Source organism: Dermochelys coriacea, chromosome 10, assembly GCF_009764565.3.
Source record: "Dermochelys coriacea isolate rDerCor1 chromosome 10, rDerCor1.pri.v4, whole genome shotgun sequence".
Lineage (NCBI taxonomy): Eukaryota > Metazoa > Chordata > Testudines > Dermochelyidae > Dermochelys > Dermochelys coriacea.
In genome coordinates this window covers 23,390,049-23,847,663 of record NC_050077.1, presented here as the reverse complement: position 1 = coordinate 23,847,663, position 457,615 = coordinate 23,390,049, and the positions used below count along the sequence as shown (strand labels likewise).

Here is a 457,615-nt window from a genome sequence, read left to right as displayed (position 1 = left end):
AGCTGTAGCTCACGAAAGCTTATGCTCAAATAAATTTGTTAGTCTCTAAGGTGCCACAAGTACTCCTTTTCTTTTTGCAGATACAGACTCACATGGCTGCTACTCTGAAATCTGTTATGGTGCGGTGTGTAGTTGCTGGTGAGAATATGCTTCAGGTTGGCAGATTGTCTGTGGGCGAGGACTGGCCTGCCTCCCAAGGCCTGTGAAAGTCAGGGATTGTTCTCCAGGATGGGTGTAAATCATTGATGATGTGTTGGAGAGGTTTTAGCTGCGGACTGTATGTGATGACCAGGGGAATTCTGTTGGTTTCTTTCTTGGGCTTGTCTTGCAGCAGGAGGCTTCTGGGTACACGTGTGGCTCTGTTGATCTGTTTCCTTATTTCCTCATGTGGGTATCATAGTTTTGAGAATGCTTGGTGAAGATTTTGTAGGTGTTGGTCTCTGTCTGAGGAGTTGGAGCAAATGCGGTTGTACCTCAGCGCTTGGCTGTAGACAATGGATCATGTGTTGTGTCCAAGGTGGAAGTGGAGGCGTGAAGGTAGGCATAGCGTTCGGTGGGTTTTCGGTATAGGGTGGTGTTAACATGACCATCACTTATTTGCACCATGATGTCTAGGAAGTGGACCTCCCGTGTAGATTGGTCCACGCTGAGGTTGATGGTGGGGTGGAAGCTGTTGAAATCGTGGGGGAATTCTTCCAGGGTTTCCTTCCTATGAGTCCAGATGATGAAGATGTAATGTAGCATAGGTAGAGAAGGGACAGGAGTGGACGAGAGCTGAGGAAGCATTGTTCCAAGTCAGCCATAAAAGTATTGGTATATTGTGGGGCCATGCGTGTGCCCATAGCGGTGCCACTGGTCTGGAGGTATATATTGTCACCAAATTTGAAATAATTGTGCATGAGGATAAAGTTACAGAGCTCATCAACCAGTTGTGCTGTGGCATCATCAGGGATACTGTTCCTGACAGCTTGTATTCCATCTGTGTATGGGATGTTTGGGTAGAGAGCCTCTATGTCCACGGTGGCTAGGATGGTGTTTTCTGGAAGACCACCAATGCATTGTAGTTTTCTCAGGAAATCTCAGGCTAGGAAACTGCTGCCTAGCCACTTGGTCTCTAGTCTGTAATGATGCATGGGATTCTTCCATCCTAAGTGCAGTACTCTGCACTTGTCCTTGTTGAACCTCATCAGATTTCTTTTGGCCCAATCCTTTAATTTGTATAGGTCCCTCTGTATCCTATCCCTACCTTCCAGCGTATCTACCACTCCTCTCAGTTTAGTGTCATCTGCAAACTTTCTGAGGGTGAAATCTACGCCATCCTCCAGATCATTAATGAAGATATTGAACAAAACTGTCCCCAGGATCAACCCTTGGGGCACTCCGCTTGATCCCAGCTGCCAACTAGACATGGAACCATCAATCACTACCCATCGAACCCGATGATCTAGCTGGCTTTCTATCCACCTTATAGTCAATTCATCCAGCCCATACTTTTTTAACTTGCTGGCAAGAATACTGTGGGAGACCGTATCAAAAGCTTTGTCCACTGTTTTTCCCTCATCCACAGAGCCAGTTATCTCATCATGGAAGGCAATTAGGTTAGTCAGGCATGACTTGTCCTTGGTGAATCCATGCTGATTGTTCCTGATCACTTTCTTCTCCTCTAAGTGCTTCAGAATTGATTCCCTGAGGACCTGCTCCATGATTTTTCCAGGGACTGTGGTGAGGCTGACTGGCCTGTAGTTCCCCGGATCCTCCTCTTTCCCTTTTTTAAAAACGGGCACTACGTTAGCCTTTTTCCAGTCATCAGGGACCTCCCCCGATTGCCATGAGTTTTCAAAGATAATGGCCAATGGCTCTGCAATCACATCTGCCAACTCCTTTAGCACCCTTGGATGCAGTGCATCTGGCCCCATGGACTTGTGCTTGTCCAACTTTTCTAGATAGTCCTGAACCACTTCTTTCTCCACAGAGGGTTGGTCACCTCCTCCCTATACTATGGTGCCCAGTGCAGTAGTCTGGGAGCTGACCTTGTTCATGAAGACAGAGGCAAAAAAAGCATTGAGTACATTAGCTTTTTCCACATCCTCTGTCACTAGGTTGCCTCCCCCATTCAATAAGGGGCCCACACTTTCCTTGACCACCTTCTTGTTGCTAACATACGTGAAGAAACTCTTCTTGTTACTCTTAACATCCCTTGCTAGCTGCAACTCCAAGTGTGATTTGGCCTTCCTGATTTCACTCCTGCATGCCTGAGCAATATTTTTATAGTCCTCCCTTGCCATTTGTCCCATCTTCCACTTCTTGTAAGCTTCTTTTTTGTGTTTAAGATCAGCAAGGATTTCACTGTTAAGCCAAGCTGGTCGCCTGCCATATTTACTAATCTTTCGACACATCGGGATGGTTTATTCCTGCAACCTCAATAAGGATTCTTTAAAATACATCCAGCTCTCCTGGAGTCCTTTCCCCCTCATGTTATTCTCCCAGGGGATCCTGCCCATCAGTTTCCTGAGGGAGTCAAAATCTGCTTTTCTGAAGTCCAGAATCCGTATTCTGCTGCTCTTCTTTCTTCCTTGTGTCAGGATCCTGAACTCGACCATCTCATGGTCACTGCTTCCCAGGTTCCCATACACTTTCACTTCCCCTACTAATGCTTTCCTGTTTATTAGCAGCAGGTCAAGAAGAGCTCTGCCCCTAGTTGGTTCCTCCAGCACTTGCACCAGGAAATTGTCCCCTACACTTTCCAAAAACTTCCTGGATTGTCTGTGCACTCCTGTATTGCTCTCCCAGCAGATATTGGGGTGATTGAAGTCCCCATGAGAACCAGGGTCTGTGATCTAGTAACTTCTGTTAGTTGCCTGAAGAAAGCCTCGTCCACCACATCCCCCGAGTCTTGTGGTCTATAGCAGACTCCCACCACGACATCACCCTTGTTGCTCACACTTCTAAACTCAAACCAGAGACTCTCAGGTTTTTCTGCAGTTTCATACCAGAGCTCTGAGCAGTCATACTGCTCTTATATACAATGCAACTCCCCCACCTTTTCTGCCCTGCCTATCCTTCCTGAACATTTATATCCATCTATAACAGTACTCCAGTCATGTGAGTTATCCCACCAAGTTTCTGTTATTCCAGTCACATCATAATTCCTTGCCTGTGCCAGGACTTCCAGTTCTCCCTGCTTGTTTCCCAGGCTTCTTGCATTTGTGTGTAGGCACTTAAGATAACTCGCTGATTGATCTGCTTTCTCAGTATGAGGCAGGAGTCCTCCCCTCTTGCACTCTCCTGCTTGTGCTTCCTCCTGGTATCCCACTTCCCCACTTACCTCAGGGCTTTTATCTCCTTCCCCTGGTGAACCTAGTTTAAAGCCCTCCTCACTAGGTTAGCCAGCCTGCTTGAGAAGATGCTCTTCCCTCCCCTCATTAGGTGGAGCCCATCTCTGCCTAGCACTCCTACTTCTTGGAACACCATCCCATGGTCAAAGAATCCAAAGCCTTCTCTCCAACCCCACCTGGGTACCCATTCGTTGACTCCCACGATTCGACGGTCTCTACCTGGGCCTTTTCCTTCCACAGAGAACACCATGATCATGATCTTCACAAACATCTTCATAAAGATCACCAGCCACACAGGGAAGAAACTTGTCTTGTACCTACTCAATTTCCTAACCAAAAATGGGATTGGCATCAGCCTTTGTCATGGCCAAAGCTATAATAATGCAATTAATAGGAATGGCAAATATTCAGGGATACTGGCAAAGATAAAAAAAGCGCAATGCTTTGGTTGATTACATACCCTGTGCTGCACACTCACTCAACCTGGTTGGCCAGTCTGCCATGGATGGTTGTGTTGAAATAGTTTCTTTCTTTGGATTTGTCCAACAATTGTACAATTTTTTTCTCTGCATCAACCAGTCATCAGATGATTCTTAGAGATTTACTACCAAAGGGATGCCCAGTGCCCAGATCACTCTCAGGGGCATGGTGGAATGCCAACGCCGATGCTGTTCTGGGATACCCCAACATCCTTGAAGCACTAGAGGGCTTCAAGGATAATGAATCTCAAAAATCAGCAACAAGAAAAGATGCAAAGATCCTGAGTGATGCAATGCACACTTTGGAAAATGGTATTTTGTGTAACGTCTGGAATGATATACATTAGCCATTTGGCAGGTGCAGTCTAAGCTTGCAAAGTGCTCAGATGACCTTTGCACTGCTTTAAACCTAATGCATCCGATGAAGTGAGCTGTAGCTCATGAAAGCTTATGCTCTAATAAATTTGTTAGTCTCTAAGGTGCCACAAGTACTCCTTTTCTTTAAACCTAATGAGGAGTCTTGGAACTGTTCTTCCAAAAATGCGGAATAGTTTTGATTAGTATGAAATTCAGGGGGCTGCAAGGACTTCTAACCATGAGTATAAGTCAGCCAAATGCCGAGAAAGACAGAAGACGTGAGACAGTGCAACTGCCCACTCATTCAGTGACAAGGAGGCCTTCAGAGTTAATACCTCCATCACAAACATTGACAAACTGAAGAGTTCATTAGAACATCGGATCAAGGCTTACAAAAATATTGACAAAACCTTTAGTGTACTGACAAATTTTTCGCCTAACATTTCAAGTTCCAAAGTCAGTGAAGGTACCAAATATCTGTGTCAGAAGTAGCCAGACGATATCCTAGTAGATTTCACTAAAGAATGGCTTCAATTTGTTGAATTCACATCACTCTCAAATATAGCGAGAAAAGATGACAAAAGCAAATCTATTTGGATGTACCAAGTTATCACTGAATCCAGTGTAATAGAATGTTTCCCAAATATACTAACTGCCTTGCAGCTGTATTTGTCACTAATGATCATCACCTATAGTGGAAAACGTTCCTTCTCTCTTCTAACAAGGGTCAAAAATATCCTCCGATCCACCAGGACTCGAGCATTTCAGTGATTTGTCCCTCTTGAGCACTGAGAATGAAATTGTCAGGTCTTTGAATTAGGATGACATCATTCATGACTTTGCCACCACTAAAGCTAGGGGAAAAAATTGTTTGAAGAATTGAGTGTTAAGAGAGTAGAATAAACACATAGATAATATGTAAATATGTATGTAGATAAATGTTTGATGACTTCATAATTTTTTTTGCAATCTGTAATTCATACTTAGGCCCTTCCCTCCCGTTAGCCTTAGTCCCCTCATAACCTTAATCTGGCCCTGGCTGGGGTGCTTCTATAGAAATAGAAAGATATCTACTGAGTTAGAAGCCAGGGGAACCAAATACCTGTTCTGCTTGGGTTTTGGTTTTGAAGCTTTCTGGCTGTGACATTCCATTGACATAATGCAATGCCAATGACTTTTTGCCTTGTTTGCTTAAACTAGAACTGCTGAAATGAATCCAAAGCCTCAGAGAGGCTATTTGTATGAAACTCTGATGTTCTTGTTTAGACTCCTCTCACCATTCAGGCCCACCCTTGCTCCTGCCACATCCTTGGAAAACTTTTATCTGGGGTGTTGGTACAGACTGTTTCTGTGTCCAGAGATGGCTGCATTTTAGTGATGAATGAATCGCCCCACTATGGACAAGCAATAAAACACATTAGATAGCTGTGACAATCTTCTGGGGTTTCCAGAATTGTGAGTTACTGGGTTACCCCTCTCAGCCTCAGTCAGTGAGAGTTTTGATACTGCTAAGCTATGTGACAACTCCCTGACACACCAGCTTGTCTGCCCTGCCAGAAAACTCTTCAGGACTCTACCAGTCCAAACCTTGCCTTGCAGGTAACAGATAGTGAGCCCTGACATAATACACTGCAGCTTGTTAGCTTAGTTGGGGTTAATAACCCTTCCTTTCTATCAGTGCAGTGAACTGGTTTATGGTACAAATCAATCAAGTAAACAAAGTGTCAGAGGTTTAAGTGATACCAAGTACAAGGAGTAAAGATAGAAAGGGTTATGAACAAACAAACATAAAAATATGCTTCTAAGACTAAAACTACCCTTCAGCAAGTTATCATTTTTGCCTGTGCAGGTTTCTCACTTATATTCAGTTTCCAGAAATTTAAACCTCCATTCGAGCCTCTTGTATGTGCCCAGTAGTGAATAACTATGGGGTTCTCTCCCCTCTCTTTTTAGAATCCAGTAAACTGTTGAAATGTATTCTTTGAAAAGTAAGCCAGCCAAAGCTTCTGTGTCTCTCCTGTAGATGCCATGCTGTCTTCCCAAAGTTCATTGACTCTGCTTCAAGAGGCATGAGGCTTTCTGGCGGTACAGTCTCCATTCCTGGTCAAGATTATTAAATATTCATTTTTCCACACTTGCACTCCTGATGGCTTTGTTTACATGCATTAAATGTGCTTTTCTTTGTCTTTGGTCACACCTTGCCCAATTTACATGAGAGACACATTCAATCTGGTGGAACCAAGTTCCTTTGTCTGGAACAGGCATGGCTTAGGCATTGCTTCCTAAATGTTAAGAACACATTTGCAGTACATGTCTATGAAGTCCTTTGTGGGTTTACCATACATACATCACACAAAAACATTAATGATTAGTCAGTTATTATTTTTCCAGAGAGATATTACATGCCAACATTTGGGCATTTATCATGACAACAGTGTGCCAGCTGGCACTGGGGAGCTCTGAGGGTCACAGTGACTTCTAGAGGAAAGATACTATTATATAGAAATTTTAATTATTAGATTTAAGAGGGTAGTTTTAAGGCTAAAAATACTAAAGCTAAGAAATTGTAAGCTGCAAAATGTGTTAGGAAGGTTATTTCACAGTACAACAACAGGAGATACCATGAGGGGTGGTAGGTTTTGGTCTCTAGTTCCAGATGGCAATCTCTGAGAGTGCTGCAGAAGAAATGATCTCAACTGAAGGAAGGGAGAGGGAACCTCATGTTGCTTTCAGTCAAGATTGTTCTTACCAGATTTAACAGCTTGTGTCTAGCCTTTCTGACCAAAGAGATGTGGATGAGGGAAAACTTCCTCATAAGGTGAGAGACTCTTAACGTATTAGAATATTTTTTGTATTTAAATGTATGTGGGAAACTAGAGAACAACACCTTCCTGATGTTTAAATCTCTTAAATTCTGTATTAAAACTGGAAGTGGTCTGAAGGTGCAGAGATTTGCCTTTCATGTGTGTACAGGTTCCATTTTTGTAGAAATAAAACCAGAGTTAGGGCTGGTTTGGATCTGGGGTCCATCTTGTGAACCTCCAAAGTTCTCTGTATAAGCAGGGTTTGGGTAAAAAATGTCTGTGTTGGTCCATTTCTAACTAAACCATTTGCATTATGAGTTGTGTCAGTACTGAAGCTGGAAGAATAACTTGTGCAAACAAAGAGATTAAGTCTGTTTTCTGTGAACCACTTAAGATTATCCCAGTGTAAATGTCCAAAGCTATTTACTCAGTAGCTTCTTCATATGTTTCTTGTTCAGTAGATAGTTCACAAGCAGTTTGTTGTAAATGTTTTCATTTACATAGAAATCTGAGCTGTTTGGTAGTTTTGAGTGGGCACACCCATCATTTGACATGCTTCTACAAAAGTGTCCCTTAGGTCCGGGATCTCAAATATCAGCCCCCGGGATTATTTCCTGTGGCCTGCCAAGCTTCCCGCACCTGCCCCCCACCCCCCGCCCAGAGTTATTTTCTGCAGGCCGCCAAGCTCCACTCCCCCCAGCACACCGCGTCCCCGCTCCTCTGCTTACTTCCAGGCGCTTTGCACTTTCGAGGAGGGAGAGGGGAGAAACGGGGAGCCACGCGCTCAGGGGAGGAAGTGAAGAAGAGGTGGGTCTGGGGCAAGGAATTGGGGAAGGGGTCGGAAAAGGGGCAGGGAGGGGGCGGGGTTGGGGTGGTGACTTTGAGGAAGGGGTGGGAAGAGGTGGGGCAAGGGCAGGGCCTCATGGAAGGGGTGGAGTGGGGGCGGGGCAGGGGAGGGGTGGTCAGTGATGTGGCCTTCGGGCCAACGTACTAGTCCTCATGTGGCCCTCCTGGTGATTCGAGTTTGAGATCCCTGCCTTAGGCTATGTCTATGCAGCAGCTGGGAGGTGTAATTCCCTGCATACAAGCCCTAGCTCTGCTTGAGTTAATGTGCTAAAAATAGCAATGTGGGCTCAGCCGCTCAAGATAGCCACTTGAGTACATACCCGGAAGGTCTGGTGGGCTTGTACATGGGCAACTAGCCTGATCCGTTGCTGCCACTACAGCTACTCTTCCATTTTTAGGCACTAGCTTGAGCAGAGCTAGCATGTGTATGTCTGCCCCCATTGGGAATTACATCTCCCAGCTGCAAGGTAGACATACCCTAAGAATCAGCTAATTCACACTGGCGTTCAAAATCTGTTGTGCCAAATACAGGTGAAGGAAATTCCCTTTTCTTATTACAGCAAATATTCAAAAACTTATTTGGAAATATCCCTCCAGCTCAATACAAAGTATGATGAGAATGGTGCATGCTTTTTTACAAACCAGTAGGAAACCATGCTCTCGGGCACTTTCCAATCTAGAATGAAAGCAGTAAGGGCTGCATCTTTTCTACTACAGTGAATGGAGATATGCTAAGCCAAAGTAAGTATGTTATGTGAAATATTTACACCTCTAAAACTGTCCAAGTCTGAAAGCCCCAGTCTCTTTTGTATCTAGTACATATTTCATGGGGTTTCCAAGCATGTTTTTCTATTTTGTTGTCCTTTACACAATTTGTAAAGCTCTTTCAGAACTTCTGCTTAGTCTGTGTTATTCTGAAACTCAACGCAGCACTGTGGTTGTGCACGTCCCTTTCTTTGGCTATTTGAGTTTGGTCTTTTTACTGCATTTCCCTTTCTGATTTTGTCAGACTTCAGTATGATAGTAATCTCCAGCTATGTGACAATTTGCAATTGACTATACTTACACTATTGGTCACAGAATCTTATTAATTTCTCTGACCTTTTTCCTAATATCAGCAGTTATTCAAGTGTCTATTTTAAAGCGTGTTGTCTTAAGTTAGGTAACTCATATGTCAGATAAATGAGTCCGATCATCTTGTTAACAAGATGATCTTCAGGCATTGGTTCACTCTGAGTATGGTGGTAAGAGACTTTTACCACTTGCTATTGATTTATGTACAGCCTAGATCTGTAGTGAGATGATTTACATGAAATGAACGTGTGCAGAAGTTGCCAGATCAGACACCACCCTTGTTGGTGTCTTAGTAAGGAAATCAAAATATTGACTTCTATGAGATCTTAACTCACCATCTCATGAGAACAGCCCACCTATCTACTGTGTCACTTCTTATAGCTTTCACTTGTTTCCCTATTAGGGCCAACCCCAGCACTGGAAAATTATGATCAGGCTCCCAAAATCATGAGACTAAAAAACTCCAAACAAACATTTTGGGTTCATTTTATTGGCCTTCTAGTTTCCGAGCCCTTGGGGAACACTCAGGTCATGCTTTGCAGCTTTGCTCAGCAACCATGAGGACTAGAAATGTATTTTATTTAAATGGAAGCTGAAATTAACTTGACTGGAGGAGCTGTGTTGGGCTTTTAAAAAAACATTAAATATTATGAGCTTTATGGTCAACTCAAGAGAATTGTCTCATCTCCCTCAGTGTCTCTCCCCCCATTTTAAAGGCTCACACAACCTTGGCTCTGTGGGCAGGAGAGCAGTTCATGAGGGTTGGGAGCCTGCTGTTGCAGGTCTTGGTATCCAGTCGATGTTTGCCAGAGCAGGGAGCGCTGCTGCCTCCAGTGCTGTGTGCATGCTTCCTCCAGTTCACCCCTATTGCAGTTGCTCATGTTTAAAGTGTTCACTCTCCTTCAGGGGTGGGTCCCCACTGGGAGCATCCTCATCTCACCTACATATGCATTGGTATCTTCTCATCTTTCTGCCTAATGCCTTTCACACCGGGAGGAACCGCCTCAATTCCTTCCTTCCAAACCTACCATTGCTCTTTCTGACTTCACCCACCAGCTGGGGCTTTCCCTCCCCTCAATGAGTGCCACGATCCCCTCTGCTACTGGGGCCTACCATGGTCCTTCCCTTAACCCAATGCAATGAAACCCACAAAGGGTGGTGTCTGGGGTGGAGAGCTGGGGCAGAGGCATGTAGTCCTAGAAGTTACCTCCTAGAAAAAAAGCAACTCTTGGCTTATATCATCTTCAGTAAAAACATCTGAGTTTACACCAGACTTCTCAGAGCAGGAGCAGGTTGGCAGGTCAGAGTCAGGAAGCTCTTGTTGTTCCTGCCCATCTTGTGAATGAGATGGAGTCATCTCCTCCAGAGATGACTGTCAGGTGGCTTTTACAGAAACTAAAGTCACTCTAGAAATGTGTTAGCTAGGGACAAAAGGATGGCCTTCATTCAGGATTGCAGTCTGGCCCAGTCCACTCTCACTGACCAGAAAGTATGTGATGCAATGTAAGACCGTCACTTTGTCCAGGAACTAGAAGAGAGGCTAAAATCTCCTTTATACTGTATGAGCTCCCACGGGTCTTGATTCTTCTTTCTAGTGAGGCCATATCTGGATGGCTCTAACTAAATGTGTTTGCTGCTGGTGCTATAAAAGAGAACTAGCCTCTGTGTGTAAGTGTTAAAAACTGGAGGTCATAAAGCATTTTCCACTCTCAGAAACAGAAGGGAGATTTAGAAAGGGTATGTCTCTAGGGCATTATATACCCTTCTTACACAGAACTTCTGAGCACTCTGCCGGTAAATTGAGAGCAGATTGCAGATGGAGTTAGACGGATCTGGAGACTCTTTATGGCAGGATTATTGCCTCCACTGCCCCTGCTCCACCTTCCCCAGTCACTTTTCTAGGGAAAGCAAAGGGCTACATTGCCCAGAAGTGTGAAGGACTGGCTGGGGAAGAGAAATTACAGGGCTACTATGCAGATTGTTTAGTGGGTTGTCCTTCCCTCACTCCTGCCACATAGCACAGATCCACTGGGAATGGGAAGAGAATCCGTTGGAAGTTAGATGAGGGGGACCCGGCATAAATAAAAGTATTGAATATTTATAAGTGAGTTACTCTTGCTCTTTCGGACACCAGCCTCAAAGTATGAGACAAAGGAGCATTTGACATACAAGCACTGTTCTATTTTCTGTTTAGATCCCCTTCAGTTATTCCAGGCAGCTCCCACTTTACTGTGACACCCCAGCGTATACCATAAAGCTACCAGGATGCTGATGCTTGCGAAAGGAATGGATTCCAGGTGTTTGGGTAAGTGGCAGGCTGGATGACTTTATGATCTTTGAAGTGTGTGTATTCCACTAGCACGATATTTTAAGAAAAACACTGTATACCTTGCCGGCTTTAAAATGGCTGCCTATCTGTGCCCTCCGAAATTGGATCCATTCTCCACAGAGGACTTCTGGTAGCTGTAACATCACAGCATGGTGCTGAGTCTACAAAGTGCAGAGTGCACCTGTGTGCACTTCCCTTTCTCTGAGTTATTCAACTTGCAGGAAGGCTGGGATTTTGAAAGGTACACAAAAGTTGGGTGCTTAAATCACACAGAACTTCAATGAATTAGGCACCTAGCTCCCTTAAACTCCTTTGAAACCCCCTACCTAACACACACAAAAAAACCCAAGCTTTGACAGATCACCTTAAAACTTAAACACTGTTGTCATTTTGCAATGCCCTGATATGTGACCTGTTTTATAAGCTGATGGACGAAAGGGCCAAATTCAGCCTCCTGAGGCATGTTAACCTCCCATTGCTTTCAACCGAGAGCTGTATGCACAGCCATCCAAGGGCAGAATTTGATGCTAGGCTTTTTTCGGATGGTAACTACTTACATAGGAGGGTTTTCATTTTAGTTCTGTAGTATCTACAAAACTAAAACCAGAAGCTGCTATTAAATAACCCATGCTGTAGCTCTGCAGGATGGGTGACAAAGGGAAGCTTGCCAACTGAAAAGGGAGAATGAAAGACAATAATTAAAGATTGGCAGTGCCCTTTTCAGCTCTATTTCTTATTCTCAGGTTTGATTTTCAGTTAGAGGTACAATTTAAATACATGTTGGAAATAAAACCCTGCATATGTGGTCATATTGCCACCTTTTCACTCATGCCCATCCCTTTGGGGCCCAAGCTTATCTCAAATGCAGCCTACACCCATGGGTATTGTTCTGAAGTAGAAGTCACAAGAGATAAGAACTTCCTGATTACAAATTAGTTCTATTATTACTCTCTCAGCTCTCTAATTACTCTCTCAGTCACCTGAATTGTCATTTCGCCCATGCAAACCCTGCTGAGAGGTTTTGGTTTGCAAACCCAGACAGATGCTTAACGTCAGGGATTTTATTAATATTCTTTATGTTGCATACAAAGCAAATGTCTTAGGGCTCAGAATCATAGCAATGCCTCTGACTGGGGGACTCTGGCTCTGGTTAGTCATCAGTTTACCTTAAGGCTGCCTGTTGAGATTGTCTCTGTCAACCGCTTGGAGGCTGGTCATGAAAAAACCCCTGCTTTTTCAAGATGTTCCATAGGATGTTGAATTGACCCTAAGTGGTCAGTGCTTTCATTTTACTTGTTGTCTTCTAGATGCCATCAGAAGCAACACTGGCAATGTGGGGGGGCCAGGGAGGGGAATGAGACAAAAGTGACTGTGCTACAATCTGTTGCTGGAAGGCATCTGGGCATCCGAGGAAAGGAAGTGGAGAGAAGTAATATTCCAGGGAGCCATAAAGAGAAGAGAAGGGGAGGGAAAAATAAATATGTTCTAAAGAGTAGGTTCACTAGGTTTAAGATACTTTCCCTACCATTGTATCTTGCCCCTCAACTGGAAACTATATTTCATAGTGGATTGTGCTGATGTATCACTGTCCATCCCCATGAGTTTTTAATTAAGGAGCCATTCACTAACAGCAGCAAATCATAGCGCGGTGGTGCTGGAAATACTGCTTGTCCATGTGCTTTGCAATGCCCCTATAAGCAAGTATCAAACACTAATGCTTGCTCTGCTGTGGCTTATTGCTGTAATCAGCTGGCAGGGTGGTGACAGTGGTCGTGGTAAATATGCCAAGTTTCATCCACAGTAAATTCATATCAAATTTTCAGTGGTAGTACTAATAGAGCCTTAACTAGACTGCAAAGGCATCTTCCAGTGCCCAGGTAAATCAGCGGGATTTTTTCTCTATTGTCTTCAGTGGACATTGGCTCAAGCACTCATTCCTTGAGAATGACCTGTGTGTGTTAATGTAAGCTATTGCACAGCTTGATGCCTTTTGTGTGATGCATAGAATCATAGGACTAGAAGGGACCTTAAGCAGTCATCTAGTCCAGTTCCCTTCACTCATGACAGGACTAAGTATTATCTAGACCATTCCTGACAGGGGGTGTTTGTCTAAGCTGCTCTTAAAAATCTCCAATGATGGAGATTCCACAATCTCCCTAGGAAACTTATTCCAGTGCCTAACCACCCTGACAGCTAGGAAATTTTTCCTAATGTCCAACCTAAACCTCCCTTGCTGCAATTTAACCCCATTGCTTCTTGTCCTATCCTCAGAGGTTAAGAACAACAATTTTTGTCCCTCCTTCTTGTAACAACCTTTTATGTACTTGAAAACTATTATCATGTCCCCCTCAGTCTTCTCTTTTCCAGACTAAACAAATCCAATTTTTTCTATCTTCCCTCATAAGTCATGTTTTCTAGACCTTTAATAATTTTTGTTGCTCTTCTCTGGACTTTCTCCAATTTGTCTACATCTTTCTTGAAATGTGGCACTCAGAACTGGACACAATACTCCACTTGAGGCCTAATCAGCATGGAGTAGAGCGGAAAAATTACTTCTCGTGTCTTGCTTACAACACTCCTGCTAATACATCCCAGAAGGATGTTTGGTTTTTTTGCAACTGTATTACACTGTTGATTCATATTTAGCGTATGGTCCACTATGACCCCCAGATCCCATTCCGCAGTACTCCTTCCTAGGCAGTCATTTCCCATTTTGTATGTGTGCAATGGATTATTCCTTCCTAAGTAGCGTACTTTGCATTTGTCCTTATTGAATTTCATCCTATATACTTCAGACCATTTCTCCAGTTTGTCCAGATCATTTTGAATTTTAATCCTGTTCTCCAAAGCACTTGCAACCCCTCCCAGCTTGGTATCATCCGCAAACTTTATAAGTATACTCTCTATGCCATTATCTAAATCATTGATGAAGATATTGAACAGAACCGGACCCAGAACTGATCCCTGCGGTACCCCACTCATTATGTCCTTCCAGCATGATTGTGAACCACTGATAAATACTCTCTGGGGAACAATTTTCCAACCAGTTTTGCACCCACCTTATAGTAGCTCCATCTAGGTTGCATTTGCCTAGTTCCCTAGTTCCCATAGCCTACACTATGTTTGATCTCAAAGTCAGAAACTGAGGGACATAGCGCTCCACCTCAGGCACAGAATAAACCCTTTTAAAAATGCACTGAGTTAGATGAGAGGAATGCAATGAGTAGTGAGAAGCAAAAATCAGATTTAGGACTTGTCTACATGGCATGGCAAAGCGAGCGAAGGGGGTGTGATTTGTAAAAGTTACTAACATGCTGCTCTCTAACTGCCCCCATAGACCCTACTAGCCCAGTCTAAAAGATACCTACTTCACATTAGCGTGTTGAAACAGGACTATGTTAACACAAATTTGATATCTTTTAGAGCATAGCAGGGTCTACATGGGGCAGATAGATAACAGCTCAATACAGCGCTTATAAATCACTCCCCGCTGGTGTGCTTTACCTGCACTATGTAGACAAGGCCTTAGTTCCCTTTTTCACACGCTTTGTTTTTGCCATGCTTTCCCTTGTTAAAAAAAAAATGCAGCCATTGGAAAAGGAGAACTTGTGTTTTTGAATTCTCTGTATTCAGAGGAAGTGTCGGTTCTAAGAAATCTGATATTAACATTTTAAAAAATAGTCTTGAAATTAGAGCAGGACTTTAGATAATCTTGTTAAAGACAAAGCAGTCCATTTTACTCTTCAGAGGAAAATGATGCATGCAAGACTATGTCCATCTAGGTATTATATGTCACTAATTCCCATTTTGTCTGCACATCACAATCATAGAGTTTATCCTCAACATCGTGGTTGTAAGGAAGATGTTATCCACATTTCACAGATGGGGAACTGAGGCACAGGGTAGATGAGGTAACTTTTTCAAGGTCACATAGGAAGACTGTGGTAGAGCTGGGAATGGACCATAGTCTTGAGAGTCCCAGTTCAGTGCCCTACCCACTGGACCATACTCCTCCCTCTCTTCCACCCCCCCTGCAATTCCATGTTTTCACTATAGTGAATACTGTGTTTTATGTTCAAGATAGACAGACTGCCCTGCAAAGCTTTCTGGAAAAGCCTTGTAAAAGTAGCCTTGAAAACAACCTTGGAAAGGTTGTGATTCAAAAGTTAACCTTAATATTTTATCTATATGCATTTACAGTGTACAGTGTTTACTTTAATAGCAAGACTTGCCTTTAATCTAAGGTTCTCAGATCTTGGTCTGACAAAGGAAGCAAAACTATTTTTGCTGTTCAAAGCCTTTTGGTAAACCTCTCAAAAGTCTCTCTGGGTGTTGGATTTCCCCTGGGAACATTGCATTTAGAAACTGCTCAAGGAGTTGGTTGATGAGACACCTACCAAAAAGTGAGCTCTGTTTGTGCCTGAATAGTACACAACTAAGTATTCTGGAACCACTCGTTCACCTGCCCTTCTGCATATGGAGGGGACTCTCCACTTGGGCATTTTTCTCCGCCTGTGTGACTAGCCACCACCACAGAATTGTATCTCCACCAGACAGGGCTCTCTAGATCCCAGTGTAAAGGAAGCGATGTTCACTGATCAATGAACTACATCTTAAGGGTAGAGACTGAAATGACAGGTTTAGAAAAGGCATCTCAGTTTAATAGTCTCAACAGACTGGAAGACTGAGGACACCCCCCCCCCCGGGAAAGACTGTCAGTTAGTCAGGAGGAGTTCTCTGAGCTGCTGCCCAGCTGTGTCCTGACTTTCACTCCATTCTCTTTAAAAAAGGGGTTTCTGAAGGGCTCCCTGGCAGAAGTGGGCAGGGACTCCACATGGTATGTATGATACTGTACAAGGACACAAATTCAGCAGAGAAGAACTTGAGATGAAGTCTTAAGCCCTCTCCCAAACCTGGGGTGAATCTATTCAGAATGTAGTGCAACCTGAAGATGTAGTTATCCTGAAGCAGAGCTTCTGGCATGGCAGTCCCTCGCTCTGTTTCTCTCCCTGCCAGTCCCTTTGTTGGAAGAATTTGGAGGAAACCCATGACTGACCTCACTGCATGGCTTACTCTGAAATGTGACTATGTAAAAGTGGGCTCAGCTTACTCAGTAGGCCTGTTCCTTGTGTACATTCAGCCTCATCTGCTTACTTCCATGACAAAAGCAGGGAAAAGTTTTTACTCTCCTTAACACTGCAGAGCTGGTGTGGCCATGAGAGAATGAGTTGAAGTCTATTCCTGCTCATGCATCAGTAGGATTACAAGTTTGCATGGCAATGGACCAAATTCTGTCCTCACTTACCTCTCGGCAGCCACATTGAAGACAGTGGGATTGCATACATGTAATTAAGCCAAACTTGGCCTGCAGATTTTTAGTGGTGAATGATATTTGAGAAATAAAGAAGCAGCCTTCAGGCTCTTGAGTTTGCAGGGCTGGCAGTTTAGAACAAACCAGCTTGGAAGCAAGCTTGATCTGGTGTTGGTGGGTATGTCTACACCGCAAAGAAATCCTGCAGCAGTGAATCTCAGAGCCTGGGTCAACTGACTTGGGCTTGCAGGCTTTCACTAGGGAGCTAAAAGTAGCAGTATAGATTTGGGCTGGAGCCCAAGCTCTGAGGCCCTCTCGCCTTGCCGGGCTTCAGAGCCCAGGCTCCAGACTGAGTAGGAATGTCTACACTGCTATTTTTTGCCCTGTAGTGCAAGCTCAAGTTAGTTGACCTGGGCTCTCAGACTTGCTGTGACAGGGTTTTTTTATTTGTTTGTGCTGGGCAGACATACCCATTGAGACCAAATAAGCTTGGAACACAATGTCACCCTTTCTAAGTCAGATGAAACCTACACGCCACAGGTACACACAGGGCCGCATTTAGGAGCAGGACCCAGGTGACCACCTGCCAGGGTTGGGGGCACTCGGGGTGCAGTATTTGTTATTAGCGACAAAAGGGAAAATAGACTATTTGAATTAACATGTTTCAGGTATTCTGTGTTTGGATTCATTTTTCACTAACCTCCTAGAATGTTCTGAACTTTCGTAGAATCTTGTGGAACCTTCCAGTCTTTCTGAGAACTACATTTCCTTGAACATCCTAGAACGTTGTCAGCCATGACCTCCTCGGTATATAAGGGGCAGGGCATCACCAGTCAGTCTGTGAGATATAAGAATGAACTGAAGTGAAGTGAGAGCCCAGCAAAAGTGAGAAAAGCGATCTTTTGAACTAAAGGACTAGGGTTAACATTCTAAGGTTGTCACCTATTGTAATACTATTTAATTCTGTTCCACCCCGTATTGGTGCACAGTTCAATTTCTTAATGTTAGTACATTTCAGTTATTCTTAGAATTAAAAATTTCTATGAAGTTTAGAGGAAACTATTTTTATTTGCTTATATATGGCATGAATAAATATGGATTTACAGATCCTAGAGTACAAATTTATCATCTTATATGACAAGGTTAAATCATGCATCAAAAGTTGTGAAATGGGCTACAAATGCAATAAAAAACAAAGTATTCAAAAGTTTAATAAATGGAGGTGGGGAGCACTGAAGATGCTCCTTGCCTGGGGTGCTATTTGGTCTAGGGCCAGTCCTGGGTACACGTTTGCCTCCTTGCTCTCCTCCAAACTACAAGTTGAGATTGTGAAACAGAAGTTTCACAGAACAAGTACCAAACTGTACTGACCTCTTACCTCTTCCCGGCTTTGAGCCCAGCTACACCTGAAGTTAATTTTATACTACTGGCTGTATACAACAGGGAATCAATGAGAGATCCAGTGGGAAAACCCCTGAATGTTTGTAAGGAAAAGTAAAGCCAATTAACTGCATACTTTCCCCAGTTGCCAAGTTAAATACCTTCACTGAAACATATTATCTAATGCCAATGCAGTTAGAATTAATGCTGCTGGCTAGTAATCTCTTGATTATGTATCTTTCCTATATTATGAAGTCATTTCTGGTAAATTATGTGTTCTGCCAACACCCTAATAATAAATGTTCATCATTCCTTCAAAATACAAAGTACATTATTAATGGAAAATTGCCATCAGCATATCAAATCCACTTATAAGATGTGGTGGAAATTCCTCTTGATATACCAGTAGCAGCAAATTGAGTCTACAGACTCTTACTACTATGAGTAGTCATATTTGAAATCAGTGGGAATACTCATAATACCAAACACTAAGCCCAGCAGTAGTTGTATGCAGAATTGGACTCTAAGTAGCTGGAAAAAAAATTAGGTTAGTTTTTATTGCTTTTTCTTAAATGCCACCAGTTTTATTCTATAGCACTACAGCACTTAGGAAAACACCATGAAACCAAGAGATCAATAAACTGGAAGTTATAAAAGGGGAGCAGGGTGAGGGATTGAATGGAAAATAAGCCAAGCTTTTTCAAAAAATGGGTATCGTCAGTCCATGTTGAGCTTTAGGCACCTATTTTTGTAAATCTGTGCCTGATACAGTGATTTTCACCTTCAAAGATCATAAAGGGCAAAATATATGTATATAAATAAAAATATAATATAAATTGTTTATAAATATTTGTATAAATTATACATGTTATCAATTACAGCATTTCAATATTTCACTAAAATTGTTAATTTACTTTGCACCTTTAAGTCATCACTGACAAATGTAGTTACTACTAGAAGTAGAACAATATGTGTAGTAAACTGGTTTGGTTTAATCATACTAATTGGCATATAAATTTAAAATACTGTTGCCTCATTTTTTTTAATTATTGCAAGATATAGGCTAATATTTGGTTAAAAGGCACAAGTCTGAAACACTTAATAGATATTCTAGTAATCAGTTACAAAGCATTCACCAAAGGGAGAATGTAAAAGTATTTATTTTGTGCAGTGCATGGAAAGAGTACATTTACTTATGTAAATTATAAATCTATAGCTACACCCCTTAATATTAGAATTCCTTACTCCACCTATAGAAGCATTCAATTTGGGATGCTTTAAACTGGCTCTTGATGAGTATCTCACATTATGCTCTCATGCAGACTTGCTCTTTCTTTCTAAAGGTGTCCAAGCTGAAAGTACATGTTCGGTTTTTTTATCCATAGACAAAATAATTGATAGGACAAAAGATTTTATTGACTGTTTTTAGATATCCAGGGTGAAAGTACACGTATAATTTTTTCATAGATATTGTTTACAACATACTAGACATTTGTAAGGACAAAGGTAAAATTTTTTACATGCGTCTTTAAGTGTTGCCAGTCTATTCCTTTCCACCAGGGCCATTACCAGGGGTGGGGCAAGCGGGGAAGCCGCCCACGGCACAAAGTCGTGGGAGCAAAGCCGTGGGGCATGGAAAAATGAGGGGGGAAAAGGTAGGGGCCGCAAATATGCTTGTTTGCCTCAGGCACCTAAATGCCTGCTTACAGTGATGCTTTCCAGTATACATGAGACATTCTAAACTTTTGAAGAAAATACCATATAATTTCTGCAGATCATTCCATCCTGTAATTTACTGGAGCTAAGCCAAAATGGCAGTACTAAAAATGAATCCTTATTAGGCTGAAGTTTCTAGGGCTCAGGTTTTAGTCTCATTTGGAGCTAGATCTGAGGTTCAAATTTGATGGGGCTACCATCTGGGAATATTTCATCTGTAAATTCCAAGATCATCTAGTCTGACCATCTGTATAACACAGACCATAGAACTGCCTTGAAATAATTCCTGTTTGAACTAGAGTATCTAAAAGAATTGACACTGTTGGAGAATGTTTTGGATTGGAGGGTCCAAATCAGCTCCTTTAACTTTGATAGGGAAGGAAAGGAGTTTGGTTTTAAGTTATAATTTTGGCTCCTCTTGAATTTATAGGTAACTTTTTTATGTCTGACTGGGAGCATGGTTTTTATTTTTGTATTTTCCTGACAAATGCAGGGCCTGATTCTACCCTCTTACTTAAGCTGAGTAATTACCTTACTTTCCCCTCCATGTATTAGAGATGTAGCCTGCGCAATACCTTAATCCATCTAGATGCCTATCTGTGCTAATTTGCCAACATATTTTCTTGAAGCAACACAGGGTGAAATCCTGTCCCCATTGAAGTTGATGGGAGTTTTGTCACTGACTTTAATATGTGATTTAAACCCCAGGTGATTTCTCCTATTAGATATAATTGCCTAAGAACAGACCACATGTCAAAATGCTCTAATTTGTACCTTTGGGTAAGTTAGAAGATGGAGCTGTGCTAAAGAGGCTACTGATAGGAAGCTAATGGCTTCCAACATGCTTAGATTTCTGTATGATCTCTCAAGTTTTGGTGTCTGGTAACTCTGTGGTAAGGTGAGCATATTGTTATGGAAGTAAAAATGAATGCTTTAAAACTCTTTATAACTCTCTATAGCTTTATAACACTTCAGTGCTCCTGAATGCTGTCTCAAATTCCCAGTCACCCTGGCTGAGTATGAGACTGAAGTGAGTTACATTGGAGTCAGCATATGCCCAAATTTCAGACCTCTCCTAGGCGGAGCCAACTCTCCCAAAGCTCTACATTTGTTCTGCTTTGAAAGGAAGGTTAGACTGAGAAACAGTCTTAGAGTGCATCACTAATGGGCACAACATATGCCTATAGCCAGCTGTCGCACAATTTCTGGTTGGGCAAAGGATCCAACTCCCTTATTGTCAGGTAGTCCCATATTAATACCTCTCCTTAATTACTGAACATAATGTGGCCTTTAAAACTGCCTATTTTGGAATGTGTTTTGGAAACAACGGTTGCAGTGAATTTTGTGTGACCGCATCAAGAAGTTGTTGTTGGAAACTTGAATCAAAACTTTCATCGAATGAGGAAACACCTAACAAATGACACAAACCAAACTATTGTGTTAAAAAAAAATTTCACTTCATCTTTTTTTGATGCTGACTGAGTGGATTTTTTTTATTTAACCAGTTGAGATTTTGGCTGAAATCTCTTTAAAACTCTTTAGGCTGCTGTTATGAATCTTTTCAAAGAGATCCTGCCTGAAGTCAGGGAAATTCTCTCCAGTGCCACAACGTCTGATGTCCATGCATTGCTCAGCTGCATGCTGGAGAAAGATGTTATATCCAAGGAATACCATCAGACCTTACTCCAGGAAAAAGACAGAGAAGACCTAGCAAGGAAGATATCTCTAACACTTGTGGAAAAATGGGACTTGTGTTTGAACACCTTAGTTCCTCTCCGTTGTTTAAAACTGTACAGTAAGATGCCACAAGACATCACAGATAATGAGTCATCTCTGAACAGGGGTATAGCTGGTAAGTTTGCTTTTTATTTTACATTTATTAAACAATGCTTTTCAATATTTCTTCCCTTTAAAATATTTACTGTATGACTGTTTGATTTGGTACAGTGATTTAGATGTGCATAGTAACATAATAGATGTAGGACATGGGAGAGAGACCAAAATGCCATGTGACAATAATTTGTGTTTTTAAAATAAACCCTCCCTAGGGTAGCTAAGCAGATAACAATTTTTATAATCAAGACCTATTGAAAACTTCTCATTTGTGCCCCTTTGCAGGATCAGAGACAGTGTGCAATGGGAGTAGAAAGAAGATATTGGAGACTATGATTATGACCGTACTTCTCAAACTGGTACACAGATTCAGGAGCATTTGCTGTGGTCGTCCATGGTGACTTGGTCACATGGTGCAAGCTCCATCTCCTGTAAGTTTCTAGGTTCTTTACTGCAGAACCAGGATGCCTGTTAGGAACAAACCTAATAACCTTCTCCAGGGACTGATGCGACCACAACTGGGGGAGAAGAGGAGTGCATAAGCACCCAATGGAGCTAGAGTCAAAAACTTAATCAATTAGGCTATGTCTACACTATGGACCTTACAGCGGCACAACTGTACTGCTACAGCTGTGCCTCTGTTAGGTTTCCTATGTAACTGCTCTTTGCCGGTGGGAGAGAGCTCTCCTGTTGGCATAATTAAACCACCCGAAACAAGTGGCGTTAGCTATGTCACCAGGAGAGTCTCTCCTGGTGACATAGTACTTTCCACACCAGCACTTTTTCTGGAGAAACTTATATCGGTCGGGGTGTGTTTTTTTCCCCACACCCCTGACTGACAAATGCTTTACCGACAAAAGCGGTAGCGTAGACAAAGCCATCATCAGTGAACAACAGGGGGAGACAAAACAAAGAGACCCAGTGAATTTGGGTAAGTTAACTAATGTGACTTTCAAGGTTGACCCATCACAAGGGTGGTGTGCTGTAGGATGGTAGATTGAGCACCTGAGCAACTTCTTTCTCCTCACCAGTGCTCCCTACTATATTAAAACTAGATAAGCCTGGTGTAAGGAACAGAATGATAGCATCCTGGCAAACTTCAAATGTATACAAAGGGGAAAGACAAATTCAGTTTGTAGTAGAAATATTAACCATGAGAGAACATAAAAGGAACAAACAAAGTATTTGATGGAATCAGTGCTACCACTGCTGAAAGCACCTTCATCCATGGGGAGTATAGCTGGGTAAATCATTGCTCCAGCAGGGCATCATTTTGGATACTATTTCTGAGGATGGAATAAAAGTACCAGCTAAGAACAAATTACCTGGAGAAGCTGCAGTCCTCAAGAAGTAAGAGCCAATCCCTTTACTCTGACAGAATTATTATTTTACAGATTGTTCGTAAGAAAGGAAATATTAGGTTCCTAATAGGAAATTCTTAAATATATACTTATACACACAATCAGACTGAATGCAGAGGATTCACACTTGAAATGTAAAGTGCCTACAATAAATGTAAGGAAAAGGTATATTAAGGTCAGCCATTTGGGTTTCTGTTTTTTAGCACTTTAATTAATGGGTCTGCACACTTCATTCCCCAAACAATTTTCTAGCAAAGATCCTATAACTGGCCCCCAATTCTCCTGCCGAAATAATGGCACTTGAAGCTGCTGGACAAGAAAACTTTGCCTGACATTTTCAGAAGTCGAGAAGCTGTAATCTCCCCATGTTTGTTCTGACTCTTGCTTTATTGACAACCTCATTGATAGCATTTCACAACTTTCTTTTTCCTGAATGAGTGTACTATCATAGCTGGTGTATATATTGTGACAAAGCTCGGTCCTTGCCTCCATAGGTCCCGTGTTTCCTGGCGGATTTTGCTAGCCTCAGAGGCTCACTGTGACCCTCCACGTAACCCTTCTTTCTCTAGAGACAAGGGTCACAGTCTACTGAGCCATTTTCACCATAAGCCAGCGAGGGAAGTGAGGAGAAGTTATCCTTCCTTGCACAGTCTCTGTTGTCTCCCAGTCTCAGTGATTAAACAGGGGGCAAAGGTGGGGAGGAGGAGCCCAGGCCCACCCTCTACTCCGAGCTCCAGCCCAGGGACCCTAATAGTATCAGCTATGGTAGCTGACCTTTTAGAAACATGACATGTACAATTCCCTGGGCTACTTCCCCCACAGCAGCCCTCACTTCCTCAAGCTCCACTTCACCCTTACCTCAGGGCCTCCTTCCTTGTGCCTGATATGATGTGTACTACTCAGCATCTCCAACCGCACAACTTCTTCCCACAGCTCCTGTCATGCACACCACCTGACTGACTGGGAGGCTTTTAACTAGTTTCAGCCAGCCCCTGATTGGCTTCAGGTGTCCCAATCAACATAGCATTCTCCCTGCCTTCTGGAAAGTTCTTTATTGGCCCAGGTGTCTTAATTGACCTGAAGCAGCTGCCATTTCACTTATCCTGGTACCAGGGATTTGTTTAGCCTGGAGCTAATATATCTATTTCCCACTACTTTTCTATAGCCATCTGGCCTTGCCCCGTCACAGCACTCAGAAATACAGAAGGGAGTTGCTGAGATCAGATTAATGGTCTACCAGTCTGGGGATGGTTTTATGATTAAGGCACTGAACTGGTAATCAGGTGATTGTGACAGAGCTGGGAACTGAATTCCAAACTTCCCAAGTAACCGTAGGCAAATTGCTCATCATCTCCCCCCTCACCTTTGCCCCCTGATTAATCACTGAGACTGGAGACAACAGAGACTGTGCAAGGAAGGATAACTTCTCCTCACCTCCCTCGCTGGCTTATGATGAAAATGGCTCAGTAGACTGTGACCCTTGTCTCTAGAGAAAGAAGGGTTACGTGGAGGGTCACAGTGAGCCTCTGAGGCTAGCGAAATCCACCAAGAAACTTGGGATCCATGAAGGCAAGGACAGAGCTTTGTCACGGTGCATATTGCTTTGTATCAAAATAAGGCATAGGGCTTGCAAACAGCAATCAATTACCATTAGCTTGAGCAGTTCATTGCCACGCTGTTTATTATGCGCTTTTGTTCTCAGTTAGCCCTTGTAATAATGTTTTTCTCTCAATTTCTAGTCTCTGCCCAGCAGTTCCCTTTTCTGTAGTTTCCTGTGTAAGGGATTTCTCTCTTTATCTCCCATCCACACAGGCATAGCTATAAAATATGAAAATAGCTGTATTTGGGGAAGTTGTAGTAGCAGCAGGGTATGTTTATCTCCTTCCAAAGCTGGATAGAGCAGAAGCATGTAGGAAGCTGCAGGCCTGTCCCCTAGCCCTAGCCTGTCACACTGCGCCGAGAGTTTTTCAAGCCCTTGCCTGAGGGTCTGGTTTATTAATTCGAATACAAAACTGGCAACCAAAGTAGGCTGCAGGGACCCCCAGGAGCCTTCCCCTCTGCTCCAGGGACTTTCGCAGGAGTCCACTTGCTTCCTGTGGCTTCTCTACAACTGAGGTTTCTCAGTTCTGTATAGCAAACACCCAGCTGAGAAGGGACAAGTCCGATATTCAAACATGGCTGCCCCAGGCCCTTAAAGGGGAAGATCATCCTGTTACATCTGTGTCTAACACATCTGTGCTCAGCGAGCCTGAAAAAAAAGGCTTAGTTTGATTGGAAAGTGGGAGATACTTCTAGGCATCTGTGGTTGAGTCCACAGCAGCTGACACAACTGTTACAGGGCAATACAATATGGGCTTACCAAACTGCCCTGGGGCTGGGACTCACCGGAAGTAGGAGTCATGGTTACCCTGAAAGCTCCTCTGGGTTGGCTTTAGTTTCAAGTGGGGGAGCTGCTAGGATTGGGTGCCTGAAAGGGGCAGCTGATAGGTCAAGAGAAGGAAAGGCTGTCAGATCCCACAGCTGGATGGATGGCAAAGGAGATGCTGAGGACTGGGGAACTGGTGCTGCAAATCTAAGGCTGGCCCCATCTCTCTGCTTTTAATATTCTGTGTGGCACAGTAAGCCTTCCTCCCTGATGTATCTAGTTGCCCTGCCCTGGGAATCTAAAATTCACTGTACTTGCCAGTTTGGGAGCATGCATTCAAATCAATAAAGGGACATAGTCATTTTAAAAAATGACATTACTCCCTGAAAATTTACATGTTACAGTAACATGTAACTATTCTAGTATTGTAACATTAGATGGAGAAAAAAATTATGCACTGGTACTTTTAAGGATTGTCAGTTTCCCATCTGGGTGGGTCTTTCACACAGCAGAACAGGAAACAAAAAAATTAAGGAAATAGGAAAACACGATTGCAAAAATCACGCAGCACCACAGAGGTACTATGGGGCTGTTGTAGGTCCTGAAACCACCTTTAACTCTTTAAATTGACTAGATTTCAAGACTGTGTCCCTCAAACCTGATTGTTGTGTTTTTTGCCTTACAGTGGCTGTGATGAGCCTGAAATCCAGTAGATACAAGTAGCCCTTGATGTAATTGCATCATATTCCAACAGGTGGCTGTTTAGATAATACAAATTCTAAATACTACAGCTATCACATAGCATGCATTTTTCATACAGGATATAATACTTGTACATGTTTCTGGGCTGTTAGCAGGAGATCCTTGCGCTGGGGAGTGAATCTAAACAGACTGGCAGGGAGCCTGGTTTTTAAAAACACTTTCACTTTTGCTAGATTTTGTTGTCACAATTTGGTGAGATGCAAGGTAAGGAGGCTCTCCATGCTGCTTAATTTATTCACTATTTGAAACAATGCAACTTTGGGACAGAGAATTGAATAGGATTGTAACTGGGCTCTGACTTCTTGGGAAACTGGTTAAGAAAAGTTTATTTGGCCCATCGGGGTCACTTCCTCCTACTGTAACTTATAAATCAGTGTTTGTAAAATTGATTGATATGTTACAGGCTTTCCCCATACCATGTTCTTTTTTTGGAGAGGAATGGATGAGAATAAGGGAAGAGAGAATGTATTGTGGATGTTTGTCACAGGTTTTGGTGCTGTGATCTGTGCTAGAAGGGGACTTCCTCTTGCTTTTCTCTCTGGCATTCCCCACATTGATTTAACTCCAGCCTCCTTCCTTTCTACTATTATTTATTTGCCCACAAAGACTCTTTCCTTCCACTTACTTTCATTCTGTACAAGCACCAGCTAATGGTAGCAACTCTGGATTCTGCCCCTGGGAAAGAAGCACGGAGTGAGAAAACAGGAACTGGACAGTTTCTGCAGGTCAGTTTCTCCTTGATTCTTTAGTTCAATGCTGTTGCCCTGACAGAGGGTGTGCATCTAGGTTTTGCGGAAAGGCTAGACTCTTGGCTGTATGTATCCTTGTGGATATTGCTTGAAAAGTTGGTAGAGAGCAGCAGGTGAAGCTGCATTTGCCTATGGGGAGCTCCTGGATTTAATCATGCCTCTGGCTTTGTGGTTAGTGATTTTTGCCGGATGGAAAACTTTCTAGAACACGTCTTGTAAATTTTTAGGGGTGTGGATAAGGGGGCACTAGGAAATCTTACAGGATTTTTGGGAAAAATTAATTTTGAAAGTAAAAGTAGCAGTTCCAGGAAGGCTTCTTTACAGGCAATTTCTAAGGATGTGTCTTGTGGGAATTAAACCTTGTGTTTTTAGTACGTGTGATTGGAGGACTGCGGTTCTCCCAGGCTCTGTCTTCAAGGGCCAATGCAGGCTGCTGCCAAGAGGCTGGGCTTTCTCGGTGGTATGAGGTGTCTTTTACTGCACCTGCTAAATGAACTTTCACCATATTGCTGTATTAATCTCCTGGCAACAAGAAAACTTTGAACAATAGGAATGTAGGGGAGCCAGAATTCAATTCCCAGATGATACAGTGACTCTAATGACAGGTTTCAGAGTAGCAGCCGTGTTAGTCTGTATTCGCAAAAAGAAAAGGAGTACTTGTGGCACCTTAGAGACTAACAAATTTATTAGAGCATAAGCTTTCGTGAGCTACAGCTCACTTCATCGGATGACTCTAAGTAACACATTGCAGGGGTGAGGGGAGGAATAACTTCATGTCTGTGCCTGAGTTTAACCAAGATGAAGCTAGTAGCAATTCCTACCTCACAGTATTGGTGGTGGTGATACTAGCCTCATCGTAAAGCACGAAGTTCCTTGCATGGAGCTTTCTAAAGAAGGATGATGTGTAAATTACATCCACACGGACATCCTCCTAAGGGAGAATGTGACAGGATACAGAGCAGTCCTCAACCTCAGCCACACGAAGTCTGCTTCCTCTGGAGTTACAAAAGCCATCTAATAATGCATAGGTTGCAGCAGGCCATCAGAATGGGATGGTGATCTGCCTCCTTCCAGTGCTCCCTTTGTTATGGGTTGCTAGCTAAGCAATCTCATCTCAAAACCTACATGACCTACAACGGAAAGGAGATGACAGAAAGAGACTTCTTGATGTCTTAAGTGTTCAGTATATAACTTGTGAGTGTTGATGGCTCAGAAACATTCTAGGCACAGGGCAGCCAGACTGAGGATCAGCAAGTGCAGTTACAATCTGTATTGGAGCATGGTCAGTATTGTGTATGGGGTACCTACACATGTCTATGAATCTTGCTTTGACTTGGATCACCTTCTCAGCCTGCATTGTTTGAGTATCAAACATTTCTACAAGCAAAGCTTGCTTCATAGAATCATAGAATATCAGGGTTGGAAGGGACCTCAGGAGGTCATCTAGTCCAACTGCCTGCTCAAAGCAGGACCAATCCCCAACTAAATCATCATAGCCAGGGCTTTGTCAAGCCTGACCTTAAAAAATTCTAAGGAAGGAGATTCCACCATCTCCCTAGGTAATGCATTCCAGTGCTTCACCACCCTCCTAGTGAAAAAGTTTTTCCTAATATGCAACCTAAACTTCCCCCACTGCAACTTGAGACCATTACTCCTCGTTCTGTCATCTGCTACCACTGAGAACTTTCTAGATCCATCCTCTTTGGAACCCCCTTTCAGGTAGTTGAAAGCAGCTAACAAATCCCCCCTCATTCTTCTCTTCCGCAGACTAAACAATCCCAGTTCCCTCAGCCTCTCCTCATAAATCATGTGTTCCAGCCCCCTAATAATTTTTGTTGCCCTCCGCTGGACTCTTTCCAATTTTTCCACATCCTTCTTGTAGTGTGGGGCCCAAAACTGGACACAGTACTCCAGATGAGGCCTCACCAATGTTGAATAGAGGGGAACGATCACGTCCCTCGATCTGCTGGCAATGCCCCTACTTATACATCCCAAAATGCCATTGGCCTTCTTGGCTTCATGCAAGCATCAGCTAAAAGCACAATTCATACAATTGAAGTGATCAATTGTCTGAATGGCAAATTCCAAATGATGAATAATTTCCCTGAATAATGTTCAAATAATCTGTAGCTCAAATATATTAAACTATTAGGTTTTCAATAGCAAAGGTAAAAATCTTGATCTGGTTGCCCAAAATTTGTTTAGAAAGAAATCAATGCATTAATTAAACTGTTAACAAATAGTTTACCCAGCTTTAGCATTGACTTCCACTAAATGTTAATGGCTTATGACAAGGCAACACTTAAAGTATCAGCAGTGAAGGGGTTAATCTGTATAACTAACCAGTTGAAGTTTTAGTTTGAATTTGTGCCAGTCTCTTTTTTTCAGACAATTTCCTTTGCTGCTTTTTTCATGTTTTCATATCCGATTTTTGATCATGTCCTGCACAGAGGGCCTAACGTTCTTGTTTGCCGATTAATGACATAAGATAGCACAATTAATCATTAGCAGTCTCTATGGTTTTTTTAAGTGTCATGCTGGCAGCAGTCCTAATCCTCTAAATGGTGTGCAATGTCTCTTCTGTTTAACATAGATGTTCATGACAGGCAGCAGCATGTCTGTAACAAGCACAGGGAAGGATAGTGGCTATTAACCTCGAGTTCTATGAGCGGTGTTTCGTTCATTGCATCAGTATTTGTTTGCTATGAATTGTTACATGGTCATCACATTTCATAAACTCGTCTGTGACAGATGAAAGTCCAGGTCTTTTCCTCTGTCCTCAAAATGACTTCACCCTTTTCTTTCATTTTACTAACTTGTATCATCTGCCATGGAAGCACTTTCCTTCACCTACTGACTCCAGTCTGTTTACATCCACAGAGCAGTGCATGGGGAAAGCAAACTCTTAGCAAGTCTTCTGAGAAGCGACAGATTAGTAAGGGACGTGGTAAGTCCTCCATCAATTGGAGTCTTGGAATCAGGACCAAATCTCTTTCTAAAACATAGGCTATCATTCAGCCCCAAGTTATTGGGTTCAATGCACTGGTTGAAATTCTGATGGCCTGTGTTATCTAGGAGGTAACACTAGATCTTCATAATGCCCCCTTCTGACCTTAAAATTTGTGAAGGTCCAATATTCTTGATTAGTCTAACAATATATTAAATGGGTTCACTCAGACTCTTAAAACTTTTAACTTGTTCAGTTAATGAATTTATCTTTTTTCCCCAGTCTTGCCAGTGGTTCTTTAGGTGGCTTTATTGTCCTTTTCTGGTAGCTCTTTTTTTAGCACTAGTCCTGTTAATGTGTCTCCAGCATTATGATTAATATCAGTTGCAAGGATCATTATCCAGTTCTTCTTGGGGTGCTGGTAAGGTTGCTGTTACCCAGCACTCTGTCAGGCCTGTTCAGTTGTCAGTATTGCTCTGTGTAACTGAAATAAGAAGCTTATATGTAAAATAAAACGATCTCATTCTGACTTGAGGCTTTGCTGCAGCAGGTGCTAGACTGAGCCGTACGTCGACAGCAGGTATTGGGAGGCAGGAAACTGAAGGAAAATGTTACAGAACAGGAGTCTAAAATGGTGTATTCTTGGGGGGTTATAGCATTGTGAGGGGCAGGACACAGATGGGCTCACGGGGAGGCAAATGGAGCGGGTGTTTGGAGGCAGGGCATGAAGGATTGGGTGCAAGGAAACCCTAGGACATAGATGGGGATGTGGGCCTACAGCACCTGCCTAGGGACCCAGCTTCTGGAGCACAAAGAGATCAGAATCCCAGCTTTCCTTTGAGTGAACTCTTTTTGCAGCTGTGAGGACTAGAAAAAGCTTGATATTGAGGATGTGGTAATCAGTGTCCCAAACAGACTGTCTGAAGATTCAATCAAACATTAACTTTCCCCCTTCATCTTAACTCTTAATCCTCTGCTCTGGGGAAGCCCCCCACTATCACCCAAGCAGAGTACATATTTGGGGGGGGCTTATTGCTGCCATGCTATACTAGTGCTACTAGGATGAATTATCAAGCTTTCCTCCCCCCCGACCCCAAGTTTTCTGCTGTGCAGTAGGATACACTGCAGCAGCAAGCAAATCCCCTTGAGCCTTCTTTAATTTAACATTATGCAAATCTTTTAAATCAGAAAGAAGTCAATTTTTCAGTTTCTTACTAGCCATTGTTTGACTACTTGGAGGCAATCTTGGAGCAGTTGTGGTTTGGGAGGAAATAGGAATTGTGCAAACTGCCTTTGTCTCCAGTGTTGTTAAAAAGATTTCCTTCTGAGATTATGTCTACACTGCAGCCAGGGATGTAATTTCTGGCTTAGGCAGACATGCCTTCTCTAGCTTTGATTGAGTTAGAGAGCTAAAAATAGCAGTGTAGGATGACAGTTCGTGCGGGTACATCTACCTGAGCCAGAAATTACCCTGCCCCCTGCCCCCCCACCCTGCCCGCAGTGTAGACATACCCTGAGTGTGTAAACCCTGGCTGCAGTTATGTGGGAGGAGGCAGAAAACACCTATGTAAGTCTGCCTCGGACAGTATCAAAATACTGAATAATAGAACTTCCTGCAATTTATGGGAGCACACAAGGAAGGGCATCTGCCTCGGTCTCCCAACACACTAACTCCCAGCTGTGTTTATGCTGCACTCTGGCTTTATTGTGCTCAGGCACCTACTGGCAAATTAGGCAGCAGAAGTGGGTCTAGGAGGCGTGCTGACCACCACATTAGCTGGCAGCAGTGCCCCTCTGGCTACCTAAGGGGACTTTAACCCTTGGCATTCCAAGTGCCATGTGCAGTCCATCCCCTCACCCAGACCACTCGCCTAGGCTTCTGAGCTGTAGCATTTTGAGCCATTGTGTAACTTCCATTGGCATCTTTTAGCAGTCTGCAATGAGCACCCCGAGGCATGGGGATTGGATCAACTAAAGCAAAATGTTGCATGAAACCCCAGGGGGGCACAGCACCAACACTGAGCACATCTGTGATTGCTAGCTTTGGGTGACTGCATGGAATTCCCGCTGAGTCTGCTTGATTTAATTAGGCACCCAAGTTAGCTAAAACTATGGGAGCAGGTGGGGAGAAGCCAACCTGCTCCTCTAAATACACTTGGCCTGTGATGTTCTGGGAATATCTTTATTTAGCAGCTTCTGTTTTCATTTTTAGATTGTCACATAAATCCACTCAGCAAAACCCAACTCCAACCCCAACCTTCAGAGTCTCTGACCAATAATCTTTGCTTGTAGTGTGGAAAGCTTTTACCTGTGGTTTTTTGCTGATTTTCCTTTCTGAAACTAAATGCCCTTTTTTTAAAACCCTCTCCTTTACCATACACCCTGACAAGGTATATGGAGTGCTGTCCATAATGTCCCACAGAACAGGGGTCCTGCAGACAAGTTCTTGGTTCAGTTATAAAAGAAATGATATGCTTAATCCAATGCCCAATGAAATCAATGGAAAGGTGGCCATCAGTGGGTTTTGTATCCAGCCCTATGCAATAAAGCAGGGTGAGGGCATTTCAGATTGGTGAAGTGAAAAGGATGGTGGTCAGATTTTTAATTTCCTGAAATTGTGGTCCTCATTTTGCACTGTATAACTGAACAAATCATCCATTATCTGTATTATTCTTTTCTACTGATGCTAGGCACTTTCCAATACAGGTAAAACACAATCGCTCCCTTGCAGGGCCCCCCAACTAGTGTCAGACTTGACCTAACGAGACAGGATGAGGACCCGGTAATGTCAATAAGCTAGTGCCCTAACCCATCATATGACAGTCTGGTGTGGAGAAGTTGTTTCTTTTTTTAAAATGCTATCATTTATGTAGCTAACTCTGGAAGACTTTGAAAAGTGTTATGAGGTTGAGGGTAGCAGCCTTGTTGCTCAGCTCAGGATGGGGAGTACATGTGTGCAGAATGGCATGGAAGAAAGTGCAAAGACAGTGGGAGAAGTAGACAAAAGGGGCAGTCAGGTGGCATTACTGGGGTCCAGTGTTGCTCTTTTCCACCAAACAATTGTTTTATAACTCCTGTAGATGTTCTAAATTGTGGACCAGAAGAGATTGTGATCAAAGGGATTTAGGCAAGGGGCACGAGTCAGGATAGAGTCACAGGTCTGGTCTACACTGCGGGGGGGAGGGGAATCGATCTAAGATACGCAACTTCAGCTATGAGAATAGCGTAGCTGAAGTCGACGCATCTTAGGTCGACTTAGAATCACTTACTTCGCGTCCTCGCGGCACGAGATCGACGGCCGCTGCTCCCCCGTCGACTCCGCTTCCGCCTCTCACCGTGGTGGAGTTCCGGAGTCGACGGCAGAGCGATCGGGGATTGCTTTATTGCATCTACACTAGATGCGATAAATCGATCCCTGATAGATCGATCACTACCCGCCGATCCGGCGGGTAGTGTAGATGTGGCCATAGAGTTGCAGATCAGAAGGAATTCTTAGATAACTCTTATCCGCTTGGGAACGTGCTGTTAAAATGCTTTCTTGCTAAGTGCCCCACTGCTCGAGGCCTCCACAGTGGCAGGGGAATGACTGTGAGATATACCCAGCTAATCCTAGCAAGTAACCCGCACCCAGAGGCTACAGAGCAAGGCAAAAATCCCCCAAGGTCACTGCCAGTCTGACCTGTGGGAAAATTCCTTCCTAATCCCACATAGGGGGATCAGTTAGACTCTGAGCATGTGAGCAAGAACCAGCCATACAAGCACCTGAGAGAGAATGCTCGGTGTCACCTCAGAGCCCTGTCCCTCCCTTTCCCATCTCCAGCCGTGGTCATCCCTGCTGCTTCAACAGATGCTTCTTACAGTGAATACCTATCCAAGTCTGGGATCAGAACATCTCTAAGTCCTGGTAGCACTATTAACACCCTAATGTCCCTCAACATTAGTACAGCTAATACATTTCAGCGACTGGTCTATTCTGGCAGCCATTACCGACCACTTGTCTGCCTGGTTTTGCTCCATCACTAATCTTTATCAGCACAATGCATCTTTTATGAGAGACCCTGCTTGCTACTTACCACAGATCTCTCCTTGCTACTTACCACAGCAGAGAGTAACAGTTACTTGTGTTTCTGGGCCATTTAATTAATGTCACAGGTCTTTCCAGACATCCTGGCAATGACTGTATAGCTCAAACGCCCTACATTTCCCCATATTGAATTGCTGTTAAAATCAGAAAGTGTGAAACATACATTCCTCATTATCCCTACTGGAGTGAAGTTGACACATGTTACAAATCTGCAATAGCAACTCAATACTCTCAGTTTTGACAATTTCCAATATAATCATGTCTTTTTACACAGAAGCTGCTGAGAGGAAGAAATAAAAAGCTTTCATCTAAAATTTCATATGCTTAGTTGTAAACCAGAGGATGGTTTTTGGAAAGTTTGAGGTTAGTGTGGGTACGAACAGAGGAGTGATTAAATATCAACTCATCTGTTTACCTGGATTTGTTCACTGAGTCATTCTTGCTTTTTTTTAATAAAGTGGGTTTACCGCTTCTGCATTGCCAGTTGCATTGCTTCTGCAACTGCATTGCCAGTTGATTCTGGAGGAATGAAGTATTCTATTCTGCTAGCAAATCATAAACAATTATTAACTGCAGGAGTTTGACTGGTGCGGATTAATGAACGAGAAAAGCTTAGTTTTCAGATTTCATAGCAAGTTTGCGGGGCTGATAGGGGAAAAAAATATAAAATGATTTGATATGGAAATTAACATGGCACACCATAGTGCCATTTGAGTATAACTCTCTGGCATGACCATATGATAATCACATACTTTTGAAAATATACTATCTAGAAAAATTGATCATTGTCCAAACTTAAACCTCAGATTTTTAACTCAGTGAAAACTATGCCTCCAGCTTTCATCCAGACCACACTACACAATTCCTTGTCTACAGCCAAGCTTTATAATACAACCGCATTTGCTCCAACCCCTCAGTCAGAGACAAACATCTACAAGATCTCTATCAAGCATTCTTACAACTACAGTATCCACTTGCTGAAGTGAAGAAACAGATTGACAGAGCCAAAAGAGTACCCAGGCATTACCTACTACAGGACAGGCCCAATAAAGAAAATAACAGAACACCACGAGCCATCACCTTCAGCCCCCAAATAAAACCTCTCCAACGCATTATCAAGGATCTACAACCTATCCTGAAGGACGACCCATCACTCTCACAGATCTTGGGAGACAGGCCAGTCCTCGCTTACAGACAGCCCCCCAATCTGAAGCAAATACTCACCAGCAACCACACAACAAAAACACTAACCCAGGAACCTAGCCTTGCAACAAAACCCATTGCCAACTGTGTCCACATATCTATTCAGGGGACACCATCATAGGGCCTAATCACATCAGCCAGATTATCAGAGGCTCATTCACCTGCACATCTACCAATGTGATCTATGCCATCATGTGCCAGCAATGCCCCTCTGCCATGTACATTGGCCAAACCGGACAGTCTCTACGTAAAAGAATAAATGGACACAAATCAGACATCAAGAATTATAAAATTCAAAAACCAGTCAGAGAACACTTCAATCTCTCTGTTCACTCAATTACAGACCTAAAAGTGGCAATTCTTCAACAAAAAACTTCAAAAACAGACTCCAACGAGAGACTGCTGAATTGGAATTAATTTGCAAACTGGACACCATTACATTAGGCTTGAATAAAGACTGGGAGTGGATGTGTCATTACACAAAGGAAAACTATTTCCCCATGGTTATCCGCCCCCCACCGCACTCTTTCTCAGACGTTCTTGTCAACTGCTGGAAATGGCCCACCTTGATTATCACTACAAAAGGGTTTTTTTCTCTCCTGTTAGTAATAGCTCACCTTACCTGATCACTCTTGTTACAGTGCGTATGGTAACATCCATTGGATCATGTTCTCTGTGTATATAAAATCTCCCCATTGTATTTTCCACTGCATGTATCCGATGAAGTGACCTGTAGCTCATGAAAGCTTATGCTCAAATAAATTTGTTAGTCTCTAAGGTGCCACAAGTACTCCTTTTCTTTTTGTGGATACAGACTAACACAGCTGCTACTCTGAAACCTGTCAATGAAAACTAGTGCACTAGCCTTTACATTTACTTTTTTGCAGACTTTTAGTATAGTGAGAGTTCATTCATTTTAAATGTTAACATCTATAAGACTTCTAGCATGTCAGTTTATTTCTGGAAGTAATCAAATATATTCAGCATTTTGGATAGGACATATTCCATAAACTCATCTTTACCTGTGGCATTATTGTTCTATCACCAGCCAGGTATTCTGATCTGTTAATCAATAACCTTATTACTTATGTCTTGCAAATACTTGGCTTTACTAATTAATAGCAGGTTTAAAGGGATGATTCCAATATTATATATGCAGGCAACATTGTGAATTTTATGTTGGAGACCCAACACTGGGTCTACCCCATCCTGGGGTATATTTCATCTCCTACCCATCTCCAGCCCTATCCATCACCATACAGAAGAAGGAGGAAGGAGACTAAAAATATCCCAAAATACTTTTGAGGGTGTGGGAGTAAAATCCCTTCCTGACCCTTCCAGGAGACTGTCTGAAGCCCTGAAGCATGAGCTTTAGGAATATAATCAATGAAAACTAGTGCATTAGGCTTTACACTTTTTTGCAGTCTTTTGCAGTGGAGATTAAAGATAATCTTGGCATGACCCAACTCCTTAACAAATACTTTGCCTCAGTTTCTAATAAGACTAATGAAGAGCTTAGGAATAGTGGCAAGGTGGCTAACCAGAATGAGGATATGGAAGTAAACATTACCACATCCAAGGTGGAAGTCAAACTCAAAAAGTTTAATGGGATTAAATCGGGGGGGGTGGGGGCCTGGGTAATCTCCATCCAAGAATATTAATGGAACTGGCACATGAAATTGCAAGATCAATAGCAAGGATTTTTAATGAATCTGTAAATTCAGGGGTCGTACCCTATGACTGTAGAATTGCTAATATAGGACCTATTTTTAAGAAAGGTGTGGGGAAGTAATCCAGGAAACTACTGGCCTGGTAGTTTGACCTCAATTGTATGCAAGGTTTTGGAACAAATTTTGAAAGAGAAAATAGTTAAGGACATAGAGGTGAATGGTAAGTGGGATAAAATACAACATGGTTTTACAAAAGGTATACCGTGCCAAACCCACCTGATCTTCTTTGAGATAATAACTGATTTTTTAGACAAAGGAAATGCAGTAGATCTAATCTTCTTGGATTTCAGTAAGGCATTGGATACAATTCCACACAGGAAATTATTAGTTCAGTTGGAGAAGATGGGGATTAATATGAGAACTGAAAGGTGTTTAGGAGCTGGTTAAAGGGGAGACTACAATGGGTCATGCTGAAAGGCTGGAGCGAAGTTACTAGTGGAGCTCCTCAGGGATCCATCTTGGGGAAGTCTTATTTAACATTTAATTAATGACCTTGGCACAAAAAATGGGAGTGTGCTAATAAAATTTGAAGATGAGATAAAGTTGGGAGGTATTGCCAATACAGAGAAGGACTGGAATATCATACAAGAAGATCTGGATGACCTTGAAAACTGGAGTAATAGAAATGGGAACACAGGCACTGGCTTCCTCTGTGCCCCAAAGGGGCTCAACCCACTGCTCTGTCCCAGGCCCCAACCCCTTCCCCCAATCCCATGCCCTGCCTCTTCCAGGCCCTGCTCCACCTGCACCCCGTCTCTTGCCACCCAGTTCTGCCCCTCCCCCAAGCATGCCCTGTCCCCACTCCTCCCTCTCCCTCCCACAGCGCCTCCTGCATACCATGGAACTGCTGATCCGTGACAGGTGGGAAGAGCTGGGGACGGGGGGAGCTGGCTACTGGAGCACCCACGGAGTTGGCGCCTATGAATGGGATGACCTTACGGACTAACAACAAGAATTTTTTCTGTAAACTGCGGATTTATCAGTTGGAAGAGACAGAGGAGGAGAAAGACCTGGGTGTACTGGTTGATCACAGGATGACTATGAGCTGCCAAGGTGATGCAGCTGTGAAAAAGGCTAATCCAGTCCTAGGATGCATCAGGTGAGGTATTTCTAGTAGAGACAGGGAAGTGAAAATACCATTATACAAAGCACTGGTGAGACCTCAGCTAGAATACTGTGTGCAATTCTGGTCTTCCATGTTTAAGAAAGATTAATTCAAACTGCAAAAGGTGCAGAGAAGGGCTATTAGAATGATCCAAGGAATGGAAAACCTACCTTATGAGAGGAGACTAAAAGATCTTGGCCTGTTTAGCCTAAGAAAAGAAGGTTGAGGGGAGATATGATTACTCTCTATAAATGCATCAAAGGGATAAATACCAGGGAGGGAGAGGAGTTATTTAAGTTATGTGCCAATGTGGACACAAGAACAAATGGCTATAAACTGTCCATCAACAAGTTTAGGCTTGAAATTAGGCAAAGGTTTCTAACCATTAGAGGAGTGAAGTTCTGGAACAGCCTTCCAAGGGAAGTAGTGGGGGGCAAAAACTGGCTTCAAGGCTGATCTTGATAAGTTTACGGAGGGGATGATATGATCATGTTGCCCACAATGGCACATAAGCAATCTGCAACTGATAGCAGCAAATATCTCCAGTGGCCGGTGATTGGACACTTAGGTGGGGAGGGCTCTGAGTTACTACAGAGAATTCTTTCCCAGGTGTCTGGCTGGTGTGTCTTGCCCATTTGATCAGGGTCTAACTGATCACCATACATGGGATCAGGATGGAATTTTCCCCCTGATAAGATTGGCAGAGATGCTGGGGGCTTTTTTGCCTTCATCTGCAGCATGGAACATGGGTCACTTGAAGCTTTAAACTAGTGTAAATGGTGGATTCTCTGTAACTTGATTTGCGGACTTCAGTAAATCAGCGAGGTAGTGGGTGGGTGAGGTTCTGTAGCCTGCAATATGCAGTAGGTCAGACTAGATGATTCTGATAGTCCCTGTGACATTCTATACCTTGGGGGAGCGAGCTATAACCCCCATATTCCTCATTTTCATGTAATCATGATCTTACGTATAAAGCATGCCTTGTAAGGTATCAGGGGAAAGGTCATGATCTGCTGAAAGTCATTTCTCTATTCATATATGTATATCATTAATGCATATGAAGTTATGAGAATTGTGTAGTATGGTTGTCACTAAACATGCTGTAAATTGGGGGAATCAACCAGATTTTAGCGCCCCAGAGGCAACAGCAAGGAAAGTAACCAATGCCCGGGCGGGGTGTCAAACAACCCATCAACAGCGATTGTCCAGCAAGGGAGCAACAATGCAATGACTCACCTGCATGAGGCCACACGAGGGGAATTGCTCAACCTTGCTTGGAGAGATTCAGTAATGCTCACCTGACTCTGAAGGAGGGGGGCACAGCCAAAAGGGAGGAAAGGACATGATAAAAGAAAGAGACGTTTGCCATGCTCTTCCTCTCTCTTCCACCTACATCTACAGACACCACACCACACAACTGAAGCGCTAATCAAAGGGGAGAGCCTGGCTGAAGAGCAACCTGCCAGCCTGTGTTGAGAAACATCTAAGTTTGTAAGGGCATTGAAAGTGTTAAGATCATCTTAGAATGCGTTTTGTTTTTATTTCATTTGACCAAACCCAACTCGTTATGCTTTGACTTATAATCACTTAAAATTTATCTTTGTAGTTAATAAATCTGTTTGCTTATTCTACCTGAAGCAGTGAGTTTGGTTTGAAGTGTGTCAGAAACTCCCCTTGGGATAACAAGCCTGGTACATATCAATTTATTTGTTAAATTGATAAAACTATATAAGATTGCAACATCCAGTGTGCATAACTGCAAGATGGAGGTTCCTGGGGTTGTGTCTGGGACCGGAGATATTGGCTAGCGTCATTCAGTTGCACAGTCCAAGGAGCAGCTTACATGCTAAAGGTTGTGTGTGAACAGCCCAGGTTTGGGGGTTCTCACAGCAGAGCAGGGTAAGGCTGCTCCCAGAGTCAAGGACTGGAGTAACCTAGCAGATCACCGGTCCAGATAACACCAGAGGGCAACATCACAGTCCCTTCTATCCTCTCCAAGGGTACCCAGAGGCACCTTACTACCACCTACCTTTAGTGGAGCCTTGTCTGCACCTGCCAGGGGTCAGCTCCCTGACTCTCCCAGCCACAGGCACCACAAACACTCCCCTCAGGCCACATAGGCTCTGCTGTCCCTCGTGCAGATTAGGGATAGACACACTCCAAACCTGAGTCCTCTAAGTGTTACAGAATTACAGAATTACAGAATTACCAGGCCTGCTGTTCTCAGAGGAATAGTGCACCACAGCTTACTAGTTATGCCTCAGAACACTGCTCCACTTAACCCAGCATGTAGATTTGTTTATAGAGAAAGCAAGTATAAGTTTATTTAACAAAGAATAGAGATTCATAGGACGGCAAACAGAAATACTGGAAACAAAGGGCTACATATAAAATAAATCCTGCCACACATTCTAGAGCCTGAACTCAACTCACAAGATGCCTTCTGGTCTGATAAGTAAGAGTGTGATTCTGTCACACAGGTCACGGAGTCTGTGACTTTCTGGGACCTCCATGACTTCTGCAGTGGCAGGGCTGGAGTAGCTGTCAGCCCTAGGGCTGCCAGAGCAGTGTCCCACCAGTGCTGGCAGAGCAGCTGACTGGTGATTGGCCCCGGGGCCACCGGAGCAGTAGTTCTTGGGCTACTGGAATAGCGGCCGGCGACAAGCCCAGGGGCTGGAGCAATGCCCCCTTCCTTGGCAGTGCTCCCACTGTTCATTCCCTCTCCCCACCCCCTTGGTATTTTTAGTAAAAGTTAGGGACAGGTTGTGGGCTTCTGTGAATTTTTATTGCCCGTGTCTTGACTTTTACTAAAAATACCTGTGACAGAATCCTAACCTTACTGCTTACCCAAAGTCCTTCTTACAGCATTTTCAACCAGGCTGGGTGAGACCCTTCTTTCATGAGCCCCAACCCACTGGCAACTTGTCTTCCCTTGATGAGGATGGCAGGGTATCTTTCTGTAACCCCATATATATCAGCTCAGACCTTTGATCTTCATCTGAAACAGGGCGGATTTGATTTAAATCAATTTGATTTAAATCATTCGTCAGGAAGACTCGATTTAATTGGATTTCTACATAAAAGTGCATTCTTGTTGGTTGTTATAACCTTAATACATGTTCTTCACAACTCAGAGATAGATGTAGGTTTCATTTTTAGAAGGTACACACTATACATTTTTAAGTGATTTATTTTGAAAACTTTTCAGATTAGTTTTACAGCTATATCAGAAAATGAATGATTTGTTATTTCATTTACCAAAGATAATTTAAGCAGCTATTTATGAAGTCAATGGGAGGTGAACTATCTCCAATTCAATAGGTTAATCATTAATATTTAGAGGATTTTCTTGCCATGCTGTATTAGGAGGAGAATATCACCAGACAGACATTTAAATTGTTTTATTTAAACTAAAACAACAACGTTATGTATTCTGAATTTTTTTCTTCAACAGCAAACATACAATATTTTAACAAAACAAGCATATGAATTTTTGAATTTAGTTAAACATTCAAGTTTTTTAAATCAGATTTGTTTTTATTAAAATTGTTTTTAACTAAAATAGTTAAATGAAATATTAAAAAAAATCAATCAACTATATCAGCCAGGTCAACATGAGAAACTTAAAATATTGGCTTCTGCAGCTAACTCAGTCGTCTTCACCTTCATTTTCCTGTTTGTTCATAATCTGGAAAAGAAAAACAAGCTTTCCATCTTTTTCAGGTCCCAAACGATTTCTCAATTTGAAATTAGTCCAAAGGAAGAAAATATTCTTTCTACACCGGCAGAAGAAGCTATGCTGTTAAAAGTGAGATTATCACTCCAACAGTTTCTGAATCCAAGTGCTTAAGTGACTTCCACCAGTTCACTGGTGTGACTTTCTTTAAAATATCATCAGCAAACATATATTTCTTGAATGGTTTTTATTCCCAAACTGGGTCTCTTTTATGACCCGCTGCCATTATAGGTGTTCCCTTCTAGTGAGAGAATGGTATGGTAGATCTCAAATCAATGAAGGCTACACTCAGAAAGACCTCAAGACTTCTGGAATATGCTGCTCAGACAGTTTCACTTTTGTTTCTACTGCCTGTCCCTCCTTTCTCATATTTATCTCCAGACTTCTTCTCCTTGTCCAGATCTATTCCGGCCCCAACAATCTTCTATTCATTGAACTTTTTGAAACTTTGCACTTTTATTAAGAGGTAAGGGGTTGACTCTGCCTACACAAATTTGCAGAGGGAAAATAGGGTTGAGGTCTGTTATTTCTCACCTCAATATTATTTATTTAAAAACATTTTTGCTGTTAACAAGCATGTTATCTCTGGAGACACAAATCCACAGTTTGAGAACTGCAAAACTAAGCCTCTCTGATGGTATCTTCTAGACTGAGCACCAAGTTCCATTGGGTAGATAGAAAGATTAACCTAAATAATCTATACAGAAGTCTGTGGAACCCCATAAAATTGGTTCCCTAATCCATGAAGTATTGGAACTCAATTACAACTTTTCCTAAACATTATATTAATATATTGTCTCATACTATAAAATTAGAAGTTATAATCCCTATTCCATTATGAGATATCTTTGAGCTATAATGTATCTCAATTAAAACTATCTTTAGACAAGTATTTTCCTCAAAAAGCATTTTATAAAAAAAAAATCCGATTTAAATTAAAAAAAACCCCACAATTGTTTTGATGGTTTTTTTTAAAAAAAAAAAAATCATTGATTTTTATCCACCCTGATCTGAAAACAGGGTCCTCTCATAGATACTAAGGTCAGAAGGGACCATTCTGATCATCTAGTCCGACCTCTTGCACAACGCAGGCCACAGAATCTCACCCACCCACTCCTACGAAAAACGTCACCTATGTCTGAGCTATTGAAGTCCTCAAATCCTCCACACTCAACACACCTCCCCTCCCCTCCATACCAGCAGTTATACCCAAGGAAAGTTAAGAGAGGCTGCAATATCTTTGCTGGAGAGTCCTCTTCATGTTGGGAAACCCCATAGGACAGACAGGTACCAGCTGGAGCATTCTTTGCAATGCTGTCCCATTAGGACTGCACTGTCAGCAAGCAGAGATAGAGATGCAGACGGCCCCAGACTTGTAAAGGCACACGGCCTCACATTAATTGCTCTGTGTTACGGTTACAGTGTTAACTGCACCTGTGATCCCTCTTCTGGTCTCTCTCAAGTGTGCCCCTTTAAGTCCTGGGGCCTATGCCTTCACTCTTCTCAGTGGGGAAGCCCTCAATTCTCCCCCTCACAGACCCAGGTCCCTGAGCTATAAACATCCTTGTTCATCAACCGTGATTCCTCAGCAGCTCCAGCTGGGTTTGACACCAGTTAAGAGACTTCCCTTCAGAAGCTGTCACCAGTAGATAAATGCAGTGACCCAGAGCAGCTTCTTCAAAACAAGGTATTTATTATTTATTTATAGCATTCAGAAAAAAGAGTATGAACAACAGAAGTCCTACATGCAAATGGCTTACCTAAAGCTTAGCATTTCCCTCAGAGCCTCGGGAGACCCAACTCTTAATAAGACCCATTCTGCAGAGTATGTCTCCATGTGTCAGTCAGCTCTCCTAGAGCAATTTCCTAACAATCCAGTCTCTTCCCCAGACTTTGGATTTTTATCTAGAGTTCTTTGGTTCAGGTGTTCAGGTCCTTCCTACCCCAGTCAGGGTGTTTGAGGCAGATTGGTCAAAGGGAATAGTTCAAAAGCATTGACACCTGTATTGTCAGTTAAGTTCCAGTGACTGGGTTATATAAAGCCGCTGTCTGCCTTCCTGCAGACCTGCAGTAATCTTGTGTAAGAATTAATCCTTTGAACCATCTAGCAAACAGCATAACACTCAAACAGAGGTACACAATAGTCATAATACAAAATGCAGCTATCTCCCATGTTCTTCACACTCTGTGAATCCACATGGATCTGAAGGAAGGGGAAGCTGCCTTTTGTAGGCTAGAGTCCTGGGCTTTTCCATGAGGCAACTTCCTTCTCAAAAAGGTTTCCTGGCCCATTGGTGTGTGTCTCTGTGTAGAATCACAATCTGGCCATGTGAGCCTGGGGATCAAACATGCACTCTTTATATCCTTTTTCTTGGGTGCAATCCACTCTCTCTATGCAGAGGAGAATGTTTCACCTTTCTTTGACTCAACCTGTTCTACATGTGAAACTCAAGAAATAGTGCCTTGTGTTTGTGTTTATAAAACTATATCCCCTCATGAGGTTCCAGGAGACTGTGTTTAGCACTAGATGAATTCAGTAAAGGAAATTGTATAGCGTGCAGCTTCTTCTTTTCTCTCTCTCTCTCTTTTTTTTGTTTTACTGTCACAACAAATTATGATCTACATTTTATTTTCTTAACTTTATTCTTGTTTCCAATGAAAGTTGAGTTAACTGCTCTGCTTTCACTTTGTTAGGTCAGGCACTAGTTTCAAAGGTTTGTACAGTGTCTAAAGACCCACATTCATCACTATCTGTGTTTGATCTCTACATTAAGGATGCAAGAACTTTGCAGACACAATTGGGTCCCAGATGACCACATTTGCTAACTATGTATGTACAAACACACAAAGCGTAGCTATATGTACACTGCTGCTCTGTTAGGTTTTGTTGACTTCTGCAATACAAGGCAGGCAGGCTCATTAGTGGGCTCCCAAATGATTTCAAGGGATACTACCCAATTGTTCTATTTTATGCTAGCCTGTGAAGTAAATTAGGATTACTTTTTTTTATGGCAATTAAGGTTTCCAACTGATTCTTTTTCAAAGAAAAAATGTAGTGATGAAACTAGCACTTAATGTTTGGATTTAAAGTTGCTGAACAGCAAATCCTACATTTTAGAGCAGTTTTGCAAAGAAATGTTTACACTTAACACTTGTGATTGGCCTGTGCATAGGTTTCAGTGAGACAAGAGGCTGCAGAGAATTTCTCTCTGCCCCTACCTCTGCACACTTCAAACCTCCTACTTGAAAACCAGCCACCCAGGCAGATCCTGTGCTTAGAGAAGTCCCTACTCCTCCCTCCAACCTCCCTGATACTCAAACACCAGATCTCTCATCATTGTCTCAGCTCCCTCCTGCTGAATTGGGGAAACACAGGTTCTCTGAAATGTGACCCTTTCATATGAAGTGAACTTCCTTCCACAACTGTGTTCCTCTTCACTGAACCTCTAGGTCTTTTCTGTGTATTCCCTGGTCTGTTCCCTTCTTACTCATGATCTCTGTTCTTTCCTCTCATCCAAACTCCTCCCTTCTCAGCTGCAATGTGGTCTGTCCCGCCATGCAGTCATTTAAATCAAAGGTGTGCGAGCACTGCTAATAAAACTTATACACCTGTTTCCTCTGGTCAGTGCTCTGTACCTGCTGCCTGTAACATATGGAGGAAAAGATCTGAGGTTTAGAGATGCAGGTGTAAAGTCTGGTTGAGTTTAGGAAGGGGTTTGAGCAGATGATGGAGCAAAGATATGAGGTATCTGAAGGGAAAAGCTCAGACTCACAGATGGAAGCAGGGCTGGGGAATTTTGAGGGGAGACTGGGTGAGAAAAGTGGTCAGTGGAATCATGTGACTAAAAGAACCAGGCAGAGGAAAAGACGGCCTAGTGAAGGAGAAATAGAGCTTAGGAACAGGTTTGCAGAGTTGGAAAATGAAGAAGGGGTTCAGCAGCTAGTTGCTGAAGGTGGAAGGGCAAGGAAGAAGAGAAGAGAGGCTAGTCCTATCGGAAAAGGGGAAGAGTCAAGGGAGACTACACCAAATATGAGCCCCAGGAGAATACAGGGTGGGTTGAAGAGGATTATAAGGGAAAATAGGAATGGAAAGAACTTGCAGCGAGGGAACAGAGGAGAGACTGGAGAATAGTACTGTCACCAGGAAAAGGCAGGTCTATGTGATCGGGGACTCTTTATTGAGAAGAATAGACAGGCCTGTAACTAGAGCTGATCCAGAGAATAGAAGGGTGTGCTGTCTTCCGGGTGCTAAGATACGGGATGTAGACCTGAGGTTGAAAAGGATCCTAAAGGGAGCGGGAAAGAATCCCCTAATTATCCTTCACGTGGGAACAAATGATACAGCAAGATTCTCGCTGGAAAGTATTAAGGGAGACTATGCTAGGCTGGGGAAGACGCTTAAGGAAATTGAGGCTCAGGTGATCTTTAGTGGGATCCTTCCTGTTCCTAGAAAAGGGCAACAAAGGTGTGACAAGATTATGACTGTCAACAGATGGCTTAGGCAGTGGTGCTATAAGGAGGGCTTTGGGATGTATGGCCACTGGGAGGCATTCATGGACAGAGGACAGTTCTCTCAGGATGGACTTCATCTGAGTAGGGAAGGAAATAGACTTCTAGGATGGAGGCTGGCACAACTGATAAAGAGAGCTTTAAACTAGGAATTTGGGGGAGATGGTTGGGAGATGTCCAGGTAATCTCCATGCCAGATTTTAGCATTGAGAGGGAAGAAGATGAAGTAAGAAAGGATACAGCCATGGGTAGGAGAATGTATATAAGGAGCGAGGGCAGTGTGGATACTAGTCTAATAGGTTATACTGACTGTAGAATGACTGTGCCTAATAGGGTACAAAATCTGAGCGAGGCCAAACAGCAAAAATTAAGATGTTTGTACACCAATGCGAGGAGCGTAGGTAACAAAATGGAGGAACTAGAGCTACTGGTGCAGGAAGTGAAACCTGATATTATAGGGATAACAGAAACATGGTGGAATAGTAGTCATTACTGGACTACAGGTATTGAAGAGTATGTGCTGTTTAGGAAAGACTGAAATAAAGGTAAAGGTGGTGGAGTAGCACTGTATATCAATGATGAGGTAGAATGTAAAGAAATAAGAAGCGATGCAATAGATAAGACAGAGTCCGTCTGGGCAAAAATTATATTGGGGAAGATAACTAGTAGAGCCTCTCCTACGATAGTGCTTGGGGTGTGCTATAGACCTCCGGGATCTAATTTGGATATGGATAGAGCCCTTTTTAATGTTTTTAATAAAGTAAATACTAATGGAAACTGCATGATCATGGGAGACTTTAACTTCTCAGATATAGACTGGAGGACCAGTGCTAGTAATAATAATAATAATAATAGGGCTCAGATATTCCTAGATGTGATAGCTGATGGATTTCTTCATCAAGTAGTTGCTGAACCAACTAGAGGGGATGCCATTTTAGATTTAATTTTGGTGAGTAGCGAGGACCTCATAGAAGAAATGGTTGTAGGGGATAATCTTGGCTCAAGTGATCATGAGCTAATTCAGTTCAAACTGAACAGAAGGATTAACAAAAAATAAATCTGCAACTAAAGTTTTTGATTTCAAAAGGGCTGACTTTCAAAAATTAAAGAAATTAGTTAGGGAAGTGGATTGGACTGAAGAATTTATGGATATAAAGGTAGAGGAGTCCTGGGATTACTTTAAATCAAAGCTGCAGAAGCTATCGGAAGCCTGTATCCCAAGAAAGGGGAAAAAATTCATAGGTAGGAGTTGTAGACCAAGCTGGATGAGCAAACATCTTAGAGAGGTGATTAAGAAGAAGCAGAAAGCATACAGGGAGTGGAAGATGAGAGGGATCAGCAAGGAAAGCTACCTTATTGAGGTCAGAACATGTAGGGATAAAGTGAGACAGGCTAAAAGTCGAGTAGAGTTGGACCTTGCAAAGGGAATTAAAACCAATAGTAAAAGGTTCTATAGCCATATAAATAAGACAAAAACTAAGAAAGAAGAAGTGGGGCCGCTAAACACTGAGGATGGAGTGGAGGGTAAAGATAATCTAGGCATGGCCCAATATCTAAACAAATACTTTGCCTCAAGGCTAAAGAGGATCTTAGGGATAATGGTAGCATGACAAATGGGAATGAGGATATGGAGGTAGATATTACCATATCTCAGGTAGAAGCGAAACTCAAACAACTTAATGGGACTAAATTGGGGGGCCCGATATTAGATTCTTCATCCAAGAATATTAAAGGAATTGGCACCTGAAATTTCAAGCCCATTAGCAAGAATTTTTAATGAATCTGTAAACTCAGGAGTTGTACCGAATGATTGGAGAATTGCTAATATAGTTCTTATTTTTAAGAAAGGAAAAAAACGTGATCCGGGTAACTACTGGCCAGTTAGTTTGACAGGTAGTAGTGTAGTATGCAAGGTCCTGGAAAGAATTTTGAAGGAGAAAATAGTTAAGGACATTGAAGTCAATGGTAAATGGGACAAAATACAACATGGTTTTACAAAAGGTAGATCGTGCCAAACCAACCTGATCTCCTTCTTTGAAAAAGTAACAGATTTTTTAGATAAAGGAAATGCAGTGGATCTAATTTACCTAGATTTCAGTAAGGCGTTTGATACCGTGCCACATGGGGAATTATGGGTTAAATTGGAGAAGATGGGGCTCAATATGAACATCAAAAGATGGATAAGGACTTGGTTAAAGGGGAGACTGCAACGGGTTCTACTGAAAGGCGAACTGTCAGTCTGGAGGGAGGTTACCAGTGGAGTTCCTCAGGGATCAGTTTTGGGACCAATCTTATTTAATCTTTTTATTACTGACCTTGGCACAAAAAGTGGGAGTGTGCTAATAAAGTTTGCAGATGATACAAAGCTGGGAGGTATTGCCAATTCAGAGAAGGATCAGGATATTATACAGGAGGATCTGGACGACCTTGTAAACTGGAGTAATAGTAATAGGATGAAATTTAATAGTGAGAAGTGTAAGGTTATGCATTTAGGGATTAATAACAAGAATTTTAGTTATAAGTTGGGGACGCATCAATTAGAAGTAACGGAAGAGGAGAAGGACCTTGGAGTATTGGTTGATCATAGAATGACTATGAGCTGCCAATGTGATATGGCTGTGAAAAAAGCTAATGTGGTTTTGGGATGCATCAGGAGAGGCATTTCCAGTAGGGATAAGGAGGTTTTAGTACCATTATACAAGGCACTGGTGAGACCTCACCTAGAATACTGTGTGCAGTTCTGGTCTCCCATGTTTAAAAAGGATGAATTCAAACTGGAGCAGGTACAGAGAAGGGCTACTAGGATGATCCGAGGAATGGAAAACTTGTCTTATGAAAGGAAACTTAAGGAGCTTGGCTTGTTTAGTCTAACTAAAAGAAGGTTGAGGGGAGATATGATTGCTCTCTATAAATATATCAGAGGGATAAATACAGGAGAGGGAGAGGAATTATTTCAGCTCAGCACCAATGTGGACACAAGAACAAATGGGTATAAACTGGCCACCAGGAAGTTTAGACTTGAAATTAGACGAAGATTTCTAACCATCAGAGGAGTAAAGTTTTGGAATAGCCTTCCAAGGGAAGCAGTGGGGGCAAAAGATCTATCTGGCTTTAAGATTCTACTCGATAAGTTTATGGAGGAGATGGTATGATGGGATAATGTGATTTTGGTAATTAATTGATCTTTAAATATTCAGGGTAAATAGGCCTAATCCCCTGAGATGGGATATTAGATGGATGGGATCTGAGTTACCCAGGAAAGAATTTTCTGTAGTATGTGGCTGGTGAATCTTGCCCATATGCTCAGGGTTTAGCTGATCGCCATATTTGGGGTTGGGAAGGAATTTTCCTCCAGGGCAGATTGGAGACGCCCTGGAGGTTTTTCGCCTTCCTCTGTAGCATGGGGCACGGGTCACTTGAGGGAGGCTTCTCTGCTCCTTGAAGTCTTTAAACCATGATTTGATGACTTCAATAGCTCAGATATAGGTGAGGTTTTTCGTAGGAGTGGGTGGGTGAGATTTTGGCCTGCGTTGTGCAGGAGGTCGGACTAGATGATCAGAATGGTCCCTTCTGACCTTAGTATCTATGAATCTATGCACAGAGGGCAACATGGCAGACCTGAGGACACAGCAGCCTGCACAGCACTTTCAGTCCATAGGAGGATGGAAGGGCACAATGGTGGTGGACATCCTACTATGACAATTTAGGGACTATGTCTGTACAGCTTATGAATTCTTGCTGGTATTTGGGAAGTTGTTCTTAGGAAAACTGCTGTGTCATGGAATGCCTCTGTGTATCCATTATTGCTGACAAGCCTGTAAGCTGGTCTCTGTCTGACTAGTTGCCATGGAGAATTAACCTTAGCAACTGTACTCTGACCAGTCAATAGGAGGTTGGCTGGAGCTGGGAGAAGCCATTTCTAGCTTCTTGGGTTTGGAGAGTGGGAAAATTAGCAGCAGCAGCAGCACAAAGGAAGTAGGTGGTGGTCATGGAGGTAGGATGTATGAACTCCAGGGCCTCACATTGCAATTCAAGAAGCTTTGGATAGAAGAAGGGGGAACAGTCGGGCATAGTTTTGTAGCAGGGATTTAGCTAGAAGACCATCCAGGGTCAGAGAAAACAAGTTGACTTAGAGGAGGAAGAGGAGATGCTCCTTTTTCAGAAGTCAAGTCATGAGCTACAGCAGAAGCATCCCGGACAACACCCCCAGAGGACACAGACTCCATCCCAAAGAATGCTTCAGAGTAGTGGTAATCTGAGGCAGGGAAATGTGTGCATGGTTTATTGTTGCACAGGTCTCTGCATTTCTTTTTCTTTTAAAGAAAAGCAATGTTGTTTTAGAACCATGTGCAAAATCTATCTTTATGTGTTTTATGTGTTACACCTACCATATGCTCTTGAGGAGTTAACCTGTGGTCCCACAACACCCACATGGCTGGAGTGGCAGTTCTATAGTACCTTCCATCTTAATATCTTCATACTTGAAGTCAGAAGAAGTAGCAGCCATTCAATGCCTTTAGGATTTGGATTTTGAAAGTGAAATATAAACAGACTGCTACAACATCCTTGTTTGAATAATCAGCATTCTGTTTGAGATTTCAGCCCTGCCTGCTTTAGAATAGATTTGATGGTAGATGCCATGACAAATTATAAAAGTTATAAACTATTGATAAACATCCTTTACTTTATTCTGTTCATCATTTTGTGCTTTGATTTCAGCTAGCAAAAGACAAACCATGGATTCGGCAGTTTTGACTGAAAATAGCTTTCTTGATTTGCTGCACAGCAATATTGATCCACTGCATCTATACAGCCTCTTGAACACAAGGTTATCTGATGAAGATGAAGAAAGTGAACTTTCAACAGGTTAGAAATGCAGTGAATTGTCCTGCTGGTTAGCCAGGTCATTGGATGAAAGTAGAAGATACCATTACTTAACAAGCGCACTTTATTGTGATGGTGGAGCTAATCTAAATGAAGATATGGAATTCTGATGTGATGACTCTAATCCACATCCAGATACAGTAGTTGGTTCCAAATACCATCCTGTGTTAAATCTGTGTACCTGAGTTACAACTCTGTCTGTTCAGCTTGTAGTTTATAACACACTTCTTTACATGTTGCTCATAATGAGAGGCTAATAACTTTGGCATGCATCTCATACAGCATAACTAAATGCTATGTAAAAGCTTCCCTATGCTGTCCTGGTCAGGCTAGCAACTGGCAACCCCTCTGCAATTTCAGGCTGGTGCCTTTACTAAACAGAGACTTTAGCTGAGCCAGACTGAGTGAGGACAGACCTCCTCAAACAAAAACAGCAAATTAATTTCCTCTGGTGATCAAAGATCCAGGATTTGACCTTAAATCTTGAGGTAGATGACCAATGTACTAGCAGCTGCAGGGAATTTGGCCAGTTGCAGCATCATTTCTTAAACAACGTTGGGAGGAGGCCATCTCTCTATGCATCTGGGGGTTTCCTTCCCAATTCCCAGGACCAGCTGGGTTGGAGGCTGATTCCTGTCCATTCCCTGACCCTCAAATACAATCCTACCTGAGGATGTCATTGTGATTGCAGTGGTAAATCTGCAGTAGTAGGCTAGTGGGCTACATACTTGTTGACCTCATGCAGTTTCCTGCCCTCACTGTACTCCTCCTCTGGGTTTCTCTGGGGGCGGGCGGGAGGGGATCATATGTAGCTCTGTTAATTTGGTGTCTTAGTACGTTGCATATTGACACCGGACAAAGGCCTTCAGACCTGGCAGGTGTTCTTTTAAACACTATTTACTATCAATTGATTCAGTACCTTGTACTTAGACAATAGCTAAATAGCTTTTTTATAATGGACAGAAAGTCCCAGCTCTTAACAGAGGGGAGCATGATTCTCCTTTGCCTTCACCTTTGTAGTCACTTTATGTCTGAGCCAAGTGAGTGTAGAATGTTACTGTCAAGGTTCCTTCCCCACTCTGAACTCTAAGGTACAGATGTGGGGACCTGCATGAAAGACCCCTAAGCTTATTCTTACCAGCTTAGGTTAAAAACTTCCCGAAGGTACAAACTTTGCCTTGTCCTTGAACCATATGCTGCCACCACCAAGCGTTTTAAACAAAGAACAGGGAAAGAGCCCACTTGGAAACGTTTTCTTCCAAAATATCCCCCCAAGCCCTACACCCCTTTCTTGGGGAAGGCTTGATAAGAATCCTCACCAGCTAGTATAGGTGAACACAGACCCAAACCCTTGGATCTTAAGAACAATGAAAAATCAATCAGGTTCTTAAAAGAAGAATTTTAATTAAAGAAAAGGTAAAAGAATCACCTCTGTAAAATCAGGATGGTAAATACTTTACAGGGTAATCAGATTCAAAACATATAGAATCCCTCTAGGCAAAACGTTAAGTTACAAAAAGACACAAAAACAGGAATATACATTCCATTCAGCACAGCTTATTTTACCAGCCATTAAACAAAAGGAAATCTAATGCATTTCTAGCTAGATTACCTACTAACTTTACTGGCATTGTAAGGCTGCATTCCTGATCTGTTCCCGGCAAAAGCATGACACAAACAGACAAACCCTTTGTTCCCCACCTCGAGCTTTGAAAGTATCTTGTCCCCTCATTGGTAATTTTGGGTCAGGTGCCAGCAAGGTTATCTTAGCTTCTTAACCCTTTACAGGTGAAAGGGTTTTGCCTCTGGCCAGGAGGGATTTCATAGCACTGTATACAGAAAGGTGGTTACCCTTCCCTTTATATTTATGACAGTTACCAAATCAGAATGGTACAAAGCAGTCGAGAATTAAACTTCAGAATCTGGAGTCATCATCATTCTTAATTATTGCTGGTCTGAGATCGGGGCCCACGTTTGCCCTCTGAACTGGCAAATACGACTGACGTCTTCAGGAATTCGTCTGTGCAGATGGGGCCTTGCTTATGCAGCAAAGTCTGAAAGCAGGATGAGTTAAGGCACAAAGATCTGGTTTTTCCTCTTAGTTACACCAGTGAAGCATCACTGATTTGATCAGTTACTTTACTCCTGATTGTCACCAGTGTAAGCAGAAAAATCAGGTCCAGAATTTTAAGCAGTTTACTTAGATTTGTTAGCCCAATGTGGTTTCCATTCCTGTGCAATGAGTTGGCCTTGAGTCAGTTCCTAGTGAACCAACATCTTTCACAAAACCACCACAGAATGAATGCTTGGAAGAGAATGAATAATTCTGCCTTTTTGACTTGTCCTGCCTCCTGGGTTTCTTTACCCTGGCCATGGCATTCACTGACTTAATTATAACTTTTTTTTATTCTAGATCCTGAAATTGATACCATCAACCATGATCAGTTCAGCAATTTGGATGTCTTTTATACAATGGAAAGCAATGGAAGTGTGGAAGAATCTCTCTTTTCAAATACAGGGGAAGCTTATTCTAGAATAGGTATGAGATTTTTGAGGGTGTTTTGGAGATAACTAGACCAGTAAGGGGTTCTTCCCTGTATAACCTTGAATGCCTTTATGCTGTGCCACTTTGTTTCAGATCCTTGACACCAGCAGCCTGGCCATAAGCACAAAATCTTACCTTGGCTTCCATCAGCCTAGTTACTCCTTGCAGGGTAACACCACAGTCCTTCCAGTCCAAAGTCACCCCAAATCCATCCTCTCTGTGTTCTTACCTACCAGACACATGGATCATTCCCCTCTAGTTCATCACCCCCAAATGTGTGAAACCAGCCTCCCTGTGATCAGCTCATTCTGGCATCCAAACTCCACACAGGTTGAGCAACAGAGATCTGCTTCGGGTAGAAATAAACAGGCAGTTTATTTAATAGAAAAACCATAGACTCAAAGATGAACTAGTAAGGGAGAGCGAACGCATACAGGTCACAGAAAATAAACACAAAGATGCAACCTCAGGCTTTACACTTCCATATTAGATAAAATCCCTTTTCTAATATAAGTTACCTATTGCCATTAAACCAGCTTATTTTATATACAGTGAAGGAAAAGCAGATGGAGCTGGGGCTGTCCCTATTGGCTCCTTGTGCACACGCATAGGGCCTACCCCATGTGGGAGAGGACTGGGGAGGCACAGGTTGCAGGTCCCATCTTTGCCCCCTGCAAAACCCCTGCAGCTGGGATTTAACAGCTAGAATCTTGCTGTGGCTTCACCAAGCAGTAGTTTCCACAGCAACACCCTTATAAAGTGACACCTGAGAATGGCATATTGCCACGGCAGCAAGTCAGCTTAATGAGGCACAATTAGCTATACCAGGATTTGAGCCTCACAAAGCACTATGTTCTGCAAACTCTCTGGCTTCACTACCGGATAGAGGGACTTGTGATGTTTAAATCAAATCACAATTTATCCTTAAATTTGTATATATTTATCAAATAAATAAAAAAGACTATACAAAATGTATTCTGTAGCTCGTGGGAGTTCTTGATTGGCTGTGCCTCACTTGCCTATGCTGATAAGCCACCCCAACTTTGAACAGTTTCCTAGTGACCCCCCTAGCTAAGCAGGGGTCCAGTGTTTCGCAGACAGTTTCCTGCTTAGAGGCTCCCCATGAGATTCCAGGTAAAAAACTCACTTTCAAGCCTCCTTTTCCTCTCCCTCCCCTTCCATAGGATCCTAGAATATCAGAGTTGGAAGGGACCTCAGGAGGTCATCTAGTCCAACCCCCTGTTCAAAGGGGGGGGGGCAATCCCCCAATTTTTGCCCCAGATCCCTAAATGGCCCCTTCAAGAATTGAACTCACAACTCTGGGTTTAGCAGGCCAACGCTCAAACCACTGAGCTATCCCTCCCCCCCGTCATGGTGAGTAATGGTCATTCTGAAAGGGAGCAATTCCCTCTTAACTCAATAGCTGGAAAGTCTCATTGTCTTCCCATTAACTTTAATTAGGGTGACCAGATGTCCCAATTTTATAGGAACAGTCCTGATATTTGGGGCTTTTTCTTATATAGGTGCCGCTTACCCCCCACCCCCTCTCCTAATTTTTCACACTTGCTATTTGGTCACCCTAACTTTAAGGGTCCACCATAGTCTTTTCTTGGGCTGGAAAATGGGGTGAGTACTTGAAGCTGGTTTCATTGTAAACAACTGGCTTTGAAGGTGACCCTCCCTGCTTGACTGCTTCACTACCCTGCTGTGTGGTGAGGTTGAGCAGATTCATAACCACAGTCTGTATACATATCTTGACCATCAAATTCAGAACATTACAAGCTTTCCCAAAAGATTTTACTCAATATATATATAGAGAGAGAGAGTGAGAGAGTACAATAATACAGCATGTAATCTGTTGGTTAACCTCTCTTTTGGGGGGGGTTAACCTTTCTGTTCTGTGTTTGGGGTGTCTGGACCCTGATTATCATAGGGAGGAAGTGGCACATCAGCTATGAATATTGTTACTTTTTCCTTCCTCTGTATACTGGTTCCTTAAAGTTATAATTTGATCACAGTAAATTAGTAATGCCTAACTTTAGTCTCATTTTGTCTAATATCGTTAGTATTTTAACAATTACATGATTAAGATCTAATGTTTTTCAATAAAGCACACCCTGATAACTCCCCTAAAATATTCAAAACACCTAAGTCACCTAAAATTGCTATATTTCTTAAATATAAAAAGTATAAATTAGTTTAACAGTCACTGTTCATAAGATGTGCCACATCAAAGTGGCAATTCTGTGTCCCACGCTTTTAGTATTAATGATGCTAGATACATATATTGTGATGTGAATATATGTATGATTATTAACTGTCTTGATAAATATAAATAATTAGGCCATTGCCTGCTCTCAATGAAAGCAATAAGAGTTTTCCATTGACTTGCTAAGAGCAGAATTGATCCCACAGGACCTAAACCACTGAAGTGAGTAGTCACTCATATGAGTGAAGCTTGCTGGTATGAATAAGAGCTGTAGGTACCAGACCCACAGAGTGTATGGCTGGGAACCCTAACTTACTGCTTTTCTAAAGTAGTAATGGGTCTTTCCAGTTTGAGTTTTATTAACAAATACATGTGAAATCTTTTGCTTGGCTCTTAGGTGACTTCTTCCCAATCACAGGAGTGAAAGTTGCTTTAAACAACACTAAATAACAGTCCTTCTATGAAATAAAAGAGGTGTCTATACTCCCCTCCCCTCCCACCCCAACCCTCACCCCTCACCCACACAATATACCAGCTAGTGTTATTTTAATCAGTTTGTACATCTCATGAGCGAAATGGTCACCCTTGCCTGCTGGATATGTTTTGGTTAGCACAGAGAAAAAAATCTCCATTAATTATACTTTCCTGATCAACACTTCCTCTGTTAACTTTCTATTTCTAGTGCTCTGCACTTCCTGAACACTACATTCATTTAATAAGTAAAACTAATGGACATTTCTTACTCTCCTTTCAGACCTTGGACTTTTGTACAGGAGAATATTCTACAATAATTTATTCTTAATTGTGTCATTTAACATACCATTGTGCTCTTTTTTCCCCCCTTCTTGTTAGCTGGATTAGCAGAATATGTGCTCAAAGATCAGCAGGAGAGACAGATGGAAGACATTTTTGGTAAGGTTTTAACATATGGGGCAAAGTTTAGGTATGACTGCTCTCTATAAATACATCAGAGAAATAAATACCAGGGAGTGAGAGTTATTTAAGTCAAGTGCCAATGTTGACACAGAACAAATTGATATAAAGAGGCCATCAATAAGTTTAGGCTTGAAATTAGACAAAGGTTTCTAACCATCAGAGGAGTGAAGTTATAGAACAGCCTTCCAAGTGGAGCAGTGGGGTCAAAAAGCCTATCTGGGTTCAAGATTGAGCTTGATATGTTTATGGTGCGGGAAGGTATGATAGTCCCTTCTGGCCATTAAGTTTATGAGTCTAAATCAGTGGCAGAGCCAAGAGTAGAATCCTGGTTATCCATCCATGGCAGTGTGGAGCAGCAGCCAAATGATTGGGACAATATTTACTTGCTTCTTATTAACACTTTTTAAAAGTTGCATGACTTATTTTTATCCTGCTTTGGTGCATTTTTGGCTTGGCTTTGCTCTTATTAGTTAATGGCAAACTTCCTGTTGACGTCAGTGGAAACAAGATTGGGCCCAATGGTTGGACTGAAGTATTTGTAGTTTAAATTAAAGAATGAACCTGGTAACATGTCAGTTCTGATAACACAAATGATTTCACTGAAAAGATCCGTATGACTCCTTGATGTGTTTTAAAATGGAACTAATCCTTTGGGATATAAAACTGAGGCACAGATTAAATGACCGGCCTATGGTCAATGGCAAGTCTGTGATTCAGATGAAGGGAGAACCCAATAGTTGTGATTTCTAGTCCCCTCTGCTAGTCACTAGACCATTCAAAACCACTTAAATTTAACTAGATTCCTGAGTGTGTGATGATCTTCTGCACTGTGGAAGTTCACCAAGGTGGCCAAATCCGATTTCTGTGGATGTTACATCCTTTGCAGATTTGGATGTACACTTTACTGTACACATACACTCCCCATCTTTTATTTACAGAATTTATCCTGATTTCAAGACACTATGCATTTGGTGCTTGAAATTTGTTTTTAACTTTGCAGTACCTTTTGGGATCCTATTGATTCAGATTTGAAGTAAGTTGTTTTTGTTTAACAGGAAAACTTATTTTGGATGAAATGTCCAATGAAACCACAGAGGGTTTTGCAGAGATGAAGAAGCAAAAATGTCAGAAACGATGTAAGTGAAACAGCATTTGTGGCATCACCAGAAGCAATTCACCTAGGGGGCTGGAGTCTTTTAAAGCTCTTCTCATGCAATCATAAACTACCTGCATGGCAGGGACATTTGTTTTTAAAGGAACATTGTTGCCCCTCTCATGCCAAATTCTTCATTAGCATAAGTAGCTGCAACTCTTCTGAATGCAGTGGAGCCGTGCCCAGTTAAATCAGTGGTGTCTTGTCCACCCTTCCTCTGATGTGCGTTCTAATCAATTAAAAAAATGTTCCTTATATTTTCAATGATTTGTTGGCATGTAACATGACACAGTGAGCATGTTTTTAGCTGTTATAACCCCTAGTCTTGCTTTGCACCAATGTGGCAATGTTTTAATTTTGTTTTCGATTAATTCTGGCTTAGTAAGCATCATTCCTTTTTTATTAAAAAAAAAAAACCAAAAACCAATCAACCAAACACTCAGGGTTAATGATACAAAAATCTGCCACCTATTCAAAAATATAGGGTCAGAGTAAAATAACCCTATTCACTTTCATATTTAATATGCTGAAAACCTCCACTTCTGAGGTAATTGAACCTGCCTCAGAATTTCTAGAGACAAGGCAAGTGAGGTAATATCTTTTATTGGATCAACTTTTGTTGGTGAGAGACAAGCGTTCGAGCCACACGGAGCTCCTCTTCAGTCTGGGAAAGGTATTCTGAGCATCACTGCTAAATGCAAGGTGGGACAGATTGTTAAGCATAAGTAGTTAGCACATATTCTAAGGGACCAGAATTTCTAGTCTGCCACAATGAAATGGTTTAAATTTTAGGACACTATGCCCCCCAGAAAGCAGATTTGGTTGGCTATACAGTGCACAGAACTCTGGTTATGCCTCTGCTAACTCCCCATCTTATTTAACATGCGTAAATTAGGCTACACTAGCAGAAACCTTAAAATATCAACTAGATTCAACCTACATCACGGATTATAAACTTTCTTACTTTTAGCATTCGTGAGCACTGCAGAGAGTTACTCTGATGCTTCCAAGCTCAAATGCAGGAGAACGGGTGAGTTATTGGCTGAAGGATTTTGAGTGTACCTTGTCTGTTGTTCTGATGTCCTTACCACTATCGAGGTATTAAACAGAAGTACTGTAGCTCCTGCATACTTGGGAAAGGTTGGATGCACTAATATGGTGACGTATCATGACAGTGGGTTTCTCTGGCTTAATGCTAAAGAATAGCACAGGTTGGGTTAGGGTCATATTCTGCCCTTAATCCATACACTCACATCTAATTGTTATTGTAACAAACCTATGACCACCTAGATAGATCAGTGGTCATAATACTGCACACCTTGGAAATGCCTCACGGCAGGGCAAAACTTGGATCCTGCAGTTCCAAAAGCACAGGCCTCCACTGTTTGAGTGAAAGGAGAACTCCCTTAGCAATTAGCAATAGAAGGCCTATGAGAAGGGGAGGAACCAAGCAGAAAGGGCCAAAACAATAGCCCAGATAAGGAACATCCTAACAAACACAAAAATAGCCAGGTTACTACCTGCAAAGAGACAACTCCTCACTCAATCCTGGTTACTCTGCCAAGGCAGAGAACCTGGAGGTCAGAAGACACAGATCACTTAAAAGATCTCCCTGCAGCTGTGGAGAGGTGGGGGGAGTTACTAGTTGCTTTAGGCTAACACAGACTGATCTAAGGCAGGATCTGCAGTAAGCAGGCTATAACTTGGTCCCAAGAGAATGGGAGACACGAAGGCTAAGACCTGTCTATCTATGAGCTTGTGTGGATGGCCAGGTGTAGATAAGTCACTTGGTTTAAAATTCATTGCTCTGAGTGCTGTGAGCCTTTTTGCAAATAAATCGTACGTTGTTTTGAAGAATCATACATTGTTTTGCTTCTGTGTCACTGTAAACTGTCAATGCCCATAGACTCCCAGAATGGAAACTCTTGCAGGTACCAAGCCTCCAGGGCCTGCTAAATGTCACAGAAGCCCAGTCAGAGAGTGGTAGGATTGCAGGATCCCCACCGCAGGAGGCATGGGCCTGTCACTTGAAAAGGGTGCACTCAGACTGGGAAAGGGTCTCAGAAGGGTCAACCACACATAAGGTAGCCCATCACAGTGTCAACTTGAGTTTTGTGAACAAAGCAAGGGAATTGTGCCACTCCTAATGTGGAAAATACACTTGATAGACTTGAAAAACTAAAAAAAGTCCTTGGTGAATTGCTACTTGCTATTTGTGGTTTATTCAGGTAGCACATTCCTTATTTGTACTGAAGCTCCAAGATTGGTGTGGATTAACCCACAGTATTGACTTTAAACCACCCACACAATCTCTTTTTTATATCATTCATTTCTGAGGATGTATTTGTATTTCAGTAATGCTCACAATCTCTGTTGAGGATTGGGGTGCTAAATGCTGTAGATACACAGAATGAAAAGATGGCCCTGGGTCCAGAGAGCTCATAGCCTGTGAAGGAATGTGCAATCTAAGGCACATCTGTAGAGCTAAGACTTAAATTTTACAAAGTAGGACATAGTTTTGTGGCATCTGAGGTTGCTCAGATAGTGTCACTGTCTCCATCTTCACAGATGCAGCAAAGAAGGTGAAGGAAGGAGTATGTACAGAAGGCAGCAGAGCTGTTGGGGATGTAAGAACTAGTTGCCAGAAAAGAGGTGAGCACTTTGAAAATGCCTCGTAACTTCATTTTGCATTTGATAAAGTGAGAACAACTGTGTAACCCTGTAAAGCCAAACATACCAGTCCTTTGAAAATTCAATATATATGCCAGCAAAGAACGAGGGGGTTATATTTACCCAAGTTCCGATTTTATTTAGAACACCTGTTGTTATTGCTTATTATTTATATATTTATTATTTACAGCTGAGATTACTCCAAGGAAATCCTACTGTATTGGTACCCTCACCATGAACTAGAGACTTGCCCAAACATATTGGAAGTGTTGGGATCAGCAAAACCAAAATGTACAGTATTGTATCTGTATCATGAGCAGGTTATTTCAAAATAAACAAGGACAAATATTTCTTACATTTAAAACTATTTCTCTGATTGCTTTAATGAGTCAGTGGTGCACATAGCAATACAGACTGTCAAACTGTTTACTATGTACCATCTACAGAAAGGTCCTGATCCAAATACTGGATGCAGGACAGAGCACCTTTTCAAACCCTTATGAGTTTTCAAGTTTGTATAATCAGGCAGGCATAAGAGGTGGTTTCATTTGTCTAAAGAAAGTTTGTCATTGCTTATGTGAAACTTTTCTAAGGAAGCCTGGCCATCATTACTTCCCCAGTAAGACCTAGGCAGAGAGCCAAGATGAGGGGCCCTACTTTATGCGGCTTCCTCAGTCTTGTACTGCAGCATATAAGGCAGTGGACCATGTCTGGGAAACGGATCACAACAAGCTATATTAGCTCATTACGTCATACTTGGTAATAATTTACACTGAGTCTGAATATTTATGTGCTGAAGCTATTTAGGAGGAGGACAGGCCAGGAACGCTGAATGTGTTCTTTTAAACTAGTGAAGACACTGCAGAATCTTCAACATACACACAGTATTCCTGTGGCCATGTTAGCTGCCTGCTACATGAAGTTCTGCTAAACACGTCAGGACACTTCTGAGTTTGATACCAATTTTTTGGCAGCTTTAAACGCTTTGCTGATTTGATGAATCTCAGGTGACATGTCTTATGCTGTGAGATCTTCTGTGGTCTATCTGGCTTTTGTAAGAAACTAACATACTTTAACCCTGTTTGCTTTTTAAAGTGGAGTCCCCTGGGTCTACGCTGAATGGAACTTTTGTAGCGGTGCCTCTGAACAGCTCTCCAGCTAACTCCACCTCTTTGTCTTACCTGCACATGCAGTTTTCTGTTACCAGTATACATCCAACCGAAAAAAATGTCGTGATGCCTGGTATGTACAGTATAACTGCAGCTTTCTACCCCTACACAATAGAGAGAAAAAGTGAAACTCTTCACCCAAACCCTTCACTGTAGCATGCATCCATCTCTTTCACATCAGGACATGGTGGTGGGGCTTCTCTCTACCCCATACAGTTGCAAGGGGCTGCTGGGAGGCTATTTTCTCTCAGCATGGGGCAGTAAAACTGGCTCCCCTTCATTCTTTGCTGACAGCATGTGCCACAAGATGGAGAGGCAGGGATTTCTCCTTACCCTCCTCCTCAATTAGAAACTACTCTTCCGCTGCTCAGTCAAAGGGAAAGTGAGTGAGAAAATCCCTTTGAATGCAGCACTCAAAAACTGGTTGATTAATTCATTCCATGGTGGTTAGTAAAATTAAAGGTCACTGTAAGAGCAGGTTTCAGAGTAGCAGCCGTATTAGTCTGTATTCGCAAAAAGAAAAGGAGTACTTGTGGCACCTTAGAGACTAACAAATTTATTTGAGCATAAGCTTTCGTGAGCTACAGCTCACTTCATCAGATGCAGTGCTTCAACATGTTTTTTATAATTCATTTTGACTTTGGTTTTTCTGGCAGTGTCCCTGGGAAAGGCTTTGTAGACTCCGTTAGTTTTGCTATGATTTGTACAACTGCTATATTTGTCAAAATATAATGAGTCAGGGAGTGTTTGGAGTTACAGCTCTGAGTCTGGAGGCAACTGAGAAACTGACTTTAGGTAGCTGATATTAGTCAACACAGCACCAGCTCTACAGAAGCTCTACAGGCTGCAGAGCTGTGACAGGTGATCAAGTTACAAGCAGCGCATCATCAGAACACACTCTTGGGCTGATTCTGTCCAGAGGAGTAATGCTTCCTTGCTGCCGGTGCAGTGTGAGCATAATCACATGGAAAGGCTGTGATAATGCGTGAGTCTCCTAATCGCTTTGAGGGCAACATAGCACCTCAGACTCCATAATACGTTCATTTACATACAGTTGCCTTATGCAAATTAACCTTCACTGTCACAAGCCACACCAAGAGCGGCATCAGCCTTAATATTTTATATACACTGTAAATAGTATGTCTCTCTATGGGATGCCTTTGGCAATGAACTTTTTAATCTTTACAGTACCCTATGAATTTTCAATAGGTTTTTGCCATTCTGAATGCTCCAGCTGAGAATGTGCATAAAGAACACCACTGAAAGCAGGAAGGGCTGTAGCCCACTGTTAGGAATCGAGGTGCTTAAAAACTGAGTAACTCTATTACTCTTAATTCCAGTGTCTTCTGGAAATTCCAATCTGCTTGTTGGTGCTAAAGGGATCCAAGTGATATCCGGCTTTGCAGTTCATCCTCAGCAGATAATTAATTTGCCTGTAGGGAATGGTGCATCCAATATTATAATATATCCAGGTGAGTTATGCAGTAGTGTTTCAATTTTTCAGAGACAGAAAGTAAAATAATTTCTATCAATAAAGTACCATAAATCTTCATCACATTTGTTTGTAGCTGTACAGAGAAAGCTATTAACATGCTTGTTTTATTTCTAGTGTCCTCCTCCCCCACAGAAACTTTACAGATATCACCAGTTTACCCCACAACCCTGGCTGGTAAGTGCAGGATGGCTTTTCTTCTGTCCAGAATCTCTGAAAGGGTAACAACATAGACAGTAGATTGTTTCTCTGTACACATACACCAGTTTTTCCTGTTTCAGAGTAGCAGCCGTGTTAGTCTGTATCTGCAAAAAGAAAAGGAATACTTGTAGCACCTTAGAGACTAACAAATGTATTAGAACATAAGCTTTCGTGAGCTACAGCTCACTTCATCAGATGCACACTTTGCTCATGTTTTTCTTATAACAAATTACCTGCAGTAGTTAATGTTGCTGACAGTCCTTTCCCTTGCTGACAGACCTTTCCCTAACAGCTCAGTCTAGTCCAGGGCACTAGGCAGAACTGTCTGTTTAGTCCAGCATTAGAGCTACAGAGTCATGTGTGTCCAGAAGTGGCCATATCCTTTGCATTGCCCCCCAGAGTCTGGCACTTTAACCTTTCCAAAATAGTTATAGAATCATGCTTTAATGCGTATCCCATTACCATCAAGATAAGGAACTGTGATGGTGTTTTATATACTAACTGCTTTACTGGGCTTTTAACTGGCAGTTAACATGGTCCAACAAAACCAACAGCAACAACACAGAAAAGCCAACCTAAACGTTTACTAAAAAGTTTTCTCCAAAGTCTGATTGTAAAAGTCAAACACATATAGAAATCGGTTCATAATAAACAAAAGAAAGCCTTGTTCAGGCTACAAACAGTTCCCAGCTGCAGTAGCAGTCTGCCCTCAGAAACTTTTCCCCTCATTGTTAGTTAGTCCAGGGAGCTCTGCTGTAAGTTTTGGGTTGTGTGTTTACTTCCAGGCTTTGGTGCCTAAAGGGTATCTCCATTGTTGACTGCTGCTATTGCTGCCTAGTTATAAGAAAAGGAGTACTTGTGGCACCTTAGAGACTAACAAATTTATTAGAGCATAAACTTTCGTGAGCTACAGCTCACTTCATCGGATCCGATGAAGTGAGCTGTAGCTCACGAAAGTTTATGCTCTAATAAATTTGTTAGTCTCTAAGGTGCCACAAGTACTCCTTTTCTTTTTGCGAATACAGACTAACACGGCTGCTACTCTGAAACCTAAGAGAAAGGTGAAATTTTTGAAGGTGACCCAGTGGATAGTTCCCTAAATACCCCCAGGTTTCTGTAGGAGTAATTGTAAAGGTTACACACACATTTTTGTGGTCTCACCAATTGCACTCACTCATTTTTGTTAATTTACACAGCACATTAAAATACATTGGGCATTTTCCATCCTAAGATGAGTCCTTGCCTTGAGCTTACAGTCCAACTGGAAAACAGGCAGACCCAAGAGCAGAGAAGGAGGCAGCATGACAACTATTTATTTGCTTTCCCTCAATTTTTCATTTTGCTATTAACTTTTGCCTTATTACCACTTAATCCTTCTCTATCTGCCTGGCTATAGACTCCATTCTCTCATTTTTATTTATTAACTCCTGATCAGTACTCTAACCCCTCCCATTCACTCACTGCCTCCTTCCAACCTTTCCCATAATTGTGTTTAATCTATTCCTGCATTCAGTACCTACTCACCACCTAATCTTCTGCTTTACCCTGTCCTAGTCAGCCACCACATCTCCCTTCAACAGTGAACTCCATTCCCCTGCAGAAAATTGAGCTAACTGAGGTTGTCTGGAGGCAGTGAAGGTGTTTCCTTGTGCAGCTGCAATACTTCCTTGTCTCCTGGAAAGCAAAGCCCATTAATAGGCTACTCCAGGAGGTGCTGGTGGGGTTTCTACTCTGTAGAGTCCAAAGGAGCAGCTGCTAGTTTACCCCACTGTCCAGATGATGCAGCTAGAGTTCCTGGCTCCCAATAGAAGATCTGCAGCCTCGTATAGTTTTCTAAAGACTCCTAGATGATAAGGCCAGAAGTGACCATTGTCGTCATTTAATCTGACATCCTGTATAAACAGGCCAGAGGACTTCCCTAAATTAATTCCTGTTTGAACTGGGACAGATTTTTTAAAAAAACATCCAGTTTTGATTTTAAAATGGCCAGTGACGGAGAAGTGGTTCCAATGGTTAATTACCTTCATTGTTAATTTGTGCCTTATTTCCAGTCTGAATTTGTCAGCCATTGGATCTTGTTATACCTTTGTCTGCCAAATTGAAGAGCCCTCTGTTATGAAATGTCTGCTCTCCATGAAGGTACTTATAGACTGTGATCAAATAACCCCTTCCCTGTCTCTTTGTTAGGGTAATTAGATTGAGGTTACTCCTTAGAAGTGATGGTAGGACTCACACTCACATGACTCACATTAATGAACTGTCCGTGCGTGTCAGAAGGGCCCACGCAGATAGATAGTGCACAGCAGGCTTCTGCGGGTTAGAGTCATATCCCAGCATGCCACAAATTACATGTTTGTGTAGACAAGCCCTAAGGGTGATGTCAAAGAAAAGAGTCTGGCAGATGGGTTGGTAACTGTGGCAAACTCAGACTGATATCAGGGGTACAACTCCGTTAGCTCCTGTAGGAAGACATCACTTCCCGTTGGGTCTGAGTTTGTCCTAGATGTCTATTTATGACCTCTGGGCAGAACTTCTGACACTGAGATTAAAAGGCCTTCTGAGCCTTTACCAAAGACCATGGTTAATGTGTATTCTAGAGAAGATGTTTCTTACAATATTGTATAACGCCTCTACTGAAAAGGGATCCGTGGGAAAAGGTCCCTTGAGCTGTCCCATCGAACAGGAAATTACTGAATATTCTTATATCCTTTTAAAATGCACCCTTTATATGTCTTTATTAGGGATTGTCTTTTCCCAAATGTAAGCTATTTCTAGGCACTGACTCATTTGACAGGAATTTCTGTCCCATTCAACTGTGTTCAATGTGACATCACAACTCAGAAAACACTTAAGAAAGTATTGCAGTCCTTGGATGTACTCCTGGAATTTCCATCTGTTTTAATGGAGGCTCCAGTGTGTCTTTAGAGGCAGCATTTGATTCCCTGAATGGATAGTTTGTTTAATCATGTTGAAAGAGTTTCAGAATTTTTGACTTAACTAAAATTATGCTGTGGAGTCCTCCTTAGTATTTTGTCTGCTAACTCTTTGCTGTCATTAAGAGATCATAGTGATAACAATTTCGTTAACTGTATAAATAACTTGTCAAATGCATTATTTCAGCTCAAGTGGACTTGGCTGTCCAAAGCATTTTGGGGTCTCCTGACAAAAACACCTCCATGGGCCCATTTGCTTATATGCCAGAGACTGCAGCTGTGACTGATCATACAGGTAGATACTACCCTATTTAAAAACCCCTATATGCTGACTTTACAATTATAATACTTTGTATGTATTATGTCATTATGTATGACATAATGCAGAATGAATCCCCCAACTGAGTTTTCCCAGGGATGTTACCTGTATAGAATGCTCACCCTATGTACCTAGCTACTCAGCTCTAACTAAAATTGTGTGATTACGCTGAAGTTATTCCTTTTGATTACATAAATAAGTCTTAAGTGTGAACATGAATCAAGCCAAAATGCTAATATTTGAAAGGGACAGTGGACCTCATGAATAGAGCTGTAATGTTTCTCCATGGCCTTTCTCCATGTAGGGTATTAGAACGGTCATGTTCTTCTGTAACATTGTAATAGCTACAATAATTAACCTCGCGAAATGATGAATACTGACTGAAGCGTCTGCTTTATCTGCAGGATTTTCTTGCCTTTTGTCTATCTAACATGATTTGTGTGCATTTTTATCACTGAAATAGACAAATATTTCCACCTTAAGTTAGGACATCCATTGTTATGTAGCAAAGTTCTACCCCATTTAACTAGTCACATTGCTGAAATTGGAAAAGTTCAATTAGTGAATGTTTAAGAGTCTGTTTCTCAAATTGATTACTTGTTTTCCTCCAGATGAAGAAGAAATATCCAATGAGAGATCACAAATTCCTGTTGTTCCTTCTGAACAAATTCTCAAAAGATCAAGTGAGTTTCAATCCCCTTTAACCTTAAATTACTTTGCAAACTCTGTGGAAAACGAAAAGATCAGTTTTTGCTCGAGAATAAGTTGTTTGTTGTGGGGAAAATGTCTTGTACAACAGTTGTGGAGCTGTTCAAAACTTTCTGAGTGGAAATCAATCATTGCTATATTTTAGGAACTAAATGTTTTCTGAAAAGTGCCAGGGGCCAGAATGTTGATGCATTTAAAAAGCATTATAACTTACATATTCAAAACATCTAAAAGCTATGTTGAGTCCATATTTCCTTTCAAATACTTGATTCTTCAGTTCACTTGTGCTTTTGTTTTTCTAGAGCCAGTGGAAGCTTTCTGCACATCACTTAAGGATTATTTCCAAGATGTGTGCAAGTTCATGGCCAGGGACCGTGAAGTAACCCTTGATCACCTTTACATTGATGGAGCTCTCATGCAAGGTCAAACTGACACAAAGAGTGGGAAAAATGTCATCAAGGTGATGGAGAAGGAGCTGGTAATATACAATTTAGAAGAGAAGGAAAAAGCAGCTATAGAAAGAAGCCAAATATTTCAAGTCCTGGGAGGGAAAGAACTAGAGACGAAAGTCGTTGTGGTGTTGGGAAAGGCAGGAATGGGTAAAAGCATTCTTGTTCAAAAGATCTGCCAAGACTGGGCCAATGGAAAGTTTTCTCAGTTTGAATTTGTCTTTTGGTTTGAGTGTAGACGACTGAGCTTGCCTGAAAAGCAATACAGCTTGAAGGACCTGCTTCTTGAGCTCTTTATCAAACCTCGAGAGGGAAGCGACGAAGTCTTCGAGTACATACTGCAAAATCCTGATAAAGTCCTCCTCATCTTTGATGGTTTCGAAGAGTTGCAGGATCATGATGGCTTTACACATTACTCAGACTGCCAGTCTTACAAGGAGCTGTACAGCATCAGGGAGCTATTTGCAGGGCTCTTCCAGAAGAAGATACTCAGTGGCTGTACTTTATTGCTAACAGCAAGACCTAAAGACAAATTTAATCAGTATTTATCCAAAGTGGACAAGATTATTGAAATGATAGGGTTCTCTCCACAGCAGGTAGAATCATATATAGCCAGATATTTTGAAGGGCTACCATACAGTGATGATGCAGTGAAATTAATCACAGATTGTCAATATCTGTTCAGTCACTGCTACAGCCCTGTCATGTGTAGATTCATTTGTTTTCTCTGCGAAATGATGTTTGAAATGGGAGACAAAGACCTTCCTTCAACACTTACCAGCCTCTTTGTAAAATACCTTCAGCTGATACCTACCCAAACAGATGTGACAACCACAGGAAATCAACAGCACATTACCAGGCTAGCTCAGTTAGCCTGGTATCTTGGAGAAAAGAATCAAAATGCCCTGAAGAGCAGTCTTTTTCCCTCTAAAGAAGTTAAGGAGTTTGCTCTGAAATGTGGCTTAGTACTGCCATTTACGTTCCCAAAACATTCAGGAAACAGGGAGGAAGAATTTGGGAGTGTGTTCTCAGACTTTGTTATCCAAAATTTTTTGAGTGCACTTCATCTGGTGCTCACAGAAGAGATCAAGGATAAAAGCCTCACAAAGTACCTTTCACTACCAGCCAGGAAGAGAAAGCCTCATAATTGGTTAGAATTGGTGCCTCGATTCTTGCCTGGGTTATTGTATCTCCAGCATGATCCATACCTCTGCTCTCTTTCAGATGAGCATGTAATGAAAATCATAACCAAGAAGCAGAAGACTCTCTTAAAATATATTAAAAAAATACAGATAAGTGACCTCTGTCCAGAAAAACTACTTGAGCTGCTCCACTGTGTTTATGAAACACAGGACAGCTATCTTTTGCAGCATGTAGCTTTAAGGCTCAAGGTTGAACTTTCTTTTCTGGGCACTCTTCTTACACCCCCTGATGTCTATGTGCTGCATTTTATTTTAAAAAGATCCCCAAAGGAGTTTTCCTTGGATTTGAGGAACAGCGGCATTAACCTACAAGGGCTGAAACACCTGGTTGGCCTAAAGAGTGTGACATCATTCAGGTTAGTTATTTCTTGTTGGTAATTGTGTCATGAACATTATAGTGGGACAGACCTTTTCATGCAAGGGTAGGGACTCAATTAACTTATGTTTTGATATTTTACAGGGCCTCCCTTGGTGATACAGTCAGGCTGTGGGAGTCCTTAGAGCAAACAAAGGAATATGAGCTGCTGAAGATTTCAGTTGAGAAATTTGGTATTGATCCCTTTAAGGCAGAAACTATGAAGGACATTAGTGACCTTTCTGACCTTGTACGGATACAAGAGAAAATGATCCACTGGTAAGATCCTATTAGAATTAATGACGTATTTATACTTCAGTGCTTATAAATTATGAAAGGCCTGGTTTAGTAACAGTCCAGGAGCGTGAAGTCCTCCACTTGGAAATGCTCTGTTGCCCCACCCATGTTTTTCTGCTGTAATACATAGTGAAAGTTTGGGGGGGGTGAGGATCCCACTCAATCTCTGTACTAAAATGCCCACAAAGAAGACAATTGGCAATTTGCTTATTTTAGTTCAGGCCTTTTACCTATAATTTTTAAATCCCTTATCTTCTAATCCCTTTTAATTATATATCCCACCTGTCAATGTGTCTCTGCCCTGTAGTGGCTAGAGTCTGCTATTGGCTGTGAGCTAAGAGAGCCAGTTTTTTATCTCCGGCAGTAAAGGCTTGTACTTTCAGAGGGAGAGGTCCTGGGTTCAGTCTCTTCTGATGATCCAGCCGGAGGGCTAATTACAATTTCAAGCATGCACAATCAAAGCAGTTACTGGAAGTCACTGTTCTGATCTTGTATTTTGTGAATGTTGTGTGTTCCATCTGTTTGTTGTTTGTTATATGATTACAGGGGTTCATTCAAGCATTACCTCTGACTATGCTGAACTTAACCACCTGGCTTGGCCCTGGAGGAGTGGGTGGTTTGGTGTCCTATTTTGTAACCCCAGAGTGATCCAAGTGAGAAAAACTGGAACTAAGAACTTTGGGTGGACAAAAAAGACAGTTTCAAAAGGACAGGAGAGAGTGAGGCAGACACTGCTGCAGAGCACACTGAACCTCCACTCCCTTGAGGCAAAGCAGTCAGAGGAAAGATAGGCCTATCTAAGCCTTTACGCACATAGACTGTCTATACCAGGGATCGGCAACCTTTGGTACACAGACTGTCAGGGAAATCGCTGGCAGGCCGGGACTGTTTGTTTACCTGCAGCATCCACAGGTTCGGCCGATTGCAGCTCCCACTGTCCGTGGTTCACCGTTCCAGGCCAATGGCAGCTGCTGGAAGTGGCAGCCAGCAAATCCCTCAGCCCACGCCGCTTCCCGCAGCTCCCATTAGCCTGGAACAGCGAACTGCAGCCAGTGGGAGCTGCAATCAGCTGAACCTGCAGATGCTGCCCACTAGCGTCCCAGCCCACTAGCGGATTTTCCTGATGGGCCGCGTGCCAAAGGTTGCCGATCCCTGATCTATACTGTAGTTTTAAAAATACTTTTTCTGCTATATTTTATTTTCTTCCTCCTGTTAAGATCAAACAATACTTTGTTTTGAAAATGCTATTTCTAATAAACCTTTACAGCAAATAACCTGGCTTTGCACAAAGTATTATTTGTGAAACAATGGGGATTTTTTAGTTATTAAAAACTGTTTCTAATAGATACCAATTATTCCATTATGGTTTATTTAGCATGGAAGATGCATTTGGCAGCAATATTAATGAAATTCCTGCTATCAAAAACCTCAGAAAACTAGAATTTGCGTAAGTAACACCTCACTCCATTTGCTGAAATACTTCTGAAGTTTATAAGACTCTAAAAATAATCATTTATGTTATCTACAGTTTGTTACAGTAAGTTTATGGTAAAAATATGAAGAAAACCCCATTTTATTTGTATTTTGCTGATCTAAACTAGAATTATTAATTTATGGGCAAAACCCAGAAACTCCTAGTGCCATACCCTCAACTGCTGTAAATCAACCTATCTCCATTGACTTTAACAGAGCTATGCTGTTATACAGCAGTTGAGAATCTTGTTCCTTCAGCTGTAAAATACACTGAAGATATTTCCCTCATTATTAGCAATATCACTTTCCATTTCTCATTCACGCTAAATTTCGATGATGTAATCCAATGACTGACAAACAAATGAGGTCCCTTTCCATTCACATTAAGCCAGCTGAGCTGCATCATTACTCAGTGTCTACGTTGGTGTTGTACTATGTTTTGGCCATGATCCAACCACCTGGGAAGAGATTCCTGCACGAAACTGCTCTACTTTCCCATCTAAGTCTCTTGACATGAATGAGTGTCTGTGTTAAGCCATCTGTTCTAGCTGATTATGTCATGTAGGTGACAGTAAATACTGGGTGTCAGTGTATATCTGCTGACTAAAAACTATTTGCTTCCCTCTTTCTGAGAAAGGAATAGGAAGAAATAATGTTGAATTGGAAGGAAGGATTAATTTATGCACACTTAAACATCCAGTGGGAATCACTCTTATGGCATTCGCTCCATGGCGCTTACATTAAAATATTTGTTTTTAATGTAATTGGGGGCCAATTTCTCCTCTCAGTTGCACCAGTGCAACACTACTGTACTGGTTAATATAGCTTCCAGTTCAGAAAAACTACTTCAGTGGGGATTATACCAGTGTAATGGAGAACATGTGACCATGTCCTTCACTCCCTGCTGCCTACACAAAATTTAAAGTTAAGTCTAGCAGCTTTCCCTTTGCTTGGCCCCACCTCTGATTTCTCAGTATTTTCTCTCCCCATTTCCTCTCCTTTTCTTTCCCCAAACTTGTCTGTATTCTGGGTCCAAATCTAGATGTCCTTACTCTGCTGAATTACCACTGAAATCAATGAGTTTGGTGTGAACAAGGACTGATTAAAAACCAAGGGTCAATTCTGTTAAGCTGGTGTAAATCTGGAGTAAGAACATTTAAAGTCAATGGATTTACTCGGTTTACACTGGTGTAAGATGAACTGGAATGTGACCTGTTTGAAATGGGAGTTACTTGCAGTCAGTGGTAGAATTTTCTTTTAAGAAGAGGGGAGACAAAAATAACCTTGATCAGGTATAAAATACTTAAAATGAAGGAAATCTGAAATAACAGGAAATACACAGCAAGGTGAGATCAGATATGAATGAAAAGCATGTTGCAAAGAAAAATGAGGGAAAGGAACATGTGTGCAAAACTTCCCCTGTGTGAACCTCTGCTATATTTGATCTAATGTTGTAGGGCCACATTATGCAGCTGCCAAAGCAGAGTTAAAGAGGCAGTAAAGAGTTTTGCTTAAATACAATTGCAGAATCTTGTCTGTGGTATGAAAAAATGGATGCTGGTAACAAAACCAAAACCACATGTTATACTGTTTATGTATTGTGAAATGACTATAGTTTTTTCCTTGCAGCCTGGGTCCAGCCTGCGGCCTTCAGGGATTCTTAAAGCTTGTTGAAATTCTTGCAGCATTCTCATCTCTTCAGCATTTAGAGTGAGTGATATTTTTTCCCCCACTGTCCATGGATAGTGGTAGGTGGAACCTAACAGTAAACAGCCTCCAGGATCCTGCCTCACTGGCTCAGCTCATTATCCCATTATGTCCCAGATCCTGCCTTATCAGTGGTCATTCTCTGATGCTTCAGGAAAAGGCCAGCACAATTCAAAGGGGCTCCTGCTCCATGGCTCCCAGTGTGGTCTATAAGATTAGGAAGGGGGTATGGCCTCTAATCCAGATTCCTAAAATTAGGGTGGCCATATATTCCCAAAGGGAAAATGGGACACCCCACAGCCAGTCAAAGGCCACTCTCTCCTCCCTGCATATGGGGCAGTCCAAGCCCCACTGCTGTCTGCCTACGCGGGGCCAGCCCAAGGCTTCCCACTCCCCTCCACTCATGGAGTCAGCCTGAGCCTTCCCTTAGTTTCCCACCCACGTGGGACCAGCCCAAGGTCCCCCCCATCCCCCAGTACCTGAGGCCAGCCTAAGCTTACCCTGCCACCCACCCACATGGGGCCCTCCCAAGGCCCCCTTTTCACCCCTGGTGCATGGGGCCAACCCAATACCTCCTGTCGCCTGCCCATGTAGGGCCGGCCAGGACAGAGCTGCTCTTGAGCCCACCCTTCTGCATGGGGCTGGCCTGACATTGCCACATGCCCTCCACCCCCCGCATGTTCCTCCACCTCCTGCTAGGGGTCGCACCACCACTTTTTTGGCAAAACTCTGCATTTGTCCCGTTTGCCAAAAAAGTCAGGACGGCCGGGACAGGACTTAAAAAAGGGACTGTCACAGCCAAAATGGGACATATGGTCACCCTACCTAAAATCCCTTCCACCAGAGGGAAGTGCAGTGAGAAGATGTTCAGTTTTTCTCCTCCCTAATCCAGGAGGGGAAGCATTGGAGATGATTGTTATAGCATCTTTTTTTTTCTGTACATGTAGGGAGGAAATACAATTAGGACACAACTATTTCATAACAGTTTTAACAACGTTCATTTTATAGTGTAAGTTGGGCATTAAATGCTACTATTTGCATATCAAAGGAAGTGGGTCATGCAGTTCTACTCTTCTTTAAAATCTTCTTAGGCTCTGAGTTTGGAAAGCAACGAGAACTGCTTATTTGAAGAGCTCGAATACACATGATTGCTATTACCCAGGGCTTAAATTGTGATAGAGTATTTCTCGCAGCGTGCCCCTCCCCTCTCCCCCCCCAACATGCTATAATAACTCCAGAGGGTTTGAAAATATTTACCAGGCCTCCACTCCAGACAGCTCTGGCTGAATTTAAGTCCTGCACTTACTTGATTGCCTGGGTCCATTATAAAGAAGTAGCCTCTCAAATTTATGAGCAGATATCTTAGATGGTCAATGGACAGAAAATAATTAAAAGGAAACCTAGTAATGTCTTGCTTTATGGTCCTGCAGCTTGGATGCTCTGAGTGAAAATGAAATAGGAGATGAAGGAACAAAAAGCCTCTGTGAAGTATTGTCTGAGCTGACATCACTGGAAACATTGAAGTAAGTTGCAAGGTTAACAGTGCCAACTTCTGGAGAAATAGGAGAAGGAGAAATAGGTTAATCCTATGGCACTCAAAGTTGGGATTGTGCTTTGAGGATTCTTAATTCTGCTTCAAGCAGTTAATTTTTCCCAAGGTTGCCTTATTCATAGTACATCAATTCTTTTACAAGAACTACAGAGAAATATATAAAATGCACAGTAAATATTAAGAGAAATTTCTTAATGACTGATCCTGCCATTGCTCCAGATGTGAAATACCCATTGGAGTCAGTGGTGACTTTGAGTGTGGATGGATGGCAGGGTCTAGCCTAATGAACAATTAGGCTATGAACAATAATGAACAATATTGTTCATTTAGATACATTAGACATTGAAAATCACCAAGAGGAGATTTCAGGCTTTTGTTTTTCAAATAGGGTTAAATCCTCTATCTGGTTTATCTGCTTTCAAAAAAAATATTGGTTACGTCCCTCAGAACTGCTCCACATTGACCCAGTCTTCTCTGGGATAATCTGGAAGGACAACATTATCTTAAATGATTCTGGGATGGGAAAATGGTGATTATAGGATCACATTCTCATGTTGCATCTCAGTGTCAAATTTATAGAGCAACATGGAAAAAAATTACCGAACATTGTGATGTCCTTGTTGTATTAAACTCTATTAACAAGAACATCTTATTTGTAATAGCTTATCACAGAACAAGATAACAGATGTGGGTGCAGAGCAACTAGCTACTGCTCTTCCTTCCTTATCATCGTTAAAGACACTTAGGTGAGTGTTTGTATTCTATTCTATTGCTTTGTATAAAGTGTCCCTGTGCCTTAGTTCGGAAGATAATGATTATACTTGGAATGAATAATGCCCACATACTGTAATTAGTTCACTATGGCTTGGTGCTTCAGGCCTTATTCATATGGTTAGTCCCACTGAAAGTGATGGGACTGCTTCTTTGAGTAAGTGCTCCAGGATTGAGGCCTCTGTCTTGATAGTTCCTATAAACCAGCAGCACCGGATCTTATTTATTTGGGAGAAGATAAATGTAAAGTTTAATCTGATATGGAGATACAATAGTTCCGCACATGGAACTGCTATCCAGGACCCCAATCCTGTGGCAAGCTGTGCAGGGATCTACTTGGCAGAATCAAGGTCTAGACTACACCAAACAGGCTGGGACTTGACGCAGGGTATATGGTTCATCGAGCTCAGTATCCTGCCTGACGTGGGCCAGAATTAAGTGCTTCAGAGGAAGGCACAATAAACCCAACAGTTCAATTATGGAATAACTTGTTCTAAGGGAAGCTTCTTCCTAACCCTTGTGCCCTGAAGCATAAAGATTTAGCCTCTGCAGGTTTTTAAATCATATCTAATATAGCCAAAGTTGTTCTCATTATCCATTTAATGTCTAATCCTATTTTTGATTTGTGTTTGTAAACTGTACAAGGGGAATACCTGGCTATCAACAGGACTGTAGTTTGATATTTAAAATATCTTGAAACCACAATCTACAGAATGGTTGCAAATTAATAAGAATTAATCATACCCTAATGTCTGGAATTCTTTTCTTTAACTACTAGTGAACATTTTGCTTTATTTAATGGTGATCCTGCTGTCTGTATTTTCTGCAGTTTGTACAATAACTACATTTGTGATGGTGGAGCAGAAAATATTGCAAGAATACTTCCTGCAATGGCATCTTTAAGGGTGCTACAGTAAGTAGCAAATCTTCAAAGAAGATAAAGGGGGGACAAAAGCTTGCTTAGATACTATAAAATCTTGTCTTGAAAATTAATATTTTATTGCTCTTACCTTCAGCTGAGGAGTTTCAAATGCTTGAAAACTGGAAATTTGCACCCATGTGTTCGTAGGAACGGGGAGAAGAGGGGAAGGAGAAAATTTGAGGGGGAATAACTGGGGAAAGCTTTGTGGTGACAGGTTGGGATAGGAAGAGGAAACACAGGGGGCAATGAATAGGACATAAGCTTGGAGGGATGGTTACAAGATGGAGCCTAATAAAACATTAGTATTTATGGTTAAGTCTGAAAGACAAGTCTGCTTCCCCTTTCAAAACATAAACAATTCTTACCCACTACAAATAGTGATAGCCACAGGATTTTGAGAGGGCCAGTGAGTAGGGCAACCAGATGTCCTGATTTTATAGGGACAGTCCCCATTTTGGGGTCTTTTTCTTATATAGGCTCCTACTACCCACACCCCCATCCTGATTTTTCACATTTGCTGTCTGATCACCCTACCAGTGAGATTCTTAAGGGTACTTACAGGCTTATCTGACTCATTTGTTTTATTTAAAAAAAAAAGAGCAGGAAAGCTAGATACCTTCCCCAGTTTTCTCAGACAGGACAAATGTGTGTGTGCTGGGTCCAGATGTAATTACCAGCAATTAGAAAGATTTAAGGGACAGTTCCAGATATAACTGTATGTCTGGGAGACACTAAACCACACAGAGTCTGAAGGGATTTGCGGTAACTTCTAGCACTTTATAGCACTTCAGATGCTTTATAATTAACTGTGTAGCATGTCACAATTAATCCTGCCAGTACTAGATTCCTAAAATCAGGAGGAAAGGAAGCTGGTGGGGTGGAGGTGGAATGGAGGTGGGAGTGGGAGTGGTATTTTCCAGGCCCCACAACTCAACTTTGGACAGGAGAACATTTATCGGAGTAGAAGATTGAGTTTGGGATGGGAGAAAAGTGGTAGAGGAAGGTGGAATATTAGGAGTATGGAGAATTTGGGTGGGCTGAAGGGATGATTGCTCAGGAGATCGACTGTCTTAATCAAAGACCAGAAGGCAACCTGAGTTTTCCTTTGAGGACTACTTGTATTTTTTTTAATTAATCCCCATATCTCCTTTTATCTCAAGATGATGTTTGATTACTGTGATGGCTAGTGTGTCCTAGACTAACAGCCAGAAAATGTGTTTTTGCCTTCAGTGTTCAGTGTAACAAGATAACTGATGCCGGAGCCCAGAAACTGACTGATAGCCTCAGAAAATGCCCCCACATCAAGAGTGTGGCGTAAGTCTCTGGATTGTGTCGTTGTAGCTTAGATCTATAAACTGGGTTGTGATTTGTTCTGATGCTGGTCAGTAGATTCACCATATTTGCAACAGGAACCAAAAATATCACTAGTCCAAAAGTAGCAACTGACTGGACAGAAATGTCTTCACTGCGCTCAGTTGGTTCTAAACCCTTCTGTGATAACAAGGGCTAGGCTGTGCCATTTACACAACCTGCATAGAGTTTTCTACCATGCAGCTTGCTCCTCACAATATACCTGGCCTGCGAGGGGGGAGATGTGACCCACCTCCTGCCTAATGGGGCCACTCTGCATTCTAGGGATCTTCCCAACCAAAAGGACACAACGGGAGGCTGATGTTCCACAGCCACAGTCTGGCCCCCAGTGTCTGTACATGGGAACGTTCCTTAAAAAGCCAATAGCGAGCATTAGTGCTATAATCTGAGAGGCTAAATACCATTGTTTGGTATTGACAGCATAGTTCAATTAAAACATTTTGATAGTGGTGATTTCATATGAAGTGTAACAGGCTGTCAGGGGGAAGTGTGTGAGGACAGTAAACCTTAACTCCTCCATTTGGGAATTGCATGACACTGGTGTTGGAAAGTAAAGGTTTACTGTCCTCCCACATTTCCCCTCAACAGCCTGTTACACTTCATATGAAATACTCACTATTAAAATGTTTTATTTGAACTCTGTTATCAAGTCAAAAAATGGCATTTAGTTTTGTTTTCCTTCATGTGGCACTGACTGGATTTACATTTCTATACTCACTTCCAGAGCTTAAATACCAAGCTTAAAAAACATTGTAAATAGCATTTAGTTCACAGGCCCGAAGAAAACTGTGTTAATGCCAGTCTGACACAGCCTTCATCTTCTAGGGGCTGCAAACAAAACAAAGCAATGAAACTTTTTTTAAAGTGCAGTGTCTGATGCTGAAATGTCTAGTCGAAGCCTGCATTTTAAAAGGCACTGCCGAGGGTGTTGGGCTATGGCATTAACTTAGTCGGGCAGCTATCCTACATCAGGTTTCAGAATAGCAGCCGTGTTAGTCTGTATTCGCAAAAAGAAAAGGAGGACTTGTGGCACCTTAGAGACTAACAAATTTATTTGAGCATAAGCTTTCGTGAGCTACAGCTCACTTCATTGGATGCATCAGGGATTGTAGCCAAATAACTAACTTTAAACTGGCCTTTGCTACAGCACTAACAAATGGACTTACCGTTAATTTAATCTTAAACAAATCTGCCCTTATAATAGCTAGAGAAGGGATATTAACCTAGATCCAAACACTCCTATCTGGGGAAATGCACGTCTGGAACTGAACTTTGTGGCTCAGGTCCATTTCTGATAACAGCATTCAAGATAAGGTTTGTTCACACTAAAAATACATGCTTTCTAATGTAAGAGCTACAGTATAGGACAACTCTGAAGACAGTTATGAGACCCACTAGCCTTATCACTGCCCTTTTTATGATGGGTTTCTAGTGCCCTCCTCCCTATGTCCTATCTCCGCTCATGATCCCCACAGGCTCACCAGAACAGGGAGCAATTAACTCCTCTGGACTAGTGCTTTTGAATGTAATGGGGATTTATAAAATTCTTACTTGGGATGAAATCAGATTCTATAGAAATTGTACTAAACTCCTGTACAAATATAGAAAGTATTTCTGCCAAACTATTAGGTAGAATTCTATAATAGGGTTGTAGTTGTCTGGTCAATTCTATAAACAGGAACTCGAAGCAAACAGTTGAAAAGTTACCATTTTCAGATGTACTCTAGCCTTTTCCTTTCACCTTCTTCTGTGCTTTTATGGCACACTGTATGCTCCTTCTCACTGGCTGCAGCCCCCTGCCTCTCCCTAACAATGGGGGGAGAGGCTGTTAACTAAGGGGAGGAATTAGAGAGTAAGCTGGTTGTTGGTTGCCCATTGCATTGTGTTCTAGCTAACTTTGCATATGTTAATACTTCACATTACATCAACTTTTTGTGGCATGTGAGGCTGCCAGTTCTGAAACGCAGGCAGGCAGGCAACCCCTTTTGGTGATTGACCAATGCTCTGGGGGAGCAGTGCTGTCACTTCTGACAAACCCTTGGGTCAGGTTTTTGGTGGGAACTCAATACTGCTACCAAAGAGGTGAATGTAATTCATTCTATGATCTGAGCCACAAAGGACTCTCTAAGTGCATGGTTTTCCCTTCCTCTCTTTCTTCCACCAAAAAGAATACAGTAAGTCTATTTGTGGTCATTAGAACAAAAGGAAGGAGGGATGAAATGTAACAACTTTAAATATATTTGAAAACACAAGGCAGCTGTTGCAGAGAAATAGTGATGGAAGTTTGCAAGTTAAAAATTCTGCTAATCTTTTGTTTTTCTTTTCAATTCACTGTCTCTTAGGATGTGGAATCCTACTATTCCCTATGGCGTTCTTGAGCATCTTCAACAGCTAGATTCTCGAATCAGTTTGCTGTAGAATCAGCTGATCCTGTGAAGGTAGCTGAACTATTTTTTATTTTTTTAACCCTGTAATCTGGACACTGTCTGAGGAGTTGGTTATTAAGAGGCTCATGTGTGCGGATAGGGACATTGCTGGGTTGCAACAATTAGGGCCCTGAGGGGCAAGAGTCCTTTTTGATGAGGGTGGGAAAAGGCAATGTTTTAAAGGAGTACTGTCGGTTTTCATGGAGTCCTAGAGATATGGGGAAAGGGATCAGCTTTAATGCCAAGATCCTTGTTCTCTCCAGTGAACCCAAGGGAAGCCCTGCTGTGGGGGAAAAAAACAAAAACCAAATGATAGGAAAGCCTGTAAGTGGCTGGTAGTCACTATGGAACCTGCAAAGTTTGAGAGAAGAGTCTGTCAACATGTAAAGATTTGAGCTATTTCCTGTTATGCCTTGGGAAAAAATTGATTACATTTGAAATCAGCACTCACATGGTTGCCAAACCCCACCTCCATGATGGTGTCTAGTTAGAGATTCTGGAAGATCTTCTGAACACCATGCAACACATGCACTGTCCTGCTGCTCTGCTCCACCAAGAGGTTTTCACCAACCCACACGCTCCCAGGATTTGCTCCAAAAACACAATGGGTATTTCCCAAATCCTTACACAGGCAAAGTTGCTTCTTGGGCAAAGTCGTCACTGATTCCTCCCATTTGGTTTGAGGTGAGAATTTCAGGATTAAGCCCCCTGCGTAGTGTATTCTTTCAAAATGTTGCCTTTCAAAGTGGGAGCTTTGCCACAAATTGACAGCCTAAATTTTCCAGTTCTACAAACATGTTTAGAAAAAATGTTCACAATATTTTCTACTGTTTCCTTTCATGCTTAGATAAAAAGCAGAGGATCTAGAGTGGGAAGGCACAGTGGTTTGGAAAGGGGGGGGAGTGATTTGACAAGAGATGACTTGATCATATCTAGTTATTCCCTTTTTCTCTTCTCCATTTAGTTTGTGGCTGGGAGGCAATATGGATTCAGGCTGTAAATCTTAATCCTAGGTGGTTTATATGAAAGTATACAGCGGGCATTTCTTGATACTTTGCTATTATTCCATTACAGTTAATGCTTTACTCAACATCATGCGGCAGGAAGCATATATACTGTTAGCCAAGCATGATATATTCAGCATCTTCCACTCATCCTCCTGAGTTACCAGACCTGCTCAGAGCACAAAATCTTTATACACTGTGGTCATTGAATGGCCCTCTTTTCTCTCCACTGATGCTATTATTAGATTACTGTGTCTTTTAATTTTTCAGAGACTGTAAAATCAAGACTCTGGCTCTGAAGTGTAAAGCAGTTTGCAAACTCGGATTCCACAGTTTGTTTTGCCCCAGTTCTTGGCAATAAATTTGCAAGCCATTTTAAAACTGTGTGAGCCTGATTCCGATCTCACATACACTGAATTAAATCAGAATTATAACCCTACTGACGGCAGTGTCATTAACACCAGTGTGAGCAAGATACCTTTGATTTCATGGTGATGATAATTCGTGATTGAAGCTGAAGAGCACAGAACTAATATTGTGCTTTCATTATTTTCCAGGTAATGTTAAGAAGAGGTAAAAGCATTACTGAATTTTCCCATCTTATTTGCTGCTTTATGAATGAGGAAAAAAACTAGCAACTACACTAGCTTCCCTCAGAACTACAGAATGGAAATTATATGGAGCTTCTGAGGACCATTGAAACAGTAGAGAATGAGGTCCAAATGCTTGTAGTTAAGCAGGTCCATTCAAATGCTGTTCAAATGGACTGATTCTGCTCCCGTTAAACAAGCCATTAAGAGTTATGTAGGATGAAGCTTCACGGGTGTAAAGAAGATCACGCTACAGCCTCACCATTAAAAATAAACGGGGTGCTTCCATAATATAAAACTCTATATAACCATGCTTCCCACACAGCATGATAGGAAATTATGTCTATGGAATGGTGGCATACAGCTGTGGATAAGGTGATTCTTTTTGTGATGCCCACTGTATCTGAAACTGTAGCTGGCATGCTGAGTTTGAACTACCAAAGTCCAGTGTTTGAGTTTTTCACATTGTAAACACTAGGGTTTAGAACATTAGCAAGCTAGCTCAGCCTAAAGATGGAAGCATACTGACATAGGGGCATGAAAATCCTGGCATTTACCCAATCCTATGAATTTACAGGTGGCATTGTTTTTGTCAGATGTTACACTAATCACATCTGCAGTGATAATGTTGCTTTTTTAAGGTGTTTTACCCAAATCTGTTGTTCACTTATTGTTGATGAAGAGCCCTTTAAATAAGATGACAGAAGGGAAAAAATTACAGGGAAAGGTGAAATTACAGACAGAAAATGTGAATGATTTTTAACACAACAGCTTCACAAAAATTCACATACATTTAAACAGGTTCAATCTGCTGCACAGAAATCCTGAAAAATGACTTGTGGAAATATGCAAACAGATTTTTAACTGGTCTTGAATGAGATCTGAAAACTGACGTATCTGAATGAATGGAAAGTTTGTTTGAGATGACTACGGGGAAGTTATAGAAAAACCTGAGGGCCCAAATTATTAACACAAAATACATGTCAAACTATACACAATGCTTTTGTGAAGCAAAAGATTTGAAATTGAAAGTTTTGATTTTTGAAAACAAATATGTATTCTCTCTCCTATTCATGTTCAGGAATTGGAGTCAGAGTTCTGAGATCTCTCACTTACCCTTCCCAAGATGATAGCTGAAACAGACTGTTCAACAATCACAACTTCAACATGAAATCACAACTTCACATTGTTTCATGGACTACATTTACAGAGTCTCAAAGAACAAGGCATGCTAGACAAGTCAATTTCAGTGTATCAGCACATGTTTAGCTGCTAGCCTCTGTATTTAATTATCCAAATTCTGATCCTACTGAATTGAGTGGCGAGATGTTGATTTCCCGTTTATTTCAGTTTGCTCCTATGATATTGGAGAGATTTTATGGTTTTCTAGAGACAAAGTGTCAGGACAAGCATAATGATTTCCTGTGCAAAGAGGGACTGGAAATGGGAAAAATTAGATTAAATGGGAGTAGCTGGAGATGCCTTTACATCTCCAAAAATTGTAAGGCTAGATTCTTGCACATCATTCTGGTGTTGCAAAGTAGCTCAAAGCTAGCTCAACCATCTGCTGAAAACTAGCTCAATCAGCTGCTTGAAAATTTCCCCTTGGTAAGAGGAAAGCCAGAATGGCATAGAGACTCCACCATCTCCCTCGGGTATAGGGACCAAAGTACATCTGCATTTCAGCTATTCCTGGCTGCTGGAACAGCCCTTGGAGGTCAAAGGCAGCCGGGGTAGCCTACTCTAATTTAATCTGATGACCAGTCCTTTGCAGACCCCAAATTCTAGGACAGGTTCTGGTGGCTGCACATAGTTACCCATCGGGGCTAATGTTTCTCATTGGAATAGCTTCCCCACACTGTCACACAATGGTTGGCTGATACCAGCCATGTGCAAAACACTTGAGGCAATGCATCTTCCTGTTGAATTTGAAAGGTTAGTGAGACAGTCATCTGGTCAGGAGCAACCACAGAACCCTGGTCTCTGCCGACTTCTGAAACACACTCATATGTTCTCATTCCTTTGCCTAAAGGCAGCCTACCTTGAGATGAGCCTTCATGTTCTTTCCAACAACTTATATCTTTCTGCTGACATTTCTCTGTTTCCAGAATATCTTCAGAGGGGATGAAGAGAGGACCAAATAAAGAAAAGGGGTAAGGGAGGTTTGAACCAGTTTAAAAAAAAAAAGGAATGGAGGGTGGGATCAGACCAGCTAAATGGAGGTAATGGTGAGAGGGAGACAGGACTGGGGAGTGATGGAATCCAGGCGATCATGTTTGCAGTTGGAAAAGGAGCCAATTTCTTCATTTTGTGCCAGGCTTTTTAATACCTGGCAGGACAGGGGGAAAACTCTCTGGGCGGGAAAAAAAAACCAAAACCCATCCCTGCTGCCTTCCCCATTTCATCTTTATGAATGGTTTTATAGTCTTGGGCCAACACCTGTGTGTTAAATTCCCACCAATATCCGCAGAAGTTCTGGACTGCACATTGGTGGCAGCCATATAAGTTGTCTTTTCTTAACGAAGTTGTGGCATGGGACAATGGATGCTATTTTAGGGTCATATCTTGCAACTGCTCCTCACAGCAAGTTATAGAAAGATCTTACTCAACAGTTAGTGAGATAACTGAACGTTACAGAGCTTTTACACTGGCTTGTATAAAACGTTTCTTAGCTGCACTGGTATGTTCCTTTAATGAGTCTGAGTCATGTAAAGATAATGTATAGTTTGTATAAACTCAGATGCAATTTATTTGTGTATTTTGTGTAAACTTTTTTAAATGTAATAAAATTACACATTCTTTTTCCAGTAACTCTTTCATTTGCTAAATAGTTTGATGTTCTGTTTAAAAGTTACTCAATTATCTGTTGATTCCCAGTTGTAATGTCAGGCTCAGGACTTCCATCGCCTCAGCCAATGGAAAGCTGAGCAATGGCTAAAGTCCTTTAAATATCTGGGCCTAAATCCACTGTAGGGCACAATCATGAACTGGCAAAAGGCTGGACGAGATAAGCTAATAGGTTTTCCCCTTGCTTTACCGTCAATGAAACACTCACCCAGAGACTGAGTCTTAAAGTGGTGTCAGGGTTCTGCCAAGAATGGGGTCAAGATCTACAGACCCCCTTTGGTGTTCCATGAAAATACATTTCTTAGATGTATTGCCATCAGCTTTTAGAGACTGCCGGAACCTCTTTGTGGTAAGTAGGATGTACATAAATAGAAGATACATCATTCTCAAACCTGACCAAAGACTGAACTGATTCAATACTTCTGTGTTTAGACTGCCATCGAATGGACATTTGAGCTAGAGTTCAGCAATTCTAAAATTTGGCCCCCTTTATATCAATGCCTACATACGGAGTAGTTGCCTAAATCGAGGTCTCCACCATTGAACATTTTGGCCGAAGTGATTTGCCTGAGATTTGACAAGTCAGGGACTGTCTAGCAAAGAACACAGCTCTCGGCACTCAGTCACCCTGCTATGACCATGCTGGCTGTCCCCAGCAAGGACCCACACCTGTGAAGTGCTGAGCAGCTTGCCTGACTTACTCTGCCTCTTGCAGGTTCAGGCACTAGCCTTGAAAGCTTTGTTTACAGCACAGAAGATTGGGAACTGGGAATGACCTATTGCTTCACTTTGCTGGAGAGTTCAAATATGTGATGGAAGTGCAAGTGCGCCCAGGGCAGGGGAAAACTGGCCTTCAACAAGCATGCTGATTGGTTCATGGGGAACCATAGTATCAGCCTATATGGTCCTGACTGGCTTTGAAAGGCTGAGATGGGTGCAAAGAAAATGCACACTTGGCTGCCTGCTGAGGAAAGAAATATTATCACTTCTAATAGCAATAGCATATAGGAAGTCTGAAAAAAGAGGTCAATTCTGTTATAGTAGCAATGCTCTTGTAGTACATCAACCTGGTTTAGGGGCTGATTTTGCTATTCTCACAGTTTTATTTTGGGGAAATGAAACTGTTGAGCTTTCAGCCCTCATTTGAATGAAAGGGCTTGTTTGCATGGCCCAGCAGTTCAGACTACAGGGGTGTGAACTGCAGCATGCACTAGTTAGCTCACATTAAGGTGGTCCTGTTGGAAAGGGGACTACGTTAATGTGAACTAGGTACCTTGTAGTTCGCACTAGCAGGAGTTGCATGGGGCAGTTACGGTGCAACAGTTTAGTGTGCACTGCAGCTTATGCCCCTGTATTCCACACTGCAGGGTCATGTAGACAAGCCCTAAATTAACCCAAACTATGTATCTTTTAGTTTGCACAAGCGGTGTCCAAATGGGGGAGCTACAGCACAGCATGCTAGAGTATATTGCAGTTCACATCCCTGTAGTCCGAACGGCAGGGCCATGTAAACATAGCAGGAATAACACCTGCTTTTGCTAAAGAGTCTTCCTCTCACAGCTTTGCTAATGCATTTCAGTCAGAACCTGCATCATTCCTGCTACTTCAGTTCAGGAACTATGTTTTTTAAAGTAATTGTTAATGCAAAAGCTCTAAATGCTATTTGTATTTCAGGTACCTTTCTCTTCCATAAAATCCAGGTTTTAGTAGCTAAAGACTATATAGAACATGGAAGTGACTTAGGAAAGTTTGATTTCTAGAAAGTACACTAAATTCCTTTGTGTAAATGAAACCAGAATGACCCCCCCGACAAACTGATTTGCATACTTTTTAATTGAATGAGGTCAGTCTTCAATGTATTGCTTTTACATGTGTACATAAGAACTTGAATTTAAACAATGTGCAAAGTATCCTGTTAGCTAATTAATCCTCCAGATTTACACCGAATTCTCTCTTGCTGCCCTAATACAAAATGCACAAAATTAAAAACAAAAACGAACAAAAAATACCCACACCTTACAAAACAATCCTTTTCTGTAATACTGCTCTGAACCGAATTTAATTTGCAGTGATTTTAGGCTCTATTCCAACAGCAGAACTGACCTTCTGAACTAACAGCCAGGAAAGTTTTCAACATGTGATCTGATTTGAACTTCATAAACAGTAATACAGATTGCCCATTTGGGTAACATGTTTATTCAAAACTTTATCAAATCTGAGTAAAAGCTTTGTTTAAAGTATGGAGAGACCACTTTTTAAAATGTCCATGAAGGCCATATCCTAAGGAGGCATGGTGATGCATATGAATCACTGCAGTTCGTGTAACAATCCTGATCCAACAATCCTGGGGAAAAGTCACAGCTGAAACATTCTGATGCTGCCGCTTCACATTGTCTTGCCCGTTTTGTCTCCTGTACATTCCTTTTAGTTTTGAACATTCAAGGCCACAGTTTCTTGTTCCACGATTCCAGTCCTGGCACATTTTCAAGTGTGCAACAAACCTATTTGAAAGAAAACCAGATTATTACAATAACACTAGCTCATTAGTCCTTGACTCCCCAGTGGTTTTTGTTTAACCAAAGAGGCACGAAGTGGTGAAGAATAGCATGCAAAAATTTCAAACTGGACAGTTTTGAGGACAATGCTACTTGTATTTGTTTAAGGTTGAGACAGTTCGTAGTGATGCCTAGGCCAGTTAAATTCCAAGACAAGTAAAGGTCTGAACTCACTCTTTCACTGAAGTCAATGCAACAGTGGGCTGGATTAGCCCTTCAGATAAATCTAACACTTATGCATGTCCAAAATTCATTGGAAAAGCAGCACACTGCTATTCTCATTTTAAACTGACTTGAAAATCTACCCTGAGACGCAATGTAAATTCACAAAAAAAGTTTTCTTTAGACAAAAATAGTTTGCTGCTGCCAATGTGTCACCACAGTATAATACATAAAGTTCAGACAGTCCTTGCCCCAAAGTGCTTGAGCAAAAGGGGCCAAATTGTGCTGTTCATAGTTTTCACTGCTGTTTGAAGCAGCCAGATTTTCTTTGACAACTTTCATAAGTGTTTGTTACATGTATGTAATCAACATCCTTTATGCCTAAAATTCATTGTTGCTGGGGTTTGATCATAGCTAACAGTTGTCCAGCGTCTTCTAGCCATCATTCTTTTGCAGTAATACCTGGACCGAAGACTCAAAGGAGTAGGGGTTAGGGAGTAGAGTGGGCTGGGAATTTTGGATTAACTGGTTTTTCCTGGAAAATGCTGAGCATCAGAACCGAACATTTCACGGAAAAGGGTGAGATTTGTCTACCTTTTGTTGGGAAGGTTTCTCAGATCCAGGATGGAATTTGATCAAAACAAGGGGGAGGGGAAGGGAGACACACATACACTACCCAAAATAGCCAATAACCTGGTGATAGAGTGCTGATATGGTTTGGATCCCTGTTCTGCTTAATTTGGAACAGGACTCCAAATGTCTAAAGGCCTGGGATTTGGAATGTCCTAGACATTAGGAACCCAGGAATTGCCAGAACGGATTAGACCCTAGATCCATCTAGTCTAGTATCCTGTCTCACAATAGCCTGTGCCAGATGCTTCAGAGGAAAGTGAAAGAACCCCAAATTTGGCAGATGTGGGGTAACTTCTCCCAACATAGGTCTCATCCTGGGTCTCTAACAGATTGTTTTTAGATTAGCACATCATAATGGATGGCTAAATACTGCAGACCTCAATAGCAGATTTCTTTTTTAAAAAGAAATCCCTCCATTTGGCAGGCTATCGGGATCTCTTTCCAGAGAATTGCTGTGTAATCCTGCGGCGACACACTGTCCTGACCCTAACAACTATTACTACAGCACTTTTGTGGAAGCTTTTCTCCTAATATGCTAAATGAGGCATTCTGTACATTAGAAATGCAGATGTATAAACTACTGTCTTTAGCTGTGATTTTTAAGTGATCTCAAAACATAGCTGCCTCCTTAAAATATAGTAATAATAACAGGAAAATGCCCTTTTCATTGTAAACAGAGGAGAACAAAATTGAGGTGCTGTATAACTTTACATCCCAATGCTAATTCAGGGACTAAGCCTACAACACCAAAATAATGCCATGGACGTCTAGGAGCTACTCCCATGAAAAAAGAGATTTCAGGATCAGGCCCTCATGAACACTATCAACTTGAATTTGGCCCCCAAATTAAATTTAAATTAAATGAAAACAAGTGTCTATAAAACTTAACACTAATAGAACCACTACAATAAATTGTTTTCAGAGCTCCAAAGGTGCAGTGGGAAGAACCTGAAAGTGAAAAGATGCAATTGCTTAGTATTTTTCTCATTTTGAAGAAAGAGCACTGGGACAATGAAACTGTACACTTACCATTCTTTTCTAGACATTTGGGATTTTTTTTTCCTGATGCGAGTAAAGAAATGAACTTACCTCTTCAAAATCTCATGTTTTAAACTTCAGAGTCCATGAGTGTAAGAAAAGGACAGCGTACATTCACAAACCCCTTTTCTAATACAACATATTGTACATCATAATGTGTGTAGGAATTAGCCATTCAAAATGCATGAATGGCTGTCCTGAACTCTTCAGACTGTGATTGGAAAGATAATTTTTCAAAGCTTGAGAGAAGGATTTATAGCTTACTTATAAGTGACTTTGATATTGCTCCACAATTTGCAAGCATAAGCTCAGTTAGCAGAATGTATTGATTTTGTGATGTCAATAAAATAGAGAAAGCAAGCAGATTATCAAATTGAGATAATCCAGCATTTATCTGACACAATATATCCATTCCTCATACTGGTAGTTTCACCAGTATATAAGTAACTGTTACCTGAATAAATATTATCCTTATGTCCACCTCTCAAGACTGTGTTGTAACAGGCTTGCAATGTTTATCTAAAACAACCCTATTCTGTTAGCAGGTGTTGATCCTGATGGGAAAGGGTTATACGAGTTCTGTTGACTCACCAAAGCAGTTGACTTCCATCATCTGGATATAAGTGAGGTGGTAAGTAGCTTGCTAGGAAGAGAGGGCCTCTAGTGTGGAAAAAACAATACTGAGAGAGGATCACCAAGCAGATGGAGGGGCTTTGATCTAATACATAATACGGATCTTAAACATAAAAAAGAAGCTTACAAGAAGTGGAAGGTTGGACATATGACCAGGGAAGAGTATAAAAATATTGCTCGGGCATGTAGGAAAGATATCAGGAGGGCCAAATCGCACCTGGAGCTGCAGCTAGCAAGAGATGTCAAGAGTAACAAGAAGGGTTTCTTCAGGTATGTTGGCAACAAGAAGAAAGCCAAGGAAAGTGTGGGCCCCTTACTGAATGAGGAAGGCAAGCTAGTGACAGAGGATGTGGAAAAGCTAATGTACTCAATGCTTTTTTTGCCTCTGTTTTCACTAACAAGGTCAGCTCCCAGACTGCTGTGCTGGGCATCACAAAATGGGGAAGAGATGGCCAGCCCTCTGTAGAGATAGAGGTGGTTAGGGACTATTTAGAAAAGCTGGACGTGCACAAGTCCATGGGGCCGGACGAATTGCATCCGAGAGTGCTGAGGGAATTGGCGGCTGTGATTGCAGAGCCCTTGGCCATTATCTTTGAAAACTCGTGGCGAACGGGGGAAGTCCCGGATGACTGGAAAAAGGCTAATGTAGTGCCCATCTTTAAAAAAGGGAAGAAGGAGGATCCTGGGAACTACAGGCCAGTCAGCCTCACCTCAGTCCCTGGAAAAATCATGGAGCAGGTCCTCAAAGAATCAATCCTGAAGCACTTAGAGGAGAGGAAAGTGATCAGGAACAGTCAGCATGGATTCACCAAGGGAAGGTCATGCCTGACTAATCTAATCGCCTTTTATGATGAGATTACTGGTTCTGTGGATGAAGGGAAAGCAGTGGATGTATTGTTTCTTGACTTTAGCAAAGCTTTTGACACGGTCTCCACAGCATTCTTGTCAGCAAGTTAAGGAAGTATGGGCCGGATGAATGCACTATAAGGTGGGTAGAAAGCTGGCTAGATTGTCGGGCTCAACGAGTAGTGATCAATGGCTCCATGTCTAGTTGGCAGCCGGTGTCAAGTGGAGTGCCCCAGGGGTCGGTCCTGGGGCCCGTTTTGTTCAATATCTTCATAAATGATCTGGAGGATGGTGTGGATTGCACTCTCAGCAAATTTGCGGATGATACTAAACTGGGAGGAGTGGTAGATACGCTGGAGGGGAGGGATAGGATACAGAAGGACCTAGACAAATTGGAGGATTGGGCCAAAAGAAATCTAATGAGGTTCAATAAGGATAAGTGCAGGACCCTGCACTTATGATGGAAGAATCCAATGCACCGCTACAGACTAGGGACCGAATGGCTCGGCAGCAGTTCTGCGGAAAAGGACCTAGGGGTGACAGTGGACGAGAAGCTGGATATGAGTCAGCAGTGTGCCCTTGTTGCCAAGAAGGCCAATGGCATTTTGGGATGTATAAGTAGGGGCATAGCGAGCAGATCGAGGGACGTGATCGTTCCCCTCTATTCGACACTGGTGAGGCCTCATCTGGAGTACTGTGTCCAGTTTTGGGCCCCACACTACAAGAAGGATGTGGATAAATTGGAAAGAGTACAGCGAAGGGCAACAAAAATGATTAGGGGTCTAGAGCACATGACTTATGAGGAGAGGCTGAGGGAGCTGGGATTGTTTAGTCTGCAGAAGAGAAGAGAATGAGGGGGGATTTGATAGCTGCTTTCAACTACCTGAAAGGGGGTTTCAAAGAGGATGGCTCTAGACTGTTCTCAATGGTAGCAGATGACAGAACGAGGAGTAATGGTCTCAAGTTGCAATGGGGGAGGTTTAGATTGGATATTAGGAAAAACTTTTTCACTAAGAGGGTGGTGAAACACTGGAATGCGTTACCTAGGGAGGTGGTAGAATCTCCTTCCTTAGAGGTTTTTAAGGTCAGGCTTGACAAAGCCCTGGCTAGGATGATTTAACTGGGACTTGGTCCTGCTTTGAGCAGGGGGTTGGACTAGATGACCTTCTGGGGTCCCTTCCAACCCTGATATTCTATGATTCTAATATTTATTATCTTATTGCTTTTTTTGTTAATAAAACCAAACCTCCTGAGGGGGTGGGGGATGATTCTGGACTTCATATAACATATGGACTCTATTTGTACAGTGGGTTAGGAAACTCCCTGCTCACAACTGCATGCAAAAACCTATTCATGTGTGTAACTTTCTTTTATGGGCCATTAAGTCTACTTGCAAGAGTAGGCTGGTTTTATCCGAGAGCAGCTCTTTTCAAGCATGACTCTTTGAAAATCCCGTCTTTTCATTTTTCTCTCTGGCTGCTAAGCATTTGCTTAACTTTGATCAAGACTGAGGGAGCAAGAGTCCCCAGCGATAATAGCTCTGCTCTGGTAAGTGGGGTTGTAATCAAACCTGGTACTTCTGGTGTTTGGCCTTCTCTGTGCCCACAAGTGGCCTCTACATACAAATTTCCGGAACAGCTTGGGAAAGGAATCAAAATCTCTCTGCCTGCAAGTGGGTGCTCACAGTTACCTCAGCTCCTGATTCTGTCTTCTAGACAGTCAGAATACAGGTCCCATCTCTCCAAGATGCCCAAAAGTGGTAAACCCAACATAGCAGTTACCATACCCATATCTAGAGCCTGTTTGTTCCCTTCCATCTGCCTTCCTCCCCACAATAAAATGCCTGGGAAGGGACTTGGGATAAAGGACTTTTAAGAAGTGATTTGGAATAGAGTGTGGATCATCATTCCAAGGGGGTGACCCTAAGGGCCTGGTGATCCAGCCATGAGGTACACAAGGCAGTTCATCTCATATTAGGCATGGTCTCATTACCTTCCTTTAATTTATTTAGGAACTTATGTCGATCTCCTGTCTACAGTAAATGTTATTAAACAGACAATTAATTTGATCATTATCATTGACTGTATTATAATGATTTAATTACAATTTACCTATATTTCACATAACCTCTAATTTCAGTTTGTCTTTCTCTTTTTTTTAGAATCGCTGGACCTGCCAAGAAACTGTTATAGGTATCAGTAATATTGCAGGACAAGCTGCCTGGTTTTGGTGACAAAAATAAATACATCAGTGAGTCATGCACCAATCTTGCTTCACATTCTCCTAATTTATTCCACCTGACCTAACCTGCCTTTGTTAGGCTAATGTGCGAGAAAACTATCAAAGGGGATTCACTACCATAGCTAGAGGTTAATCCCGCCCTCACCTGGTATGATTCCGTTGGAGGCAGGATTTTGGGAAGTGATACAAGGAGTTGGTCGGATACTGAGATACTATAAAGAAAAGGAGTACTTGTGGCACCTTAGAGACTAACAAATTTATTTGAGCATAAGCTACAGCTCACGAAAGCTTATGCTCAAATAAATTTGTTAGTCTCTAAGGTGCCACAAGTACTCCTTTTCTTTTTGCAAATACAGACTAACATGGCTGCTACTCTGAAACCTGAGATACTATAGTAATGGATGAAGGATTTAAAAAAAAAAAAACTGTCTGGGATGGTATAGCATGGAGCCAAGCTCTGTATGGGATTGGAGTCTTTGGATAGCTGTGTGCCAAGGTATATGGATGCATAGAAGGTCAGGCATGGGGCTAAAGGATCCACCGATAGGCAGATCCTCTGACAACAGAGAGGGGATTTTAGGACTCTGGAAGCTACGTCAGCCATTAGGCTGGAATAGACTCTGTAGAGCAACCTGCTAGGGGACAAGTCTTCTCCTTTCATGGAGATCGCCAGCTGAAGTTCGGGAGAGAGGATTTCCTTGTGAAGGAATCTTAACCCACCTGATCATCAATTAAAAGGAATTATATTTCACACTCACAGGAGATGGAAGAGCAGTACTAGGAAGCATGTCTTTTGTCTAATGTGGTATTTCTCTACTGGTTTGTCTGCCATAGGAATGAGTTAAAGAGAAACACTACTGAAGAGTAAGGCTAAGATTTTGTCACTGATATTTTTAGTAAAAGTCATGGACAGGTCACAGGTAAGAAAGAAAAATTCGCAAAATCCCATGACTAAAAATGTCCGTGACAAAATGGGGAGGGAGAAGGCTCCAGCACCTACCACTGCTGGGGCTCTGACTTCCCCCACTGCCTGCAGCGGTGGGGCAGCTGAGGGATCCCCAGGCTGCCCGCTGCCGGCAGAGCACACTGCCCGCAGCAGCCAGGAGCTGCAATCAGAGTGTGTCCCCCCACCGCTGCCCACAGTGGCCGGGAGCTGTGAGGTCCCCCTGCGGTGTTTCAGGGCTGAAGTCATGGAGGTCTCCAGAAGTCATGGATTCTGTGATTTCTGTGATCTATGTGACAAAATCGTAGTCTTACTGAAGAGATCTATAAAGTCCTCTATACAGTCATCAAACACTCTTTATAACCTTGCTACTTAAACCAAGGACAAAGAACTGATGGAATAAGTTTTAATAAAGAGTTTAATTTGTCATTGTTTATCTGAACATTTTTGCTGCACTATAGAGAATATAGGTTTCAGAGTAGCAGCCGTGTTAGTCTGTATTCACAAAAAGAAAAGGAGTACTTGTGGCACCTTAAAGACTAACAAATTATTTGAGCATAAGCTTTCGTGAACTACTGCTCACTTCCACTGAATTAATCCGATAAAGTGAGCTGTAGCTCACGAAAGCTTATGCTCAAATAAATTTGTTAGTCTCTAAGGTGCCACAAGTACTCCTTTTCTTTTTATAGAGAATATAGGGATTTTTTTTTTTTTAGCATGCTATATATGGAGCAAACTCTTCTTTTTTTACTCTTGTGCAACTCCAGTGAATTGGCCTAGACATAACAGAGCAAAATTTATTTGAGCCTGTGCAGTTAGGCTACCAAAGCACAAAAGAGGGCTGCCTAATGAATGTTTCAAATATAGCTATAGGCCACTAGACCAAGTTAAAAGAAAAGGAGTACTTGTGGCACCTTAGAGACTAACGAATTTATCTGAGCATAAGCTTTCGTGAGCTACTGCTCACTTCATCGGATGCACGAAAGCTTATGCTCAAATAAATTTGTTAGTCTCTAAGTTGCCACAAGTACTCCTTTTCTTTTTGCGAATACAGACTAATACAAATACAGGCTGCAACTCTGAAACTAGACCAAGTTAGTAATTTATAGTAATTTATAATTAATATATAGTTATTAAATGGTGTGTGAATGATACAATTGACCAGCATATTCGAGTCTTGCCTCTCTATTCAATTGTTTAAAAAATAATCTATCCTTCAAATGTAATTTGAACCTAAACTTTAGTGATGGAAAACAAAAGGGGGCAAATCTTGTCGAGATCTTATAAATGCATTCATCCTACTTGCTATAAAAACACCAGCAAGCATATAATGGTTCAGCTGCTAAAGCATAACACCAATATATTAAAAATAAGTAAGTCATGCTCTTTTTGCTAATTCTTTCTTTGAAGTTGCTGTTCCTTCCAGGTCATAACAATGCAGAGGAAATGATGTGTCTTTATTTTGTATCCAGCACTGTATTCCTTCTAATTCCTGATATAACCCTGAAAGAAAGGGAGAGCTTAGAATTGGGCATACCTGGCTTACTCTGTTCAGACCACCATGCAGCCTCTTCCCATCAGTTTGGCAGTTTCATTTTGGTAAGGTCAGATTTTTAAGCCTCTCAACATCCACCAGATGGCAGGATTTTTATTTGTTAAGATCTATTTGGGATCTTTGACAGAATGGTTAATCTCTTAACAAAACCTTAGGAGAAAAATGCATTTAACTGGCCACGTGAAAAGAGAGCATGGTTTGTAAATTTGAAAGGCTAAATTCTGACCAATTTTTAGCTGATACTGACAGAGAAAAGAGAAATTGACCTTCCCAGATTAGGTTCTCCACAGATTTCCAAAACTTGAATTGTGTTTCTCTACAGATTTAACACAACTGCTAGTTTCTTTAAACTGCTTGTTTAGTGTTTAACACAGTATTCTACGTAACAGTAAGAATGAAAAGGAGAAAAAGACTGTCCATTGCACACAGCTGGATAGCCTCAAAGGAGACCATGGAAAACTCACCCCTACCTTTTTTAAAGGAGGTGGCAGGCAACATACCTAAACTTCCATGCCTGTGAGGAGAAAGGGATCTTACAATTAGCATAGATTAACAGAAAAATGTAGCCATCTCTGGGCAGTGCTTGCTTGACTGGGACTCTGGGTTTCCCAAATAAACCCTCCATTGCTATGAAGTTTCAACACCCTTGTGTAGCGATAGAGGCAAGAGATCCAAGCTGCCCAAATCAACAGGCTAAGCATCTGTAAACACATGACTTGCTTCTTCAAGTTTAGAAATACTGATTGCCATCCGAAAGGGAATATTAATATAGTCCTTTCTCCTAAAGAAATTATGCCTTTTTATGTGAAGGATTAGATTGAATTCATTCCTTTGACAATATGGCTATTATACCATGCTAAATGGCACTTGTTCCCTCTCATTAAAGTGAGCTGGTGACTTAGAGTGTATTTGCTTAACAAAGGACTCTGAAACAATAAATGTGAAAATTCCTTAAATAAGTTTGCTTTTAAAATCACTTGTGCTCCGGTGCTTTTTCATAGATGAAAACACTCCGGGCTCAAGAATTTTTGATCCTAAATTCAATCTTCATTTATCTTTGACTCACATTAACAGTAACTTTTAGAAGGCTCATAAAACATTTGCCTCTATTCCTGCAATATACAACTGAATGTGCTCGTTCTAGAAAATGTCTTGGGGCCAGGTGTCAAACCAATGCATGGAGATGTTTGACGGGCTGTAGCTACTGTCCTTGAGGGGTCAATCCAGTTCAGTTAGCCAAGACTTTGTCTTCAGGTTCTACCAAGGGCAGAATTCCTAGTAGCTTGAGCTGAAATCGAATAGTATCTCAATATGGGCTATATTTTGGCTAAGATTTTCAAAGCTAAGGGATCTGAACACTAATTCCCTTTCATTATAATAAATTATAAGGGGACTTGGGCCTCCAAATCACTTACACGGCTCTAAAATTCTCAACTATTGCTCTTAAAGCTTGCTGTTACCACTGATGGTAGGAAATGCCAATTAGACTAGAGTGTGACAGATATGGCAATTTACTGTAATATCCTGCACAAACCTTGCTGAATTAAGTTAAAGTATCTTTGGTGACCATTTTGTATTAAAAATGCAAAGTTTATGTATAAGTGTGGGTTTGTATGTAATTTCTTTGGGGGCAAAGGTAAACCTTGGGAAGTGTTATGACCTTCAGAGGACTCTTTTAAACAACGTGTCAGACAAACAAAGTTAAGTGGAATGCCTAGGAAATATTTGTGGGGAAGGGAATGCAAATTACCACCTCCGGTCATGCAAAGACCCAACCTTTGAAGCTTCGCCCTGAGAGGAGACCATTGTCTGGCTGGTTATCTATTCACAGTGTCTGCAGATGCGTGCACCTTGGAGAACTAGTATGGAAGAATGAGAATTGTGAAGATCACATAAAAAGAAGACTCAGATTAGGTGCTGCATCATTCAGAAAACTGCAAGCTCTGGAAGGCTAAAGACATTTTGATTAAAATGAAAATTGGCATATTTGAGAGAACTGCTATGCTGATAAAGCTATACAGGTCGGAATGCTGGCATATGAGGAAAGCCGAGGAACTAAAGATAGTGACTGCACAAATGAATTAGCTAATAGGAATATTGAGAGATTCAAGACAGCAGAAAGTAAAAAATGAAGTGACAAAAAAATGGCTAGGGCAAGAAATAATGCTGTTACGGGAGCTTCAGGAAAAATGACTGCGACGGATCAGACCCATGTCAAGAATGGACCTGGAAAGGATATCACACGCAGCTATACATACCAGAGTGAGCGAGGAACTAGAAAGAGAGGAAGATCAAGAATCCACTGGACAGACGTGGTGTAGAATGACATAAAGCTAAAACATGTAAAGATGAAGGAAGCTCTGAAGCTGATACAAGCCAGAAAGCAGAGGAAAGGCTTTCTTCGGCCCCTGGCGCTGCAGAGCTGATTGACGGGAACCAAAGAGAGAAGAGTTTTGATGCTGTCAGTGGGAATGGTTACACTCTCCTGCCCCATCTTATTACCTATTGTGCCTGTTTTACAGTTAGGGGAAACTCAGGCCCAAGTAAGTGAAGTGACCATGTCCACACATTATGTCAGGGGCAGAGACAAGAACCTAGCTCTTCTAATTCCCTATCCAATGCCTTGTCCACTGAACCACATTGCCTTATATAAACAGGGCACTTATTTTTAGTAGGCACTTTGTGTGTGTATAGCACTGCTATTTAAAGGATCTTAAAATAATTGCAAAGGCAGTCCCATTTACAGACGGGGCAGAGTCCATGGCAGAATGTGGAACAGAACCCAGAGGTCTTATCCTCCGCTTTAAACTAATGACATTATAACAAGCTTTCAATTTACAAAGCTGTGTACAAATAATAAGAAATCTCTTGCCTTTCATAAATGTAACATTTAGTGCTAATGATTAAAGAGAGCTAACATTTGTAATCCTAAATTGAAGTATGAGCGAACTGAGCTATTCCTTTGACCCCAATTCGGGATTTAAAAACTGGCATGCAACTAAAATGTTGCATTTCAGATTTTTGAATGCAGGACTTTGCTCATAAAAAGGAATTAATAATAATCCAGTGATACTAAAAATTTCTTATTATGCTGTTATTGTATATAAAGTATTAAATACATTTTTCTATTAAATATTTTTGCTGACTTTGATAACCTCATGATGAGTCGCATATAATTTTCAGGGATGTACAAAGAGAAGAGCAGTTACACAATCGCATTCCAGTAGACCTCAAGTACATCACAGAGCCCAGAACACTCAACCTAAAATAACAGATGACACCGAGCAATTGCAGTTGCAATTCAGACAGGAGTCTTAAAATATGCTTTCTATTTAAATAGGACAGGAAGCTTTTTCAGGGTGTTTAGTGCTGTAACTCCCAAGCCCTGCCATCTGCATGAGAGGATATAGAAATGTCAGAGTTCTCCAATTAAATCAAGTGTAGTAGACTCCTCTAAGGCCCCACTTCTGCAGCCCATAAAAGTCTGTAACTCCTGTGACAGGGTGTATTCGCCACATTTACCCTGAGAGGGTAAATTAGGCCAGGGAAGCCTAACTAACCAATTAAGTGTCCAGTAGGGGAGAGACATAGGCTACAAGGAGGCCACTAATTAGAGGCAGTCGCAGCTGAACTGGAACAGGAGAAGCCTGTAAAATGCCCAGGAGCTGCAAGTAGCAAGGAGACCATAGTCGCCCCCCTGAGGGGAAGGAGAATGGGCTGGCAAACCCAAAGAGAGAGGGGAGCCAGTTATGTAGGAAGAAGACCAGGGAAACAGCAGCAATGGCTAGGACAGTACAGGCCTTGGCTGCATGTTATAGGGTCCCTTGGCCAGAACCCAGGGCAGAAGGTGGGCTTGGGTTCCCCTGACACAGAGAGTTAGAGATGTCAGCTGGACAGCTGATCCAGAAGGACTATGACTTTACCCGAAGGGGAGGATCTTAGTGACCTTGCTGGAGGGCCAAGCCACAAACAGGAAGCTGCCACTCCAAGAAGGAGAGACAGGCTCCAGAGAAGAAGGTGGGTAGAGATTGCTGAGGAGGGTGAAGCACTTGGCAGAGTTGATCCCCAGAATGGCCAGGGAGAGGCACCGTGAGCGGTGACAGAACCCCATCATACTCCCTCTGAAGCTAATGGGAGTTTTTCATGAATATTGGCTGCAGCATTAGCCTTTAACTGGGAAGCCCTAAGACTATTGTCCCAAGGGAGAACAAAATCTGTAAACACTTAAAATTAAATAAAATAAAATGAAATAAAATAAAATTAAATGACCTGGATTTAGAATGCCACACCATGTTAACCACCATTTAACCACTTGGCACAGGCTAAATTCATCTCCATTAAGTAGAATTTATACCAACAATGTTCTGATTAAGCAGCACTTTAACATCCTCTGCAATTCAGCTTAAAACATCCCTAGAAAGCAGGTGTCCTGACCAAGTGCTATATACAGAGATTTTTCTCCTGTCTAGATAAGGACACACAATCGGAAAACTAGACTTTCCGTAATACATCATTTTAAATGAGTACTGGCCACTAACTGGTTCCTTTTTATCTGTACAAGAACAGAATGATGATGGAGAGAAAGGAAGGCTGCCAAGCTTTATATATACACTGCACTTTGTTACCACTAGTCCGTCTAATACAGCCCTTACTTTTTCCTCTCTACAAACATAACAATATGAAAAATGCAGGGAAAAAAGCAAGATGACAAACTGTTTAAAAAAAAAGCCCATTAATTAAGAGAAAAATCTCTGGACTGGAACACTTGCTACAGAGGCAATGAGTTTAAACTGTGAGGAAGAGCAGCGTTCTTCATGTGCCTCCATGCTGAACTCAAAGAACAATTAAGCAATGATTGTGATAGGCTTTAGCAGCAATCTGACAAAGTCTTCCTTGCATAGGAAGATGGTGCTGTTGACCTGAGGGCTTGAGCAGTGGGACTGGATTGAAAAGAAAATAGGGGAAATCCTTAAAGGTGGTTTTGTAAGATGCAGAAGGATGAAAATATAAAACCAGAATAAAATATGTTAATCACAATGGGGCCTGTTCCTGGCCCCACAGAAAACCTTGATTAAACTCCCATGCACTTCAATGAGATAAGGATTGGGACCATGTTATGATTTTATGTTTAACGGAAAAAGTAATGCCTATGCACTAGTCAATTCTGATAGCAACTCTGTGCCTCACCTTGCTGAGTTTTCTGTGAATTGTCCAGTGCCACACGCTTCTGGGGCAAGGCAGGAGGACTGGCTCCCTACACCTATGGATCTCCCAGGGTAACTCAAGATCCAGGTAGAGCTCAGAATTCCCTGTGTCATCCCTCCTAGGAAATCACAGTTCAGCCTCATGCATGCGTGTTTTTGTTTCACAGCATGGTAATAGATAATGCTGATAAGGTGAGCAGCACTATCTTGTACAGAATTCCCATAGGTGATGCTCTGTGTACATGCAGAGGGGTTTCTGCAGGAGCAACAGTGAGCTTGTTGCCTTTTCTTCCTTTTATGCCTCATAGTGCATTCAGCCCGGTTTTCAGCAAACCCCTGTTTATGGAAGCAGAGGGGAATACTATGATTGTATAACACCATTTTTCATTTTACATAGTATCCATCCTCCTGGAAGATCCCAACGCACCTTCTAGACTGTTGGCTTTGGTGGGAGTTATACAAATACCTGGGGACATAATTTTACCCTGTATACAAAAGGGTTACTTATCCATCACTTAAATGCTGCCAATGATGGGAACTGAAAGTCAGCTCCTGCAACACGGCACAGCTTCTTGGAAAGGAAATGAAGAACAATTTCTCTACCTTAAACTTCAGGGGGAATATAGAACAGCAAAATATAATTACACAAGATGGGCCTGGGTCAGAGTACAATTACCAAAAATAAAATGTGTGGGATCTTTTTAGGATCGCCTCCAATTGACATTTGTGGAAGTTGGAGAGAGCTGAGCACTTAATTATTATGGATGGCCACTAGCACGATTTGTTCTGTGCTGACTCAGCAAAAAAACATGCTATCCACTGAACCACTAACAATACTTCCTGCACTTTTCCATGTAAGTCTCCTGAAAAAGCAGCAGGCCCAATACTACTTCCGTAATGTAATCAGATTACTGTTGAAGATGATACAGAACTCACTGCTCAGTCTTGCACCAGGCAAAATTAATTTCTTCTTTGGTAAGAGACAAAGACATAATGAAAGGTAGTTTTTAATATTTGTGAATTGTTTAGAGACACCTAGTTTTATAGGGAATTTTGTATAGTATTCCTTCATGGCTGCTATTATGAATGTAACTTTTCCCCCTCAAAAATTCTGTTGCAGTTTCCCCTTTTCATCTTTGTAAATGTTAGAGAAACTCAACTGATATTTCTGCAAAAATGTTGATTTTTTTTAATATATATATATATATATATATATATTTACATTTGCTATTGTTTAGATCAAAATTCTGCTAGTACGTTTGGTAATAAGTTTCCATTTTAAAATTTGTTTTCATTAACATAAGAAGTTTGGCTAATTTGACTACACACATGGACTCCTGATTAAAAAGACTGAGTTTCTTAATGAATCACTTTTCAATATTTTTAAAAATGCTGCACCTTTCATAATTGTCTTTACTCCTTACAATTTTCAATTGTTTAGAATAAATCACAAGTACTAGAATAAATTAAGTTGACTAAATGATTTCCTTCCCCTAAAACTCTTCATGGCTGACTAATATGAAATCAGGTATTAATTGCAAATAAAAGTTAATTGTGTAGATTTCGCATTTATCCAGGATGAATACAAACAGGCTTTTTAAAAGAAGGGTACTGATTCAAAACATTTGTGCTGCCCCAACTAGAATGTCTGAGTTTTTAATTGATTGCTTTCTAGGCCAGAGTTATAAGTTGTGGTCAGAGCCCAGGAAGTTTTAGGGGCCCGATCATCACAGTTGTTGAGTCTAATTGAGTCAATAGGCCCTTCAGGGGTTCAGCACCTAAAAATAAGTCCTTTAAAGACAATAGTATGTATACCAGTCAGTGGGGGACAGCAGTACTGAGACTAGAACCAGCTTTTGCAATTCTGTATTCCCTTGTCAGTGAACTAAAGGAGCTGCTCTGTTAAACGGGAAGAGGCTGGAGCCAGGAACCAAACAATTAAATGCTGCATTCTGAAATCTGATTAGAGGAGTGTATATGTATTTGAATTATGTCAATTACAAGACATGCTGCCAAACTAACGCCAGACGGCTCAGTGTGAACCACTACCCCGAGTTTAGCGTCAAACGATCTGTTTTGAAGCAACAAAGAGATCACCCATCTAGACAGAGCCAAATTCTGTCCTCAGTTCAAGTCACTAGGGTTGGTTGCACACGCTTGCAGATGAGGGCAGTATCTCATCCCCATGCGTGGTGCACAGTTACAGACTCTACCATATCGATATAGTGTGGGAAGACCACCAGGTCACACATGGGATGCAGGATTTAATTTTAAAACGCTCTCTCTGTTTTCTAATCTACATCCAGCTCCCAGTTGAATCGGAGTGTAAATTCCTCACAGAGCCTACTCGTCCTTCCTTTTGGACTCCCTGCAGGGTGCAGCGTATGCCAGACTTTGCACCAGGAACAAATGGAAACCTGTACTTGAGTAGTAGAAATATACTCCTGAAATCGCGCCCTCCTCCCAACCCAATACTTATTTACATGAATGTGAGCAAAAAATTAGCCAATACCTATCACACATGCCAGGCCAGCAGTTATGGGAGGGGGTGTTTCTGGAACTCTGTTAAGCCTCCTTCTAAACAGAATGGTACATTGGGTGACGGGGGCTGGGGACAGATCCCCTAAACTTCCAGTTCTGTAAGTTCTGATGATGATGATACTAACCAAGCTGAAAGAAATGACTTACAGCGCTTTGGAGCCCGGCAGTGCCCCTGTGTCTGTCTCCAGCTCCCCACCAGGGCCTCCGCCGCAGCCTCCAGTTCCCATCCCATGAGCAGCAGCAGCAGGTCCTGGGCACCTCAGCGAGAGGCAGCAGCCCCCCACTGACACTTGCACTGGTGGGGCCATTTTGAGCATACGATGCCGCGCTGAGTGAAATCAGATGCAAGGACAGCACAGGGGTCTGGTGATCCCTTAGCCATGGCTACCAAGAGCAACAGAAGCCCTCCAATTCTTTGCTCTGTGTGTGTGTCTGGGGGGGGCATTATTCCATAGTCACTTTCTGCACTCTTTTTTCTTGTTATTCCAAATACCCATCAAACACATCCAGCTCGATGTCCGTGTCATAGAGCACCGAGCCAGGGTCTGACAGCACCCCCAAATCCACCAGAGCCTGGTCCATGTCTTCAGGCAGGAACACGATCCCTACATTGAGAACGATATACTCCATCAGGAAGGCATAGTAAAGAATCAGCACATTGACAAAGAACAAGCCCACGTAAAACATATAGGGCAGCACCAGCAGTGCATGGAAGGCCCAAGACTCCAGCGAATCCAGATGTGCAGAAACTGCGGCGGGCATACAGCTGCGCTGAGTAGAACTGCCTCGGCTCTCCAGAGGCCGGGGCTGGCTGCTGGTGTGCAGAGGTGCAGAAACAGCTGGCGCGGGCGCCCAGCTGTGCCGAACCAGCAAGCAGAGGGCGGTCGCGCAGATTAGCGGAAAGCGCTGCGTGGCGGCGGGCGCCCAGCTGCGCAGGGGGCGAGTACACAACGCAGCTTCAAACAGAGGGTAAAATAAGAAACACGGAATGAGTGCTAATAACCCCAGACCGAGGGGGGGGGGGTCCTTCCACGGCCCGCAAGGAGAGCAGGAACGGCAAATCCCTGAAGAGAGCCGCTCCCCCTAATTCCCGTGCAAGAATGTGGCCAGATTTGGCTTCAGAAGCACTGCCGCAGCGCAGCCTTTGGAGGAAGCTTCTTCAGAGGCATCTCCCCGCGGCTGCTGCAGTCCTGCCGCTTGCTCTCTCGTCCTCCCGGCTGCAAACTTTGGGGGAATAAAGGTGCAGGCTCGCTCTTGTTGTTGTTGTTAGGACTTGCCTGTAGTCAGCGATCCCACCCGCCGCCAGCCTCCGCAGCAGGAAGCCCCCCCCCCGTCCCTTACCCTCCTCCTCCTCCCCCCTCACCTCCTGTCGCCGCCGCATGCTGCTGCGCCTCAGCTGTTTGTGCACTGTGGGTCCCCCAGCACCACTCTCAGCACTGCTGCCTCCAGCGCAGACCGCCCACCCAAGTCAGCCGCCCTCTCTTGCTCATTGGCTTGAATGAGGCACTGATTGACAGCAGGAGGTTGGTTTGTTGACAATCATATCCCGTTTCACCTGGGGGGGGGGGGTACTGATTGCGGTCTCGCTGGCTTTCTGACCCGGCGGCTGCTTCATCAGTAAAGGCTCAGCAAGTTGCAACAATATTCATTTGTTTAGATGTTGCTTCCCTGTTTGGAATAACCACACGATTCCCTTTCCAGCAGCTTTACTATAACGTTGTCCTTAAGAACATATATACACATTTGGTTCTTGAGGCCATTCTGTGCTCCTAGTTATCACAAGCACTTCTTCTCTAGTACTAGCCAACAGGATGAGATGGGGCTTGGGGAGAAAGAGAGAGATTAGAAATTGTTAGGAGCTTTTATATTATATTGCTGATTTATAGTGAGTTATTCCAGTTCCTTTTACTTTATCTGATCACCTCTTGGCATCGGAATCTGAGAGTCTTTTAAGTGCTATGTGATGATCAGAACTGTTGGTTCCCCTGATGTCAAAGGCCTTAATAATAAAATACTGTGGTGCACTTTTATAGCACATTTCACTGTGAGGTAGGTAAAGAATATTTAGGAATTAAATACCCATGACTAAAGCCGCCACTCTGGGAAGGAATTTGGCTTCTGTTTAACAGTGCACAACAATGCACAACAGCTTAGGGTTGAAACAACTGGGTAAGTAAAATGTGTAAAACTTGAGTTGGAATTTGGCCCGTAAACCAGGGCCCATACACTTGTGAAAAGTGCTATGGTATCTTATTACCAGTAATGGTCAATAATTCTATTTTAACATTATGTCTGACAATGGCACCTATAGCAGTAGAGGCCCCTTAACATTATGCTGGGCATTTATATAATACTGACCAAGTCCTTGTCTATATTCAAAACATAATTAAGGATGTGATTTTAAACTGATTTAGTGAAACCGATGCCAACTATGTGGAAACTCTTAGCTTAATTTAAACCTGGTTATTTTGATTTATCTCAATTCAGTTCCTTATTGAGTTAAGCTACATCAAGATGAAACAGGTTTAAAATGAATTAAGAGTGTCCACTCTGTTTTTTGATAGTATTCTCAGAAAAGAGCAAGCTGGTTTTTGGAAAGGGCGTGGATGCACAGACTAGATCTTCACTCTACGAAACATAATAGAACAGTGCTTAGAATGGCAATGGTAACTCTACATACATTTCATAGACTTTGAGAAGGCTTTTGATAGCATTCACAGGACCAGCTTATGGAGCATTCTGTGGGCATATGGAATTTCTTTCCGTATAATCAATGTCATCAAAAGCTTCTATTTCAACTTTACATGCAGTGTTGATCACAGTGAGCTCAGTTTTGAAGTCAAAACAGGAGTATGTCAGGGGTATGTCATGTCTGCAATCCTCTTCAACATTGACATCGCCTGGGTAGTGCAGCATACAACAGAAGACATGCCAAGAGGCATTAAATGGACATTATTCTCATCCTTTGAAGCCCTGGACTTTGCAGATGATGTCGCTCTCTTATCACATACCCAACACCATATACAAGAAAAAACAACTCAACTCAACGCATTCAGCCAGCAAATTGGACTGAAAATCAACCGCAATAAGACAGATATCATGACCTTTAATATTGCCTCACCATCACCAGTAGGGATAGAGGATTATGTTCTCACCAATGTAGAAACATTCACATTCTTGGGCAGCACCATTAGCCAGGATGGTGGAACAAGCCAGGACATCTGGAACAAAATCAATAAAGTCAGGAACACCCTCAGGTGCTTAAATGCAGTCTGGAAATCATCAAAATACAACACCAAAACCAAACTGAAGATTTATCAGAGCTGCGTACTTCCAACACTTCTTTATAGTGCAGAATGCTGGGGAATGAGAAAGTATGACATGACCAAACTGACTTCATTCCATACAACCTGCCTCAGAAAAATCCTCTGTATCTTTTGGCCCAGAACAATCTCAAACCAAGATCTAGGAGCACCATCATTGCCAGGAGGCGTTGGAGATGGATCGGTCATGTGATTCGCATGGAAACTGATTTCATCACCAGAGTAGCAATAAGATGGACACCTGAAGACAAGCGAAAATGAGGCCAATACTGCTTAATTTGAAAGGTTAACACACTGAGGTGTAATGGCAACAGGCCAAACTGTCAGATCAGATCTTGGTACATAAAGAAGCTGCACAAATTAAAGATTACAATGTTGTTCCTCAGGAAGAACTTTCTGTTACATTTTTTTTATTTTCTAATAAATCAAAATAAATGGCAAAGGCAAATATGCCTGACCAACCTGATTGCATTCTATGCTGAGGTAACTGGCTCTGTGGATATGGGGAAAGCAGTGGATGTGATATATCTTGACTTTAGCAAAGGTTTTGATATAGTCTCCCACAGTATTCTTGCCAACAAGTTAAAAAAGTATGGATTCGATTAATGGACTATAAAGTGGACAGAAAGCTGCTACAGGCTGGGGATCAATTGGCTATACAGCAGTTCTGCAAAAAGAACATGGGGATTACAGTGGATGAGAAGCCGGATATGAGTCAGCAATGTGCCCTTGTTGCCAAGAAGGCTAACGGCATATTGGGCTGCATTAGCAGAAGCATTGTCAGCAGATCGAGGGAAGTGATTATTCCCCTCTATTCAACACTGGTGAGGCCACATCTGGAGTATTGCATCCAGTTTTGGGCCCCCCACTACAGAAAGGATGTGGACAAATTGGAGAGAGTCCAGCAGAGGGCAACGAAAATTATTATGGGGCTAGGGCACATGACTTAAGAGAGAGGCTGTGGGAATTGGGTTTATTTAGTCTGCAAAAGAGAAGAGTGAGGGGGGATTTGATAGCAGCCTTCACCTGTCTGGAGGGGGGTTCCAAGGGGGATGGACCTAGGCTGTTCTCAGTGATGGCAGATGACAGAACAAGGAGCAATGGTCTCAAGTTGCAGTGTGGGAGGTTTAGGTTGGATATTAGGAAAAACTATTTCACTAGGAGGGTGATGAAGCACTGGAATGGGTTACCTAGATAAGTGGTGGAATCTGCAACCTTAGAGATTTTTAAGGCCTAGCTTGACAAAGTCATGGCTGGGATGATTTAGTTGGGGTTGGTCCTGCTTTGAGCAGGGGGTTGGACTAGATGACCTCCTGGGGTCTCTTCCAATCCTAATCTTCTATGATTCTATGAAATCTTTTTTACAGATTTTTCCCATTGAATGGAATGTCTGTGGATAGTTTAGCTAGATATAAGACCAGGCAACTAATAGCTACTAAAATGAGGGAGGGGAAATGAGAACGAAAGAGACATTCAAAACATCATTTGCTCTCCAGGATCTTGCTAGGAGTTGGGTGTATTCCAAATCTTCAGTTTATTTTGACCCTAATACTAGAGGGCATTAAAGTGAATAATAGCAAGTCAGACATGGGTTATGATCATTTAGGCTCCTATCCTGCAAGCGCTTAAGTATGTGTTTAACTTTATGCACATTTAATCCCATTGAAATGTGTGTGTGTAAAGTAAAGCTCATGTACATTTGCAGGACCAGAGCCTTTGTTTTCCTTTAAAAGAAGAGAATGCCAAAATAGAACACTTAGGAGAAGCTAGGCTTATATGGAGAATTATACCTTTTCTTTGAAAACTGGAAACGTAGATAGGAAAGAACAGGGGAAATACTTGATTTCATAATATTTACTTGATATTTCTGATGAATTCTGGAGAGAATTGTTTTCATTTTATAGAATTCCTACTTGTGTCACATCCACCACACAGAGTAAACATAAGAAACTAAGACACCACCATATGTACTCAGTTAGTTGGTCCCTTTCTCATTTTTCCATTTGGAATACGATGGGAGGACACAGTTCAAAGCTATGAAGAGGCAGTGTGGCCTACTGAATAGTGCATTAGACTGGGATTCAAGAGTCCTGGATTATATTCCTGGCTCTGCTACTAGTCTGCTAAGGGTCCTTGGACAAGTCACTTCACCTCGCTGTGCCTCATTCTCCCCATCTGTAAAATAAGGATAATGATAGTAACCTCCTTTGTAAAGTGCTTTGAGATCACTGATGTAAAGTCATATATAACTGACAGGTTTTATTTCTCATATAGTAGCAGGGGTTAGATTGTTTATATGAAGGGTTGTGGATTTAGACTCTGCTGAAGCCTTTTCGATTTTCTTTTGTCATGGTGTGCACTTCCTGGCAAAGCAGTGGATGAAGCAGTATTGCTTTCTCCCCATAGCTTGGGACAAAGCCAGCCCTTTTTCCCAAACCTGTGGCCCCCTACAGACGGTGTCTCCCGAAACATGAGCCCTCCCACCATTTCTGCTAACCCATGCTCGAGGGGCCTCACCTCACCAAACCCACTTTACACCTCATCTCTCTCCCTGAACCCTTCACTCCCTCAAGCGGTGCAAGTAGAAATCATTCCTTGCCAGGACTGCACTGATGGAAGGGACACGGGGGGAAGAGGGGGTGGGGAGGCATGTGATCTCCCCACATGACCCTCCATGTGACTCTTCCCCACCCCAGCCCCTCCTACAACTCTCTTTGTATATACAAACATCAACATGCTTAACTACTCACTTTCCCCCCAAATATGTAGTATTTAGTCTGTTTACATAGAATATGGAAGTTGGGTGAGGAGCCATTTCAGCATATGTATAACTTATTAAAAGACAAATTTTAAGTAGAACTGTATCCTAAACTGCTTTATGGTATTGTACCCAAACATTGCATTTCAATGAGAGATTCAACTTCCTTTATAGGAACAGACTCTTGAAACTCTTACCAGCCCACAAAAGTGGTCCAGTCATGCAAATAGTCCCATTGTCTTCAATGGAATTGATCAAATGTTTACAGGATTAGGTTCCAAGTTTGTAAATTGTTCTGGATGAAACTGACAATACCTGAGCTGTCAGATCAGAAGGATCTTCATTCGAATAAAGGTGGGCAGACGTGTGATAAGTTTTAGCTCCATTGCTAATATGAGGGCCATCTTTTCAGCCAAGTTCTTGGCAGACTCCTGAGGCAGCTGGTTTAAGGCCGTCACTGTCCGGCATTATAATCTTCACTTACAGTTCTCTCACCCACAAAGGTGGGAAATGAGGCATTTGTTTTCTTGGTTTTGCTGCTCCAGTTCCAGTTAACAAAATGCATGTTAGACTAGTTTGGCTGCAAAAAAAATAAAAATAAAATAAATTCTATGTACCCTGGGGACAACACCTGATTCCTGTAAGGCTGCAGAACTGGGCTGACATCAGAATCCAAACATCCTCTGGTCAGTGCAAGCAGAGGCAGTCCTCTAATGATTTGGACTTGGTGTGATGCAGTATGGATGTCCTGGATAATTCAGACCAATGGGGAGAAAGAGAAACAAAAACACTGTTTAAACACCTCTCCCCTCTTGAAGACTCCTGAGCAATGTAACCGCACAATATATATGCTAACAAACCTTGGTTTAAGTATTGTGCTGTTCAAGCCATTTAAAGAATGAATGTCCTCCCTAACCGCGTCCTGCTCCTTTAAAGAGTAGAGCGCAGCCCCAAGTCTTGCCGGTACCCCGCAACCGCTAAAACCTCTTGCCCCTACTGTGTACTGGAGGGTACCGCCCCGCTTGCGCCCAGACTCCCTCCCAAACCTGACCCTCTCGCGCCCCCGCTGAGCTCCACCCACCCGGGTCGCCACCGGCGGCAGAAGGCGGGCAAGGTGGCGGCCGGGAGTTGTAGTCCACAGTCGCCTGGCCGTGGCGCGGAAGGGGGCAGGGAGACTGCATTCCCCAGCGCGCCATGCGCGCGCATGCGCCATTGCTCGTCCTGTCGCTGAGTGGTGGGTGGGCCGGCCGGCCAGCCGGGTTTGTAAGCGTCAGGGGTGGCGGAGCTGCCCCACGGCCGTGCCCCCGGGGCGATGGACGGCTAGAGCCCGCGGCCTTCGGCCTCCTCATCGCCGCCAGCATGTTCGGCCGCTCCCGCAGCTGGGTGGGTGGCGGGCACGGTAAGGCCGCCCGCAGCATCCACTCCTTGGACCATCTCAAGTAAGTAAGTGGGGGGGCGAGGCGGAGCGTGTGTGTGTGTGTGTGTGTGTGTGTGTGCAGGGCCGGCCCCGGGGGGGGCGAGGGGGTGTGTGTGGGTGTGTGTGTGTGTGTGCGGAGCGTGTGTGTGTGTGTGTGTGCAGGGCCGCCCCGGGGGGGGCGAGGCGGAGCGTGTGTGTGTGTGTGTGTGTGTGCAGGGCCGCCCCGGGGGGGGGGCGAGGCGGAGCGTGTGTGTGTGTGTGTGTGTGTGTGTGTGCAGGGCCGGCCCCGGGGGGGGCGAGGCGGAGCGTGTGTGTGTGTGTGTGTGTGTGTGTGCAGGGCCGCCCCCGGGGGGGGGCGAGGCGGAGCGTGTGTGTGTGTGTGTGTGTGTGTGTGCAGGGCCGCCCCGGGGGGGGCGAGGCGGAGCGTGTGTGTGTGTGTGTGTGTGCAGGGCCGCCCCGGGGGGGGCGAGGCGGAGCGTGTGTGTGTGTGTGTGTGTGCAGGGCCGCCCCGGGGGGGGCGAGGCGGAGCGTGTGTGTGTGTGTGTGTGCAGGGCCGCCCCGGGGGGGGCGAGGCGGAGCGTGTGTGTGTGTGTGTGTGTGCAGGGCCGCCCCGGGGGGGGCGAGGCGGAGCGTGTGTGTGTGTGTGTGTGCAGGGCCGCCCCGGGGGGGCGAGGCGGAGCGTGTGTGTGTGTGTGTGTGTGCAGGGCCGCCCCGGGGGGGGCGAGGCGGAGCGTGTGTGTGTGTGTGTGCAGGGCCGCCCCGGGGGGGGCGAGGCGGAGGTGTGTGTGTGTGTGTGTGCAGGGCCGCCCCGGGGGGGGCGAGGCGGAGCGTGTGTGTGTGTGTGTGTGTGTGCAGGGCCGCCCCGGGGGGGGCGAGGCGGAGCGTGTGTGTGTGTGTGTGTGTGCAGGGCCGCCCCGGGGGGGGGCGAGGCGGAGCGTGTGTGTGTGTGTGTGTGCAGGGCGGCCCGGGGGGGGCGAGGCGGAGTGTGTGTGTGTGTGTGTGTGTGTGCAGGGCCGCCCCCGGGGGGGGGCGAGGCGGAGCGTGTGTGTGTGTGTGTGTGTGTGTGCAGGGCCGCCCCCGGGGGGGGCGAGGCGGAGCGTGTGTGTGTGTGTGTGTGTGTGTGCAGGGCCGCCCCCGGGGGGGGGGCGGGCGTGTGTGTGTGTGTGTGTGTGTGTGTGTGCAGGGCCGCCCCCGGGGGGGGCGAGGCGGAGCGTGTGTGTGTGTGTGTGTGTGCAGGGCCGCCCCGGGGGGGCGGCGGAGCGTGTGTGTGTGTGTGTGTGTGTGTGCAGGGCCGCCCCCGGGGGGGGGCGAGGCGGAGCGTGTGTGTGTGTGTGCGCGTGCGCAGGGCCGCCCCCGGGGGGGGCGAGGCGGAGCGTGTGTGTGTGTGTGTGCGCGTGCGCAGGGCCGCCCCCGGGGGGGGGGGGCGGGGGCGTGTGTGGTGTGTGTGCGGCAGCTGCACCCGGTGAGGGGGCGAGGCGGAGCTCGCAGCGTGTGCCGCGCGTGGCAGGGGGTACGGTGGTGGGGCGGAGGAGGCTAAGGACGGTAACTTGGGGGGGTGGGTCGGAGAGCCTGTGGGCCCAATGTGGGGCTCAGGTCCATAGTGTTTGGGCTGCTTGTGGTGTGTTTGGGGGAGCTCGGGTTCGAGGGGGGCTTGCTCTGTCTCAGCGAGAATGAGCCTAGAGCTTCAATGAGGCAGAAGGGACTCCTGTGGCTCTATGGCAACCGGGTCTCTGGAGCTGGGACCTCTGTGGTGGGATTGGGTTGTGGACTGGGTGATTGAAGAGGCTTGGAGGAGTCTGCAATGGAGGGCTCCAGACTCGGGTGCTGACAAGGCCTTCAGGGGTTTGAGTGGGTCTTGTGGCTGTGGAAGAGTCATGACTACAGGAGGAGATTCACTCAGGGCTGCCATTGTAAACATGTACCAAGGATATTTCCTCCTCATCTTGCATCTCTCTCTGAATATTCATGTAACTATATTGCTTACAGTCCTCTTGAATTCTCACAACTACTGATTAGGTCATATACATTTCTCCTCCCCTCCTCCCCCCCACAACTCCCTCTCCCTCACCAGTCCTGATTTTGCCTTGCAGGTGATTGGATGTTCCTAAGTATCTGCAAGGTGGTGATGTAGTGGCACAGCATAAAAAGACAAAGCTATGATTTTATAATGCAATAAACTTGTCCTGTAGAACAAAGTCTAAAAGGTGATAACCTTAGATGGGTACCAGCATTGTAGAGATAGGGGAGATGTAGTTAACTGGGGCATCAAAGTGGTAAGAGTGGTCCAAAGTTGCGCTACAAGTAAGACAGAGGGTTTGAAAATATCACCTACTAGCCAGAGACTAAACCTATTGTGAGGAGGCAGGAAAAAGGGTCTTCAGCATGGCCCAGGGCCAATGCCTTGGTTAGAGGCCTTAATCCCCATTACCAGGTGCTGAGAGAGAGAGAGAGAGAGGTCTGGGAATCTGAATGGGAGCTCTTTTTTTAGGTATTACTCTCTGGCCAGGTGGTGTCTAATAAATATGAGTCCCTGCACTGTAACTGGCTGCTGGAAAGGGGAAATAGTTTTCCTTCTTGCACAAAGACCCTAGATCCTGGGGGAAGTGGAAGTGTGTGGAAGGGTATTCTTTACTCCCTCCAGACTCCTGGCTGCTGTAAGAAACCAGTGAGGTAAAGTTCTTCTCCCTATTGAATAATTCAGGTTCTGGACTCTACCATAGCTCGAAATTTTCTCTAGCCGTCCCATTCTTGACCCATTCTTGTTGCCCCCCCACCTGGTTCTGGAAAAAAAAGCTTTGAAATTGAATAGCCTTGCTAATTTCACAGTCTGGCGGTTTGGGGAAAGCTACAGAAGCAGTAACTGAGTTGTTCTCCCTCCTTACAGTGTGTATGATAAACCCATTGTTTCATGTTCTCTTGTGTGTATATAACTCTCTCCTCTGTTTTTTCCACCAAATGCATCCGATGAAGTGAGCTGTAGCTCACGAAAGCTTATGCTCTAATAAATTTGTTAGTCTCTAAGGTGCCACAAGTACCTGCTTTTCTTTTTGAGGTTGTTCTTGGTAGACTGAGACACAACACTGCTTCAGTTTACTTTCTGAAAAGTTTTATTGCTACAGAACAGCCTAGAAATGTTTTTAAAATGAAAGCTTACATGTTGCTGTAATAGTTTGCTTGTAGTGTTTGTTGTAGTTGTATTGGTCCCAGAATATTGGAAGGACAAGGGTATGAGGTAATATCTTTTATTGGAGTAACTTATATTGGTGAAAGAGACAAGCTTTCTAGCTACTCAAAGCTTTTCCTCAAAGACACTGGATTTATGTCTTATAACAACGTGGAACCTTGTACAACAAAATCCCACCCCCTCTTTGCCCTACCACTGCAGGGGTGTTAATGTGCCACTTCACTTTGAATGGCTAGTCTACACTTAAAATGCTACTGCAATATAGCTGCACCACTGCAGCACTTGAATGTAGACACTACTTATGCTGCGGGGAGGGGTTCTCCCTTTGGCGTTAGATAGTCCACCTCCTTGACAGGCAGTAGCTAGGACAATGGCAGAATTCTTCTGTCAATCTAGTGCTGTCTAAATCGGATTTAGGTAGGTTTAACTGTGCTGCTCAGGGGTGTGGATTTTTCACACCTTGACCAACATAGTTAAACCAACCTCATTTTCTAGTGTTGACAAAGCCTTAGAATATGTTTACTTATGCTGAATAATCTGTTCCACCTTGTGTTTTAGCTGTGGCGCTCTGAGTACCTTCCCCAGACCTGAGCAAGAGCTCCGTGTAAGCTCGGAAGCTTGTCTCTTTAACCAACAGAAGTTGATCCATAAACCTTACCTACCTTGTCGCCATAATTGATGGCTTTCTCTCCTTATTTGCCAGGAGAAGCTTTCTACTTGCCAGTGATGAATAGGTGAATGGATTTTTCAAGACTAAGTAATATTCTACTAAGAAAAATGACAAATTCCCCTGGCCTACCTCTTTCCATCTTAGTATTTTCTCTGAGTGTAGGTATCATTTTAGCAAACATCATCATGAAAATTGAAGCTGTCACTTCATTATTCTGATGCCTTCCTCTCTTTACACATAATATTTTAGATGGATAAACCTTGCAGGGATCAGAAATTAAGGTTTCCCAGCAGCTCATCCATGGCTTTGAAACGACCATGCACTGGATACTGGAATTACCTGTTGTAATGTACCTTACATTAGCTTCCCCCAATAACATCTCTGAAGATAATGAAAGTATACTTATGACACACTCCCTCACCCCTTTACAAGACAAATAGGGAGGCCATCATCTTTGTGACAGAATATTTGCTTTGTGATTTTGATTATATTCAGATACCACAGTGATGGTTGTATTAAACAGTACAGTACCATTACAGTTAATCTAAAACATACATTTCAATTTATTTGAATAGAAGACTCCTGAAATACTTCAGGAAATTATAATTTGATCGGTCATGTGAGGAACAGAAAGTGAGTGTCATATATGAGCTATCCATTCATTCTTGTAAAATGTCCTAAATTACAATTGATGAGCTGCTAGTTAACCAGGAGTAGTTAACCAGGCTACAACATCTTGAGCTAGTGGTGTTTGACAAACTGATCACATTTACTGTTTTTGGCAATCATACCACACACTGAGAAGAAAGACCCAGTTCTTGGTGTACTATATTAGAGCCTGATCCTGATAATCTTTACTCATGTGAATAGTCTTTGCCCCATAGTAAATCTCATTGAAGTCAAATGGATTCCTCTTATGAATAAGGATTTGCAAATCCTTAATTGGTAATCATATTTAGTGCCATTGGTGGTGGTATATATTCTGTGCATCTTCCTATTTTTAAACTGGAATAAACAGGCACTAAGTAATTATTGCTGCATGTATGTTATCAATACCACTAATCCATAGCACAGTTTGACATGATCAGCACTCACTGTAGACATGAAATGGATGTTTCAGGTCAGGACTGAAGAGCATTGGTAGAGTTGTGTGGCAAAATGTTACCTTACATCTCGTTGTGCTGTAGTATACTTGGCTCTGGGCAGTACTCGTAAGGTACTGTATTTTCATGAGCATGACTCATGCATAGTTCTAAAAATTCCCTAATTTCTTGACTGCCAAGATGGTTTGCAACCTTGGTAGGTTCAAAACCACAAACTGGCTTTATTTCACCTTTTCATGTTGACATTTTGGGAGACGCATCATATGCAAACAATTGTACATAACTATTTGTGACCACTACATTTTAGAACGTAAAAGAAATCTTTTAAAAAAGTTACATACTGACTGCAATTCTTGTGTGGCCTAAAGCAGGGGAGTGGGAGCTGGTACTTGCAGGCTGTGCAACTGATTGAGAGGTAGGTGACTCATCTGTGTGTCAGTTTACTACACTATAAAACAGGTTTCCTGATCAACAGCAATGTTCTGAAGCTTAATTATTGTAAATTGCTTTGAGATCATGTAATGAAAGGTGTCTCTAAATGTAGATTATTTTGCTCCTCCCGTTTGAGTTGGAGGAGAACACGGATATGATTAACAGTCTGTTCATAATTATACTAAGTCATTCTGTAATATGCTTCATGTTTGGATTAGGTTGTAACTTAAACTCAAAAGCAACATCAGGCAGTGAAATCTAGAACTTTGAATATCTTTTTTTTTTTTTTTTTTTTTTTGGTTCTCCTTGGGGAAAGGGTAGGATGGGCTATTGGGTTTTGTTTAATTTACAGGTTGATTGTGAACAATGCATATGTTATAATGCTAGCATGTTTTTTTTCAGTCATTTATGCACGTTGGTCCCATGTACTGATCTATGATCATCTAAGATTTGATCTAACTTTCTATTTTCTGTTGCATTTATAGCAGTTCTGTTTCCTGTATCGTGTTGTAGGGCAGGGTTTCTCAACCTGTTGTTTGGGACCCAAAATTGGGTCGCCAGAATGTTTAAAAGGGTCATGTGGCAGTTCCTGTGGCTCCTATCCCAAAGTGCTGACTGGGCTTGACTCCCTGCTCCCCACACTGCAACTTTGGGGTCCCAGTGCCACTCAGGTTTGGCCCAGCCATCATGATGACAGGAATCTGGGTAAGCCAAATTTGAGTTAGTGGCACTGCACCCTATGAGCCAGGTCACAACTCCACTCTCTCAAATTTGGTCCAGTTGGGGGGGGCAGGGCCAAACTTGAGTGGTGCTGCCACCCTGGGGGTACCAGTGTCCAGAGCAGAGAGCCAAGCCTAGCCAGCCCTGTAGTACAGGAGCCACCAATTTGGGCTGAGTGCTGGGCAACCCCCCATGGGGGGCAGGATCCAATTAAAAACCACCCCAGGGCCTCCACCCCCAGACTATTTACTGGGTTGTGACAGGCCATACACATTTACAAATGGGTCTTGAGCCCCAAAAGGTTGAGAACTGCTGTTGTGTAGAGTATCTTTCAGAGTAAAGCCTAGTGTCTTTCCTTAAATCCTTCTCTTAAAATGAGTCTCCAACAAGGCAGCACAGAATATGGCTGTGGAACATCCCTGCCACTTACCTTTCCATGTTTGTTTTCACTGGTGTACGGTGCTTTCCCATTTCTTTTGGTAAAATGATAAATTCTGTCAGAAAACAACTTATATCCTCTAGTTTTGTTTTCTAGAGAAACTTCCCAATGAATTATACTTCACGTAATCAAAAATGTGAATTTATTATTTATTTCTGGTCGTGCCACAGCGTGTTAGGCACTGTACAATAGTAAAGTAAGCCCCATTTCTTACCCTGAACAGCACGTAGTGAAACAGCTTATCTTTATGCATACTTGCCAACATATGACCTGATTCTGCTCCTATTGACTTCTGTGGATAGGTAGATTAGATCTGTAACTAAGAGCTTGATTCTTTCTTTTTTTTTTTTCTTATTAAGAAAAAGATGTTTAGGGCTCATAAAGGTGCTAGAGTGGCAGATACGAAGTATTTTCCAGACAACAAGTATGGTGTAGACAGAAATAATGTACTCTTCCTCAGACAGACAGGTCTGTGACTCATCTTTGATCTGGAAATGCCACTTCTAGGAGTCAACGAGCTAATTTGGTGGCCCAATCTTTTCTTGGCTACTTTGCTGAGACTTGAGGAATGTGAGGTCTGTACTATGCTACCTTTTGTTTTGTGTTGTGGACTACTTTGGGGTTTTTTTTAATGATAGTGCCTGGAAACTCCAGTCAAGGTGAAGAGCCCATTTTATTGAGTGCTTTGTAAACACATAGTAAGACAGTCCCTGCCCTGAAGACCATGAGTCTAGTTTAAGACCAGATATAAGTAGATATGATATACAAATAGAGGGAATGGAGGAAGGAGAATGAGTTATGGTGAGACCAACACCAGGTTTAATAAATTAATCATGTGCACAGCTAAATGGCTTCAGTTATTTTTAGTTTTAAAATATTAAAGAAAAATTAACCCCCACTGGCCTCTTGCTTCATTATTATTAGTTAACTTAGACAAGGTAGAAGTTGGGTCTTGAGGAAGGATTTGAAGCAGGTGTGAATAGTTTCTTTTTGGACTAATTAAGGGAAAGCATTCCATATAGTATTACTGAAACTTGGTGGGATGATTCCCATGACTGGAAAGATAAAATCAATGGTCGTAACCTATTTAGGAAGAAGGGAGAGTGGTGGTGTTGAAAATGGCATTATCTGTTTCTGAGTCACCAACAACTTAGAAGAAAATGATTCTGAATGCTTATAGATCAGTAGCCTAACAGATAAGGCACATGATGAGGTAGTAAGTGTTGTCTGCTACAGACCACATTAGGCGGCAGGATGACTGTATTGTGCACCTATATAATGTATAGGAAAAAAGCTGTGTGATCATGGGATACTTCAATTTGAGTGACACGTGCTGGAGATCTAATGCTGCCAGTACTAAAACATTCTTGGAATTTCTAAATATTATAGATGACAATTTCCTACCTTAAAGTGTTGCATCCAGCATGGGGGAATTCTATAAAACTTCGTCTTGACAGATAAAGATGACCTGATCCCAGAACTAAAAATTAATGGTAACCTTAGGTATAGGTGATCATGACTGACTTAATCACATTTATAATGTGCAAACAGAATAAAAACTAGAACAGTGATGTGTATATATATATATAGTGTCCTGTGTGTGTGTGTGTGTGTGTGTGTATATATATATACTTGATGCTTTAAAATGGCCAATTTCACAAATCTGAAAAGAATTAAGCCAAATCAGCTGGGAGGAATAATTGAATCAGAATGATTGAGAATTGTTTAAGAAGACTTTACTAGATGACAAAAAAGCCACAGTCCAGCAATCAAGGAAGAATGCCATACTGGTTTAAAAAAACCTGCCCTGGTTTAGAGGGAAGTGAAGGCAGCTAAAAAATTAAACAAAAAAAATTAATATAAATCAGAAACTGGGAATTGTAGAAAATTGATAAGGGAAGCAAAGAGAAATTTGTGTTCAGTAAAGTTAAGGACAACGAGGAAGAGTTTTTAAAATAGGTTTGTAACAAAAAGAATCCTAACAATGGTATTAGTCTATTACTGGATGGAAATGGTAGAATTATCAATAATGTAGAAGAGGCAGAAGTGTTCAATAAATATTTCTGTTATTTGTTTTGGGGGTGGGGAAATAGATGATTTGAGGGTGACATGGTAAGATACAAAAATAGTAAGTTATGAAGGGACCAAGAAATTTGGACAAGAGGCCTCAAACTGAAGCTGGGCTAGAAGGTGGGGCTGACATGATCAGAATAGGTCAGGAACAGTATGTTCATAGGAACGTTATGAATAGACTAGAGATGATAGGCAGGCCACAGACAAGAAGTCAAGACAAGAATTAAGAGTTGGGAAAAGTTTTAGTGATGCAGACAGAACAGGCTGGATCTTTGCAATGTTATGGAGGAAGAAGTGGCAAGATTTGGGAATGGGTCTAGGGAGGTCATAGTTGGAGATGACATGTAGGCCTGAGTTACTGGGCGTGTAATGGTGTTACAAACTGTTACAAGGGAGAGGCCTTGAAAGTAGTAACTGCCTACGTTGTGATCTGTGAGGCTGATGAAGACACCGTGACTCTAATAAATTTCAGACATACATTTACTGGTAGTGCCAACACTCTAGTAGGTAAGAGCATGCTGCTTTGCTGCTTCTAGGTAGGGAAGGAGGTAAGAGATTCTGGAGTGGCGCAAACAGACAGAAGTGTTACCAATCATTGACTGTTTTCAGTTTTCCCACCTTCTTGTGAAATCCAAAACGATGACATTGTGAAGGGACACAGCTGCAGATTTTGCTTCATTTTTTGCTACTGAATTGTGTATTTCAATCCAAGCTCAGTGTCCAGCAACAAAGAGAGGTACCCATCTGTAAAACAAATTCTGGGTACTGTCCTGACGTGAAAGATGAATCACCTTGTTCACAGGCATGAGGAAAAAGAGCAGTGCTGCTGGGTTTCTTCCAGAGTGTAGAAAGAAGAAAATCAGTCTGATTAGTTAATTTTCTTCTGGGTTTCTTGACTTTTTGTTTTTCAAAACTTGTTTTTGAAACCAAGCCATGCTCCTTTGAATGAAGTACATAGAATTAGTAGTTAAAAATATACTCCAACTTCCCTGATAAAAATAGACTGTTTCTTTCTGAAAGTATTAATTTTATTCTTGTAATCTGTTAAAACTTGGGTGACTTGGTTGTCCATGGAGTCTTAATTTGCCCCTCTTGTCTATCAGCAATATGATAGTCTTTAATTCAGTGGTCCTCAAACTTTTTACCTCGTGCCTCCCCCTCCTTCATCCTGTCAGCTCCCCTCTCCCTCCAAGCCAGAGTTGGGAGCAGGGTTGTGGCTCTGGGCATGGGGAATGCAGATAGGCTAAAGGGGCTGGCCAGGCGGGGCGATGTGGACAGGGTAAGGGAGCCGGCAGGCAGGGCCACAGCGGGGCACTTCCTCCCTGCGTCCCCGTGGGGACTGGCCCGGGTCCCAGCTGCACCCTCCCCCAAAAGCTCCTCCGCACCATCTGGGGGGCACATCCCAGAGTTTGAGGACCTCTGCTTTAATTACACAATCACAGGCTATTTTTCCACTGGTTCCCTTCCTCAGCCTGTTCTTTCCAGACAGCTCACTGACAGCTGTTCCCCCTCTTGCAAGACCTTTTAACTGTTTAGTGTCCTTTTATCTTAGCCTCCAGCCTTAGCAAAACAGTTGTGTAATTTTTGCTGGAATGTGGAATTTAGTATTGTTTCTTAACTTCCTGACTGTGTGTTTGGTGGTGGTTTATCTGGACCCTTCCTACTTGCTTCGTAACATCCCTGCTAATAAACGAAACCACCTGTACATGCAGTACGCAAACAAATTTGTTAGTACTTGTGGCACCTTAGAGACTCCTTTTCTTTTATGTATAGACATACATAAACATTTCACATGACCTGGTCACAAATAGTATTCATAAACTAATATGAATCAGCCTTTTGTCCTTCATACCTAATTCGTTACCTGAGTACCACTCCTCCTATGCACTGAATGAGGTTGGGGTCCTGCCTGTGGTAAAAACTATGTGATCACGTAATTAAAGACCATATCATAATGCATACACACAATGTGTCTGAATTAAGGCTGTATGGGCAACTTGAATTCAGCTTTTCCTAACTTTTCAGTGTTTGACATTGCAACCATAATGTTCTTTTTAAAGTAGCTTTCTTGTATGTAATATTACATGGTATAAAATTAATCTGCACAACATCCCTGCAGTGGTTTTCACCTTAAGTTAATGAAACATAACACTGAGCTTTAGCATAGCTTTTGTCAGGGAATATTTAATTAGTGCTTGATCCTATTCTTATGCATATCTAATCATAAGTGTAAATTTTGGCCTTGAGACCTAGAAACACTGGTTTTTTTCCCCACAAAGTCGCCTGCCCCTTCACAGACCAGGAGAGTTAATTACAACAGCAGCAACACTGAAACCCAAGGAAATGCATGCAGACTTATGTCTACACTTTAACCACTACAGCGGTGCAGGAGGGTTTCTCCCGTTGGTGTGGGTAATCCACCTCCTTGAGGTGGTAGCGAGGTCAGCAGAAGGTTAGAGAGGTTAGATCAGCATAGTTGTCTCTCGGGCGTGTGGATTTTTCACACCCCTTAAAGAAGTAGCTAGCAAATGTAGGTTCCCAGTGCAGACCGGCCCTCACCTTATCACTTAGGTTACCAAAAGAACAAGTATAAAATTAAGCAACAATGAGTTTTCCAGTAAAATTCACCAAACAACTGGGAAACCTGTAATCAGTTTCCAAGAATATAAAGTCCTATTCACAAAGGCGGCATGTTAAAATGTGTTCAAATTTAGTTTTTGCAATTTGTCACATTGTGTACTAAACAAAATTGGTTTTTGGTAACCCTTTAGGAAACAGCTCAGAAATGCTTTGCAATGTATAGTGTCTTGGGGGCAAAGTTGAGTAATATCTTACGACTGTTTCTACTGTTTACTTTGACCAGCATTGCATTATTGGACTTATTCTCTCCCGCTCCCCTCCCCCCAGTCTTCTGAAATGTAATTTAGTTCATTTCTAATGAATGCAGCCACTTACATGGCTTCATTTCTCTGTACATGTGATAGTTCAGGTTCACAGTTAATTCAGATAAACAGGGCTGAATATATGCAAAATATTGCACAGTTGATAGTTACCTCTGAACTAACCCTCTCCTCCACCCCCAAGGGGAGCTAATGTTTGCTACATCACACTGTTCTCTCTGCTTGTAACACCCCTTCTCTCACTCTGCCTGGGCCTTGTCTATTTAGACTGTAAGCTTTTAGGGGCAGGGACTGTTTAGGGGCATTACTGTGCCTAGCGTAATGGGATCCATTCTTGGATGATCCTTAGGCATACTGTAATAAATATGGTTAACTGAGTAAGTATGTACATTTTAACATTGGATCATACTAAATTTCAGTTTTCCTCATTTGGATTCTCTACAAGTACTTACCTGGGAGGACAGTTGGAGTCGTGTAAAACTCTGTCCTAATAACACACAGTGTAATTGATTTTAAATGATATAAAGAAGAACTGAGGTTGAAGATACATTACAGTGGGAGGAATTATCTGCAGAATGTATTAACTACTTTCAAACTTTCCTTTTCTTATCATGACTTGACAGTTGTAGTTTTGGCAGGGCTTTTGGAGCTGGGCATATTTTGAAACTCTTGGACTCTGTGCTGAACAGTTTGTTCTGGTCTAAACTAGTAGTTAGACAATGTTCTGCATCATTTAAAATTCACACCCATTTTCAGCAGTGGTTAAATTTCCTAATGTAGACACAGCTCACAATGTGAGGGTGACTCAGCATAAAACATGCTGTTTTCCTGCAAGAAAGTTGGAAGTAGATAGGTCAGGATAGAATCATCCGTGAGATGGAGTATTGCATGTGGGTCTCCTTGTCTTAATGAACATTTTAGTTCATGGCAAGCTTGGGGTATGATTCTACTTTGCACTAGTATTCTAAGGGCTTACTGTCTGTGTGGACCCTGCTGATATACATTAACAGTTTATAAATGCAGTTTGCTCTAGTCCTCTTTGAGACAGGGCTAGGGCCTGGTCTACACTTAAAAGTTCAGTCAACATAACTGTGGCACTTAAGAGTGTGAAAATACATAAATTTACTTACAAGTCTAACAAAAATGTGGCTTAACTCTTTTATAACTACAAAATAATTTCCCTAACATAACGTATGTTGTGCTTTTCTTCTATTTTCACGTATTTACCCAAGTAAAATTAGATTGTACAGCTGTGTACAGGCACTCGTGGTGTTTCCTATCGGTCCTGGTTAAGACTTTTGGAGTTTTCAGTCATAAAATTTAGCCCTTCAGTTCAGACTGAGCCTTGGACCCACCTCCTCTCAAAGTAGTGTCTAAATACAGAAGGTCCAAGTCTGTGCAACTCAGCTCCAACTAAGGTGGAGTCCAGACATCCCTGACTGCTATAAACAATTAAGAATTCAAACAAAGATGCATTCCATGCAGCAATTCTATCGCTGTAATGATGCAGTATGTATTTCAGCTAACTTTACATGCAACCTGCTAGAATTAACCTCTCAGGGATATTTATATCTCTCCTTACACCCTGTAACTATACATTTATCCCTTTCGCTTTCTCTTCTCTCCCTTTTCCCATGCTATTCTTACCCAACCATAACCTACTCACTTAAGAAACCCAACAAATTACAAAAACAAATATAGAGGGTAAATAGTCAACATAATCACATTGTTTTAATAATCCTTTTTATTATGTACATGGCGCTTGTCGTCATTCTCTACCCCACCTCCAATGTCATTTTTAAAGTAAACAGAAGCAATTGCATCGGGGGGAAAAATCAAGTTTCTTTCCTGGGATATAGTAATAATTGGGAGAATAGGTTAGTAGAGAACATTTGACAGTGATTGTGAAAATCACAGCCCAACATTGTTAAACATGACAATAGTAACTAATTACATTTTTCTCCTCTTTTCTCCTCTCCTCAGGTATATGTATCATGTTTTGACCAAAAATACTACAGTAACGGATCACAACCGCAATCTGTTAGTGGAGACTATTCGTTCTATAACTGAGATCCTTATATGGGGAGATCAGAATGACAGCTCTGTGTTTGAGTAAGTGCTTTACAGCTTCACTGTTTAAAAAACAAAACCAAACAAAACCTAACCAATTAAATCAAAATTGTTGATCAGCTGATATGGGCGGGGTTGGCATTTGTAGATTGAGATGAATTGTGAAGCTTGCACTATGGTTTCGACCAAATGTGTGCTAGCTATAATTCAGCTGTCCATAGAGGTTAGCTTTCCTACAGTGCGAGTCATCAGTTACTTTAAGTAAGTTTCTTAATTTATACTTGAACAAACTATTTTTCGTAGAGTTCCTAAACACACTTCATTGTGGAGGGGGAAGAGGAATTACATGCAGAGATGGTGGTACATGGTTGATGCTCTTAAGACAGCTTTACAAAGGGGTGTGTACTTATAATTGGTATTACTAGAAAGGTAACATAACCTCTCATCCTACTGAGGATTGGTATGTTAGAGGAAACAATAAATCATTATTTTAAAAAATTCTGACAAATTCAAAGCTGCTTCATTGTACCATTTTGATGTTCATATGCCATGGTAAGCTTTGGCAGCAAATATGATGTAGTAACCTTTTTAAGGTCTACAGAGTATTAGGTGTATAGAGTCATTCTAAATGTAATAACAGACCTTTCTTTCTGATTCTCCCCCTTCCCCCCCCCACCCCCCCCTGTATGACGACAAAACACAGTAGAAGACAAGCTGACACTTTTAGTGGATTTTTTTTTTTTAAGCTCTAGGAAATTCCAGTAAAATATTTCCACTCAAAGATCCTTTCCTACAAAACTGCTTTCATGAGTTTGTAGGGTAAGGAAGCCTACTTTTCTGTTCACTTGGACATTACATGTCTGACTAGCCCTTAGATCTTTATCCCTTTTGTTTATTAATTTGAATGCTCTTCAAACATCCTGGTTAGTTTAATTTTTGACAGAGAGACACTTTGTCAGTAAATGGATGCAATATTACAAAGCTATACAATATGAAAGTTGTCAAGCTTACAAAAAATAAGCCCCCAAGTCAAACCAACAGTTCATCCTTTTTTAAAAAATAATGAATGAATCAGTAATGCTTTTACATTATCTTCTAGCTTTTTCTTAGAGAAGAACATGTTTGTTTTCTTCTTGAATATCCTGCGTCAGAAATCTGGTCGTTATGTATGTGTACAGCTGCTGCAGACCTTGAACATCCTCTTTGAGAATATTAGTCATGAGACATCACTCTGTAAGGACACATTTCTTATTAAAAGTTTGTTCTCCTTATTAAACAAATCAAAGCTTCAGCACATGGTGTAATTGCTCTCCATTTTATTAACTCTAAAAGCTAATGTACAATTTTTTAGGACTCAAGTCATCTAACTACCTCTGTGAGATTAATTTTTTTAATAAAACAGCATTGGATTTCCAATGCAACTCCACTCTAAAGTGGTTCATCATAAATTTCCACTGTGTGTGTGTGGGTGGTTAAAACAAAACGAAAAACCACCTTTGGGTTGTATTGTTGAAAGCAAATAGTAAAAAAATTTGGAAAGATTTAATATGTGGTCTTTTTAAAGGGCTATTTAAAATGTGAACATTGTATTGAGTATGTTCTAGATTATAAGTCTTCTACTCAAATGAGGAATTTAAAACCCAACAACCGTAGAAAATCACTGGTAAATTAGGGTCTCAAATGTATGTACTTAGCTGTTGCAGAACTAGCAGTGGAAGCATACACCTGCTAACAAAGCCGTTTGCTGTAGCTGTTCTGTGATCAGAGGGGTTGGCATCCAAACAAAACACCAGGTTAATTTTAAGGTCCTTTAGAAACATATGAAGGGAGAAAAAAATAAATTATTGCTAAATAAGAGAGACAAAATTGGCCAGGACAGCATCCATGCATAAGCTTTTGAGGGTAAATAATATGGAGGGGGAAAATGCTATTTTAAATAAATACTTGATTTGTAATGCCTAAGATTTGATCACCAGCTACAGCATGCTTACAGAAGAAACATAATATAGACAAGTGTATTCTGTTCTCATTATAATCCTATCTTTGGGAGCCAAGCCTTTTGCAAGAAGTTAATGAGAATTACTTCTATATATTACTGCTAATTGAAGTAGTCATTTGCATTGTTCAACCTAAAAATAGGGGTATTTAGTTGTCCAATGGAGACTTGATTACTGCTAGGTTGTGCTTACAAAGCACTTTTCATTGTCAGGCACTAATATATATATAAACTAGGCTTGGAAGGATTAAATTTGTATTGCTAAGTGTCGGTAAACATTGATTTTACTGTACACCCTGCACCCAACAACCCCAAAACAAAAACCCATTTCCATCGATGGTGATCAAAATTTATGGAGGCAAAATAAGGAAAAATGCTGCTTGAAAACTTAGTTTGATTTAAGGATATCTACTTCATCTGTTTTGACACATGATGTTGACAATTTGTGTTGTAGCAGTTATGAAACTTTAACTTTTTAAGCTGTGTCTACTATCATTAAATTGTCTGATTCCTCCCCACGCCATCCTCTATAATTTCCTGCAAGTGTGAAAATTTAAATCGATAAAAACAAAAAAAATTGCTTAACCTGTTTTCACATCTATGAAAATTTAAAATGATAAACGTTTTTCAAAAATAAACCTTGATATTATCCATTAAAATTATAAAGAAATATTAAATTCTATGAAGCCTGTATATAACCTATTCCATAATTTTCCTTTGTGGTGATTTGTGATATGGTTTTATATTTCAGATTATTTGCTCTCTAATAACTATGTAAATTCTATCATTGTCCACAAATTTGACTTTTCTGATGAGGAGATCATGGCATATTATATATCATTTCTGAAAACACTTTCCCTAAAACTCAACAATCACACTGTACACTTTTTTTACAATGAGGTAAGTGGCTGGAAAAATTTACATTAAAAAGCCTTACTAACTGTGTGTGTGTGCGTGTGTGTGTAAAGTGAGATTAAGGCCAAAACTTTGGTGGATCCCAGAAAGACTTGTCTCACCCATGAGCCTTAGCACTTCTCTATCTCAGCTCAAGCTTCTTCCGAGGACTGCTCCTGCCCCATTGTCTCACAGTTTAATATTACTTGTATTGTAGTAGCAATGTTCCTGAGTAAGAATCTCAGAATCAGGTTTTCTGTGTTGTAGCAAGTGTGTGGGGGAATCTTTTTTTGTGCTATGAAATGTCTGTCTTGTGTATTTCCCACTCTTCATATGGGTCTTAATAAAATTATTAACATGTTTAAAAGCTGTATACTGTTTGCACAGGCAATAATTAGAGTGCAATGTCTTCTGTAATAAGTCTAAATTCCCACTGATAACTCCATTAGCATATAATATCTCGGCACACTATTAGTGTGTATCATATTAAAAAAAAAAAAGTAATGAAGGTGAGATTTTAAGTATTTAATGTGTAGTTTTTCATCAAAGTCCAGAAATACCCAGCAAAGTGTTCATTGGTAGTCCAAAACTGATTAACAGTAGAGGATAACCTCATCTAATCCCAACCCACAACCAGCTTTCTTGATTAAATACTACAACCGCTGAAATGAAGGTCTGGTCTACACTTAAACATAGGTACGGTGCTCAAGGAGGAAAAAAAATCCACACCCCTGAATGCTGTAGCTCTGCCAACCTAACCTTTGGTGTAGGCACGATTAGACTGACTGACTGACTGACCCAATGTTTCAGTCAACGTAGCTGCCATCGCTTGGGAAGGTGGAGTTCCATCACTGTAGCGTGAGTCTATGCTACAGCAGCATTCGCTTTGGAGCTGTTGCTGTGCCGCTGTGGTTTCCCTAGTGTAGACATTGCCTAAGTATAAATACACTGCAACATGGATGGCAGAAGCTAATGTTCTTACTGATTCGGTCAGTGTTTTGCCTTTTTTTTTTTGTTGTAATAACATCAAACTAAAATAGTTAACTTTGTAAATCACTGCTTTAAAAAATTAAAAAGCTTTTAAAATATTGCGTAGCAAGATCTCCATTTAAAAGAATTTAATATAATCTAAGTGCAAAAGAATATCCACATTTACAGAAATTTTGTCATTGGCATTTTGCATGTGTATATTAAAACAAACTACTTCATGGATCTTAGGCCAAAACATCAATATTTACTGACTGTCAGCTGCTATATTTGAATAATAAATGCCCACAGAACTTGGTATTGCAACATAAAGTGCAACATAACTTCAAATTTAAGTTAATTCAGAATTCTGATGTTTCAAATGTAGTGATTACTCATAGAACCTAAAAAGGAGGACTTGTGGCACCTTAGAGACTAACAAATTTATTTGAGCATAAGCTTTTGTGAGCTACAGCTCGCTTCATTGGATGCATCCGATGAAGCGAGCTGTAGCTCACGAAAGCTTATGCTCAAATAAATTTTAGTCTCTAAGGTGCCACAAGTCCTCCTTTTTCTTTTTGCGGTTACGGACTAACACGGCTGCTACTCTGAAACCTGTCATAGACAAAACTCTAGGTTCTATTTACTACAGTACTTTATTCAACTGTAAGCCTGTTTTCTTAAAGCCCTAATTCTGCATTTGAATCCATGCAGACAGATCTCGTATGAAGACAGTGGGGATCAGTGTGAGCAAACACATCCACCTAGTTTGGTTCAGTTGCAGGTCTAAGAGGTGTGGTTTTTTTTTTTTTAATGCAATCTTAGTCTTATTTTTCTCTCTCTCCCCATAATGGTTATTGCCAGAAGAGGGCATCAAAGCTGTTTTAAAAAGAACAGAGATGTTGTGTGAAATATATGAAACTTTTGTTAATACATGCTTCCTGTAATAAACTCGTGTACCTGCAAACCTAATGGGTGTTTGAAAGTCTCAGATTTTGTTTTAAAAAGGATTAAGATTGACTATATCTACATGCTTTTATAGAACTATGCAATAGATTAGATTTCCCCCTCCCACCCCCTGCCTTGTTACCTTCGTAGGGTAACTTTTTTCATGCAAAATCCTAGCAAAGTATTGACAGGATAGTACATAATGCCTACTGTATTTTTATTTCAGCACACAAATGATTTTGCCTTGTATACGGAGGCTATTAAATTTTTTAACCACCCAGAGAGCATGGTCAGAATTGCTGTCAGGACTATTACTTTAAATGTCTACAAAGGTAAGTTTAGTGTATCAGAAGACTAGCACACCTAATATTTTGTGTAGCTAAAGTAAAACGTTAACAGCTACAAACAATGCATATTAACCAGGCATAGCTTCTGATTTATGCAAAGTTGAATTAATTGTAAGCATGTTACTTAACATGCATGTGTTAACAAACGTATATGTATTAAATAAAGACTTTTTCTTTAATCTTTAAAGAAGACAACTCTGATGCCAAAGTGTGTGTTTATAAACATCAGCGTATTGTCCTTGATAAAGAAAAGGGTGCCAACACAATATAAAATATACAAGGAAATTCGCCTCAACTGCCACTAGAGGTCCTAATCTGGCCATTTAAAATTAGTTTCTTGTTAAGGATATCAGTTTCGACATATTGAACGTTTATAATAAGAAAAACAGTAATATGTGACAGAAATCAACATATATATTTTCTTTTTTTATTATGACTGCAATTCTGGAATTTGGTAGTCCACTCATCAGTGGAGAAAAGCTATTGATAAGTTGTTCTTTGTGCAAGCAAGTATATATAACTTGCACTTTTTTATAGATACAATTTGTTTTGTGTAGTTCTGTGTAAATTCATTGGCATAGCCTGGAGGCAGGAATGTAATCCTAGGCTCTGGAGTGCTCTGCATGGTGATGTGCATTCATATAGGGGGTTTTAGCCTGCAGTTGCCTTTTTAAACTAAATTTGTATTTCAATATTTACACTGCTTTTTATGTTACAAATTTGAGAGGAATTTAATATTAATTTGGAAATACTGTCAAGACCAATATAAAACTGCCTTACAAAATTTGCTATAAATCAGTGGATGTTGTAGTGATGCATGGACTGAAAAATGACTAGTCGCTAGAAAATAACTTTTGAACTTTTATGTACAAAGTAAACACAACAATGCTTTTTAACTCGGTGACACTTTTTTCTCAGACTTCTCTTTGAACAACTTACTGTTTAAGCTATAAAGTATATAGCTATAATAATAAAATGATTGGATTAGTTTTAGCTCTCACCAGTATATAAGAAAGGTATAGTTTAATTGATCATTTAGAATGTGCTTGTTACTGGATGTAGACAAGCTAATGGAGGAAGTAAAATGGAAAATGTGACATTAAAGTAACTATAATTATTGATTACAAAACATAAAGCTGGAGAAAATTCTACTCCATGTTTTAAAAGCTGCTTGTTTGATCTGTATTGAATAAGAGAACTGTGAAGCAATGTGGATGCTAAGTGTCAACATTTACATGATAACCCTGAAGGCTTTTTTGCTTTAGATGCTTTACAGCTGTATTGGTATCTGGACAAGGAGTACAAAATGTGGCACTTTCTGGTGTTTAGCAAGCAAGATCCATGCCAGGTTTTCTCTACTTCAAACACACAACCTTCTGAGTGTGAGACAGTTATTACAGAAACAGCAAAGTATGATGCACTTCATATTGTGTACATTTACTAAATAAAAAAGGAAAATTTTATGATGCTCTTGCCTAGAGTTTAAGTTGAATGTTGGAGAACTCTGGGGGTTGAATTTGAAAAACACAACTATCAAGCATGTAGGTTTCATAATTTTTTGACTCTCCATTTGTAAATGTTTTGATCTAACACGTTCTAACCTGTATCTTTTAGTTTAGATGCTTCCTGCTTTAGCTCTTTAACCCTTTTGGAGGATGTCTTACCATCCCAGTTCCTAATCCTGTTAACTGTTGTCCGTTTTTTTTGTTTTTTTTTTTTGTTTTGTTTTTTTTTTTTTTGTGCCTTTCCTTCACTGATGATTCCTGTGCTCCTTAATGCAGTGTCATGTAAGTCTGGTAACAAGTTTGGCTTTCAATATTATTGCTTTATTCTTACTTTTGTCTTTTTAAAAAGAAAACTCATTTGAGTAGAGTGTAGTTTTCTGAACTGCAGTAGATTTACTTACTATCCTGAGACCAATGTAAAAATAATCTTAGTATTTTAACAGGCTCATTTAGCCTTTCAAGAGTTGTCTATTAAAGTTTCATATGACATCTATTTCATGGATAAGATAAACCCATACAGGTGTAGGTGTGGGTGTGTGTGTGTGTGTGTGTGTGTGTGAGTTTAAAAAAATTAGCTTGTAATGAAAATTCAGAATGGTAAATTGATGGGGAGGGTGTGTGTGTGTGTGTGTGTGTGTGTGTATATTTTTACATTTATCTTTTAGAAACTTATTTTCTTATTTCATTTCTCTTCAGTGGACAACCAACCTATGTTGCACTACATTCGAGATAAAACTGCTGTCCCCTACTTCTCCAACCTTGTTTGGTTTATTGGGAGCCATGTGATAGAACTGGATAACTGTGTGCAGACTGATGAAGAGTAAGCTTCTTACAAGTATTTCTTTTTGTGAGATGTATTGAAAACCTTTTAAGTTCATTTCTCAAGAAATGATCCTACCAACAAGCAGCCTAAAGTCTGTAATTCTTACAAGATCACGTTAGAAATCACTGCAGGAGGATATTATCAAGTCATTTATCAATTTTAACATTCCTGTAAATAAATGATTTGTTGGAGACGCATTACTCTTCATCCCAGTTGGTTTGAAGTATATAGACTTTATTAATGAACTAAATTGTTATGCAGAAGATGCATAGGACTGTTTGCATAATGATAAGACTAAAAGCACAGCATCTTTAGATATCTGTACACATTCAGAAAGCTGTACAATAGGATAGTTTTCTGAAAAGTATGATTATAAAAATAGTCTTTCCATGTTAATTATCTAAACACCATTGCCATCAGTATCACTGGCAGATGGTAGCTTGTATAGAGCCTCTTATTTTGTCAACTACAAAATTCCTGCTGTGTTGCACATGATCACCATATTGGATTTGCTCTTTGAGTATGTATGGAGCAGTTTTTTAAAGCTTTACTTGGGTTAGAACAGCACAGAAGAAATATAAGTAGTTTTACTGGCTTTAAGATAAAAATGTTTAAATAGTCTTTTTTGTAATAGAAAACACAATTGTAATATTTGACTGGCTTCTGAAAAAGCACATACAAAGTGGCAGCTGAGATTTTTATGCTACTCCAGAAAACCAAAATCTTGTACTCATCATTGGGGATGTTTGCATTGTGAAATTAATACGACAACACTCTCTCCTTCAGCTTCATTTTGATTGTAAAATCTCAAAGGTTACAGGAGGTAAATTGGATGTCTGCATTAGTCACTCTGTCTGCATGGAATCAGACAGAAAAAAGATGCAGATACATTATCTCACTGAGTTCTGATTGTTTGTTTTTCTACCTTAGCTATGTCTAAATTTTTGTCTCTTTCAGGCACAGAAATAGAGGCAAACTGAGTGATTTGGTAGCAGAACATTTGGATCATTTGCATTATCTTAATGATATCCTTATCATTAATTGTGAATTCTTAAATGATGTGCTCACAGACCACCTACTTAATAGGCTCTTTCTACCTCTCTATGTGTATTCATTAGTAAATCAAGATAAGGTAAGGAATAGCTTGCATGATTTAGTGATTAGTTAAGTCTTAATAATTAATGATTTCCCCTCAGTATTTACAGTAATTTGTGCAGTAAGTGTATCCCATAAGTAGAATTATTATCCTCTACATTTAAGTACTTTATAAGAAACACAGTTTAAATAATTCAGGTCTTTGTTTTTCTTAAATTAAAAGATGACTGCCTGGGAGATGCTGTTTTAGGTATATATGAACCCAGCTAAAGATTCACGTACATTGGCCCCTATAGCTAAACATTTAGAGTCGATTGTAGTTAACCATTGCTTAGCATTTAATGTTAGCAGTAGTGAAGGGGACAGGAGCAGTAAGTTCAGGTCTGGGCTGAATTTCTGAATTTCTCAGAAATGTGTTTTAAAAGGCCAGTATAATTGTATCCAAAAGATGCTTTTTAAAAAAGTAACCTTTAAAACTGAAAACGGGATCTCTGTTACTTAAATATAAAATTCTCAAATCTATACACCTGGGCTCTAGTCTGCTTTTTCTAATTTCAGTGGGTTTTTTTTTTTTAAAAACGTGTGACTGATTTAAGTATCTGTGGCTCCATAAAAGGAGCAGAATCAGACTTGCTATCTACTGTATGGAACAGATGAAAATTTTGCTTAAATTCCATCTAATCCAGATTCTTATACAATGCCCATCTCTGTGGTAATTGCATGTGTCTTGTGATCCTCTTGTATTTTTTATCCTTGTTATAATTGTGTGACATCAGTTGCTCTTAAGATTTATCGTACTTTACATTTCTATAGAACCTGCCATCAAAGATCTTAGTGTGTTTCATATGTTAATTAATTTAACCTGTCATATCCCCTTCTGGGTTAAGTAATTATCTTCATTTTATACAGTCAATTAGTGGTAGAGGTAGGTATAGATCAGATTTTATGATTTCCAGTCTTGTGCTTCAGCCACGTTTCCTTCCATGTCTTTACAAATGCATGTTTTAAGCCACTAGAGAGATTTGCATATTTTTGCTTCAGACAAGATGGTAAATATTGTAAATAGTTCTCTTTTCTGTGGTGTTTGTAGTTATTTCAGAAACCAGATTATTCTAATTTTAATGGAGATTTTAAAGTATTGTCATTCTATAAGCATTTATTATGTTCTGATTATGGAGAGAAAATGCCCGTGAAGCCAGAATGACCTACTTGAATCCAACAACGAATGTCAATAACTTCAGTAAAACTTACATCGGTCTTAATTTGATTTTGTGGAATAACAAATTGTAAGAGTCTCTCTCCTTTTATGAATTTGTCATTTCAGAAGTACCATCTGGTAAGGATATGTTGGAGGGATAAATACATACTTCTCACTTAAGCATCTGGTAAAAATAAATATTACAGGACACTTTGGCAGCCATATTTTCAAGTGTGCAGCAAATGAAAAATGCATTCTTCTGAAATTCTTTTCCAAAGAAATGGAAAGTCACTGGAAAATGTCAGCATATTCGTTGGAACTTAGTGGCATTGTGGGAAGCGGGGGAGGTAGTGCACATGAATAAATCAAGTGTTTATACTTCTGTGTTTAAAAATGTTCACCTTTGTTCTATTTAATGGTGTAATTAACTGAGTATTCTTTTCTTTTCTCCCATAGGGTGGGGAGCGTCCAAAAATAAGTCTCCAAGTTTCTCTCTATCTTCTCTCACAAGTATGTCATGTTTCAATGTGGTATTTGTAATGGTCTCAGTAATTTCATTATAAATTGTGTGTTTCAGGGGACTATTTTTCAGGCACACATCTGGAGAGAATTGTGCTCTGTTTTGAGGTGCAGTGTATACCTTTTTAAGGGACACTTGTGTGTGTGTGTGTGTGTGTGTGTGTGTGTGTATTGTTTTTTAAATCATTCACTCACTGGTCATCACATGGGCCAATTGCCATCTTTACTTACTAGTACCTTTCCTTGGAGGTTCTTGGAATACTTTACAAACATCTAATTAAAACTTTAGAACCCAGTAAAAGGCGGATATTTTGAAATGTTTGTAATAATCCCTTAACTCACCAGTCTAATGCAGCCACCTCTTGAATGGGATGCAGCAGCTGTTTAAACATTGCATAACAGCATTGTACAACAAGTCAGGACTGAAGTGAAGAATACAGTATTCAATTGCAACTCCAGGCAGAATACAGCATTCCAAATTTCAATTTGACTACGACATACAGAAATCAGGGTTTTGACTCTTATTCTTGTGCAAAATGTTGTGGGATCTTTAATTTCAGGTAGTCAGTGCTTTTGTTTTATTGACTTGAGATTTCTGCTAGAAGTGACAATATTTTAAAATGACTTATTTTTTAATCTGTGAATTCTTAAATCAGCCTTTTTATAAGTGGGAGTATACTTCCAGGTTGATTTCTTGATGACAATTTGTAGACCTAGTAAAACCCAGTTTCCACCTCAGGGAAAGAAACACTGCAATGCTGTTGCCTCAGGGAAAGAAACACTGCAATGCTGCTAATTTTCTGTTTCCCACATCATTTTCAGTTTGAATTAGGTTTAGTGACTTCAGAAATGAAACCTTACAGTAGCAATCCTTTGAAACTAAGGGAATCTGTCTTTTAAAGTCACTGAATGTCTCTTATGAGATGCTTTGAGCCCTCTAATTTACCTTATGTAAACGGAAATATTGAAGTACTCAGCATTAGAGAGTCGTCAATTTTTCAGTTCACTAACTGTACTGAAAAGTGTTTTTAAAACAAAACAACAAAAACCAGCCAAGTGAAATTTTGACAAATTTCGTTTTGGGGTGAACTAAATGACTCGAATAATAATTGGCCAGAGATAGGGTGTATGAACTGAGAATAGGAGTACTTGTGGCACCTTAGAGACTAACAAATTTATTAGAGCATAAGCTTTCGTGAGCTACAGCTCACTTCATCGGATGCATTTGGTGGAAAAAACAGAGGAGAGATTTATATACACACACACACAGAGAACATGAAACAATGGGTTTATCATACACACTGTAAGGAGAGTGATCACTTAAGATAAGCCATCACCAACAGCAGGGGGGGGAAGGAGGAAAACCTTTCATGGTGACAAGCAGGTAGGCTAATTCCAGCAGTTAACAAGAATATCAGAGGAACAGTGGGGGGTGGGGTGGGAGGGAGAAATACCATGGGGAAATAGTTTTACTTTGTGTAATGACTCATCCATTCCCAGTCTCTATTCAAGCCTAAGTTAATTGTATCCAGTTTGCAAATTAATTCCAATTCAGCAGTCTCTCCTTGGAGTCTGTTTTTGAAGCTTTTTTGTTGAAGGATAGCCACTCGTAGGTCTGTGATCGAGTGACCAGAGAGATTGAAGTGTTCTCCAACTGGTTTTTGAATGTTATAATTCTTGACGTCTGATTTGTGTCCATTCATTCTTTTACGTAGAGACTGTCCAGTTTGGCCAATGTACATGGCAGAGGGGCATTGCTGGCACATGATGGCATATATCACATTGGTAGATGCGCAGGTGAAGGAGCCTCTGATAGTGTGGCTGATGTGATTAGGCCCTATGATGGTATCCCCTGAATAGATATGTGGACAGAGTTGGCAACGGGCTTTGTTGCAAGGATAGGTTCCTGGGTTAGTGGTTCTGTTGTGTGGTGTGTGGTTGCTGGTGAGTATTTGCTTCAGATTGGGGGGCTGTCTGTAAGCAAGGACTGGTCTGTCTCCCAAGATCTGAGAGAGCGATGGCTCGTCCTTCAGGATAGGTTGTAGATCCTTGATGATGCGTTGGAGAGGTTTTAGTTGGGGGCTGAAGGTGATGGCTAGTGGCGTTCTGTTGTTTTCTTTGTTGGGCCTGTCCTGTAGTAGGTGACTTCTGGGTACTCTTCTGCCTCTGTCAATCTGTTTCTTCACTTCAGCAGGTGGGTATTGTAGTTGTAGGAATGCATGATAGAGATCTTGTAGGTGTTTGTCTCTGTCTGAGGGGTTGGAGCAAATGCAGTTATATCGTAGCGCTTGGCTGTAGACAATGGATCGAGTGGTATGATCTGGATGAAAGCTAGAGGCATGTAGGTAGGAATAGCAGTCAGTAGGTTTCCGATATAGGGTGGTGTTTATGTGACCATCGCTTATTAGCACCGTAGTGTCCAGGAAGTGGATCTCTTGTGAGGACTGCTCCAGGCTGAGGTTGATGGTGGGATGGAAATTGTTGAAATCATGGTGGAATTCCTCAAGAGCTTCTTTTCCATGGGTCCAGATGATGAAGATGTCATCAATGTAGTGCAAGTAGAGTAGGGGCATTAGGGTACGAGAGCTGAGGAAGCATTGTTCTAAGTCAGCCATAAAAATGTTGGCATACTGTGGGGCCATGCGGGTACCCATCGCAGTGCCGCTGATTTGAAGGTATACATTGTCACCAAATGTGAAATAGTTATGGGTGAGGACAAAGTCACAAAGTTCAGCCATCAGGTTAGCCGTGACAGTATCAGGGATACTGTTCCTGACGGCTTGTAGTCCATCTTTGTGTGGAATGTTGGTGTAGAGGGCTTCTACATCCATAGTGGCTAGGATGGTGTTTTTAGGAAGATCACCAATGGACTGTAGTTTCCTCAGGAAGTCAGTGGTGTCTCAAAGATAGCTGGGAGTGCAGGTAACGAAGGGCCTGAGGAGGGAGTCTACATAGCCAGACAATCCTGCTGTCAGGGTGCCAATGCCTGAGATGATGGGGCGTCCAGGATTTCCAGGTTTATGGATCTTGGGTAGCAGATAGAATACCCCAAGTCGGGGCTCCAGGGGTTTGTCTGTGCGGATTTGTTCTTGTGCTTTTTCAGGGAGTTTCTTGAGCAAATGCTGTAGTTTCTTTTAGTAACTCTCAGTGGGATCAGAGGGTAATGGCTTGTAGAAAGTGGTGTTGGAGAGCTGCCTAGTAGCCTCTTGTTCATACTCCGACCTATTCATGATGACGACAGCACCTCCTTTGTCAGCCTTTTTGATTATGATGTCAGAGTTGTTTCTGAGGCTGTGGATGGCACTGTGTTCTGCATGGCTGAGGTTATGGGGTAAGCGATGCTGCTTTGCTCAGTGATTAGAGCACTCGCCTGGAAGATGGGAGACCCAAATTCATGTCCCTGCTTTGCCTCAGGTGAGGGATTTAACTTGGGGGTGTCACATTCCAGGTAAGCACTTTAACTACTTGGCTGAAGGTAATAAAGGAGGCAATGGGTCCTCTAGCCATTTAGTGAATGGCATCTAAGTCCTCTTGTGAATCTAGCCCAAACAATTTTTGTGTCAAATTCGCAATAGTTTGGGGTTGACTGAAACTGTATTTTTCCGGGAATGAATTATTTATCCAAAAAAGTCACCCTGCTTTGCTCAGCAGCTCATTGGGCCTTTTTCATCATATCCAAGGCTTGTCTACACTAAACGCGCTACACTGGCATAGCTGCTCCACTGCAGTGCTTTAGTCTAGATGCTACCTTCGCCGACAGGCAGGATTTCTTCTAAATCACTGAGAATCAAATGTGTGTATCTAGGGGAAGAACATTATTCACAACATTGAGTAGTAGATTTCCATGTTGCTATCAAGATGCTGAGTAGTTAATGCAGCAAAACTCTTCCTTTATGGTTCTACTATATTGCATATTGTTAGTATGGTCTGTCTTGTGCTACAACTTGGTCCATCTGATTTGAGTATAAATTGTAAAATGCAATCCCTGTTTGTTTTATGCTCTCATTGTGATAGCATCTACCAATACAAATGCAGGATTGTAGTAACTACTCACATATGAGAAAACAGCTTCCCAATCTATACCTCCTCAATCAACATTAAGTTGTTAATTAATATCTTGATGGTCTGTAGTGAAGCAAAGGTTTGATGAAAGATTCCTGAAATAGATCTCTATAGGTCAATAAATATCAACTCTGACTAGGTGGAAGTTGGACAGCCAGGTTCCTCCACTGAAATAATCTTATTTTGAAGAGTACACATTAAGTAACAGTTAAGGAAGCCACTTCAGTGATTTCTGCCATCAGTGTTGCATACACAGAAATGGACACTAGCATACCAGATACTCCATATAATGAACAGCTTTCTAAATTAGAACCAGAAACTTGAATTGCATCCAGCAGCAGATGGGAAACCACTGCTGTTCCCGAAGTGCAGATGTAATGTACTTTATGCCAGGGCATTGCTGTGAGCAGGCAGGCCACTACCTTATGTTCCTGAGTTCCTTCTAAAAGGTAGCTCAAAGTTAATCTTTGAGAGCATATTGCTATTTGAAATTCTGAAGCGGATTTATATGGGTTCTAGCCCATCACTGCCAAATAGGAAGTCAAAGTTCCCCCTTGCCATTGGAAGGCCAGATAATAGCATGTTCTGTAAGCAGATGTGGTCAAACAGTGAACTCAGGGTGCTGGTTTAGTGACTCTGAAACTGTTTTTGTCTCTTTCACCTAGCACAACTAGGAATTTATTTTAGGTTTTTCTGTAGCACCTATCATAATACTTTCTAAGTGCTTAAATGTTGCAAACATTGGAGACTTATTCCTACGTTCTATAGAATCATAAAACTAGACTATTCCAGACAGGTGTTTGTCTAACCTACACTTAAAAATCTCCAATGATGGAGACTCTACCATTTCCCTAGGCAATTTATAAGTTTTTCCTAATGTCCAACCTAAACCTCCCTGGCTGCAATATAAGCCCATTGCTTCTTGTCCTATCCTCAGAGGTTAAGAGAAACATTTTTTTCTCCCTCCTCCTTGTAACAACCTTTTATGTACTTGAAAATTGTTGTGTCCCCTCTTAGTCTTCTCTTTTCCAGACTAAACAAACCCATTTTTTTTTTTCAATCTTCCCTCATAGGTCATGTTTTCTAGACTTTTAATAATTTTTGTTGTCTTCTCTGGACTCTCTCCAATTTGTCCACATCCTTCCTAAAATGTGGCACCCAGAACTGGACACAATACTCCAGTTGAGGCCTAATCAGCACAGAGTAGAGCAGAAGAATTACTTCTCGTGTCTCTTGCTTACAATGCTCCTGCTAATATATCCCAGAATGGTGTTCACTTTTTTTGCAACAGCTTTACACTGTTGACTCTTGACATTGAGACTTATCAGATACCTCTCACTGAAAAACAACTATTAAGAAAAATGTTCTTGCACTGTTGAAAAGTCTTAGATCTTTAGGCCAGAAGGGACTGTTTTGCAGGATGTCAAACTAGATCATAAACACAGGCCATAGAACTTCACCCACTACTTTCTCCATCAAGCACATTTTGTAAAATCTTATGCATGAGGTATTGCTAGGTGTTCCCATACCACAAGGCCTATGGATATAATGTACCAGAATCCCTTAACTGTCATGGTTTTCCCCAGTAACAAGATTTCTATGAAATTGGTTGACTGTAGACGAATGCTATAGAATCTTCATGTTTCTTGAAACAAATGGGGAGGAATAAATAGTGCTTAGCTGGAAGAGGATAAAAGGAAACTAGTGAACACTGGTCAAGTAGACTATCAATCAGGCTTGGAATTCAGGGAAAGGCAGATTAATTTGATGTAGAAATGGATTGTGGTCTCTGTTCCTCTTGAATACTAATTACAGCTCAAGTATAAAAAACCAGTTTGGTTTTTTTGTTAGACATTATGTAACCTAAAGAAATGTAACGATTAGGTGGGGGAAATGCCTTCAGTGTCTAAAATTTGTATATGTCTAACATTCTTTTCTCCCTCCCCCTCTTAATAGGTTTTCTTGATTATACATTATGCACCTCTGGTGAACTCGCTGGCTGAGGTTATTCTTAATGGGGACCTTTCAGTATTCTCCTCAAAAGTTGAGCAAGGTATCCAGAGAAGTTCAGTAAGTGGTCAACTAACTTTTGTATGTCTTTATTTTGTGTGTGTGTGTGTGTGTGTGTGTGTGTGTTAGTTATACATATATTATGTATATATAAAAATATAGTTTAAAAGGGAGAGAATAGGATGGAGAAATATGGTTAGAAAATAATTGTCTGCTTCTGGAGAACTGATGAGCTTCCATCGCATTCAGTGGGAGGCTATTTTGCAGCCTGATTGACCTTTCCGTGAAGATGCACTTCATCTGCTCAGTTTTTTCCATTACCCTAAATGTTTCCTTCTCTTCATTAATAGTATCTTTCAGTTTTTATGTAGACTAATCACTTTTTGGAGATGAAGCCGAGCTATAGCTTTCCTATTGCATAATTGTAAGTGAAAATGCAAAATGGACTCAAGCTATTAGGTACAAATGACAGTGTTTGAAATCATCACAGGGTTAATTTTTAATTCTGTGAATGTTTAAATCAACTGTTTTGTAATTAGGTGTGTAATGTACTCCAAAGTTCTTCAACAATTGTTTTACACTTCTAAAAATATATCAGCCTGTTACATCAGGGAAAGTAATGCTCTTCAGTTTTTTGATTCCCAGGTCCCTTTCAGTCATTGAATTAGGTTCAGCAAATTCGGAGAACTGAAACCTATAGCAGCCATAACTTTCAAGTAGAACTACATAATTATAGATAAAAATACAATACTTATGTGAGGTCTGTAGTAGAAATGCCCAGGCAATGTTTTAAAATAACTGGATATATTAATCCTTTTTAATGGATATTTAAATGTAATCTTTAAATATTACATACGTTACTTATCTCTGAATTCTCTGCAGCGTGTGCTTGCATTTGCATACTTAAGAGTAGCTAGCTTAGTTTTTCTAAAGGCAGTTAAATCATGATATAAACAGACTGTAATTCCTATGTCAAAAGTGAAGTATGTCCTCTAAGCTTATGTCTACCTTTGAGGAACGTAGGGTACAGACACTGAATGCGCAGTTAGCATAGGTATAAATAACAGTGTGTAGGTGGTGAAGCACTGCTCGCATGAGTAGAGTACAGACATGCCAGAACCATAGTGTATATATCCTCTTTGGCTCTTTACATGCCCAACCAGTGCCTCCAATATCGATGCTGCAGTGAAAGACTCTGGAAGGGGGAACTGCTGGAGTCTTTCCTCACTGCCTCCCCCCATGAGAACCTTTCGCTGTGGCATGTAGCTACATGTACACTACATGCTGCCACAAGTGTAGACAAGGCTAAGTATCTGAGCCAGTCGGGGAAAAGGGTACTTCTCTTGGTATAACATTCTCTCCCCTGCACCCTTACCATGTGCACAATTTTTATCTCTCCAAATTTAACTTCAGGTTTGGCTATTTAGCATGTTTAAGGATATTTAATAGAACCTCTCAAAAAGGCTTGCTTTAACAGAAGTGAACTTTCCTAATGCCTTGTTGTGTCAGGGGAGCTTTGTTGTTATGGTCTGATCTTTATTGTCTGTGGCTATTTGGCACAGATATGTGAGTAGTCCGATTTTGCTCTTAGTATTGGATTTCTTTTTAAACAGACACTCCAGGGTGGAATGATAGTATTGTGAGTGAACACTTCCAGATGAAGTAATCTCTTGTTCATGTTAGCAAAGATCTGTGACCTTCTGTTTGTCGCATACTGGATGTCTTAGTGTGCATTACTTGTATGCCGTAAATGGATTTCATACAGAAGCAGTTTATTACTAGGAAACCTGTGGCCAGAGGGTGGGGTCTGTCTGTCTGCAGAAATTTACACTTATTCTAGTTCACAGCTATTATACAAAGGCACCTATATCTGATGTTTGAGTGTTTTGGAATGTTTGTTTTAACATTGATGGGTTTGTGGATTTCCTACAAGCTTGGGTATGCTTTTATTGTTACTTGTGCAGGTTTTGTTAGAGCTTTTTTTGGCTGCCACTTCCTAATGCTAAAGATAAAAGTGAACCGTCTGCATATAAACGGGAAGTCATGTCCTATCTAATCGCATGAGCTAAGTAGGGCAGGTGTTAAGTCTTTCTGTGCTTGCTGATAGAAGTTTGCTTGTAGGAGAGTGAACTGAGATTTTGGGGCTAAGGGGTTTCAGTGGAAAAGAGGAAAACTTCAAGTTAGGAAAACTAAATTTGTGGAGAATTCATCTATAGACTCTAGGAAGTATTTACAGGGAAGTAACGGTTTCATTAAGCTCATTGGGGAAACCTGTGGGGTGGAGTTTCCAATGGAAAACCTGTCAGCAGGAGGGAATATAGTCGGTTGGGGAAGCTGGACAAGAGGCCTCCAGTGAAGCGAATGTATCAGGTATCCAGCATGGTTCCAATAAAACGGACAGATAACATGGTGTAGGTGTAATTATGTTCATGTATGGTGGTGACAGGCTAAAGCCAGTTAGAGGTATTGAAAGATTCCTGATGCATTGGGGATAGGATTGGGCAGGACAGTTTAGTGTTCTCTTCTCTGTCAACCTGTGATGTTACTCCCTGGGATGACTCTGGGTTGGGTCCCAGAGTTAGTTTTAGTCAGTGCCTACTGGTTTAGGGGTTATTCTCCAGGGCTATTTCTAGGTAGCTGAGTACCAGTATCACCACGGTAAGAATTAGTGGTGATATATTTCTTCCTATTTATCAATTAAAACTTTGCTCAGGAGCTGGGTTTTTCTTGTCTCAAGTAATTACTATATGCCATAAATGGGTTTCATGCAGAAGCAGCTTATTACTAGGAAATCTGTGGCCAAAAGGCGGTGTCTATGTATCTGCAGGGGACATTGTAGAAGAGTTGGGAGTGAAGAACAGGCTTAACTTACTATTTTCTTCCTCTTTGAGTGTTAAATTTTACTTTCAATTCTCAATTTTAGTAAGTCACAACAGATTTCTCTTCCTCATTTCTTACTGTATGCTGCAGTCTTCCACTGTACATGTTTGAATGCTAATATTGGCTCTATAGACGTGCATTGTGTTTAGATTTACCATAAAAATATTTTTAGGTACTACAAACACAAAGGATGTATCTTAACATACTATAATGAGAAGCAGTCAGAAGCTAGAGAGAAGAGGAAAGTTTCATCTTGAGACTTAGAGACAGGATCTCAGTTCAAAGTTTTTTGTGTCTCTTGGTATTTGAAATGTCTTCAAAGACTTACATTTCCCAGGTACTAATGTGTGGCAAAATGATGATCAGTTGAAATGCTGGTGGAATAATTGCATCACAAGTACTCTCTGGTCCAGTATGCTATTTTAAATATATATTTTAGGTATTTCACATGGATATAAAGATCAGACTCGGTAGAATCTGAAAATTGTTCTCAATTACCCTGGCTACAAATATGAGCCAGTGGTATGGAGTAAGAGTGCCTTACTCTTTACCCTCAGGTAAAGCAATACAGTGTTGAATACTGAAGTCTCTATATGAGGTTTGCACCTACTTTATCATTTTTTGTGTCCCATCAATATCTTCAAACTATAGGTGTGATGTGTACTCTATTCCAGTACTGTCCCTTTGGATCCATGTTATTTTTGGCTAGTGGAGGCCAGTGAGGAAAGTACTGGATCCATTGCTGGTGGAGATTAATACCTTTTATTAGGGAGGGTAGGGTGCCAGCTTCTTTTTAAGAAGCTCTGGTGCATCCTCTGCTCAGAAAACCGACATCTGTTGCTGAGGGTGTTCCTTTTTTGGTTAAGATTACAGAGAAGGTTATAGTAAGACAACTGTTGCCTCAACCACCTTGATCCTTACCAGTGTGATTACAGAGCTGGGTATGGAACTGAAAGAGTCTACCAATGCAAGAAGTACAATCACCTAATAATGGATGAAGATCAAGTAGGGTCCATGCAGATACAGCTGTCAGCAGCTTTTTATGCCATCTAATGAGGTGATGTTGACTTGCCTATGCACTGCACAGGTGAGTTAATTTAAAAACAATTGCCCTTGTAACATAAAAGCTAACAGACCTGTCTTACATTTTGACATAACTGGCATTTGACAGCTTTGCTATGGTACTAATTTCTGGAAATCAGGATTTGTAATGGAAATAGCAGCACATGTTGGTGACTATAAAAAGATACGGTCATTGATTAGGGTTGGCAACTTTCTAATTTCTGAAAAAACTGGACCCCTCTGCTCTGTCTCTTCCCTTGAGCGGTGTCTCCCCCCACTTCCTTCTCCCCCCACCAATAGCTCACCGTGCTCCCTCTGCTCCGGGGCTGGGACAGGAGCTGCAGCCTGGGACCAAGCCTGCCTGCTTGCAGGTAGTAGGTAGCTCCTGCTGAACAGGGGCTGGTGTGAGTTGATGACCCAGCACTCCCCCCTGCCCACAGTAACTGGACAATTGGTGTCCAGTCAGTACATCTGACCGGATGATGCCAGGTCCCCTTTTCAACGGGACTTTCTGGTCGAAAACCGGATACCTTGCAACTCTATAATTGATGCACAACAATGCCAATAAATTGATTACTGCTCAAAACAGATCAATAGTAACGGATGTTTTTACTTCAAGTATCCAAATCCTGTGTATACAGATACAGTTCAGTGAAACTTATGCCAGGAAGTCTCAACGGTGCCTGCTTAAAAACGTGTGTGTGTGTGTGTGTGTGTGTGTGTGTGTGTGTGTTTATAAGTGAACAAACACCCCATATCAGTGTGTAGCAAGTTCTGAAAATAGATGTGAGTATCAGAAATTGCATGTAGACATAACTATTTTCTATATACTTCCTGTTATTGGACAGTGTTAAAATGAAGCTCTTGCTATGTTCTTCTTGTGACTGTAGTTAAATATGTGAAGTCGGGAGAATATAGTATAAATAATTTGACAATAGTCACATTAAGGTTTACCTTCCTTCCTGTCAGTGAGATCTGTTTCCTGTATAATTCGGATGTTGCTCAATCATACCTGTTTTAGGTTTCTTGGTTTTTGTTTAACCTACTTTCTCCTTCTCGTAATATGAAGATAAGTTACTGGTATTGCCTTGCTTTACCATCATGCATTACACAAGATCAAACTGCAAATATGTAAATAATTATTTGAGAAGGTGTAAATTAATATTAACCTAAAATTGGTATCAACCTTGATAATTTAATGTGCCTTCTAAATTAATTTCTGCTCTGATCTTATGGTTTAAAGTATTAGGAGCGTATAGCTCTTGTATCTGACAGCACACGTTACATATTAGCTCTTTGTAACCATTCTTTTTCTCTAGACTAAACAGGCCATGAAAACTGGCCTTTTTATAGTATGTCCTTGAGTGTTCATCTCCTTGTTTTCAAAATGTTTCATTCACATTGATAGGTCACAGTAAACTGCATTAAAAATGTACTTACAGTATATTAAACATTTTCTTTAAGGAAAACTGTTTCAGGCTTCTAGAAATAGCTGAGTCACTAAATAATGGAAAGGGAAAAATAAACTATGATTCTTGCAACTTGCATCTTATAAAGAAGACTTCATTTGTTCCTCAATTTTTCATGTTTCTTGTAACAAGAACTCATTAATATAAATAGGGCTCTAAATCTAGTTATTTCTAAAACTTCCTATGTTGCAGTTCTATCTCTGGGTAAAAATAGATTTGAGAGGTTAAGGGGAGATAATTTTGTGCTTAAAATATAAAAGCTTCATAGTGGGTTTTTTGTGTGTTTTTTTTGTTTGTTTGTTTTTTTGTTTTGGTCTTGTCATTGTAAAGGATTCTTGTACCAAAGTATTTCTTATTATGGTAACTAGCAATGGGTGACCTGGGCAAGGTTTGAATAAGCTTTCTCTACAAATTGCAAATCCTTACTTGAACCTTTTAGGGCTACAAATTGTGCTAGAGATCTTGCCAGGCATCCTTTTCATGATGTTTCATCACTTTTTATTGTTCTGAAACAAACTGTGCAGAAGTTGGAAAAAACTGTCCCTTCACTTTTTAAACTTTGAGCCAGAAGGCTTGAGTCTGTACAATATTTATCCAATTGGTTTGCCCCTCAGTATTAATCTCAAAATACAAATGCTCACTGAATTACCTCCATCAGAAGATATAGAATAAATAAAGTACTGGAAATCCAGGGATTTGAGTTTTCTGTATCTGTATCAGAATATACATTTGTTCAAATGAGATCAGCTGTTTGGAAATAACCACTTCCACTAGCAAGCATATGTGAACAGCCTCCCTAGATCAAGGTTCTCAACCTTTTTTCTCTTTTTGAGCCCATCCCCCCCCCCCCCATATGGTATTAAACTCCATGGCCCACCTATGTCGCAACAACTTTTTCTGCATATAAAGCTACAGCCTGGGTTAAAGGGTAGCAAGCAGGGCAGTTGCTCAGGCCCTGCAAAGCTAAGTGGCTCAGGCTTTGGCTTCCGCCCTGGGTGACGGAGTTGTAACCCCAGACTTCAGCCCCATATAGAGAGGCTTTGGCTTTCTGCCCTGGGCCCCAGCAAGTCTAATTGCAGCCCTGCTTGGCAGACCCCTTGAAACCTGCTCACAGCCCCCCAGGGGGTCCGGAGCCCTGGTTGAAAACCACTGCCCTTATATGAGATTCTTTGTCTCACAGACAATGAACCAGTGTATGATCATGTCTGTCCTGCTTCACAGTTAAGAAATAGTCTCTCTCAATATCCTGCATAGCATGTACCTTGATTTGTTCAAAAGAAGGCTGTCTCTCTTGCTTAATTTGTGGGATAAAGCTCTGTTTTAAATGAAGTAAGTTTCAGAAACTTGCTGCACGCAGCAAGAGTGGGTAGGGGAGCTGCTGGAGGAAGATGCTAGATGAAATGTTCTTGAAGCTCAGCTCTTGCAGAACTTAAATGCACACACAAGCAAAACTTAAGAAAACCAGCCATTCTTAGCAGTCCTTTCTCCTGGAATTCCCCCTTACAAGCTGATTCTGAGATAACTGCCAGCTGGCAGTTATCAGAGCAACTGACCAGCAGGCCTTAAAGTCTGTGCTCATGGTCCTTGTATCTTGCTTGTATGGCTGGCTCCTACAACTAACAGACCACACAATGATTTAAAGATTTCCCTGTCTCTCCAGGCCATTGATTGAGGTTGCTGTCTATATGGAATATTGTTCAGGTTAAATAAAGAAGCATAGGTGTGATGAAATATTGGAATTGCTTTGTTTTGCTGAGTGTGAATTTCCTGAGATACTTCATAGCTTTGCACTCATAGACAGTAAGGCTTCTTGCCCACATCTCAAATGAAAATTGAAAATTGCTTTTAATCCAAATAAACAATACAATGATTTTGTGGCAACTTTGCAAATAAGACCACTGGATGAGCAGAGAAGGTGTTTTCCTTGGTCATGAGCCTAGTAAGTGGAGTGCTGCACATCTGTTGCTAAGGGGAATGGTTCATAACAGCTATGTTTGCCTTTAGGTGCCTTCATTTGTAATTATCCAGAACTTTTATTTATTTCCTATCTAAGGCACAGCAGTTTGGGTGTTATACATGCTTCTCATTCTGGAGTGCACTGAGTTGAATAATATTACGTTGAACATCCTAAAGTTGGAATAATTGGTAATTTGTGTGATATGGTTTTATGTAGTAATGCTGTGAAATATACTTAATCGTATCACATAAAATACTAGTACTATGTTTTTGTAATAAATGAGACCTCCAAAGGTCCTGGTAAGAAACGTGTCTTTATTTTCTGTCTTCAGTCACTTGACGAGATAAGGTTATAAAAATCTTATACTCTTGTTGCACAACAGGAGTCAGTAAACACTAGCTCCAGTGGTTGCTGTTATGTGGTGGGGTTTTTTCCCATATTTCTACTATTTCTACCCTGAAATACCCTGATAGCAATTTTAACTGATGAAGTATTGCCCATGGAAGCTGTAAATGTACAGTGACAATTTTTTCACTTAACAAATTGCTCTTTGTTTTGCATTTGTTTTAATAAGACTTATTAAATCGTCATTTGTTAGTGGAGAAGCAAAGGGGTTAAAAAGCCCCCCGAAAGCCAAGCATCCTATATTGACTGATAAGTAAACCAATCTACAGCATTTGTCACATTTTTGGGGTAGGGGGGAATGTAGTCTTAAACTGCTTTGATATACTGTAGCTTTGCATCAGAAAAGAAACGGGCTTGTGTTAAGCCATGTCTTTCAGTTCTTTATAATGCATGCCACCCACATACATACTACGAAATAAGTTTAGAAAACTAGATCTGTGGAGATGTTTTTGGAGTATAGAGAAGGACAAAATGAAATCAATTAGGGTTTGTCTACCTGGTGCTGTAGTCTGCATCAGAGGGGTTTAAATTTTAGGATGCGCTAATTGGCCCATGTAGACCCTGCTGACATGCATAAAAAGTTCTTTAATGCTGTTAATGGAGTTCTGTTTGAAACGGAACTATGTTTATGCGCACTAGAGAAATTTGTGTGCACCAGCAGGGTCTACACAGGCCAGTTAGTGTGTGGCATGCTAATATGTACTAGAATTTACACCCCGGTGATGCAGACTAGTTCACCATTGTAGAAAAGTCCTATGAAATTATTATAGGTTTTTGGGGGGTGGGGAGAGGAGGGAATGATGGTGACTGAGGCAGATGCACCAAGGACTAAGGGACATTGCTAATAGTGAAGGATGGGACCAAGAAAAGAACATTGTTCTTAATAGTCTAGCTGTACTTATCCTTAATTGTATAGATTTATCTATCACATCAGCAATAGGAAAATAATACCACGTCTGATATTGTGACAACTGTTGGGTTAGAACTTACACATTTTAATGAATCCAAATGTGTTCAGTTCTATATAATCGGGGCCTTCATTTCAAGTGCAAAGTGTTTTTCTTGGAGCCATATTGTATGCAGAATATGAGCAGACAGGAAGTGTATCTTAAATGTCATCTTTTAACGTAATTAGTAGATGAACAGTTACTGTTTTTCAGCATTTACCATTGCAGCTTGAGTCTGCTGTGTACATAAACATTTAGGAAATTTCAGTTTTTTGACTGAATATGGGTGCGTGTTATCTTTTTCTATATATTTTTAATTTTTGAGAAGGCAAATTCCTGAGACACACTCAACGTAGTTGTATTTTAACTCTAAACATTCTTACACATGAAACTAGCCTTTTTAATTGAAGTTGATATGAAAACAGCTACCAATTAAGTACACTTTGACCTCTCTTTTTAAAACTTTAAAAAGAGGTTGGAGGTATGGTAGTTTTTTCATTGAACACATTGAGATAAAAAGCATACCTATATTTTATTTAAAAGCTGTATTTTATATTAATGGGTTTTCTTCAGCCCCATATTTTTTGTTTTTGTTTTTTACTATCTCACTCCTTCCTGTTTTGTGCAATAGGCTTTTGTCTGAGTCCTCTCTGAGCTGTCTCCCCTGCATGGTCTAATTTAAAGAGCAGCTGGTGCAGTTTGTAGCATCAGTGGGACTTGATTTAGTATAGCATTGTATGCTCTTGCGTGGCAAAAAACAAGGTTTATTTTTTGACAGTTTTTTTTTTTCTTGATGGTACATGCTTTTAAAATGGTCATGTTTAATAGGTGGACCTAGAACCTTCTTGTCCTGAAATGTTCATGTTTCCTAATGCTACCAATTCCTTAGGATTAGAATAATTTTATTTTGTAGGTGGCCTGGAACTACTGATTAGATATTGCTAAATTGAGATTCTCTTTCTGGCGTGTGTAGGTGAAATGCTTTATAGATTTGTAAATAACAATTTGTCTTGTGCAAACTGAAGTTACTTCTACCCATTTTATGCTAAATTGCAGAAGAAATCTATAGCTAAAAATGTATCTCATTTAAATTTAATAGGCAAAATCAAGCATCAGATGCTTCATAAAACCTACAGAGACACTGGAGAGATCTCTTGAAATCAACAAGCATAAGGGAAAGAAGAGGTTGCAAAAGAGACCCAACTATAAAAATGTTGGTGAAGAGGAGGAAGAGGAGCGAGGACTTGAAGATACTCAAGAAGACCCAGATAAGGCAAAAGCTACAGAGGGTAGTTCAAAAGGCATCAAGGCAAGTGGAGAAAATGAAGGTGAGTGCACCATGAATGAAATGAATGAAAACCGTGCAAACTTTATGTATGCTAATAATTTAATTGTATCACATGATTGTGGTCTAGTTCATGTGTTTTGTTCATTTATAACGCTGGTTGCATAACTAAACAAACAAAATCATTAGATTTTCCCCTATCAGTGATTCTTGCTTATTTTTTAACCTCTCCGTGTAGAATTCAGCTCTTTAAAAAAGATTGTGTTTAACTTGGTGGAAAATGTGAAGTGTCTGCAGTTTCTCCTGTGGCATCCAACCTTTAATCACAAGTACACCTTCTAGTTAGCAGCACGTGATTAATCCGTGTTGTAAGACTTGTTAACAAGTCTGAGTTATTTGTTAGTGGCGAAGCAAAGGGGGTTAAAAAGCCCCCCCAAAGCCAAACATCCTATGTTGACTGGCAATGAGTAAACCCTTTTCTACCAAGCATTGCCACATCTCTACATGTGCCTATCGTGCAAAATTAAAGAAACATCCCTCAGTTTTTTATTTAATTACCTGATTGATGTGCATTCTAGTTGCTTCACAGAACTATCATGCCTGAATTGTTAGATTCAAAGTATTGGGTGCGCACCAGAAAGGTATGCTGTTCAGTTACTTTTGTTGTTTTAAGTTACTAGTGAAGAGGAAAATGCATGTTAAAAAGTAGAGTTTTTATGCATAAAATGAGACTGCGATGACAGCACTGCATCTAAGGAAGCATATACCACAATACAATTTTTTTTCCCCTATGCTATGACTTTAGGAGCCCTTTTTCATGTCCTGCTTCCATTTTGATATATGTAACTAATCTGTCCGAAAAGAACTTCCAAGTTCTTCATTCTGACTTCATGTAAATGATGCTAAATACAATTCATGTAATGACTGTGTATTGTCACTTTTTGTTCAAATTACATAAGTGAACTCCTGTGCTCACGAAATGCATCTTTTTTAAATTCTTCCTCTTCCCAGTTTCTCAAGAGGCCTAACAAACTAATTTTGGGATGGGTAAGGGACCACTGTAAAGAAGTGAGGGCAAAAATCTTTATGTGCCTAATATCTTAAACTGGGAGAAGTGTGTAAAACGTTTTTCTAACCCACTTAAAGTGGGTTAAAGGTCATTAACATGGCTTGCATCCATACTACGACGTAAAATCTTTTTATACCAGTGTCAGAACACTACCAGAAAGTATTTCAGAACAACTCTCACTTTAACCTGGTTTCTTTATATTGGAAACAGCGCTTTAGTGGGTAGTTTGCATAATTTTTATGATCCTCCTGGGTAATCCCCTAGCACACAGCATAGCATTAACTCCTAATTCCAAACAAGAAGTGTCATGCTAATCAACATAGTGTGTACTGGGCTTTGTTCCGTGATTCCAAGTATTGCATATTGGGCTTTGTTCCATGACTCCACATATTGTAAAGCATGTGTGTCTTGCTTCCTGGCAAACTGGGGCTGTTCTCATAAGTTTGACAGTGATACAGCTTTTTTAATTTAATCTTCAGCATTTACCCTGAAAAGCTTTAAATCCAAATTAGGCAAACATACACCATTTAAAAAAAAAAAAATTAGGTGCAAAGGAAAGGGAGAGTGAGGGTTGGAACAAGCGTTGTGGGCCATGCATAGTGACTGAGGAGAGGCTTAAGCTGAACAGCAGTGGAAGTGGTAGTTATTAAGCTCAAAATGTGGGTCTTAGGCAGGATTTCAAGGAAACTGAGGATGTTTAGTAGAAAGAATTAAAGATGCCATTCCAGTCGCAGGGGACAACATCGGAAGACACAAGTGCAAAAATATTAGGGTACTACTAACGCTAACTGTGTTACTGACTTTCTGTGCAAGGTTGGGACAGTCTCTTATTTAACCCTGTCAGTTTCCACTTCTGTAAAATGGGGATACTACTTATCCAGCAAAGTTGTTGTAAAGCTTAATAATGTTAATATACTGTTGTCTTAGGACGGAAATGCATGTTAAGGCTTTTGTAGCTAAGTGAAACTAAATATCTTGCTCATCTACTCTGCTTTCACTCAAACTTTTTTTTTTTTCCCACAATGTGGACGACAACTTACTGTGGTGTGCATCACCTTCCCTTCCATTTGCAATCCTATGACATCCCTATGGCAATTACAGCAATTTATGTGGAAAAAAGTAATATTAGGAAAACATTTGGAAAGTGCTGTAGTGATCACTTACTGTGACTTAGTAGCTTTAAATAAGAGCCACAGGCATGTTTGCAAACTTTTTTAATTCATCTGAAAAACAGATCAACTATCACATTGGAGTAACTTATCTTTATGTGCTAATATTTTTAATAAACACTTTGTTCTAGTTTTGTTTTTTGTTAGTCATAAGGATAATTTCTTATGTACCTAGGTTAGCCTAGGAAATTAGAATTCCTGACCAATCCACTGACTCGGTGAGACTTTGATCCTTAGTACCTGAACTATGAAATTACATGAGTTCACTGGCAACCAGATACTGCACCTAAGTTGATTTGCATTGAGCAAATTAGAGAGATGAGTAGGTGGAATCTCTTGGCTAGGAATCTATTTATATTGGCGACAGCTGATGGAAAAATTGGACTCTGTTTGAGTTTCTGAATTAATTTGCCCTGTATAATTCTTGGGAATAGCACTTCCTTAATTGGTTTGAACTGATTTGGCTGGCTGTCTCTGTGTGGGTTTTTTTTTTCCCCATGAGTGTAACCACCTGATCCACATTGATTCATATCTTCCCATGGAGCTACATTCATGCACCAGGATGACACTGTATCTTGAAGTCTGACCTTCACTTTTTTTTTTTCTCCCTGTTATGGCTGTTCCTTGGAATCATGTATGTGGGCATGATAAAAATATGAACTCCTTTTTACAGCCATGGATACAAATTTATTAGAGAGGCTAAATTGCATGTCATTTTTACTTCTGACCTATGCACTGTGGGCACCAATCTAACTCTACTGAGACTACAGCTAACATTTCTACTTTGTCAGAGTCCCCATCACTGCCATTTTTAAAAAAAACACACACACCACAGATTTTCTCATAAATGTGGCTTTGATAAAAATGGATTAAATTTATTTTCCTATAATTTCTGGGCCAGTAACTATCATAAACTCTCTTCCCTTACAAACCACATATGCTCAAGGAAATTTTGTATTCCATTATTTTGCTAGGATTCTAGGTTATTAAATGGCACAAGTGTCAAAACATTATACTGTCTGCATGCCAGTTGTCAAGGACTTTCCTGAGGAAACAGGAAAAATATGAAGAATCGGAGTGAATCGTGTCTTCGGGGTGGGTGACTCTTGTCCTCAGGGTGGAGGCAAAGTCCCAGATTACTCTGAGTGGACTGTGGGGCTGAGAGTAGTTGGCTTGAGGAATCAGTTGTCACTGCCAGGGAATAATTGGCTGTGGGTTTGAACTGCTAAGCCTACTGACAGTAGAGTTTCCGATTTTTGAGACTGCTAAGGGCGGGGCATAGGAGAGAACTTGGTTAGTAGCACGGCTATTTACAATTCAGCATAATTTGTGTGATATTCCTATTCTAATAGCTAAAAGCCTGTGCTGTTGCATGGGTATAATTCGTTGTCATCTGTTTAAAAGAAAAAAAAAGAGCATAAATGACGGAGAATTTCAAAATTGGGCAGTAATGGACCATGAAGCTCAGTGATGATTCAACCTGGTGATATTCTGAACAAAAAGATCCATCATGATTGTAACTGTTTCCATCACTTCACACTGACTCCGCAGACATTCTAGGATTCAGAGTGACACAGTGACAATCCTAGAATCTTGGTACATAGATATACTGAAGTATCCTTTTAGTAACATCTTGTTTTTTCATGGTTGGTTTGGTTTTTCTTATTTGTTTATATAGCCTCTTATTAGTTTTACTCTAAAATTTAAATATTTTAAATATTTCCCCTTACTTGGTAGAGTGGTTTTTTATTTGAGAAAATGGTAGACATTTACAAATGAATATGAGGGGAATACTCTTAACATGACTGCCTTGGAAAAACACAGCTCAATATCATGGAGGGGAGGGATCCAGGGACATGGTCCAGAGGTTTAGAAATTGTCAGAACTAAATTTTGCCTCTCCATGGCCTATGTCAGTCAAAATCCTGCTACATTATAATGCTGTAGTGCAAGCTGGGGCCAGAAAGTTATCTTTTCTCTAGGTTTCAGGATATCGGATGTAGGTGTATGGTAGTTTGTATGCTATAAGGATGATCAATAGCAATTTGTTAAATAAATCTGAGTGACATGCAGATCTTGCCATCAAGTGGCTCTGTGTGCAGAGAGGGATGCATAGGCCCCTATCCACTGCCCACTTCACCTGTGACTGAGCATCTCAGCCTCTGCATACCTATAAGATCTGTCACTTGACCCTGGTGCCAATGAGCGCACAGTCTATGGGGGTGTAAACAAGTGAGCCAGCACTTACAAAGTTAAGTTTTCAGGGTCTGAAACGGTCTTTTCTTTATGGCATGTTGTCTTCTAGTGCTGGACCATGCTCTAGGCAGGAAAGGATCAGCGAATATGAGTGATTACAGGGCATTAAAGTCAATCAGTTGGCAGCTCTTAGTGACTCTATCGGCTGCCTGGCAGTGAGGGGTTTCTTGTGTGACTAAATATGCAGTCTGTCTAATAATAGCCTAGGGCTGCCATTGCTGTCTGTGAGGGAATGAAGTTTTGACTTCACCAGTGAAGAACCACAAGTAACTCCTTGTGTCAGGAGAAGAGTGGCTTTACAAACTGCCTGTATGCACAAATTAATGTTTACTGGAAAAAAGTCTCTACATCAGAGTTTTCTTTAGCCTACACTTAAAGAAATTTAGGGAGACCTTTACCAAAACTGAATTTCCTCAGTATTGTGGACGAAGTGTCTGTCTGTCTATAGACAACTTGTTGAAAGACTTTGAAGCTTAACAGTTTCATACTCCAAACCTGAAATAATAGCCATAAACAGAGTGAGTTTGCATTAGTTACTACAGTAACAACTGTACTACTCCTTTAAATTCCACATACTGTTTCCCTCCACCTCTTTTTTTTTTGTGCCAATGTACTTTTTATAAAATCTGAAGCAATTATATATACACTAGTTTTGTTATGTTTGGGCGTAGAGTGAACAGTTTTTCACTTAAAGCCCCTGAGATAATTGAAAGTGTAAATAGTTTTTTGGCAAATACTGACCATTTAAAAAAAGCTGTTCAAATGCTTGGCAGTTAACAGTTTTGTAAAGGCTTTCATATTCAGAACTGATGGTGTAATTATTTATGAAGCCCCGAGTTTATTTCCTTCAGATTGTGTTTTTTAAATCTTATAAGAAATGCTTTTTAATATTTTGTGGTGATGGTAGGAAAATCAGAAAGGCCTGTGTGTATATTCTGACACATAAGCAGTGTCTTCCCTCATTTTTAGGTGCATAACACTTTAAAAATCACTTTTTCACATTTGCATAAAGAATACTTCAAATAGAGCACATCTTCCTCTAGAAACTCAATTTTAGCTCTTTCTTTTAAGAAATAGAGATGGTAATCATGGAGCGGTGTAAGATGTCAGAATTATCTATTTCAACTGTGACAGAGCAGAATACAACTGATGAAGAAAAGAGTGCTGCAGCCTCTGGGAATGAAATGATTAACTGGAGCAGGTATGAAAGAATTGTAATTCACCTGACCAGGTTCCTTCCTTCTGCTTCTTTTTTCAATTTTGTCATATCTCTCCCCCCCCGTCCCCATTTATGGCTCATCCAAACGTTTGCCTTTGACTGGTGTAGCTGTCTTGTACGTGGTCATGTAGAAGGTATGGCAGTAAGGAAGCAGTGTCTATCCTCTTCACTCCCTGGACACTGCTGTATCCAGTTTCCCTGCCTGAAAGGGGTGCTTTGTCTTAGAGCAGTTCTGTATGTTGTATGCCAGAATAGGAAGCATTACATGTAACACACAAACTGTGTTCTGAGGATGTTTTGTATGTCTTTTGGTTTGCCACTTTTCTTACAGTAGTACCCAGAAGCCTCAGTCAAGATCGGGGTTCCATTATGCTAGGTGGGAGTCTCGCAGCAATGATGTTAATCCTTTTGGTGCCGAAGAGCCTTTTAAGTGTGAAAATTAATTCTTAGCAGTTAAAATCTGAAATACTACTAGCAATTAGGAAATTAAAGAAAGTGCAAAATGTTCACTTTCTTTTCTTCACATTTGATTGTCTTAAATTGCTAAAGAATTAGTAACATGTAAATGATTCTGATTAAAATTTTTAAAAAAAGTAAAATATTGATTCTGTTTTTGACATAATTTTCTCTATTGTGTCCTAGAGTATCCTGTTCTGCTTTTTCCCCCTGTGTTGGGTAAATGACTTTTTAGATGTCACCATACCCTGCAGTAGTTTGGTTTGAATGCTGGGGTGATCAATAGCAATTTTGGTAAACAGAACATGTTGACAATAACTTTTTTTTTATCCAAGTGATTTGCAGTGTTTATATAATGTAGGTGAGGTAATCATTTTTTTTTTTTTTTAAACTGGAACAACTTCTGCTGGTGAAAGAGACAAGCTTACATGGAGCTCTTCTTTAGGGAAGTGCTCTGTGTAAGCCTGAGAGCTTGTCTCTTTCACCAACAGAAGTTGGTCCAGTAAAAGATTACCTCTACCACACTTGTCTAATTTTCAAGTGGGACAGATACTAAACAGTTAGTGTCCCAGAGACCTTACTTTCTAAATGGAGATAAGACAGCAGGTTGTAGGGCTTCATAAAGCATAAAGATGGGTGACAGTAATGGGAACATAACGTTACAGTTACTAGCAAGTGTGGGCAGCATAGGGGTTTTTTAAGTGAAGTGTGAGTGAGCAAGAGATTCTGGTTTACCACTTTTTATAAAATGAAGTTGTCCATGATAGGACTAAGGACGCTACCTGACGGTATTAGAACATTAGCTTTTAAGTCTTCAAAATGTAAAGTATTCATTTGATCATCCTAATACCTTGCCAGATATTTGCATTTCAGGACAGATGAGAATATAGATAGCGATCTAACAGCATCTTGCATCTTCGTTCAAATGCCATCTGTGCAGAGTGAAGCGCGTCTAAAAGCAAGAGTAGATCTTATCACACATGTAAGGGAAGTATTCCTAGACTTAGCAAAGTAAAATACTGCACAAAGCTTTTTGTTAAAGTAAATTTTTCAGTTACTTGGTTAAGAAACAGTTAAAATCTTGGAATTTTTTTGATACCTCAGCATTCTAAACACTATTTGAATCCTCCCCATATAATGAAATAAACTGGATGAAATATTTTTTGCATTAAAGATTGGATCTGTTTATAAGGAATATCTTTCCTATTTTGGTTATCCAATCTAATTGATCACTACAAATGTCATAGCGAAGTTTGCACTTACCAAAAGTTATGACACACTGGTGGAAAGTGAGATAACCGAGGACCTGGCTACACTTGCAGATGTAGAGTGCTTTGAGTTAAACCAGCCTTCGTAGAGCGCAGTAGGGAAAGCGCTGCAGTCTGTCCACACTGATAGCTTCAAGTGCACTGGCTTGGCCACATTTGCAGCACTTCAGCGGCATTGGGAGTGGTGCATAATGGAGTGTGTGTGTGGAGTGTGACAGAGTGTGTATGTGGAAGGAGTGGGTTTTTGGGGGGCTGAGAGCATGTCAGCATGCTGTCTTGTAAGTTCAGACAACAGCAGATGCCCCCTTCCCCACCACCCCTCTCTCTCTCTCTCTCAGTAATAGTAATGGTACCATAGTATAGTAATGGTAATGGTTGCTTTGTCTCAGAGGAGATAAGCAGCCAGCTGTCGGAAACGGAGCTTTCAACGGGCATACCTACAGCCGATTCCAAACAATGACAAGAGTGACCACTTGACTTAAGGGGATTATGGGATGTTTCCGGAGCATGATCAGAGCGCAGTAAAGCAACATCTTGTTCACACTGGCGCCGCAGTGCTCCAGCGGGGGCGCAGCAAACGTTATTCCACTTGCTGAGGTGGAGTACCAGCAGCGCTGTAGCCGCGGAGTCAGAGCGCTCTACGTGCCTTACCAGTGTGGATGGGTAGTGAGCTAGTGTGCTCGGGGCTCCTTTATTGCTCTGTAACTTGCAAGTGTAGTGTGGTCTGTATTGGCACATGTTGACTTTTTAAATGATTATGTCTAATGTAGATCCAGCTCTATAAAGCACGAAATTTAACAATATTGTGTGTAAACAAACCTTAATTTTGCAAGTTTTACTGTGCTCGACATTTGAATGCTAAGGCGGATCAATACCTAGAATCCCTGTAGGTATTAACATTTGTTTAATATTGGGGAAGATGCTAGAATTTGGAATTCTGTAGAAATTTAAAAAGTCATTTCCAGTCTGATCCTTCAAATAGAGCACACATTAATCATTATTAGTTGGAGCAAAAATAACTGGAAAATATATTTGTCAACACACTATTGGCTACATAAACAGTAGCCAAATGACGCATTGGATTTTGTTGTTCTTCACTGATGTACCTAGAATCATAGTACAGTAGTTGGGAAAGGGCATATAGGACCATAAAGTTCAAACTTCCTGCTAAGGCAGGACATTATGGCTCGGTTCTCAGTTCCCCCCCCAAGCTAGTTTTGTGTGAAGATGGATGGGGCAGATGGGGGAGGAACTTTTAAGTCATGTCTGTACTTCCCATGTTCTCTGCCCTACCTGACTTCTAGCATAGTTGAATGGAATACAGCAAATTACTGAATTGTTTATAGATGCAATAAATGTGATTTTAAAGGAGACCACACATCCGAAATGCCTGATTGTAGGTTATATGCTGTGATCATGGCTAAACTAGTGGCAGGAGAGGCTGGAAAAATGCAGTGAAACTTGCTTGCGTAGCGACTGCTTCTCTTGTATCCAAAGAAACATCCAGGATTGTCTTTTATGGTGGTGGTATTGAGAGGATAGGAGCTGTACTCCTTTTTCTATTTTGGGCTTTATTATTGGTATTAAAGCATTTCATACTTTCAGTCCAATGTAATCAATTCCTACTTGTCATATTGTATGCTTCATTGTACACGTTTCTGATACCTAATTTTTTTTTGGCTCTGTGAAGCGTACCTCCTTGCATCTAGGTTAGGGAATAAAGCTCACTGCGCCAGCTGCCATCTTGCTGCTCATTGCTCACTCTGTAATAGCCTTTGTTCTGGAAACTTAACCCTCTGGCCAGGTCACCATTTAGTCCACCCCTTCTGGGCTTAAAGTCCAACAGAACAACTGTTCAAACGCTGTTGCCAGACAACATTCAGCCCTAGCTCAGGATTCTGTGCCAGTGTCTAGCACTGGAACCCAGGCCTGTCTGTTACACTGGGTTTCAGCCCAGAGACCCTATAACTAGCAATCCAGGTTCTCAGTCTCTGTCCCTATTGCTGTTTCCCTGGGCTACTTTCTATCAAGCCTCTCTATTTTCTCTTTCCTGGTTCTGGGTTTACCACTGGAGCTTGCTCTACTTGCTGTGGATACTTCACCACTCCTAGCCTCTTGTCACAGTACTTACTCCAAGACAGGCTCAGAGGGCCGATTCTCCCTCTGTGCTTCTTCCTTGTCCCTGATGACCTCCCTCATCCTGGGGAGTGATGTAGACTCCTTCCTGTACAGCCCCCTTCTACTCTCAGCTTTCCAGTTTTATAGTACTGTCCCATCCCTTTTCCAGCTGGGCTTCATTCTCCATTTAAGCCTGGCTGCCCTCCTCTAAGGTGATGCCAGGAGAGCTAACTGGCCTCAGGCGCTCATTAGCACATCAGCCTTGATCACAGGCTCTCGGAATGACTTAATATGCATTTCATTGTTAATGAACTTTAAAACATGGAGAGAGGAGTTCTTGTCTCTGTGCTCAGACAGGTAAACTTTGCTGAGCTCTAGTCAGAGTGCTCACTGACTGCCTCTGGATCTGGACAAGTTTTTTAAATTGCCTCAGTTCATCAGTAGAACCAAGGTATATGTTTATCTAACTAGTTTTGTAATTATTAGCTTTCTGAAAGTGAAAAGTGCTAAAATAGTGCTGAAGCTTGGTATCTTACCCAGCCTCATTTGAAGTGTTGTTCCCAACTAAACTCTGCTTCCTATGTAGGTTGTCTGAAATTAAAGCCAAGTATGTTGCAGTAGCAGAGACTATAGAGAAACAGAGTGACTGTACAAAACAGGACAACTTTAGCCATGCTCTACAAAAAAGGCTGAAAAACAGGCCTCAGAACCTAGTTATTGGTTTTGTTAGTTACACACGATTGAATGCTTTTAGATAAAAATCCTTTTGGTCCTAATAGCTGCTCCACTGTGCCCTAGCTCGCTCTTTTTTTCCAGATGTCTGTTTAGTCCAGAAATTGAGTTTTGAAAGTATCTGCTTACGTGGCCACAACTTTGTCATGACTTGATTGTGTAAAGTCTCTGGCACTAGTCACTGAATCACCCCACATCGAACTCAAGATAACAGAGTGGTTTGAAATCAATTTAAACAACTCAGGTTTCTTCTTTAGACATCTGTTCCTCCACATAGGAAGGATAATAGTTTCCTCCATAGATGGCTGAGGGTAAAACTTGTAGCTGTGTTCTAGTAAACGTTGCTTTTATTTTTACCAACTTTGAGATGGTTACACTATTGGTTATTCATTGGTCCTTAAAATGAACATGGTTAATATGTTAGTTTTCCATATGTTCCAATGCAGTTTTGCATTACACACAGGTATAAACAACCCCCTGAAGTTCGTTGTGTGTGCTTAGAACAAACTGTGGAATGTCTAATGGTCCGTAATTTTTTTCCCCCGTGGTTTAAGGCACCAGTGGAACGTTGGGCCTGAAAGATAACCCATTATAAGTGAAGGCAACCATTTGGGAGGGTGCTGGGGAAAATTCCTACTAAAATGCCGGATGTAATACCAGTAATAAACACAATAAAATAACTGCTTTCAAACAGCTTGACTTTTTTTGCTCTTTACCATATCTAAAGAGAAAATTGGGGCATAGTTGGATAGTGAGTCATTCTGTTTCATAGGTAGGTAATGGCACAGGCTATGTTACAATTAGCTAGTTCTTCAGGCATCCGAACAAAACCACCATTTTAATACTACTCTTTTCCACAGGCCTTTTCTCGATATGGTATATAATGCACAGGACTGTACTGAAGATGATTACTATGCTCTCTTTGTACTTTGTCTTCTGTATGCAATGTCTCAAAATAAAGGTAAGATGTTTATCACTTTGGATATTCTTAAATGTGTCTTTCCACAGAAAGGAGAATAAAATGAGACTTGACTGCACTCAGTGGTCTTAGTTTGGTAAACATTTCTTCAGTGAACTACATATTTGTTTTTTCTAGATGACTTAAACTACAAGAAACAAAAATGGTTGTGTAGGATCTGCATTTTAGAAGAATTTTTAATAGAATGCTATAATTGTTTAGATGGTTTGTTTCTTCAATTGGTTTCCTAGAACTAGAAATGAATTACTCATTTGCGCTTTGTTCTCAGTTACTTGACTTCAGTACTCTTAAGCTGAACTAACAAAATATGTTCACTATGAACACTGGGGCCCTGATTATCCCTGACTTTCACAGATACGTGGTTGAAGTGAATGCAAAGTGGGTGTAAAATATTACCACTAGTATGAGTGAAGAATTCCGACTTGGTATCATTTACCCTTTGCTCAGGTGTAAATTACTACAATTACTACAATTGCAAGGCAGTGGAGAATTAGGCCCTGATTTTTGAAAGTCTACTGTGGTCTGTTATTGGTACTCCATTCCACACATCCTTAATTCATTCTTTGTTAATGACACAGCTTTCTTTGTCCTCAACAGTTCCAAATATGTTGCATCATAATTCTTTGGTTTCAATTTTAGAGATTTTATTATGAAGCTTTTTTGCTTTTAATACTTTTGCAGTTGGTTCATAGCTTGTATATGTGACATTACTTGGGGTGGTGCAGAGTTGGCTTTACTGCTGATTATCTTGTAATGAACAGATGCAACTTTAATGGATTTTTCATTGTGAAAGTATTTGGACATATGACACACACAGTGATATAAACTGAAAGCTAATGTAAGAATTCCAGGAAGTCCTAGTAGATAAAATGCATCAAAAGTCTACATAATATAGAAATGAGTTTTGTGTATGGAAATATTGAGCCATGACACATACAATTCAGTTAATCATCAGAATTAGGGCTGTCAATCGATTAAAAAATTGAGTGATTAATCGCACTGTTAATAATAACATCATTTATTTAAATATTTTGGATGTTTTCTACATTTTCAAATATATTGACTTCAATTATAACCCAAAATACAAAATGTACAGTATTACAAATATTTGCACTGTAAAACACCCCAAAAGAAATAGTATTTTTCAATTCACCTAATACAAGTACTGAAGTGCAATGTCTTTATCATGAAAGTTGAACTTACAAATGTAGAATTATGTACAAAACCCCCTGCATTAATAAATAAAAGTGTGAAACTTTAGAGCCTACAAGTCCACTCAGTCATATTTCTTATTCAGCCAATGGCTCAGACTAACAAGTTTTGTTTACATTTGCAGGAGATAATGCTGCCCGCTTCTTGTTCACAATGTCACTGAAAGTGAGAATAGGCGTTCGCGTGTCACAGTTGTAGGCGGTGTTGCAAGATATTTACATGCCAGATGTGCTAAAGATTCATATACCCCTTCATGCTTCAACCACCATTCCACAGGACATGTCTATGCTGATGACGGGGTCTGCTCGATAACAATCCAAAGCAGTGCAGACCGATGCATGTTCATTTTCGTCATCTGAGTCAGATGCCACCAACAGAAAGATGGATTTTTTTTTTTTATTTTTATTTATTTATTTTTTTTGGTAGTTCGGGTTCTGTAGTTTCTACATTGGTGTGCTGCTCTTTTAAGACTTCTGAAAACGTGCTCCGCACCTCATGCTTCTCAGATTTTGGAAGGCACATCAGATTCTTAAACCTTGGGTAGAGTGCTATAGCTATCTTTAGAAATCTTACATTCTTTGCATTCTGTGAAATCTACAGTGAAAGTGTTCTTAAAATGAACAACACTTGCTAAGTCATAATCTGAGACTACTATAACATGAAATATATGGGAGAATGCGGGTAAAGCAGAGCTGAAGACATATCATTCTCCCCCAAGGAATTCAGTTCTAAATTTAATTAACGCATTATTTTTTTTTTAACAAGTGTCATCAGCATGGAAGCATGTCCTCTGGAATGGTGGCCAAAGCATGGAGATATATGAATGTTTAACATTTCTGGCATATAAATACCTTGCAATGCTGGCTACAATTCTCACTTTTTGGTGATGTAAATAAAAGAAGGTAGCATTATCTCCTGTAAATGTGAACAAACTTCTTTTGTCTTAGCGATTGGCTGACTGAGAAGTAGAACTGAGTGGACTTGTAGGCTCTAAAGTTTTGTGTATTTTTTTTTGAGTGAAGTTATGTAACAAAAAAAATCTACATTTGTAAGTTGCACTTTCATGATTGCACTTCAGTACTTGTATGAGATGAACTGAAAAACTTTCTTTTGTTTATCATTTTTACAGTGCAAATATTTGTAATAAAAATATAAATTGAGCAGTGTATACTTTTGTATTCTGAGTTGTAATTGAGGTCAATATATTTGAAAATGTAGAGAAACATCTGAAGTATTTAAATGGTATTCTATTGTTTAACGATGTGATTAAAACTACAATTAATTGTGATTGATTTTTTTGAGTTAATTGTGTTAGTTAAGTGCAATTAATCAACGGCCCTAATCAAAATTAATTCTGGTTCAAGTTTCCAATAGAAAATTCTGCTTCTACTTCCACTTCACCTCTTGCATCTTTTTGAAATACTGACAAGTACAGAATATCTTGCATGACTTGAGTATTTTTATTGAATTTCAACTTCCAACTCCTGAAACATACTGCCTTCAACTGAAATCAGTTGAACAAAAACACAGCATTTCAGGACATCACGGTGTGTGTGTGGGGGGGGGGGGGGGAGAGAGAATGACTTCAATATAGTGGTAGAGGCATTTCTCTTAACACTTTGAACAGGTTCAGGTGAGGGAAATGGCAAGTAGATTGATGATAGAAGTCCTGGAAGGTGAGGGTGCAAGTCCAGAATATTTTGATTTTACAATCAATTAAGGGTTATGGGTATGTGGGTGGAAAGAATATAAAACTGTGGACAACTTTTTCCCCAGGGGTATAGAAAATATGGGTTTGAAACTGGTTAAAAATAACTCTACAGAACCACACTCTGTGGAGAGAAGAAATGGATTTGTCTGTTGCGTGGCTTCATTTTCCAACTGGAATTGTGTAGTGGATGTGATAGGACCAAAATAATGCAAATTGAGCATCTTAAGGATGGAAACCAGGGATCGGTGACAGATCAAGACCTATAAAAGAAAATGAAGAGTGAGGTCTTAAATTCATTCTGTACCAAATACTCCTTACCCCATGGTTTATTGGGATCAGCTAGGATGCAGCTGCAAAACATTGACCTGCTACATTTGCAGTTCATGTTGAAGGGCATTAATAATGCTAGACTACCAATACTTTTTTAAAAAAAATCAGGCTCTTGTTACGTTATGTAAATAAAATCAGATACAGTTCGCTCGCTGTACATCTTTGGATGCAGCATGTGTGAAGTTAATTTGAGAAATTCTGTAAAATGTGAAATTTGAAGGAGTTAAAAAATTTCCAGTAGAGCAGATGAATGTGGGTTTTATATGTGTAGTTTATTGTAATGGCAGTAGTTAGACTGAAATAACTTCAGCATCCATCATTAAACCCTTTCTTACAGCTATCCAGCTAGATAAATATTTTAACACTGGTCCTTGTGCATATAGAACGCTTGCTTTCAAATATAATCCTTTTAGCTTGACTAATTTGGGGAATTAAAAGTCCCATTTATTGGGCTAGGACACAATACAATAATAGCATAGTTTGAGAACACAAATGTGTATTCTTTCAGACTATAATCTCTCTGCAGACTATTCTTATTTTGCAGAATATAATTTCATAAGCAACCCAATTCCAAATCAGTTAGTCATAGGCATGCAGAGTTGCTATAATCACTTGTGTGTTCCTGTGTATATGGATTTGAAGGTGTTTCCTTATGACCTGCTTCTCTTTTTGCTCCATTATTAAATTTGTTCTGTTAAAAGTTTGGCCAGTTCTGGGACCTAGATATGGCCAAGCAATATGTCTCCTTTTAACATATTTTGCTGTCATGTTGGCTCTTTGGCAGAGTATCTTTCATGCTAAGGGATTTTTTTAGTTCTTCACAAATAAGATGAATTAGACACCAACTTGGCAAATGGCCATTGTAGGGGCAGATGTGTGTCTGGAAGGAACAGAGGCAGTCTTTTCTGGATGAGTTCCAGCAGATCCTGCTCATTGAAATTCTGAAGGTGCTGTAAAAGGCACTGGTTCTTTGAGTGTTTTGAGTATAGTAAGAGGGGAAGAATTGCAGGGGGTGCTGGTAAATGTCCAGGCCCTCCCTAAAAAAAGTAGAACGTGGAGAACACTACTATGCATAGTTTCAATCATTATTCAAAAATCAATTTTCGTGACTGGATAATCTTTCCAGTAATCATACTTTATTTTCTTTTTGGTGAAGATTATTGTGAAGGTTGTAGCGAAATGAGTGTCTTGTCCTCAGATTCCTTGAACCCTTGTCTTTCAGCCTAGATATGATCAAGTTGGCACTGGTCTATGATTTATCTTGATAAGGTGTCCATGCTGTTTCTTTCAGTTGGCATTCCATTGAAAATAAGGTTTGTTAATTCTTCTGTGGGACTTGACTAGGGTGCTTTTAAATGGGTTTTAGTCTGAACTTTTAAAAGTGTCAAAATTGTGGTTTTAGGCAATTCCTTACCAGCCAAACAGTCTCTAAGGCAAACTTCCCTGTGGCTCTATTTTATTATTCCTTTGTCTTTAATATGTATTTGAGACCATCGGAGGTAATTGAGATAGTTAATTAGTTTGTGTTGTGTCACTGATGTGTGGATGGGATTCAGCTCCATCTCTTTTACCTCACCATTCTCTGTGTCTAACTGAAATTGAGATTTGGATGAGAGTTGGCTGAAAACTGCCTGGATAACACAGATGGTGAGAGTGTGCAGAAGAAATTTTTAAGACATTACAGGAATGAGTTTTGGTGTTTTGTGTGGCTTGGGCCATCTTTGGCCCAAGAGATTTGCAATTTGGGGGTTCATCTGTCATCTTTATGGGTTTTAAATTGCAGGAAGCATCATTGGCCAATAATATTTTTCCACTTATGTGAGACGAGGAGCTAGTTCCATTCTCCCCTGATCATGGCCCTGCCACAAGAACCCTTGTGAACTCATGTTAACTGAAGCGTTGATACTTCCCCTCTAATAAGTGACCATGTACAGAGGTTTGAACCTTCTGTCTCTGAACTAATGCAGCCTGCTATTTTAGCTCTACCAGTAGAGGCTCATGGTTTTTAGGTCCTGGGTTTCAATCCCTGTATATGATGATCCAGCCAAGGCCATAATTTACAAGTGATGACCCATACAGGGATTTGAACTTCTATAGACTTTAGTATGAGCTTCCTTAACATGGGTTACATAATCCCCCAATTTAACAGTCTATCTTTGCCACCCTTTAGTGGAGAAATCATATATAGAGGTTTGTTAGCTACTGTCATCTAGATTACAATAATCCAATGTGCTGTATTTTAAGACCAGTGGAAAGTTAGTGTAGAAGATTACTTCCAACCTTTTTAGGTAGTGGTGGTAAAAAGCAATAATAGTTCGAAAGCTGAACTGGCTTCCTATTTGCTTTCAGGTTCAATTAAGGCACTATTTACCATTGTGGGCTGCATTCAATACTATCTGTATGGCCCTGAGGATGTCACATGGGCTGCTGTGCTGTGCTGATTGGGCCGCAAGTGGCTCACGGGCCGCAAATTAAGAATCACTTAGTTGGCTTTGGGACTTGGTTATCAGACTGCTGTGACTATGGTATATTATGGTGGCTAGTTCTGTTTCTGTGGAAAAGAGCTATTTTTATGTCCACTTCTGATGGAAGTGTTTCATGTACTTCTACCCTGAGCACTATCTAGGGGTGTACTTTACATATCTAAAATGTAAATAATTATCAGCAAATTATGCTCTTGTTAGAATGGGTGTTAGTGTATGGAAGCTGTTTTGTATTTGCATATTTCTACAGTAAATAGAATTGAGGACATGTGCTCTCTTGTTTTAGAAGGGCAACTTTCAAGTGCTCAAGTGTGTCATTAATAGTGCAGGCTTGGAAAAGTTTTCATGTACATGTCACCTAGTTAAACACAGCAATGTAGGACTTTCCAAAGGGTAAGAGCACACATAGAATTCTAATTACTAGTAATTAATTTTGTTCATTATCGAGCTGAAAATTGACCCTACAGTGTCCCTGGAATCCATATAGAACCATTTTACATGCTAAGTATGTGAAGTCAGCGCATGTTCATTTAGAATTGTGTTGTCTTGCACCTATGCACATTGCAAACATGTTACTATTCATTACACAGGTTGCACACTTAAATAAATCTCAAAAAACCCAGAAGTTGAATATTTGGTCACATATTTAAATAGTAACTTGCTGGCAGAAGGCTTTTACTGCTGATCTATTTCCCTCCCTTTAGGCAAATGTGATTACTAATGGCACAGTTACCTTCCATGCTACAGAATCAGTCACACATTTTTGTGATCACTGTTCATAAACAAAACTGAGGGGTATTAAGTCTTTGGACAATATGGTTTGAAAATTGTTAAGCAGTAACAAGTAATAAAGATTATGGTGTAAAAATATTATGTTTTTGAACAACAAGCCGTGCTCAATATTTGAGATGGCAGGGAATAGACTGTTCCTATGGCTAGGTGTACTCTGACTGTGGAAGGTAGTCCATGAGACCTGGAAACTTCTCCTGTGAATCCTATGTTGCCACTACATTGTTGTAGTAAGAATGCTTTGCTTTGAATCCAGCATATTACACAAATCGTACTTCAGGGTTTGGTAAAATGCTGCATACTTCAAAATGAATAGAAATGGCTTAATTCCTTACAAACAAACCTTTCTTTAAGATTTTTAGTGGGAAAACAAAACAGTTGCATTAGCCAATTATAATTACAGTCAGCAGTGTAACTGTGGAAAAACGAATATGCAAAACCATTTGAAAGAAGGATGTTAAACAGGCTTTTGATACCTGCCACAAAATAAAAGTTTACTTTTACCATACAAGCTGTTGGAATTACTTTTTATCTGGTAAGTAAAAAAAAGTGAGGCTATACTGAAATCAAGTGTTTTGAAAAACACACTTAAAAAAGATATAACCATAAGGCATCACATGTGACATTGGATTGGCTTAGCAGGAGTTCAGGGTTGGAAGAAATTTAATGAAGTGGAGTACATCCTTCTCATCTATTAAGGAAATGTTTTAGAGTTGCTTGAAATCAAGACAATGAGCTTTAACAGTCTGTAACCATTGTCTGAGGTCTTACTGTAACACGTTGTTCATAAAGGGTAATATTTCAAACCAGAATATTCTGAGAAATCCAACTTGGCCTGAAAACTTGGCATTTGTTTAAATTTCTTGTAGGTACTTTCACAAAAGCCAGTGTGTTTAGCATTTTGGAGTTGTAATTATGACCCTTTTAATCTGGCTTGTTCCCTGGTAACTGTTGGTGGTTAAAAGAATTAATCTTAACACATAGGAAAAAAAAATTCTCTGGTTTTCTTAAATCAGACTTCCAGCAGGACCCTTACATGACTTGGTCAGTTGTCAACAAAGTAATAATACTTTTAAATGATTTTCCAGGGAACCGAAGAAGTTTAGGTGTCCATTTCAGTGGAATTCCATCCTTCAGGCTCATTTTTGAAAATCCCAACCTGGAAGGTTGTAAAAATTTGTTTTTTCTTTTCCAACTGTGCCACGGCCATTCAAATGTCACAATTTTACTCTATGCCAATGCAGTTCTATACTGCTTATGATACTCTGCCTTTTCAAGATGACTTATTGCAATTTTTAATAGCTATTAGCTAATATCCTCCTGTTTTCTTCTGCTTCAAAAGGAATTGATCCTGTCAAGCTGGAGAGAATTCAGCTTCCAGCACAGCATGCTGAGGAGAAAAGCTCATACAACCACGTACTTGCAGAAAGGCTCATCAGGATAATGAATTATGCTGCTCAACCAGGTAGAGCATTTCTGATCATGTCAACTGATTACTTTTTTTGTGCAGCAATAAGTTCTGAAAATGTAATGTCAATGTTTAAAATATTTAAAGTACTTCCCCCATGGGGAAGAGACTCACTGCTGTTCAACTGGAACTAGCAAGCTCTTGTTAGATGATAAGCAGATCTGGCCTGTGAAAGAGACACATGGCAACATTCCACTGGGGAGCAGAATAAGTAGGAATTCTGCTTTTCATCTCAATAGTTGCTGTTGCATTCAAGAGAACAGGGAGGCCTAAGACCTTAGAGTTCCTGCGTATTGTTGAGTTGCATAAGCAAAATGTCCAACAAGCAATAACGAGAGAGTTAGTTTACATTTTAGGTTTCAGAGTAGCAGCCGTGTTAGTCTGTATTCGCAAAAAGAAAAGGAGTACCGGTGGCACCTTAGAGACTAACAAATTTATTAGAGCATAAGCTTTCGTGAGCTACAGCTCACTTCATCGGATGCATTTGGTGGAAAAAACAGAGGAGAGATTTACTTACACACACACACACACACACACACACACACACACACAGAACATGAAACAATGGGTTTATCATACACAAAATATATAAAATACATACATAAAATGCATCCGATGAAGTGAGCTGTAGCTCACGAAAGCTTATGCTCTAATAAATTTGTTAGTCTCTAAGGTGCCACAAATACTCCTTTTCTTTTTGCGAATACAGACTAACACGGCTGCTACTCTGAAACATGGGGAAATAGTTTTACTTTGTGTAATGACTCATCCATTCCCAGTCTCTATTCAAGCCTTGCTTACAGACAGCCCCCCAGTCTGAAGCAAATACTCACCAGCAACCACACACCACACAACAGAACCACTAACCCAGGAACCTATCCTTGCAACAAAGCCCGTTGCCAACTCTGTCCACATATCTATTCAGGGGATACCATCATAGGGCCTAATCACATCAGCCACACTATCAGAGGCTCCTTCACCTGCGCATCTACCAATGTGATATATGCCATCATGTGCCAGCAATGCCCCTCTGCCATGTACATTGGCCAAACTGGACAGTCTCTACGTAAAAGAATGAATGGACACAAATCAGACGTCAAGAATTATAATATTCAAAAACCAGTTGGAGAACACTTCAATCTCTCTGGTCACTCGATCACAGACCTAAGAGTGGCTATACTTCAACAAAAAAGCTTCAAAAACAGACTCCAACGAGAGACTGCTGAATTGGAATTAATTTGCAAACTGGATACAATTAACTTAGGCTTGAATAGAGACTGGGAATGGATGAGTCATTACACAAAGTAAAACTATTTCCCCATGGTATTTCTCCCCCCACCCCGACCCCCCACTGTTCCTCTGATATTCTTGTTAACTGCTGGAATTAGCCTACCTGCTTGTCACCATGAAAGGTTTTCCTCCTTCTTTCCCCCCCCCCCCCCCCCTGCTGTTGGTGATGGCTTATCTTAAGTGATCACTCTCCTTACAGTGTGTATGATAAACCCATTGTTTCATGTTCTCTGTGTGTGTGTATATAAATCTCTCCTCTGTTTTTTCCACCAAATGCATCCGATGAAGTGAGCTGTAGCTCACGAAAGCTTATGCTCTAATAAATTTGTTAGTCTCTAAGGTGCCACAAGTACTCCTTTTCAGTTTACATTTTAGTAACTGATATTAGGTCCCAGTCCTGCACACATGCACATCAGTAAAACTACTGCTGCGAGTAAAGTTACTTCCATGTGTAATTCTTGCAGTATTTGGCTCCTTAGTTTGTAGCTGTCCTTCATTTCTAGGCTGATTACAAATTTTCAATCAACATTTTTTTTTTAATGCAAAATTGGGCATTTGGCTAAATTTTTTTTTTTTTTTTACAGAAATCTGCTTTCCTTGAATCTTTTTTTGTTAATCAGAGAAATTAAGGGTGTTTTTTTTTGTTTTGTTTTTGTTTTTTGTTTGTTTTTTTTATAAAGTTCAAATTTGTGCTGGTGCGGGGAGGAACACACCCATTTTTCCAATGGCTTTGTCATCTCACCTCTTCTAAATTAAGTAACTCATGGAAACATTGTGTTCAAGCGTTAGCTCTTCACTGCTTGGTTTCTATTTAAACAAAAGCACTTCCTTAGAATCCATAATTAGGCAAAATTAGGCCATAATTAGGCTGGGCAAAACTGGTAATGTGTTAGACATGATTGAGAAGTCTCCTTATTCCCTCCTCCTGCTCTAACTCTGGATGTGGCTCTACAGGGCCTTGTTTCTGGTCCTCTTCTCCCTCTATAATTTTTCCCTGAGTAATCTCATCCAGAAACATAGATGATGATATGATCTTTATGCCGAGGATTGTCAGATCTACCTCTCTTCTGAACCACCATCTGCTGTCCAAACTTAAATTCCTTCCTGTCCTTCTGAAATCTCAGGGATGTCCAACTGTCATTTTAAGATCAACATGGCCAAAACAGAGGTCTTAATCTTTCCCCCCCCCAAATACTGCCATCCTCCCTTCTTTCTCTATCAATGGGTAACATCCTCATCCTCCCTGTAACCTGGGCATCATCATCTTCTCTGCAAGATTTAAACACAGCCTAGATGTGAGAATCTAGACATGGCAAATTCTTTCTGCATAACATAATGTTGCTAAGATACGGTATTTCCTGTCATCTACATAGCTAAAACTGTCAAAGTCTCCTCTTGACTACTGTAACATCCCCCTCCCCGCCCCTGGCCTTGACAGAGACAGTCTTGCCTCGTTCATATCCATTTAAAATGTTGCTGCAACAATCACTTTCCTAGCTTGTTGCTTTATCTGTCACCTGCCACTTTGCTTCCCTTCGCTGACTCCCCTTTCCCCACCACATCAGACACAAGTTACTTGTCTTCACTTTCAAGGCCATTCACTGTCTGTCCCATGCTACCTGTTCTCTCATATGCTTTTGAGATGTTCACTCTCACTCCTGCTCTTTCAGTGATGCCAGCCTTAACTGCCCTCTTGTTTGTTGTTTTTCAAATAAACACCCTGTGTTTTCTTCCAAGTTGCCCATCATGCATAAAAGTGACTACCCATAAACATTTGCAAAGCTACCTCCATTGTTCTCCTTCAAATCCCTCCTTAAAACTCTTTTCTTAATGCCTTGAAAAAACTTAACAGTTAGACTGCTGATGTGCTGAGACTGCTGCTTGTCATGCTGACCAATGTTGGCTCTTTGTTCTCCCCCATCAATCCACCTGTTGTGTGTATCTTATCTGTATCCACCTGTTGCCATCTTGTATTTAGATTGGGGGCAGACAGTCTTGTGTTTGTATATTGTCAACACAATGAGATCCTGGACCATGACAATGAATGATGATAATTATACTTCTGTTCCTGAAAGTTGCACTGGAGTAGCACAGTTTTTCAACCTGAAGGAGTGAGCTGGGGATGGGGAGAGAAGAGAGCTCTTAAATATTTCCCAAATATTTGAAAAATCCTGTTTGCTGGATTAGCCCAAAGCCAAAAAATTTGCTTTTAGTATTGTCTGGGGCTGAGTCTCATGGCAATAGTGATTTGACAGCTTCCAGAGAAGGAGTGGACTCCATCAGTGACAGAAATAACCTTAGCTTTCTCCTTGAGAGATCACTATTTTGCAAGGTCATAAACTATGTGCCTGAGACTAGATCATGCTGTTGTAGTATAGTCTGGTTTTGTTGTGTGTGGCCATTGTGGGGGGAGGAGTAGGGGAGGGAGGGAATGGAAAGCCTCTGAGTAAAAAAAAAGATTTCTCCTGCGTAAATACCCTGTACATCAGAATTGTAATTGACTTCTTACTTTAGATGGAAAAGTTCGTCTGGCAACATTGGAACTGGGCTGTCTATTGCTAAAGCAGCTGGTATTATCTAAAAGTGGCAGTATTATAAAAGATGTTCACCTTGCTTGCCTTGAGGTAAGTGTGTGCTACTTAGCTATCACCTTAAGGAAAGCGTCTTAACGTTAAGGCCCACATAAGTAATGGTTTTGTTGGTTATAATGACAGCTGGACATGACCTAAAGCTGCACAGATCTGTTCTGTTTAGTTTCATATAATCCATCTCTACAGCAAATACCTTTTGTTTAATTGCACAGAACTATTTGAGGAAAGAGGCTGTCTAGTGGTTAGATTAAGGAATTGGGAGGTGGGACTCCTAGGTTGTCTTCTCAGCTTTGCCATCACCTTGCTGTGTGAACTCAGGAAAGTGTCAACATAGCTGTTTATAAGGGCACTTCTGCACTGCCCCACAATTCTGACTCCAGGGGTGTAAATAGCAGTGCACGCCAAAGTGCTGCACTGTAACTCTCCTGTATGGATGTTGCAGGTGCAAACTAAATGGTTGCTACTTCACATTAACGTGGTTCTGTTTGAGGATTAAGTTAATGAGAAGTACAAACCTTTTAGTTCTCATGCAGCATCCACATGGGGCAGTTACAGGGCAATGCTTTTGTGTGCACTACTATTCACACCCCCAGAGTCCAAACTGTGGGGCAGTGCAGACATGCCCTGTGTTTCTGTGTAAAATTTGGATGCTCCCCATCTTGCAATGGTGCAGTGAGAGTTAATTATTTGTGACTCATTTTGAGTTTCTCAGATGAAAGGCATTTTGTAAATGCAAAACCCCTATTTTCATCAAGCTGAAGATTGGGAGGCTGAGTACATAGAAACCATGCCCAGTATATAATCAGCGTTTTTTCTGAATGAAATTATCAGGAAATAATTCTCCTTTGAGTGGCTTTTTCATATTCTCCTTCATGGGATATGCCAACTGGATACAGTGGAGACAATGGAACCTTAACTAGGAGTGCTTATTAGAGTGCTCTTGCACTCCCTCTTTCCCCTTCCCTCACTGGTCCTGAACACAGAGGAGGGAGGCTAGGAAAGAGGGTGTGGCTCTCTGGCCAATTCAGTTCCTTCCAATTACTAGCGGCGATGGATTAGGAATTGCTCTCAATCATTGGTCTGAATCCTTCTTAAATTGCCCAACAAATTTTTATTAAAGATAGTACATATTCTAATAAAACTTTATACTATATTAGGATTTTAGTGTTAGGGTGGCTGCTCCAAGCGTTAGTCCTGGAAGAAACCTTGATGGCAGATCCAAAAATGAAGCAGCTTGGCTTTAAACTCTGTGCTGCTTGCTCTTCAGGCTTCCCAGGGTCTGTCACATGGTGCCTTGTCTGCCCCACAGAAGGATATTTATTATTAATTTTATTAATTAATCAGACTGATTACTGGCTAGACTGGTGAATGCTGCTGTGGCAGAGAAGGCACTATTGGCCAGCTCCTTGACATTACTCATACCTTCATTCCAATCATTGAACCAGACAATGCCAGTCTCCTTTTGAACCTTCACATCTAAAGATACTGGATTTGTCTGTAAAACTGAAAGAACAATTTCCCACTGTAGTGTATAATATATTAGAAGATGAAGAGTAGATAGTTTTACACAAACTTCAGGAAACATCCTGTATTCGATGTTTGACTATCCATTGATGAATATGTGAAGATGCTGTTGCCTTTTGCGAATTAGTGGAAAGAATACCAACTACTTCAAGAAAAGAGTTCATATGCAGTTTTTGACATCCTACATTCTCTCAGCAGTATGAAATGGAATTTTACAATTTGTGATGCTCATGTGGGCAAGCCCAGCTTCGGTTCAACCAATATCTTAAAATACAGACAAATTATATCATTTACCCCAAAATGGCTTCTCATATTCCTACACACGCATAGAATCAAACTCCCTGGTGGTTTAAGTGGCTGTTCAGAGGTCTAAAGGTGGATTAGTCCTTCTGTACTGCTTCATATAAGGATGGAAAGAAGATGGATTTATGGGGGTTGGAGGAAGCCACCTTTTCACCACTCAAACCTAAAGTGGAGGAAGTAAGAAGCAGTGATCTTGCTGTACCAATACCATATTTGGGTGAAAATGTCTGTTAGCCTGGGAGAAGTTCAGTAGGCACCGAGAACTCACAAATGCCATCATTATGGTGGGTCAGCAAGTGGCAAAATATGACTTGGGAACATCTCTTGATTCTTCCGACTCTGCAGTTAGAGCTGTAGTTTTTGCAGTTTCTGTTAGAAGGTTCACTTGTTTAAATCTGCAAGAATTCCAGAAACAAAGTCTCTCTAAATTTGGGGATCTTCCCTTAGAGAAGGACTGTTTAGTACCAGAACTAATGAGGTTTCTGGAAAAATTAGACCAGACACACTGCCAGGTTGCTGGGCATCTAGCAACAGCCCAAGAGGAAACCTGGTTTTCAGGTACCCTCATCATAGTCTTCCTCTTTTTGACTTCCCCACAGGAGATTGTTATTACTAACAATATCCTCTTCACACTGAAAGGACTACTGAAGAAACTTCAAGAATCAGTACAAACAATCATCTTTGAGAGCAATGATGTCTGGCCTTTGGCCCAAAGTTTGACATACTGCCCAGGAACTGCAACCCAGTACTAATTCAAGCATATTTCCCTCAATTTAGAGCCTGACTGGATCATTTTTTTCCACTGCATTTCCACAGGCAAGTGTCTTTTAGAAATTACAAGAAGTATCAATACAGTTCAAAACTATTCATCCTTCCATTCCCTATTAGGAACCCTCGTTGCAAAAACCTGTTGAGATAATTGGTTCTTGCCTTCCCAAAAGAGGGTAGTGCCAAGGAATAGAGGAGAAACACAGGGTTCTATTCAAGGTCCTTTCTGATTCCCAAAAAAGATGGAGGTCTTCACCCTATACTAGACCTTAAGAAGCTCAACACTTTCATCAGGAAAATTAATTTCCATATGCTGACCCAAGCCTCTACCATACTCTCCCATTCTTAAGGAGTGGTTTGCTGCTGTCTGTTTAAAAGGACACCTGTTCCATATCTCCAAAAGACTCACTCATCGCAAGTACCTTCATTCATGGGGCAGGATCATTTTAGTACAAGATGGTCCCTTTTGGACTTTCTGCTGCTACAGAGTATTTACAAAATGTGCGTCTGTGGTGGCAACTCGCATAAGAGGGAATTTATGTGAACAATAGGTTATGTAATCAAAGGAACACCTTTGCAATGCTCTCTTCTACATATACTCCCTTTGAAAGATCTGGGTTCAATGATAAATTGAAAAGTTACTCTTACCAATCTCCTATAAAAGCTCTTTACCTTTTGAATGGATATTAAGTAGTGTTCTACCTCAAATTGATGGGATTTTTAGCTTCAAAGTAAGTCACCCTATATGCTAATCTCAAAATGAGAACCATATAGCACTGGCTGTCAACCAGATACAGAGTACAGACTGTGTGTATTGAAAATTAACCATTCCAAAGAAAGTGCTGTGATTTTTGAGGTGGGGCACTCAATTTGCAATGTCTTCAGGGCTATACCATTCAGCCCTCTTGCTCCATTTTAAGTTACCTCTGATGTGTCCAGCAATGGATGGGGGCCTCACTGATTCTGGTTCACAGTGAAGGGAACACTAAAATCCCCCAGAGACTGTTACAAATAAACCTTTTGGGGCTCAGAGAAATTTGTTAGGCATTAAAAACTTTGTCATTTCCAGCACAGTGGCTCCAGGTGGTTTATGAACAATATCACAAACAGGGAAGTTCGTATTCTACTCAACTTTGCAGAGAGGTTACAGTTTTATGGGAATGATGTATTCTTATGCACCTGTCGGGAAGAACAGCAACCTGACAGGCCAACTAAGAAGAATAACAATAGAGGCTCACAAGTGGTCACTAAAAACACCAATGATGGAGGAAATCTCTGCATGGTCGGGACACCCAAACATAGACTTCTTTGTAAATAATGTGAAGTTTCAAAGGTTTTGTTCATGAGCAGAGAGAAACAGGCATTTTGAGTTTTGATTCTGCATATAATGAAGGCAAGGACTCCTGCGTGCCTTTCTGCCTATCCTCTTATGCAGGGGGTCATAAGGAAAGTAAATCGGGACAAGGTCAAGATAATCTTATTCACGTCTGCTTGGCCCAGAGAACAATGGGACCTCCAGACGTACTGTACCTCTTAGCAGGGACCTACAAAGTGCTGCCTGTTCCTCCATATTTACTGATCCAACAAGATAATGGAGTCTGTCCTCTAGATCAAAGCACACTGCATGTCACCACATGGGCAATAGGTTTCTAATGGACTTTGAAATACTTTTGTTCTGCTGATGTTCAGAATGTCTTAGTGAACTCCAGAAAAGAATCTACTCAAATGGTACAATTTAAAACTGAAAAGCTTCAGTGTCAGCAGGTAATAATACATCCCTTTTGACTGCCCAATTCAATGTATACTGGAATATTTGCTCCAGCTTAAAATCTCAGACTTGTTTTCTTTAAAGTTCATTTATCTGCCATATCAGCCTTCTATTCTTTTGATGATGAATGTGTTTGCTCTTGAAATGGTTAAGTCTCTTTAAACATTTCTTAACATTTATCCTCCTGTTTAAACTCTCATCCTGGCAGGACATAAATCTGGTTCTCACATATTTAATGAAATGGCCATATGAGCCAATGGGAGAGTTTGTTTTTATTTCATTTATCAAAGTAGCACTCCTGAGGCAGTTCTGTGTGCAAGGTGAGTGAGCAAGTTATAGGCACGTATGGTAAAACCACCATTTACAGTTTTTTTTCATGCGGACAAAATAGTTGTATATCTTCACTCCCTAATTTCTCCCTAAAGTAGTTTAGATTTTCACATTAATCAGTTCACTTCTGTTTCTCTGAGTTTCATGTGCAGAAGGATGAAGCCAAACTGCATAATCTTCATGCTAAAAAAGCTTTAGCTTACTAGTTAGATGGGAATAAAGAGTTCAGACATTCACCAAAGCTATATCTCCTTTGCTTAGAATAAAAAGGGGCAAGCTGTGTCTTCCTAAACATTACTCATCTGGGCCAAAGCCTGTATAGGAGAGGCTTTTACATTCATTTCAGGAATAGGAATGGAATATATAAGGTCTCGCTCTACTAGGGCCATAGGAGCTTCAGTACCATATCTCAGACACATACCAATTAGAAATCTGTAAATCTGCAACTTGGAGCTCTAGTTCACCCTCCTACAAAACATTGCGGTCTGAACCTCAAGTCCAGATCTGAAGCTTAGTTTGTCAGAGCAGTCATTCATTCACTTATTAATTAGGACTTCTCATCTCACCTTCCTTTGCATCTACTGCTTGCCAGTTTCTCCCATGCATGGGAATATATAGAGGCCACTTGAAGGAGAAATAACAGTATGTTATTTGTAACTGTAGGTCAAGATAGACTCTGCGTATTTGCACTCTCTGACCACCTTCCCCTCTTCCTTGACTCTCATAAACTAGACTTGAGGAAGCCGAGGGAAGGGACTGAGGTGGCTGGAGCTTTACAGCTTCTTTTATAGCCTGACCCCAAGAACATTTGGGATTGGTAAGGGGTGGGGCAAGAGGACACGAGTGCTCCAGTGGCCACTGCTAGTTAAAGTTCCACTGTCTCAGTTCACCCGCTGGCACATCCAAGGAGTGCTAATATGCAGAGTCCAACTCAAAGAACTCCAGTTGCAAATAAGTAACCTTAATTTTGGGTATTAATCTGATCATCACTGATCTATTTTTTTTCTCTAGGGTGCAAGAGAAGAGAGTGTTCATCTTCTGCGGCGCTTCTATAAGGTATTTTTTTAAGGAGGTGGATAAAATTAATCTTTTATTTTAAATATTTCCTCTTCCAACTGAGGTAGACTTCGCTGTAGAAAAAAATGTACACAATATTTGAAGAAAATGATAGAGTTAAGTACCATAAATTATATTGCCCATATTATATACAGTGTCTTTGTAGCCATTTCAGTCCCAGGATATTAGAGAGACAAGGTGGATGAGGTAATATCTCTTTATTGGACCGACTTCAGAAGAAAAAAATAGGCATTGCAAATTGCTGCTTCTTCATGACTGTGCATGCAGTCCACCAGAGCTGGAGATGTTGTTTTCTTAGCAGTGCCTACTGCGGTGACACATGCATCTTTATTATGCTCATGCTACTGACTGATGATATAAAGCACAGCACTGCCCCTGACGCCTTCAGTTCCTTCTGTTGTCAGAGCATGTTGACTTGTTTACTCAAGTCTTTCCCCATTGTCAGTGGTTTTTCCTGTATCTTTGTGTACAGTTTTATATTGCATGTGTATGTGTGTCTGTCTAGGTTTTCTTTCTTTTTCTTGGTTTTCTGGCATCGAGTCCCTCTTAGTGGTCAGGTGTTTCCATTCAGTACCAAACCCCTTTGGTCCTCGGGTTTTAAGCCCTATGCTGGTTGCAAGATGTTTCTGCCAGTGACTAACCCTTGCTCCAGGTGCCTGAAGTTTCTGGGTGAAGGCCACATTCAAAACCCGAAGCTGCATACAAAAAGGGACAGGGAGATTGACTTGCATCCATCTTTGGAACCTTCCCACTTGGTGCAGGTGCCAAGTACATCTATGTTTGCTAAAAGAAAAGGAGTACTTGTGGCAACTTAGACTAACAAATTTATTTGAGCATAAGCTTTCGTGAGCTACAGCTCACTTCATCAGATGCATTCGGTGGAAAATACAGTGGGGAGATTTATATACGCGCGCGCGTGTACACACAACATGAAACAATGGATTTTATCATACACGCTGTAAGGAGAGTGATCACTTAAGATGAGCTATTACCAGCAGGAAGGGGCAGGGGAAGGAGGAAAACCTTTTATGGTGATGATCAAGATGGGCCATTTCCAGCAGTTAACAAGAACGTCTGAGGAACAGTGGGGGGTGGGGTGGGGGGAGAAATAACATGGGGAAATAGTTTTACTAGTTGGCAACGGGTTCCTGGGTTAGTGGTTCTGTTGTGTGGTGTGTGGTTGCTGGTGAGTATTTGCTTCAGGTTGGGGGGCTGTCTGTAAGCAAGGACTGTCCTGTCTCCCAAGATCTGTGAGAGTGATGGGTCGTCCTTCAGGATAGGTTGTAGATCCTTGATGATGCATTGGAGAGGTTTTAGTTGGGGGCTGAAGGTGATGGCTAGTGGCGTTCTGTTATTTTCTTTGTTGGGCCTGTCCTTGCAACAAAGCCCGTTGCCAACTCTGTCCACATATCTATCCAGGGGACACCATCATGGGGCCTAATCACATCAGCCACACTATCAGAGGCTCGTTCACCTGTGCATCTACCAATGTGATATATGCCATCATGTGCCAGCAATGCCCCTCTGCCATGTACATTGGTCAAACTGGACAGTCTCTATGTAAAAGAATAAATGGACACAAATCAGACATCAAGAATTATAACATTCAAAAACCAGTCGGAGAACACTTCAATCTCTCCAGTCACTCGATTACAGACCTGAGAGTGGCTATCCTTCAACAAAAAAACTTTAAAAACAGACTCCAACGAGAGACTGCTGAATTGGAATTAATTTGCCAACTGGATACAATTAACTTAGGCTTGAATAGAGACTGGAAGTGGATGGGTTATTACACAAAGTAAAACTATTTTCCCATGGTATTTCTCCCCCCCACCCCACCCCCCACTGTTCCTCAGACGTTCTTGTTAACTGCTGGAAATGGCCCATCTTGATCATCACCATAAAAGGTTTTCCTCCTTCCCCTGCCCCTTCCTGCTGGTAATAGCTCATCTTAAGTGATCACTCTCCTTGCAGCGTGTATGATAAAATCCGTTGTTTCATGTTCTCTGTGTGTGTATATAAATCTCCCCACTGTATTTTCCACCGAATGCATCCAATAAAGTGAGCTGTAGCTCACGAAAACTTATGCTCAAATAAATTTGTTAGCCTCTAAGGTGCCACAAGTACTCCTTTTCTTTTTGCAATACAGACTAACACGGCTGCTACTCTGAAACCTATGTTTGCTGTATGTGCCCCTCCAGACGTTCTCATTTACCCCCCCCCCCCCAAAGATCAAAGGTAAGGCACCAATCCCCTTCTCTGGTGCTGAGGAAAAAACACACAAGATCCAATGAACACCTTTCCTCTAATATGAATAGATCTGATTCTGGCAGGAGTTTGAGATCCCTGTTGCCATCTATCCTCAGAGTAGCAGATATGGCAGGTAGACATCGCGCCCTGGTACCGACCTCTGCTATATCTGTGTAAGAATCATTGACTCTGACACTGGCTTCTGGGTGGTCGAGGCCAGTTCTTACTTTGGTGCTGACACTTGTGGTGCAGCAACTGCTGGGTCAAGGAGGTGTCTCAGTGCCAACAACACCTGATACTTGTGCAGCACATAGATTTTTGCTCTGCTTCTCGATGCCAGATTCTTCAGTCATGCAGGCGGTAGGCCTACTGGTACTGGTCCCCTCCGCTCCCTGGGCTCCAGCACATTTGATCCCAGCAGAAGTGCTATTTCAAGGCAGGGACAGCAGGTCATAGTACCATCAATGGTCAAGTCCTTGGAATGTCCAACTCTTTTTCTCATGCTGTCCAGTCCAGGGATAAACAAAGTATGTTGTCCAACTACTATCATCCAGCAGATGTTCCATTTCCAGAATTGAGTGGCATAGTACCATAGTGGCTTACAGATCGCTCTGGATCCTCCTCGGAGTCAGAGGTTGTTTCCTGCGCACCACCTTTCCAGGATAGGAAGTCACACTCCTCCTCGCCATTACTGGGAGGATCCCCGTCCCAGGTAACTATCTGACTTTGGAAGATGTTCTGGAAACTGAGATCCATGGAGCAGTTATAGCTGAGGTCCTATGCCTCACCATTGGCTTTTTTGGAACCCTTGAGTCATCCTCCCACTGCAGTCTTCCCCTGTTTCTCCTGCTGTAAAGTGACCTAGCAGGTGTTGAGACAGATCCCATGAAAATGTTCAGGTTCCTGTCTTTGGTACTGAGCAAGAACCACAGGCTTCTCCATAAATTCTTGTGGCAGAAGCCTCATCATTGGAGAAGGTTCAAACCCAGCTGCCTTTGAACTCCTATTCCTCATTGCCTGATGATGCCACAATGTCTGGGAATTCCTCTCCTGTCCCCAATAATTTCAGGTCATATCAAGAATTGTTAGAGTAGCTAACTCTCTCGATATTCAAATTGAAATGATTCAGGAGATTTCCCATAGACTGATGGCTCTGCCCATAAATATGGCCTTTTGTAGCCTACAAAGTCGAGTGGTTTCTCTGCTCCTGAATGCTATGAGAACCAAGAGGAGGCGGCATGTCCCTTCTCAGAGATATGAACATTTTTTACACACAGCCTTCATTAGGTTCATTAGCAGTGAGTGAAAGATCACATCAGGGCTAATTATCTCCTATCGTGAAGGACAAAGAAGCAGAGAAACTCCAACTTTTTGGTAGAAAGGTTTATTCCACATCTGGTTTTCAGTAATGAATCTCCAATCAACAGGTCTTACTGGCTAGATACAGTTTCACACTCTGGGACATTATGCTGAAGTTCTTGGACAAATTGATGGAGGAGGCTAGGCAGCACTTCCAGGCCTTGATAGAGGAGGGTAAACTAGTGGCTAGAACCTCTCTCCAGACAGCCTTGGACAGGGTTGATTCAGTGGCTAGGGACATGGCATCCTCAATAACTATATGCAGATGTTTGTGGCTACAGTCATCCAGTCTCTCACCAGAAGTTCAGGAGACAATCCAGGATCTTCCCTTTTGAAGGTCCTACCCTTTTTCTCTCAAAGTACTGATGAGCTGTTATGTAGATGCAAAGATTTGAGCCCCAGGTTAAAATCTTCAGGGATTTACACATCCTTTCTTAAAAGGAAGCAATTCTGCTTTCAGCCTCTTTAGAGATACTTATTCTACCCACTTAAGCACCACAATGGAGAAAGAGACACAGAAGAATACCACCACCTTATTGTAATGCAGGTTCCTTGAGACAGTATGCAGCCTCTAGTCAGGCTATTTGACACTTTTTGAGGTCAGGATACCAGCTTACCATATTAGTTTCTTCCATCCATATTTTTTCCAACAGGTTATTGATGTCCTATATGACAACTGATGAATGGGTTCTAAGCACCCTGGCATCCATCATCCCCTCCATAGATCCCAGCAACTTGAGTGATGCATATTTTTATGTGGCTATCCACCAGAGCCACAGGAGGTTCCTAAGATTTGTGGTCCACAATGCTCATCAGTTTGCAGCCTCGATTTTTGGTCTATCGCCAGCCCTGTGAAATTTTATAAAATGCATGATGGTAGTAGCAGAATTTCTAAGGACCCATCAGCATTACCAGTACCAAATTCAAATCCCAGGGAGGAGTGGTATCTGCCACATGGGGAAACAGCCTGTCCAAACCCTTTAAGAATCTGATGGTCAACACTAATCTGCTCTCTATTGGTGGATGGAATGCAGAGAGAGCTTCTGAGGGAATTTAGAGAAGTCTTGATGCTTTCAGTGAAGCAAATAATCCAGGAGATGCTAGACAGAAGCCAGGATTGTTTCTGGCCACTGCTGCTTCATTACTTCTGTCTATGAAGGTAGTATTCTTGGTGGCCATTAACTTCACGAGAAGGGGGGCTGACCCTCCATACACGGTTTTTTTAAGGATAAAGTATATTTACATTCTCATCCAAAGTTCTTCACTAAAGACATCTTGGAGTTCCACCTTTAATCAAGCCATGTACTTACTATTCATGTTTCCTAAGCTACATTTTCGTAAGGATGAAGAGGGACTTCATACTTTGGATGCCAGAAGGGCATTGGAATTTTATTTGGACAGAACTAGATCTTTCAGAAGATCTACTCAGCTGTTTGTTGCAGTTGCAGACAGAATGAAAGGCCTCCCAGTTTTTAGGCAGAGGATGTAATTGTGGATTTCATTCTGTATAAGTCTGTGCTATGACATTGCCAAAGTACCTCCACCACTCCACACGAGCCCCAGTGGCTTCCACTGCTTTCTGGCTGAGGCCAAAGACAAGAGATGTTTGTAAAGCTGCAGCATTGTCATCGGTGCATACTTTAACAAGACACTATGCTATATCCCAACAATCCAAAAATGGTGCGCAGTTTTGGTGAGTAGTTCTTCAATTGTTCAGGTAGACTCCAAAATCCTACTCCAGTGTAAACTGCTTGTAAGATACCTGAAGTGGAATGAACATGTGCCTTCATTCTAAGGAATAAAAACAGTTACTAACCTGTTCTGTAATTGTTCTTTGAGATGTATTGCATATGTCCATTCCACAATCGACCCCTTTTCCACTCTACGTTGTAATTTATCTGGTAAAATGGAACTGAGGGTGTGTCCACCTTTTATACCATTAGCTGGTAACACAAGCATGCAAAAGGTGCTTGTGCCATCCTGATGAGTACTGCTAAGAAAAAAAACATCTTCAGCTCTAGTGCACTGGGTGTGCACACACATGTGAAGTGGAATGGGCATCTACAACACATCTTGAAGAAAAACAGTTATAGAACAGGTTAGTAACAATTTTGTCTTAACATGGATTAGTGAGTAGAGCGCAAGCAAGGTATCAGAGGTGTCTGATTGTAGTTTATTACGTGGTTCTGCTGCTTATGAATGAAACAGAGTCCCTGATGTACTCCAATGAGGTTTAAGTTTCAGGTCCTATCAGTGTTAGGGAGGCACATGGTTATTAATGACACTTCTTGCTCAGCAATTATCTTTAGAAGGCTCCATAATTTATTCTCAACATCTTAAATATTTTCTTTTTTCCCCTATTTAAGTGAGATGTTTACAGCATTACACTCCTTTTCGTGCATTGTAAACAAATCATGAGAGAACTGAAATATTCAGTCTGACACTTTAACTCCTCCTAATAATAAACTAATGTCAAATATCCCAAAACAATTAATGAACAGACATGAAATGCTCCTATTTTGGTAAGTTCTTAAAAGAATGTTGAGTGCTGAACGATGATGCAGGATTTCTTTTTTACTTGAACTTACGGGTGACTTATGAGAAATGTGTGTAATGAAAAACAGATGGCTTCTCAACCATGACCCAGGATCCATAATGTACATGTTTATACATGGAGAAATAATATCTTGGGTTTTTTTTTAAGGGAGAAGAGATTTTTCTGGATATGTTTGAAGACGAATACAGGAGTATGACAGTAAGTGATTAGAAAATAGAGGTTGAAATAGAAATGCTGATGTAAAACCTCACAAAATACCAAGGATTTTATTTATAGGACTGGAATAATAAAACTGCATGTGTTTTTTGCTCAGAGGAGTGTGCCTACATTTTAATATAAGGCCTTTTATCTAAAAATTCCCCAATACTTTAAATTTCTATAAAAAGCCTAGAGATCACTTAATCTCCTGAGAAGTGTAGTATCTGTTTAACAGCATGCCGAAACACTAATCAATGGAAGTAAAAAAAAAAAAATATTCCTGTTTTCCTCTGGTAGGTGTGTAGAATGTAATAACCCTGGTTTCCATGCTAGATCCCAGTTTTGGTATACACTGCTTCTCTTGTGAAATGGGGAATGGAATCTTACTGACAACAAACAGCAGGGCCTGGATTTTACATCCTATTCTAAAGATGGCACTTCCAGCAGCATAACACTCTGTGTAATAATCTCTTCATGATTTATACCTTGTCAACTCAAATTTAGACAGTTTTAATTAAAACTGATTTTTCTGAGCAATGATACTAGTGGCAGTTGACATTGCTATAATCATAATGCTGGCCAGAGAACAGTCCCTGATTTTGCAAAGATTTAATGTTTAACCTACAAACATCATGTCTTAAAACAGTGTTTGGGCATCTCTGACCTTGGGTTGCCAGACTGCTAGTGTCACAAGTATTTTTTCCTGTTAGATAGTAGCAGGAGGCACAATAATGAACAATTACGTCTCCTATTAAAATGCACAACGTACAGTTTGTATATTACAAAAAAAAAATATTTTAACATTGGGAGGAACCTTGTGAGTCTGCTCAAAGTGGGGAGGTTGGAGATATTTGGTCTGAAATGTTTCTTCCAATCTTTGCGTATTGAATAGCTTTCATTGAATGTTGGTGTGATTCTATTTTGAAAAGTGCTTGAAAAACTCGTGCTGGATGGTTCCATGTGTATTGCCTCTTTATTGGCACTGAGTCCATGTGCTATGAAATCAAAGTTGTTCTCTAGCAGTTCTGCAAATGCATTCTGAGATCTAAGGATCAGATTCTTCTCCCATCTTATGCCAACATTAGACTGATGTAAATCTATTAACTTGACGAGAGTTGTTGCTGATTTACGCTAGCAGATGAGAAAATCAGGCCCTAAGAGTCAAGCTGCATTCTCTCCTTCAAGCACAATCATTGTAACAGATTTTTAGGTAAAATGAGATAGTCCATGACATCTGCATCTTTGTTGCCTTTAACAGGGTTACAAAAGGGTATGTAATTTGTTCATAGTGAATAATTCTGTTGAAGCAGAAGGAGGAGTAGAAACCAGGTCGCTCACTGCTGTCTCTGCAGGGCCAACGAGTAAAAAGTTTGTATTTCACCAGCATCAGCAGATCTGAGTCAGATGGTGCCATATCTGCATTTTTACTTTTCTGGGGTAGAACCGTACTTTGAAATGTTATCTTCATTTTTGAACTCAGTTCACCTTTATCAGTAAGAAACCTGATCAACTTTGTTCCTGAATGTGATTTTATCTTTAAGATCGCTGGCTCACCTTATCTCAGAGCTGTTCATTTCTTGTAGTTATACATTCACAATAGCATTATCTTTAATTTAGAATTCCATGTTATTTTTTCTGCTATCTTAATCTTGCAGATTAATATCCACCAAATTTCTTATTCACCAAAACCGTTTTAACTGAGTTATGCAATATTTTAGATATCTTAGGAATTTCTTCAAAAGGTATATGATGTTGATAAGTCTTTTTTTAAATTATTTATTATTTTTATTATTAGCAAGCCTTGGGGACCTGCATTCAGAACTTTTGTTTGTGCCAGACACCAGTCTGAGATTAGTGCTTAGATCCTTATCTGTTTCAGCCCTGTCTTGCTTTGCAGCATCTGGAAGCACATCATGATAACAAGAGTAGACTTCAGTTGTCAGCCATCCAACATGCCTACTGTGACGGGTTGGATCACAAAAACCCCCTTGGAGCTGCCAACTGATGTGCCAAGACTACTACTGCCCCTGCTTTCTCTGCCAGCTCGGGACTCTAGCACCCTGTCTTGCTGAGCCAGACACGCCAGTCTGCTGCAACACAGACCCAGGGTCTGAACCACGTGTCCCAAAGCTGCAGACAAACTGAAAGCAACTTTAAGTGTTCCTGTCTTTGACACTCAGTTGCCCAACTCCCAATGGGGTCCAAACTCCAAATAAATCCATTTTACCCTGTATAAAGCTTATACAGGGTAACCTCATAAATTGTTCCCGCTCTATAACACTGATTGAGAGGTATGCACAGCTGTTTGCCCCCCCAGGTATTAATACATACTCTGAGTTAATTAATAAAATCAAAAACTTTTTACTTATTAAATATAGAAAGTAGGATTCAAGTGGTTCAAGTAGTGACAGATAGAACAAAGTGAATTACCAAGCAAAATAAAATAGAACACGCAAGTCTATGTCTAAGAAAACTGAATACAGATAAAAATTTCACCCAGTAAGCTTACTTTTACAGACTAGTCTCCTAGTCTGGATCCAGCAATCACTAACACCCCGTGTAGTTACTGTCCTTTGTTCCAGGTTCTTTCAGGTATCCTTGGGGTTGGAGAGGCTATCTCTTGAGCCAGCTGAAGATAAAATGGAGGGGTGTCCCAGGGGTTTAAATAGTCTTTCTCCTGTGGGTAGACACACCCCCTTCCCCTTGTGTAGAATCCAGCTACAAAATGGAGTTTGAGTCACATGGGCAAGTCTCATATCCATATATGACTAAGTTTCTTAACAGCCAAGCCACATTCCTGGGAAAGCTCAGATGTGGATTGGTGTCTTCAAGAACCATTGACCATTAAGTGCTTATTGTTTGGGCATTTAACTTGCACATTCCTTCTCAAGAAACTGACCAAATGCTTACAAAGGCTGTAAATCAAGCCAGTACACACCCAATATTCATAACTTCGAACACAAAAATGATACATGCATACAAATAGGATTAATAGATTCAGTAGATCATAAGCTTTACAGAGATATATTACATGGCATATGTTGCATAAAACATATTCTAGTTATGTCATATATACATTCATAAGCATATTTCCATAAAGCCTTATGGGGGACACCATTTGAAAAAACATGTACTCTCTAGGCAAACTTCAGATTTAAAATATTAGAAATACATATTAAATCTATATTATATGCACTGTAATGCTCTTTTTTCTTTTCTGGGTGCACTGCAGTAGATCAGTAAAATCCCAAACTCCTTATGAATTTTATTGATTTGGTCCACTTTTGTTTGGGGGAAAAAAATAGGCTTTACATTGAATGAGCAAATATTGACATAGACAGAGTATATTTATAGAACTGGTTTAAATTTTATATCTATGCACACACACCAGAGTCCTGAAAATATCAAGTATGCTGCTTCTGGGGTTTGTTAGAAATAGTGAGTTGCATTTGAAAGTGAATTTGCAAATTCTTTTTATTGCTGTAATGTATGCTGAATATGGAATTATTTTCATAGATTAAGCCCATGAATGTGGAGTACTTGATGATGGATGCCTCCATTCTGCTCCCACCAACGGGGACACCACTGACTGGTATTGATTTTGTGAAAAGACTGCCATGTGGAGATGTGGAAAGAACACGAAGAGTGAGTGAGCCTATGATCCTTTTGTGAAATGACACTTAAGACTTTCCCTAAATAGGCAGGTGGTTGCACCTTCCATGCGGAAAAATGTTATGTCAACACAGAGCATGAATTAAACAACTCAACGTATGACTATTATCCATATAGTAATGAACTCTTCAAGTATTTTTGGCCAATATACTGGAAATTACATCATAGAATCAAAACTAAAGATAGGGAAAGCCATAGTGAGGTCACCTAGTCCTATCCTATCCAATACAGAAATGTTTTCTCTATGGTATTTCTTGTATATGGTAACTTTTAATTTGTATTTGGGCAATGGAATTTTCTCTGTTGTACTTGAAAATGGTTCAGAAAATGGCAACAAAAATGATTAGGGGTTTGAAACCACTTCCATATGAGGAACAATTAATAAGACTGAGACTTTTCAGCTTGGAAAATAGACAATTAAGGGGGGATATGATAGAGGTCTATAAAATCATGACCAGTGTGGAGAAAGTAAATAAGGAATTGTTGTTTACTCCTTGTTACGAGAACTAGGGGTCATCAAATGAAATTAATAGGCAGCAGATTTAAAACAAAAGGAAGTATTTTTTTTCACACAATGCACAGTCAACCTGTGGAACGCCATGCCAGAGGATTGTTGTGAAGACCAAGACTATAACAGAGTTCAAAAAAGAACTAGATAAGTTCATGGAGGATAGGTCCAGCAATGGCTATCAGCCAGGATGGGCAGGGATAGTGTCCCTAGCTTCTGTTTGTCAGAAGCTGGGAATGGGTGACGGGGTATGGCTCACTTGATTACCTGTTCTGTTCATTCCCTCTGGGGCACCTGGCATTGGCACTGTCAGAAGACAGGATACTAGGCTAGATGGACCTTTGGTCTGACCCAGTACGGCTGTTCTTATGGAGGAGTTCCACTGTCTAATGACTCTCACATTAGGATGCTTTTTCTGCTACTCAGTGTAAATTTTCCTTTCCTGATCTCATGCTGTTAACCATACTTGTAGTTTTTATCCTATACCAAAATCAAAAGTTTGCTTCTGCCAGGGTACCCCCACAACTCTGATCTCTGGGTACAGATGTGAGGACCCACATGAAAGACCCTCTAAGCTTATATTTTACCAGCTTAGGTTAAAACTTCTTCAAGGCACAAATTCCTTTCCTTGTCCTTGGATGGTATTTTGCTGCCACCACCAAGTGATTTACACAAAAATTCAGGGAAGGGTCACTTGAACTCTATATCCCCCCAAGGCCCTTCATCCCTTTCCTGGGGAGGCTTGAGAATAAAATACCAACCAGTTGCCTTAGCAATGTGAGCTCAACCAGACCCTTTGTCTTTAGGACACTAAAAATCAATCAGGTTCTTGAAAGAAGAACTTTTATTATTAAGAAAAAAGTAAAAAATCACACCTGCAAAATCAGGATAGACAGTAGCTTTAAAGGGTAATAAGATTTAAAACAGAGGATTTAAAACCTCTGGTCTCAGCTTCAAAGTTACAAATACAGGAATGAAGCTACCTCTGTAGCATAGGAAAATTCACAAGCCAAAACAAAAGGTAACCTAAAGCATTTCCTTGCCCTACTCAGTTTCTGTGGTTTTTAGATGGATTATTCCAGGTATATTTTTCAGGAGATAGTGTACCTGCTTGGCTTTTCTCTCCATCCAGAGAGGGAACACCACACAGAACAACAAAAATGCTTCCCCACCCCAGATTTGAAAGTATCTTCTTTCCTCATTGGTCCTTCTGGTCAGGTGCCAGCTAGGTTTGAACTGCTTAACCCTTTACAGGTAAGGCACTCCGGTACAACTGCCAAGGAGGGATTTTATGCTACTCTTCCCTCTGTATTCATTACAGCTTCATTGTGTAATTCACCCTTCAGTAGCAGCATGAAGCACCAACCAGAAGCCCCAACCTGCTCCATTGTGCTAGATGTATAGATATAGCAAAATACTTTTTCTGCCCCAAAGACATTAATCTTAGTTTGGCAAAAAGTAACCATTGGGTAAAACAGAACAGAGTCAGGTGGGAGTGGGAGAGAGTAATAAAAACATGTTTTTTCATAACAGTGCACACCATTTGAAGGTATAAGGTTTTTCCTATTAATGGAGAAGACTAATTATATTGGTAGCAGTAATTTTAGGTTGCCATTTGTTAACATTGTCACCTAGCAGTGTTCTGCAGGCATCGTAGTAGAAGTAAGTCTTAAGCAGGGATTTGAATGAGGATAGTGTATTGGGTTCCCAAATTTTCATGGGAATGGTCATTTCCCCCCACAAGGATTGACGTACAGAGGGTGCTTGTTGGAGAAGCAGGCAATGGAGGCTGGCATTTTTGATAACAGTGATGACACAAAAGCAACTACAATGTTCTATTATATTAGAGCGGTGAGGAAGTGTTAAATTGTGAAGCACCTTGAAGGTAAGGAGAAGCATCTTGTATTGGTTACAGAGGGAAAAGTCAGTTAATTGACTCAGGGAAATCCTGGCCAGGAAGGTGGTCTTAGCAGCATTTTAAATGGGATTGAGGAGATAAGTTTGAGGTATTCTGGATGTGAGATAAGAGCCTGAGTGAATTTTGGTGCTAAGAACAAGGAAAAAAAGCTCTTGAGTATGTTATATAGGAAGAAATAAGAAGATTTAGATATTACCTTGTTTTCTGAGCTTAGAGGGAGGGCTGAATCAGTCAAGAAAGATCTTGGAATCCTCATGGATAGATCTCTGAAAACTTCCGCTCAATGCGCAACAGTGGTCAAAAAGGCTATAACAGTATGTTAGAAACTATTAGGAAAGGGATAGAAAAAATATCATGTCACTATATAAATCTGTGGTGCTCCCACCCCTTGAATACTCTTCCAGTTCCACTATATCCTTTTTGGGACAACCATAATTGGATAAAGTTTCAGAGAAGGGCAACAAAGATGATAAAGAGCACTGAATGGCTTCCATATTAGGAGAGACCAAAAAGATCAGGTTTGTTCAGCTTAGCAAAAACAACTAAGGGGGGATACGATGATAGAGGTTTATAAAATCTTGAATGGTGTGGGAAAAAACTAATGCAGAAGTATTGCGTTATTCTTTTGCACAATACTAGAACTAGGGGCACTGAGGAAATTAATAAGCAGCCAAGTAGTATCTTTTTTCACACAACTAACCTGTGGAACTCATTGCCATGGGATGTTGTGATGGCCAAAAGTATAACTGGGGTTTAAAAAGAGCTTGATAAGTTCATAGAGGATAGCTTCATCAATGGCTATTATCCAAGATGGACAGGGATGCAACCCCATGCTCTGGGTGTCCCTAAACCTCTCACTGCCAGAAGCTGGGCCTGGACAGCAGGGGACGGATCATTGCATAATTGCCCTGTTCTGTACACTTCCCTTTAAACTTCGATATAGGCCACTGTCAGAGACAGGATACTGGGCAAGATGGACCATGGTCTGAACCAGTATGGAAACTCTTGCATTCTTAAATGGTTCTTTCCCTTTAAGAATCATAATTTGAAATTTAATTCCCTTGGGTATTTGGAATGCTGTACTAGGTATGCTGGCCTTGCCACTATAAAATGTTCGTTATCTCCAACTTCATGAGTACTTGTGCTTTAGATCTCTTTGAATGTATGTGTAATTGCTGGTGCCTGCTTATATCCATGTGGAAAAAGTGAAACAGCAGATATTTCCAAGAATATTCTAAATATACTGTTTCTATCCATGCTTATTCATTTAGCTCAAACATGTTACCACAGTAATATAGCTCAGCCAGCTGCACCCTTGTGGGATTACAAGGGATAAGTGAGAAATTGTTTTCCATGTTCAAAATGGCTACTGACTTACTGAGTAAAGCCCCAAGAGGTATTGAGTCTGTCCTGAAGTACTCAACTGGGAATTGTGAGCTGGGGGAGGGGGGAAGGCAGGCATCCTTTTAGGCTCCAAGGACATCTAGTGATCCCGTATGTCCCATACCCCCCGCAGTTGAGTGGTCCCCCAGATAGGAATGAGTATAATGCTACTTCCTGTAAACAGCCACACATTAGACTAGACTCTCATCACACGTGACACAGTTAAGAGATTAATGAAAGGACTAGTGAACATTTACTACTTCTTCGAGTGGTGTACCGATGGGTGCTCCACTCTAGGTGTCATTGCGTCCCTGGGCTGGAGATTGGAGATTTCTTGCAGCAGTACTGGGTCGGGGGAAGGGCGCACACAGGCGTCGTCTTGTGCAACCGTTGGAACCTCCTGTAGTGCTTGTTCCCCGACCGTCCCCTCAGTTCCTTCTCAACTGTCCTCGGCTGCAGATGGAGCTCCGCGCCAGTGCTCTCTTTGATAATTTTGGGGGGGGAATATTACAAGTTACATAGGAACTTCTTTTTAGTCTATACTTAGTTACATTGTTTAGTTAGTCTTAGTCTATACATAGTTTCATTAGTTCCTCTTAGAGGTTTTCCTTAAAAAAAAAAAAGTGGGGGGGGAGGGGAAAGAGGAGAACTTTTTCTCTCCGTAACTCCCCTTTGGTAACAGTTTCTACAGTTTACCATTACAATTAACTTCCACCCTTATCTCTTGAGAAGCAGGAGAGGCTTAACTGCAGTCAGGCCAGGCTCAACAGGATTTAAAAAGTGGGACTCCTGCTGTGAATGATGCCAGTCTCTGATGGCCATAAATCCTTTATTCGCTGTCTGGGAGAAACTTTTATCTCCCAGAAGTGGATACATTGCACCAACTTGACAACAAGGGCAAGACATGACAGGGATCTCTGCTTGAAAATGCTTCTGCTGGAGAAATCTCTCCTTAAGAGACGTCCTCTGGGGAGTCTCATAAACAGAGATCCATGAGCTCTGCTAAGGCTCTTTCAAAACTGTCTGGAATCGAGCCTCAACCTCTCCAGCAAGGGGGTCTCAGAAAGAGAGCTACCCCAGCGAGGTCGTTACCCTCAGTGCTCCACTCATCTGGAGTGAGCACTTACGAGGCACCAGACTCCTCCAGCACCATCCCTCAGTGGACCCTTGCTGAGCCCCAACGTGCGGGACCGGAGTTGAGACATCGTCTCCTCCACAGCACTGACTACCCCGGTGCAGAGCGTGGTGCAGGCAGTGGCACCACAATCAATGCTGCCACCACCGGCACTGACCCAAGACTTGCTGCCGCCAAACAAGCTGAATCCAGCACCGGTCAGTGCTCCAACGGTCGACTGCAACCCCAAGGCGGGACCAGCGCAACTCCTGTGTCCTGCTGACATAGCAGTTTCATTAGCACCGCAGTTGCCACTGCGCAGCACTGAACACTCCCCGAGCTACATAGCATGGTACCATTCTTCATCGCCTGCACCACTCTCAATGCAGTGGTGAGGAAGGAGACGTGCAGGACAATGGCTTCTCCTCTCAACGTTCATCCCCATCACAGATGAGACCTACATGGACTGCTGTGAAGCCTAAGCCTCATCCCCTTGAGCATTCACAACCCTGGTATGCACAGCACTGGCCTTACCCATTACCAGCTTACCCCATGCAATGGCCAGAATGGGGTCCTTGGCCCACATACCAGAACCCCTATTCTGGTCCCCCTTCCCCAACAACAAGAGGTTCCAGAGTACACCCATCATTACCACACAGAGAAACCTCTGACCCCCCGAAGAGAGAGAGAAGAGGAAAAGATACTATCTCAGGCAGACCTGGATGATTCACCACCTTCCCCACACTCCTCTTCCGCACCAGACGAAGCAGTGACGCCGTCTACCCTGCGACACCAGATGACCTGAAACAGTTCCAAGAACTCTTCAAAAGAGTAGCAAACAGCCAAGAAATTGCCTTACATGAGGTGCAGGAGAAACAACATATGTTAACCTTACAACCTGCATCATCGACCAAGATTGCCCTCTCCATGGATGAGGCTATAATAGAGCCTGCGGAGGTAATATGGCAAACACCAGCATTGGCACTACCCACCAACAAAAGGGCTGACAGAAAATACTTTCGTTGCAGCCAAAGGCATGGAATTTTTGTTTTCACACCCTCTTGCCTATTCTCTGGTGGTAGAGGCTGCTAATCAGTGCAGTAAACAGCCTCATTTCTTCTCCTCATTGCAAGATAAAGAACACAAGAGACTGGACCTCTTTGGGCAGAAAGTTTACTCGTCGGCCACCCTTCTGCTTAAAGTTGCCAACTATTCTGCTCTACTAGCAAATTATGACTACTCTAACTGTAGTAAAATACAAGAGCTCGTGGAGGACTTCCCTGAGCATAAATGTCCTTAACTGAATGCCATTATCAATGAGAGTCAGTTAATACCCCGCACTGCGCTGCAAGCCTCAATGGATGTAGCTGATGCAGCTATCCAAACAACCGCAACAGCTGTGGTTATGAGAAGAACATCATGGTTGCAGCCTTCGGGCATTCCAAAAGAACTACAGCTAAAAGTGGAGGACCTCCCCTTCAATAGGGATAAACTATTCTAGTCTCAAACAGACGACGTCCTCCATATCAGGAAGGCCTCCTGAGCAATGCTGCATACACTAGACATACACCCACTGCCTGACAAACGCCCTCACTTTACACCATATCAGAGCTCACGAGATGCATCGTTTAACTGTCAACAACCACGATACTTCACTTGGAACAGACCCAAACAGGCTCAGAGACAACGAGCTCCACAGAACCAGGCCTCATCCACCCATCGATCTACATCTAAGCCACAATTTTGAAGTCTTGGTCAAGGGTATGCGTGACCTCCCCACACCTCTAGCGCCAACAGATACCCCATCCCACAATTTTTTGGTCATTGCCTACATGCATTTTACCATGCCTGGGCTGTGATTTAACCACAGATCAATGGGTTTTGGAGATCATACAGTCTGACTACACCCTTCCCCACCTCTCTTCAGGGACCCCTCTCACGAGCACCTTCTGCAACAGGAAGTAGACCGCCTCCTACTGCTGGGTGCTGTAGAACCAGTACCACATCAATACCAAGGGAGGGGGTTTTATTTCAAATATTTCCTGACAGAGAAGAGAGGAGGAGGATGGAGACCAATCTTAGATCTCTGAAAACTCAACAGGTTCGTATCCAACCACAGGTTCAAAATGGTTACTCTGGCCATAATAATCCCAGCACTAGACGGGGGGGGGGGGGGGGTGGAGGGGACTGATTTGCAGCCCTCGACCTCCAAGATGCATACTTCCATATTACAATACAACCTTCCCACAGACAGTTCCTGAGGTTCACAGTAGGACCCAACCACTACCAATACTGGGTCCTTCCCTTCGGACTGTCTGCTGCTCCCCGCGTATTCTCAAAAAACACTCATGGTAGTAGCAGCACATTTACGATGCAAAGGAGTCATAATCCTTCCCCTATTTGGATGATTGCCTTCTCAAGAATGCCAACTGACAAGAAACGGCAGGCATGCTGAAGACCACAATAGACCTGTTTCACCAGCTAGGTCTACAGATCAAAGAAGAGAAATCCACCCTGGAACCAACCCAGCGATTGGAGTTTATCAGAGCTGACCTAGACTCCATACAAGCCAAGGCAATATTGCCAAACCACAGATTCACTACATTGACCAATCTTATTTCCACGGTAACCATCAGCCCACAAACTTCAGTGAGGACATGCCTTCAGATTCTGGGACATATGGCAGCTACGACTTTCGTAGTAGTGTATGCCAGACTCCATATGTGCTGTCTGCAGCACTGGTTGAGCACGGTCTATGCACCCAGCAAACACTCTCTCAACAGATGTGTGACCTTACCACCAAGTGTTATCCTCTCCCTACAATGGTGGACACAGCCAGGGAATTTGTGCTCTGGGATTCTCTTTCAACAAGACCCCCTCCATCAGTGACTATTACAACAGATGCCTCCCTGATAGGTGGGGCACCCACTTGGGTCACCACAATGTATAAGGCAAGAGGTGTGCGACGGAAACCTGACTACATATCAATCTCCTGGAACTCCGCATGGTACACAACACATGCCGACACTTCCTCCCACTCATACAAGAAAACTCAGTCTCTATTCTCACCGACAATGTGGCATGCATGTTTTACATCAATCACCAAAGAGGAGCCAGGTCTCAGTCGCTATGCATAGAAACCATGAATTTATGGAACTTCTGCATCCGCAACAATATAAACATGACAGCATCATACCTACCAGGGTGCCAAAACACTACAGTCGACAACCTCAACAGGCACTTCTCACAGAAACACGAGTGGGAAATCCACAACTGTTCTCGACACAATATTCCAAAAATGAGGTCACCCAGTAATTGACCTTTTCACCTCAGGGACAATTCACAAATGTCCACTGTTTTGCTCCAAGGCAGGTCTTGCACCGGGATCGTTAGGGGATTCCTTCCTCATCCAGTTGAACAGTCACTCACGTACGCCTTCCCACCAATACCACTGATCCCACATGTCATCCGCAAGATATGACTCAATAGAGCATACATCATTCTCATTGTCCCTGCATGGCCCAGACGGACTTGATTTCCATACCTCTCATGTCTAGCAGTCTGTGCCCCACAACCACTGCCTTTCCGGACGGACCTCCTGTCCCAGAACAAGGGCCTGACGCTCCATCCAGAGCCAGCAAAACTCCATCTCAAAGTGTGGCTTCTCTCTGGCTCCAACATAGGGAATTGAACTGTTCAGAGAAAGTAAAACAGGTATTAATAGCCGTTGCCTCGCCACTAGAAATACTTACCGCCATAAGTGGAGAAGATTTTCCCTTTGGTGTCAGCAAAAACAGCTAGACGTGACCAAGGCACCTCTATCTATGATCCTAGACTACCTACTAAAACTGAAGGAAACGGGCTTAGCCATAGGCTCTATTAAAGTACAGTTCGCTGCCATTATGGCTCCTCCTCGAACACATAGAAGGGGCTTCAATATTCACTCACCTGATTACACGGTGCTTTCTAGCAGGTATACAGAACATGTACCCAGAAGTACACTAACTTGCACCACCATGGGAATCTCTATCTTGTGCTCAAATGTCTCACAAGACCACCCTTCGAGCCTCTAGCAACCTGCTCGCTCCTTCATATGTCCACTAAGATTGCATTCCTAGTGGCAATCGCGTCTGCCAGATGTGTCAGCGAAATAGGAGCATTGATGGCTGAACCACCATACACTGTATTTACCAAAGACAAAATTATATTACATCCTCACCCAAAATTCTTGCCCAAAGTGGCTACAAATTTTCATATTAACCAAACCATACACTTACCTGCCTTTTATCCCAAGCCACATAAAGATTCTTGAGAAGCAACATTGCACATGCTAGATGTCAGAGGGGCTGTAGCCTTTTTACTTGGACAGAACTAAATCATTTCACAAGTCACCAAGACTATTCGTCTCTACAGCAGAGTGCTCCAAGGGCTCTACAATATCGACCCAGAGACTCTCCAAATGGGTCTCTACCTGTATTCAAACTTGCTACCACCTGCATCACAAAGAACCCCTGTGAGCATCAGATCCTGCTCAACACGAGCCATGGCGACATTGATTGCATTCTCGAACAATGTCCCCTTAATAAATACTTATAGAGCTGCAACCTGGACATCAGAGCATACTTTTGCAAAGCATTACGCTGTCACCCAAGGCCTTGTCTCAGACTCTATCGTTGGTCTTACAGTGCTTTCATCACACACCTTTTTATACATAACTCCGAATCCCTACCACCTCTGGTGGGATATTGCTCCACAAGCATCTTGAGTGGTGTCCCTGTGAGTCCTCCACTCTAAGAAAGTTACTCACCTTGTGCAGTAACAATGGTTCTTTAAGATGTGTGTCCCTGTGGGTGCTCCGCTACCCACCCTCCTCCCCTCGGTGGTCACACAGCCGAGCTCTGCGATAGAGAAGGAACGGGGATGGTCGGGGGAGTGGGCACGTGCTACAGTAAGTGCCAACGGCTGCACGAGACGACTCCTGTGTGTGCTCTTCCCCCGACCGAATATTGCTGCTAGAAATCTCCGATCTCCAGCACAGGGACACACTGACACCTAGAATGGAGTATCCACAGCGGGACACGTCTTGAAGAACCATCGTTACTGCACAAGTCAGAGCCAACTCTAATGGGGGATCTCAGTTTAGCATTATGTCAAAGGAGGGGTTATATGACATGGGGCAATCTTTTTTTTTTTTTTTAAACCATTCAATGCAATCAGCCTTAATTATAGTAAGCACATGCATTGCAAGAGTAAATGGGTTAAAGGCCCTCATGGCTAACCAACACTAATAAATTTGTTAATCTCTAAGGTGCCACAAGTACTCCTGTTTGTTTTGCAGATACAGACTAACATGGATGCTACTCTGCAGCTCTTTACTGTCCTTCACAAAGACAAAATAGTCCTCCATCCCCATTCTAAACTATTTTCCAAAGTGGCAACAGAACTCCATCTCAATAAATCCATTAACTTACCAGTATTTGTTCCCAGACTTCATTCACATCCAAGTAAGGCAAAACTACTTACTCTTGATGCCAAAAGGGCATTTGTTTTCTATTCAAATAGGACCAAGGAATTTAGAAAATCACCAAAACACTTTTTCATTTTGGAATAATACTAATAAGGGACAAGCAATTATATTGCCATGTTTATCAGAATGGGTTGGGGCTGGTCTAGAACAAATAAACACTTTTTGTTCTCCTCTAAGTGGGGTTTAGGTCACACTCCACGGAATATGCCTGACCTATTCCAATTGTAGAAATATGCAGTACTGCAACCTGGAATTATATTCTTGTTCCACAAAACACTGTTAACTAGATTGCTGAACCTAGCATCCTGGTCAGATGCTTAGTTTGCTGTGTACTACAGCAATCAATTCAGACTTGTCCCTCCTTCCAGAGAATGTGGTACTGATTATGAAACTACCCCATGAAGTGGGAATTTTCAGAGGCGCTGTGAAGAAAAAATGAAGATGACTCGCCTATAATTAGTTTTTCAAATTGGACTGTGTTCCTGCTCACTATCTGTCTTCCTCAACTTTGGACCTGGAAAGGCAGTGGAGGGAACTGAGGCAGCTGGAATACTATATCCCTTTCATAGCATAACCTTCAGTAAAGTGGTTGCTCCGAATACCAAATGTGTACAAGAAGGAACTGTTGTACCTGGCAGAAGGAAAAATCTAGAGCAGAAATTCCCAAGAAAGACTTAAACAAATATTTTGCCCAAACCAACAAAACCCTTAGCATCTCAAAGTCAAAATGGGAATTTGTTTATGAGCTTGCAGTTCCTGTACAAGACTCTTCCTTTAGATCTACCCTACACAAGTACACTATTTCCTACTTTGAAGAGAATAAAAGCTGTGGAACAGAAGTTGCTGCTTCACTAACATCTTGCTATACATGTTTCTAGATAGTGTAATGGGAATATGTAGCCTAGAGCAGCTGTTTGTAGCATCTCCCTTTTTGTGACTAGCCATCCCCTCCCTTCCAAGTATGCATAATCTCACACTTGCTGAGTTGTGTGTAGGTCACTGGTAACTACCTATGAGCTTCTTCATAGTTACCAATCCACAGATGCACATTATCATATTTTGGGCCAGTTTGTTCACCTCTGTTGTGTGGCATTTGGTCAGTGGGTGATAAGACCTGAATCACTTGCCCCTGATGTATTTTAAAATATCACCAGTCTACTCTAAGAGTTCTGAATTTCCTCAAGTGATACTTCTGGTGGTGAAACAAAGTCAAACATGACATACTTTGTAACTCTTTGCCTCTGTGTTCAGTATTAGTTTCTTCCCCTCAGTTGGTTAGTGTCAGAAAAAGGCCTCTTTTTCTTTACACTTAACAAACCTAAAAAAGCCCCCTCACCATTCACTTAATGTGTTATGAATGCATTCTTCAGACTTTCTATTAGGCTAATTCTGGTAAAAGTATGCTATGTGCTGTCCATAAATAAGAGTTAAAATTGGTTATCCTCGTAAGCACGTATTTATAGCATCCTTGAGCACAGATTCCATAAACTAAGCCAAAATAGGAAATGGGGGTGGAGGGTGGTGGTGGTTGTACAGAACTTTAAGCTGCACTAACTTTTTACAGTTGGCTTTAATTTTCACTCCAGCTCTGGTCTGTCAATGTTTTTAACATTAAATGGTGGCTGCAGAAAAGAGAATGAAATATGAGCTCTTAGTTGAGTTTTGATGTATATGTTTCTGGAAATACATCCTACCTGTGTACAGCTGTTTAACAAAAAGTTACTCCCACTACCAAATTGAGCACTTGTTTTATATTTTAAGCTTTCAGTTTTTGGAGTGGGTAAAAACAGTGCAGGCCTTTTCTAATAAAACATTAATTGGTCTGTTAAATCATTGAACAAACATTCAAACATATGCAAACTTTTATTAAACACTGACTTTTAAACTCCATGTTAAAAATGTGGTGGTCTTTTTCTGAAACACAGTACAATAAAATAATACAATAAGGCAAGTCTATTGTAACTGCTTTATAATAAATACATTGTGGTATGCAGTGGTGCTGTTACGTTAGTCCTACCTTGTCTTTGTAATAAACACATTAAGTACACAACCAATCTGAATGTGATTCACACTAAGTTACAGTTTCTTGCACATGTGTAGATACTGACTCTCTTTCTCTCTGCTTTTCTGACTCTGGGGTCAGTTATATTCAAGCTAGTTAGCTGTACAAGCCTTGCTCAGGCCTTCTCATCCCAATCACTTTGGAGCATTCATTTTACATTGAACAATGACACTCCACCCATCAAATCAGCTATAGTGCACCTGAAACCTTCTTCCCCTTCAGTTCCCTCTGAAGGTGTCAAGCTATCATCTAACATGACACTTAAGTGTATTGCCTGTTGACTTCCCCTCCTTTCATCCCTTACCCTCACAACCACTGGGGAGAATCATCACTACAATATTCTTGGTCAAACAGTACTCTAGAGAATTTGGGCTTCCCAAGTGACAGCCCACAGTGCTACTAGCTATACTACTAGTCTTGTCTTAAAAAAAAAAAAAAATAAAAATTCTTCCCCCTTAAACAGAAAGGATAATTCAAATAGTCCACACATTTCAAACTATTACCTGCCTTATGATCTTAGATTATAGAGGTACACCTTCACTGTGTTCTCTGCTGATTTCACAGGATGGAAAATCCACTCTATCTGGTTCTGCCCTGTTTTAGTTTTGATGGTAAACTGGTACACTAATGTGCTTTCTCAGTTTAAACAGTTGACATACTGCACTACAATATAGTCAGTGGTTTTAAACACAGATGTATTTTTATACAACTCTTTGAGCACTTATTTCATTGTACAAAGAGAGTAGTATCTTTAACAGCATGTTTTTAATTTCTTTAGGCAATCAGAGTTTTCTTCATGCTCCGTTCCCTGTCACTGCATTTGCGAGACGAGCCAGAAACTCAGTTGCCATTGACAAGGGAGGAGGATCTAATAAAAACGGATGATGTTCTTGACTTGAGTAAGTAGCTTCCTCGCACCCCCAATTATCTAGTACGTTTAATGGAAAGTTGCCCATCTCTTTTAAGGAACTGACAAAAAAAAAAATAGGTTTTCTCTTCATGTAGCTGCATAATGAAGACTGATGTCTTGCTACTAACTTTAGCTTCCGTTAGAAGTCTGTTAGATTGGGAACGTCCCACCAGTGATAGATAAAAAGGGAATTAAAATATTAACAGTCATACTTCGTTTACTTTTCCTTCCTTAGGTCCTTCACTAGAATTCCAGCTACTTTAATACCTAAATAGGTTTTCCTAGTAGAAACACTGTTTGTCTTAACTAGCTGGTCCTGAGAGGATGCATTTTGTTCTTATTCTCTTGTGCTTTGGTTTTTCAATTCTGCCCTTCCAAAATGTGCACAAACCAAATTTAGAGGGCTAGAGAGTAAATCCAACTATATCTACACAATCTTTCTGGTATCACTCTACCTGTGTCCCTCTTTCCTCAACACATCTCTGTTCCACCATTTAAAGATGGCAATACACTGACTTTTTCTCCAATTGAATAGCACACCGACCTATCCCGAGGGGGTTGAAAATCCGCACGTTCAGGGCAGTGCAGCATGCCCATGGTACAGTCTCTGATCCTTAAACGATGTCTGTGTAGGTAGTTGAGAGTCAAGGTAGTCTCCATCGGCAATATCGTTAGAATGAGATCTTTGGATTCTCTATTGAAGAAGCAGAAAACTGGGAGAGAAATGGAATCCAGTTCTGTGCTCTTCAAAATTAATTTGTTCTTTGCAGTAATTTGTGAACTAAACCTTAGGTACTGTTATGTAATTTGTTCAAAATGATAAATGGGAAAGCTCACTGTACAACTAGGTTTAATCAACTGTTTTTACTTATCTGTGCATCTTGGTAAATGATAAGGTTTCTGTATAAATCAAACAACCTCCCACCAGAGCAATTCTGGCCTTAAATCACAGAAGCACAAACTGCAGTAAACTTATTCTATGACTAAGATGCCGTATAAGAAAAGGAAACTTATCATGGTTTTAATATCTATTTTTAAAAAAAGTGTGGGTGTTTTTTTCATTAAATAAAATAGCAGTGTGTGTCCGGAAATATAATTTTGGTTTTTCCATCCTAGTATGCAAAAAGTATAATAAAAATGTCATGCATTGCATTACTGTAATAATGATTAAAAGAATTTCACTATCAATTTTAATTGATTACAGATAGCCAGCCAGTTAAGCACTTAACTGACAGTGTGCAGGCAGCTACCTTATTAAGAATTTACAGGTAGTACATCTGAATCTAATATGATTTAATACAATGTAGCATGTCGTAACTGAATTAGATTCAAGTCCCAGCAAATAAATGAAGTCTATCTCTGTCTAAATGGTATACTGCAAACTAAGACAAGAGACAGGTTTCAGAGTAGCAGCTGTGTTGGTCTGTATTTGCAAAAAGAAAAGGAGTACTTGTGGCACCTTAGAGACTAACAAATTTATTTGAGCATAAGCTTTCGTGAGCTACAGCTCACTTCATCGGATGCTGTAGCTCACGAAAGCTTATGCTCAAATAAATTTATTAGTCTCTAAGGTGCCACAAGTACTCCTTTTCTTCTTAAGACCAGAGAGAGCTGAAATCACATTTGACATTCGGGCTTATAACCCTGTAATGGTACGCTTGATTGTTCTATTGGTCCTGTTTACCACAGCATCCATTTTTCCTGAGTTAAACACTTCCAGGTTGTTCAATGGGACTACCTCATAGGTGTTGTAAGGGTATTTTAAAAGGAGAACATTTTTAGCATAAGTGATTTTATTGTGAGGCATAGAAACAAGAGACGTGTTAATCACCTGAAAAAAGAAAAGGAGAACTTGTGGCACCTTAGAGACTAACAAATTTATTTGAGCATAAGCTTTCATGAGCTACAGCTCACTTCATCGGATGCATTCGATGGAAAATACAGTGGGGAGATTTATATACACAGAGAACATAGATTCATAGATAGTAAGGTCAGAAGGGACCATTCTGATCATCTAGTCTGACCTCCTGCACAGCGCAGGCCACAGAATCTCACCCACCCACTCCTACGAAAAACCTCACCTATGTCTGAGCTATTGAAGTCCTTAAATCATGGTTTAAAGACTTCAAGGAGCAAAGAAGCCTCCCTCAAGTCAACCATGCCCCATGCTACAGAGGAAGGCGAAAAACCTCCAGGGCCTCTCCAATCTGCCCTGGAGGAAAATTCCTTCCCGACCCCAAATATGGCAATCAGCTAAACCCTGAGCATATGGGCAAGATTCACCAGCCAGATACTACAGAAAATTCTTTCCTGGGTAACTCAGATCCTATCCATCTAATATCCCATCTCAGGGGATTAGGCCTTTTTACCCTGAATATTTAAAGATAAATTACTTACCAAAATCACATTATCCCATCATACCATCTCCTCCATAAACTTATCGAGTAGAATCTTAAAACCAGATAAATCTTTTGTCCCCACTGCTTCCCTTGGAAGGCTATTCCAAAACTTCACTCCTCTGACGGTTAGAAACCTTCGTCTGATTTCAAGTCTAAACTTCCTGGTGGCCAGTTTATACCCATTTGTTCTTGTGTCCACATTGGTGCTGAGCTGAAATAATTCCTCTCCCTCTCCTGTATTTATCCCTCTGATATATTTATAGAGAGCAATCATATCTCCCCTCAACCTTCTTTTAGTTAGGCTAAACAAGCCAAGCTCCTTAAGTCTCCTTTCATAAGACAAGTTTTCCATTCCTCAGATCATCCTAGTAGCCCTTCTCTGTACCTGCTCCAGTTTGAATTCATCCTTTTTAAACATGGGAGACCAGAACTGCACACAGTATTCTAGGTGAGGTCTCACCAGTGCCTTGTATAATGGTACTAAAACCTCCTTATCCCTACTGGAAATGCCTCTCCTGATGCATCCCAAAACCGCATTAGCTTTTTTCACAGCCATATCACATTGGCAGCTCATAGTCATCCTATGATCAACCAATACTCCAAGGACCTTCTCCTCTTCCGTTACTTCTAATTGATGCGTCCCCAACTTATAACTAAAATTCTTGTTATTAATCCCTAAATGCATAACCTTACACTTCTCACTATTAAATTTCATCCTATTACTATTACTCCAGTTTACAAGGTCATCCAGATCCTCCTGTATAATATCCCGATCCTTCTCTGAATTGGCAATACCTCCCAGCTTTGTATCATCTGCAAACTTTATTAGCACACTCCCACTTTTTGTGCCAAGGTCAGTAATAAAAAGATTAAATAAGATTGGTCCCAAAACCGATCCCTGAGGAACTCCACTGGTAACTTCCCTCCAACCTGACAGTTCGCCTTCCAGTAGGACCCGATGCAGTCTCCCCTTTAACCAATTCCTTATCCACCTTTTGATGTTCATATTGATCCCCATCTTCTCCAATTTAACTAATAATTCCCCATGTGGCACGGTATCAAATGCCTTACTGAAATGTAGGTAAATTAGATCCACTGCATTTCCTTTATCTAAAAAATCTCTTACTTTTTCAAAGAAGGAGATCGGTTGGTTTGGCACGATCTACCTTTTGTAAAACCATGTTGTATTTTGTCCCATTTACCATTGACTTCAATGTTCTTAACTAATTTCTCCTTCAAAATTTTTTCCAGGACCTTGCATACTACAGATGTCAAACTAACTGGCCTGTAGTTACCCGGATCACTTTTTTTTCCTTTCTTAAAAATAGGAACTATATTGGCAATTCTCCAATCATTCGGTACTACTCCTGAGTTTACAGATTCATTAAAAATTCTTGCTAATGGGCTTGCAATTTCAGGTGCCAATTCCTTTAATATTCTTGGATGAAGATTATCTGGGCCCCCCGATTTAGTCCCATTAAACTGTTTGAGTTTTGCTTCTACCTCAGATATGGTAATATCTACCACCATATCCTCATTCCCATTTGTCATGCTACAATTGTCCCTAAGATCCTCTTTAGCCTTATTAAAGACTGAGGCAAAGTATTTGTTTCGATATTGGGCCATGCCTAGATTATCTTTAACCTCCACTCCATCCTCAGTGTTTAGCGGCCCCACTTCTTCTTTCTTACTTTTCTTCTTATTTATATGGCTATAGAACCTTTTACTGGTTTCAGAGTAGCAGCCGTGTTAGTCTGTATTCGCAAAAAGAAAAGGAGTACTTGTGGCACCTTAGAGACTAACAAATTTATTAGAGCATAAGCTTTCGTGAGCTACAGCTCACTTCATCGGATGCCTCATCGAAAGCTTATGCTCTAATAAATTCGTTAGTCTCTAAGGTGCCACAAGTACTCCTTTTCTTTTTGAGAACCTTTTACTATTGGTTTTAATTCCCTTTGCAAGGTCCAACTCTACTCGACTTTTAGCCTGTCTCACTTTATCCCTACATGTTCTGACCTCAATTAGGTAACTTTCCTTGCTGATCTCTCCCATCTTCCACTCCCTGTATGCTTTCTGCTTCTTCTTAATCATCTCTCTAAGATACTTGCTCATCCAGCTTGGTCTACAACTCCTTCCTATGAATTTTTTCCCCTTTCTTGGGATACAGGCTTCCGATAGCTTCTGCAGCTTTGATTTAAAGTAATCCCAGGCCTCCTCTACCTTTAGATCCACAAGTTCTTCAGTCCAATCCACTTCCCTAACTAATTTCCTTAATTTTTGAAAGTCAGCCCTTTTGAAATCAAAAACTCTAGTTGCAGATTTATTTTTTGTTAATCCTTCCATTTAGTTTGAACTGAATTAGCTCATGATCACTTGAGCCAAGATTGTCCCCTACAGCCATTTCTTCTATGAAGTCCTCGGTACTCACCAAAATTAAATTTAAAATGGCATCCCCTCTAGTCGGTTCAGCAACTACTTGACGAAGGAATCCATCTGCTATCTCATCTAGGAAAATCTGAGGCCTATTATTATTACTAGCACTGGTTCTCCAGTCTGTATCTGGGAAGTTAGTCTCCCATGATCACACAGTTTCCATTAGTATTTACTTTATTAAAAACATTAAAAAGGGCTCTATCCATATCCAAAATAGATCCCGGAGGCCTTTAGCACACCCCAAGCACTATCGTAGGAGAGGCTTTACTAGTTATCTTTCCCAATGTAATTTTTGCCCAGACGGACTCTGTCTTATCCATTGCATCGCTTCTTATTTCTTTACATTCTACCTCATCATTGATATACAATGCTACTCCACCACCTTTACCTTTGTTTCTGTCTTTCCTAAACAGCACATACCCTTCAATACCTGTAGTCCAGTCATGACTACTATTCCACCATGTTTCTGTTATCCCTATAATATCAGGTTTCACTTCCTGCACCAGTAGCTCTAGTTCCTCCATTTTGTTACCTACGCTCCTCGCATTGGTGTACAAACATCTTAATTTTTGCTGTTTGGCCTCGCTCAGATTTTGTACCCTATTAGGCACAGTCATTCTACAGTCAGTATAACCTATTAGACTAGTATCCACACCGCCCTCGCTCCTTATATACATTCTCCTACCCATGGCTGTATCCTTTCTTACTTCATCTTCTTCCCTCTCAATGCTAAAATCTGGCGTGGAGATTACGTGGACATTTCCAACCATCTCCCCCTAATTCTAGTTTAAAAGTCTCTTTATCAGTTGTGCCAGCCTCGATCCTAGAAGTCTATTTCCTTCCCTACTCAGATGAAGTCCATCCCGAGAGAACTGTCCTCGGTCTGTGAATGCCTCCCAGTGGCCATACATCCCAAAGCCCTCCTTATAGCACCACTGCCTAAGCCATCTGTTGACAGTCATAATCTTGTCACACCTTTGTTGCCCTTTTCTAGGAACAGGAAGGATCCCACTAAAGATCACCTGAGCCTCAATTTCCTTAAGCGTCTTCCCCAGCCTAGCATAGTCTCCCTTAATACTTTCCAGCGAGAATCTAGCCGTATCATTTGTTCCCACATGAAGGATAATTAGGGGATTCGTTCCCGCTCCCTTTAGGATCCTTTTCAACCTCAGGTCTACATCCCGTATCTTAGCACCTGGAAGACAGCACACCTTTCTATTCTCTGGATCAGCTCTAGTTACAGGCCTGTCTGTTCTTCTCAATAAAGAGTCCCCTACCACATAGACCTGCCTTTTCCTGGTGACAATGCTATTCTCCAGTCTCTCCCCTGTTCCCTCTGGCTGCAAGTTCTTTCCATTCCTATTTTCCCTTATAATCCTCTTCAACCCATATTGTATCCTCCTGGGGCTCATATTTGGTGTAGTCTCCCTTGACTCTTCCCCTTTTCCTGTAGGACTAGCCTCTCTTCTCTTCTTCCTTACCTTTCCACCTTCAACAAGTACCTGCTGAGCCCTTTCTTCATTTTCCAACTCTGCAAACCTGTTCCTAAGCTCTATTTCTCCTTCACTAGCCCGTCTTTTCCTCTGCCTGGTTCTTTTAGTCACATGCTTCCACTGACCACTTTTCTCACCCAGTCTCCCCTCAAAATTCCCCAGCCCTGCTTCCATCTGTGAGTCTGAGCTTTTCCCTTCAGATACCTCATATCTTTGCTCCATCATCTGCTCAAACCCCTTCCTAAACTCAACCAGATTTTCCACCTGCATCTCCAAACCTCAGATCTTTTCCTCCATCAGCTCTATCAGACGGCATTTCATGCAGGAAAAAACTCTTACCAGGTCCCCCCTCCAGGATCATGTACATACCACAGCTTCCACATCCAGTCATCCTCAATGTGTCTTTCCCTACAGGAGTCACTCCCACAGCTGCCTCCATATCTGTCATCGCCTTCCCACCTAAGTCCTGTTAATCTGGGAAACACAAGTCACACCAAAAAGACCCCCCCCCAGCAAAAGCAAAACCCAAACAAGCACCACAATACAAACTCCCCTTACAAATTCCCCTGTTTACAGCTCTGTTTGCTAGCTCCTGTGCCGCTGCAGCTGTCTGAAACAATGGGTGTTACCATACACACTGTAAGGAGAGTGATCAGGTAAGGTGAGCTATTACCAGCAGGATGGGGGGGAGGAGAGGGGAACCTTTTGTAGCGATAATGAAGGTGGGCCATTTCCAGCAGTTGACAAGAACTTCTGAGGAACAGCTGGGGGGGGGGGGGGGGGGAGAATAGTTTTACTTTGTGTAATGACCCATCCGCTCCCAGTCTTTATTCAAGCCTAAGTTAATTGTATCCAGTTTGCAAGTTAATTCCAATTCAGCAGTCTCTCCTTGGAGTCTGTTTTTGAAGTTTTTTTGTTGAAGAATTGCCACTTTTAGGTCTGTAATCGAGTGACCAAAGAGACTGAAGTGTTCTTCAACTGGTTTTTGAATGTTATAATTCACCTGAGTGAAGGAAACTCTTTGAGCCCACAACATGCCCAGACTTTTCATTTAATCCCAGAGTTTGACACCAGTACTGCTATGCCAATAGCCATGAGTTGAAAGAGCATTTAGAATAAAAATATACAAATGACATTGAACATTCCACTTTAATTCTTAGTAATATCAACAGCTTAAGTAAACCAGGCACACACTCCTTGGACACACCCCCATTGGGTTTCTGATACAGGAATTTGTAAAATGAAGTGATCTGGTTGGTGTTCATTTGGTTATCAATCTCATTTGAACTAAAATTGAGCAATCAGCTCCTGGAAAAGTTTCAGGCAATTTTGATGATAAAACAACATGACAGAGCTGATTTATTGAAAAGGGGATAGATGCTGTCCCAGTAGTTCACTAAACTGGATTAGTTACTAAACACAGCAAAAATGTACTAGTTTGCATGTTTAGTTTCACTGGTAGCAACATGGAGGTATATTTTAACAAAGGCTTAAAGATGACAAAAATGCTAATTGTGGGAGAGATCATGTAGATGATGACACACAGTAAGAAGTGGGTCTTTTTTTAACTTGCGTTGTATATGGTAGTTTTGACTTGGTAAATTAAATTAGTTTACTTTGCATTAAAGTAAAAACTAGTCCTTTCAATCTTCATGAAGTATTCTGACAGAACAGAAAACATTTCACCAAAGTAGTAAGTTGTATACTTATAAGAGGTTTCAGAGTAGCAGCTGTGTTAGTCTGTATCCGCAAAAAGAAAAGGAGTACTTGTGACACCTTAGAGACTAACACATTTATTTGAGCATAAGCTTTCGTGAGCTACAGTTCACTTCATCGGATGCACAATCTACCATACTTCCTGTTGGATGCTGATGGAATTTGGAGATAATTTTGCCAACCATATGGGTGAATGGAAACTTGCACTGCATTTGCTATCCAGCTTGCATAAGTGGTTTCAGAGGCCATTTCTAAAAAAGAGGATGAATTTTCATTTTTGCAACATGCCCATAATTTTTTTTAAATGTAGTTTTTGCCTCAAAATATAGGGAACACACAATTAACAGTTGTTGGTTGGATAGGAAAGCAACAGAATCCTACCTGTATACGACTGGTTATTTTCCAGTGAATTGACAACATAGAACTAACATCATTCCCTGTGTTTTCCTGAATTACACTTTTGTTCTTCTGTTGGGTCTGTAAAGTGGAATAATGAAAGTTTCCCACTGCAGAAATCAAATATATAGTTTATAACTATCTCAAAATGCAATATGATGTAGCTGTCAATTTTGTTTGTGTGTTAAAGTAAATCAAATTGCAACATTCTTTTTCACTTTTAAAGTGGGATGATGTAGTTGTTTCCTGCATATTGATTATTTGATTGGTACCTGTCTCCTGCAATTTTTTACTTTCAGTAATGCTCATTGATGTGGTTTAATGTGTGTTCCTGTAATCTTTTCCTGTTTTTATAAAATAATCATAATCAAGTTATGATACAGTACATTAGACTTGTTCTGCTAAAGTAAATAATTTGTTTAATATACTTTTTTTCTCATGTTTTTATATTCCCAACTCTCCCCACCCCCAATATTTTTGCTCTTAAACAGTTTTAAGAGTTGTATTTTTTTTCCGTCAGGCATTTTCATGGAAATACAAATATTTCTTTCTTGGAAATATTAACTATATTCCTATTCTGTTACATTTTATTTATTGATTTATTAAAAAGGCACCTTTTAGAAAGTGTTCTCTGTGCAAAAATATAACTAACTTAGAAAATACACCTTTGACATAAGTGACTTGTTCGATTTTGTTTTTAATTTGTTTATTTGGGAGAGCAATTGTACTGTATTGGGACAATACAGCAATCCTTCTCAGGTAACACAGGATACAAGACTACTTATGAGGTTTTTTCTTTTTGTTTGTTTTTTTGTTTTGTTACGATGCATGGAAGATTAATCTTCACCTATTATCTAGGTTTATCTATGCATCTTCTACATAAATTTCATAGACTTTTTGAGAAGGTTTTTGATAGCATTCACAGGACTAGCCTATGGCACGTTCTGCGGGCATGTGTAATTCCTTTCCATATAATAGTCATCAAAAGTTTCTCTTTCAACTTTTCATGCAGTATTTGATCACAGTGAGCTCAGTTTTGAAGTCAAAACAGGAATATGTCAGGGGTGTGTCATGTCTGCAGTCCTCTTCGACATTGCCATCGACTGGGTAACGCAGCATACAATAGAAGACATGCCAAGAGGCATTAAATGGACCCTCTTCTCATCCTTTGAAGACCTGGACATCGCAGATGTCGCTCTCCTATCACATACCCAACACCATATATAAGAAAAAAACAACTTGACTCAACATATTCAGCCAGTAAATTGAACTGAAAATCAACCACAATAAGACAGATGTATCATGACCTTTAATATTGCCTCACCATCACCAGTATGGATAGAGGATTATGTTGTCACCAACACAGAAACATTCACATACTTGGGCAGCACCATCATCCAGCATGGTGGAACAAGCCAGGACATCAGGAACAAAATCAGTAAAGCCAGGAATACCTTCAGGAGCTTAAATTCAATCTGGAAATCATCAAAATACAAAACAAAACCAAACTCAAGACTTATCAGAGCTGCATACTTGCAGCACTACTTTATACTGCAGAATGCTGGGGAATAAGAACGTATGACATAACCAAACTGTCTTCATTCCATACAACCTGCCTCAGAAAAATCCTCTGTATTTTTTTGGCCCAGAACAATCTCAAACCAAGATCTACTGATACAGTGAACCAAGAGGATCTGAGCACCATTTTTGCCAGGAGGCTTTGGAGATGGAGATGTCATGTGCTTCGGATGGAACTGATTCCATCACCAGAGTAGCAATAAGATGGACACCTGAAGGCAAGCAAAAACGAGGCTGCTAGAAAACACGGCGAAGAGCTGTGGAAGCCGAGCTGAAAAACCTGGGGCACGGCTGAGGAAAGATTTGCCAGAAACAGACAGGAGTGGAGGAACTTTGTCACTGCCCTGAATGCCAGAGGTGTAATAAGAACATGAAGATGATCATCATCTTCTTTGTAAAGATGGTACATGTAAAAAGAGTAGATGCTAGGTAGTAAACCGTATTGCCAAAACTTGGAGCTCAAAAGTCAGGAGTCAGACCCCAAAAAATCAGGAGATCGGTTTAATCAAACTGAAAAATAACTTATTTAGTTTAATCATTGATGTGAAACTCTCATTCCAGTTAAAGCATGTGTGTATACTCATTCATTCTGCTGGTTTCCATATCTATAGCCCAGATAGCTCTCTGCTCGTCTCTCTCTAATCTGAAGTGACAAAGCTGCCATTCTATCCCTCCCTTATTATTATAAGACATCCTTTTCTATCTGCCAGACCCTTCTCTCACAGCATCCTGCCTGTCATATTTCCCCTCCTTGCACCGTGGTAGCCTCCTGTGGATGCAATATTCCCTTCACTCCTTTCCCCCGAACGTTCGCCCTCACTTTTTTTTTTTTTTGCCTGAGTTACATATTGTGAATGAGGGCAGACTGGCTTGGGAGAAAAGTGTTAATATCTTTGTTAGGGGCAACCTAACATCTGCCTGCAAAAGCTGTAATGAAATAGTAGCTTGCTTAGAAAAGGCAGCTGTGGCTTCAGTTTCAGAGAGAAAATGGGAGATGACCATTGTTGGTAAGGGAAGAAAAAACAAACCAAACCAATACCAGTTTCTTTATGGGACGATGAGCAGCTTGAAAATAAACATCTAAAATCACTTAACATCTTGAGAGTTGGGCACTCGGTAGTAGACACTCATAAAATAATTGTAAGACCCAACAGCCGTCTAAAAGATGACTGCAAGTGGCTGGTCATCTGAAACTGAGTAAGCACGCTGCCAGATTATGTAAAATCTTTTCCCACACTCTCCAATCAGCAAGATGAAAGGGGAACACAAGAAAGCCAAGAAACTGCTTCTGTTCTCAAGCCATTCGGTCAAGCAGATCAATGCTATCAAAAAAATCCCTACGTGGCTCAGTATTCCTGCCATTTCCGGCTCCTTGCTGAACAGCTGGCTGTGTTGTGAAGGGAAACTATTTGATTGCTTACATAGTTAATTTCTGTACAGTCTCAGATTTATTGCCATAAGGCACTTTCAAATTGGACTAAGGGAGGGATAATTGTGAAGAGATGGTAATTGGTTACTGTTGATGTCTCTGAGGCTGTCGTGCACCTTCCTACTTGGTCCAATAAAAGGAGTTCCATTTTTATCCCCCGCATCAACTATGTGTCTGGTAAGATGTACCTATTGAAGATTGGGGAGCCCATTTCAGTCAAGTCCAGATACAAACTCTTTGGTCACGCCAGGAAATTTCACTTCACATAAACATGGTAGAGCTCTGAGCTATTCGTTGGGCCTGCAAGATGTTAATCCACATTGAGAACGAGGTGGTACAAGTTCTTATAGACAAAACCACTGCCAGGTTTTGTCAGGAGAAGCAAGGGGGTGAAAGATTGCCTCAACTGTGCCAGGAGGCTATTCTCCTAAGGAATTTATGCATTCATCAGTATTTCCCTAAAGGACTGCATTATACTTTCCAGGACTGAGAAACACTTTCAGATTCTCTCATAGACACTTGTGTTGGTCTGTCATGAATGATGTTCTCCAGATTTTCTACCACTGGGGGGTACTCAGTAATAGACTTGTTCGTGACCAACCTGAACAGCAAATGCACCAAGATGTTGCTCCAAGGCAGGTCACACTCTGGGCTCCATCACAGATCCCTTTCTTTTTCCATGGTCCAATCACCTCCTCTATGCATTCTCTCCAGTTCCTCTGATTCTGAGGATATTCAGGAAGCTGAAGTGAGACAAAGCATCATTAATATTTATTGCACCAACATGGCCAAGACAATATTGGTTCACAGACCTGCATCAGCTTTCTGTCCAGTTACAGATAGCTTTTACCACTAGATGAGGATCTTCTGTCTCAGAACCAGGGCAAGTCTCTATACCTAACGTCAGATCTCTCCACCTTATGACATGGATGATCTCTGGTTGAATACCAATGAGAAACTGTGCTCCCAAGAGTACAACCCATCTTGTTGAGCAATAGAAAAGAATCAATTAAAGCCATGTATGCAGCAAAGTGAGAGATTTTGAGTTTGGGCACAATATCAACACATACTGCATGTCTCTTGGAGGTTACACATGTACTGAACTATCAGGCCTTTCAGTGAGTTCCCCTGGGTTCCACTTCTGCACTACATCTGCCAGTAGATGGGTTTTCCATTTTCTCTCATTTCCCAATTCTTGAAAGGTCTGCTCAATGTTTACCCTCCTGTGTCTGATCCTGTACCCATATCGGATCTCAATCTAGTCCTCTCCAAACTCAGAGGACTCCCTTTCAAGCCTATGGCTACAACCTCATTATTGCCGTTGTCTATGAAGATGGCTTTTCTGGTGGCGATCACTTCTGCTAGGAGGGTTTTCACAACTTCAAGCTGTTCTGGCTGATCCTCCTTTCACAGTTTTCCATAAAGACTAAGTTTCCCTTAAGCCACACCCTAACTTTATGCCTAAGGGCATGGCTACGCTTGCAGATATAGAGCGCTTTGAGTTAAACCAGCCTTCAGAGAGCGCAGTAGGGAAAGCGCTGCCGTTTGTCCACACTGACAGCTGTAAGTGCACTGGCGTGGCCACATTTGCGGCACTTACAGCGGCATTGGGAGCAGTGCATTATGGGCAGCTATCCCACAGAGCACCTCCTCTGGTGTTTTGTCCTTCCCCAAGAACCTGCTGCCGTGACTAGCTACCTTCCTCCAGGCTTGAGAACAGCTCCTGGCTGCCGGGGTTTCTTCCTCCTCCTCAGCACCCTCGCTCCTGCTTTGCTCCTCCTCCTGCCTTGTTGAACTGGGCTCTGAAGTGTCCATGCTGGTACTCAGAGTGGAGGTGGGGTCGCTGCTAAGTATTGCGTCTAACTCTTTGTAGAAATGGCAGGTCGCAGCGGCAGCACTGGAGCAGTGGTTTGCATTGGGGGCTTTGTGGTAGGCATTCTGTAGCTCCTTCACTTTAACCCTGCACTGCAGTGCGTCCTGGTCATGGCCCCTTTCCATCATGTCCCTTGATATCTCCCCGAAGGTATCGTAATTCCTGCAGCTGGAACCGGACAGCTTCCTCCCCACAAACACTGATAAGGTCCAGTACCTCATCATTGCTCCATACTGGGGATTGCCTTGCATGTGGAGACATGGTCATCTGGAAAGGTTCACTGAGAGCACTCCACACCTGGCTGAGCAAACAGGAAGGGGATTTTCAAAATTCCCAGAGAATTTAAAGGGCGGGTCTGACGGTTGGTCACCTGAGGGCCAGTAGAGTTCAAAGTGACGACCAGAGTGGCTAGAACAGGCATTGTGGGACACTTCTGTAGGCTGATCAAAGCGCACTATCAGACCAGGGCATCCACACTGGTACTGCGGCGCTCCAGTGGGGGTGAATCAAATGTTATTCCACTCACCGAGGTGGATTACTAGGAGTGCTCTAGCCCTGGAGTCAGAGCGCTCCAAGTGCCTTGCCAGTGTGGATGGGTAGTGAGTTAGAGCGCACGGGGCTGCTTTAATGTGCTCTAACTCGCAAGTGTAGCCATGCCCTAGGGTAGTGTAAACTTTACCCCTGAATCAATCTATTCATTTGCTGGTGTTTTTTCCAAAAGCCCCATTCTTCTAAAACTGAAGAAACACTTCCTACTTTGGATGTTCATAGGGCTTTGGCATTCTACTTGGACTGCGCTTGGTCCTTCAGGAATTCCCTCAGGTTTTTAGTAGTCTCTGCTGAGAGAGTTGAGGGTCAGTCAGTTTCAACTCAACAAGTCTGATTGGATTTCTGATTGCATTAAACTTTGCTACAATTTTGCTAAAACCCCTCCACCACCATGTCTACACTACAAAAGTACTCCGATTTTACAGAAGTCGGTTTTGGGAACTAATTGTATAACGTTCAGTGCATGCATCCACACTAAGCACATTAATTTGGTGGTGTGCATCCACAGTACCATGGCAAGCATCGACATTCCGAGCGGTGCACTGTGGGTAGCTATCCCGCAGTCCCCGCTGCCCATTGGAATTCTGGGCTGAGCTCCCAATGCCTGATGGGGCCAAAAATTTGTCGCGGGTGGTTATGGGTAAATGTCGTCTGTCAACCCTCCCTCTCTCCATGAAAGCAACAGCAGACAATCATTTTGCTCCCTTTTCCATGATTTGCCCAAGCAGATGCCATAGCATGGCAAGCATGGAGCCTGTTCAGCTCACTGCAGCAGTTATGACCATTGTAAACACCTCATGCATTATCGTGCAGTTTATGCAGAACCAGCACCTGAAAAACCAGGTGAGGAGGCGATGGCAGTGCAGTGATGAGGACATGAACACGGATTTCTCTAAAACCGTGGTCCCCAGCAATTTGGGTTTCATGGTGTTACTGGGGCAGGCTCATGGTGTAGAATGCCGATTCTGGGCCCAGGAAACGAGCACAGAGTGGTTGGACCTCATAGTGTTGCAGGTTTGGGATCATTCCCAGTGGCTCCGAAACTTTTGCATGCGTAAGGGCACTTTCATGCAACTTTGACTTGCTTTTCCCTGCCCTGAAGCGCAAGAATACCAAGATGAGAGCAGCCCTCAGTCGAGAAGCGAATGGCAATAGCCCTGTGGAAACTTGCAACTCCAGACAGCTACCGGTCAGTCAGTAATCAATTTGGAGTGGGCAAATCTAGGGGGTTTGATAGCATCAGCTTTGATAGCATCATCTCAATGATTGCATTGGCTACTTGCATCACAGGTGTGGGGGTTCCTGTGATGCAAGTAGCCAACGTAATCATTGAGAGGATGCTATCAAAGGTAGTGACTCTGGGAAATGTGCAGGTCATAGTAGATGGCTTTGCTGCAATGGGATTCCCTAACTGTGGTGGGGCTATAGATGGAATGCATATCCCTATCTTGGGACCGGACCACCAGGGCAGCCAGTACATAAACCACAAGGGGTACTTTTCAATGGTGCTGCAAGTACTGATGGATCACAAGGGATGTTTCACCAACATCAAAGTGGGATGGCCGGGAAAGGTTCATTACGATCGCGTCTTCAGGAACTCTGGTCTGTTTAAATGGCTGCAGGAAGGGATTTACTTCCCAGACCAGAAAATAACTGTTGGTGATGTTGAAATGTCTATAGTTTTTCTTGGGGACCCAGCCTAGCCCTTAATGTCCTGGCTCATGAAGCTGTGCACAGGCACCCTGGACAGTAATAAGGAGCTGTTCAACTATAGGCTGAGCAAGTTCAGAATGGTGGTAGAGGGTGCATTTGGACATTTAAAGGGTCGTTGGTGCAGTTTACTGACTTGTTCAGACCTCAGCGAAACTAATATTCCCACTGTTATTGCTGCTTACTGTGTTCTCCAAAATCTCTGTGAGAGTAAGGGGGAGACATTTATGGTGGGATGGGAGGTTGAGGCAAATAGCCTGGCCGCTGAATACGTGCAGCCAGACACCAGGGCGGTTAGAAGAGCACAGCAGGAAGCGCTGCGCTTCAGAAGCTTTGAAAACCAGTTTCATTTCTGACCAGGGTACTGTGTAACACTTCTGTTTTTCTCCTTGATTGAAAACCCGCTCGCTTGTTTGACTCTAAATTCCCTGTAAGCCACCCGCCCTCCCCCCCTTCGATCACAGCTTGGTTGCAAAGGAGGTGCAACGTGGTGTGGGAGGAGGGTAGGAGGGAAGGAAAAGACCACTTTAAAACTTGTTGAGTGACAGCCTTCTGTTGCTTGGGCTCTCCACTGGGGTGGAGTGTTTGAGTGCCCGAAGCCTCCCCGCCCCTCCTCTTCCGCCCCCCCATGTTCTTGGGCGTCTGGGTGAGGAGGCTGTGGAACTTGGGGAGGAGAGAGGGTGGTTAAACAGGCATTGCAGCAGCAGTCTGTGATCTTGCTGCCATTCATGAACCTCCACCAGACGCCGGAGCATATCCATTTGGTCCCGCAGTATCCCTAGCGTTGCCTCATGCCTCCTCTGATCTTCCTGCTGCCACTTTCCTGTACTCTGTTATGTCCCTTCACACATTCTACTGAGCTCAGTCAGTGCTGGACGACTGCATGAGCTCAGAGAACATTTCATCGCGCATGCGTTTTTTTCGCCGCCTTATCTGAGATAGCCTTTGGGACGGAGGAGAGAGGATTGAAACATGCAGCTGCTGGAGGAAAAAAGGAGTATTTAAAAAGATACATTTTACAGAACAATGGCTATACTCTTTCACGGTGAACAACACTATTCACATTACATAGCGCATGTGATTTTGGTACAAGGTCGCATTTTGCATCTTATATTGGGTGCCTGCAGCTTTGGTGTTAGAGATCACACACGCAGTGCCGGGCAACAGAATTCGGCTTGCAGATGGCCATGGTAAGCGATAGTCTTTCGGCTTCTGCAACCTTCATAACAGCAGCGCCCTCCTCTCCCATACCAAGCAAAGCCCATTGAGTTGGCCATTTAGTGCTGCAGTTTTCCTGTTAACGTGAAGCAGCAGAAACCAAACTAACCTCCTCTTCCCCCCCCCCCCCCCCACCGATCCAGTTCTCTGGGATGATTGCTTTACCCCTCACCCCACCGCATGGCTGGTATCAGGGAAGATCCCTGCTAGCCAAACGCGAACAGCTCAGCACCAATGTTCCCCCTCCCCCGACCGCGTGGCTAACTGCGGGGAGGATTTCTTTTCAGCCACAGGAAAACTGCCCAGTAGGAACGCCACCTCTGAATGTCCCCTTAATTAAATTCCCCTATTTCAACCAGGTGACCATGAACAATATCACTTTCCTGACGATAACAGAGAGATAAAGAACGGATGTTGCTTGAATGCCAGCAAACACCGGGACCATACACTGCCAGACTTTGTCATGCAATGATATCAGATTACTTGCTACTAGCATGGCATGGTAAAGTGTCCTACCATGGAGGATGGAATAAGGCTGCTCTTCCCAGAAACCTTCTGCAAAGGCTTTTAGAGTACCTCCAGGAGAGCTTCATGGAGATGTCCCTGGAGGATTTTGGCTCCATCCCCAGACACGTTCAGACTTTTCCAGTAGCTGTACTGGCCACGAATGCATCCCAAGTCCTCAGGGCTACTTAATCATTAAAAAACGCTTGCTTTTATAACATGTATTATATTTAAAAAGGTACACTCACTAGAGGTCCCTTCTCCGGCTTCACTGGGTTGGAAGGGTATTTAGGTCAGGGTGACTTAAAAAAAAGATCCTGGCTGTTGGGGAGAATGGTGTGCTGTGTGCTCTCCTCAAGCTCATCATCCTCCTCATCTTCCCCATCCGCAAAATCCTCAGGCATGGCGGAGAGTACCCCACCATCGGAGTCCACGGACAGGGGTGGGGTAGTGGTGGCGGCCCTCCCTAGAATTGCATGCAGCTCAGTGTAGAAGCGGCATGTCTGGGGCTCTGTCCTGGAGTATCCGTTTGATTCTTTGGTTTTCTAGTACGCTTGTCTGAGCTCCTTAAGTTTCACACGGCACTGTGTTGTGTCCCTGCTGTAGCCTCTGTCCCTCATGGCCTCGGAGACTTTTTGAAATGTTTTGGTATTTTGTCTTTTGGAACATAGTTCTGATAGTATGGATTCATCTCCCCAGACAGTGATCAGATCCAGTACCTCCCATTCGGTCCATGCTGGAGTGCTTTTTCAGTTCTGGGACTACGTGGTCACCTGTGCTGATGAGCTCACCTGGCCAAACAGGAAATGAGATTCAAAAGTTCCTGGGGCTTTTCCTGTATACCTGGCCAGTGAATCAGAGTTCAGAGCACTGTCCAGAGTGGTCACAATGGTGCACTGTAGGATAGCTCCTGGAGGCTAATACGTTCGAATTGCATCCACGCTAAACCTAATTCGAAACGGCGATGTCTATTTCAGCACTAATCCCCTCGTTGGGGAGGAGTACAGAAATCGGTTTTAAGAGCCATTTATATAGGAAAAAAATGGCTTAGTTTTATGGGTGGGTGCAGGGTTAATTCGATTTAATGCTGCTAAATCTGACAAACTCGTAGTGTAGACTAGGCCCCAGAATAACAGCTCACTCCACCAAGACTCAGTCCACTTTGTCAACCTTTCTGAGCAAAGTCCCAATAGTTGATAACTTCAAGGCAGCAATGTGTTTGTCTGTGCATACCTTATTATACCACTCATTTTGCCATCACTCAAGTTTCCTGTGACAATGCCAGTGGCAAGTCAGTGTTACTATCTTTGTTTAGATGATCTGAAGTCCCTCCACCTTAAGGGAGCTGCTGATGAGTCACGTGCAGTTGAATTTATATGTGCACAATCATTCAGAGAAAAAAATGCTTGTTTACCTGTACAGTAACGCTTGTTGTTCCATATGTAGTGTGCACATATACATTCCATGACCCTCCCACCTTCCCCGCTAGTTCGGACATTGTATACAGTGGTTTGAAGGAAAGGAGAAGGAGATGGGCAAATGTGCCCCTTTTTTTGCCCTTGACTGAGAGCAGGTGTGAGCGCTGCCTTGTGGTACTACTGGCAAAAGTCTCCCACTCGCGTGTGTCCATATACAGGTGGAATGTGTATGTACACAAAACATCTCGAAGAACAGCAGTTAACTTCCGAGGCAAGAAGTAATGGAGAAAAGGTTGTGAATGGTGTTCTTGGTGGCATGTTACTCAACTCACACTCTTCTGATGTAGCAGCCACTGTGCTCTCCTGTTACTCTCACTTTTATAAAAGGACTAACTTGAGGATAGTCTGTTTGCTCTCAAACTTTTACAGAACCATCCTATTGCAGTATATGTCAGGAGGATGCACCTACTATGGAGCAAAGTAAAGGAGACCTGACATCATGTGTTTGGAAAACCAGAGGATAATCCTTAAATAACTGAAAACATATGGTATGTGAATCTGCAGTATGAGGCAGTGTGAAGTTGAGCATTTTTTAACAAGTGATAGGTTGATACCACTGATCTTTACTCCCTTGATCTTAAAATTCACAATTTATCCTTTTCTCACATTTTAAGAAGTGCCAAAAGAAATTTTCCTCTCTAGGAATGTTTGCAGTACCCTTGTAAAAAACCTGACTTCACCTGCACATTCTTGGTAAGAACTTCTCTCACTGCTCTAGCTGCCTTTGCACATATGTCACTGATCAGAGCACCACATCTAGTTACAAATTTATACTAGCAATGGAAGGATACCCATTCTGTCAGTGGATATGCATAGTCTATAAATGCTCATTATGCACACATATTCCATAAGTCTTTTGGCCTGCTTTCCTCTCTCACTTCCTCTTGTGGCAGATAATATTCTGGAGCTATAATGAGAGCTTCTGAAATAGATGTTTGGTAATTATGTCTTTATGTACTATTACTTGTTACTGCAGCACTTAAGAGTTCTAGTTGTGGGCCAGGACCCCACTGCGTTAGAAACCTTTAAGATTTTTCTAGCCATACACACATTTCTAAGCTTTTGTTTGTTTTTATAAAGGCTCACTATATGTCTGTTTGTGGATGGAACTTTCCAAAATCATTTTAAAAAACAAGTTATGTGAATGCAGCTTGAATAGTGGCTTGTTTAACCACCAGATTTGCTTGGTGATAATACTGTTTTATTCTTGCTGCTCATCTGTTTCTTTCAGCAGTGAAGGTAGCATTCACACTACAGTCTGGACAGCTGCAGATCCAGCATTCTGATATTTCCATCCAAGAGTGACATTGCTTTGACTCTGTACAATGTGTGACTTGTTATAAAGTCTGGATTTGATTGTGTGATGTACTGAGCATCTTCAGAGCCTGTAAAGTGAGTGAATGGGAGTGGACAGTGCACAGCACTGGTTTGATCCCTTTTTATAGAGGTAGCTGTGGTAATGGCTGTGGCAAGAGATTCATGTATGCTTAAGGAAAGTTAGTGTAGATGCAACTTCAGTTTCTTAAATTGAGCTTTCTGAACACTTCTCAAAGGTGTACTACTAATGTATTTCTGCCAGCGGTAGCGGTGGTGGGAATTCTCATGTAGGCAGTGTGCTGTTACTTTTGCCACCATGTTTAACTCTGCTTAGTGCAAGTCTAGAGGACATAGTGAAAATGCTGCTAGTGACTGATCTACACTTGACCTCTCACTTTGCTATCATTGTTGGGGCTGCATCAATGGTAGTGCAATGAAGGGAAACTTTTTAAAGAAAAAGCTTAATATAGATGAGGCCCAAGAGACCAGGTGTGGAAAAGCTAGTCTGCCTTGGATATCTTTTTTTCCTTACTTTGAGGAACATAATGGTTCCATGTGCATTATAAGTAAAGATCTGGAGTTTATTTTAGTTTCCGGTGGATTTGTAACTTACATACAGTAGGTAAACTAGATCTTGTGGTTCTCATGTGACTATCTGGTGAAGTATGTTCTTTTTTTGTCAAACTCATTACCAGAAAGATATTGACAAAATAGAGAGGTCCGAGAAGAGCAACAAAATGCTTAGCGGCTGGAGGTAAAATCACAGGAGAATTTGTTGGAGAGAGATATATAGCTTAGCTAAGCAACCACCGAAGTTTGTGTGTGTGTGTTTTGAGGGACGTCTAATATTAATTGGCTAGAACTCGGGTAATGGTATGATAGAGAATTTAAGTTGAATACTGTATAAGGAAAGCTGCTTGACTGTGAGATCTAGTAGCTTCAGAAATAGTCTCCCAAAGGCAATAGTGGAAGCCCTATAACTTAAGCCATTTAAAGCTAGCCAGGAAAGCGCGCGCGCGCACACACACTTCTATTCCATATCTAATTTCTATGTTTTTTTGACATGATTTTGTGCACTTCTGTCCTCAGCTGGTGTGTAGTGTTTGTGTGCTGTTAAACAGCTATATTCCTTCCCAGAAATGAGTACATTTCAAAAGTGAGTGCGGTGATTCCCATATATCACAGATAGGTAAGGCTCCATTTAAGGTTTTTTCAAGTGTTTTCTGAGAATTGTGATTGAGAGGTTACTAGTACTAGTGCTGTAGGACCTGGGTACAGTAGATGAGTGAATTAAGGACAGAGTCATTATTAATTCTGAATTCTTGTGTTTTAAGTGGTTTAAAGTGAGTCTGCACCAAACATTTACCCGACTAAACGTTAGAAGTTCTTTAGTCATCCAGCTTGTATCCTGACTTTCTAATACTTTTAAAAAGAAAAAACTTAGTGACAAACTTGCTTTGTGGGCTTAATCTGTAAGATACTAGTGCATTTTGGGAAATGGATTGTGAATGAGCGTTTAATCATGTAAATTACTGACATGGAAATTCAAGAAGAAATCTGAGAAGTCTATTCCAGAGAGCTGTTCAGTGGATTGACCCATTTTATCCATTTGAAATAAATAAAGCTGCTATGAATTATTATAAATCAGTGTGCTCATTAAAAGTCTGGCTAATACTGGCTATAGTTTTCTCCTTGATCATATCCTTTTGAGCTTTTATTAAAAATAAAGCCTATGTAGAACATGCTATTACTCTTATTAAAAATTAATAACTTGCTCCTTGAAGATAAAAAACCTTCAGAGCTTGGCATCTTACTGCATTTAATAAGTCATTTGCAGTTGTACTCCCCTCTATTTTTGCATTTTTTTTAAATTTATCCTGTGGTTAAATGACTACCACTTACTTTTAGGATGCATCAGTTTCTTTTATTTTGAAGGGTGAATGGAACCTCAGAAATCCTCTTCCTGTAATAACTTGTTGTCCCATTCAGTTTCTGAATACATACTTGGTAGCTTAAATTTGTAGCAATAGCTAAATTTAACATCCGTTCCAGGAGAACAAAAGTAGAGCTTGGGGGAAGCATGATCCTGTGGCGCTCTTTTGTGTATGTGTCTGAAACCTATTAGCTTTTATCCTATTGTTCCTTGGCAGAATAAATTAAGGCAGTGGCTTTTCACAATTCTCTATTAAAATCCTGGTGGTATCCTAAAGATAAGTTTCAAAGAACTTAAAAATTGGGCTCATGCCATTATTTTTCTTTCCTGAGGTAAAAAAGACCTGATTGGGCTTTTAATGTTAGGAATACCAGGAATATCAATTTTGGTCCCCTTGATTTTGCCCAGACTTATTGGCAGGTCTTAGAAGATGTATATTAGTACTTCAGTAGAAAAGATGTGGGATGTTGATCCTTTAGCAATTAATTTCATTATCCAAAATGTTGGCGTCATAAAAATTAAATGTGTTCGCACAAACAAAAGCCAGACTTGAACAGCATGAATAAACATCCCTTTTCTGCCCATCAGTTACTTAACTTTCACACTTCCCATTCTTGTGGCGTCATTTCACTACGTCTCCAGTCATACTCTTCCAGGGCAGGGAAAAATTTCTAGTGACACAATAATTAAAGGTTCTGCTTTGTGGTGCTTTTATTCCCCTCCCTTTTAAAAAAAAAAAAAAAAAAAATCATTCCCAGTCTTATTCCCATCTTGAAAGATTCTGGCCTCTGACTCTCCATAATCAGTATATTTTATGTTAATTTAATGCTATTTCACATGCATCACTTTTCCTTCAGATTTATCTTAATCTATTGTACAAGCCATGTGACAAATCCTAATCTTAACACACCACTCAGGTAACTAAGATGTACATTGGAGAGTTCTGGAGAAGCCAGGATGGGAAGCGAAAGGAATCTTTGTCCAGCAGATCATAGTCCATAGTGCTCTATAGTTGCTACTGAAACTTTAGTGCTGCATTGGCCCCTGCAACTCCCTTCATGGAACCAATGTATCCATTATCCCTACTGTATTCAGGAATCATTCTAAAACATCCTTCACATCTTTACACTTGGGTGCAGAAAGACCTTGTGGAGCACAGCTTTGCAGCGTATGAGGTAGGACCCTCTGTACAATGTCCCAGACTCTTACCCCTTTCCTCCCCCCACCCCCATGAAACTGCACCAAGACTGCTGCAGTCATGGTTGTGGAGGAGGCAGGATCTTATTGGATCAGAAGTAACATGCAGAAAATCCATTCTCCTATGACTAATGTTAGTTGATTTCTTCATTTTCAAAATACTTATTATATGAGCCCATACAGTGCTCTGGGTGCCTTACTATAAATTAAAAATTACAGCATAAAGCTCTAGTGAAACTTAGTGCTGTAAAACTACCACTCTACTCTTCTGCACTCTGCATCCTGAATCATGTATCCAAATGAAGGAAGATGATTGGATTTAAGTAGGTCCAATTTAATTAATCAAGGAACTTGGGCAAGTGGTTGAGGCTGAAATCCATAGTCTTACAAAGTGCAGTTGGGTTCTTCATGTTTTTTAATTTTTGGTGGCATCTTTCATCCAAGGAGCTTGGAGCACTTAACGTACATCAGCCTCACCACACTCCCGCAGGGTAAGATTTCCCCCATCTCATGGATGTAGTAAATGAGACACTGAAACTGTGTTATACTACCCTTTTCTTGTTGAGGCCCCAGCTTTGCAACTACTGGTGCTAGCAACCATTAGCAGCCCAGAATTCAACAAAGTGCCAGTGGCTGCTGGTAACACCACCATCCCTCTAAGCATGGTTAGATGATAGTGGTTTAAAATGCTCGGAGTTGCCTGGAATTAGTACTCCCACTATTGCTACCACAAGTGAAGCTGAATGGGTGGTAATAATGGTGGGTAGTTTTTACAAGAGAGACTAGTGAAAACATAGCAAGAAGAGCTTGCTCAAGATAACAGACAAAGCTTATTTCAGAGCTGGGAATAGAGGGTGGGATTTTTCAAAAGCACTTAAGAGAGTTGGGAATCCAGCTGCCATGGACTTTCATCACTTCTGTGCTTTTGAAATTCTTACCCAGAACTCATAGATCTTCTTGACCCCCAATTCTGTGCTTTAATTCCTAAATGATCCTTCCTATCACCTGATAGAAAGTCAGGATTTGTTTCAAATTAAATCTTTAAACTACCTGCTAATGAAGTTTCTGACTGCTTCTTCCACAGTCCAGATGTCCTTTTTTCTAAACTCAAAATAGTTGAAGGTTGAATCTTACTTAGAACTCTGGACATGTAATTGATAGTGTGGTATAAGTGGGGGGTCGTATTACCAACACTTGAGAGCTTTTTTCTGTATTAACCCACTGATGTGTCGCAACATAATTTAGCTGAATGAACTGCTGTAGAACAGCATCTCTTAATAGGTACACAAGAACTATTTAATTACTCATAAAAAAAATTTTCCCCATGGCAACAGAATGGCTGGTGGAGAGATTTTTCTCTTCCAGGGAACATGTCTGTTGTCATAAAGAACAGAAGTTTGTCTTGAATTCAAGCAGCAGCAATAAACTGAAGTTGATGATGTGCTGTGACCTCTGACATTGAGCTATGCACAGCTGTGGTAATGTCAGCCATTAGTTTTAGTAGTAACTCTACCACCTGGGGTTATTACTAAGTACCAAAGAGATAAAATCCGTATGTTTTTTTTTTAAAGGTGATATTAAATTCTCCAGAAAAGTCAGAACATCTGTGGGAGAAAATCTATAAATAAAGGCATCTTGTGCCTGATTTTTGAGCTGCTAAGCAATGCACAGCTCTGATGACACATTAATATCTCTGACAACTGGACACAAAGCCTCTAAATTGGGTCTCCAAAAGCTGAGCTCACAAAGCTAAAAACCTGTAAATACAGCAAAGTTGGTAAATGCAGGAATCTCTAGAAATCTAGTCTCTCACATCCATCACACCAGTAGAGATCATTTGAATTTGACCTATGGTTTGAAGAAAAGAATATTCTTTTGTCCTAACCCTGTAAATCTCCCACCTGAATTAATGAGCCTAGATAAGCCCAGATATGGGTTGGAGAGGTTAAGGGAAAAACAGACTATACTGAAAGTATTATGCGGTATAATGCAGGTTCTTTTTTTTTTTCTTCCATGTATAACACTTCATTTCTGAGGAAACACATTTTATAAACGGAGTTCTTTTCCAGCAACATCTAATTTAGACCATAGATGATATTATACATTCATGGTATTGTACTATCAGTTCAATATCTAGTGACGTGTGCAGTGCACTAAACTAAAACAGCGATAATATTTATGATGATTATTTAGGGTACTTCACTGTCAAAGCCGTTGATAACATTTTAACTAATTCTAAAAGGTAAATAGCTGTAAAGTATTGATGCCCTTATTTTCTAGGGGAGTGCTATAGACTTTAAGTAGCTTGCCCAAGGGCCCAGAAACACTTCTAATAGTAGAGACTAGAATTTTGGAGTTCTTGATATCTATTGTGGTGCTTGGGTTCCAGAATCATGAGCCGGGAAAGATTTACATGATTAATTTAGCACAGGAACATTCTTCATTACTATCTTGTATGCAGGTCTTCCAGTTAATGATGCAATTCATTCTAAAAACTGAATGATTTTTTTATGTCAGCGTTTGCATGAACTCAGTTTATCTTCACGCATTAATCAATTTATGCATAAGTAAAAGCAGGTGACTACTATTCTAATACTCTACAGCTACTGTAGAGTCTCTTTTTTGTGTGTGTGCTGTGACAAGCACTATGCTGGAAACTGTACTGCAAGGACCCTATCCACTAATCCAGTTATCTTATATACTTAATTGTGCTCACTCTCTGTACAATACAATGCCATCAATTAATTGAGACAAGTCTGAACATCTAACTTTCAGAAATATGCAGTTGACCTAAGGCATCGTAAAATGACAGTGGTGACACATGCAGGAGTATGAAGTTGCAGTATGGCATGTCAGCACACTGTCTCCTTGAAAGATCATAAGTAACTCCTTTCCTGTGTTAATAGTTTTATTCCTTACTGGAAGTAGATCTCTCAGATCCAAGATTACCATCAATTGGTAAGGCAGCAGTCCAGCTGATGTGCTTGAGAACTGGTGAATCCACTCAAGCAAGAAAGCTGCCAGATGTTTCAAGTAGTTTCTGTCTCAGTACTCTTATGTATGGATGAGTTTCAATATTGCAAAATGTTGTCAGATGAATATTTACTATTACTGAATGTCCAAGACTGCAGAGGGAGGGGGAATTTTAAATGACCTTACTGAATGAATCTACTTACTCAAGCCTCCCACCTTCATTGCTGCTCTTTATTTGTAGCATCTTTCACCTACCTTTTCTTCTTGCTTCTCTGAAACAGCCTCCCCGTGGCACAGTGTTTCCAATCTGTATGAAACTGGAGTACCCTCAACAATCTCAGTTACTCTTACAGTGGAAATAACTCAACGGGTGTCAACAGAGTCTGTATTTATAAATAACTCTGCCCCATTAATATATTTTTTTTTTTTTTTTTGCAGTTTAGCAGGTGGAATGAATAAATGTGTGTGATTACTGCTTGTGCAGGTACTTTTCTGTATGCTAGACTTTGATTTAGAACAGCTTGATTGAAGTACCTTTAGTGCTTGATTTAAAGATAGCTTAATAGATCTCATCTGACTGTCACTTTCCTCTTTGCTTACAATGTACTGGAGTGTTTTCCTACTGTTAGATACATTTTGTTTGTTTTTTTATTTATTTATTTTTCATCTTAATCCTCTGTGAAGGATTCTGTTCTTTCTCCGTAAACTAAAGTATCTAACATAACTCCTCTTTTTAAGCACAGCTTCAAATACATAAATGGAAGAATTTCAAGCTAATATCTGATGTTTGATCGAACAAAATTCATTGTTCAAATTCTAAGCTGATGCTAAATAAGAAGAAAAGCTGATCCCTTCTTGTAATACCGGCAGTATGACTAGTTTAGGTGGTGGTTCTCCTTTCCCAAGGGAAGTTAAAAGTGGTGGCCAGCATGGGTGAGGTGGCTTGGAAGAACTGAGACTGTTTTAGTCCCTAAAGTGTTGGCCATTTTTTCTCTTTGTCATGGCTTAATTGTACCTCTTCAAGTCCTCTGAAACCAGATGTCAGAGTCTTCACCTTCCCTCAGGCATGAGTTTGGAAATTTTGCAAAGGGTTTGAAGGTTTGAAATGTGCTTAATATTTCTTTGGGAGTGCCAGGTTTTATTTTTCATGCTGTCTTGCAGTCTGTTTTATAATTAGTTTGCTATCAACAAAATTGACTTAATAGGTGTAGCTGGAGTTTTCAGAACTGTTGTGACTATAGTTATTGTATTGTTAAGGTCTGAAACGTGTGACAAAGTTCAATAGACTTTCTTATCTTGCACTTCGAGATCTGTACCTAGATTTCAGTTAAGGATATTTCAGTAAACTCGTTAACGTCACCAGAGGGCATTAATCCATGTAGGTTTTTTTTAGTGTGAAAATACTTTTATAAAAGAAAAATTAATTCTTTTTTCAGAAGAAATTCAGTTGCCAAATTGCTCTAAAGTGGAAATGACTTAATTTTTCTCTACGACACTCTTCTGCGTCATTCAAAAGTAGATCTTTTATGTGCAGTGGTTTTTTTTTCTGTTTTGTGATAATGACCTTAAGTTGTCTTCCCCCTACTATTGACTAAATTTATCTATTTTGGAGGTTTTGTGGTTGATTAGTGTTGAATTTTACTAAGAATTTGCTGCAGTAACAAACTAGGTGTAATGTGACTATTTTTCCACTAAGTAGCTGAATAGCATTTCTAGGTATCTTGTGTGCCTCTTGTCATTTCTGAACTAGTTCTCCAGCATAGTGTACGCAGATGCTGTGATGCCGGGGTGCCATTTTCCAAATGAGAAGTAAGAGATTTACCACTTGTCATAGAATGACACTTTTCTCAAGAGTAGGGGTATTAAAGTCCTGTTTTAACCAAATTCAAATTGTGCTCTAACTAAACTTTCCCAGACTCTAAATGGTTGTGGTGTGCTTTAAACACTGGTTTGATTCAGGTATTATGGGAGATGGAGAGAGGATAGAGAGAACTAATACAACTACAGAGAAAAATTGAACAATCAATATTTATTTTAAAGTGCTTTGGATTTCCATTTATATGAAGGATGCTATAGAAATGCAAGTAAGAAAACTACAAATTCTTAACTAAGCTCTTCACCGTACTGGAAGATAACAGGTTTCCGAGTAGCAGCCGTGTTAGTCTGTATTTGCAAAAAGAAAAGGAGTACTTGTGGCACCTTAGAGACTAACAAATTTGAGCATAAGCTTTCATGAGCTACAGCTCACTTCATCGGATGCATTCGGTGGAAAATACAGTGGGGAGGTTTATATATACACACACAGAGAACATGAAACAATGGGTTTTATCATACACACTGTAAGGAAAGTGATCACTTAAGATGACACCAACATTCCACACAAAGATGCACTACAAGCCATCAGGAACAGTATCCCCGATAATGTCACAGCTAACCTGGTGGCTGAACTTTGACTTTGTCCTCACCCATAACTATTTCACATTTGGGGACAATGTATACCTTCAAAGCAGCGGCACTGCGATGGGTACCCACATGCCCTACAGTATGCCAACATTTTTATGGTTGACTTAGAACAACGCTTCCTCAGCTCTCGTCCCCTAATGCCCCTACTCTACTTGCGCTACATTGATGACATCTTCATCATCTGAACCCATGGAAAAGAAGCCCTTGAGGAATTCCACCATGATTTCAACAATTTCCATCCCACCATCAACCTCAGCCTTGACCAGTCCACGCAAGAGATCCGCTTCCTGGACACTAAGGTGCTAATAAGTGATAGTCACATAAACACCACCCTATATCGGAAACCTACTGACCGCTATTCCTACCTACATGCCTCTAGCTTTCATCCAGACCACACCACATGATCCATTGTCTACAGCCAAGCTCTACGATATAACCGCATTTGCTCCAACCCCTCAAACAAACACTTTCAAGTTCTCTATCATGCATTCTTACAACTACAATACCCACCTGCTGAAGTGAAGAAACAGATTGACAGAGCCAGAAGAGTACCCAGAAGTCACCTACTACAGGACAGGCCCAACAAAGAAAAGAACAGAACACCACTAGCCATCACCTTCAGCCCCCAACTAAAACCTCCCCAACCTATCCTGAAGGATGACCCATCACTCTCACAGATCTTGGGAGACAGGCCAGTCCTTGCTTACAGACAGCCTCCCAACCTGAAGCAAATACTCACCAGCAACCACACAACAGAACCACTAAGCCAGGAACCTATCCTTGCAACAAAGCCCGCTGCTAACTCTGTCCACATATCTATTCAGGAGACCCCATCATAGGGCCTAATCACATCAGTCACACTATCAGAGGCTCGTTCACCTGCGTATCTACCAATGTGATATATGCCATCATGTGCCAGCAATGCCCCTCTGCCATGTAGATTGGTCAAACTGGACAGTCTCTACGTAAAAGAATAAATGGACACAAATCAGATGTCAAGAATTATAACATTCATAAACCAGTCAGCGAACACTTCAGTCTCTCCAGTCACTCGACTGCAGACCTGAGAGTGGCTATACTTCAACAAAAAAAACTTCAAAAACAGACTCCAACGAGAGACTGCTGAATTGGAATTTAATTTGCAAACTGGATACAATTAACTTAGGCTTGAATAGAGACTGGGAGTGGATGGGTCATTACACAAAGTAAAACTATTTCCCCATGTTATTTCTCCCCTCCCCCCGCCCCCACTGTTCTTCAGCCATTCTTGTTAACTGCTGGAAATGGCCCACCTTGATTATCACCATAAAAGGTTTTCCGCCTTCCCCCCCACCCCCTTCATGCTGGTAATAGCTCATCTTAAGTGTGTGTCATCTCCTTACAGTGTGTATGATAAAAACCCGTTGTTTCATGCTCTCTGTGTGTGTATATAAATCTTCCCACTGTATTTCCCACCAAATGCATCCGATGAAGTGAGCTGTAGCTAACGAAAGCTTATGCTCAGATAAATTTGTTAATCTCTAAGGTGCCACAAGTACTCCTTTTCTTTTTACTGGAAGATGGTTTAACACTTTTTTTTTTTTTAATTTCATGGCTTTCTACAGTGTGTTTCTCCCATTTCAGACACACCCTGTTTATCTAAAAGCAATAAGAGACCCTAGATTTGTTAAGTGTGAGTTTTCATTTTAACTCATGGTGGGAGGAATAAGTAAGTTTTGGGTAATAGGACTTTAACACAAAAGGAATTAAGATAATAAAGGTTCCATTGCAGTTTTCTCAAAAGAAATCAAATTTGTATAGATCGAGATATTTACACTTCCTTAAGATATCTTCTCCTTTTCTGAAGTGTTGGTATTTGAAATTTAATAGCTGAAATACCAAGATACATTTTGATTTAAGAGATTAATTGATGGATTTACTAACAATCAAAATGCCTTCTGAACACTGAGATGTTTACTATGATGCTCAAACATAAGTTGTATGATCATAATGTCAATAAGGAGGGGACACTAACATGACTGGATAATCACTTAGGTTTTTTTAATTTTAAATTAAGTACAGTGATTCACAAAAAGTGTGTTCTCAGGTTACTTTAGGATTCAGGATGCAGTTGAAAGGTTTACAACTATTGTGACTATATGTTTAGGAGTCAGGTGTTCCATAGAGTATTTATATTGCATATTGATGGATATGATGTAACCATCAGGCATGGTATACTGATATTTTTCCAATATGGATAATCTAGATATGCAAAATTTTATAGTTGGCTTTGTTAACCTTTTTATGGCAACTAACCTTTTATGTGAAGTTCACTTGTAGCTTAAATTGACAGTGGCCTGTCTTGCTGCTTTGATCTTTGTCTCAGATTATTGTCTCAGAAACGGCTATAATTTCAAGTTTCCTTTCATTAATACGGGGTGTGTATATATATGCGTAGTAAAAAGGTTGCATATACTGGTGGTTAAAAATATTGTCACTATGTCCAACGAGTGTACAGTGGTACACTTGGAATACACTTTAAAAATGGAGAAAATGAGTAATATTACTCATTAAATCTCATCAAGATTTTGTTGGTGAGCTTCCGTAGGGATTGGAATTTGATCTGGTGCTCTTGAAGCATCAACAAGTTTTAATCCTGGTTTCTCTGGTTTATCATGATGGCATCCAGCCAGAGCCAGGCAATCTGTTCTGTCATTCAGATTTGTGTAGGTCTTAATTTATTCTTCTTTGAGTGATGATCCCTACATGGATTCCAGACGTGAGTGCAGCATATGGAACAGCAGGTGATGATGTGTGCTTCGCTGATGCAGTAGAGACGGCTCTGGTGCTCATCGCTCATAGAGAAGGAGCGCAGGCATGAGGCACGGTTCTTGAAGCTGACTTGTTGGGTGATAGTCCTGGAGGAGCTGTGGGAGTCTCTTTATAAGGAGAAGCCCAATAGGGGAGTCTTAAGTGAACTGTACAAGAACAACTATATACAACGCTAACAACTATATACAGACAAGAGAAAATGGACAAGAATTCTCTTAGCAGAGGTTCCGATTCTGAATTGTGGCAGTAAGAGGGATACTGTAGCAGTGTTGACCCACATGGCCTCTTACACCCTGAAGACGCATGATGTGTGTGGGTCAACGGACACTGCTGTTGAACAGTTCTGGCTCCGGTGCATGATGCTCATGTGCAGCCACGTCTGGAATCCAGATAGGGAGCGCACATCTCGAAGAACCTCCAGTTATGGTAAGTAACCTCATCTTCACTGTTCATCATAAGACAAGAGGGTTTACAACTAGAGATTTCACAGTGAATTTATTTCCATGTGTAAGTATGTGACATTAACTAACTTGACTCCACTCTGTTACATCCTTCCCGCACCAGTATTGGTGCACAGGGCATAAAATGGGGTATTCTGTTGCTATGTCATTCACAGTTGCTTCCATATGCTCTGTGGTGTTGAGATCAACTGTTCTGCCCTGTTCTTCATAAGGTTTCTCTTGAAGGTGCTCATTTTCTCATACCAGTTGATTTCACTTGACAACTTCATATGGGAATCATAGGGCTTGTCTTCACTACTGCAATCGATGCAGCGGGTGTTGATTTAGTGGGTCTAGTGAAGACCCGCTAAATTGATGGCAGAGCACACTCCACTCGAGCCCGGTACTCCACCTGTCAGAGAAGAGTAAAGTAATTCGACCAGAGAGTTTCTCCCATTGACACAGCGCAGTGAAGACACTGGGGTAAGTCAACCTAAGCTACATACACTTCAGCTATGTTCTTCATGTAGCTGGAGTAGCATAACTTAGGTCAACTTACCCCAGGTAGTGATGACAAGCCCTTTATGTTGGCATCCAGAATTTGTGCACCAGATATGTCCAGCGCTTCCTTCTAATTCTGGAGGAGACAAGGTGTTGATTGGTGACTTCTTGGATCTCTTTGGAGAAACTTCATTACCATCCAATGCCCAGAATCTTTGAAGGCTCCTAGTTTTCTGTTTTTGAAGGAGTCTACTTTTTTTGTCTGACATTGTGGTAGATCTCAGTTTTCGCAGCCGTATGTTAATATTGAGATTGTTTGAGTTGAAAACTGTGTTGTTCTCGTGCTGAATATCTTTTGGTTTTTCATATGTTGAGTTTAGTGAACGCTGTTGGATGACTTTCCTATCTTCGATGTCACTTCCTTCTTGAGATCTCCATTGGCTACTATGGTGCTGCCCAGGGTGATGAACTATTCTTCTTTCTTTGTTTTTGCCTTCTGATGTGAAGTTGCTGCTTTGCATCAGAGTTTCAAGGATATTTGTTGTGGCGTAACTGATTTTGAGCCCTATTTGGCTTATTGTTCGTGTCAGGTTCTCTATCTTTGTAGCTTTTTGAGAGTGTCGCACAGTAGTGCAGTATCATCAGCAAAGTCTCTAAATCTTCAAAGCATTTGCTATTTACCCATGCTATACCAGCAATTGTGTTGCTAATAGACTTCATAATCCAATCTATGGCAACATCAAACAGCAGATTCATAGATTCCAAGGACAGAAGGGACCATTGTGATCTAGTTGATTCTTCTGTATGGGGCAGACCATAGAACTTCCCCAAAATAGTTCCTAGAGCATGTCTTTTAAATCTTTGACTTAAAAATTCTCAGCAATGGAGAATCCATCCTTGGTAAATTGTTGCAATGGATAATTGCTCTCGCCATTAAAATTGCCTTATTTCCAATCTGAATTTGTCTAGCTTCAACTTTGATCCACTTGCTCTTGTTCAATCTAGCAGAGAAAGGTAGAAGAGCCCATTAAATATTTGTTCCCCATGTAGGTATCTATAGATTGTAATCAAGTCACCCCTTAACCTTCTCTTTGTTAAGTTAAACAGACCATGTTACTTAAGTCTATCGCTATAAGACAAGTTTTCTTGTCCGTTAATCATTCTCAGGGCTCTTCTTTGAACCCTCTCCAATTTATCAACATCTTGAATTATGGACCTCAGAACTGGACACAGTTTTCCAGCATTGGTCACACTAGTGCCAGATAAAATAACTTCTACTCAAGATTCCCCTATTTATGCATACTAGGGTCTCATTAGCCCTTTTGGCTACAGCATCACATTGGGAGCTCATGTTCAGCTGATTATACCCCTCTACCCCAAAATATTTTTCAGAGTCACTCCTTCCAAGGATAGTCCTTCATCCTGTAAGCATGGCCTACACTCTTGTGTTACTAGATGTATACATTTTGCATGTAACCATATTAAAATGCATATTGTTTGCATACAGTTTATGAAGTGATCTAGATCACCCTGAATCAGTGACATGACCTTTTTATTATTTACCACTCCCCAACTTTTGGATCATCTGCAAAATTTATCAGTGATGATTTGTTTTCTTTCAGGTCAAACTAAATAATGTAGGGCCAAGAACCAATCCTTGCAGGACCCCATTGGAAACAGACCCTCTTGATGATGACTCCCCATTTACTGTTACATTTTGAGATCTATCAGTCAACCAATCGTTAATCCTTTTAATGTGTACCATGTTAATTTAATATATTTTTTTATCAAAATGTTGTGTAATATCAAGTCAAACACCTTACAGAAGTTCAAGTATATTGTGTCAACATTTTTACTTTTATTACGCAATCTTGTAATCTCATCAAAAATAAGAGAAATCAAGTTAGTTTGACTGGATCTATTTTCAGTAAACCCATGTTGATTAGCATGAATTACAATACCCTCCCTTTTTTTTTTTTTTTAAATTAGAGTCCCATATCAGCTGCTCTATTATTTTGGCTGGGATTGATGTCAGACTGACAGGCCTATAATTACCTGAGTCATCCTGTTTACCCTTTTTAAAAATTGACACATCGTCATCCTTCTTCCAGGTTCTTGTAACTTCTCCAATGCTCCAAGACTTATTGAAAATCAATGTTAACAGTCCAGTGAGCTCCACCACCCGCTCTTTTAAAACTCTTGAGTGCAAGTTATTGGGTCCTGCTGATTTTAAAAAAGCCTTGTTTCTGTTTAATGTTCTCCAGTGATGTTAGTGGAATGGAAAGAGTGTTGTCATCATGAGACTGTATCATCCATTTTTCCCCAAATACAGAACAAAAATATTTATTGAATACTTCTGCCTTTCTGCATTATCGATAATTCTATCATTTCCATATAGCAATGATCAATACCATTGTCAGGATTCTTTTTGTTCCTAATATATTTAAAAAAACTCCTTCTGGTTGTCCTTAACTCAGCTGGCCATATATTTCTCCTTTTGTCCCTTGGCTTCCCTTATTAATTTTATACAATTCCTAACTTCTTTGATTTATATGCTTCCCCTTTTCTTCTATTTGCTCAGAATTGTTTTCAGATTTGTAAAACTGGCACTGTTAAGTGTGTGTATATATAACTGATCTGGATTTTATTTTGCTTGCACATTATAAATGTAATCAAGTCATGAACATTCCCCTGTGTTGGCTGCAACACTTTTTGAATTAAAAAATTGTAATCTATAATGTTGAGAAATTCCAAGGATGTTTTAGTACTGGCAGCATAGGTTGCTCAAACTGAAGTCCCCCAGGATTTCCCCCCCCCCCACACACACACACACATTAAGGATAGGTGCATAAGGAAGGGGTCATCCTGTTCCCTAGTGTGATTTGGTGGCCTGTAGCAGACACCAACTTGTACTCCATCTTATGCTTTACCTGTTAGGACATTGATCCATAAGCATTCAAGATTATTTTCTTCTGCGTTATCAGTGACTCAAATATTGCCATTTTTGACATAAAGTGCCACTGGATCCTTCCTAAATACTTTATAACCACTGATGTTAACATTCCAGTCATTTTAATCATCCGATTTCAGTAATACCAACTAGATCGTATTTATGCTTATAAATGAGCAATTCCAATGCCTCTTGTTTGTTACCTAGGCTGCTAGCATTATTGTATAGGCAATTCCAGAATTGCTTTCGTCCATGTTCTTCCTGATTGATTTTTTGTTCTGAGAAGAGACTGCAGCTCTGTTTCATGCCAGTGTCCACTGTGAACTACTCTGTCTGGTTGTTCACCCTTACAGAGCACTTCACATCTCTATATGTGACCTTAATGATGTTTACAACTTTAGCTGGGATTTTAAATGAAAGCAAATATATGTTTTTCATTCTAGTGGATGAGTTATCACTTACAAAAGCAGTGCTGTTAATGTTTGTGGTAAATTCAGACCAATTCATATCTATAATCTTACTGTAAATTATTACTGTTAATATACTTAGATGTTGCTGTCTTTCAGTGTTGCCCACTCCCTCCTTTTTATCCTGTTTCATACCTGATCTCTTATGAGAACCTATCTTTATTTTTAAAAAAAGTTAGTTCTTCTTTGAGTGATTGTTCATGTATGCATTCCACTGCAGGTGTAGGTGTACCCAATGCACTCGAATCAGACTTTTTCCAGCTGTACTACTAGACAAAACAGGTGCTCCTGCTCTCCTTGTGCACTGTGCCAAGGCCATAAAAGGGGCATGTCTGCTGCTGCTGCCCACTAAGTTCTTTCTCAACCACCACCTGAGATGAGTCAGAGCTCCCCATAAGTGTTTGTTTACATTAGCCAGTGTTTTCAGAAAAGCTAATGAAAAGAATGGCCCCTTCTTTAGGAGTACAGGAGCTCATTCAAGAAAATCTTCATAATAGTTTACAAACCCTTGCTCTGACAAGGGTTGCCCTTCCTGTTACCAAAGCCTGGGTGGAGCTGGCAAAACCCCTCGGCAGACCCCAGCATCTTTACCACCTATAGCCAAGAGACTGGACAGATGCTACAAAGTCCCTCTAAAGGACTTTGATTATTTTTTCATATATCTGGTCCCTGACTATTGGTGGTCATGGTTACCAATCAGCACTCTCAGCAGTCTCATCCCAAAGCAATTCCTAAAGGCAAAGAACTCAAGAGATTGGATGTGTGTGACAGGAAGGCTTACTGCACTGCTACTGTTCAAATGAGGGTGGCTAACTTTCAAGTTCTTCTGTTCAACTATAATTTTATTAATTTTACAGCATTAGCCAAGTTAGCGGACAAACTACTGGAAGAGTTTAGGGAACAGTTTATGGATCTTGTCTTTCAGAAGGGCACCTCATGGCATAAATATCCCTCCAGGCAGCTATTGATACAGTTTCATAGTCCATGGCCACAGCCTTGAGACATTCTTGGCTGCAGATGTCTAGAATTCCAAAGGAGCTACAAAATGCAATCAAGGATTTGCTGTTTGAGGGATCTAAGCTGTTCTTTCAAAATATTGATGACACCATGGATACCCAAAAAAGACTGCCAGGTGACTGTGAGGTCTTCAGGGGTTTTCACCCCAAGTTCAAAGAGGAAGCAATATACACCTCAGCCCTAGTACTGATGGCATTTCCATCAGTGATTCTAGGACTCGAAGAGAAGATCTCGGCTTTTTCAGTGTCGCCAGATGACTTCGTCTCAGCCAGACCTTCTCACCAGACATTGACAGCTTCTAAGTAGACATTTTGACTGTCTCCTGAAGGACTGTATACCAGTCTCTCCACCTATCCCGCCTTTTGGAAGATGTCTATTGCTCATTTACTGCATTTGGAATGAAATAATATTGGACAAGTGAGTGCTCCACCCTGTAAAGGAGGGATGTGTTATTCAGTAAACATCCCTCCTTTTCCCCAACTCACCATCCCTGTACCTTTTCAGGGACATGTCTCATAAGACCATGTTGCTTCAAGAAGTACTGTCTCTTCTGGAATTGGGAGCTATAGAAGAGGTTTCTTGTCATCGCAGAGGTAAAGAATTCTATTCCTGTTACTTCCTAATTCCCATTTTAGACCATAGGAAGTTGAACAGCTTTATCAAGAAAATCAAATTCAAGGTGGTTATCCTCGCTTCCATTATCCCTTCACTGAAGAGTGGAGATTGATTATGCTGCCCTAGATTTGCAGGACACAGACTTCCATGTGCCAATACGTACTGGCCATAGGAGGGTAGTATGCTTTAGAGCAAGGGACACCCACTACCCTGGAGCTCCCCTTTCACCTGTCATTGGCCCCAAGGGTCTTCACAAAATGCGTGGTGGAAGTAGTGACCTACCTGTGCTGTCTAGGTATCCAAATTTTCCTTTACCTGGACAATTGGCTATTGCACGGCACCTTAAGCATCCAAATACGTAGCAGCATCTTCATCAGGCAGAATTTACTTAATTTGGGCCAGAAACTGAATTTAGACCAATTAGTGTTACAGCCAACACAGCATATAACATTCTCAGGAGCAGACCTTGTTGTTATAACCACAATGGCCCATCTTCTGATGGGCAGGTTTCAGTCCATAGTCGCTCTGTCTATTGACCTTAAGCACAGAAGCTTGAAAACTGTCACCATATTATTTTTAAGCCTTGTGAGTTTTTAGCTCACTTATGCTTCCAGAATTTTCCGTATACAAAGATCTTCCTGCTTTGTTCAATTAGTCTTCCAACTTTGGGAACAGATAGGTAATGACTAAAAAACTAGTCAAGGCAAAGAAATCCAATAAGTATTTCTTTTGTAACTTGATGGTGCGGTAGTTTGACTGTGGTGGTGGGTAGGGTGGTTGCTACCTCTTTCTTTGACTGTCTCGGCTGTTTACAAGATAGTTTGTTTCGCTTCTTATGTTTTTGTTAAATGCAGTAGATTCCCCCTTTGAATACCACGTGCCCTATTACCCATAACTCTCTGCGTCTTACCTCTTCCATCTTGCCTTCCATGTGCTGACCTATAGGCTTTCTTCCAGCATGCTCCAACATGTGGAGTTGGGAGAAACTGCATAATCTGCAATCACTTTCTCTAACATCTTCTGGATTGTCTCCCCCACCCCAAGAGTTTCTCTTTGTCCTTGAGATATGGGTGTAGCTGAGGGCTCTTTTCTCAACTGTCTCCTGGGGCTGGAAGCATGCTGGGAGTTTAAACATGTCATCCGTTATATTTGCTTCCTGAGCACTGCAAAAAAATGTACTCGGGCATTAAGTGTTAATTTACAAAACAAGTGGTAGGCAAAATGTTTTGGCTACATGGCCTATTCAGGAATCCAAAATGTTCAACAGCTTTGTGTAATAAAATTAACAAATAAGCCTTTACTCTTTTTAGAATCTCTATTAAGATCTGAAAAGAATAGATTGTCAATTGTAAAGGCCTGCCTAATTTCAGAAAGTTTTTATAGTACTTACTTTTGTTATGCAAATGGCTTCCAAGAAACTTCACTCTTTATCTTTTGGTTCCTTACCATATCCTTTACAGTTCTGTGTACCGTTCATAAACAATGCCATGTACTTTACTAGAAAGGAAGCTTGGTTTAAATGTATTATGCAAATATGAGTCATTCTGATAAATAACTGCTTAGGTAACAGTATGATGAAAGTGGCTTTGAAAAATACTTCCTCTTTTGTAGTCCAGCAACTTGTTTCTTCGTAGATAAGTTTATTATACATGGTATCAATGAGATTTTTAGATCTGCCCTTTGGTACTGAATGTTCATTGGATTTTATCTAACTTAATTTTCAGATGGGTTTTAATACACTTATATTGACATGAATGAACCATAGATAAGCAATAGAAAGACTTGAATTAATTAAGCTTTACTGGGCTTGAGTAAAAACATTTCAATATCAAAACAGTACTCATTAAAAAAATCCATCTCAAATATTTGTTCAGAATTAGGATAGCCTTATGTAAAGCTTCCCCTTAAATAACAATAGACCAAAAAAACAATAGAAGTTTATAATGTAAGGCACTTCTGTCTAACTTCAGTGAGATGTGTAAAGGAATGATAGAGGAGATGTTAAATTAGCTGTTTGGAAAGGGTTTGCAACCAGGGCTTAAATTATCAGAGATTATTTCCTGGACTCCCTCTGCCCCCTCATTTGGAGCTAGGGACTTCAGCCCCACAGTGCATGCCACGGCTTCTGCCCTGTGGTCAGGCACAGGATTCCTGTGGGTTTGAAAATATTTACTGGAACTCCACAGGAGTCCCAGAGCCTGACTACAAGGCAGAAGCCGTGGCGTGCACTGTGGGGCTGAAGTCCCTAGTTCCAAATGAGGGGGCAGAGGGAGTCCAGGAAATAATCTCTGATAATTTAAGCCCTGGTTGCAAACTCTTTCCAAACAGCTAATTCAACTTCTCCTCTATCACATTCCTTTACACACCTCACCTCATTATACAATGTCTGCATACAGAAATGAGATGCTGGTGTGAAAGTTATAAACCACCATGCTCTTCTGCCCTGTCTTTTGGTCTCTGAGTCACTCCCCAAGTGAAGAGCCTTTTGATGCACTCCTTTCACTGAAGGTGAACCTTGCAAATCTCTGACATAGGAAAGGTCTATAACATAAATTGAGGTATAATTGTAGTGAGGAATCCCCGCTCTAATTTTAATCCACCTAGTATGGGAAACAATAGTAGTGAAGTTCAACCTTCACTAGTGAGTAAATAATTATTGGCGTGCACAGTGTAGGAAAATGGATATGGAATTTTCTAGTACAGATACAACTCTTGCTCAATATCTGAGAATAAAAAAATGACTTTGTATAAAAATCTATAGAACACATTGGTTAACATGCCAATATCTACATTTTTCCTGCTGTAAGATATCCCACCCTTGCCTTTTAGAGTTGATTTTTTTCCCCTTGCATTTTGTGTGTCTTATGTTTTCCACCAAATTGTTGGCTCAGTTTGGATCAGTTTTGGCAACTTTCTTGGTACTGATATATTAACATAAATATAAGCCATACTGGGTCAGACCAAAGGTCCATCTAGCCCAGTATCCTGTCTTCTTCCAGTGGCCAATGCCACGAGCACCAGAGGGAATGAACAGAACAGATAATCATAAAGTGCTCCATACCCTGTCGCTCATTTCCATCTTCTGGCAAACAGAGGTTAGCTACACCATCCCTGCCCATCCTGGCTAATTGATGGACCTATCATCCATGAACTTATCTAGTTCTTTTTTGAACACTGTTATAGTCACGACATCCTCTGGCAAGGAGTTCCACAGGTTGACTGTGCATTGTGTGAAAAAATAATTCCTTTTGTTTGTTTTTAAATCTGCTGCCTATTTCATTTGGTAACCCCTAGTTCTTGTGTTACGAGAAGGAGTAAATAACACTTCCTTTTTTACTTTTTTCCACACCAGTCATGATTTTATAGACTTCTATCATATCCCCTCTTAGTCATCTCTTTTCCAAACTGAAAAATCCCAGTCTTATTAATCTCTCTTCATATGGCAGCCATTCCATATCCCTAATCATTTTTGTTGCCCTTTTCTGAACCGCTTCCAATTCAAATATCTTTTTTTTTTTTTTTAAGATGGGGCAACCACATCTATATGCAGTATTCAAGGTGTGGGTGTAACATGGATTTATATAGAGGCAATATGATATTTTGTCATCTTATCTATCCCTTTCCTAATGATGCCCAACGTTCTGTTAGCCTTTTCAACTGCCACTGCACACTGAGTGGATGTTTTCAGAGAACTATCCACAATGACTCCAAGATCTTTGTCTTGAGTGGTAACAGCTAATTTAGACCCCATCATTGTATATGTATAATTGGGATTATGTTTTCCAGTGTGCATTACTTTGCATTTATCAACATGAAAGACCAATGAATTATGAAGTACATTTACCAAGGAATACCACTGCATGGTCAGTGATCACTTGGTCACCAAAAGCTTCAGTGTCTCAATAAGGTTGCCAGTGATGGGTATAGACCTAACATTTCAGCCAGAACATCTTAAAGATCTAGCTAGAGAGAGATCCAGGGTGGTGCTCAGCCTTCAAGAAGGCTATGTCCCTTTGGGAGTTGTCATTATGGCAGTAATCAGTACACAATAGCCAAGTGATTGTACACTTTGAGACAAAGTACTCCCTTAGGTTATGTCTGCATTACAAGGTAGGGATGTGAGTCCCCTGCTTAGGTATGCATACTTGCGCTAGCTCTCATAGAGCTAGTGCCAGTACAAATAGTAGGGTAGCCACAGTAGCATGAGCAGCAGAGGCATGGCTGAGCTGTGTCAAGTACCTACCCACCAGTTGCAGGTGGGCTTGTCCTCTGCACAGCTCAGTCGCACCTGCGCTGCCTGTGCTACCGTGGCGACCCAGCTATTTATCCTGGCACTCTGGATGAGAGCTAGCGCGAGTATACGAACCTGAGCAGAGGGATCCATCCCTACCTCACAATGCAGATATAACGGAAACACTTTGAGGGGAAAATGTGCAGTCAGTTGATACTAGGTACTCATTACTTTCATAATGACATTTGTTTATACGATCAGGGGAATCTCATATCTTGCTCCCACTGCAGACTTAGCCTTAGAGGCTGGTGGGTGTTAAGGGCATAAGCATCCTCATCAAATCCAAGTCTCTTGTCCATGTGAGCCATTACTTGCTGTTTCTTGTTTTATTTCTCTCTGTATAACGTCCATTTCTTGTTTAGCTTGGATTTATTTTGCTATTGCAAGTTTTGGCAAGTGTGTTTTTTAAATGTAAAATTATTTTCAAGTTGCTATACTTGTCTGGCATACAAATATAAAGTGCTTGCCTATCCACATGGCTGATATATCGTTATAATATATATAAAAAGGTAATGTACCTATTCACATACTATTTTAAAAAAAAGAGGAGGATGGGGTATCAAGTTGTAGCTACCAAATCCCTGGTCCAACAATTGATGTAATGTTCGTTAAATGCATTAGATGAGTGGCTCTCATATACATAAAACAGAAAATACTTGGCTTGGCACCACCTTTTGTAATTCTAATAAGAGTCATTGTAATGAATTCTTTCTGATACTATAAAACAGTCTATGTACCAATAGTGGTTCACATACAGCAGTGTTGAGAATTGCTGTGTTAGAACAAAGAAAAGGAGTACTTGTGGCACCTTAGAGACTAACAAATTTATTAGAGCATAAGTTTTCGTGAGCTACAGCTCACTTCATCGGATGCATTTGGTGGAAAAAACAGAGGGGAGATTGATATACACACACAGAGAACATGAAACAATGGGTTTATCATACACACTGTAAGGAGAGTGATCGCTTAAGATAAGCCATCACCAGCAGCAGGGCGGGGAAAGGAGGAAAACCTTTCATGGTGACAAGCAAGGTAGGCTATTTCCAGCAGTTAACAAGAATATCTGAGGAACAGTGGGGGGTGGGGTGGGGTGGGGTGGGGGGAGAAATACCATGGGGAAATAGTTTTACTTTGTGTAATGACTCATCCATTCCCAGTCTCTATTCAAGCCTAAGTTAATTGTATCCAGTTTGCAAATGAATTCCAATTCAGCAGTCTCTCGTTAGAGTCTGTTTCTGAAGCTTTTTTGTTGAAGGATAGCCACTCTTAGGTCTGTGATCGAGTGACCAGAGAGATTGAAGTGTTCTCCAACTGGTTTTTGAATGTTATATTTCTTGACGTCTGATTTGTGTCCATTCATTCTTTTACATAGACTGTCCAGTTTGGCCAATGTACATGGCAGAGGGGCATTGCTGGCACATGATGGCATATATCACATTGGTAGATGCGCAGATGAACGAGCCTCTGATAGTGTGGCTGATGTGATTAGGCCCTATGATGGTGTCCCCTGAATAGATATGTGGACAGAGTTGGCAATGGGCTTTGTTGCAAAGATAGGTTCCTGGATTGGTGGTTCTGTTGTGTGGTGTGTGGTTGCTGGTGAGTATTTGCTTCAGATTGGGGGGCTGTCTGTAAGCAAGGCATCAAGGCACCACAAGCCATCAGGAACAGTATCCCCGATAATGTCACGGCTAACCTGGTGGCTGAACTTTGACTTTGTCCTCACGCATAACTATTTCACATTTGGAGACAATGTACACCTTCAAGTCAGCGGCACTGCAATGGGTACCCACATGGCCCCACAGTATGCCAACATTTTTATGGCTGGCTTAGAACAACGCTTCCTCAGCTCTCGTCTCCTAATGCCCCTACTCTACTTGCGCTACATTGATGACATCTTCATCATCTGGACCCATGGAAAAGAAGCCCTTGAGGAATTCCACCATGATTTCAACAATTTCCATCCCACCATCAACCTCAGCCTTGACCAGTCCACACAAGAGATCCACTTCTTGGACACTACGGTGCTAATAAGCGATGGTCACATAAACACCACCCTATATCGGAAACCTACTGACCGCTATTCCTACCTGCATGCCTCTAGCTTTCATCCAGATCATACCACACGATCCATTGTCTACAGCCAAGCTCTACGATATAACCGCATTTGCTCCAACCCCTCAGACAGAGATAAACATCTACAAGATCTCTATCATGCATTCCTACAACTACAATACCCACCTGCTGAAGTGAAGAAACAGATTGACAGAGCCAGAAGAGTACCCAGAAGTCACCTACTACGGGACAGGCCCAACAAAGAAAATAACAGAACGCCACTAGCCATCACCTTCAGCCCCCAACTAAAACCTCTCCAACCCATCATCAAGGATCTACAACCTATCCTGAAGGACGAGCCATCACTTTCACAGATCTTGGGAGACAGACCAGTCCTTGCTTACAGACAGCCCCCCAATCTGAAGCAAATACTCACCAGCAACCACACACCACACAACAGAACCACTAACCCAGGAACCTATCCTTGCAACAAAGCCCGTTGCCAACTCTGTCCACATATCTATTCAGGGGACACCATCAGAGGGCCTAATCACATCAGCCACACTATCAGAGGCTCGTTCACTTGCGCGTCTACCAATGTGATATATGCCATCATGTGCCAGCAATGCCCCTCTGCCATGTACATTGGTCAAACTGGACAGTCTCTACGTAAAAGAATGAATGGACACAAATCAGACGTCAAGAATTATAACATTCAAAAACCAGTTGGAGAACACTTCAATCTCTCTGGTCACTCGATCACAGACCTAAGAGTGGCTATACTTCAACAAAAAAGCTTCAAAAACAGACTCCAACGAGAGACTGCTGAATTGGAATTAATTTGCAACCTGGATAAAATTAACTTAGGCTTGAATAGAGACTGGGAATGGATGAGTCATTACACAAAGTAAAACTATTTCCCCATGGTATTTCTCCCCCCCCACCCCACCCCACCCCACCCCCCACTGTTCCTCAGATATTCTTGTTAACTGCTGGCAATAGCCTACCTTGCTTGTCACCATGAAAGGTTTTCCTTCTTTCCCCCCCCTGCTGCTGGTGATGGCTTATCTTAAGTGATCACTCTCTTTACAGTGTGTATGATAAACCCATTGTTTCATGTTCTCTGTGTGTGTATATCAATCTCCCCTCTGTTTTTTCCACCAAATGCATCTGATGAGGTGAGCTGTAGCTCACGAAAGCTTATGCTCAAATAAATTTGTCTCCAAGGTGCCACAAGTCCTCCTTTTCTTTTTTGCGAACACTCAGGATGTAACAAATTCCATTAGTTCTACAACCGGTCTATCACTGGAGCTGATGATTATTGTAAATAGTGCATTTGATCTGGAATACATCACTCAACTTAGAAATTCTTTCAACTAAATGCATTTGAGTTTCTGACATACAGACAGATCATTCTATGACTGGTTTGTAGCATAGATGAAAATACTTTCAAGTTCACTGGAACTGTTTAACCACATTTTTCTCCTTTGATTATTTTTAGTCATCAAATGCATGATGTGGCATTAAAACCTCTAGCTAGTGTAAATTAGAAAAAAGTGTAACTGGGGTACCTAAGTTTCCTGTGATGTAGTTCCCCAATAAATGAGTAATTTTTCCTTTCTGTTCCCTGAATAACTTTTACAGTTGTAATGTGACCTGTGTTCCTATCAGATGGAAAATAAAACCATATGCTCTGATCTATGGGAAACAAAAAATAAAGTTTTTCTTTTAGTAACTTTACTGTGGTGCTAACTTGCTGGATCTCAGTCTTAATATGTCAAGGTTTTGTAACTAGACTGTTCAATGCCTACAATAAAACTCCAATGACATAAACAAATGACTGAATTCAGATCCTACGAACATACTTTAGTTTCCATACTAGTTTCCACACATACTTTAGTTGTGGGTCTTGGACCTAATCCTGCATTCTTTACTGGCTTAAGTGGACAAACTGAGGAAACAGAAGTCCACATGGTCATTAACTGGGCTTGTGGTGCTATTAAAGGAGAATGGGAAGAGAGTAGAAGGCACTGATAGCATAGTTGTAACCAAACCTGTCTTGAAGCATTGCTTGAACTTCCTGGGCTGAAGGCACTTAAGGCTTGTGTGAAAGTTCTCTGAGTACCCAGGCCTGTGAGTCACCTTGTTACACTCTTGTGTGCAGCAAGAGGAAGAGTTACCTGTGCTTAACTGGCTGTCAGATTCCTGAAGCCACCAGCATGTTAGCCACTCAAACTATCTCCTCTTGGCTATGCCCGTCCTTACCTTGTATTGCAGGTGTACTCCAATCCCCAAGTCCCTTTAATTCCAAGAGACCGTTTATGCCAACTGGCAAAGGCACATCCAACACACTGTTGGCGTAATATTTACCCAGTGTCTTGTAAGGTACTGTGTAAAAACTGGTGACACACTGGTCATGAATATCACTGTGTGATGGGTATACTGGTTGTTTATGAAGTTACATCTGTGTGCTGGAAATAAGTTCATAAAATGTGTTTTGGAGGCAGTTGATAAACAAGCTTGCCCTAGATAGACAAATGAATGTGGATATTACCTGATTGCCTGGCTTGATTACAAGCAAAAGATGATTAAAATACATTTATATCTAAGGTAAACAAAGTGATTTAATCCAATCAAAAAAGCAGATTAGCCAGAGGATGAGGAGGACAGCATGGCATCTGCACACCAGTGGGGGAGAAGAACTGTCTGCAGTATGCACTTCAAAGGAATACATTGTAAAAGTTTACTAGAGTGTAAAAAGGTGGGGAGAGAACCAATTAATTATATATCACTTAAAGGACAAAGCGGGAAACAGTACCTTCTGATTCTGTAAACAGTGGATCCTCCTGCCTGAGGGGCTGGAAATGCTGAGAGTTTGATGCAAGTGAGAAAGCTGCTTAGGCTAAGATTGTAGCTTGCTGAAGTTTAGTTTGAGACATTAGAAAGCATCATTTTTGTTTTGTGTATAACCACGCCTGTTTTCTTTCTTTTGCTTAATATCACTTAAATTTATGCTCTTAATTAATAAACTTATTCTTAGTTTTACAATAAACTATCTCAGTTGCATCCGATGAAGTGAGCTGTAGCTCACGAAAACTTATGCTCTAATAAATTTGTTAGTCTCTAAGGTGCCACAAATACTCCTTTTCTTTCTGATATTCTTGTTAACTGCTGGAATTAGCCTACCTTGCTTGTCACCATGAAAGTTTTTCCTCCCCCTCCCCCCCCCCCCCCGTGGCTATCCAAAAAAAAAAAAAAAAAAGCTTCAAAAACAGACTCCAACGAGAGACTGCTGAATTGGAATTAATTTGCAAACTGGATACAATTAACTTAGGCTTGAATAGAGACTGGGAATGGATGAGTCATTACACAAAGTAAAACTATTTCCCCATGTTATTTCTCCCCCCCACCCCAGCCCCCCACCCCCACTGTTCCTCTGATATTCTTGTTAACTGCTGGAATTAGCCTACCTTGCTTGTCACCATGAAAGGTTTTCCTCCTTTCCCCGCCCTGCTGCTGGTGATGGCTTATCTTAAGTGATCACTCTCCTTACAGTGTGTATGATAAACCCATTTTTTCATGTTCTCTGTGTGTGTGTATATAAATCTCTCCTCTGTTTTTTCCACCAAATGCATCCGATGAAGTGAGCTGTAGCTCACGAAAGCTTATGCTCTAATAAATTTGTTAGTCTCTAAGGTGCCACAAGTACTCCTTTTCTATTTTCATGAATGTAAACACGCTATCAGTTTGCTTCCCAGGCCTGGGATAAAAGGGAGTCCCCTTGCTTTCCTCTTGTATCCCCAGAGTTCGTCTGTCCTCAGGGATAGTAAAAATCCCTGTCACTTGTTTTTTCCAAGTCCCACTTCTTCCCTGTTGTCACATTCCTCTGATAACTTATGTAAATGGGGCTTCCATTTTACTGGCTGCTAATGTTTAATTTACCTGCTGACCAAGAGACAGGTGAATAAACATCTGACAGAAAACCTGTTTATCAGCTCTGCCTTGATAAAAACTTTAGTAAAATATTTTCCGCATACATCCATAATTCCTTACGTATCATCTGTGCATACATGTCATAATGACATTAATGACCAGCGTGACCCTGCCTTTCATTTAAGACATCACATAATATTCTTTGAATCAGATTGTGTGTACCAGAATCAGGATATTCTTGTAAACTCCTTGACAGTTAACACTGAGAGATTCATGTGTCACAACTTGTCTGTGGTGAGATTTTTTTTCTTAAAATTTCAGTGTTGCATTACCATCGGAGCAGCTCCACCAATGGTATCAATAGAAGGACTTTTAGCATAGAGAGAGCACAGGTGTCTCTACCACCATGTTGTTTAACCTCACTCCGATCAATTCTAGATGTCACAGTAGTAACTATAGACAAGGTGTTAGCACGATAGCTTCAGTTATTGCTACCCTCATGGAGCTGCCCTGTCAGTATTGCAGCCATGTGAAAATTTAAACATCAGTTCAGTGTAGACTGTGTTATTGAAATATCTGACTATAAAAGGCTGAGCTAAGCAGGCTGTGGCAATTTGGAGTGTACAAACATTCTGTTCCTTTCAAATCAAAGAACATGATGTGGTCTGGTAGCATATTTTATAAATTGTTCAAGAAATCTAATTTTTATTTAAACATCACTAATTGGCTCAGCCTCAACAGGAGAATGCATCCTTTTTTAGCATGCGGTAAAGAGTAAGAGTACAAAAGTGTTCTAAATGCTTTCCTGAGATGACCAATTTCAGTTTCAAAACAAGAGCAACAATGTACCAGTCTATTTGCATCTTGTTGAAAATATTGCTAACTTCCTTTCTCTATGTAAATACCATGAAATAGGCTGTTGGTGATTTGAGAATCTACCACTCTTGATAAATTCTCAAAGGCAACATATCAGAGACTAGCAAACCTTGGAAGTAACAGAACCTAGCTGGGGATGTCTGATGGGGCTGATAAGAGAAAACTATCAGTTTGATTGTATTTTTCTAAAAAAATCAATACTTTATTTCAGAGTTTTATCCAAAGCCTGTAATGAGATATTAAGGGCCAGATTAAAAAGAAATGATCAGTTTTCCTATTGTTGAAGCCTGATATGGGCTCCAAAACCATATTTATTAGCTTGTGTGTCTGACATGGTACTTCATTCTCCAGGGCTGCCTCTTCCACTTCTTTTACAAGGAAGATTCTATTTAGAACATGTACAGCATTGTCGACAGCAGTACATGCTTCTCCATGCTGTCCTGCCAAAGTTGAAACTGCCAACAAGCATTTTAGTCATGGTGGTAACTCTTGTGAGGGGAGTGTGTGTGTGTATTCAGTAATCAACTTTCTTGACATAGGGCCCATTTCTCCCCAGCTCCCAATAATCAATTTGATCACTGTTTACCTGTGCTACTTTGAAGTAGGTGGTTTAGAGCAGTTTCTCAACTGATGTTTCTCAGTTAACAGCATCACACAGCCTTGAATATTTCTTTACAACCTAAAGAAATCTCTGTCCTGTACACCCTTTTTCCCATCAAGGTCAAGTATTCTGCTAGCCTCCCAAAACATACACACGTGTACATAGGCTTATCAATAGGAAAATTCATAGACTTAATAAATTTCAGTTTAAGGCTAGAAGAGACTATTATATTGTTTAGTCAGATCTCCTGTAGTCAGATCTCTGTACCCCTATATTTAGCCCAGTGTGTACATATTAAATCGTATCAATCCTCAGGACCCTAAACTGTTGTGCGTGCAGGAGACACTGATGTGCCACCAAAAATTGAGGTTCCTGAAAAGGCAGGAAATTGACTAGGAGTAAGATGCTAGCAAGTTTTATATACCCCAGGTGGTAGAGGAAGGCAAAAAACTCCAAAGGTCACAACCAAACTGGCCTAGGGGAAAGTTTCTTGCTCACCCCTACTTGGTGATTAGTTGGACTCTAAGCACATGAGCAATACATACCAGTGAGGTATGCGAGAGAAGATTCTCTGAACCAACTCAGAGCCCTGGCCTACTATGCCCGGTGTCCGATCACCAGCTGTGGGTAATATCTGATGTTTCAGAGGAAGGCAAACACCCTCCTCCCTTCCAAATATCTGGCCAATCATGCATGGGGAGCAGGAGTTGATATTCCATTAGATTATAGATTATTCATAGAGTATAAAGCCAGAAGGGACCATTGCTATCATGCAGACTAACCTCATGTATAACACCAGTCATAGAACTACCTTGAATTAAGTTGTGTCTGAACTAGAGCATATATTTTAGAAAAACATCCTATGTTGAAGTAATATAACCTCCTTACTCCTACTCAAGATTCCCCTATTTGTACATCTAAGGATTACATTAGCCCTTCTGGCTACTGAGAGCTCATGTTCAGCTGATTATCCTTTGACCCAAGTCCTTTTCAGAGTCATTGCTTTCGAAGATAGAGTACCCCATCCTATAAGTATGTCCTGCACTCTGTTCCTAGATGCATGGTAATATAAAAACACATATTGTTTGGTTGTACCCAGATTACCACTCCCCCAAAATTTGCGTCATCTGCCAAGTTCATTGCAATTGTCTTCTTCCAGGTCACTGATAAAAATGTTATATACCACAAGATCAAGAATCATTTTTTTGCAGGGCCCCCAAGAAACATACCTGCTTTATCTTCTTCCTCCCCCCATTTACAATTACAATTTGAGACTTACATCTGTTAGTGAATTTTAATCAATTTAATGTGTGCTATGTTAGTTTTGTATAATTCTAGTTTCTTAGACAAAATGTTGTGCTGTACCAAGTCAAATGTCATTCCAAAGTCTATGTATATAACACTATTAGCTTTATCACCCAATCTTTTAATCTCACCTAAAAAAAATTCCAATTAGCTTGATGAGATTTATTTTTCATAAGCTCATGTTGAATAGCATTAATTATAGTACCCTCTTTTTTAATTCTTTATTAATCAATTCTAGTATCAGCTTTTCCTTTATTTTGCCTGGGATCAATGTTAGACCAAATGGCCTATAACTGCCCAGGTTATCCAGTTTTCTCTCTCTAAATATTGGCACAACATTAGCTTCCAGTTCTCCGCAGTGAACTTCCCCTGTGTTCTAAAACTTACTGAAAATCAACAGTAGTGGTCCAGAGAGCTCCTTGGCTAGCTCTTTTAAAATCTTGGATGCAGGTTAGCTGGACCTGCTGATTTGAGAGTGTCTAGCTTTAATAGCTGCTGTATCAGATCTTCTGAGTTACTGTTGGAATGGAAAGTGTTTCATCATGATACGAATGCATTATCTAGCTTTTTTTTCCCAAGCACAGAGCAGAAATATTTATTGAATCCTTTTTTCTTTTTGCGGGGGGAGGTAGAGGGGTATTATTAACAGTTTTATCATTTCAATCTAGTAAGGGACTAATACCATTCTTAGGATTCTGTTTGTTCTTAATATAGTTCTTATCCTTAACTCTGCTAGCCATGGAATTCTCCTTGTCCTTTTGCTTCACTTATCAGTATTTTACAATTCCTAGCTTCTTATAATTGATACATTTTTAATTATTTTATAATCTATGTAAAGGGCTTGTGAGAACTTTTTACTTCAAATTAAGGGTCACCAATCTGAAAATTTTGAGCACCAGAAGGTTGAGTTATTAATCAAATCTGGCCCATTATCTTGTACCTGGGATAATTTATAAGAAAAAGAATAAAAGACTGTGTTTTATGTGGAAAACCACTGTAATACCTCTGTTTTACTTTGAAGCTAAAAATACAAGGTAACTAGATTAAGACGAAGGTTATCAATAATTCCATACTTTAGCTATGGTATCTCAATTTCACAGCACTGATAAAAGTGCCAAAATCATCTGGGAATATGCTTTATGAAATTATCTTACAGTCTCATGTAACTGGAGCTTCAAGTGATATCCAATATTATCTTACCTGGGTCTCTAATACTCACCGAGCTTACTCAGTGTTTAAATCTTCTGAGCTTTTGTGCATCTAATCAACTTCTTAGTAGCAATGAAGACACTTCAGGTGGTACATAGCAGGTTAGTTGTACTTCCCTGGAGCATAGCGAGCTTTTCAATTATATGTTATATTGCTTCAATTTAAGCACGATCACATCCTTATGTATATTATCTGTCTCATTTTAATTTTTCGGCTATTTCATGTAGTTGGCTTAATGCATGTCAGAAGTGAAAATAAATTTTTTTTTAGTTTTTAAAATAAGACTGTAACACTCATTCAGTTCTAATTGTTGAAGTTTCCAAAAGCTGTACATATTGTGATATAGTGGTGGTCTCTAACGTACATTGAGGGACAAGATATTCGTGGAAAAGAACCACCAGACCATTTCACTTCTCTTCAAATGCAGAAATAGTCAGAGATAGAGGGAGAATGAAATGACTTGTGTGTACGATGTTATCTTGAGTTCAGCTACTGGAACTAATGGGGACTGCTTAAACTTACTGTAATATTTTCTCCTATTTATCAGGAATTGTTTGAGTTCCTTGGTGATGGTTATAAATGCTTTTTGAACAATTATTGCAGTTCTGTTTTAGAGTAAATTTTTCAAAAGCGCCAAAATCACTAGATCCCATTTTCACAAGTGACTTAGACTTCCAAGTGACATGGAAGCTTTTGAAAATGTTATCCTTAATCTTGACACATCCTGTATATTGCATTAGATTTGTGTTGCATGTAATTCCATGTTGCAGTATTTTGGGTTTAGACTGTATGTGCAATATGCTTATTCACACCAGACATCCACGGTTACATAGTAATCATCTGTACTCTGCAACTTTCCTCCTAGTCATTTGTCTAGTACAGGGGTGGCCAACCTGAGCCTGAGAAGGAGCCAGAATTTACCAATGTACATTGCCAAAGAGCCCCAGTAATATGTCAGCAGCCCCCCATTAGCTCCCCCACACCCAACTCCCAGACCCTCCCACCCACCAGCAGATCTGCCAATCAGCGTGTCCCCCTCCCTCCCCGCACCTCCCCATCAGCTGTTTCATGGCATGCAGGAGGCTCTGGGGGGAAGGGGGGGGGAGTGAGGGCAATGCAGTCTCAGGGGAAGGGGTGAAGCAGGGGCAGGGCCTGTGGCAGATCCAGGGGTTGAGCAGTGAGCACCCCGCGGCACATTGGAAAGTTGGCACCTGGAGCTCCAGCCCTGGAGTCGGTGCCTATACAAGGAGCCGCATATTAACTTCTGAAGAGCTGCATGTGGCTCCGGAGCCACAGGTTGGCCACCCTTGGTCTAGTAGTTCTGATTCTCTGGACAACCCACAGAATGAAACTGTGCTTGTTAGTATCCTCACCCCTGTTTTTCTTTTTGTTTTTTTTCTTATTGCAATCATGTTGAATGTGTTGCTGGCACACTAAAGAGATGCAGGATGCCTCTTGAGATGTTAGAATGGGGCCACTAATATATATTAATATATATTAACAAAGTTTTGAACTTCTCTTTTATGAATAAAATGAAACAAATTGTAATTAGTCCAAAATGTAGGTACTTCTGACCTCAGTGATTACCATATTTGGAAAGAATTTTCTCCCAGATCAAATTGGTAGAGCCCTGGAGGATTTCACCTTCCTCTACAGTATGGGTCACTTTTAGGTTTAAACTAGTGTAAATGGTGGATTATCTGTAACTTCAGGTCTTTAAATCATGATTTGAGGACTTCAGTAACTCAGCTAGAAATTATGAGTCTATTACAGGAGGGGTGGATGAGGTTCTGTCATCTCCAATGTGCAGGAGATCAGATTAGATGATCATGAGCCCTTCTGACCTTAAAGTCTGAGTCTACGAGAATCTGTGTCAAGATACTGCCATAAAGTTTCAACGAGCCAGAAAAAACAAAATGTAGACACACTGAATTGTGGGTGACTGTGTGGCTCCCTTTTGATAGAAATAAATTAGCTACCTGGATTAGAAACCAGTGTTTTGTGATGAAAGACACTTTTCTTTTGTTACTGTAAACCCTGTCCTTATCAAACCAATTTCAGCACATTTGTGAATTATCTGAAAAAATATGGGGTTTGGGCAAAAAAGTAGCAAGAGAGTACAGAATGGGAAAAGAAAACAGCACATCCAGAAAGTGAGGAAGGTTTACCTCTACAGCAGGGGTGGGCAAACTATGGCCCATGGGCCACATCCAGCTTGTCAGACCTTTTTTAATCCAGCCCTCAGCTCCAGCCAGGTAACAGGTCCTCCGAACCCCTTGATCCCAGCCCAGAGCCCCCTCTTGTACCCCAAACCCCTCACCCCCCCAGCCTGCCCCAGCCCTGATCCCCCTCCCACCCTCTGAACCCCTCAAGTGTATCCTGGAGCACCCTCATGCACCCCAAACCCCTCATCCCTGGCCCCACCCCGGAGCTCAGCCCCCTCCCTTACCCTGAACTCCTCATTTCTGGCCCCACCCCCAAGCCCACACCCCCAGCCGGAGCCCTTGCCTCCTGATGCACCCGAACCCCCAATTTCATGAGCATTCATGGCCCACCATACCATTTCCATACCTCAAAGTGGCCCTTAGGCCAAAAAGTTTGCCCACCCCTGCTCTATAGGCTAGTCTATTCAACAACTGATGCCAATAGTGTGATCTTCCACCATGGGAACTGGTAGGAGGGGGAGGAAAACTGGAAGGGGTACTTGGATAAACAAACGAACAATTGCAAAAATAAATAAATGCATAGCTTTGAGTTCAGAGGTATCTCAGCAGTCCTGAAGAGGGAGATATCAGTACTAACTGATTTAAGTTCAACCCTGAAATCATGTTGAGTGTAACAAAAAAGCCTGGTGAACTAAAACCCTTAACCATCTAAATAGCACACCATGTCTGTACTCAAAGCATTCTTGACAAAATAAGTCATCATTCAATGTATATCGGGAATTAATTGTGCATGAGCATGATAAAATGACTCTGAATGTGAAGAGGAAATGAGTATCTGAAATGTGCCAAGATAACTTAGGTTTCTAATGCAAAGAATATTCCTTGAAAAATATTGAAATTCCTAACAAAATAAGCTATTGCAGTAGTTAACTGTGATAGCTGCCTATCTTAACTATTTTTTTTTCTCTTTAGATAACAGCGATTTAATTGCTTGTACAGTGATTACAAAAGATGGAGGTCAGGTTCAGAGATTTCTGGCTGTGGATATTTACCAGATGAGTTTAGTTGAACCAGATATTGCCAGACTGGGCTGGGGAGTAGTTAAATTTGCGGGCCTTTTGCAGGTAAGATATCTGTTGACCCGAGGATTTGTTTTCCAGCTGAAAAGTCTGCTAATATAAGAAACAGTGTAATCAAATTTAGTATTGGTTTTATCAGTGTATGTTTTAGATCAATAGCATACCTCCCTATTTTCTGTGTATTTAGTATCCTTTCTAATTCTATCTTCTGTTAAATTGCTTTATGCTATTTCCAGCTTTCCAAAGAAATTCTTCAAAAGTTCACTAGCTGGACACTTGCAAATGAAGTAACTTCCTCATAAAGGCCCTGCTTCAAGAAAGCATCTCTATTAATCAGAGCACTGAAGTCCCACTAATGTCAATAGCACTTAAACACATACTTAAAGATAAATCTGTGCAGAAAGGCTCTTCTGAATCACAGCAATAGGGAACAGATCTTACAATACTCGTGAAGAAAAGGAAAGAGATGGCTTCTCATCACAAATTAAACCGTGTTTTTAAACTCTGAAATACTTAAACACGAATTCCGGTATTTGCTGTATTAAGTACACTTAACAAAGAAAATAAAAGCTAAAAGGTGCCTGGAAATTGTGTACGTGTGTTTGTATATGCATGCAAGCACACAACACATCTGGGTATATATTGGGGGTGGGGGTCCCTCTGGAAGATATTTTATTTAGGTGCGTATTGGGATTTGTTGTGGAATAGTATGAAATCTTTTATTCTACAAAATTATCTAGAACAGTGATCACCAACTGGTAGATAGTGATCAACTGATCGATCCTGGAGCCTTTGCCAGTCAATCGCGATTTCCGGTTGCTAAAAGTCCAGCAGTACACTGGGGCTAACACAGGCTCCCTGCCTGTCCTGGCCACATGCTGCTCCCGGAAGTGGCCAGCACATCCCTGAGGCCTTGGGGGAGCCCCCTCCTGGAGCCAGCATCCCAAACCTCCTCCTGCACCCCAAACTATCTTCCCCAGCCCTAATTCCTCTTCCCAAGCCAGCACCCAAACCTTCTCCTGCACCCTGAACCTCTCCTGCACCCCAACCCTTTCCCCAGCCCTGAGCCCCCTCCCGGAGCCTGCACTCCAAACTGCCTTCCCCAGCCCTAATCCCTGTTCCCAAGGCAGAACCCAAACCTCTGCTGCACGCCAACCACTTGCCCCAGCCCTGAGCCCTCTACTGGAGCCAGCATCCCAAACTCCCTCCAGCCCCCGTACTCCCTCCTGTACCCCAACACTCTGCCCAGCCCAGAGCCCCCTCCTGCACCCAAACTCCCTCCCAGAGCATGCATCCCTCACCTCCTCCTGCACCCCTGCCCCAGGCTCAGCCTGGAGCCCCCTCTCACACTCGGAACCCCTTGACTCCAGCCCAGAGCCCGCACCCCTGCCCCAGCCCGGTGAAAGTTAGGGAGGATGGGGGAGAGTGAGCAGGGCAGGGCCTTGGGGAAGGGGCGGGATAGATCCTGGGTTGCACTTAAATTCAAAAAGTGATGTTGTGCATAAAAAGGTTGGAGACCACTGACCTAGAATGTTACAATGAAGAAAGCAAGTATAGATAATTTTGGAGTCTAGTCCTTTGAATTGTTGTTACCCGAGAAAAATGGGATTTCAGCATCTTTCAGTCTAGTTTATAATAATTCTTCATTTAGTCCAAATGTTTTAGTACTTATTCAAATTTCTTAGTATTCTAGCTGCATCAGAATGTAAACATCTATAAATGAGTTGCTCAGCAGTAGTAGTATCTATTTATTATGTTATGCCAAACTCAATAGTCGTGTTTCTAGCAAATGGAGAGAGAGAAGTACTCTTTCACAGTCAAACCACTTAATTTGAATTTTTGCCTGACTTAGCCCTGTTGGATTTACTTCACAAGAAATTTGTACCAATATACTGCAACATTTGTGTGTGGGGTTTTTTTAAATCAGTACCTCATGTCTCTGACTTCTTATAATGATATATTGTTCATATCTAATTTAAATATTCACAATGAACAATTCAATTTTTTTCACCGCTAACTGTATTCCATTTCTTTATAGGATATGCAGGTAACTGGAGTAGAAGATGACAGTAGAGCTCTGAATATAATAATTCACAAACCTGCATCTAGTCCCCATTCTAAGCCCTTCCCCATTCTCCAAGCCACATTTATTTTTTCTGATCACATTCGCTGTATCATTGCGAAGCAGCGTTTGGCAAAGGGCCGCATTCAAGCTCGACGTATGAAAATGCAGAGAATTGCAGGTAAGCAGATGCCTTAAATGTTTCTCTTTTAAGTGGGAAACATGTCTCATGACAATTCAGTGTAAGATCTGCTCTTGTGTGTCCTCTAAAGCATCTGAAATACTGCATCCCAGGAGAGGAATCTTGAAACCAGTGTCCAGTTTCTAAACAATAGATCTTAACAATATCTTCCTATTATAGCAAAATGCATATTCATGTATGATGATGTCTGCCCCAGCAGGGAGTAGGAGGAGAGTGAATGAACCACACGTTAGTGTTGCTCGATTCACCAATGGAAGGTACTTGGATACTATGCTGATAAGAAAAGGAGTACTTGTGGCACCTTAGAGACTAACAAATTTATTAGAGCATAAGCTTTTGTAAGCTACAGCTCACTTCATCGGATGCATTTGGTGGAAACCACCAAATGCATCCGATGAAGTGAGCTGTAGCTCACGAAAGCTTATGCTCTAATAAATTTGTTAGTCTCTAAGGTGCCACAAGTACTCCTTTTCTTTTTGCGAATACAGACTAACGTGGCTGCTATTCTGAAACCTATGCTGATAAGAGTAGTATGAGAAGCTACATAAAATAGAATGTCAGAAGTTAAATTTTCTGAACTTTTACGCATTAAGAGATGTAGGAAGGAGTACTTGTGGCACCTTAAAGATTAACAAATTAGTCTCTAAGGTGCCACAAGTACTCCTTCTCTTTTTGTGAATACAGACTAACACAGCTGCTACTCTGAAACCTGTAGGAAGGAGTGTTACCTATGTAGGTGGTTATCCATCAGGTAGGGTGTCATAAAGGGAAGGGTATCCACCTTTCTGTATACAGTGCTATAAAATACCTCCTGCCCAGAGGGAAAACCCTTTCACCTGTAAAGGATTAAGAAGCTACGGTAACCTCACTGGCACCTGACCCAAAATGACCAATGAGGCGACAAGATACTTTCAAATCTGGAGTGTGGGGGAAACAAAGGGTTGTCTGTCTGTCTGTGTGATGCTTTTGCCAGGAACAGATCAGGAATGCAGCCTTACAACTCCTGTTAAGTTAGTAAGTAATCTAGTTAGAAAATGCGTTAGATTTCTTTTGTTTAATGGCTGGTAAAATAAGCTGTGCTAGAGGGAATGTATATTCCTGTTTTTGTCTTTTTTTTGTAACTTAAGGTTTTGCCTAGAGGGATTCTCTGTTTTGAATCTGATTACCCTGTAAGGTATTTACCATCTTGATTTTACAGAGGTGATTCTTTTACCTTTTCTTTAATTAAAATTCTTCTTTTAAGAACCTGATTGATTTTTCATTGTTCTTAAGATCCAAGGGTTTGGGTCCGTGTTCACCTGTACCAGTTGCTGAGGATTCATATCAAGCCTTCCCCAGGAAAGGGGGTGTAAGGCTTGGGGGGATATTTTGGGGGGAAGACGTCTCCAAGTGGTCTTTCCCTGTTCTTTGTTTAAAACGCTTGGCAGTGGCAGCATACTGTTCAAGGACAAGGCAAAGTTTGTACCTTGGGGAAGTTTTTAACCTAAGCTGGTAAAAATAAGCTTGGGGGTCTTTCATGCAGGTCGCCACATCTGTACCCTAGAGTTCAGAGTGGAGAAGGGACCTTGACATAGGGATTGAATGTATAATAGCTAAGGCGTAAATCAATGCAGCACATGGTGAGGATTGGAACTAATCATCTGAGAGAATGTATTAGGGGTGAGTGAATGGAAGAGGATAAAATATACAGGGAAAAGAGATGGGCAGGTGAGAAAGGATACTGAACATCTTAGTTATTTGATTATTGGAGAGCATCAATCGCTGTCTGGAATATCTGTAATATGAAACAATGTATAAAGAAAATCTGGAGTAGTATTAAAATTAGTGACTCAACTTCAACTGAGAATTATTTGGTCTAGAGTTTTAAAATCTGTTTATAATGTTTCAGTGCTATGTGAAATACACTTATGCTTTGGTCCTGTGAATTATAATTGTGCAGTCTAATTCTTTGGTTGATTTCTAGTATCTAAATTAAGAGTAAGTTTAGAGTTAAGATCTTCCATAGAAGTAGACCTAAAATAGTGTGGGTGGTCATACACACTGTAGATATTTTACTTACCAGATTACCCATCTCCAAATGGCTTGGCCTGCTGCCATGCCAAACATAACCAATGAATGTCCTTGTTGATGGATATTTCTTACTACAATACCAATTTTTGAAATGGCTTGCAGCCATCACGTTTATGTAATGGAGACATACTGCAAAAGGCCTGTTTCGTCCTTTAATAAATATTGGGGTTTCCCTAGTATATACATGAAAGGGAATGTAGTTTGCAGCCACTTGTTGCCTTTCCTTCCCTGTAATTACAGGGCAAAATGAGGAGCAAGCTGTTTTTATTCAGAAGATGCAAGTATGAGCAAGCTATGTAGACTGATCTAAACTAGCTATAGTCCCAAGGTTCTAGGCAAGTTGGCAATGTAATTCTCACATTAAATCTCCTTTTTATAGATTTTATTAACAAAAAATCAATTTGTTTAAATGTAGCTCTCCTGGATCTTCCTGTCCAGCCTTCAACTGAAGTGATGGGTTTTGGACACAGCTCTGCATCTGCATCGCAGCACCTGCCATTTAGATTTTACGACCAGTCACGGCGTGGCAGCTGTGACCCTACTGTACAGCGATCTGTTTTTGCATCTGTTGACAAAGTCCCAGGTAAGCCAGAACTTCTGATGAAGCAAGCTGCTGCTCCATGTCAGTCAAATATGTGAAACGTATGGCACAGCCTTTGCCTCTTGAACTTTTTAAGCACAACCTCAACCCTCACCAGAAATGTGTTTTTTTTTTCAATATTATCCTTTTTAAACTATCTTGTTCTATTATATGTAACTTATCAAGAAGTGAAACCATTCTATTTTCAGATGTTAAATACAAGTAAGTTGTTTTTCTGAACCTAGGTCAGAGTGTCTCCTTAAACAAGATATATCTAATGGTTGGTATTTTGCCATCTGTCTTATTTTCAGATTATAAATAGGTCTGTTCAAAAATGTCTTAGAATTACAACCTTGAAACTTCTTAGAAACACTCAAAATGTTACTAATCAAGTTGTGGTAGTTTCATCAGTAGTACAAAATGACTAGTTCAGCAAGGTGAGGTTACCCAAAAACACTGATTCTAAGGAAAAGATGACTGCACATTTTAATGCTTATGTTCTGTGGTGTAAGCTTAAGATAGGTAATATCCAAGTCTTTCAAAGCTCAGTTTCTAAAAATTCAAAAGTTGGTTTACAAGTTCAAGGCTGATTAGCCCAAGCATTAGTAAATATATTATAGAAAATGCTCTTGCAAGTGGCGGAGAAGCACAAGCTAACCTGATAAGTCTTTCCTCCTCCAGCTTGTGATGTGAAGGTGCTTGTGCAGATGGGTATGCACTGGATACCTGAATAATTAGTGATGTCTGGTATTTATATGAACGCTTGTTATATAGCTTATAATAGTATCATATGGTCCTAAATTTGTTGCTTTTTTATATGTAATGTAGTAGAAATGTCTGTCAAATGGCTATTGGTACAACTTTTAAATATATTAAAATTGCTTGGTGACAAATCTAAGTGTTTGGCCTCCAGTTCCAAATGATTCAAAGCTAACTGGGTCCCTGGGAACAGTTGATAGAAAAAATTGGGCTAAATTCAGATGTAGAGATACACTCCAGGATGAGTCTCTAGGAACAGTTGTTTAGTTAAACAATATTTCATAACACGAGGTGCATAAGTAGCTTTTTGATGCATGCCTCAGTTGTGTTGTGAACAAGATGCCAAAGGTACATCTTCAAGTACCAAAGAAGTGTACTAGGTCTTCTAGTACACACTCTGTCACATATTACTGCTGTTGGAGTATGGGTCATTTAATATCACGTCTTTTAAAAATCACATATCTTGTCCTCTCTGAATAACTCCTTGTGATATAGAGGTTATAAATAGATTTTCTCAACTATCATGTGAAATCGGGCTAGTAAACAGATAACGTCGTCTTTAGTAAGGAAATAGCAACATTTATAAGTTAATAGAAAGGTTTGAAATTCATTTGAGGGCTTCAGGAAATGCAGAGTGCACCTTTGCAATATCTCCTGGAAATGAAAAGATGGGGCACCTGTTCACAATGTATTCCGTAGTTTGGAGGTCTTTGCATGCGTACTGTGGCGAATCTTTGATTCTTCATTTTGCATCAGGTATTCGATGGTGGGATCATCTAGGAGGTGCTTTTTGTTTACTTCAGAGCCTGCCCATTGCACTCACCAGGTGTCTAGTGGGTAGGAGTTGGATGACAGAAGAGCTTTTTCAGCTGCTCAGAATGGTTGGTGGAACTTAAAGCAAGTGTGAAGTGGATAAACAAGGTTGTCATAGAGCATTTTTTGTTAGCGAGAGCATTCTTGTACCCGTGCAAGATAGCCATCTCTTAACAGATGTTTGGAGGAAGGAAGTTTGCGAGGACTGGAATCCAAGGCAGTAGAGTGGACTTCAGACTCATAGCTGTATTTAGCTGGATATAAATGAGGTCCATGTGTGACCTTCTTCCCCAAACGTGTGTGCAGTATTTGGCCATGCAATAAATTAAAGCCACTTTTGCCATTTGTAGCGCATGAGCATCACAGCACCAGCTAGAACCTGCTAGCTTTTGGATGATATTGATGCAACTAATAGAGAAGTGAAACCATCAAACCTTGTTACACTGTGGTTGAGAGATTTTCACTGGACCCCAGTAAGGGTGTAACCAGTTCAGATTATGCTGCTAGGTTACTGTTTCCCTGTCACATCTGACTCAAGACTTCCATGGGAAAGGTGTGGTTGGGAAAGATGCCAAGATTCCGAAGGGGAGTAATCTCCTCTGAGTAGGTTCACTGAGTAAGATCATTGTCATAAATTATCTCAGCAAGTAACAGTACTTCTGCAAGGAGGACAAGATAATCAATGCAAATGGCTGACATTATTGTCAGGCATTCCTAATAAATAGTTATAATTGGTAGAGACTGGAGACTGTTTCATTGTTTGCATGTGCAAAAATGGAAAAAAGCATTAATATTTAACATGGTGTCAAACACTCAGGACAGGAAATTTAAAATATTAAAGTTACTTCCATGCAGATCACTTGGCCATGGTGCGCATTCTAAATGTTTTATGGGTGTATATTACAATAGTCAATGATACTATGGGGTTCATCTTTTTAAAAAAAAAAAAAGCAGTGGATATAACAAAGTATAAAAATGCTACAATAAGTGTATTATGGCCAAGTTAACATTACTGGAATCGCACACTTCTCTTAGGGTTATAAGGCTAATAGTTTAATCTGACTTTTTTGGGGAGGAAGTGAGCACCCATAGCTCCCACTGACTTCAGTAGAAATTGTGAGCACTCATCTTTAGTGACTGACTGAAATGGAAGCTTAGAAATAAAGCTCAGGCACTTCTAAAATTTATCTGACAAGTTGCAGTTGAGTTATATTGTCCCTGTACTAGTCATTTTCTACTGCTGTATGTTTCAGTGCTATTAGAAACTGATATTCAGTACATGTATGCTGATTGAGGCAGCAAAGTTCTCTTCATAGAGAACACAAGACTTGCCTCTTCCTTCACAGACATGGATTCACAGAGTAAAATAGGCACAAATAGTCTAAATTATCATGCTTCAGCTATTCCAGAAATATTTTTTCAAAACAACTAAAGGTACCAGTATACAGGAAAATTCAGTTCTTTATAGATTCATAGATTCATAGATACTAAGGTCAGAAGGGACCATTCTGATCATCTAGTCCGACCTCCTGCACAACGCAGGCCACAGAATCTCACCCACCCACTCCTACGAAAAACCTCACCTATGTCTGAGCTATTGAAGTCCTCAAATCGTGGTTTAAAGACTTCAAGGAGCAGAGAATCCTCCCTTTAGGTCTGCCTACTGTATGCCACTCACTCCATGTTCTCTACTATTAGTGCTACACAGCTAATATAGCTATTGCAAAATCTCCTGTGCCTCACATATAAGCAAAATTGTCAACAAGGTTCTCATTGCAGAATCTTTATTGCTTGATGTAATCAGCAGAATTAAATAGATTTATCAGCTCTGTTTTGGTTTAAAATGCACCAAAAAAAGGCTGCCAGAGTAGCTTCCATGAAATTTTGCTTGGCATAGAATGTATTAGCTCAGTAGTTCATTTAATGTTAATATACTGAAAATAGAAGGCTAGGGCTGGACTGATACGTTTTTGAACTCCTCTCTGCACAGGTACCTAAATATGGCTGTACCTGAAGTCAGGGCCCATGTCCTGGGCAGAATGTTAAGAAGAACCACTGCTCTCTCCTGACCCTCTGCTGCTCTGATCACATACATATCAAAGGGGCATAGAGGACTAAAGAGCTCTACCCCGTACAGTTTAGGAGGCCTGGACAAGTGCTGGGACAATAGTCTGGTCAGAAGCTCTAGGTCCTTTGTCCACTGCTCCCTCTTAAACTGGAAGTGAATGAAAGTTAAGTTCCTAATTTGCACAGAAGTAGGTCTTTTGTCCCTTCATGCCCTTGTTCATCTCCTGGCCCCCCGAAATCTCCACCTCCCCTGAACAGCAAAGTGTCAAGGGCCCATGTACTCTGCATTAGGCTGCACCTGAACTCTGTAGCATTCCCATGTGGCAAACTAGAAATTCTGTGGCAAAGCAGGTAAAGCCAAAAAGGGGAGAAGTTGTGAATTAAAATTGAAAAAATGTAGTCAGTAAAGAATTGTTGTTGGTATTTTTGTTCAAATGATCAGTGGAGAAATGGTTAATGGCATTTGAATTATCATGATTAGGCTTTTTATATATCTATATCTATATATCTATATATACTTCTCAGAGCTACTATTTCAAACTGTCTGCAGATTTCACTGCATGAATTACTGTTCACCTTTTGAAGGGGTTCTTTAGCCCCTGCAGTTATGAAGGCCTAAATTTAGATGAAAACTTGAATTTTCAAGCACAATTAGGAGGCAACTTTTAAAAAGAGCAGTTGAGACTATTTGCATCACATTACATGTACACAGATTATGTACATTATATAATTACCTTATCGGAATAAATCTTCTGCTCCACTTTGCTCTTACTGTTTTATGATGCAACATTAAAGTTGCTTAAACAGTGTGTGTGGCAATGGTGGTTTGAAAGAAAAAGGACATGAAGGAGTACTGAAATGTGACAAGAATGCAATGTACCACAATGACTACTCTTCTTATTATTGTGTTTATGACGTGTATTATACAAATACATATTGAAATGTTTTTCTCAATACAGATGATTCACCTGATGAATGGAGCATGGTTTATCAGAGAGGAACAAGAGTGGAGCGTGTTTTATTGGAGAGGAACAATTTTAACATATTCACAGAAACCCCTTGAAGCACATTAGTGGCCCCAATCTGTGAAGACTGAGAAACACTTCCCAGAATTATTAATCAGTCTTCACAGATTGTGGCACTAATGCACTAGGAGGGGTTTCTGGGAGTATTTTAAAATTTCTTCACCAAACTGTAGAGAACTTTGAGATCCTTTCCATGACTGTCATATTCACCACCTTCCTGGATACTGCTAAATCATTCCTGCCAGAAATGCTGTATCCTTGGAGCTCATAATAGTACTTTTGAAGAGCACATTTTTTTGTGGAGAGGATCCGACTTCCTCAAAAGTGGAATTTACTTTATAAACGTTTCCTTGTGAAATATTTCCCAACGGAAATATCACTTAACTTGCCCACTAGCCTCCTAATTTCAGATTACACCAGTTGAACACTGAGCTGTATATTCAGTATATTTTACAGGAAGGACTCTTAAATATTTCCAGCATAATGCTCTTTAATCTGTTTTACCAAGTGGTGCCACCTCCCTACTTGCTTGTAGTTCAGAGGGACTTTTCTTTAAATAAGAAAACAATAGATTACTCTGTCCGCTCATCCTCTTCAGCGCTGTATATACCCCTTGTACATGGGGTTTATCACTAATGGGAAAAGCTTGTGGAAAACCTGAAGAATATTAGCTGTGCATTGCTGGTCATTGCCCCTTTCTCATTTCAAAATCTGGAAGAAAAAAAAAAAAAATTCCTTGTATCATTCTAGGTTAAGATTCTTTTATGAAGATTTTAGTTAAGGGTTCTATACAAGGAACTGCTGGAGAGCAAAGCAAGGTAATCTAAACAAAGAAGAATTATTTCAGCTCTACATGAATGAGACCTTTCGAAATTCTGTGAAGAAAATGTTTTCATTCTTTTTAAAATTTGCATTAAATAAATGAAGAGTGTAAATGCAACGTAGGAGAGGGCAGGGCAGTTGTCTATGGTATACAAAGGGACATGATCTAGAACAAATAGGATGAAATTAAGAAAAGGATAATTTAGGCCAAATAACTGGAATATCATTTTACAGTTTTAGTTGTTGTAATCTCATCCACTTGAAACTGGACTGCACAGACACTGAAAGCATTCTGTAGATTCATGGATTCCAATGCCAGCAGGGACTATAGTGATTCTAGCACTGGCAGGGGCTGGGCTAGATGATCAAGGTAGCTTTATTCCTACTTAGCATCTGGCATCTGTGAACTCTGTAACATTCTGTTGTAACTTGTAGATCAGAAAAAGACGTGTTTTAATTTGAAGGATTCCCATGTTCCAGGATTACCAGAGCACCTATTGGGCCTTTGGAGTTGGGTGAGATCTGTCACTTTAGAATTAAAAATTACAACATAAAGAAATTCAAATTGGGATAAGCCACAGCTCCCGCGGACATACCTGTCATTAATAAGCATCTACCACATCAGCTACTCATCTCTGAAATATGCATAAAGTATGAGAATAGGAGACTGCAGATGCAATGTCAGCATCGAAACTCTAATCTGATTCGATATTGTACATGACAGTCTGAAAGCCTGCCATTAATGAAAGATTGCAGAGGATGGGGAATGGCATTGAGGATTTAGGTACTAAGTCTCTAATAAAACTTTTTAAAATTAAGGGAAGGTGATGACATCTATCCCCCTTTTGGGGGTCAGGTTGGAGAAGCACATAGCACAGCTGAGATAAATGAAGCCTTGTTCATAATACTACTTTGGTTCACTAATATTTTTGTTAGGGATGGCAGATGACTTGTGGACAAGGTCAGTTTTGTAGTCTTTTCCTCCACACTGGGCAAAGGGATCTGTTTACTTAAATCATTGACTAGTGACTTGATTTGTCTGAAGTGCTGACCATCTGTACCTCCCATTGACTTCAGTGAGGTTTTTGAGCACACGGTACTCCTGAAAATCGGGACAAAGATCTGTTTGACCTGGACTATGGGACTCCTGGGATACTCCAGACCTTCTGCTGATCACCACCCACCTTCCTAATTATCTGCTGAGCATTGTAGCAAAGCAACAGCTCTGCTGTACTTTAAGACCAGCTTTCTGTTTAAAGCTCAACTCTTCTAAGTTCTCTAAAATCTATGTGGTTACTTGGATTGTCTTGTAATTTGGTGTGCCTCGTGAGGACATGCAGTTCTACTTGTGATCCAAATTTGGGGCCACTTGACCAAGGAGGACTTGAGATACCCCATTCTCATCACCACCCACTGTCTTAACATCACTTTCAAAGTAACTTTCTACAGTACTTGTAAATTCTGTTTAGTTTGGATATCTGATAAATACACCGAAGCATTTACTTCAAGAAAATATAGGTCAGCAGTGGTTTTATAACATCTGAAGGGCTGTTTGCATTTAAGGAATTGTAGTGCTTTACTTTTTCTTCCTGTTACAAAATATGTATTAATGTCTCCAAGCAATGAATACTTAAAGATGAGTTGTTTCTCATTAAACAAAATGAACTGATGATTTCAAAAATGATACCTTAACATTTACTGTAGCTCCTGATTCATAAGCTCCCACAATGGAATTGTGGGAAAATCAAAACATGGATGAGTTCCAATTTGAGAAATGCTGTGGAGACGGCTAAATTATCCCTTTCTTGTTTCATAGTTCACTGAATAGCACAGTGGATTGTAAACCATAGGTAAGTTTAAACAAACCTAAATCACTTCCATTCTCTGGGGGGGGAAAAACCTCATGCACAGTACTATGTCAGCCTGCTATGGAAATGATCACTATAGGGGATATAGAGGCTTTTGGCAAGTCTAAGTGCAAGTCTAATTTGAAAAACTCATATTTTCATGCATTCTTACTCTATAGATCTGTTCCGTGTTTGTAGTCAGTCATACCTGTTGATTTTAATTACAAGATGATATTGCTTTTTACCCCTGTTAACACTGCAGGGCCAGAACAGTAATGAGGAATGGAGTAGATTCTATTTTTTCTTGTTCACTGTCAGCAGAAGTGTTTTGAAATTTAATCAGTTAGAACTATGTAAACTTGTTAAAGGAAGTGGGGTTGGATCAGTATATCTGAGCATGCAGTTTGAAGGCAGTAGGATTGCACAAGTGTTACTGCCTAAGGTGGACTGCAGAACATTAATTACTATTAATGTGTGAAAATGAAAGAGATCATCTGAACTCTTAAATCCTAGCATTGAATTTATAGGAGTCACAGTTGGAAAAAATCTGATTTGGTGAAAAACTAAATGTATTTGAGGTGGAAATAATGGATCCCCACAATGGCATACTTTAAATGGTCACTTTTCTAAAAAGCACTACACTTCTAAATAACACGTTAAGGGAAAGCCCAAGAATTTTGGACTCCTATAATGTGTGCTGATGCTTTTAAATATCGGTGTATCATTTATTTCCGTTAGAGCCCCTCCACTCCAGTTCAGTTGCATTGTTTGAATTTCTTTGGCTTTACAGAGCAAGCTCCTCTCCAAATGGCAGAAAAATGTTTGGCAGATTGTAACACTTAGTGCGCTCTTCACATCATCCATCCGTCTTCTAGAGGGATAGCGAGGGAGCAGGGATTGTCAGGAATACAAAGAGCAGCATAGTTCCTGGGGAGAATGAGCTGTGAGGAGTATAAGATGATGTGGTGAGTAGCTGGGGTTCCTTCACTGGTGTTTTAGGTTCCTCTGGCTCCACAGTAGATTTCCCTGTGTACCCACCAGCTTAAAAGTTTTTCCCCACAGTAGTCATCTGGATAGGCCTTCCTAATTGTCTACATTGAGTATTATAGCAGAGCAACAACTCTGCTGTAGTTAAAGTTAAGGCCAACTTTCTGTTTAAAGCGCAACTCTTCTAAGTGCTCTAAAATCTACACCTTTACATTTGGTGTGCCTAATAAGGACATGGAGTTCTACTAGTGATCCAAATTTAGGGCCACTTGACTAAGGGGAGCCTGAGATAAAAACCAGAATGCAGATCGTCACACTGGGGTCTCCAGCAGTTAAGGATTACACCAACAGAGTGCTTGGCATCCAGCAGCTCTTTGGGGAAAACCAAATTAAAAGGTCATTTGAAAAAGATTTTGCTTCTTCAGTTAGCCTCACGTGCTTATTCTTGCTCCTAATAGATTGCACTGAGCGTGAATAGACAGAGGAGTTAGCAGTGCTGTGCTGTGCTGTGATATTTTTAGTAAGGCATGCAATTCTACACATGTACTAGGTGGTCCAATATGTCATCCTTCGGGCAGCATTACCTTGTATACATGGCATATGCAAGGTCAAACTGTGTGGAGGACACCATTTTGTTCTACAAAATGGCATCCTCTGCATTTGGGGGCCGGATAGAATTGTCCCATGGGCTGGACCAATGGGCGTACAATGCATGGCTTGCATGCATACATACACAGCACACCACTGGTTAGCAGGATTGTTAGTCTTCAAAGTTTCACACCAGCTGAATACCTCAAGAGGATAAGCAGTTGTTCTTTGAACCCAACTCCCCCAGCTAGTGTCCGTTCAAGTCCCACCTTGGACAGAAAACAGGAAATGGTTGGGAGGTGTATTACTAAAATCTACTTCTGTCAGGGTGGCTTTCTGTTTTGGGGGAAGTAATCAAAAATATTTTGTTTAAAAATAAATAAAAAGATAGCTGAATGCTTGCTGGCAAGGGAGGTTCATTTTAGGGGGTGGAGGAGTTGGAGGAATGGGGTGAGGGGGCTTGGGGCTGCATTGAGGGGAGAGGGGATAGATGGAGATTGGTGGTAAGGGAGGTGAGAGGGGTTGGGAGCTCAAGAGGGAGGGTGTAGGTCATTGGGAGAGGAACTGGGGAAAATAAGAGCAAGGACACCTGTCAGTCTGAGGTTCTCCTCTTCTCTGTTTGACAGGATCAAGGGGGTGTCTTAGTACGCCATGTGACTGGGATCTGGGGGTCTCTGACCTCTTTTTTTCTGTGCCAGGTTCTGGGGGCCTTGCCTTTATGGGGAAGGGTCACCTTCTTTGAGCAATGCCCCATAATGCCCAGCAGACATACTCACACTCTACCTTTTCACAGCAGAGCTACTTGCACTTTTCATACACTCAAAAATGGAGCCTATGCCCCCAACAGAATCCCACACTTGTAAAATTAACAACCACTTTATACCTTTTTATTTCATACCTTCACATTTTCACACAGGATACCACCTAAACCTATACTGTTCCCTGCCCATCTTTAAATCCACAGACTGATCTCACATCGCACCTCACTACTGATAGTATCCATGGCAAGAAGACCCCATGGCCCTGCCACTGACCCAACCTACATAATTCTGTATTGAGATGATGTAAACTGGAACCTCTACATATATATGCTTCTCTTTTGTTGGATAATATATATGGAGGGACTGGAGTGCTTGAAGCTAATTCCCAGTGGCTATTGCCAGCTCCAGGCGGTCAGAATTAAGGTTCTGTGGGTGTTTACATTAACTCTGAATTTCTGAAGTTTGAGTTTTGCTGAACTCTGTTCAGGAAGGACATGAGCTATCGATGGACAGCGTAAACTCTGTTAATGAACTTTTTTGCTCTTTAATCATTCCGAATAGGAAGCTTGCAAAATGCATGTTAAATAATTCCTACTAGGAAATACGTCACTGCCACATAATCAAAGCTGTAATGCATTGTGAAGTACGTATTTAGCAACAGTTCCAAAGTTTTCATGGCGGGCGCTGCTTTTGGTCACTTTGAATAGCTCTTTGATGGATTTCATGATGGCAAATACATTAAGTTAAATTACAGTGCTAGGTAATGTTTTTAAATGTATACTTTTTGGAATGCTACCTTATGAAAAAGAGATGAAAGTATTGTACACAAAGGGTGGCACTTTCAAAGTTGTCCAAGTGACTTAGGAACATGAGTCCCATTGACTTTCAGTAGGACTTGGACTCCTCAATTCTTGATTAAGGTGAAACTCCAGACTTCAGCAATTTGAGTATATCCAATACTTCTATGCCTTCCGTGCCTTTTATTTTTTTTAGACACCAACATCAGTTAACCATGAGTGGACCTAATTTTCAATCTCATCTCTGCATTTTCCCCGCATTTGTGGGAAATTTTAAATATAAGATAATCACTTATGTAATCTAGTATGTGTATATATATATATATATATATATATATATATATATATATATATATATATATATATATATATATAATAAAGAGCCAAGCCGTAAAAATAATCATAGAATCCTAGAATATCAGGGTTGGAAGGGACCTCAGAAGGTCATCTAGTCCAACCCCCTGCTCAAAGCAGGACCAATCCCCAATTTTTTCCCCAGATCCCTAAATGGACCCCTCAAGGACTGAACTCACAACTCTGGGTTTAGCAGGCCAATGCTCAAATCACTGAGCTATCCCTCCCCCCTTAAAAACACTTTTTTATTTGCCTTTTGGTTTGTGAGCACTTGGGTCACATTTTCTGGCTTTTCTCCGTACCCATGAAGGCTAGAAACCTTTATTTTATTTTTATTTTTATTTTTTTTAATGACAGCGGAGATTGTTGCATTGCAGGACTCCAGAAGTTTGGGAAAAACACCAGATATCATGAGACTTGTGATAGAATTGCAACAGCTGTCAGTACAGGGGATGAGATTATTATGTGTTTAAGTGCTTTGTTGAATGAGGACATATATCCCTGTGCATGTCACTAAAAACCTAGCCACTACCACCTGCTAAAACTAATATTTCCACAAAATATTTGGAAAGCTAAACTTTAGTTGGAATTGCAGCTTCATACATACAGTAGCACATTTTTCTCTTCAATGAATTTGTTCATCTTGTGTTCAAATAGTTATGTCCGCTTTTTGTTTGCAGACAGAGCGTCTTTTTAATGCACACTGAAAATAATTTATTGGAACATTTTGATAATCTGTAAAGGTAAAAGAAAGGAAGATGGACAGACATGACAAGCTAATAGGGAGGAAGATAGGTCATTGAAGCTTAGAAGAGAGGCAAAACCCAAATCAAGGATTAGGAAAAGTGTGGGTGGGTGAAAGGACCATATAACAAGAAGCTACAGTCATCTTAGTGAAAAGCTGTGGACTTAAACGGTGGTAGGAAGGAGTGGGGGTAAAATTACAGTCATTGAATACTGAAAAAACATATACCACGTGGCAAAATGTTGAGACTAAAAATTATTAGAGCATGTCTGCTCTGCAATCCGTTTTTGGGTATTGATTAGAGCTGTGCAAACTGCTGGCAGCAAAACCCCAGACTCCACGAAACTTGTCAGGTTTTGTGGTTTTTGTACCCAAACCTGGTCTGAGCTTCACATATGTTATATTTGTGACCACGGATGGATTATTTTGAATCAAAACAGTACAGAATTTGCAGTGATGGTTGACAGAGTTTTTGAGATTTGAGGTTTAAACCTATGCAAGTTGAAATTGAAGAAAGTGTTTGCATGAAGTTGTGTGAAGGAAAACCACCACTTTTTGGCAAAGATGTGAAATATCAACAAAGAACATTTGAATTTCAAACTTTGTTTTTTACTTACTGTACATGCACAGAGAAGCCTGAGTTGTGGATTGTTTGACTTATCTTGTAATGTTAGGGAGGACAATCCAGGAGGAGGTGGAAAGTTGGCCAGAACCTGCTGGTTTGCTCTTGGGCACTCTCAGACTGACTCTGCAAATCAGAGTTATTAGAGTAGTATGGGAAGGAAAAGAGACGACAACACGGAAGCTTAGGTGAATGGAGATATGACTGTATGGGAGAAAATTGTGTTTCTTGGTGGAGGACTGTGTTCCGTGTCTCAACTTTGTGTATTTTTTCCTCCACCATGTTTTGTCTGCTCTGTAGGACTGTCTTCTTATTTGAGATGACAGAATTAAAGCTAAACCATTCAGAAGTAGAGGCAGAAGGGGAAACTCTGAAATTTAAGACAGAGTGAACATGGCCTTCATAGCCCTCAAAGAAATACAGTAGTATTGTTAAAGTAAAACTGAAGAGATACGGCAACTTCATGTCTGCATTGAAATATCAGTGGCATCTTATAAAGCATTCCTTGGCAATACTCTTAATATGTATTTAAGAAACTTAATGTTGCCCTGTGAAACTTGCCCATTTTCATCATGCAGGAAAGGCATTCTTCTATAGCAGCTTAGGGAAATGCATCCTTCCTGGTATCAAGTCTTAAATTTCAAGGGAGCATGTTGACTGATACAGAAGGTTCGCACCTTCTTGTCAACTGTCTAAATGGGCCATCTTGATTATCACTACAAAAGTTTTTTTTCTTCTGCTGATAATAGCTCATTTTAATTAATTAGCCTCTTACAGTTTGTATGGCAACTTCCACCCTGTGTGTGTATCTTCTTACTATATATTCCATTCTATGCATCTGATGAAGTGTGCTGTAGCCCATGAAAGTTTATGCTCTAATAAATTTTTTAGTCTCTAAGGTGCCACAATTACTCCTGTTCTTTTAGAAGGTTCATGGTTATTGGAATGGAAATGGGGCACATGTATCAGTGTCTGCATTTCTAAATTTGACCTTTACCACCACTTGAAAGCAAGCTGCAGAGGTTACAGATGAAGGTACTTTTAGGACAGGGGTGGGCAAACTTTTTGACCTGAGGGCCACATCGGGTTTCCAAAATTGTATGGAGGGCTGGTTAGAAGAAGCTGTGCCTCCCCAAACAGCCAGGCTTGGCCTGGCCCCTATCCGACCCCCCCTGCTTCTCACCCCCTGATGGCTCTCCCAGGACTCCTACTCCATCCAACCCCTCCTGTCCCCTGACGGCCCACCCACGGTACTCCTGCCCTATCCACCACCCCCTGCTCCCTGACCGCCTCCAGAACCCCTGCTCCTGACTGCCCCCCACCACCCCATCCAACCTCTCCTCTCCTTCCTGACTGCCCTCCCAGGACCCCTGTCCCATCCAACCCCCCTGTTTCCTGCCTTCTGACCTGCCTTCTGACCGCTATCCACACCCCCAGCCCCTGACCACCCCGTCGAACTCCCCTGCCCTATATCCAACCCCCCACTCCCTTACCATGCTGCCTGGAGCACCGGTGGCTGGCAGCGCTGCTGCCGTGCAGCATAGAGCACCGGGTCAGGCAGGGACTCTGCAGCTGCGCTGCCCCAGGAGCTCGCAGCCCCCAGCCCAGAGCATTGCGCTGGTGGCACAGTGAGCTGAGACTGCGCGGGAGGGGGAACAGCGGGGGAGGGGCCAGGGGCTAACCTCCCGGGCCAGGAACTCAGGGGCCAGGCTGGATGTGGCCCATGGGCCGTAGTTTACCCACCTCTGCTTTAGGACCTCTTAGGTCTCATTTCACTTCCAATAGCCATGACTAACTCTGCTTACTTTTTTCTTTGCAGATTGTTCCTGAAGAAGTCTCATGGTTGAAATATATCTTTCTTTATCAAGGCTCTCAAGCTGAGGCATTTTAGATGATAGAGATTTTTTTTAAAAAGTGAGATTTTTAACATCCCAGTGCAGCACCTCTAAAATTCACCTGCAGATAAAGTGCTTAAAAACTTGTATTGATTATTTTTATTCTCCATTGATGTGACTTGGTGTGGGTCATCTTTTTCTGTTTTCAGCATGCATTCTTGCTGAATCTTCTTTTGTTTTCTTGTGTGAGATGATAGCCACATAAGATACTATTTCTTTTCTCTCATTAGTCAATGTAGCATTATGTTAATTTTCCAAACTAATTGTTCTGAAAGTTTGCTGTACTTCTAGTTCAGGCCCTGCAAGGAGGAAAATGTTTTGTAGAGGGATACATTTTCATTACAAAATAGTTGGCAAATTTTGATTAATATTTTGTTCCAGATAAATTAATATAAACCTTCTACTTATGGTCACAATTTGGCAAAACCTGTATTGACCTAACACTCAGTTCATGGGAAAATGTTTGTTTTTTTCCCCACTTACTGGTTATTGTGTGACTTTTAAAAGTGAATGTTGGTTGCAAAAAGTATATAGCTTTGTGATGGGTTAATCACATTTTTACTATGTAAAAAGCTCACGTTTTGGAGTATGCTCTCATCTGAGCTCACCTTACTCATCTCCTACTGACTGAGATAAATTTTTCTCCAATGTATGTCTTTTAAATGGACCCAACTTTACTTATTTATAAACATTAACTGAAATGTAAATTGCAGTCTTCTGTTCACGTCAAACAAATTGAGGCACATTAAGCACTTTTGGAACGTGCATTCTATGATTGTATGTTTGTAGAAAACTCAATATAATGAAGCTGAGCAAGCTACTGGAGTGAAATAAATCATAACATATGAGTATTTCCAATGACAAGAAATTGGATTTTGTTAAACTTCAAATAAAGAATTTAACACTGAAAAATTACTTCATATTTTTGTCTGATTGTAAAGAAGGTATATTTCTGCTAGGTTTAACTATTTCAGAGACAAGGTGGGTGAGGTAATGTCTTTTATTGGACCAACTTCTATTGGTGGGTGGGTGGGTGGGTGTGTGTGTGTGTGTGTGAGAGAGAGAGAGAGAGAGAGAGAGAGAGAGAGAGAGAGAGAGCTGTCTCACCAGCAGAAGTTGGTCCAATAAAAAATATTACTGCATCCACCTTGTCTCTATTATCCTGGGGCTCACATGGCACAGGTTAAACTATTGATATTTTTGTGAACTATTAAACTTTTGTCTGAAAACGTGGCATATCTTTTTGCTTTGTCTCCCTCTGTAACACACAGAAGAACAGGCCAAAGGGGGAGCGCCCTGCCTCAGAAAAAATGGGCTGCATGTTTTTCAGATATTTCCTGCATCTATTATGGGAAATATGTCTTGGACTATAAACCTGCAGGCGTATAAGGAGATATTTAATTTTAATGAGAAGTTGAGGCCTTCTTTACTGTGCTTTAATTTCTGTGGGGTCTTGTTTTTTCATTCGTTTTTGAATTTATTTAACTTAGTGGCCTAATGTCTGCCTAATGCTACTCATACTGATAACATAAAGTGCCTGACATGCAAAGAACATGATGAATGTGGGAAGTATACTGGAAAAATTGCCAAAAAAAAGAGAGCAATGTTCACAGAACAGCAGTACCTGCCAAATATCAATCTAAGTCCTTTAGAAGATTTCAGCTTGCTGGTCAGCCCAGTGCAGAGAGATTATGAAACTTTCTGAATGACAATATTGAAAAGCACACTAATAGTCACAAGTGCCTTTTATGTGAACTAATTGAACAGTCACAATGATTATGATAAGATGAGGCTCATTACATTGCTCAAAGACATAGCAGGCTTACACAGAGGCTTTCAGTCACTGAAGAGCCACAACCCCAGTCCAATTAACTTTGGTAAATGTAATTGACAAAACCACAATTGTTGTTTTTATATTTTCTTTTCCTTTCATTACTGTGTACCGTTGATATGTATGTTAACCAGAAGCTTCCTCTTTCTTGTTCATCTCCTGCTGCCTGATTGATTAAATGCTACAGTCAGATGATTGTAGCATTAAAGTTACTTTGTATTGTGTGAAGAATTCAGATGATAGGATAATTAGAAATGAACCAAGCTGTGTTGGAAGAAAACAAGTGACCTCTGTAATTTACCGGTCAAATTGGGACAGGTGGTACTGAAGGATGTGGTGGGTGGTTTTGTTTTTTTTTTAAAGGTGCTTGTTGATGCTCACTTAAACTTTTCTCATCTATGTGATCTTGTACAGATGCATTTGTGGGAGTTCATAGCCAATAAAAGGAAGAAATTTGAGCTCCAACATTAATTTGAGATTTGGAGAAAGCTTCTAAGTCCTAGATGGTCTCTGGCAGGGCATCCTCTTCCTGTTGGCAGCCTGAGGTACTGAGCAGACTTGCCACACTCAGCATATGCCTCTTGGATAACAAAACGGATTTCACATTGCTGGCTCTGCAAGACAGTCTTAAGTGTACTGAGACAGATAGCTTGCCTGCTAAAAAAACTGTAGTTTGGACAAAGCAAGTTATATAATAATGGATGCAGACAACATCAGAAAAATAAAAACTCTGTTTCACCACTGAGAATCTAAATCCATGTTCTCTAAAGTAAATTTTGGATTTTTTCTCTAGACTTCCAATATGTTTGTTGATAGAGCTCTAGCTGTGCAAGCAACCCTTATTGGCTTACAGAAATGTATGCGCTTAAAATTAATGAGAATAAAATTTTATGCTAAAAATGTAAGTATAGATGTAAAAACAGCTGCAACAGACTAGTCATTGGTAAAGCTGAGGAATTCCAAATCAAGAACAGTGGATGGGATTTTACTTTAACATAGCTGTTGACGGGACAATTGAGTTAAGCAAAAGCAAATTTATATGTAATATTTTAATGATTAGAGAATGAGAGTGGGAGATAGGATTCCTGTTTCTATTCCCAGCTCTATTGCAGATGTTGTCCATGGCTTAGTGGCATCTGTTCCCATCATCTTTAAAATGGGCATGAAACTTTCCTACTTCACAGGGGCAATTTGAGCATGAATGTGCATAAAGCTTTTTGAGATCCTTGGTGAAAGTTGCTATAGAAGCACAGATTACATGAAAGTTAGCACAGCAGTATAGTTTTAAGTCTTATTAGATTTAATAGGCAATTTAAAGTTCTAAGGTCTAATTGCTTGACCTTAAATTCTTAATTATGAAAGCTGGAATTGATGGGGTTTTCATCTAAAACTTCTCAGGGAGTCGCAGCAATGATCAAGTGAGGAGGTCAAAAATTCAAAATTCATTGTATGTATTCATTTTAGAAGTTTTTTGATGTTCAGGGCTGAATGTCTGTAGATTAGTCATCCAAGATAAGCGAAGGCCTCTTCAACTCTTGCAAATGGGGGTGTAGTAGTTCTCTTAAGCCTCCATCAGTAAAAGCTTGGTTTTTCATCCTTGTTTGTATTCCTTTCCCTTAAGATTAACCCACTCCCTCCCTCTCAAAGCTTTAATTTATGTAGTTTGTTAAAAATAAACAGCTTCAGATGTACTTAATTTCAGTTCAAGTTTCCAAACTACTTTCACTTGATTGATACTAATAAGCCCATATGAGAGACTGCATACACACCCTTCTCAAAAAAACACACATGCATCCTTCTCTGGAAAGAGACACTAAAGTCACACTCATTGACTCTACTAAAAATGGATTTTTATCCACTCTGGTAGACAGCACAGCTTAATTAAGTAAAGACACGCCTGAAGGTAATGGGTATGTTCCTGAGTACGTACCTTACATGTCTCGCTACATGCCCAAGCCATTCCTCCCCATGTATGCTGCTGCTGTTTGCAGTGTAGTGTCTCAAAGCCTCTCTGCTTCTGGAGTCCTTCCTTGCCACAGTGAAAGGCTGAGAAAACGGGGAAAGTCTCCGCCCGCTCCCACTTCTGGAGCCTTTTCCTGCTGCCTCCTCCCTCCAGAACCTTTCAGTGACACATGTAGCTACAAACCACTGTGTGGAAGCAGCTTACATTTCACTGACACGGCACACTGCCTCCAGTGGTGTGTAGATGTAGGCCTATGGTGTCAATATGTGGTAACTAAAACTTAATGGGACTTAAGCTGGCCAAAACCTCAAAGAAATGCTCTTTTGGCACAGTGCCATTTGCAAGCGATAAGTTGATTTTTGTAAGCAATAAATGCAATTATAAAAGTCATGTACAAGTTCTCTCCATTTCAGGCACATAGAATAGTTCAAAACTGAGTCTATGGATTTATTGCTTGGAGTTAGTCCAAAAAATACAAACAGTCTGTCTTAATTAGTTTGAGGACAATAATTGCTAGTACACTACTGGGACTCGAAGAAGAGCAGCAAGTTTGGTAATCAAACTATTGAGAGTTTAATAGACCTGTCTAGCTGGTCTTTTTTCTTGTGTCTTAAAAATACTTGATTGAGTTTCAGATGCTCTGCAGTATTTGTCCAGATCTGTCACTGGAAGTTTGATATTTCTCAAAGAATCCTGAGTCTGCCCATTGCTGCTAAGTCCATAATGAGTTTACCATGTTCTGTTCACTATACATTTCCCAGTGTGATATTGCATAATTTGCTTGCTCTAGTATTTTTGCCTGTTAATGTTTGGGGAAATGTGTCTACTATGACATGTCTTGTTAATTTTTCAATTAACTGCCTTAAAATTCCTTGAGGGCACATGTACTGGCTTTAAAGTGAAGGTGTAGAAAGGGGTAATCAAGGAACCTAAATTTAATGGTAGCCAAAGAAATGATGATCAGACACGGGGAATCTGAAACAATGCAATCAGTAAGAGATTATACCATATTCTTAACACAAACAGATTTACATGAAATAGTTCCATTATAGAGATTACAAAATGACAAATGTAAATATCCTGGGACCAACATAGCTACAACACAGCAAACAACAAATGTAAAAGCATATGGGATCTACTTTTTCAGCTCGTTAGTGCCATAGAGATTCCATGTTTGTAGTGTCTCAATGATTGCCAGATCAGATTTGTTCATTTGACAAGTCATTGTTTTTTCTAAGTCCTGCAATTTTACCTTTTCTTTTCTGCAGATATATCTTCAGCACAGCTTAACTAAATCTGGTTTGCTGGTGTTGAGTGAGAGATCCCAAGTAGTTTTCAGATCCAGGATATATCTGCAAAGCTGCCAACTGAGGTAGAGTAGAAATCCCTTCTTAAGCCTAGCAATATTGATCTGACTATCACTGAGATAGTATAGACCCTTCTAGTGACACTTCCAATCACTTTTTAGAGTTGAACTACTTTTTAAAGGAGTTATTACGATTTCAAACTACAGAGGGCTTTGCCACCAAAAAAAGAAAAGTCAATATCTCTCTCCCCTATCCATTGTCTTTTCTGTCATAAAACTTCTGGGTTTCCCATCTGAAAAACGATTTAGCAGAGCATTCTCCTTCCATCTGAGTTTTCATCACAGAGCAATTGTAATCACATAATTAGCAAGCATCGATAATTTCCCCCAACACTAACCCAAAATCTGAAAGAAAAATGAAAGCCCTATCCTTATTCCTTAGTGATTTGAGAAAATTGGATATGCATAAAAATATATGTATATATTCTACATTGCATTTCCTGTTCCCAAAGCTAATAATCTCTTCTATGGTTCTTGTTTTAAAAGCACTCTACTATTACTGGTAACATGTAATTGTTCCCATTGTCCTCCTGTAATGTATGAGATAAGTTTTCATTTTATACTTTTCCAGAAATGTTTGTTTTAGTTATGGTCTCCCATCAGAATCATAACATATGGGAAGGAAAGGCATTTTTCAAAATGTTTTCTTGTACATTTGAACAGCTTTGACAACTGAGAGGAGATATTTGTGAAAGTAGCTGAGAACTTGTGGATGGACAAAAATTGAATATAATCTTGGCCCATGCCCTTTTAAAGTATTAAGAATCTCCTTTTATGTGCTGTTACTCCTACCCTTTGTCATTCATAGTGTGATCATGGTTATATGTAGCTAATGGGGACTAATTAATTACTGCTTAACCTAGCCAAAAAGTCATAAGTGGTTCTCTTTAATAGATATGACAAATAGTAATCCTCGTGAGGAAAGTGCAGTGTATTGCCAGACATCTGCATCTGATATTGTGTGCACAGCTCAGTTTATCTAATGGCACTGGTTATGATGCTGTTGCAACAAACAAGGCCTTTTTTCTGAGAGATGTAGAGCATCTGCAAAAAAAATTAATTCAACAGTGTCAACATCCATTGGAGTAGACTTCAGATTTAGGAGTCAGGAGGTACTTAACTTCCTTCAGAATGGGGATATCTTCTGTTATATAATTCAAAGGAAAGAGCAGTATTTTTCTAGAGTGTATACATTTTAGACAAGTAAAAAATTATTAAACTTAGTTCATTTCTGTAGGGCAATAAAATGCTAATGAGCTAGACCATATTAAAAAGTTAAGGAGGAAAAGGATTAATCAAACTGGGTAACATAATAGAAGAAGAGGGAAGTTGTGTTTTAAGCTATATAAGCTGAATGAAATGGGATGCAATTTACAGTGATCTGACTCAGTCAAAGCATTGATCATGCTGGCAGCAGTGTGTATAGTTAAAGTTGCAGAACACTTTCTATTATAAGACTCTGTTTTCAGTTGCTTATAACTTTGATAGATTTTACCCATTTGAGCTGAAATTTCTGTGCCAGGTGTCTATCTCTGACATTTTTTATATTTTAGCAAAAAAAAGTTCATTTTTTTTCCAAGAATGAAATTAGGAAAATGTTTGGCCAATGGTTAAAAAAAAAGTCTTAACTGCTGAGAAGTTCTAATATCTCCATGCTTAGATGCAGAGACTTGAAATTTGGCAGAGAAGTTGCTCTAGTATCAGAGGTTTGATAAGTGTTTGATCCGAGTACATATAAAGTACTATATACTATATAAAGTACTATATACTATAAAATGCTAACTACTCTGCAAAATCAGGCCCTATGCTTCTTAAATTGATCACCCGAATTTAGCGCATACTTTTGGCAGCTTTGGCTTTAATCTCTCTCTGCCTCAGTTCCCCATCTGTAGAATACCCTTTTTCTGACACAGGTATATTGTGAAGACAAATTCATTAGTGTTTGTGAAGAATTCATAAAATATCCATGAGGAAAATAATTCTTTATTCAGCGCAACATTTGGAGGGTGTGCGGTAAATAAGGTGTGAGACTTCACACTGATGAGAATAAAAAGATGTAATAAATATCGGAATCCCTTTGCATTGACATGAACATTAATACTCTACCTTCTGTTTCCTTCCAAATACATAAATGATCAATGCAGTTATGGATGGATCCCTATCCACACCCTGAGTATCTAGAAAGCTGCAGCCTGGGGATATGAGGGTATGAAGGCATAGTCCTGCAAAACCCTCATCTCACAGAAGTCAGTGGGGCTATTTGTATGACATAGGCCTGGTTTGCACACACAATTTTTACCAGTATAACTATTTGGGTTGGGGTGTGATTTTGTTTTTACCAAAATAGTTAATTCACTTCAGTCCCTAGAATGGATGCAGTTCTACTGGTATAGCTTATTCCCGTCCTTGTTGAAGCGTAGTGAACACTTGCAGGAGGAGCAAAATAATAAGAAAAGTTAAGTTTACAAAAAAATAAATATAAGCAAGTTAGAGGTAAGGAGAAGCAACGTGAACTTTAATTTGTCAAACTGGCGGAACAGAAGGCAGTCAGTGATATGGAGCAACAGGCTAGAGTTCTTAACGAATTAGTCCTGACTACTTTGCCACGTGTTCTCTTTAATAACCTGGTTGAGAAGCAGCTGCCAGCTCTGTTTAATGTGCACCTTTCAACGTCCACAGATCGGCATCTAAGTTCTCTGCTCAGGGAGGAGCCTACAGTTGTTGCAGAATAGGGTTGAGGATCCATTGGTAAAGCTCTCTGGAAAAGGTTACACACTGCCTACTCATATTACACCCAACTCTGGCCTATATCAGGCCCACTCTTCAAAGAGCAAAAAAAGTCTTGTAAATGTGAGCGAGAGAGAGAATTTTCCTGCGTCTAATTCATTATCGGGTTTGACTGACATGAAAAAATGGAACCGAAACTTTTGTGATTCTCAGAAATTATTGTGCTTTGCCTGTGTGGTCTCAAGGCCATTGGTTGTTCCCTGTTTCCCAGCATAACTGGTCTTCCAAAGTGTGAAGAATGTACTAATATGCATTTACTTTTGAAAAAAAATAAACTTCAGTGGGCATGAATGCTACAGAACTCCTTCAAATTTGAAGTAGTTCAGTTTGTGGTTCCCTTCACATAAACCATCAGGCGTCATTGTATGCAGCCTCAGTTTAATTCATCTAAAAGATTGTGGAAGATCAATCAGTTTGGTTTCTGAAACAAACATAAATAAATCCTTGTGTTTTACATTATAGATAGCTGCTTACTACACTGTTGTTTTTTCTCTAAACTAGGTCTATTCTACTATGGTTATATGTACATTTTTAAAACAGATTTTGATGTGAGACCTTATGAACATTGACTTAAAATACCAGAAAATCCTGATATGTCACTGTAATTCTTCCACAGTAGATAGGTGTATGGTCTTAATGAGATGGACAGAATAGTGTGTAAACATCGAGCTATACGAGTATAGACACAGCTTTTATCTGCACACTTCATAATCTTTACTGTTACTACCATGTTCTCCATAGATTCTTTAAAATAGAGTCAGGAATGGCGCTGTATCCTAAAATGAAGGATTGTGGTTAAGTTAGAAGATTTTTCAGGGAATTATGGAACAAAGTCATAGGAGATATTGTAGGAATATCATGGCATGTGATAAGAGACTTTATGGTGGATTTATGTATTATTGTAACAATGAAATTTAGAATTGCAGCAAATGACATTCAAAAACTTATTGAAATGGAAAAGTACAAGCACAGTCTCCAGAGCCAACTAAGAACTAAGTCTCCAGCCCTGCAACAAGCTCCATGTAGGTCTAAAACAGCAGGTTGGTGTTATAAGTATTAACTTTCTCATTACTTAACATTACTTAGCAGCAGGTAGTTTAAAAGTAAATATGTATTAAGTTACAATTTCTGCATTTAAATGTTTCCTTAGGAGCTTAATAAATTTTTTCTTTCCATTCCAAGTGCCAGACTGTGATTTAAATTGAAATATTTATGTAAGTAACCATAGGTGCTGGAACTAGGGATGCTGCCACAACCCCTTGGCTTGAATTGATTTCCATCATGTATAGGGTTTACAGTTGGTTCAATGGTCCCACTCTACACATTGTTCCAGCACCCCGGTAAGCAGCCCTAATTAAAAAGCAGTGTCTTGAACTGCAAAAGCTTGAGTGAATTAGAGAGAATTATTTTAATTTTTAATTTTCCATCTCATTACAATGGATGTAATTTTAAAAACTGGGATTTTCAAAGACACCTAAGAGAATCAGGCACTCAATTTCCACTGAAAATCAATCAGATTAGGGGACCTAATTCCATTTAAGCAGAGGGAAAATCAAAGCCTAAATGCATGGAGTGAAATGCTGGTCCTAAAGAAGTCAATAGAAGTATTGCTGTTCACTCCAGTAGGGCCAGGATTTCACCATAGTATGCCAGGTGGACTTTACTATGGTATCTTTTATGTTGCAACAACGTATTTGTACAGTGATAAATGTTTACGCTGAGCAACACTGAATTTATTATGGTATATACAAATGATGGAAACAAATTAATAATTTAGTATGTCTATATTTTTGCATAGCATTGGAGGTATTAATTTATCTTACCTTTGAGTATCCAGCTAAGGTACTGACAAAATGTTTAGTGAGGGAAGCACTGATCATTTCATGTTCTGCTTTGTGGGCTAATTAAAAAACAAAAAACAAGAAATTCAATTGTCAAAATAAAGTGTCTGCCAATAGGAAATTGAAATATCAAATTGCTTAATTTATGTTTAATACAGAATTAGTTTCCAGATCATAAATTCAGGGATCATGTCAGAAACAACAAACAAAAAAGAGTTAAATGAGAGACACAATGGGCAAATGCTTTTGCTAAGAAACGGGATCAGAGTTAAGTTTTCTGCTTCAAAAATCAAGGTCAAGCTTTATCTAAGGGTATGTCTAAACAGAGATCTGATTGCAGCACATGTAGACATACCTGAGCTAACTTTAATCTAGGAATGAAGCTGCAGCACCATGGGCTTCAGTGCCAGCTAGCCTCCTGAGAAAGTGTCCACGGTCCCACTTGTACGGCCCTTGATGAAGACTTTGCTTCTCCAGCTTCATTGCTATTGGTACCTTGATAGGTTGGGTATATCTACAAGAAAGGTAGTTACAACCCATGGTTGCAGAGTAGTTATATCCTTAGAGAATCCACCATCCAAACATATATGACTAGCCTCTAACCAAAAGGAGTGTACCTTTCCTTAGACCTTTGTTCTTCCTATGGCGCTGAAACTTTGGGCAGTCCAGTTGCTAACTGTGATGCTTCTTCCCAGGTGATGCCCGTTGTCATAAATATAAAGGTAAGGCTAACCACCTTCCCTTTAAATCCCTCCTGGCCAGAGGAAAAATCCTTTCCCTATAAAGGGTTAAGAAGCTAAAGATAACCTCGCTGGCACCTGACCAAAATGACCAATGAGGAGACAAGATACTTTCAAAGCTGGAGGGGGAGGGGGAGGAACAAAGGGTTCTCTCTGTCTGTGTGGCTTTTGCCGGAACCAGAGCAGGAATGCAGGTCAGAACTCCTGTAAAGAGTTAATAAGCAATCTAGTTAGATATGCGTTAGATTCTGTTTTGTTTAAATGGCTAATAAAAATAAGTTGTGCTGAATGGAATGTGTATTCCTGTTTTTGTGTCTTTTTGTAACTTAAGGTTTTGCCTAGAGGGATTCTCTATTTTTTTTATCTGATTACCCAGTAAGGTATTTACCATCCTGATTTTACAGAGATGATTCTTTTACTTTTTCTTCAATTAAAATTCTTCTTTTAAGAACCTGATTGCTTTTTTCATTGTTCTTAAGATCCAAGGGTTTGGGTCTGTGTTCACCTATGGAAATCGGTGAGGATTTTTATCAAGCCTTCCCCAGAAAAGGGGGTGTAGGGTTTGGGAGGATTTTGGGGGGAAAGATGTTTCCAAGCGGGCTCTTTCCTTGTTATATATTTGTTAGATGCTTGGTGGTGGCAGCAATAAAGTCCAAGGGAAAAAGGTAAAATAGTTTGTACCTTGGGGAAGTTTTAACCTAAGCTGGTAAAAACAAGCTTAGGGGGTTTTCATGCAGGTCCCACATCTGTACCCTAGAGTTCAGAGTGGGGAAGGAACCTTGACACCCATGCATTCAGTATCCTCTGTCAATGTCTTCTCTCAGTTCTTTTTTGGCCTTCCTTGCTCTCCCTTGGGTACCCAGTTTAATGATTGCTTGTCATGTCTCCCATCTTCCATATGTTGTATGTGTGCCAACCACGTAAGCCTTCTTTCTTTGATGATATTGTGCAACAGGTCCTGACCTGTCAGCTCCCTTACTCTCCCATTGGTTGTTTTCTTTCCATAAATGTATAATATATTCCTCAGCCATCTGTGATGAGCAGCCTTCAATCTCTTTGTTAGCCACTGTCATTGTCCAAGTCTCTGCTCTGTATAGTAGTGGCCTCAGTACTACCGCATGGTATAATTTGATCTTTTGTTTGATGGAGAGACTTCAGTTTGACCAGATGATGATCATCCTTCCAAAAGTGTTGTTTCCTAATCTTGTATGAATACCTTCAGATGTCGTCATGCTCCCCAGATGAAAGAACTCTTCTACTTGTCCAATCTCTTTTCCATCCAGTTTCCTTCATAATGATGATTTTCTTTGCATTTACTTTCAGTCCAATTTTTGTTGCTTCCCTCTAATATAAGGGCAGTCATTCAGTTCCACATCGTACTTAGTAGAACAGTGATGTTGGCAAAGTAAAGGTCATGTAACTCGTATCTGCTAAACCATTTTACATTGTCCACAATGCTTTTTGTTGCCTGCTTCATCACCCACTCAATTGCTAATGCAAAGAGGATTGGTGATACACACACCTTTGTCTAACGTCAGTCACAATATTGAACTATTCACCCAGGCCTGTTTCTGACTTTACAGCATATCTACTTCATCATGTAAACTCCATATCATGTTGATCAGCTTGCTGGTCTCCCATAGCTTTTAGTCTCTCTGTGGATATTAGCTTACACTTTCTTGAAGTTGATTAAGACACGCTTTTGCCAAGCAGTATCTTTTTTTGGTGATCTGTCTAAGAAGGAATATCTGTTGAGAACATGATTTACCTGGATGGAACCCAGCCTGTTCTCATAATATCTCATTCACTGCCTTCATTATATTCAGCACAAGTCTCTACCTGTAAAGCAGGGATGGGCAAACTACGGCCCCGGGTTTTAAGAAAAGAAAAGAAAAAAAGCAGCAGCACTCTGCTGGCATCATATGGATCCCACTTCACTGGATCTTTATGAAAATGGGTTAGAAAATGACATTATTCAGTGATTAAAATGTCATGTGACTTTTTAAAAAAAAATTTAAGGGTTCCAGATTCTAAATGATTTGTCAGAGTAATCTACAGTGGGTTCTTACTACACTTAGTTATTTACAGTGAGCAAGTATTTCATTGTGTGTGTATTCGTGCTTTAACTGGGACTATAGTATAGCAAAAAGAAAAGGAGTACTTGTGGCACCTTAGAGACTAACAAATTTATTAGAGCATAAGCTTTCGTGAGCTACAGCTCACTTCATCGGATGCATTTGGTGGAAAAAACAGAGGAGAGATTTATATACACACACACAGAGAACATGAAACAATGGGTTTATCATACACACTGTAAGGAGAGTGATCACTTAAGATAAGCCATCACCAGCAGCAGGGGGGGGAAAGGAGGAAAACCTTTCATGGTGACAAGCAAGGTAGGCTAATTCCAGCAGTTAACAAGAATATCAGAGGAACAGTGGGGGGTGGGGTGGGAGGGAGAAATACCATGGGGAAATAGTTTTACTTTGTGTAATGACTCATCCATTCCCAGTCTCTATTCAAGCCTAAGTTAATTGTATCCAGTTTGCAAATTAATTCCAATTCAGCAGTCTCTCGTTGGAGTCTGTTTTTGAAGCTTTTTTGTTGAAGTATAGCCACTCTTAGGTCTGTGATCGAGTGACCAGAGAGATTGAAGTGTTCTCCAACTGGTTTTTGAATGTTATAATTCTTGACGTCTGATTTGTGTCCATTCATTCTTTTACGTAGAGACTGTCCAGTTTGGCCAATGTACATGGCAGAGGGGCATTGCTGGCACATGATGGCATATATCACATTGGTAGATGCGCGGGTGAATGAGCTTCTGATAGTGTGGCTGATGTGATTAGGCCCTATGATGGTATCCCCTGAATAGATATGTGGACAGAGTTGGCAACGGGCTTTGTTGCAAGGATAGGTTCCTGGGTTAGTGGTTCTGTTGTGTGGTGTGTGGTTGCTGGTGAGTATTTGCTTCAGATTGGGGGGCTGTCTGTAAGCAAGGACTGGCCTGTCTCCCAAGATCTGTGAGAGTGATGGGTCGTCCTTCAGGATAGGTTGTAGATCCTTGATGATGCGTTGGAGAGGTTTTAGTTGGGGGCTGAAGGTGATGGCTAGTGGCGTTCTGTTGTTTTCTATTTATTTCTGTTTATCTATTCAGGGGATACCATCATAGGGCCTAATCACATCAGCCACACTGTGTCACACATTGTGACAAAAGTCAAAACTGAGCTGAGACAAAGCCTCAATATTAAAACACTTAACACTGATTTCTGTTAAAATAAGTGGAAATTGTGAGTGCTTTCAGCATAGTAGCCGAAGGAAGTGTTGGGGTTGGCAAAAAAGCAACCCCAGAGTGCAACAACAGTGAGTGTTTGAACAAACTGACTTTTTATTTTAGTGTCAATAGCGGTTCTACAAAAAACATGCTTTTAGTACACAGAATCATTTAGTTTCATTGAAACAAATTCCCGGCTATTTGCATGCTTATGTATTTTTTTAATAAAGCAGTGTGTTCAATAAAAATTTGATGTCCCTCGTTTCAAGTGTGTTGTCCTTTATGCTGAGGGTCACTGTCTCTCATTTCAGAGTCCGGGACTTGAGAGGTGTGGATACAACTGGTTCCACCAAATAGCCTTTGTGGGATTTCTGGGAGTACAGTAATCTTTTGGGGATTTCTTAAAATCATAGATACTCCTGACAACTACTCCTTGACAGTTCCTGTGTATAACATCAGAGCACACGTTGCTGGGAAATAGTACACATCGCATTTTCTGAATAACAGAAAAAAATCCCTAAATGTCTTATATTAGACTATATAGAATAAGGAAGTAGTGGAAGCCCCATTGCTAGTCATTCAAATCTGGACTGGACAAAATATATGAGAATATACTTTACAAAACAATTGGTATGGGCTGGACTAAGCATTGGAATAAAAGCTGAGCAATATGAATTTTCAGATAAATTATAGTTGTGTGAGCATAGGAATTAGAAACAGACAAGATGGCAGTATTTTGATACTGAGTGGCATGAAGAGTGAATAAGCGTTTGCTTAATATTGAGTATATACTTATCCCTTTAAAAAACTGCACAGTATAATTATGGGCTTCAACTGAAATCTTTTACAGCACCCTGCAGTATAGGATTCTTCATTCTTTCAACCTATTCAGCAGAAGTGTGGCTGTCATATAGAACTGTTTCATAGTCCATTTCATGCAAGTCATTCTGAAGAGTTGGTAGTGGAAAAACAAACACGGTTGTCCATCCTTCTGAACAAATCAGGTCAAGCAATCTCAGAATACAATATCAGTGTTCCTTTGCATAGTAGGAAAGAACAGGTCCCTCCACAGCAAATATTGGTGCAATGCTGTGGCCTGATTTGTGCAGGAGGTCTAACAATCCTTTCTGTCCTTTAAGATGTATAAATCCCTTAATTATAGGTGCCAGAGCTGAGGAAACAATGACATTAACTGAACAACTTGTATATAGCTGCAATGCCATCTTTCTCTGAAGAAAAATGGCTCTTGTAGCTTTATATTGGTTGACCATTATTAGAACATCTGTTTCTGCATTAGTGAAATCCTTGCCCCCTTGTGAGTTTGCAAAATCACACAAGGACATTCATGCAGACAAGCAATAGACCATATCTGAACACCTTCTTTTAAGGCAGCATTCTAAAACTATCATATCTAGGTTTCAGAGTAGCAGCCGTGTTAGTCTGTATTCGCAAAAAGAAAAGGAGTACTTGTGGCACCTTAGAGACTAACAAATTTTGTTAATAAATTAATTTTGTTGTAAATTTGTTAATCTCTAAGGTGCCACAAGTACTCCTTTTCTTTTTGCGAATACAGACTAACACGGCTGCTACTCTGAAACCTGTGATTATGCAAGGCACTGAATTTAGCCGTATAGAGTGGAAATCTGTCAACTTCATGAAATTTGTTAGTCTCTAAGGTGCCACAAGTACTCCTTTTCTTTTATCATATCTAGGTGATGCTCTTCTACTAACTAGTAGTCTCTTTTAATGACCTTTGGAAAGCTTTGGTAGTAAAATTCTGAACTCCACAGAAGTAGCATCATCTGCATTGGACTATCAGTTTGAATTGGAATTGGATGGCTACATTTTAACAGAAAGAATCACTAAGCTTACCTTTTTATATACAAGCCCACACACAATACATCAGTCTACACCCAATCAGTGATAGCCAATAACAGTCACCCAATAACTATCCAATAATTGTCATAATAAAATACTGTCCTAATCAAGGGATCCCACAAATTGTTAGATTAAATCTGTAGTGAGAGTGAGTCATACCAGAAGTTTATGAATATTGATATGCTCATAGGTCAGACAGTATGCTTTGTATTTGTGTAATAGCATCTTACGATAATCTGAAAGTCCAACAATCTAGAGGGTTCATGATGTTAAAGTTAATAAACACATTTGTTGTCAAACCCTTATACCAAGTTGTGAGGTTCAGACACTGTTTCATCAGTGAGAGCTAAATTTGTTAACTGTTTAGTGTTGGTGAATGATCAGGTACATCCAGGTAAAACACACTGTAGTCCTGGAGGATTTAGTAGATACATCCTAATGTTTACTTGATTTCAGTAAAATACGAATGGGTGACAGTACAGCTGTTGCATCAGAAGACTAGTAGCCAAAAGGCTGAAAGTCTGTTTTACTTATGTTTATGGCACTACCTCTGTATATAAAAATGAAACTCCTTTTCGTATTGTGCAAACTTCTAAACACAGGAACAATTTTTCTTTCTGATCTAGGGGATTTGGGTATATCCTATCCGATGAAGTGAGCTGTAGCTCACGAAAGCTTATGCTCTAATAAATTTGTTAGTCTCTAAGGTGCCACAAGTACTCCTTTTCTTTTTGGGTATATCAAGAACTCATAATTTCTAATCCTGGCTTTGCTGCTGAGTTGCATTGTGGCCTTGGGCAAATCACTCAAGCTAAAATTTTCAAAAGTGTCCACTCGTTATGGGTACCTCAGTCTTTGGATGCTCGGGTTGAGACAGGAGGGCCCTGATTTTCAGTACCTACAGTTTCCTCAGATGTCAGTTCATGCTGCAGGTACTCACTGTCTGCAAATTTTGTTTTGGATGTCAAAAGTTGGGTACTTAAAATAATGGTCAGTTTTGAAAATGTCCTGGACCTCTGTTTCCCCGTCACTAACGTGGGAATACTGAAACCCGGCCTTAAAGGGGTGAAGATTGAGCTGTTGCGTTCTGTATCTTCCTTCATCACTATTACTCCTGTAGCAAGTAGCAGCACTAAATGACTCTTGCAGTGATGTGTAAGGCAAAAAGAATACACAGTGATTGCTATAATACAGACTAGCAGAAAATCTTCCTAAGCAGCTGAAAAGAACTGCCACTCACTGTGCCCTGTCCCTTGTAAAGAGCCACAAAACACTCTGTGTTTTGAGTAGAAGAAAAAATGGGAGACTGTCCGGTTTTACTAATAGTCATAAGAACATAAGAACGGCCATACTGGGTCAGACCAATGGGGGGTCCATCTAGCCCAGTATCCTGTCTTCCAACAATGGCCAGATGCTTCAGAGGGAATGAACAGAAAAGAGCAATTATCAAGTGATCCACCCCCTGTCATCCAGTCCTAGCTTCTAGCAGTCAGAGATTTAGGGACACTCAGAGCAGGGGGTTGCATCCCTGATAATCTTGGTTTATAGCCATTGTGGGATTTTTCCTCCATGGATGTATCTAATTCTTTTTGTAACTCAGTTATACTTTTGTCCTTCACAACACCCCGTGGCAATGAGTTTCGCAAGTTGACTGTGCATTGTATGAAGAAGTACTTCCTTATGTTAGTTTTAAACCTATACATTTTGTTGGGTGACCCCTGGTTCTTGTACTATGTGAAGGGGTAAATAATACTTTTTCTCAACACCATTCATGATTTTATAGACCTCTAACATATCCCCCCTTAGCTGTCTCTTTTCTAAGATGAACACTCCCAGTCTCTGTATTTTTTCCAACTCTAATATGTCTTTTCTGAGATGTGGCAACCAGAACTGCACACAGTATTCAAGGTGTGGACGTACCATGAATTTATATAGTGGCATTGTCCTATTTTCTGTCTTATCTATCCCTTTCCTAATGGTTCCTAGCATTCTGTTAGCTTTTTTGATTGCTGCTGCATGCTGAGCAGATGTTTTTAGAGAACTGTCCACAATGACACCAAGATCTTTCTTGAGTGGTAACAACTAATTTAGATCTCATCATTTTGTATGTATAGTTGGAATTGTGTTTTCCAGTGTGCATTACTTGGCATTTATCAACACTGGGCAACAAAATGGCAGATGAAATTTAATCACCTAGTTTTGTAACATCCCTTTGTAACTCTTCACTGTCAGTTTTAGACTTAACTACTTTGAGTAATTTTATATCATCTACAAACTTTGCTACCTTACTATTTACCCCTTCTTCAGATCATTTACTGCACTGGTCCCAGTACAGATTCTTGGGGGACCTCACTATTTACCTCTCTGCCCTGTGAAAACTGACCTTTTATTCCTACCCTTTGTTTCCTATTAACCAGTTATTGATCCATGAAAGGACTTTCTCTCTTATCCCATGACTCCTTACTAGGCTTAAGAGTCTTTGGTGAGGGACCTTGTCAAAGGCTTTCTGAAAGTCCAACTTTGTGATATCAACTGGATCACTCTTGTCCACATGTTTGTTGACACCTTCAAAGAATTCTGATAGCTTGGCAAGGCATAATTTCCCTTCAGAAAATCTATGTTGACTTTTCCTCCAACATACTGTGTTCATCTGTATGACTGATAATTTTGTTCTTTACTATAGTTTCAACCAATTTGCAAGTTAGGTTTACCTGCCTGTAATTACCAGGAACACCTTTGGAACCTTTTTTTTTAAAAAAAATTGGCATTATGTTAGCTCTCCTCCAGTCATCTTGTAGAAAAGCTAATTTAAATGATAGCAGTTTGTAATTCTGCAATTTCATATTTGAGTTCCTTCAGAACCCTTGAGTAAATACCATCTGGTCCTGGTGATTTATTACTGTTTAATTAAAAAAAAAAGTTGCTGTTAGTTTTTGTCTTTTGCTAGTTGCTCTTCAAATACTTTTGTCCTGCCTAATTATATTTTTACATTTGACTTGCCAGAGTTTATGCACCTTTCTTTTTTCTTCAGTAGAATTTGACTTCAATTTTTAACAGATGTCTTTTTGTCTCTAACAGCCTCTTTTACTCTGTTGTTTAGCGATGGTGGTATTTTTTGATCATCTGTTTTTTCTATTTACAGTATACATTGTGTTTGAGCCTTTATTATGGTATTTGTAAAAATTGTTCAGGCAGCTTGCAGGCATTTCACTCTAAGTTCACTGTTAGATATTTTTCTCATTTAAAAAAGCACAGATGTCAAGTGTTTAAAAAACATAGGCCAAACAAATAATAGTGCTAAATATGTTTCCACATCTTCTGCAGAGACAATAGACTTCAAGTGATGATGGTGTACCACAAGGACATAGAAAAGTGCTGCATAATAGAATCTGTACACTACAACTCTTGAATAGGGGGTTAAAATATTTGTTAATTGAGAAGATCAGCTATTACGTAGTACTCTGCTGTATTCTGACTTGGGAAAGTCTCTCAAACAGCTGGAAAAACACCTAATGTCAGCATTTGGTTTGATGGATAATATTCCCCAAGGGTAGTGATTTTCCACTGAAGTGCTATACAGGTTTTCAGCCTCACAAAGAGACAGCTGTCTCCTTAGTAAAGCTCTCTTTTTGGCAGGTCATCTTTGAATTTATTGAAGCCAGTATTTACTACTGCTTAGCCTATGCGCAGCGTGCCTCAGGGGGCACGTGACCAGGATTCCTCACTTGGAATTTGGTCCACCAGTTGGATCATTAGCTTCCTCGGCTTGGGCCGGGTCGGGTACTGATGGGGAGTGCGACATGAACGCTGATTTGTGTCCCCCGGTATTTACTGAAAATTGGCAGTAGCTTTCAAGCATACATTGGATCACTGACAGTCCATTTTGTTTCACAGATTGATTTTGTGCCTCTTACCAAGCATCTCTACATCCTTCTTCCATCATCCACCTGAAGGTTTAAGTAGCACTTTTCAGTTAGGAGTCGCTTTACTTCTCAGCTGCAATTGACCTTAGGTAGCTCCTTTGTCAGTGAACTGAATCAACACTAATGTGAGGCACTATTGTGTCTCTCGCCCTTTCCCAATCTGCCCTTACCATACAGTCCAACTTGAATTATTTCTGTTATTAAATTTCATTGTCTTGTCTTGTAGGTTTTGCAGTAGCCCAGTGTATAAACCAGCACAATCCATCACCACTTTCATCGCCATCTCCTTCTTCCAGTGGTAGTGGGAGTACTGGACACTGTGATTCAGTTACTGCCAGCTCAGCTTCCACTCCTTCTGCAGCACAGAGTCCATCAGGTAAATCACTGTTTTCAGTCTTGGCATTCAGGGTGCACACTGGTTTATTTTATAAATGCTTACTGGATTAAGGTGTAAATCATGTTTCAGACCTCTTTTTACTATGCTGGATGTTTTTGCAACACAGATTGTGAAGATCTTTTCAGCTTTCTGGACTACTTTAGTCTGTGGATACTTTACTATTGTCAGTGTTGATTTGAATGCTGGCTGAAAGATGCACCTTTACGTGCTTTCTCTTTGTCTGCTAGCAGGTTGTCTGCTTTAGTTTGTTTTACCTGTAATTATAATATGTCAGATTTATAGCTCATCATCGGATCAGCTGGAGCCCCTGTGAATAAGTGAGATTCTACACTCAGTGTAACTTTACGCAGCTGAATGGTTTTGTTCATGTACCACTTTTTGTGGTTGTGCCTTTTATTTTTAAAAATAAAATTACTCACTTTTGTATATTTAAATCTGACAGTTATGTTTGTATTATATCTATAGGGCAAACATGATATAATTCAGCACATGTATCTAGGTTGTTATATGGTAAAAGTTGGGCCATTATTAATGTGGAGGTTTGGTTAAACAGGCATTTGAGGAGACTCAAATTCCACTGGTGGAGAGGAAGTTGGCACGTATGCTAACTGACAATCGTAACTTGCTTTCAAAGGTTTTACACAGCAAACCACAGTGGTGCCATTGTGTAAAAGTGCTTAATGTGAATATTTACAATGAGATTCCTTTTTGCAATCCCAGTTAGGACTCCCTTTTCCATTCTTCCTTTATTTGTGAAGTATTTGTAGAACATCCTATACTGGCATTTCTTCTCAACGTTCATTACATCAATCCTTTCATTGACATATATGAGTCAGAGAGCTGCTAAGACAGTGTTGGGGGTAAGGCAGGAAAGTCATTCTGCAGCAGATTCTCCTTGAAATGCTTCTAATGTGCACCTGCTCCACTCTAACCAGTTTTGGTTTTGACAATTGAGGTGACTGTTTTTAAAAATAATCAAATTGGGCAGCCATTCCCAGGCTTAAAATGTGGATAATCACCTGCAATTCTAATTACCATTCTGAGTGGCCATTTCATTTTCTGATCATAACTTGTAGGCATTCAGTTTTAAGCATCCTTGGGGAGCCTGAGAGAGACCTATTTAAATTTATTGCAGGGGGCTGTATTCTAAAAATGAGATTTTTGATGGCTATGACAAGCATTCCATGATCCACACTTATGAAATTCTAAGCCAATTAGTAAATGCTAAAAAATGTGGTAACATCAACCTTGTATCTATATTTCAGAAGTAGAATGAGTTAAGTTGCATGAAGTACTATGTACTCCAGTACCAATAAAGTGGCGTTAAAAAATCGTCAGCAAGTATATAACTTAGTAAAAGATAATATATTGTGTGTTTACATAGCTACTCAGTCGTGAGGTACCGACCCTGCATATTTACCCTAAGACGCATCTTAAATGTTGCTTAATTTTTCAGTGTCTGATTGTCCTTAATTACTACGTGGCCAGAAAGTGAAGGTTCTTTCAACTATCACTCTCTAAAGAAATGGACACCAGAAAAAAGCCTAGTTTTGAGATGACTAGTTTTGACTAAAATCACTTCTCAAGCTTCTGGGTATTTATAAAATACTGTTGAGTGTTTTTATCAAAATCCCAGAGGCTCTGTCTGCCATAAATAAAATCTCTGGGAAAACGCATAATTCTCATACATTTAACTGATTGGATTCTACTCTGTCAAGAAGGGAAGTGAGTTAGAGTCTAAGATCCCTTCTGAAAATGCCTGCTGCCAGCCATTATCCAAGAAGCTGTAAACTCCATTATCTCTGATGATCATGACCTTTGTAGTCACCTGGGGAGTGATGCTGTCTCTAAGGTTGCCAGGATCCAAAGGACTTAGGGCTTTTAGGTCACAATCAAAACATAAACTTTACCAAGAAACAATCTGGTGATCAGCACAGATCACACAGCACAGGTTATTATTCTCCCAGCTAGAAGTGCCACTGAAGTGGGCTGCAGCATCCTACATCATTTTAAGATTAAGCGTAAGCCCATGTAGAGCACCCTACGGTCATCCTAAATGGAGGTTAAGGCATACACTTTGAAAAGTCCTCATCTGAAAGACTGAGAACATAACCTTCTTGTCAGAGATGAAAATACTCTACCATTAGTCACAAAAAGAAAAGGAGTACTTGTGGCACCTTAGAGACTAACAAATTTATTAGAGCATAAGCTTTCGTGAGCTACAGCTCACTTCATCGGATGCATTTGGTGGAAAAAACAGAGGGGAGATTGATATAGACACACAGAGAACATGAAACAATGGGTTTATCATACACACTGTAAGGAGAAGTTTCAGAGTAGCAGCCGTGTTAGTCTGTATTCGCAAAAAGAAAAGGAGTACTTGTGGCACCTTAGAGACTAACAAACTTATTAGAGCATAAGCTTTCGTGAGCTACAGTTCCACCAAATGCATCCGATGAAGTGAGCTGTAGCTCACGAAAGCTTATGCTCTAATAAATTGGTTAGTCTCTAAGGTGCCACAAGTACTCCTTTTCTTTTTACTGTAAGGAGAGTGATCACTTAAGATAAGCCATCACCAGCAGCAGGGGGGGAAAGGAGGAAAACCTTTCATGGTGACAAGCAAGGTAGGCTAATTCCAGCAGTTAACAAGAATATCTGAGGAACAGTGGGGGGTGGGGTGGGGTGGGGGGGAGAAATAACATGGGGAAATAGTTTTACTTTGTGTAATGACTCATCCATTCCCAGTCTCTATTCAAGCCTAAGTTAATTGTATCCAGTTTGCAAATTAATTCCAATTCAGCAGTCTCTCATTGGAGTCTGTTTTTGAAGCTTTTTTGTTGAAGGATAGCCACTCTTAGGTCTGTGATCGAGTGACCAGAGAGATTGAAGTGTTCTCCAACTGGTTTTTGAATGTTATAATTCTTGACGTCTGATTTGTGTCCATTCATTCTTTTACGTAGAGACTGTCCAGTTTGGCCAATGTACATGACAGAGGGGCATTGCTGGCATATGATGGCATATATCACATTGGTAGATGCGCAGGTGAACGAGTCTCTGATAGTGTGGCTGATGTGATTAGGCCCTATGATGGTGTCCCCTGAATAGATATGTGGACAGAGTTGGCAACGGGCTTCGTTGCAAGGATAGGTTCCTGGGTTAGTGGTTCTGTTGTGTGGTGTGTGGTTGCTGGTGAGTATTTGCTTCAGATTGGGGGGCTGTCTAAGCAAGGACTGGCCTGTCTCCCAAGATCTATCCTTGCAACAAAGCCCGTTGCCAACTCTGTCCACATATCTATTCAGGGGACACCATCATAGGGCCTAATCACATCAGCCACACTAAATTTGTTAGTCTCTAAGGTGCCACAAGTACTCCTTTTCTTTTTATCAGAGGCTCGTTCACCTGCGCATCTACCAATGTGATATATGCCATCATGTGCCAGCAATGCCCCTCTGCCATGTACATTGGTCAAACTGGACAGTCTCTACGTAAAAGAATGAATGGACACAAATCAGACGTCAAGAATTATAACATTCAAAAACTAGTTGGAGAACACTTCAATCTCTCTGATCACTCGATTACAGACCTGAGGGTGGCTATCCTTCAACCAAAAAACTTCAAAAACAGACTCCAACAAGAGACTGCTGAATTGGAATTAATTTGCAAACTGGATACAATTAATTTAGGCTTGAATAGAGACTGGGAATGGATGAGTCATTACACAAAGTAAAACTATTTCCCCATGGTATTTCTCCCCCCCACCCCACCCCCTACTGTTCCTCAGATATTCTTGTTAACTGCTGGAAATAGCCTACCTTGCTTGTCACCATGAAAGGTTTTCCTCCTTCTCCCCCCTCTCTCCCCCGCTGCTGGTGATGGCTTATCCTAAGTGATCACTCTCCTTACAGTGTGTATGATAAACCCATTGTTTCATGTTCTCTGTGTGTCTATATCAATCTCCCCTCTGTTTTTTCCACCAAATGCATCTGATGAAGTGAGCTATAGCTCACAAAAGCTTATGCTCTAATAAATTTGTTAGTCTCTAAGGTGCCACAAGTACTCCTTTTCTTTTTGCGAATACAGACTAACACGGCTGCTACTCTGAAATTAGTCACAAAAAAGTCACTGCCTGTCATAATCCTTTTCCTCACCTCTATCTACAACATGTAGAGATACATTGCAGCACCATTTTGAAATAAAACAAAATATGAAAGTCAAAGTGCTAAACTAAAACTCGTCTCTTGCTCCAAGTTTTGAAATGACCTTGTAGACATTTATCATTTTTTAGTGTTAGTCTTTGTTCACTGGTGGTCGCTGAAATCGGATCTATCAAAAGAGAGAGAAGTATGTGGGGATTGAGGGAATGAAGAGATGGTAGGATTTTCAAAAGCTCTAGTCTGAAATAGCCTCATATGCAAGTTAGAGTTTAAACAAGATAGAGCTTAAATATATGCTTATAGAGCTGAGGAGAATGCTACCCAAAAACTCCATCTAATATCTATATGCTGTACTTGAGTCTTTAGTGTGATCATGAGCTGGCATAAGTAAATGTGCAATCTGACTTTTGTCAATGGTGGCTGAGAAAAAAATGAGAATCGTACATTAATTTTTTTTTACACATATTACGTAGTGCCCAGAGGCCCCATTGTGCTGTATGCTGTACAGATGAAAAGAGAAGACCCAAAGAGCCTGCAAGTTAGGTCTTCTACCACTATCAGAAGGAATCCTTCTACAGCAAGACAAAGCATTCTTCATTCATATAGCGCTTCCTTATTTTATACTATTAAATAATGGTTTCTGGTTACACATAGTCACCCCAAACTCAAGTATCTGAATTCCTGCCTTGAGTCATATTACTTATTTCAGGCAGATGTCTTTTATTTGTGACCAGCCATGACATCCATGAACAATTCAGTTAATCCAAAGCAGATATTTCCCTATGTAATAATATGGAAAGATTATAGTGTATAGCCAATGCCATAGTTCACAATCTTCCAAAATCTATTCATTCAGTATGTTGTTTCCAGTAAACTTTTATTTATTTAAATCCTATAATTTAAAGTGCTCAGTTAGGTGAGACTTTTTATTGTGTCTACAGATATCAGAGTAAGGTTTTGAAATGTTTGTTTTTCAGTTTCAAAATGGGTGAGGTAATATCTTTTAGTGGACCAACTTCTCTTGGTAAGAGAGACAAACTTTCGAGCCAAACAGCGCTCTTCTTCAGACTCAAAAACTTGCCTCTCAAATCAACAGAAGTTGATGCAATAAAAGATATTACCTCACCCACCTCGTATCTCTAATATCCTGGGACCGACATGGTTACAACTACACTGTTTTTCAGTGTCTGCACTTTGAAATTCTGCTAAATCACTTAGATTGAGTGAGCTACCCACATTAAACATAACCCATGTTCTGATTAGTTCACAGGTACAGCTTTAAAATTCTACTGTTCTGCAGGAAGAAATCCTTTAATTTAAAAAAAAACAAAAAAAACAACCCAGCAACAAAAAAAAAACAGGATCTCATTATGTTTCACTGAATAACCTTGCAAGACAGGAGGAGATTCTAAAGGTCCAGGGTTCTGGGTGTAGGGTATTTTGACTCTTAATCTTCCCCTGAATAGCTTTCTGGAACAATTTTCAATGCCCTCACTTCTGGAAGTGCTGCCTCTGAAATTTGTACTCTTAAAAGCAATGCATTGATTTACCCTGAATGTAGAAACAATAGCGCCCTTCCAGGAAGTACCCCTTCTAGGAGCAGCAATTCCAGGAGAAAGATCACTGCAACTGTTTTTTTTCTCCGAGCTGATTCACATAAGGGTAGGTTTGCAGGATACCTGCAGTCTGTTTATACTGCATCTGGCTCATCTCTGTTGCACATAGTGATCTTATTTAAGTTTCATTCCATTCCTATTTGTAAAGGCTGCTATAAAATCTTTTAAATAAGGGGTTAGAAAAAATATGCTGATACACATATAATTGTTTTTGCTGTTTTAAAAACTAAGTTTGAAAAGCTATTGATTTTTTTTTCAATAATCATTCATAAAGAGTCCACATTTTTTTGGAATTCTGTGCACTATTGATGCTGACTCTTTTGATGGTTAATCAGCATTTCAAATGTATTATACCTGGGAAATTTTTATCCCACTGAATAGCTGTTAAAGGCATTTTCCAACAGGACACTTGCGTAATGTGCCCAAATTACTGAAAGTTGCATTATAAACTAGGTTTCAGAGTAGCAGCTGGGTTAGTCTGTATTCGCAAAAAGAAAAGGAGTACTTGTGGCACCTTAGAGACTAACAAATTTATTTGAGTATATGCTTAAATTTGTTAGTCTCTAAGGTGCCACAAGTACTCCTTTTCTTTTTATAATAATCTAGAAATGCCACACCTCCCCAATTATAGCACTTATCCAGAATAGCAGTGTGTGAAGTGAAACTTTCAGTTCTGCTTCCAAACCGTTTTCATTGCCAGAGACAGAGATTTTAAAAAACATGGAATCTGATTGGCGTGCTCTGGAAAAGCAAACAGTGGATGCAATAGACTTCTGACATTATAATAGCATGTAAATTTGTAATAGTCACATTTGAAAAAAGTTTTTTTATATTGTACAACTAGTAGTCAATTAGGAACTACAAAGAACTAAAAACTAAAAAGTGTTGCCTTTCACTCTAGTGAAACAAAGTGTTGAACATTGTAATTACCAATTCAATACCAAAACATTCTTTGTAGAACCTATCCAAGAAGAAGGGGGGGAAGCACAGAAACTTTTAATATACAATGAGTTATTTGCTACCACTTCTGCTTGCATCAAACAGAACCATGGTATTTTCCTTCACAAGGGAGGTCACTAAATGTTTTGTATATTACTGCCTATTACATATATTTCAGTCACTGGGAGAGGACAGTGGTTATTTATCTACTTTTCTGTGAATAAATTAAGCTTTTTCCAGCTCTTAATGCTACTAGACACACTGATAGCGAATGTTATATTCCATAGACTTTTAAGGTTATAGCAATCTTTAAGTCCTCGTGTAGAAAATTATGGGGTTAAATCAGCGGTGGGCAAACTTTTGGGCCCAAGGGCTTCATCTGGGTGTGGAAATTGTATGGTGAGCCATGAATGCTCATGAAATTGGGGGTTGGAGTGTGGGAGGGGGTGAGGCTCTGGCTGGGGGTGCGGGATCTGGGATGGGGGTGGGTATGAGAGGTTTGGGTGTATGAGGGTGCTCTGGGCTGGGGAGGGCGGAAGGGGGATTAGGGCTGGGAGCATGGAAGGGAGTCAGGAGTGCAGTATCTAGGCGGTGCTTACCTCAAGCAGCTCCTGGAAGCAGCGGCATGTCTCCCCTCTGGCTCCTACGCGGAGGCACGGGCAGGTGGCTCTGTGCTCTGCCCTGTCTGCAGGTGCTGCCTCTGCAACTTCCATTGGCCACGGTTCCCGGCCAATGGGAGCTGCGGGGATGGCGCTTGAGGCGGGGGCAGAGTGCGGAGTCCCCTGGCTGCCCATATGCCTAGGAGCCGCAGGAGGGACATGCCTCTGCTTCCAGAAGCCACAGCACATGTGGAGCGGGGCAAGCCCATGACCCCTCTCCCTGGCGGGAGCTCGAGGACCAGATTAAAACATCTGGAGGGTCGGATGTGGCCCCCGGGCTGTAGTTTGCTAGGTTAAGTGTAACTCTTGCAATATCTCTGATTGTTCCTTAGAAGTGAAAAAGCAGAAGTTGTTGTGTACTGGAATAAAGGAAAGTCCCTAGAGGGAAAGAGCAAACAATACAGTCCAAACAAATCACATGCATTGCTAGCAGGTTTTTTTCTGGTTATACTTGTGATCTTCCATGAAGTAACATGCCCATGTGAACAGTTGCTGTGTATAAGATGAAAACATTCTCCTGGTAGTCATACCTTCATCATTATGCCTTTTGAGCTTACAGTGTAGCCCCTTTGCTGTCAGTAACTGAAAATTGTATTATTAAATGTGCTTATGTATGTATACTAAGTGGAATAGGGATGCTTTATACTTGTGTAGAATTCATATACTAGCCTACAGTATATATTCATTGTTACACCATATTTTACTGAGTATTTTTAAAACTGTCAAGTTATAAAATGCAGCTCATTTGATCTTCCTTTTAGAAAATATATAAGGGATGATAACAAGACCTGGAGATATATAACCCAGCACTAAGTAATGAGTGTTTGGGGTTTCAGGAGGTTTTTTCCTTCTTGTGTGCCACTTACGGCGTACTGCGCTCTTAGTTGGGGCAGAAGTTGCTTTGGAAGTGAATGGGTTAAAATGGAAAGGATAGTCCTTTGTTGCTGAGTTAGAGTAATTTGCATTCTGATTTGTAGAGAATATATATTCCAAAATTCTGAGCACTGGGATCCTGTAAAAAAGCAATGCATGCCATCTTGCTGACGCCTCCTCTGTCCCTTCCATTTGTGATTCAAGTAACCTAACTGTGGTGGTGTTTCAATTCTGTTATGCTAGTAATCCTCTCTATTAACTAGGTACAAAAATACTTTTGTTTAACTAAAGTTTCTTTTCGAGAACCCTACCTATGTGCTAAGCAGACTTTCTCTTAACTACTGGTTTTCACTAGATATCTCTTTAAAATACTGCCCTTGGCTTTGTTAAAATCCAAGTGCAATATTTCAGTTTCATATCTTTAAGTAGAAATATTGGATTGTCCAAAATATTATCCTTTTGGAAAAATAGCACATGCTATCCTATAATTTATTGCCAATGAGGAATCGGAATATTACTACCACACCAACATTTCTAAAAGATTGGTTCTGTTTAATATTTTTAATGTGTCTGGCCAGATTACAGTGTAAAAGCCTACCAATCCTGCCCCCATGTGACTTCAGTGGGAGTTCAGCTGGTGTCAGAATTGCAGCATCTGGCCCTAAATACCATTAGTAAATCTCCAGATACGTAGATAACAAAATAACATGATTTTAATTGGCTTGTAAGGAAAACTAAACACACACACACACACACACACACACACACACACACACACACACACACACACACACACACACACACAAAACCTTCAGAAGTATTTTCCTAGCTTACAAGACTCTTGATAAAAGAAAAGGAGTACTTGTGGCACCTTAGAGACTAACAAATTTATTAGAGCATAAGCTTTCGTGAGCTACATAGCTCACGAAAGCTTATGCTCTAATAAATTTGTTAGTCTCTAAGGTGCCACAAGTACTCCTTTTCTTTTTGCGAATACAGACTAACACGGCTGCTACTCTGAAACCTGTGATTATGCAAGACTCTTGATGTGACTTAAAATACCACTCAGAATACCAGCAGTTATGAATAAGTCCCTGTCACTTATACTTGTTGATACTCTAATATTTATCCTTTGTGTCCATTCCAGTTTCCTTTCTGTTTCATTGTGAAAGCCTTTGTATGATATATCACTGTGTTTTCCTCTAGTAAGGTCTGGCAGGAAAGGACGACGGCGGGTGTTTAGTCTGTCGGAGGCTGACAGTCACGGTGGACACTGGGTTTAGGTCTTCAAGCAGCAGCTGCAACCGCAACTCGTGCAAAATCAATGCAGGCAGGTTCCTCCATAAGATTTCAAAAGGCCACAACGTTTAATAGAGCATAGCCATTATCTATTTCCATACTAACAGAATGACTGACTACTGTTATATGCATGAGATATAGAACTTAAAATAGCATCCACCTGTATTTGGTTATTCTGGTTAAGAGCATCATACGTAGATCTAGCAATTGACTTCTAAAAGTTTTTAACTGGTGGTTCTCATGTTGATTATTCTTGGTTATCTTGCTAAAAGAATTAAAACTCCTCTTCTTGCCTGGAAAAGGTATGTCAAGTCCCAGCTTTCAAGCAGCCATGTCTTCTCTTGAACAGGGGCAGCTATGCCTCCAGTGGAATTCAGTAAGCAGGGGTTTCTAAATTGGCATGAATGCAAACAGCTAGCCAGTCCAGCCACAGGATCTCTAGCCTATAACTCAGGTGAAAGAGAGAAACTTTCAGCTAAAGACTGTCCAATATTTGACCAGTCATATTTTCTATTCCTACAAAAATCCTCAGAATCTAGTCAGATGTTGTTATGGAATTATTTTTTCTGGCTTTGCTTCAACCAGGCAATTTAATATTCGATATGAGAAAGTGGAAAAATTAGCCTCAGGACATTACTGAAATTTACAAAATAGTAACTCTGTTTACTAGGATCAGATTAGTCTCTTTTTGTATTCTTTATAGTAGTGGCATGAAAATAGAACAATATATCCAGTTTTGTTGGATGATATATAAACAACGTCCCTTATTTTTTGTAGATTTATTAATACTCTTCTCACTTAGTTTCCTAGTTGTGTTTTAGTTGTTTATTTTTTATCCTATTGTAGGGTTACTGCATGATTTAATTAAGAGACTTTCCTTTAGATCATTTGATTTTTTTTTTCTTCCTCTGCTCCTTTCTTCCTCCTTTTTCCAAATTACCCTACTTAACACTTCCATTTCTGTAAAGTTAATCTAGGCATTATCCTGCAACTGCTGAGCAAATCATGGGGGTGCTGTGCGCCCTCACTTGTCACTGAAGCTAGTGGGAGTTAAGGGCACTCAACACCTTGTGGGATCTAGCCCTTATTTTGCAAACTCTAATCAGAAATTACTTAACTGTGTACAAAAAAAGTTTACCCGATATTTTTTCAAATGTTAATTTCCCACATCCTAGGAGTTACTGCACACCCCAGGAACTAGAGAACTAGTTAAGATCAAAAGAAACCCCTTCACCCTTTTTGTGCAAAAGTCAAATGGAACTGCCACATTTGGGAAAACTTTGACTAATACCTTAGAGGTGGAAGTGCCAGAATAACATGAGGATTCTATTCTCTCAAGATACCAGCTGCTTTGTTTCTCTCTCTCTTGCGTCTCAGTGCCTCATTGATTTGATGGAGGCTTGAGATCCAGGAGTGAGATCCTATGAGATATCTCCAAAGAAGCAGAATATCCCCTCTTTAGGGCATTTTCCGCTGGGCTTGGGGCAGGAATTCCCACAGCTTTTGTGAGAGTGTGTATTCTTGCCAAATGTCCATCCCATGTCATAGACTCTAGAGTTTTGGATCAGCTATAAAGAGGCAGTGAAACCTTCAGATGCTTCTTGGAACTGAACTCAAACACCAAACATTTTGTAGTTGGTGACTAATATCTTCTCTCACTGATAGAATGATACTGAAGGCAAGTAGCTCAGTTAACACCTCTGGAGGCTGCCAATAAAAAAAATCCTTTTGCATCAAGGTGATACTTTGATATCCACCATAAACTCCTTGTGTAGTACACATTTTCAATGTTAGTTGGTCCCCTTGCTCTGTTCCCTTGGATCCTTATTAACTTGGTTGCCTGATAATGTAAGATCATGTGATTTTTTTTTTCTAGCCTTTAAAATACTTTATACCTTGTAAGGAGGAGTGTTTTAAATTAGACATAGATCTTACCTTTTAAACTGATGTAAGTTACCAACATCCATTAGAGAAATCAAAAACTTTTGTCATGCTAGTATTAATTACCCCTATGCTGACATTCATTGTCTGCACCTACTGGGGCTATTTTTTCACTAATCCATCATTAGCACTGGCAGGTGCCCTGCTGGGATGCAGCAAATTAGTCACCGCTACTCTTAAATATAGCAATACAGTAAAGGAAATGAAGTTCAAGGAGCTACTAATGGGTTATGGAAAGTAGATGATGAAAGAAAAATTACAGCCATTAATAATAAATATAACTTGGAGAAAAAATACAGTACAGAAGATTTCTATTTATAAATTCTACAGCTGAAATATTTCAAGGGCAAGTTGAATTTGTTCTGCTGATATTTATGGTGCCATTTTCTAATCATTCCTCTGAGGTTGTTTTACAGTGTGTTGAATAGAAAATTGCATTTGTTGGCCCTGGATATGTCCTACAGATAAATATTTTTCAACCATTTATTTTTCCTTATATATATAAAAAGTGGGAGACATTTTAGCATTCATTTAGGTATTATATAGGATTGGAACAGCACAGTGCAGTAAAATTTAAAAAAAAAAAAACTTTGTCCTCTGCTTGTTTAACTCCATAGGATTTTAAAAAAAGCATTTAGGATTATATCAAAATTTCTGTGTAAGGGAAAATGGCTATAATTAAAGCAATCAGGCATAGAACTAAAATGTAACAGGTTTTTGAAGAGCTTCAGTAGAAATGCTTCATATTTGTGTCCACTGATACGCTACATTTCCCCAAATTACTAATGTGTCTGAAAAATACATTTTAGTAAGTGTTCTCACAATATTCAAAAGCCCAGATTGGGGTAAAAAATAATGGAAATTTTAAATTTTGTTTAGTCATGGACCTTATGGTTTTTTAAACTATCATAATAAATATTGCAGACATTTAAACAACTACACTACTAGAAAAAGACTTACTGGTTGGACTTTGTTTAAATTTTAGTAATTGCCTTTGAATTCAGAGAAATAAAAATTCATGTTCAACTGTAGCTCACGAAAGTTATGCTCAAATAAATTTCGCAAAAAGAAAAGGAGTACCCGTGGCACCTTAGAGACTAACAAATTTATTAGAGCATAAGCTTTCGTGAGCTACAGCTCACTTCATCGGATGCATTTGGTGGAAAAAGCAGAGGAGAGATTTATATACACACACACAGAGAACATGAAACAATGGGTTTATCATACACACTGTAAAGGAGAGTGATCACTTAAGATAAGCCATCACCAGCAGCAGGGGGGGGGAAAGGAGGAAAACCTTTCATGGTGACAAGCAAGGTAGGCTAATTCCAGCAGTTAACAAGAATATCTGAGGAACAGTGGGGGGTGGGGTGGGGTGGGGGGGAGAAATAACATGGGGAAATAGTTTTACTTTGTGTAATGACTCATCCATTCCCAGTCTCTATTCAAGCCTAAGTTAATTGTATCCAGTTTGCAAATTAATTCCAATTCAGCAGTCTCTCGTTGGAGTCTGTTTTTGAAGCTTTTTTGTTGAAGTATAGCCACTCTTAGGTCTGTGATCGAGTGACCAGAGAGATTGAAGTGTTCTCCAACTGGTTTTTGAATGTTATAATTCTTGACGTCTGATTTGTGTCCATTCATTCTTTTACGTAGAGACTGTCCAGTTTGGCCAATGTACATGGCAGAGGGGCATTGCTGGCACATGATGGCATATATCACATTGGTAGATGCGCAGGTGAACGAGCCTCTGATAGTGTGGCTGATGTGATTAGGCCCTCTGATGGTGTCCCCTGAATAGATATGTGGACAGAGTTGGCAACGGGCTTTGTTGCAAGGATAGGTTCCTGGGTTAGTGGTTCTGTTGTGTGGTGTGTGGTTGCTGGAGAGTATTTGCTTCAGATTGGGGGGCTGTCTGTAAGCAAGGACTGGTCTGTCTCCCAAGATCTGTGAGAGTGATGGGTCGTCCTTCAGGATAGGTTGTAGATCCTTGATGATGCGTTGGAGAGGTTTTAGAAAACACTCACTCTCACAGATCTTGGGAGACAGACCAGTCCTTGCCTACAGACAGCCCCCCAATCTGAAGCAAATACTCACCAGCAACCACACACCACACAACAGAACCACTAACCCAGGAACCTATCCTTGCAACAAAGCCCGTTGCCAACTCTGTCCACATATCTATTCAGGGGATACCATCATAGGGCCTAATCACATCAGCCACACTATCAGAGGCTCGTTCACCTGCGCATCTACCAATGTGATATATGCCATCATGTGCCAGCAATGCCCCTCTGCCATGTACATTGGCCAAACTGGACAGTCTCTACGTAAAAGAATGAATGGACACAAATCAGACGTCAAGAATTATAACATTCAAAAACCAGTTGGAGAACACTTCAATCTCTCTGGTCACTCGATCACAGACCTAAGAGTGGCTATACTTCAACAAAAAAGCTTCAAAAACAGACTCCAATGAGAGACTGCTGAATTGGAATTAATTTGCAAACTGGATACAATTAATTTAGGCTTGAATAGAGACTGGGAATGGATGAGTCATTACACAAAGTAAAACTATTTCCCCATGGTATTTCTCCCTCCCACCCCACCCCCCACTGTTCCTCCGATATTCTTGTTAACTGCTGGAATTAGCCTACCTTGCTTGTCACCATGAAAGGTTTTCCTCCTTTTCCCCCCCCTGCTGCTGGTGATGGCTTATCTTAAGTGATCACTCTCCTTACAGTGTGTATGATAAACCCATTGTTTCATGTTCTCTGTGTGTGTGTATATAAATCTCTCCTCTGCTTTTTCCACCAAATGCATCCGATGAAGTGAGCTGTAGCTCACGAAAGCTTATGCTCTAATAAATTTGTTAGTCTCTAAGGTGCCACGGGTACTCCTTTTCTTTTTGCGAATACAGACTAACACAGCTGCTACTCTGAAACCTGTCAAATAAATTTGTTAGTCACAAGTTTTCTTTTTGTGGATACAGACTAACATGGCTGCTACTCTGAAACATTTTCTTAGCAATTCTTTGTCTTTCATGCAAGTCTTGCATTGTTTCCACTAATATCATTTACCACATTCTCCCCAAAGCTTTTTTTCATGGCTAATAAGAAAAACCTGCAGGGTTATTTTGCATCAGCACTGTCTTTCAAAAGGCAGTTAGTGGTGACACTTGAAAAAAAAGTGGGAGCCAAGATTTTGCTACAATTTATAAATCTTGTTTTTCTTTTAAAAAAAAAAAAAAAAAGCAAGAGTCTGTAGCCTGCAGACTATCAGCAAAAGTGAAATGAAGTGGTTTCTGAAGTGAAAATATACATTTGTTTGGAGTCTTGTTAGCAGAAAGATGAGAATTTTACAATGGAAGGGATAAAAACAGTGTCTCTCACCCACACCCAAACCACTCATTCTCTCTCTCTCTCTCTCTCTCTCTCTCTCTCGGGTGACCATTCTAAGCTCTTATGGTTTTTTTCTTGTGTTTTGCCTTAAGTTTATATTTTCTGTTCTTACAGGATTAACTGGAATTCATATTGAAACTGAAATGTCTTTAAAGGTCATGCTGGAGTTAAAAAAAAAAAAAAAAAAAAAAAAAAAACAGTCCTGAGCTTGCTTTCTACTTACTAGAATGCCTTGTAGAATTTTCTGCAGACTGCAGAATTTTCTTGTGCACTTAGATATGCTGTCTCTGAAATGAAGAGCCATATAAATAGTCTGGTATCTGGTTACCTGTGTTACTCCATTTCTGTTAGTTACTGTAATCTGAAATGATGCATATTGGCCTGACCTGGGAGACTTTCTAATATAGGACAAAATTTATAAGCCAATTGGGGGTTTTTCACCTCTGAAATATCCATTGAAGCCAAATTGGCAATTTTTCTGTCACTTGTTTAGGATTTTTAAGAAAGAGGTGAAAAGGAATGTTATTAAAATGCTTCTCATTAGTGTAATTGTTCCTAGCCATCTTCATTTTGTTTGCTCAGTGCTGCCTCAGTGAGCAAACAAAAGTGCAAGAGGAATAAACGTGTATCTGCATTAATCGAACGGTTCTGTAGAATTATTTTCCTTCCTATTCTCCCATGGTTGAATTGACATAAGTTATAGTTTGTTTGTTTCACAGCTTCTTTAGAACCAGGTTGCTTCATGGGAAATGAATTCTACAGTTTTCTGTTTCCAGAGAGCTTCCTGATATGGGTTTATGTTGGTTGCTCTTATTTATGCTAAATTCTAAAAAAGCTCTTTTCACTACTCTCCTCCAGTTCATCCCACCAGAAATAATAGTGATGTCACACTGTCACATTTCAAATGAATTACTTACACATACCGTATTTAATAGCTGTCAATTCAAAAAGCTTACAGCTGGCATTTCACATCTCTACTAAATATTTCATTATTTACATGATCACAGGGTACATGTGTAAACATACTGCTTTACAGATCTTTGGTTTCCTCCTGAGTTTAAGTAGCAAGTAAAGAGCTTTATACTGTTGGTGTTTGTCATGTGTATTGAGCACAACTGAAATGCTAACTACTGCCTAATGTTTTCTTTAGTAGGTGACTCTTCAGCTCTTGAACAGCCTCCCATGACCTTTTCCAGTCAGGTGGTGATGGCTGATGAAACCTCTTCAGCTGCCTCAAAATCTGGCAAGAACTCTGTAAAGAACCCTGAAGTGGAAACAGCTAACCTATCCCCTAGCCTGATTCCTGCACAACAGCCCACAATATCTCTAATCTCCGATGACAATACAGATGCACTGAGCGTAGAGTCACTTACACTGGTCCCACCGATTGATCCACACAGCATTCATACTTTCAGCTGCATTCCTCAGTCTTCCTTGCCATCTGAAGTTTGCAGAGTGACAGAGGGAGAGGGTTCCGATCAGAGTCAACAAGCAGACTATGATGAACAGTGAAGAAAATGCAACTGAGTGCTCTGTATTTTCTTTAAGTGAGGTGATGGGGGCATTAATAAAGCCAAAAAGGCCAGCTGGCTCACAAGAAAGAGGCCAATTACTCAGTAACTCAACATATAGGCAACTCTTTAAAATAAACATTATACGTTCAGCATTTTTGAAGGAAATCTCTACTGTCATATGGGAAAGTGAAGAAGCTTTGTTGGGCTACCTTGGCTTCATGATGTTTTACTTCTCCAAATATGGAGAGACAGCATTTGCCAGAAAAAGGAAATATTTTAGAATATTATAGTACAGAGATGCTGTTTCCAATTGAAACAGTTTTTCTATTCTCTCGGTCTTATTTTAGAGGTATGGCATAAAAACAGACTTGGCCACTTTCAGTATTGTATTCATAGGATTGTAAGCTTTAATATTGTATCCTCTATATAATATTTATTTCAATGTTCAACATAAATATCGAGCAAAGTTTTTTTATTAAAATGAATTGAACCCCGATATAAAAATCAAAGGCTTATTCAGGTTAATATAAGATAGTTTTTTGCATAACCAACTACAGAGGAATGTGAAGTATTTTAAGAGACTGATTTTCTTAAATGATTGCTTTAGTCTGTTTGTTCACTTCTGACAGAGGCAAATTGCTACATCTGAGGAATGGCAAAATCCCTTCTGCAGAAGGACACTGTCTCTTCTTTAGAAACAGCCACAAGAACTTGTGCTATATACAAGTTTCCATCTCCAATGTAGCCAGGAAGCCACCTTACCCAGCTGATGATATCTCACTTTAGAAGAATGAAACTCAAAAGGGAATATACTGATTTTTTCTATATGGAACCAGCTAATCCTGATGTTAACCAGATTAAACTTCTCAGTGAATGTGAATCTGATCTGAAGCCTATCTGATCTGTAGGTCCTGGTACACAGAAGATAGAAATTAAAGAGAAAGCATAAAACTTGGCAGAAGTTTGGCATGTTCTTTGCTGAATTGATTCATACCTTAACATGAATCGAATTTAACCATTCTCAAATAACTCTGAAGTGCATTCATTTCAAGTGGTGATAAAACTAGCAGGAAATAATTATTTCTGCATAGATGATGATGTAAAGTATTTTCTGGTTCTCAAAAATTAACCTATACTTGTTTTTGCTTTTGTTTTGATTTTAGTTAGCAACAGAGCCTATTATCTGATTCTGTTCCTGTTGAAATCAGTGAGAATTTGCCATTGCTTTCAATGGTAACAAAACTAGACTCCAGTGTTGTGTAGGATTAATTTGAAAAGTGTGTACCTATCTTCCATTTGCCCTACCATGATTACACGATTGTTTGGCCCTCAATAAGGGAATACTTGAGCAGGATGTTTTAAAGGTTGTATTTTTATATTTGACACCCCACTGACTTTTGGTCTAACTTTGTTTGCTGCTTGCTTTTTCAGGCTTGGTCCTTTGTGAAGCAACTTACCCTTAGTAATAGACACATAAAATACACATATACACAATGTTAGAGGTGGTGGTGGAGCCATTAAGTGTTTGTTCCTATGTTCATAATTGACTGCTTCGGATCTGTTACACTGTCTGATTCCTGTGGACTTCAGCAGGCATTTAACCAGTCTGAGGGTCTGATCCTGCAAATGCTATGACCCCAAACCCCACATGAAGTCTGAGAGTTAGGGGTCCTCAGCACCATTCAGGCGGTTCTTAGCAACTCAGATCAGAATTTGGCCCTCGGGTGGAATGGGAGCCCATATTTCTTTTGGACCATTCTTAGACATGGTAGTCAACAGACCATCTCAAAAAATTACCTGCTTATTTCAAAAATCTTCTTTTGTGTTAGATGTGACATTTCACTCGACCTAGATCAGAGAAAATGCCATATTGCAAACCTAATTGTTCTAAATAGTATTACTTTTAAATGGAAATTTGGGGTCTTTGTTAAAAGAAACATATTTACCTAATTTAAAACTACATTCTAGTTCAATTAAGTCAACAGGCACACAATAGGCCAGTTAGCACGCAATGCAGCTTCTTACCTCTAAGTCATAATGTGCACCAAGAGATGGGACAAAGGAATTTTTTTAATAAGCTTACAGAAAAGTAAGATTTGAAAGGAAATTGTCTTAGTCTCTGCTTCCAGGTACATTGTGGTCACTTTAAAAGCCAACAATCTACTTGAATTGTCTGCTGGAAGCTTTAAAGGAAAGAGGAGAGTGAAAACGTATATTGAAAAAGAAGAAATAGAAATAAATGACTAAACAATTATGACATTCAAACAATTGCTCAGACTTGTTTGTTTCTAACCTTAAAACATATAAGAATTGACAGTGCCTTAATGCTGCATTAAGGAGAAAAAGAGTACTTGTGGCACCTTAGAGACTAACAAATTTATTTGAGCATAAGCTTTCGTGAGCTACAGCTCACTTCATCGGATGCATTCGGTGGCTCACGAAAGCTTATGCTCAAATAAATTTGTTAGTCTCTAAGATGCCACAAGTACTCCTTTTCTTTTTTGCGAATACAGACTAACACGTCTGCTATTCTGAAACCTGGCATTAAGGACAGTTCACCATATAAAACCCCTATAGATACTGAAATGTATCTTCTGGAAATCTTTGATCTGTTTACAAATATAGTGTATTACTCGTCTGCTGCGCTTCGAGGAATATCGTACCTGCCACTTATCAGAAGAGCTCAAGAGCTGGCTCCCTTTCGCTGTAAAAGGGAAGTATAAACAAGAAAGCATTGGCACAGCAGCCACCTTTTTTTTTTTTTTTTTTTTTTTTTTTTTTTTTTGAACTTGATTGATTGAATCGATGTGTTCTCAGTATTGTCTTAACCAACTCCTCACTGTTCTCCAAACATACTGGTCAATCTTAAGGCTCAGTATTTTCAGGGCAATTCTGTGGGGTCTGTAAAGAGGATCATTATAAAAATAACGTGTAGAAATGGACCAGAACATAACACTGGATTTGAACTCACTCAAACGTGGTGAGGAGATGCTATGGTCTGATTGTGAATTTTGGGGTTTGTTCCCATCCTTTAACCATGTGTTCGCATGGTTCTTGCTGAATGCTAACTAGGTAAACCCCCTCAAATTCCTTCCTGTGAGAAGAGACCAGCAAAGAAGTCTGTGGTGTATTGAATGTGACTTTGGCAGTTTTAGTCTATTCTTCTTACATGTATTTTATCAAATCTGTACCAAGATGCTATAGTTCACATGGGCTGTTCTATCTTGCCTCACCTTTGCTCTGCCCCCATCACCCTGATGGTCTTAGTTTTCAATGAACTGTAAGAGTAGAACCTAGCTTTTCAATCTAACAGAGTAACTGCAACATACACTTAAGTAATCTAGTGTAGGAAAAATATCTAGAGATATAAGGCCTGATTCTGATCTCCCCTTTACCGGAGTAAATCAGGAATAATTCTTCCAGAATCAGTGGAGTTATGTGGGTATAAAACTCGTTTGAAGCCACATTCACTTTCCTGAGGCTTTTTAAAATTTAAATTTAGGAAATTGTATTTTTGGTTTCCTTTTTAGGATTCTGTGGATTAACCATGCTCAGTAGAAATGTTGTCATTGTGCTAATATACAAATAAAGGGCCCATAATTTGAGAGAGTAATTGCCTTGGTCCCACAGTAAGGGATGAGTGCACACACGTTCTCCAATGCTAATTGGTGGTAGTTTAAAATTCAGATTGGATGAGCTATTGTACGTTTTATTAACAAACTGCTGGCTACCCAAGGAAATAGTGCATTTTGTTCCTTAAATTTGGCAGAGGGTTGTAAATATAGAATTAACTGGGTAAAGGAGTGCTTCAGCATTCCTCATGACCTTTAGTTCAAGGAATTCTAAACTTTGTTCAGTTAAGGGCTTTGTTAACAAAAGGTGAGAGGATCTGTTCTTCCATCACATGTATGAAATTAGTGCAAGTAATTTCACATTCTGGATTGTTGTCGTTAAAAATATGCCTGATGCCCAGACCAGAATTCCAGATCAGAGAAGAGTCAAATCTGGATCCCTGTTCACAATTTAGGCCCATCTGTAGTGAGCCTCATAAATCCCTTGCACGTAAGTGAAAGCAGAAATAATGTTCCTGTGTGGATTTCAGTTCTAAAGTTTCATGGCTATCTTATGCGTGCAAAGTTTTAAAAGATATTGAAAGTTTAAATGATTTAGTTATAGCAAAATGAGCAGCAGCCAGCAGGTTTTAAGTTCTGATTTTTCTAATTAAGCAATAAGACATGGGTAGCTGTAATTTCTATACTGTTATGATAAGTGGCCTTGGATGATTATTTTAACCACTCTAGATATGCAATAATCACCCTGTAATTGAGTATCATTTTTCCAATAGGAAATGGATTTTATTAATAAAATAAGGGAAACCCATCAGGTCAAATGTATCCAGATTTCTGAAGCCAATCATAAAATTCAACAACGTATCTGTTGCTATATGCTGTGTTTAATGTGTTCTTTTTTATCTCACATGTTGCTGTGCCTGTATTTGCTCTTATGGGTACATAACTAAAAAATAACCTACTTAATATTCACTATGCTAATCACTGCTTCTCCACAAAATTACCAGTCATCCTACTTCTCTTCTGAACAAAGTTTAATAAGGTGAGTGCTGTTATCTGAAAAAATTATTGGATAGCTACTACCTGGAGAACTAAACCTATTAACTAAATGCCAAAATGAAAGATTTGAGAAGGGAGAGGGAGGCATCATGCTGTGGTGAGAAATCTGCCTTCCACCTCCAGCTACTTGGAAGGGAGAGGCTGCTGGGCTTTTTAGAGGGGTGCTGCCTTTGATCCTTTTCTTTCTGGCTACTTCATGTGATATATTTAATGCTCCCTTCCCATCCTATACTCTCCTCTGGATGCTAGAAAGGAGTTTTCTTTTCCACACACATGAAAAGCTCCACTACCCTGTCACCACCACTACCACCATGTTTCTGGTCACTGTACTCCCTTAACCAAGTCTCCTTTTCTGCATGGTCCTCTCAGAGTAGCTTCACTGCTTGCCTCTGCTGTTGTTCAGAGCTTTCCCAAACATCAGCAGGATGAAATTTAAATTCTTGTCAGTCCTACTGCTTCCCTCAGGCTTCTGAACAACAGCAGTGAACCTGAGCAGAATTTTGTTAGTTTCACTTTGCTGCTGTGCAGAAATCTCTGAGCATCAACAGAGGCACTGGAAAGACAGTATTGCACTGGGTCAAATTCAGAAGGTTCTCTTCACACAATAAGGGCCAGAAATGTAATGTTTTTATAATATACAACTATTGCTGTCTTTGGCTCCCCAAAGTTTGTTCGAGCCCTACAGATTGCTAAAATTGTATTCCTTTTACAAAATATTCTATAAGATGTTGCTCAGTACTTTTACTAGTATATTACAAATTTAACACTAAATTGCACTTGTCAAAATAATAGTACATTTTGGAGGCAGTCGCCCATTTTATTGTATTTGATTACTTAGTAATTTTCAGAATTCAGTCATCAGTAATGAGTCATCCAGTCATTAGTGTGAATTAAAGTGCTACTATATTGGATTAGAAAATTCTGTAGATAACTATTCATTGTTTATTTTTTAATCATTGTAGTGACTGGGTAGTATGTATATTTCACATACACAAGAGGTGAGTCTATATAAAGTTTCTTGATGTAATCAAATAACACATCACTTAATGAATAGTAATATTTAATGGCATTTATTTAATTTGAATTGTTTTTTGAAGAAAATGATCCAGAGCCAGAGGTAAATAAGGTACGGGTACTGTGTTCCCAGTATTAGTTTAAAATAAGCTGTCAGACATTGTGTATGATTCTCTTGGCCATTGGCTTAGTTCTTTATACCAGTGAAAATATTCTGATTTGGTTGCATTTTCCTCTCTGGTGTAAATGACTTCCTCAGGGCTGAGACAGAGGAAAACCTGGCCCGTCTGTTAATGTTTATTACCCGATAAGTGGATGTAAGGACTAAGTGCAGTTGAAAACGTCATAGTGTACATGAAGCTAATTTAAGAGGGGGCAGGAATTGCAAATGGTTTCAGTTTTGCAAATTAGAGATGATTTACAGAGCCCTGAAAGTCTGGCTTTGCCCTGTATAAACACTAAGTAGTAATCCGTTAAATCATTGTAACTTCAGGGAGCCCAGTTGTCAGCCTCTCCACCTGTAAATGTTTCTTTTGTTGTTTGAGCTATTGAACTTTGTTGCAAACATTTTGCTTCATTTTAAATTGCTTTGAAAGTTCACTTCTGTTTTAGGTACAAAGGGGGAAACAAACCTATTTTTTTACATAAGTGAATGTATTCAGGCATTGTGCAGTACATAATCACTCTGAGCAGAAAGGACTGTCTTCTTATGAAATATAGTTGAATAATCTTGTGTATGAGATGTACTTGATTAAAAAATGCAAACATAGGGTGGATTTAATTCTGAAATGTCTTTTCTATATGCAATAACTATAAACTATTTAACATAGATTGTATTAGACATTCAGTGTAAATGTGACAGTTCATTATGTTCATTTAAACTGAAGGAAAATGTAAATAGATGTCTGGGGGAGGGGAAAAATTAGGAAATATTTGTGTACATTTCTGAAACCTTACAGACTTCTTCTACAGAAGGGTGAATTTCCTGGCAGGAATCGTGATTCACTGGGTGTTGAACACCTGGACAGGCATGAATAATGGAATTTTCTTTGTAAATTGAACTTTGCAATAAAAATGGTGTAACTGAGAACCTGTCATCTTCTGTTACTGGATTTGTTACGTGCAAGCACATACAGTAACCGTGCACAGCAGCACTATTACCTCACTCTCAGTAGTTTGCTTTAATTAATAGGGACAAAGTTGTGTGGGTTTGGTTTGGGAACCCTCCAGTTAAAAATGGAGCTAACAGGAAAGTAGCCAGCAAAGACGGTGGGAGGTAGTGGTTAAGGATATAGAGCAAGGGACAAAGAGGATGGCTGGGCCATAGTTGAAGTAGCTATCACTAAAAGGCAGCATTCGCTTTCAGTTTGAAAATGTCCTTTTTGACTGTCAGATGTGATTTCTTCCCAGCTCCACCCTGCGCTCCCATGGTGTGAAGTGCCAGACTCGTGTATGGACCCTTTCAACTGAGATTATTAGGTGCATTCCTGTTATTTAGCCACTTCATCTCCAGGGATGAATTAGTGACCACACTGTCCTTGCAAAGCATTCTTTTTCAAGCTAATTATTCCTCCAGTAGAAGAGTCTGAGAAGAGAAGAAATTGAATTACATTGTACCATGAAATAAGCAAACTGTATAATGAATAGATAAGAGAAAATGGCCCATAACTATGGGAAGCAGGTCGAGGACCATAAAAGAAAAGAAATCAGTGAGTTTATTTTAAATCTGCAACAGAATGAACTGAATTTTACATTTCATAATGGGAACTTGACTAGGTAGGTATTTTGTGGGTATAATTGTGAGGTGCCCCTCCCCATTTTAAGTTGCTTTCATCTCCTCCCTACTCCTCAAAAGTCACACCATTAGCAGCCTTACCCTTGTGTCAGAGCAGGCTTCTGGAGCACCTGACATCAAAATCAATACACCATCTGAAAGAAGTAGGCATTATTATCCCCTTGCTCCAGAGAGGTCAAACAAGGCGGTGAAATGACTTGGCCAGCAACACAAATGTGCATGAGATGGAACCAAGAGTCCTGACTCCAGGCCCTATCTAGACCATTCTGCCTGAAAAGTGAGTTCAGTAGAATGCTGCTCAGCACTGACCTGTAAGGCCTTGTTTACACGCACATTGTACCACATAACTATATTGGTATCACAACAGAGTTCCTCCTTTGCCTTGGTGAGTCCCGTGCTTATTGGCAGATTTGCTCGCCTCAGAGCTTTATGGCAGCCCTCAGTTTGGCCACTTTCGTGGCTCAAATCTGCCATTCACTCAGTTAGCTCATCACTGGCCAGCATGGGGAAAAGGAAGAAGAACAATCCCCGCAGTCTCTGCTGATCCACCTAGTGGATCGGGGAACAGTCCAGAGACCTTCCCCTCTGGTGGAACCCCCAGTCCAGGTCAACTCCTCCAGTATCAAGTAGGGAGTTGGGGGGGGGGGGGAATGGAGGGAACCCGGGCCCGCCCTCTACTCCGGGTAGCCCAGGGCCATGTGTATTGCAGTTGTCTATAGTGGCTCCTGTAACAGCTGCGTGACAGCTACAACTGCCTGGGCTACTTCCCCTTAGCCTCTTCCCAACACCTTATTCTCACAACAGGACCTTCCTCCTGATGTCTGATACTTCTCACTCTTAGCTTCTTGCACCTCTTGCTCCCAGCTCCTCGCATGCACACCACAAACTGAAGTGCCCTGATTAGCCTGCCCATCTTAATTGATTTTAGCAGCTTCTTGATTGGCTGCAGGTGTTTGCCTTAATTGTTTCCAGAAAGTTCCTGATTGTTCTGAAACCTCCACTGTTGCCTTACCCAGGGAAAAGGGACCTACTTAACCTGGGGCTACTATATCTGCCTTCTATTACTCTCCTGTAGCCCTCTGGCCTGGAGGGAGAAGGAAGGAGAGGGCTGCTACTCCTGCTGCTGTTAAGCCCTGGGCTCTCCCTACTGCTGCTCCCTGCCCCTGGCTGGGCCAGACACCACCCCCTCCTTCTCTGCTACCTGGTTGCTGGCCAGCAGCTGCAACCCCCCACCCTCGGGTGCTGCTATTGCTCCAATTACAGCCCCTGGGGGGGGAGCATGCTGGCCTGCTCCCCAGAAGAGGGGAGTGAGGGGCCCCAGCTGTTGCTGCTGTGGCCACCACTACCTGAGAGGGGTCCTTTCTGCCTGCCCGGACTACCGCCTGGAGTTCCTGGACCTGCTGCTGTGGATGTTACTGCCCTGAGGAGGAGAAGAGGAGGACCATCTACCAGTGGGGGAGCACCTAGAAACTTTGCAGACTACCATGGAGGGGGTCTTTCGAACTGAGTAACTTTCAAACTGTGCTCTTGTGGTGGGGGTTTTGACTGTGTTTGTAGGGACACAGAGCGTGGCATGGAGCTGCCCCCCCAATCCATCTCTGTCTCGCTCAACCCCCAGCACCATTGCTCCCTCCATCACCCCCACCCCCACCCCCACTGGCTGTTTACCATCTGCCTCAGCTCTTGCCTCTGGACTCAGCTGCTTGCTTGGTTTGCTATGCCCTATTTCCACCCTTTGGGCCAGAAGCAGCAGCTAGCCTAAACAGATTTTGTGCAAGCGCATGTGGGCACACGTGCCCCCCCACCCCCCGGACTGCCCACCTCGCAGCTTTGCCTTTTGCTATCTGCCCCATTTGCTCCTTGCAGCCTTCCCCCTCTTTTACTACAGCCCCCCTTACTAGCTTCAGTTTGTTTGCCTGCCCCGCCCATTTCCCTCTGCAGCCTTTTGTTTTGTTTGCCCCGCCCCAGTCTCTAAAGCTAGCCCCTTGCTTTCCCTGACCTAACTCCAGCCCGCTTAGCCCCTTGCTCCGTGCACCCATGCCCCCTCCCATGTGCTTGTGCCACTCCCCTTTTTTAGTTTAAACCCTCTTAACTGCACCCCAATGCTGTTGTATTCCTCCCTCCCCTAGTGCAGCTAGAGGAGCCGGAATCCCACCCAGTGTTGCTCATTGACCCCTAATCCCTGATTGCCCCCCCGTCCAACCCACGCCCTTTGGCACCCTCCTCCCCTGCCTGCAGCCTAGCGGGGAGGAGTGGTCGACCTACTTCCCCTTCTCCTTCTAGTGTCTCCCCTTCCCTCTCTGCTCACGATGGTGGGGGATGAGACGAGTGGGGTCCCTCCAGAAAACCCCACCACCTGCTCCCCAAGCCACCCCATTGCCCCCCCAAGCCTCTACCTCTGCTGCTGCAGCTGAACCACCTCCTACTGCCTCCACTGGGGCACTGGCAGCGACCAGCACCGGAACAACCTCTGCTGCTGCCACGGCCCTCTGACCCTGGGGAAGCCCCCCCAGCCAGCGGGAAGGGCCAGGGAAAAAAGAAGGGGAAGGGCCCGCAAAAAAGACCAAGCCCTCCATGGCAGGGGCTGCCCCCACTGCCATGGCCCCACCACCAGCCATGGCGTCCCTCACTGCTGTTCCCTCCACCAGCTCTGCGGGTGTCCCTACCCCAGCCCCCAGGGTGTACACCCTGGTGGTAGCACCTCCCCCACCCATCATCTCCTCTACCATCTATAGCTGCTGGGGCCCCTTCCCGACCTTGACCAGGAAGCATGGCATCCGTTGCTTCCTGGTGCCCGCCTTGCCCCACATGGAGACCTAAGTGCAGGCTTTGGCGAGGGTGATGGGGCCCTCGGCCATTGTGGCGACCTCCAAAATGTACGGAAAGGTTGTGTTCTTCCTAGCATCGGAGGCCGCCACCCAGGAGGCGGTGGAGAAGGGCCTGGCGGGGGGGAGGGGCGTGTTCGTCCCCCTAAAGCCACTAGAGGACGTCTGCCTGGTCCTGACCTCCGTCCCTCCCTTTCTCCCCAATGACGCCCTGTTACCTGCCCTCTCTATCCTGGGGAAAACCCATCTCCATGGTCAGCTCTCTCCCACAGGGCTGCAAAGACCCCACCCTCCGTCACATCCTCTCGTTCCGCGGGGAGGTGCAGCTTCAACTGCCGCCGGCAGCATGTGGTGGAGAGGCGCTGGAGGGGTCATTCTTGGTCCCCTACCAGGGGGCCCATTACCAGGTACACTACTGTACGGGGGAGGCCCGGTGCTACCTTTGCCTCGCAATGGGGCACATCCGGAGGGACTGCCCCTTGGCCCAGCAAGGAGGGGCATCCGGGACCCCTGAGCCCCAGCAGGGCACCGGCCCCATCATCGCCGGCACCCCTGGCTGCCTGGCACCCGAAACCATCCCTCCTCCTTCCCAGTCTACCATTGCTCCCACTTGGGCCCAAGGGGCACCTCCCACCTATGCCTAGACAAGCGGGAGAGCCCCGCCCCCACTGCTTGCAATCTGGTGGGGCCTGTGGAGGAGGGTGCGGCAGGGACACGGCCAGGCATGGGAGAGGGCCCGCCCCAAGGGGAATCTTTCCTCCCTTGTGCTGCCCCACCGTTACCCCCTCGAGTCCCTGAGCCATCACCCCTGCCCCCTGACATGACCCCTGCTAGCCAGCCCCCAGATGATGCCATGGAGGACTCCTTCCATCTGATGCAGAGGCCCCCCGGAAGACCTGGAAGGGAGGCACCGATGCTGAGCCTTCCCCTTTACCCACGGGTGTGTTCCATCCACCAGTGCCGGCTGGGGAAGACGTGGCAGCACTGGAAGGCAGTATCTCCCCTCCATGGGAATCCCTCCCCCATGAGGCCCCGAGGGAGCCCCTTCTGCCCTGGTACCTTCTGAAGCCTCTGTGAGCCCCGAGGCGACCATTGCATCGGGTGCCGGTGGGGAGAACCACGGGGTGGTGAAAAGCAATCTCCCCTCCATATACTAGGAGATCGAGGCCCTAGATCTGACCCCGGTCACCCAGGGGGAGGACAACCCTTTGACAGCGGGCCTTGATCTGGGCGCCCTCACTCCAGCCCCCCTTTCCCCATGCTCCCTCCCCCGAACCGTTGCTTCCGCTCCCACCTCCAAGGAGCCCCGGACTCCTCCATCAACCCAGTACAGAAGGCACCCTGCTGATGGCTGCCGAGCCTGTTGAGGCGATGGCCAGTGCCACGCAGCCGGGATCTGAGCCACCAGGGGCATCCCTTGTTGGGGTGGAGCAATCGACCTCCTTCCCGGGCGGGGGCCCTACAGAAGATAGTCCACATCCTGATGCCGTGGCTGCCAAATCCACCATAAAGCCTGCGCCCAGCATCGCTGAGAGCCCCCTCCCCATCCCCTCAATCCTTGAACATGATCGGGAGGTGCCACCATCCAGCTACTTGGCTCCTGAAGCCCAGAATCTCACCCCTACCCCTGTCCCTGATCCCGGCCCTGCCCTTGATGCTGACCCTGTCCCTATCCCGTCCACCTCCCACAATGTTATTGCCACCCCTGGGGCTGTCTCCTTCCCTTTTCCAGCCGACGAACCTCAGGGAGTAGCCTTTGTGTTTCCCTGCCCCAACCCACTAGGGGCTGCTACCTTCCCTCCGCTGCACCTTATTGCCCCAGGGTTTGAGGCAGGCCGTGTGGTGCCAGCCCATTGGGCGCACCGTCGGGGGTCCGCATCCTGCCTGCCCATCTCGGTGGGCCACGGGGCTGTACCACACAGGCCCCATCAGGGGATGACCAGGAGACAGTAACCCCACCCCCCCACGCGCTGCCGAAAGGAGTTGTGGGAGTTTTTAGAAGATGTCTGTGGCTCCTGCAACAAGGTACAGCTTGCCCTCCAGCAATGGGGGGACTTTCATCAGATCCTCCGGGCCACAAGCGCCCTTATGGGGGAGGGTAAAAGGACCGGGAAGCAGGCCACCACGGCCTACCAGCAGGTCCGCAGCTTCCGTGACTCGTTGCTCACCTACGGGCATGGGGTAGGTCATAGTTTTCTGCGTGGCCCAATGGGGGCGGCGAGTGACCCTGCCAGCAAGGATCCCCTCCTCATGGCACCGCTTATCTTTGCAACATTGAACACCAGGGGCTGTAGGATGGGTCTCCGCAGGTCGCAGGTGCTCTTCTTCCATACGGATCTGGCCACTGAAGACAGCTAGTGGCTGGATTGGGGGGACAGGGTCTACTTTAGCCATCTCACAGTTCGTACGGCTGGAGTGGCAACCCTGTTCTCCCCCGACCTACGGCCCGAGGTGCTGGGGGTCACTGAGGCTGTGCCGGGCTGCCTGCTGCACCACCGGGTCCGTATGGAGGGGCTCATGGTCAACCTCATTAACGTCTATGCCCTGACATCGGGCCTGGTGCAGCTGCAATTCTATCAGCAGACGTCAGTCGTCCTCGGCACCTTGGATCCTCATGAGTGCCTGGTCCTGGGTGGGGACTTTAACACCACACACAAGAAGCAGGACCACTCGGGGACCGAGCAGTGCCTGGCTGCTGCGGACATCCTCCAGGAGATAGTCAAACACTACTCCCTGGTGGATGTCTGGCGTGACCACCACCCGGATGACATTTCCACGTTCACCTTTGTCTGCGTGGAGGTCCATCGGTCACGCCACTCCTGGTTGGACCGCATTTATTTATCATGCTTCCACCTTTCACAAGCCCACTCCTCCAGCATCCGGCCAGCCCCATTTTCTGACCATCATTTAGCCACCGTGATGGCTTCCCTCTGCGTGGAGAGGCCGGGGCCAGCCTATTGGCATTTCAACAACAGCTTGTTGGAGGATGTGGGCTTCGTGACTTCCTTCTGGGAGTTCTGGCTGGCCTGGCAAGGGCAGCGGCAAGCCTTTCCCTCGGCGCAGCAGTGGTGGGACGTAGGGAAGTTGCGCGCCCAGCTCTTCTGCCATGACTACACCCGGGGCCCCAGCCGACGGAGGGATGCGGCGATAGAGCAGTTGGAACAGGAGGTCTTAGAGCTGGAGAGGCATCTGGCCACCAGCCCCGAGGATCTGCCCCGCTGTGGAGCATGCTGGGAGAAGCAGGAGGAGCTCCGGGCCCTCGAGGACCATCAGGCCCAGGATACCTTTGTTCGATCCCGCATCCGCCTCCTTCCCCGCCAGATGGATCGTGGCTCCCACTTCTTCTACGCCCTGGAGAAAAAGAAGAGGGCCAAGAAACACGTCACCTACCTTCTGGCAGAAGATGGCACCCCCCCTCACAGATCCAGTGGAGATGTGCGGAAGGGCGAGAGCCTTCTATGCAAGCCTTTTCTTGCCGGATCCGACTGATCCTAACGCTTACAGAGTGCCCTGGGAGGAGCTTCCTACAGTCAGCATGGGCGACAGAGCGGCTAGAGCTGCCTCTCACTCTGGCCGAGTTCTCGGAAGCCCTCCGTCACATGCCCACCAATAAATCTCCGGGCATGGATGGGCTGACCGTGGAGTTCTACAGTGTGTTTTGGGTCATCCTCGGCCCAGACCTAGTCACCGTCTGAGCCGAGTCTTTGTAGAGCGGGATCCTCCCTCTTTCGTGCAGGCGAGCCATGCTCGCCTTATTGTTGAAGAAGTGGGACCTCCGCAATTTACGAAATTGGCATCCTGTCTCACTCCTCAGCATGGACTACAAAGTTGTAGCAAAAGCCATCTCGCTGCGGCTAGAGTCCGTGCTGGTGGACGTGGTCCACCCAGACCAGACCTACACCGTCCTGGGCCGCAGCATCTTTGACAATCTATATCTGGTCCGGGACCTTTTGGAACTCCCTATCCGTGGCCCCACAAAGTCATGGGATCTCCTGGTCAACCTCCTCCTGGCCCTGGTTAAATGGCCATCTATAAAACCAGAGTGAGGAGGTTGGCCAATGGAGTCTCCTGTGACTGTGGGGCCTATTTCCGATCCTCCATCCGTTCACGTATCTGGGCAGAGTTTCTCTGGGTGGCATCCACTGACTCCCTTGATGCCTTTGAGGAGCAGTGGGTGCTGTCTGGGATTCTCTGCTCGGTGTCCCCGTCCAGTTCCCTTTGTTTGACCCTTTGACCACACTCCTGTCCCTGTTGTTTCATTAGTTGTCCCCTGTATTTATCTGGTGTCCAGTTCTGTTGTTCCCCCTCTTAGGCTGGGGGGGATTCTTTAGCAGTGGACAGGCTTTGCCCACCCACTTTCCGGATTCCAATACGATCACTCTCCTGTAGACATCTGGCCTGACCCTGTCACAGTATACTTAAAGCAGTACAATCCATCCTCCATACGCTAACTGTTCTCTGTGTGTGTATATAAATCTCTCCTCTGTTTTTTCCACCAAATGCATCCGATGAAGTGAGCTGTAGCTCACGAAAGCTTATGCTCTAATAAATTTGTTAGTCTCTAAGGTGCCACAAGTACTGCTTTTCCTTTCTAACAAGATAACTGTGCTCAGGATTATACTGATTCCACTACTATGGTAGGAAAATCACACCCTAACTGAAGTAGTTACCCTGGTACAAAACCAGTGTATAGATAAGGCCTTAGTCACATTTCCTAGCTAAAATAACTCTCAGGAGGTTGGGGTACACATGGTACCTATAGAATTGAAAATGTGATTTCCTGTAAGAATGTCCAACAGCTCCCAGATTGGAACTGGGTTTCTCTTCTGCCCAGTCACTTTCTTTGCACTGCAAATATGCATGAATGCTGCGTCCTGTGTAGATAGTGAGGGGAAAAGAAGGTCCTAAGAGAAGATGAGGCTACAGCTCCCCCCATCCCTCCCAGTCAAACACTAGGTAATTACCTTGATTATCCAGCCAAATGCCTCAGATTTGTTTAAAAAGCAGATTGGCTTTACTAACAGCCTGCTCCTGCTGCCTTTTGTGCACTTTGATGGTAAGTTTGGGTGCACAAAAGCACCGTACAGGACTCCAAATGAGTAAGATACTGGTTTGCTCTGCCAATCAACTGCCGGTCCAGTCCCGAGGGTGCCAGACTAGCGAGGTTCAACCTGTAATGATCTTATTTGCCCTCCCATTTGAATATTAGCTCTTCAGGAGGCATTGCTCAGAGTCCACAAAACCATTTTTGTTTGCACATGGCCAATTCAGAGAGACAACAGCCCTTGATAGACTCATTTGCGTAAAAATGGTCCATTTTTAATTCTGCTCAAAGTGGCCAGTGCAAACCTCAATGTTAATGATGTCAAATAATTATATTGTAAAATGTTTATCCAGATATCGATGGATTCAAATGAGATCCATTTTCCAACTAACAGATTTTCAAATGCGATTCTCCCCCTCTCCTCCCCCAACCCATCGTCTCACCTGAAGGTCATCACAATCCAGTTCAAAGGGCTCAGGAAAGCTGGGTGTATCTCATTGAAGCATTTCCCTGTCCCTGCCACTGCAGGGGCCTCGAGTCTTGGTACTCCTTGGTCTCTCCTATTGTCTCCCTGTGTTATACATTAGTCTAATCTTCTATGGGTCTCATTTCGGTTGTTGGGTTTAGCATGCAGGTATTGGGCAGTGTTGGGGGCCTGTGATATACAAGAAGTCAGACTAAATGATCAGGGGAGGGGGGTCCCTTCTGGTCTTAAACACTATGGAAAAAAATTGACCTCTGTTTTCCTTCATGTGCTTAATTGCAAGGCCCACAGTGCTTTGATGTTTGTAGATTTATTTTTTTTGTCTTTTCAACAGCAAAAATGACCCCTCTTCCCCACCCCAGAAAAATCAAGTCAAAATTTGCAGCATGAATACAGTAACTCAATCAGCACGTGCAATGCATGGAAAATATTGCTATGAGAGCTGATTACAGTATTGTATTTCAAGGGAATCTCTTTGGCCTGAATTCTTACCATGCCCAGTTATTATTTGTCCTTTAACTTGCCCACTCTTCTTGAGGGTTCTGTGTGGCTACTAACAGCATCTGTGCAAAATTCCTGGCTAACCACTGCCCTTTTAAGGTGAATGATGCTGCAGAATGGAATTTCCTATTCATCTGCACTGTCGGAGTATGTCAGATGCTCACACTGCACCCTCCCGTGCTTATTGCTTGGGTGCTTAATACGAACCCTTTGCCAAGTACCTTTCCTATTTAAGGGGTGAAAGTAGGAGATTCTAAGTGTCCATATTTGGAATCAAAGTAGAAACATGCAGGACTCTGGTCTTTTCACAGATGCTACTGTATGGCTTCCTGTTTTACGTGATGACAATAATGGATGCTATTTTATATTATGACAGAGTAAACATTCATTGGGCTGTGTTGAAAATCAGTTGCAAATGCCAAGCTATCCTCAAACAATTGTAAAATAGTTTAACATGGGGCTCAGCATGCTGTTAACTCATTTGTCTGTTATATCGTGTGTTTAAGTTTTGTTGGTTTTTAAATCTGAGTGAAACAGGAATTTTGCAAAGCAGGAAGATCACAAGAATCAACTTCCTCTGTACAGGTTTCAGAGTAGCAGCCATGTTAGTCTGTATTTGCAAAAAGAAAAGGAGTACTTGTGGCACCTTAGAGACTAACATTTATTTGAGCATAAGCTTTCGAGCTGTAGCTCACGAAAGCTTATGCTCAAATAAATTTGTTAGTCTCTAAGGTGCCACAAGTACTCCTTTTCTTTTTCCTCTGTACAGTAATGCCAAGATTTTGAAATTACTAATGATTTTGAGTGTCTAACTTTAAACACCTTAAAGGGGCCTGAGTTTCAGAAATTGCCAAGCACCTGCTGTATCAAAATTAGGCTCCTTAAAATAGTCTCAATCATTAATCACTTCTGAATGTTTACACGTAGCTTTGCAGACCTCTTGTGAAATATATTTTAAAAGGTCATTCTCCCGTCACCAGAGGTTGGGTTTCTTGAGTAGAAACTATTAAAATAATCATTTCCCCCTCTTTTCATCCCACCAAAGACAAGTTCACATAGTCCCCAGTTTAATTTTATTTAGTCTGTTTGGACGACAGATAAGAGAAGATTAATACTCAAGATCAGTTTTCTAGTGATACATCATCAACTAAGATTTTTTTTAACCAATAAACTTTGTGGTGGGTGGTGGCGAAAACAGGCTAGCAGTTACTTTAATGGCAAAGTAACTTGTAACATTAATTAGATGAAGAAATCATTATTTTACATTTGTTCTTTTTGGGTGGGGCGGGTAATTTATTTGAAGCTGTAACACGCTGTTGAATTACTGGCTGGAAAGTGATACTTAAAACCGGTGAACAAAACAAATACATCATTCACCTGGAACCGTCTGGCTAGCTCAGCCACATTGAATGCTGGAAGTTGACAAGATGTGTTTAAGAACAACATAAAATATCTTTCCTCTCCCAAATCCCCTCGTCCCTGCCAGAACATTTATCATAATGGTAAACTATAAAAATGGTGGGAGTCTTTTTTATAAGCTGTGATTCATAACAGTGTAGTGTATTTCCTGCGGCTTCCCAGCTGGCTACTATTAATGTCTTGTTCCATAATTGGTCATTAATTCCCAGGAAATGTATAGTACTTTGTTATTGATTAAAGTATCATAGATCCTAAATATGACCCTCTTTTCTTGTTAGTATCCCAACAAGTGGGAACAAGTGAAATAGGGCAAGAGTCCCCTCAAATCCAATAAGTTAATCAGAATCATTTTATCACAAGATCTGGCAGGAATGTCCAGGGGAAAAGGGAGCTGACGGAGTAGGGTAAGTGGCTGAACATAGGGGATAGAGAGAGGCTAGGAAGAACAAAAGGAGATGTTGGGATTTGTTTTTTTCTAAAAAGGCAAAATCCCATTTGCAATAACACACATGTGTACATGGCCATCTCCACACCTTCAGTTAATCCATGAGAGCCCCTGCTGATACTATTCCCCTCCAGGAATCCCACGGCCTGTCTCTAATATGAGAGTGAAGTCTGGCATCCCAGAGGAAAACCTTCTGAATGTGGAAGAGAATATTAAGCTGGTATGTGTTAGCCACAAGGACTTTCCTTGCTATTCTTTATCAGCCAGATAAGGGCCTTCTTAAATAACTACGCGTGGATTGCTCCAGGTGCTTCCCTGTCCTAGCAGGCCCTGAAAATGGGTTGTTAAACTTGGCCTTTAACAAATGACATTTGGGAAATTAGGGGAGGAGAAAGTAAAACCAAACTTCCCTCATTGGGTGAGGCCATGATCTGAAGAGGGAGGTGCATTTAGAACTCAGCAGAAGTCCACTAGCAGTCCCCTCCTAGAGCCTTCCTTTGAGGCGGGGTTGGCATCCTGCACAACCTACCTGAAATCTGTTGCAAACACCACTTGACAACAGAGACTGTGCTAGTCCCTTGGGTCCTGAAAGCACATTCATGTGTCTTGACTCTCAAGTGTCCAGAGCCTGACAAATTCAGTGCTATCAGAAGCAACACATACCCAGCCCAGTACTGGCCCACCTCCACCCTCCCCTCCAAGCCAATAAGTTAATCGGAATCGCTTTATCACAAGATCTTCCCAAGTGAACCTTATACTAATTTCACATTAAACTCAATTAAAATCTCAGGCATTTCTGTATTCTCTGGAGTACCCTTGGAAGCATACGATCAGACTTCAAAAGAGCCATCACACAGCCCGTGGATTGCTACTCTTCATGCGCCGACCTGCATGGAAATGCCTGATTTTTAGAAAAGTTGCCCTGTGTATATCGGAGAAGTGACACCACATGGTGTGTCTACATTGCAATAAAAACACCCAGTGGTCCTGAGTCTCAGAAACTGGGTTAGCTGACCCTGGTTCAGGCTGCAAGGCTGAAAATTGCAGTGTAGGTGTTCGGGCTCAGGCTGGAGACCAGGAGCTGAGCTGAGCTGAGACCCTCCCCTCCTTGTTGGGGCTTGGAGCCCAGGCTCCAGTCCAAGCTCAAACTTCAATTTTATAGTCCCACAGCCCAAGGCCTGAGAGCCCAGGTCAGCGAATCCAGGCCAGTCCAAAAGTTATAGGGAACATTGGTCACAGCTGTGCCACAGATCCTTTATTGCAATGTAGCTGCACCCATAGGGCTGAAAATCAGAGGACATCTCACCTCCCCACCTGTGCTGAGTGAATTTTAACAACTAGTGCCAGAGTAACAGCCCTTGAGGAAAAAGTGTTCTAGCTACAGACTGGGCGGTGGCAGCAGTACAGGATTCCTCCCCTCTCCAAGCCTTGCTGAAGGGCGGCTTCCAACAGTCAGAGGTAAGTGGCTCTAGTTCCCAGTGAAACGTACCATCTGTGGGGATAATGATCGCAAGCGTGGTACACTAGTGGTTGGCCAATCAAGAGGTTTAGCAATCCCTAATTATTAGCAGGAATGAGGGTTTCTAAGAAGAAGAGTCCTTTGTTTTGGCACCTGGAAAACCCTAGTCCCTGGTGCTTCATCCACATTTTTGTTAGGCTGGCTCTGCTATTGACTCACTATGTATCCTATTGCAAGTCACTTAACCTCTCTTTGCCTTGGTTTTCATTATGACCCTGAGGTGGTGGAGGGGAAAATTGTATCTTTAAAAATCAGGTTAAGCCAACCTTGGACCCACTAGTGCTAAATGGCTTAAATGATAATCATATTGTTCTTGTATAATGTTGTTATAGGGCAGAGTTAAGGTTGTATGGGTTTTCTCACTGTATACGTCCCACTCTTAACATGTTTGTTTGTATTTCTTTCCAATTTAACCTTCTCTCTGAATTTTCTGGATTTATAACACTTGGTTTGGGGATAATTGTAATATCCCTGTGATGTATTTTACCCTAAATTACTGAAGTGTGTTCTCCACCTTGACATATTTTTTGTTTGGGAATGAATATGAATATATATATATATATATTTTATCACAGTCCCAGTGTTCCCTGAACTATCAAACTGGGTTACAACTTGTGACTACTGAGAATAAAATTTTTTAAAAAGACATTTGACTGAGAGTACTAATGAGATAAACACCTGGTGCTTTTCAGAGTAGCAGCCACGTTAGTCTGTATCCGCAAAAAGAAAAGGAGGACTTGTGGCACCTTAGAGACTAACAATTTGTTAGACTTTGTTAGATTAGATTTGTTGAAAAGCACTCCTTTTCTTTTTTCTGGTGCTTTTTAGTTAGCCAGCTTGACTGCTGATGAATTGTGCATAAAGCAACTGTACTTTTCACAAATTACTGTCTTACTTTCACTTAGTTTTTCTCTATTTCTTGCTACATTTTTGTTGTGTGAAATACTTTGCCTTTGTTGCTGTGTTTAGGAGACTAGTTATTGCAGTTTGACTTGGTGAAGGATGGGACTTAAATCAAAATCTAAACTACCTGCATTTGTGATGAACATAATTAGATGCTTGGGGAAGGAAAGCAAGTAGGGCTGGCTGGAAATCAGCAATTCTGCTTTACAAAACATATCAAGGTTTAAAATTTTATTTTAATTCTCCATTGGAGTGAAACAGTTTCTGCAAAAAAAAATCAGTTTCATTGAAATGGCATTTTTCTACTGAAAAAGATATAGTCAAAAAACTTTTGATCCTCTCAAAGTATGAGGGTTTAGAATGGAAGGAAGCTCTTACACCTTATCTATGGAACTTCTCTTAGCACTTCCTTTCCCTGGAAGAGAAATTGGGTTGGCTAAAGTTCAGCTATTACAAGGTCTTAAGGATCTGTGCTCTTGATGCTAACTATTATCATTGGGATGCTAATTGTCTTGAAATTGCAAATCCTTATTTTTTTAAGGAGTGGCTATAGACTTTTGTCGTCTTCTGGTACCTTCCAAAATAATGTTGGGGATTTTAAAAAAAACTTTGCAGTTTACTTTTACTCAGTGACAAATAATAAATCAGGCATTAGAATCCACCACCCAGGACTCCAAGTTCCCTGCCCTAACCACTAGATACCAGGCCCCTCATATAGCACTTGCCCAGCTAATCTAGTAATACAGACAGACTTTCAAAACAGTTCATGTTAAGCAGGAGTATAGTGGTGCATTGGGCTGTATTCAAAGCTAGTCAAAGCAGAGCATCAGGAGAGAACATGATTTCTCTCCCAACCCCATGGGAAGGCAGTGCATGGTGCAGGCATCACAAAACCATTCACAACATTAGCGCTGTAGTGACCACATTTGCACTTAGCGAGGCTTCCTGTGGCATAGGCTGGCTTTCCCTGCCAATGACATTTTCCCTTTGGTTTGTCTCCTGCTTAATTTGTTTTAGCACCTGCTTTTTGTGGGCAAGCTACGTGGGGATGAAGGTACAATCAGTGGTGGAGGGTAAGAATGAAATGCACCCCTTTGCCCCACCCCAACAGTTGAACATTATTTTAATGTCCAAATACAAACTGTTGCAAGACTGTTCTATTCTCATCCTGGCTTTTAAAAATACTGTTCTATTGCTAGGGCAAAGAATCCTGATGCAGGCTGTAGGCAAATTGCTTTTGGACTGGGTTAGTTCTGGGAGCTTGTTTCAGAAGCTAGCATTCTACAGGGCAGTTGAGAAACTCTGCAGTACATCATTAAGACCACATGAACCCTTATCCCGCTCCCTCTCCCTCCAAACACACACCTCTGTAAATCTTTGGAAAACAACTAAACTGTATGGCAGTTACCATCTTTTACTACCAGCATGTCTCATTTAGCACTGTTTTGTTATATTTCTGCTGACTGTAACCCCCTGAAGGCTGCCGATATTCTAAACACTGTTTATGTGGCTAGGAAAATACATGGTCTAAGAATTAACCCTTTATATAGAGAGGAGAAGCTCCTGCTCTGAGGAACTTGCTATCTAAATTTGATATATAATCATAGGTGATGACAGAAAGAGGAAGAAAAGGCAAAAGAAAACAAGGGAGAAAAGAAGGCTGCTTCTGAGGGAGCATTGCTTCTAAATGTCGTGTTGGGAACTACATACGAATTGTCCGTCGAGTCCAGTATTCTCTCTGAGAGTAGCCAATATCAAAAAGTTTTAGAAGATAATGCAGGAAACACCCTAATGGATAACTATAGGATAACAGTTTATCTATATCCATGCATCCAAGAAGCAAGGAAGGGGATTATGGCCAGCCAAGAAACAGGAAGGGCCCAAACTGGAGCTGATTACAGCTCCTAAAAATGCTCTCTTCTCACAAGCTGATTGGTGAAAACTTGCCTGGGGGAGAAGGTGCAACGCTAATAAACAGACACAGCTGTAGAGCAAGCTGCTTCTGCAGGCTTAGTGCTATTTCCTTGGTTGGGGGGCAGATGGGTCACATTTTCCAGCATTTCTCTGCAGCCACTAGGGCCAGATTCCCAGGTAATACAATTCTGGCAGTTGGCGGGCTCTAAAACACCCAAAATAATGAGATTTGGGATAAAAATCACAAGATTTGGCAACCCTGCAGGTTATGTCAGGCTCAGCAGCATCTGTTCAGTACTTTATCTTGGGTTAGGTGTAGGAGGGCTGATGATTACATGTGTCCTTTGCTTTGCACCAGATTTGTACCCTTGCTAAAGCAGCAAGTTCCTCATTCCATTTGGCCACAGATAAGATTGGGGGGTGAGTAATAACCTTTAAGCATGGGTAACTTTGACCAGTAAAGTGTGGGTGACAATCAGCTTTGTAGGTGAATTTCTTGAGGGGGAGGCGATGCATTCAGGGCTGCAATGGCAGGTGGCTTGATTTGCTAGTAGAATAGGAGGTGTGAGTTTTGGAAGTAGAACTTGTTGTTGAGAGGAGAATATGATGATAGATCTGTTTGTTGGTGCCCTGGCAATTAGCATGTGATAATTATCATTGACCTACATCTTCTCTGATATTCCCCACAGCCAAAGAATAGAAGAAAAAGCTACAGTGAAGTTCTTTAGGAGGATTCAGGTCACACTTGACTTGAGTGTGTCATATAGGATTATCTATCAGCCTATATGTCTATTGATTCACAGAAGATAATACACCCACACCACTACACAGAGTGTAGTGCTGTGGATGCTGGGACATTTTGGGAAGTTGAATTTGGATAAGGCTATATTTGTTTAGACTAGAAGGACTGAGAAACAAATAATCTTGCTCCCTCTGATTCTCCACTTTGGTTCACAGTTGAAAGGCTTTATGTGTGTGTTGATGCATTGAGGCTAAGTAATAGTATTGCAGGCCAGTTAGGCCTGGCCCAGCCCATTTTGACAAGACTCTTGTGATTTTCTCAATGTAGATGAATTGAGAGAAAATTTGCCTAAAGATGTGTTTTCAGCTGCACGGTTGAGATTCAAACTTTTCTGAAGTTCAGGGATATTTTGCTGATTCAGGGATATTGATTCAGGCCCATCTCAGCTCGCCTAAATTATGAAGATGTCTAGGAACAATGTTAATATTCAGGAGTTTGATATATGCCCATGAAGTACATACAAGGTTTTCTCACTGGAACATTTTTTTTTAGATCACATGTAAGGATGTGTTTCAGGTCCAAGATGAGGAAAGATGCCTAGGTAGGTTGGTCGCTCGCATGATCTATGGAGAAAAATAAATCTTTTTTTGGACAGAAGTGCACCTTTCCCACTCATCAGTGTTCTGAATACTAATTGGGAAACGAAGGTTGAGGTGAAAACTTCAGCAGACACTGCCAAGGTTTCCTGAAGATGAATTGGCCCTTTAATCCCAAACAATGTTAGTCAAAATGCTGCAAGAAAAAAGTCACCTCTAAAGTAAGACCCTCTACAGTGTTTAGTTTTCTTGACTACAGAAAGTTTTCTAACATTCTCGACCAATTATATTTTGAGTGTGTTTTCACTGTTCATGCTAACATAATTTTTTACTCTGCTGCTCTGTTTATCCCCTGCTCTGTCTAGGAGGCAGGTGACTCAGTGTTGACTCTGTATGAATCATTTTGGTTTTCCTATTTGCTGTACTATTTAAATGTCTCTGTTTCCCTTATTCTGCTGTTCATGACCAAGATTTGTTTCTCCTTATTGCTAGCAGCACCCGCAGGCAAGATGACACTGAAATGAAGAAGAGTATAGCTCGAAGACCAACCCGCCAACACAATATTTCCTGTTTTGGATTAACTGGCTCCATTTGGCTGGGTGTAGAACGGCCGAAGAACAAAAGAAGTCTGACTTTGGTTCCTGTGGGCCTTTCGGGGGTGGGGTGGGGTGACAATGGAAAGGAACAAATGAAAAGGAGAGAGGGGATGACAAAGCAATCTCAGAAAATAAAGTTGTGTAGCTTTCACACCAGAGTTTTATGGCAAGGTTCTTGGGCTTTTAGACCAAGAGGAAAAAAAGTGACTCCTTCTCTTGAGTTACTCTTTGTTAATCTCTACTAATTTGCTCTCAGATGTGTACAAAGAACAGAAGGTAGTGGCCTGAAAGGCTCGCCAGAAGCTTGCCATCTAAAGCCCCAGTCAGGCAAGCTGCTCCACCTGGGTAAACCCTCTTGCCAGCGAGAGTGCTCTGTGAGGGTGCCGGGCTCTCCAAGAACAGAGCAGCTTGCAGATTCAGGACCTAAACTGCTATTGCTGTGGAGTGCATGACACAGAATACAAAGTGCTGCCACAAGGACTTCACAGTCTAAATAACTCCATTGCTGATAGTAGTAAAGCCTATAGGAACTGTAGAGAATTGAGAGACAAATGAGCCTACCTCAGATTACCTCTTCCCCTCTTATGCCCCTCTCCCACAACACAAATACACCCCTGAACTAAGAATAGTTGCATGAGCAAATCAGCACAGGTAATAGTAATTCCTAATTAGGATCAGGTGTTAATATAGATGGATTCATTCTATACACAAAACATGAAACTGGCAGGAAGCAACATCAAGACGCAGCCAGGCCCTAACCAGCTGCCATGTGAGTTGCTTAATGAAACTGGCCCTAAGGCAAGATTGATTTTATGGTTGGAGCATGGGACTCATCAAGAGATTGGGTTTTGGGAAGTTTTTTGGATTGGGTTTTTTCATTTCAGAAAACTTAATACCATTATGCAATAAAAATCACCCCAAAGGAAACCTTCAGAAGTTTGCCCTGGCAGTCTCTCTGATCCACTGAGAAAGTATTTAGGGTTATGTAAAATATAAGCCTGCGGCAAAGATCTAATCTAATTAGATCCATCACTGTGGTATCTCCCCTCGGATTGTCTCTCTGCACCATGATCTATCCTATTCCGATGTGTGTTTACAAGACATCAAATCAATGATACTGTATTCAGTTTGGAACATGATGTTCTAACAGACTGTTTGAAGGCAGGTTTTTAAGTGTGATGGCTTGACAGGGTGACGTTTGGTGGTGCATGGAATTTTTTTTTAAATTTGTTAGCTAGGACTCTTGACGTCTTGGGGAACAGTAGCATTTCACCCCCTAAGTGACCAATCTTACCATAGCCCATGTCAGTCATGACCAAAATTTCCTACCAATAGATACCTGTATTGGTGTAGGTGAAGTGAGTTTGGTGGGGTCTTTCTTCCGTTCCTCAAAGTGTGTTGATCCATATCACACAAAACACTGCTACATTGGTGCCTTTAGTTGGAAATCTCAGCAGGGAGTCTAAAAATTGGAATCAGTCAGGAAGATTGAACACCACTTCAACCTCTCCAAAACAGCAGTCCCTCCAGACCACACTGAGCCACATTGATGGGACAATGGGGAAGCTTGCTCTGCTGTAACATTTGGGATTGGATCAGTGATACTCAGACAGAGGCTTGCAAGCCGCAAGTGAATCTTTAATGTGTCTCCTGCAGCTCTTTGCAGCACATGATAGTACAACACAGTGCAATTTAATTACCAACCAATCAAAGTTATTAACCAACCAGGATGCTTTTACTATGTTACTAACTAGTTGTAGTTGATGAAATAATACTTGGTCAGTCATTTTCTTGTGAGAATAATATATATAACATTAAATATGTCCCATCAGACTGTTTTAAATATGGATATCTAATACTATAGTAAATGAAACAATGAATTCACACTATTGTGGCTCTTTTGGGTAATGATGGTTGCTAATTTGACTCCTGAACCACTGAGATCTGAGTATCTCTGGATTAGATCTTCCAGAGTATTACATATAAATGAAATTAAGAATACCACTAAACAAACGATTTCCAATTATGTGAAGTAGAAATGCCAGTCCATTGTCTGGCATCCCTTTAAATGCATGTCAAAGACAAAGCAAATATTTCATTACATCAATTATTTACAATAAAAACCTTGCTGGGACACTGCTCAGCACATAGAAATCATCCGATATATTAGAAGAACCTATTGCACACTTTCACGTTAGCATTTATTGGCGAATTCTGTTTATCACCAATCCAGGAGGTTTTTGCTTCATTTTCCAGTGAAAATGAATTCAGATAGTTTGTCCAATTTGGAAACAAAAAGAAAAGTGGGACCATTTCTTAAAATAATCCTGTACCTCCCAGATGCATTAATATTTACATAAACAATGATATATGTATCTGTCTTTCATGTATGCTCACTACTGAATTTTTTAAACTGTCTGCATCTGTCAGGCCCAACCGTCGGTTTCCAGTGTAAGAGTGAGTGGGAAGATATTTTTTTCATTTTAGGCCCTGCTTTGAGGTCAGACGAAAGCCTCTTTGCTTCAAGTGAAGTTGCCCAAACTTTCCTCTGCCATTTTGACTCCCCTCTGATAAGAAACCCTTTAGCAGTCCCCCTCCCTCATACCTTTTTATATATGCAGCTCTTGCTTCTAATGTCCAGGGGGAAGGTGAAGGATGGAAGAGTTCTTCTTTTAAACCAAAGAAAGTCTTATTCCAATAACAACATAAACAGTCTCACATTAGAGCCACAACATTCGCTAATGTGTCTGGCCAACAGAAGAGAAAAGAAAACACCCGCGTATATTTTTTTTAAATAGAATGTAGACTCAATTATCTGTTAAGTAACAGATATTCTACAGAAAGCAGATAAGTAAACTGTAAAAACAGGGAGCTCGGATCTCAGTTTTTTGCAGCCACATTTACATTAATTGATATTGTGTGCATAAATTATCTGACTGTAACTCTACCCCTTTCACTGCAGCACAGTCTATGTGCCTTAACTGGGTTTATTTATATCCCACAATCCTATCCATTTCTTATTTAAAAAAAAATCTGGTATCATCAGGTTAGATTTTAAATCCCAAGTTCACAGGAATTGAATGTGTGTAACTCTTTTTGGTTGCTTCTCCATTTAGCCCTTCACATGAATTTGCTTATCACAGCTTATCAGCTCAAGGCTTTCCTCTGAAAAGCATGTTTGTGATCAGCAGCTGCTATATAATTTGTAATTCTTACACAGCTGCCAAAGTTATTCTGAGGAAAATGGTCTTGTTTTTGTTTTTTTTTTTCTAAAATTGGGTAACTCCAGCTGGTTTTGGTTTGGTCTGGGTTTTTTAATGAGACCCTCTTGCACATTGAATGCATTGCTTTGAAGGAGAGTTGGCCAAACTCTCTTAACTTAAAGAAGTGTAGGGCAAGAGTTAGAACTAGGGCCTGGGAGTTAGGATTCCTGGGTTCTTGTCATGGAGTCTGAAACTCTAACTTCTGTTTTTAGCTCTGCCTGACTTAGAGAGACCTGAGACCTGGGGTAAGTCACTTAACCATGATGTTCCTCAGTTTACCCATCTGTAAAAATTGATTTATACCAATGCTAAAGTCATGGTAAAGTTGTGAGGCTCAGTTAATGTTTGTAAAGTGCATGGAGGTTCTTTGGTTAACATTGCATGTATTTATGCTTTCTGTAATGAAAGGCAATAAAATCCATCACTCACTATGACTATTTGCATCCAATCTGTCTTTCTATCCTACACTCAACCACTATGGATGCCATGTCCTTAAATTACCCCTCTTAAAGCTCCAATCTCTCATCCATCCCTGTATCATCTGAGAACCAAATAAGTGGGGGTTTTAAAATAACATCTCTCTTCTTTCCAGCTGCTTGGAGTGTGAGACTGAACTCTGTCATGTTTGCAGTCAGCCAGTGTTGCCAACTCTCATAGATTTGTCATGAGTCTCACAGTATCTGGGTTTTTTTCTTAAAGTCCCAGCTTCTTGAGTGATGTGAAGATATGAAATAGGCCTTTTTTTGTTCTGGAAGCTTTTTGGTCAACCCAGTGGCTGTGGACCAGTTTAACCACCTGTCAAGGCTGATTCCCCACTCTGGCACTTCGAGTGCAGAAGGTGGGGGCGCACAAGGATTTTAAAAATTAATATTGGCCACTCCCAGCTGGTATTAAACTCCCAAGATCACAGCTTCTCTCTGACCCTGGATGGGTAGATGCTGCCACTATCCAAGTGCAAAAAACCCAAACCTCTTTTGAGAACCCAGGAAGGAACACTTGGGAATTCCTTCCTGTGGGGTACCCTCAAGCCCTTTCATCCCACTCCGGGGAAGAGCTGAGAAAATTAAAAAAAAAAAAAAAAAAAGGGAAATCAACTGTTGCCACCAGCTAATTAAACAACGTGCACAAACCTCTTAGAGACACAAAAGTCCAATCCTGTTCTTAAAAAAGGTAAAATTTATTAAAAAACAAAAATAAAGGAAATACATTTGGAACTTAGGCGTTTTGCTAGATCTTAAAAGAAACCATTACAAAAATTAAGTATCAAGATAGCTGTCTTGAGGTTCCTTAAAGGTTACAAGCAAAACAAAAGCATCACAGAGGGGGGTTATCACAGAGGAGTCCATTAGCCATAAGAAATAACCCTAATCGTGTCTTTCTAAACATTCCTGATCTACTTACACATTTGGGAGTTCCAGATAAGTAGTTCTAGGTATGATCTGATGATTTATGATCATACCTGGCATAAAGCTGCATACAGCATTGCTGCTCTGTGTCTCTGCTCTCTGGAGAACAACAACAACAGACAAAGGGAAGGTTTTTTTCCCAATTTTAAAAAGTTCTAGCCCTCCCATTGGCTCTTTTGGTCAGATGTTAACCCTTTACAGGTAAAGCAAGTAGAGAACAGTTACTAAGAGGAATTTTATAGCTAAGTGGCTGGCTGGGTGTCCATAAAATGGAGCCCCCCCCTTCATTTATCACACCACCCCATAACAGATGCCCTCAAGAGCGAGATACATTACATGGGAGGCAACTTTTTTGGAGTACTTTTCTCCATCACTCTGCAGAGGTTTTGCCTACAATCTTCTCCAGCCCCCTCCAACCTGACTTCCTACTACAGGTGTAAAGAAATAGTGTACTTCTCCTTACACGGGGTGAAATGTGTGTGATTCATGTTCAGCTAGAGTTTAAACATTGTTTTAAAGGACAGTTTACATGGGAGCTAGGAGAGGCATGACTGGGAACCCTGAATTCCCAAACCAGGCAGTCTTGATAGTTTCACTGCATGCTGTAAACTATTCAAGGCAACCTTTTATGACATCTTCTCAGGACTTCTGGCTGGGGATTTTACCCAGTTGGCTATCAGTGTTTCGGAGCATAGAGCACCTGTCCTTCACTGAGTTCCTGTCTGTACTACACTAGATACATAGTAGATTCAGCCACACTCTATCAGCAGCTAGTTTAGCTGGAGTTCAAAACTTGGTGTAAAGGCCAGCACCACAAGAGCCTTGGACACTGCCTATGCTGGCGGCATTCCCAGCTCACTTACGTGTACTCGAAGAGAGCTAGTGTGAGTATCCATAGTAGTGATGCCCCAGGAGAATGGGCAGCAGCAGCACAATTCAGCTGTGCCAAGCCCAAACCTTCCCAAACCCCATGACGTTATGTGCGTGGCATGGCTAAGTTGTGCTACCACCTGTGCTCCTGGGGCTTCACTCCTATTCATGCTGACATTAACTGCCATCGAGCATGTGAGCTGGGCATCACATTCCTAGCTTGCAGTGTAGATGTAGCCCATGTGTCGTCATGCAAAGCTCCCTCTTGCAAACTGTGAAAGCTAAATACCAAAAAAAATAAATTCAGATGTTTATATATGTGAATAATTCCTCTCATCACAGTTTTCAGAGTAGCAGCCGTGTTAGTCTGTATTCGCAAAAAGAAAAGGAGTACTTGTGGCACCTTAGAGACTAACAAATTTATTAGAGCATAAGCTTTCGTGAGCTACAGCTCACTTCATCGGATGGTATCCCCTGAATAGATATGTGGACAGAGTTGGCAACGGGCTTTGTTGCAAGGATAGGTTCCTGGGTTAGTGGTTCTGTTGTGTGGTGTGTGGTTGCTGGTGAGTATTTGCTTCAGATTGGGGGGCTGTCTGTAAGCAAGGACTGGTCTATCTCCCAAGATCTGAGAGAGCGATGGCTCGTCCTTCAGGATAGGTTGTAGATCCTTGATGATGCGTTGGAGAGGTTTTAGTTGGGGGCTGAAGGTGATGGCTAGTGGCGTTCTGTTGTTTTCTTTGTTGGGCCTGTCCTGTAGTAGGTGACTTCTGGGTACTCTTCTGCCTCTGTCAATCTGTTTCTTCACTTCAGCAGGTGGGTATTGTAGTTGTAGGAATGCATGATAGAGATCTTGTAGGTGTTTGTCTCTGTCTGAGGGGTTGGAGCAAATGCGGTTATATCGTAGCACTTGGCTGTAGACAATGGATCGAGTGGTATGATCTGGATGAAAGCTAGAGGCATGTAGGTAGGAATAGCGGTCAGTAGGTTTCCGATATAGGGTGGTGTTTATGTGACCATCGCTTATTAGCACCGTAGTGTCCAGGAAGTGGATCTCTTGTGTGGACTGGTCCAGGCTGAGGTTGATGGTGGGATGGAAATTGTTGAAATCATGGTGGAATTCCTCAAGAGCTTCTTTTCCATGGGTCCAGATGATGAAGATGTCATCAATGTAGCGCAAGTAGAGTAGGGGCATTAGGGGACGAGAGCTGAGGAAGCGTTCTGTCCACATATCTATTCAGGGGCCTAATTACCATCATAGGGCCTAATCACATCAGCCACACTATCAGAGGCTCGTTCACCTGCGCATCTACCAATGTGATATATGCCATCATGTGCCAGCAATGCCCCTCTGCCATGTACATTGGCCAAACTGGACAGTCTCTACGTAAAAGAATGAATGGACACAAATCAGACATCAAGAATTATAACATTCAAAAACCAGTTGGAGAACACTTCAATCTCTCCGGTCACTCGATCACAGACCTAAGAGTGGCTATACTTCAACAAAAAAGCTTCAAAAACAGACTCCAACGAGAGACTGCTGAATTGGAATTAATTTGCAAACTGGATACAATTAACTTAGGCTTGAATAGAGACTGGGAATGGATGAGTCATTACACAAAGTAAAACTATTTCCCCATGGTATTTCTCCCCCCCACCCCACCCCCCACTGTTCCTCTGATATTCTTGTTAACTGCTGGAATTAGCCTACCTGCTTGTCACCATGGAAGGTTTTCCTCCTTTCCCCCCCCTGCTGTGGGTGATGGCTTATCTTAAGTGATCACTCTCCTTACAGTGTGTATGATAAACCCATTGTTTCATGTTCTCCGTGTGTGTGTATATAAATCTCTCCTGTTTTTTCCACCAAATGCATCCGATGAAGTGAGCTGTAGCTCACGAAAGCTTATGCTCTAATAAATTTGTTAGTCTCTAAGGTGCCACAAGTACTCCTTTTCTCATCACAGTGACTCTGTACAATTCCAACTGGATGGTCTGTTGTACAAAACATCTCTGTGGATGTTTTAGTTTCTTGAGCAGTATGATAGGCCAATTTATATCAGAGTGCTTCACTAGTGTAAAGATTTGTGGCTTCCAGCAAAAGATTTCCCAGTGAACAGCTAGGAAAAAAATAGGGAAAACATTGGTCGGGGGCATGTTCTAACAGTTTTACAACAAGGCTACTCCCACTCCCATCTCTGCAGGTGCCAGAAATAGACACCAATGCAGCACTGTATAAGATGTCATGACCAACGTGAAGGACTCACGCTTTATGTATTTATTTTGGCAATGCTTCACACTTTATCTGGCATAGGTAAAGTTATTGAAATTGTTATGTGGCATCTCCTGATTTCAGTCTAGCTGTTGCAGAAAAACAAAGACTTTGCTTGCAGTTTAACTTGTCAAAGTAGCAGCCAGTTAACATGTAACAGTATCTGTTTGCTGTAAGTAGCCTATTTATGAGTAAAAATTTACTGTTGACATTCTGGAAGGTGTGTTTCCTAGAAAGTGAACTGCATCATGACATCGTAGCCTTTGACAATGGGTTCATTCTTGTGTAATTCCAGCATTGCTGTGTTTACTTGGCACTGCTTCCCCACTCCACCTTCCCTGCCCCCATCCCTTACTAACTATTAGTTGGATGCTAAGATTTATATTTCCTCTGTTCTAATTGTAATCATAGAAGTGGAAGGGACCTCAGGAGGTGACCTAGTCCAGTCCTCTGCACTAGTGGCAAGACTAAACATTATCTAGACCATTCCTGACAGGTGTTTGTCTAACCTGCTCTTAAAAATCTCCAGTGATGGAGATTCCACAGTCTCCCTAGGCAACTTATTCCAGTCCTTTACCATCCTGACAGTAAGGAAGTTTTTGCTAATGTCCAACCTAAACCACCCTTTCTGCAATTTAAGCCCATTGCTTCTTGTTCCTCAGAAGTTAAGAAAAACAATTTTTCTTCCTCCTCTATGTAACAACCTTTTACATACTTGAAAACTGTTATCACGTACCCTCTTAGGCTTCTTTTTTTCCAGACTAAACAAACCCAATTTTTGAATTGTTTGAAACAAACAATTTTTTTCAATCTTCCCCCATAGGTCATGTTTTCTAGACCTTTAATCATTTTTGTCTTTCTTTTCTGGACTGTCTCCAATTTGTCCACATCCTTCCTGAAATGTGGTGCCCAGAATTGGACACAATACTCCAGTTAAGGCCTAATCAGCGCAGAGTAGAGCAGAAGAATTATTTCTCATGTCTTGCTTACAACACGCCTGCTAATACATCCCAAAATGATGTTCGCTTTTTTTACAACAGTGTTACACTGTTGACTTATATTTAGCTTGTGGTCTACTATGACCCCCAGACCTCTTTCCAGAGTACTTCCTAGGCAGTCATTTCCCATTTTGTATGTGTGCAACTGATTGTTCCTTCCTAAGTGGAGTACTTTGCATTTGTCCTTATTGAATTTCATCCTATTTACTTCAGACCATTTCTCCAGTTTGTCCAGATCACTTTGAATTTTAATCCTATCCTCCAAAGCACTTGCAACCCCTCCCAGCTTGGTATTGTCCACAAACTTTATAAGTGTATTCTCTATGCCATTATCTAAATCATTGATGAAGATATTGAACAGAAGCGGATCCAGAACTGATCCCTGTGGACCCCACTTGTTATGCCCTTCCAGCATTACTGTGAACCACTGATAACTACGCTCTGGGAACTGTTTTCCAATCAGTTTTGCACCCACCTTATAGTAGTTCCATCTAGGTTGTATTTCCCTAGTTTGTTTATGAGAAGGTCATGCGAGACGGTATCAAAAGCTTTACTAAAGTCTTTATTAAAGACACAGTTTAATGGGCAAAATAACAAATCCACAGTGTTCTGTGTTTTAGATGGCCACACTGCTAAATTGCATGTATATGTGTATTTATTTTTATTTACTCTTTGTATTCCAGTATCCCCTGGAAGCTGCATCTGAGACTGAGGTCCCATTGTGCTAGGTGCTGTACATGTAGGTATTAAGAGAAGCCCTGCTCCAAACAGCTTATGGTCTAGACAGACAAAGAGCGGGAAGAAGGGAACTATTATGACTATCTCCATTTTACAGATGGGGAACTGAAGCATAGATTGATTAATGCATAAGGTTGTACAAGAAGTCCGTGACATAGCAAAGAATTACATGCAGACCTCCTGAGTCTCAGTATAGCACTTTAGCCATGTGGCTGCTTACGATTTTCCAGAGGAAATAATGAATAGAAACAAGATTATATCAAATATCTAATGTTAAAACAAATTTAGGTAAAAGCTTCCCTATTTTGCATCAGTGCAATTTCTCCATTGTAATATAATCCTTCAGCGTGTAACATATTCACAAGCAGATCAGTATGTTGTAGATTAGTAATGCAGCAACCTCAAAATGTGTGTAGGATCAGTATGGATGAGGACTCAGAAGTTTGGAAGCTTATCTGACCTATTCAAACCTGAGAGCTGAATGAAGAATGGAATTTCGATTCCACAGAACATTCTGATATTTTTACACTTGTTTTCATCCTGAATCAGGATGGAATATCAAGACTATTTGTGGACTGAAAAATTCAGAAAAAAACTTGATTTATAAATCTCAAAATATTTTGGGTCAACATTGTTCTGTGTCCAACTGAGCCACCAAAATGTCTCATGGGACTTGTGGTTCTAGGTCCACATGCCCCCATCCTCCTCCGAGGGTCTGCTCTCTGATTGGACTATATCTTGCATAATGCACTGCAGTGGCTTAGCCACAAGCAGAGTCTGACGCATCATGGGAGAAGTAGTTCACCTGGAGAACCAGGCCCATCGGGGAGACTGGGAATATGAGAAACCTGGAACTATAACTCTCATGAGGCACTTGGTTGCTCAACTTTGTTTTAGTTTTCCTGGTAGGTTTCAGTGGAATTTTCCATTTTGCTGCTAGAAAAATCTCAATTTTGACAAAAAAAAAACCCACCTTATTTTCTAACTAGAGAATGCGTCATTCAAAATTTGTTGAGCAGCTCTAATATAATCTTTCTGATCTGCAAAACTGGGTTGGAAATCTTGCACGAACATCTTTTTAGTCCTCCTTGGTTCCAGTCATGCCAGATATGCAAGCTATCACTTGAGGTTTTGCAGTACTTGTACATCTGGTCCTGACTGGAACCAGGATGTACCTAATTGTATGAGAATGAGAAAAAAGAGGGGAAAACAGAACCCATAAAGGCTAAGTGAGGGCAGGTCAAGGTTCACATTGTTATGCTCCCATTCACAAAGAGCTGTCTCATATCTCAGTCAGAATTATTTAATTTTAGATTAAGTTAACAGGAAAGAACAAAAGCACAGTATCTTTCAACTCTGAGACCTAAATGGCTTCTGGCTCTGCAGACAGGCAGAGTTCTTAGAAGGTGCATTACACAGAAGACAAAGCACCATTTTAAGATGCCTACACCACAGTTTGGGGTGGGTCAGCTATTATTTTGTGTATGATTTTCCAGCTCTTGTTTAAAGCAGAGACAGGCCCAAGCCACAAAGTTTTAGTCCCAACTTCCACAAAGTTTAGGGGTGCTCAGAACTGGAGCTCTTTTCAGTCAGCTTTCTAATGAAAGAAGACATAGATAATGTAAAAAACCAAACCAGTCTCAGAAAATCAGAATTTAGCCTGCTAAACACTCCTTAACTCATCTATAGTCTGAAGGACAAATATGTAGCCTCTTTATGAACTTCCTGCCTTTTCTTCATTTTATGCCACAAATGTTTACAAATCTCAACTAATCAATGGCCTGTGGCTGACTTTCAATACTGCCATCAGAGAGAGCCAGACCTGGAACTCGCACCAGATATCAAAGAAACCATTACATAGGAGATCTACAGGAAAATGAGAGGAGATTTATCCCCTAAGCAAGGAAATCTTAATGCTGAGCAATATTGCAGAGAAGAAGGAGCAAAAGTGTACTGAACTCTGTCTTCTACAGTGCAGGAAAAATCATGTATCTTCTGAGACCTAAAATCTGCTACTCATTTAGGCTCTGATTCAGCAAGATACATGCCTGACTTCAGGCATAAAAAGTCCTAGTGACGTCAGTGGCACTATTCAAATACTTAACTATCTGCTTACGTACTTTGCTGAATCAGTATCCTACTTCCATTGAAGTTAATGGGAGGGAGCAGCATTGTGCCCTTATTGCAGAAGATCCTGTTTGTGATGGGGATCCTGGACCTTTGCAGAACTGCACAGAGAGAGCTCTCGGGGACCCTTTTCTGCAAGTCAATGATAGGCACATGAGATGGAGGCCCAGGATGTAGGGCCAGAGAGTGACCATTTATTTGTGGATACTCAACTATGAATTTCATATATTTTTTTTAAATGTCATTGATATGTATACTTTAGAGACAAGGTGGGTGAGGTCATATTTTTTATTGGGCCAACTTCTGTCGGTGAGAGACAGAGATGATGCATAACTGTTGATAGTGGGGTGTGGGGCACAAATTTAAGATTCTACGGGCAAAACTCCCCACAAAAAAAGAAATAAAAACATAAATGCTGGGAGATATCTGGAGGGGTGGGGGAGAGGGGAACATGACCCCACATGCCCTCCTCCTACACATCTCTTCTGGTGAGAGACAAGCTTTCAAGCTCTCCTTCAAGTCTGTGTACGCGTTTGAAAGCTTGTCTCTCTCAGCCCCAGAAGTTGGTCCAATAAAAGATATTACCTTACCCATCTCATCTTTGTGATATCCTGGGACCCACATGGCTACAGAAACAGTGCATACATCTATGTATATAATCTATGTATATATATAATATTACCTTATCTCTAGTAACAGGACTTCTATGTAGCAATAATAGCCTTTACGGTGGCTTTACTGACAAGATTGTTCGTGTGCTAGTAAATCTGCTTGGTTTTATATACCAGTCTTCATTATTTTTTGAAGGAAATAGCTTGAAAGGGAGGAAAAAATACCAGGTGCACACACAGCCAGCATGTATTTGAGCCAGAACAACCCCTTTATACAACTAACTATAAAGCTGTGAATCAACATACTTCTAAAGCATGACATTCACAAGGCACACATTTTGTCAGACCTGTTGATGAAGGGCCAGGTTAGTAGAGAGGTAGTATTTTGCTTAAAATTCTGCTTTCTTCATTCCACAACAAAGATCAGCGCGACAAATCAATGAGTCTGGTACAAAGGGATAGATTTTCTGGAGTCTGTTGCTTCCTTTTTTCATCCCCAGCCCCTCTAGGATGTGGTTAATTGTGCTGAGTAGATGCTGTAGTATGGCTACTAGGGTGATTACTGTTTGTGTGAAACTGGATAGAAGGGGTTGGTTAAGTCTGTTTCAGTTTTATGTAATTAAGTCTGAAAGGCCTCAGTGGTTACATTACAGGCACTCATTTTAAGCTATTTTACTGGGTTAAGCTGTAATTGTGTTTTGCTGCATAAAAAGACAGATTTCTTTTTTCTTTTTAAAAAAGTTTGCCCTCTTTTCAAATAATTTGCAGGGGGGGGAGATTTTAAATTTTTGCTCTTCACAGTGTCAAGAGACATAAGTACCCACTACAGACTCAATGTCCTGCCAAAAAAAAAAAAACAAAAAACAAAAAAGAAAAACAAAAAAACCTCTTAAAAAACCCAACCAAACAAAACAAACACCATTTAGGGAATGGTGAATATAACATCCACTTTATATTTCTTGCCCTTCAGTGAAACAGCGTAGGCCCCAGTCCTGCAACTGGATCCGTAGGGGTGGGTCCCTGCACTGATCTATGTGTGGGGAAGGGGAGGAAAACCATCGTTTTGATTTCAGGTTAGTCACATGGAGAATCTTGAACATTAATTTCCAATCAGGAGTGAGATTTTTTAAGAGACAGTTAAGCCCAGCAGGAATCATAACTCTAATGGCGCAAATAATAATGTTAATAATCTAAAGGCCTAATCCTGCCAAAGTGTTTGGCACCCTCAAGTCTTATTAAATGGACATTTACAGCAGTCTCCTGCCCCTTTGTGAAAGAACACTACAAAGTTGTGTGTGTTTCATCATGTAAACAGATATACCCAGAACAAGAGGTACCTTAGAAATACCTAGGATGTATTAATCACTGAAACTCCATTCTCTTCCCTTCTTATCCCTCAATCAGAGTTTACTAAACTACTGCATGGGTTTCCCAGAAGGCAGGATGAAGGAAGGAATATGGGTCAGTAGGCAAACAAAAGAAATTGGAAATGACTCAAGGCTCCAAATAATTTACAGGATTCTGTCCTTGGGTGTGTTCATTTCTAGCTCTCCGCTCACCTTACTCATTGCATTGCTTCTTGAGAAGTTTCTGCTGTTTTCTTACTCTGTTCCTTGAAGCCTGTTCCACATTTCAATGCATTACCTTGCTTCTCCTTTATTTTTCTTCTCCTCCCAAAAGGGATTTGGCTTCAAGAAGAGAAACACTGACAGACATGGGGCCATGCTATGTATTTTTTCCAAGGTAGGGTCTCCCCTGTTGTACGTGGAGCTGTAGCACCTGAAAGTTCATGCGGGTAAATTAGAGAAATAATGGAATTTATTAGGAACTAAATTCAACCTCTGACTTAAAAAATAAAATAAAAAAATATGATCTGGCCTATTCTGGAACTGGTCCACCCAGACAACCATGCCATGAGGCTACCGAATGCATGACAATTCACTCAGCTAATGAACTATAATATAGAAGAATTACATCAGCAGCAGGACTGGACACTGTCGGCTACAACTATTTAGCTATGAACTTAGAAGGCTAAGGACTGGACTTTGGTGCATGGGGGCCACAACTAAGGGAGACACCCCACTCTCCAGGGCCTTATGAGCCATGCAGCATTCCCCCCTCTGATCCCATGAGGCCTTAGGGGAGTGTCACTGGGAGGGAGGAAGGAGCTGCCAGAGACTGACGTCAACACAGCAGCTGCAGAAAGCCATTCAAGCAGAGACATCTGGACACCGATGATGTCACAAGACTGCTCTCTGCAGTTTCACTCTGAAAGGTTCTCTCCCCGTCTTTCTACTGAGATGTTCATGATCTCCTAGCACCACCGCACCAAAAGGACTGAATAACAAAGCAAACACTAGCAAACCATGGAAGAAACATGACATTGTTCGTACCGCCTGTGGGTTCTGTCCCACTCCCTAGCCTTTTCTCTCTCTTGCCTAGTTAAGACTGTAAACTCTTTGGGGCAGGGGCAGTTTCTTATTCGAGGACTGTACAGTGCCTCTCAAAATGGGTCCTATTCTAGGTTAGCCCATTGGCACATGATAAATCCAGTAATTGAGAGAGAAAAGGATTATGCAATCGAAGTTCCAACATAACATGATGAGTGATCAAGTAGCGAAAGGAGGACAAAACAACAGGATTATGTGGTTGCTCAGAGATGTGTGCAAGTTTTAGGGTTGTGTTGGACAGCAACAAAGGAGGTGGGACAGTACATGAGACCATAGGAGGGCAGAGTGGGGGATGTATGGCGTGATGGTACATGGGAGATCAGCAAGAGAAAGAGATGAGAGATCAAAACTAGAAGAAGAAGAAGAAGAAGAAGGCTTTAAATAGCTTTCGGGTTGGGAAGTTAGCAAATTGAATCCAAGGGGGCAATGGACATGGATGGGTAGTGGAAGTATCCTGATGGTGAGTATGGAAACCTGTGAGTACGGAAACCTGTGCCTGGAAGGAGGGGGAAACAGCCAGTGTTGTGCTAGAGATGTGTCATACATCTGCCCTTCCTGGAGCATTTCTCAGGCTCTTGCACAGCCTGTCTTCCCAGCACAAAGGATAGACTAAGGAGGCAGTCTTAGAAAAACATGTGGAGTGAATGTACAGTGTTTTCTAAATACTCCTTGGCATTGCTACCGAGTGAATGCGGAAGTGTCGGCAACACCTGGAGTAGTTAAATGGATTAGCAAGGCTTCTTCAGGGAGTAGAATTCATCCAAATTCTCAGCAAGGAAATATTCATCGATGGTTTTTTGCTCAGGCTGGCATTTCCTGAGGGCACGGATTTCAGCTGAACCCAAGTAACCAATCACATGCCATCATCTGACAGCCTTTGTTCTTTATCAGCCCGTTAAGGATGGGCTTTAAGCCAATGAAAATGTCAGATTTTTGGCAACGGATTTACAATTATTAGGAAGTGCTGTGGCAGAACAATGGAATTAGATGGTTTAGAAACCAATCAAATAGGTCTGTTTCCAGAATAGTCCCAGAGAGGGTGGCAAATGGCCAGGGAGGAATATCAGAGCGAATCAGGTACTGAGGTATTTGGATTTATTGTAGGGAATGGACTTTAGTCACAGCAGTCGCTATCCAGTCTGTAATGAAAGTGGTCTCCTAGCACAATGCCAGGGTCAGCTGATCCTGCTGGTGCTTTGGATTCACTTTTAATTTGGATAGGTGAAAGCACATGGATCAAACTTCCTTTTGTTTTGCTTGAGAATTATCATTACAAAGGAGTCACAAAGGAGGTGCCAGGAAGGGAGTACTTCAGTAAAAGTCAAAGTAGCTCCTTCCATCTAGTTTCCTCCCTTTAGAAGTGTGTCTCTCAGCTCACTGTGATTGGCTGATGGGGCAATCCCACACCTGCTATGGAGAGGGGACTTTTCTACACTTCTTAGGCAGAAGGACCAATGACTGAAAAAGCTGTAGCAGATAAATCAAAATAGTATTGCCCCTTTGACCTGAGCAGTTAGCCAATATTTGGGGCCTTGCAGGTTTGTTTCTGTTAGGTGGAGAAATGGAGGATACAAGTCAGATATTTCTTTGATGCAATCCTGTTTATTTACATGGCATGTACACAAAGCCCTGTTTTCCTGAACACAACACAAATGAGCAGCCGAAATCCCTAAGCCTGTCCTTCTAGCATGTGAAGGCTCTGTCTCTCTGCTCCCTCTGAGGGCCACATTCATGACTGCCTTTCTCTGTGCCTGTTTCAAACATGCACACAGCTTGCCCAACAATCCCTTACCTCCTCTACATTCACAACCAATCCCAAGGAAAGCCTTCAGACCACACAGGTCTTAGCCCTGCTAAGGCTTCACCATCTGGCCAGTGCCTTGGGCAGTAGCTTCCAATTTTTCCAGCTATCACTGCGGAGAAGAGCTTTGAATTACTCCTCTATTTAGCCTAAAAGAAGTGTGCTTAGAAAACCATCCAATTTAACCCTGTCTGTGATTGTCTATAGATCAAAAAAACACTTGATGGCACCCATTAACAGCATTACAATGGTTTATTCTTGTTCTACATAGAAATGGGCATAGATTTTAGGAAACCTAAACTCTCCAAAACTCCTGGCAGAGGCAGAGGGAAAACTAAGTGCCTTACTATTGAGTCACTTGTTGAATCCACCGCCAGAGTCTTCAGTGGGTTTTTGGTTTTGACTTTTGTTTTGTTTTCATTTGCCCTGAAGCATGCCAAGAACAATGTGGAGAGGGAAGATGCAGGCTATGCAGAATGCCTCTCAGGATTGGCTAGATTGTGTTTCATTTGTAAACACACACTTTTCCTGGAAAGGGCAGCGGAGAAGCAGACACAGGCTGTTCACCTTAAAGCCTAACTTATTTTTCAAGTACACAAGGCATCACGTGCTCATCTCACCCCAAATGCAACAACCACGTCTGAGCTGTACCGAAGCGTCAGCTTGCTCCCCCCCTCCACACACACACACAACATCCACACTTACCAAGTTTATGCATCTGCACCTACTGTGCTGCTTAAATGTATCTGCTCCGGTGTATTTTGAGACAATTTGGACAGCTATCCCATAATTTCTCACAAAGGAATAAAGTGTACAGAGGGAGTGCACATAGCAGCAGCATGTTGGGCATGTAAAGAGCTAGAGGACCAGCTCAGATGGTCACATAAGCATGGTTGGGGTGGGAGGAGGTCTTATCTACATTGCAAAATCACCAGACAGAGGAATGACAATGGAGGGCCAGAATAGGTCTCTAGCAGGGCAAAACACTAGTAGCTGCCACAGCTACTGACTATGTATTTGCCAAGTTATGTGCAGACACATACCATGTTTAGAATCAACTATGATGCTAATTTGTTACATCTTGGTTTCAAAGCTGTGGTATAGTCAGTGCCTGAGAAGCTGCAAGAAGCAAGCAAAGATAAAGGGAATAGTCAGCCTTAGCCCGTGTCTGCGTGGTGATCTGCCTCAGTTCTAGCCATCAGTGGTCAGCTCTCAGATGCTTGCTTTCCAGACTAAGGCCAGGACTACAAGAGAAACTCTTGCTGGTATAGCAGTGTGGGTTATAGTAAGAGCTGTGATTTTTATTTATTTATTTATTTTTTGGTGACATTTCAATACCAGCAAAAGCCCCAGTGTAGAAATAGTTATACTAGCTTAATGGTGCTTTTTCCACTGGAGCTTATTTTACTTATTGAACTAGTATAAGCTATACCAACAAAAATGCTTTTTTTTTTTTTTGTATGAGCTGCTTTTGTACTAGGCGGGTTTGCAGGATATTTGTTTCCCCTGACTTCAGCTGGATCAGTAAGAATCACAGCTTACCTTGTCTACACAAGACACTTGCACCGGTACAGTTGAACTGACAGCTGAAATTGGGACAAATCCCAGTGTAGACAAACATTTAAATATCTTTGCTCCCCTTCCCTTCCCCACCCAACTAGAGATAACAGCTGGTGGGATACCAAATGTGTGTGTCCAAACTCCCCCTATAGGCCAGTTTATGGTTTGCACTTGGTCTGCAGCAGGGCTGCTCTCTAGCAGTTCAGGTGGGTTGGCTGTCGTCATTTATAGCTGCTTTTTGTCTGTGACACTAACAGCATGTGAGATGATTAAAACTCAGAAGGTCCACAATCCAACAGGCTCTTTAGTTCTCAAACCTTGGAAGTGAAACTCAGTGGAGTCTGTTTAGGTTTTGTTTCTAGGCTGAAGTGAGCTGTAGCTCACGAAAGCTTATGCTCTAATAAATTTGTTAGTCTCTAAGGTGCCACAAGTACTCAGTTTCACTTTCAGGTTCTCAGAGCTTCAGTGTTTGGGCTAAGGATGCCACAGGGGAAGGTTGTTTTGTTTAAATGCAGCTGTTCTCACTGGGATTTGAAAAGAAGTCTTAGAAACAGTTCTGGTTAGGCTCAATCAGAGCTTGTTCTTACACAATCCAAATGCTGGCTTGAATCAGTGCTGATAAGTCCACTTTTGAACTTGTCTGACAGAAATGTTTACTACTGTGCCCTTTTAGTCCTTTCTATCCTAGAGGCGCCTTCTGAGAAAATCCATCTGTTGTTCTTTGCATGGCTCTGCATATTCCCACTAATGGGTATTGCACAGCCTAGTGGTGTATGGAACCTAACAGCAGAACCTTCTCCAAGCCATGCCTGTTAGAACACACGTGTGTCTCCTACTTTCCTCCCCGCAGTGTTTTCAAACCTTCCAAGGGCAAAGCTACAAAAGGGGGCGCTATGCCCTCTGCCATGTCAGTTCCTTCCAACTGCTGCACCAGATGGAAGTGAACCACTCCGAACCTTCGGATCTGGCATTTCTCCATGTATAGGGTGTTAGTTTATAGCTTTTAGTATAAGGTAATTTTAAGTATCTTAATAGGTATAACTAGTTTATTCCCATTGGCAAGGTCAGGTCCATGGGATAGTGAACCACAGAAGGAGAAGCCAGGCTTTAAGCGATGAGCTTTGTGCCCAGCTGTCTTCCCAGCAACACATTAAGTGCACGAGAGAAGACCACTCTCCTTCTGGGTGTTCAATTTGCTGGACTTTCACACTCAAAGCATGCAAAGACAGGCAGAACAGACTACAGGAGCATCTGTTTAAAGAAGCTTTCACTGCTGAGCCCCTGGGGTCCAGAGGATCATTGGATCCAAAGACTGAGGCCTGTTTTGGCTTCCAACAGCAAGGCTAAGTTCTATGTCATCAAAATCTTTAACGCTACTGACTCCCCATCCTTGGGATAAAGTTTTTGGTTCCAAAGAAGAAGCTGAGAGAGAAGATGGCCACAGTTAGCAGTGCCAGATCCTGTATGTCAGAATTATTGGATCCATTCGATTCTGACATAGCCTCTACAGTTCCAACACTGAACCCAAATTGGTTCTGGGTTCCACTTCATAGCCCAGAATTGTGGAGCTGAATATTTATCAGGATCCTGTACTCTTTAGGCCTATGGCTCTGGTTCCATCCACTGCTCCTGTTCCAGGACCATCCTTGGATCCAAAGACATGATAACAGTGGTGGCCGATGTCCACCTTCCTGCATGTGAGCATTCTTTAGATCTGACTGACAGGAAGCCGGCAATGAGGAAGAGACAGTTTTCTTCAGTTCTGTGATCTGCTTGTGGTCACATGAAAAGAGGTGATTTAGTCTTTCTCTGGATCTATCTATGCCTCCTCCTCCTAAGACTCATATGAGGTCTCCAGGCATATCCTTCTAACCTTTTCTCTCTCTTCACTCTTTGGTTTCATCTCTGGTGCGGTCCTCAGCAGATCCAAAGTCCAATCCTATTTTAGAGGAGGTTAGAGGAAGAATTAAAAAACCTTATTCATTCCAGGTTATGCTGCCTCATCCTTTTGCTTCTCTTCCTATGAGTATGTTTCTGGATCCCAGTTACTGGAGAGACTGGCATCCCTGATCTTCATGGCCTTATTGGATTCCACCACAAGAATTTTCAGATCATCCTCCTTATTAATGAAGAGGTGCAGTTTCATCCTGTAAGGATCCAGTGGCTTAACAGTCTTCAGATCCAGTTCCTCTGGGGGCATTGGCAGCCCAGACGGTTGTTCTTTTTTTGAGGAGGAACAACTGGATGTTGACTTTAATCCTGATTTGTCACCTGATGAACCTGTGGGTGTAGCTTCTGCTTCTGACCCTTCCAAGGATCCTTTGCAATTCCATGACCACATAGATCACATGATAGCCACAATAAACTTACCTTCAATGGCTGCAGGGGAAACCTCCCACCAATAGTTGACCACTAATAGGATGTGCTCCTTATCCTGGATGGACTTTTGCAGACTTCTAAGACTGGTGAACTCCTGCTTGCCGTCAGCTAGTTTCCAAGAAAACAGACAAACGGTATCAGATTCCCTGTGAATGGTTTTCTTACATTCAGACACATCCTGTGCCAAATTCACCGGTTATGGCTGCTGCCAGTAACGGATTTAGATCCAGCCAAACTAAGTCTATTCCTGCTGATGAAAACTGGTGCAATTAACAGAAAAATTTTCTTGTCCTCTTCTTTGGGAATTAAAGTGGCTAATTACCACGTAGGTTTCAGAGTAGCAGCCGTGTTAGTCTGTATTCGCAAAAAGAAAAGGAGTACTTGTGGCACCTTAGAGACTAACAAATTTATTAGAGCATAAGCTTTCGTGAGCTACAGCTCACTTGAAGTGAGCTGTAGCTCATGAAAGCTTATGCTCTAATAAATTTGTTAGTCTCTAAGGTGCCACAAGTACTCCTTTTCTTTTTGTAATTACCACGTAGTGACACTGATGGCCCATTATTTCCAACTGTGGGAAAGGAGGGTGTTCTTTGTCCAAGATTTGCTACATGATAAAAGAAGACTGGCTAATGCTATTTTGACAGAAGGACAGAATATGACAAGGCAGAAGGTTCTACTCTTAGTCACCACCAAGCAGCACAGCACCAATGGAGTGAATATGCCGAGTTGTCTTGACAAACTCTGGTTACAAGTAAATAACCTTCATTCCTTTGCCCCTGCTCTCTCCGGGGCCATCTCCTTTCTTCTTCTTCACCCACGCTGCTGGCAGTATGAGTCAGTGTCCTCTGGTGGAGCAAAAGAAAGTGACAGCTTGTTGCGGGGTGAGGGCTGTCTCATGGACAGAGAGCGCCATAGACATTTTCTAGGTGAAATCAAGAGTAAGAAGGAAGTAGGCAGGGTGGAGGTGGCAAGGAAGAGGAAGAATCTTCCTTAGTTGAATAGTAACTAAAGCTTGGAGCCTGAGAAATGGCTGAGTGAGAGCTAGTCATCATGGGCCAAATTCACCTCTGGTGTCTACCGATAGACTTCAGATGGCTTGCACCAGTGATCAACAGTTTATCCAGAAAGGTCACACCTGTGTTATAGCAATGAAATGGAGGATAACTCATGGTATGAAGCATATTAGTGCACTACACAAATGTACCCCGAACAGTCACCGACTGAAACTCCAGCCACTTCTGTTCTAGGACCTGACCCTATGTTTCGTCCATCCCTAGAACTTGCATGGATGACACTGAGAGTTTTGGATATGCAAGAAAGCAAGGACTTGGGTCCTAAGTTAACTTTCAGGAGCAAAATATGGTCAAAGCGGCACGGCTTTACTTTTGCTGATCCCCCGCACATCTATTTATTTCACTAGTTCCCCCATTAGACTGATGGCTGCTTCTTTAGTAGCAACATCTGACTCATCTTGTACTTGCAGACTTTTACTGGGAAGTTTGCTTATATGAAGATGGCATGAGGACTTCTGGATCAGCCCTTTTATGAGCAGTTTATTTTGATGGATGATGTAATGGTGAATATAAATACCACCTTCTCAGTGAGTCAGAGCACAGGATATGAGACAAAGGCCTGTATTTGTGTTCATGTGAAATTGCTAATTCAGTTTTTTCCCTTGTTTCAAATAATAATCAGTAATAAACAAGACCCAAACAACCACTTCAAAATGTCTGCAGTCTAATGATTTACCATCAGGTCCAGATTAACCAATGTGCACTCACTGCACTTGCATGGGGGGAGGACCCCCGATCACTGGATTTGGGTGGGTGGTGTTGTGGCTGCCTGGGTGTCACAACATCACTCAAGTTTGTCTCTGCAGTCCAGCATGACAGCTGGGTAGCTGGGCCAAATGAGAGTGAGTGGTGGTTTGACCTGGCATGCAGACTTGCAGCTTCACTCACTCCGTTTTAGCTGGGCCACCCCTCCATTGTGTAGGGCTCCTTAATTTCCATAAACAGGGCTCCAAAATTCTGGAATCCCTCACTACTTACCACCCCAGCTCAGTCTTGAAGACAGATGTGGGAACAAAGAACTATAAGATTTCTGAGAACAGGAGGAGCCAGTAAGAAGTAAAGCATTGTGTGTAGAACAATGGCTTGTAATTATTGATGTGAAATATTCCCAAATAAAAATTCCTTACTTACCTAAAACCATTCAGTGGCATTTAAACATCACAAGCATTGATTATCCCCTCATTCTTACTCATGCTATGGTCCAGTGGAAGAACTGGGAGTTAGAGACATTCTGGGGTTCTTGTCTTAGCTCTGTCACCAGCTAAATGGGTGACCTTGGGCCGGTCACTGAGAAAAAGCCCAGTGGGTGCTGAGCATTTTTTTTAAACCTGCCCTGGATTTAGCTGCCTGAAAGGGAGCTGGCATTAAAGTTACCGTGGAAGCAAAGGTTCTGGCCCAAGGTAATTGGCACCTCACGAGAGTTCAGTGGAGGTTAAGGGCACTCAGCTCTTTGCACAATTCAGTCCCTTAACCCTAAATGCTCAGTTGTAAGGCCTAATATTCATCAAGCATGTTGAGAACTTGGAAAGGACCTTGATTATTTAAATTTGAAGAGCTATTGTTTCATTACGGGTCCGCCTGGAAGGGAACCCTCATTCTGTGAAAGGAAAACATGAACATGAATTTTATAACAGTCTTCCATTCATCATATGCAAGCTGGGATGTAACAGACATTCCTGAGGCACATGATGGCAGAAAGAGAGAAGCTGGCACTGCTGCTCTCTCTGCTGTAACTCTACATATAAACATGCCCTGGCACAAGATCAAAAACAATCTCAAAAGTATGCAGTTATAACAGGACCGCAAGCAAATATACAGTGAATTTAGCCTTCTACTGTAATGCAGCAGCAAGAGAGAAATGTATTTTCCCTCTTATTCATTCTTTTCCCCTTTCCCTTCCTTTTTCTTTTTTGCCATAAATTATTTATAAATTACTGGTGAAGGGGAAAGGAACTTCAACATGGAATATAATCTCTTGCAGTTGTAGAATGCCCCTGGCAATGATGCACTGAAATTTGTATGAAACAAATATTATATCCGAAGCAGAGAGAGAGTGAAAGTCCATTGTTACATACTGCGTGTTGTTCCCTTGCACAAGAGAAAAAAATCAATCCAGTCTCATGAATAAAATACAAAATTCACATTACACATCTAAAGTCAATCACTGGAGATGTCACCAGAGTCCTTTGACTGACTGCTAGAAGGAATATAGTGGGGGGAAGAATTATTCTGTTCAGTAACTGGCAACATTTCTGGTGGATTTCTTCCACTTTGCTGTCTCTAGGGAGATAATTTATGTCTGACCAAAAAAAATCTGCACGTTGTGAATCAAACAATCATTGGGCCTCCTAATCAGAAACAATTGGCACTCTTTACTTTGCAGGGCATGAAATGAAAACAATACATTCTCCAGAAATTCTTCCCTTGCCTTAATGGATTTCAAGGCTTGTCTGAACACAGAAGTTGCACCAGTTTAACTACAGAAGATGAATGTTGCATCCATTTATTTAAACCATTGCAACTCAGAGTATGGAGACACTGACCTCCATTTAAACTTGGGTTAAAAGACTTTAGCTTACAGGTTTAAGCTGATATAAGAATGTTTGCACACCAAGGTGCAATGGTTTAATAAAAGGGGTAAGATAAACTGATATAACGTCTACGTTTGGTCCAGAACTTGTTTATCAGGACTGAGTATGCCACATCTAGCAGTTAATTTATTCTGACTGGCCTTGGCACATGCCTACAGTATTTAGTCTGCAGAACTACCATTGACCACCTTTTCCTTGTACTTTAAAGAATTAGAGAATTTAGCTGCAAATTGGCATGCAGATCTTGACCTATATTGACAGAGTGATTGAAGAGTTGTTTGTTCTTGTACCTTGATGATAAACTAGAGAAGTGCTACTCAAAGTGGTGGTCCGTGGACCAGTGGCAGTCCGTGAGCCATCGGTTGCGGTCTGCACGCAGATTGGGAAAAAAAATTGCTGGTCCCCCACATCAGATAGCTTGAGAGCACTGCACTAGAGTACTTTCAAAATGCAGACCTTCTTGCTTCTGTATTAACTTTAATGCCAAAGCTAAGCACTGACACCTTTTAAATTGTGACTGACTCTTCATTGATATAGACAGTTTCGTTCTTGTTTTATAACAGGTGATTTTATAATGAAGCAAAATCCCAATCCTGTATAGGAATTTACAGCCAGGCTTCTTGGGGAGGTTGCACAAGGTTAAAGGCTCCCAAATGAGTAGAGCTGCTTAATTTACCCAGTGAATGCATGGCCACTGTCAAAGGCAGGATACTGGATTAGATGGGCTGAATCAGTGTGGTGATTCCTATATTCCTCATTTAGTCTTTTTTTGGTGATGAGGTATGTGATTGGTCAGCTAAATTACTTGGCATTGTTTTTGTTCCCTGAGTGGATTACCTATGTTTGAACGGAAGGCATGACTGAATAAATTATTGGGGCTCAAATCGCTCTGAAAGAGAGAGGGGAGACCAAAATCTGTGATTCACACATCTGTCTGCCTGACATGACATCCTGGGAGGTATGCTGCCTGTCAAGGGCCCATATCCGAGACGTTACGGAGGGATTGTCGGTGATTATCTGGCCCTCTGACTACTATCTCATGCTACTCATCCATGTGGGCACTAATACTGCAAGGTATGACCCTCAGCTGATCAGAAATGACTACAGGACTCTGGGAGTATGGGTGAAGGAGCTGGAGGTGTTCTCGATGATCCTTCCAGTCAAGGGTAGGGGCCCAAACAAAGACAGATGCCGCCTGGAGATGAATGCCTGCCTGCGAGGATGGTGTCACCAGAAAGGCTTCTGCTTTCATGACCATGGGATGCTGTTCCAAGAAGAAGGACTGCTAAGCAGAGATGGGGTCCACCTATCCAGGAAGGGGAAGAGCATATTTGACACAGACTGGCTAACCTAGTAAGGAGAGATTTAAACTAGGTTTGATGGGGGCAGGAGACAAAAGCCCACAGGTAAGTCAAAAACATGGAGACTTGGAAAAAGGATCAGAATCTGGGGGGAGCATGGGCTGTTATAGCAGGGAAAAGGGAGAGATGGGGGGAACTCAAATCAGTATCTTAGATGTCTGTATACTAATGAGAGAAGTACAGGGAATAAGCAGGAAGAATTAGAAATGCTAGTCAATAAAAACAAATGACATAGTTGACATCACAGAGATGTCAATGAGATTTTTCTCATTATTTGCCAAGCCCTAGAAAAACCCTAAACTTCGTGAAAGATGCCTATCAAAACATGACTAGAATATTGCTATAGAAGCGTACAGCTTGTTCAGGAAAAACAGGCAGGGGAAAAAAAGGAGAAGGTATTGCCTTGTATTAAAAAAAATGTATACACTGGGACTGAGGTTGTGATGGAAATAGGAGACAGACTTGTTTAAAGTCTCTGTGTAAGGATAAAAGGGGTAAAAAACAATGATGTCATGGTAGGGGTCTACTACAGACCACCTCACTGCGAAGAGGAGGGGGATGAGGCTTTTTATAAACTAAAATAATCAACTAAAACACAGGACTTGGTGGGCTGTGTTCCCTCTAAGCTGTGTGGCCATGCAGCAGGCTATCAAGGGCCATGCAGGTGGGGAGAGGCACCCCCTCCCCCGGCCTGGCCCCCACCGCAGCTGCTGCAGCTGGGAAGAGGCACCTCTCCCCCGGCCCGGCCCCCACCAGAGCTGCCACAACATAGCAGAGGCACCCCTCCCCCAGCCCAGCCCAGCTGGAGCTGCCGTGGCCGTGCAAAGGTGCCTCTCCCCCGGTCCTGAGCTGCTGCAGTGAGAGAGGGCTGGGGGGAGTTCTCTCTCCCCAGGACAGCCTGGACCCCAAACCCCTCATCCCCAGCCCCACCCCAGAGCCTTCACCCCCAGCTGAAGCCCTCACCCCCAGCACGCCAATCCTCTGCCCCAGCCCTGAGACCCCTCCCGCATCTCAAACCCTTTAGCCCCACTCCCACCACATATCACCTCCATATTGGTGTACATAATAAAATTCATTCCGCACATGGACGTAAAAAATTAGAGCCATTAGCTCTTATCTTTGAAAAGTCATGGAAGATGGATCAGATTCCAGAGGGCTGGAAAAGGGCAAATATAGTGCCAATTATAAAAAGGGAAATAAAGAACAACCCGGGGAATTACAGACCAGTTAACTTCAATTCCTGGAAAGAAAATGGAGCAAATAATTAAGCAATCAATTTGCAAACACCTAGAAGATAATGTAAGAAATAATATTCAGCATTGATTTGTCAAGAACAAATCACATCAAACCAACCTAATAGCTTACTTTGACAGAGTAACAAGCCTTATGGATGGGGGGAAGTGGTAGATGTGGTACATCTTGACTTTAGTAAGTCTTTTGATACTGTCTCACATGACCTTCTCATAAACAAACTAGGGAAATACAACCTAGATGGAACTACTATAAGGTAGGTACATAACTGGTTGGAAAACAGTTCCCAGTGAGTAGTTATCAGTGGTTCACAGTCAAGCTTGAAGGGCATATTGAGTGGGGTCCCACAAGGATCAGTTCTGGGTCTGGTTCTGTTCAATATCTTTGTCATTGATATAGATAATGGCATAAAGAGTACGCTCATAAAGTTTGCGGACTATACCAAGCTGGGAGGGGTTGCAAGTGCTTTGGAGGATAGGATTAAAATTCAAAATGATCTGGACAAACTGGAGAAATGGTCTGAAGTAAATAGGATGAAATTCAATAAGGACAAATGCAAAGTACTCCACTTAGGAAGGAACAATCAGTTGCACACATACAAAATGGGAAATGACTGCCTAAGAAGGAGTACCGCGGAAAGAAATCTGGGTGTCATACTGGATCACAAACGAAATACGAGTCAATAGTGTAACATTGTTGTAAAAAAAGCAAACATAATTCTAGAATGTACTAGCAGGAGTGTTGTAAGCAAGACGTGAAGTAATTCTTCCACCCTAATTCATGCTGATTAGGCCTCAATTGGAATATTGTGTCCAGTTCTGGGCGCCACATTCCAGGAAAGATGTGGACAAAGTGGAGAAAGTCCAGAGAAGAGCAACAAAAATGATTAAATGTCTTGAAAACATGACCTATGAAGGAAGATTGAAAAAATTGGGTTTGTTTAGTCTGGAAAAGAGAAGCCTGAGAGGGGACATAACAGTTTTCAAGTACATAAAAAGTTGTTACAAGGAGGAGGGAGAAAAAATTTTTTCGTTAACCTGTGAAGATAGGACAAGAAGCAATGGGGTTAAATTGCAGCAAGGGAGGTTTAGGTTAAACATTAGGAAAAGCTTCCTAACTGTCAGGGTGGTTAAGGACTGGAATAAACTGCCTAGGGAGATTGTGGAATCTCCATCATTGGAGATTTTTAAGAGAAGATTAGACAAACACCTGACAGGGATGGTCTAGATAATACTTAGTCCTGCCATGAGTGCAGGGGATTGGAAAACTAGATGACCTCTCGAGGTCCCTTTCAGTCCGATGATTCCATGATTCTTTCTTGACGAGTGTGGTATAAAAATCCAGAATGACTGAGGCGTTGATTCAGGAAATTATTTAGTACGTGCGTAACTGTAAGCACATGAATAGTCTCATTGCCGTCACTGGGACATCCCATGGAATCAGAATTATGCCTATATTATGTCCTTCTCCAGCACTTTTTCTAGCCTGGAACTTTCCATCTGTAGACAGGGCCACACTGCAAAAAAGTAGATTCCAGATTCTGCAGCTCCCTGCAGCTGCTGATCTTTGAACCCCAGAGTCTATCTTTTGTCTTTGTATCTCAGGGCTGCCAGGGATGGGAATAGTGGACTTATTTTCCTCCATCTATTGGATTTTTTAATAGCTGTTCAAAGAAACCTTGGCAGTTATTCCTATGTCAACTAGTAACTGGAGGGAAAAAATCCCGAACAGCTGATGCTTCCCTTCTCTCTTTCTCCAGGCCTTTTGCATACATTTCTTTTCCTCTATAAATAACACAGAGAGTTATCTGGAAGAGAAAACTGTTTTGAGAGGTGATATATTGCCACCTGGCAACCAGCCAGACAAGGAGTGGCTACAAGCCAGCACTGAACTTCCTTGAGAAAGAACAATGTCCTCGTTCAGAAAATAAAAAATTTGCCTTGTGTGTGTAGGAGGGAGAGGAGCAGAGAGACCAATTTCATTTTATTTGCCACCATAAGGAGTGATAGATTAGGAACAGAATTTACAAATGTAGCAGCTGCAAGCACCTCTCAATCTTCCCTCACCAGTGGAGGTAGTCTGCAGCCAAGGCAGTATACCCAATGGCAGTCTGGCACTTTGCCAGGTGGAAGGAACTCGTAGGAGTATGGAGGGGCAGTCAATTTTTGAAGAGGACCAAAGAGCCAAGAAGTGGGAGCAGGATTCTCTAGGGCAGTGGTTTTCAATCTTTGGTCCACGGACCTCTGCGGGTCCTCAGACTGTCTAAGATGTCCAAAGGTGTCTGCACCTCCATTTGAAATTTTTTAGGGGTCCGCAAATGAAAAAAGGTTGAAAACCACTGCTGTAGGAGTCCTGAGATTCTGCATCATTCCAAGGTCAGGTGTCCTCTAACTCTTCTTCACTACCCTCAACATTGGCCTTGTCTGCACACAAACGTTGTATCACTATAGTTAAAGCAGTAGAAACCCCAGCCCCTAGTGTGGATGCAGCTATATTGCTATGAAACCACCTCATAGAGGTACAACTGTACCTGTAAGGAAGGGGGAATAAGCTATACTGATAATAAGACTGGTTTCAGAGTAGCAGCCGTGTTAGTCTGTATTTGCAAAAAGAAAAAGGAGTACTTGTGGCACCTTAGAGACTAACAAATTTATTAGAGCATAAGCTTTCGTGAGCTACAGCTCACTTCATCGGATGCATTTGGTGGCTCCAAATGCATCCGATGAAGTGAGCTGTAGCTCACGAAAGCTTATGCTCTAATAAATTTGTTAGTCTCTAAGGTGCCACAAGTACTCCTTTTCTTTTTGATATAAGACCACCTCACACTAATAGACCTGCATCCACCTTAGGCACTGTATCAATTTAACTATTTGGTATAAAATCATTACCCTAACTGAAATAGTTACAAACCTATGCGTAGACCAGTTAACAGAGGAGAACTTTCTACTACCACACATTTCTCCTGGAAGAGCACATGGGCCTGGGATCATAAACTGCACTGTAGTCTTGATTTATGTCTATTTCTTCCATGTGGAACATATAGCCTGCACACTTTCCTTCCATGTTTGACACTCTCTGGCTTCAGTTTTAGTTTCTTTCCATGACAATTTAATAGCTTTCAGTTTTGCTTCCATTGTGCGTTTCCATGTGGTCCTTGGTTTATCTTATCATCCTGCTAGGTCTAGTCTGTTCAAATCACTAGTTACTTTTCAGAAATCTCAGCTTGCTTTCTTCCCAGGTGATGCTGCTCTTCCAAAGCAGCCTAACCCTTTTTTCCTCATGATCCCACTGTGGTTTTAGGGTGCCAACAGTTTTTTTTTAAGCCCTTCTCCCCCCATTCATGATCCCAGTTCCAGAAAGTTGCAAAGATTTTGTGTAAGATGTGTCCTTTTTCATCTAAAAATTTCAAAACGTGACGTTTTCCAATCAGCTCTAACCCTAATCCATAGAAATTTGTTTTTCCTTGACTATTCTCACATGCTGTTTGCATTAGCATTCTGGGACCTTCAGTCTAACAGCCTTAATTGAAAACACCAGCTCTCCGTGGCTGAGGTCCCTTTACTTTTGTTACATATAAACTTTTCTTAGGATTTAGAGAACTTCTTTTGAGATTTTACCAGAGTTGCATTAATACTTTTTACAGCTCTTTATCCTGTTTTGAAACTTAAAGTAGAGAGAGAGAGAGCCTGAAAAATGTTCCTTGAATTAAAAGCTGTCTGGATTTGAATTCCTGGTCTAAAACCACCCTTGATATTTCAGGTTTCAGAGTAGCAGCCGTGTTAGTCTGTATTCGCAAAAAGAAAAGGAGTACTTGTGGCACCTTAGAGACTAACAAATTTATTAGAGCATAAGCTTTCGTGAGCTACAGCTCACTTCATCGGATGCATTTGGTGGAAAAAACAGAGGAGAGATTTATATACTTGTTTGTCTGGATGATCATACCACTCGATCCATTGTCTACAGCCAAGCGCTACGATATAACCGCATTTGCTCCAACCCCTCAGACAGAGACAAACACCTACAAGATCTCTATCATGCATTCCTACAACTACAATACCCACCTGCTGAAGTGAAGAAACAGATTGACAGAGCCAGAAGATTACCCAGAAGTCACCTACTACACGACAGGCCCAACAAAGAAAACAACAGAACGCCACTAGCCATCACCTTCAGCCCCCAACTAAAACCTCTCCAACGCATCATCAAGGATCTACAACCTATCCTGAAGGACGAGCCATCACTCTCTCAGATCTTGGGAGACAGACCAGTCCTTGCTTACAGACAGCCCCCCAATCTGAAGCAAATACTCACCAGCAACCACACACCACACAACAGAACCACTAACCCAGGAACCTATCCTTGCAACAAAGCCCGTTGCCAACTCTGTCCACATATCTATTCAGGGGATACCATCATAGGGCCTAATCACATCAGCCACGCTATCAGAGGCTCGTTCACCTGCGCATCTACCAATGTGATATATGCCATCATGTGCCAGCAATGCCCCTCTGCCATGTACATTGGCCAAACTGGACAGTCTCTACGTAAAAGAATGAATGGACACAAATCAGACGTCAAGAATTATAACATTCAAAAACCAGTTGGAGAACACTTCAATCTCTCTGGTCACTCGATCACAGACCTAAGAGTGGCTATCCTTCAACAAAAAAGCTTCAAAAACAGACTCCAACGAGAGACTGCTGAATTGGAATTAATTTGCAAACTGGATACAATTAACTTAGGCTTGAATAGAGACTGGGAATGGATGAGTCATTACACAAAGTAAAACTATTTCCCCATGGTATTTCTCCCTCCCACCCACCCCCCCCACTGTTCCTCTGATATTCTTGTTAACTGCTGGAATTAGCCTACCTACTTGTCACCATGAAAGGTTTTCCTCCTTTCCCCCCCCCCTGCTGTTGGTGATGGCTTATCTTAAGTGATCACTCTCCTTACAGTGTGTATGATAAACCCATTGTTTCATGTTCTCTGTGTGTGTGTATATAAATCTCTCCTCTGTTTTTTCCATCAAATGCATCCGATGAAGTGAGCTGTAGCTCACGAAAGCTTATGCTCTAATAAATTTGTTAGTCTCTAAGGTGCCACAAGTACTCCTTTTCTTCTTGATATTTCAGTTTCTGGTCAGATCCTAGGACCCACTGATCTCATGGGATTACATTGCAAACACAGTCATTGATTCTGTGCTCCAGGAGAGAAAACACACAGATGTTTATTAAACAAAACAAAACAAAACAAAACAAAAAGCAACCTAAATTGGGCTGAAATCTCATATGAACAGAGGTGGGGAGATTTGGTTGTGACCATACCATAGTCCTGATTTGAACTTGAACTCGAACTCCCATACTCAGATGCCTATTCTAAACTGGATCAGAACACTGGGCCAGATCCTGGCCTTTAGTTGAAGATCACGGTGCAATTTTGGGGAATGTGTGGAAAAATGTGTGGAAAAGGTGGTGTCATGGTTACAGGACTAGCTGCACCTCTGAGTGAACCTCCTCAGATATCAGGCCTCAAGCCTTTATCTCTCCTGGGGTCAGGGGGTGAACCATGCAATTCTCCCACTCTTAGAGTGGGTCCTGGGCTACATCACCCCGTGTATTGACTGTGCTTACCCTGCAGGTCTGACAAGGTGTGGGCACCTGCAGCTCTTTCCTTCAGGAGCCTGTGACCATTGGATTTCAAGTTTCAGAGTAGCAGCCATGTTAGTCTGTATTCGCAAAAAGAAAAGGAGTACTTGTGGCACCTTAGAGACTAACAAATTTATTTGAGCATAAGCTTTCGTGAGCTACAGCTCACTTCATCCGATGAAGTGAGCTCTTGCTCACGAAAGCTTATGCTCAGATAAATTTGTTAGTCTCTAAGGTGCCATTGGATTTCAGTCTTCTTGAATAGCCTTCTTAAAACAAAGCATTGTTTAATCTTAACAGTAAGAACAGAGAATAACCACAAAAGGGCTACATGCATATCTATTTTATCTAGAATGCTAGGCAGGGCAAGTCTCTGTTATCCCAGACCACTAACCTCTTGGGGTCTGTCACCCATAACTCTCCCACCACCCCTCCTTGAGGGACTCCTTTAAATCCAACCAAAAGTCTTTGTTCTTTCAGTTCATATGGCTGGACCCCTGCCTAATAGCTGTTTGGTGAACTTTGCGTGGGGGTTGAGCCAGAGCACCAAAGAAAATGGCTCTTGCATTGACTCTCAAGTGTCTGCTCTAGTGCATTTCCTGACAATCCTGCTATTGAATTAACTTGTACAGTAAATATCACAATAAGCTAGTCAAGATACAGTATTCATAAATTACCTCAGGAAGCTCCAAATCAGTCACTGGTGGTGTAATACTAGTCTTTGCACTCCTCCCTTCCTCCAGGATGAGGGCTACTCTTATGCCAACTGCAGATGGCTCCCAGGGGCTGAACTGTTGCCAGGGATTAATGCATTTTAGAGGCATCCTGGCCACTCCTGCTTTCCTCAGCTGAACCCTCTGTTATAATTGTGGGTGTAGAGGATACAGCAGCCTCCATGTCAGCGTTATACCACCAGCAAATCCCTTTCTCCTGGCTGCATTAAGACAAGCACAGTATGGCTTAGCACAATATATCCCAGATATGGAGAGTCCAATCTCTTAAAAAGCATCATATCCCCACAAAAAATGAACAAGGGAGGCTTCATTGACTGACTGACTGACTGAAGTCATAAGTTTGTCATCTAAAACTGTTGCTCCTGCTGTGCTTGTTTCAGTTAGGATGTTGCAAAATCCTTCAGGAAACATTTCCTTGAAAGACAGTGCAGGGAAGTCCCTGTCTATTTCTTATCATTCTAATAGATGATTTACTAAGGCATGTCCTTGCAGCTTTGAAGAATTGAGACACTGGCGTGTTATCTTTTTCATTAGAGGGTAAACTCCCCTTTTGCAAATGACTGTTGTTAGGTAGTAAAATGTGATTGTACAGTCTTTGTAACAAATCCAGACACTGACATGCAAATGAGGCACTGCCAGGGAATGCCTGGGAGTTTTAGACAGCCTCTTTTCCTGGAATGATAAGGAAATTAATTTCTGTAGTAAATGAACTACAGCTCAGGGTCTTAAAGTGAAGCAGCAGGAGGCTGCTCAGTAACATTTGTCAAACATACACTGACTTCTTAGAAATATGATTACTGAATGCAAAATAAAACCTGGAGGCTGGGACAAACTTTTTCTGGTTTTGTTATTAAAGAAACAGAGTCATTGTGCCAAATTCTCCACTGCTGCAAATTCCATTGATGTCAGTGGAGCAGCACTGATCCAACAGAGAATTTGTCCTAAAGGTATAAAGCATGACATGGATATGGCATAAGAGTGCTCTTTCAAAACCCAAACGGAGCATGTCCTCTTAGCCATTGAGAGAGAGGGTCGAGAAGGTTAACCTGATCAGTTTTGAGAATGAGCTCAGCTGAAATATAATAATACTACTTAGTCTTATAGAGTGCTTTTCATCAGTAGATTAAGACTTGGTTATTTTTTTTCTGTGCTCCAGAAAAGAAACCCCTAAGATGAATCTTCTTGATATAAAGTTTAACTGTTTTGAACTGACCAACTGCAGAAAGTCTGTCTCTTTATCAGACATGGGTCAGGAAGTCATGGGTCATGGAAGCTGGGCGACACATATGAACATGCAAATGAAATCAGTGGAGCTCTTCAGGGACTGTAGATTATAATATACTTGCTAACTATTTTATAGCTCCTTTTTCTATTGAAACGCCTGTCATCATTTATCAAGGGGAAGTCTTTCATAAGTGCTAAGCACTCATGGCTTCCATTGAAAGCCAAAGGAAAACTCTCACCTATCCCCCTAACTTATACTATGCTAATATCCATGGGGTCTAAGGGTGAAATCCTGGACACATTGAAGTCAATGGAAGCTTTTCCATTGACTTCAACGGAGCCAGGATTTCACACTGTCTGTGCCTTATTCTGAAAAAGCAGTTTTTTTCCTTTTCATTGATCCTTCACCCTCTAATATATGATGTGACTCATTGCTACAGATGATAAGGCAACTGAACACGTAAGTAATATACATACATATTTGGAGAGGGAATTAATTTCAAAGTATTCACTCCTCTGTGCTTTCAGATTCTATCTAAGCCAGGAAGCAGAAGTATCAGACCACTGAAATAAGCATTTTTTGCTAGGTAAAAAATACATAATTGCTATTGTTTTGTTCCTACCTTATGTGCTTCCGCTTATACCTAAAAAATAATTTTCAGTCCTGAGGCTAATGGCTCTATTTGACTTTAAACCAAGCCATAACTTTGTCTCTAACATTTATTTTGCACGGTCCAAATTAAGTACAAGTTGAACTAAGAATTATTTCTTACAAATATATTTCAATGTCATTAGTATTTATACAGCAACTTTCTTTGGTGGATATAGTGTGGTATATGTTGGTATTGTTCTGGCAGTTTCATCAAGTGGAATTGTTACACAGTCTTCCAAATCTTGTGTCTTAGCATACGTGCAAGTGTTCAGTCTTGGGAAGACATGCTGCGATGTAATATCTGGTAGAAGCAGTGGTCCAGAGAGAGCAGTAAGGGAGTTTACTCTTGACTTTGATCTCAGATTGGAGTCCATTCTTGAGGCAGAGTTGCTCCCTGAGAACTGGGCACTGGTGTTGGGCAGAGATTTCTCAAAAAAACATAAAGACCATACCGGGTCAGTCCAAAGTATTCTGTCTTCCGACATTGGCCAATGCCAGGTGCTCCAGATGGAACGAACAAAACAGGTAATCATCAAGTGATCAAAGAAGGGATCATCCAGCATCTCTGTTCAAGGACTGGTATGTATGTGTAAATAAAGAAAGTTATATTTTGAACATATCCAGACTCCACATCACTAATTTCACTTCCAATGGGAAGCCCCAATATCTACTCTGCTTGGCAAAGAGATGACACTGCTATCAGAAGAGGGACGGTGTTGTTATGCTCACTTTATGTTTGAGGAAATAGAAACACAAAGACATTAAGGCCCCAATCTTGATTGATACCGAGAGCCCTCAAGAGGCCATCCTGCAAGAGGCATTCAGCATCTAGGGATCACGGAATGCACAATGTTTTTTGGTATTTATTTTTGACATGAGCAATCACGGCTGCTTTCAGCCGTCACCATGTGCCACCTGCACGATGCCAGAAGCACAGTGATTTTTTGCTGTGTAGGTTCCACTTCCCTTTTCTTAGTGTCAGTTTGTCACAACTGAGAGCTCTTGTATCAGTTACATATTAGTAGGAAGACCACATTTCTATTTATTAAAACCATTGCTTGGTTTTAGTAGCTTCTTGAAAGAATTTTCTGATCACTTCTGGGAAACCATATGAATTACACTAATGCCTTGCATGAAACAGATGACTACAAGGTGCCATCTCATGATCATGAGGTTGCCCCAAAATGAGTCTCCTCTCAAGCAGCCTAGACTTGGCCCTTGAACAATTTTTGTAAGAATTAACCATTTATTATTGAGTTTTCAAGGATGCATTTGCCAACAGCAGAATCAATATGAAACTGAATGATCACTCCAGGAGACAAGGCATCTCATATCATTTTCCATTAAAATCTTTAGTATCTCATGTACAGGGGGAAAATTGTTAGGATTTTTTAGCTCAAAACCTTGTCTTGCAGTATTTCAGCCCTGTAGTTTCTGGTCCTGTCTGGATTATGGAAGGATGATGGAGTGCAAATGTGACAAACAAATTAGTCAAATATGTTCAGATCTGAAAAAAGGCTTCCGATTGCTTTGGCCTAAGGTTCAAGCCAGTTCTTACTTTAACCAAATGAATGTCTCCCCCCCCCCCCGCCCCTTTTCTTCCTTTAGTTCTTTGTGCACCTGATTTCCGTTCTCTGTCCCACTATTTCAGCTACGCTGTCCTAAATCTCTGTAGCCCTCTGTTCACAAGAAGATATGCCTAATCTCCCAGTTACCCTTCCCATTACTCATCACAGGACCACCAGAATGAGTTCAACCCTTCCTCAGGCAATCCAATGCTCATTCAGGTGAGTACAGAGCTATAGCCATGGGCCAAACTCCTTGTATTTTCCTAGTAATTGCTCCAGTTATAGTAAAACTCTGACCCACAACAGTCCAGGCAGGAAACTGAAACTTTATTTCCTGCTCAGTGGTTATTACACCAGTTAAATCAGTTCCTTGTAATTCTTCTTTTAGGTTTCAGAGTAGCAGCCATGTTAGTGTGTATTTGCAAAAAGAAAAGGAGTACTTGTGGCACCTTAGAGACTAACAAATTTATTTGAGCATAAGCTTTCGTGAGCTACAGCTCACTTCATCGGATGCATTCAGGATGCATTCATCGAATGCATTCATCTGAATGCATCCGATAAAGTGAGCTGTAGCTCACAAAAGCTTATATTCAAATAAATTTGTTAATCTCTAAGGTGCCACAAGTACTCCTTTTCTTTTAGGTTGTTAGTGTTGTGTAAAAGTGAACTAAACTTACACATATTTCTTGATGCAACAAGTCAAAAAGAAATGTCCTGCTGAATGATCATCAGCCGCCTCCTAATTGTGATTGCTTCAGGTCTGACATTGCATTTACAGCTCTAATCTACATGCTTTCTAATTTCTATAATTAGATGACAATGAGCCATCACAGGTGAAATGCATGAGGCAGCACTTGTGTGGGATAAACTGGCTCTAAAAGAACAGCATCACACCTGAGACATTTGAACCTTAAGACAGCAAAGATTCAAACCCTTTCAGACAGAAGGTAATTGGAGAGAAGTCTATGGCATAGGGAAAGCACTAATGAGCATCAGGGAAGGGCAGATGGTATTTAGCTAAGAAAACTGGAAGCCAGAATTCCTCGGTTCCGTGCCCAGCTTGGCTACTAACTCAGTGTCTGGCACTTAGGCAGGTCATTTTGTGTCTCTCTGGGCTAAATTCACCTCCTGGTAATGTGTTGCTATTCCATTGGCCTCAGGGGAGTTGAGCCTGCTGAATTTTAACTGGTTCCATTACCACCAGTAAAAGGGGTGTAATAATACCTACCCATGCAGCACTTTGTAGGGTTCTCATGAGGTTTAATCCATGGAGGCCAATGATATGTGCTCTGGTAATGAAGACGGCAATATGAGGTCAAAGCATTGCCCAGTATCACAACTGTGCGCTCCATCCCTGGAAGTGAGGGTTTCACAATGGCTGCGTTCAAACAACAGAACATGCTGGTCCCAGTGGTGACCCTCTGGGGAATGGGGTGGGCAAGCTGCAGGGATAAGGAGCTGGAAAGAAGGACAAATCTGGAGTTTGATCCTAACTGGTGTTTCCGGCCTTCTGCGAAGTTTTGAGCACTCTCAGCTCCCTTTGTGTTCAGTGGAATTCTGCTTCTGGCAGGGCCGGCACATGGTTCTTGCTGGAACTATCCATTGGACTGCAGTGTCAGCCTGGGCTGTGTCTTGGTCTGAGACTTTCCCTGCATGGCAGTAATAAATGCAGAGTATAGCGAGAAGCAGTGCAATGCTATAGGAGCAAGGTTGCAGTCTCTTCCTTCTTTCCTCAACAGAGAGAGAGAGAAAAAAAACAATAGAGATCTGGCTCAGAGTCTCAAGAGAAACTACAGCATACTACTGACAGCTTGAGGAAGGGCTACTGATCGGGGGCTTTTGGTTTGCCTGTCAGGAGCTGCCTCTTCTTCCCACCTCTACTTCCATGAACTCGGCCAGAGCTCGGTACACAATACATCTCTTTTCTGAAGAAAACAGTTGCCCGGCTGCTTGGCTTGGGTCGTATGATTCCAGGTCAGCACTGACTCAGAACACTCTTCTGAGAGCAGCAATAGCTTGCCAAAATGCTTGCCAAGCCAGCCCCCATCGCCTCTGCTCCCATCTGGGAAGGTCATCCAAACATACGTATTTTATTGTTGTTCAAGACCAATCAGTTAGATTTATCCTGGCTGTGACTTTGCTGAAGTTAATAGGCTTACTCTAGGACAATGTAAGTTTCAGGATTTCCGCACCCATGTATCAGGCATAACGGATCACCAAATGTGGGGTCTGGATAGAATTTCTTTTTGGCCTTCACAATATCCCCTAGAGATGAGTTCCACAGGTGGTCTGTGCATTGTGTAAGAAGTACTTCCTTATGTTTGTATTAAACCTGCTGCCTATACATTTCATTGGTTGACCCCTGGTTCTTGAGCTATGTGAAAGGATAAATAATAGTTATTCACTTTCTCCTATCACTCACGATAGATCTCTATCATAACCCCTAACTTATCTCTTTTCTAAGGTGAGCAATTCTAGTATTTTTAATTGCTCCTTATATGGAAGCTGTTCTATACCCCAATCTTTTTTCAGAGTAGCAGCCGTGTTAGTCTGTATTCGCAAAAAGAAAAGGAGTACTTGTGGCACCTTAGAGACTAACAAAATTTGTTAGTCTCTAAGGTGCCACAAGTACTCCTTTTCTTTTTCCAATCTTTTTTGTTCCCCTTTTCTGTATTTTTTCCAACTCTAATGTATCTTTTTTGAGAAGGGACTGACCAGAACTGCACACAGTATTGAAGGTGTGGGCTTACCATGAATATATATAGTGGCATTATGATATTTTCTGTCTTATTTAGCTATCTCTTTCCTAATGGTTCCTAACGTTGTTAGCTTTTTTTGACTGCCGCTGCAGATTGAACAGGTGTTTTCAGAGAACTATCCACAATGACTCCAAGAACGCTTTATGGAGTGGCAACAGCTAATTTAGAACTCAACATTTTGTATGTATAGTTGGGACTGTTTTCCAATATACATTACTCTGCATTTATTAATACTGAATTTCAGCTGCCATTTTGTTGCCCAGTCACCCAATTTTGTGAGAATCCTTTGTAACTCTTTGCAGTCATCTTTGGACTTAACTACCTTGAGTAAGTTAGTAACATCTGCAAACTTTGCCACCTCACCATTTACTCTTTTTCCGTATGTTGAACAGTAGAGGTCCCTGTATAGATCCTTATGGGACCCTACTATTTACCTCTCTCCACTGTGAAAAGTGACCATTTATTTCAACTTTTTGTTTCCTATCTTTTAACCAGTTACTGATCTCTGAGAGGGCTTTTATCCCATGACTTCCCTTTTATCCCATGACTGCCTACTTTGGTTTAGAGCCTTTGGTATGGGACCTTGTCAAAGGCTTTCTGAAAGTCCAAGTAAATTGTATGAACTGGATCACCCTTGTTCACATGCTTGTTGACATCCTCAAAGAATTCTAGTAGATTAGTGAAGTATGATGTCCATTTACTAATGCCATATTGACTCTCCCCCAATATTATGTTCATCTATGTGTCTGATAATTCTGTTTCAACCAGTTTGCCTGGTTCTGAAGTTAGGCTTACCAGCCTGTAATTGCCAGGATTAAGTCTAAAAAATCATTATTACATTAGCTATCTTCCAGTTTTCTGGTACAGAAGTTGATTTCAATGTTAGAGTTCATACCACAGTTAGTAGTTCTGCAATTTCATATCTTCGAGTTCCTTCAAAACTCTTGGGTGAATACCATCTGGTCATGGTGACTTATTCTTGTTTAATTGATCAATTTGTTCCAAAACCTACTCTGTTGACACCTCAGTCTGGTACTGTTCCTTAGATTTGTTACCTAAAAAGAGTGGTTCAGGTGTCGGAATCTCCCTCATCCTCTGCAGTGAAGACAGACACAAATAATTCATTTAGCTTCTCTGCAATGACTGTGTCTTCTTTGAGTGCTACTTTAGCAGCCCCACTGATTGTTTGGCAGGCTTCCTTATTCTGATGTATTTTTTAAAAAATTGCTGTTTTTTTTTTTGCTAGTTGCTCTTCAAATTCTTTTTTGGCCTATTTATACTTTTACACTTGACTTGCCAGAGTTTGTGGTCCTTTTTATTTTCCTCAGTAGGATTTAGACTTCCAATTTTTAACAGATGTCTTTTTGTTTCTAACTGCCTCTTTTACTCTGTTGTTTAGCTATGGCAGCATTTTTTGGACCTCTTATCGGGTTTATTATTATTATTATTATTATTATTTTGGGTATATATTTAGTTTGAGCCTCTCCTATGGTCCTTTTAAATTTTTTCCATGCAACTTGCAGGCATCTCACTCCTGTGACTGTTCATTTTAAGGATGCAGAAAAATCAAACAAATTAATGAAGCAGCCTCTCTGTTCCTCCTTCCTCCTGTTTCCAATGAAAAGTGCACCTCAGGTTTTTTCAGAATCTGCTTGTGGGCCCCGTGTGTGGGGAGTTCTGACCCACATGCAATTTTAACCAGCTGAGTGCAAGTGACCCCAAAATAATACATTAGTGATTCTCCGTAATATTTACTTCCAATTCACTATAGCCTGTTGTTTATTTTTAACTAGAATATTAGTTCTCATCCAGGGGAACTAAAACAGAGTTAATTTAAATTCAAACAGGGTAAGATCCATCTGGGCTTGGTTGGCTAGGTTTGATGCAATTCAGATTCCTAATGTTAGTGCACCAACTATTCAACTAAAATAAACTTCTCTCTGACAGGAAAAAACACCCCCATCCCCAGCAGTGTGAAGGATTTAGGCCTAATCCTGTGGGGTGCAGATTCCAGCATCTTCAAGATTTTCTCCTAACTTGCGTGGAAAGGGGCCTGCATTACAGTCAGGTCAGATCAAAGATGCGTTGTGTAGAGAGCCGGGAAGATAATGTGCTGCTTGTACTGGTACAGCCGTAATCTGGCATTTGTTCAGTTCTGTTCTGGTAGCTTCAGTTTTGGTCCGGCCCTCATGTCTGGGAAGTGAGTAATCTGCCAGTCCAGTTGCTGCGTTGCAATTTCCTTTTAAAAGCTGCCATCAAGTTGTAACATGTAATTCATCTCCTTCTGAGATTACCAGCCTCACCCTTATATCAAATTTCCTAGGGACTCATAAAAAGTCCTTTCGTAGGTGACAAGCTTTCCTTATAACCCATTGTACTTATCATGTTGATGATGCTGTACCTTGCTAGCACACATTCTTTGAAAAGGAAGAGACAGAGGTTCGGGCATGTGTGAGAGAGGTGTGACAAAGGCATGACACATGACTGTTGGTTAAGAGAATGATCTTTGCTTCCTCATCCCTGTCATCTGAACTGGGTTAGGATTACAAAGGGAAATGCGCTTGACACACACGACAGTAATAGATGTCTACTAGTTCCAATGGCACATCAGACATTTGGTGATAGGCAGCAACTTAAACCCAGAATAACAGATGGAAAGAGGAAAAGGAAACAACTTACATTTGCTCTGGACTGAACGCACAGGAGATGACCCTTGAGGTCCCTTCTAACCCTATGATTCTATGATCACACATAGTAGTTGACAGCACAGTCCCCATTTAGCAGAAATATATATTAAAGATACATCAAATAATTGATTAAATATTATGGCAGAAGTCACTAGATGGTGCTGTTAGTTTTACAAGTTCTTCTTCACAGTCTTTGAGTATTGGGCAGACTTTGAAGAAATTCTGCTTTGTTGTTAGTTGGGTGTTGTAATGTCTTTTGGGGAGAGCTGCAGCAAGTAGGAAAGCTTGCTTAGTGTTGCCAACTCTCCCAATTGTATTGATGATCCCGGGATGTTTGATGTTTTATTTAAAGCCCCAGATCCTGGAGGCAGTTGATTACAGAAGAATCTCTGCTTTTGTTGTTAAAGTTTCTAGCCTTCATGTAATTACAGCATCTGCCTTAATTCAGGCAGTTCCTAACTTCTGAGTGCTTAACTTTGTAACCTTAATCATTATCTTTTAACACTTTGTATGAGATTTTGCTAGGTTTTAAAAAAAGCAAACTGAAGAAACAGAAATTCCATCATGTGGCATTATATTGCCACCCACACTACTCTTCAGCAGGTTGGAACCCTTACAACCACTGTGCAGACCCCTCCTAGATGAGTTAATGAAGTGATCACCAGAGTCAGTTGTTTTCCTCGCTATGGACCAGCACTAGAGGTGGATGGGATACTTTGCCAGTGGGTTTCACGGATATTTGCTGCCAGCAGTGGCATGGTGACACCTAGGAATCTTGGTTCCATTCCAGGCCATGGAGGGGAGTGTGCTCTAATGGACACAGACTCTTCTGCCCATTTCCCCCAAGCATGACCCGCTCCTCTACAGTCTGTCTCTGTCCCTGTCCAGTGGTTTCCCCTCCTCTAGCTCCTTGTCCTACTCCCAGTCTCCCTGCACAGCTAGTCCTAGTATCACCCTCTGGACTGCACATCCCAGTCTCCCCTCCACCATTCCCAGTATTCCCTGTCACCTTGCCCAGCCAGTCCCAAATCCTCCCTCCCAGGTCTTCATCCTCCCCAACCCAGCCTCCTGTCACCCTCATACCCACATTCCTCCTGCCCTGCTGCTTCCCAATCCCACTCTCCCTCTCCAGGTTTCTCATCCAATCTCAGTGTTTACCCCCCACTTAATGTCCAAGACTCTTTGCTGAGCCAGTCCCAGTTCTCCCCCCATGTCCTGGCTCCTCCTCAGATTTGTCCTGCTCCCACCCCACTGATTCCCAGTCTCTTTACCCAGTCAGTCCCAATCTCCCTCCCCTCCCCCACGCCCCTTGTCCGATCTCCCCCCTCCCACATTTCCCTGCCTGGGTCCCAATCACAGTCTTTCCTTGCCCCACCAGTCCCAGTCCCCATGCCCGTTCCAGTCTCCCCCCCACAACAGGCTCCTCGCCCAATCTACTTCTCCTGCTTCTCCCAGGTCTGGCTCTTGTCCCCTCTGCATTCATGCTGCTTCCTGTTTCAGGCGGCCTGGGCCCATGTGGGGAGAACTGAGGGCACAGAAGGGACAGGCTCCTGGCTCTCAGTTTCAGTGCCTGGCCCAAGCACGTCCTGTAACAGCCCAGAGCAGCAATTGCAGGAAAAGCCATGCTCTTTCCGCTGGAACTAGTTCAGTGCAGACGGATTCTTCCAGGAATTAAGCTTCAATGCTTTAGCAAGTCTCTACTGAGCATGTGAAAGCTGCAATTTTTCAGAGGCTTAAAGCTTGGCCAAATTTGTTTTTCGTGGGGACAAGCTCTAGTTGTGTGTGAGCAGGGTTATCTTATCTCTCAAGTTTCAGAGTAGCAGACATGTTAGTCTGTATTCGCAAAAAGAAAAGGAGTACTTGTGGCACCTTAGAGACTAACAAATTTATTAGAGCATAAGCTTTCGTGAGCTACAGCTCACTTCATCGGATGCATTATCTCTCAAGCCTCTCCTGTTTGTCCCTTTTGGGATTGCTTTCACTGTGAAGATATGCGGTTTCTTTATTTAGCAGGAACCCGGGAAGGGTTTTAGGCAGAAGCTCTGCAGTGAAAGAGAGAAATGTGGTAGCTTTGGCAGCATTGCAAACTCAGAATTTCATTGAGTCTGTGATATCTGGTGTTTTCTTAAATACCCAGCTTCTGCAATTATGAGAATTTTTTAAAAAGTACATTTCTAGTGCTTGTGGTCATGGAGAAAAACTGGAAAATGTGAACTCTAAAACTTCAGGCACCAGAAAGTAAGAGACCCAAACATTTAAATACCAGGAAGACCCCAGGATTATTTTAAAATCTCCTGGTTTTAAGCCAATCACAATTTTTTAGGACCTAATGCCCTGGTTTGGGGATGCTTGGGGATGTCTGCACTGCTTTGGAGCCAATACTTTTTTCAAATAAGGTTCCTTGTTCAGTGTAATAAGATTCAGTTTCTGCAAGTCTTTGCCTTGTCACCTGCCATTCATCACTGCAGAAGTGCACTTGGTGGATTTTCCCTATGCCCTCATTCCCAGTACAGGGGAGACTATGAGGAGCGTAGCCTCCTTTTGCACAGCTAATGAATTCCAAACTGGTCCAGTTTAGACCATTTCAGTAATTACTTCCATGCTCTGATTCCAACATGCCAGTGGGGACTTTAAAAAGCATTTTTCCCAACCAAGGAAACCTTAGTTATACTATCTTTCCTTTTCCTTCCTTCCTGAACCCAGTCCGACCACAACAGGGGCTAAAGCAGCTGTAGTACAGAGGAGTTGTTTATAATTCTGGCCCAGATGACAGGGCCCTCTTTCTAGCCTGGGGACTCTCTCCTCAAGCTGAGGACGAAGCTGGGTTTCTCTCATTGTTTCCTAGAAATAACTAACTTCTGAAGCCACTAAACAAGAGTAGGTAAGAGGAGAGGTCTTACTAGAGCCAGTCATTGATGCCCCAGTTTCAGTTTACTAGCTGGCTGAGTCTTCCCCAAGAACACGTGAATTGCTGGGAAATCAGTACAGAGGATAAAGAGGCTGTGTCTGTCAGTTACTTCTGTCTGATATCCAGATGCTCATGGATTCAGTTTTAGCACAATAAAGGAAACGCTGCCTGCTGACTTTGCTCTAGTCCTGCTTATAGACTTCTCTTAGCCAAAAAATTGATTCCATGTAAGCAGATAGCATGTGCTAATATGATTTAGCCTCCACTGTCCAGATCCTATTGGTGCAGAGTCATAATGAAGATAGTCGATAGCACTCATGGGCATTATTAGATTGTCCTGTTCTGAATGTCTTTGTCTGTTTTTTCCCAGGAAACATTCCTGGAAAGAACATGTCAACAATTTCCTGCCAAGAGATTTGACTAAATTATTACTGCCGAACAAGCGTATACAGTATCTCAAACCCTTATCTCCCTCAAATACTAGAACATTTCCCTCGAGGAGGAAATATAGCAGTCAGGCTTTGCTTGCACACAGTGTATTCTTCTCACTGCAGTAGTTCTTGGTAGCTCGGCTCCTGCTAACTTTGGAACAATCTGTGCTGTGTTTCCTGTAGGTCAGCCTCACAGCAGATTCGCCTCACAACAGTGCTTGTGAAGTTGAAGAAGTGTTTTAGTGACCGTTATGCCCCCACTTTAGCCTTTAACCTAGCTTGGATGTGTTTTTTTATTTGTTTGTTTGTTTTTTAAAGCTGTGAGAAAATTACTACAAAATGCTTGTTTTATATTATGTCCGCTCACCCTTTTCTAAATACTTTTCTGGAATTCTTGGGAGCAGTGTTCTATAGGGTTTTCTATAGCATGGAAGAAATTAATGGAAGCAGATCATAAGCTGTAGGATCTATGCTGTCTTTGCACGTAGTTTTGAGTTTGGAGCATAACCATGCATCACGAAGGTCTGTTTCACTCTGCTGTAAATATATGGCCCCACAGGAATTATTTGCATGTACAGTGAGAGAGGGTGGGGTGAGGAAGGAATTGATCCCTGCAGAGATTTCTTCCTGCCTGGTAAGGAGTACAAGTGATGATCAGATTTGGAGTACAGGCTGTGTTGATGATAATACTGTTGCTCCTGCCTGAAGAGTAAGGACTCAGAGGAAATGCACAACTGCTAACATGCAAAGAATCTTATAGCTCCTCAGAGCAGGCGATTGACACGTATTCCTTTTTCAGAGGACTTTGCCTAGTGTTTAGCCTTGCTTGCATAGCCTCCATTCACCCCACAGCCCTGGGTAACCTTCTCCTCCCACCCTGCAAGGATCTGCAGTATCAAGGCCTACATCTGTGTATTTATTTTCACATGTCTCAGACCATTGCCCTGTCTTCCAAAATGTAAGGAGAAAACAGCTTTTCGCTTCGCAATGTTCCCCATTGAATGTAGCTGAAAACAGACGTCAGACAATCTTTACTAGGGAGCGATACATAGCAAATGAATCTTTTGCATAAGTTCACATGTGGCTTGCATGATGAGACTAAATGTTTTTTTTTCTTTTACATAAATACTACCTTAAACTAGGAGCAAGGGACCAAGGATCAAGAGCTCTTATCAGGCCAATTTAGAATACATGAGAGTAATGGCTAATCAGAGGGCATAAATTTAAAGCTACGAGACTTTCCAATTGCTGCCCATAGCTCTAAGGCAGGCATTAAGGGCTTCTCTCCACATAGAAGTTGTACTGCTTTAACTATCCCGGTGTAGTCTTACAACTATGGGCAGAAATGGGAAGAACAGCTAACTTTATGCTCTTTGATTAGCCATCACTCATGTATACTAACACTCGTTTGCCTGAGAAGAGCTCTCAAATGTCTTATACTGGGTAGTTTATTCCTGTACAGGAATGGAGTAAGCTAAGCTGGGATAAGGCACCTCTATACTGGTATAACTGCATCCGCACTAGGACTTGGACTGGTATAAATTATTTTGGTTTTAAAAAAAAGTTACACCTCTAATGGAAATACTTATACCGGTACCAAAACTGTGTGTATAGACCAGGCCTAAGACTGTCATGGGATACTAACCAGGAAACTACTGACTCCAACAATGAACTGATGACTGTTTAGGGAGGGGCTTTCTTAACTTGCAAGCTCCCCTCTCCTAGGAACCTTATTATCATATTACAAAAAACCATGTTGATATGAAAACATGTTGGTGGCTAAGTCAAGCACTCAAAATGCCAGAGTTAAGACTGCCCAAGAAACAATAATTTGCTCCCTTGTGCACCTGTACTAGGATACAGTCTCTAACTAGACGATGATATTCTCTTTTTCCATAGAACCCTACTTCCTCCAGTGGAAAGGATGAATTTTTGATTTGTGTTGCATTTATAAGACACAAGGTTAAAGTAACTGGGAAGACAAGTGTGCAGGGGACCCTGATGCAGTGCTGTTGCATGGCCATGTGATTATCCCAGCCTGAGAGCAGCAGTCAGGCCAAAGATGGGGAGAGCTATAGTTAAACGTGGAAGATCACTCATAAGCCCAGGTCTCCTGAGCAACAACAATGCCCACGACTTATCCCTTGTGACTAATGGAGCAGATGCATGCAGGGCTGCTTGAGGTGAAGCTTTTGAAACTTTTGCCAGAATAGTAATGTTACTTTGGATGTGCAGGCTTTCTAACCAGAAAAGCCTTAGTGTAGATTCAGTTATACCAGCGAAATAGAGCTTTAGTTTGTGTAACTCACTTAGTTTGGGGAACTGGTATAAAGAACTTTTTAGTCAGTATAAGCTGTCTCCCCCTGGGAGGCCTTGCTGGTATAGCTAGTATTGGGTAATCTCATCTAGCACTTAACCTTGGGGTATGTCTACAGAGCTGGCCAGTGCCAGCTGACTTGGGCTCCCAGCTCTGGTGCGCAGGCTGCAGGGCTGTTTCATCGCTATGTAGACTTCTGCCATGGGCATCTACTTGCTGTGTAGACATACCATTAGTTCTGTGTGCATGCACAGGGACAGATTCTCAGCTAGTGTAAGGTGGCATGGCTTTATTGAAGTTAATAGAGCAACTGAGGCTCTTCCCAATAGTCTACATTTACACTTGGGCAAGAGCTGTACTGCTTTGTTCTCCCTCCGCTGTGTATTCCAGGACTTCAACCAAGGCCTATATATTTCTATTTCAAAAGCATGTGACCAGAACCATTCTAAGGCCTTGCTTGCAGCCCAGGATTATAGCTTTCCACATTTTCTTCCTTCACTGTTGGAAGGTGACAGTATTCTTACTGGAGCAGCCTACCCCTAGTAAAACACTTTATCTCTCCAGCCCTTGTTTTGTAGCAGAATCCTGTGAGTCCAGCTGTTGTTGTTGGTTTAAACTAAGTGTACTGATGCATGAAAAGGAGCTTACTATCTGCCTTAGCACAAAGTGGGATGAATCTAATTCTTTAAGGATCTATTAAATAGGTGCATGTTGTTCTCTGTAAAAGTACAAAACACCCCAATATTTCAATTGTTAGACAGATTTGCTTGCTCAGGGCTTGTTTCTGATTGCAGATCCATAAGTGCTTAGTACCAGAAAGTTAAAAACACACATCATGTTTGCATCATTGTCCAAATCAAACTATAACTGTGTCACAGTAATGCCAACCTCCAAAAGGCCCAACAGAATAAATATATATATGTAACATGCCTATGTCTGAAAATAGAGTTAAGTGGGAGGAAGCCTTAGCTCACAGATCAGTTATTGACCATATTCCTGTATGCACTTGCATTACTTTGCTCCAGCCAGCATATGCACTATGTAGTCATTAGGGAACTTGCTACTTACCTAGGACTCTACACACCTTTCAGCAGAATTCTATATGCAAAATACAGCTGTCAGGATCAGTGTGTGAATCTGTCATGCTCATATATCATAAAACAGTGACTGGATTACACTCAGATAGACTGTGATTATTTTTTCCACAAGATGGTATGTAGGCAACAATCTTCAACATGTCATGCAGGTATAATTCAATACATGTTCAGATCTAATGCCCCAGTCCTGCAAAATCTTAGACATCTGAGTATTCCATTGCCTTCATGGGACTATTCAAATGTGCAAGTCTTCGCAGGAGTGGACTTGTGTTAGAAAAGCTCACCTATTTTATTTAACTTTTTCAGAGCTCCAGGCATGCAATAACTCAACAAAGTGGAAGTTTTTTCAGAGAAAAAGATGTTTTTTTCCAGCTATTTCTAGCCAAGTGCAGAATCCAACTCATCCAAACAATGTTCAGCATCTTAACCAGGGACTTAGACTACATGACCCTTGTGGTCCCTTCTAACCCTATTGGTTCTATGATTCTCTATCTATGATTCGGATTCTCTATCTTCAGTTGCTTTGTGGCTTCAGCCTTTGCCTTATCCTAGATGGGGTTCCAAGTTGAAGACTTCCCTTTTCATACTATTGATCCCTCCAGCACCCTTCATGTTTCTTTCCTCTTCGTTGCATTGGACGTGTCAAATTTCCCTTGCTGTTAAAATATTTAAGCAATCTCTTACTTGGTTTCTGAGAGGTAATGGTTCTGAGAGGTAAGTGGTTTTGCTTAGTCTCATTGACTGTGTTCCATAAAAAACTGTCCAAAATAGAGCATTTGCCTATTGGAAGCATAACCATTACGCTGTGTGAATATGATTTGCCTATTCCAAAAAAAGTTTCATTTGGGTCAACCAAAAATGAATGTTTTTGAAATTTTGGTGAAAAGTTAGGAAATTGCATTTTGGATCAAACAAAATGTTTGGTTTCTTTAGAATGGTTAACATTTTTGAATTTTTTAAAATAAGCTGAAGGAATTTTGACACAAAATTGTTTTGAACTGAAAAAACTAAAATGTTCATTTTAAAAATGGTTACATGAAACTGAATTTTTGCAGATTGTGGGATCAACATGAACAATTGGCAAAAACAGACACAAACTCACAAAGTGTGTCAGTGTTGTTAATCTGCAAAGTTTTGGCCAAAAAATGTCACTCAGCACTTAATAACCATCTAAGAAATTCAGATCAGCCAGATGTGTGCACATATCAAATTACATTAATATAATCATGGAGATGTGAATAAGTATTTTCACTGTGTGGGGCCATCTCAGCGTGTGTTTTACCTGAGTCTGATTTTGCCTAGGTTTTCAGTTGAGGAATTACCAGCTTTTAAGACTTGTTACTCTTTGAACGTGGTGTGTGTTTTGCAAGTCGGACTGAGTTGACACATGCAGTTTTTACTTCCCTAGTTTGTGGTTTCCCCAGTATCTTGGAATCATGGAACTAAAGATGAAGACCTATTAACCCAACTAGTCCATCTCATGACATTAGGGTTCTCCAGTACAGAATGTTTTCTGGTGCTTTGTCCCATATAGTTTTAAATTACAAGTGCCACTTCTCACAGGAAATCTTCCCAATCTGACCAAGCTCCCTGTCACTGAAATTATTGCTTGGTATTTGCTAAATATCCCTTGCTTACTTTCATTGCCTTACTTCTTTGTATCTCTTTCATTTCTTTCCTAGGTTATTCCTCTCTCCCACAGCTTAGGGCTTGTCTATATTAGCAGTGCTGCTGTTCCGGTGCAGCTGTGTGGCTATAGCACTTAGTGAAGACGTTACCTATGCCAATGGGAGAGCTTCTCCTGTTGGCTTAGGTATTCCACCTTCCCAAGACACAGTAGCTATGTCAAAGGGAGAAGCCCTTTAATTAACGTAGCACTGTCTACACTGGGAGTTTGGTTGGTATAACTGCATCACTCAGGGGCGTGGATTCTCCTGAGGGATGCAGTTGTACCAGTTTGTAGCATAGATAAGGGCTCAGTGTTTAAAGCATCAAGAAGACCTATAGAAAACATACATTCGAGAATAGCCCCAATTCAGTAATTGGTAGAGATGCAGTGTAAACAAGGGAAAGTGGTGATTTGCCCCAACTGAGCAAACTCCTGCATTCCTCGCCCACTAGCAGAGGTCAGTATTGGTTCAGCTGCACTGATTGCTGAATCCAGGCTATTTGAAGTGTAGACACGGCCACACAACTTGCATCAGAGACAGTGAAAAGTGTCATATTTACACTACGCCTGAGAATGAAGCTTGATCAGTAGCAGATTCCTTGCTGCCAGTAGTTAGGTCATAAAGTTATATGTTATGATAGTCTCAGCGTTGAGTCATGATGGCAGTATATTTATATTTGTTCTTTGAAAGCAGTTGTGAAGAAAAATTCTCTGTCCTCTAGTCATGAATGAAATGCTGCCTTTTGAATATATTCAGTCAACAGGAAATACTAAAAATAGGTATCGGGATTTATTTAACAGCCAGATTGTTACTAGACAGGCAAGGTGAATGAGGTTAATACCTTTTATTGGACCTTACACAGAGCCCTGCATAAACTTGAAACTTGTTTCCTCACTACCACAAGTTGGCCCAATAAAAGATATTATCTCACCCACCTTGTCTCTCTCTAATATGCTGGGACCAACACGGCTACAACAACACTGCATACAGATTGTGTACTAGTAGTCACCAGCTGCCACAGTAAGGAGTCCGCTTATCATAATGCTCCAACCAAAATGTTAAATCAATGACCTGGAGAGAGGGAGAGCACACTGTCCTCTGTCACTTACCATGATTCTCGGTTAATACACAACATGCTTATAATTTGGAAACAACTGGATTGTTACTTGGTAAAATAGATACTTGCTTAGCTACTGAGCATTTGGATTTTAGTGTTCTTGGGCTGGATGCTTCTCTCTCAAATAGGTGAAACTCAAGAGTAGCTCTCCTGAGGTCAATAATCATTCCAGTGTGAAATAGCATAATTAAGATTGGAATTGGGGCCTCTGAATGCACAGATGTGTACAGTTATAGGTCTTATTGCTTCTGAATATCATAAGCAGAGATGAGCTTGCACCACCATCCTAGTTCTGGACACTCCAGGATTTGGGGGAAGATTAGCTAGGGTTTTGGAAAGAACCATTTTAGAAACATGGGTGAGCTACAGATTTTGAATGAAGATCTGAACACCCTTGACTTTGGGGGAAGTTGGATCCAGGTCCAACCCGTCAGCTCAGAATCCATATCTTCAAAGCCACCACCACTGTTGGCACTAGTGGACACCTTTGGGAGCCTCAGCAAGTCTGCTGGTTTTTAAATGGGCATGAAAACTAAATTATCCTTCCAAACCTGGTGACGCTCCCTTCAGATCAGAGTTGAGGAATAATTGTGGAGCTATGTGGGGAAATTCACTGTTACTACCTATGTTGTACCTATCTCCAAAACAAATGGCAACTCTCTCAGGGCCTGGCATTCCTGTATATTTCAGTGGAACCTAGTTCGCTTAAATGCACATGAAATAATTAGTCTCATACTTTACAAGCCTTAAGAATCCCATTGGATTAGAGCTCTCCAATTTCTTTCCATCATTTTATCATTGCATTTGTCATTGCTTATTGCAAATTGCTTGAATAAGTTAAGTTTATCTTGACCTATTGAACTCTAATATATCTTGTCTTCATCACAAAATGCCACATATTGATTCCAAGAAATGCACTTTTTTCCAGTTAGTTTGTCAATAGATGCTATTGCTCTGAGATGCTTTTGAAGAAAAAAAATAAAGTTGAATGACCATTGTCAAGGGTGTTAGTTTTATCCATGATTAGAGACATTGGTTCACAGAGCAAATGGCTGACATCACTTGCTGGCGCAACTCTTTAGGAGTCTAGGAGTCTGCTCTCAATGAGCACTGTTCAATTCCCAGCAATGCTGTGGTTTAGCAATGAGATTCCTAGTTTGGGTGGGCACAGTAGAAGGAAGTCAATGAGCAGCATATGCTATGAAACAGTTAGCGAAATAAACAGCATCACCAGTGGAAGGGTGCAGGATGTTTTGACCACTCAAGTAAGTACAGATTAGTGCACCAATTTACGAAAATGCAACTGGGCCAATTCAGCACAGGCCTTATGAACAGTGTGACCTGTGCTCAAACTTCCACTGCAACTAGCTGTGATTTTAGATTTGGACAACATATGCACTTTTATAACAATTTCACTGCTGCCAAACATTTCTTGGACCTAACTTTGATGGTCCAGGCTTGCCTCCAGTATATCTGAAAGCAGAAAAAGCAATCAATCAGTAATAAGCTATGGAGCCTTTCATCTCTAGGGTATAGGTTGACTACAGGGCAAGTTGATACCAACCCCAAGTTTTTTGGTGGCTCACATAAAGCGAGTTGGTGTAGTCAATATAAAGTTTCTGGTGAACAATGTTCACATTGCAACTGGCACTTATTGATGCCCTTGTTGGCAGCTTCTGCATAGAGGCCTGAAGGAATATAGAGAATGGAATATCATTGCATCTGTAGGGGTTATAATTCCTGGTCGGAGATGAGGCACATGCATGAGGCTGTACTGAAAATCTTCCACTACTGCATCTGTTCTGTGAGTAGATAGCCACTTCTTTAGCCACTAGATAAGGGCTCCATTGTGCTAGGCACTATACAAATGAGAACAAAAGATGATGACTACTCTAAAGAGCTCATGCTCTAGGATTAGTACAAGAGACCATTGGTGGATAGACGGAGGAGACAAGACGACAATAAGATGGGTGTGGTTCCATAATTAGTACTATGTGTTCATAGCTGTGTCAGGAGGCTGCCAGCCTAGCCAATGGGGAAAAAAGAGAGTTTCATTGTTCTCTGTGTGCATCTAAAGCCTCTTAATCAGCATATGCTGATATTAAGAGAGAAGCCTGCCTGGTTCACTGAGCTTCCATGGAGCTAGTTTAGGACTTACAGCCCCTTCTCACCAGCCCTATACAAAACCAAAACTATACAAAACCAACCTATACAAAATCAATCACCAGAATGCTTTCAATGAAGATAATTTGTCTCTAATGGATTGTGGATATTGTCTAGTAATGCTGGATTGTATGAATGGAACACACACAATCGAGTGGCACATTGCTACAAAGATTTCAAATCCTGGGCCATAGAATTGGCCTGTCTGTAAGTCAAAATGAAATTTATTTCTTGTGCTTCCTATTCTTAACAATTACTTTGCATCAGTCAAACACCCATAAATGGCTACAAAGCAGCCCAGTTTTTATAGGGAGGATTTACGGCAACATTTATAATCTGAGGAAGAGTCACCTGGCAGCCACTGGCCAAGAAAATCAGAGCTTCCCTGTATGGATAGTCTAAAAATTCATACAGTATACAAGTGAATTCAAGAGAGGGAAATACAGCCACAAGTCAGTATATGGAAGCCTGCGTACTAGCTGTGTAACCAGTTTCTCCTTCACCCACCTCACCCTACAAACCTGACAGAGAGTTGTGTCCAAAACCTGCAAGCTTTTTCTGTTTGGCCTGGTCAACCTCACATGACTTTGGAAAATGGTGACATGCCTGAACAATAGAACACAAGCCTCTCTGGGTTTGTGTCCTTCCTTGACCATTAACTTTGGTTTTGGGAGTCTTAACTGGGCAGTTGCTTAAATGAGTGTGTTCTTTCCTCTTAAAATGACCAGGGTGAAGGTGTTTTGCCTGCTGGTATGAAATGTAACCTGTTGACCAAATGACACATTGAGAGTTTTGAAGCATTGTATTATTGCTATTTTTTTATCCCTCTGCCTGTAATCCAGGATCCCTTACTACAGTGAATCCAACTATACAGGCCCCAATGGGACAGGAAAATTACAGCAAATTCCTTTAGATAGTCTTCAAAGATGATTACAGTAGCTTAACCAGACACAATAATGTTGCAGTTTTAAAAATGCAGTAACTCAGGACTTAGCAAGAGGAAAGCTATGGGCTCTCCTAAATTTCTAATGGGCTTAAACATGCCATTTCTAGTTATGATGGCTGGCTGGTTGACTATTGCCTATCTTCGGTCTCAGGTAATTTTAGGGGGAAATTCCACATTCTACGGGAAAAGGAGGAAACATTTGCCTGGAAGACTTTTTTTATTATTATTATTTTAAGTGTCAGGTCCCTGAAGCTGCTTAGAATTGGTTTTATTAAAAATAGCCTTGATAAAGAGATGGATCTGATCTGAAGATGATTGAAATCAATGGGAATTCTCCATAGACTTCAAGGGGCATAGAATCAGGTCTTTTGTGAGCAGAGTGAAGGAGAAGTAAGTTACATTTATCATAAGGTTCTGCAGTAAACCACAGAGCTATCGCCAACATATGTGCAGTGTGTGCATAAATAATCAAGCACACAAGACTAAGGGCTTGGCTACACTTGCAAGTTACAGCACAATAAAGAAAAGGAGTACTTGTGGCACCTTAGAGACTCACAAATTTCACTACCTGTCCACACTTGCAGGGCACGTAGAGTGCTCTGTCTCTGCGGCTACAGCGCTGCTGGTACTCCACCTTGGTGAGTGGAATTATGTTTGCTGTGCCCCCGCTGGAGCACCGCAACGCCAGTGTGGACACCCTTGTCTGTTAGTGCGCTCTGATCAGCCTCCAGAAGTGTCCCACAATGCCTGTTCTAGCCACTCTGGTCATCACTTTGAACTCTACTGCCCTGCCCTCAGGTGACCAACCATCAGACCCACCCTTTAAATTCTCTTGGAATTTTGAAAATGCCCTTCCTCTTTGCTCATCCAGGCGTGGAGTGCTCTCAGCGAATCTTTCCAGGCGACCATGCCTCCAAGCACCACGTGATTCCCAGTATGGAGCAATGGCGAGGTGCTGGACCTCATCAGTGTTCGGGGGAAGGAAGCTGTCCAGTCCCAACTGCGCTCCAGCCATAGGAATTACGATACCTTCGGGCAGATATCAATGGCCATGCTGGAAAGGGGCCATGACCAGGACACACTGCAGTGCAGGGTTAAAGTGAAGGAGCTGCGGAATGCCTACCGCAAAGCCCACAAGGCAAACAGCCACTCCGGTGCTGCCCCCTTGACCTGCCATTTTTACAAAGAGCTGGACATGATAGTTGGGGCTGATCCCACCTCCACTTCAAGGACCACCATGGACACTTCAGAGCCCAGTGCAACAAGGCAGGAGGAGGAGGAGGAAAGCAGGAGCAAGGATGCTGAGGTGGAGGAAGACACTCCAGACTCCCTAGATGCATGCAGCCAGGAGCTATTCTCAAGCCAGGAGGAAGATAGCCAGTCACCGTGGCCGGTGCTTGGGGAAGGACAAACACCAGAGGAGGTTCCTGGTAAGCGGCTTTTATTCTGGGAAGGAAGTTATTCAGTGCGGGCTCTTGAGGCGAGAAGGGTTAGGGCTGCATGCATGCCTAGATGCAGAATAGGGCATTGATGTGCTCTCTCACATTATGGTAATCAGCCTCAGTGATCTCTTCAAAGGTCTCATCCAGAACTTGAGCAATGTGCTTGCACAGGTTTCTCAGGAGAGCCATTGTTGTCCTTGTCTCAGTAAGGCTAAAACTTATCTGCGCCACTGTGCTGTGAGGGACAGGAGGACCATTGCTGCACACAGGCAAGCTGCATATGGGCCAGGGTGGAAGCTGCATTGCAGTAGAAGACCTCCTTTGCTTCCCTGATCACCCTCAGCAGCGAGAGATCTTCCAGGATGAACTTCTGTGGAAAATGTGGGGACAGTGTTCGTATAGGGGCCCCTGCTATTGTTGGCTCTCCCAAAGGCACAAAACCCAGAGGAAAGTACAGCCGTGAAACAATCAGTCACGCTTGACCCTATGCTTACTCCCATTTTGGGGCTCCTGTGGGTTATGTGCACTCGCTTTGGGATGGGCATTATGCTACTGTGTAGACTGAGCTTGCCTTTGAGTACAGGGTCATTGCTCTGTCTGGTGTGAACAATGCTGCCTCTGTTAAGTGTTGCATTTGCCTTACAGATACAACCTTGAGATCTCAGCTGTCCATGTTATCAATGGCCTAGAGGCTGCAAAGAATCAGGAAGAGGTCACGTAAAAGCAAAGAGAACATGCTGCGTGAAGTCATGCAGCATTTAACTAAGCAAACTTGTGTCATTTGCATTACTCGAGTTGATATCATCGTTGGAGCCCTCACTGTCACTTTGGATCTTAAGGAATAATTCAACTGCCAAACATGACATGCTGACCAGACTCGTCAGCATACTCCTCAGCAGTTCGGGCTCCATCCCGCAGACTGAAAAGGAAGATAGAGCGTGAAGTACAAAAAACATTGACAGATGGCACCAAATGTGGACAGAAGCAAAGGGAATGCTGGGATTCAAACCAATGCATCAAGGGGCGTTGGCACAGGACCCAGAATGCCCCGTATCATCCGCCCCCTTCCCACAAGCCACAGTGCCAGAATGGGAAGAGGTGCTCTATGAGATAGGTGCCCACAATGCACCGCTCCCAATGCCGCTGCAAGTACCACAAATGTGGTCACACCAGTGTGCTTGTTCCTATCAGTGTGGACAGACTGCAGCGCTTTCCCTACTGCACTATACGAAGGCGGCTTTAACTCAAAGCGCTCTACATCTGAAAGTGTAGCCATGCCCTAAAGTTACTTAAAAAAATAAACGGGCTTTCTCAAAAAAACTAATTTTGCTTGCACCTCCCCCGCCCTACCAGCACTGCCATTGGTTTCTAAGAACATACTCCTTTCAACTTTTCCATGTGTCATTTACTCTGTAAACTCTTCAGAGGTTTTATACACAAGTCAACTTCTTCACAGTATGTCTAGCCCAAGGTTAGGTGCTACTTGAGGTCATTGGATATCCGGAGATCATTTTGATTCTGAGAAATGCCTGCTGTAGTACATTAACTCTCTCTGTTCACCACTACCCTCTTTTTTGAGTGTGTGCTATAGATTAAGTTTCAGGCTTTGCAATTTCAGATTGGAGAAATGTTTAGGGCCAGATCCTCAGCTAGTGTAAATCAGTGTCGCTCCAGTCTCTTCAGTAGAGCTAGTTGAATGTATAGCGTTGAGGCCCTGGCCCTAAATCTTAAAGAAAGTTACAAAATTGCAAAGACAGTCTGCTCATCAGACTATCCTTCACAAGATTAATGTGTTTGCGGGAGGGGATGGGGATTTCCACCAACTTTCATTTCCTTTTCTTATGTCTGTCACTTGGTGTGATCAGGAATTTCTTAAAAAGAAGTGGAATTACTATAATTCCTTTACAAGCATGTTAATAACAAAACAGAAACTAAAATAATTTCTGCTAATGGGAGTTTTGAGATGTTTCTGTTCAAACTAAAAGGTCCCTTTTCAGTGGATCTCATCCCTGTTACTGTAACATTTGATTTATTTAGGGTCTCTGCTATGAAGCAATTTCATTTAAGAACCTTTCTGGGCTTCCTCAGCTGTACCACTCACTCACATCACTTGAAATACTTTATAAAAACCTTGTGTGTTGATCTTAACTCATGTTACAAAGTAAACAGTGAAATGCTAGGAAAAGAAGACAGATGCTTTACTGGAAACTGGGGGCCAAAGGCTATTTTTGTTGCACAGACTCCAAATGGTTGCTGCACAATATGACATAATTATCTGAAAGTCTGTACCTTGGAGTAAAAGGAACACTATTGATTTTCATCTTTAAGAGTTCCTGAAAACCAAAAGGAAAGGGAGCTAGGGAGCGTTAAGTTCCAGGTAGAGTAAAACTGAGACAATGATGACTGCAATGAAGGAAAGCAGATGGGCAGTCAAAATGTCTGGGTAACTTTAAAGCTACATAGTTCTGTACCAGCAAACTTCGGGGAAACAGTCAAGTTTGTTTTCCAGGAAGAGATAATAACATAGAAACCTCTTTTTTGTGGCTTTCTTTAATCACATGCAGGGATGGTGTTAAAAGCAGAGCACACAGAGAAAGAGAGAGAGACACACGCTCCTTTTGAACTACAAGAGCCCAGCACATCCCTGGCTCAGCTCTAAATGGGAGCTTGGCTGAAAGTTACATTCAGGTGGTGTGTGGGGCTGACCTGCTGAGCCCCTTTTAAAAATAAACTTTTTGTCTGAGTGATCCCAGAACTATAGGGTTCAGTGAACGCTCAGAGCCAAGGAGTCAGACAAAGAGCTGCTTCATTCAGTGTTTGAGTTCAAACTCACTGTGTAAATCAAAATCTTTATGGTGCCCTTTCCAGATTCTGTGTCGGGAAAGTTCAGCCCTTAAAGTCACAGGCCCCAATACCAGGAACAATTAAAGTTATCAGACAAGAAAGCTCCAGAAGTCTGTGGAACTGAGCCCAACAGAAGGGTACACTTAGCACACACATCTGTCTCTCCTAATTCAAACACATATTTTACAGAATATGCCTAGATCCAATTAAAATACTTTAACTAGCTTAAAAAGGCCATTTATCTAGAACTGTTTCTGCAGCTGGGGAAGACAGCCTGGGAGACACTTTAATGATATACTGTTGTATTCTTTTCCATTGCAGATTTACAGGTCTCTGTCTCCTCTCAGACAGATTTATTGAGCTGTCACTTTGTCAGTGAAGGATCAGCAATAAGTCCTCTGTCTTTCTCCCTTCCCTAGGTGCTCAGGTCCCCAGATGCTGCAGAACCAGCATGATTTGCTGCTCTATGTGTTAGATTTGGGTGTGTACCCCCTGTGCTGTCATGTCATGCTGCAGGCAAGAATACAAAGGCACATATAGTTACAACAGAGGTAAGTGCTTTCTTAATGACAACTTTGGAAGTGACAATCAACTTGGGTAAAGAAAGACCAATAGTATTAAGTATCTTCTATCACAGAGACCAGCTCCCAGGCACTGACATGAAGAAGGATACAAAGGAAGGAGCCAGGGTGAAGAAAGTGGATCTGCTACTATAAAGATCCACTGGCTGCCTCTCCCCCGAGAAAAGGAGTACTTGTGGCACTTTAGAGACTAACAAATTTATTTGAGCATAAGCTTTTGTGAGCTACAGCTCACTTCATCGGATGCATTCACGACGAAAGCTTATGCTCAAATAAATTTGTTAGTCTCTAAAGTGCCACAAGTACTCCTTTTCTTTTTGCAAATACAGACTAACACGGCTGCTACTCTGAAATCTCCCCCTAGAGACACTGAGTGGCAGGAGCTAAATAGCAGACTTGTCATCCCTTCCTCAGAGTTCCATAGCACAACTTGGCTGCTTGGAGAAGGAATTGTCCCAAAGTGACAAAACTGGGTGTGTAAGGACTGTACTGAGGGGTTCCTCTGAGCAAATGCCATCTTTGAGTGCCCTATATGATCCATGCACAATGCAAGGTTTGGAGCAATGTGGGGATTTCCTAGCTGTGGTGGATCCATGATTTTAAAAGGAGTGCAGTAGCAAGATGAAAGGAGGTTGTCCTAGTGGGTGTCTCAACAGCTGTAGTGCAAGTAAACAAGGATGAATTGATCTAACGTTCAGTGGGCTACCAATGAGCAAGTTACACCAATCAACCACTAAAACAGAGTAATCCACAACATTTAGTATGAAAATCAGGTAAGATAACTAAGTACTGTAAAGAAGGTTAGTCTTGTTTCTTCCTTTCTTCTGTCATCTTCCTCTTTTTTCTGGAAACTTAATATTGTCTCACATGCCTGTTTGAACTAGTGATGGACAAGCTCCAAAACATTTAGACAGGCATCCAAACCCAGCCATCTCGAGTCCCTGCATGTGCCGAATGTCAACCTCTTGACCTTTCCTTCTCCATACATACTGTTCTGGCCCTCCTTCCTTTCATGCACCAAAGGCCTAATCCAAATATATGGAAGTCAATAGAAACTTTCCCATTGACATCAATGGGCTTTTGATGGTTCACGGTCTCTAATTCAACTTCAGCCCCTTCCTCCTGGAATTTCTGAAATTCCCTGCTAGCTGGTGCAACACACTCCCATGCCCAAATAACAAAGAGGAAAGTTTCCGGCAGGATCCTGAGTCCCCAGGCCAGTCATTATGCCACTCCCCACAGCCTCACTCAATGTGACATGCACTGCACAAAACGCAAAGCGAGACAGACCCAGCCTAAAATACTTGCAATCTACAACCCTGAAACGAACTGTGGACAAACACACTAACACGGTTCCCCAAAAACCTTCCGTACTCTAAATGCATAAAGGCTTCTTTGACCCTCAGCAAGAACTCGCAACGTTTTGCATCCTCTTTTGGGTCCAGTTTTGCAATTGCTAGTCTGGAAATCTCCACTGACTTAAGTGGGAATTTTGCTTGAAAAAGGACTGAGTAAGGATTGCAGGAATGGGGCCTTACTCATCAATTGCTAGTTAGCACAGTTCTCTGTAAATCTGAAACCTCCCTGTATTAACTCAATCATATGTTTCTCTGGCTCACTCTTGTATTTTTCTCCACAAATTTTTAGCTCTGATTATAACTGGCTTATGATTTTTTCCCCCAATGAAAATCAAAGTTTAGCAAGACTAACTTATCCATTCCACATAGCATTACTGGAGACAAAGTTTGCCACTCTACTCCTCTTCCATTAGACTTTTCATAACAGTAAGGTTGTGATTTGTTAGATCTTAGTCCCTAAAAATGTCTTTGATGAATATTGATATAGGGCTTCTGCTTTACAGTTCAAAGCAGAAACGATTTTCCTCATATTCCTTCAGGCTTGGCTCTCTCTCTAAAGAGGTTTTCTTTTGGTGACAACATCAGCAAATCTGTTCTTTAAATATTTCAGATTGTTTAGATGTTCCTTGCCTCACTGTTAATAGAGGAGGCTTGATGTATGCTTTGCCAGCTATTAGATTTCCAGAAATCCTTCTCTTTACAAAAAGACCAGTCAATATAAAAAACAGAAGCCTGCAAGACCATTCAGGGAGTCTTCCTGCAGCTGTGCTCTACATTAGGAAGTTTCCATATGTGTTTTACTGAATTCTAGCATAGCTGATTTGTCCCAGCTGACAGACACTACTTCCTGGTGCTGACAAGTAATCACCCTTGCAGCGCACTTTAGAAAGGACCTTTCTTTAACAGCAGAAATGTGTTGGTGGATTAAAGCAAACAGCACCAACAAAACAGACTGAAATCCTAAAAATCAGTATTAATTAAAAGTCTAATTCTGTTTTCAGTTGCATGCACAGGCACCAGGAAGACCACAGAAGCAGTATGTTTATGTCTGAAGGATGACTGTGGCCCTGGTTGTGTAAACATAACTTGCAAAAACATTGACTTGGGTGGACCTGTGTAACTTACTAAGTTATTTAAAAGAATTCAGGGTAAAATGCTCCCCTCAGTTGTACATGTACAAACCCACTGATTTCAGCAGAATTGTGCTCAGTGTACCTACCAGAGGGCAGAATTTGACCTTCTGTGTTAGGCCACTCAGACCTGGCTGAAGAGCATCCTGCGTTGTTGTTTCTCTTGTAGGAAGTACTTGACTTGGAACCTTTTGATTCCTGGGTCATTGAAAAAGAGCCATAGAGAACTGAGCAATTTGCTAGCAGGAGAGGAGCAATTCCATTGACAAGAAAGCAAAATGCAGGATGGCTCTAGGGTTACTGTCCATGCCTGATTAACACTTAGCTGAGAGAATACATTTTGGTTCAAGGAGGTACAAGAAGGGCTGATTTCTGGCCCTAAATCTGAGGGGAAAAACTAGTCTGAACAGGTCCCAGCCTTTTTATTTGGGGCACAAAGACACCATGTGGCTTTGGGTCAGAGTCCACCTTTTTGACAGATATTCTCCCTCCCTACTGCCTGACCCCAATCCACCTCAACTTTCAATATCACAAAATCTGAGTGTAATAAATGCTTTAGAAGTGTGTATCCAAGGTACTGCAATGACTAGCCCTGCATTATTCATACACGCTGCCAGAGAGATGGAGAGGAAATACACAAGCATAGGAGGAGATAGAAGAACTATTTGTCATGTATTAGTGATTTGGAATTGAGCCACAAATGAATTATATGTTATTTAAAACAAGTGAGAACATTTCTCAGTCCAACTCCCCATTCTGGGTGTGTTACTGGGAACTGTAGCTTGTTTTGTTTTCCTAAAAGCCAAGAATTCACAACTCTAAAAGGCACATGACATTCTATTCCCATCCTGTTCCTCCTGCTGAGCCACTGATACCACCTCATTGACCTGGCCTCATTTTTAAAAAATAAAATGTGGTTAAGGCTCTATCCTCACATTTCTTTAGTCAGCAGGGATTGCTGGCATTGTACTCTTTCTGGACACAGGGAGCAGAACTCGTAGAATGTTCCTTGGAATTATTAGAATTAGATGTGGATCTGAACAAGACCTCCAGATTCAGACAATCACAACCTTTGGGATTCAGGCTTTAATCAGAATGATTACAAGATCTAGTTAATATCTGTGAAGCACTTGGAGTACAGAATGCACTGTACAAAGACTAAATATGGTCATAAGCCACATGATCAGCTACACAGCTAAGAGGGAGTTTTTTTTAAAAAAAAAAAGCCCCATACATCATCAACATAAGAGTAAAGATGCACACATTTGTTTTGCAACACAGCTGAAAATTTCCTTCATTGTTTCCCTCATTTCCCCATGGACTTGCTTCACCTACCTCTGCTTCTCATCTCATGTGCAATAGGATCTCTCCATTGCCTTCCCTGATGAGATCAAAATCAAGCCCTCTCTCTCGCTCTTTCTCAGCCAGTGACTCTTCCTATATTGTCCAGTCTCAGCTGGTCTGTATTTTCCCCCCTTTCTGCCATTGTATTTATTTACTTATGATGTTAATTGTGGAGACCCTATGGGAGGGGACAAGTAGAGAGGAAAACACCACAAGGTTTTCCTGGTAGATTTGTCCCCTGATGGGTGGGGATCCTCCACATACACAACCGGCCTTTGGGCTGGCCCCCAAACTTCATGGAGTCTCTGGATTTGTGAACCTCACGTGGCAAGGGAATGAGCAGGTGCCTAGAGTCCCTATGCCATTACACTTTCTCCAGCGCTCCACTGCCTTGCTCCCTGGCAGCCTGGTTCCAATGTAGCAGCTCTTACAAGACTTTTGAAAATGCCACAGGATTCCCCCTTTAAAAGGGAATTCCCACCTCAGAGGATATGTGTGCATGGAAAGAAATAAGACTGCATGACATTGCTCCTCAGAGGTCCATGAGTCCTGTAGGGGGTGGGGTAGGGGAATGTAATATGTAACCCCCTTACTCAGCCTAGCCCACCCACCCAGCCATTTTCCAGCAATGAGCTCTATGCAGGATATAAGATGCTGCTGTGAGGAAAGCTGAGCCTTCATCCACATGGGAGGGAAGATCAGCATGTGGATGTTGGTCAAAATCTGGCCAAGTTATTTAACTGTAAAGCATTGTAGTGTATCAGTTGCATCAAATGCAGTCTCTGGAGTAAGGTTATGTGGTAGAGCAATCCTTCCTGTGACCAGACCTAAAGCCACAGTCTCTCACGTGTCAGTGGAGTTGTTTGCACAAGGATTGCACGGTCCGTTCCCACAATTAAGGGAGCAGGAATCCTCTCTGAAACGTAAGAGTGGTAGAGCAAAAGAAAACAAACCAGGAAAGCTAAGAGGAAAACTCAGACAATGTTGCTGCCAGGCTGTTACCTGGAGTTCTTTCAACCCAAAGCTCTTGGTAACTTTACGCAGTGTGAGGTAGTGTCAGGAAATAAATTAAGGGAGACACTGCAGTCCGATCAGTAGAAGGCTGGCACAAATAGGACAACACAAAAGTGCTTTCACTTAAAGCTATACTTCACTTAGTCTCAAGCACTTGCATACCTCCACAACAGGTTAGTAAAACACCCCGAACCCTTGATAATTACCGAAGTTGGGTGTGGCTCTCAAGTGGCACAGCGGCAGCCTTCCGATGGCCAATCTTCCATCTGCAGGTGGGGATCACAAGACATGTCCAAAGGGAGAGTCCCTGAAGACTCCAACTATCCAAAACTTTCTTCCCTTATTTATTCATTAGTTTTACAATAACACGTCAAAGAAAACTTAAGCAAGCAATTTCAAAGGTTAAGCAAAAGGTTTCTTTCTGATCATCAGCTAGCCAGATGTGTTTTTCAAAGTCTGCATGCCTTGAGACCCTGACAGATACATCCTTGTGGGCACATATAGACAAGCTTACTGTTTTCCTAAAATGTATATCTCAGCAATTTCAATAGAGATCTCATCAGGAAGGAGCGGAGTCAAGCTGCCCTTTCTGTGGCACCCAAACCCCCACCCTTTCTGACTCAGTCATTCTAAGGCTGCTGCACTTATGGCTTGCTAGCTTGGCTACTTTTAGCAATAAGCAGTAGTGGTTTGGGCACTTTACTGGTCTGCCAAAATCTCCCAGTACAAGGCAAGTCCTGAGAAAGTTAAAACCTTATGGATGTTAAACATCAAATATGAAATTCCCAATCCAAATGCATCCAGGGAACTAATCAGATTTCACTAACCATAAAGTGAGACAAAGAATAGAAACAAAGTCTTCAGATAAAATCTTACTAATGCCTGACATACCTAGATCCTAATCTAGCTAAGAAGAAACAGCACAGTTCTGCTAAAAGTCAATTTTGGGGGCCGAAAGTAGGGGCACCAACAAGGTATAATAATAATTTAATCCAAAATTGACCTTTGGCTAGGTGGGAAATAGGAGCAAGTTATAGGTCCTGACTCCTGACCAAAAGCATATTTCTCTTAATTGACTCATAAGACTTCTGTCTGTGCAGAGCCCAGATGTGGAAATGCAGCCATTTTTAATTTCTCATTCTCTATCACCTGAACTTCCTGTCAGCTAACAGCATCCCTGTCTTTATCACTGTTTCTACCACCATCATCCCTTACTAGTCAAGACTGATTAATACTGTCCAGGAGGCTTTATTTGATGTGATAACCAATCAGATAATCCCCTCGAGTGAAAACAGAGCTCTCTTTTAGCTCTGGAAGGGCAGCATCTGCAGTATATTCAAAAAGTGTTAGTCTGTTGAATTAGCTCCTTGGGCCAGATCTTGCTGCCTGTAACTGTCAATGGCAAAACTCCCACTAACTTCAATGGGAGTAGAGTCTGTCCCATAACACAGATGGTTCTCTAAGAATACCCATTGTTACAGGGGGTGTTTTTTTTAAAAGGGGGATCTGCATGTAGGTAAGTAGGTGGAGTGCCCTGAGAGGGTGCTCAAGAATATACAGCATTGTTCTGGGTTTTGTTGAAGCAATAAAACTTCTTGTGTTGTGCACAGCAAATCACTTTTTGTGTGCAACTCTGCACATGGTGCTCTTAGTACCCATTTCTCTTAGCATATAGCTTGTTCCTTCTCATCACAGGTGAAGACACATTAAAGACACTATCCTTTCCCAAAAGACCTTCCTTGCAAAGGTGGTGAGTAATTGGAGAGAGAAAAGAAAAGGAGGACTTGTGGCACCTTAGAGACTAACACATTTATTTGAGCATAAGCTTTTGTGAGCTACAGCTCACTTCATTGGATGCATTCAGTGGAAATACAGTGGGGAGATTTTATATACACAGAGAACATGAACCAATGGGTGTTACCAAACATACTGTAATGAGAGTGATCAGGTAAGGTGAGCTATTACCAGCTGGAGAGAAAAAAATCTTTTGTAGTGATAATCAAGGTGGGCCATTTCCAGCAGTTGACAGGAACGTGTGAGGAACAGTGGGCGGGGGGAGGGGGGGGAGAGGGGGAATAAACATGGGGAAATAGTTTTACTTTGTATAATGACTTATTCAAGCCTAAGTTAATGGTGTCCAGTTTGCAAGTTAATTCCAATTCAGCAGTCTCACATTGGAGTCTGTTTTTGAAGTTTTTTTTATTGAAGAATTGCCACTTTTAGGTCTGTAATCGAGTGACCAGAGAGATTGAAGTGTTCTCTGACTGGTTTTTGAATTTTATAATTCTTGATGTCTGATTTGTGTCCATTTATTCTTTTACGTGGAGACTGTCCAGTTTGGCCAATGTACACGGCAGAGAGGCATTGCTGGCACATGATGGCATATATCACATTGGCAGATGTGCAGGTGAATGAGCCTCTGATAGTGTGACTGATGTGATTAGGCCCTATGATGGTGTCTCCTGAATAGAAATGTGGACAGAGTTGGCAAAGGGCTTTGTAGCAAGGATAGGTTCCTGGATTAGTGTTTTTGTTGTGTGGTGTGTGGTTGCTGGTGAGTATCTGCTTCAGGTTGGGGGGCTGTCTGTAAGCAAGGACTGGCCTGTCTCCCAAGATCTGTGAGAGTGATGGGTCATCCTTCAGGATAGGTTAGAAATCCTTGATGATGCATTGGAGAGATTTTAGTTGGGGGGCTGAAGGTGATGGCTAGTGGCGTTCTGTTATTTTCTTTGTTGGGCCTGTCCTATAGTAGGTAACTTCTGGGTACTCTTCTGGCTGTCAATCTGTTTCTTCACTTCAGCAGGTGGGTATTGTAGTTGAAAGAACGCTTGATAGAGATCTTGTAGGTGTTTGTCTCTGTCTGAGGGGTTGGAGAAAATGCGGTTGTATCTTAGAGTTTGACTGTAGACAACGGATCATGTGGTGTGCTCTGGATGAAAGCTGTAGGCATGTTGGGAAGTACAGCGGTCAGTAGGTTTCCGGTATAGGGTGGTGAAAGTTATTACTTTTTAAGGCCTACCAGGTGGTGGTAGTCTTAAGCTGCACCTACTGTGTAGCCACCATGCCAGAATTTATTTTACCTGTCATGGTAATCGGTGCTTACACAAATACAGCTGTTCTTCTTGACAATATTTAATTAGCTGCTTTGGCATTCTGAGAGACCAGTTTGTGGATTGGGCAGATTTGGCATGATGCAACATACCTTGAATAGTCAATATCTGAAAAAGTCACAAAGTTTTGATTATTAATGGTTTCTCTTACTGGAGATCTTACCAGTGATCTCAAGCATGTATGGCAAATCACTGGAGGGGATATAATGTTTGATGGACTAAGAGCAATACTTGCCACTTACCATATTAAAGGCACACTATAAATAATAAGTAATTAGTGCTTTCAGCATCCCTGGGAGGTACAGTAGTTGTTAGCCTCATCTTATAAATAGAGAAACAGAGGCAGAGTATTTGTGATGGTCAAGACTGTAGGAGTCAGTGGCTGGACTAGAACTCAGAAGCCTTTGGCTCCCACTCAGAGCACAGGAAAAGGTTTAACTCATGTTAGACTAATTTAAAGGAAGATTATTCAATGGGAGGGCTTGGACTAGACTCTTCAGAATATTCATCTAGCTCCTTTGTAAATACTCCAAGTGAAAAACAGAACTGGGTCTTCAAATACAATAGTAGATCAACGTTCATAACTCAACCTCACTTCAGTGATTTCAAAAATTATTATTTGGGTGTTGCTTCCCCCTCCCCCCAACTTTAACATTTTCTGCAGCATCATATTTGAATAGGAAATGTCAAATAATGCAGCAATGTTAACATGAAGCAGTGTAGGTAAACTACAGTAGATTCCAGTGAAATTGTTGTATAATTATCTCATTGTCACAACATGTGTTGTTATGAATGCTCTATGGAATGGATCACTTTACTATTTAGATTCCTGAACTCTTCCTCGTATATCATTCAAGTGAAATGTGCTGTTCCACATGATTCATAGCAGACAGCAATACCATGGGCAGTTGTTATCCAGAGAAGATCATATTTATGCCAAGTTTCAAAGGAAAGTTAATTATTTTGTTAGTGCAGGTGGCAAGATATTTACATTGTGCAACTCTTCCTAGGAACTGAATAGGAGAGCAGGAAATCCAGGGAAGCTAGATGGATTTCAGCTGAAAGGAAGGGTTTTGTTTTTCTTCTCCTGTTTTGATGCCTGTTTTCACGGAGAATGGGCGAAGTGTTGTATTATTCTGAGCTTGTATTAGGTAGTTCAGTATGAGAGAGCCGTGCAAAAAGCCAAGCTGATCAAAACCTAATCCAGCTCAAATCACAAATGGAATACACTTGCCAATGAGCAAGTGAAACTTGCAGAGTTCGCGTCCACCTCGCAGTCCTGAGGAGTGTCACCTCAGGATCCATTTTACAAGTATAATTGGGTGGAGTACTGCACAAATAGCATTTTCTGCTCAGGAAAGGCCCAGCACTGCACTAGTAAGAAGTACTTGTCTACACTGATATTTTATAGCCCTCTAACTTGCTGGCTCAGGGGTGTGAAAAATCACCCCCCTGAGTGCAGCAAGTCTGAGCACTTTAAAGTGCTTGCGTGGACAGGCTCCCAGCGCGGGGAGCTGTGCTCCCAGTGCTCAGAGCTAATCCGCTCATGGAGGTGGATTACCAGGAGCGCTGGGAGAGCTCTCTCCCAGTGCTCACACGCGACCACACTCGCACTTCAAAGTGCTGCTGTGGGAGCGTTCCCGCGGCAGCGCTTTGACATTTCCAGTGTAGCCATACCCTGGGAATTCAAGGAAGGAGTAATCAGCTACTTGTCAGGAAAAACATACTAACACTAAAATGTGGTAATTTTCCCAAAGGTCAGTCAGAGGAATGTGAAGGAATCAGCTGAGTTTATCCTGCAAAGGTTTCAGATACTCTGGGCCAGGTTTTGCTGTCATACAACACTGTAAACCTTTGGTCAGCGCCTCAGTCTGGATTAACTCAATGACATTGATGAAGATTTACACCAGCAGAACCAAGAGCAGAATCTGGGGGCATGGCTACACTTGCAGATGTAGAGCACTTTGACTTCAACCAGCCTTCTTAGAGCACAGTAGGGAAAGCGCTGCAGTTTGTCCACACTGACCACTACAAGCGCACTGGCATGGCCACATTAGCAGCTCTCGCAATAGCCACAGAAAGCAGTGTATTGTGGTAGCTATCCCAGCATGCAAGTGGCTGCAACGTGCTTTTCAAATGGGGTGGGGTGGAGTGTGTTGTGTGTATGTGGGAGGAGAGAGAGAGAGAGTGGGTTTTGGGAGGAGGGGCTCAGAGTATGTCAGCATGGTGTCTTGTAAATTCAGACAGCAGCAGACCCCTCCTCCCTCCCCACCTCTCTCTCTCACTCACACACACACACACACACACACACACACACACACACACACACCCCGTTCTACAGTAATGGTTGCTTTGTCTTGGAGCAGATAAGCAGCTGGCTGTCAGAAATGGAGCTTTCAAAGGGCATTTTCGCATTCTTGCAGCGAGTTCAAAACAATGACAAGAGGGGCACCTTGACTTGAGGGGATTATGGGATGTTTCCGGAGGCTGATCACAGCGCAGTAATGCAACACCTTGTTCACACTGATGCTCGGGCGTTTCAGCCATGGCTCAACAAGCGTTAATCTTCTCACTGAGGTGGAGTACAAGGAGCGCTCTAGCCATGGAGTCAGTGCTCTACGTGCCTTGCCAGTGTGGACGGGTAGTGAGCTAGGGTGCCCGTGGCTGCTTTAATGTGCTCTAACTCGCAAGTGTAGCCAAGCCTTGGCTCCGTAACTTTGGGAGTGGGAGAAGGCAAATGTGATAATGAATTATACTGGCACATTCACACTGTGCTGCTGGCTAAGAGCTAAAGGTCTGCACCCAATTTTCTCAACATTAAGTAGGTTGCAGGTGCCTTGATTTTTAATTCAGCTTCCTCTTTCCTGAGGAAAAGACCATAGTCTTCACCCGCTAATACCTCCATATTGCAGATGCAGTTGGCCATGTGCCACCTTGGAGAACTCTCTGAACTGCACTTTGGCCACAGATTTCTAACATAAAAGTTACTTTGTAACATCTAACTCAATAGAAAATATTTAAACTCTCATCCACTGTTATAAATTATAGCTGGAGAGGCCAAGCATCCTTTGTAGCTAGCTAGTGCATAAAGGCTTTATGACTTGGTCAGGGAAGGTACATAAATACTTTAATCTTGATTATTTAAAAACCCACTACCTTAGGAGTGTTCTTAATAGAGGTCTCTTTTTTCCTCCATATTCAGCACATTAGCCTAATTGCCAAACTGTGCACTTAATATGGATTAACTTTAAAACCAGACAATGTATTCATTTCAGTGCTAGTATTTATGGCAGTTAAACTAGATCTGTAATAAGTTCAAAGGGGAAAAATTAGACCATCACTAACATATGTGGCAATTAACTAACTAACTGGCCTTTCCAGCATTCACTAAGGTAAGGACCCAGTCCTGCATTGTAGTAAATGGTAGCTAAGAACCTTGCTGGCTCATGCTGTAAACTAGCTGAAGCTAGGATTAGACATTTTCGGCCCAGTCCTGCAACTGCTCTGCAGCTGGAACCTCCTCCAAAAATACAAGAGACTATTGTTAGTCAGATGGTTTGCATAAGCCTACCTGATACCCACCAGCTATCTGGGGATCTTCAAAGCCCTGCCAGCATTTTTTCTAGCCTTCTTGATTGCATTACCCCTTTCCAGTCCCCTCTGACATGTCACATCCTTTCCAAAGCTCACACCGCGTTTTCCTTTCTAGAGCATGTTTGCTTTCCATGATATTTCTGAGCACAGCTCTGTTTCTACTGACTTCACAGGGTACTGACTCAGGCCTTAAGGGAAGCACTGTACATAGTTTACCATCAGGCCAGTTTCAGCATTTCTTTGAAGCTATTCATATGGTGATTTTATTGTATCCATTGGGCTGCATTCAGACCAATGAATTTACATCTGCAATCACAAATCAACACAATACCCATGGAGCAGTATCCACTTACACCAGCTTTGAATATGACCATGTGTCAAATTTAACATTGGAATGCAATAATCCACATGGGGTATTAATGACTAATTGAAGTAGGTCTTTGTGCAGAAGAGTCAACATCTTATTTTGCTTACACCAGGAGTTCAAGTTTTGCTGGTAAACTGTGGTGTTATAAGAAAAGGAGTACTTGTGGCACCTTAGAGACTAACAAATTTGAGCATAAGCTTTCGTGAGCTACTGCATGCATCCGATGAAGTGAGCTGTAGCTCACGAAAGCTTATGCTCTAATAAATTTGTTAGTCTCTAAGGTGCCACAAGTACTCCTTTTCTTTTTGCGAATACAGACTAACATGGCTGCTACTCTGAAACCTGTGGTGTTATAGCGGCTTATAGGTGCTTAAGAAGTTACTTCCCTTCTTAAAGTATCTCTTCTTTAACCTGTTTGAGGTTCCACTACATTACATCTCTTGACCTTCACTAGAGGGTATGGGGATTTGTAACCCACTGGAGGGTTGTGGTTTGTAATGTACAATGAGATTAATTTACACTTAGCTTGGATTCAAATCTTCATGCTAATTGTAACTCAAGTGAAATAAAAACCAGGAAGAAAATTATAATCTGAATGAATTTAGTGGCTAGGATGGATAGTCCTGGGCAATGGAGTCCTTTGCTTATTTTCACTACAGATACAAGCTTCCCCGCGTTGTTGTGTTTCAACAGTGTTCACCAGTGTGCTTCAACACAGACCTGAAAGTACCAAACCATCAAGTATCTACCTACAATTTAAGATATGGCTGTTTGACTACAGTATAAATTATAGCCAAGGGTGGTAGCACCACCTATTATTAAGGCTACTCAATATTTTCCTTTATAAGATCATCTTTTCAGTTACTTATAACTTTGCCAAACTTTAACTATTTGGGCTTAAATTTTCCATGTTGAGTGTCTGCCTGAGGCTGAATGTGCCTGAAAAATTTCAGCCAAAATAGTCCAGCCATTCCAAAGAACAAGGCTATTGGAAAATATGTTGTTTCAAACTTTAAGAACATTCCTTTTCTTTGGAAAGCTTTAGCACTCCCAGGCTTGGGAGCAGGTACTTGAAATTTGGCAGGAAGGGGCCTTTATGTCAGGGATGTGCCTTCGGTCATACCTCTAAAAGTCCCCCTAAATTTGGCCAAGTCTTTGTTGGGTGGGGGGAAGGAACCACAACACAATTTGCACATGCTTAGTAGACACTTGCTTGCATTTAACAGGTAAACATCTCCAAGTAGTCCATCCTCTCGGAGTGCCTTCAAGTCTCTCACAGCTCTTAGTGCTGATCAGACTGCACCTGTTCCAATGCCACAGAGCATGCTCCTGCCCAGGGCTGCAGGAGAAAAGCCAGACTTTCTCTATTATGTGGCTCAAAGCTTGAAACTAGGGTATTGTGGGGGAGGGCTGGGGAAGTAGATTGGGACAAGGAGCCTGGGAAGCAAAGATTGGGAGTTGAAGGCAGAGACTAGATCTGGACCCAGTGGGGCAGATAATTACATGGGGAGGGGGAAGAGAGCTCTGATAAGGATCTAGGGTGAGAACTGGTCAAAGAGACTGGGACAAGGAGGCAGGGACACTGATTGGATGAGAAGCCTGGGGAGGGAGATGGGGACTGAAAGCCACTGAGGATGGGGAACCAGAGCAGAGGATGATTTGAGACTGGGGAAGATAAAAAGAGATTGGGGAGGCTGGTTAAAGAAACTGGGAGCAAGGAGCTGGGGGTTGGGGAGAGTGGGAGTGGGATGAGAAGCCGGTGGGGACTGAGACAGGTTGGACGGAATATGGTGCAAGCTTGGGTGAGGGTAATAGGCTTGTTCTCACCTGAACACTTTCTTCCAGAGCTTGGAATGGAACCCAACATCCCTGAGTAACCTTAATTTAGCCCCCTTGTTCATATGCATGATGCAGTGCTAAATTACATTCTCTCTCTCCGTCTGTGGATCATAGGATCCACTTCACCACTGCCTTCCATCTTTACACCTCTCCTGCTGCAGTCTTAGCTTTCAATTCCGCTTCCATTGTGTGTTTTCATGTTGTCCTCTGTTTGCCTCATCACTTCTTGTCCTGGAGGTTAGAGTCCAACACCTATCTTGTTACGTTGTTTGGGTCTTTCCTCTATGGAGATGGTTAGGATGTAAGCTTTTATTCTGTAATTTTCTGTCCTACTGATTTCTCTTTTGTCTTCCTCCAGAGTTCTTTGTGTTTTTTTTCCTGGCCGTCTGATATTGAGGATATCTCTAGGGCAGCTGTTAATGAAAATGTGGAGTTTAGATGATAAGGTCTTAATTAGGCTCCAAGTGTCAGTGCCATATAATAAAACCAACTCTACAATGGTGTTAAATATTCAAAGTTTAGTTTAGAGGGCAAGATTTCTCTTTCTCCAGATCAGCTTTAGAGTTACAAAGCTTTCTCTATTCTGGCTTTATTATCTTTGTCTGTTTCACCTGTTATACTTAGAATTCTCTCAAGATATGGGAAATATCAAACCTCTTCTATGTCAGTCCCAGAAAGTGTTATTGGTGTTTCTTGTTGTGTGTTGACTCTTATGGTTTTAGTTTTCTCAGTGTTGATTTTCAATCCTAGTCATTGTGCATAGACCTGGAGATCATTCGTTTTGGTTTGCATGTCTGTATGGGTGTGAAATAGCAAGCAGATGTCATCTGCAAAGTCAAGGCCCTCTAACTTCTTTGTGAAAGTCCATTGGCTGTTCCTATGGTCTCATTATTGGTAGTGGATTGGGTCAGAGGATAATGGGTGACATACATCCTTTTTGTCCCACACCCATAATAACCTCAAATGGCTTAGTCACTTTGCCATTAAGTATTACTTGGCATGACATATTTTTATACAAGCTTTGAATGATGCACACAAATTTCTGATAGATTTAATAGTTGCATAGCTATTTAAATTATACTCCTACAGATGATACTCTACATTTTGTTTTCTCCTCAATGTTCAGTGTGTGGGCCCAGGCCTTATTTACTATAAACTATTCAAATCCTGCTCTGAAGACAGAACCATTAATTTCCTCAGACTTTTCTATGGTGCTCATTACCACAGCATTTGGCTGCTTCACAAAGATTAATTCATTTATTTTCACAATACCCATTTGAGATTGTGAAATGTTGCCATCCTCATTTTATAGATGGCAAATGGAGGGGCAGAGAGATTAAGGTCAAAAGTATCCACTAATTTTGGGGGCCCAATTTGAGATACTTAAGACTTGATTTTTCAGAGTACTTAGCATACATAGCACTTTATATATTCAAGCACAGCTCCCATTATGTTCAGCTGTGAGTCCTCAACACTTTTGCAAATCAGACCCCAGAATCTCAAGTTGGGCACACAAAAAATAAGGAACACACAATTAGTAACCAGCTGGGAAAAGTTTGGTTTAAATGACTTGCCCAGAATTACATAGGAACACTGTCAGAAGCAGGAACAGAATCCCATTCTCCAGGGAAGTATTCTACTGCCTTAAACATGAGATAAGCCTCTCTCTTGCTGTAACCTTCTGCATCATTCACTACACACCTCCCAACTTCTGCAACAAAAGAGGCAGTGGTCCTACAGATAGCAGCCTCTTTCAGTATACAGCCCTGATTCATCCCTAGAGCAGAATAGAAAAAATAGTATGTGATCATGTAATTAAAAGACTACAATAATGCATATGAACAAGGGGTCAAATTAAGTTTGCACAGGCAACATTAATTCTGGCATTTCCTAACTCGAGTGCTTGCTTTGCAACTTTAATAATGTTCTTTTAACACTTTTTGCACGTTATATTACACATTGGCAAAGAGCTCACATGATTTTGGCCAACAGTGAAAGTCAGTGTATAGTACGCAGCATTATTTTTCTTCGGCTCCTGTCCATCAGCTCAGTGACAATGGGACTGAATGAAGTCTGTCTATCACTTTCTATCTTAAACCTTTTTGTTCTACATCATTTGTCACCATGTCTATCTAGTGCATCATCAGTCTTCCTCTATTTGGAGTTCCTTGCTCACTCTGCTATGTATCACCATCTGTAATATCCTTTCTGGGTCCATGCTTGACATGTGCCCCACTAGTCGTCTCTCTTGAATCTTCTGTGATAGCATTATTTCTTGCCCTAGCCATTTTCTTATCACTTCATCTTTTATTTTCTGCAGTCTTGAAACTCTCAGTATTCTCCTCGGCCAGTTCATTTCTGAGTCAAAAATTTTCATTCTTTCCTCATACTCTGGCCTTCTGACACATACAGCAATACTGGCACAACAGTTGTTTCATATATGCTGTCAAGGTTCCTTCCCCACTCTGAACTATAGGGTACAGATGTAGGGACCTGCATGAAAGAGCCCCCAAGCTTATTCTTACCAGCTTAGGTTAAAAACTTCCTCAAGGTACAAACTTTGCCTTGTCCTTGAACGCTATGCTGCCACCACCAAACAGAGCAAGAGCCCACTTGGAGACATCTTCCCCCAAAATATCCCCCCCAAACCCTACACCCCCTTTCCTGGGGAAGGCTTGATAAAAATCCTCACCAATGTGCACAGGTGAACACAGACCCAAACCCTTGGATCTTAAGAACAATGAAAAAGCAACCAGGTTCTTAAAAGAAGAATTTTAATTCAAGAAAAAAGTAAAAGAATCACCTCTGTAAAATCAGGATGGTAGATACCTTACAGAGTAATCAGATTCAAAACACAGATAATCCCTCTAGGCAAAACCTTAAGTTACAAAAAGACACAAAAACAGGAATATACATTCCATTCAGCACAGCTTATTTTACCAGCCATTAAACAAAAGGAAATCTAACACATTTCTAGCTACATTACTTACTAACTTAAGGAGTTATGAAGAGGATTCCTGATCTGTTCCCGGCAAAAGCATCACACAGATAGACAAACCCTTTGTTTCCCCCACCCCTCCTCCAGCTTTGAAAGTATCTTGTCTCCTCATTGGTCATTTTGGCCAGGTGCCAGTGAGGTTATCTTAACTTCTTAACCCTTTACAGGTGAAAGGATTTTGCCTCGGGCCAGGAGGGATTTTAGAGTTCTGTATACAGAAAGGTGGTTACCCTTCCCTTTATATTTATGACATATGCTGATTTTTGTTTTTATTGAAATGTCTTTGCCTTCCAGATCTTGCAGAGTTCTTCAAATGCAGACACAGCTAGTTCAATTCTTCTTTTTATGCCTCCTCCACAATTCCCATTCCTTGATAGTAGGCCTCCAGGATACACAGATTTTCCCACTTATTCTAATTCTTTGTCTCCAAGTTTGATCTTTTCTGGTCTTCTCTTTCCTGATCTTCAATCTGAATTTTCTACTTTCCCAGCCTACCTTCTCAACTATTCTCTGTAAATCCTCCTTGGTCCGTGCTGGAAGGTCAATATGATCTTCCAATCTAAGCTTATGTCCTGTGCTACCACATAACAAAACTCGTTCATTTCATCTCTCCATACTATAGCCACCACTGTTCCCAGGACCGAGCTGAACAAATCTGGTATGTATTATCCAAAGTGAACTGCACTCACTTATCAGGAAGAAAGATTAAACCGTTTTTATTAGTTCCAAAGTATAATAAATAGTCACACCACTTATCAGCTGCTATGAAGTCACAGAATTGACATGAATATCCTTCACCTGATTCAACTCCATTCATAGGGAAAGTCCTGCTTCATCCAACACTCTGAGATAAAAGCACAATCAGAAAGTATGTTCCAGTAAATCATACTCTGCACTTCTGTAGTACCTTTCTCTCAAGGATCTCCAGGTGCTTTCTGAACAATTATGGATTAAAGTAGTGTTTCCTGAACTGTGGAACACCACTTCCAGTGCCGGGTTGGGGGGTACAAAAGGGTACTGGAAAGGCTGCGAGACGTGCGTGCCCTGCCTCTGTTGCCTTGTTGTGCCATGTGTGCAGTGAGAGATAGCTGCATGCCCTGTCCCTGCCAGCCACTGCCCCCCTCGCTGTAGTTTGTGCTGCACAGTGAGAAGTGCAGCAAAGTGGCAGCAGGGACTCGCAGCTCCCACGCTGACCCCATGGGCAGGAGGTGGGGAGTTGGCCTGACCCAAACCCGAGGAGGTTGGGTTGTTTTCTGACCCCCAAGTCCCACAGGGTTGAACCCAAAGGGGATCACAGCATGATAAAGTCTGGGAACCTCTGTGCTAAAGCATCACTAGGAACTGAGTAAAGCAGGATACCCCATTAAACCCTCATGGAGGAAACTGCCCTCATGAAGGAAATGAAAGCACAGAGTTTGGAAGTTCAAAACTTTACAAGCTGATTTCAGTAAGTCAGAGGCTATCCCAACACTCCAGGTTTCTCTGAGTGCATTTTGGGCAGTTTCCTGTGGCTTCAGCAATGAGGCCATTGGGCAAGTAGAAAGGGGGGCAATCAGTGTCACCACAACAAAAAACCCTCACAACTGAACATGTTTATCACTGCTTGCATTCTCATCAAAAGAAATGTCATCTGCCTGCATGTGTACAATATTATTTGTGTTACAGTACTGCCAAGAGCATCAGTTCTCAAACTGAGTCGGGACCCCAAAGTGAGTCATGACCTCATCTTAATTGGGTCACTGGAGCTGGCTTAGACTTATTGGGGCTCAGGGCCGAAGCCTGAGCCCCACCACCAGGCAGCAAAGCCAAAGTCTGAGGGCTTCCGCCCTTGGCAGCAGGACTGAAGTTATAGGCCCCCCCGCCTGAGCCAATGGGACTCAGGCTTTGGCTTTGACCTCCCTCCCTCCCCCGCACCTGGGGCAGCAGAGCTTGGGTGGGCTCAGACTTCAGTCCCACCTCCTGGGGTCATGTAGTAATTTTTGTTGTCAGAAGGGGGTCACAGGGCAATGATGTTTGAGATCCCCTGGCCTAGAGCACTCCAAGATTGTGCTAGGTCCTATATAAACATGGAGCCTAAATAGACTAGACAGGCAAAGGGTGGGAAGAGAAGTGACTGGCTTCACACACTAGTTCTGGAGCAGCGTCAGAACAGAAGTGAGGCCTCACCCAGGCCACTGCCCTATGAACGAAACTACACAGCCTCTCTCTGCCATGCTGTTTGCATGGTTATTTTGGATATACATGTAATACACAACACATGCTGGCAGTCTACTTAGCCTCAACATGCAAAACATCATTAGTAGCATCACAAGTGACTTCAACATTTTGTGCAGTTCATCGCTGTAATCCCCTGTGGAAGCCCAGCCTGCAAAAAAGATCTTGAGATCCTTAAAGTTCTATCCTTTGCTGGGGGATGCCTGTGAGTCACAGGGTAACAGTCATTAAAGCCCACAGAACACTCAGTTGTGGGAGTGGAGGCTGGGGAAAGTGTATTGAATGCAGACAGAAATAATCCCATGCCACCATCATCCATACTAGAATCTACTGAGATACATCCAGAGTATTTAAAAGAGTTGAAAGGAGTCTTCAGCTTAACAACTAGTAGGGTGGAATACATGCAGTGCTCACTATGTTTGTGGCTATGAACATCCTGAGAACTCAGGTATGAGGCCTACGGTGTTTCAGTCAACCATGCCCATAGCTATATCCAATTAACAAATCCAATTTAAGGCATAAACATTCTTGTCTTGTCATCTGTAGACTTTTTATAATGGGATAGAAATTCAGAGCTAGACCGTCATTTAGCATAATTCCAAGAAGCACAAGGACAATACTGATTGGCATTTACAATGTTCAGCCCTTCTGAAATTAATGACCATATCAAAACTGTATCATGCAGGGCAAATTGATTGTATGTATTTGCATTACTCAGTCACTCCCTTTCTGTGTCATAACAATGGTGACATAGTAAAATGTAAGATAAAGAGAATCTCTTGCAAGGAGAAATGAATTCAGCTATACCAAAAGTTTTTATACTGAAGACACTAAAAATGAAGATCTTACCATGTACTCTGTATGCAATTATAAAAATATTATACACACCACCAAATAGAGGCAATATCCACATAATAAATTGCAGAACCAAGTAGTAAATGAATGTAGCAGGTACTATTGACCACCTCACCTACACTCTGCCCATTAATTCAGCTCTTCTGAGATTTATTATAATGTGTCTCAGAATTTCTCAAACTCATCCAGACCAGAACTTTAAACCACATCACTACATGTGTATTCTCTAGAGAGATAGCAATATACTGTGCACAGTATATATACATGATATCCTGTACATATACGTGCACACCCACACACATGCATACACACAGATAGATGAGCTTTAGACATATCTGGGTCATTTGCTTATTTTTTGTAGATTAACTTTGTTTTCAGACTGGGAAAGAGCACTGGGAAAATAACTCTTTCCAATCAGGAAGAAGCTTACCTGAAAGCTCAGTCTGACTCAATTTCCAATAACAATCATATTCTCCTAGAACAAAGTTGACTTTAGGGAAAGGGAAAGTGTATTATAGTGAATATCAATTTCAATCTGAAGGGCAGAATAAATGACTTGGGAAGACTTGCCCATATCCATGCTAATCATAGTAGGGTGTACAATATCGAAATTAAACAGCATAATTTGATAAAGAAATGGTTGTTATGTCATTCTCAAGCTATGAGTTAGCAAGGCTTCAGTTAAGGTAATAAACCCTCTTGTTACAACTACAGTCCGTAGATTTAACTCCAAAATGCTAGTTGTAAAATCCTGGCCCCATTCAAATCTATGGGAGGCTTGCACTGACCTCAATGGAGTCAGGATATCACCCCAAACATATGTTCTGGAATAATACAGGAAGGTCTAGGGAGCAATAAGCTTGCTGTTGAGTGTGATTAATATTTTAGTTATACATAAAATGTTGGAAAAGACTATCCTTGGACAGTGCTACCTCAAGTGTACCTGCCACACCAAGAAAAGGGAATAGTTCTAGTTTGCAGTAAAAACATTATAGAAGGTGGAACAGTTTTTATAGATTCCTTGAGAGCTTTAAACTATTAAAAGCTGCACGCAAATTCAGCTGGTGCTTCTACGGCAAAGAATGCATCTACCTATCCACAGTTCTGAATCCACATGGATAAATTGCACTCAAACTAAAGATCTGGCTTCATTTCTTGTACCAACTCTTGACTTTTATGAGCGCTGATCCCATGTCTGTCAGACATGAATTTGGCTTACTATATCTAAAACTGAAATCTTGATCTTTTCTTTTAAAGTACCTCTTCCTCCCCTACACTCTGGTCCCACTGACTGCACCACCAGCTTCCCATCACTCAAGCTGATCACATTAATGCCATCTCTGACTCCCCCCTTTCTCTTCTCAGATCCAGGCCCTTGCAAAATCCTGCTGCTGTTTCCTCCACATCATCACCAAAGTTCATTCATTCCTCTCTATTCCTACTACCAATATGCTAGCCAATGCACTTAGCTATGTGTCCTCACTGCTGCAGCCTTCTTCTCCCTAACTTGTTGTGGAAGATCAAAATAACTCTGTTCATTGAACTAGTGGTGAGATAAAGGAAGACAGAAAGAATCAGTTTTTCTTAAAACCAAAATGTTTAATTATACCATGGGACACAAAATAAACTAACATAGAGATCCCTTTCCCAAAGTGATAGAAATTCCAAGACATCCTACTGTAGCAGAAAAAACAACTAACACAGCTACCCCTCTGAAACCTGTTACTGTATCAGAGTAATTAAAGGCCAAAAGCTATCCAGAGGTGGGTGCCTCTGGGCTTCCTACCTGTGTTCCCTACAGATTTTGCTACCAGTAGACAGTATGCTCTCACTTGATGCCATCTTAATTACAGCCATCTGAGAGTGAAACGAGACTACTTTATAAAGGCTACAGACCCCTCCCCTTTCTCATCATGCTTTGCTAAGGAGAGAACAATAGTCATGCTTTCCCTTCCCTTCCCTATCTGTTACCAGAGTGACTCAATCAGTCTTCGAGACATCACTGACTTCCTGAGGAAACTACAATCCATCGGTGATCTTCCTGAAAACACCATCATGGCCACTATGGATGTAGAAGCCCTCTACACCAACATTCCACACAAAGATGGACTACAAGCTGTCAGGAACAGTATCGCCGATATTGTCATGGCAAACCTGGTGGCTGAACTTTGTGACTTTGTCCTCACCCATAACTATTTCACATTTGGGGACAATGTATACCTTCAAATCAGCAGCACTGCGATGGGTACCCGCATGGCCCCACAATATGCCAACATTTTTATGGCTGACTTAGAACAACGCTTCCTCAGCTCTCATCCCCTACTGCCCCTACTCTACTTGCACTACATTGATGACATCTTCATCATCTGGACCCACGGAAAAGAAGCCCTTGAGGAATTCCACCATGATTTCAACAATTTCCATCCCACCATCAACCTCAGCCTGGACCAGTCCACACAAGAGATCAACTTCCTGGACACTACAGTGCTAATAAGCGATGGTCACATAAACACCACCCTATACCGGAAACCTACTGACCGCTATTCCTACCTACATGCCTCCAGCTTTCACCCAGATCACCACACGATCCATTGCCTACAGCCAAGCTCTACAATACAACCGCATTTGGTCCAACCCCTCAGACAGAGACAAATACCTACAAGATCTCTATCATACATTCTTACAACTACAATACCCACCTGCTGAAGTGAAGAAACAGATTGACAGAGCCAGAAGAGTACCCAGAAGTCACCTACTACAGGACAGGCCCAACAAAGAAAATAACAGAACGCCACGAACCATCACCTTCAGCCCCCAACTAAAACCTCTCCAACGCATCTTCCAGGATCTACAACCTATCCTGAAGGATGACCAAATACTCACCAGCAACCACACACCACACAACAGAACCACCAACCCAGGAACCTATCCTTGCAACAAAGCCCGTTGCCAACTCTGTCCACATATCTATTCTATATTTATTCTGTTCACATATCTATTCATCATCATAGGGCCTAATCACATCAGCCACACTATCAGAGGCTCGTTCACCTGCGCATCTACCAATGTGATATATGCCATCATGTGCCAGCAATGCCCCTCTGCCATGTACATTGGTCAAACTGGACAGTCTCTACGTAAAAGAATAAATGGACACAAATCAGAGGTCAAGAATTATAACATTCAAAAACCAGTCAGAGAACACTTCAATCTCTTTGGTCACACGATTACAGACCTGAGAGTGGCTATCCTTCAACAAAAAAACTTCAAAAACAGACTCCAACGAGAGACTGCTGAATTGGAATTAATTTGCAAACTGGATACAATTAACTTAGGCTTGAATAGAGACTGGGAGTGGATGGTCATTACACAAAGTAAAACTATTTCCCCATGTTAATTTCCCCCCCCCCCCACACCGTTCCTCAGACTTGTCAACTGCTGTAAATGGCCCACCTTGATTATCACTACGAAAGGTTTTCTCCCCGCTCCCCGCTCTCCTGATGGTAATAGCTCATCTTCAGTGATCACTCTCCTTACAGTGTGTATGATAAAACCCATTGTTTCATGTTCACTGTGTGTGTTATATAAATCTCCCCACTGTATTTTCCACCGAATGCATCCGATGAAGTGAGCTGTAGCTCACAAAAGCTTATACTCAAATAAATTTGTTAGTCTCTAAGGTGCCACAAGTACTCCTTTTCTTTTATTCAGAACTTTACATCCACAAAAGTATCTGGGGGGAATCTGGACATCTCCTAAAATAGCTCATTAGCCAGGGGATTTTATTCAGCACAAAATTAGCACGTTTTAGTAATCGCATCAATTCAGTTAGTAGCAGGGAACAAAAGAAATTCATTTGTATGCTTTTTAATGCAAGCCTTTCCCATCAGAAGGCAATAGGGATTCACAGATATTCAGAGAATATTCATTCTGCTTTCTTGTGATAGACTGATGATGACTGGAGCCACCTATGTAACAGTGCAGTTATGGGATCTATGAAAAACATGCTTATAACTGATATTAAAATGATAGTAGAACATTGATGGTGCTTAGTCCTGCTTATATTACTAACACAGGTGAAATCAAGGTCTACTGAGTAAACTGAGCAACATATGGCCTCTGCTATTTTTGATCTGTTCTATTCAGGTGCTTAAACTAGATCTATATCATATCTGAGCTCTAGAGACTGCTGGCTGCTTCCTTTACTATGCTCTGGGACAATTGAGCATATCATGCTTATCATTTGTAACATCAGTAGCTACACATGGCACATTTTACCATCAGTGTCAGGGAAGAAGGGCAAACAGTTTAGGCATGCGGGTAACTCATTTACTTTACAAATTAAGGCTCTACATTACAGTTCCAGATTTCCTGCTTTGGCTTATTAACACCTATGCAATTGGTGCTTTGCACATCCTGTGGAGTCCCTAACCAGTGCTTTCTTTTGGTTTGTGTTTGGCCTATTTCCATTATCCCATGGTGACAAGAAGAGTAAATGGAAGGAAGTGATATGGCTGCTATGCTGTGGTACAGCTGGTGTGCAGAAAGTCACACCTGTGAATATTTCTGGTGTGTGTTTGAGGAGTGTAACGGTCACAGGAAAGCCATGCTTTGGCCACTGTAGTAAAAAAGGTCTGAGGTCAGTGAGAGGGAACATCCTCGAAATCTTCAGCAGATGCCATATGCAGTAACTGGTTTGCATTTTAACTGCATTTAAAGAAATTAAGATAAATCAGAACTAAACTGCTCTTAGGCAAACTTTACCTTAAAGCTAACTGTACAGTGAATAAATAAATGAGTAGCTTAAAAAGGCTGATAACATCATGAAAGAGAGGACAGAAGACGGCTTAGGGACTGAATGTATGCATGATAAACATGGTACTGAGTCTAAAAGAGAATGTTCAGGAGATGGATATATTGTTGAATGGAGGATTTAGTACAGGCTGGGTGAATAGTATTGATGACTACATATGGTCAGTAGATTGCCCTGGGGGACACTTTTTGCCTGGCTATTGAAAATAGCTTCACTGCTCATTGCAGCTGAGGCCTCACTTCTTGTAAATGACTTCAAACATAACAAGATTAGTGAGACCACAGCTTCATAGTTAGGTGAGGCTATGTTTGTTACTCAAGATTCTTCTATTGAGCCTCTGCAAACCCATCTAGCTGACTTAACTAGGTTCCCTGGGCAGCTGTATGGTTAATGAATATAGATGATTAATGAAATATTTTTGCTGCAGCAGCAAGCTCTGGAAATTAGCTTATTGTGAAAGAAAACAGGGCTGCTTTTGTTGTGAAAAAGATGCAGAAACACTAGAATGAGCCTGTCTATTATATATAATCAGCTCAAATATTCAACTAGTATCATATGACTGAGCGGCATTAGACAATTCCAGGTACTTGGCTATCAACAACAGTAAAATGAACAATCCACCTCCAAGTCTGTTTCCTCTCTACTCTTAGGGTCACAGGGACCACAGACATCCCCATAAGCAGTATGCTGTTTTAAAAAATCACTTATTCCCTACTCACGATAAATATTACAACCCTCCCCAGGTAATGCAGAACTGGGAGTTCTGTTCAAATTTCTCACTAGCATTTTACCAGATTAACTGTTGTCTTCATCCTACCTCCACAGCTGCAGTGTATAATCAGAGTGGGGAGAGCAGAGCTAACAGATGCATGGAGGTAACTGTGCTTGTAATGTACTGAGTTGTATTTTGGTGTTTGCAAGATACTATTTGAAATGTTTCAGTATATACTTGTGGTGTTTCCATTGCTGGCTGTGGAAAATACTGGTATTAATTAAAAATATTACTTCTAAAACCCCATCAAAGTCATAACAGAAAGCAAGGAATTTCACAGCTGAACGGGCAACAAAAACCTTTAGGCTGGAGGCTTTCCACTGCTCCTGCATGCAGCAGACATGTAAACAGTCCTGTAGGCCCTCTTATAACTGCCAGCTCAGAGGGCATTCTGGGAATTGGAGGTGCATCCCCATAGCACATAATCTCAGCTGCTGTGGAGTGACCCAAAGGAGCTCTAAAAGGGGGTCCACCTGCTGTTGTACTTTATGCTGAGGGCCACCGCAATCCCTGATGAAACCCAGAACAGGGAGGTGCCAAGTTACCATTGCCCCCTTCCCCTCGATTGCATGCTCTGGACTGTACCTCCTAGAGGCACAGCACTATGTCTTTTAAACACTGTTTTGACTCTTTTTTCCTTGAGCCGTCAAACAGCCCCTTTCCATTTAAGGACTAAATTCCTGCTAAATTAATTTTAAAATGAAGAAAACTGAGCTTTTTTTTTTTTTTTAGAAAGAGGCCAAAGAGAAAGATAAAGCCTAAATCCATATCATCCTCACTACAGGGCAGGTGATTTTAGACCCCCATTTATCTTCATCCCAGACCAGTCTATTATCATGCTCTCTTTTTACTTTTGCAAATTGACATCAGAGGAGCTTAATCAGGATAAAGAACCTCCCCCAATGCCCCTCCTACATAATTTCATGCTTCTTTTTTTTTATGGGCCTTTGTCACGTATTATTAGGCAAGCGTCACACATTGAGGTCCTAAGGGGTTAAGAGACGCTACAATATCTATGGAGAAAATAATCCCAGCTGGCTACAAACCTGTTTGGCAGCATTTGTCTTCTAAAGAATTTTTTTCAGCAAAGCCCTTAACCTCTGAAAGTACACTATGTTCATGAGTTGCTTACCACCTCTCCTACATCACAAGCTAATCAGTACTTCTCCAATTTACATGTTCCTCACAGCTGCTGTGGGAAAATTCTGCTTTTGGTGACAACTTTAGAATTAAATAGAATTTGGGTGTATACCCAAGCTATAGGAACGCTGCTGGGGGAGGGGAGACTAGATGCAGTGTAGGAGTACAAATTGAAAGAACAGCTTTAGCAAAGTATTAAGGGAATCTTGCTATACTGTTAAATATTTGTGTATTTGACATTTTTCTAAGCTTACACCTTTTCAGTACTTTCAGATCCTTAATTGCTTTTGCGTGTTCTTAACCTTTAAGCTAAAATACTATTTGGTATTAAATATAAAGAACACTATATTACAGTCCAAGTCCCCAGGCTGGCATTAACTTCCAAAAAGAAGGTGAATTACGGCCCTGTAAGAGGTTTCTTAACCTCCAAACCTAAAGTGACTTCATTAACAGTGTACAGAGCCATAATGATATAGCCCAGTGCTGTAGATAGCAATATGCTACCTTCTGAATTATCTGATTCACTCTGTTCTTTAAAACAGTTTCATAATTCTAATTTTCAAGGAAGCGTGTGAACATTTGGGGAAAGCACAAGGTTAGGGGAAATCTAATGTGGATGACTTCTTAAAAGAGGGACCACTGCCCCACATCCCTCATAATGACAGAGTGCTCATGTCCTTCTGAAGTATCTGTCATTTCTCCACTGTTTGATTTTCTTCAGACATTTGTGTGATTTGGTTGCATAAGACAGCAGCTTCTTGCCTACAGCCTTGGAATTGTGTATGCAGCTTTTAAAAGAAATTAGACAAGCCCAAGCCCACTGATTACCCCAGACAAGGGGATGTCATAGAATCACTCCTTCACAAAACGTGCAGAATGCAGCCAAGCATAGTACAGAGGCAGTTTCAACAAGGTTTTGGGGGTGGGGTTTGCAAAAAGTGTATATTTATTCAGCTCCCTTGCACTTTCCTTCTCAATATTAAATTTTCCCCTGGAAAACACCTAAACTTTGAACATAAAGAACCAACCATTCCTAGTCCTCTAACTACTACATGGGGAAGAGTGATTACAGATATTCAAATCCCTCCATAAACCTCACTTTTTATGAAATAAAACATCTCAGCACATACACTCCAATACCCTACTCCTATTGATTTACAGGGGAGCTGTAGAAGGATCCAACACAGACCCATCCTTAGTGTATTCTGTCTCATTTCTGTTTCTTTAGATTATATAGTACCTGGGACAGAGAGCGTGTCTTGTCTTTGTCTGCTGGCAATGTTACTGGACCAGCTCCTCAGTTGGGATAAATCAGTGAAACTTCAACTTCAGTGAATTACTACAATTTACCCCAACTAAGAACCTGGCCCATTGTCACTCCTAACTGGTAAACACAGCAATCAGAAAGTAGAACCCAGAAATGCTATTTTTTAAAAACTTTCACAATAAAGTTTATTACATTATTTTCACTAGAAATATTATAAAATAGAATATTCTGCCCAGCAGAAAAATAATGCCAGGGTTTTAAAACCCTGGGTTTGTGCAAACAATTTGTGTAAACATAAGAAGTCAAGTGTTCAGGTTCCATCACAAAATACAGTACATTGCTACAAAAATAAATTTGGTCACTCCCAAATAGATTAAAAAACCCAGATATCTTCATACATTTCTCTCTCTCTCACACACACACACACACACACACACACACAGTTAATGCTGTATTTATATCTGAAATGGGAAGGATTTCAGGTAGTCCTTTAAAACTGGATTGAGAGGGATGTGGTTTAAATTCTCTCTCCCAAATGTTGCAACAATGCTTTTCCGGCAGAGCTCCTGCAATGGCCGTAAACGGACTTTGCGTAGTGGGGTGACCAGCACCTTCCTTGGGGAGCTTATATAATGTTCCAGTAGCTTAAAGAGACAGTCAAAACTCTCCTTGCTGCCATCCAGGCTGAAATGCCCAGCCTGGAAGTTTATTCGGATGCTGGTGGGCCCAGTAACAGTCTTAACACTGATGGCAAAGAAGCAATTTTTTTGTCTGCTGTCCCTGATGAGGAAAGTGCCCTCAGGCTCAGATTTCAGCTTCTCGTGGGCTGCGCTGACAGTCAGTGGGCCCCAGTAGAAGCCACATGCATCCAGCAGGGCACTCGCTCGGGTGATGCTACTGAAATCTGCCTGCGAGCGGAAAGTTCGGAAGTGTGTGTCGCTCTGTGCCTGCCCATTGTTGGACCGAGCCGGGCCATGGTAACCTCTAGGCTGAGAATGATCCCTTGCTGGAGGCTCAAGTCGACATCTCGGGTCTGCTGCAACTGCATTATCTGCTGCCACCTTACTGTGCGCTACCATCCTATAGACTAGACCAGCGGATGCGGTCTTCCATAGCGTCAGTGGCCTGGGCAGTGCAGTTCTCCAGCGGCTATTCTGAAATGCCAAAAGAAAGAGAAAACATTAGATCCACAGGGAAGGAAGAGGGAGAGAGGGGCCCTCAACCTGTGTAAATTAATGACAGTCTTCCATTCACACCCCTCTGCTCCATTATAAAATAAAGCCTTTACTCTGCAAATTTATACCCAGCAACAACTGATTAACAGCATCACTTTCTGGCTAGGTTAGCAATCCATTGCTCTTGAAACATCTGAAGGTCAGGAGTATCCAGCCAGGGAAAGTTACAAATGATGTGGTTTTCCTACTATTAGTCATAGAAATGCATCAGACTCTGGATCGAGTTGACTGATAGGAATCTCTTTTTTCAAAGGTTACTTTCTATGTATATCCTTCTCTATCAATTCCTTAACCTTGCATAAAACCACTTAGAATAAAACTACGATTTGCTCACTTCCCTCTCCGATTTCCCAGATGTAGATGTCTGAACTCAGACTGTATTGTTCATTGCATTATGTGAAAAAAAAAAAAAAAATGTGGCTAAAGGAAAGAAACTCTGTAGCTGGGTACAAATCCCCAGAAACTGGATGGAATTAGCTGAAATGAATGGGTGGCATTGGGATATTCAAATGTGATTGGCAGTGCAGTGTATAACAATGCCAATTTACACATAATCCTAAATCTACTCTCTGCTCTTCAATAAACTGGAGAAGCAGCCACAGAAGTCCATTTCCCACCCCTTGCTCCCTCCTGGGGGGGATAGCAAGGTTACCACCTCACTATGCCTACACAAAGTAACCTCTATGAACCCGTAAAGCATTATTCCTCTCTCTCTTTTTTGTATTGCATGCACTTTAAGTGGCCCAATCTAAATTGCTTCCTATTGATATATCTTTCAGCACCAAGGGCCGAATTCATCCCTTGAGTAAGTCTTTTGAAATAAGCATGGTTGTACCTGCAATTAATTTGGCCTCAAATGTCTAACTCGACAGCATGGTTCAATACATCTCTGCTGGCTGCCTTGACCTTACTGGAAAGCACAGATTTTAGGATTTATCCCGACAGTCAGTTATAGATCTGCACTGGCAGATTGTTGAGAGAGCTTGAGGCATTCTCAGAAATGAATCCCCTCAGCTGTCTCGCAAGTACACAGCAACATGCAGACATAGATGCAGAGCCAGCACTTAGCTGGATTCCTGTCTCTGTGAATGCAATAGCTGGACATTTAAGTTTAGTTTAGATCATTTTACTGACTGAAATAGCAATAATAAATTCCCGACATTAGCAGATCACTTAAAACAAAGCGAAGTATGGGTAGGTTTTCCTTGTATGGCATACGAAAGAAACTGATGTCAGCTTTTCTAATCATTGGGTGAGGATCACTCTTCAGTATTCAAAGTTTAAAAAAAAAAAAATCAAGGCACTCTGAAGGGGAGATAGCTTTTGGTTTAAAACAATAAGGTTCTCTAGAATAAACCATTCACCTCCAGGAGAAAGAAAACATTCTCTCTTTTTTGGGGGTGTACATAAAAAGAGTTCTGTGCACTTCAACTGCCAGTAAGCTTGAAAACAGAGCGGCTTTCCTGTGCCTCATTGCAAGGTCCCAAGGCAGGTTTTCCTGCGAGCAGAAGTTTCGCCCTTGTGTCCTTGACCAAAGTGTTCCCCAGCCCAGCCCAGCTAATGTTGATCTGTCAGTTCGCCGCCGCGCTCCACCCCAGAGGTAACTACTTTTCAATGACGCCGCAGGATAGACACCTCGCAAACGGCTCGGGAGTCCTTTTGGCAAGCAAGGCGTTAGCCAGAGACTCAGCGACGGGCAGTATTATTATGATTCCGCTACCTTATATTCCACCGATCTTTAGCTCTTTAAAAACCCCGGCGTCGTGCAGGCTCGCGAGTTCTTGCGTCAGGGACCAAAGATCATCCGCCGCGCTTGGAAACTCCTCCAACGCTTCTGGCTGGAAGCGGACTAGGGCTCGCTGCGCTCCAGGCTAAGGGACACCGAAGGCTGCGCGTGGAAGCCCGCCCGGGACGGCCCTGGCAATGGCTTACAAAGACAGCGCCCCTTACCTTCTCTGCCCTGAGCCGCTGCTCCTTGCGCGGGCACGGGGCACCATAAACCCGAGCTGCGAGCACGGCCGCCTGGCAAGCCCGTAGCCCCCGCGCGGCAGTGGTGCACTCGTCGGCCTGGCCCCAGCAATAGCACCACCATAATCTGCCCGCGAGTCCTGCCCGGCGCCGGTAGCAATCCCCAGCCTGCCGGAGGCTGCGCGGCGCGCTGGAGCCGGACTGCTCTGCCAGCGCTCATCGCCTCGCAGTTTTATGGCTCGGGCTCCGCTTCCCGGCCCCGGCGGCTCCTCCCTCCCCGACTCGATTCGCAGAAAACACGTGGCCGCGCCACGGGCCGCTCACTTTCGCTTTCCATCTGCGTCAGGCAGCCGCGGCCCCGGCCGGCTGGAGGCAGGCGCTACTGGGCGGGCGGCCGGTCTCTCCCTCCGGCTTGGTTTCGCTTCCCGGGCACCGCAAGCGCCAGTTCCAAGGAATCCTGGCTGGCGCCAGCACAAAGCGGGCCCCGAGCAGCCCGGCCCGCCCCGCCCCTGCCCCAGACCGGCCGCCTGTAGCCCGGCTCCTGGCGCGCTCCAGCGGGCACGGGCTGAGGGTGGGCGGCGCACGCGGGCGCCCCCTCCCGCAGAGCTGCGGGGAGGGGGTGGAACCGGAGCTGTGGGGGCGCGGAGCGCTGCCTAGCTCCCCTTCCCCCGCCAGCCTCCAGTCCGGAGCCCTGCTGGAGGCGGCCGCGGCCGGCCCCTGCCTGTGAGCGCTGCGGCGCAGGGAGGGCTCCTGGGCCGCTCGCTTGGGCATCCTAAGCCTCTAGCCATCACTCAGCCTCTTGCTCCGTCATGGAGATTTGAGGGGCTCGCCTCTTCCTTCGCCCCCCCCCTCCCCGTTGCCTCGTGGCTCTGAGCAGACAGGGCTACCAGTCGCCAGTAAGAGGTGGCTAAAATCACGTTGGGGAAACTGAGGAAGGGGGGAAGGGTGGTGGGACGGTAATAGAGAGGTGCAGTGAGGCGAGGGCCTGGCAGCTGGGGCAGGCTACGGATTTACTGGGGCGAACACAAGGAGCAGAAAACAGGAGCAACAAGCTGGGGTGGAACTTCTGGTGTAAGGGTAGAGGGCTCCTCAAAGGCAGCTGGTCGACGTGGTTGCCCCGGTGATTAGCACTGACCGTTGTTAATTAATTCATAAAAGTAAAGTGTTAAATGGCATCCCAAAATGTGAGGCAATCGAGCAAATATGAGCATAGTACACAATACATTGGCGAACCTGGGGTACTTTTCTCTGACTCCAGTAGGAGATTTGGAAATCCTCTTTGAAACCTTGCGTTAGCTATTTGCCCTAAACTATGCCAAAGTATGTCTGTTCCCTGAGCAGGCTCGGCTGAACTTGAGTTCACCCTGAGCAGGAGCTTTTTTAAGTTACTTAGCAGCACCTGTTCAAATGGTAAGGATATCTTTGTTTATTTCAAACCTGACCATGTCAGAAATGCCAGCTCACCCATGGTCTCTGAGCAAAGAGAACGCAAGCATTTGACTGCCATTCCTACAGGCTGCAACTTGTTTCTACCATATGTTTTGTGGCTTTGTGCAAGGAGAGGTAGAAATTATGGAAAAAGAAAAGGAGTACTTGTGGCACCTTAGAGACCAACAAATTTATTAGAGCATAAGCTTTCGTGAGCTACAGCTCACTTCATCGGATGCATTTGGTGGAAAAACAAATTTTTTTTTCCCACCAAATGCATCCGATGAAGTGAGCTGTAGCTCACGAAAGTTTATGCTCTAATAAATTTATTAGTCTCTAAGGTGCCACAAGTACTCCTTTTCTTTTTGCAAATACAGACTAACACGGCTGCTACTCTGAAACCAGAAATTATGGAGACACCAGTCCTCTATGCCGAAGAGTTTGGTTGAGTTTTGCGCTTAAACCAGAATTTTAACATCTTTGGTAGGGATGAAAACTACAGCACATTCACCACAAAATAAAACACTCTATGAGCAAAGAATGAATAAACAGTGATCTTTTATGCCTGCAAAGTGCACATGCTTTGGGATGTGTGCGATGGATGACAGAGGTGCCTGGTATTCTGAGGTGGCTGTTACCTGTTGGGAGCAATCGCAGGAGTGAGATTTTTTTTCCCTTAATGGTAGCTGTGGTTTTCTGGGACCATACAAAAGTATGGTTTCCGTCTGACAGAAGGGTGCTGCTATCACCCACAAATTCCTAGTCTGGGATCAATTTAAGGAAATGTGTTTTCCGCTTGTTCTGAGTGTAAATATTCTTTTCAAAGTCCATCCCCATCACAGGCAGGACTAATGTGATGATGATGTCATGGCTAGCAAATAATTCAGTGTTAAACTTGGAGATTCACGCTGTGGTATTTAGACCTTGCTCTTCAAAGGCATTTGGCACCTAACTCCACCTGAAATAATTATCTTTGAGGATCTGGGCCTTAGTTACCTAAAGAGGCTCCTGGTGGTTTTGTTCCCTATTTGTATGGCAGATATAACAAACCAACTCAGTATGAATTTTATGTATTGTAATCAAATATTCAAATCATCCTGTTCCAAAGAATTTCTGAGCAATTGAGCTTCATGTTTGCTTTTTGTGAATATTCATGCTAGTGAAGCTCAAGTGCATTAATATTTTTGCATTCACTTTCCACAAGTATCAGGAACATGGTGAACTGAAATTTTCTTTTGAATTTGAATATATGTTAGTGGAAATTGATTTGCATTGTTTTCTTAGCTTCAGTGAGCACTGTCATCACAACTGAACTGATCTACTGGGTGACTATTGCTCAGGATTATCTTTTATTTTTATTATGGTTGCATCTAGAGTCCCCAACCAGTATTGTGCTAGGTGCTCTATGAATCTATATAGTAAGACATGGTCCCTGTACCAAAGAGCTAACAGTCTAATTAGACCAGGCAGACAAAGGACATGAGGGCAAAGAGATGTGAAGTGACTTGCCCAGGGTCATACAATAGGTCAGTAGTAGAGCTCAGATCTCCTGAGTCCTAGCCAATGCCATATCAACATAACCATGTACCTCTCTGGAGCATGGACTTGGAGTGTTGCGTCTTATTTCCCCTCAAGTAGGGGGCAGCTTTTGCATTGCAGCCATCATGCAGCATAAGAGGAAAATGTTACAAGCATCTTCCAATTGCTATAAAAGCTACATGCGGCTAGCTATAGGCAAACAAGATCAGGGAGAGGGAGGGACAACTGCTTAGCTGCTGTGTGTTTTTCTGTTGGTCGACATCCAGGAGCAGTGCCCGGAGTCAGGGTCCAAGGCTGGGGTCAGAGCATGCGGCTGGGGTTTGACTGCCACCGCACTTCGGGGCTGGCGCTTGGGGTCTGTGCCTGCTGCCACACGGCATGGGCTAAGGGTTGGCATCCAAAGCCAGCACCTGCCAGGGCCCAAGGCCAGCGCCAGGGATCTGCACCCAGGGCCGGCAGCTGCTGCCGCTCATAGTTGCTGGCCAGCGGATGAGGCTGGGGGTTGGAGCACATGGACTGGGGTAGGCACTTGGGGTCAGCGGCCACAGGTGAGATTTGGAGTTGGTACTACATGGTCGGAGACAGGGATCGGAGCCCACCGCCGCCACGCAGCCAGGGGTTGGTATCTGTAGCCCCGTGGCTGGAGCCATAGTCTGAATGCATCCAATGAAGTGAGCTGTACCTCACGAAAGCTTATGCTCAAATAAATTTGTTCGTCTCTAAGGTGCCACAAGTACTCCTTTTCTTTTTGTGGATACAGACTAACACGGCTGCTACTCTGAAACCAGTCTGCAGCCAGGCTCCCTAAGTCCCCGCCAATCCAAGCCCCACTAAGCCCCTCATCCCCGCCCCACCCCAGTAGAGAGCTCACCTTGCTCCTTCAGCGTTGTGCCTCACCTGTCCCCAGAGACATGCAGAGAGGCACATCCAGAAGCAACAGGGAAGGAGTGGGAGGGGCCAATGCTTTGCTGCCCCCTCCCCACTCCCATCACTGCCTAGGAAGCTGTCGTGGCCACAGAGAAATCCCCTGGTGGCCGCATGTGGCCATAGTGGCCATATTTGAGAAACAGCATACTAGATGGCAGTAGTGTACATAAACAGCTGATACAGGTTTTACAGACCTGCACTGAAATGAAGAAACCAGACTTCAATTACTGCAGCAGAATCCCCTAGAGCTTGAAGTGTGCCTGGCAATTTGTATGTTTCTGATCTGTGTTTTATTACGTTTCTCATGGGGTATTTCTCTGTCATACTCTGAGATGCACTGGGCTCTCATTAGAATCCATCCTGTTTGGTGAACAGCTTCTTCCTTATCAGACTGTTCAAAACTCCTCTCTTCCTTATTCAAACTAGTGTTGCCAACTCTGATGGTTTTGTCACGAGTCTCATGATAATTATTGTTTTCCTTAAAGCCCCAGCTCCTGGAGTCAAGTGATGATTTCAGCCTTCATTCTTAAAGAAAAAGTACATTCTAGCACTTGCATCTTTGAAAAAAGCTTCAAAATGTGACCCCAGTGCACTGTAAAGGCTCAAAAAGCAGACAGCAAATAAAAAGAACACCAAATCTATTATGTAATCTCATGATTTTAAAGACAGTCTCATGAATTTTGGTGAGCCTGACTCATGGTTTTTGAACATTTGGGGTTGGGAATACAGCAAGTATGCATAACCCTGGAGGGACAAATCCTACTCGCCTTATTCAATGTTAATAGTCTCATTAAAGTCAGTGAGCAGGTGGTGGAAAGAGGAGTGGGAGGAGTTATACAGTAATCCCTTCTTCCCTGTCCCTTGGGGCTGGGAGGTAAGGTACCTAGCACTGACGCATTGGACCCATGCTGGAGCCCTTGTTTAACCAAGTCCCTTTGGTCCCTGCAAAGGACAAATTCAGCTTTCATTTTAAATCAAGGTCCCCAGCCCTGTTTCTTGCAAAGACAAACTTGGAATTGCTAAAGAGTCTGCAGCTGAGCTGGGGCTGAGGGAGGATTTCCCTGGGATGCTGGTGTGAGGAGGGTGGTTGGGGGAGCAGATCTGCCCAGGATGCTGGTATGGGAAGGTTCGGGGGGGGGGGGTAAATTCCTCCTTTTGCACGCCATCCCTGATGGACCCAACAGGTTCTGATCCCCACAGAGAGGACAATTTGGCCCTGCAGAATCAGCTCAGAAAATAATTCAGCACCTTATTCTAGTTCAGTCACCTATTTTGGGGAGCTCAACCAGACCCTGACTGAAATATTGTGAGGCTTAATGAATTATTGCGGCAGTGTGTGTGTGAAGTATCATTGTTCTCCTGTGGACCTGGTGGTACCAAATAGGCAACCAGCACTGAAAATTATGTTAAAATGAAATAAGCGTAAGAGTGTTATTTCTGCTGGCAGAATCAGAAGACACTAGACTGCTTAATTAAAATGTTCTTTCCTGCACCCTGAACATTGCTATTTCCAGAAAAGAGCAATCCAAATAAATAGGGTCATTTATTATTATGAGACATGTTAGTGTTAAGATAGTGCCTAGCAACCTCAGTTGAGATTGGGACACCATTTTGCTAAGCTCTGTACAGAGAGTCACTGTCCCAAAGAGTTCATCATCAAAATTGACAAGACAGTATTATTGTTCCCATTTTACAGATGAGGAACCAAAACACACAGACTAAAGTCCCACTTAGGGGATCTGTAAAATAGCTGGGACTTGAACCCAAGGGAAGTCAGGTTACAGAACCACTAGCTAGTGCCTTAACCGCAAGACCAGCCTTCCTTTCTTTTAATTGTTTTTTTCTTCTCTCAAATCTACAGTTTCATTTCAAATGAAACACCTGAAATCTGAGCTCTTTTGATTGTGTATGTAAATCAAACACCACACTATTTTTGGAGTCTGTCTCCACATCCACGGAAACCAGTAGCTCCAAGAAAGGTGCGACCTTCCTCATCCTCCTTAACTAACTATTACCATCAAAGTCTGAAGCATTTAAATGCTGCACTGGTGAAAGATGGCAACTTTCATGTGGCTAGCCATTCCCATATTTATTCTCATATTCCAGTCATTTGACTATATCTGACCACAGCAATCCAAGCAAAAAGCAGCCTGATGAGTCCAGCTTTAATTTTGACTCGCAAGCCAGATTGTCCACTGTCTGCCTCAGATCTTTGCCCAGACGAAAATGATTGTAAAAATTAATCACTTTCCGCATACAAAAGTGACCGCGTCAGATGTGAGAGAATGGAGAATCAAGCCTTTATTAGTGTCCCGATGGCAGAGATGTTGCTGAATGGATAAGTCTTCTTACTCAAAGAACAGAAACACAGTTTGTAGTGGTTTCAGAGTAGCAGCCGTGTTAGTCTGTATCTGCAAAAAGAAAAGGAGTACTTGTGGCACCTTAGAGACTAACAAATTTATTTGAGCATAAGCTTTCGTGAGCTACTGCATGCATCCGATGAAGTGAGCTGTAGCTCACGAAAGCTTATGCTCAAATAAATTTGTTAGTCTCTAAGGTGCCACAAGAAACTCCTTTTCTAGTTTGTAGTGGTGTGAATCTTTATCAAGGCTTGGGGGGATAGCACTTATAGCCAGATAAGGGCTAGCCAGTCTATATGGAAAGAGTAACTTATGCCTAAAGTTAGAATTTGTGGTGTTCTGCAGATAAAGCTTCCTGTAGATTTCCCCACCCCACCCCCTCAGTCCTCACCACATAAATCTGTATTGCTCTTGCCCGTTGAAGCCAAGGGTTTAGGAAGATTAAAAAAAAATTAGACGTATCTATGGATATTGAGGCTAGCCACAGTGACATTTGACAGAATGAAAGGCTGTTCTCTTCAGGGGAGCCTGTGTTATGTGAACTAGCCCCTGGGATTTGAAGAGATTTAGGCATCTCCCTCCCTTAGGCTCTGAAAAAAATGTTTCAAAGCTATACACTGCCATGCTTCAGGGCCTAAGGCGACTACTAACTGGTGTTAGCAAGGGCTAGGTCCTCAGAGATATTCAGGTTCCTAACTGCTACTGAAATCAATGGCAGGAACCTAAATACTTTTGAAGGTCTGGGCCAGAATGCTGCCTTTGGGCAGGTTATTCCATCATTGTTCATTAGAAGGGGATTTGCTGCTTCCTATGGAGCAGCTTGCTGCTGGCCAGTGACAGAGACAGGATACTAGACTGGCTGGAGAATGGGTCTGAGCCAGTCTGGCAAGTCCTGTCTTCCTATAAACTCAGCCAAATCTACATAAACTTGAGCCTTCAGAATTCAAATGCTAACAGTTACAAGCAAGAAATGTGGTTTTGGTTTTCTACCTTTTGGTAGTGTGGACAGCTTTTTTGGTAATTAGGTGAGTTTAAAAAAGGAAAGCTTGAGTTTATTGGTGAGATCATTGTGTAAGGCCAGCTTGCTTTCTGGTGGTTTGTTCATGCAGATGAGATGCTAGTGTTTTGGTTTGGTTTTTATGGGGTGTGCCAGACGTCAAAACCCCTCTGAATTCCTTATTTCCCTGTTGTTGCCAATTTGCATAGCTAGCAGACTGGTCCTGTGCAATAGAAATCTTAGCTCAGGCATATTTTTAAGCACAACCCTCTTTTTGTAAAGGTAGGTTGGCTTAAGACACTTACTTTCAGTGGCTACGTTTACCATCAAAGTTGGTTCTATTTCCTGAAATTGGTTTCTGATCCCCCTGAAAGACTGAAACTGTGGTTTTGCTTTTTTTTAAAGGTTGATTTCGGGGAAACTGAACTGCATGCATGAAACTGTAAAATATCAACTGTACAGATAAACTGCGGTAGCAAGATTGTTACTCATATAACCAGCCTCCAGTTCCCTGAATTCCAGTTAATTCCCTGCTTCTAGTAACTGGTGACAAACAGCTCACACTTCGGCTATTTTCTGTTGAACTTTGCCAGTGTGTGGTTGAGCAGAGGGATGAGGGTGGGTGGGAAGCATTACACTCTTTCTTTAGAACTGGAGGTGAACTCATTTATTTTACAACTATGGGCTCAGTTGATTTGGGTCAGATCCATCCTTGGTTGCCTCATGCATGCACTATCTTCATGTGCACACAGTCTACACTTTTGGTGCAGCCTGCACAATGCATAGGCAAGGGATCAGACTTGCTTGTAATTCACTCAGCATCCTCTCTCCTGCTGCAAGTCTGATCTCTTGCCTATGCATTGAAAGGAGGTGTTGGGGATCAATCATCTAAAAAGTAGAAGAGGCAAATGTAGTTTGTGCTGCATAAAAAGCAACTCCAATCCTACAAGGTGCTGAATGCCTCAAACTCTCATTGACTTCAATTGTGGTAGGTGCTCACACATTGCAGGATTGGGCCTTATGCTTTTACTGGTCATTTAAAAAAAAACTTTAAGTGATTCTAATATCTAAATATCCAGGGTGCCCAATGTTTGTGACAGTGAGTGTGTAACTGTCAACTTCCCAGAAGCCTGATGGCTGTACCTAATTTGTATATACAAGTGCATACTTAAAAATTCATCAAGAAACAGTTGCATTTATATGATTAGCTTGTATTTGTATCTTCCTCCCTGGGTTAATTCCCATCCTTTTTCCAGTAGTAGGGGTTCCTGACAACACTGGAGGGGGGAGGGGGACATATTTGGGGGATCCTGTGCAGGGGAGTCACACCCCTTATGTGCTGTGGAGTTGTGCTCGTGAGGGGTTACCTACACCCCAGAGCATAGGAATGATTTAGGGGGTGGGCAAAGAAGAGGTTGAGTGGGGATCTTCAACTATTTACTCCTCCCAGGGAGCAAAAAGGGTTAATTCAACTCTCAGGCTGTGGAGCGGCTCCATTGTTGTTGTTTGGCCTAGGGGAAATGATTCATTCCTTTCCAGCTTTAGTCAATTCCCATGCCAGTTCCTGCTGGGTTCCCTTGTACAGATGTCTATGCTCTAATATATTTCAATATAAATATAAAAAATATGTTACAAGAACGTTATATAGGTTGCAAAATCAAGCACTTTTTCAAAAGTTGAGAAATGCTAGATTTATAGTTGCCCGTGCAACTTTCATTCTGCCCCCCTGTGCATCCACGCTGTGCTCTGAATGAGCCAGGGTCCTATGGAAAAAACAGTATGTGATCCTGTAATTAAATATCACAATTTATAAACACAATAGGGCAAGTTATGGTTGCATGGACCATTAGAAGGGCCACAACTGCAAATCTGGCATTTTCTAACCTTCATATGCTTGGCTTTGCAAACTAAATAACATTCTTTTAATATAACTTTTTGTGTGTTATTTCATAGGTTTTTAAGAACAAATTCTATTATGTACAACTAGAACAATTCCATCCCTCCATTATGCATCATCAGCAGAGTTTGAACCCTGAGCCTTCAGCACTGACTTCTGCTACTTGAACAACAGGATCGGTTACATTAACCAGATGCAGTAGGCTGTTATCCCAGATTCTGGGAGATGGGCATCTGGCACCATGTGTTAAGTTCCAGGAGGCAATCCACCTGTGCCCTCACTCGCTCATCGCAGGGCCAGGAATTGAGGGAGCTCTTGCTTTATGTAGTGGTCCAAGTGGGGCCGATGAGAAACTGAGGCCATGTGCTTATTTTAGATATAAGTACTTTTGTACTAGTAAAACTGTATCCGTGCTAGAGGTGTCACCGATTGTAACTATACCCATTAGACATAGCTAAAGCAATGCAACAATGGAGTGTAGGCTCTGTGCAGCTCAGCCAAATTGGAATCAAAATTCCCAGGAAAAAGGGCGTGGCTATCGGGCCACTTAGTGCTGGGGTATAAATCTAAGAGCACTAGCTAATCCCACGCTAACTGGCTGTGTGGACACTGCTGCCACTGCTCATTAACAGTTCGGTAGCACACTTTGCATACTGCTGTTTGAAATGGGAGTAGCTCAAAGCACACTATGGAAAGTTCATGCTTGGCAGCAGGATGCACATGGCCGGTTAGTGTGCTGCAGATTTACCCCTCAGCTTGCTGGGCACTAACTCTCCATATAGCTGAGCCCAAAGATAAGGCACTTCTGTAGTCTGATGGGTTTCCCCTTGCTGAATGTCAAAGGCTTGCAGCAATGGAGGTGTTAATGTGTCTCCAAGAAAATGTCACAAGAATCTTTTATAACCGAAAGTGTGAGACAACCTAAATATAGCTACCAGCTACTCTTAAAATGTAGAACTGTCTTTATTCCTGTGACTTTTTAACTATACAACACCAAACATACATTGTTTCTAAGATAATAAATCAGAATAACAAATAACATGAACACTTGTCTTTTCCATAATAACAAAGACATTTGTGTTTCACAGAACCCTTTAAAGAATAAAGGCATTATAGCAGAACTGTAACCTTCCCCTAGCATTCCAATTTCAATCAACATTTGCACTCAGTTTATTTTCTTGCTTATTTAGCTGTTGGTTTGTATTAGATAACAAAGTTTTAGCACCATTTCCCGGCCATCCTGTTTTAAATCATGATACTCATAATGAATACAAATGAAGAGAAAGGAAACAGACTGACAAGACTGATGAAAGCTTATGCTCAGATAAATTTGTTAGTTTCTAAGGTGCCACAAGTATTCCTTTTCTTTTTGCGGATACAGACTAACACGGCTGCTACTCTGAAAGACTGACAAGTGTCATTCATGGAAGCAGTGACAATTTGTAATTAGAACAGGACAATGCTTGGTCCAGGGATGATTCAGTCTAGTGGATGGGTCACTGGATTTGGAGTCAAGGCCTGGATTCAAGTCCCAGCATAAGTTCAGGTTTCCAGTGTGATCTTGGACAAGTCATTTAATGACCACTGTGCCTTACTTAGTTCCCCATCTGTGAAATAGGGTTTCCTGCTGCCTGACAGGGATGTTGTGAGGAGTGAATCCATTAATAACTGGGAGGTACTCAAGATACCACAGTGATACCACAGATCTAGAAAATTGACTTTGGTTTGTGATACCAAGCAAATGACTTAACCTCACTGTGTGACTTACTCTACTCACCTGTAAAATGGGTACAATAATACTGATCTACTTCATGGATTATCAAAATTCATTCATGTTTCCAAAGTGCTTTAACCAGCTTGGTTATATCTGTGTATCACAGCTGGCCAGAAAATTTCCCTCTGAACATTTTTTCAGTGTGAAAATATTTCCCATTTTTTGACAAGATCCAACACATATATGGCCACGTGTAAACTTAAGCCTGTGAGGAATTAATCAATGGGACTGCTCGCATGCTCGAAGGTATAAATGAGTTTAAGTACCTTGCTGAATCAGAACCTATAGATCTATGAGAAAGCCTTTGCTCATTAACACTCTCCCATATTAGCAATACATAGAAACAAATGAAATCCCACTGTGAAGATACAAAGATACTTGGAAACTGTCTGCAATGGATGTATCCACATCATCGATGATGATAAAATGATGATAAAATCGTCTACTGAGCTGAGTTGGGTGGCATAGCTGGAATGTAGCTCTGATCAAAGGGATAGGTGGTTTCCTGCTAAAACAATCCTCCTCACTCCTAAGAATTCACTGTGACTCAACTGTTGTAGTCACTGGGACCTCAGGTAGCCTTTCAGTGAAGAATTTTTGCTCCTTGTTTTGCACCTATACAGGGTGGACCCCATTTGTTTCCTCACTTGACCTCAGGGAGGAATTTACCCCATTATTTGTTGCCATTTAAACAGTAATCTTAAGTTAGACAAACAAGATGGTTTGTTTGGATCTCTTACTAGTTAGCTTGATGGTGACTGCTCCACTTTTGCAAAGGGATCTACATGGGATAGGTCTTGGCCGGTGTGGATCTCTGTGTATGACACAACATCTGTAAATCCTATTTGGTTTGAAAATACTTTGGGTCTGTTACTTTCATCAGTTTCACACCAATGTAATATCATGGACTAGAAATAGAATTGCCCCTGATTTCCTCAAGTGTAAGTGAGAGACAGATCTGGGCCATATTAGATTTATGATTACTTTAAAGAGTATATTTTGATGGGCTTGTTGCGTGGAAGGAAATTAGCTAATTGGTTCCCACATGTTTTCTGATGTTACTACCATTCCTTCAAAATCTGAATCTTAGAAAGACATGGTGGAACTCAAGCAGTTGTGCCCTTCGCATTATGACAGCAATAAATAGTCTGATCAGATTTGAAGGTCAGCAGCATTATAGAAAGTAACTTTTCTTAAAATACGTATGTTTCAGCTGTCAAGTGTCATCTCCCTATTTTTCTGGGCTCATCATTTTGGTTTCGCTTCTCTCATTAAGTTTTGTCACTTTCATTAGTTCATCTTAACTGATAGTTCCCTCTTTGTGCAAACAGTTTTCTGTCTGCAAGGCTTTAAACTACTGGACTGTGGCAGGTAATAAACGTGTATTGCAGATAGTTGCATGCAGAGCTGCTGGGAGATTTGCAGGGCCTTATGAGCTAAGTTAAAACCAGCCCTTATCTGATGTTCTCGTGTTCTCCTCCTGTCCTTGCCCTGCCCTGCACTGTACTGTATCTTGTTGCTTCTTTTTTCACATTCACTTCTTACCCAGCTGATCTCCTCTACTGTGTTTGCCCTTTCCCATTCTTGTTCTTCGCACTTCCCTCCTTATCATCTCATCTTGGCTTGGCCCCCGACGCCCTAGCACCGCACCTCGGCTGGAGACATGCTGCTTTGGTGTTCTGGTTTACACCAGCTGACCTTTCTCTGTGTGAACTAGAACACAGGCATTCAAGTCCCAGTGTCCCAAGAGGTTTGGAATAGTGCCCAGGAGAATTCAGGAGGGTGAATGGAAGAACACAGGTTTGTATAGTGCTTCCAGAGTCTCAGGTGAAAGGCGCTATTGAGTATCAACGCAAAATAGTATGCTCATTAATTATGAATGAGTGGGAGGTCGCTGGCAGCTTTTCCGTCTTGTGGGTTTTTGTGTAGTTTTTTCTATTACTCATTTTTCACACAAGGGAAAATCTTGTCTCCTCTGGCCCTGAACACAGCAGAATCACTATGATGCTGCTGTGCAGAAGGAAGAGGAGGGTGAATATTGAATCCCACCATCCTCCATCACCACAGCTCTGTGGGGGCCACTTCTGCTGTCAAACCACAGAGTTTTGCAGATCGGGAAGGGGAGTGCTAGAGGCAGGGCTTGTGGATCCGTGCCCCCACTAGCTCCATAGCAGCTGTGGCTACTCCTGTATTGCAGCTTTGATGTTGCTGTAGCAGATATGCAACAGCTTTTCTCCCATTTCAGCTCTCCATTGGCCCTCATGGAGCTCCCAGCCTATCTACTGGGGCTGTGCACAATGTCCAGAACATGACCTGAGGGAGAGGGAGATCCTGGTCACGCTGGGCTGCATGGCTAAGGCAAGTGACTGTTTACATTGCTGTATGCCAAACACTGAAAAACATGTCCCAGAATGTCCAGTGCCCTCCAATGAAATCTGGAGCCTGAGTCTCTTATACCACAAAAGCATGTCCCCTCCACCCCCAAGCATAACAGCCCACAGGGCCATGGCAGGTTTCCATAGTAACCTACAAAGCCTAGAAGGAGCAAAATACAGACGATCCAGTCAAGGCTCTGTGTATGTCCAGGCTCTGCTATAGCTGCGGGCTTTAAAGAAAAGCTGTTGGTACCTGACTCCTCTCTCTATCCGAACACAGCAAGATCAGGGTGAAGCAATTGAAAGGCTCTTCAGACAGCAGGATCCTGCTGGGGAAAGCAAGGTGGTGACCCATTCCATCCCCACATATACACAGGTCCCTCCAGTATATTACCCCATAATGCTCCTCCTTCATAGTTATACCTGCTTCCTTATTAGATCCCTGACCTTCCCCATGTGCTTCCCCAAATTCACAGGAGTGAGACACTTGGCCAACTGGGATGTATGCCTCATGACCTCTGCCCTTTGCTCTCCTTCAGCTTTTAGCCTGACTCTTTCATCACAGTCTGTAATTTTTCTTTACCATTTAATGTAGTCTCAGGAATATTCCCTAATCTTTGCTTTCTGTGCAGGATATTGACTGAATATTCTTCAGTCATTCTTTGCCTTCTAGAATTTAGTCTGCCTTCTCCCCCTGAGTCCTGAGTTTGCTTATAATCTGACAATTTGTCTGTGACTCCCTGCTAGTGAACTTCCTTTATGAAAAGTTCAATCTTGTATTTTGACTCAGGTTAGCAAGCTGTCAGTAAAATCAAACCAGCTTTGTCGTTCATGCAAATTCTCATGACGACAACACAACTCCCACCACCTTCTTTCTCCTCTCTTCTCCCTCCCTGACTCTGTCTAGTGCTCACAAGCATATACTGCATTGCCTCACCATGCTCTGTGCAGTAAGAATTATACAGGAGAAGCTCAGAATTACGAACACCTTGGGAATGGAGGTTGTTCGGAACTTTGAAATGTTTGTAACTCTGATCAAAACTTTCAAATGTTTACAGTTGAACATTGACTTAATACAGCTTTGAAGCTTTACTATGCAGAAGAAATAATACTGCTTTCCCTTTATTTTTTAGTAGTTTACTTTTAACACTGTACTGTCCTATATTTGCTTTTTTCTCTTTCTCTCTCTGCTGCTGCCTGACTGCATTCTTCCAGTTTCAAATGAGGTGTATGTTTCACTGGTCAATTCATAACTCTGAGGCTCTACTGTACACTACCTATCTTCTCTTTAATTAAAAAAGAAGAAGAAGAATTAATATGCAACAAATTAATTTCCAAGCATTCTATACTTAAATGATCACTTTAGTTTTTCTCAACAGTACCCAGAACTCTCATTCTCCTACTTGATATGCACACTTTCATTTTAATCTTGAACTTGAAAAAAGTAGCTAGGCTACATGGAGGAGGGTGGGAGATTTCCTTACCCTTCAGCATCTACCTGGGAGTGGGGGAGGGGATAAAAGAGGGAGCAGTGAATAGGCAGAGCCATGGCTTGCTGGCTGCCAAGCCTGGAGCATACTGATCCCCCTCCCCCCAAGGTTGTTGCAAATGACTCTGTCCTCTCTGCGTGCCGATGGGGAGCGGTGGTAGGCACTGTGCCTCTCTGAGGGGCAGTGCAGCTTCACCCCACCCATTGCTACATGTGGTGGGTTAGTCATTTACATCATATGGGCACCATCTCACATGTGACCTGCCTTATAACTTGCGCTGAATCATGGGTTTCAACGTACATCGGCATTCCTAGTCACAGTGACAGCTGCACAAGAGGGTGTCATTAATTAAATCATAGCCACCAATGGATCTTTATCCTCACACTGGACTCACTGTTGCACTTGCACTCCCCCGTCTGTCTATAAACATCTGTTGTCTCTTTTCTTATACTGAGATTGTAAGCTTCTTAGGGCCGGGACCAGCTTTTTATTCTGAGTTTGTACAGCACCTTGACAATGGGCCCTGGTCCATGACTTGGGCTCCTAGGAGCTACAAATAAATAAATATAGCTGGCAGCTCAGTCTCACCTGTTTAGAGATATTCTAAGATAAGGGCCTTGATTCCACCTGCCTAACTCATGTTGAGAGCGGTATCCTACTCTGCAAGCCATCGGGGTGCAGGAACGAGGGGGCGGGGGTCCAGTGCCCTCCCATTTTTTACTGGCAGTAAAGGCAGGTGATGGGTGGGGGTGGAGGAGAGGAACGAGCAGGGGCAGGGTTTGGGGGAGAAGAGGCAGCATGGGAGCGGGACCTCAGGGGATTGGGCAGTGCGAGGGCAGGTCTCAGGGAGAAAGGGCGGTACGGGGCATGGGGATACAGTTCGAGCTCTGTTGCCCCCCCGCCACACACACACTTTTAGGGATCTTCTGCTGCTTCTGTGAGCCATCCCACAAAAGGACTTTCTCACAGAGTAAGGCACTACTCAACATGAGTAAGGGGGACAGAACTCTTCATTCAGTTATGAAAATGTACCTGCCTGTGGTCTGCTATTGAGTGAATGGAAATGCAGCAGAAACACAATTCTCTTGGTACATCTACCTCGAATGACCCTGAACAATGTGCCAAGCCAAGCCAGCCATCTTGGGTTCAACTTAGCTTCTATTTCTCAAGCTGTCGGCAATTTAGTTTTAGTTTGTGAGCCCTGATTCTGAGCTGTGGCTCCTGTGCAGTCTTAAGGGTGGGTGGCAACGGTGTCTTTTTGTCCCTCCTGGATTCTGGGCCTGGCCCATCTCCTGTGTAACTTCGAGCAGCCCCAGTGGTTGCCCTAATTTATGGCAACTATCCAGAGCTATCTGCGGGCCACCGTATAGCACAGAATAGCCAGAGTTTGGTGTGCGCCAGCCACACCGTCTACAGACATCAATATGCCCCTTCCTACCTCAAGCCAGGCATAGGGGACAGACATATACGTTTATGCTAGCTCTATGCTGGCTTGGGAGATCCTGTACTGGGAGTATTCCTAGGGGCTATCTCCATCAGCTTTCTGACCCCTTCATGCCACTGGAGCAGTTGATAGGGGACAGATTACAAAAGAGAGGAGGTTCAGAGTTTCAAAGACATTAGGTCCACAATTGTAGACCTACTTATGCACAGTTATTCCGATTATATAAATCACTATAACAGGCAATTTGCACTCAAGAGTCATAATAATTGTACATGCAAATTAGGAATGCGACTGCTCTTTCATTTGGATGCACATCTGGGTACCTAATTAGCTAAAAATCCTCAATTGCCAATTAGCTGTGCCACAACACTATATTTCTTGCACTAGGCTAAAGCAGTCCATTGCACAGTTATTTTAGCACTAATGCAATTTAGCACATATGCATGTTGTATATAGTTGACAGGGCCTTCTGCTGAAGTAGACAGGCCATACTGAGGAGAAAAAGGAAACAGAGATAGCCAGAAAGCCACTTAATTTGACTTGCGTGTATTTTATATTTGCATAAATCTGTCATCTTCATAGGCGGTTCTCTTTTTACATACCATACTTTGCAAGTTCCTATAAAAGTCAACAGTATTACTCATTTTCCAAAGAAAACATTTAGTTTTTTATTTAGATTGTTTACTGCAAAGCACCCTCTGCTGGAAATCATTAGCTGGAACAATTACATTTTCATCGTAAATCTCCTCCCCCGATTCATATGTATTTTTGCACATAGAGATGCTGAGTTTGGACCACCATGATGCATAGGAGCAGTTTGTTAGTTGTTCACATTATGAATATTTGGCCAGTTGCTGTGAATGTTTGAAAGTCGCCAAATTTTCATGACCATTCAGTCATCTGACAATTTAGCCAGGAAATTAATTATTACCTTGTTTAAGACATCCATCCAGTTAGATGAAACCATATAATATGTCCTGTATTTTCCTCCAACAGCCTTTTTGTACGTATTATCGATTGCTCTAATCAATGAGCAAGTTAATATAATTAATGTAATTAATGTATATTTTTCATGCACTTTCTTTTTCACAGAATAATAAAAAACTTTAATCCAAAAAATAAAAATGTAAAACAATCCTTTTAACTAGCTGTCAGAAAATTCAAACTTTTTTGATTACCAGAAGTGAGGTCAGGTCCTCATGGGATATCACAATGGGATTTTCGGATATATGCAAGGAAGGTTCACACAAGATGGAAAGGAGAAGATATTGGGATATCATAAAGAGAAATAATAATAATAGACTCTACTTACACAATGCTTTTCCTCTGTAGATCTTAAAACACTTTGCAGCGATAGGTAAGCATTTTACATGGAGAAACTGAGGCACAGATAATATGTTATTTGAGAGGAAGAATGATCCTGTGGTTAGGTTACTAATCTAGGACTTTGGAGACCTGGATTTAAATCCCTACTCTGCCACAGACTTTCTCTGTCAACTTGAGCAAGTCACTTAGCCTATCTGTGCCTCAGTTTCTCCTCTGTAAAATGGAGATAATAACACTTCCTTAACTCGCAGGGGTGTTGCCAGAATAAATACATTAGAGAGTGTGAGGCATTCAGGTATTACACTAATGTAATGGGGGTGTGTAACCGTGCCTTAGTGGGTCACAACTGAGGATGGCAAATTCAGGACAAATGGCTGAGAAATAGGGCAAACACAACGCCAAACTGGTGGATATTCTTTTATAAGCTATACCAAATGAGCCACAAAAGTAAACTCCTGTTTCATCACACTGGCTAAAAAGAAAACATAAAGGCAGTTTCCTCAGGCATTCCAGTTCTTATATCACCACCACCAAAAACACTGGAGTCAGAGATGAGTGGTTCTTTACAACCAGTCTCATCAAATAATAGGTTCTTCTGATCCCAAAGGACCAGCCACACACCCAGGTCAATATATAACTTAGATCTTATCCAAAAATCACGCTGATGCCATCCTTTAGTATCTAAAACCTAAAGGTTTATTTATAAAAAGAAAGAAAAAAAGGTGAGAGTTAAAATTGGTTAAAGGAATCAATTACATATAGTAATGACAAAGTTCTTGGTTCAGGCTTATAGCACTGGTGGAATAAACTACTGGCTTAAGTCAAGTCTCTGGAGTACATCCACAGCTTGGATGGGTCATTCAGTTCTTTGTTCAGAGCTTCAGTTTGTAGCAAAGTTCCTCCGGAGGTAAGAAGCAGGACTGAAGACAAAATGGAGAAGATGCAACTGCCATTTATAGTCTTTTGCCATGCAGACTATGTTTGTTTCAAACATAAGCTGCGCAGCACATGGCTTGGAAGCCTAGAGTTCTGTCCATAGGCATGTTCCTTCATGTCTTGCTGAGTCATAAGGTGTACCTCTCTTCTCTCAATGGCTGATGGTCCTTAGTGGGCCATCAAGCAGGCTAGGCAGTGCTGATGTCAAACTGTCTGGGGGTGTCACCCGGAAGCATAGCACAAGTTTGAAATACAGACAGACAGACATATCTATAACTCATAATACAAAGGTGATACAAACATACAAACAAGATTATCATATCTGACAAATTATAACATTTTTTGCAGCTATCTTACATGGCATATCTGGCTTTGACTGGTGTCCCAGTGAGGGACAATGGTCACTCAATTAGGGTGAACTGCAAAGAATGAGGCAGACAATCCCCATAAAGCTGCTGGATATTCCAATACTTATAACTTCACATACAAAAATGATACATGCATACAGATAGCATAATCATGCCAGCGAAACATAGCCTTTTAATAGACACCTCACTCGGCAACCTTTGTACAATATTTGCTGCAAATATATAACAGTGGTTGCAACAATGATCTATATGGTTATATTTTAATTAGATAATGTCACAGGGTCATAGAAGTACCTCAGATATGTTTGGGATGGAGCTGTGAGGTCTTCTGTAGGTTGTGAGGAGAGAGAGTCTGGAGCCATCTTATCCAAACAAAACTGAACCTTAAAGAAAGTTCACGTTGAGATTGTAGGAAGGACTGCATTTTAGGCCTGTCCTTTTGTTCATCCATGGAACCAACTTGAACTAATATGAGTAAGATGGGCTATATGTGATTCCTGAGGTACATGGAATGATATATAACCCAGATTCAGAGAGAACCCATTTCAGACCTCTCAAAATGGTGTATATGTGTCTTTTACATTTTATGTTAGTGAATGTAGAAGTTAAAGGCTTTTCCAATCAGATATTTGCTGATTTATTAGTTTCACTCACATAAACTCTCTGACCTTAAGGTTTGGGGAGGAAAGCGAGAGCTGTGTGCTGCTAAGTGCAACAATAAATCAGTTTGTCCCTTTCCTGTCCCTTGCAGGTAAGCTGCCTGTTGCAGGAGGTATCAGTGACACAGGATATTCTCAGGGTACGTCTATTCTGTGATTGAAGATGTGACTGTAGCGCCGGTAGCATACACCACGCTAGCTTTAATCTAGCCAGCATGGCTAAAAACAGTAGTGAAGACACACTGGTGTTGGCTTCAGTGCAGACTATACAAGCCTGCCTGGTACATTGAGTACGTACTCACATTGCTAGCCCACATCAGTGTCTGTGCTATCATGTCTTCATTGCTATTTTTAGCTGTGCTATCCAGATTAAACCTAGAATGGATATGCCTTCCTGAACTGCAATAACACCTTTGATTGCAATGTAGACATATCCTAAGTAGAACTTGTTGCGCTCACACTATATACACCTGTCCTTGGACAAAGGTGGTCATAAAGGACATGCAGCCATCTTGGCCAAAACACCAATGTTCGGTTCCTAGACAACAACTGTGCCTCAAGAATTGATTCTTAGCAAGATTAAGGCAGAGAACAAACTACTTAGCTGCTTGCTACAGTTCCCCCACAATGAAACTGCTTTTCTAAATTCATTTCTTCAAAGACTGAACTGTGATCACATACTCAGAAAAAGAACAGCGCCACCCAGGAACACCTGCTGTAACAATAATATTTGACCCTTCTGTAAACACCCTTTTTGTCTATGAACCTCAAAGGACCATTAGACCTCACAGAACCTCTTTGAAGTTCCTATTATCAGTCCCTTTTACAGACAGGAAAACTGATGCATAGGAAGGTTAAACAGTTTATCCAAAGTCACACAGCAATTCTGTGGCAAAATGAGGAAAAGTACCTGGTGACTTCCATTCCTGTGATTCAACCACTAGACAAAAGCAAAACCTGGTATATGTCTGAGCACACGTGACTTCCTATCAAAAACATGCAGAACTTTGCCCTTTTCCCATTTTCAGTGTAAAATTAATCATTTTGCTGAAATTTGGAATAAAGTAAAATTTGTGTGTGTGTATGTATGAAATGCAACGCACCTAAGGGGTGTGGGGAGAAATCCATGATATTCTGTGAAATGAAAATCATCAACTTTGCACAGCTCTATAGTTCGTTTAGTTTGAAAAATTGTGACAAGTATGCCATAAAATCACACTCTGGCCAAATGGTAGGAGGCAAAATGCATTGAATTGATGTTACATGCTAATAAATCCATTTTTAAGTGGTTTAATGTAATTATATTTCCAGTGACAATGTGAACTAATTAAAAGTTTCCTATAATATACTGTAAGGACAGCATGTGTCCTACTGAGGTTAAATGAGTATTTAATCTTAGGGATAACATCCAATAAATGCTAAAATTAGTGATGGGCCTGAATTGGAAACAAATCCAAATATCCCCCAAATTTTGGAGAGATTAGAAAACCAAAACCAAACCCAGATCTGGACTTGGGGGTTACAGTTCATCTCTGTATGGGATGAGCCATAAATCTGAATGCAAACAAACCCAAACTTCATGTGGCTCTGTGTACACTAACCATTTAAAGTAGACGGCTGCATTGCATCTCTGCTCAAATCCTCTGCTATTCAAGATTAATAGCAAAGCCGACCCAGCCCCCATCTGTGTGAGTGAGGAGGTTCGCTGAGCAGCAGAATGGGCATGCCCTGGCAAGAGGAGGAAATACCCTGAAGGTAGAGGTGGTGGCTGTTGCACTCGCTGGTCTCCAATTGGAGAGAGAGAGTTCTTTCATACTTGGCTGCATCGCTGCTCCCTCATGAATGAGATGGAGCTAAGGCTGGCCCAGTCAGAATCCAACCAAGCCCACCTTTGCTTCTAAACTGATTGCATCAGTTCAATCTGGGCCAGGACACTAGTGACAGAAAGTCATTGGTCAGGACATGAAGCAATGAAAGACAGGCACAGGGATAGATTTAAGCAGTAGGCCACAGCTTTAACAAAGGGGTGGGGACTATATGTCCACCCCCTCAGACAGCAGGCATTTAACTGGGTCCAATGCAGGGTTAGAGGGTTACATGTAACCAATAACTTGGCTCGGGGATACCCTTTTCAGCTTACCCCTAGGACTCAGCTCATGTATGAATTCTCTTGCCTCCCGCCCTGCTCCCATGAGGAGGACCACAGGGTACCAAGGGAGACCTCAGTCTATGAAGATTTCAAGTCTCCCTTTCTTACAGGCACATGATCCACCAGCAAAATCCCAGGTCTCGTTTATCTCTGGAAGCTGTTTCTCTTCAGGCTTTATGTCCTAATATTACTTCCCAGTCCTGTTCCTTACCCAACTGTGCCTTCATAGTACTGTGAGGGAGGCAAAAACCCTACCAGACCTCTACCAACTGGACCCAGCAGAGAAAAATTCCATTCTGAGCCAGACAGTGGACCAGAGCTAATTTGGTGGCTTTACCTACCTATCCTTAAAATCTGGAAAAAGGAGGAGATACCCAGTGAAATGAAGGATGGTCTGATTGTCACCCTTGTCAAGAAAGGGGATAAAGTGGATTGTGGAAATTATCATGGTATCTCCGTTCTAGCTATTGCAGGCAAAGTTCTGGCACATATCCTTGCAAGCCGCCTTCTACCCTGTCAGAAGAAATTTTACCAGAATCACAGAGTGGTTTCCGACCATGTCATAGAACTGTGGATATGATCTTCGCAGCACGGCAGCTGCAAGAAAAGTATTGGGAGCAAAACTGACCACTGTACATGGCTTTTATTGATCTAAATAGAGCCTTTGATTTAGTGAATTGCTGTGTCTTCTGGATTGTACTTTCTAAACTTGGTTGTCCTGATAAATACATCAATGTCCTAAAATTTCTTCATGTTAACATGAAAGTGACTGTTCTGAGCAGCACTGGCTCCCAGAGTGAACATTTCAAAGTACAAACAGGAGTCAAACAGGGCTGTATCATTGCTCCAACCATGGCATTCAGATACTAATTACAGAGATAGGGGCCATATAAGTACCTAAGAGAGATCAGCTGAATTACATTGGAGGAATATTACCATGATGCTGTACATGCTGTATCAGCAGATACGTGAATATTATTCTCCATGGCTCTCAGTCTAACCTGTCCTTTGTGAACAACTAATTCACTTCTGAAGAAGGTCAGTCTTAGGATATACCTGCACTAATGTAACAATGTACTGTATGGCTCACTATACACATGCCTTTGGGATTAAATAATAGGACATATAACTTGCAAGATAGGTGCAGGCTCTTTTGAGTTCAAGAACAGAAACCAAACCTTCTGCCACCATTCTAAACAGTCACAGCATGCCAGTAACTCTTGTTCTGAGCTGGTGCAGTTTAAAGCGCGTCTTCCTAACTCTTACCAGTTTACAGCACTTGGCAACTATAAGAGAGATTTGCAGAAGCACAAAGGCAGCTTCAGTGATTGGTAGCAGGGAAACTCCCTTTATGAGAAAGGAGAAAGGGGCACAACAGTAAGTGAGTGAGTTCACCTTAAAAATCACGAGATGAGTGGACAAGGTCCTGCATCTGCTTTCACTTTTGTTCCCTTTGGATGGGATTTTTTTTCCTGAGATGATCATGCCTCCAACCAAAATTCATGGCAGTAAATCATGACATTTATAGGAAAGAGAAGAGAAAGTAACCGCAACTGACAGAAGATGTGTGTAATGGTTCACTTAAGAACTACATGTCTGTTAGGCTAAAATATATTTATCTTAATGCAGCTAGTGAAGGCAGCTAGTGGCAGCTAGTGGCAAGCATACATCTGAGGCATAATGCTATGACCTCTCCTAAATGAGGACTGTCCTACCCACAAGTGACAGCAAAATCAAGCCCTCTATGACAGAGGTGTGGATTTTTCACACTCCCGAGAGGCATAGCTATGGCGATATACATTTTCATGCATTTTTCGGCCCTTAGGCTTTTCCTGGTATAAAAGTGTTGTTAAAATACAACACACCCCAAGCAACGCCACTATACCAGCAAAAGTTTTAAGTATAAATCTGTGCCTAAATTCCCCATCTCTAGCCCGGGGATCCATCCCTACATGTTGTTATAAGGATAATTACATTAAAGATAGTGAGACATTCAGATGATGATGATGGGCGATCACTCGTTATCAAGTATGATCATCTTCCATGGGAGTTATGGGTCCTCAGGTGGCTAATAAGGCCAATCCTTGAACCACAAGTTCTATTACCATGTTTTCAGGCTCAGCAGGAGGCTGTTGATCATGACTGGAAGCCAGTCTCTCCTTCCTCCTGCGCTTCTTGTCATCTTCAGCTTGTCGTCGAGCAAGTTCAAAATCCAGGGACCATCACGTAGGACTTCACTCTATTTTAAGCAATTCTGGGCAAGTGTCTCCCAAGTGTCAATGTCAATATTACTCTTTTGTAGGTTGTCCTTCAGCAAGTCCTTATAACACTTCTGTTGTCCACCCACATTACGGTACCTTTCTTTCAGCTGAGAGAACAGGGACCTGTTTTGGGAGGCAATGGTCTGGCATCTGGACAAGGTGACCAGTCCAGCGGAATTGCAGACGGATGATCATTGCCTCGATACTGGTGGTCTTTGCCTCTTCCAGAACACTAATACTAGAGCACCTGTCTTCCCATTTGATCTTCAGAATCTTACGAAGGCAGGGTTGATGGTGCCCCTCAAGGACTTTCAAGTGGTGTCTATAGGATGTCCAAGTTTCAGACCCATACAACAGTGTTGGAAGAATAACAGATTGATAAACAAGAAGCTTGGTGTCTGTTCTAATGTTGTGATCTTCAAAACCCTGTGCCATAAACGAGAAAAAGCTACACTGGCACAACTCAGGCGATGTTGAATTTCTGCATCAATATCTGCCTTGGCTGAAAGATGACTTCCAAGGTAGAGGAAATGATCGACATTCTCTAGTGCTACTCCATTGATTTTGATAGCTAGGGCATGTAATACCTCATTTGGAGTGGGCTGATAGAGCAGTTTAGTCTTCTTGATATTAAGAGTGAAACTAAGACATGCGTAAGCATCAGCAAACACATTCATGATAGTTTGAAGATCTTTCTCAGAGCGGGCAAAGATTGTGTTGTCATCAGCATACTGAAGTTCCACAACAGATGTTGTGGAGATCTTACTCTTGGCTTTCAGCCTGCTAAGCCTGAACAGCTTTCTGTCCATTTTGTAAATGGTTTCAATGCTAGCTGTAAACTTCCCAGCAATTAGGTAAAGAATGACGGCAATAAAAACTGCATTTTTCATATTTTCCATCTTATCTATCACTTTCCTAATGATTCCTAACATTGGTAGCCTTTTTAACTGCCACCACTCATTGAGCAGATGTTTTCAGAATGTACCCAAAATGGCTCTAAGATCTTTTTCTTGAATGGTAACAGCTCATTTAGACCCCATCATAACAGTATATATTGTTAGGATTTTGTTTTCCTATGTGCATCACTTTGCATTTATAAATATTGAATTTCATCTGCCATTTTGTTGCCCCATCACCCTGTTTAGTGAGATCTCTTTGTAACTTTCTGTAGTTTTCTTGGACTTCGCTATCTTGAATAATTTTGTATCATCTGCAATTTTTGCCATCTCACTGTTCACCTCCCCTTGTGCAGATCATTTATGAATATGTTGAACAGCATTGTCCCAGTACAAATCTCTGAGGGACACTGCTATCTACCTTTCTGTACTGTGAAAACTGACCATTTATTCCTATCCTTTGTTTCCTATCTTTTAAACAGGTTTCAGAGTAGCAGCCGTGTTAGTCTGTATTCTTGGACTTAGTTTTCTTGGACTTCGCTATCTTGAATAATTTTGTATCATCTGCAATTTTTGCCATCTCACTGTTCACCTCCCCTTGTGCAGATCATTTATGAATATGATGAACAGCATTGTCCCAGTACAAATCTCTGAGGGACACTGCTATCTACCTTTCTGTACTGTGAAAACTGACCATTTATTCCTACCCTTTGTTTCCTATCTTTTAAACAGGTTTCAGAGTAGCAGCCGTGTTAGTCTGTATTCGCAAAAAGAAAAGGAGTACTTGTGGCACCTTAGAGACTAACAAATTTATTAGAGCATAAGCTTTCGTGAGCTACAGCTCACTTTATCGGATGCATTTGGTGGAAAAAACAGAGGAGAGATTTATATACACACACACAGAGAACATGAAACAATGGGTTTATCATACACACTGTAAGGAGAGTGATCACTTAAGATAAGCCATCACCAGCAGCGGGGGGGGGGGGGGGGGAGGAGGAGGAAAACCTTTCATGGTGACAAGCAAGGTAGGCTAATTCCAGCAGTTAACAAGAATATCAGAGGAACAGTGGGGGGTGGGGTGGGGTGGGGGGGAGAAATAACATGGGGAAATAGTTTTACTTTGTGTAATGACTCATCCATTCCCAGTCTCTATTCAAGCCTAAGTTAATTGTATCCAGTTTGCAAATTAATTCCAATTCAGCAGTCTCTCCTTGGAGTCTGTTTATGCCACAAGGGGCCACAACAATGGTTCCCGTAACCCACCCAGAAATATTGTTAATCTATCCAACTATACTCTTAGCCCAGCAGAAGAATCTGTCCTATCTCGAGCCTCTCCTTTTGCCCCTCCACCCCCACGAACATGATACAGTTCTGTGGTGACCTAGAATCCTATTTTCGACGTCTCAGACTCAAGGAATATTTCCAACACACCTCTGACCAACATATTAACCCACAGAGACCTTCCTGCCAACACTACAAAAAGAAGGATTCTGGGTGGACTCCTCCTGAAGGTCGAAACAGCAGCCTGGATTTCTACATAGACTGCTTCCGCCGACGTGCACGAGCTGAAATTGTGGAAAAGCAGCATCGCTTACCCCATAACCTCAGCCATGCAGAACACAGTGCCATCCACAGCCTCAGAAACAACTCTGACATCATAATCAAAAAGGCTGACAAAGGAGGTGCTGTCGTCATCATGAATAGGTCGGAGTATGAACAAGAGGCTACTAGGCAGCTCTCCAACACCACTTTCTACAAGCCATTACCCTCTGATCCCACTGGGAGTTACCAAAAGAAACTACAGCATTTGCTCAAGAAACTCCCTGAAAAAGCACAAGAACAAATCCGCACAGACACACCCCTAGAACCCTGACCTGGGGTATTCTATCTGCTACCCAAGATCCATAAACCTGGAAATCGTGGACACCCCATCATCTCAGGCATTGGCACCCTGACAGCAGGATTGTCTGGCTATGTAGACTCCCTCCTCAGGCCCTTCGTTACCTGCACTCCCAGCTATCTTTGAGACACCACTGACTTCCTGAGGAAACTACAGTCCATTGGTGATCTTCCTAAAAACACCATCCTAGCCACTATGGATGTAGAAGCCCTCTACACCAACATTCCACACAAAGATGGACTACAAGCCGTCAGGAACAGTATCCCCGATACTGTCACGGCTAACCTGGTGGCTGAACTTTGTGATTTTGTCCTCACCCATAACTATTTCACATTTGGTGACAATGTATACCTTCAAATCAGCGGCACTGCAATGGGTACCCGCATGGCCCCACAGTATGCCAACATTTTTATGGCTGACTTAGAACAACGCTTCCTCAGCTCTCATCCCCTAATGCCCCTACTCTACTTGCGCTACATTGATGACATCTTCATCATCTGGACCCATGGAAAAGAAGCTCTTGAGGAATTCCACCATGATTTCAACAATTTCCATCCCACCATCAACCTCAGCCTGGACCAGTCCACACAAGAGATCCACTTCCTGGACACTACGGTGCTAATAAGCGATGGTCACATAAACACCACCCTATATCGGAAACCTACTGACCGCTATTCCTACCTACACGCCTCTAGCTTTCATCCAGATCATACCACTCGATCCATTGTCTACAGCCAAGCGCTACGATATAACCACATTTGCTCCAACCCCTCAGACAGAGACAAACACCTACAAGATCTCTATCATGCATTCCTACAACTACAATACCCACCTGCTGAAGTGAAGAAACAGATTGACAGAGCCAGAAGAGGACCCAGAAGTCACCTACTACAGGACAGGCCCAACAAAGAAAATAACAGAACGCCACTAGCCATCACCTTCAGCCCCCAACTAAAACCTCTCCAACGCATCATCAAGGATCTACAACCTATCCTGAAGGACGATCCATCACTCTCACAGCTCTTGGGAGACAGGCCAGTCCTCGCTTACAGACAGCCCCCCAATCTGAAGCAAATACTCTCCAGCAACCACACACCACACAACAGAACCACTAACCCAGGAACCTATCCTTGCAACAAAGCCCATTGCCAACTCTGTCCACATATCTATTCAGGGGATACCATCATAGGGCCTAATCACATCAGCCACACTATCAGAGGCTCCTTCACCTGCGCATCTACCAATGTGATATATGCCATCATGTGCCAGCAATGCCCCCTCTGCCATGTACATTGGCCAAACTGGACAGTCTCTACGTAAAAGAATGAATGGACACAAATCAGACGTCAAGAATTATAACATTCAAAAACCAGTTGGAGAACACTTCAATCTCTCTGGTCACTCGATCACAGACCTAAGAGTGGCTATCCTTCAACAAAAAAGCTTCAAAAACAGGCTCCAATGAGAGACTGCTGAATTGGAATTAATTTGCAAACTGGATACAATTAACTTAGGCTTGAATAGAGACTGGGAATGGATGAGTCATTACACAAAGTAAAACTATTTCCCCATGTTTCAGAGTAGCAGCCGTGTTAGTCTGTATTCGCAAAAAAAAAAAGGAGTACTTGTGGCACCTTAGAGACAAACAAATTTATTAGAGCATAAGCTTAAATGCATCCGATGAAGTGAGCTGTAGCTCACGGAAGCTTATGGTCTAATAAATTTGTTAGTCTCTAAGATGCCACAAGTACTCCTTTTCTATTTCCCCATGGTATTTCTCCCCCCCCACCATACCCCCCACTGTTCCTCTGATATTCTTGTTAACTGCTGGAATTAGCCTACCTTGCTTGTCACCATGAAAGGTTTTCCTCCTTCCCCCCCCCCTGCTGCTGGTGATGGCTTATCTTAAGTGATCACTCTCCTTACAGTGTGTATGATAAACCCATTGTTTCATGTTCTCTGTGTGTGTGTATATAAATCTCTCCTCTGTTTTTTCCACCAAATGCATCCGATGAAGTGAGCTGTAGCTCACGAAAGCTTATGCTCTAATAAATTTGTTAGTCTCTAAGGTGCCACAAGTACTCCTTTTCTTTTATCTTTTAAACAGTTACTGATCCATGAAAGGAACTTCTCTTTTATCCCATGACTGCTTATTTTGCATAAGAGCCTTTGGTGAGGGACACTATATCCACTGGATCATCCTTGTCCATATGTTTGTTTAATCCCCTCAAACAATTCTGATAGATTGGTGAGCATGATTTCCCTTTACAAAAGCCATATTAACTAATCCCCAACATATCATGTTCATATATCCATCTGATAATTCTGTTCTTTATTACAGTTTCAGCCAATTTGCCTTGGTCCTGAAGTTAGGCTTACCGGCTGTAATAGTCAGAATTGCCTCTGGAATCGCCATTTTTACAAATCAGTATTGTACTAGCTATCGGCCAGTCATCTGATACAGAGGCTGATTTAAGTGATAAGTTACATATCACAATTAGTAGTTCTGTAATTTCATATTTGAGTTCCTTCAGAACTCTTGGATGAATAACCTTGGGTCTTGGTCACCTTGGTGATAGTAGCTAATCTGAATCTAATCGTATCTACCTATGAATTACTTTGTTTACTACTGTTCAGTCACTTCTTTGGTAAAGGTTAGGCAGTATTTAACAACAACTGCAAGACTGTACAGTAGATTAGGACAGAAAGTGAAACTCACTGAATCCAGCTGGATCACGAGAGGGAATTTTACTAGTTAGAATGAAAATCATGTGACGTTATAGCTTGCAAGACACCAGTGGTAACAACTTGATCTTCTAAAGAGTGCCATCCGTTTTTACTGGCCTGAATTTTTCAGATAGTTGATGCACAATTGAGTAATGCACATAGATGTGACCAGTAGTGATTTGAAATGGCAATTGCACACACAGTTAGAATGAGTTTGGAGTAGTGCAATATTTATGTGCAAACTTCTATACTTATCTGCATGCTTAAAGTTCTGACAATCAGGCCTCTTAATGATCAGGATCTTGATTTTATATCCAAAAGATGGCAGGTCACTTTTTTTGGCTCTGCTCTTTTTCCTTTGTACTGCTTTGGGGGCTCAATGAAGGACTTAAAGATGCCACTAATGAGCCCTGATGGATCTGCCCAGCTGATGTACAACTGG

At 41.6% G+C, this 457,615-nt stretch overlaps 4 protein-coding genes and 3 long non-coding RNA genes across 29 annotated transcripts; 4 read left to right on the top strand and 3 right to left on the bottom strand.

Annotated features, from left to right (window-relative positions):
- Window positions 1-20,697: 20,697 nt before the first annotated feature.
- CIITA (class II major histocompatibility complex transactivator) lies at window positions 20,698-84,164 on the top strand. Of its 6 annotated transcripts, none has more exons than XM_043493511.1 (22): window positions 20,698-21,483; window positions 50,735-50,881; window positions 53,313-53,438; window positions 56,506-56,565; window positions 57,645-57,725; window positions 58,713-58,772; window positions 60,311-60,394; window positions 61,508-61,654; window positions 62,922-63,053; window positions 63,191-63,250; window positions 66,395-66,502; window positions 67,138-67,209; window positions 67,537-69,241; window positions 69,346-69,519; window positions 70,913-70,984; window positions 72,640-72,720; window positions 74,148-74,240; window positions 74,932-75,015; window positions 75,870-75,953; window positions 77,193-77,276; window positions 79,676-79,771; window positions 81,321-84,164. In XM_043493511.1, the coding sequence occupies exons 1-21, from the start codon at window positions 21,183-21,185 to the stop codon at window positions 79,749-79,751; spliced, it is 3,831 nt and encodes a 1,276-aa protein (XP_043349446.1). In that variant the 5' UTR covers window positions 20,698-21,182; the 3' UTR covers window positions 79,752-79,771; window positions 81,321-84,164. The 6 variants fall into 6 exon arrangements, with proteins under 6 accessions (XP_043349446.1, XP_043349447.1, XP_043349448.1 ...); XM_043493513.1 differs by lacking the exon at window positions 20,698-21,483 and adding an exon at window positions 26,005-26,156; XM_038420841.2 differs by lacking the exon at window positions 20,698-21,483 and adding an exon at window positions 26,465-26,677.
- A 1,851-nt stretch (window positions 84,165-86,015) lies between these two features.
- DEXI (Dexi homolog) lies at window positions 86,016-105,731 on the bottom strand. 6 transcript variants are annotated; one of them, XR_006274938.1, is made up of 3 exons: window positions 105,673-105,731; window positions 102,523-104,373; window positions 86,016-86,701 (listed from the first exon to the last, which is right to left on the bottom strand). XR_006274938.1 is itself a non-coding variant. In XM_043494556.1 (3 exons), the coding sequence occupies exon 1, from the start codon at window positions 103,311-103,313 to the stop codon at window positions 103,032-103,034; it is 282 nt and encodes a 93-aa protein (XP_043350491.1). In that variant the 5' UTR covers window positions 103,314-103,894; the 3' UTR covers window positions 86,016-86,701; window positions 95,277-95,320; window positions 102,523-103,031. The 6 variants fall into 6 exon arrangements, 4 of the variants coding, with proteins under 4 accessions (XP_043350491.1, XP_043350490.1, XP_038274433.1 ...); XM_043494556.1 differs by lacking the exon at window positions 105,673-105,731 and adding an exon at window positions 95,277-95,320 and having other exon boundaries at window positions 102,523-103,894; XM_043494557.1 differs by lacking the exons at window positions 86,016-86,701; window positions 105,673-105,731 and adding exons at window positions 94,343-94,754; window positions 95,277-95,320 and having other exon boundaries at window positions 102,523-103,894.
- Window positions 105,721-109,710, bottom strand: LOC119862216. Its single transcript, XR_005295209.2, has 3 exons — window positions 109,493-109,710; window positions 108,948-109,380; window positions 105,721-105,772 (listed from the first exon to the last, which is right to left on the bottom strand). It is a non-coding gene; the product is annotated as an uncharacterized LOC119862216 (long non-coding RNA).
- Window positions 109,711-109,805: 95 nt separating this feature from the next.
- On the top strand, window positions 109,806-314,118 carry CLEC16A (C-type lectin domain containing 16A). Of its 10 annotated transcripts, none has more exons than XM_038418493.2 (25): window positions 109,834-110,071; window positions 123,554-123,682; window positions 124,740-124,873; window positions 126,388-126,536; window positions 128,671-128,776; window positions 130,573-130,578; window positions 130,993-131,116; window positions 132,077-132,251; window positions 133,869-133,922; window positions 139,950-140,063; window positions 149,823-150,051; window positions 155,573-155,702; window positions 161,155-161,255; window positions 169,141-169,263; window positions 173,071-173,180; window positions 178,852-178,896; window positions 185,231-185,281; window positions 188,798-188,926; window positions 202,244-202,364; window positions 257,243-257,394; window positions 259,388-259,592; window positions 262,099-262,266; window positions 296,172-296,321; window positions 305,794-305,913; window positions 312,372-314,118. In XM_038418493.2, exons 1-25 carry the CDS (start codon window positions 109,992-109,994, stop codon window positions 312,731-312,733), a joined length of 3,267 nt encoding a protein of 1,088 aa, XP_038274421.2. In that variant the 5' UTR covers window positions 109,834-109,991; the 3' UTR covers window positions 312,734-314,118. The 10 variants fall into 10 exon arrangements, with proteins under 10 accessions (XP_043350486.1, XP_043350484.1, XP_043350489.1 ...); XM_038418499.2 differs by having other exon boundaries at window positions 109,835-110,071; window positions 305,790-305,913; window positions 312,372-312,505; XM_038418500.2 differs by having other exon boundaries at window positions 109,835-110,071; window positions 305,790-305,913; window positions 312,375-312,498.
- On the top strand, window positions 296,328-303,470 carry LOC122456203. Its single transcript, XR_006274939.1, has 3 exons — window positions 296,328-298,506; window positions 300,462-302,565; window positions 302,719-303,470. It is a non-coding gene; the product is annotated as an uncharacterized LOC122456203 (long non-coding RNA).
- Window positions 314,119-335,325: 21,207 nt separating the features above from the next.
- Window positions 335,326-338,958, top strand: LOC119862771. Of its 2 annotated transcripts, none has more exons than XR_006274696.1 (3): window positions 335,326-335,403; window positions 336,521-336,569; window positions 337,060-338,958. It is a non-coding gene; the product is annotated as an uncharacterized LOC119862771 (long non-coding RNA). The 2 variants fall into 2 exon arrangements; XR_005295363.2 differs by having other exon boundaries at window positions 335,327-335,403; window positions 336,521-336,785.
- Window positions 338,959-424,673: 85,715 nt separating this feature from the next.
- On the bottom strand, window positions 424,674-427,990 carry SOCS1 (suppressor of cytokine signaling 1). 3 transcript variants are annotated; one of them, XM_038419384.2, is made up of 2 exons: window positions 427,470-427,990; window positions 424,674-425,668 (listed from the first exon to the last, which is right to left on the bottom strand). In XM_038419384.2, the coding sequence occupies exon 2, from the start codon at window positions 425,591-425,593 to the stop codon at window positions 424,970-424,972; it is 624 nt and encodes a 207-aa protein (XP_038275312.1). In that variant the 5' UTR covers window positions 425,594-425,668; window positions 427,470-427,990; the 3' UTR covers window positions 424,674-424,969. The 3 variants fall into 3 exon arrangements, with proteins under 3 accessions (XP_038275312.1, XP_043349761.1, XP_038275310.1); XM_043493826.1 differs by having other exon boundaries at window positions 427,358-427,989; XM_038419382.2 differs by having other exon boundaries at window positions 427,700-427,988.
- Between the last annotated feature and the right edge of the window lie 29,625 nt (window positions 427,991-457,615).

Excerpts from the sequence above, each read along its gene's own strand:
- DEXI (XM_038418505.2), bottom strand. The coding sequence starts at position 102,868 with ATGCTCAAAATGGCCCCACCAGTGCAAGTGTCAGTGGGGGGCTGCTGC. Across the intron at positions 86,702-102,698 it reads CTGCCGGGCTCCAAAGCGCT|GTTTGTTGCACACTTGAAAA; the intron begins GTAAGTCATTTC and ends TCTTTCAAATAG.
- SOCS1 (XM_038419384.2), bottom strand. The coding sequence starts at position 425,593 with ATGGTAGCGCACAGTAAGGTGGCAGCAGATAATGCAGTTGCAGCAGAC.
- CLEC16A (XM_043494549.1), top strand. The coding sequence starts at position 109,827 with ATGCGCGCGCATGCGCCATTGCTCGTCCTGTCGCTGAGTGGTGGGTGG. Across the intron at positions 150,052-155,572 it reads GGCAAGTGGAGAAAATGAAG|AAATAGAGATGGTAATCATG; the intron begins GTGAGTGCACCA and ends CTTTCTTTTAAG. Across the intron at positions 257,395-259,387 it reads AATTTGCGGGCCTTTTGCAG|GATATGCAGGTAACTGGAGT; the intron begins GTAAGATATCTG and ends ATTTCTTTATAG.
- CIITA (XM_043493511.1), top strand. The coding sequence starts at position 21,183 with ATGAATCTTTTCAAAGAGATCCTGCCTGAAGTCAGGGAAATTCTCTCC. Across the intron at positions 66,503-67,137 it reads AGCTGTGACTGATCATACAG|ATGAAGAAGAAATATCCAAT; the intron begins GTAGATACTACC and ends GTTTTCCTCCAG. Across the intron at positions 75,954-77,192 it reads GCATCTTTAAGGGTGCTACA|TGTTCAGTGTAACAAGATAA; the intron begins GTAAGTAGCAAA and ends TTTTGCCTTCAG.